At 45.6% G+C, this 446,890-nt stretch overlaps 8 protein-coding genes across 14 annotated transcripts; 3 read left to right on the top strand and 5 right to left on the bottom strand.

Annotated features, from left to right (window-relative positions):
• Positions 1-3,296: 3,296 nt before the first annotated feature.
• Positions 3,297-228,498, bottom strand: STX8 (syntaxin 8). 4 transcript variants are annotated; one of them, XM_057715654.1, is made up of 8 exons: positions 228,343-228,496; positions 223,195-223,294; positions 217,154-217,248; positions 208,250-208,360; positions 182,925-183,049; positions 170,591-170,683; positions 93,362-93,463; positions 3,297-3,467 (listed from the first exon to the last, which is right to left on the bottom strand). In XM_057715654.1, the coding sequence occupies exons 1-8, from the start codon at positions 228,357-228,359 to the stop codon at positions 3,400-3,402; spliced, it is 711 nt and encodes a 236-aa protein (XP_057571637.1). In that variant the 5' UTR covers positions 228,360-228,496; the 3' UTR covers positions 3,297-3,399. The 4 variants fall into 4 exon arrangements, with proteins under 4 accessions (XP_057571637.1, XP_057571638.1, XP_057571639.1 ...); XM_057715655.1 differs by lacking the exon at positions 3,297-3,467 and adding an exon at positions 38,872-39,131 and having other exon boundaries at positions 228,343-228,497; XM_057715656.1 differs by lacking the exon at positions 3,297-3,467 and adding an exon at positions 98,636-98,723 and having other exon boundaries at positions 228,343-228,497.
• Positions 79,188-79,497, bottom strand: LOC130840298 (cytochrome b-c1 complex subunit 8-like). The gene has a single exon (XM_057715657.1). It carries the CDS (start codon positions 79,453-79,455, stop codon positions 79,207-79,209), a length of 249 nt encoding a protein of 82 aa, XP_057571640.1. The 5' UTR covers positions 79,456-79,497; the 3' UTR covers positions 79,188-79,206.
• A 677-nt stretch (positions 228,499-229,175) lies between the features above and the next one.
• CFAP52 (cilia and flagella associated protein 52) lies at positions 229,176-261,282 on the top strand. Its single transcript, XM_057715833.1, has 14 exons — positions 229,176-229,310; positions 234,232-234,431; positions 234,819-234,955; positions 237,053-237,181; positions 238,521-238,620; positions 239,712-239,828; positions 242,673-242,773; positions 245,636-245,806; positions 249,096-249,244; positions 252,201-252,346; positions 254,900-255,051; positions 257,448-257,550; positions 259,939-260,050; positions 260,956-261,282. The coding sequence occupies exons 1-14, from the start codon at positions 229,232-229,234 to the stop codon at positions 261,129-261,131; spliced, it is 1,872 nt and encodes a 623-aa protein (XP_057571816.1). The 5' UTR covers positions 229,176-229,231; the 3' UTR covers positions 261,132-261,282.
• Positions 261,283-263,145: 1,863 nt separating this feature from the next.
• On the top strand, positions 263,146-322,937 carry USP43 (ubiquitin specific peptidase 43). Of its 3 annotated transcripts, none has more exons than XM_057713773.1 (15): positions 263,146-263,769; positions 272,696-272,827; positions 280,349-280,452; positions 288,408-288,500; positions 290,490-290,625; positions 293,273-293,408; positions 294,704-294,839; positions 297,647-297,758; positions 301,571-301,674; positions 302,802-302,879; positions 303,723-303,849; positions 303,958-304,294; positions 306,397-306,555; positions 307,734-307,898; positions 321,168-322,937. In XM_057713773.1, exons 1-15 carry the CDS (start codon positions 263,266-263,268, stop codon positions 322,220-322,222), a joined length of 3,378 nt encoding a protein of 1,125 aa, XP_057569756.1. In that variant the 5' UTR covers positions 263,146-263,265; the 3' UTR covers positions 322,223-322,937. The 3 variants fall into 3 exon arrangements, with proteins under 3 accessions (XP_057569756.1, XP_057569755.1, XP_057569757.1); XM_057713772.1 differs by having other exon boundaries at positions 303,958-304,309; XM_057713774.1 differs by lacking the exon at positions 263,146-263,769 and adding an exon at positions 267,124-267,241 and having other exon boundaries at positions 303,958-304,309.
• A 7,138-nt stretch (positions 322,938-330,075) lies between these two features.
• DHRS7C (dehydrogenase/reductase 7C) lies at positions 330,076-347,380 on the bottom strand. Of its 2 annotated transcripts, none has more exons than XM_057716270.1 (7): positions 347,241-347,380; positions 346,888-347,047; positions 338,951-339,063; positions 337,015-337,228; positions 335,215-335,307; positions 331,367-331,522; positions 330,076-330,353 (listed from the first exon to the last, which is right to left on the bottom strand). In XM_057716270.1, exons 2-7 carry the CDS (start codon positions 347,039-347,041, stop codon positions 330,145-330,147), a joined length of 939 nt encoding a protein of 312 aa, XP_057572253.1. In that variant the 5' UTR covers positions 347,042-347,047; positions 347,241-347,380; the 3' UTR covers positions 330,076-330,144. The 2 variants fall into 2 exon arrangements, with proteins under 2 accessions (XP_057572253.1, XP_057572254.1); XM_057716271.1 differs by having other exon boundaries at positions 337,015-337,225.
• A 5,895-nt stretch (positions 347,381-353,275) lies between these two features.
• Positions 353,276-369,411, bottom strand: GSG1L2 (GSG1 like 2). The gene is made up of 5 exons (XM_057714278.1): positions 369,117-369,411; positions 359,803-359,850; positions 358,619-358,771; positions 356,769-356,880; positions 353,276-353,534 (listed from the first exon to the last, which is right to left on the bottom strand). Exons 1-5 carry the CDS (start codon positions 369,409-369,411, stop codon positions 353,276-353,278), a joined length of 867 nt encoding a protein of 288 aa, XP_057570261.1.
• Positions 369,412-373,377: 3,966 nt separating this feature from the next.
• GLP2R (glucagon like peptide 2 receptor) lies at positions 373,378-430,237 on the top strand. The gene is made up of 13 exons (XM_057716355.1): positions 373,378-373,566; positions 380,058-380,145; positions 382,054-382,158; positions 384,902-385,023; positions 390,546-390,652; positions 392,663-392,816; positions 394,845-395,004; positions 396,031-396,091; positions 399,336-399,405; positions 415,690-415,778; positions 422,969-423,107; positions 428,840-428,881; positions 429,856-430,237. Exons 1-13 carry the CDS (start codon positions 373,378-373,380, stop codon positions 430,189-430,191), a joined length of 1,662 nt encoding a protein of 553 aa, XP_057572338.1. The 3' UTR covers positions 430,192-430,237.
• Positions 430,238-435,985: 5,748 nt separating this feature from the next.
• RCVRN (recoverin) lies at positions 435,986-442,842 on the bottom strand. Its single transcript, XM_057716941.1, has 3 exons — positions 442,393-442,842; positions 439,142-439,253; positions 435,986-436,412 (listed from the first exon to the last, which is right to left on the bottom strand). The coding sequence occupies exons 1-3, from the start codon at positions 442,771-442,773 to the stop codon at positions 436,297-436,299; spliced, it is 609 nt and encodes a 202-aa protein (XP_057572924.1). The 5' UTR covers positions 442,774-442,842; the 3' UTR covers positions 435,986-436,296.
• Between the last annotated feature and the right edge of the window lie 4,048 nt (positions 442,843-446,890).

The following is a 446,890-nucleotide window of genomic DNA, read 5'->3' as shown; positions in this document are numbered from 1 at the left end:
TTATCTAGTCTACGCAAGGAGCTCTCTGTGTAAGCCCGGAGCTGGAGGGGCAGGAGTACTGGCTACGGGCCGGCCAGCGGGTCTCAGAGGACTGGTCAGGAGAGAACCTGACGGTTCTCGGAGCAGAGGGACAGTCGGGAATCCTGCAGCAGCCCTGCGGAAGCAGGGTCCAGGGCTGTGCCGGGAGCAGGGCGTTCCGGGGCTAATGAAAACGAAGGTTTAGTTACAGTTATTAATAATAATGAAGCGTCAATGGAACAAAAGTACCAGTTGTAACCAGGTATCTGGACTTCTTTATATGGTATCCAGACTTTGCTTATAATTAATAATCGGTTCAGTTAAACAATACTTACGCTGTTATTTTAATAAAGTTTACTTTCGTTGAAAACGCACCCCAGGTGACGGGTCTCACCTCTTTTCTCTATGCTTTGGGCACTCAGTGCTCACACCATCGATCCAGAGCCCTGCGGGCCACCCAGGACCGTGGTCCTGACGCCTTCGAGGGGGAAAACCAGGCCTGGCCACACCCAGCTGGAAAATGCCACATGACTCCAGGGTGGGTCCTGATGCAACAGATCCCAGCCCCGTGGATGCCAGTCTCGGGCTACCCCTCGGTTCAGAGTGGGGTGGGTCTCTCCTGTGAGAAGCCCACCCCGAGGAAGCTGAGGGAAGGGGGAGCCCCCCTGCCCGGCACCTCCCCGGGCCCTCACGGTCTCACCCGCCCAGCTTCTTACGCCCTCCCCTGCCCGCGGGTCCGGTGCAGCTCACCCGGCTAGCAGTGCAGGGGCCAGGCCTAGAGCCCACTCAGTCAGAAGAACAGAAGCCGCTGTGTGCGGACACGGGCTCAGCGTTTGGCTCGGAAAGGCCTCTCCGTGTGGCTGAGCCAGGCCGCCGTGGCTCTGGTTCAAAGATGCCCCACGAGTTGCCGGGGCTCCGTGCTGAGCAAGTCAAGTGGAGGTGAGAAAGTCAAACTGAACTTCAATGCCACCTCCCGTGAGCCCCAAAGTAGGTGGGCTCCAAGGAGACGCTGTTTATACAGATTTGGGGTTTTGCACGACAGGACTGAACGACGTGCTCTGCGGATGCCTGACCTTCCATCGGGGGTTCCGTTAGCAACCACCCCACCACCCATGAGGAAAATGTCTCCCAGGGCAAAAGCCCCAGCTCCCACCCCGTCCAGCCGGGCCGGTCTCCCTCAGGAGCTCAGCCGTCTCGGTCCTGACCCCAGCCTGCCTCTGTCACCTCCTCTGCTCCTCTGTCCTGATCCCCGACAGCCTGCCTCACGCTCACGGCTGCCCCGCTCCCGCCCTCCCGTCCCTGGGCCGCGCCTGGTCTGCACGTGTCGGGGCCCTGGAGGTCAGCGGGCAGCAGGGTCCAGACAGGCAGGCGAACCGCTGCTATGCCCGGGCTCACCCTCATGTCCTCACAGCAGTTGGTACTGGGTCAGAAGCGCGGGAGAGGATCCCCGAACTCTGGACGTGGAGACCGCTTGGCTCAGGCAGTGTAGACGTGGGTTAGAGGGAGAATCCTTGGTCAGCTGAGCCCCCCTGCTGACACGTGCTGGCTCACCTGATCCTCACAGCATTCCCCGGAGGCAGGAGACAGTCTTCTCTCCATTTTCTAGAGGGGGAAACGGGGGCACAGGAAGGGTACCTGGCCTGCGGTCACATCGCTGGTGAGTGGTTGTCACTGGGGCTGTCACCGCCTGGTTCAGGCTCTCTGCCTTCTGGGCACCTCCTGGTGCCCCGCTGAGCAGGGCAGGTGACAGTCCCGGCCAGGGAGCTGCGAGCAGAGGCCGTGGCTCCCCTTCCAGGCACAGTGCTCCCTTGCTGGCGTGAGGGCTTCCAGAGAGAGTCCCCTTCCTTCTGCCACAGTCCGCGTGGCTGTCCCATCGGCCCCCAGCTGACCTGCGTGGCGAGCAGCAGGAGGGAGGTGCCGACGCCTGGGATGGATCTAGGTGGTCTGGACTTGGGTGGCTGTGGCTGCAGTGCCGTCCTGGCTGACGCGCGTGGAGTCCAGGTGTGACCCCGGGCAGGGCAGGTCCAGGGCTGGACGGCCTCCCGGAAGAGCGCCGTGTGTCACCACCACACACACCATGTGGAAGTGGGACTGCCCAGGTGGCCTGGAAGTGACCTGGCCCCTCCAGGGGAGAACGGCGGGGAGGAGGGTCACCCAGCCTTTGCAGTGCCAACGGACCGGGGTCTGGACCCAGGTCTTCCCCGCGACTGGAGGCTCAGGTCGCGGGGTCCTCCTGTGCCCGTCGCGGTCCCCCCGGGGGGCTGGGGGTGGGGTGGGTCAGCTCACGCCTTCTGGAGAGCAGCCGCCCGTCGTCCACCCGAGACCCCCCAGGACTCCCACCCGCACACCCGATCTCTCCTATTCCAGTGAAATCTTGTGCTTGGACATCACCCTAACTTTTCATCGCCAACCCCAATTCTTTCCCCTGAGCCATGGAGGGCAAAGCAAGGCCCGCTGGCCCAGCCTGCCTTCCGCGCGGGCACGGCCAGGAGGGAGGGCACAAAGCTTGGCCTTCTGCCCCTTCCAAGCTGGACTCACCGCCACTCCCACGGGCCTGGCACCTGCCGCAGGCCTAGCCCATCCGTCCGCCCTCGTCATCACACATGTGTACACAGGTGCAATGCACACTCACACACACACACACACAAAGTTGTCAGGGGCAGCTTAGGAGCCAAATAAAGGCACTGTTCTGCCTGCATAATCACGCCTTTCTCTGTGAGCACCTACATGGTACTTTCCTGCCTGATCCCTCTCCCCATCCCCCCACCTGATTCACCAGACCTGATCCCGGCTGCTCACAGAGTTGTTTCAGCCTCGGAAGACGGGTTTACTATGCTGCGTAGGGAGAGGGGAACACGCTTCTAAGTCTGAAGGTAGTTCCCAGAGTGGAGTCCTGAGCTGTTTCACCACTAGGAGTGGCGAGCCTTGTGGGGGAACGAGGACAGGTGGCGGGGGACAGTGACACAGAAACACCTGCCTGTGTCACAGCCCTAAAGTCACTCCTTCCTCCCTCCTGGACACACGTAGCCTTGGCTGCTCCCTGGCCTCCCACGGGGGCACGTGACGTCCCCGAGCAGACCAGACACTCGAGGTCACAAACGGCCCAGGGCGCCCAGCATCCATCAGTGGCCCCGGGGCAGTGACTGCTGAGGGACCTTGGGCTAGCACCCCAGTGACCAGGACAGAACCCGAAAGGGCCACACCGCCCGATACCCCGGCGGCTCTGCAGAGCCGCCACGCGATTGGTTTCTGCTGAAGCAATGCACGTCAGGCGTTCAGAGCTTTGGGGGAATTTATTGAGAGCGGCTTTCGTGTACCAAGAAGATGCTGAGCGCTTCGCCATCACCGTAGGCGTCCCGGCCGGTGGTCCCTTGACGGCCCCTATTTGGTTGGCCAGACCGCAACGACCACGATGGCCACGAGCAGCAGCAAAACCACCACGAGCATCCCTGGAAAACAGAAGCACACGAGGCCCCGGTGTTGACGCACCCCGGAAGCGCATCTCCCGCCCTGTGAAGCATCTTCCGAGAGGACGGAGCATGCAGTCCTCGAGGCAGTGCGCCCCAGTGTGTGTGGGGGTGTCAGCAGCCTCTGGCTTTGCAGGCTGGAGGGTGTGGAAGGGAGGGGCGCCAGGGACGCCGCAGAGTCGCCACCGCGCCACCTCGAGAGCGGTGCCTGCAAAGCGCTTGTGCTCCTGACCTGCAGGGGCCTCCCCATTCAGCCCCTCGCTCCGGCTCTGTGTGCAGCTTGGCCCTGTTTTCTGTTTGTATTGATGAGGCACGGATAAAGCAAAGGGCTTTGGCGTTTACGGAGAAATGTGCTTCTAGAATCCATGTTCTCTCCTAGCCACATGGATTTAGCTTTCCTTCTTGAGCCTAACATATTTGTCACCTGTATGTAAAAAATTCCAAGAGAGGGACTTTAAATTTTTTTATGTTAGTATTTTCTAGTTTTACTTCCTCAACTTTTTGGCTGGGGACCACAAAGGAGAGCACCAGTCCTCCCGGCCAGCGTGCCCCCTGCGTCCAGCTCTGCTCGCCAAGCCCGCCCCGCCTCCCTCAGCTCAGGCATCTGGGCTTACTGCCGCCCATCCCGTCAACGCGGATGCAGCGGGAGGGCCCAGGAGGACTCAGCCCCTTCACCCAACGCGCTCACCACCTTTCACGCTGACTCTCCCGGTGGCGGATGGGTGCTTCCCCTGCCCCGGAGGCCAGCGTGGCTGTGGCACATGAGACACAGGGCCCGGCCACGACGGAGCAAACACGTGCTACGTGAAGGCCCCCTGAGCCACTGAGGCCCCGAGAGGGGTGAGAGGGGCAGAGGAGATGACGCACGTGAAGATGCTCTACAAGTAACAGGAGTCACGGTCACGTGGCTGCTCGGCCACCAGGACGGCCCGCCTCAGGCTGACGAGCTGTAGTGAGAAAGCTCAGGGTCCCAGGGATTCAACAACTTATTCTTTTATAGGAAGCCGTTAACATTATGGATCTTATTAGCTAGATAACCACTGGCCACGTTGGGCTTCTAGAACTTAAGAGCCACACGTGGCCAGTGGCCACCCTGTTGGACAAAGACAACAAAGAGCATCTCCACCATCACAGCAAGTTCCAGTGGACAGAGTGGACGTAGCGTGTGGAGGTTATCCTGACTGCTTTATTCACGGCTGCGGGACCCCAGCTTCGACAGCAGTGCCTGGCGTGGAGGCTCAACACGCAGTTGCTGAATCAGTGGATGAACAGCTGCTTCGGTGTTTTCAACACTCACACCCACAGGGACAGCTCCCCATGCTGGGAATTCTGTTTTCCCTTCTTCCTGAGTCTGTTTTGTTAAACTGAATTTTTCTCGGAAATGGGCCCTTTTTTTCTGAGTACGCAAAAGTACTGGCCTAAGACTGTTCGTTATATTCTCCTGTAATTTAAACACTGCTCTGTATCTTAGTCCTTTTTATTTCTCACATCACCTGTTCGTGCACATTTTTCTAGCCTTGCCGCAAGTGTGCCTCTTTTTATTGATCTTTTCCAAGAACAAGGTTGACTTTGTTGATCAGCTCTCGTTTATTTTGTTTTATTAATTTCTGCATTTATTCTTATTAATCCTTCTATTCAGACTTTCTTTGGATTAAACTAAGTTGGTTTTTTAAGTTCTTGACTTGAAAGTTAATTCATTTTCCACTTTCTTCTAAATATCACCCCCTAAAATTAAAGTTCTGACGTAAAATCATTTCATTGTTGTTAGTTTCTAAATTCTATCTATCTACCTACCTACCTACCTATCTGCCTGCCACACCACGCCACGCCACGCCTGTGGGATCTTAGCTCCCCAACCAGGGATCGAACCCATGCCCCCTGCAGTGGAAGCACAGAGTTTTAACCACTGGACCGCCAGAGATGTCCCTCAAATTCTAAACATTAAAAAATTTTCAACAATGTCTTCTTTGGCCCCCAAATTATTTAGAAGTGATTTTAAGATTTCCAATCATATGGAAACAAGCTTATCAAAATATATATTTAAAAATTCTGATATGATAATACACGTGCTGTATTTTGATGTGAAAATAAGTGTGATTGCTATTGGTGACGAAGTCACGCGCACTGGGAGCACCACCATGGTTTGCTGCCAACCTCCTTCACTGAAGAAAAGAAACGCTAAATCTCAGTGAGAGGTCCGTGAAGACACGAATGCCACTAGCCTTCTCATCCATGGTCACCGACTCCCTGAGTTCTCTCCACGGATCCCCAGGGTTCAGTGTAGTTCAGGTTGGGTAAATCTTAAACCCAACCCGTGTAAGCACAGCACGCCCATGGTTTTCAATACTGAGGAAAGGCTTAAAAAGAAATACATGGGAAGCTTCCTTGTCATCTCCCTGTGACAGTGGGTGAAGTTTTCCTAACACACCTTCTTCCTGCGATGAGCCAATCTTTCGAGAGCGTCCCCCCTTGGGGACCTACAATTTTCTTCTGTCTTGGTAAACGTAAGTCCGAGCCTCTATACCAGGGGTCTGTAAACTCTGACCCACGGGCCATACCTGGCTTGTGATCTGTTTTTGTACAACCTGTGAGCTAAGAGTGGCTTCTGTATTTTTAAAGGGCTGTCCAAAAAAAAGAAAAAAAAAGGAGATGTGACACACTGTCTGGGGTCTGCAAAGCCTAACGCATTTACTGTCTGGCCTTTTACAGAATCTGCCAACGCTGCTCTACGTCACTATGGCCGAGGATGGCCTCGCTTAGCTGCTGGTCTCTGGTTCTCCCTCCATTTCTCTCATTTGGGGATTTCCTTCCTTTCTTGTAAACTCAGCCATCCATTAGCACTCTAGGGGGTGTTGTTAATATTTTATCTAGCATTTCAAGATGCTTGTAGGAAGGGGGGGGGGTGTTTGTGAGAGAGAGAGAGAGAGAATGAGTATTATCGCACTGCATCTTCTTGCCAGAACCAGAAGAACAAATCTTTTCATTCATTTCTGTCTTCAGAAACATCTTCAGGTTGCCCAATGGCTTCCACCAGGGCAGGAATCCCACTGCTTCTTGGCTGGGGGAAAGGTCTATATTGTGCAATAATTTTCCTTGAAAAACAACGGCAGCGAGGGAAGCAGAGAGACCAAGGTGAAACGCTGGGGCAACTGCTGGCCTTCTGGGGCCCAGGCTTGCCCTAAAGACAAGGGGAGGAAAGCAGAGGAGATGGGCTGAGTGGTGGCTCAGGAAGGAGTCCTCGATCGGAGCCGGGAGGGCACATGGGGCTGAGAGGCTCCCTGCGCGGCCTGGGTTCTGGACCAAGGCTGCAGTGGCCCAAGGGAGGGTGATACGAGTGGCCCTGACTTTTCAAATCCGGGTGATGATGAGAAAAGCTGAACAAAGGAATCAAGGACGGTAACTGGCTGGGAAGGAGAAACCAGGCATCGGGTTTGAGTTTCTACTTGTGAAGCCTGCAGTCCAAGGCAAGCGGCCTCAAGCCTCACAGTCACCACCATCTCCCACTTGGGTCACTGCAGGGGCTGACCTGCTGCTCCTTTTACCCAATCCTTTCCCCGTGATTGAGCTGGAATGGGAATCAGATCAGGTTGCTTCCCGGCTCACAATCTCCAGTGGCTTAAAATCCACACTCTTCATGGCGTTTGGAGGCCCTGTGCCATCTGCCCCCTGCAACCCCTGAAGACATACAGGTGTCCTGTGCTGGGGCCATCCTGGCCTGCGGTTCCTCCAACGTGCCCTGTGCCCTCCTGCCTCGCGGACTGGACCCGTGCTGTCCTTCCCACCCCGATGGCACTGCCCCCTCTTGGCCTAGTTAATCCCTGTTCATCCTCCAAAACTTGGCATCCGCTTCTCATCCTCTGGGAACTCCTTCCTGACCTGTGATGGACTGTTGTTCCCTCTGTCTCTGCAGTGACCCTTCTGAAACCACGATTTGGGTCCTCAGGCAGTTGCTATCTGCCTCCGCCACCAGCACGGGAGCATCCACGGCCGGGACCGAGCCTGTTGGGTTCACCACCACGTGCCCCGTGCCTGCAGCAGAGCTGGGCACACGAAAGGGACATTCTTTTTGCTATAAATGAACAAACGCATTAAGTAACTGGAGGGAACAAGAAGAGCCAACGAGAAGGACACAGAAGGGACAGACGACAAGGAGAGGGGAGCTGGGACGATGTGTCAGGGAGGCCGAGGGAAGAGAAACGTCAAAAGGTGGTCAGTGCCCATTACAAACCCTGCAGAGACCCCAGGAGGACAGGGAGAAGCTCCCGGGCTTCGCAGACAGTTCAGGGCGCGGCAGGAGCCGAGGGTGGGCCTACTGTAACTGTCATTGATACGGCGGTTCCTCTTTCAGCTGCTAGTTTTTCTACCACAGAAACCGTGAGTCCTGCAAACGGAACCGCAGGAGAGGTACGATGGGGTCCACAAGACCTGTGGAAAATGAAAACGCACTTCACCTGCTGGCACCAGAGACAGCACCTTGATAAGATGCGACATACTCGATTCTTGTCCCAAGATGTAAAGGGGGACTGTGAGATCCACAGCAAGTAAGACTCGGAGATTTCAAACCCTTTCAGAGCAAACAGGGCTCCTCCGGGGAGGAGGTTTGCAGCAGGTTTCAGGAAACTGGGGTGGGTGCACCCAGGCTCAACCGAGGAAGCCATCCCAGGGTGGCAAGTGACAGGGACACGCCAGAGCCAGCTGCCGCCCTCTGGAGTCTTCTGGGTCAGGAGCAGATGTTCATGTACCTTGTCACTGCAGCGCCTCCTCCTTGAGAACCTGCGCTTTTCTGGAATGCGCGCACAGCTCTGGCACCTTCCTTGAGTGGAGTCTCTTCTCTGAAGGATGTTTCAAAAAGAGAAACCGGGGGTCTTTGCAAAGCCAGGGAGAGCTAAGCCACGGCGTGTGTGGAGTACTCCCGCGGGCCAGGTCGCCTCGCTCCAGTCTCAGCGACAGGTAACCCTCGTCTCTGTTTTTTATGAGGAAGCTGAGGTTCCGGAAGGCTAACTCTCTCACCTAAGGCCCCACAGCTGGGGAGAGGAAGAGCTGGGACTGGAATCCAGGTGGGACAGACCCCTCGGCCTCGCTCGTACCCTTTCTCCGCACCTGTGGGGCCCGGCGGGAGCTGATTCCCCACGCAGCCTGGGGGTTCATCAGGGAGAGAGGCCCAGATGTCATTGGGCTGGAAAACTGAGATAAAGAGTTTCTTCTTTTTTTTTTCTTTTCCCTTTTTTTCCTTCTTCCTTTGTGCAACTTTTCATAGTGGGAAAATTGAAACAAATACGAGAGTAAACAGAAGAGTGTAAGGAGCGGTGATGAACTCTCATCACTCCGCTTTCACAGGGGTCGGTTCGTGGCCAGTCTGGTTTCATCTATACCCTCACCTGCTCCCTGTCCCTGGTGCGCTTTTTGGAAGCAAATCCCAGACATGTTTCATCTACAAATACTTCAGGAAGTATCACCAAAAGGCATCATTAGAAAACGCACCACCACCACCACCAGCACGCATAACACAGAGGGCTTGCTGTTTCTTAAAGGCAGACGCAGGGAAGAGCCCGCAACACTTCACATACAGGAAGGTGGTTCCAGCTTAGAGCACATGGGAGACCAGGCCACCAACGGCCACCGGCCACGACCAGCATTCAGTCACATGTGACAGACAGAACTTCTTTCTCCTGCCTCAGAGCAGGAGGCAGGGGGTCTAGTCATCCATCCCCCCCGCTAAGGAAATGTTTGACATTTCAGACCGAGGAAAGACAGTGGAACTTCTGGGAACCTGCCAACTTCTGAAACAATGAATGCTCTTTGCCCCCGAGCCCAGCACACAAACACCTGGCGAGGCCGCGGACGCCGGGAGCCTTGACTGCACACGTCTCTCAGCTCCGCGCGGGGCCTGCTGGCACCTGGCGAGGCAGATTTTCCCTTCCAATCCCCAAGTGCCCCTTTCAGCGGCAGGCCTGGGATGCCAGAGTTCCAAGAGTGGAAAAAAACCGTCCGTTTCCTTTGGTCAGTTTACCAGATGAGTATTACTCAACCGCTTATAATATTTACAAGTCCAGCTCATGGCAATCACCAGAAGATGTAAGAGAAACGCCTCTGCCCACGGGGAAAGGATATGAAACACGGTCTCTCAGGGACAGTGTAGTGTTTGCTGAAGATTGTTCACCGGCATTCATGGTCCATATTTTTTTCCAGTGAAACACTGGAAACCAGTAAATTATGGAGGCTGTGATGCTAACACCTCTGCCACAGTGAAGCGTGGGTCACAGCTCCTAGTGCTTACTGATGATGGCGGTGGGGGGGGGGAAGGCTGGCATGAGGTCTGGCTTTTCTTTAGAAAGTGGGAGCAGGCCTCTGTATTGGCCAGTTCTCCCCGCAAGAAACTGTAGGAAAACTCCAGTGATCAGCATGGTGGGAAAGCAGGGGGGATGGAGGGGCGAGGAGGGCAGGGGAGGGGGATGGAGGGGCGAGGGGGGGATGGAGGGGAGAGGAGGGCGGGAGGGGAATGGAGGGGAGAGGAGGGCGGGGGGGGAAATGGAGGGGAGAGGAGGGCGGGGGGGATGGAGGGGAGAGGAGGGCGGGGGGGATGGAGGGGAGAGGAGGGCGGGGGGGATGGAGGGGAGGGGGGGATGGAGGGGAGAGGAGGGCGGGGGGGATGGAGGGGAGAGGAGGGCGGGGGGGATGGAGGGGAGAGGAGGACGGGGGGGATGGAGGGGAGGGGGGAAATGGAGGGGAGAGGAGGGCGGGGGGGATGGAGGGGAGAGGAGGGCGGGGGGGATGGAGGGGAGAGGAGGGCGGGGGGGATGGAGGGGAGGGGGGGATGGAGGGGAGAGGAGGGCGGGGGGGAAATGGAGAGGAGAGGAGGGGGGGAAATGGAGGGGAGAGGAGGGCGGGGGGGATGGAGGGGAGAGGAGGGCGGGGGGGATGGAGGGGAGGGGGGATGGAGGGGAGAGGAGGGCGGGGGGGAAATGGAGAGGAGAGGAGGGGGGGAAATGGAGGGGAGAGGAGGGCGGGGGGGAAATGGAGAGGAGAGGAGGGGGGGAAATGGAGGGGAGAGGAGGGCGGGGGGGATGGAGGGGAGAGGAGGGCGGGGGGGATGGAGGGGGGGGATGGAGGGGAGAGGAGGGCGGGGGGGATGGAGGGGAGAGGAGGGCAGGGGGGATGGAGGGGGGGAAATGGAGGGGAGAGGAGGGCGGGGGGGATGGAGGGGAGAGGAGGGCGGGAGGGGATGGAGGGGAGAGGAGGGCGGGGGGGATGGAGGGGGGGAAATGGAGGGGAGAGGAGGGCGGGGGGGATGGAGGGGAGAGGAGGGCGGGAGGGGATGGAGGGGAGAGGAGGGCGGGGGGGAAATGGAGGGGAGAGGAGGGCGGGGGGGGATGGAGGGGAGGGGGGATGGAGAGGAGAGGAGGGCGGGGGGGAAATGGAGGGGAGAGGAGGGCGGGGGGGGAATGGAGGGGAGAGGTGGTGGCGTGGGGTTGGGGGGTACAAAGGTCAATTCTTCTGGAAGCCTTTGTATCTGGGTTTGGCTCGCCACAAGGAAGGCCATCCTGGCTGCTGGCTGTGGTTGGTTGTTTGGAACTAAAATGCGTATTCTCCTCCTATTGTCTGCTTTGTTCTTCCCACTGAGGGATCAGGGCCCACAGACAGCTCTCAGGCAGCCTCTGCAGCTCCACAGAGGGCGTGTGTGAAGGGCTCCTGCAGTTGTTTCTGTCCCCCTCTCCCGCCCAGCTGTGCCCAGCAATAGGTGACATTTGCTCATGCATTAACCAGTGGGCTCTCACTGATCAAACAGATTTTTTTGCAGCAGCTCCTGAGTTGAGGGGGGGAATAAGCAGGAGAAAAGACAAAACTGGAATATTTGTTTTCAAAAGTTCATGTAAATGTTCCCTTTAATCCCGTTACTGGGCAAATACGCTAAGAAAAGAGTAGACGGTGAACATATTGACATTCTGATTTTCAGACTGAAGGGCTGAAGAATGGCAGTGCCCCCTGAGCTCACCCCTTGGCCCCGACCTGCCCACTCGGGAGCCGTGAGGTGCAGGCACGAGCCGCCTCCCTCCAACCCACCTGGCAGCTCGGCTGGGCTGGGGGAAACCGTCGTGGGGGCCTGGGTTTGCCCAGACGCGGTGGGGACGCTGGCCTCTGTTCTCCCTGCTCGTGGATCTATTTCACGCCATAGTTCCACATCTGAATTTTCCCCAGACTGTGCTTTCATCAAAATACTGTGCAAAAGTCATCTCTGACGTGCTGAGTTTGGTTCTGTTCTCACTTGGCACTCAGTCCATCCCACCAGGCTTTTCTTTCTCTGTTGGTGGGTAAACCTTCCTCTGTCGCTCCAGCGGGCTCCCCCCATCTCCTCCACAGACCTCCCATCCATCCTCCTCATCCTCCTGCCCCCCGCCCTTTCTCAACCCACCCCAGGGCGGGGGTGCTGACCGCCTAGCTCAGAGTCCGCTTCCTCCATGAAGCCCTCTCCGCCCACAGAGATCTGGCCTCCCTGGAGCCAGGGAAGCACTCACAGCCAGGCCACTGCTCTCCAACAACTGGCCTCCATCTTTCCAGTCTTATCTTACTTATTCACACTTCTTCCCTGGGGTCACAGGATCTCCAAAAGCAGAGACCGTGTGGTCTGATGTGGTAGAAGGGGCACTGGTCTGGGGACTCAGGGAGACCTGATTTCAAACATGTCCACTTTCCAGCTATGAAACACTGGGAAGGTTCCTTAACTCTGAGTTCGGGTCCACCACTGCAGAAGAAGCCTAGAAATACTGACTTCATAGGCTTGTTGTGAGGATTCAACAAAATGCAGTATATAAAACTTCCAGATCATAACTGGCACTCCATAAATGGCGGCTGTGACGGCAGTGACCGCGACTCTCCGTACGACCCGCGGCCTGAGAACAGTGCCTTGTGTGCAGCAGATGAGCGAGCCGGCCTCCTGGCTTCACGACAGAAATAAAATGTCATCCATTCCAGAAGAGGAGGAAGAAGCGTGAAAACAGGGGAACACCTGGGTGGCATTTAGTGGAGAAACGGCCCAATTCCAGCCGAGGCCCGGGGGCGATGACGGGCGTCCAGGGAAGGTTGGACACTCGGAGTGGAACATCTGGCAGCATCCGTGTCAGTTATTAGCTGCAGGAAGGGCAGCTGTGCGGGCGAGATGCTGGCTGAAGTCCGAAGGCAAGTGGAGCCCAGCCCAGCGGATGCCAGGTGAGAGAAGCCGTGGAAAAGCCAAATGTGACGAGGCTTTGAGGAAGGGAAGGGCAGGGCAGGGGCGCGCGGAGGAAGGGGTTGCAGGCAGCGGAGGGAGGCGGGGAGAGCAAACCCAGAGGGGCACCTAGAGGGTGTGCGGGGGGCCCGAGGGAGCTCCGAAGGTGTGCCCGGCGCCGGGACACGTCCCGCCGTGCAGGGGGATGGGCTGAGCAGGACTCGGGCTGGGGAGCCCGGGTGCTCTAGCTATGGTGGCGCGAACAACGTCAATGACAATGAAAACGACAGCATGGGAGAAGCACAAAAGTCCCAGCGCCTGTTCCGCCGCGGGGCACGTGTGCTCACATCCCAATGTTCTTCTTGCCATCGGGCGGTGAGCTGGTAGGGCAACACCTTCCCCCGATTTCTGGGTGAGAAAGTCGGGGCTCGGAAGGGGCCCCCTGGGGCGCGGGGGGCCTGCGGGCGAAGGGGGAGGCGGGGGCGCCTGACCCAGCGGTGACGGCGCCGCCCCTCACGGAACCACGTGGCAGGCGGAGCGCGTGCCTACCACGTGCCTAGGCTGCGCTTCTGACTAGAAACAAGGAAAGCTGGCATTACACAGGTCTGAGCTTGCCCTTGGTTTTACGTCACGCCGACCGAACGTGTCTGTGACCGCGTTTGTGTCGCTGTCTCTCCACCAGGTCACAGCCCGGGTGCAGGGCACAGGGAGGACGCGCCGACCCAGCCTGGCCCCTTGCTGGCCCGTGCGACTGGCTGCCCAGCGCCTCTGCGCCCCATGTCCCCGGGGCCGATGGGGGTGACACACGTGTCCCCAGGCCGCGGGGAGGGTTACGTGACGTTCCCCGGCCGAGGGTCTGGCGCAAGCCAGTGCTGACGCTGGTTCCATTCCAGAAAGTGCCAGTTTCCCGAGGACGGGAGCTGGGGTCTTCTCCGATGTGAGTGTTGTGACGAGCTGGGTGCCCCCGGGTGTGTCTGGGCTGGATGCGTGCAGAGGGGACGTGGGGAGGGGAGAGGCACCCTCCCGGCACTGGCATCTCACCCCTTCCTCTGAAGGCCCAGGCCCCGCAGGGGGAGTGCTCCAACCCCCCAGCCCCCTGGGGGGGGACCCCCTTTCCAGGCAGACAGGAGGTCCTGCTCTGTGTAAATAGAAACACTTGACAAGGAGCAACTCTGAAGAGTAGGAAGCCGACTGGGGGAGAGGAGAGCCGTGCAGAGAGACATCTGGGGGCCAGAGACAGTGCGGGCTCTCAGCAGGAAGCAGGAAGCGGGAGGGTGACCCGAGAGGAGTGGGGGTGGGGAGGGGGGAAAAGGACTTGCCTAGAAACAGGAAATGAAAAGGAATTAAGACTGCAAGAGACGGGCAGGGCAGCTGGACGGAGGCCTAGTGAAGACGGGCTCCCGGGGTCTGGGCTCCAGGAACGAGGGCCTTGCTGGGCGTCAGGTGGCGCGGTCACAGCCACCGGCATGGCGGGGCTGACGCTCGCCCCACGGAGACCCGACGTGAGGACCTGAGAGCTCATCCCACTGGCCGAGGGCAAAAACCAGGTCCCAACGGAGGGGCCAGACGTGTCGGTCAAGTGCCCTGGCCGAGGGCACTGCCCCAGTGCGTCAGACGTGCCCACACCGGAACCAAACTCAACACGACTGACTGAGTGCCTAGCGTGGGTCAGGTCCAATGGGGCAAAGATACACGTCGTCTCAGGCAGAAAATCGACCCATCCCCGCCTCCCCAAAACAAAACAAGAACCTCCCCGCAGATGACACTGTTCCCTGGAGGGAGTGTGTACGATCTCAGCCGTCACTGCTGCTTCCTGCACAGAAAGGGCCGACCCACCTGTGTTCCTAACGTGTCACTCATTCCCCTGAAATAAGTTCAGCCCGCTGATCGCCGCCATTCACCAGCAGGATTCAACTGTGAATACATAATCCTTCACAGCAGCAACGCGGAGCAGCTCACTATGTGTTGTCAAGTAAATAATTTAAGGCGATTCTCCGGCGCATCAGGATGTGTTCAGCGATATCCCCTCACCGTGCTGCACGGCTGCCCCTGGGAACGCGAATCTGGCCGAGCCTGGCAGAAATTCACGTGTCCCTGAAAAGACAGCCAGGAGCTCGATTACAGATATCTTGCTTTGTGATTCCTTCTGACGAAGCGTCGGAAGATTTCTGGACGGCTCCCGGCAGGCTGTGCGTTTGCCATACAAAACCCTTCGTTTGGGCCCTGTGGACCGGGAAGCCTCACCTGGCATCAATTAGGGACAACGGCAGGGTGACAGGAAGGCGCTGCTGCCGAAGTTCTGACTCAGGGAGAGAAAGGCAGGGAGGGGTGGCCATCAGGGCAACGCCTTCTCAATACACCAAGTGCTGTATTTAAAGCAAATCATGTGACCAAGACGCAAAGGCTATTTGGTGGTAAATCTAAACGCTTGAGTCTCAAACCTCAAAAGAACATATTATTGGCTGGAAAGGAGGCCCTGGCCATGTCTATTCAACTTGCCCCTACAGGCACAACTGGTGGGTCTCGCGGTAGAGCCCAAATGAAGCCGACCAGGCTTTCTTGTGCAGGAATTTTGGATTCTGGCCTGACAGAGTTGGGGCTGAGCTGCAGTCACGGGGACATCCCAGAGGGACACTCCACAAACTCCGGCCAGAAGCTCTCAGGCTGCCCATCCTCTGACTCTTCCCGAGATCTGTCTGGTCCCACCATCCCCTAGATTCTCGCAAGTAACCCAACATCATGCAAATAAATGGCATGTTCTTTAACCTAAACGAGCCAGGGACATTTCCTTTTACTTGTAATCAAGATCTTCCAGGAAAGACACCAACGACAAAAACAACTATTTGTCTCTAATCACTTGGAAAAGTATCAGAGTCATAGGAGAACAGTTCTGCTTTACTGGTTGAGCGTTGAAAGGACAGTGCAAAGGCATAGCTCCTGGGAACCTACTGTCCTGGGCTGCATCTAGCACCTTACTCTGATGGGCCGAGGTCCCACGTGAAACAGCTATCACCATCAAGAGACCTCAGAGACCAAACTCTTCTCTTTTACAGTCACATATGCTATTATCTTACGAGTATTCTCTGATTTGCTAGAGATGTCCTGAAGAATCAAAGTGAAGACAAGCTGTCCTCAAGTTCTTGGGCAAGAGGTATTTGGAGCAAAGATCAGGGCAGGAGAGCCCCCTCTGTAAACAAGGCCAATGAGAACACCGTGGATGGGGTGGACTAGGTGCTCAGAGCCTCCCCCCTTGGGGACCCCACCTCCCCAGGCACACCGTGTATGGCCCACGGGGCGTCTACCTCCAGCGGGCCCCAGGTGCACACACACTGTTCCTGCCACCACAGCCCTCCTAACAAGAGCCACTTGTGTCACCATCAGCGTTGATGGCCATGTATACCCTTTACACACGCCCACACAGCCTCTCCATCAATGTTTAATCCACAGATGAACAGACGGTCCCCACTCCCCATGTGGTTAGGAAAGCAGAAACAATGCCGATGTCCTCTGGGTTCTCCCTCTCCTGGCTTCTGATTTATTTGAACAAACATTGATAGCACATGTGCAGGGTACCAGGCACTGTTGTAGGCACTGGGGATACAGCAACAAACAAAACAGAGAGAAATCCCTGCCCTCAGTGAGTGAGAGAGAGAGAGAGAGAGAGTGTGTGTGTGTGTGTGTGTGTGTGTGTGTGTGTGTGTGTGTGTGTTGGGGGCGCAGCAGGTATAGACAGACGAAACCCAGAATCTAAGGAAGCGATGTGCTGGAAGGAGGTAAGAGCTGTGAAGAGGAACACAGCCCATGCCTCCCTGCCGTGCAGGCTAAGGGGGGCTTCAAGGCGTGCTCTCCTCTCCCTCAGGTTCCAGGCGCATGTCGGGGAGGGGTACTAATACTTTCCAGAAGCCGGCCATCCCACAGCAGGACTTGGAAACATACTGTGGGTGAGATGAGGGTGCCTTCCTACATGGCATCAGGAAACTGCCCTCCTCGAATGTTAATAATATGTAAGCTTAGAAATAACACATGACGAGAGTCTGCTGGAATGAAGGGTGATGGAACGACAAGTGGAAACAGAAAGGGGACTTATTGTGGAGTGTAGAGAAGGAGAGCCGGAGAGGCAGGACTTGCCAGCAGAGGCCGGCCCTCTCCAGGGCAGGGGGACGCTGGCCAGCGTGCTCCGTCACCGCCTGGCCTGCAGGGATGTGTGGTCCAGGGCACACAGCAGTGCACTGCTGCTTGGGCAGCCGCACATCCTCAGGTGGCCGGTTTTGACAGTTCCACGCCCCAGTGAGAAGTGAGCTTCTTAAACCGAGGGCTGTTGCTCTGACCAGGGGTCCCCTCACTTTACAGCACGCTGGCCACCAGCTGGGGACTGAAGTCGGGAGGAAGCTGGGGTGGGCAGTAGGAGTCGCATGACAGAGTAGACACAAGATGCCACTCAAAGTTTGGGAGAATCTGCGTAAATGCATTTCGGCTGCTGTGGGGATGGCTAGCGCCGTTCCTGGCGCTTTGGGTGGACACTCACTCTGTCATCTTGGAGGCCATACCGGCCCCCCACCTAGTCTCAGCATTCCTTTGGCTTCTAAGGTGACGGGGACTATATATAACCAACAACCACAGTGGGGAGGGCAGAAGAAAGATGACTGCTAAGGGCTGTGGGAGAAAAGAAAAATAAGGGCTGGGGGGAACAGCCAGACGTGGTCCTTCCGCATGAAGAGCTGAGTCTTTTACCAAAGAACCGGAACATTCGTCCCGGTTCCTCTGCTTGGCTGTGAAGCCCGTTCCCATCATCGAGGCAGAAAAATGAGCTCTACTGTGATCCGAAGGTCATCCCTGCTTTCGAGTAATCACCATTAAGCGACTATAAGCGCTCTGTCCCACGACCTCCCGGCACTGTGCGTGTCACTTCCCAACTGTGCAGCAGAGGGATGAAGGATGGGCGTGTACACGTGTGCGTGAACACACGCCTTCCCTCCTTGGGAGGCCGCAGAGCATAACAGCCAGAGATGCACGTGGACTGAGACGCCAGATGGCTTGCGTTCAAATCACAGCTCTGTCACTTGGAGAAGGAACCCAATCCTCTGAGCCTGGAATCAGGAGACTACTCACCCTGCGCTCCCAGAGTTGTCATGGAAACACAACGAGGTAAAACGCTTGGTGCTGAGCACACGACCTGGCCCAAGCACATTCTCAATCGACACCGGCTGCTGTTGTCACCTACTGGAAACTGGCTTTGCTACAAACATGGCACTCACGGTGCTCAACCTTTGCGCAGAAGGCACTCTGATCCGCCATCTGTGACCCCCCAGCCTCCCATGCTGCCCACACAACGCCCCCCCCCCCCAAGCATGACACCAACACCCAGGAGAAAGGGGCCTCCAAGGGGTATGCGGCCAGCCACCTGCCCTGAGGCATGACCACTCAGTGCGACCCAGAGACGGCTGCCACACTGTTCTTGAGAATCTTCTCTATGTCACTCTTTAGAGAATATATCAGGAAAACAGATTTTGAAATATATGCTCATGCAAAATTCTCCAACGGCCTGTATGCCTACATATACAAAAATAAAGATACACTTCTTCACATATACTAGATGAAGAGCGCTCCAGTAAAATGCAGCTCATCTTCGTGCTCTCAGAAGGGCCGTGCGTCTTCTACCCGGAGCGCCCTGATGGCCTCTTCCAGCTTTAGGACACGAATTTAACGATATCGTGGCCGTGAGCTGTCTGGCTGCAGGGGTGGAGCAAAAGCTATCCAGCACCCTGGCCAGCTGCTAGCTTCGCGTTGGTAGGAGGAGAGCTGTCAGCCCGCGGGCATCGCCACAGTGGGAAAGGTAAGGACCACCACGACTCGGAAGCCACGCTGCACTGGCTCATGGAAAAGGCCTTCTTCCCCAAAGAGGCCCCGGGCTTGCCGTTTGATGCAGGAAATACCCAGGAACCGTCAGGCTGCAGAGCTCACACCCGAGGCACGGTCTCACGGTAGGACTGTTCACGCTGTGGCGCGAAGGCACCCTTCCCGCCGCCCTGGGGACCCCCGCAACGCCGCCGCCTCCACCCACGACTGTTCTCTAACACGCTTTACCACCCACAAAGATATCCTCCTACGAACTGCGTATCGTTTGAGGACCCATAAACCTTGACCTTCACAGACGGAAGGCGCCCTCTCAGTAGTGTCAGCTGGGAGGCAGGAAACCGTGGGTCCCTACGTGAACACATGGGGTGGCCTCTGGTGCTGTCCAAGCCCCCATGCGGCTCTGACAGGTGCCCAGGGTCAAGGATATCACCAATGAGCGAACTGAAAAAACAAAAACAAAACAAAAAAACGGGCAAGATCCCTCGCTGTACATTCTAGAATACGGTCAGCCTAAAAACTGCTGACCAAGGATTCTATTGGCAAAAAGAATGAACAGAAGTATCTGAGGCCCAAGGACTCACGGCAGCAGAGCTCAAAGATTGGAAACCAGCTCATATGAAGGACGGGCCTGCAGGGCTAGCCTACAACATGTGGCCTGAGGCCCTTTCAAAGATAAGGCAACCCAGGAGCCCAGGAATCCAAGCAGAAGTCCTTCCCTCTTCCTTCCCCTGAAGGTGGTCAGTGTGTAAGGGGCCTATAGAGACAACAAAACTACAGTCACAGAAAGGCACGCTGATGGCCACGGAATGTCACAGGTTGCATGGTATGAGCCTGTTCAAGCCAGTGCCGGGTGTCTGCCTTTCAGATGTGTGCTGTAGGGGCAGATGATAAAAGGTGTCTGAGGACACTGTGAAAATGATGTCATCAACTTATCCTTCTCCACTCTTCCGAAAAAAAGCAGAATAGATGATTCAAAATGTCAGATTTGGCTTTGAAATATTTGTTGGCGTGTGTGAAACATGGTCTGTCAGATATTTCAGAAATCAAAGCAAAATAAAAAAAAGTGGAATTGTGACACATTCCCAAAGAAATATCCAGTTTTCCCACCCTGGCCTCTCACTCAACACGCCGCCCTCTCTCACACCTCAGCGCCTTGGCAGGGACTGTTCGCACCGCTTCGGAGCCCTCTGCTGCCTTCTACACACCCCCAGCACCCCGACACCGGTGCTGGGCCTCCTCTCAAAACCATCCCCTCCCCCAGGGACACCTCGCTCCCCCGCCCAAGGTGGTCTCTGGACCACTTTTCCTGGGCGGCTCCCATATACTGAACTGGTGGGTTGGAGAAATTGACTTACTACTTGGGGAAATTAGCAACTGACTGGGTTCAGGCTTTACCTCTCTGATGGTCTGAAAATGCTTTGAGAGGACAGACGCTGTGTTCCCATATCTGTCCCCCCAGCCTGTTATCCATGGGTGCCCAGGACAGATGTCATTTCACATGTGCTCGACATGTACATAGTTTTGTTTGGGTTGACTGGATAGCAGCTCATTGTTTAGACTGAAATGCTGCTTGGGATATTAAGAGTCAGTAGTATGTCAGCCATAAAAAGGAACGAAATTGAGTTATTTGTAGTGAGGTGGATGGACCTAGAGTCTGTCATACAGAGTGAAGTAAGTCAGAAAGAGAAAAACAAATACTGTATGCTAACACATATATATGGAGTCTAAAAAAAAAAAGGTACGGATGAACCTAGAGACGCAGACGTAGAGACTGGACTTGAGGACACAGGAGGGGAAGGGGAAGCTAAGACCAAGTGAGAGACTAGCACTGACATGTATACACTACCAAATGTAAAGTAGGTGGCTAGTGGGAAGCTGCTGCATAACACAGGGAGATCAACTCGATGCCTGGTGATGACCTAGAGGGGTGGGATAGGGAGGGTGGGAGGGGTGCTCAAGAGGGCGGGAGGGAGGCTGAAGAGGGAGGGGGTGTGCGGATCTATGTATACATACAGCTGATTCACTCTGTTGTACAGTGGAAACTGGCACAACACTGTGAAGCAATTATACTCCAATAAAGATATGAAGGGAAAAAAAAGAGTTAGTATGGATTTCAAACGCATTTTTACTTGGTGGTAGTTAACATGGATGTTTTAGCAGCTAGAACAGAACCTGGCACACAGTAAGTGATCAATAAATACGTGTTGAAAAAAATGAGTGAACAAATGCATGAAAGAGTATAAACTATCGATAAAACAGGCTATCATAAAATATTGGTTCTAAAGAACTATGAGGGGGTACAAGTAAAGTTAAGTACCGCTGATATCGCCAAACTCAAAATCAATATATTGCCGATTAGTGGTCAGTAATCTGAATATAAACTTCTAGCAGAGACTATATTCTATACGTATCTTGCAAGTAAATGAACGGAGGTACATTTTGGTGCAATGTTGGGATTCTACCAGATGCTCATGGGTTTCTCTCTGACACAGATGATTTAGACTCAGAGTTTTCAGCCAGGTGGACCGTCTTTGCATCACACCCAACAGTCCTGGTTCCCATTTCCTTCCTTCACTGGAACGTTCACTCAGCTGCCACTCGTCGATATTCCTGAGGCGGTTATTACCAAAAATTACCTAACGCTGGAAATGCTGTGTTTACGCTTAGAGCAGTGCTACTCACGGCGTGATCTCAGGGGCATCACCTGAGAGCTGGTCAGAAACGCACTTTCAGGGGCCCCACCTCGCGCCTACTGAGTCTGGGTCTCTCGGGGTGCGGGGGCCTGGGAAGCTGAGTGTTAACAAGCCCCGCACGTGATTCTTCTGGCGCTCAGTTTGAGAACCACTGGGTTAGAAGTCAGGATTAAAAGCTCGCTGGCAGTTCTCCGCACCATAAAACCAAGTATCATCTGTTAACAGCACAGGAAGAGCCGTGGCTTTTCTCTGGGTACCACTAAGATGATGGGTCGGGGTCCCCAGCCGGGAGTAAGGTCACTGTCCCTGCTGACAACACACAGCCTCGAGAAGAAGGGGAGCAGCCTGGATGTATCTGACACACCAACCCCAATTGCTGTCACAATTCACCCCCAGTCCTGCACCAATATTATTCGGCCTCCTTTCCTCTTGACCGAGAGCGCCATGTTCTGAGATCTGTAGGACCATACCTGGAGTGGCCCAAAGACGGCCTTGCTTAGAACTGACAGTGACTCACAGAACCATCTCACCGGATTGCCAGACTTTTCTATCTGGAATCAGGTTGACCCGGGTGGCCTTAGCTGCTAAGGTGTTTTGACCCTCCTTCTTCCTCGCAGAAGCCTAAGGAAAGGCCCAAGAAAGGAAGAAGAGCCTGGTGTGATCTCAGTTTCACCTGTGATCCCTCTCTGCCAATGTGACATTTATTTCCCGCGTGAGGGGGGTGGGGTCCTGATCTGGGATAACATTTGTATTTCTAGTGCACCTGAAGAACAGACATTCAGGATGCCAAAGCACTGGGTGCTGAATCGGTCACAGGAGTCGCTTTCTCACGCACACACAGCTGCCCCATCCCAGAGGGCGCCCCAAAGCCAGGATGCTGGGGAGCTAGTTATAAAGCGTGGCGGCCACTCCGTGAGCAGCCCCCTTGGAGCACCGTGGGTGAGGAAATGAGAGGGGGGGAGGTCTGATGATTAGTTCCTTATGGTCCTGGCATTCTTGAAGTATATTCCTTCCCCCCGCTGGAACACTTCTGCATTCTTGGTCGCGGGGCTGCAATATGCAAGCCTTCCTTTCAGAGCACTGTCCTTTGTGGACGCACCAACACGGCCTCGGAGCAAGAGCTGCCTCCCCCCATCCCACGCCCCTCCCTCCCCACGGCCACGCTCTCCACGCCATCCTCTGTGCTCTTTCTAAGAATGCAATAAACATTTCAGCACCATCTTTTCAATCCACATTATTTACAATATTCTGACCATCCACCGAGGCTGGCTAGGAGGCGAAGTAATAAATCAAACTTAACAACGACAAAAAAAAAAGAAAGGGGGAAAAAAATCACCCTTTGGCGAGGCTAAGGCCTGAGACGTTTCATTCCCTGAAGGGTTTAGTTATGTGAGGAAAAGTGAGATGGGGATGAGACTCCGGGTTTAGAATGACACGGAGTCAGGAACTCGAGTCTACAGGCATCATCACAACTGTGCAGAAATCTCAAACAAACTCACCTCTCAGGGGCATCACGAGGATAAACGAGACACGTGGGAAGCACTCGGAGCGCCTCGAATCAAGGCAACGGGAGCCCAGGTCCCCTTCCTGGGTCCAAAAGGTCATCTTCTTGGAACAGAGAGGCTACCCACCCCCCTTGTCTCCTGAGCTCCAGTCTCTGCTAATCAGCGTCCCCACTGCAGGTTCAAATGTGTGTGTGTCGGGGGCGGGGGGCGGGGGGTGGCAGGGGAGCCTTGGCGCGGGGCTGGGGACGGGGCCCGGGCAGGCAGTGGGATCAAGGCGGCCCGGCCACTGGGTCCAGGCTCCGGCGACCACCCTCAGGGTGACCCCTCCCCCCGCCAGCGAGGACCACGCCAGGCCACACACACTGCCAGAGGTCTCCCTGCGAATGATGCTGCCCCTGCCTGTGGGAGGCGGGCAGGGGGTGGCGGAACTTGCCCGAGGCCACGCTGCGTGGCGCTAGGCAGGTTTACAGAGTCTGACTTTCTCCTCACAGAGACAGACTCTGGCTCAAGAGCTCGCCGATGATTTCAAGTTTTATCTAAACAGACGCGGAGGCCAGCAGAGGCTGTTGGCGAGTTGCGTCACTGGCCTGAGGCCTTTCTGCGCTGACGAGGCCCCGTCCGTCCCGCATCTCACGGTGGAGACCTCAGCGGCTCAGCCTCGCCATGGAGCCACTGGGGGTTCCCGTGTCTGGACCTCAAGGCGGCGGTTCGGAGCCCGTGTCGTCTGGCAGCCTCGGCCATCTGCTCTAAGTGGTCCCTTTGGACAGTTTTCTGGATATGAGATGCCGCTCTTCCGTTCTTGCTGAATTCAGGTCCCGAATGTAAGATCAGAGTCACTGAACCACAACCCACACGTTCATCATCACGGTCTCACAGTTGGTTCTGGGGAAATGACCGTGAGTGGCTGCTCGTGAGACTTTCATACAAGAAAGTCGGGCAAGAGAGTCACTTTTCTCGTTAATATTGTCAACTTGCCAACTGACGTCACTTCGCCACTCTACCATTTTGCACTTCAACCTAACTGGCTTTTGTTATAGGACAGATATGCCTTCCTACTCAGACGTGTCACCTCTTGCTGGATTGGGTGATGGAAAGGTCCCAACCAACATTCTAGAAGGGATCAGACACCAGCTTTGCTTTGTTCATCACTTCTACCAGTAAATGTCCCCCACCCCACAAAAAAAAAAAAGCCACCAAATTTATGCATGAGACCCATATTGTTTAAACAAAGTCCTCTAAAGCACAACAATTTATTTATAAGGTCCCTAGGTCAGGAAACACCAAAACCTTCATTACCTGACTATTACAGTCAATGGTCTGTTTACAACGTCCATTTCTTCAGCTTCTGATGATCGGACATTCCCTCTACTCCAGTGTGTCGGGACTGAGAGGCTGGCCCAGACCCTTGGGGTCTCCTCCTCAGTACAGCCCACTCTCGCTGCAGGCATCCAGGGGGACTTCCTTCCCACGGCCTGAGCTCCCGTGCTGAGCGGCTCCCCGTGACTCCTCAACAGAGGCCTGGCCCCACGACGCCGGGACCTGCCACTGCCCTCTGCCTCCTCCTTTAGTGGCACCTCCTGGTCCTTCTGCCTTGCCCGCCCTTCCCCGTTTATGTGCCCTATCCCCTCATCTTCACCCATGGTGTCAGTGACACGAAAGCCACAGTTAACCATGGCTGTAGAGCCACAGCGCTTGGGCTCAAATCCTGGCCACTCCACCTCCCATCTGTGTGACTGGGGGCAAGCTACTTAACCTGTCTGGGCCTCACACGTAAAATGGGGTTAAGAGTAGTATATACAATGCCCAAAGAGTAGTATATACAATAGTATCTGTAACATAGTAAGTGCATGGGAAACATTCGTTTTTCTTACTAATGAGGATTTACCGGCCAGGTTTCCTGGTGTGCCAACAGCCCCAGTCTGTTTAGACCAGAGCTCTGGTGGAGGGGTGGCCCAAGGCAGCTGTGGTGTCTGCCCCATGATGCTGCCCATCAAGTCACCGTGGCATGGGCATACAGAGCGGTCAGCCAACCCCTCGGCCGGCCAGCAGCCCCTGACCCACTTCAGCCCAGCAGTGAAGCTGAGCTGGGCAAACAGGCTCCTTTGTCTGTAGCTGTCCTAGGAAGTCAGCAGCAAGGAGGCGCCCCAGGTCGGCCTCGCTCCCTAGCGACGGTAACCCGGGTCCTTGTGCCAAGCCCACCTGGGTTTATTATTGTGATAATGTGAGTAACTCTGTGTTTCTCCCCTGATCAAAAGATCTCCCAAAGAACAAAAGTTTAATTACGGTGTATCTCATGCTACAGATATATGTGCTTTAAAGAAAGGACAGAGGTTGACTAAAGGAATACATTTCTAGTTGCAACATTCTGGGCCATCGGCAAGATGGCTACAAGGCTCTCCGTCCGTCCTGAAACTAGACTTCCTAAGCCATCAAGGAGATGACCGAAAAGTGAACAAAATGAACAAGGTGAGTTTCTGTCAGCATCACCTCTTAACCCCCGCCCCCCATTTCAAATCCAGATTCTCAGGGTCTGAAGGTGTAATCAGGACCAAAGTCTTCATGACTTAAGGTGAGCAGAGAGCAAACTCTTTTCTGGTTAACTTCCTTGTCACTCTGGAGAATGTCCCTACCCACTATTTCTCAAGTGAGAAATCGTGGAGCTTTCTGGGGAGAAGGAAGAGCTGGAAATGAGAGCTGGTGAAGGTCAGTGAGTGCAGGACTTAACGGCTCACCGTGGGTCTCAGCTGAGCAGAGAGAGGAGAAGCCAGTCATCCTCCCTCATCACTCTGTGCCCTGCAAACTGACGTTATTATCCTGACAACAATGATGGTGACAGAACCCGAAGCTCAGAAAAGTGAAGTAATTTATCTAAGGTTTCAAAGCCCTTCACCGCTGGGCCTTGGACACGAACCTGGGTTTGACTAATTCCAACAGTCACGGTCAAAAGTCTGCAATAATGTTAAGACTGTACGGAAGTACAGAAAGACCTGACAATACCGACGACACAGCTTCCAAACCACCTTCTCTGCTTCCATAGCCAGGTGCCTGGTTCAAGACTAACCTACCGTGGGACTTCTCTGGCGGTGCAGTGGTCAAGACTCTGTGCTTCCAACGCAGGGGGCACAGGTTTGATCCCTGGTTGGGGAACTAAGACCCCACATGCTGGTGGCGAGGCCAAAAAAAAAAAAAAAAGACTAACCTAACATGGACGCCTCACTGTCTCCCCCACTCCAGAACCACTCAGGGTCGTCAGTTGCCCTTTGTTGCCCAAGTCAACCCTCCTCTTAACTGTGAACGCAAAGCCTAACCACATCTATTTCTTGGTTTCCCTTCAAGAACTAAAGGAGGCAAAATTATCACTTGCAGATAATGAGAACACCTAACCTGCAAATAGCTGAAGAATCAACAGAAAACCTATTTGAACTAAAGAGGCTGGTTAACACACAGACTGACACCCACCCTTTCTTAATGAACCGGTCACAATCAATCAGAAAATACAATGAAAAAAGCCAATTCGTAACTAAGCTAATAAACAGAGCACAAAGAAACTAATGAAAATGGACAGGACTGGTATTTTGAAAATGCCATAATATTGAGGGGACATAAAAGGAAAATTCAAATAAAGAGAGAGCCACAATCATATCCCTGGATGGGAAGATTCCATGCCGTGTGCATGTCCCTTCTCTCCAAGTCAATACAAACATTTAATTCAGTTACAATAAAAACAGCAACGGACATTTCAGAAACCTGCCAAATTATCATGAGGCCGCCAGGACTATCCCTGTTTTGCAGATGAGGAAACCAGGGCTTAGAGAGGTGAAGAAAATGAGACCTGTCTAAGGCAATCGGTGAGGAGGCACAGTCATCACCCGACATTCACTGTCGCAGAGATGTGTGTGTGTGTGTGTGAGAAAGAGAGAGAAAGAGAGAGAGAGAGAGAGAGAGAGAGAGAGAGAGAGAGAGTAGGTCACAAAGGGCCTTGAGTGTCATCACAAGGAATCTGGGAGAGTCTCTGAAAGGTTTCCTTGGAGAGAAGTGGTAGCGAAGTGGAAGGGTTCATAAAAGCTAATTCACGTTTCTCCAAAGTGCACCCTGGCTTCAGTGTGGAGGGTGAGTTGGGAGGAAGACAGGGAGGTGGGTGAGGAGACCACAGGCGCACCCGAGGATGCCAGGCATCTGGAGGAAACCTGCATGGCTTTTCCAGAGACACGCGGGAGGCAGGATCAGCAGGGCCGGGCATCAGATTGGAAGCGGGGGCCGGGCGCGAGGCAAGAGCCAGGAACGACTCCTGAGGATTTGGCTGGGAAAACTGAGTGCTTGGTGGTCTCGCTCATCAAATTAGAAAACAGAGAAAGAAGAGCGGGGCTGGAGAAGATCACGAGCCCGGTTCTGGACATCTTGGGTATTATTTCGAGCAAGTTTTGACAGCACAATATTTGCTTTTCTTCCCCTGGGACTATACAAAACTTGTCTGTTGGGCTAGCCAGCCACTGGGGAAAATTTCCTATTTTGGTGGGGGGTCTGGAGGCAGACCGACAATCTAACTTTAAGGATCCCAAATATGAAGCAGATACAGTCTGCTGGGGTGACTGTATCGGTGGTGAAAAGGCTCGGCTGCGGGTCTAGCACAGGTGCTGGTAAAGCCGCCCCCTGCCCCCCGGCAATGCCCTCCCTGGGGTCCTCTGCCCACGCTCCCATCAGAAGCTAAGCCCCACGCTGCTGCCCTCTTTTCCCCCCTCTATCCTAAGACTCTCAGACATTCATTGTACATGTTTGTACATTTGAGGATATTTTGGTTGGTACTTGATGACACTTTAACTATAATCCCGCCTCTTTGACATTCTAGGCTACATGCATTCATTCCTTATGTTCCTCCAAATATGACATTGTTTTAAAGTCTGGTGAGAAAGTTTTCAACCAGGAAGGCACGTAATTGGTAGCCATCCTTTTTTATTAATGAAACAGTGTCTCCAGGTGTCTGTTTTCTTAACTTACAGCGACCCACCAGGTCGCCCCTGATCCTCAGACTCGGCTGTTGATCAGAGTGTGAAGGAAGGTCAGCCAGAGGAAAGGTGGCTCTTTTCTCTGTTCCACATGCCTCTGGTCAACCTCTCTGGCCAAGAGGAGCAGAGCTGAGATCCCCTGGCTCACCTGTGGCAGCCTACCCAGTGGAAAGAGAGATTCAGAGAGGAAATAGCCGGGCAAGAGCTGAAACTGCAGATTAGAATACCTGAAATGCGAGAGTAGCTTTATGGGGATGAACCTGTCTTCCTTTACCCAAGTGAAGAATCACATGTACCTAATGGATGCCTAAGCACCAACCAGCACAGGTGAGGAAAGAGAGCTCAGGGGCTTGATGCAGAACACAGTTAGGGGTGTCAGGGGATAAGGCAGTCCAGGAAATGACAGGTATCCGCAACAGGGAAAAAGAAGTTCACAGTTACAGACCCCCAAATGGAACGTGACCCCTGGTGATCAGCATCTGAGAGAACGTATTTCACGAAGCTCACATGACTGCCCGTAGTAACTTCTGAACCCTCTGCCTTCAAGTAATATCATTTACTCTGACAAGAAGTTGTGGATAATTAGAAACAACTTTTCTTAAATGAAGGAGGTTTTTTCCTTTTGATCAATAGCCAATCTTCTGTTTTTGAAATAGAATTCTCAAAGTTTTCATTTCATGGGGTTAAAGTGTAAACGCAAGAAAAGTATTCACCACGCCAGCCTCAAATGTAGAGCTTTTGCAATGGATGGAATACATGCTTTTCATTTCCTAAGCTTCAACTGTACTCATGTTTTGAAATTAAAACTGATGTTCTTAAGCAATTGATGTTTCCCACAACTTCTGTCTGTAGGGATTACGGTTCCTTTTATTTTCTGGAATTAGTTTATTAATCCAACCCAGAATTATCATCATCTATTCTGAAAAGTCTAATGGAAACTGTAACCTGAATAACATTCCAGGAGTTTTCTTTTGAAACGGAAAGCCAGCAATCACTGCACTGGAAAAGGCTATTTTACTATGGCGCATTTCCTCAGGAGAGGAAATGATTTTTGAGAATACTGAAGCCTTTTTTATTCACAAGCAGGCTAGCAACACCTGTACACAATCTTTCTAGACAACAATAAGACTTTTCTGAGGTTTCGTGTCATGACCATTTAATTTAATAGCTCTGAGAGTTTAAACAGGACACTAATACCTCAGTTAACTGCATGATCGGTGAATTGGGGATTCCAGTTAATTTTTCCATCAACTAATAGTAACCCGTTTATGCAATGAAATTTCCTCGGCAGGATACAGGGGGTCTGGACATCTCTTTTCAGGTATATACAATTGTATGTTTTGTCTCTCAGTTTTACATATTTTTAAAAGAAAAATCAGCATTTTGCTGCCCATAAATCTTCAAACTAATAAACCAATAATCGACATGTCAGAGGCCTCACCAAAAAAAAAAAAAAAAGGTTAACTGTGATAGTATTAGCTAAAGAAAATAAACTGAGCAAGGAAAATAAAATATATTCCTCTCATCCACGTGGCATTTAACACGCAAGGCGCTGATCTGCACCCCGGGGCTACAGAGATAAACAGTACACGCTTTTTAGATCTTAAAAGCTCACGGTTTACATATAGATGAAGTCAAAGATTTCAGAAGATACAGGAAATGACAGGCACTGAAAAATTTTTTCCTTTAGAAGCAAAAAAGTGAAGCCTGCTTTTGAAGAATCAAGGCAAATGAAACGTACTTTTTGAAATAATTAGTGAAAAGAAAATAAATTGAAAGTTGCCTCTAATCTTTTAACCTGCAGAATAAGGACTGATTTTATATCCTGACTTCAGCTTAGCAGAATTAGAAAGCTTCAAAAGTTCTCAGAAATGGGACAAGTAAATGGGTAAAAGTAACTTACGAAAATTTATGTTGTCACCTGCCTGGGGCCCAAAGACCCTGGGTCATCCTCAGTGTTTCCCTAATTTTCTGTTTTGAAAAAAAAAATTTTTTTTATTTTATTTATTTTGGCCGCAGTGCATGGCTTGCAGAATCTTAGCTCCCCAACCATGGATTGATCCTGGGCCCTGGCAGTGAACCTGCTGAGTCCTAAGCACTGGATGGCCAGGGGATTCCCCCGTGCTGGTTTTATGTTTTAATTAACAGATGCAAAATCTTTCAAAGGCACAGATGGGGCTTGGTTTCTTCCCTCTGATGGTTTCCAGCAGTTAACCTTGGCCTTAGGATTTGAAGTGTTCTGCAATGCTAGGTCCCACTCTCCCTGCTTCCCAGGCCCCAGCCCCTTGGCGATCCTGACTCAGTGGTTCCGGGATGGGGCCCAGGAATTCATGTTTTCAGTGAGAGCATCACGTGATCCTTATCATCAAGGAAAATTGGAAAATACGGCCCTGGATAACATGATTTGCCTAAGAGCCAGGTTCAGTAAAGACTGGGGTTGGACTCAGGAATCTGCATTTTTAATGAGCGCCTCAGGCGACATCTGGTCAACAGAAACATCTCTCTGGTTGCTGATGAGTGGCCAAACTTGACTCTGGTGCGACCAGAATCAGGAGAAACCAAAGGCATGATCCAAAGGGGGGCCCCAGGGACACCTCGGTCTCCCCGGGCCCTGGGCTGCTTCCTGAGGCTCCTGATCTACCGTGGATGGGCCGTTTCTCAAAGGCCTGCCTCTAGCAGCCAGGGTTCCGCCCTAAGCACTCTGGACCACAGGGTGCCCGCCTGTCCCTGTACGGGGCAGACCTAGGACGCCCACCAGTGTTACCTCTGGTACTCTGCAGCAGGAATCACCTTAGGGAAACACACAGAGTGGCAAACTGTCTCTCGGAAAGGTCGTGGCCTGGTTATGCCTGCGAATCGCAAATGAGACTATTCCACGTACCAACGCCTGGTCATAAATGAATGCCCTGTTTACTACAAATTCTGCCGAAATAAACCTGTCTTCACGTACAGTTGCTAAGGCATTTGTGCTTAGAGAAACAAACACTTTAAACACAAACAATACCTTCACATTTTCCCTTCAAAAGTGACTAATTTGCTCAATACCGAAAAGTTGCAGCGAACTTCGTCTGGAATGCCCACATTATGCACTTCGCACTTGCCAATAACTATATGGACACCTCTTTGAGGATGCCAAGGGAAATACCAGACTTGGGAAGGCTGGGAAGAAAAAAGAAAAATAGGGCGAGATCATACATGGGATGAAAAACTCCACCTGAATGCTTCCCCGTGAAGTTAGTCTATGTTTCAGCCAAACGGTTGAACTTGAACTCCAAAAGTACCTCAGCAGTTCAGCTGTCTTGATTTCAAACCTCTGCCCACGTGGCTCACATTTGCAACTTAAATATTCGGTATAAAAACAAAGTTATTTAACTGTTAGTACAAGATTCTTCTCCGAAGGAGAGAAGGAAGGGCACGTGTTTGGGACCACACACACATACGCTGATCTTTGACTCTAAATATCAGTGTACGACACGCAATTATTTTGGCTTCAGAAGACTATACTGTTTGCTGTGTTGGGGTGGGGTGGGCAGTTACCCAAAAAAATCTTGTCTTGAATAGCGCCAGAGCTGAAGATTTTTATGCGTGTGAGCTGGAGGGTTTTTTTATGCACGTATAGTACAAATGGTTCTTTTTCATTTTGGAAAGAAAAAAAAAAGCACTTAAAAAAAAAAAAAGGTTTGGTGGGGAGGCTTTGCAGCGGTATTTCACCTCGATACATCTTTCAAGTTTGATGACTTGTAAGCTCACGGCTTGGTTCTTGTCTTCAACCTTCAGACAACTCTAAGCTGTCCGCAGCAGCTGCAGAGGCCGGGTCTTTAAATGAAATAAAGAAATAATTGCTTCAGGGAACAAAGGGAAGGAGGAAAAAAAGCCCTGTGGGCTGAACTACGTGGCCCCTTGGGATCCTGCGTGGTATGCAGTGTGCCGAGAAGGAATCCTGGAGCAATCCGCGAGGATCAGGAGAAGTGTGATGTGGGCGGAGGAGTGCGAGTTGCAGAGGCACAACTGGGTTCAAATCGGCTACTGACTAGCTACGTGACCTTGACAAAGGGCCTTCCCCTGTGGGCGGCCTTGGTTCCTTGTCTGCAGTGTGGGAATAACACTACCTACACCTTGGGCTGTAATGAAGACCAGAGGGCACGAGTGCGTGATGTGCCGGTTCCATTAAACACAGCAAGTCGAATACCCAACGTTACCTCTGCCCCTCTCCTCGACTCCACCTCAAGGGGGACAAATGGTATAAACCCATAATCCGAAAGAACAGGGGAGAAAATGATGTTCAATTAGACCTATCAATACAGTGCTGGAAGACAGAAAGCACTTGGGCAAATGATGAATGCATGGGAGGAGACGCTGAAACAAACAAGTGAGTAGGGGTTAGGGGGTGGGAATCTCAAAGAGGGTGTTGGCTCTTGGGCCCAATTCCTGGCAAGGCTAAGGGATGGGAGGCACCAGGTACTTCTGAAGGCAGAACCAAAAGCAGGGGGAAACTGGTTAAAGGCTGCATGAGGACCAATTATACCTCAGACCCCTTCCATCACCCTGCACAACCAGACACACTACCTCTGCACCATCCTCTCAGGAAAGAGGGTCAGTGGAGGAATGGGACCAGAGGATTTCTGAATATGGGGCAACAGGTGCAGAAGAAGGAAGGCATAAGGCGAGAGGCTGAAAACAGGAGATTAAATACACATTTCCACATGGGATGGTGAGCTTGCTGCCGCGTCCCCGTATTAGGCTCCCAGATGCTAACAGCTAAGCCTTCAGTCACCAGGCAGAAGACCACAGGACCCCTCTTAGCAGAAAGGGACTAACCAAAGAGAAAAGACCTACAGACGCTAGCATTTTGGGTCCCCAATTAAATGACTAGGTCCTTCCTGTCTGATGACTGCTTGTGAAACCTACAACTCAACACACTCCACCCATGCATATAAAACGTTCCCATGTCTCTTTAGTGCTTCATTCTTAAACATCAACGGGTAGCCAAGCATCACTAGATATTTGACCAAAGAGAAAAAGAAAAAAAAAACAAACCACAAATCATCCCCCCACCCAAAAAAAACAAAACAAAACAAAAAAAACAACAGAAAAAAGAATTCAGTAAAAAGATACAATGTAAGGAACAGAAGAAAACTTCAAAGAAACAATAATATGCTCAGAGATATAAAATATTTTTTTGCCTATAACACTCGAACAGAATAACATTTAAAAAATCAGAAAACTTGAGAGTTTAAAAATAAAACAGTGGCAATAAAGAAGTTCAGCAGCAGGAGTTGAAGATGCAGCTGAAGAAACGTCCCCAGCATGAACAACAAGCAAAGAAGGAAAATGGGGAGAGAAAATAATAAGGAAATGAGAGGACCACACCAGAAAGCCCAACTTCCAACTGATGAATGTACCAGAAGGAAAGAAAAGAAAAAACAGAGGGGGTCATTATCAGAGCTTTAATGTAAGGAAAAATGCCCACAAATGAAGGAGATAAATTCCAGACTGAAGGGTCTATCAAGTATCCAACACAATAGTGCATGGTGAGGGGAGAAGTTAGTGGAAGCCCTTCTGTGTGAAATCTAGACCACTGAGGCCGACGGGAAGCTCTCAAAAGCAAAACAGGACATACAACAAAGTTCAGGAATCAAGCTGGCCTTGGACTTCTCAATGTCAACAAGGAAGCCTAGAAGACAACGAAAAATGCCTTTAAAATTCTGATCACAAATTCTTTCCAATCTAAAATTCTGCGGATGCGGTCAGTCACTCCACTGCAAGGAGCAGACTAAAGATATTTTTCAGCTCCAGGAGGGCTGACACCTAAGGAAAATATTAAAAGAACAGATCATTGGATGTGCTTTTCACCATATCCAAGGGAATTTCTTAGCTCTGAAGTCATTTAGGGCAGGAATTATGATAAGCAAAGGGGGAAAAAAAATGACAATACGTTTAGGAAGAACAGCATACTATGTAAGAGTGGAAATCTGATTATAGCAAGCTACATGGCTCAGCTAAAAATAGTGATATAATCAAAGTGAAAATGCTGAGCAGTAGGAAGTTAACAGATAACACCCCAAACCGCAATCAAATTGGGTCATATAAGTACAAGCACATTATTTAGAAATAAGAAAGGAAAATCCAAAAGAAACACATGAGCGAGCTGAAAGCACTTTCCTCGCAAGAGCAGGAAGGCGGGGCTTGGTCTCCCTCTCCTGCTGTGAAATGTACCCTGTACCACTATTTGTCTTTGTAAACTATGCTTAGGTGTTATTTTGACTCGTGGCAAGGCCAGAGTCTGTGTTAAATGCCTCGCACTGTGGCTTGGCACAGGGGTCGAGGGCAGGTGTGGATGCAATGGGGATGAAGGTCACCTGCATCTGAAGCACATGCAATAAGCAGGTATTGGGTACAAGAGAGAAGAGAAACACGGGTCCATGACAGCCTCTCCTGGGCTGCCCAGCAAGCACATGTGTGCTTGTGCACATACACACACACACACACAAAGCTGCAATAATCTAACAACACATGTATCATAATACAACTCTTTCAAGTGAGACCCAAACCACATTGACTCCCTTCCCAGAGGGAGAAAAATCTCAGATCACATCTTGCTCCCGTACATAGAGGAGCGGTCATGGAGGCTCTACTCCCCGAGCCCTGGATCTCCAGTTGATGGGCATCTTCTCAATCCAGGCCATACACAGTTCTCCATAATATGACTTGTAATTTATCACCTCCCATACGTCCAGCATATACTTGTAGATGAACACCTTGATCATGCTACCAAAAGCTCCCATTTGTGAAAGCGGAAATAGGGAACAGTCCAGAACACATACCCTTCTTCTAAGGCTGTGCTAGCTCTTCCTGGGGAGGCACATTCCTCTCTGGGGAGGTGTGGGGGTGTTCCCCCACTTCACCTAAGGTCAGCTTCAAGAAAGGGATGCTACACAGTGTGGTAGGTAGGGAAGCAAATTCCAGGAAGATGTGAGGATTTTGTTAGATCTAAGCTATCAACCAGATGGGAGAGTTTCTGTGCGTCCTATAAAATCACTGTTGAATTATATGCTCTGGTTACTGTGATAAATATTAGGTACCAGGAGCAAGCTTGCCTTGCTCGGAAAAAGTCTGTTTCTTTTCTATTAGATGGCATCCTTGTGTCACATCCTGTCTCCCTTTTTGTGTTGCTTTCCCCGCATTCGAGTCTTGGTGCTAAATTCGAGGCTCAAACATGGTCTTAGCTTATCAATTGGATATATTCTATTTATGTTCTCGTCTACATTCGAACATTTTAAATTTCTTCTTTAGCAGCTTTGAGATTTTACACAGTCGTGCACCCCATTTTATTGTAAGCTACTCCACATCTTCTTTGGAACAGAGGTTACAAATTATAAATAAAATCTCTCCTGGGATGGGAGTTGGGCTACCTTTGTTTCAGTCTGCTCTACAAGAGTCTCAGACTCCAAGGTGGCAAAGAAAACTAGGCTGTGGCTCGTCTGCAAGCCTTGCCACTTGGTCTTCACTGCTCGCTGCTTTGCTGTTTTATCCCTAAGTCTTGGTCTGCAGGCCAGTCGCTGTGAACTTATCCATATCTTTAAGCTGTTATGTAAATTTTGCTGTTGTTTCCAAGGAAAAGCTCTTTTTGAAATCCTCCAGCCCTGCCTTAGTTGAACTAAGGGGAAGCAGGGTTGTTTTTCCCACATGTCTCTGTGTTCCTGAGTCCTAGGTGCTGCCAGCTAAGCCACCCAGGACCCGGATCTGGGACTGGGCCTTAGAGTTGGGGGCAGGGGCAGTGTGAATCCAGGAGGTCCGGGAGCAGGCCAGCAGGGGCACAGGTGCTCCCTGCCCGCTGGGCAACTCCTCTACGTGGTCAAAAGAAAACACCAGACACCAGACAGATAAATGGGCACTGAACTTGAATCTTGTAAGGGTCCGAGCAAAAGCATCTCGAGAGTCAGGGACACACTGCCACCCTTGGTGCCTGGCGCTGGGACTTCCCTGTTAACTGGCTCTGAGACCTGCCCTGTGGCTTAGGTGTGTCACCACCGTGTGGCGGAAGAGAGTCTAACAGGCACCCAGGACTGGGAGGGCTCCTGGTTCAGAGACTCAGGACGCTTGCCCAAGCCATGGCTCCAGATGAAAATAGAATCTGTTTATTCAACTTGTCTCTTTCATAACACAACACAGACTTCAGAAAGATAATCACGCAGCAGACAAAATAAAGAGAAGGCGCTTAGAGGTTTCCCAAGCTACCTGCGAAGACTAAGCCCCAGCGTGCTTTACTCTGAGGCCTACAGGAAGACGTTTCCCCCCCCACCCCCCAACTAAGAAGAACCTCCCTTCTTAACTTGGCCACCGAGCCCTGGCGGAGCAGGGTTTTCACCGCGGGCTTCAGCTGACCAGGGCTTGCAAAATCACCTCGCTTAACTACCCCAAGCTGGCCTGGAAAAGGCACAACTTCCTTCTGGGCCAACACAGCTTCCCCTCGCTGGCCTTCCTCGGGCTCTTTTTTCATCATTTGCTCCTCAGTTCCTGTGCCCCAAATCCTCGGACACTGCTAGGTATTCAAAGGTCACAGCCCCAACCCACTGCCCAAGCACATGGCCTTACCCTTGGCCGGCAAGCTGACTCTTTGAAGACTATTTTCAAGACAGATGAGAGTGATCCAACAGAGACTGGAACGAAACACGAATGTCTGACAGCTCTCGTGCTGGGTGCCGGTGAGTTAATAAGCAAATTTACCTTCAATTACCAACATTATCACGATTGAGCCGAATCCCTAAATCACCCTTGGGGACGGTCACCATGGGCCTGCATGTCTACTGCACAGAAGGGGGAAACTAACAAGGAATGGTCGGCACCTGCTAGTGACAAGCCTTGTTCCAAGGGCTACGCATATTTAACTCATTTAATCCCCACAAATCTCCCAGTATTAGGTAGTATCATTTATATCCTTGGTCTCCAGGCAGGAAACAGAATACAGGGACTCCTCAGGTCCCAGAGCTGAATTCGGACCCAGGAAGAGACCACAGAACTCTCATCCGTAACCACTGCACTGCATGGCCTCCCAGAGAAGGCGTCTGCTGCTCTCTACTCAGTGCAGGAAGCCTTCACAGGAGGCCTGGAATTATAGGGACTCTTGTAAAAAACAAAACAAACAAAAAAAAATGGGAGTATGAAAACCCAGGCATGGGAGAAGGGTGGTTTAGGTTTCTGAGGCAGCTTTGTGGAATTCTCAGCAGCCTGGGATGTAACTGCAGTGAGATAGGAGACGTGAGAAGGTCCGATGATCCACCCTGAAAACGTTTTTATAAACGTAAAACATTAGGATTCATTTTGAAATGAATACCGCACTTTCTACTTCACCTATATTATCCCTTTTGAGCTTTGCGGTCGCTCCAGGATGTCACTAGCCTCTTGTTGCAAGTCTTTTCTCCACCTGACAGGTGAAGCAGCTGACAAAGATCACGTGGCCAAGGTGGACCACAGTGTTGGGTCTTCTTTGACACCTAATACAGCGCTATTGGCTACTACGTCTCACTGACCTGACCCCAGGGCCAGCAAAGAACTATGAGTGAGGGGCTGACATAACACAAGAAACGAGAGCCTGGAACGCCAGCTGGAGGGCCTGGGGTGCGACAGGAGGAAGGGGAGGAGAGCTCAGTTTTTTGCTACGTGCCAACTCTCCGCTGGGCCCTATGGTTCAGGAGAGCCAGGGATAGAACAGAATCCCTGAAAGAGAGGCAGTCCTGGGTGGAAGGCAACTGCTGCTTCTCCATCCTGGTCAGATGGCGGCGGAACACCTCAAGCCCAGTGTTTTACAAATGAAAGGGTTGTAGCAGCTCGTGCTCTTTAGGACAGATGTCAAGGAGCAGAATGGAAACACTGAACTGCTCCTTAAAGTCTTCTCGGGGCAGGCAGGATGCATGGGAAAGGACTTCTAAAAAGCACGGATAGAGGAAACATGGGGTGCCTCAGTGAGGAGGCCTCAGGGGGACCTGGGGGGCCAGAGAATGCCTGGGTACTGGTGTTATGGACTGCACTGTGTCCCTACCCCTGTTCACGTGTCAAAACCCTAACCCCCAAAGTGACTATATTTGGAGATTGGGCCAAATTAAGATCATAATTAGGGTTAAATGAGGTCACAGGCTGGGGTCCTAACTTATAGGGCTGATGTCCTTAGAAGACGAGGACTTTGCTCTGTCTCCCCACACACTCACAGAGGATAGGCCACGTGAGGACACAGCAAGAAGGCAGCTGTCTGCAACTCCAGGAGAGAGGTCTCCCCAGAAACCAACTCTGCTGCCACCTTGACCTTGCACTTCCTGTCTCCAGGACTATGTGACAATACATTTTTGTTGTCTAAGCTACCCAGTCTGTGGTATTCTGCTTTGGCAGCCTGAGCAGACTGACCCAGGGAGCCTTGACCTTGCCACCCGCCAGCCCTCGGCCAGCACTCAGTCACCTTTCAACACCCAGAGTCACCTCTGCTGTGAGGTCCTTCTCATCTACCCTGGCCGCTTCCTCCTGGACGCTCCCCCTACATAGAGATTTCATCTTAGAACCTGTGACACTTTACTGACTTAAGCTGTTTTCTTTCTTAAAGTCTATCTGCCCCTATTAGACTCTGAACCCCTTGAAAGAAGAGACATTTCTTAGATAACAAAGAAATGACAAAAGGAAGGATTATCTGTGTCAGAGCATGCGAATACCGGTTATTTGTGTGAACTATTTACCATGTGACATGGTTACCACCTACAATGAAATGTGAGGGACTTCCCTGCGGTCCAGTGGTTAGGACTCCACGCTTCTACCACAGGGCGCCCAGCTTCGATCCCTGGTCGGGGAACTAAAGATCCCGTATGCCTGCTGCACACAGGACCGAAAACCAAAAAGAAACCACGATGAAATGTGAAGGGTGGAGGTGGGCGGTAGGGGCCGAGTGGGCTCCAAAGTGAGATGTATGTGGTGGCTGAACCACACCTCTGCCAACACCAGTTAGGTGACCTTGGGCAAGTTACTTCACTTCTCTGGGCCGCAATGGCCTCCTGGTTTTAAACATAAATTCTGCTGCAGTATAACACACATACAGAAAAGCACACACGTTGTTAAGAACGCAATGAATTTTCTAGTTGTCCCAGCTTGTCAGTGGGGGATAACAACAGTATGTCACGTAGGGTGGGGGTGGGGGTTTACGACAAAACCCTTCTGAAGCACGCAGCCAGGTGCCCAGGACACAGCGAGCCTCCGTAAGTACCGGCTCTCCTTCGGTTACAGGCGCCTCACGTAACTGCAGTTCCACCCTTGATTCAGGGCTGTTCAAACCTTGCGTCGTTTTTCATACAGCCTGGCAGGATATACGCAGACTTAAGAGGGGGAAGTGAATACTGCTCCCGATACACCTGTGAGTAGAGAAATTCACCAAGAGAAATGAGCACTAGAATCTCATGCCTGCCACCCTGCCTGCCGCTCCGGTTTAGTGGGGGATTCTTCATCTACTTAAAACGCCAAGCAAGCTCAGAGTTATCAACGGGGCTAAAGGAGGCAATGGGATAGGCTTCATTGGTTGGGATGTGAGAGAGAGGAAAAACCCTTTCCATTCCAGCACGCATGACGTCTTAGCCCAGCAGAGCAAGGGTTCCAGTGCCAGGCAAGATATTCAGCCATGCTTGTTATGTGAGCAGGGATGTGATCAGAGGCACCTTCTGAAGGCAGGGAAGTCTGGGACCCCAGCGTACGTTAAGCAGCATCCCTACAGACAACGCTACCAACATGTCCCTAACGAGGAAGGAGCGAAGGGTCACCTGACTGGGGACAACCTGATGGGTAAAGAGAGTCCTTTCCGCTCCCAGCTGTCTCTCGGCACAGGCCAGGGTGCCTGAAATCCAACCACCGACGGTTCTTGTTTATGTCACGGTCATTCTCTTGCTCTGCTCCCATGTGAGCTGGGACACACTTTCTGTCCCCACGATCCGAGCGAGAATGAACTCAGGGAGTCGTGTGCTCTAGTGCGGAAGAGGGCAGACAGCTCAGGCTCAAACGGCTGGCAGAGGAGCGTGCGGGCTGGCAGAGAGGGCAGCCGCGGGCACAGGCTGGTTGCGGGAGAGGGTCTTCCTGCCCTTCCGACACCTCCCTCACTCCGCCCCACTCCTGCCGTGTTTTTCCCTTCTAAGTACCTCTCTGTGAGCAGACATACTTCTGTGGATCAACTTTAAAAAACCAAAAAGGTCCCCAAACCTCAATAGCATCCACCCCTGCAAACACCCCTCTGCCACTCCTCTGAAGATCCAGGTCCTTCTCAGGAGCCAGGCAGATGCGGCTGAAGAGAAAGATGCTTGTGGGGAATTCACGACCTGTGACCAATTAGCCACATGGGCTCACCTCCCCGCCTGGTCTTCCTCTGGTCGGTGTTTTGCGAGCTCTCTCTTGCTTTCATTCCCTCCCCATTAGCTGAAGAAGGTCACTTCCCCTGGGCCTGGGGGTTCACTGTCTGAGGCCACCTTGGGTTCACATCTGCTCTGGGACTTCAGGTGGCCTGATGGCTGGGAAGAGCTTCCTCCGACGTGCGTTGCAGCACAGGCCCCATGACCTTTTCTCCTGGATTCAGATCTTACCATGGTTGTCCACATTTTCCTGGGCTCCAACTGGAGCTGGGGCAAATGTGGTTACATGATAATTCCAAACATATGCTCCACAGAAACACGGAATCTTACCACGTCCCCCCTTCCTTTACAAAGCCAACGGAGGGGCTGAGTTTTAGCTGCGAAACCCCCAGGATTTGGGAGGAGGAGGAGGGAGACTGCCGTTTCCGTAGTCACTCTTAACGCTGTTTAATGTTGATAACACTACTTCTGCTTCTAGTCAGTGGAGCAGGGCTTACTTCTCTTTCTAGAAGCCCTCCTTTCAAGTTCTTTGTTACTCTGAGTGTAATGTAAACTGCTTGACTTTTAAGTTCAGGTTTACCTCCATCAATTACCTTCGCCAACACCTGGAGATGAAGAGACCCTGAAGTGGTTACCCAGTCGAGAACTCTGAACCCAGGCACGGTATCAACATAAATCACAGAAGGTAAACATTTATCCTGCCTATTTTAACGAATTTCCAATTGAAAAGTCCCCAGTTGTTGCCAAAGCCAAAGAAATGAGACCTGACATGTATTTACAAAGGCATTTTCATGCATTACACATCCGCTTTCCTTTTCAATCATGGGTTTACTTTCCCAAGAAGAGCAGCGTTTGTAAATGCAAAGCAAAATAGCAAATGTCAGTTTTTCTGACCAGCATTTATTTCCCAGGCAAACACTTTTGGAACCGACATTTCCCCTCCGTCTCTTTATCCCTCCTTTGGCTAGGGTGGTCAGCACATGCTGTCCTGCTCAAGCCAGCTCCGGCATCTTTGAACATTTTGTACAACTTCAGGTTCTTATTATTATTCTTACTACTATTCCACAAATATCTTAGGGTTAAAGCCCATGTTATCCACCAGCCCCCTCAACAGTGTGCAGTAGCTAAAGCTCTTCACCAAACCCCGAATTCTTTTGTATACTTGTAATTTCAGATCGGATCTTTTGCATCTTCTTTCTGCTCTTTTCATTTTGGCAAACTTATTCCCTGAATCATATGTAAGAATGGCGAACTTAAAATGTCTAATACCTATCTTTGGTTTGAAAAGACTAATATAAGCAGTGATGGGTGGGAAGGGAGTATGCCTTCTGTGTCTAATGAAACCCCACAGCATCTCGTGCACGGCGGATACACAAAATAATTTGAGGGATGTAAGACTACCAGATATTTAGATCTCTGGATACCTAATTCAGAGTTCCCTGGGTTGTATAAAAATTGTTCAGGGAGAAAGCTTTAAAAATTTGGTGTCAACACGGGATCATATTTTAAGCCCAGGATAGATGATAAAATAATACTGAGGAAAATGCACAAATTAAAGGTGATTCCTTTTCACTGCGCAAAATTTTTCCTAGCTATTCTCACCATGTACATCTGTTTTTCCAGATGAACTTTAGAATCATGATGTCAAGTAGCCCCAAAGCTCCCTCTGGAATTCCGAATCAGATTATGTGAAATTTATACATCAACTTGGGCGAAAAGCTACATCTCTGCAATTTAATTTAAGTCAGCCGATCTGGGACTACAGCATAGTCCTACATTTACTCAAATCTTCTCTGTCTGTAGTTATAATTTTTCCTGCCTTCAGAGAAAATAGCCTGCCTGCGCCCTGGACCACAGACTAAGCCAAACATAGTAACGCATGTTTCAGGGACAGATGCAGGACTCCAGCCAGATCAAAGAGAAACCTTCCCCACACCTTTCCTCGTTGTTCTAAGGAAGGAACCCTTCCACAGAGCAAGGAGGACTTGAGTGTGGGGCTGCCGGTGGTCATGTTCTCCACCAGGATGAGAAAGCCAGTCTGTGGCAGGAAAGCAAGCCAAAGCAGAGACAAAGGAGGGATGGGACACAGCCCCACCACTAACACGAATGGTGGCTTTGTGTTAGAAACAAGTGCTCCTTCTCAGGACAACATGCCATAAATCTGCTATCCTAAATAAACCTGTTACTGCCTATGCACGGCAAGCCCTGAGGTTTAGATTTGCTCAATGCTTGCTGTGAACAATTGAACCCTGCAGTCCTAATGGAAAGAATCCTGGGAGCTTTGAGAATCCTATGCTACTGCCTCAAAGTTGCCCTGATTTCTGCAGTCCTTCCTTAGGTTTTTGTTGTTGTTTGTTTGTCTGTCTGTGTGTTTTGGCCGTGCAGTGCAGCTTGTGGGATCTCAGTTCCCTGACCAGGGATTGAACCCGGGCCACGGCTGGGAAAGCCCAGAATCCTAACCACTAGGCCACCAGGGAATTCCCTAAAGTTAGGTTTGGAACCTCAGTAGTGTTTTCCTTCTTGTTGAGTTTTTGTAGCTATTGTTAACGTGACCTTTTCTCTGTTCTCTGTGGTATTTTCTAACTGGTCATGGGTGCTGTATGAGAAAACTCGTATATTTATTTTACAATGGGCAAAGGGCTTGGCTTTCTTTTTAATTTTCCGGTTCATTCTCTCAAATGTTCCAGGTAGAAGACTGTAAATATTTACAGACATGATGATCATTTTAATTCTCCTTATTAACTAATTTGCATACCACAGAGCTTAGGTCCTCAAAATTAATGATGTGTATCAGCAGTGAGAGGCGACGTTCTGATTTTATCCCTGACTTGATCTTCTAATTTTTGACCCTCCAGCAAAATGGTAGCCTGTGGCTTCTGATGGTTATTATTTAGCAGGACAATGAAGCAGCCTTTAATGCATAGTTTGAAGAGTTGCTTTTTAAAAAATCTAAGAACAGACACTGAATTCTATTAAATGGCTTTTTAGAGCCTACTAAGGTAAGCATATGGCCTTTCTCCATTTATTAATGTGACGAATCATGTTAATATATTTCCCAATAGTAACCTCTCTTTGCATTCTTGAAATTAATTTGGCTTGGAAACAGGGCTTCACTCTCTTAATAGAGACCCGGATTCAATTTGCTTGTGTTTTACTTAGGGTTTTTCTTTTTAGGATAATTATATTCATAAGCAAGACGGACCAACAGAATTGTGAGTATAAGATATCTTTGCTGGGTTTTGGTATCAGAGTTATTCTAACTTCATAATGTGAAAGGGGAGGCTTTCCTTCTTTTCTGTACTCTTACTGAAATTTATTTCTCCTGAGAAGCTGGGAAGAATTTGCCTACACAACTGCTTACCATCTTTCAGGAGATTTGCTTTTCCTTTTTTGCCATCACACTTGACATACATTCACCTGTTCACATAGACAGGTTTGATATTTATTAATAAATTTACTATCTATAGGTTTTCGAAGGCACTGGATGGCTATCCGCCTTAAAAGCTATCAATTCGCTTTTTCTGACTGAGGATCAATATGTTTCCATTCTAATCCTTGTCTCTAAACAAAAAGACTTGGTAAATACTGGATCTCCTCTGTCTTCATCCATTTTTATAGTGCATTTAAACTACTCTGTCAATATTCTGTCTCCCTCTGCCCACATCAGTGGTGCTGGCAATGCTGCTTTTTATGGTGTTCATAACATTCCCTTATATGTTTGATTTTATAGGCCTGCTTTTTAAAGAATTTATTCACACCCACCCAATTTAATCCTGAAAATTAGGTGGTAGGAGAGTACTTCACAGTTTTCTATTAAAATGGCTATAATAATACATATTTGTAGGTTTCAAGGTAATGCACGTGTAGTAGCTAGAGAGAGAAATGCTTACACATAATTTGTTAACTTTTAGCAAGCCATTACAAGAAACGGATGAGCTCAGCAAGAACCGGCCAGCTTATACGCAGAGACAGAAGGAAAACGTCTAGAAAATTGGTTGGAAAAGCCAAGTACTACCAGACCTCAAAGAACAGGAAATGAGACTGGGGGTGTTCAGAATCTTTCTTTCCCATGAAGCCAAAGAAAGGGTTTGAGCCCCGTGGCAGAGATGAGGTTTACTGCCCTCCCTCCTACACCTATCATTTCAGGTAACCCCAAAGTGGCTGCTTTCCGAGTGGGGAAGACCGTAAGTCTGTGAGTCTAGCTGGAAGTCAGAAAATCAGCCAGAACTACGCACAGAAGTGGAACGTGGATGTGACGTGGTTCCTGGCACACTGAATGAGCGCCCCTTCGGTTTTGAAAGAAACCATAATCCTAGGGAGGAGATGGCGGGGGAGAGACACGTAGCTTGTGTTTTAGTGTTGAAGGCACTAGACCACGGGGAACCACCTTGGAACCTACTGGAGACGACTTTCCATCACTCTGAAATCCTGGCCTTTGAGCTGGATGCAGTTACTGGATGGGGTTCTGAGGTTGTGTCCTCGGGGGGAAAGGTGTGCCCTCTGTGTGGACAACAGATGGCTGTGGATACGTGGGTGGCCAGGCTGCAGGGCGACTGCTAGATCAGCCCATCGGGAGTCACTTTCCTTTTCTTCAACAGTGAAAGAGTACATTTCCCAGGTAGGTGGCGTCGGCTAAATCCTCATGAATGGAAAATGAGCAGAAGTGATGGGTCCCCTTTCCAGGCCTGAAATTAGCATGCACGTTAGCGCTCTTTTCTCCTCCCTGAAGTGTAGCCTGATGTGTGCCCATGACCTTGCTTTGACCACACAGACAAGGATCCGTACAGCAGAGGGGAGAGACAAGACAGAGAGGGAGTGGGTCAAGAATGACCCCGTGAAAAGAAAAAGACACTGGGGGCAGAATTCAGATCAGTGATTGGGAGCGGGGTGTGGGGGAGGGACTGGCCACTAAGAAGTATGAGGGAACTATTCGGGGTGGTGGGAATATTTGATATTTTGATTGCGATGGTGGTCACACAACTGTATTATGTTTGTTGAAACTCATGGAACTGGTCACATAAAAATGTTTAATTTTAATGTATGTAAGTTAAGCCTCAATACACTTGACGAAAAAACAAAAAACAAACCAAAACAAAAAAGAGTGACTCAATGGAGAAGAGACCCCTTTCTAACCCAGACTGCTCACTTAGGGGCTGTTTCATGAAACAGAAATACAGTTCTACGTTGTATAAGCCACCATTCTTCCAATATGGTTGTTTTAGTAGCTTATTCTTTACCTAATGAATGTGTGCGTGCACGTGTACCTGTATATCATATATATATAAAAATATGAACAGTGATAACTAATAGAATTAGGGTTACTTCATTTTCTAAGTTTTGTTCATCTTATTTACTCAGTAAATAGGTATTAATTCTTTCAAACATATATTAATTTCACAATATGTAAAAGAAGATATAAATTCTGTGACATTCCTTAAAATACTTCCAGCCAAAAAGCTAAGATAAATTGCTAGGATTTAAAATTAACCTTCTAAATTAGTATATGATCATGACCTCTGTAATCAGTAGGATTAAGGATGGACATACTAAATGGTGTTAAAACAACTGAGTAGCCATCTGGAAAAAGAAAGACTTAAATCTATACTTCTTAACTAGAGGGTAAACTAGAGGATCAAAAGTTTAAATGCAACAAACTAAACCATTAAAGTTCTAGGAAAATATCCACAGAAATCCCTTGTGTCATTGGAGTGAAGATAACCTTACCAAGACTCAAAATCTAAATGTCATCAAAGAAAGATGGATAATTACAGTTACATAAAAATTAGAAACTTTTAGTGGTAAAAAAAAATCATAAAGTCAAAAGACAAATAAATTAGGAAAAAATGTTTGAAACTCATTATCACAAAGGATTCTTTTCCCTAATGCGTAAAGGGCTCCTTAAATTTGATAAGAAAAAGACCAGGGTTTCCCTGGTGGTGCAGTGGTTAAGAACCCACCTGCCAATGCAGGGGCAGGGGTTTGAGCCCTGGTCTGGGAAGATCCCACATGCCGTGGAGCAACTAAGCCCATGCGCCACAACTACTGAGCCCATGCACCACAACTATTGAAGCCCGCTTGTCTAGAGCCTGTGCTCCACAACAAGAGAAGCCACTGCAATAAGAAGTCTGCGCACCACAATGAAGAGTAGCCCCCGCTCACCACAACTAGAGAAAGCCTACGCACAGCAACGGAGACCCAACGCAGCCAATAAATAAAAAAATAATAAAATAAATTTAAAAAAGAAAAGAAAAGAAAAAGACCAGCAATAGGAAAATGCATCAAGGTCATCAACACTGTTCAGAACAAAATGAAATACAACATAGCTAACATGTATCAAAATATATTACTTCACGCATAAGAAAAAGACAAAATAAAGCTGTTAGGCTGAACCATATGAAATTACCAATGGACTACCATTCCTGACCTACACAAGCTGCAATTTCACATTGTTCAACCTACCACAATGAATTGTTTTCCCCCAATCCATCAGATTGGCAAAATTCCAAAAGCTGAGCAACACACGCTTTCAGCAAGGCTGTGGAAGCTCTCCTACAACGCTGCTGGCAGGACTGAGCTGTATAGTTCTTACAGAGGGCAATCTGGCAAAAATGGTCAAAACTGTCACATGAGGGAATCTGTCCTCATATATACATACCTATAAACATCTAAAATAATATATGTGCTAGGTGCAGAAGACATGTTGGGGGAATAGGGACATGACACACACACACACATATATATACTTTTCCATATTTGCTTGTATCTGTGGAAAGACACACTAGAGGAGCAGACATGGGAAGATGGTACACGTGGTTACCTATGTGGGAAAGGGGGGAATGAAGCAGATAGGAGAGAGGAGTGAAATTTCTCAGGGTACCCCTTGTTCATTGTATTGGTGGTTAAAATATATATTCAAAAGAAAAGGGGAATGGAAAAGTTAAAAAGTAAAATTGCAGGCAGGTATTTGGAAAAACCGATCTTTTAAAAACAACTCATTTGCCACAGTCCAAAATAATCAACGTCACTACAATATATAATTATGTACTTGCAAAGATCCTTACCAACAAAATGAACAAAACCGCACAAACCTAAATCCCCTCACTGGGCTGGTTATTTCCCACCTGCCTCTCTGGATCCCTGTCCCTCCTCCTCCCTGCACCCTGGACTGGGGGTGGGGGTGCTGATCTCCACATACCACATCCCCCGGGCTCTCCCGCTCTCTGGCTTCCCGTGAGATTCGGCCAACAGAGGCACTGGCTGGATCCAAGGTCAGGGGAGGGAGAGGCTGGCTGATTTCTTCTGGCTTCAGCACTGTGGTTCTGGCAGTCGGCTGTACCCCCTCATAACCACACTCCTCTGCCTGCTGCCCTCTTTCCTGGGTCTGGCTCCAGAACAGTGTGTTCTCCCCACGCTCCTTTGGGATGGGAGTGGGTGGGTGTGGGTAATAGTGTCCCACTACTGCTGATCCCGAGGTGCCTCAGTCTCTCTTTCTGGTCGGTCCCTCATCCCCACCTACTACACCCCTGTAAATCACCCAGGTGAGTATGCCACCGATTTTATGCTGGAAACCTGGTGGACATATTCGGTCATCTGTTTCTTAGACCACTCAAATTCATTCCCTTCTCATCCTTATATCCAAAAGCCAGTTTATTCATGGAATATGTCTCACACACACACTTTTATTTTTTGCCCCCAAGTACCTTTCTACTTTCCAGGTTTGTGACTCTCTTCTTCCTCTTTCTCTCTTCCTCTTAACAAGCCTCTTAAATCCTCCCCACACAGTCATCAGTCAACCCGTGAACTCACCCTGACAGCCTTTACTGAAATACTTCCAGTGACTATACTCTTTGAGAATTCAGATCCTGAGATTATAATGGTGAGTGAAAGACAGACATGACGCTTACATACTTGTGGGAGGTTAAACTTTGCGGAGAGAAAGAGATAATGATTAGACCATACAAAGAAATGTGCAATTACAACCGTGAAAACGCTGTAAAAGAGAGATGGAAGAGCACACGAGACTCCCCAGTCTGGAAATTAAAAAGGGCTTCCTGGAGGAAGTGATGTGTGAGCAGCGATCTCAAGGATGGGAGGGCCCTGACCTAGCAGAGCGGGTATGCGGAATGCAGAGCAGGTGTTTCTGGTTCTTCCCTCTTCCAGGGCCTTCTTTCCACCAGTTGTTTTAGTAGTTTCGGTTTAGTAGTCACATAATGTGGCAAACACAGTATCTTTGCTCTGACCCAGCTTTGATTCAATCCCATTACACTTCCAGACCCTCAGTAAGATGGCGCGCCACCCTCTCTGTCCTCTGAGGAGATGCTGCAGAATCTCCTGGTCCCCTCCTTTCAAAGCAAACTGTATTCTAACTTTTTTCCCAACTAGAAAATCCATTTTGTACTTGCTAGTTGATGTGTTATGATACTAAAAACTTCAAGGATAAATGTGAAATACACCTTAAAAAAGTACAACCAGAAAATATTAGGAAGCGTATTTTATTTTTTTCCCAAGTGATTTTTCTAGTTGTTTGCTTGCAATGAGAGGCTTATTCTTCAATTCTGACTTAACTAAAAAAAAGGGGGTGGGGGCAAATTAGTGCGATCCATTGGAAAAACAAAAACAAAAACCTCCCAACCCCTCCAAGTAGCCAACATCCAGAGCTGTTTGCAAAACTGCTAGTCCTATCTTTGGAAGGACATTTTTCTCACCCGTTTATATTGCAAGGGAAAATATCTTCCATGAAGCAAACATTTTTTAAGATTTCAGCTTTTCAAATGCGTGGTACTTGTGATAAAGGGTGTTTTCAAGCCCTCTTCTTCACTTAACCTGCCAACTAACATGGGAAACCATTAGCTCAGGCTGCTACAATTAACTCAGGACTGCTTCTTGAAACGTTCACACAATTCCCAGCTACTTATCATGCAAACAACCTGGGAGACTCATTTTCCTTGCAAGGCAGTAGGAGGGGTAAATTACTGAGATAAGTAGATTATTGGGGAAAAAGTCACACTCAGAGGCCTTATGAAATGATTAAACCCTGGGAAATTCATCCCCCGAAATCCCTGGCCCCTGATAGGACACATTCATTACTGGCTCCTGGATAATCTACAATGAAGAACCTTCTTTGGAAGCAATAAATACTCTGACTCTGCTGAATTTTCATTTAACTTTCCCAACAGCGAGTTCTTTAGTTTTAACGGGAGAGATTCACCATCTACGAAGCAAGTGGAAAGAAAGGGGGTAAGGAAAGGGGGTAAGACTTGTAAGGTTTAAAAAAATCTCTAAAATAGCAGAGGCACAGACACTAAAGCCAATAAAATGATTACCCTAGGAAAATATGGTCTCCCTGACCTCTTTGCATTAACTTCCTACACTCCATGTCGATAGAAGTTATTTCATATTCAATTAATAGCCACAAACAGCCATGTTCAAGTCTACTGTGACGAAATATATCTTCCCTGTTGGAAGTACTGCTTATAGCTCATTAGTTAATCATCAAGTTGACTATTATTAGCCAAGCTCATGAAGAATCTGAAATGATGTTTCAGAAATAAGTGTCCAGGAAAGTAATGTAAATAAATGTAACCGTGAGCTGGAGGCTGGAAATGAACCCTTATTTTCTGGCAGGAGGGAAAAACCAACCAATCAACAGAACTGACCGGGAGCTCTGATAACCAAAATCTAAATAAGAGAACTTGGTGGTGGAGGCTGGTGCAGACGTTCTGCTTCTAGCAACTGAATTGTGAACAGCCGGTATAAAGAGGCACGACATCTCCCTGTGAGGAGCACAGCGGCAGCCAGAGGCATTCCATACTGGAGCACTGCACTCCCGCATCTCTGCTCTCGGAAACAGTCAAGGAGCCGCGAACTCTCTAAGTCAAGCTTCGAGTGGAATAATTTAATAGGGTGAAATACTTCTGCTTCTCTTACAAGTGAATATCCACGGACTCCCAGGAATTTAGGCGTCCTCCTACCTGTCTGATAGAGCAGAGGAACGGGAGAGAGTCCGCCTGGGCCGGGGTGGGCCAGGAGGGTCAGGACCAATGAGCCCAAGGGGGCTTCTGAGGAAAGAGCAATGGATGACAAAGCAGTGTTTTTGTTTTAAGGGAAGATTTGCTTTGTGAAATACAATGTAACCTGTTCTTCTGTCTCAATATGAAACCTTCAGTGAATTCTATAATTTATTAAAATTCTTCAAGCTGCTGTGTGCATGTGCGATAGGTATGTGCTTGTTTGAGGAGACGACCATAATGTGATGTGCTGGGATTAACTATGTGGGCTGGGGGGATGGGGATGGTTGGCAGGGTTGTACCATGCTGGTCTGTTCGCATGGAATTTACGATAGCGCTACCCCCACTTTTATAGATGAAACACCTGGAGCTTGGAGAGGTTACGTACCTTGCCCAAGGTCTCAGTGCTTGAGCTGGCATTCAAATCTCCACTGTCTGATTTTGGAACCCAAAGACTAATCCTACCACACTAGACTTATCTTGAAGACAGCAGGGGAAAGAAGCACTCGCTGATGTCCCGAACTGCCAGACTTCATTTATGAGAGAATGCATGACTGGGTGTAACAGAATTGAGATTTGAAAGCAGAGGAGTCAGTAGGGTAGTATAGAAAATCCATCAGCCTAGCTATTCAACAGCTGCCCGAAACTTTTATCTGCAATAGTACGACGCTAGCTCTCACAACAGAATTGAGACTAAGGCTGCACAGCAAGGAAATAACATGCGAGACAAAAAGGAAGTTTTTCCATTAAAAAAAAACCCGGCAGATATCTTAATGGGATGCAGCTTTCAGAAACCACAATTCTGTGGTATTAACATTGAGATATTAATCACATTTATGGTTAAATAGAAAAAAATGTTCTTAATATCCACAGACATCTTGGCATCCTTTAAAAGAGACTAAGGGGACGTAAATACAGTACGGTTATTAAGAACATGGACAGTTTGAATCCCAGCTCAACCATTTATTAGCTGTGTGGCCTTGGGTGAACCACTTAACCTTTCTGTGCTTCAGCTGCTTCATCTCTAAAACGTGGACATGTGGATTCAATGAGTTAATGTATTAAAGTGCTTGGAACAGTGCCTAGAACATGAAAAGCACTTTCCAAGCATTAACTAATATGATATTCTTATTAATAAATATGCAGTGGGGAGCCTACACCAGCCTGGCATATTTTCAAGGTTATCCTAAGCGACAATAAACACACAGGTAGGTCCAAAGGGTGAGAAACTTGAGTGGTGTAGTCAAAATGAATCCCCACTGGGTTGGGGATTCCAGGGAAAGGAAGCTTTGCTGACATGAGAACAGAGAGGGGGGAAGAGCCTGAAAGTCGCTCTGAGGTTAGAGGTCAGGTCTGAGTGGAGTGGGAAAGTGGGATGGGAGGAGGCTGGAATCAGACAGAGGAACTTTAAGAGGTCATGCAGCTCCAGATATGTGGACCCCAGGCTGTAGCCATGGAGATGGAGAACGGATGAAGCTAGGGTGCTGGATGGATCGCCCAGGCAGAGTCTTTCATCCCCTCGCAGGACGGCAGGAAGCAGAGTGAGAGAAATCTGGGAATTGAGCATCCAAATCCTCAAGGAACAAGGGTGGGTGACTGGAAAGTCACACTGGTGGAGTTTCAGTTGTTGATGACAACATCCACTCTAGCTAGGTTAGGCAACGGGGATTTTTTTTTTTTTTTTTCAAACAGTACTGGGAACTTACCAAACCTTCAGCACAACCAGAAAACCAGATTTGGAGGACACAACCAGGACCAAAAGAGCTAACCACACAAGGGGACAGCTGGGCACCACCGCTGCAGCGGCCTGCCATATGACACGCAGGGCAATGGGAAGCAGCGCTACAGTCTTTGCGGCGCTCCCCGTCGACAGCCAAACGCTCCCAGCCCCATGCCCACCAGAAGACCTGGTCTCCCTGCGCTTCGCTGACACCTCACGGTGGTCACTGCTATCCCACGTCTTCTAAGCTGGAAGCCAGGCCACGTGTGGAGTCTCAGTGGCAAGGAGTCTGAGAAATGTACCTTTTAACTTTCCAACTGAGGAAAGTTAGGAGGGGGCTAAAGTGGGTGGTGAGGAAGCCAGTCAAAACTGTCTGCCGGAGGCGGCAGTGAGCAGGCGCGAAAGGAGGTGCTGACGTGGCGTGAACCTCTCTGGGTGGAGTAACAGGAGGACCAGAGGGGACGGAGGCGGGGTGGGGAGCTGTATTTTTACGGTTCTGAGATATGAAGCTGGTGAAGGAATAAAGACCCTCAATTGAACAAGGTGTGGTCAGAGGAAATCTATGCTTCAATTAAGAAGCGATGTTCTAGGGAAGGGGTATTACTTCATGATGACATGTGATTAGCATCTTTGAAATTCTGGCTCCAGTCGAGATGAATTTATCCCTGTACCCCGGACTCATCCGAGCAACCTCCCCTCCTCCCCTGCATCTCCAGTGTCTAAATCTGCTGTCTCCCAATGAGCCATTTTTCAATGAGCCTGTTCTAATTTCCTTTACATGCACATGTGCAGGAAGTAATCTCTCTAACCTTTACTTTAAATTCCTGTAACATTTTACCTGTATTCTTCTTATACCATTTAACTCATTTTGCCTTGTGTTGAAGAGTTACTCAGACACGTGTCTTATCTCCTCTACTGGATTATTTAGACCCACGCCTTCTCTCTCCTGAGGCAGGGTATGCATCTGATGGACTTCTAGTACAGCTCCTTACACTCTCAAAATCTTTGACGAATGAAGAATGAATGAGCTACCACATGCCCTTTGCTGTACCATTTGATGATTCCCAATTTCTATGAGGACAAGGATTGCCAGGTGTGTTCCTGGCAAGCCTTTGAGGTTTGTCCCATCCAAAACACAACCAAAATGTCTAAAAATGCCCATAATTCTGGGCTTCCCAAAGACTGTGAGATTGGGAATGTATCGTTTATATCTTTATATATCCCATAATCCCTACTGTAGTGCATGCTCGAAGAACGCTTGCTGACCCAAGTCCCAGGTGTGGATGGGCCCTGAACTTTATCTTACTCGGGATGTCTTACCTACTGAGATCTCTGTGTGTTACATTTGGGCAGATGAATAGCAATAACAGACATCAGATCTACTCTGGAAGAGACATTGTTTAAGAGGAGATAAAGAGGAGAGGCATAAGAAAGGCACACCTCCACCACAATGAAGAGAACTGGAGAGGAATCACTGGTGAAAGAGAGCGTTCTGCAAATTTCTGGAGGACAGAAGACAGATGGATGGAGAAGGGATAAGTACTCAAACTGAGGGGGAAGCAGTGGCTTAGAAAACACGAGGAGGAACCAGAACTGAAGACGATGCCAATTTGCTAAGCACAGCTCCTGGGAGGCTCCAGACCGAGAGACAGCAGGCAAGAGGGTGAGACATGGAACTGAACACATGACCCAAAGAACTGTATATGGACCCTCCCACTTACCCAGTTTCAAAACCACCAGCAGCCAAGTGTTTACATCCACCTAAAAAGGTGGAGTGTCTTCTCGAAAGAAATCAAGCAAACACCCTCTGGGGCACCAGGGCTGCCAGTGCGGGTGCTGCTGTCCTAGAGTCAAGTCCTTTGCTTTTTTTTGGGCGGGGGGGTCCCCAGCAACCTGGCTATGAGGCCTATTGGTCAGCCAGATGCATCCATTCACACAGAGCTTCCCAGCAGCCTTTCTGCTTTCAGATTCACACATACAAACTCATCCTCAAGACTCATCAAGCAGTTAAGCAAAGCCCATAACATGACAGAGAAAGTGCAGACAAACAAATAGAAAAACTGACCCTAGAGGATACAGAGATAATTCTGATAAAAGAGAACTTAAATACAGAACAGAATATGATGAAAGACTCTACTTAGTATTCTTGAAGCGATTTGGGGAAAATATAGCACCCATAAAAACAAGAACAGAATCCAACAAAAAAGGAACAGTCAAGAAAGAGCTTTTACAAAGTAAAAGATGCATAACCAGATGCACTGTTCTGACAGCAACAATAAAAGAAAGGCCCTAGGAACTTCCCTGGCGGTCCAGTCGTGAAGACTGCGCTTCCAATGCAGGGAGCACTGGTTCAATCCCTGGTCAGGGAACATAAGATCCCACTTGCTGCAAGCTGTGGCCAAAAAATAAATAAATAAATAAGAAAGAAAAGAAAGACCCTAAAAGCTTCCTGAGTCAATGACAAGATAAATAAAAGCAGGTCACAAACAAAGGAACAAGACTCAGACTAGGTGGACTTCTCATCAGCAACACCGGATATTACTAGATGTTAAAGCAAATTCTGAAGTAATTTAGAATTCTACACCCAGACAAGCTACCAGCTGAGCATGAAGATGGAGTAAAGCATATTCACATGTGAGAATTCACAAGGCATACCACTCTCGCCCCTTTTCTTAGCTAAGGATGTTGTTCAGCAAAATGAAGACTAAAATTTTTGAGAAAGAGATCAGAGAAACAGTATGAGAACACAGAATAATGACAAATAGAAATACCATGATAACAAATAGTGCAGAGACCAGAAGAAAAAAAAAAGATAAAAGTAATTTAGCTTAGATTAAAGCAGAAAGGGGGTCTAGAAGGAAAACCTCCAGGAAAACCAAACAAAAAGCAAACAACAAACAAACCAAAAGATAAACAAAAACCTTGAGAGAGAATCTGGTGAGTTTTCCCTTGTGGGAATTAGTAATGTGAGGCATTTAAAAGAGATGTTGATGTACTGGGATGAATTATCCACAAGTGCGTTGAAAAGTGAACAGAAGGAAAAAGGGAATTACCAATTATCTGGGAAATCAAAAAATTACATATAAAATAAGAAATAGAGCAGTGGCATACCACTTGATTCAGCAGTAAACACTACTTACAGAGTGTTAATCCTATCCAGATTGGAACAGGAAGCCTGAGGGCTTGAGGATGTAGGTTTCCAGGAAAAAAGGGAGATTCGGTTTAGAAAAACTTCAAGACAAATAAAGGGAAAGGATGTAAGGAAAAGAGAAAAGGCAATTAGAAACTCTAGGAAATATAAAGGGCAGTATTAATTTTGTTTGGTATAAGTAAGAAGAAATTTAAAATAAACAAAACAGGAAGTTCGTGGGTTTCTAAAAGAATGAAATGAATTCAAAAAGATATGAGGGGTATGGTGAAAAAGACATACTTCTTTTCCCAACAAGAAAAAAAGAGGGGACTTCCTAGGTGGCGCAGTGGTTGGGAATCCGCCTGCCAACGCAGGGGACACGGGTTCGAGCCCTGCTCTGGGAAGATCCCACATGCCACGGAGCAACTAAGCCTGTGCGCCACAACTATTGAGCCTGTGTGCTGCAACTACTGAAGCCCACGCGCCTAGGGCCCGTGTTCCACAACAAGAGAAGCCACTACAATGAGGAGCCTGCACAACACAATGAAGAGTAGCACCCGCTCTCAGCAACTAGAGAAAGCCCGTGAGCAGCAATGAAGACTCAATACAGCCAATAAATAAATAAATTTATATAAAAAAAAGAAAAAACAATCAGAAGAATTACAAAAATAACAAACAAAAAATCTGAAAAAAATTTCAGGAAACCAAAATATGGCATGGTTTTAAAGTAGTGATGGAATGTAAGAAAAGAGAATAGATTCGAACTTTCTCCTTTGACTCACACAGGGGTTATTAGTTAAGAATTACAGAGAAGGAAATATAATCGACCACAGTGCACTTCTTGGTTTTTCAGTGCACAGTATTCATACAGATATAATAATCTGAAAGCTATTTATTGGCTTTTAACTTGGAAACAACCTAGAACCACAGTTTAGAAATCCTAATTGTGGTCAAAACGGAATGCAAATTATGAACACCTGACAAGTGAAGGGCCGAGAGATGAGAAGAGGTCGAAGAAAGAAGAGGCAAACATACTGTTTATGACCAGTGGAACTGGAAAACAGAGGTTTAAGTGCATCACTGAAAGCTACAATAGTAATGCACTGCAGAATAAAAACAAGGATCTTAGAGAAGTGAGTACAGAGTGAGTGAATCCTTATGTATCAGATCAGGAAATCAATAGGTAATGTCTAAAGTTGAGAAATAAGGTGTTCCCCTGCTGGCGCAGTGGTTAAGAATCTGCCTGCCAATGGAGGGGACATGGGTTCAATCCCTGCTCCAGGAAGATCCCACATGCTGCGGAGCAACTAAGCCCGTGCACCACATCTACTGAGCCTACGCTCCAGAGCCCATGAACCACAACTACTGAAGCCCGCATGCCACAACTACTGAAGCCCGTGTGCCTAGAACCCATTCTCTGCAACAAGGGAAGCCACCGCAATGAGAAGCCCACACGCACAACAAAGACTAGCCCCCACTCACCACAACTAGAGACAGCCCGAGCACAGCAACAAAGACCCAACACAGCCAAAAAATAAAAAACAAATTAAAAAAAAAAAGTTTAAGAAAAAGTAAAGTTTAGAAATAGAAAATAGTGTGTATCAATACGTCATTTAGTAACATGCAAGTTATCAATTAAAAAAGGACAAGCAAAAATGGTTCCAAATGACTGACTCTTGGGATTGGGACAGGAGATAATGGATGAGCAGGGCACTGGTTTTTGTTTGTTTTGTTTTTTAACTGTGTACATGCACTATTTAATTCTTTTAAAGTAATTATTTACTCTGGAACCTGAATATTTTGGCTCATGGCTGCTAAGAAATTAACCTCTGACATGTACTACTGGATACACTTAATTCTGCTAGTGTAGTTTCTGTCTGGGTATCCAGACGTTGGCTAGCAGTACACAAGTCCTGGGGGGAAAAGAACACAGATGGCATCCCACAGGCATGATGACAAGGAGGTAGGAAGTATAAACTGTGGGTTACTGGTCATCCTAGGGAATTTCGAGTCACTTACAAAGAGGAAGATCTCCCCCAGGCTGACCGCCAGAATAACCCTGGGTCTTACCAGCCTTCCAACACTCCTGCTGGACAGAATAAGTAAAATGTCTTATACTTCCCTTTTGAAAGCACTAGGAACAGCTCAAGGATTTGCACAGCAGAATGAAAGAGGAGCTGTCACGGAGTTCCTTAGGACTCACAGCTTGAAAGGAAAGAGGAGGCCCACAGGGGGCCTTCGGACCATGCCCAGCAGGGGAGACTGAGCACTTCCACAGCCCAGGGGGTGGGACCATAGCTCTTAAAGCCACAGATCTCCTCTGTAGGCACAGAGACCCTCACAGCAGGAACCCATTCACACCAGTCACCCTTGGAGACTGCTATTTATGCTAAAGAAATTTATCCCGCTCCATTGTCTGCTTCTTGTCCAGAGCTCTCTTGGATCCCTTGTTTACGGCCTTCGCCCCATATTGTGAGCGGTGGAATGGACAGGCCATTTGAGAGGGCAGGGATGGCTAATGATGGGTCTGTTAGCTCTGCAGTCAGTCTTTCCTTTGTGAATCGAACCCAATTTGGGTGCATTTGCTTTTTTTTAAAAAAAAGCAAAACTCCATTTGAGGTTGAAGAAATGTTACTTGTGTTCCATTCCTTTCACTGGGGGGGGAAAACGCACTGGAAGAAACTCAAAACTTTATAATATTTACTTATAATCCATCCTTTTGGTTGAAATACACATACAATTATCGCAGGTATAGGCACAAATGCCGCAGCTGTAGCACCTTAAGAGTGGGAGGACCTTAAAAAAAAAAAAAAAATCCGGGGCCTTTTCATCCCTAGAGAGATGCTAATTTTTATCTCTGGGGAAGCCCCTTCTGAAATGTTTTTCTTTTGAGGCAGAACTTAAACGTATGGTACCGCTTTCATGAATCCTGTGAGCCAAATCCTTATAAATCCTTTGAGTTGACAGATCAATTATTCCTCCTAACAGGTAATCAACTAATAACCCCTGGAAATTTCTCCTTCCCTGGGATTAAAATAGGGGGAAAAAAAAACCCTTTAAGGGGAAAAAAATCAATCAAAGACTACATAGCAATAAAAAACAATTAAATTCATAATAGCTTTTTAAAGAGAGCTATATTTTGTTTGAGAGCTATGATTTTTAAATTAAAAGCATGTCAAATAATTCTGTATTTTATAAACATGATAAATATTTTAAAAATGCCTTAATCTCACATTGTGTCAAGGAAAGGGAATTGAGAAAGGGGTGGAAAAAAAAAAAAGGAGAAAGAGACAGTGGAGGAGGTATCCATAAGCGCAGCGGGATTCATAGGCTCTCCGGGAACCAGGAGGGGGAAAGGACACACAGAAACAGCGCTGGGGAGAAAGGGAGGAGGCAGAGGACGCTGGAAGAGACCCTGTTCATCAGGACTGAACACAGGAAGCCTGTACCGAGCATTTTGCGGACGGAAGGGGTGTTGGGGCGGTACCGGTAGGAGCTGGCAGGTAGCACAGGCTAGGCATTCAAAGGGTTGGACCCAAGGGGGTCACTGAGGGCCAGAGCAGGTGGCAGAAGGGGAGAGGGATGGGTGGGAGTGCACGTGGGCCCTGGAGTAAGCGCTGATCCCAAGAATGAGACGTGCCTGCTGGGCGAGCAGGCAGAGAGGCATCAACCTGACCTTGTGAAAGAGGGTCAAGGATCTTCAGAGATGAGAAAACGGAAGCCCTAGGAAGCTGAGTAAGTGACTTGCTCAAGGTCCTATGGCATCAATCCCCGCCCCCCCCCAAACAGATGTACTTGTATGTAAAGGAAAGTCTGTGTTTGTTTTAAGGAATTACCGCATGGGGTGGTGGTCTGGCTATTGGCTGGTGAGCACTGCTCTCTTCTTCCTCCCCTGCTTCCTTCCTTCCTCCCTGCCGTCCTTCCTTCCTATAACGCAGTTCTTGAAAGTGAAAAACCAAATCTTATTTTACGTTGAGTTGAAACCGTGCACCTCAGATTGGGACTTGAACCCACGTGCCGGGACTCAAACCCAGCCAAAACCTAAGATCTTCCAACTGAGATCACACACCTGGTTTCAGGACTTCATGAAGCTCGAGTTCTTGATGTCTCATCACAGAAAGAATTCAGTGAGAGACAAAGTGATAGGTAAGAAGTTTATTTAGAGATTTAGAGAGAAACACACTCTGCAGGCAGAGTGTGGGCCATCTCAGGTGAGAAAGGCACCAGGGTATGGGGCTGTCAGTTTCTGTAAGGGTGGGTGATTTCACAGGGTAAGGAGTGGGCGGAGAATCCTAGAGTTGGGCCACCTCCCACTTTTTGACCCTCACAGTCAGCCTTGGAACTGTCATGGCGCCTGGAAGTTGACTTGTCCACCATCTTGGATCCATTCGGGTCTAATCAGTTTATGTTACGTCCTCGGGCTGTGTCATTCTTTCAAAGGTTGTGCCCTGCCCCCTTCCCTCCTGTTTCAGAGTGAGTGGTCCTTTTTCCACATTAACAATTCTGGAGACGATGCCCTGAGAGCATACGTTCCAGGGACCGCCACCCACTCTCCACTCTAAGCTCCTGGTACACATTGTGACGTACTGTGCACAGAGAAAGGGGAACTTCAGAGTCAGAAGACCTGGGCTGTAATCACAGCTCCACTGTTATCCAGCCCCATCTGCGCTACCTGTGAAATGGGGGGAATCAGCCTCACACCTCAAGCTGTGGGTAGGAAAGAAAGTAAAACTGACTAATCAGAATCCACTGACAGAACCGTACAAGGGCCCCAAGACCCGACTGTGGACCCATGGCCCTGTTCTGGCAAAGCCACCTGAGCAGTGACAGGGCCCCCATGCTGTCAACATCATGGTATTCTTAATAATTTCTAAACAGGGGGCCCTGCATTTTCATGTCTCACTGGACCCCACAAGTTACACAGCTCATCTCGGGTAAACCTCTGTGGTTCAGTGAGAGGAGTCCAGGAGAAGACGGCCATCTTTGGCAAATAACTCCCATGGGAGCTGGAAGTTTGTAGTGGACACAAGTTAGTTTCTCCGCTGCTCAGCGTCTGAAACTCCACCCCCCCCCCTTTCTTTTAAACAAGGGAAGAATCCTTAGCCATATGAGTCTTGGTAGGAGGCGAGGTCAGAAGGGCCAAACCCTGGCATTCCCCTGCCTCCCTGCAAGTACCAGTGCATAGCCCGGCAAGAGCGATTCTCCAGGGACGTCAGAGGCAGCCCTCCCAGCCGTCCAGTAGTCATGGCAATGAGATCTTCTACTAGATGGTTCCGTGGTGGGGCTGTGGTGATGGTTCCAGCTACCTGTGGTTTCTCTCCAAGTTCTAGCCTCATTCTCCAGCCTTTTCCACAAGTGATTTTTTCAAACTACTCAATATCCTTTTAATAAATTCCTTTCACACTTCAGTAACCAGAGATGGTCTCCATCGCTCACAGCCGAGAGCTTTTTGTGATGTAAAGCTGGTCTCTGTTAGAGAGTTTACCCTGGTACTCCCTCAGCTGACAGAGAGTCCTGCGTGATGACAGGCAGAGCCCCTGGTGATGACAGGAGAGCTGGTGCCTGCCCATGTGGAAGGGACCTTGCAGGTCATGTGGTCCACACCCCTTCTGAAAGTAGGGCTCCTTCCAGAATGATTCAGGGGCAAAATAAGATGCAAATAAAGATGCTCTTGATAACCAGAGGGTATGCTAAGCAAAAAGCCTTTATCATGGGTGATGAAACTTCAGACTGGCCACCTCCCCTACCTTTCTGGGTCAGTGGTCATCTTGGGGCTTGCTAGGATATCCCTGTCATCAAGTTGTCAGGGACGGAGTCCAGGGAAACTCCGTACCACTCATGGCCAGAAGATGAAATGTCATTCATTCAGAGTATGTAATTAAGATGGCAGTGGAGTTCCTAATGGAGTTCTGGAGCACGATGGGGCTACAGTGCTCTGGGATTCTGAACACCAAGGACCACATTCGGAAGACCCCACACAAACATTACAGCCGCGGAAAAAAACAGAAGTGTCGAACACGGTGATGCTGCTTTTGATATCCGAGTCAAGGATGCTCCAGGACATTTCCCCCCTTCTACAGCGTGTTCTATCAATGGCGAAAATATTCTACATTCTGGCAAGGGTTGGGAGCAGAGGCGGAAAGAAAGCTCTAACAAGCTTATTTCCCAACACTTGAACTGAACTCTTGGCTAAAACAGAACCACGTGATTGTTGGAATTACGGCTCTATTTCTACAGTGCCACTTGGCTGGCTGGGTGATTTTCCAGTCACTGGGTGAGTGACACTGCTTCCAGGACAGGGCCATTAGTCTGGAACAGCAGAAAGACCCAATTATGAGGAGCCTCACTAGGAAGCCTGAGATGCAGCCCACCCAGCTCTGTGTGAACAGCAGGTGTGGGAGCACGGGCAGCGAGACTGCAGTGACAGAAACGTGGTGGGGAAGACTCAGAGCCACTTCGAGGCCCATCAGACCACTCAGGTCATGACAAAGTGGGTGTCTGGGCAGGACATCTAACGCCAGAGTAAGGAGGAGGGTCCCTCCTGTCACAGCCAAGCACGTGGCAACTGGACAGAGTTGGCCAAAGGCAGCCAGCTGCCGCAGATCAGCAAAGGCAGAGATGGATGAACAAGGCTGTTCTCAGGCATCTGGGAGAGAAGAGACTGGCTCTCATCAAGTCGATAAGGGGCGGGAGAGCGAGGGGGACAGAGGGTCCAAGCAGGCCAGGGCTGGGGTTACTGGGCGCAGCAGAGCCCCAAGGGTGCCCGCTCCTGCCACAGAGGGTGCAGCTGGCCATGGTCCAGAGGAAGGTGACGGTCTGCAGGGCCCTGCTGAGAGGGAGGAGGAGGAGGGTGGAGGTGCAGGTACCCTGGGAGGTCCCGACAGCTTCAAAGGGAAAGGGAGGAGACGGGCAGGGAGAGGGAAACAGGAGGGAGAGCCGCTCGGCAGGCTTTCCAGGGTGAGGAAAGTACTCATACCCGGGGCTTTATTTGAATTGATCACCTCTTATTAGTGTCTTTTGAAATGCGAATTAGCTGATTAACCACTGCTCACAGCCTTCCCACTGTTCTTTATCCTCCAGCATTCAGCAACTTTGTTCTAAATAGGGTAGGCCACAGTGGCCCACCAGGGGGAAATTATTCTCAAGGTTACAAGAACAGTGACCAGGCAGACTTTCTCCCCGGGCTGGGAGGAAGCAAGCCAGGGGAGAGATGGAGCGCAAAGCCGGGCTCTCACCAGCCCAGGTTTACAGGCCAAGCGCTCGTTCCCAGGACACTGTCTGCCTCCTGTGTTCGCCTTTCAGCCCATCATCGGGGCTCATGAGCAGGACTCTGAGGGCAGACAGACAGACGCTCTCCTACCCTGACTACCTGCTTGTTTATGAGATTCATCTTGTAAAAGGCTCCTCCGGTCCAGGTGCCCCAAAGGATGCCTGTACACTCGCAGTGGCTCTGTCTGGGGCCGGGGGCAACAAGCATGGCCTCTGGCAGAGCCCCGTCCCCACTCGCTCCTGCCTCCAGTTTGGCAACACGACACAAAGGCGGTGTGGCATGTATACACTTTCCAGGCTGAGCCCCTATTCAGCGGGGGCTGCAGCTAGCGCGTAATGGGCCCCCTACAGACAAAGCCAGCAAGTTTCTTAATTAAGTCCAAGTGAAAGACAGATCCCACTCACATCTTCAGAGAACCTTCCTTCGGAACTTCAAAAACACCCTGCGCTGCCTATCAAATACGGGCACGAATAACTGGAGAACCATTTTTTCCTCTTTTTAAATATAGAAAGCCGAGCCTCCGGCGCCCACCCTTCAGCCCCTCTCACTTTCCCTGCAATTTTAGACGTGCCTCTGGCTTATAAGATGGGAAACAAAGGGACTTCTTGTGTGGAGGAGAAGCCCTCCGAGGGTCTGCATTTCTCTCGGCCTTCCCCCAAGCCTGCAGTCGAAAGAGCCCTTTGGTTGCTTTCGTCTCATTAACATTTCCATGAGGTATCAAAGGACGAGCTGCGAAACCAGCCCCTGTACAGACAGCACGGGAGGACGCGTCCTAGGATCGGGTGATACGAAGACATTAATTACCAGCTCACTGCCTTTGCAAAAATGTGATTTTCATAGCCCTCCCCCCTCCCCACCTTCTAGACCTGCAACTCTCTCGAAGACGGACCTTTCTGCTTTCTGGGCTTTGCTGTGATAATGTTCTTTGCAAACAGCAACCAATTACTCTGCAGCAGTAAGTCACCGGGAGTAGGAATAGTTTCATTTTTCCCCCTTGTAGCCACTGCCCGGGGTGGGTAAGAGGTGGCCACAGTAACGTGGCTGAATACTTCAAGCGGCACCGAAGCCGGGTGTCCCTCGGGGAAAATGACGCTCAAAAGTAAAAGCGCATTTTTGTGGCGAGAAGCTAATCAATGAGTTGGCCATTCCCCAGACTGCGCGCTTTGCTCCGTATTTGCATCCCGGACGCTGTGGTCCCCAACGAGCCCCGTGCACCTGACTAGCTTGTAAAAATGTCACCTTACCGTTAAAGTGCTAAACACGCCCTGTGTTTCCTCGCCTGTTTTCTTCTCCCTACACCACCCCCCGCCCCTTGCCTTTTTCCTTCTGCAATTCTTTGCTTTCTCATTAGAAATGCCCGGCAACGTCTGGCAGACAAAGACCCTACAAACAAAGTGTATGGCAAGGGGGAAAAAAATTAAAAAGGAAAAAAAGTGCAGAGGAATTCTTCATTCACTGATCTCTCGAATACATTAATATCTGAAACTGTTGGCACAGCCTGAAATAGTTGGGCAGCGAACAATGCGAGCAAGGACTCGAAGTCTGGGATCTTCAAATAAACCCCAGCGCTGTCATGGCCACCAGGAAGGAGAATAATGGCCATATTAGCTGACCTTCATTTTGTTGTTTCTTCAGAACCTGACTGCTGGACCTCTGTTTGCTTGTTACTAGGATTTCTTGGCTGAAAAATTTTAGCATTTCCCAGGCAATACAAGAGCCAGTTTATTAGGTAAATAAACCCGGCCTTAAGCAGTCTTTGCTGCTGCATAATGGGAACGGGGTGAACTGGGATGCGGGTTGGGCTGGAGTCGGAGAGAATGACTGAGAATCAGAGATCGCGTCATTTTTCCTTCACCCAAAGCACCAATGGACAATGAGGACCGATTTTACACATCGTCAACTCAAGGTGCTGGCTTTGGTTAAGGAAGATGGGGCTCACAAAAGGGAAGAACAAAAATCACAGGTTTCTTCCGCCAGCGAGCTACATCTTCAGTGACATTTCACGCAGCCCCATGGTGATGAGGAACGAGACTATTTTATGACACATTCAAACGGAGCTAACGGCATTGGATTTCATTCATCTGTCATAACTACCTAAACGTGCTTGTGTTGTCCAAATCATCCTCTGGTGACAATCTTAATGATGTTAATAAAACAAGCTGTGCACAACTGGATCCTTTTTCAGAGCCTTTAGATCCAGAGGGCCTTCTGTCTAGACTATCACAACTGGTAGTTATTATATTTATGCATCTGTTGACTGTTGACTGTCTCTCCCCCAGCCCCACTGCCAAGTGCAACGTAAGCTCCCGGAGGAAAGGACTGCTGTCCTATGCTGTCTCACCCAGCATGGCATCCAGAACTCAATGCGCTTGCTGAACGAGGAGATATAATTTTTTGCCTGCCTTTGGGAAAATACGCCATATCTTAGAAGCTTTCAGCTGGCACTCCCTAAAGCACTGAGATGCCAAATTTCAAGTGCAGTAGTTCTCTACTGAGAGTGAATACAAGTTTGTTGCCTGTGATTCCCAAATTCCAAATGAAAACATATCTTATAATATACTATAAATATATAATATATAATACAAATGCTAGAAATCTTAACTCTTGCTTAAAGCAGGAGGTCATGTAAAAACAGGATACACACACTTTTCCAAAAAGTTACACAGTCACTAGCGTCATCGTTTTGGAAACTATGTAGAGACAGAGATATTTTTCAGACTCTGGGAAATGAAAAAGCAAGTTACACGGCATGTAAAATATAATCCCAAATGGCTTTAAAAGGTAACATGTAGACCTATCACATGTACGCACACACACAAAAAGACTAGAAAGATATACCCAAAATGTTAGGAGTGATTGTTTATAGGTGGTGGATTTTTATTTTGTTTAGCATGCTCTATTTTACCATTTTGCTACAGTAAATCTTTCAAAATTAGAAAAAAAAACCTTCATTAAGCATTTTTTAAAAAGCAATATAGTAGCAGATGAGCCAGATTTGCCTGAAGAGTTTTGGAAAATAAGTTATAAGTTAATACAGCAGGCACCCAATTGGTGTGTCCTACACACACACTCCCTAGATATACACACCTGAAGCTATACAGAAACACTGTGTGGGTGTGGGTGTGGGGGTCCTGTGGTTATTTATTTTCCATTTTACTGAGACAAAATTGCTATAGGAGTCTGGAGGAAGTTCTCTCTCAGCTGGAAGCAACCTGGTGTCACATTTCTAGGCTCTAAAGGAGATTATATTCAAGGATGCTCAATTACTCTGAATAGGTGTGACATTCCAGGCTGATGGGTATTCATACCTGTCAACAGCTGCACAATTAGCATTTCAAAACCCTTCTAACTTTTTCACAGCGAGGATTCAGCACCTTGCAGCAAAGTGAAGGCTGAGTGCAAACCAAGGTGAAAACCCTTTCTGTTAGGGCGTGGTACCCAAAAGGGATGTTAAAGACCCAGCTGCCACACACAACTTCACAGACCTCAGGTCCCACGCTGCCGCACCAGGAAGTAGGAAGAGCTCTGCTTTAAATGTTAAATTGGGCCCTTAGAGGGGCAGTAACCATACCTGGTGCAAAGGGCGAGAGGGCGAAGTGGGATCTTTGATAATATTTGCTCATCGAGGTTTTCCCCCTTCAGCATCACTTGCTTGTTCATTCCCACTCATGCCTACAAGGCCATGGCTAGAAACGGGAGGTGGGGAGATGAATCCAGAACAATGAAATGTCTATTTCAAATCAGGCACAACCCCCGCCATCCTTCTTTCATTCGATAAATACCCACGAGGGGCCCACCATGCCCTTCTATACTGTGGATTCTCTGAGCCCAGGGACCAGCTCCGTTTTGTATGTTGGGTACCTTGCACAGTGCAGCGCACAGAACAGATGCCCCTTCCTGAACGAATGGACGAACGAGTGAACAAATGACACAGCCCCTGCTCTCTCGAGCAGCTAACGGTGGGTAAGAGATCAAGGACAAGTATGCGGGGCTGGGGGAGTCAGGGAAGACTTTCTAGCCACAGGGGTTCTCAACCTGAACATTAGAATCCCCTGGAAACCGTGAAAATCCCCATGTCCTATATTCCAGAGCAATTAAATCAGAATTTATAGGGAAGGGGAATCCAAGCACCGGGAGTGTTTTTTAAAAACCTCCCCAGGTGATTCTGATGTGTAGCTGAGTCGGGAACTGCTGTTCTAGATCCTTCCTGCTCAGCGCACAGCATCCCCATCTCCTGGGAGTGAGTCAGACACGCAGAATCTTGAGTTACTCCAGACCCACGGGGGCAGAACCTGCATTTTGAGGGGGTCCCCAGGGGCTGCGTATAAGCTGTTCTGGAGGACGTGTCATCAACACCAAATGCTGAAGTCCTGAACAGCCGGCAAAGGATAACGAGGAACACAAAGGGGCAGGTAGTCCGTGGGGGAGTGTTCGCGCGTGCATGTGTGTCTTGGGGGGCACTGTGGTTGAAGGCCAGGGACGAGATCTGCTAGACTATGAAATTGTCCTCTGGAGTCTGGACTTTATCCTGAAGGCCTAGATGCCACTGAAGGGTTGTAAGCTGGGGAGAGCCTTGATCAGATTCCCCTGAAGGCCCACTGCTCTCCCTCCCGCACCCCACAGAGCTTTGTCCATTCCACTCCCTTAGCCTGAAGTTCCTTACTCACTGCAAACCATCAGAATTCCACCCACCTTTTCTGCACTAACTCAAAGGCCTCTCAGGTTCCGAGGCTGGAAATGAGCTCTCTCTCCACCCTCACCTTCTACAGCACCATGGATGGACCACCAAATGGCCCTTAACACAGCCGCTCTGTTTCTTCAGTTCTATTTTATCATCTCACCTCTACTATTTGCAGACCAAAGGCGTTCAAAGAAGTTCCCAAGGATCATCTACCAAGGACGCTGAGAGTGAGAATCAGGGTACAAGACTATGGTCTTCTTGAGATCGGGGCCCATCTCATGCATCCTAGCACCTGACTCTGTACCTCTGCATACAGCCTAGGCATGCACGACTCAGGGGGATGAGTAGCATCTTCACTTCCTCTGTCTGCTCATCCATGATTAAATAACAAGTCAAGGTGCTTCCATAAACAAACCAAGAAAACTTACCGGAACTTAATTAAATAGAGTAGAAAAGTACTCCCTTATTCCTGATTTGTACCCAGTCTGGTCTGTGCTCAGAAAGGGCTTTTTCCCCTCGAGAGCCAGGAATGTGTCTGGGTTCTCCCACCATGGATCTAACAGAGACAAGACTGGAATCAAAGTTTCTCACAGAGGTGATGGAAGGAGTGTAAGGGAGATCATGAGTCTTGGAAAGCACCATGGAAACTTCTTTCTCTTATTACTATTAACTTTTTAAATTGGGCGTTTAGGAACCGAGCAACACTAATCACTTTCTCTCCTGTACTGCTGTGGCTGTGAGGTTTCTTTCTCTCTCCCACTAGACTTCAAGCAACTTGCAGGCGGGACCATGGCCGATGCCTCTCGGGACCCTCCCTGTAGCTCAGCATCGCTGAAGGGACTCAATAAAAACATGATGGGTGGATGAAAGATGACTATGTCACAGGAGCCCAAATGCAATGAATACTAGCTCACCTGGAGTCTGCACCTGTGCGGGAATCCTCCGAACACCTGCCGAGGCCAGCTACTCCTGTTTTCTCAGCCTCAGGAATCAGGGCAGCTGCTTCATCCCAGCCCGTGACTTTCCCTCACTCATCCAGCCTGGAGAGGGCTGTCATCTCCCCCAGCACACCCACACCGACGCTCTCAACACTGAATGACCCCACTAAACAGACCTGGCTCCTTCAACGACCTGGAAAAAACCCATTTAAAAATGTGTTTCACCGGAATATTTTCATAAGATGCATATAACCAGGAGCTCATTAACAGAGACGTTATATTACGAAATTCATCTGGAAAAGGAAAGAGTGAAGCCACGTTATTCTCCTATCATTTAAATCCCAAGCTCAGTGGATGAACATTCAGTTCCTAATTTCCCACACAATCTCCTTTTACAGATCCCAAAGTCATCCCAAAAAGCTGTACTGTTAACTCCGTTTTGCATTTGTACAGAGAATGTATCACTATTTCATATCCATGTTGCACGTGAAATAGTCTTTAAATTGTCATTTTAAAGAATTATGTTCCCCTGGTAAGTAAGATGCGAAAAATATTAATTAAGCAATTTCACACGGAAAATCGGGACTTCTGGCTTTCTTTGAAAAAAATCAGGGTGGGCCCACCTGGCTACCTCGCAGACTCACCTGGGGCCAACCCCTCAGAGAGAGAGAGCTTGGATTCAACGCCCCTTCCAGCCCAGGTGCACTCGTTTCTGCAGTGGCCTCATGCCACTGTTGTGTGGCGACCGCACAGAGGAAGGCATGTCCCCTTCCCCAAAGAGACTCACGTTCACGTACGTTCATAAACGGAAGAGCAGAAATGCGTGCGTGCCCTACAGGAGAAACAGAGTATTAGCTACAACCAGACCCGGCTCTCAGGTGGAGCTGGGGGAGCCGAGGGACGGCCACCAGTGCGAGCAAGTGCGCAGGAGCAAGCCAGGCTCCGCGAAGGGGAGGTAGCTGGTTTGCTTGGAGTGGAAGATTCCCACAGGGGAACAGGAAGAAGGCGCAGATGACACGAAGCGCAGATGGACTGCGGAGGGTCTGTGGTCCAGAACCAAGGACGGTGGGCCGTGTCCTGGGGGCAGGCTGGAGCTCTGGAAGGTTTCCTACCCAGGGCCCGGCAAAACGAGAGGGGTGTTTCAGAGAGATGGAGTGGGCGGCCGGATCTAAGCAGCACGGGAGAGAGGTGAGACCAGAGGCGGGGATGCTGGGGCCCCACGCAGAAGGCACAGCGGCAGCAGCTCGGCCTGCAGGCCGGTGGGGACGGTGAGAATGCAGAAGGGGGAGGCTGAGCTCGTGAGAAAGGCTGTGGCCTGGGGAGCAGATGGCCCGGAAGGAAGAGGAAGGACTCAGAGAGGAAATCGACTGTCCACTTGAGCTGCTGAAGAGCAGTGGTGCCGAATACAAATACTGGAGAGAGGCCGGCTGTTTGTTTTGGTGTCAAGTGTATCTAAGGACGTGTCTGCGGGGTGTGTGCTGAAGGTGGTGGGTTAGAGGCTGTCCATGAGCGTGCCTTGAGACATAAGAAGTGCCAGGGAGTGACAGGGCAGTTGAGGGGAGATGCTTGGATAAGGGGTCACGTGCAGGAGGCACGGGGTGGCCAGGACCGCTGGGACGGAGCTGATTTCTGAGAAACAGAGGTCTGAGGACGACCTGCACCACCGATCGTGAAATGTTTCTGCTCCGTTTCGAGGAACGGTGGAGATTCGATTCTTCCACACACAGCTGTAGAAAGCGAGCCAAAGTGCTGGAGACTCCAACCACTCTAGGTTTTTACCCAGCCTTTGTTTGGCTTGATGGACGGGGCTCAGTTTACCCAGAGACGGTAAAATCAGATGAAAGGGGTTAGTGACAGCTGTCCTCTCTACTGCTGGGTGCAAAACAGCCACGATGAGGCCACGATGAATCTTCGATTATTTAAATAGCCAAATTGATCACTGAAACTGGCTTTTCTTTCTCTTGGAGAAAAAACATAAAACCCAAAAAACAAAACTCCATATGTTTTAAGCCATACTCCAGCTTCTCAAAACCCCTCGTACAAAGAACCCAAAAGTGAAAGATGCCAAAATAATCCTAGACCGTAAAGAGGCCCTGATTGATCACTTCACAACTGGTTCCCATGCACCCCGCCCCCCATGCCCTTTCCACGATTTCAGAATGTAACTAAAAATTCTGCCACCAGATTAGGGGAGGCAGGCCTGGTGGTGATGGATGTCAGACCAGGGGTGGGGAGGGTGAAGTGTGATCACCGACTGGGAACAGATAAGCACGCACACCGCAGATGCCTGCAGATTCTCACTCACCAGGCGACCCTCCCTGCCTCCCTCTTCCTCCATCAGCCAACTCCAGGCCTCTCTACCGACTCCCTGCACTGGGGGCACGATGCTTCTACTCCTGCTTCATCTTGGTTTGGGTTCTTTTTTGAACAACATCACAATCACTGCTACCTATTAAAAAATGAAGTTAATGTTCACCTGGGTTCCTATAACTTTTAAAAACTTTTTTTTTTTTAATGGAGCAGATAAACATACAGGAACAGCAAACGTTGAGGCCAAAGCACAAGAACTGATCGGTGCTACAATGAAAGAGGTTACACAGCATAAAAACAACCTCTGAAAGGTAAGTTAGCCTACCTGGTCATGCCCCGGGATTTGTGCTGCACAGGTATAGGGCTCTTCCTCGCACTTCTGTGTAGGTGTCACCTTTAAGCAAAGGGGGTGTTTCCCATTTGACTGGGGGATGGGGGTGCAGAGGTTTGGATGAGGAGGAGGTTCCAGTGAAATGTGGAAGTCGGGCAGTCTCTCTTTGATACCAAACTTCCTTCCTTCTTTCTGTGCTCTGTTCCCACCGTCTGGCCCTCCTCTGCCCAGCACCCAGGCACCCTGAGATCCCACGCTGCTGCCGCTGGCCTGCCGTGGTCTGCAGCATCCCACCAGGCCCAGGCCGGTGTGCTCCACCTGCCCTCCCCCACCCAGGGTACAAAATTACTTCTCCATCAAAGTGCTAATTTCCCTAAGATGGATAACTTCTGGTGATTTTCTAAAAACCAAATTATGTTATTCTGAGAGGTGAGTAACAAACTCTTTGATCTCCACGCCCCACCCCGCCACCACATCCAGTCTTTGCATCTCATCATATTAGTCATTTGTTGACTCAAACCACTGGTCATAACACGCAGCCAGGGAGTCAGGTCCGGTCTGCATATGTTTTGACCTGGGCAGAGTTTTAAAATTTGGCAAATTTCACATAAAATCAGGTTTCTCTTTTTCTTTAAAAAAGAAGAGAGAGAGAAGGTGGCAGCTGATGTGGGCGCCCAGGGCCCACAGTTCCAGGGGCTGCAGGGCAAGCACGCAGCCCAGACGCGCACGTGCTCCCGCTCACGGGGGTACCCGGCACCCCCACGGTTACGTACCTGCTGTGCAGCTCTCTTCTTTACCTGCCTGGCTTTTGGACCTGTGACACCTGGCCCACGTGGCTTTCTAATGACGGCACCACTAAAGAAAGGATTTCACGGCAAGTGGGGAGAAGAAATGTTTTGCAGCATCAGTCTTTCCTAGCTTTCTGCTACAGACCTGGCCACCTGCAATGCCTCATCCAAACATCCACAGTCTTCACATTTATTTATTTTTTAGCTTTTAAAAATTTATTTATTTTTGTCTGCATTGGGTCTTCATTGCTGCGTGCGGGCTTTCTCCAGTTGCGGAGAGCTGGGGCTACTCTTTGCTGCGGTGCGCGGGCCTCTCACTGCAGTGGCCTCTCTTGTCGAGGAGCACAGGCTCCAGGCTCACAGGATTCAGTAGTTGTGGCATGTGGGCTCAGTAGTTGTGGCTCACGGACTCTAGAGCGCAGGCTCAGCAGTTGTGGCACACAGGCTTAGCTGCTCCTCGGCATGTGGGATCTTCCCAGACCAGGGCTCAAACCGGTGTCCCTGCATTGGCAGGTGGATTCTCAACTACTGCACCACCAGGGAAGCCCTATTTTTCACATTTATAATTGATTCAAGGAATCTAGAATCAACTGTTGATTCCTCCACTGTAAGACTAAGAAAAGGAGTCACAATCAGGATGCAGATTCCAAAGGGGGTGCACAGGGGATCTCTCCTCTCGGCCTTTCTTTACCACTCTTCCCCACGTCTCCTCTCTCATCTCTTAAATCTCCTTTCTTTCGCCTCTCCTTCTGCCCTGCCCTCTACTCGAGCCTGCATTGCCGCAGGAGCACACCCCTTCCCGCAGGCTGCCCATCCATCGCACTGAACCTCAGCCTCAGCAACCTGGTGTGTCATGGAGAATGAAGAACCTGTGAGCGGCCCAAGGGAAGAAAAAGCTTAGCAAAAATGATGACCACAAACCACTAACACGGGCCGCACTTGGTCACTGTTCTTTACAAAACTCAAAAAACTATCACACACTCACTGGGGGGCCTTCTAGCTGATGTGGGTCTAAGGGTGGATTTCACATGCCTCCAAATCCAGGGTTTTAGGAAAAAGAAAACAAACTCAGAAACCAGGAGGCCAGGAAGTGAACAGGCTCTCTGGAGCTTCTAACTTGCTGACTGCGGTAGTGACACCATGAGAACAGCCTCACTGAGTCAGAGCCAATGTTCTGGCTTTGCCAGTTTTATGACTGACAAGGAGGGATGTCCTCAGAAAGAAATCCCCCACCCCCCGCTGGGGCAGCTTCAAAAGCTAAATGTGCCCCAACTTACCCTAGTTTACTTCACTAACCTATCATCATTCTAGAGAAAACCAGGAAACCCTCAGCCTTCCCAAACTGCCTGCGCTGCTTGAAACCATAGGACTCCAGCAAAACCACTCCTTATCTTTCATGGTTTTCTTTTTTTAAAAAATGTGGTAAAACAAACATAAAAGCTATCATTTTCACATGTATATTCATTGGCATTAATAACATTCACTGTGTTCTACAACCACTGTTACCATCTTCTTCCAGAACCTTTTCATCACCCCAGAAGGAAACCTCACATCCATTAAGCAATCTCTCTCCCGCTTCCTTCCAAACCCCGAACCCCTGGCAACCACTGATCTGCGGTCTGTCTCTGTGTACTTGCCTGTTCTAGACATTTCATACAAACGGTCTTCGGGGTCTGGCTTCTCTCCCTTAACATAACGTTTCCAGGTTCAACCACAGGGTAGCACGTATTAGCAGTCTGTTCCTGTTTCTGCTCGAATAATATTCCATTGCATGGTGTGGGGAGCTTTTGCAAAATGAATAATGGTGGCTGGGTGGCCTGTGGCTGCAAGCTTCTAAACTTAAGGAATTTACCTATGTGACAGGTGGCATTTTTTTTTTAATGGTCCTAGACATTTGAATACTGTCAACTATGAGAAGCAGAGCCAAGTGACCTTTACCCACACCATTCACAATCTTATAAACTTTCTAGCCATACTTAGACTTTATCTCTCCAGGCTGACAAGTCCTTAAAAAAAAAAAGTTTGAAGACTCAGAAAATCCTTATCCAAGATACAAACGATTACGTATGAAACATAAAGTCCTACTGTATAGCATAGGGAACTGTATTCAATATCCTGTAATAAACCATAATGGAAAAGAATATGAAAACGAATATATATATGTATGTGTCTGTACATAGATGTATATCTGAAACACTCTGCTGCACACCAGAAACTAACACATTGTAAATCAACTACACTTCAATAAAAAATAAAGAAAAAAAAAAAAAAAGAAAATCCTTGTCCACATGACATCAGTTGCCTTCCGGATATATTCCATTCACAGTCCATCATTTTGCTAGTTGCTGGGAATCAGAATTGAAAGTTACAATTGAAAGACCTGAGGAAGCACAAGGTCTAGTGGGAAGATAAACATCCAAACAACCTCGCCACAGCCTGATGACTTTCAGGAAGGGAATCTTAACTGTGATGGTTTCAGTTCACCAAGTATTCCGGCTGAGGCAGCACATAAGCTTAATATGCGGGCAGGTGACGCTTCAGTTTCACTTCTCACCTTCCTGATGGCCTAGGTCTTGAGAGAAAAGCTACGATGAGACCGGCGATGCTTTGTGCGCAGCTGAAGTCCCATGATCCTGCATGTGCAGCATCTACCGTGTTTGCCCAATGCACCATCTTGCTCACACAGACGCCTTCATCTTTCAAGATCTTCCTGTGGTTTCATCCTCGATCGGAAAGAGCTTGCTTGGGGCACACCCAGATGTTTCACCAGGTTTTCATCCCCTTAGACAACATATTACAACGTAAACTAAGACACTAATCCAGGGGAAACGTCACTGTTTTTATTTTCCCTGTTTTCCCCATCCCAACCTTTTACTTTGAAAGATTTAAAACCTACAGAAAAGTAGGAAAAAATACCCAATTATCCTGATAGCATCCTTAGAGCTGGGTGTGTTTTGATCTAGGATCCAATCAAAACCCCAGACTGCATTTAGTTGTCACATCTCTTCAGTCCCCTTTAATCTACAACAGCTCTCCCATTGTTTTCTTTCTTCCATGGCACTTCCAAAGGGCCCAGGACATTGTCTTATAGACTGTCCATCCATCGGAACTAGTCTGCTGGTTTCTCTCGATTAGATCTGGAGGCGATGATGTGTTGCTTAGCACTTGGAGCCCTACAATGCGAGGCTGTCACTTGAGCTGATGATGCTACGCGTGATCACTTCGTTCAAGTTTCTTTCCTCGTTTGCAATTAATACTCTGATAATTTGCGACTGAGAATATCATATTTCCCACATCCTTTCACCCAACAGTTCAGCATCCACTGATGACTCTGAAACGATTACACTGGTGGTTGCAAAATGATGATTTTATCATTTTTATCTCTCTTCTACATTTATTGGCAAGACAACCCTCTCCACAGGTTCACCTCTGCCTTTTCTGGACTATTGATGTGGACCCAATAAATGCCTTTTTAAAAATCCAGTGTTTAGGGCTTCCTAGGTGGCGCAGTGGTTGAGAATCCACCTGCCAATGCAGGGGACACGGGTTCGAGCCCTGCTCCAGGAAGATCCCACACGCCGTGGAGCAACTAAGCCCATGTGCCACAACTATTGAGCCTGCGCTTTAGAGCCCGTGAGCCACAACTGTTGAGCCCATGTGCTGCAACTACTGAAACCCATGCACCACAACAAGAGAAGCCACGGCAATGAGGAGCCCGCGCATCACAGTGAAGAGTAGCCCCCACTCACTGCAATTAAGAAGCCCGCGCACAGCAAAAAAAGACCCAACACAGCCAATAAAATAATAAATAAATAAATTTATTTAAAAAAAATCCAGTGTTTATTACCATCATCACTGTTTTTATTGCTTCAATTGCCCCAGATTTGACCGAGAATCCCTGTAAGCCAGCTCCCGTGGCCTCTCACTATGCCCACATCATTGTTCGCGTGCTTGACTTCTGACACAAGAAGTTCCAGTTTTGCCTTATAATTTCTCTGCCTCCAACCTGGAATTAGTTATTTCTCCAAGGAACCCTGGTTCTCTTTTGTGGTGAATAGTATTTAGAACATAAGATCTGGGTGCTGACTGTGCTCAACTGCTGGAGTAGCATTGCTTATAGGCGCTTTCAGTGGTTACAAGAAAGATATTTATTTTGTAACCATAACTCTACAGTGACAGTGATACTTCTAACTCAGATCTAACACCATAAAGTTCGTTCTTTTTTTCCCATTTGCTATGTGTATCTCCTCGGTTCCTAGGAACATCGATATATTTACTCACTTACTTTCTCCTACTAACACACCCAGTAGAGTCAGAATTACTAATAACACTCCCGACCCCAAACCTACTTAGTAATGTTTGAGATTTCTGCAGCTCATCATCTTGGGAATATATACAACCAAGGGTACACAAAAACACTCTTTTAAAAAGTTACTTGAATTCTTTTTTACTGAATAAACTCTATTATTAACAGATTTTTGTTTACTATTTAGAAGCTTATCCCTCAACAGAACCTACAAACCTAAAGAACTCAATATTAAAATTATTGCATCAAAATGACTCATGACAAAATATTCAAATAATTCTAGAAAGGTTAATAATAATAATAATAATAATAATAATAATAATAATAAAAAACAGGAATCTCTGCCTCCCCCTTCTGACTCCTCCATCACTAACCTCCACATTTTAAAATGACCTGCTCATACTAAAATCTCTAAATTACATCAGTTTTAGATATATTGTCATTTTCTCTTTCATTATAGCTCTTTTACACCCCACCTCTTCCTTCTCCGATCTTCCTTAGAGTTAGACCATACAGTTTGGTTACAGTAACAACTAATATCTAATTATTTTGGCTATATACATATTCAGTAATGCATTATAATTATGTTTCCTCATTTGCATTACTTTTAAGTTTTCCTGGAGGTAATAATGGCCTTTCTTTTCTCGTTGCTTGGATTCCCTCCTACTAAATCTCACACTCTCCAGCAGCCTCTCAGTGCAGTTTTCCCATGCAGGAAAACACATTATTCCATTTTCTCCCCTAACTTCCAGCTCTATCCCGGAATGGTGGTTCTCTCGACCTGCTGTGCAAGTGATACTCTGGGTCTTCCCATTGCTACCATCTGGGGAATTCTCTTTACTTCTCTCCCTCATTTCTGGCATCACAGATCTCTTTTCTAGACTTACTTTCTCATTTAAGGACAGTACATCTGCTAGGAGCTTCCTGCAATACTCCACTACCAACCACTAGTTGACATGGGTCTTTTTTCATCTATTAAGCTGGGTAACTGATGAAGTCTTTCAATATCGTCACTCCTGTACCTCAGCTGTAGAGAAATGTCTTGCATTATTTTCTTTGAAAACTTCCTTGCTCCTGGTTTTCTCACTGTGACATTCCTATTATTTGGATCTTGAACCAATTCTCTAATTTTTATATCCTCCCTTGTCTTTTGGTTCTTATTTCTGGAAGATGGCAACTTTACCTTTCAAACTTTAAAACTGTAGGGGTGCCCAGTGGTCCTTTCTTTCTGTCACCTTTTTCACAGGCGACTTCTCACAGTTCTTTCTTTCACAAAAAGACAGGAGGTAACTGAAGGACGTAAGTCAACCTATCAAATATTAAGTCCAACCGTTGCACAGTTGTTTGTAATTATTTAATGTGAAGGTGGTAAGTCCATTTGCCAGTCAGTGGAAATGGCATCATTTCTTCCAGTAGTTCAACGTGACAACAACCCTGTGTCTTCTGTTGTCACATTGAACTGCTGGAAGAAATGGTGCCGTTTTGGGGTTTTCTGAAATTCATACTGCCTGGGATAAACAGTTCTAACCAAACAGGAGCCTACTCACTGCTGCATGCCTGGGACTGCCACTCAGCCAGTGCTGGAGCTGCCTCAGAGGGGTCCCCTGGGCGGGTGCTGCGACCACGTGGAGATGCCCCCAGACCAGAGGAGGCCCGCCTTGCTGGTTCCAGAACAGCCAAAGAGAGGCTCCTGTTTGGAGTCAAGCTCCCGCTTTATGTACTTCAGAATACATAAAAACCTTCCCAGTTCAACAGGTTCATGAGGAACCTAACAATTCCAGAAGAAACACCAAAGGCTGGGATAACATCTCAGATGATTTTCAGTGAAATACATACAGAACATCTCACTGGTCCCCATGTGAAGAGCTTTGTACCAGGCACTACCTGTTATCTCCCAGCTCCACACCTGCCCTGCTCTGAAATCCTGGGGCTTGGAGTCTGCAAACTACTCTTCCCAGGCTCCCTCGCCAGCCAGCTCCCTGCTACGTTATGCCAACAGAAAGCACGGGTAGGAGTTCAGAAAGCAGAGGACAAAGCTGTCCTTCCTCCTCTTTTTCCCCATCTGCTTCTAGCAGGGTCTCTGCAAGTGTCTACATTCCCTCAGTGGTCCTGGCTGCAGCCACGGCTGCCTCTCTTTGGCCTCCTCTGGTCTGGAGGCATCTCCACGTGGTCGCAGCACCAGCCCAGGGGACCCCTCCGAGGCAGCTCCGGCACTGGCTGAGCGGCGGTCCCAGGAGCGCGGTAGTGAGTAGGCTCCCGGGCTCTGGAACACGTTCCTCCTCTCAGGTCTACAGGAAGCTACACATTTCTGGATTACTCTGCCCTCCCCTTTTCAGTCTCTCGGTCCTTCCAACAGTATTGTAACAAGTGGTCGTTCTCCTTTTCCCACTCCCTTCACATAGAAAATTATATTATAATCATCGTCTCCACTTTGCAAAATACTTAGAAATATTTATTTAGTACTGAGAGGCTAAAGGGGCTTTTGTTCTGAAAACTGGGCCTAAAGGATAGCATTTTACACCACTGGCACAACCTGACTACTAAGCTGATTGCAGCCATCACGTGCCACCAAAAATACCAGTGCAAGACACAGCTTAAGAAGTACTTACGTAAGGAGAAAAACCACAAGAGGTCTTGGATCATGTTTTTACAAAAAGAAAGAAAAGCAGAGTTGAAAAACAGCCAAAAGAGATGTAAGTGTGGATCGCAAAGGGGATAACCATTGCTGGGAAGGACTGGGAGTTTAGCCTTTCTAAGGAAGAGGAAGTATAAAACAAGTCCACTGTCACAGGAAGATGTGCCTGCTGTCTACCTAAAATGAAAAGCGCACCCCCCTAGAGGGACTCAGAGGCTTCATTATCCCTAAACAAGATTGAAATCGGACTAGCGAAATGGATTCTAAGGGGCCTCTGATTTATCATGGGTGTAAAGAATATGCTAAAAAGAGTAGATGTTACTGAAGTTATACAAAAAGTATAGTGTCACACGGCTAATAACAGAAACAGAAGTCTCCACAAATCAAACATTCCAAGCATGAAACTCTTCTTCCAGGTTTCAAAAATAAATGGCCAATATTTGGATGTAGGAATATATCAGTGATCAGTTAACTGTGCTTTAGTAGTATTACTAAGAATGGCAAGAATAAGATAGAGCAACCATAATGCTTAATTCACTTATATTCACTTTTGAGATGCCTTCTAGGTTTTTGAACCCATCTTTGTTCCTATTTCTATTTTTTTTTTTCCACAGTAATTACTAGATTTTATTGTCAATATGGAAGCAGTGGGCAGGGAGCCACACAGTCGATGCCATCCACAGCTGTTCAGCTGCAGGAGTAGCTGCAGCTACATTCTTATAGGTTATAGAACAAGGGTGAACTACAATCTTTCACCAAACTCAGACTCACCAAAACAGTTCAGAACTCATGCTGGGGAGGGGAACTCATGAACTTGAAAAGTGGCAGTCACATCCAAGGGCTCTGCTCACACAAAACTCAAAATCACAACAATGCAGCCTATAATAAGTTTATTGTGTCTTCAAGACACTACAATGTAGACATCTCTCCCAGAGAAGGGTCTTCCAGAGACAAGGAACCATTATCCAGATGAGTTGCTCATTTGTCATCTTCGTAGGCAGCTGGATTCTTCCTCTTGGATTTCTCAAACTCTTGCGTTCCCCATGTGTAGACAAGATAAAACACTACAAATGGCGGCACCACGCGAAGGATGCACGCCCGAGTACGGCGCAGCATGTTGGGGATGCCCTTGCTGAAGTAGTGCGGAAAGGCGCGCTGCTCGAACGGCGACAAGCTGTAGGTGATCACATGCCGCACCCTCATCAGATGCCCAAACGCGCGGCCCATGGTTGCAGCGGCGCCGAGGTCCCCTCGCCCTCCGCAGTAGGTAATCCACGGGCCTCCGCCCACTCCCTATTTCTATTCTGCTTGGGCAAATCTATATAGATATAATTAAGGGCTTCCCTGGTGGCACAGTGGTTAAGAATCCACCTGCCAATGCAGGGGACACGGGTTCAATACCTGGTCTGAGAAGATCCCACATGCCGCGGAGCAACTAAGCACATGTGCCACAACTACTGAAGCCTGCGCACCTAGAGCCTGTGAGCCACAAGAGAAGCCACCGCAATGAGAAGCCCGTGCACCACAACGGAGAGTAGCCCTTGCTCGCCACAACTAGAGAAAGCCTGTGTGCAGCAACAAAGACCCAACGCAGCTAATAAACAAATAAATAAATTTACACATAGATATAATTAAGATTCTGTTACCACATAAAAAATGGTCGTATGGAACAATACTGCACACTATTTTACAAAGATGCCAAGGGAGTTTATTCTAAGTTTGCCATAATTTCCTGGGACAGGGCACACCAAGCATTTACTCATCCTTTAAAAAGAAAAAAAAAAAATTATTGTGGTAAATACACATATAAAATTTACCACCTTAACCATTTTTAAGTGTACAGTTCAGTGGCATTAAATATTAATTCACATCATTGTGCTGCTACCACCACTGTTTTTATTCATTTTTAAAAGTGACCTCTTTCGGATTTCCCTGGCGGTCCAGTGGTTAAGACTCAGTGCTTCCACTGCAGGGGGCAGGGTTCCATCCCTGGTCAGGGAAGTCCCCCATGCCATGGGGTGAGGCCCCACCCCCAAAAAAAAGAAGGGAAAAAAAAGTGACCCTTTTCAGTGTCTTCCCCCCCCCCCCCCCCATGTCTCTGTGACTTTACAGGTAAGAAGTTATACCAGACAAATGCCAACACAATGATAAAGAATCTTAACTCCATATTTGCAAACAAATTTTGTTTTAAAAATAAGACTTCATAAATCCAAAAGTCACTTTGAAAGGAATGGCCACTTGGAGGGCCAAAAGAGAAAGAAGGGCTCTTACTACCATAAACCAACTTGTGGACGAATGGGGGGGTGGGGGAGCCGTTCAGCAGACACGTGCCCTCCCAAGGCCACCGAGGCGCCTCCTGCTGGCTGCAGTCAGCTCTGCGCTGCGCAGCGTGAGATACAGGCGAGCCCTCGGTGCTGGGCATGCGCGGAGGCCCGCGTCACGGACCACTGATGCCCAAGTCCAACACAAAGATCATTTTGCTGCTAATCCGGAGAAATTGATCTCAGTGCTCACACGCTTGGACAGAGAAAACCCAGCAGTGATTTCAAATGAACCCCAAATCAATTTTGTTAGGAATTTTACACTGGTTCAGTGACTGAAAAGTGTCATGACTGCTTGGCTCTGAGATCGATAGAAAAAGGTGAGCCGAAAAATAAAAACTGCGCTGCTGGTTGAGGTTCTCTTGGAGTCGATGACTGGATCCCTAGGGCTAATAAACACTTTCATGAATGCAACAAGGTCTAGAGTCAAGTTCTTTAAAAAAAAAAAAAAATTAACACTGGGGCTCTGGACTAGAAGCACTGCCCTGCCAGTGAGCTGCTTTTCACGCTGGCACCGCTGCGAAGCGTGCCACATGGCGAGAAGTAGGGCAGAGCCGCGGATGGGGCTGACAGAGATGTTTTGCACAGTGAGAAATGGCTGCAGCCAGGTATTGATTACTATGATTTCCCAAGGTATGACAAGTCCTTTAATTTCGGTAGTTTCTATTCAACTTTACCAGTTTCCTAGAAGCGTGCACACTGACCATCAGAGCTGATGTACAAGCATCAAAGTACAAGGATCTCATTCTCCGGGCACACCCCAGGAAGTGGCTGGGGCTAGGCAGCCTCTTCAACAGAGTGGCAAGCACTAGAAAGTCAGGAAGGCCATCTGCAAGGTGAATTTCCATTTTGATAATACACAGAGAAGATAACCTACTTGTGAACCAGTGTGATTTTAAATTACCCCCAAATCAGTTACATGTCCATTTACTCTATTTTACAGTGACAATTTTTGGGGGGCAAGAGCTGTGAAAACCTGCACCCAAAACAAACTTCAGGGAATGTTTTTCAAAAACTACAGCTCATTTTTAAAAAATTTATCTAACTAACTAAAAATAGCCCTAGAGCTATAACATCAACTTGAGACAAAAGCGGGAGGCCTCTCTACCAACTGCTTATGAACACAGAACCCAGCAATTATGCTCAATAACCCCGTTTATTTTCCTAAACAAACACATACTAAAACCCAACAAACATTCTCTACATCTTTCATTAAAACATTTCCCTGTCTTCCTTGGTTTTGTTCTGATATATGTCTGTTAAAATTTTTTTTCAGTCAAACAGGAATACATAACATCAAAGGTCAAAGTCCCTGTTCAGGTAAGACTGAACTCTGCAAGTATCGAACCTAGTGTCAACCACACATAGACCCCTGACTCATATCTGGTGGGTATGTGGGTGGGTGGGGGTGTGTGTGTGTGTACGGTAGGAGGGAGTGTCTCATTCTCTTCACAGGGGTATGGAAAGAGGATAACAAAGTTGGATAGAACCTCAAAGACCATGTAGTCTAAGCCACTGACTTTTTTTTTTCTTGCCTCTCCATACTGACCTCATGAAGATTTGCATGAATTTAGCTAAAAGGAAAATGGCCAACTTCTTTCGAGGAGATCCTATTATAATTGGATTAGAGTCCAATTATAAACCCTTGTAATGTTGACCATAAACTAACTGAGCTCCAACTAGTTTATGGTCAACATTACCAAGCCATTGATGTTACATGTAAAAAAAGATATCAAGTGACTTCCCAGTGTGTGTGATTTTGGGCACAACGCGAATCGAATTCTTCATTTCATTTCAATTCTCGAATATAAAATAAAATCAATGTATGAATGAGAAGCACTGGAGTGTAATGGTGAACTCCCAAAAAATCAGGCTGCGGTGGCAAAACACCTTGAGGAGGCACTGGGGCTCTTCCCCCCGTAAGTAGTGGACACATAACAGAGGTGAAGTATACTTTGAATGAGCACAACGTGCTCTGTCCCAGGCCCACTGATAGTCCTTCTAAACCCAGCCAGTACTTGCTGGTCCCATAGAGCTGGCTGAAAGCAGATGAATTCACTGGGGAACAAGCATTACGAGAAAACACGCACAAACACGTACAGGGGGGAGTGGTATCAGCCGAGCCCACACAGTGTAATTATGACTCCACAGCAACAGAAGCTGCTCTTGGAAATCACACCTTATCTGTCCAAACCACACCGAGCAAAAACAATAATCAAAAAATGATTCTACTTTGTGATCATTTCTGACCCCTTGATGATAGCAGAAGTCATTGCCTCATAACAGATTAGAAAAGTGTGGTGGCCTCGGAGGCAGTCATGGTGATAGCGCTGAGGCTGTCAGCCCTTATCAATCACCTTCCATTAAATAAAGGTTTTCCAATTTGGCGCTTCTCTCAAAGGCTTCATTTTGCCTGGATTAGCCCAAAGCATCCACATTTGAACCTCCTGCTCCTATTCCCGCTCCCCAAATAAACGCTGGCAGAGAAAACCAGGCTTTTCCATAGTACGAACTCAAAACCAAAGCAGGCAACAGTGATGTGGTCACGTATAACACACGTGTGACCACAAACATGTCACACGCGCTTTACATGAATGCCGTGAGCAGCCACAGGGCCCAGGAGGCGGGTACGCACGAGTGCCGAGACAAGGGCAGGCCTGCAAGCTGTATCTTTTCGCTCCTAAAAGGAATACTGAGCAATTTCAATATATTCAGCGCCCTAGTATGCGCTGGGGTTTTAGAAGCAGGTCTCCTAAGAATTTTATGCTCTGTGGTTTCACTACCTGGTATCTATTATCTCCATGATGGAGAAAAGTAATTTCTCTAAAACATACAGCAGATATGTCTAGGGAGGGAAAGAGTTTTAAATCAACTGAAAAGGGCATGTTTACAAAATAAAGGGAACCCTAGAGAGAAGGACTCGTTTATCTTGGTAATACCAGTCGCCAAGTAGATGCTTGCTGCATTCAGACACCAAATTCACAAGATGGGAGCCATGGTTTATATAAATACGACCAAAGTTACAATCACGCATGTTTTTCTGTACCCAATAGACAGACTTCTTCATTATTATTTTTAATGGCTACATAAACGTGACAAGAGCCAGAGATAGAGTGGTGAGAATACAAAGTGATACACGGGGAAGAGATGTATTTCAGAGCTATTCTCAAACAGGCCTAGGGACTGACCAGATAGAGGTGAAAGAGAGGCCCCAAAGCACAGGACATCAACCACATGTTTTATTTGGCCCATGCAGAATTTTTTTAAATGTTCATTTATTGTCAACACTAAAATGTTGGGAGATTTCACTTAAAGATCCAGATTTCACGCTTCCCGTAAAAAATTACACACACAGATGACCTGGCGTTGCACTCCCACTTGGCAAGACTCTATTTACTCTCCGGTTTGCCACTGGAGGGAGTCACAGGGGCCCTCTTCATTCATGACGGTTTCCTGTCTGGCCTCTGAAAAGCATCTGAGGGGATGAGGGAAGTTTTGAGGCTGAAGGCATGGGAAGCAACGCAAGAGGAAGCTTATTTGGGGCTAAAGATAAGGAGTCTGTGGAGAACACAAACAGATTGATGGCGTGTTGTGGGCAGTCAAGAGAAACTGAGGGGCAGTGGATGAAGACACAGACCCTGAGATTCAGGCGAAGTCAGGGTCTGAGATGCAGAGCTGTGAGATGCCCATGAAACCATCCAAGAAAAGTAGCTTAAGGAAGTGCCAAGAAAAAAAGAGCAAAGGACTGGGCTCTAAGAATGTCTTCCACAGAAATTGGAAGAGGGAAAAAAGACACAGGGAGACTGAATTAGCCCCTTGGCTCTCCATGAGCAGGTCCCAGACACAGGGAGACTGAATTAGTCCCTTGGCTCTCCACGAGCAGGTCCCAGACTGGCTGAATGGCTATGCTGGTGAATATCAAGACCAAGTGAGCCACACATAGTTTTGGTTTCCCAGCGCAAGTAAGTTACGTGTATACTGTACTGTCATCTGTTAAGTGTGCAACAGCACATCTAAAAAAACAATGTACGTACCTTAATTTCAAAATATTTTTACAAAATGTTAACCATCTTCTGAAAACACAGGGTTGCCACAAACTTTCAATTTATAAAAACAAAGGAAACAAAACCTGGCCACATCTGTGAAGTACAGTAAAAGCAAAGCAGAGGAAAACGATGTGTGCCTGTATACTGACAGGCTTAAGTGCTCCCACCCTCGGTCTAAATAAGTCTGCTTGGGAAATGCACCTGTAATCGAGGACATGCCTTGCTTTGTTTTCTTCCTGGATGTCCAGACCCAGTCTCCACTTCCATTCTGAGGGAACGCCTATCATGTGAAGTCTAACACAGCCAGATTCTTCCTCTGCCCGCCCTTGGTGGCCGGGCCCGGCCAGCTCGGCACTTCTCCACTGACCAAGAGAGGCAGAGATGGTCGGAGGCAGTGGCGTCACTCAGCAGCTCTGGCGGTGGCACCAACCTCACTCTCCCTGCCCAGGGACGGCGGCTGTGACCCTCGCCCTCCAGCTCCCTGTCACTGCTCTGGGCCTCAAACAACCTTCCAATCAGGGGCCAGTTGATATACGACGGCCAGAGCCAGTCTCTGATCCTGACCCTAGAAGCATCCTAACCAATACTCAAAAGTCCTAAATATGGAAAAAAGCTTTATGTGCATAATATAGCATTACTTATACAGAAAAATGTGGAAATAATCTAAAAGCCTCCAAACAAGAGTTCTTAAGTAAATGATGGTACGTCTATTTGATAGGATGGTACTAACGGTATTAAAAGAAAAATAGGTTTATAATAAGACATTAACTATAATGGAAAAGAACCTGAAAAAGTATATGTGTGTGTGTGTGTGTGTATATATATATATATATATGAATCACTTTGATGTACACCTGGAACGTAAATCAACTATTCTTCAATTTTAAAAGTTAAAAAAATATAATAAAACATTAAAAAGGGTTAAAAATACAGGATTATCATAATCTTCTCAAAACACTATTTACAGAAAAAATGACTAGAAGTACCAAAATATTAAGAGTAGAAGTATTATTTTCCTTAAACTTTTAATTAATTCTAGAACTACAAAAGTAATGCAGGCTTATCATAAAAACTTCTAAAGCTATGTTAAAAAAGCATCGACAAGCTCCCGTCACCTAGCTCCAAACCTGGCCCCCACGCACATCTCTGAAGTAACTGATGTCACCTGCACCTGCTCCTCCACATCTGTTGTCACACTCTAACCAACGCGTCTACACAGCACCTATGTGGATCCTTCTGTCTTTCCCTGTCTCCCTCCCTCTCTCCTTTAAGTGACATCACAGTATACACATCCTGCTTATGTTGGTTTGTCACTTGACCGGACCCAGAAGAAGCGTCTCCTACTCGTCCTTCAGACTTCTGCTCCTGTGCCGTGTCCTCCTGGAAACCTCCGGGTCCCCAGGTTGACTGAGAGCCTTTTCTGCCTGCGCTACTGCAGTCATTAGTGATTTACACTGTGCGTCCCCCTCCTATGCTCCAAGTTCCCCGAGGGCAGGAATCGTGTGCCCCAGGTACCTTTCAGCTCCAGTACTGAGCCCAGTGCCTGGTACACAGACGATGACCAGTAACTGTGTCGGCATGGAGGGGAAAAAGAATGAATGGGAAAGGCAGTAGTAAGCTTAAGGATCAGAGGGCTCTGGAGGCAGACGTGCATTAGTGGAGGACTGGGAGTTTCTCCAGAGACCGAATGAAAGATGACACGGCAGTACAGAGTCAGGCCACCGGTATGTAAAAATAAGGAAGCTGAGGAATTCAACTAGCTTATCTCAACGAAGAAGGGTAAGAGGAAGAAGGAAGGAAACAATAGCTAAGAGTATTTTTTTTTAATTTTTAATTTTTAATTTTCTACAATAAACTGCATATATTTAGAGTGTACAATTTGGTATCCCAATCTCCCAATTCATTCCCCACCCCCCAACCCTCCCTGCTTTCCCCACTTGGTGTCCATATGTTTGTTCTCTACATCTGTGTCTCTATTTCTGCCTTGCAAACCAGTTGATTTGTACCATTTTTCTATAGTCCACATATATGTGTTAATATACGATATTTGTTTTTCTCTTTCTGACTCACTTCACTCTGTAAGCTAAGAGTATTCTTGATAAACAGTAAGATAAATAAAAGAACGCAGGGGCTTCCCTGGTGGCACAGTGGTAAAGAATCTGCCTGCCAATGCAGAGGACATGAGTTCGAGCCCTGGTCTGGGAAGATTCCACATGCCGTGGAGCAACTAAGCCCATGCACCACAACTACTGAGCTCATGTGCCACCACTACTGAAGCCCGCATGCCTAGAGCCTGTGCTCCGCAACAAGAGAAGCCACCACAGTGAGAAACCCTCGCATCACAACGAAGAGTAGCCTCTGCTCGCCACAACTAGAGAAAGTCTGTGCGTAGCAACAAAGACCCCATGCAGCCAAAAATAAATAATAAAATAAATCTAAAAAAAACAAAAACCAAAACAAAAAAAACCCCACAGTTATTCTTTTGCTCCAGATTGTTTGTGTTTGTGGTTGGACTTTAAAAACAATTCCTTGAGAGATTAAATTGTCTCTAAGGTCAGTTAAATAAACTAGACAACTTGGGATTCAGTTTCTTACCTATTTTACGTTCAGTTCGAAAGAGCTAATATAAGAACAAGTCATTTTCGTGCTATATAAAAGCAAGGCAATGCCACCTGAATGTGCACTAGAGGTGCCTTTGACTAACTTCATGACTGGTAATGGCTTCAACCACAAGATTATAAATTTCAGTTTATTTGAAAAAAAAAAAATGACTCCATTTCTGATTAAATGAGAATGCAAACCTCCTAGCTCCACAATATTCCTGCTTAACTTACTCAAATCATTACTCTTCTCCTTAAAGACCTTTCTAAGCTGGCTTCAAAGAGAGGTAAGAACCTCCGAGTCTTATTTATTATGGCGGCTCTCAATGACCAATTTAAAGCCACATTTTAACGTCGCTGGCATTTACTGAGGACTCTCTAGCACAGTCACGATACCACCCCACTCGCTCTCGTGCAGCCTGCAGAACAACCATGGTGCCCTCATCCTGCGCCGCGGAGAGGGCAAGCGTCTCTCCAAGTCACACAGGTTGTAAGTGGCAGAGCCCAGATTGTGACCCCGGTCTGCCTGGCACCACGCCCATGGCTGTGTTGTCCTTTCTCAACCACTGAACCGCTCCACCTCCTTTAGACGACCCCATTCCAAGCAGTGGAAGGCAAATCCAATGGTTCCAGATCGAGATTGTGTCCGTGCAATGCCAGCTGGGCTGATTTCTAACTGCATCGCTGAGACGCTGCTAAAATCACAGTATCTGTGCTTGGACAACATTACGTAATAGTCAATATGCTGAGAAGCAACACTGTTCCTCAACCGAGTCATTCAGAACTCTCAGTCTGGCCTTTCACAATTGGCTGCGTCCGTCAGACTCAGACGAGGCTCTATTTTGAATTCTAACGAGGACGAGGCACAATGAACATTTAAACTGCAATTACAAAGATCCTGCTTTTATGTGGATGTCCTTAACACAAATAACAGATCCGAACATACGTCTAGGTACCAGCGGGAAATATCAGTCTGGTTTGCATTTAGAAGCTGGAGAGAGACAATACTGTTTTCTACTTGATGCCATTATTGGGGTGGGGGTTGGCAAAGAAAAGGGAGGAAAAACCACCCAAAGATGCCAGTAAAAAATTTTAAAGCCCAGGCTCCCGAGTGAAAGGTTCACAAAGAGGTGCTTGAATCCTTTGTTAACAATTGAACAAATTCATCATCGGGCCCTTCTGTGTGGCCCCCTTGCAATGGGGTCTGTCATTACAAGAAATTTCCTCACTGCGAAAGCATCTATGACTGATACAGCGGATCGGCGAGGACGATATGGTGGCGGTAGGAAAACAAAAGACCATTTCACGGTTCACAGCCTATTTTTGCACTCCCTTAAGTAAAATGATGATGTGCCGCTGCTATTCTCAGCTTACTCAAGTCCTCTTAGTTAAACAGTCATCGAGTTAACAGTAACCAAGTTACCCTGAGTGAGTTGCTTAATTCCCATCCACCCCCAAACAGTTAAAACAAACCCTGTTTGCAGCTTCATGCACTGTGTGTATGTGTTTACATATCAATGATCAACCTGGCCTTGCACTAGGGAAGAGCAAGTGATTAACTCTTTGCTATGTCTTGAGGCTCTTGGACCAAGCGTTTGCCCCCAAATGCCTATCTTATTAAGACCGTAATTTAACTTCCATGGCATTTGCACATCCTTTTGTAAATGCTAGCATTTGTGGAAATGAAGTATGGTTTATTTTTTTCTTATCTGTCCTCTGGTTGAGTCTCTCTTCTGCTGTTACCAAATATGTCCACTGAGACTTGAATTTCAGTTACCTTTTATGTCGAGAAATTCTGTTTGATCCCTTTTTGAATTTTCTGTGTTACTCTTTACAGTTTCCTGTTCTCTGAAGATACTTTCAACCCTGTCATGTCCTTCTTTAAATGTAATCATAACTGATTTTATAATCTACATCTGATAATTCTAACACTGCACGTCTGCGCAGATTGGTTTCTGTGGTCTGTTGCTGGTCTTTGCTCATGTTGTGTGGTTTCCCAATATGACAGGTTATCTGTGAATGTGTGCTGGTCATTACCCTGAAAATTTCATTTTTGGTTGATTCCTGGAGACCGAGGATAAACATGCTTTCCTCCAGAGAGGTACTGCATTATTTTTGCCAGGCACCCGGAGCTAGAACAGGTGAGTACAGCTACCCAGGATACAAATACACAGGAGAGCCTTTCTGTGACCACAACTTGTCAGGAATGATGGTTTTTCCTTTCTTTTTCTTCTCCTAATCTGTTCAGTGCCAAGGCTGCCTTCTCCACAATCCCCAAGGACAAGCTTCGTTCTGGTTCACTTTTATCCCAAGGGTTTAGCTCTTTGGGGCTCCACTTTAATGGGAAAAGGGTCTCCTATCACACTTCCCAACTAGGGCGGGCCCAGGACCTTACCTTCCACTCCACTTGTCTACCCCTCTTGGGCTGCGGAAGTCCCTGACTCCTGCCTGCAAGGGGGCTTTTATTAGATTAAAAAAAGAAACTGCTAGAAAGTACCTAACAGTTGAGAGGCTGAAAGCAAAACAAAAGGTCAGGTCAGTATGGTAGTTCCCCTGCAAAATTTAAAACTGAATTACGATTTGACTCAGCAATTCCGCTTCTGGGTATGTACACAAAAAAGCAGGGATGTGAACTGATACTTGTCCACCTCTGTTCACGGCAGCATTATTCACAAGAGCCCAAAGGCGGAAGCAACCCAAGAGTCCACTGACAAGTACCTGCATCCACAAAACATGGTATGAGTGTAACAACGGAATATTATTCAGCCTAAAAAAGGAAGGCCTTCCTAACACATGGTACCACAGAGAGGAATACTGAAGACATTATGCTAAGTGAAATAAGCCAGACACAAAAGGACAAACACTGTATGGTTCCACTTATATGAGGTACTGAGAGCAGTCGTATTTGTCAAAACAGGAAGCAGCGTAGTGGCCGACAGGGCCTGCTGGGTGGGGAATGGGGAGAGTGTCTAATGGGTACAGACTTCCAGTTTGGGGAGATGAAAAAGTTCTGGGGATGGATGGAAGTGACGGATGCACAGCAATGTGAATGTACTTAATGAAACTGAACTGCGTGCTTAAAAAGAGTTACAACGGTAAATTTTATGTTAGGTATACTTTACCAAAATGAAAACACTTTTTTTTTTTTTTAAAGGTCAGGTTACTGTTGCCAAGGGCTGCTAGACCCAATCAGTAAATTGCCTTCCAAGGCTTAATATGAATCAGGGGACGACTTAGGAGTCAGGAATACAAGTCTAACCTCCCTAGAGCTAGAGGCCACACGCTGAACCTCCATCAATATGCAAAACTAGCACTGCTCCTCGACAAACATATATAATTGCAAAGGTCCCTTGAAAAATACAAATGCAAAACATTTTCCTTTAAAGTTCTGAGGCACCAGAAATGATAGAAGGATAGTTATGTGGTGTTGCTATACTATTGATAGAATTGGTAAATAAATATTAGGGGAAAAAAGTTGAAAGGATAAAAGAAAGAATTCTCTCTAAAGTATTTCCATTGAAAAAAATTGAAGAAATTTCTTCTTTCAGCATCTACTGTACTGTTGTACTTCCCCCCTTCTGAATCGCTGCATATAATTCTATTACAGATAACATATATACTTATAAGTGAATATAAAGGGGGCATGAGATCAACTCACCCTTAACACATTTTAAGATACCAATGTATGTTTAAAAAATTCTGGGAGTCTCTAAATTTCTCCTATTTAAAACAAAAACCAAAAAACAGCTCAGCTTAGAAGATTTTATGAACATTCCTGGCTATAAATACCAACACCAGGTAAAACTACAAAACAAAAAGTTGTCAACAGTAGAACCAATATTCTTCATTATGACATCATGAATGGCATGTGCTGAGGGCTGCTATGTTGCAAATACAACATCTTACCAACAGGTCCATGAAAGTGTTCATTCCAAATCAGTAACAACATGACTGCTTAGCGCATGGAAAAGACCTCAGGAAAGTGGTCACTTAACTGGGAAGAGTCTTCCTACTTTTGACATATAAAGATAATAGCTAACACCTATGCACTGCTTACTAGGTGCCAAACACTGTTCTAAGTGCTGTATATCGTCACCTCCCTCCCTCCATAGCATCTACATCTTTACCTCTATAAACTCATTTATTCCTTACAGCAACCCTCTCAGCTATGCACTATTATTATTCTTATTTCAGAGATAGGAAAATCGAGGCAAGGGGGAGTGGGCTTTCCCAAGGTCACACAGCCTGGTGGATGGTGGAGCTGGGATGTGAGCCCAGGCTCTTAGCTGTCATGCCCTTGCGCCTCTCAGCATAAAATATGGAAATTCAGGGATGATGGCAAGTGTTGGCCACCTTACATATATTATACAGTTTCATTTTGAGAACCAGGTCATCACTTTTTTTTTTTTTTACAGTCAAGGAAACTAATGTTCAGAAAGATTAAGTTTATATAAGAATAGACGGTAATAACAGACAGAGGTGGGGGTAAAACCATCTACCTCTGTCGCCAAAGTATCAGGATCTGGTACAAAGAACAACATCCCTATGGTCTGAACTTATAAGAAGGCTGGTAAAGCAAAATCAAGGAGGCTTTGCTTTGGGCAGGAAGCAGAGAGAGGCACAGACTGGCTTGGTATCTGGTGGATGAGAACTTCCGAGTTACAGGGAGCAGACAGGTGATAAAAGAAAGAGAAGCAGGCAGGCGCCTCCGAGTTCCCCTTCCTCTGAGATGATTCCAGAGTCCGTATTTGCCTGGTCCTCCATCACCCTGTTGTTCTTGATTTCTGTTTAACCACACACACAGGCAAGGAAGATAACGCTTCTCAAGCTGTGTATCCCAGGTGACCCTCGCAGAGAGGTCCTTGTTCTAAAACTGGATAGATTAGAGGGATCCAGTATATTTTTCATGTTGAAAGGGCTAAAAGTCAGGCAAAGCATGTGCTCGGATCATTAGTTTTTTTTTAAGTGCCATTATTGCCCTTCTATTTATTACAAAGGTATTATTAGCTTTATAAACTCGGTGCGTCTTTGTGAGATGAAGCACCAAGAACCATGACTATGACTAGTGCTACCATCACCACCATTCATCATTGCTCACCTGTGGGCAGGGCACTGTGCACAAGCAACAGACCACCGAAACCCCACAAACACCTGCATCAGAACTTTTGCCGAAGACAAGGACCTGCATCGGGACTGCCTGGTGCACTTGTTAAATGGTGAACACTCCCGAACTCCAACCTAGGCCTACTCAATCAGAATCTCAAGGGGGAAGGTGGGGGGGTGGTAGGCAGGGAATCAGCATTTTAAGAATCACTGCTAGTGGGCTTCCTTGGTGGCGCAGTGGTTAAGAATCTGCCTGCCAATGCAGGGGACACGGGTTCAAGCCCTGGGCCAGGAAGATCCCATATGCTACGGAGCAACTAAGCCTATGGGCCACAACTACTGAGCCCACGTGCCACAACTACTGAAGCTCTCATGCCTAGACCCTGTGCTCCGCAACAAGAGAAGCCACCATAATGAGAAACCTGCACATCATAACAAAGAGTAGCCCCCGCTTGCCACAACTAGAGAAAGCCCATGCACAGCAACGAAGACCCAATGCAGCCAAAAAAAAAAAAAAAACGTTTAGGAAAAAGAATCACTGCTAGTGATTCTCATTTTGGCCCATGTTTCCTAATTTTACATACAAGGTATTAAGAAATAAAAGGACTGCCAAAGATAACATCACTAAATACAGGATATAAACTCAGCTGGACTTTAGAATCTCTGCTCTTAACTGCTCTAAGGCTCCAGCTTCATCAATAACGCTTGTGACTAAAAAAGGCACAAAACAAACAAGATCGCCTTTAAAACCCATGAGATCTACCACCATCAATCCGCACGATGTCATACAATTTCCCGAACTATTATTCTCGGTAAGCATACAGGAACGTTTCTTATTTTAAATTAAAAAAAAATTAACAATGCGTTATACTTCCCCTGCACTCGTAACAATTCATTTCATTTTAACAAGATTTAGGGATCTTGTAGCAATTTCAATGCTTCATCACACGAAACTGCGTGTACTAGGAGAGCAACCAAATCCCTGTGGTAAAATCAGACCAACGTGGGAAGCTTATCCGCAAGCGATTAGAGAGGCAGAGCTGTGACTGCAGCGATCTCTTACCACAAGATGTGGACTTCCTGTCCACCAGATTCACACGCCTGGTTTCGGTGCGAAGTTTCTCATCGGTATTCTCCACAAGGTTGGCAAGGTCATCAATTATCTCTATAAAGGAAAACAAAGATGCATGGTTAATACTCCAAAAATACCTTGGTTCACATCAGAGTCTCACAGCTGTGGTGGCCCTTCCTAGTAATAAGCCTCTCAACTGCAGTGAGTGAGAAGGTTTTAAAGAACTCGTGTATATTCTTTGAAAACTGCAATTCTGATTCACTAAAGGTTGGAGGGGGGTGGGGAGGGAAGGAGTAGTAAAGAAAAAAACGAGGTCAATACAATTCCAGGAGAAATGTCACAAGTTCAGGGGAAAGAGAGCATGACCCAACAAATCTATGCCAGGCCAAGCTGTCACTGGAGTGTAAAGGTGACAGACCGACGGTATAGGACTTCAGGGACCACTGGGGTCCTTCTTAAGAGAACTACTTGATGATGAAATCTAGCCAACCAAGAGGTGGATAAAAATACAGAACTTTGGGCTGGAGAAGCCAGAGGCCATGACATAAGAGATGATGGTGAGAACTGACTCCATTTAAATACTGAGCTGAGAACAAACAAATATATGGATTAGGTTACAGAAAAGTAGACAAAAGTTGTAAACAGTGACAATGGAATTATAGGTGAAAATCAGGAAGCAGTTGGGGGGATGGGGTGAAGGGTGAAAAGAAGCTAAGGTGTTAATTTCTTCACCACTCACAGCAGAGTCATATCAAGCTTCTGGAAAGTAAAACATATACTTACAGCTTTATAAAAATCACCAAAGGTTCAACGTTTTATTTTTTTTTCTTAACCTTAAATGGATCTTATAGCAATTACCACCTCTTGGAAAGGATTCTTCGTGTGAAGTTTACTTTTTTATGCTTCTCTTTTAAAAGTGAAATTAAGCACTTAATATTAAAATAGCACATATGACAGTAATTATGTAAAATTATTTCTATCCTTCCTTTTGTACCTATGAACCTGTAAGGATATATCCAGACAATATTAACCTAATGTTAATAATGATTATTTCTAGGTGGTGGGATCCTGGGTGATCTTCCTTGAATCATCTGTATTATTTGAATTTCTTATAATGAGCTCTAGATATTATTTTTTTCAGTTTTGGTTCTCTTTCCTCTCTCCTTCCCTCTCTTCCTCTTTAAGTGATTGCTTTAGAAGTATATTGTCCAAATACGGGGATATGCGTATAAAAACAGATGATTGAACCTAGTGTACCCCCCCAAAAAAAAAAAAAGTATATTGTCCAATACGTTACCATTTTTCTTAAAGAATGAAATAAAACTAATAAGGAAGTCAAAGCTTTTGGAATGATGTCTGAGCTCAGTTTTGACGGCCGTGTGGGTGAAGCAGCAGGAACAGTGCAATTCATGCAAAAGGAGTAGCATGTTGGGGCTTCCCTGGCGGTACAGTGGTTGGGAGTCTGCCTGCCAATGCAGGCGACACGGGTTCGAGCCCTGGTCCGGGAAGACCCCACATGCCGCGGAGCAACTAGGCCCGTGTGCCACAACTACCGAGACCCGTGTGCCTAGAGCCTGTGCCCCGCAACAAGAGAAGCCACCTGCAATGAGAAGCCCGCGCTACAGCACTTAGAGAAAGCCCATGTGCAGCAACGAAGCCCAATGCAACCAAATAAAATTAAAAAAAAAAAAAAAAAGGGTAGCATGTGAAAGGCACCGAAGAGTTGGGAGGTCTTTCTTCCAGCTCCTACAGCACTTCCTACAACCTCTTTTTACTTAGAGACCCATATTTTTTGTATTTAATTATCTGTTTGCTTGTCTTTCTTTTACAGAAAGAGTATGACAGACACTCTGTATTCATCTCTGTATCTCCTCTCCCTAGGATTGCCTAATATACAGCAAGATAAAATAAATACTAAAAGATAAAGGCAATGAATGAATGGAGTGTAAAAGATAAAAGCACTGAATAATTTCAAAGCATTGAATAATTTGCTGCTTCTTAGAAAAGTGGATCTAAGCCAAATTTGTCCAATATTATCAATACAACACCTGCCTAGAAAACCTTGCACTGTTATTTAACGATACAGTCATAACTCTCTATTTTCTTGTGTTTGATGACATTCTCTCTCTCAGTTTTCCTTTCACCTGTCTATAAGCTCTGTTTTGGAGGCTCCTCTTCCTCTTCTATGTTGGTGCTCCCCAGAGTTCTGTATATTTCTACTCTATTTTAGTTTACCAATATTCAAATTTAAAATATTTAAATAATTAGATTTAAAAAATATTAAGTATTTTTAAATATTTAAAATATTAAATGTTTCATTTCAATATTTTTAAAATTAAAAAATCAGAAAATTTTCTGCTCTACATAGCTCTCCAAAAATCCTCGATTCATATAGCCAACTGCTTACTACTTATCTCTACCCTGAAATTCCTATAAATATGTGACTCTCAAGGTCTCTAAAACTCTTTATCTTCCCCCAAATTGGACTCCCCTTCTCTCTTTGCTACCTCAGTTGACAGCACCACCATTCATCTGCTTGCCCAAGATGGAAATCTTATGAGTCACGTGACCTTCTGCCCATTCTTCTTCACTTGACATTACATCTGTTAGCCACCCTAGTTGATTCTACCTCCCTAGTATCTCCCAATCCTACTATTTCTCTTAAACTCTGCTACTAATATCTCACAAAAGTTTTCCAGTGTTTCTAAAAGTGTCCTAACTTACCTTCCTGTTTCTATTCCAGAGTTCTTTCAATCCATTCTCCATACTCTAGCCAGGGACATATTTTTTCATATTTCAATTTAAATTTAAATAAACATTTGTGACTAGTGACTATTATATTAAACAACATAGTTCTAAAGCAATAACTTTAAAAAAAAATAAAGAAAACCAAAACACACACCCATCACCACCAGGAGGTATAGCTTAAAAAAAAAAAAATCAACACAGGGAATAAAACTGAATACTAAATAGGCATGATTCACCCAAAAGAAGGCAGGAAAGGAGGTATAGAGAAACAAAGAACAGATAGGACAAAAGACCATAAGCACCTAGGTGGTAGACTTAAACCAACTATAGCAGTAGTCACATTAAATATAAATGGACCAGGCTTCCCTGGTTGCTCAGTGGTTAAGAACCTGCTTGCCAATGCAGGGGACATGGGTTCGAGCCCTGGTCCAGGAAGATCCCACATGCTGCGGAGCAACTAAGCCCGTGTGCCACAACTACTGAGCCCACACGCGGAACTACTGAAGGCCATACGCCTGGAGCCCGTGCTCCGCAACAGGAGAAGCCACCGCAATGAGAAACCCTCATACCACAACGAGGAATAGCCTCCGCTTGCCACAAATGAGAAAGCCCATGCACGGCCGCAAAGACCTAATGCAACCAAAAATAGATAAATAATAAAATTAAAAAAAAAAAAATATATATATATAAATGGACCAACTCCTCAATTGAAGATAAAGAATGTTGGGCAAGATTAAAAAACAAAAAAGCCCGAAAAAACCCCCCACAACTCAACTCTGCTTTCACAATAAACTAACTTCAAATATAAAGCACAGAAAGTGTTTGCATGAGAAAGCTGGCAAAGCTATATTAATATCAGACCAGATAGATTTCAAGTCTAGGAGTATGATCGGAGATAAAAAGGAAACTTTCATCGGAACAAAAGAACACATGTGACAAAAGATGGAAAAAAAAACCACAAATATTTGAACACTAAGGAAACCATCTCTAAACAGCCCAGGGACAGAAATGAAATCGTAAGAGAAAACAGAAAATATTTTGAACTGAATGACAATGACAATCCAAAAAAAAAAAAAGTTTGTGGAATGCAAGCAAAGCAGTGCTTGGAGGGAAGTTTATTGCTCTGTATGCGTATGTTAGAAAAGAAGAAAGATGTAAAAATCAATGATCAGACTAAAGGAGATCATGATTGTTTTAGTAAATGTAGAAAAAGGATCTGACAAAATTCGGCATCCATTCATGATGCCAATTCTCAAAGTAGGAATGACCTTGAGAGTCAGATGTTTGTAGGAGTTTCAAAGTGGAGATAAGTAGTAAGCATCTATGAAAAACATAGAGCTAACATCACGCTTGATGAAACAAAGACATCTGCTTTGACAACTTCTATTGAACATTTCATTAGAAGTCCCACACTGTTTAGTAAGACAAGGGAAGAAAGACAAAAAGACTTATTTATTTATTTATGGCTATGCCATAGGGCTTGTGGGATCTTAGCTCCCTGACCAGGGATCGAAGCCGGGGCCCCAACAGTGAAAGCGCCAAGCCCTAACCATTGGGATACCAGGGAATTCCCAAAAGGCAAAAAGATTTAAAAGGAAGATGCAAATATGTATATTTGCAGATGACATGGTTGTATACAAAGAATACTCCACTGAATCTATTTTAAAACTACCAGAATAAGTGAATTTAACAAATCTACACATACAAAGTCAATTATAAAGAGCCATCTATTTCTACATATATACTAGTGACAAGCAACTGAAAAATGAAAGCAAAAAACAGCAGCATTTATAATAGCATCAAAAACTACACCAAATACTTAGAAATAAATCTAACAAAAGATGTGCAAAATCTCTATACTGAACACTGTAAAATATTTCTGTGAGAAATTAAAGATGACCTAAATAAATGGAGAGCTGTACCATGTTCATGGATTGAAAGATTCAATTTTCATTGTTTTTACTGTTTTATTTTTTTAATCCATATTTTAAAAATTGATGTATAGTTGATTTACAATGTTGTGTTAATTTCTACTGTACAGTGATTCAGTTATACATACATATACTAATATATATATAAGTATATATATACACACACATTCTTTTTTAAAAAATATTCTTTTCCATTACGGTTTGTCATAGGATATTGAATATAGTTCTCTGTGCTATACAGTAGGACCTTGTTGTTTTTCCTTCCTTCCTTCCTATCTTTCTATTTTTATTGGAGTGTAATAGCTTTTCACTGTTGTGCCAGTTCCTGCTGTACAACAAAGCGAATCAGCTGTATTAGTACATATATCTCCACATCCCCTCCCTCTTGAGCTTCCCTCCCGCCCTCCCTATCCCACCCCTTTAGGTCATCACCAATCATCGAGTTGATCTCCCTGTGTTATGCAGTTGCTTCCCACTAGCTATCTGTTTTACATTTGGTAGTGTATAAATGTTAATACTACTCTTTCATCTTGTCACAGCTTCTCCTTCCCTACTCCCCATAAAAGACTCAATATTTTAAAGATACCTGTTCATTCTCTTCAATTGATCTCAGATTCAATGCAATCCCAATCAAAATCCTGGCAGGCTTTTAAAGTGAAATTGGCAAGCCATTTCTAAAATGGACACGGAAATACAAATGATTTAGAATTGTCAAAATAATCTTGATCAGGAAAAAACAAAGGTGCAGTTATTTACCAAAATTCAACATTTACTATAAATGTATAGTAATCAATATACTGTAGTATTGGAATGAGTGATACTGCGCAGGGCCCTGTGGGGCTCCTGGGCACAGAGCCTTTCTGTGTCCCCTATTTCTTTGATGACAGGAAAACAGCCTTCATTCAGCCTCCATGACCTTCCCTGAGTTCCAGTGGGCAGATTCAAGCAGCTGTTAATTAGTGAAGGGAGGGGATGCGTGAGACCTGGGAGAAACAGGCAAGAGCAGCCTCGGGGCAGGACCTGTTTCCCCATCAGCAATACACACAACAATACCTTTGAGCTATTTTGCAGAAGCTGAAACCCCCTCTAGGTGGGAGAAGTGAATGATTAATGATGGGATGCTGCCCACAAGCATGTAGACCCCAGACCAGCTGCACTTGAAGGTTGATGATGCTGACTCCTACTTAGCTCACCACCAACCCATCAGAAGAATGCAGGACCGTTACTGCGCCTTGATCCTCACCCCTGACCACGAGCCCCGACTATGAGACCTCTCTCTATTCCCTGGGGTGGGGGGGGCACAGTTCTTGAGGCGCTAGATTTTGTGTTCCCCCTTTGACTGGCAAAGTAATAAAGCTACTCCCTTCTTCTCCTCCAAAGCTCTGTCTCCGTATTTCTATTCAGCACCGGTGAACAGAGGCCAGGTTTTATTCGGCAACATAAGGATCAATTGATGATGGAACAAAACAGAGTCTGGAGATAGACCTATGTGTGTATGTGTGTACACTTAGTTAATTCTCAACAAAGGTATCAACAACAAAATAATCAAGTAGGGTAAGAAAGGTGTTTTCAACAAACACTGGAACAACTGGATATCTGAATGGGAAATAAAAACAACTTTTACCCTTTCCTCCCACCATACACACAAAATTAACTTGAGATGGTTCACAGATTTAACTGTAAAAGCTAGAACTGTTAAGCTTCTAGAAGGAAAAAACAGAGACAATCTTCATGACCTTAGGGAGGCCAAGATTCTTGGACAGAACATTAAAGACTATCCACAAAAGAATAGAGACTGGTCAATTGGACTTCATCAAAATAAAACCTTTCTGCTTATCCAAAGACACCGTTATGAAAAATAATAAACAAGCCACAGACTGGTAAATATTTGCAGGATGTGTATCTGACAGAGTACTTATACTGGGAACATATAAAGAACTACATATTAAATAAAAGAGACAACCTAATCCTAAAATAGTCAAAAGAATCTGAACAGATGTTTTGTAAGAGAAGATATACACATGGCCAATAAGCACATGAAAAAGAGCTTGATATCATTCATCATTAGGGAAATGCAGATTTAAACCACAATAAGCTACTACTTCACACCCACTAGAACGTTGAAATTAAAGACTGACAATACTAATTGCTGGGGATGATCTGGCACAAAGGTAATTGTAGAAGTGTTTGTCAGTTCTTCTCTAGTTAAGGACATATCTACTCTATGATCCACAAATTTCACTCCTAGGAATTTACCAAACAGGAATGAAAACATATTTCTCAAAAGACTTGTACAAAAATACACCCACCAGCATTACTCACTGGAACCCAAAACTAGGAACCACCTAATATCCATCAATAGGGGACTGGATAAGCAAACTGTTGTATCTGTACTGTTCAGCAATAAAAACAAAGAGTTTCTTATAACTGTAACAATTATTTTGTTGGCTAAATATGAAAATAAAAAATAAAACTCAAAAGCATTTTGTTGGTGAAAATAATACATACTTCATAATTCCATTTATACGAAGTATGAGGACAAACCTAATCAATTAAATAGAAATCAGAAAGCAGCTGCCTCTGGGGTGGGGGTGGAGGGGACTGACTCGAAAGGGACATGAGGGAATTTTCTGGGGTGATGGAGATGTCCTAAATAGTCTCACAAATGTATGCAGTTGTCAAAATGCATGGAACTGAACACTAAGGTCTGTGCACTTCGTTGCATGTAAATTACACCTCAATTAAAAATGTAAAGCAGAAGCAACAAGGACCTATTGTATAGCACAAGGAACTATAGTCAATATCTTGTAATGACCTACAATACTAAAGAATCTGAAAATATATATATATAACTGAATCACTTTGCTGTGCACTTGAAACTAACACAACATTGTAAATCAACTATACTTCAATAAAAAGTTGTTTTGAAAAAAATACATATACATAAATCAGAAAAAAACCCTGAAGTTTACAATATCATGGTACTTTTAGGATCTTCCAAGACAGAAGGAAGAAAGGGAGGGAGGGAGGGAGGGAGGCAGACTGGCAGGCAGGCAGGCCGGCCTGCTGCAAAGACAAAGCAAATGACTTAGAATAACAAAATTTTGCAGGTACAAGTACTCAGGGGATCCCCTTGTAGCTCCTCCCCCTTTACAATCCCCGCCCCCATGCCGGTAACAGGGAAGCTCATGAGAAAATCAGTTCCATGGCTGAGCTGGGAGGTGACTGTAATTATGATACATTTCTATATTTCAAGCTGAAGATCTGCCTGCTTTTAACTTTCACCTTCTACTTCTAGAACAACACAATTCCAGCGATCTTCCTTCCACAAGACACTTCTCCTCAAATAACTCCTTAGTCTTGTCTTCTCAGCTACAGACGCTTAGCTCCGAATGTTAGATCCTCAGAGGAAGCAACTTCTAGATCTTGTGACATCTTGATGCACTGGACACAGTATTCATCCTAAAATGTGATGTGAGAACTTGGACCCATTGGCTTGGGTTTTGTCCCATGAGCACAGAACACGCTGAGTTTACACAGAGTAGCATATGTAAAAGTGAGTATTTTAAGTTCCATTCCTCATGTCCTATCAGGATATTCCACAGTAACAGCTATGCTTCCTGGAGTTGCTTGGTCCATTGTTCTCATGCAAACAACTACAGTCGGGATTGCATGATATGTTTTAATGTCACAACACGTAATATAAAATTTAGACTTAATAAGCTTCTAGTACTATAAGACAGTCAAGTGCAAAAGATTCCTTGTCAGATACTAAATACGTCAGCTGTTATATGTTAAGTGGGTTTCTGGATAGAGTTCTCATTAAATTTGTAAATATTCATAACTTGCAGGTAAATACAAAATTGGTAGAAGAATAGCTAAGCAAAAATCAGTAGTCAACACTGAAGGGGTTAATGTTCTAATCTCAGACCAAACACAGTTTTCCATCTTGGTTGATAAACCTCATCTGATTACTAGTTTGTGCACTTAAAAAAAAAAAAAAAAAACAACTATTTCTAAGTGATAAAAATTATTTAATAGCAGTTTATAAATGAGAGGAGGAAAAATATAAGATTATTCAAACGCCCCAGTAATCACTTCTATGGGCTCCCTTCTAAGATTTGACATAAACATATATATTTTTATATAATTGCAATATATGAGCCTTTTGCCCCCTGTTAACATATCATTTGTATGCTTTCATGTTGTTACAGTCTTCACAGTTATAATTTCTAATGGTTACAAAATATTCATTCCATTAAAATAAACATTCATTAAAAATAGCCTATTGTGGGATACTGAGAATGCTTCTATATTTCTACATAATGAGTCAATGAATTCTTTCCTCCATTATCATCTTTCTTCTTTTCTAGCGTTTCCTTGAGTTAATTAAGTGTGATTTTGACTGCCTCATGGGCTTTGAAACATACTGCCAAGTCAGTTTTTAAAAGGTCTGCACTGCCACTGTTGGTTGGTTTGATCAAATTCACTCCTCAATATGACCTCAGAAGGCGATTTCCAAGGGCAGGGCGGGAGCCTGGGGGAATTCCCACCTTGCAGCCTAGTAGCTTTCAAAGGGGGAATTTCCCCAACCACAGTCTGTTATGAGGAAATTAAACACAGGTTTCAGAATGCAGGTTAAGAAACAACCAGCTGACTCTTTCAGAGTCCTGACAGTACAGCCTCCAAAGAGCAACTGATATTTTGCTTCCTGGTAAGTATTTGCATTTGGTTTTGGAAAGGAACCTATGTTTCTATCATGTGTTAATTCGAGATACCTAGTGCCATTCCAACACGGAAAGGTAAAAAACGGACAGTATGACACAAAACTGGCAGAATCAAAATATTATACAGTGCCAACAGAGCTGAATCCAATTATACTTAATTTTTTCCTACACTCAGTTACAGTCTCAGTAAATTCTATATAAGGGCAGAAAGTGTGCTGCATATTTTCAGATAAATTTGGTGACTTTTTGTACTCATAATGGATGCTGGCACTTGTGAAGTCATTATGTTGTCCCAAGAATGTAAATGGATACAGCCACTAGGGAGAACAGTATGGAGGTTCCTTAAAAACTGAAAATGGAATTACCATATGACCCAGCAATCCCACTGCTGGGCATATACCCAGAGAACACCATCATTCAAAAAGACACATGCACCCCAATGTTCATTGCAGCACTATTTACAATAACCAAGACATGGAAGCAACCTGAATGTCCATCAACGATGAATGGATAAAGAAGATGTGGTACATATATACAATGGAATATTACTCAGCTGTAAAAAGGAACAAAACTGGGACATTTGTAGAGACATGGATGGACCTAGAGACTGTCATACAGAGTGAAGTGAGTCAGAAAGAGAAAAACAACTATCGTATATTAACACATATGCAGAATCTAGAAAAATGTTTCAGATCAACTGGTTTGCAAGGCAGAAATAGAGACCGATGTAGGGAACAAACATATGCACGCTAAGGGGGAGATGTGGGGGGGGTTGGGGTGGGATGAATTGGGAGATTGGGATTGCCATATATACATTACTAATAAGAAAAAAAATCAAATTGTATACTTTAAATATATGCAGTTTATTGTATGTCAATTATATCTCAATAAAAGTCCTTAAAAAAAAAAGAAAAATTAAAATGGAATACTACAGAAGTTCACATGTATGATTCCATTTATATGACAGTCTCCAAAAGACAAAACTATACCAGTAGAGAACAGAGCAGTTGGTAACCACCATGGGTTAGGAATGGGAGAGGGTACAATGGCAAAGGAACAGCATGAGGAAGTGATGGAGCCGTTCTGTATCCTGTCTGTGGTAGTGGTTACACAAATCTACATATGTTAAAAGTCACAGCACTACCCAAACACACATGCAATTTTTCTGTATGTTAATTGAAAAATTCAAATTAAAAAAGATATAATGAACAAAGAGAGGTATGAGTAAAGGAAGATCAGAGAACGCTAGTGTTTAAAGAACAAGAGGTGCAAAAACTAGAAGCAAAAGAGGAGGCCAAAAACAAAAACAAACAAAAAACCCGAAGAGAATGCTGTCCTAGAGGGCAGCGCTGCAGCAAAGAGGGTGGCATATCCCAAGTCTATGGATTGATAACTGGGCTATTGCTGTGGACGGCTGAGAGCCACTCTGGGTGGGGGAGGGAAGGGAAGGAAGGGGGCAATGTGCCCCAGTTGCAGGACTGAATGCAGCCAAAGTGTGGGGAAGGGAAGCCGGCCAGAGGACACTAGTGTGTTACTGAAAGCTGTTACGTAAAACCAAAACAACTACTAATATTTACTGGAAACGTCCAGGTGCTAACTCATTGTTTTCTAACCTTGAGTCGTATCTAGTTCCTTATAAAGTGAAAAAAAAAATTCCTCCCGTACCCTACAGTACTAATACATTATTCTATTTAAATTATTTAAATATAAACATCCGTGTTGGTATATATTCTTTATGTTTATAGCTCTTTATTCCATAGTTCTAAGAAAGATATGCATATTAAAAATAAAAACGACAATTCTGTTTAACAACAAAAATTTCATGCTGACAGAGGAAGCTTGTTTTGTGAGTAGTAAATTGCTGCTTGAAACATGAACATGATACAGAATGAACTATAGGTCCTCTGGGGTTGTCCTACTATTCTTTATTCCAACTGCAGAGACATCCTTTAGACAGTGCACAGTGACAGCCTTTGGCCTTCTCTTGGAAGCCAATACATCATTACATATTAAGTATACCTTCTTTTCTCATCAGCCAAGGACTGCTAAGACAATTACAAACGTGGGCTAGAGTCGCATGGCAAGACACAATACAGTGGTCACTCTGATAATATTTAAAAACCAAAAGGATTTTCTGGGTTATAAATAGTAGAGAGACAGAAAATTTTAAAAGTCATTAAAAAAACCCCCCAAAAACCCACAGAGCTCAGAGAAGACACCCTCAGTCCTAATTTGAAGACACAGTGCTAAAAGCATAACATATCTTTCCTTAAGTTAGGTATTAAACAACTCTATTATGGGTATAAAAATATTGACCTCACCAGTTTTCCTAGCCCCTCAAGAAAAAAATCTACTTTAAAAAAGGTTAAGCCATATTAGAACCCTTGCTAATAAGGTAACAATAAAAATATTCTATTCGTCTTTTGGCCATGCTGCATGGCATGCTGGATTTTAGTTTCCTTAAAAGGAACAGAACCTGTGCCCCCTGCATCGGAAGTGCAGAGTTTTAACCACTGGACCACCAGCGAAGTCCCCCCATTATTTTATTTTTTTTTAATTTATTTATTTATTTGGCTGTGTTGGGTCTTCGTTGCTGCATGCAGGCTTTCTCTAGTTGTGATGAGTTGGGGCCACTCTTCATTGTGGTGCACGGGCTTCTCATTGCAGTGGCTTCTCTTGTTGCGAAGCACGGGCTCCAGGCGCGCAGGCTTCAGTAATTGTGGCACACAGGCTTAGTTGCTCTGTGGCATGTGGGATCTTCCCGAACCAGGGATCAAATCCGTGTCCCCTGCATTGGCAGGTGGATTCTTAACCACTGTGCCACCAGGGAAGTCCCCCATTATTTTAGAAAACTGGAATCCTTGTGATAATGTGGTCAGCTCTGACTGATTTCAAGATAATCAACATGTTTTCTTGCACCTTGAATAAAAAGGCTACATACTGTATGAATCCAATTATATGACATTCTGGAAAAGGCAAAACTATAGAGAGAACAGTGATCAGTGTTTGCCAGGAGTTTAGATGGAACAGGGAAGGGATGAACAGGTGACGCGTAGGGGATTTTTAGGCCAGTACAGCATTCTGTACGATACTGTGATGGTGGATATGTGACGTCAGGATCCCTACGTATATGTAAGAGTGAGAACATGTCAAGGGAACTTTTGAATTTTCCACTGGCTCCTGACAACAAGGTACTATTTCTGTTCATCCTATGACAACCCTGTGAAGCAGGTGTTCCTAGAGACAAAGGTCAAGGAGGTGAAGTGCCATGTCCAGAGTGACACAGCTGGTAAGCGGCAAAGCCGGTCTGACCTGCAATCTGTCCGATTCTAGAGGCTTGTTCATAATATTCAGAAAAGGGGGACAGAGGATCAAACATTCCATGACTGCCTTGTTTGTTCTGTTTTGTTTTGCTTGGTTTGAAGATGAGATCATTCAAGTTTTCCCTATAAATATCTTCTAAACTATTGTTAAGTAAATGCTTATTTAATACAATGAATATATGAGTTTCTTAAGCCAAATCCAGGATCCAGTTGAGTGTTTCTTTATGCTGTGTAGAGACATTGTAGTAACTTACAGCTTTTGCATAGTCACTGGAATTACTTAAATGCTATAAAACTGAAAATGTAATCTTATTTGTAACTCTTATAAAAATGTACAGTTCTTACTTGTGGTGATGCTGTATGTTGTTGATCATCTAATGTCAAAGACTTTGGTTGAGAATATAACCTCCAAGTGGGAGTCAAGGTCGTCGACAATGTTTTCCCCTCTCGAGTGATTATAGAAAATCATGGACAATGTTTAACCTACCTCCATTTTATCGCTTAAGCTTCTAGATAGTCTCTCATGAAATACCTAGACCCAAACTGTTAGATTTTTGCTCCCTTTGAGAAATAGTCTACCTCTCAAATCCAGTAAGACCTGCCTGCCTGAGTAATTTTCCTCTGGGACTCAAAAACGCTAACAGGACCACAGCCTTGTGTTTCCATATCTGCCCCAGCTACTGAATATTTAGAGCATGTTCAAGTTCTTATAACACAGTGAGAACAAAATAGATAAATCCCAAAGGAAAATGTTAGGAACAGAGAACATCTTAAACATTACTTCTGGGTTCTTCCTCTTAGAACTCAACAAAAAGGACTAGCTTTTTATGAAATTCATAAAATGGCATTATTTCTAAGGTAAGGCTCACATTCCCTGTTTCAGTCTGAAGAGTTTTTTTTTATTTTTTTTATTTTGAGGTCCATGATAGTCTTTTAGTTCTTTAAGAACTTTTACTGAGATACAACTGACATACAATAAACTGCATATATTTAAAGTGTACAATTTTGATTTTTTTTCTTATTAGTAATGTATATATGGCAATCCCAATCTCCCAATTCATCCCACCCCAAACCCCCCCGGCTGAAGAGTTTTAAAAATACTTATGATGATGGTACTACAGTTTTAAAGCACTGTAACCATTTATTAACTCATCTGATCCTCTTGACAATCCTGAAAGGTAGACAGGGAAACAGTATTTTATAGATGTCCAAACGGGCCCACACAGATTAGGTAACTTGTCTAAGTTACCCTACGAGTAAGTAGTAGGACACAAAGACGGGTCTCTGGATTTCAGTTCAAAAGCTGTGCTTGGTAGCTCATGCCTCTTACGTCTCCAATGTCAGGTCCACGTCTACCTCCAGACTAAACACCGTCTGCATTTTTGCCATTCCAGAGGAACATCACCTTGATTTCTCCGTACTTCCCTTTCTTACAGGAGATGTCTGATGAAGCCCAGAGAGTCGGTTAAGACAGAGATTCTGAGAGACCCGGTACCATGACACCTATCAGTCAGAAAGTTGAAGGTAACCACACACTCGTTTTTTTTAAAAAAAAAATAATAACTTGAAGAAAAAAAACATGTCTCCACTTTAGAAGAGAACATTCCTCCTTTGCAAAAAAGTTACCTCTCTTTATTCCACCCAGTTTTCACCCTTCGGACCTATTTAAGGTGTGCACCTGCATTTTTAAACGGCCATGTAAAGGCCAAGGCAGTCATCTACAGACAGCTCTCCTGCAGCCACAGTTCACCCATGTAGCTTTGCTACCTGATTATATGCACATTTTTAATAATCCTTTTGTTTTACTTTATATGTATTTTAAAGTCTCCAAGTACAGAAAAAAAAATCCAAATGCAAAAAAACTATGTGAAGCACAATACAACTAAAAATAGGGGGTGGGAGGAGTCCCACTAATTAAAGAACTGCTGAAAATGGAAAATGTCCCAATTTTATACAATGCATCAGTAGACTGATACTCTGCATTATATTTTATCCCCCTATACCAGTTACCAATTCACTGCCTTTCAGCTCCAGTTCTCCCTGACACTGCACCAATGTCAAATTCCTGGTTTTGACATTGCACTATAATCATGCAAGCGGTAACTGTTGAGAGAAGCTGGGTGAAGGACATGGAACTAGGTACTGTCTTTACAGCTTCCTGTGAATCTAATTATTTCAAAGTGAAAAGTATCAAAAACATTTTTAAAAAGAGAGGAAGATGGGAGAGAATTAGAAGGAAGACAGAGTTGAGGACATCACTGAAGAAATCAAGCAAGAAGATAAAGCAACGAAAAATGAGAGAAAAAGTTTAACTGGAGGATTAATTCTGGAGGCCCAACACTGACAACAGGAACAGAGGGAGACAGAGAGAGACGGAGGGAGACAGAGAAGAAAAATCACGTGGAGGAAATAATACACTAGTACAAAACGGTTTCCCAGAATTTAGGGATGAGTTTCCAGATGAAAAGTGAGTACCAAGTGCTCAGAGCAATGACTGTTTTAAAAAAAAAAAAAAGTCACATCCATATCATTGTGAAATTTCAGAACACTATAGATGAAAAGATTCCAAAAGCTTTCAGATAGAGATGGGAGTAAAAAAAAAAAAAAAAAAAAAGCTCACATGCAATGGAAATCAGGATGGCAGATCTTTCCAAAGTGACACTGAAGGCTGGAGGCTAGAGGAGAAAGGCCTTGAAGATGCTGAGAGAACAAACTCCTACCCAGGAGGTAGTCATTCTTCCAATCAGACATGAAGGGAGCATAAAGTGATTTTCAAACGTATAGGGTCTTACTTTGTTTTTGATTTTTTAACTTCCCATGCACCCTTGCTTGGAAGTTCCTGGAGAATGAGCTCCACCAAAAGGGGGCGAGGGAAGAAAGAGGACGACCTGAGATCCAGAAAACAGGGGACACACGTCCAGGAGAGGCAGAAGGCGCTACATTCCCAGCGTGAGGTGCACGGGCACCCCCGAACAGTGGGGACACATCCTGAGCACAGCCAGCCCAGATCAGAGCATGGAGACAAAGGACTCCAATCAAAAGACTAGGGCTTCCTAGGTGGTGCAGTGGTTGAGAATCTGCCTGCCAATGCCGGGGACATGGGTTCAATCCCTGCTCCAGGAACATTCCACATGCCATGGAGCAGCTGGGCCCATGTGCCACAACTATTGAGCCTGCGCTTTAGAGCCTGTGAGCCACAACTATTGAGCCCATGTGCCACAACTACTGAGGCCCATGCACCTAGAGCCTGTGCTCTGCAACAACAGAAGCCACTGCAATGAGGAGCCTGCACACCACAACAGAGTGGCCCCCACTCTCTGCAACTAGAGAAAGCCCACGTGCAGCAACAAAGACCCAACATAGCCAAAAAAAAAATAAATTTAAAAAAAAAAAAAAAAAAAAAAAAAAGACTACACTGACAGGCCACTGAACAGTAGTACCCCCCCAACATTCATATGCTGAAATCCTAACCCCTGAGGGGATGGTATTAGCAAGTGGGGCCTTGGGGAGATGCTTAAGCCATGAGGACAAAACCTCCTGAATGGGATTAGTGAGAGAGAGACCCCAAAGGGCTCCCTGGGCCCTTCTGCCACTTGAAGACACAATGAAAAGTCTTCAACCCAGAGGAGGGCCCATACCGACCCTGCTGGCACCCTGATCTCAGACTTCCAGCCTCTCGAAGTGTAAGAAATACATTTCTGTTGTCTATAAGCCTCCCAGTCTGTGCTATTTTGTTACAGCAGCTGGAACGGACTAAGACAGCTACCAACAGAGTTTGTCTATATTGAAAGGAATTTCAAAATTCTGTTGGGGAGGGAGGGGGATGAAAAGGCATCAATAAATACAACTAAGTAAATTAAAAAATAAGAAAGAGGCAATTAGCGACTTCAGAGGAAAAGGGTATAATGAAATAAAACCTAATTCTAGTACCCACTGTGGCTCGGTCATGAACAACATTGACACAGTCATGATTCCATCAACACTGATTTATCCAAAATGTGTGAGCAGTGGGGGAGAGGGGACACGTGTATGTATAGGACTGCTGTGGGTTAAATTAACATCTTCCTTAGGAAGATGTCGACAGAGACTAAGATTGGAAACATAAAAGAAACAGGAGCACATTATTTTGAAATATAGATATTGTGCTATAGATATTGACACATAAACCACTAAAAGAATTAGAGGCACTGCATCTGGGGGGATAGAACTTTGAGGCAAGGAAGGCTGATGGGGAGAAGTCCTGCTTCTCTTAAGCCTTCTAGTTCTGATTTTTTAATCAAAATTTATTATTTTGATAAAAATAAAAGTTTACTTTGGGAATCCCCTGGTGGCACAGTGGTTAAGACTCCATGCTCCCAATGCAGGGGGCCCAGGTTCGATCCCTGGTCAGGGAACTAGATCCCACATGCATGCCGCAACTAAGAGTTCACATGCCACAACTAAGGAGCCTGCGAGCCACAACTAAGGAGTCTACCTGCTGCAACTAAGACCCAGTGCACCCAAATAAATATTTTTTAAAAATTTACTCTAAAAAATTAAAAAATTAAGTCTAAAGAAGAACTTGAAATGAGTAACACTACAGGTGAATATGACGACATTTCTAAAGGTCTTGGAAACACTGCTTAGGCAAGGAAGAACCAGTGGAGGGATTTAGCAAGCAAATGACATGATCAGAACGGTACTTTACAAAGAAAGTTATTGAGATAGAAAAAACAAAGGATGGACTGAGAGAGAGAAAGTTTTAAGGTTAAAAAAAAAAGTGAAATTTCTAGTGGATGCCATATTGAGCTGAGGAAGTAGCACTCTGGGCTCTGCCTGCAGTAGGACAATCAGAAGGGTATATAAGTGCTGGGCACTACAAGGATGTCTCAATACTTTTCTATCTGGTAGTTCTGACTATAAATTAGTGTTTTTCACAAGGAAGGGATGAATCAGTCCAGGAGACGTAAATTTTATAGTCTTTCTTGTAGAACAACCTCTCATATACGGATAAAGAACCACCCTGGGTTATAAGTCAGTCTTCCAGGAGATTTCACCTAGTGTGGATTTTAACCACGTCTCAATCAGACTACCCTTAAAAGCTGACCATCAAAGCCCTGAACCTCAGACCCTGAGGGGCCAAGCCTTGAAAGTAATGACACTCGGTTAAAAGCCTTAAAGCCACACTCACTCATATACCCTTTCACTCACCAGGGCTCTGGCCTCCATGTTTAGAGACAGAGACTAAAGAACATCAGGTTAACTTTTTTCTTTTTTCCCCTTCTTTATAACATGGCTACAAAAAGATGGACCAGAGGAAACCAGGTAGACAATGTATCTGGATTTCAGGAAGACACATGACAGAACTGAAGCTGTTACCTCCTGGAATTAATCAATCAGAAATGTGTCCTATTTCACAAAATAGTCCGGGGGTGGGGGTGGGCCCTAGGAAGGTCCAGGAGAATCAGGGATTCTGAGAAATAAGTAAGAATATACCAAGGAGAAAAGTAAGAGTCATACCTACCTGAATGCACAGAGGGCCAAGCCACCAATTAGAAATCAAAGTCAAGTTCCAGGTACCCCACCCTCAACATACACCCCACTGCTGCTTAGAACCTGGCTACTCCAAGCGTGGTCCTTGGGCTGGCAACCAGGGCATCATCCCCTGGCAACGGGTTAGACGTGCAGAAGCTCGGGCCCCACCTCAGAACTAATGAATCAAAATCTGCACTTTAACAAGACCCCCAGGTGATACAGATGCCCATTTAAAGTTTGAGGAGCAATGATCAGGAGGATAGAGCAAGGAGTCCTTCCAGCTTTGTGTTACCCGTGGGTGTCTGGCCGGTGCTGGACTGGTGGAAACTGTACAACCAACCCTGGGGTCTAAACTGGCCCAGGCAGCCACAGAGACACGTGTTCAGACCCAAAGTGGTAAAGAGGACCTGGCAACTATCAATATGTCTCTTCTAGAAAATGCACTGATTCCTGGCCACTCGATTATTTGAGTTGCTAGATTTTAGACGAAAATAAGCACAAAGCATGAACCACAGGTTTCCCTTTATAGCTGCCTCTTTTATTTAAACAAAAAATGCTACACATTAATTTTAGTTGTACTTAATTGAATAATTTCTCGGGGGAATAGTTCAGGGAGAGTTTAAAACTGCCTGTTTCCAAAAGCCATTACAAATTGGCATATACTATAATGTCACTGTGCCAACCCAAACAGCGCACTTCAGGGCCCCTGGGGCCGCCTTCGCTCCAGATGTGTTGGGAACTCCTAGTAATAGAATGCAGGCAAAAGCCATATTTACACGAGGTAGTATTTTGAATATCCTTTTCCAATTATCTGGAATGAGATAATAGATCCCTAATTGGAAGCACTGGTGGTGGTGGTGGGGGGGGGGAATCGGGTCCGTGGTTTCTCTCCAGTGAATGCTTTCTATTAGTAAAAACTAAGAAAGTCTGTACGAGAGTCAAAGAAAATCTCCTTTGCTACATTTAATCTGAACATCTATAAACTGAGAAACTGTCCCATGATCACCCCTGATTAACTAGCTGGTTTTTAAAAGACGGAGCTTGTCTTTTCCTTGCGAAACGTAAACCTGGAAGGATTGGGGTTGGGGGAGGGAGAAATGGAATTCGAGTGAAAGAAACCCAAAAACACGCTGGCAAGGGAACAGACTCAGGCGGTTGGTGTGGTGGTGTTCCCCCTCCCCCGCGCCAAACACCTTCAGTTCTGTTTCACGCCTGCATGGCCGGCACACACGCTGAACTTCTCTTGTACTTCTGACTAACAATGGTCGCAGCAAGGCTGCCAGGTAACCAACCCATCGCCGTTTGTTCCCTATTTGTTAACTCCCATTCCCAATCAGATCTATTGATAAGGAATCATCTTTTTATCCTCCAATTTAAGCACGTAAAAACCAAGATTAAGTACGATAGTTTACTCTGCTTGTTAAAATTGACGTTTCCACCCTTACTGTTGGTTTAATACAGGTCCACCTAGAATTCAGGCGGAAGTCAAGTAAGTTTCTCTGTACAGGGCGGCACGCTGTTCAGCTACAGTGGGCTCTGGCCCCCGTATATCATCAAACGCTGTGACGTGCCATGCCATCACGGCATGCTCAGTTACTGAAGTTGTCTATTTTCACAGATGTCACAGGGAGGCCGTTTGAAAACTGCAGAGATGCAGCTGTTCTTGGCTGTTAGCGAGATGCACTTGGAAACTCTTTCCTAAAATGTTCAAAATTGGAGAGGGTTTTCTAAATATAAATTAATTACCAAATTCCATGTGTTGACAAGCAAACACTCTAATGTTTATGCTTCAGCTTGACGAGGGACATTGAAGCATATTACCCAGAAACCTCTAAAGGAAACAAAGTCCACATATGGTATTTACTTCATGACATTTTCTCCTAAAATGCTTAAAAACATTATCATGGAATGCCACAAAGAGAAAAAATGATTGACTTACATGTACAGTTTAACAAACAGTTAGAAAGCAAAAACTGTTATCACCTTCAAATGCTCCCACAATATTATACCCATCAACCTCGGAAAAATCTAAAGTCACTTACTCAGCTGGGCAACTGATAAACTATATGCCAGGCAGCGTGTTATGTGCAAATCTAAACACTTCAGCTAGAATTACTTGCTAGCGTATTTCTTCAAATAACTACCACAAAGTCCTTAATTGTTACCCACCCTGAGTCGCAAAGAAAATAAATATATAACTTTATCATATGGACAAGGGGCATTTTCCCCAATAAATCTACACTAGAGGTTTGTGCTCTTGGGATGCCTGACAATATATCACTTCTGAAAGGACCACAAGAAAGGGCTTGGTGGTCAGTAACACCCAGATGTGAACTTTTCTCTCTGACCTATTCCAGCAATGAATGATGGGCCCAGCGTCCCTCTGATTCACCCCTGAAGTTAGGCCTCTTCCTCCAGAACAAAGGCCTCCCCACTTGGGAACTACTTAGAACTTTCCCAAGCACCTTGCAAAGAGTCTTATTTTTCATACTGTGTCTAGATCTGAAAAAAGCATTTGTTCCGGTATTAAAAGACACTGAAATCCCTGGTTGTAAGACGAATGTTCTCTTCACCCTAAGAAAGGCTTAATCCATAGCTTTGCTTTAAGAGAAATAGTTCTACCTTATTAATCACAAAGTTCTCAAGTTAACTCGATTTGTGTAATTCTCAGAAGCAGTTCAGCTGTTTCCAAATCGCGCATTCGAAAAATCCTATGTTACACAGTCCCGGATAATCAATGTTAAAACAATATACATAACCACATCGCCTTCTCACTGGGTTTCGGTTGGGAAAGGACGGAGAAATTTAAGCCAGGACTGTAATTTAAGCCAATAATCTACAAACTGGGGTGCACAAGATGATTCATTAGAATGTAGAAAGGAAAAACTAAAACTTCTATTACTATGCTGGATTTAATCTCAACCTTTTCTAATTTCTAATTTTAGGAGCCATTTATTATAGAAAACAGAGTATATATAATTTTATAAATGCAATTATTAAAAAAAATTCTAGAGGGTTGCTCATAATTTTTCCTAATGCAATGCATTATCTAAAAACGTTGGAGGCCATTGTGTGAAGAGTGATGTATTGTAGATTACCTATAAAAGGATACAAGTGTATGTAACCCAAGGGTCTAAAAGTTATATATCTTTGTCTTATTCAAGAAAACAAATAAGTTTTAAGAGTAATAACCGAGTATTCAGTGAACTTGAGTTAAAAACCACACAAATACACAGTCTAAGGAATATAGTGGTAAGATGTTATATTAGAGAAAGTGGAGTGAGGAATCTAAGGAAACTCTTTGCATTGTTTTTACAACTTTTCTATAAATCTAAAATTAGTGGAAAAACACTTAAAATAAGAGTGATTTGTAACTAATCACAACACCAAAATTTACAAATTATTTTATATAAAGCAGAGTGGAGGTTAGCCCTGAAGCAGTCCACTTTCTCACATCTCCTAACACACCCATGTCTCCCTTCTATGCCACAGATCACCGTAACTGATGCATCCTTCACGGGGGCAATTGGGTGTTATCTCAGAGCTCCACTTCCCTGAGCATCCTGAGAGCTTTTGTCAAAACAGATGTTTGTGGAGTGCTCTTTGCATGCAAACATAATTTGTCTTTGGAGTTTTGACAGAAGATGACAAAAGTAGGTTGAGAACGGCTGAACCACAGACGAAGGGGTGTAGAGGAGGTTGGAGAGGGCATAGTCGAAGGAAAAGCTCATCAAAGAGTTTCAGGATGTGATCAGATGTTTGTTTTAGGAAGGAAAAAAAAATGACACCAGGACAAACGGCGCCTGAATAATAAATAGGTGTTGGACACCAACGATGTGTCAGACACTGGACTAAGGATTAAGATCACAAGAGTGACCAGGGCAGACACAATCCCTGCTCTTGGGAAGCTTACAGTCTATGCTGGAGAGCAGCAGATCGGGGAGGAGGCTGAACAGCAGCCCTGAGAATTAGTGTGGGCTGCACTGGGCCAGTGGCATGAGATCAGGGAGGAGGGACAGCGGGGAAGAGAATTCAACCCCCTTGCCACAGTGGGAAAAAAGTCTCTGCTCACAAGCAGACTGACCAGGGCTAAGTGGATCTTTTCCAGGCACTGGAAACCCTCACACTGTGTCTGTATGTCGACTACTGAGCACCGTCCAAAGGGCAGGTGTGGGTGGAGAGGCAGATGAGATGCAGAGCTGTGACCTTAAGAGCACAGCTGTGGCTGGAGCCCTGCTTCTGAGATCCGCAAGTTATTCACATCCGAGCACCCAGGAAGTACCTTCCAGAACCTCAAACTGTAATTCCACAGGCTGGAGCTGACGGTTTTGGATGGTAGCCTTGGTCTCTCCATTGTTTTCTTTACTGTTCTTTTTTAGAATATTTAATTTGGTTGTGCTGGGGTCTTAGTTGTAGCTCACGGGCTCCTTAGTTGCGGCACGTGAACTCTTAGGTGTGGCATACACGTGGGATCTAGTTCCCCAACCAGGGATGGAACCCGGGCCCCGGCACTGGGAGCTCGGCGTCTTAACCACTGCTCTACCAGGGAAACCCCGCCTACTGTTCTTATCTACCTCGGCATTCCCAGGCCCAAAGAAACAAGCCTCAGTCCCAGAGCAACCACCACCAAGTTTCCAATGGCTCAAACCAAACTACCCCAACACCAGTCTACCGGTAGAATATCTGCCAAATGAACAGATGAACACAAAGCAGCCCAAGGACAAGAGTGAGGAGGGGCTGTGGGCTTGTGGGAAAGGGGCTGCCAAGGTGGACAGAGGGTCGTGCCTCTGTCCTTCCTTCCATCCATCTATCCAACCACCCATCCACCCATCCATCTACGAAAGCAAATGCCAACATCCAAGAAGCGGTGAAAATTCAGCACAGATTCCTAGACATAAGTGATAGCTACACAGTTTCCATAAAAGGGGCCTGAGAGCATCAGTCAGATTGGAGGTGAGGGGCTCGGACTCTGCTTCTCCAACTCCCTGTGGTGCAGGATTTTTTCAGCTTCTGGCCTGTCACAGATCAGTGGTTTCATAAAATACAATAAAAATGAATTACAAGTAAAACAAAATTTTTTAAAAATCCACAAAATGCAAGCCCACTAATAGAGCATCTGGAGGTCATGGCAACGCCAAAACGCTATAAAGAAGTCTGAGTGCTTGTACTTAACCTCACTGTGCACTGGTAACAAACAGTTCAAGGACAGGCTCTGGTCCCATAACCATAGGCTGGGCGAGGTGGCCTGCTTGAAGCCACGTTTACACAGAAAACACGCTCTCTATACTTCTGAAGAACTGACATCATGGCATCCCGGGGCCGGACCGTGCTGACCAAGGCTGACCGTGAGAACCAGCGAGGCCCAGGCCCATTCACGTCTCTTGAGACCTCCCCCGTCCCGGCTCTTGACGTTTGTGTTCCCACCTGGTGCCTGAATTCTGCTTCTGCCCCTTCCCACACCCTGAGGAAGGACAAGAGGCCTCCGTGCAGACTTGGGACAAGGTTGGTGGACCACAGCCTCTTTTCCTAGCATCTCTCATCTTCCTTTCCTTTCTCCAGGCACCTCTCCTTCCGCCTGTAGGCCCCCACCTCAGTCTGGGTTCCTCTCCTTGTGTCTTCATCTTCTGATCAACAAAACCTCAAGAGCCTTCACTGGCGTTCTCTCCTGTCCTGGTGTGCACCTTCCTTTCACTAACAGGTTCCTAGCCCCTGGGGTTCTGGAAGGCGGACCATCTTTGGGCCTCACACTCAGACTTAAATGGATGGGAGGTGGGGCTAAGGCTTTTTTCCTTTCAGACTAAGCCTTTAAAACCACTGTCTGAGAACAATGCTTCTCAAACTTGGCTGCACACATGGTATCATCTGGGGGAGCTTTAAAAATAAAGATGCCTGGTTCCTACTCCCATACCTTCCGAATTAGTTGCGGTATAATAAAAAAGACATTTGGTTTTTGTCCCCGGTTTCCGGCACAGAGTTCAGAAAGGAGGTGATTCTTGGTGGCCTCCCCATAGGTTCAGGACGGGGGCTGGTTGCCAGAAGGAACCATGTGATTAGATTTCAGTCCCACCCTCGGAAGGGGGAGTCGGGGCTGGAGACTGAGCTGAATCACCCACGGCCAGTGATTTCATCCATCATACTTCCGTAATGGGACCTCCATAAGAGCCTCTGAACAACAGGACGCAGAGAACTTCCAGACCGCTGCATGCCTGCACCTGCTGGCAGGGGGACGCACCCCAACTCCACAGGGACAGAGGCTCGCGCGCCCAGGACCCTTCCAAACCTCACCCTATGAGCCTCTTCATCTGCTTGTTCATCTGTATCCTTGGTAATAAACTCTAAAGGCAAGGATGGCATTCTCCTGAGTTCTGTGAGTTCTTCCAGCAAATCCTCAAACCTGAGGGGGAGGGGGCTGCGGGAACCCCCAAATTTGAAGGCAAGCTGGACAGAAGTGCTCGTCACCAGGGGACCTGACACTTGCAATTGGTGCCTTACGTGAGGAGAGTCTTGTGGGACAGATCCCTTAAACCTGTGGGGTCTGAAGCTAATTAGTGTTAGAACTGAATTATAGGACACCCAGTTGGTGTCAGGTCAGAGAATCCGAGAACTGGAGCCGGGAAAGACACCCCGTATTCGGTGTCAGGAGGGGAAAACCTCTCGCTGGTATTGGATGCAGTCTGGACACTAGGATTCTAAAGACTCCCTAGGCGATTCTAACACACAGCAAACGCTGAGAAACACTGCCCTAGACAACGTGCTACATCTGAACGTGCCTTGCACGCCAAATAAGATCTTCCCTTTTAGCCTCGGCGCCATCTTAACTTCCCAGCCACCATGAACGTGTTTAAATTAACGTACCCGTGGGGCTTGGTGCTTAAGCGCACAGCCCTGTATTATGTGCTGATTGTTTTAAGTGTACTAGTCTTCCCTCTCTGACTGTAGTACAAGCTTTTTGAAGATCCTGACCCCGTTTTATAATTCTCTCCCAACACCCACACCGTCACCTACCCTGCGAGGCACACGCTGACGATGAGAAGTTCCTTTTCAGGCCGCAGTGCTGAATCGAACCCCTAATCCCTTGCTACATGCAGATTTCTTGATGGAAAGAACTGAATCGAACACTTCTTTTCCTCTCCTGTGACAGCTATCGTGGTTCTTTGCGGGGTTTTTGTATTTTGTTTTCTTTTTTTTTTACACTAAATCAAGATTTATTAACGACGGCTGCAGAATCTAGAACAGCAACCCTAATGCAGATATTCTTTCCCCGCCCCCCCGACCCAGAGAGAAATCTGACATTTTAAAAGTGTTTCTTTTGAAAAAGAAAAAATAGTTTTCACATCACAGTTGACAAAATTGACCATTCCTCCACTAAGCACCACTGACTTTTTCAGAGGGTTCTAAGAATGGAGCCAATATTACAGACATATTCTAAAGAAAAATGAAGCACTAAAAAAAAAAAAAAAAAAAAAAAAAGAGAAATCCACATTAGGAGATGGTTCTAGAGCTATACCAGGAAAGACAAATCCAAGAGGAGTTATATAAGAAATTAAACACGACAGACTATTTTCTCCTCAGAGCTTGCCCTCTTACCACGTTCCTCCCAGTTTTCTGGAAAATGTGAAAATGTTATAATCGAGAATTGTCTTGAGTATGAACAGTGTCTCGCTCACGTCACAGAAGCCTGTTACTAACGGATCACCTTTAGAACGAGGGGGGTGCACTGTGGATTACGCAGCTGCCCCCCTCCCCCCAAGGGAAATGGGTGGCATGGGCTGGGGTCACGCACAGGAGGAGGGAGGACACGGAATTCCAGCAGCAACAGGGACAACACACAGGGGCGGCTCTTCAGCACCAAGAATGCTCCATCCAAGGATGCTCACCCGGGCCATGACAACCCTTCTGTTATCAGAGAGCTGGTCACTGGGCCCTACACAGGCCACGGCCCTCAGGCCTCATCCTGAGCGTAAAGGGCTACCCACACCTCCACTGACAAGACCGGTTTCTGAGCTCACAGACTTCTGTCTTGCTCTTACAGGACCTGATTTCTGCTAAAACAAAATGAGGAGGAGGGAGAGAGATGAGAGGAACACATGTCCATTCTAGCTGCTAAATCTCCTGGGATTCACAAAAACTCCAGGTGCACAGGAAATCACCTGTGTGTGAATGAGGACTTATCTTTTGTTTTAGCATAGCCGAACTTCTCAACAACTGTGCAAAGGTTGCTCTGTTGTCCACTGACTAACCCATCACAGGTCTGTGCAAAGGAATGTTACGATCAAATTTACTATTCAGATTATACCAGACGGGGGCAAATCTGGCCTGCCCGCTCTTACTATAAAGTTTACAACAGAACGTACTGGAATTCAGCCGTGCTCACTCACTCACATGTTGACTAGGGTGACTTTTTCCCCCTGAGGTGCAGACTGCTTTTTTTTTTTTTAAATTGAGGTGAAATTCACATAACCCCAAATTATCAATTTTAAAGTGAACAATTCAGTGGCATTTAGTAGTTTCACAACGTTGAGCAACCATCCCCTCGATCTAGGGCCAAAGCATGTCCATCACCCCAAAAGGAGACCCCATGCCCAGTGAGCAGTTGCTTCCTGTTGCCCCCCTCTCCCCCCCAAACCCTGGCAACCAATCTGAGTTCTGTATTTGCCTAGTCTAGGCATTTCATATAAAGGGAGTCATACAACAGGTGGCTTGTGTGTCTGGCTGCTTTCACCTGGCATAACGTTTTTGGGGTTCATTCACGGGATAGTGTGTATCAGAACTTCATTCCTTTCACGGCTGAATAATACTCCATCACATACACCATAGTCTGTTTAACCAACTAGAGCTGCCTCTGCACCAAAACTGCAGAGGTGAGTAGTTGCAACCGAGACTGTTGCAAAGCTGAAGCAATGAAAATGGGCTGGGGCAAAGCTGAAAATATTTATGATCTGGCTCTTCACTAGAAACACTGTCAGCCCCTGGATTATACAACGCCCTGACCTTCAGAAGCAGTGGTTTTGAGAATCAACTTCTTAATGGCCATTGCAGCACCATCTGAAACAGTACTGGAAACAAAGTGTGTGTCCTTAGAGGACTGGTGTAATTATGGTAAATTTATACTAGGAAGCACTGCACACCTCAGAAGAATCAGGTAAATGTGTGTATACTGATAAGGAAAGATCTCTGGGTTTGATTAAGTGAAAAAGCAAAGAATTACAATATGTCTAGTACATACTCCCTTTTTCTTAAGAAATAACCCATAAATAAGTGTATATGTATGTATCTGCATAAAACGTCCTTGAGAATCACAAGAAACTCTCTGTTACCATACTGTACCTTTCTGCACTGGGTGAAATTCCTCACATTTTACCCACATTTACTATCACTGTCAAAAGATGTTAACTAAATGAGGAAAGTACAGTCTACTTATTTTTAGTCTTTATAAATCTCTGTATTTACATATAATAATGAAGAACAATCAAATACTGTTTTTAAAGAGGAAATTTTTTAAAAATCAAAACAAAATACTACATTAAAGCCTGATATGAGTTACTTTTTTTTTTTTTTTAAGAGGTTTCAGTTTTTTCTTCCTCCTCACAGGTCAGTGACCCTCCAAAGTAAAAAGAAAAAGCCCCTACCACAGATTGGGTTTTTATCGGTCAGAAAGCTAGACACTGCACGAGATGATCTTTTCAGATGCCGTCTGTGTCAGTCACGGACTAGGTTTGATCCTAGTTTTCCGCTGATTGTTATTGAAAAGCATACCGCATGTGTCAGACACAGGACACTGCAAATCTCCTGCCGCCACAGAGCTCCGTACGGCGGTGACCTGGGCTTCGGCACACAAGTCAGCCCTGACAGGTGGGTTGGCAGGGTTTATCTCTGTACGCTGATGGGCCCTAAACATTTTCCAGATGTGTTGACCTCATAAAACTGCCACCTACCACAGGCTGTGAAAGAATTGCTCCGAGGCTGTATTTTTCGCATCCCTGCAGCAACGCGCCTGGGCTCCCGGGCTGGGTAACCCCCTAAGTTTTGAAGCCGATTGGGTGCCAGTCCTGAGCCTGGACAAGAGAACAATTAGCAGAGCAGCGCAGCAGCAGGGCAGTTTTGCACCTGCCAAGTCCTCGCTGTTTGTGTTAGGAGCCTGCCTGATCCTTATTCCCTGGGATTTAAGCTTCTGCTTTGTTCTGCGTCCCCCGTAACATGGGGGCTGTGCCTGGTTTCCCAGCCAGTCTGCTGCTCCCTTTCATCAGGTCCCCATAACCTGCTGCTGAAGCTGTCAACCATCAACCCACCACAGATGCCGGGATGGACCTACCTTGCACTCCCCCTGCCTCCCAGGATCTATGTGCCTGGGGCCTCCTGTTAGAGGCCGGCCTTCTTCCCTTGGCCTATAGCTAGAAGCACCCTTTATCCTCCCACCGTGAAACTCTGCTTTCTGGATCTTGACTTCCCCCCTCCCTCTGGATCGAGCCTGGCCGATTACTGATCAAGCCTTAATGAGAGTACCAGCTTGCTCACAGAGGCATTCTGGGCAGGTCACTGGGGCACCATGGGTGCTTGTGGTGTATCTTCTTCAAAGTTACAAACAAAATTAACTGAGGAACCAACCCCAAATTGAAAACAGTATCTTTCTAGATGTTGCCTAAGCACCAGGCACTTTGTATCTCTAAGGATGCAAAGATATGATAGTCCTCTTCCTTTAAGGAGTTGGAAACTCAGCAAAAAACAAACAAAACAAAACCACCAAATTCAGAAATAGCTATAAATAACCCAACACAAAGCATACTCCAGGACACAAGAGAGGTACAAAGTGACACTGGGTATAAGGATGGAGAGATCAATGCAGGCTGGGAAAGCACAGGGAAGATTCATGAATGAGGCAGTCTCTGCGGGCGATACTGATGGATGATGAGGATTTCTACGGGGTGGGATACGGGCCATCGTTTCTGACTAAGAAACTATGAAAAATAGACTAGGAGAAAGTCTATTTTTCAAATCCTGTGTATAAGTAATGAGCAAATATGGCCTCTTGTCAATATGTTCTTTCTAATCAGCTGGCTTTTTGTCTGAAACACTCTATCATCTGAAGTTGCAGAGGAAAAAAATATCTTTCAGGGAGTCGGCATTCAACCCTTTACAAAATCTCAAAAACGTTCAATTTATCACACACTCCCCCGTCCAGGTTCTTTCTTTTCAATAGCCTAATTAACCATATTTCATAGATTCACTGTATTTTTTAATTATGTACACTATTAATATCTGTATGATAAATGCCATGATTCCTCCGCATGTCATGAAAACAAAGATGTGCGCCTGAAAGGGGGCGGGGGGGAGGGAACTCTACCCTTCATAACTACACTTAATAATGGTAATAGCTCCCAGCTAAACATTACCACCTAAAGGTTTGCACAGTGAAAAGTAAACCATTTTTCAGAACGTCATTACCATCCATTATGATCGAAATTTCAACTTATTAAGCCGTTACCTTCAGTAATACTTGCAAAATAATTGCAGTGCAGGATTTCATTGTTCCTCCTGGTTAAGTGACAGGTAAGTGGTGCAGCTTCACGAGCTGCGCTAAGCCTGGAGGCCTCCCTGAGACGGTGTGCTAGGCCCGACAGCTCAGATGTGCAGCATCACCGGGTGGTGGAGGTCGGCCCCTGCAGGGAGGCTCAGCACCCCCACCCCACCAAAGGCCAGCACTTCAATGGATAAATCAGTCACAATCTCTGCCCCTCTCTCTTACACACACACACACACACACACACACGGAGCTGAAACACAGCTTCAAGGTCACAGGCTTTATCCTATAATACTTGTTCCCACTCTTCTCAAGTAGGACCAGCCAACCACTGAAATCCACCCTAAGCAGAAACCAGATAAGCTGTCATTTAAGTTGATAAAGCGCTGAAGTACCCCAAATCCTGAATTTTGACATTCCGAAGGATTTCTCCCATGTTACTAAAGAACTGGGGTGGGAAAATCTGTTCTCTGAAGATTTTCAGAGGTTGCGACCTGAGAAAACAAAATAATTCAATGCAAGTTATGTCTCGATGTATTTATTAGCGAGGAGGTGGGGAAGGCAATCTGAAATTCATATTTTACCAGTAATTACCATCTAATTCTATGATTTTCACAACTCCCTTCAGCTTCCCCAAGTTCACATTTCTTATTTTCTACTTACTCAGTGGTGGTGGAAGGTGAGGGCTGTTTTCTAGAGGCTCACAGGTATTTGCCAACTTGCAAAGAGAATGAATTCCAATAGTGTATTAGCCAGTTGGTTGCTTAGAAGTCAAGGATGCCGGAATACACTTTCCCATAGAAATAATATATGTATGGCATACTGGTTCCCAGGCAGCCCACAGACTTACATCCACCACATCTTAGGAAGACTGGTACTAATCCCGCCATACTTGATTGCCATACACAATGGTCTCAACATGAGTCTATGGGAAAGGCCAGAAACACACCCCAGTGTGGTACTGGCAGTCACCCTGGTATCCTGAGACTCATCGACCGAAAGAGCAGGACAAAGTTCAAGTGGGTATTTCTGCTATAATGTGATGGACACGTTCCTGAAAAACCTCACATCCTGCAAAATCACAACTCTAAAAACAACAGGGTTGATGGTGGAAAACACCACTGGGGCAGACCTTGAAACCTATGTCACTTTGTAGACAGAGCACTAACCAAAGGAAGAATGAACACCTGGGGAGATAGCTTGGACAGCCCAGGCAAGCAGCTTGGCCGTGGCTGCAGCTGCCTCTAGGGATATTAAACCCACACAGGACAATGGAGAGGCGAGGCTGCCTTGCAGACACAGCGAGGGTCAGAGCCAGAGGGCCGCTGGTGAGGTGGAGGGGGTACCCCTGCCAGGAGCCCAGAGTCCTACAAGGCCGAGGGTGCCCTCCCTGGGGAGGGGGCCCTGGGTGCAGGTGCTAATTTTTTATTTTCTTAAAATAGATCTGAGAGGCTCCTGCAGACTGTGAGGGCTCTTTCCCTGCACATCGAAGGCTGTAATTCTACTCTAGTGATTCCTGCTCCTCTGGCCAAAGAAAAACTGCCTCTGAACCAATCCATCCTCCAGGGTCTACTGACATCGCTCCTCTGCTTTGCAACTAAGTGAACCTGTGTTACAGAACCACACACTGCAGCAGATCAACTGTACCCCCCAGGGATTCGCTGACTCCCCAGAGCTCTCCCCCTGGTTGGAGAAGGACCTTTCCTAGGTCTGCCATTTCCAGAACCTCTGCATTGGAGAAGAGGAGGCAGCCATCCTTTGGGAGGTAAATTCCCTCGACACTCACGACGACTCAGGGAATTCTTCTGTGTTCTGCTTAGTCATCAGAAGTGATTCTTCATTTCAAAGCGTGTAAATCCTGGGTGGGTAGGTCTGATTTCCAGACCAGCCTGTCCCATTGAAATATGAATAAAGCAACTATACTCCAATGTGGAAAAAAAAAAGAAATACAATATGAGCCACATGGGCAATTAAACAATTGTGAGTAGCCCACATTAAGTAAAAAGAAACAGAAATGTATTGAATAGTATATTTTATACAGCCTAATACATCAAAACTATTATCACTTCAACATGTATCCAATATACAAATTATTCTCGAGATTTTCTGCATTCTTTCCTTTGTACCAAATCTTTGAAATTCGGTGTTACTTTGCACACACAGCACATCTCAATTCAGACTAGTCATGTTCTGAGTGCTCAGTGACCACCTGTGGCCCACGGCCAGTGTACTGGACAACACAGTTCTACTCAGATGCTCTGTTTAGGGCAAAGTGTCAAATTTCTAAAGATACAGAAAAACAAAAGAAAAATAAAAAGTAAAAACAAAAAAAATTTTTAAATGAAAAAGGAACATATTTCTAAAGGTACATAATCAAAAGAATATACAACCCAGTGAAGCACAAAAAATGTTTTTCAAGTTCACATTCTTATATCCCACGAGAGGGTTACCTTATACTTGTTGGTTTCAGTCTTTCCCAACCTCAAACATTCAATTACCAGAACACCCCACCCCCACACTCAGGGTGGTTGTTCGTTTCTCTTTTTTAAAATAGCCTTACTGAGATATAATTTATATACCACAAATTCACCTCTTTAAAGTGTACAATTCAACAGATTTCGGCATATTATTCATTTTTTAAACTGTGGTAAGACATATACAACATAAAACTTGCCATTGTAACCATTTTAAAGTGACAATTCAGTGGCATTAACTGTATTCACAGTATGGTACAACCCTCACCACTGTCTATCTCCCAAACTTCTCCATCAGGTCAAACAGAAACGTTGGCCATCCACACCTCGAAGGCAGGCCTCCTCTCGATTTTAATGAGGAAAGTGTTAAGGCCAAGTCGACTTAAGATGACCAGCTAACAGCAATAGTACTGCCAAACATTCCGGCATGCACGTCACGGTGTTGGGACCAGGAATGCTGCACTGTGCTGGCAGAAATCTCTCAGCGACATCCCTTTCTTCCCCTTTCTGCAGCTGGAAAGTTCCTAAGATAACATCTACTTTCACAAAGTGTTTTGTAAGGCTACGAGCACCTCAGCACACTGTCTGCTCCCATCAACTCGGTCTCCTGGTTTTCTAACAATAACATCAAACATTTTCAAGATGCCGTTATTAGGAAGGATGAAAGGGATACACCTTCACCCCAATTTTAAGTTAAAAAACAAAGACGTGAAGAAATAAAATTCGAATTCTAATGCTTTTCTTTAACCTTTGCTTCAAGCAAGAAAACTCGGCTTTACAGATTCTTTTTTTTTCACCAACCTTTCTTCTTCAAGTTCTCAAGGAAAAATAAAGCAGTTCCATCTGATTTTTTTAAGTTTTATTACGGTAAAACGAGATGTGGAGAAAAACACGTCAGGGTACCAAACAGGAGTAATTAATTCCAGTATAACCTCCTCACACCAGGCCAGTGCTTGCAAGCAGATGTGTTGGCTAAATATTTCAGGTCAATCTGAGCACATTATTGAAAGTAACCCTCCGTTCCTCAGAAGAGTCTGGCATGCAGCTTGCAATCTATGGCAAACAGCTTGGATGCGTGGAAAAGTGGAATTCAACATCTCTGATTTCCACTCTCCATTTATTTCCAAACCTTTGCGTCAAAATAGGGGGAAAATGCCCATAGTCACACATACACCATGGTAAGTATTAGCCACTAAAATACAAGATGAGGAAGCAGTTTTAAACCCAGTTACCACAAATGTGCTTTGGGAACTTTCACCTTGTTTCTCATAAACTAGAAAGTGTACTCTGTGTTCTTTTTGATTTCTAATGACCGATGCATTTAAACTATTAACATTTCATTTCCAACACGTGTCCGATTCAGAGCTAGCAGCTGGACTATTTATTTTGCTAGCTGGTAATAGAATTAAATACAGAGTCTTTGAAAACGTTTACAAGCTTTCCCTCTAACCTTCTGTGTACCTTCCAAATGAGGCTACTTTGATTTTTATTAGCTAAAGGTTTACATACTGCAATACTAACACTGTTACCTTCGGAATAAATTGTTTATAGCTCAGGTGCGGTTTAAAACATTTTCCTCCTTGGAAGACTCTTGAGATGGAGGAGGAGAAACGCTGAACCTGTTTCACTCTGGATCAACAATTATCCTTTGGGAGTCAAACAATATTCGGGCCGCACAGCTATGGATGCAGTCAGGGAAACCAGCTGTAAAAAGAGCTCTAGTCTTTTACAAAACCATGGGCTTCCTTCACGAGCTCCCAATGCCTTATAATCACAGAGTCACGATCCTCGTGGAGGGCCTTGGAACATGCTCCTAAGATTTTTTTTTTGACACTAGCATTTTGACGTTGGAAAACAAGGCATGAGCTTGGACCCCCGGACCAATCTGGGTTCAAATCATGACTCCTTTGTTTATTAGCTACATAGTCTTTTTTTTTTTTTTTGATAACCTTACAAAAGACTTGTTTAGAATATACAAATACACATTAAGAATACACAACTCGGTAAGAAGGCAAACAATCCAGCTGAAAGGGGGCAAAAAGAACCACCACCACCACCTGGCAGCCACTGCACAGAAGATGCATGAATGGCCAAAAATCACACAAAAGACGCTCAACATCACTCGTCATCGGGGAAACGCAAATTAAAACCACAACAAGATACCACTAGACACCCATCAGAATGGCTGAAGTTACAGACACTGAGTGCTGGCAAGGCTGTGAGGCAGCTGGAATTGTTGTACAAGCCTGGTGGGAATGTCAAACGGTACGACCACTATTAGCTACACAGTCTTATTAACCACATCACTTAACCCGAGTTTTCCCTTCCAGCTCTGCAAAATGGAAATACGTTTGCGGAAATCACTCCCACCTTGTAGGTTTACTGTGAGCACTTGCATTGAACAGATGCTCGACGAGTGGTTTTAGATGGAGTCAAAGATCGTCCATCACAAAGCCTTTCCCACAATGTTGCTCATGACAAGTTCATTCATTCACTCAGTCAATCTAGTGGCTTTCCTGGAGATGAAAAGACAAATCAAGTAGAGTCCTTTCTCCTAAGGATCGCACAAAGTGCTTCTGAAGGTACAGACACTAAAATGTGGGGGAAATCCAAAATAGTGAACACTTCAGTGGCTGCAGGAAATACAGTGGGGGCCCAAAGAAAGCTGCCAATGGGGAAGAGGACACTTGAACTAGGACTGTGTCCTGTAGCTAAGAAAAGCACGAAGAGCATCCCGGGTAGAGGTGTGAAATAGATTGCTGTAGCCACTGTGAGTACCGATGTGGTACAGGTGAGGCTGCCTAGGGCCCGAGATATGCTGCAGTGTGCCAGCCTCTCAAAGTGGCTATATTATCCTAAATGTGAAAAGAAGCCACTAGAGATTTTTTCTTAGCATGAAAATAACATGCTCAGATTTGCTTTTAAGAAGCTAACTCTGGCAGCAGGGGAAGGCGGACTGGAGCACAGAAAGACTGGGGGCAGGAAAACGTGCTGGGCCACCAGTGTCGTTCTCAAAGGGAGAGGATGGGCCTTAGAGGAAAGCAGAGGTGGAAGAGGTGGGAAGAAAAGCCGTGAGAGACAGCTTCAGGGGCAAAATCAACTGAATTTAGTGACTGGCCGCAGATGTCTAACCTTGAAGATAAGTTGGATGGCGACACCAACCACCAAGAAAGAATGGAAGCAGTGGAAGAGGTTTGTGGGGGAGGAAGACGAACTGAGTTTCAGTCCTACTGCGTGGGAAGCACCTCTCCGGGTGAAGGTGCTCGGTGACGTTGGAAATGCGGATCTGGGATTGCAGAGAAACAGAGACTGAAATGTGCTCAGCACCGGGCAAGGCTGAAGCCACAGGAACAGAGGATATAGACAAGCCAATCAGACAAGGAGAGGACCACAGTAAGAGCACGCGGAGTCAGAGAAAACCAGAGACAGAGCCCTGAAGAGCCCAGGAGTTAAGTGATGCTCACCTGTATGAGTCAGCCTGTACTTAATTCTATGCTGCCTTCTACCATTATTTATGGCATCGTCTAAACATACTGTCTCCACAAGTAGATCAAAAACAATGCTCTACACCCACTGCTTAAAGAGCGCCCAGAATGGAAATAGGTATGTGAAAGACACATATGGAATTGAAATGGAAGAAACTTACACAGAGTAGAAGAAAACTAGGCTTGGATTAAAAAGGGTCTTAAATATTGCCCTGAGGAATTTCCATGTCATCCATCAGATAATAAGAAAAAGTTTGTTGACTGTAGACGTCAGCAACAAAAATAGCATCTTCAAAAGATTTGTGAATGAGTGGTATGTAGAGTGGAAGAACGACAGAGATTCTGCAGCAAGGGAACCCATTAGGAATTAACTGTGGGAATTGAGCCACCGGTCCCAGGGGAAAACTAGAGCCGAAGGGGATATAATCCGTCCAGTTAACTGACTGGAACGACGTGCCTGGCTCCCGAAATGTTTCTCTTAAAACGTATCCTGCCTCTGATTCGCCAAAAAAAGAGATAACCCTAGTAAACCCACAAGGGTTGCCTGAAAGGTGAAAAGAAAGAGGAAGAGGCGGCCAGGATTGTCTGTTTAGTTGTAAAAGTGGAAAGAGACCTGGTACACACATGGATAAAAGGAAGAGGAGGTGGGCATGGAAAATGATTATGATTCTGAAAAGTATCAACACATTCGTTCACATGTGCAACCCCCCCACCCCGCACCGCCCCGTTGAGGGAAAGATCACCAACATGCCTAGGACAGAATCTAGATGCTCTCTGCGCTACGCAGGTTTGAACCATCAGGAAAACAGTGATGAACGTAATACGGTGGATGATGACGAACTGCCTGAGAAGTCTGAGAGCTGAAAGATGTTTGGCCTGTGTCACCGCAGCCGAGCTCTGGGATGTGGGGATCTAGGCAGATTTGCGAAAGAAAAAGCGGCATTGTGTGCACGCTGCCTCCCACCATCTGTTCCTCCCCCAGGTCAGAAGAAATGAAACGCACTCTCTGGGCAAGATATGAGTCACATTTTTCACGGGCTGACTCCTGACTTGGATATAGAGCTGAGGTCAGAATTCTTGCGTCCTTTTCCAGCCAAGCTGATTTCAGGACAGGCAAGCAAGCACAGAACGCTCTTCCGTGCAATAAATATGAAAATACTTAACCTCCCTGGGGTATTAGGCGGCGTAAATCTTGTCTGTAAAGGCCCATGACAAGCTGAAATGAAAAGCGTACGAAGTTGAAGAATACAATGAGGCCACTGCGACAGCCCCGCACTGACTTGTGTGCAGATAGCTGTGCTATTAACTTAATGAGCTTTAGGGTTTTGAAGGTATTCTTCAATAGCTACATATCAGGTTGCTTCAAGACCCCATGACTCGCTCATCGGTCTAAATGTGCTACAGACTCCAGCATTTATCAGCTGGCTCAAGATGGCTGGTTTCTTTCCTTACTTTTTTTTTTTTTTTTTTAAGTACTTCTGAGAAGAGCCTTTAACAAGAGGATTCACTCGTCAGGGCCTCAAATGACTTGCAGCTGGCTGAGCCAACGGCAGGCATGGATTCAGCCCTAAGGTATTAACGACTGCAGGGAAGGGATGTGGGGAGAAACGGGCCCAAGTGGAGAGTAAGAAGGGCGGGGGTTACCTTTGAACTGCTTCGTCAGTGAACAAGTAAAACTTTGCATGAGTCTGAAAACGGCAGCTTTTTCAGTGCATGCAAGAGCTGACTCAAGTAATATTAAGTACAACTTATAAAAATCACAGCTAAATATTCACTCTTCCAGAGTATTTGACGTTAGGCCTGGATAGTTTGTTACACCTGTTACACAGGTTAACTAGCTATTGTGCCCCTTGAGAGATTAATCCAATGAATGCCATACCTGTTAGGCCAGGCCTTGTATCTAGGAGCAATCAGTTCTGTCTTCCCAGTTCCATATTCTCTCTTCATTTTTTCATTGTCAATCAAAGAAACACTTGGAAAAGCTCTGAGTCAGCACTTTCCAACTTTGGGAAAGTCCAGCCACTTGCCCAACCTAGGAATCCTCTCTCAAATGTCCCAGCTTCCTTTTTACTTGCAGCACTGCAATGATTCCGTGATTACCTTTAGTCATTAGAAAGTGCTTCCTAAGTAAAAACCAAAGCTGGTACCCACGGGTCCTGCCCTGGCTTCTGGAGTAAAGTAAAACAAGCCTATTTCTACTGAGACGAAGCGAGAGAGTAGCACAGACATATATATACTACCAACTGTAAAATAGTCAGTGGGAAGTTGTTGTATAACAAAGGGAGTCCAACTCGAGGATGGAAGATGCCTTAGAGGACTGGGGCAGGGAGGGTGGGGGGGACTCGAGGGGGGCGAGCCAAGGAAGGGAGGGAATACGGGGATATGTGTATAAAAACAGATGATTGAACCTGGTGTACCCCCGAAAAAAAATAAATAAAAAATTTAAAAAAAAAAAAGTTGATAATCCCTCCTTTACAACACACCCCTCCCCCGACCCCCCCCCCCCAACCCCAGCCCCCTTAAATACCTGGGCCCTTGCAAATCAAAGTGTGATCCAAGGATCAGGAGTTTGGGCATCTCCTGGAAGCTTGTCAGAGATGCAGACTCTCAGGCCCCACCCCAGACCCCCTGACTCTGAATTTTAACAAGATTCACAGGTAATTCACACGCACGTTAAGGTTTGGGAAACACTGCCTTAGCCCAGGGGTTGGTCGACATTTTCCACAATGGGCCAGATAGTAAATATTTTAGGCTTTGCAGGCCGTATGTCTCTGTCGGAATTAGTCAACTCTGCTGTTACGGCTCAAAAACAACCACAGATAAAGTGTCATCAAACAAGCAAGGCTGTATTCAAACTAGAAAAAACAGACACTGAAGTTTGCATTTCATTTAATTTTCACACGTCACGAAATAGTATTCAGCTTTTGGGTCTTTATGACCATTTGAAAATATAAAAACCTACATTATTAGCTTGTGTACTGTACAAAAACGGGCAGTGGGCCTTCGTTTAGCTGAGCCCTGCCCTGTGTCCTGGTGCGTCACAGTACATTATCTGCCAGCTCTGCCAGGGCCTGGTCCCCAACTCTAGGTAATGAATTTCAGTTCCTTAACATGGCATGCATAACAATCAAACACAATAGATGATTTTTCAACAACACAGTGTAGGGCAAGACCGTTATTTTTTTTTTTATTCTAACAGGGTATTTCTTTGTAGACCAATGCAATGCAGACCAATGCTCAGCATCAGACTTATTTTAACATAGCAGCATACAACACAGCTGGACGATAAAGGCTTCTATCATTTTGCAAAATGCACTTTCATCTTCAACAGCTGTACCTTCACGCTATAATAATGGATGGTTCCTACCACTTCCATAATTTTCTCCATGTAAATTCTATGATTTTTTTTTTTTTTTAAATCAGGAAAGCACCATTGATATTCCTTCCTGATGGGATGAGAGGGAGATCTGGAGCTGGAATGTACAGCCATACAGTACCATTTAAAAAATTCTCATCAAAATGTCCTCACATGTCCATGAAAAATAAAGACACGTGGCAAATGGTAGTCTGTTAAGTTCCACGGCACGTGGGACTTTTTTCAAACCTGGCTCAGGATGGATCAGGGAAAGCTGGGGGCTAAGTATGGTGGTGATGTAAACTAGCCCATGTCCAGAATCCTGGAAAATCTCAGCAGGAAAGGGACAGAAAGAGGAGACCTCAGAAAGGAAAGAGTTGAGAGTTACTTTCATAATCTGATGGCTTTCCAACCTGAGTTGCTCCATGAGACCCTATTTGGGGAAACACCGCAATAGATGACTTTACAGACATCATCTAACTCTGAAATGTGGAGATTTGATACCGGTACCATTACTCATCTAGTTAGATGGGCTCCAAGGCTGGGAGTCACCTCTTATTCATCCCTTGCCCTTAGACTTCCCTTCAGATCCATCACCAAATCTTGCGGATTCGTCCTTTTCTCCCTCACATGTACCCCTCTTTCCATTCTTACTATCATCCTAATTAAAGCTTCATCCCCAAATTTACCACAGCTGTCTCCATTTGAACACTGGCATCCATGGGATTTCACGTCACTGCCCAATTAAATCCACAATAATAGCCCCACATCCTAGGTGCCCTCCAGTCTTCCCAAAGCCATCATCCCGTCCTCCTTCACAGCCCCATGACCGGCCTCCTCTTGGTCTCCAGCACCCAGGGCACCCAGGGGTGGATTTCATTCCTGTGCCTCAATGCTTCCCACTTGCTTCCCTCAGCCCCAAGCTGGGCTCAATATCTGCACCTCAGGCCAAAACAGGAGGCATAAAGATATATTCAAATAATTAACGATGCCAACTATGGAAAGGCAAATGCTAATAGGGGTACAGTGGAATAGACTAGATAAAAAAGAGAAAAGGCCTGAGAAATTTAATCAAAATATCATTTGACCTTGTTCTCTGACTTTCCTCAAACCTCTCTGGCTGCTGCTCACACCACCCACCCAATAGATGACAGTGGTCCTCAGAACCCTGCCCAAGGCCCTCAGCTCTTCCCTATCTATGTTCAATACCATGACCTTGATCACCAGGCATACACTGACCCCCAGATGTAAATTTCAAGTTCACATCTCTCCCTTGAGCTCCAGACTCAAAAGAAGCAGTCTTTCTGACATCCCCAACTTGAGAGGAACTAGAGCACCTTGGAACACAACGTCTTCTCCCTCTACCTCCATGCAACTTTCTCTTCCCGTGTGCCCTGGATCAGAGTAAATGGTACTGGCTTCTCTGCAGCTGCACAAGCCAGAAGCCAATCAATCCCGACCTCCTGCTGATTTTATCTCCTTTCAAATCTGCCCACTTCTCTCGATATCGTCCCTCAACCCTAATTATTCCAGGTGTGCCCAACATCAGCTCATGATTAAACTACTTCAAACCATCTCCTTACTGGTTTCCCCTCCTTTAATCCTGACCCCCTGCTGCCATCATCCTTGTTAGCCAGAAGTCATCCTTCCTTTATGCAAAGTTACTTGGTCATCTTGGAGCAAAAGAGGGGATGAAGCCACGGTGGTGGGAGGTAAGCATTGTCTCCACGTGGTAAAAGCAAGCAGCAGGGGTGGCGTATCAGCAGATCAGATTCCTGAGGATATATGAGATACCCTCTTGGGACTCAGCAAAATATTTAAAGACGGGAGTGAGATCTGGACATTAATGTTAACGCAAATTCATTTGTATTCAAAAGCTGGTGCAACTGGGAGATGTTCTAGCTCTGGACGGATAACTGTTTAGATAATTCCACAGATGAAAGAGCCAAGGGGGCTATGGAGAGTTACTTAGATGTTTGAAGAGATACTAACAATCATAGCAGTTAATATTGAAGAAGACGACCACGCCCTTCTGTAATCCTTGCACATCATCTTCAGAGGCAGGCTTGGGGGCTAAGTGCATGACATATCCCACCCACAAGGGCAACACCACTATTCTTATGAGTTGGGAATATTCGTGCTTGAATAATTAAATCAACTATTAAAAGCAGCTGTAGGGTCTTTAATTCTTTCCTTTTTGCCAAAACAGAACTAAACATTGATTCACTCATTTATTAGTAAGCACGTACTGGGCCCACGATGTGTATGCTGAGAGCACAAAGATGGGTATGCTGAGAGCACAAAGATGGGTCTCACACAGTCTCTACCCTAAAGGAACGTGAAATCCAGCAATGTGGTACAGTCGGCTTCAGTTTCACGTGGAATACGCTACTGGAAGGTATCATTAAGCTCACCCAAAACAACTGCTGCCTAAACCAGAAACCCCCTCTGCGGCTCACAGAGAATGGCCCAGCTGAGCAGCAATTCGAGGGCACAGTGATTTCTACTCTTTCCAGAGTTCCCTTCCTTCTCTTCCATCTGCCTTGTTTTCACTAGCTCCTCCATGGGTCTGGAAAGCCCTAATCTCTATGGAGAAGTGAGGTACCGCACCTACCCAGACCAAGGTGCAAAAAATCCCATTGCTCCTTTATACTTCTGTACTAAATGACCAAAGAATCTGTTTATCCAGTGGGCTGACATGATCACAGACAAGAAAGAAGAATAAACCCCTCCCCAAATGATAGACGGTTTTTCTTTTTGACCCTTATTCAAAGTTTTCCACTTTGCTTCTCCATCCATGAATAACTTCCTCACCCCTGTTATCATTCATTCATTTACTCACACCTATGCCAAAATATACCACAGCACTGCAGGAGAGCTAGTTCAACCCCAAAAGATCTCCCTAACACTCCCTGCTCTCCCTCCCACAGGTCCTCACTCACATCACCTTTCACACATTCTTAGTTACTTCTTCAGCTCTACCAGCTCAAGCCCTTCTGCTATGCCATGGTTTCTGGGCTACACCGGCAGCTCTCCGCCCTAGTGAACTTGAAGAAAGGTCTCTTAAAAGTTCACAACTACTAATACACACTGTGTTGAGATTAGCACGGATTCAGTGGAATATTTCCTGCCTAGACCTGGTCAGTCCACCTGAATGAGTAATAATAATAATAATAAACCTCAAAAGTTTTCTAGCAATTTTCACAGCATTATCACAATGCTGGCTTCACCTGGAGTCTGGGGAAGTTAATTAAAATCTTAAACCCCAGGATCTTTTCATATTGAAGTGAGAAGTCTCCAGAGATGCTGTAGCAAGTACCAAGAGCACACCATCTTAACAAAGGAAAGACAAAGATATTTATTGCTTTGGTGTGTGAATACATACACATATGTATTCTTCTTTGAGGGCAACTTCCTGACCTCTCAGAACAATTTCCTTAGGATACCGGCTGTGGATATTTGCATGGAGTTTTCAATAGCTGGTTGTGTAAAGGGAGACAGACTTTTTGTTTTGCCCCCCCCCACCCCAAAAAGAATGGAAACAGACTCTTTCTTTCAAAAGTTGGCAGAGATACGTGGCAGAGGGGTCCAGCTCATTTGTAGAGGCAAACATGTTGCCGTCCAGCACAGATTGATCACCAGCTGGGAAGCAAGTCATTCTGCTGTAGGTTCACAAAAACATTGGCTCTCTGCTGCTCTGCTGACCATCAGCGACAGATTGATGTGCGACTCTCTGAGCGGAGAAGCCGGCTACAGAGGAGAACTCGGGGACACTACACAGGTTGCAAGTGTATTATTCGTGCACTCCCTGCCTGGAAAATTACGAGTTTCCCACCTTTCTGACCTGGGCCTGGAGAACCGTTAGGGACTGGGTTTGCTCTGCGACTTAGAAGGCTGCTAACGGCTTTCCAGAGCAACATAAAAAATGAATACTTATTGGCACTTTCCAAAGAAATGCCAAAATCCACAAAGAGAAATGACCAAGGAGGATTTTTTTTCCCCTTTTCCCACTGTGAGTGAGAAAGAAGAGACATGATATTTCATGTCACTGCTAAAGAGTTTGTTTTGCAAAAACAAATGAAGAAGTACAGCTTGTTATGCCCTTCGTAGCGAGGGTCACGGAAAAAGAACGCACGTTGCTGTGATTCTTTAAGGATGGAGAGGAGGGTCAAACTCCTAAAAAGAGCTTTAAGGCACCGTGCAAGCAGGCAAGGCATATTTTCTTGTTTGAGAAAATTGGTACCTAAGTGACACACTGGAAAAATAGATCAACCTGTGGATGGGTTTTATTGTGAGTTTGAGTTATTAACTTTTCCAATTATTTTGCACTTTTAAAAAACTGTAACATGCTTCCCACCTACTACTTTTTAAGCCATGATGATACTTTAGGTACCTTAATATTTCAATAGTTGTTTCCTGCACTTCTTTTCCATCAGCTTCCAATAACACATTTTAAGCAAAGATAATCATCACAAAAAATGCTGTCATTACATGGGTAGGGACTCTCCTGTTCACCAGAGTATCGCTGAATCCTAGAAGGATGCCAGGCATGTAGTAGATCCTCACTAAACATTTGCTGACTGACTATTCGTTGGAAGCCAACTTACAACACCATTACTTACTAATAAAAGGTTCGCCGACAAAATCCTATCAGCAATTTTCCCACAAATTTCAAAAACCATCTCAATGAAGAAAACACCATCATGACTGTACCATTTCTGCTTTTACCACTTGGTCCACCACTGAAACTATTAAATTAAAGCTGACCATAAAGAAGACAGCCCACGGGATTCATTTTTGCAAAGCTAGTAAGAGGGAGGAGGCAAACTACTGTTTTCCTTTTCACGGGAGTGCTGCATGGGTTTACTCTCCACAAAGATAGAAAGGAGTAAATATGTAGTAATTAATGATGGGGAGAAGCAAGAGCTTTTTGGCAGGAGTACAAAGTCAGGAAATTTAGCAGTTTCCAGAGAGCTGCATACACTTTTCAGTGAGAAGGTTTGTGATAGCACTTCCTAATGAAATGCCAAAATCCACACCGAGAATGACCGAGTAGCCGTTTTTTCCCCGTTTTCCCACTGAGAATGAGATAGAAGATACATGATGTTTCATGTCACTGCCAAATAGTTTGTTTTGTAACAATATATGAAGAGAGACAGCTTATTACACCACCTGTACTGTACTATTTGTTAGCATTTTAATAGGTAATTAATCTTGATTGGATAGGCTTTAAGATTTTTATTTTTTGGCGCATATGCTCAAGCTATTATGTTATAAATCTCAAACATTTCAGCAAATGTCATCCTGATTGTTCCCTACTGCACAGAACACTACCAGTGAAATATTCAAGGTCAGGAACTTGGATTCTTTACCCACTGTATTCAGGAAAACCAATTTATTGTTCTGTCTTGGTAAAGAGGGGTGATTTCTTTGGGGCCTATATCATATTGGCAGTCAATCTTGAAAACTTATAATTACTTTTAGGCAATGGGGGTTTGGTAAGTGCATTAATCTGTCTCTGTGAATTTAAACACATAGCCTATAGCTATAACTATGATAAAATTCAGAGTTGAACATTTTATATTACTTTTCAGGAATGAAGTGTGTGTTTAGTACGTCTGAATGGTGTACAAAATCCAACATAAATCCAGAGTGTGTCTTCACGATGGGGGTAAAAATCTTAGGAAGGTCTTGAGGTGTTTTTAAAGTAGCCTTCATACTGAATGGTGCTGGTTTGGCAAGTTAATTATTAAAGCAATGTTTAATCGTGTTTGGCATTAAACCAAATGACTACAAATCATTATTTAAAATACATTTCAGCACCTTCTAGAGTATAAAAATATAGGTAAATCTGCCCACTTGCTAAAATTTGCTTGTAACCCCTGTCCCCCCAAAGAAGCAATATTTAGGGCACATCCCCAGTCCTTCTTGGACATGTGCAGAATGAAAAATTTGAGGCATGTGACATGCAACGTCCCCAGCTGAGATGAAACAAGATGACTCTTTGCCTTCTTGTTTCAACTCTCATACTGTAAACAAGTGTCCGCTGATCACCTAGTGCCACGTTCTCCACATTTTTGCACTTTTTTTTGGTGATTTTGCTTGTCTGGAATGGCCCCCAAGCACAGGCTGTGATGGGCCTTATGGAGAAAATCCATGTATTAGATCACTTTTGTTTGGGCTGTTGACCATGAGTTCAGTGTTAATGAACAGACAAAATATACGGAATAACGTGTCTTTAAACAGGAACACACTTAAGATTACACGTTGATCAGCTGACAAAAATGTCGAGACCAGAGTCTCCTGGGAACCTTATCTGGTATTTCCCGCGGGGGCAATGGTTCCGTAATCACCATTCAGCATTCATGGGGACTTCGTAGACCACAAACACCATAAATACAGTAAGGAGACATGACTCAAATTTTTTTTAATGACCTCAATACAAAATGTTCAGTCTTCAGAGAAGACAGATCTTGCCTTTGAAGGGTAAGGGTAAGCACTCTACATTATAAAAAGTATTAACAAAACCAATGTTAAAAGAGGTTAAAAATGGTTAAAATGTTTGTAAAGTGACAACACCAAGTGCTGACAAGAATGAGGTGCAATTGAAATTCTTATGTACTGTGGGTGCATGAGATGCGAATGCGTCCGTCACTTTGGAAAACAGCTTGTCAGTTTCTTTGAAAACTAAACATATGCCTGCCATATAAACCAGAAATCCCAAGAGAAGTAAAAACATGTATTCACAGAACATCTAAATGCAAATGTTTGCAGCAGCTTGATTCAAAGTTGCCAAATCTACCCTGTGTCCTTCAACTGGTGAATGAAGAAACAAACTGTATGTTCATAGCAGCACTATTTACAACAGCCAAGGCATGGAAGCAACCTAAACATCCACCAATAGATGAATGGATAAAGAAGGTGCGGTACAGATGCTCAATGGAATATCACTTAGCCATAAAAAAAAGCAAAATCATGCTATTTGTAGCAACATGGATGGACCTAAAGGTTATCATATTAAGAAAAGTATATCAGACAAAGAAAGACAAATATCATATGATATCACTTATATGTGGAATCCAAAAAAAAGATACATTTCTGTAAATGTTATTTACAAAACAGAAACAGACTTACAGACATAGAAAACAAACTTATGGTTACCAAAGGGGGAAAGGGAGGGGAGGGATAAATTAGGAGTTTGGGATTAACAGATACACACTACTGTATATAAAACAATAAGGACCTACTGTATAGCATAGGAAACTATATTCAACATCAATATTATAAAAATCTATAATGGAAAATAATCTGAGAAATATATATGTGTGTATATATAAATTTAATCTGAATCACTTTACTGTACACCTGAAACAAATAAAACATTGTAAATCAACTATACTTCAATAAAAATTAAAAAAAAGTTTTTAAAGAAATTGTGGGACAGTGATACAATGGGATACAATGGAATACTCATCAGCAGTGAAAAGGAACAAACTACTGATACAAGCAACGGTACGGATGAAGCTCAAACACCTTCATACTCCGTGAAAGTAGCGGATACAGAAGCTACACACTGCACGATTCCATTTATATTTTAGTTTGGAAAAGGCAACAGTGTGAGGACAGAAAACACATCAGTGATGCCCAGGAGCTGGGATGGAAGGTCACCACAAAGGGGCATGAGAGAACATTCTTGGGTGATGGACCGCTCTGTGTCACAACTGTACATGTTTATCAAAACTCAAAGAACTGGCACCCCCCGAAAGGACAAAATGTACTATATATGTAAATTACTACTCAACAAACCTAACACACACACACACAGGTAACAAAGTACAATAATGCTTTAACATTAGACATTTCTTCAAATTCTCCTCTGATTTTTACCAACATTCACAGGCACGCTTTACCTGGCACCACGTAAATGGATGCTTTATTTTGTTTTGTTTTGCTTTTAAATCAGATGCATTTTGCCCTCCAGCAAAGACCAGCATGACACCCTGGCAAGGTAAGACCCATTCATCAGCCTCAAATCTGCACCTTTTTAAAGCTCGTGCAGCAGCACTTCTCACAAAGCAGTTTTATTTCTTGGTGGTCTCAGTATTTTGTGCTCGTATCTGCTCTTAACTGCCAATGGAGGAAACTCAACTGACGTCCTGAAACAAGGCCTCTTAGTGGCCTTCCACTATGAGAGGAACCTTCTCCCCGCTTCCAACAACAGAACAAACATTTGGAAGCAGGGGCTGTGGACCAGGCCCCGTGCTCAGCACCGGGATTCGAGAATGAATCGGACAGCCTGCCCTTTTCACTTCCTCACTCTGTCTTAAAGCAATGGTGACCTTCATCCCTCCTTCATCCTTCTGGCGTGAGTTAGATTTTAGAAATCTCTCCTTTGTTTATACCCTCTCTCCCGGCATTTATCTTTTCAATTTTCACTTTTCCCAGATCTAATTCTCACTGTAATCCCATTTAACTTCGTAAAGTTTGACTCAGAGAGTAGTCGAGCTGATTCTGCTGAAATTCATCATCTTGTGGAGAAAAAACAGGGTCACACAAGTCAATGTCATCTCATCTTTTCATCTCACACTTTGTCACGATAGAGATAGACAGTCCCCAGTTTGAGAAGTTACACAAGGCATTATTTTAATGTTTGATGGAATCTTCCAAACTAAGCACTAATTCCTTTTGGGTACAACGGTTTTCATAATTTTTCTAAATAAAATGGTGCCTCTGACATAAATCTGGCCCCTGCCAGAGTTCATGGTTTCTAGTGGCTTGTATAACTTAAAATATTATATACTTTCTGTCAGGTAAAAGTAACTAGAATCCCTATTCCAAGAGTTATAATTTAGTTCCCACAATACATATGTCCAAATTATTTTTATAATTCTATAAACAAATCCATTTTTAAGTTTTCCTTTCTATGAAAAACGAGCATTTAAGGAAGAATGGAAAACTACCCAAGGTGTTGGGTTTTTCCCCTCAAACAATCACTGACTTTTGATTACTTCATAAGAAACAAATGCATGATTTAAATATACAAATACAAACACACACTCGTGCGCACACACACACACTCCCTAGATTCTTAAAAAGCTAAAGTTTCACTGCTTAGAAAATGAGTTCGATAGTTTGCTTCTTTTTTCTTATTTGGTTTAATTTAAGCTGTATCTGATGTATGCTTTTCTCTTAACTCAAGTAAGTTGCCTTGATGATTTACCTTTAAAATACAGAAGCGCTTACTGTGATCTCTCTTAACATAAGGGACATGAATTGTTCTATTGGGGCCAAATAATAATGAGTAACTATAAGACATGTCCTGATGGCCATTTCATCATTATTACAACCGCGCTGGTATGTGACTCAAATTATAGCTACTCAGCAATAACTATAACACAATCTTGTGTCTTCTTTGATGTTTTACTCTAAGTATCTTAATTCATTTTTACCCCAGACATTCCTGTACCTGAGAGCTTCTTGGTGGAGCCTTTGTCTTGCCGAGAAATACCTGAAACGATTAGCTCTATTTTCCCTTCTTCCAAACACAAGATTGCTTGTGTGGAAGAAAACTGATGCTGGAGGAAAGTGGGATAAGAGGGGAAAAAATTCTCTTCAATCTGGAGTGGAATTTAGATACCAAATACAGAAGAAAAAAAAAATCTCTGCTCAACCAGAAGTTAAATATAAATGTTTCTATTCTAAACACTGGTTCTTAGTCACTCAATTATGATTCTTCCTGGGAGAGGGAATTAGTCCTTTAAACACACTGTAGCTCTGAAAGGTTCAGATGGGTGGGAGGAAGTGCCCAACTTTGGGGGATGATGCTGAACCCGGTAAAGTGCAAGCAAAGAAATGGAGCAGGGGCAGATGGCCCTCCAGATGACAGTGGCTCTCTGGACGATGGCAGCAGACAACTAGGGCCTTTTAGATATAAGTGAGCCCCTGGAAAGATCCGCTGGTACCAGATCCCGTACCCTGATGAGCATTCTCGATGACTGAACTTCTGTGCCCCTTCAGCCGCGGATGGCTTCAAGGTTAAAATCTCTTGGAGACTCGCAGATCACCAAGTTTCCCAGCAGGGGGGGTTGGACCTCATTTCTAGGGCCCAACGTGGCTAGAAACAGGGGTGGGGATCCAAAAGGCTAATTTCCTGAGCCCTGAAAATCACTGAAACTGGTTCCTCATGGAGGTTCATCCAATCCACTGTAAAACTCGGGGAAAACCAAGAAAGGTAACTATAAATCAGTTTATCTGCCACAGCAATAGTAAAAATATGTTGACTCCATGGAGAAAATATCAATACTATTGTTATTAACACTGACAGTGCTCTAATAGTCACAAAAATCATGAAAAATATGCGTGCTCAGATCTGAGTCAGACAGGACCACGTGGAACCTCGGATGGCCCTTTATTAGCTACTCCCTGCCTTTCTCATGAACTGCTGTAACTCTCTGCTCTTGATGCTGCCTCTGCCACTAGCGTGTCGGTGCCTTGGCGGTGGCGCATGCAAGAGGACAAGAGGACACAGTCCAATGTACCTGCGTACCCAGCACTCAGCACGGGGTGACTAGCAGATGTTGGATAAATGTTTGTTTCATCAATAAATAAAACATGCCATGAGTCTCTTGCTCTCCCGAAAAGACGTACGGTTAAGACCCTCCTGTCCCAACTGAGAGGGGTGACAAGGAGGTGTGAATTAGAGCTGAAGAAGTGGGACGGGTCAGCTGTTAGATGCTGCTCTAATGTGATTTTTGGTGACAAAACCACTGATACCAAAAATGCAATGGAGGAGTTTGAACTCTTTCATGAAATTAAAAGGGAAAAGATTATATTTCTAAATATTTTTGTTATTTCAAATATAGATAATAAATTTAATATCATAAGTAGACGATTATTTTAACTAGAGCCCTAAAGGTATATATATTCCAAGTTGGGCAAGAAATTTGTTGGGAAGGTGGGATCTTCTCTTTGGAAATGCAGGAATTATGTTATATTCAGGGATGCATTTTTACAAGCATAGGCAAATAATAGTGAAAGCTTTGGGGGATCCCAGAGAGGGCATGGCAAGGAAAATATTTTGACATGTCAGTAGGGAAAAGAAGAACAAATGAAAAGAACACTATGTAGCAAGGAGTTAAAGCAGTAATTGAAGAAAAAAAAAAAAAGATGATTTTGACTATGATATCAGGAAGGGACGGGTAGGGGAGGAGGAACCCAACAGGGCCAAGAATACAGACACTCCAGTAACGGAGCCGATGTGCTTTGCAGATGGCACGTGACAACTGTTCACAAAGTGCGATAACTACACACACACACAGCTTTTTATCCAAGACACTCTTAAAATTATTCACAAAACTTTACAGCTTGCAACAGGAAGGGAAAGTCTGCGACCAATAAGTCTAACTATGGTTCTGACTACTTCTCAAATGAAAAGCTGTACCAGGAGCCCTCTGTGGGATACGGCTCCATCCACCATCTGGGATTTAGGGGTACGGTTTACTATCCCCAGCACAACCTCCCCACTGCCCTAATAGTACAGCGAAGGTTCACACAGGATCCAGATCCTGGGAAGGACCATCATGACCAAGGATGTTAAGTATATTAAACAGACAACCTTTAGAGGCGGCCCTGGCTAGACAGGCGGGGCTGGGCGCCATGGTAGGAGAAGTACTGTTTTCTCGTGGACGTGAAATTTATCTATGTTGGTGAAGGGGAGGAGGAGGAGGCTGCGAGACTGTACTTGGGGGTGGGGGATGAAGCAGGCACAGAGGGTTGTGGGTCTCAGGATGGTCTTCAGAGCAGCAATTAAAAACACTAATTTGAAACCCAGAAGTGAAGAAAAGGTTGGGAAACCGACCGAAATAGCATTTGATCTTTGGCCCCTCTGATCTTAAACTGGGCTGAGCCCCCAGCTGAGTTCACTGAGGCCACTGAACAGCTGTCCGATGATAACAGCTTTCAGAGTTGTCAGCGACGTTTGGCTACAGCCAGGACCGGGGCTGTTCCCACTCTGCAGAGATGGAAAAAGAGTCTATGTTTCCCTTCATTTCTACCTCTGCTGGAGCTATCCTAAATTAGGAAGTCATCTGGATTTGTAAAAATAATCACTTCTTGGCATGTTCACAGAGTCTGTTGAAATGTTATTTCGGAAACGAGAATTTGGATGCCCGGAGGTCACAGGAGGAAATGAGTCTGGCAATTTGAAAGTGCACCTGCTGAAGTTCCAGACCCTCTCAGTATTCAAATAATTCATCCATCCTTCCAAACATCTTTTGTGTCTTTTATTTAAAAAAAAAAAGAGTTCTAAGTTATTACATTTAGTATGAATCAGAAAAACAGCCCTGCTTTTCTTTAGATGTAGATTCTGGGGGCTTTCTGCAACATTTTTTCACAATTCAACAAATGCTCACTTAGCATCTACCTGCAAAGCATGTATGTGTCCATCAGGACAGCTTAGGCTGCAAGCAGCAGAAAATCTGACTCAAACTGGATTAAACATAGAAACTTGTCACACGTGGTGAGAAATTCAGGAGTAGCTCCAGGGGCAGCTGATTAGAGGTTCAGCAAAGTCATTAAGTAACAGGGTTCCGTCCATCTCTGTGCTTGTCTCCTATCTCTGCTGTAACAAGTTACCACAGACTTAGTGGCTTAAAACACCACAAATCTATCGTCTTATAGACCCAGAGGTCAGAAGTCTGACCTGGGTCTCACTGGGTTAAAATCAGTGTGTCTGCAGGGCTGCATTCCCTTCTGGAGGCTCCAGGCAAGAGCCCATTTGCTTGCTTTGTCAGCTTCTAGAGGCACCTGCACTCCTTGGCTCGCAGCCCCTTCCACCGTCAACTCCAGCAATGGCTGTGGAGCCCTGCTCACACCCTGGTGTGCTGGCACTGGCTCTCCACCTCCCTCTTCCACTTTTAAGGATCTTTGTAATTACCCTGGGCCCATCCAGATCATCCAAAATAATCTCCTCATCTCAGGGCCCATAGCCTTAGTCACATCTTTTCTGTGTAAAGTAACACAGTCATAGGTTCCAGGGACCAGGACCTGATCTTTGGGGCCACAATCTCTGCTCCTCCAGCCTCAGCGAGGGCTTCAGCCTCCAGCTGGTTCCTCTCCGAGCCACAGAACAGTAGTTAGAGCAGTTACAAGAATCACATCCAGATATACCTCCCAGAGGAAGAAAAGAGTGAGCCACCTCTTACTTAGGAGAGAAAACCTTTGCCAGAGGCCCTAGAAGTGCTTCTCCTTTACGGTTAATTGTCTGAGGCGGGTCACCTGCCCACCATCAATCCGGTCTTTGTCAAGGGAAATGGGTTCACTGTGGTCAGCCCAGAATGATGACTTGGGATGGCTGTCAGGTCAGCCATCACATTCGTTACAGTGCAGCAAATGCCAAGAAGGGAAGGGAATCACCACTTATCTTGCAGCTAAAGGTTCAGCACTGCACTGGATGTTTTACATGTCATCTAGCTTAATCTCACACTAACCCTGGGAGGTAGGCATTAACTCAATCTTACCAAGAAAACCAAGGTTCAGTTTGAATTTTACTATTTATTCTAGCTACAGATATTTCTGCTTATACTATTTTATACAGAGACGTAGATTTGCTATCTATTAGGGACAGGAGAGTTGAGTTGAAATCTGTTGTTTTCTACCACAGAACACCCTTTCATGCTATGACAGCGTCGTCCATGTAATCATGACTTTGAGAATCTCACCCTATGGCTTGCTAGAAAACAGACCCCAGGCCCTAACTTCCAGTCTCTTGTATTGCTCTCGCTCCTCAAAAGCTGTCAGAAGTTTCCGGTGCATTATGAGCATGCCTTAGAGGCTGCTTTGAGGACAGCTCTTGCAGAAGAAGACCACGGCATATGAGGACGAGAAGCTCAGCTAAGCACCGGAAGTCTGAATACTATAGGTTTTTCAAAGTTCAATCAGGAGACAGAAACCATACCAGTTATTTCCACAGAGAGAATTTAATATAGAGAACTGTTAACAAGATAGAAAGCTGTGAACTAGGTACTTGAAAGCGTAAAAACACAACCCTAAGGTATCACGGAAGCAGTATTGGTAGCAAAAGGAATAAGTTAAGATTATTAAAATGAGGAAATGAAACTCAAAGTTCTGCAGAAGAGGTGCCCCTCAGCTGGTGCTAGTGTCCAGAAGGCACCTGAAGAGGCTGATCCTCTGACTGCTGAAAAAGCTGCAAACTGCATTTAGCTGCTGCTTCAGGAAGGCATTGCTGCTGCTACCCAGGTGAAGAGGCATAGCCGGTGTGATGCAACAGACAGGAAGTAAACGGAAGGGCCCTGTCCCTTTTTGTCCTCCAACCCTGCAGCATCCTTCTAGCACTTCCTGCTGGCAGAGCTTAACAGGCAGCCTGCTGGCAAGGCAGGATGTGGCTTGCAGAGTACCACTCCAACATCACCAAGGAGAGCCCAGGAGGCTGTGTTGGAGATGGTTATCATATGTGCTCTGCAGCTTTCTTAAGTCTGATTCTTCAAAATCAGCAGCTGCAAGAGGCAATTATCAAAAAAGAGTAGAAAATCGTTCTCTAAAGCAACGAAGGCATTCCTATAAATATTAATAGAACGGTATGCGGAGGGATGTAAATCAGGATCCGCCATCAGGATCTTTCAATCATGACATGCAGTTATTTCAGGAATACAGCTACAAAGGCAAATGTTTACACCTCCAAGTCCACAGCTCGCTGTGATCCTTAAAGCCAAGTCTCAAACTTAGCTGCATGCCTCACACAGAGTAGGTTGTACTTTCCCTTTAGATTTACAAGGCGGCACAAGAAGGAAAGAAAAGTACTTAAATATGAAGTTAAACCATGATCTCTGGCCTCCAGCACCGCCTCAGTAACACCGAGATACCTGGACGGCTTATGTGCTGAAAAATCTCAAGTGCGTGTCCTAAGCGAAGAGTGTCAGAAGTGGGCGCATAACAAATGTTCAAAACAAGCGTGGTGGCCGGACACGGGGACCGGCGATGGAGCCTAAGTGCCTGTGATGCCAATCTCAGCCTCTTAAATACACAGGCTGGGTCACGCCTCTGGGCTTTATAGGTTTTAATGTATTCTCCACCACGAAGCTCTTCAGGATTAGTCTTCTCCCCTAAGTCATCCAATTTTCTCTCCTTTCTCACCAAAAACACTTCCTCGGTAACAGGCAGAGGATTATTCCTCCAGGTTGTTTTTCTTTTTTAAACTGTAGAAATGTCAGGCGTGTTATTTTCGGAGTGATTTAAACAGCGCTGGTGTTCTTACGGAACAGCAAGAACAAAGATGCTCAAGTATTAATCATCCTGCCCGGCTGTCCGCTGGGAGTCGCTGAAAATGGCAACATAACGCTGTCTTCTGGCTTCGCGTCTCCGTTGCCGCCTGTGAGGCTCGCAAACACTCCCTTTCCAGAACATATGGAACAATCTCGGGAAAGAATTTGCCTCAGTGAACCCTGACTGGCCAATCAAAACCAGAAGGCTCGAAGTTCAGTGACTAATATCAGGAATGAACTGCGCGTGGTGAAAAGGAAATTCTGTGCGCCAGAGAAATTTATACCCTGAGAGCAGCCGTATCACAGGTGTGCGGGATCACCTGGAGAAACTGAACTTTCAAGAAGGCAAGTTCAAACATTTCTTCAGGCCGCACGCCTGTCATCACCGACGATGAAAAAGTAAGCAGTGCAAGAAGGTATCTGAGCGCTGCCGGGGCAACAAGGGCTTCCCTTGACTGAGGGCTCCCAGGGCTCAGCCTGGGGCTGTCGCTGGCCTGAGCCCGGCGATGCAGGATCCTATTTAGTTTAATCCCCACAGTCCATAAGCTAGGTGTTATCATCCCTGCTATACATATGGGGGATGAAGCTTGGAGAGATGAAGGAAATAGCTCTTGGTCCCACAGCTAGAGGGTAGGGAGGGGGTTCCCCTCCAATTCCAAAGCCTTTGTTCTTAACCACTGCACTCTTCAATGTTCTTCTCCCCTTCCTCACGCCCTGAGGTTCACAGAAGGGGGGGCGGAGGGAGCTGGGAAAACTACATGGAAGAAATACTAAAACCTGGAGAGACAGAGGTTGTACAAGACGGTCTTAGACAATACGTGGGGAGCACCTATTTCCAAAGAATGGAGCAAGTACATGAGTCGCTTGGGCAATAAATTGAGTGCTATTTCCAAGACGAAAGACATGTTCTCTGCAGAGAAGGACCAACAGTGACCTTTCAACAGAGAGCGTGCAAACAAGCATCACAGAAACACTTGCTAGCTCCTCAAATTCTAAGTAAAACAATGAAAACTCAAAAGGGGTATTACAGACTCCTAGCCAATTTCATCCTAAAAAGGGATCGGGGTTAAATCTCCACATTCGTTTCCAACAACAAAGTGACGTCCACCTGTGTGCAGTCCACCCTCATCCCATCTCCCGCGGCCTGAGGGGTAACGGGGACAGCGAGCGGGGTGGCCCCGAGGCTCCACGAGAACCCGCGGAATCTCAACTCAGCCTTCACTGTCCACCTGCGAAGCAGGAGGTGGCGTACTGCGATCCCGACCGACAGCTGCTGCGCACTTGCCGTACCAGGCGGTGTGCCCGTGGTGTGTCCTGCCCCACTTCCTCCTCACGGAAACCCTGTGGCGTGGGCACTATTATTTCCCCACTTTAAAAACCAGAGGAGTTAGATCATTTGCCCGAGCCTCCAGCCTAACCACTAAGGCTATGCTGCAGGCTCTGTGGGGTGAAACACAGCCCCACCACTCCAGGTGTGACCATCAGGCAAAGATGAAGATACAGGTTCCACTCCCTCCTGCTTCCCTGAAATGCAGGACGCGTCTCCCCTGACAAGGGGAAAGCCGAGGTGCACACCCCACTCTCCGGAGGGACTCAGGGCGTGGGACGACTCCAGGAACCCACTCCAGGCTGCAGAGCCCTGGGGTCACCTGCCCTGACCCTCCCCGCTGTCCCAAGTCACGTCCAGGCCTTTCATCCAACACGGCGATTACTACCTCTCGTGCTTTTAATCAGTTACTTAAGAATGGAGCCTGAGTGGATGTGAGACACAGAAAAACACGTCTTGAGAAGGAGTTATTACTTTGTTCTGTTTCAAAAGGTGGGTCCCCAGCATCTCCACCAAAACCAAAACCCCGTAAAAGGCAGAGAGAGCATACAAGCTAATTCCCAAGGAAAACCATCTTATTTCCCACGGAACTGAGAGTGGAGTTCTTTAAGTGGTTTGTCTCCAGTTAAAAATCTGCCCGTTTCATCCTCCCTTAACTAATTAGTTAATATAAGAATTACCCATGAAGAGTGAAATTTTTAAAAGAATAAGACTATAAAGTCTAGAACTGGTTTTCTTTAAGTAAAGAGGTACCATGCTGAAGGTACAGTTAGTAGGACATTGGTGCACATAAAACAAATAATCATTTTCCTGGGTTTGAGTTCTTTATTCTTATTTCCCAAGTTCCTGAAGAGAACCCTTTTATATCTGCTGACAGATTCCAGTTATTTTTGAACAAGCTATAACTGAATAACAGTTTTTAAAGACAGAAGGCCCTAAAATATACAGCTCCCATAATGACACACATTTAACTATAAAAGGTGAAAAGACACCATGTTCCATATTTTTATCCCAACTACGAACAAAGCTATGGCTAGAAACGGGGTAGAAGCGATATACTGGTTTAATCCCAAAGATTTATAAACATCTTTTGAAAAGGTTGGATGTGGGTCCATCAGAGACTTGCATTCTAATTAACTCACATCCCACCCGACCCGCTGATTTCTTATTCTATATACCTAACAATTTTCAAATACTTAAAACTGATCCATTGTGTGGTGGACCCAACAGAGACGCACCATCTTAGTCCTTTCTCAAGGAAGGACTTGGTGCCCCTTGTCCTACTGGAAGTGCTTTCAGCAAGGGTCCTTGGCCATCAGCCTCTCTAGGGATTGTCTCAAGGACATGGAGCTATCTTGTCCAAGGACATGCTCCTCCCAGGGCGGTCCACACCCAATGACTGATCAAGAAGGGGGTCTGAAGGCCCCACCATGTGAATTCAACACGGGCTGACTCGGACAGGCCGTTTAGGCTCCAAAGCTTCCCTTGGGGTTGGCTAAGGCTGTCTGCGAGGTCAGCTTCTCCCTCTGCCCATCCTGCTTCCACGGCCTCCCTCCCACAGGTGCTGACCCCACAGGAACTCCCTAATACACATCCTGCCTAGTTCACTCCCTCCTGAGGCTGCTCCCAAGAGAACCCCACCTGTGACTCGATACCTCTCTGGATAAAAAAAGATATTAAATTTTCAAGGTAAGTGACACAAGAGGAGAAGCTGGGAAAAAAGCTTCCAGAATTATCTTGGTACCTTTCCTCCTCAATACGACCTACACTCCACAGGCCTTTAAAACAACCTAGAAAAAGACTGAGCAGCTCCACCTGGGTTGGTCTTTGCCTTACTGCAGTCAGACAAAGAAGCACAACAGAATTCTCAGTGAGGCAAGGTGAGGTACCTGGTCAGCCCACAGACGCCCCTGAGCAGGGGAGTTATATACTGCCGCCTGGTACCTAACATATTGTGAACTCCGAGACCACCAGACGTATTCCTGTGCACATCCGAGTCTAAGCCCACATTTGTCCTTCCCTGTCTCTTGTATACACACACACACACAGATGCCCTGTGTTTCTTTTTCCTCCTTCATGTGGAAAATTGGGGCTTACGTTGGTGTCAGGTTACAGGTACATAAGTGACAGAAGGTGAAAAATACAATTACCTCATCGATTTACATTCCAAACCACCACCTCGAGCCCAATCTCTCCATAAGCCCACCTGAAACATCTCTCACAATCACAACTACTTACTGCTTCCCAGATTCCCTGCTCAATTCCAGCAAGGTTTTTTTTTTTTTTTTTTTAAATTAAAACAAAGCAAAACAAAAATGGCTACTCTTAGGCTCTTTGATCGGCTGATGAAAGAAAGCAGCAAATGAGTGTTTGCCTTACTCCCACCCCTAAGACCGGCCAAGCTGAGGATGCGGTTAGGAGCACAAATCCTACACGAGTCAGGAGTGGACCCAGGAACAGAAGGGAGGATCTCTTCTCAGCACCGGGCCTCAAATGATCCTACCCGAATGACCCCCAGGGTACACAAACACCCTGGGGTCTCCTTAAGTTCACTTACTGGTGGGCACACAACACATTTCAAAGGCTGCTTAATTCTTCAGTACACAATAGAAAATTTGTGAAATTGTGTTTGTGGATTTCATCCTAGCCAAACTGGCTGACAGAACTACCTTACCTTTGATGTCAACCCAGTTCCTCAACTACTGTTTAAAATAGTTAAAACTGTAATAACAAAAATAAAAGGTCTTTATCACTGCACTCAGAATGTTTCCGCTAAGACTCCTCTCTCCTGGCGGGACTGTCCAGATGGAAAGAGAACACTGTGCTTCTCCCCCAGATACACGGTTCGGACCACGCTACCTTCGTGCTCCAGCTCCTTTGATGATGTTGAGACACCTGAAAGCACTGCCCTGCACCCTCAGTTCCTCTCCCACACGGTCTCCCCGGGGCCGGAGCACTTGGTTCTAATCAGACCACTTCCTTCCTGCTGCTTTGGTTTTTATTACCCAAGTCCTTCAATCCTTTTCACCACCCCAGATGCTAAACAACTTCCACTTTGAAAAGCACATTCTCTGGGACTCCTAAAGAGAGGCCAAGCTCAGCGGAAGGTCCCCCATAACGGAGCCGGCCTCACATGTTCTAGGTGGAACTGAGGAGCGAGGACGGGTCCCCAGCAGCTTCCACCTCCTCCCTGTACCCCCGTCCCTTCAGAAGAGCACACGTCTGCCCGTCTCAGGAATCAACTGTCCTCACTCTCCCACAGATCCTCCCATCACAGAGAAGTGCAGTGATACGATAAAAAAACCACACTGGGTGGAGGCCTCCGTGCAGAGAGCAGTTAACACACCAGTCCCGACTGCTCTTCTTAGAAAGGCCCGCTTACAAGATGGGCTGGCGTTTGGGAACTCGGATTTGTTGTGGGGAGGGTTCCCACCGTTAATTGATAAGCGTAGTTACCAACAGTCTGTTTATGCTAAAGGCCTGCTTTCCTTCTGGAATCTAGGACATACCAATTCCCTCAAAAAAACACCCCTGGGCCCCAAGTCTCTCATGAGCCCCCCTGGCTGGCAACATGTCACAGGTGTTACCACACATGGGGGCCGTAGCCGCATCCGGCGTGCCTCCACCCACTGGAAGTAGCCCATGGGAAGCCTGCATCCCGTTTCCCCTGGACTTTGCGCCTCGCGCCTTTTCTGATTTTGCTTTGTACTCTTCCACTGTAATCAACTGTAATAACCACGAGTATAGCTGGAGCCAACTTTTGTTATTCACGGTAGTTCTGTCCTAAAGTCACCACAAATACTGAATTCGCAAATACGGAGCCAGTGTCCCTAAAGGAAATGTGTACGCACGTGTATACATTTTATATAGATATAACATAGACTGTGTCTTAATCACTAAAAATAACTCATCCTGGTAGATTCTATTTTTCAAAAGAGAAAATGAAATAGATAACCAACAAGGACCTACTCTATAGCACAAGGAACGACACTCAATATTTTATAATAACCTATAAGGGAAAAGAACCTGAAAAAGAATATACATAATTGAATTGCTGTGCTGTACACCTGAAACTAACATACTGTAAATCAACTATTCTTCAATAAAAAGAGAGAAAATGAGGTTCAGAAGTGTTAAGTGACTAGCCTAAGGCAGCCCCCACAACGGGAGCCAGGGTTGGGATTCAAATCCTGTCCAACTGGCTCTGGAGCCGGAGTCTCCATCCTTTGGCCACCTCTGTATGCAAGGGAAAATAAAAAGGCAGAGTGTCACCGGGTTTGACCTTGGCTGGGAATGCGCTCATCAGATAACCCAGAATGTTAACCTCTTTACATGTGTCTGCGAATAATTGCAAAAGCACTGCGAGTATTGATCTGGGGGGTAGACACAAATTTTAGTGGGTAGGCAAGTATCTGCTGAGTCCTGTGAGTCCTTCTAGCAAACCACCAAACCTGGTGGGGGGGGGGGCTTGGAGACCCCTGATGTAACCTCCAAGGAGAACTCGGGGGTTCCCACTCCTGCAAAGGTGCTGAGGAACAGGAAGAGCGTCCTCACTGGCTCAAAGTGGCAGAAGGCAGTGCCCCCTTTGTGCCCCCTCCTGCATCTGTGACTGCATCTTTGGCTTTCCTGTTGAGATTCTCTCCGGCCTCTGGTTTTGGCTTTTCCGCCTCCATTCCCCACTCCAGCTGCTAGTGTTGGCCTGACAATCTCCCCCTTGGAAGTCAACTAGGAACTGTGGTGCAGCCCAGCGGAAGGGAAGCCTGATGAATCACCTGGGCCAGCTGTCCTAGGGCCTGAGGATAAATGACCTTTCCCCTGACAACTGTTTCCACAGCTTTTCCTTTGGAAAATCCTTGCCTCTCTCTCATCAGATGACCTCTCAGCCGGCTACACAGCCAGGGTACAGACTAAGACATTGGCCTAGAAGAAAGGGGTAAAGGAGGCACTAGACCAGAGGGCAAAATAAGTCCTTGTGACCCAAAGTGGGCCCAGCCCAGTCCACCATCAGAGTTACAACTAGCAGCAAAGTCAGAGGACAAAGAGCATGCACATGTCAGAGCATCTTTTCTGCAGAGCCAGCAAATCCAAAGAATCTGGGTTCCTCACGTGGCCAAAGGTTTAATCAATTACACCTATATAATGAAGCCACAATAAAAATTCTTGAACAACGAGGTTCAGGGAGCTTCTGGACCTGTGAGCACACAGATGTGCTAGGAGGGTGATGTACCCGGAGAGGACATCACCCTCACCCCCAGACCCTGCCCTCTGTGCCTCTTCCGTTGGCTTTCCTGAATTGGACCCTCGGTAACAAAACTGAAATTGTAAGTAAAACATTTTCCCGAGTTCTGTGAGTCAGTGTAGCAAATTATGGAATGCTAAAAGGGGGTGTGTGGAAACCTGTATTTGTAGCCAATGGGGCAGAAGTGGTGAGGGATCCTTGGGACTTGTGGCTGGAACCTGAAGTGAGGGCAGCCCTGTGGACTGAGCCCTTACACCTGTGGAGTCTGATGTTAACTCCACATAAACAGTGTCAGACTGGAATAACATTATTGGATGCCCAGTGGTGCCGGACAGTTGCTGGAACAACATACTTGCTATCACTAGTGCATGTGTGCTCTCTCTCGCTCCCTCCACTAGTCCCATGACTACACACTAGCCCCTTCCTAGAGATGAATAATGAAGGTTCTGATAAAGAACTGATCTTACACGCACCAAGTATTTAATGCCATAAGTGCATGGAAAATAATCACCTTCCTTCCATATCTCTAACTGTCTCATCTTTAGGCAAATCCATCTATAAACACATCGGATGATAACTTGGAGGTACCACTCCAATCACAGAAGCCCTAAAAAACAACTTTCACAGACTGTATTAAAAACTTGTTTAACTGAAGCTTTCAGAACACTAGCTGTTTCAGGAAAATGATTTCTATAGATACTGAGACCTTGTAAAAAAAAAAAAATGTATATATAAGAGAGACTTTGAGCTCAAGGACAGTAGAGCAAGCATGCGTGGCTTCCTTCCCAAGAGCACAATGAAATGAAAGTAAAAATATTTTTTGAAAGAATAAATCCATGGTGGCCCTGAAAACACGAAGGAGTGCTATCAGTGAATAAGTCATTTGAAAGGCTTTCTAAAAAAAAAAAAAAGAAGAAGAAGAAGAAGAAGATTGTTGGGACTGTATTGACAAATAAGCCAAAACTGTGGGGGGAGAGAAAAGCAACTTGAAATACATGATCGGGGCTACAGACAGGAGCTCTTTCTTCCTGAGAGGACCCTGGAGAAGCTCCAAGCTCGGAGTCAACGGCTACTGGGAGCCAAAGAATGGCCCACAGAGAAGTGGCTGTGAGGCAGGCGGCAGGGCATCTGAGGGGAGAGCTGTCTGGAGAGCAGCTGGGCTGGGAGGCCCTCGCCCCTGTCCAGTGAGACCGGAGTCTGCAGGACTGGGTCCCAGCCGGAGCCCCCAGGACAGCTCTCTAGAGAGGAGGGTGTGCCTCGGGAGTGCCCACGGCGGTGGTGTCCACGCGAGCAAATGAGTCGAAGAGGAGCCTCTAGGATAGACACGGAGGAGAAAAGAAATAACATTTGTAAGAAGATGTCACCCTGAGGTTAAAGTTCTCCTTCCCTTAGTGATGTGGGGTAAAGGGTTATAGCAAAGCGTCCTGAATCTGCAGTGTCCTCTTCTACCCTAAGCACACACCCTAAAGGGAAAGCTGCCTGCTGGTATACCCTGCCTGCCCATACAGAGTATGGGGGTAAATAAACCCTCCAAAATACCAACAAAGCCTATGCCAGCTACCTATACTCATCAACATGGCTCTTGACCCACAGACCTGCCTTAGCAAAGCACCAAGATCGGGGGCTTCGACAAAGACATTTATTTTCTCACAATCCCAGAAGCCAAAAATATGAAATGAAGGTGCTAGTAGAACTGGTTTCTTATGAGGCCTCTCTCCTTGATCTGCAGATAGCCGTCTTCTCCCTCTGTGTGTCTATGTCCTAATTTCCTCTTCTTATAAGGACACCAGTCATATAGGATTGGGGCCCCAACCTAATGACCTCATTTTAACTTAATCTCCTCTTTAAAGGTGAGGTTCTAGGAGTTAAGACTTCACCTATGAATTCTGAGGGGATGTAATTCAGCCTGTATCAGTGTGTGAAAGACTGAGATGCACAAACCACAACTCAGCTGGAGGACAGAAACTGCAAGGAGCAGACAGAAAATGTAAAGCTCTGACTAGTACCATTCAAACGTTCAAAAGATTTTACAATCTTAAAAACATACTTCCGTGGGGAACAAGCAATCATGAGCATTAAAGTTTATTGGTGTTTAAAAGTATTGTTCTCAAAATTAAAAAAAAATCAATTAGAAGAGCTGAGTGATAGGATAGATACAATTAAAACAGAAATCAGTAAAACATGTTGGTAACTGTAAATAAAATACTGACTGTAGGAAAAAAAAGGGCTTCAGTTTACACCACCATGAAAGAGGAGGAGTTTGAAGGAAAGTTTAAGACTTCTAAACTTGATTTATTCAGAGATATTTATTTGCTTTAGACTCCGTTAGAAAATGTAAACTTAAGTCTACATGTTAAAAATATAAAAGTGGCTGTGGCCCAAGGTGGGTGGCCTCGCTGAGCATCTCATTCTTGGGTGGGGGTAGGGAATTCGTTTTCCCATACAACGGTCATTCCTCAGCTCCTGGCTTTGTATGGAGCCCACTCTCAGCCCCTCACAGCACACAGGGACCACAGCCCCGCTCCCATCTCTGCCTGGGTGTTGGAACCCTAGTCCCTACTGTGCACAGATGCTCAGTTATCTCTGAGGGCCACAAGGCTTCTGACACTGCTGGGGGTTAGTACAATACCTTCATTTCTGATATCTGGAGAAACTCTTTCTTGCTTTCAAGCTAAGCTAAGAAGTATAAATCAATTTTTTAAAATGTTTTATCATTTCCATGTGTTTGGAAAAGGGACCGAGGTGCTCTCCAGCAGAGCCTGCGCTGTAGAGCCTGTGCTCTGCAACAAGAGAAGCCACTGCAATGAGAAGCCAGTGCACCACAATGAAGAGTAGCCCCTGCTCACCACAACTGGAGAAAGCCTGCGCGCAGCAATGAAGACCCAACGCAGCCAAAAAAATAAATAAATTTTTTTAAAAAAAGGGAATACAAAGCAGCCCTAGACTACAAAGTCTGGGAATCACAAGACTAAGTAAACACCAACCAAATGAAAGCCTACATTGTGATATTAATATCTAATCAATAGGGACTTCCCTGGTGGCGCAGTGGTTAAGAATCCACCTGCCAATGCAGGGGACACGGGTTCGATCCCTGGTCCGTGAAGATCCCAAATGCTGTGGAGCAACTAAGTCCGTGTGCCACAACTACTGAGCTGCGCTCTAGATCTTGCAAGCCACAACTACTGAGCCCATATACCACTACTACCAAAGCCTGCATGCCTAGAGACAGTGCTCCGCAAAAAGAGAAGCCACTGCAATAAGAAGCCCGTGCACCGCAATGAAGAGTAGCCCCTGTTCTCCACAACTAGAGAGAAAGGCCGTGTGCAGCAATGGAGACCCAATGTAACCCCCTTCCCCCGAAATCTAATCAATAGACCTAATGGCGAAAAGCAGTAAAGAGAGATTTCCACAATGATAAAAGGATAAAACCACCAAAATAAAATTATCCTATAAATATGCACCTAATAACCTTTCCTTGAAATTTATAAAATATTGACCCACTTAGATGGATAAACTGCTAAGTTCACAAACACTGAAGGCGATTTCATCACACCTCTTTCAGCAGCTGATGGAGGAAGCAGAGAGGCAGAAAAGACATGTATGATGTGGGCAATATGAAGCCCTGTCTCCCTGGAAGGGTGACTACGTATGTTCTTCAGGCACACGGAGGAGTGACTCGCCACGAGGGTTACCAAGCCTCAGAGGAGACCTTAACAAGTTCAGAAGAACCAGGATCATATAGAACATAATTCTCTGACCCTTATGCGATTCAATGAGAAAACCAAAAGTAAAAAGATGTAGCCAATTAAGTTATAAGCTAAATAAGTACTAGGAATATACTTATTTTAGTACACATACAACGTGACAAAGATAATTAGCACTGGTGTGTACTGCATATGAAAGTTGTTGAGAGTAAATCTTAAAGAGTTCTCATTACAAGGAAAAAATATCTTTTTTCCTGCTTCCTTAATGTTGCATCTCTATGAGATGATAGATGTTCACTAAACCTATCGTGATAATCGTTTCTTGATGAATGAGGTCAAATCTGCACCTTAAGCTTATACTATATCTCAATAAAAGTGGGAAAAACATTTTAAAAGGTGGTTTAAAAAACATGTTTGCAAATTTGGAAACAGAGTTAAAAAGCAAAATCTATGGCAATTATAAAATGTAACAGTAAATTTATTTACAGTAAACAGTAAATAAAAGCACTAAATATCAGTATTTGTGGAGGGTAAAAGTGGCATTTGAAAAGGAGGATGTATACAGACTTTCATAAACTTGAAAAGAAGAAATGGTATGAAGTAGCATGGAGCCACGGTCCTGTTCAAAATTACTGTTAACAGGGAACTCCCTGGCAGTCCAGTAGTTAGGACTCCGTGCTCTCACTGCTGAGGGCCCGGGGTTTGATCCCTGATCGGGGAACTAAAGTCCCACAAGCCGTGTGGCACGGCCGAAAAAAAAAAAAGAGGAAAAGAAAGTTACTGTTAACAGAACTGTTTCCTGACTCAGACTGTTGATTGTTCTTCCCAAGAAAATATAAATTCTCTGCCATTTTCAGGGCGTACTAGGCGTCCACGCTGTGAAGCATCCCAGGGCTGCTCCGAGCCCCTCAGCAACTTCATCTTGGCCCGTCTGCCTCTTCACCCACCTTCCCAGCCACAAAAGCCTCCTCGTGATTTCTCATACCTGCAAGGTTCTCTGCAGCCTCACATGAGATGTCCAGGCACCACCTGGAATGCTTCGCCTGCCCTCCCGCCCTCACTGGCCCATCTCGACCCAGTCCTGCAACCTCAGCCACCATCCAAACCCAGCCCTCCCCGTCATTCCCTGTTGGGCAGCCTGGTCTCTTCCTTGGCACCAGGTCCCATGATCTGAGAAAACGCCTTGATTTGGGGGAGTGTCTGTTTAATGTTGGCCTATCCCAGCCAGATTTAAGAGCAGTGAAGGAAGGGCTCTTGTTTTTGTTGTAACTGCTGCTTTTCAATACAAAGGGCCATTCACACAGCTGGTACTCAGTCAACATCTGTCGAATGAACAGATGCCCCACTGCTATGTGCTTATTTCTTCTCCCTAAAAGGGGCTAAACACTCAGACGCAGTAGCTGCTACAGGACAATGTAAACAGCACAGAGATAGAGACTGAGATATATCTCCCGTTTTTAAAGTAAATTATACAGACAAAATTACAGGATTGATAAAGTAGAAAACTGAGTAATTTTACATAACAGATAACACCACCAACCTGATGGATGTCTGGGTCACTGTACAGGTAGGGCGATGGCCACACCTACGCAGTGACTCCCGCCTTCCCCTGCAGCCTGCTAACCGTTCTCATCTCCCAGGGCTCTCCGGACGCTGGCATCAGTGGCCTTCTCCCACGTTTCTCAACCGTGTTACCCTCCTTTCCATAGAATGGCCCTTGCATATGCTGTTCCCTGCATTAGAAATGGTCTTCCCTTTAAATCTCAGTACACAGGTCATTTCCTCAGGGAAGGCTTTCCTAATCCACGTCAGGCTCCTCCTTTCTGTGTTCTAAAGTTCCCCTGTACGTCACCTACCACGATCTCTAACTCGGCATCTGTGCAGTGATCTGTCTGACATCGGCCCCTCCCTCTAGAACTGAAGCTCCCTGAGGGCGGAAGCCAAGTCTCAGCACAGCTGACTGACGCGTGGGTTCTAGCACAGAGCTCAGCACATAGTCAGCACTCGGTATTTGCTGAATGAATGGAGAACGTACTAAGGAAGAAAAAATATTTCTCTGGATTTCAGGAAAGACCTTGCTCGGTTTAATGAAGCCTTTTCTCATTAGGAAAAAAAGTTTATTTAATCTAGATAAAAAGGCAAGTTACAGAGCAAGTGAGTAAAATATGCACACACACGTACAAATGGGCTGCGGCTGCCGCTGCTTCTGCACAGCAAGAGGGTTTACCACGCCTCCGGGACACTCAGAGGGCAGCACAGAAGACTGTAGCCCAAAGAGACTGAGTGCAGTTCTTCCCAAAGAGGAAAAGATGGTGTGTGTGTGTGTGTGGGGTGGGCGGGGGGAGTGACCTCACAAACTCCTCTCCATCCTAAGAGTCTCTGAGACTAACGAACTCACGAATCTCTTTATGAATGAAATGCAGGCTTGAGAAGCCACTCCATGAATCCCAGCAGCCAAATGAAATCTCAATAAAGGAAACCTGAAGCCACATCAGCACAGCCCCTTGGAGAAAACCATTCCCCCACCTGACATGTATGTGTCTACAGCCCAAAGTTGGGGGGTGGGGGTGGGGTCCGGGTCAGGCTCCCATGTCAACCCATAAAAGCCTGCTTGGCTGGTAAGGTACCTAACGGCACAGAGGCATGCACTCCAAGTCCCGGGCTCAGATCTGGAATAGAGCTCTGGGCAGTGGGATAGGGTATTGCCCTGCCCACAGGCCACCTGCCAAGCAGTGCCATGAACCCCCTGGACTTCAAAACACTGTGTATTTCCTTTAAAGGAAAGCAGTTTCTGCCTGTCTTGCTTCCTCCAAAGGGTGCGGACAACATCACCTGACATCACCCTGCCTCAGCTACCACCTGACACACTGGCAGGGCTGGGAAGCATCGTCTCAGCAGATCTTCTGATCCCTGAACACAGCCAGTATGTGATTTCGCCACCAGGACAGCCAAGCGGAAATGGTGCCCGTGATACATCACAAAGCACCAAACCAGGACAAGGCCCAAAACCAAGTAAGTGCTGTATGATACAGAGCCCTTGGCTTGAACAAATAGCATCATCTGATGGCAGTGTTTCCAAAGCTTCAGCATTTCAAGTTTCCCCTTCAGAACTTTCTGCCATGTTCATATTTCACCTGTGCCATACTTGCTTAATGTTTCTCTTCATATCAACTATTATTTTCTTGCTTATACAAGTTAACTGAACAAGGAGATTCTGTAGCATTGTGGAATGGCAGACTACAAATGCTGGTCACTTCTATTTCTATCATACATTGAAATATGCAACTATTAAAATATGAACTGCTTCTCTCTGTGTGACTCCAAAACAGCTTGCCTACCAGACTTTGGGAAGCTCTGACACCAGATATTACACAGAGAGATTCCTTCACCAAAATGCGCATACATTTCACCAGTACAAGACTAAAGTCTGTTATTAAATTCTGTTATTACACTGCTAAGCAGTTTCAGAGGTTGACTGGGGCACCAGAACTGCAAACTTCCTTCTGTGAAGCCTGCTTCAAAGAAAGCTCCTCAAGAGGGAAGAGGAGTTACAGACACGTGAAGGATTCAGTACATATTTTCTAACATAAGAGGGTTAACCTGAGTTCACTGACAACTGACAAAAAGACAGTTATTACCTATATTAGTTTCCTGTTGCTGTTCTAACAAATGATCACACACTTAGTGGCTTAAAACAATACACAGGGATTAAATGCTCCAACCAAAAGATACAAACTGGCTGAATGGATACAAAAACAAGACCCTTCTATATGCTGCCTACAAGAAACCCACTTCAGACCAAGGAATACATATAGACGGAAAGTAAAGGGATGGAAAAAGATATTCCATGCAAATGGAAGTCAAAAGAAAGCTGGAGTAGCAATACTCATATCAGACAAATTAGACTTTAAAGTAAAGACTATTAAAAGAGACAAGGAAAGACACTACATAATGATCAAGGGATCAATCCAAGAAGAACATATAACAATTGTAAATATCTATGCACCCAACACAGGAGCACCTCAATACATAAGGCAAATGCTAACAGCCATAAAAGGGGACATCGACAGTAACACAATAGCAGGAGACTTGAACACCCCACTTACATCAATGGACAGATCATCCAAACAGAAAATAAAGACACACAAGCTTTAAATGACACATTAGACCATCTCGACTTAATTGATATTTATAGGACATTCCATCCAAAAACTATAGAAGAAACTTTCTTAAGTGCACATAGAACATTTGCCACGATAGATCACATTTTGGGTCACAAACCAAGCCTCAGTAAATTCAAGAAAATTGAAATTATATCAAGCATCTTCTCAGACCACAATGCCATGAGACTAGGTATCAATTACAGGAAAAAAAACTATGAAAAATACAAACACATGGAGGCTAAACAATATGCTATTAAACAACCAAGAAATCACTAAAGAAATCAAGGAGGAAATCAAAAAATTTCTAGAAACAAATGACAATGAAAACACAACAACCCAAAACCTATGGGATGCAGCAAAAGCAGTTCTAAGAGGGAAGTTTATAGCAATACAGTCCTACCTTAAGAAACAAGAAAAATATCAAACAACCTAACCTTATGCCTAAAACAATTAGAGAAAGAAGAACAAAAAACCCCAAAGTGAGCAGAAGAAATCATAAAGATCAGATCAGAAAGAAATGAAAAAGAAAGGAAGGAAACAATAGCAAAGATCAATGAAACTAAAAGCTGGTTCTTTGAGAAGATAAACAAAATTGATTAACCATTATCCAGACTCATCAGGAAAAAAAGGGAGAAGATGCAAATCAACAGAATTAGAAATGAAAAAGAAGTAACAACTGATACCACAGAAATAAAAAAGATCATGAGAGACTACTACAAGCAACTATATGCCAATAAATTGGATAACCTGGAAGAAATGGATAAATTCTTAGAAAAGTACAATCTTCCAAGACTGAACCAGGAAGAAATAGAAAATATGAACAGACCAATCACAAGTACGGAAATTGAGACTGTGATTAAAAATCTCCCAACAAACAAAAGCCCAGGGCCAGATGGCTTCAGAAGTGAATTCTATCAAACATTTAGAGAAGAGCTAACACCCATCCTTCTCAAACTCTTCCAAAATATTGCAAGGGAAGGAACACTCCCAAACTCATTTCATGAGGCCACCATAACCCTGATATCAAAACCAGGCAAAGATGTCACAGACACACAAAAAAATTACAGGCCAATATCACTGATGAATATAGATGCAAAAATCCTCAACAAAATACTAGCTAACAGAATCCAACAGCACCTTAAAAATATCATACGCCATGATCAAGTGGGGTTTATCCCTGGGATGCAAGGATTCTTCAATATACGCAAATCAATCAATGTGATACATATCAGCAAATTGAAGGATAAGAACCATATGATAATCTCAACAGACGTGGAAAAAGCTTGACAAAATTCAACATCTATGATAAAAAGCTCTCCAGAAAATGGGCATAGAAGGAAATTACCTCAACATAATAAAAGCCACATATGAGAAACCAAAAGCCAATATCATTCTAAATGGTGAAAAACTGAAAGCATTCCCTCTAAGAACAGGAACAAGACAAGGGTGTCCACTCTCACCATTATTATTCAACATAGTTTTGGAAGTTTTAGCCACAGGAATCAGAGAATAAAATGAAATAAAAGGAATCCAAACTGGAAAAGAAGTAAAACTATCACTCTTTGCAGATGACATGATATTATACAGAGAAAACCCCAAAGACTCTACCAGAAAACTGCTAGCACTAATTGATGAGTTTAGTAAAGTAGCAGGATACAAAATTAATGCACAGAAATCTCTTGCATTCCTATACACTAACAACAAAAAAGCAGAAAGAGAAATTAAGAAAACTCTCCCATTTACCACTGCAACAAAAAGAATAAAATACCTAGGAATAAACCTGCCTAAGGAGGCAAAAGATCTGTATGCAGAAAACTATAAGACACTGATGAAAGAAATCAAAGACGATACAAACAGATGGAGGGACATACCATGCTCTTGGATTGGAAGAATCAACATTGTGAAAATGACTGTACTACCCAAAACAATTTACAGACTCAATGCAATCCCTATCAAATTACCAACGGCATTTTTCACAGAACTAGAACAAGAAATCTTATGATTTGTATGGAAACACAAAAGACCCGATTAGCCAAAGCAATGTTGAGAAGGAAACATGGAGTTGGTGGAATTAGGCTTCCTGACTTCAAACTATACTACAAGGCCACAGTGATCAAGACAGTATGGTACTGGCACAAAAATAGACAGGTAGATCAATGGAACAGAATAGAGAACTCAGAGGTAAACCCAAGCACATGTGGGCACCTTATCTTTGACAAAGGAGGCAAGAATATACAATGCAAAAAAGACAGCCTCTTCAATAAGTGGTGCTGGGTAAACCGGACAGCAACATGTAAAAGAATGAAATTAGAACACTTCCTAACACCATACACAAAAACAAACTCCAAATGGATTAAAGACCTACATGTAAGGCCAGACACTATAAAATTCCTTGAGGAAAACATAGGCAGAACACTATGACATACATCAAAGCAAGATCCTTTTGGACCCACCTTCTAGAATCATGGAAATAAAATCAGGAACAAACAAATGGGACCTAATGAAACTTAAGCTTTTGCACAGTGAAAGAAACCATAAACAAGACAAGAAGGCAACCCTCAGAATGGGAGAAAATACTTGCCAACAAAGCAACGGACAAAGGATTAATCTCCAAAATATACAAGCAGCTCATGCAGCTTCATACCAAAAAAGCAAATAACCAATCCACAAATGAGCATAAGACCTAAATAGACATTTCTCCGAAGAAGACATACAGATGGCCAACAAACACATGAAAAGATGCTCAACATCACTAATCATTAGAGAAATGCATGTCAAAGCCACAATGAGGTATCACCTCACACCAGTCAGAATGGCCATCATCAAAACATCTAGAAACAATAAATGTTGGAGAGGGTGTGGAGAAAAGGGAACTCTCCTGCACTGTTGGTGGGACTGTAAGTTGGTACAGCCACTATGGAAAACAGTTTGGAGATTCCTTAAAAAAACAGAACTACCATATGATCCAGTAATCCCACTACTAGGCATATACCCAGAGAAAACCATAATCCAAAAAGAAACATGTACCGTAATGTTTACTGCAGCACTAGTTGCAACAGCCAGGACATGGAAGCAACCTAAATGCCCATCAACAAATGAATGGATAAAGAAGATGTGGCATATATATACAATGGAATATTACTCCGCTATAAAAAGGGATGAGATGGAGCTATATGGAATGAGGTGGGTAGACCTAGAGTCTGTCATACAGAGTGAAGTAAGCCAGAAAGAGAAAAATACTGTATGCTAACTTATATATACGGAACCAAAAAAAAAAAAAAAAAGTACTGATGAACCCAGTGACAGGACAAGAATAAGGATGCAGAGGCAGAGAATGGACTAGAGGACATGGGGTTGGGGGGGGGCGGGGGGGGCGAAGGGGAAGCTGGGACAAAGTGAGAGAGTAGCATAGACATATATACATTACCAACTGTAAAATAGATAACCAGTGGGAAGTTGCTGTATAATGAAGGGAGATCAGCTCGATGATGTGTGATGCCTTGGAGGTCTGGGACGGTGGGGTGGGGGGGGAGTCGCAGGAGGGAGGGCATATGGGGATATGTGTATAAATACAGCTGATTCACTTTGGTGTACCTCATAAGCTGGTACAAGAGTGTAAAGCAAGTATATTCCAATAAAGAGCTTAAAAAAATAAAATAGATTGTGGTGAAAATAGTGGGGAAAAAAAAAAAGAGCTTAAAAAAAAAAAAAAAAAAAGCAAGATTTCCCCCATCAAAAAAAAAAAAAAAAAAACCAATACACAGTCACTCCCTTATAGTTTTGGAGGTCTGAAGTCAGTTTCACTCAACCGAAATCAAGGTGTCCCTCCAGACGCTCTAGGGGAGAATTCATTTCCTGGCCTTTTCTAGCTTCTAGAGCTGCCTTCCCTTCATCCTTTGGCCCATGGCCCCTGCCTTTATCTTTGAAGCTGGGTACCAGAGCATCCTGCTTCAGTCATCACAGGGCCACCTCCCTTTGAGGAGGACACCTATGATTACATCTAGGTCCCAACCACATAATCCAAGATAAGCTCTCCATCTCAATAGCCGTAATACGCCTATCAAGTCCCTTGTGTCATAAAAGGAAACAGTCACAGATTCCAGAGATTAGGGACCAAGCCTAATGAGGAAGAGGACTGGCTGTTCCGTGAACATGCGGGTGATGGGAGACCTGAATGTCCAGTGGATGTGGGGGTTGGCAGCTGGTGAAGGTGGGGGATGCATGAGAGAGGGGTGGGGGGCTGAGCCAGGGAGACCACCCCGGGGATCACAGTTCACAGTGAACCGTATGGATGGCTGGGGACAAAGGGCTCGTGGGGGCTAGTGCTCAGCCTGCCACATTACTCCCCTCAATTTTCAGCATGAAAATGCTGCGATGAGCTCATTATGAGGTGGTTCACTGACATGTACGTGACACCTTGGATCACTTTGTCTGGCTCTTTCAAGGACACCCTGGTCTCCTCAATTCTACACTGATGTTGCCAACACAGAAAGTCACCTCATCACCACAGTTTCTTCCAGAAGGCAAGGAAAGGCTCAAAGATTGAGAAACACCGAAAGGACTGGCCAAATTTGGGACATTTAAGCATCAAAAAGGATGAGGAGGGCCGGCACACACTGGCAGAGGTTAGTGACACAGCCTGTTCTTGGTGCCATTTCCTCCCTCGGAACCGGGCCTCTGTGGTTTTTTCTTGGTGCTGACCTCAAGTCTTGGCCAACGCCCAAATCCGGTCTCAGAAATATCTACTTTAGTCAAATCAGTCCCATTCATTTTCTTGTTTTAGTGTTCCTTTCGAAAGGCCCTGTCCTCTTGAGCATGAACTCGAAGGGATTTTTCAGTAAAACTGTATCATAGCTTCCCTCTGGAACAGCATCCAGGGAGTCAGCCCGACATGAGCTCTTTGCCCCCAAGCCATCCGTACAGTTCATTGGGAACTGCAGTCCCCCGGGTGGCCTCCCTGGCTCAGCCCTCCAGCCCTCTCTCCTGCATGCCACACCTTTACCAGCCGCCACATCCACTGGACATTCGGGTCTCCCATCACCCACATGATCACGGAACGGCCAACCCTCTTCCTCATTAAGCTGGGTCCCTGGCATAGAAACAGGGTAATTACTGGTGTGAGTCAAGCCCTTTTTAACTCTGAGAAGATTCCTACGGTGATGGTAATTTGACCCTTCGGCTTTGCGGTCATGCTCTCGGTACCGGGTACTGTATTTTGTTAGTAAGGTCTGGACACTTGATTCCAAAAATGGCCTGGCTGGCCATTATGTTAGCCTATTGTTTCTCTCATTTAGTGAAATCCAAAAGAATAATTCAGTAGGTCAATAAACCAAGTAGAGATATTTACAGCCAAAAGTGGTAACCTCCTCCCGGGTCCCAGACGCCTCATTACACACTCGGGTCACAGTAAAATCCAGATGGAGCTGCAAGCCTGTTCTCAACACCTCGAGACATAATGGCCTTCTTGACGTTGACAAGAGGAATAAAGGCTGATCACAGTCCTAGCAGGGATATCATCTTTTACCCTCAGAGAGTCTTTCCGTTCCTATGAAAGAAAATGGCTGACTCTGCCCTATTTCTGAGGAGCAAATGTGCACATCAGAAAACCACCAGCATAGCTGCAGTCTCAGTGGGAGGCCACCAGAGAAAACCCAGCTTATTTTGGCAACTCATGGAAAAATACCTCATGCCTGTCTATGTACATGTGTATGCATCCGGGTCTGGAAGGGAGATGAAGACTGGGGAGGCAGGGAGGAAGAGGTGAAAAGGGTGGGGGGTAAAACATGTGATGGGAAGAAAGAGTGTCCATGGCTAGGATGGCGGACGTGTAACATGTAACCATGTGAATGGTCTGTGCGTGTGTGGGCTTTCCGTCTGTCACGTGTTCCCAAACCTGGCAGCTCACTGAAATCATCCAGGGAGCTTTAAAAAGTACTGCTGCTTGGGCCTCACCCTCGAGATTCTGATTTAACTGGCATGAAGTACTGTGATAGGCAGAATAGCACCCCCGCAAAGACATCGACATCCCGGAACCTGAGAATACGTTAGGTCACACGGCCAAGGGGCATTAAGGTTGCAGATGGATTAAGGTTGCTAAATCAGTTGACCTTAAACAGGAAAAGTATTCTGGATTATCTGGGCGGGCCCGATATAATCACAAAGGTCCTCCAAAGTGGAAGAGGGAAGCAGAAGTTAGAGGTCAGAGTGATGCAGTGTGAGAAGGACTCAATCCACCATTGCTGGCTTTGAAGATGGAGTAGGGGCTGCAAGCCAAGGAATGCAGGCAGCCTCTAGACGCTGGGAAAGGCTGGGACTTTAATTCTCCCCCGGGGCCTCTGGAAAGGAATGCAGCCCTGCCCAGGGAGACCCATGTCAGACTTCTGACCTCCAGAATCATAAGGTAAGGAGTTCGTGCTGTTTGAAGCCACTGTGTTTGTGGTGATGTATTACAGCAATGACAGGAAACCACTCAGGTATGGCCTGGGCTTTGGAGGTTTAGAAAGCCCTCAGGTGATTCTAATACGCAGCAAAGTATCATAACGACCGAACAAGAGGAAAGACAAGATGAGGACACGCCGGTGTGACTGCTTATGCAAGAAAATACATGGTGATTTCACCCGGGAAGTCAGCGAGTCTCCTTACCGAAGTAGGTACCATGCATCCTTGACCATGGACCACTGTTGCTAGACATGGCTTATCTGAGCACATCACAGGATGGGCATGCTTTACCAGTGTGTGGCTAGCGTCCTTTCTAGACTGACCCACTGAACAGGCTAAATTTCCTTGGGATAAAGAACAATTATACCTATGATAGGCAGACTTCCTACAGAGCTACTTTTCTTATGAATACTGTCTTTCAAGGAAGGAACTGGCCAATAACTGAGTTAGATGCAAATACATGAATTAGTACATTTACATCAGCGCTGTCAGAGACAGACTGAACTGTCCTCCTCTCTGTGCTTAAACCAGTAAGAACCGCTAGTAGGATTGCAAAGCTAGAGGGTTTCTCCCTTTGCTTTGGTGATCTGTTTATTTATGTAGATGGCAGATGGGTAGAATTAACTTATTTATTCATTTGTGATAGATGAATGGAATAGTACTGTGGCAACAGATGAACTCATTCTTCGTGGAGGTGAAGAAGAGTGGAACTTGTACAACCTGACAGGCGCAGCCCGCCTTCGGGGCGAGCAAGCACCCACTCCCAGGGCTCCGACGCTCACTCTTAATGGGATAAGCTTTCCTGAAAGCCATTCCACCATGAGCATCCATGATACTATGGCCAAAAGCTGAAACCTTGTACTTTTTACTTTTCTCTCCCCATTTCGTCTTCCCTAGATAGGAAGCTAGTGTGAAATGTCATTTCTGTCCCTTACCAGTGAGGTGGCATTACGGGGTCCCTCAGCCACTCTGGCCTTCATCTCTGACAAACAGCGATAACATCACCCCCACGATACTGTGGGCCGATTAAACGAAATGGCACAGATTAAAGGGCTTGGCACCTAGCAGGGGCCCTCGCTAAACGCTAGCCTCACCGAAACCCAACTAACCACCCTTCTGCTTCCACCCAGCACCTCCCTGCTGAAGCTGCTCTTCCCTTTGCTCTTGTCCTCTCAGCAAGCTCTGGTACCTTCTCTCCCATGGTCCACTCAGCGCTGTGACTTGGATCTCTCACTGGCATCTCTCATTGGATGGGTGCAAATTGGACTTAGGATCTCTGCTCACAAACCAGTGATCCCCCCCCCTTCCCCATTCCCCTGACCGGTCCACGAGGTAACAGTACCATCAGTCCCGTGCCTCCATCCCCCTTTCTCCACTCCTGCTGCTGCATCTTTCGTTCACGCCCCTCAACTACACACCTCAAGCACAAGAGCCTTCCGGGTGGGCTCCCTACGTAACGCTCTGTCTCTCCCAAGCCACCCTGCTTGTGGGTTTGCAGACTCATCTTTCTTCGGCCATGTCTGTCACATCAAGCCCTGAATAAAAAATCTTCAAGTACTTTTTTTTCCCTGCAGCCTGGTATTTACAACAGAAAAGGAGCCAATCACCCCCACCCACCCCCACCCCCGGGTGTGCAGAGGACACGGTCCCCCACAGCCACCGTGTGCCCTGCCCCTGCATCACCGTGCAATGCACTGAGCCAGTTCACCTGGTGACCACATAGAGAGAGCCCACGGCATAAACGGATCACAAAGCATTTTTCAAAGCAGCTACAAAAACTGGACATTTTTAAATCAAATTTCTTTACCTAGGGTTTAGTAGCTACAATCTCAATCTGCCACAAACCCCCCTCAGTTGCATTAAACTATCAATATAATAATCCATCGACATTAAACTACTTTAGGTGCTTTGTAATATTAAAGTCACTTAACAAAGAGACGAGCCCTTAGCATTTACATTAAGTGGCAAGTCTGGTCCATGGCAGACGTGTGCTTACCATTTTGCTCATCCAGTTCATTCCCAATCTCCTGCCCCATTTGTTTCTGGCGACTGATGATTGAGGAGAGGGCATCGAGGCCTGCGTCCTGCTCTGAAAGAAAGAGTGGGACAGTTAACTCCCTAAATACCAAAGGAAAGCAATTTAAAGCCTAGAAATAGACCCAGGCATGTAACACAGTTCGATATATGATCAAAGTAACATCTGAAACCAGTCAGGAAAAGAGATAAAATAGTTAACATTATTGGAACAAAACTGGAAAGTTAAACACCTACACCTCAGACCTTAAACTAAAATGATTTCCGGGTGAATAAAATTTTAGATATTAAAAATGAATATCAGATTTGACTATGTAAACATTTAAACTTTCTGATACTCGATACATAAAGAGCATGTACAAATCAGTAAGAAACAATCTTCCAATTTTTTTTAAATGGGTAAAGGATATAGACAAAACACACAAAAGAATAAAAAAGAAAAAAATACAAGCTGTGATATCACTACCAATTTTTTTTTAAATATCAACAAAAAACAATGAGGTTTTGTTCCCCGACTTATCAGATTTGTAAGCATTAAAAAGAATGCTAACCCCCAGGGCTTAGCAAAGTGTGAAGAAGCTCTAGGTGCTAAGCCATGGGAGGATAGTTAATACATCCTTCCAGAGAGCAAATCGCACCTACCTCTTTATCAATTCTATGTCTAGGAATATATGCAAGAAAACATCTGGATGCTATGCAATGATGTATATACAAGGATACTTCCTGAAACATTGCTTCCTCTGCTGTTTTTCAATGTATTGCCTCTTAGCTCCAAGTTCACCCTTTTTTGCTGCTCCTTGAAAGTGGATCTGGGCCCTTTAAATAATCTTTCCTTTACCAGCTCTGGCCGTGCAGGAGACTGCAGAGACCCTGCAGGGGGAAACGGGTTTTGCTTCCTGGCTCGAGCCTGCCCTCCTGACAGGCTCCTGCTCTGCTGACAGCTCCTTCCACGTGCAGTGGCCAGCAGCACCCCACGGCCAGCAACTTCGCCCAACACAGCCCCTCCTTGGGCAGCTTTAGAACAGAGTGCCTCCAGTTACATGCCTCCCTGTGCACCATATTCCCTGGTACCCTAAGGGCCGATCTCCAGGCAGTTCCACCAGCTCGGTACCACTGACTTCTCTGAAATCCAGCGAATCCCAGCTGTGCCCTCTTCAACTTGATCTACACCACAACCTTGGGGTGGAGGGGTACTGCTGTGCGTGCTGCCTCTGCACGGGAGTGACTACACCTTCTGTTGTCTCTTTATTTCCTACCAGCTAATCTCTCATTACTCTAACCCCCTGTTAAAGTTAGTCATTCTGTACCCTAAATTTCCCATGTTCAAATTTCTTTCTCCTGATTGGACCCAGATGGATACATTCATAATAGTGAAAAATTAGAAACTACCTAATGCCCAAACACAGGGATTTGTTTAAAATATAGGGAGTATAGGGACTTTCCTGGTGGTCCAGGGGTTAGGACTCCACACTTCCACTGCCAGGGGCCTGGGATCAGTCCCTGGTCAGGAAACTAAGATCCCGCAAGCCACAAAGTGCAGCCAAAAAAAAACAAACAAGAGTATAGCCATACAGTAAAACACTATATGGCCATGAAAAGTGACACTGTACAAGTATATTTTGATTTCAAAAAAATTTCATGATATATTATTTGGTTTAAAAAAAAAAGCAGGATACAAAATAATGTATAGTAAAATAGCATTTTTTCTTTTATAAAATGTGTTACTTTTCTAGATTTTGAAAATTTAAAGAGAAAAGAACTCAAGTTACTCAAGATCCATTATTTTTTTATTTTCTTAAAAAAAAAACAAAACTCCAGGCAGTCCCAATCTCTTTATAAGTACTTTTTCCCCTCTGCTTGCAGGTGCACTGGAAAGAACATTCCAAGGCTGAGTCGAAAGACTCTTTCCACCAAGTGCTCTGCCAGGTGAGGGTAACATGCCATCCGTGGCTTCACTTGTTGATGGGTTTTTTTAAATGTCTGTTGCACATGAAGGCCTATCTATAAAAGCAGAGATCACAGAGGTCTTCTTGCCCCAGACCACATTAACATTTCCTTATATCGTTTTTCCTAGTGTTTTTATGGAATTAAGCCATTACGCTTAACTTGTTAATTCATCTGGAATTTATTTAAACTAATGGTGTGCAGTAAGGACCCCTTAGCAACGTTTTCTGACACTGAGTGCTTTTTTAACTGTACAAATGACCTGCTGTCTCTACGGATCATTCCAAGGGACCATTTTATACCAAAATCACTTTATAATGAGGTCCTTTTGGTCTTTAGTAACAACCTCTTGGATGGCCTCCAAGAAAAATCTATCATCAACCTAGTGCTGCTATAGGATGACCAATGCTACAGTAAAATTCCAAATGCATCCCCCAAATAACCTATATATAGAACTGAGGTCAAGTGTCACTGTGAATTAAAAGGTAAAACAATGTAAAAAGAGAAAAGGAGATTACTCTATGGCTTTCAATTAGGAAAAAAAAAATGATTAAAGCCCTGAAGTTGCTTTACCTAGTACAGCCATCGATTATGAATGAAAAATACCTACCTCTTCACTTAACCTTGACTTATTATCTGACTTAACTACCTAAAGGTTATCTTACTAATGCAAAACAGAGGGCTAAAAGTTCTGCTCTACTCAAATCATTTCTATAAGAACTTAGTATTTCCTATGTTTAAGCGCTACAATAAATTTTTATCCTATAGTTCAAAAAACAGAAGGTCCAGATAACAGAGATACTGTGTATGTAATAATAATCACATTGATGACCTGAGCTTCTACAAGTATTTTTTTACAATTAATTTTTACTGGAGTAAAGTTGATTTACAATCTTGTGTTAGTTTCTGCTGTACAGCAAAGCGAATCAGTTATACATATACATACATCCACTCTTTTTAGATTCTTTTCCCATATAGCTCATTACAGAGTACTGAGTAGAGTTCCTTGTGCTATATAGCAGGTCGTTATTAGTTACCTATTTTATATACAGTAGTGTGTGTTTGTCAATCCCAATCTCCCAATTTATCCCTCCCTCCCCAACTTTTCCCTCTTGGTAACCACAAGCTTGCATTCTATGTCTATGACTGTTTTGTAAATAAGTTCATTTGTACCATTTCTGAGCTTCTACAAGTCTTAAAGCAGCATTTCTAAGGGGAGGCACTGTGGTCCTCTTAGAGACAGTGAACAAAATGCTGCTACTTGCAAAAGTATTAATGATTATCAAGACTCATTCAGACAGCTACCCAGAACCATGAAAAACTACTATGATGTCATAATGACAGCTCATTACTATAATCCATCCTACCTTATCTATAACCCAAATCATTATGGTATCACAATAGATCATGTGTTAACATGCCACCCTCTATCATTCTTCAATGTTACAATGGTATTAACTCTAAAAACTGGATGACCATTGTGCTACGTAGAATAATGGCCCCCTAAAGGTGCCCACATCCTAATCCCAGGAACCTGTGAATATATGACCTTATGTGGCGAAAGAAACTGCAGATGTGATTAAGCTCAAGGAATGTAAGATGGGAGGTTATTCTGGATTATCCAGGTAATCACAGGAGTCCTTAAAGAGACTCTTTCCCAGCTGTGGGCAGGGAGAGATATGAAGAAGGGTCAGACAGATGCAACTTGCTGGCACTGAAGACTGAAGAGGGGGTCCAGGAGCCACGGCATGCGGGCAGCCTCTAAAAGCGGGAAAAGGCAGGGGAAAGAACTCTCCCCTGGAGCCTCCAGAAGAGAACCCAGCCCCACCGACACCTTGATCTTAGCCCAGTAGGATCTGTATTGAACCTCTGAGCTACAGAATTGTAAGACAGTAAAATCATATTTTAAGTCCCTAAGTCTGTGCTAATTTATTACAGCAGCAATAGAAAACTAACAATCATTTTTTGAAAAATCCCTTCAGAATAGTTAGGTGTTTGAATACTTCCTATCTTAAGACATGTAGAAAAACCACCTTCGAACTAAATGTCGTGTAATTGTGGGAGGACGATCTGGCGGCTGTAGATTAGGGACAGGCATCATAATGTATTCTTGTCCAAAATAACAGACTTGATTCTGATCAAGCCACTAAATCTAACTACCAATTTACAGAAGATATGTGGGACAGAGGAATATGTTAAACAACCTGTGGGGATACAAATAGCAGGTCTAGATAGTGGGAAACGACAGGGCAAATGACTGTTTCATCAACGAAGAAAAAGCAAAGAAAAGAAGAGCTGGCAGAGGCACCTATCTATTAAAGAAACTTAAGGGACATATCACTTAGTTGCAATGTACAGACCATATTCAGATCCTGAACAATCTAGAAAAGAAAAAAATCCCATCATGAGACAACCAGGGAAATCTGAACACCAACTTGGTATTTGATTATACTAAGGAATTACTGCTGACTTATTAAGGGGGATAAATGGCACTGTGGTTATGTTTTTGTTTTTTAAAAACAGTCCTGATCTTTTACAAACATGCTTTAGAGAGATATTCTGGAATGGTCACCAATGAAATGGTATAATGTCTAGGATCTGCTTCAAAAATAATCCTGGGATGGGTAGGCGGGTGGACAAAGAGATGAAACAAGATGCGCTATGAGCTGATAATTGCTCAAACAAGTGATGAGTAAGATGGAATCAGTATCTTACTTTCTCCACTTTCAAATGTCTGAAGTCATCAATAGCAACAAGTTACCATCATTTTAACAAGTAAATAAAACAAAGGAACATTTTTTTTAGACTGGTAGACGAGTCCTACTATTCTTATTTTTCAGAATTTGGGGGCTAGTCTTTTTTGTATGACACTTGGGCGTCAGAATCAGCTTATCCAGTTTTTAATTTTTATTTTATTTTATTTTTTATTTTTGGCAACATTTGGGTCTTCATTGCTGAATGAACATTCTTAAGAACTGCAACCTCAGGTCCCCAACTGAGCACATGACAAGAGCCCCAAAGTCTGGGGCTGTGTCTTCTTTTCCTATGATTTTGCCCCAGTTCTGAGCCCAACTGGTGGTACAGAGCAAGTATTTAATAAATGTGTTTAAACCAAGTCATGACCACAGAGGGCCGTCTAGGTCTGCAGAAGGAAGAAAAACAGCCCCTGCTACATATAAATGAAGGACTTCTGGTCAATACTAGACAGCCCTCTGAGTTTAGGTAGTAGAAAAAGTAGCTGATGCTGTGTTGACCAGTGCCCAGAGAGAAGCAATGGAAATTCTCACATCTGACATACAGGAGCTCTCCCTGGAGAAGGGGAAGTAGGGAACAAATGAAGAAAAGATGAGGTCAAGTTGGGTTAGGTTAATCACTACATTGGAAAGACTCTTAGAGCAAGTTCTAAGAACAGATGTTTTTGTTTTAAGCTTTGGGGGGAAGGAATCTTGGTCTAGGTGACAGCTGCAAGAAAGGTTATCTTGAAAAATCTGTGAAGTTATGACTGCAAGGGTTCAAAGATGAGCTGCTCAGAGGTGCCAGGGTACAATGAGCCCGGCCGGTCACTGTCCCCACCGCTATTTCGATGAAAATACTTAGAGACCTAAGAACACAGAAACCCAGAACTCACAACTTTCTGCTGGACTCTAGAATGAACGTCTATGGTAAGAATAGCTGGAGCTAATTAAGAAGCCCCAGCAATAGAGACTTCCTGGGGAGAGGTAGAGCAATTCTCCAAGGTTTGCCATCTGACATCCGACTCGGAGACAAGGGTCAGTACTGATCAAAAAGGCACCTTCCTTTCTTTGAGCTCAGGGATTTTTAAAAATTTTTTTTTTCTTTTTGCCACAACGCACAGCTTGTGGGCTCTTAATTCCCTGACCATGGATCAAACCCGGGCCCCAGCAGTGAAGGCACCGAGTCCTAACCACTGGACTGCCAGGGAATTCCCCATCACAGGGATTTCTGAGGTGATCCAGTTATTGTCATCGCCTCACCCATCTTCTGCCCAATGTCCATCTGTGCCTCAAATTCCGGCTTAGGTAGCACAGAAGCTGAACCCGGGCAGCTGGCTGTAATGGGGCCTAGCTTCCAGGTCAGGAAAGGAAGGCATTCATTGCCTTGAGTCTAAGCTCTACCAAAAAAACTTATTTTAGGATGATTTTCCAAGTGTTTCCTAGAGGTCAACGAAAGTACAGGAAGGCTAACAGATTCCACAGGTAAAAGGAAGTCAGAAACGACCCTTTGTGGTCCTGTATTTTTTCCTAGTGCGGGACCCGGCCAGGAAGCAAAGCCATGGCAACCTCAGCACATTACCGAGGTTCTTGAGGCAGAGAAAAAATGAATGAGGGTTTTGTGTTAGAGATGACTTCCATTTTGGTGTTTATCCTTGAAAAACAGCTTGCTAGGAAAGCAAGAGAGTATAGAGCATTTCAAAATACAAAGGGAAGAGTAGGAAAACATCCTAACCTACAATATGTGTTGCTGCTCTCCTTCTCTCTCCACCCCCCCAAAACCCAAAGGCCAGCTGGTTTCTAAAGAGCAGGCATCTCAATAAGGGTGCTCTTGGTTTCAGAGACAACACAAACACTTGCACATGGCGTCCTCTCACACCTAGCCTATAGCGATCTCTGAATAATGCACATCCCCAGGGGCAGGGATACTTTTCCTGACTGAAAACAGCTTTTCTTGGCAAAGAGCAATAATGCCCAGAAACTTCATTCGTATTGGCTAGTAAGACACTCCTGTCAGGAGCCGTGAATCCTGAAAAGGCAAGCACTGCAAATGAATGGCTGGGCTACGTGTAAGTCTGCCCTGTTCTTAACTTCTTCACTTTGCTTCAGACATAATGGGTGAAGTATGTAAAATTCAAGTGATATGGGAGGAACAGTGCTTCAGTCACCAGATAATTTCGCTGTGAAAAGGGAGTTCAACATAGAGTTAGACTTCTGCTTCTGGCCAAGAGGGATGGACAAGGACCAGACTTACTTCTGGCCCCAAACAACTGGAAAACAAAATCACAGGCAAAATATACAAAACAACAGTTTTAAGACGTGGACGTCAGGAACCGAAGGACAGTGGTCCCTGAGAGATGGGAAACAAATGAGATGAGCGCTCTGCCCCAGACCATCACCTTGAGAGAGTTCCCAGGCCATGGTGTGGGGAAGGTGGATCCCAGGTAGAGCCCAGCAGTCTCCCCGAATTGAGAAGAATCCAAGAAACAGGTCAAGGTGGCTACAATACGTGGGGGCACAGTACCAGAGAGCTGCACAGAGAGAAAAAATGGAGATTTGCACAGGGTCCACCCTGAGACTTCAGGTGAGTGCTGATCAGGGCGCACGTGTGAGGACATTAACCAAGGCTGGGGAAAGAATCATCTGAACGCCTTAGAGGGAATAACCCTCTGAGCTCACAGGAACTGGACACAATTCCTATCCCTACCCACCAGGTCACTTCATAATTCACAGGGCATCAGAGAGAGTACACACAACAGTTCTGGCACAGGAGGTGAGGGAAATTACCTCTAGACTGGAGTCTGCAAACATTTTCTATAAAGGGCCAAAGAGCAAATATTTTAGGCTTTGTGGTTCACATGGTCTCCAGTGCAGCTACCCAACCCTGCCATTGTCACAGGAAAGCATCCATAACTAATACACAAATGAACGAGCATGGTTGTGTTTCCATAGAACTTGACTTATGGACACTAAACTCTGAATATCATACAATTTTTTACAAGTCACGAAATATTCTTTGACTCTCTTCAACCATTTAAAAATGGAAAAGCCATTTTTAGTTCGCAAACCATACAAAAACAGGTGGTGGGCCAGATGTGACCCACAGGTCATGGTTTGCTGACCCTTGCTCTAAAATAAACACTGCTCTGGTCCACCTGCCAAAGCAAGACCCAAATAACTGCATCCCAGAAAAAAAAACCTCAAGAATATTCTTAGAAAGAAATATCGAGGAACCGAACAAAGAAAAACATCTGGCTTTCAAATGAATATTTCCTTCATAAGATTAGAAACAAGGCAAGAATGTCTGCTCTCATAATTCCTACACTGCACTGGAAGCTGTAGCAAGTGTAATAAGGTAAGAAAGAAAAATAAAAGGCATCCAAATTGAAATGAAGTAAACTACACCAATTAAAAGACAAAAACAGAGTGGATCAAAAAGCAAGAGTCACCTACATATGGTCTACAAGAACCTCACTTTAAATATAAAGAAACACATGGATTAAAAGTAAATGGATGGGACTTCCCTGGTGGCGCAGTGGTTAAGAATCTGCCTGTCAATGTAGGGGACATGAGTTTGATCCCTGGTCTGGGAAGATCCCACATGCCATGGAGCAACTAAGTTTGTGCACCACAACTACTAAGCCTGCACTCTAGAGCCCGTGAGCCATAACTGTTGAGCCTGTGTGCTGCAACTACTGAAGGCCATGTGCCTAGAGTGCATGCTCCGCAACGAGAAGCCACCGCAATGGGAAGCCTGCGTATCACAATGAAGAGTAGTCCCACTCACAACTAGAGAAAGCCTGTGCACAGCAATGAAGACCCAACACAGCCAAAAATAAATAAAATAAATAAATCTTTTAAAACAAAAAACAAAGACAAAGACAGAGTGGATCAAAAAACAAGAGTCAACTACATGTGGTCTATAAGAACCTCACTTTAAAGAAACATATGGATTAAAAGTAAATGGATGGAGAAAGAAACCATAGTAACAGTCATCAAAAGAAAGCAGGAGTTGCTGTATTAATTTCAGACGGAGCAGACTTCAAAGCAAGTAAAGTTATCAGGTGCAAAGAGGGGTATTACACAATGATGATAAGGGGGTCAATTCTTCAAAATGACATAACCACCCTTAATGTGTATGCACTTAGAGCATCAAACTACATGAGGTGAAAAACTGATGGAGATGCACAGAGGAATAGACAAATCCATTATCATAGTTGGAGACTTTCACACCCCTCTATAGAAATGCACAGATCTGGTAGGCAAAGGTAAACTCAACACCACTGTCAATCAACTGGACATAACAGACATCGATAGACTATTTTATCCAGCAACAGCAGAATACACATTTTTCTCAAGCTCACATGGAACATTCACCAAGACAGACCACATGCTGGGCCATAAAACATACCTTAATAAATTTGAAAAAGAAATCATACAATTCTGCTCTCAGAATACAATGGAATTGAATTAGAAATCAAAAACAGAAAGATAGCTGGAAAATCCCCAAATGCATAGACATTAAATGACATATTTCTAAATAACACATGATCAAATAAGTCTCAAAAGAACTTTAAAAATATTTTAAACTAAATGAAAATGAAAATACAACTTACCAAAATTTATGAGAAACAACAAAAGCAATGCATAGAGGAGAATTTATAGCACTGAATGCATATATTAGACAAGAAGAAAAATCTAAGATCAATAGTCCAGTGTTTCCACCTCAGGAAACTAGAAAAAGAAGAGCAAATTAAATCCAAAATAAGCAGAAGGAAAGAAATAATAAGAATTAGAGCAGAAATCAGTGACACTGAAAACAGGAAATCAAGAGAGGGAAAAAAAAAAAAAATCAATGAAACCAAAGCTGGTTCTTTGAAAAGATCTATAAGTTCGATAAGCCTCTAATAAGGCCAACTACGAAAAAAAAAGAGGACACAAATAACTAATATCAGAAATGAAAAAGTAAGCAGAAACACACCATTGTAAATCAACTATATGCCAGTAAAAATTAATTTTTAAAAAACTGCCAGAGCTAGATAGCTTCCTCCACAAGAGAGCAGACAGCAGTATCAAGCAGTATCAGCAGTATTTTGTCTTGTGGAACTGAAAACCACAGCCACAGAAAGATAGAGAAAATGAAAAAGCAGAGGACTTTGTACCAGATGAAGGGACAGGATAAAACCCCAGAAAAACAACTAAATGAAGAGGAGATAGGCACCCTTACAGAAAAAGAATTCAGAATAATGATGGTGAAGATGATCCAGGACTTTGAAAAAAGATTGGATGCAAAGATCGAAAAGTTTACCAAAGACCTAGAAGAATTAAAAAGCAAACAGAGATATGCAACACAATAAGTGAAATGAAAAATACACTAGAAGGAACCAACAGCAGATTAACTGAGGCATAAGGGCGAATAAGTGACCTGGAAGACAGAATGGTGAAAATCACTGATGTGGAAAAGAATAAGGAAAAATGAAAAGAACTGAAGACAGCCTAAGATACCTCTGGGACAATGTTAAACGTGCCAACATTTGAATTATAGGGATCCCAGAAGGAGAAGAGAGAGAGAAAGGACCTGAGAAAATACTAGAAGAGATTATAGTGGAAAACTTCCCGAACATGGGAAAGGAAATAGCTACCCAAGTCCAGGAAGCACAGAGAGTCTCAGGCAGGAGAAACCCAAGGAGAAACACGCCAAGACATATAGTAGTCAAACTGACAAAAATTAAAGACAGAGAAATGTTATTAAAAGCAACAAGGGAAAAACGACAAATAACATACAAGGGAATTCCCATAAGGGTAACAGCTGATTTCTCAGCAGAAACTCTGCAAGTCAGAAGGGAGTGGCATGATATATTTAAAGTGATGACAGGGAAGAACCTACAACCTAGAATACTCTACCCAGCAAGGATCTCATTCAGATTCGACGGAGAAATCAAAAGCTTTACAGACAAGCAACAGCTAAGAGAATTCAGCACCACCAAACCAGCCTTACAACAAATGCTAAAGGAACTTCTCTAAGCGGGAAACACAAGAGAAGAAAAGGACCTATAGAAACAAAAACAAATAAGCACTTGTAAAGATTCAGTCATTAGGGAAATACACATATTAAAACCACGATGAAATGCAACTACACACCGATTTGAATATCTCAAATTCAAAAGACTTCTAACAATCTTTGGAGAAGATCTGAAGCAATTAGAACACAAATTCTTCTGGTGGCAATGTAAAATTGTACAACCACTTTTGAAACGAGTCTGGCAGTTTCTTTACAAGTTAAACTTATGCCTATGAGATGATTCAGTCATTCCACTGGTAAGTATTTACCGAAGAAAAATGAAAATGTATGTCCATACAAAGACTTGCATGTGAATGTTCACAGCAGTTTCACACGTATAATAGCAAAATACTCATCCACAGGTGAATGGATATGCAGCCTGTGGTCAATGTATGCAAGAGAATACTGTTCTGTAATGTAAGAGAATGAAATACTGAACAGTGTGGATGAATCTTAATTACACTGATTACACTGAGATAAAGAGGCCAGATCCCCCTCCCCCCACCAAAAAAAAGCACATACTGTATGATTCCATTTATACAGAATAATAGAAAACAAACTAATTTATAGCAACAGAAAGCCGATGGGTAGCTATCTGGGGATGTGGGAGGGACAACAGTAAGATTTACAAAGAGACATGAAGAAAACTGTCGTGAGTAACGATTACGTTTATTATTTGGATTGTAGTGATGGTTTCACAGGTGTACACATGTGTCAAAGCTTCCTGAATCATACATGTTACGTATGTGCTATTTATGACGTCAACTACACCTCCATAAAGCTGTTTTTAAAAAAACAGAATTAGAATAACATCTGTAACACTCACATGAAAAAAGGTCTATCACTAATATTAAAAGAAAAGCTATATCATGATCTTATTTATGTAAAATATGTGTGCTTATACTGAATATACAGTTATCTATGCATGTATATATATAGAAAAACGCTTGAGGAAATATATATTGTTACTCTGTTGACAGTTTGAGATTAGAGAAACAATATAGATATAGCTTTTCATTTTATATATCCCTGTATTGTTTGAACTTCGTATAACAATTATGCATTACTTCTGAAAGTAACAAATAGAAGAAATTAGTAGGTTTAAAAGCCACTAGGCAAGATGAAGGTAAAAGCCAAAATCACTTCTTTGTACAGCAGAAACTAAGACAACGCTGTAAAGCAACTATAGGCCAATAAAAAAAAGTAAAATAAAATAAAATTGACTTATGTATAAAAAAAAAAAAAAAAGGAGTCTTTTCTTTGGAGAATGCTCTCTAATCATGGAGAATAGAAAGGAGGTACATGCCTCAGAGTCACCTGGGCTGAATGGACTCAGAGCTGCTCTGTTCCTCTCCCAGGAAAGAATCCCTACTTCCGTGAGCTACCTGGATGGACAATAGCATTTGTCTAATTCTCGGGTATCCAGAGGCACAAAAGCGCCAAGAGCTCTCAAAGACCAACAGTTTTCTCTCCGATTTTCAATGGGTATTAGGAATACCCAAGGCTACAGTAAAAATCTGACAATGTTTCTGAGCCCACACTCTTGGGGTATTCAGTACCTTGGATAATTTTCTGCTGTTGTTGCCGGATTTCATCAAAACCCAAGCCTCTGGTCTCCTCCGGCTCCTCGAAGAGCCAAGGATTGGGTACTCCTTGCTTGGCCCCTCCAGTCATCAGGCTGGACCTAAGAACAAGATTAAAGGCGTTACATAACTCAAAAAATACAGCTCTGCTGCAAATCACTCCCATGAGTGCAGAGGGGGCCAGCCTCGCATGCTGTGAAAATTCAATTCAACCGCAATTTATTGCATCCTTAGTTTATGCCAGCAACTGTGTTTAGTGCTGGGAGAGATACGAGGATGAATAAGGCCCAAGCCTGGTCCCCAGGAGAATTACAGCCTGTGAAGGAGACTGTGGCAACACACAACACCCTTACCAATCCTCCAAGAGACATCGTAGTCCATAATCGTAAATGAGGCTCTTAAATTTCAAAACCGCAAGGTCAAATGGAAGTGGCCTTTCTATTAGAACAAAGTGTGCCTCACAGGCTAGGTGGCACCAGAGGTACAAATATTATTTCTCATGATGTTGCCACTGCAGGTTGTAGCATAAAAAACGAGCATCGAATTTCTCATTAGAGAGTATCTACCTCCTCACAGATGAAACCCTGCGTGTGTCTCTAAAACCAATTCTACGAATGTAAGGTAGCATTTATAACACAAATTCTGAATCACCCAGCTTAATCTCGACTCCCTCTCGTAACCCACACACCCCTTCTGCACCAGACATATTGGGCTCCTTGCTGGCCAAGGAACAGGGGACACACATTTCCAGCCTCAGTCCCATGTTTATAGGCTCCTTCTCACCCCAGGTAGCTCCTCTCCCGTCTCCGCCTGCCTGCATTCTGCCCATACTGTAAAAACCATCTTGTGGATGAGACCATCTCCGACCACTTCCACCCAGACAGGAACAGCCATTCACTTTAGAGCATGGTTCATAGGATTCACTTTTAAATGATGGTAATAATGGTGACATTACCGTGTAAGCATCTCTCTGTGCAAGCACAGCTCCAAGCGATTTATACGCATTTGCTCACATCTCCATTCTTTGGTACTTCTTCCAGCCTCTTTCATCTCTCTCGTATTGTCTAGAAAGGACTGTTATCCTACTGTTTGACCTTTTATAAAGATAAGCCTCGTGTCCAAGACACAGAAAGCAGGAACTGAAAGCACCCTGGACGGGACTGCACTCTGCTCGCCGACACGGAGTGAGTTGCTGTCAGCAGAACCTCAGAGCTCCTGGCTCCTCTACTATCAGCCACATACGGAGAATTGTTCCTGCCTCTGAGGGCTGCCAGGGATTAAATAAAACAATCATCTATTCAAAAAGCACTTACTTAGTACTGACTGTGTGGTAGGCATTATTCTCACCAATGGGGATGAGAAAAAAAAAAAAACAGAATGTAGACAAAACTGACCAAAATCTATGCCTTTCCAAAGTACAAATTTCTTGTTATGAAATTTATACTTTGTGGGGGGTGGGTGGGGGGATAGTGTATAAAATGTATATAAAGTGTTTAACGCCATACTTGGAAGATAATAATCGTTCTATAAATGTTAACCATTATCATTTGACCAATTAATGCACTGAACACACAGGAAGCACTGAAATTTTTTTTTTAATTTTTTTACCTATTTATTTGGGCTGCTCCAGGTCTTACTCGTGGCATACGGACTTTCCAGTTGCAGCACGCATGTGGGATTCAGCTTCCCCACCAGGATTCAAACCCAGGCCCCCTGCATTGGGAGGGTAGAGTTCCACCCACTGGACCACCAGGGAAGTCCCTGAAATATTTTTTTTAACAAATGAATATATCCCCAAACGCTGTATTAACTTCATTTTTAGTTGAGCACTATAAAACTGTTGGAAAGATATGATAGGTATCAAGAAACAAACCCATGCAAAGTGGAAGAAAACCTTCGACTCCCTAGACCATGATTTTAAGCACAGAGCGGGTCTCTCTCCTCAGGTGCTCTGACATGCTGACAGAAGGATCACTTTCCTCCACTTTATCGAAAAGACGGATGTGCTTCTTTAAAGCTTTGCTTTACCTGCTTGGCCCCAAGTATCTAAGATGTCAAGATTTCGGATTTATTCCCTAAAATAATCATTCTATTTCACCTAGCTTTGAAGCCGAGGGAAGAAAGCAATGGAAAGAGGAAATAAGGAAGGTAGCTGACGATCCAAGTACACCCCTAACTCCACCATCTTCAAGGGCCAGCTCTTCATCAAATGGGAGTCGTGGGATGTTGTGTATGGACCATTGCAAAAGTGAGGGCTAAAAACCAGTACGGTGGGTCAGAGGTGAATAAAGTAACCTTCAAAGTGCATTTATCACCCCATGCTCATTCTTTCAAACTAGCATACTGCACAGCCGCCTTGAAAGTTAATGCTGGAATGTCCCACTGGCAGCCTGCCACACATAGGGCATAATTTTGCAATTATTAAAGGGGGAAAAAACAAAACTGTCTTCACATTCTCAAAAGACAGAAAATTAGAACTACACCTTCAGTCGTTAAAATGAGGATTTTAAACATCTATTAGAGAATAAAAGTGCAACACAGGCACAATTTGATATTAATATCAAACACACATCAACCACCACACATACAGGAAGGAGTTCCCAGGGCTGAATTCAACCCTATAGAAGTCCTAAGCACTGAAAGAACCATTTTGATCTCACTTCCACATAGTTCAGTATGAAAGCAACAGTAAACTATAATGCTATTTCCTAAAATAAAAATTATTCCCTAATGCTTTCTTTCTGAGCGGATTCCAAATTCTTGGTTAAGTTCATCAAGGGTGAACTGTCACTGTCTCCCTCCCCCACCCTCTCCCTTTGGTGTCTATCCTTTGCTGACTCTCCAAATCTACTGAGAAATTCAGCGATGAACATGCCTTTACTGATAAGAGCAGGTAAGATTAGAGGTGTCACTGTAGGCAGAGGACCTGATTTTCTTTTCATTATTAGGTTATACTATAAAACCCAGCATTTGGAATGAAGCCTGTCATCACTCAGTACTGTCCTAGGTGAGAAGGAAAACACGAAAAATCTTATAATGCTTGCATTCGAGGAGTTTACAATCAAACTGAAGAGAGAAACGAACCACACAGGAAGGAATTCTTAACTAAAATACGAACAGTCCGCTGTGTATCCCTGGGCCATTCCAATAACCCCGTCAGCCCTGGTTCTCTCTCCCACAGAACAAGCAAACTAGGTGGGTCGATGGTGTTCCGCCTCCGTGCTGGCCCCACACTGGAGAGACCCGCCGCCATCACGAGCAGCAGGGTTGGCGAGCGAGGGGGGTGCCTCGTGTTGGTGGCGGAGGCAGCTGTTCTTCGTAACCCTGCAGGAGACGACTCTCCATCACCGGAAGTCACTGAATACGACGATCTTTAAGATCCTTTCAGTGTTGATGACAGTTTTTCTCATTAAGGGCTAAATTCCACAAATAACAGAGAAAGAAAGAAAAAAAAAAAAAAAAGACAACTTCCCCACAAAATCCATTCTCCTCTCTCCCAGTCTTCCCAATTTCAGTGCAAGACCGCCACCACCGACCCATTGGCTCAGGCCCAAACCCTCAGAGTCCACTTTGACTCTCTTTCGTGCCCCTACAGCATCTAGTCCATTAGCAAATCCTTGGAAACGTATCTAAAATCTGCCCATGGCTCCTCTATCCCACTGCCTCCGCCCTGGCACTCCTGTCTCGTGCTTCTGCTCCCACCCTCTGCAAGCTGCTCACCAACAGCCGAGCTACCCACCAACAGCCGAGCTACCCACCAACAGCTGCCAGAGCGATCACTGTAAAAACAATGTTTCTTCCGCTCAAACCTGTATCTTCCCATCACCCTTAGTGTAAAATGCAACATCTTAAACCCACAAGCCACATCAGCCTCCTTGCTGTTTCTAGAACACACTGACCACATTCCAACCTCGGGGCCTTTGCACCTGCCGTCCCCCCATGGCTAAGGTTCTCGCCCCCCAGACGGTCACGTGGCCTCGCTCCCTGGCTCATTCTACTCCTGTTCAAATGTCACCTCCTCGGAGAAGCTGCCCTGACTGCTCTCTAAACAGTACCCCTTCCCTGTAACTTCTGAGCTCTCCTCCTGCCTCATTCTTCTTTATAGCACTTAAACAACCACCTATTGTATGTTACACATTTGTTTGTTTTCTGTCTCCCACTCTACAATCATAAGCTCCACAAGGGTAGGGACTGTCTTATTCATCACTGTATCCTCAGTGCCTGGCAGAAAAGGCACTGAAAAGAAAAGCTGAATGAGTTAATTTATTCAGCAAAACCCACAACTGAATGAATAAAATCAGTAAGAAGAGTCGTTAGGAAACTGTAACCTAACACAGAGGCGCTGTGTGCTGTAATTTCAAAGGCATTTCACAAACATGGTCTCATCTGAATCGTGCACAAGCCGGTGAATGAGTCAGAGCAGGTATTACTGACAAGAAAATCAAGGTAATAAGGCACTGAGTGACCTTCTCAAGGTCACATACTTCATGGCAGAGCTAAAGGTTCAACCCACAACTTCTGACTCTGAACCCAAGGCCCTTTCTGCCATCTCAGGGAAGGTTTCATAAAGGCAAAGACTCAAGACAGCCTTGAAGAATGGGTAAGATTTTAGCTATGTGAGGCAGAAAAGGAAAGGCATCCTAGGAAAGGATGAAAATGTGAATGATGTCTCCCAGGCAAGAAATATGTGCCTGGGATAAGAGTGGAGCATGGGTGAGATCTGGGCAGCTGCGTCTAGCAGAATTAACTCCAAGGTAGGCAGCCAGAGTGAGCCTCTGTCTCTTTCATGCTCACGCTTCCAGAATCTTGTGATTTTAGCTTTCCTCTAGCTGCTCCCCATCCTACAGACCCTCAAGTAACAACCATCTTTCCTGTTCACAGACAGACTTCCTTAAAGAATGGGCCGTGCTCACCAGCTCTACTTCTTGACCCTTGGGGTTCACTCTTCAGGCCCTGCAGCCCAACTTCTACCCCATCGCTCTGCTGAGACTCTTCTCACCCATAACCTCCTTACTGCCAAGACCTTGTCCCAGTTCTCACTTCACGCGTCCTCCAGGCCTCACCTAGTCACTGCTGACTTTCTCATATCCAGGAAACCCCTCCTCCTTCGGCTCCGTCCACACCACTCTCTCCTGCGGGCAGTTCCTTCTCTGTAACTTGCAGGTACCTCTCCTTCCATCTGCCCTGTACATAGCTGTGTGTCTCGGGGATTCTATTTAGATCTTCTCTCCTTGCTGTACTGCTCTCTGCAGGCAATTTTACCTGTGGTTTCAGGCTGTAAGGACAGGTGCTAGCAGTGCTTAGGCCATGTTTATGTCCCAACACAAATGAAACAGGCCACATTGTCCTGAGTCATCACAGTAGTGGATTCTTACCTGGGCGCTCCCTGCCCTAGCAGGGCACTATCAGAATCTGGGGGTGGAGGCGGAATGGCATAGAAATAGTTAAAAAGAAACCCCACATATCAGAACCCAGGAGAGGCAGGTCCTCCGGCCCCTCATCCTGACTGAAAAATCCCTGACTTGCAAATTTATCTCTACCCAGGCCATCTCCCTACAGGCTCTCTATCTGCATTCACGGCTTTTCCTTTAGGAATCTCCAGCTGGGGGCAGGGCTGGGGGAGAGACTCCACTCCAAATTCAATGTACCCAAAACCCAATCCACTCCTTTCACCCCATAAGCTGCTTCTTCTCCCATCCTCCCTATTCAGCGGCATCACTGCATTCCCAAGTCATCCAAACCGTTTTTTCTTTTTCCCACCCCCACCACCCACCTCGTCTTATCAATTCCCAAGGCCTCCCTCGAAGGTGGTCTTCAAGTCCATGCCTCATTTCCATCCCTGCTGCTGCTGCCTCCTCAGCTCAGAACCTCATCACCTCTAGTGTAGAGGATGCTCCTAGCCTCCTACTGGTCCCCTTGTCCCCACCCCATTCAAATCATCTTACACTCTGCTTCCAGAACGCTCTTTCTAGAATGGAGATCTCCCCTATTTTAAAACTGTCACAACTCCCTAGAAGCTACAGGTCAAGCTGAAGCTTTACAATACGGCCCCAGTGATCTCTGCACTGTCATCTCCTGACACCCACTTCCATACCCTACTTTTCCCCCAGCCCTAACAGGCTGCTCACCCCGTCTCAAAGGCACAAACTTTCACACTCTCCTGTTTTTGTATGAGTCTGGAGGGCCCCCACCCCCACCCTTTGTCCATCTGGCAAAATTCTATTCATTCCCTAAGGCTCAACTCAGATGTCACTTCTGCTGTTTAGTCTTTCCTGATTCCCTTCCCCACCCCCTTCCCTTGAATCAATTACTCCCTGGTGCTCCCACAGCACTTCCGTGCAAAAACCTCCAACGTGGCATTTATCAAGCAGGACCGTAGTTAGTTATTTACTCCTCTGTCTCCCTTCCTAAATTATGAGCTCGGGAAGGAAAGAGGCCACATGACAGTCATGTTTATATCCCCAGGACCAGAAAGACAGTTCCTATGAGTATGCTGGAGAAGCAACATTCAGTACGTGTTTATGAAACAGAACTAGGAAAGCCACTGAGCTTTTTAAGTAAGAGACAAAAATGAGAGGGATATTTAACATTTTTCTTGAGAGGCTGAAAAAAAGGCAAAAGAGAAAACAACTGCTACCTGCCTTCAAGAGTTTAGCAGCAAAGACTGATGTTATTTAAGCTGATGCAGAGAATTTTAACTTGGAAGGGAATTCTGTCACTCAAACACCTTGCAGCTCAAGCCCACTTTTGGAAGGACCATGAAGGAGTATTCCTCCTTTGAAAAGTCAGTGAAAGAAAGGAAATGCTAAATACTGTGCTTCTGAGGTTAGGGTAGACTTGAAATGTTTTTAAAAATAAGTTCCATCTTGAAAGAATATGGGTAAAAATGAGGGATTTATCTAATAAATGGAACTTATCAAATAAATGCCACATTACTTAACAGGTTAGATATCTGTCTTAAGAGTTTACCAGGAAGTTTCATAGTCCCTTATGACGCTATAAAAATAGTTTTATCCCCAAAAGCAAATGATGCACATTATTAAGTTATGATAATATTGGGGGGGGGGTGCAGATAATCCACATTTTTCTGCTGACAAATGTTAACTGGAGCTTGTTACAGTTCACAGGGAGGGTGTCCTTATCAACCGAATACAGAATTGAAAAAGCAGTGAATTCCAAGAAGCAGCTTTTACTTAGCATTTCCAAAAGATGTCAAAGTGACTACACAAAATGTTTGTTTTGTCTGAAAAAACATCAGTGTTTGAGTATTCACAGACCACAGAGAGGTCTGCAGTCAGGACTAGAGATGATATTTCCAGGGGTGAGCGAATTGAACTGAGTCTGCAGAGCTTTGTAACTAGACTTGCCTGAAGGTGTGAAAATGCTACTATGGTATGAAAGGGCGACTCCTTTCTCAAAGCTTCTCAGCTAGTTTCTTTCCATGAATATAAAGATGTACAGAGGCTCAAATTTCAATCAGAAATAGTTTCTTTGTCATAACTTCTTCAGAGACAAAGTCTGGCAACAATATTCAGGCTGGCTTACACCAAGCAGAGACCACAGTCAGGGAGGTAGACCAGAAGGCTAGTGCAATTCAGGCAGAAGGGGGTGGGGTCTGGATGAGGGAAATGACAAGATGGAATGGCAGGGAAGGCACAATTCACCCAGCAATTCAAAGGAAAGCTCCACAAGTGCTGGTGAGTAGGATGGATACAGAGGATAAACATTTCCAAACTGGGTGACTTGGAGAACTGACACAGCTTAGGGAAATATTTCATTTCCTTTCGGAATTTTCTCAAGTTTTGACATAACTCCCAATAACAACCCCAAAGGAAAACTGCTCCATCAAGATCATAAGCTCTGGATCTGTGGCTGTTTGCAGCCGTATTTACTAGACAGTTCACTTCTTTAAGTCCAGTACTCTATCCAATTCTGGTTTTGTATCATCTACCCAGCCATCCATCCATCCTTCCCTACACACACTTACTGAGTCCCCTATAGTGCCAGCATGAATCCAGGGGCTTGGAAGAGAACGAGAGAGACAAACACCTGACCTCAGGGAGCTGGTACTCCAGGGACAATATATGTCTAACACTGTGCCTTTCGCGGTTTTTTTTTTTTTCCTGGTTAAATTGAATAATCTTCATGCAATTAGTTTAGACTAATTAGTATTACTCCAGAACAATGAGAACTCAAAAAAGGAAAATCTCTTACGTACTTGTCATCCAAGGAAAATCTCACCACAGCATCTTTAAAAATCTACCACAATCAAATAATTTTCTAATTTTAAACCATTCTCATTTTTTCCCCTATTCACTGCTGGCCAAGTGTACCAATAAAAAGTTTTAATGTTATATTTAAAACTTAACAAAACAGTTCACAGAACACAAATGCAGGGTGGAAAAGGCCATCAAAAGTCATTATTTTGGCCTCTGACCTGAATTCGAGAAATCTCTGTGTACTATCCTTGAGTTATCCAGGCAATCTAAAATCAAGCAAATGAAACAAAAGGGAACAATGCTTTACCTTTACCTTCAGGTGATTGTCATGGTACCTGAAAAGTAGGAGGACAGGAAGGGGTGATAGACAAAACCTAAGAATTTATTTTTTCATTGAAGTATAGTTGATTTGCAATGTTTTGCCAATCTCTGTTTTACAGCTATGTGACTTAGTTATACACATGTATACATCCTTTTTTAATATTCTTTTCCATCATGGCTTATCACGGGATATTGAATATAGTTCCCTGCGCTATACAGTAGGACCTTGGTGTTTAAAAACCTAAGAATTCTAAGTGAAAGATGAATTAACAGCTTGGCCAAATGTCTGGTGACTGAGCGCCATCTGCTGGTTAGGGATTAAAGTTCAACTACAAAATAAATGGTAAGCAATCCAATAATTACTACTATAAGCAGCTCCTTACTTTGTCACACAGTGCAGTCTTGAAAACAGAAAGAGTGAAAGTCAACAATATGCTTACATATTATGAGGAAGTTTCTGTTGTGCCTTTTGGGCACTATATTCAATAACGAGTGTCCTACATCTTCTTTCACTCTGTTCTTTGCGGTCAAGCTCAGACAAATCCGATGGGAACCCGATGAGGCTGACAGCTTGCATTTAGGCATTAGGCGGGCTCAGTGATTTCCACCTTTGCCTCAACCTCATTGTTTTCCCCCTTACTATTTATATTTGTTTCCATTCTCACTCATTTAAGGATAAAATGCACTAAAATATTAATCACTTAATTGTGCAAATTAACTGTTCTCTGGACACAGATGCAAGTCCAGTAAAAAGAAATTACTGGCTGGCAGGGAGTAGAGTTCACTCTACAATGCTTAAGCTCTACAGTGCTAAAAATTCTATGCTAGTAGAATTTTTTTTTATGTGTCAGCTGATGTACAAAAATTCAAATTCTGCATTAAAAGATTGCTGATACAACAAATAATGTATATATGTTCAAGATGCACAAAAGCCAAGCACCACCTATACAGTCATCATTTTCACCTCAATAACCTTGTTCCTCATCCATTAATCTAGTTCATATCCCAAAACTCAAATTCATGATAGGGGCACCCATGCTTTTACCTATGGCATCTTCTCCCTCTGGGGCCAAGGCCCAGGGATCTGCAGACTCCTCGGGTGATTTTATGCAACCAGCCAGGCACCAATAGGCAGATGGGTATGGAAATTACAGGTCTGGAAAGAGCAGGGTTAAAGCAAGAGGGACACCCTCAGGGGTGCGAACCCTACTCACTCTACAAGGCTGATCTCAAGTCTCACTCCATCCAGGTCTTCTCAACCTCCTCCACCGCACGTGGTTCTCTCGCTTCTCCAATCCCCTGGACCATCTACGGCCCAGGCCACATCATTTACTACTTACTTACAAACCATCACGGACTGTTCTCCAGTTGTTTTGGGCAGGACAGAAAGACGTGCCGCCTCTGAATTCCCCTCTGCTAAGATCAGTGACAGCACGGTCTTCTGGAATGTTTATAGAGCACTTCACAAAAGCATAAATATACACCTTCACATATATTTACCTTGTCTGAACTTCACAACATTCTGAGGGACCATGATTATCTTCATTTTTCAGAAAGTGAAATGGGGTCAAGATTCACACCCAGGTTTTCTAACCCTAAACCCTTTGCTCCTTCCACTGAATGCATGTGCAAAGTCACTGGACTCTACTAGGCACAGGGAACAGACAGGCGAAGTACTCAAAGCTAGTGTGAAGGAACAGATGAGGTTCCCTGCAGGGAACCATGGTAGAATCCCACAATTCAGAGAAAGGCAGGCCTGAGAAATAAAACCCACAGCAAAGGGCAGGGAGACGAGCTCCAGTTCTCCTTCGGCCGTTAACCTACCCCAGGTACAATCAGAGTCTCCTCACCTGGAAACCAAAACAGTAATCCCTCCTCTGCTTACCTCGAAGATTATTATGACGGTCAAACAAAATAATCTGTATGGAAGTGCTTGGTAAATAGAAAAGAGGAAGAAACAGAAAGCTTTTTTCTTTTTAAGAAACAAGAAAATCCTTTTTTTTTTGTTGTTTCTTTATAATTTTCACTTATAAAAGCACAAGTTGGAAAGTATTATACAGGCTTAAAAAAAAAAGTTAACAATACATTGTGTATAGGTAACTCCTTTCTGCTTATTCACAGCCTGGAATTTTCTTCCTTTTTCAATTCCCAAGTGAATTTTATCATTTAAAAGTAATGCATGCAGAGGTAGGAAATCTTTTTATTTTCCGCATTAAAAGTCACAACTGTACCAGTAGTTAAGGACTGTAATTCAAAACAAGGTACCATTTTTTACCTATCAGATCAGCAAAACGCAACCAGTTCTGTAGCACCCACGGGCAGCTACAGTGTAGGGAAATGAGCTTTCCCGTACCGCATCAGAGGAAAAAGAAAGCTCTGTAACTTTTAAGAAACAGACATGGCAGTTCCTGTTACGTTCTGAACACCCATACCTTTGGTCCCAACAACCCACTGAGGGGACTCTGGCCCACAGAAGTAGAAGCCACATTCTTCACGGATATTTACTGCAGCAGTCTGTAATGGCAAAAAACTAAACGACCCAATATTCATCGAATGGGGAGTGGCTGGAAAAGTGACTGCCTATCTCTATTGTAGAATAATGTAGCTGTTGAAGAGAATTTTGTTAGATCTGATTTAGAGGAATGCCCAAATTTAAATGAAAAACAGTAAATTACAGAGTAATATGGAAAGTAAAATTCTTTTTTCCATAAAATATGAAAGGAAAACTCACATTTATGTAACTACATTTGTAAATATTTGTACAAGCACAGATAAATGTGGGGAGGTTAACACGGGTTACATCAGGAGAATGACACTGGAGGGCAGGAAGGGGGAGAGGGTATTAACTTTGGTTTATACCTCAGTGTTTACTGACCTGTTCTAATGAGCGGGTATCATGTGGATAATTTGTTTTAAATCCAATTAAAGATGAGTCATTTCCCCAGGGGGCGGGAGAACCAGAGAAGGGGAGCTAGTAAGGAAGCAAAGACCCACGAAAGTGAAGACAACATACGAGAAGGCTATCAGAGGCACTGAAAGCGTCCCTCTTCCTTCAAAATTAAGAACGGGAAGCGGAGACTAAAATCGAGAAATGCCAAAACCAAACAGCTTTTTTCCCGGGGGGGGGGGGGGCCGGGGGAGAGCAGTGGAAGAGAAGATATGACAGGAAAGGACAAGGAAGGAAGATGAATGAGGGCGGCAAGAAACAGGAATAAACAGCTTGCGGGTGGATGGGGCCGAAGTCTAGGGAGAGGCCCGGAGGAGGAAGTTCAAACGTGACAAACGGGTTTGCAGTGACACAGAGGAAGGGGGAGGGGATTAAAGAGAGGATCGAAAGGCAAGCGATTCCTCCTCCCGAGTTGGACAGTCCAAGCAGTCAACCCTTCTCTCCTCACTATCAAGGGAGGAGAACCCTGACTTTTCAAAATTTAGAAACTGGGAAGGTCTGAGTATATCTTCCCTTCTACTGACTTACATCTCCATCTTGTGGTCTGTTCAGGACATAGCTCCCGGTGTGTGTGTGTGTGTGTGTGTACAAATAAACATGAATGGATGGATATATATAGTGTGTAAGTGTATATATCCATGTCTATTTATACATAAGTATACATGGTTATATACATATAGACATATGTAATATATACACTGAGGATATATGTAACATATATAAGTATACAATATATAACATAAGTATACATGCGTATATTTAAGTATACTTATACAAGTACATATATGTATTATATAAAAATATATGTATACATGTGTACTTACGAATTTTTAAATTCAGCAGAACAAAGAAACTGGGAAGTGTACAGCTCAAAGAGAATTCACAAAGTGAACGCCCCCAGTTAGTCACTACCCAGGACAAGAAACAGAGCATGAGCAGAACCCCAGGACCTCCCGTGCCCCCTTCTGGGGGAACCACTTTTGTTACTGGTAACACCATACACAAGGGCTGCCTTCATGGGAATGGAATCATGCAGTACGCACACTTCTGCCTGGCTTCTTTCGCTCAGTGTTGTGTTTGTGAGATGCACCGGCAGTGTGTGGTGTGTGGCTGTAGATCGTTCCCTCTCGTTAGCTGTGTAGGATCACTGTGTAAACATGCCATCACGGATTTATCCACTACAGTGGTGATGTTCAGTGGTTGTTTCCAGGTGGAACTATTTAGAAGGATGCTATAAACACGTACGTGTCTTTAGTACAGTTCAGTTTTAGGAGATATGAACAGTTTTCCATTCTGGGTGTAAAATTGACAGCCTCTCCAGCAGGAGATGAGAACTCCAGTGGCTCCACATCCTAGCAACGCTTGACATGTCTGTCGTTTTAATTTTAGCCAATCGGGCAGGAGTAATGGTATGACAGCACGGTTTTAGTTTGCACTTCCCTGATGACTGGCGAGGTTGAAGACCTTTTCATATGTTCATCAGCCACTGAACATCCTCTTTTGTCAAGTACAACGTGAAGTCTTCTGCCTATTTTTTTCCCCTAAGGAGTTGTCTGTCTTTTTCTTGATTTATGGGGGTTCTTTATATATTCCGGATACAACTTACAAATCTCAATTCTCATTCTATGGCTTGGCTTTCATTCTTTCTGTGGCATCTTTTGATACACAGAATTTCTTATTTTAATGAAATCCAACTTACCATGCGTTTCCTTCACATTCAGTCTTTGTGTCCTGTTTAAGAAATCTTTGCCTATTCCCAAGGTCATAAAGATATCTTCCTACGTTTTCTTCTCAAAGCCTATGTTTTCTTCTCAAAGGCTATGCTCGCTTCTCAAAGTTTTCCTATTTCACCTTTCACACTTAGGTCTACAATCATTCTGGAATTGATTTTCATGGAGGGTTGACAGCAGGGGCTAAGATTTGTTTTTATCCATACGACATTCAGCTGACCTAACACTATTTATCGAAAAGATCCTCTTTTCTCCACTGGACTGCAATGTCACTTTGTCATAAATCAAGTGACAACATGTGTGTGTGTGGTGAGGGGACTGTTTCTGGACTTTCTATTTTGATCCACTGGTTTACTGGCCTGTCCCTGGGCCAACACCACACTGCAGCTCTATGGTAAGTCTTGATAACTGATTACGAGTGCTCAAGACTTTCGTTCTTCAAAATTGCCTTGGCTCTTCAAACTGCTATATAAACATTAGAATCAGCTTAAGCAATGAACAAAAAACAAGAAAACTGGCTGGGGAATCTAAACGGGTTTGCTCTCAATCTACGGATCAATTTTAAGAGAACTGAGTCTTCCCAATCCCTGAACACGGTTACCCCTCTAGTAAGTTTTCTGTCACTTCTCTAAATGTTCTGTAGTTTTGAGTGTAGAGGTTTCATACTTTCATTTGACTTATTCCTACATCTCTGTTTTTAAAGTACTATTATAAATAGCATCTTTTAAATTTGTTTTCATTTGGTATTTCTTTGCTGTCCAGCTTTCGAGACCTTCTGAGGGGAGCTTGCTGCTGCAAGCTCGCAGACAACCCGTGCTTTATCATAAGTGGCCACCTTCACTGACTTGAGCAATGACATGGGATTCCAATGACTGATTTATCTAGATCTCCAGGTCTCTGGGTTCACTCCCTTGATCAGTCATTCAAATGGATAACCCTTCTTTACCATGAGTATCTATTTGGAAGCCAGGCTGCTAACAGAGCTTCCTTTCCTATTCCACAGAGAACAATAACTAAATCTGGGCTAAATGACTACAGAGATACCTTCAAGTGATAGTCTCGTTAGTACACGCATAATTGAAAAAACTTCAAAAGAGCTACTGTCTCAAGTTTGAGACAGTTTCAAGATGTTTAAGAGTACTACTCAAACATTCAGCTTCATAAGCTCCAAGATATACTGCTAGATAAAAAAAGAATGCACGTAAAGAGGGCACATTACACTACACTTCATGTTAGAAACTGAAGGGTGAGAGAGACATTGGAGATGTGTGTGTATCCCTATACACGTGTATTATCTTTGAGAAAGATACACAAAAAACTGTTAATGAGTTGCTGCCTCCGGGGAGGAAAAGGGAAACTGCACACCAGAAGTGGGAGGGAGCTCAGTTTTCATCGATAACTCTTTTGTACAATTGGGTGTTTACAATGGGATACACATCTTTAAAATTAAATTTATATTTTAAACTTTTTTTCTTTCTAAAGCAAGTATTCTATCTGTTCCCATAAACCACTGGCATATCCCAAAGTGTCAACATTTTGGCCTAACACTATCAACCAAACTGCCTCTTCCAGAAAAGAAGTCATAAAAAAATACTTGGTCATATGACATATCCAGTCTTTCTCCCCAAGAAAACATGGTCACCGTACACTCTGCATGGCTGGTATCAGACCGCAGTTAACACAGGGGGAAAAAAATGCTAAAGCAACACATATTGCAGATTTTTCAGGTCAGTCCATGTTTCAAACACTCCTTGTTTCTAAGTATCAGTCCCTACATCAAATTAACCTACTACACTTTGCCAGAACATGGAGACTAAGTCAGAAGTTATTACCTCCCAAATGGAATTAAACAATAATTAACATAAAATGCACAAGATCATCTGTCTGCAGAAGAAGCCAGTTCTATGAAACTGTATAAATGTGTTGCTATTGAAACTGGGTTCTACTTCGAAAGCACTTCCCCTAAACCACTTCAGGAAGACAGGTAGGAGGAAATAGCCCAGCTTCTTTAAAAAGTGAACTAGAGATTTAAAGCAATTATCCAAGTTCCACTTGAATCTAAATAAAATAACCCAGAAGGCCAGCGAGCTACCACTCCTCTGGGATTTTAAGAGCTTACTGAGGTCACAGTAGTGAGGAACCTGAAGTCTCTGGTGTCAGAAGAAACTTCAAGATGGAGAGTCACTGTTCTCCTTTGTTATCAGAACACGATTTTGCTCAAGGCTCCACAGCTCAGGGAGCATAAGCCTGTCCTCAGTTCCAGTCAGGGATGTATCCATCCTGAATAAACCAAGCCAGTCTTGGCAACTCCATTCCCCATGGTTCTTGGTATAACACAGCATGTGATACAATCCTAGCCTGTATCTATTCTGAGCCAAAGTCCACTGTGATGCTTCCAGGTGTTTTTTTCCTCTTAGGAACCAGAAAACTAGAAAATATGAATCAACAGAAAAACTACTAAAAACAATCACAATTAAAGTGTTTATGTATAATAGCATCCATTAGGTATCACAAATTTTCATATAAACATCAAAAACATGAAATGAAAAACTGAATTTAAAACCACCACTAAAACCATGAAATACCTCAAATTAAACAGAAATGTGCATTTGAAGAAAATATTCTGGAAGGCCTGAAAGATGGCTTGAACAAATGGAAAACATCCCATGTTCTTAGATAGGAAAATTCAACATTATAATGGATTTCAAGATTTCATGTAACCCCAATGTAAAACAAACCAACAGCAGTTTCTCCCTTTTTTGGAATCAGATTAGCTGATTTTAGAGTTCATTTAAACAAACAAACAAAAACGCTAAATTGTTATAAAAAAGAAGTACAGTGACAGAAGACTAGCCCTGTCATGTACTGAAACTTATAATAAAGCTGCAAATTTTAATGGTATTAGCAAATGAAAGACCAATGGAAGGCCTTACAAAGTCTAGAAATAGAGCCAAATATATATGGGAATATATAATAAATCACCTCAAAATCTGTAAAAAGATGGATGACAGTAAAAAAAAAAAAAAAAATGTAGTCAGTCAAAAAGTCAAATTAGAAAAAAGTGGGATTCATACTCTTCAAATTAAATTCCAAATGGATCAAATATTTAAGAGTGAACAAATTTTTAAAAAATTTAATATTAAGACTATCTTCCTATACTAGATTAGAATAGGATACAAAATTTAATAACACTCTGGAGAAGGTTATATGGAAACAGGCACTCACATAAGTTGCTAGCACAAGTCCAAATTGGTTCTATGAAAATTATAAATGCATATACCCTTTGACCCAGCCATCCTTCTTCTAAGAACTTATCTAGACTTTCACACATGTGAAATCCCTTATGTATAAGGTTATCCTCCACTATATTTTTGTAATAGAAAACACTATTAAATATATATATACACAATGTAGTAGAGTGGAAACAATACACATATTAATAGACTAAATTACTGTAGTGTGTGCAATGAAATAATTATAAGGCTATAAACACTACTGACAAAACCTCACGTGCTGATTTGGCAAGATCTCCAGGATATTTTGATGACAAAAGAATGCTGTAGAATAATCTGTGTAGTATGCTACCATTTGTGTAAAAGATGGAGGGAGTTAAGAAAATATATCCCTATTTGCTGGCATATATTTAATAGAACCCTGGAAAGATATACCAGAAATTATTAAGACTGATGTTTATGTTGAAGGGGAGGACACAGAGGGAGGGAGGCTTTTCATGGAACACAGTTAACTGCTTTTAAAATGTTTCAGCTGTGCAAATACATTACTTATGCAAGACACACCCTCCTTCCTCTCCCATTGCTGTTTGGAGTGTGTCTGGGAACTTTCTACAGGCATTCTTGACCAGGAGTCGGTCTGAAGATAAAGACAAAACAAAGACATGGCCAGAACCTGGATCATCACTGGCTGTAGAATTCACCATCCCTCTCAAGTCTCTAACTTGGAACTTATTATATGGAGATATTTTTCATTATGCAAGCAGTTTTGAGTAGGGGTATCTGTTCCTTGCAGCTGAGGGCACTGTAACTGTGATTGACACTAGTGCGTGAGTTAAACAGGCACCCCCATGGTGAGGGTAAGAACACAAACCATCTTTTCCAGACTTTTTAGGTGCCTTCCTTGGTCCTCCTCCTCTGACTGCTGCGGACACAAACTCCCCTTCTAGTCTCATTGTAAGTACCCATTTGCACTTAATTTGTCTTGTGTTTGCTTACGTCCCCCCTGCCGCCTGACTGAACTCTTTCAGAACAAGCATTACAAAAGGTGAACAAATCCCACCAGGGTGACCTCTCAGCCCACCTCATGCGCCTGTTAACTTCTGGTTCTAATCTCTGCTAATTAAGAAAGTAGGCAGACTATGTACCAAAGTTACTTATCTTTCCATCAAACCACCCTTCAATCAGTGAGGCAGAGACAAAGAGGTATGTTGCCTCAAGTCCCATTTTGTTTTCCTCTTTGTGAGTGCGAAGACTACATTTCCCAGCCTCCCTTGCAGGCAGGTTGGAGCCATGTGACTGGTTACGGCCGATGGGCTATTACATATGAAACTTTCAGGCGGTGGCATGTAAGCGGGTTGTGAGACCCCCACACCCTTTCCCTTCTCCTCTCATAGTGAACATGGAGGTCTCATGTCAAGACAGCACAGCCATAAGATGGGAAAACCCGAATCCCTGTTTGAAGGGAGTTGTCCCAGAGAACCACCAGACTTCGTATGAGGCAGGCAAAAAAATGCCTTCACCTGCTAACCCCCGAGGCTCCCAGGTTTGTTCAGTTAGAGCCCAGCCTATCGCATCCTGACTCAGTCAACCTTCCAATCAAAAGAAATCTGTTGAGTGCCTACTACATACCAAACTCGGCTAGGTGTTTATAACAGATACAGGAAAAACTAAGATTTTCATCCAGTGAGCAAATATTTATTAAGCACTGTGTTAGTTTTTTGGTCTCTGTCCTCAAGGTATTTAAAATTTAGATGGAGAAACAAAATATATACTTGCAAAAAAAATAAATATTAAACCACATGGCTTCCCTAGCTAATCAGATCTCCAACTGACATTCCCTCCAAGCACAATGTTTCTGCTGAATTGATTTTACTTATTTGTGTGACTCTTTAACTCATGTCTGTCTGTCTCACTGTAAAGAGCTCAAATGCAAAAACTAGATTTTTTTTTTTATTGTTTAGGGGTTTTTGCCACCACACCCCCATTACCAGTGTTTGGCACATAATAGGCACTGAGAAGAAAGGTTTCTATTTACCACATTTTTTATTCGTTAACTATTTTTCATTAAGTTATCAGAGAAACAACATTTTTGAATACACTTAATTACCACCTTGGTTCAACTACCCCTGGGCTCACCGAAAGAGACAAAAGCACATCTTTACTGATTTCAGCACATCCTTTACATGTCAGATGACCCAGAAAGTTAGTGTATTTCTGGGCCTAAGTAAAAGGGATAAATAATTACGGCTTATCCGCTGTCTCATGGCTAATGGTGCAGGTGTATATCCCTCAGCGATTTCCTACTCCTGGAAGAGTCGGTTCATGTGTTCATAACTTCAAGCAACATAAAATATAAACTAATAACCTTTTAGGAAATTTCAGAACTGTCAGAAATCATCCTTCTTATAAATCAAACTTTAAATGGAAAGAAAACATTCAGTGATCTAAAACGGTAGAAGGGGAATACTTTTAATGGAATATTCAATGTAAATTTTCCTTTTGCCTCCCTTGGCTGCCAATACAGTGAAACGAAATAGAAATTGGAAGTATCATACTTTTTCTTGGTGCTGCCAAGAAAAAAAAAAAGTATCTGAAATTAAATGTAAGGCTCACACTCTAGAAAATGATAATGAAATGTTCACATTTTCTTATTTTTTTTATTTCAGCAGTTGGTCTGCTTGTTAACATAGCATTCCTGACACATAACCACCATCTCAACCTCTAAATAACTTCCTATTTTCTATAATCCTCAATATAGTTGGTGGTGTGAAGATTAAAGCTTAGCCAATTAGCCACCCACTACAGCCAAGGTAATCACATAATCTTTGAGATGGTCACAGAGCAGTGGAGTATGCAGTGAATTTTTCTCTTTAAAAAGATTTAACTAATTGTGAGACTTGGCAATGCTCAAATATAAAGGGCAGTAGGGTTTTCAATCAGAAGCTGTGTCACTGCTTTATAAGTCAGGGCTTATCTTCTTCGGAGAGACATTGTTACACAGAGACTTCTTTAACAAGTTTCCAAATGCCCTCAATTAGTCAACCATTGCTTATTGAGACCCAAGTCTCACCATCAAGGCTTACTGCTTTAGAATAATGATCAGTAATCCACAAGGTAGAACTCAGATTCCATCACATGACGGCTACACATTCAATTATGGGATTGCCACACTCGTGTCTGTTTAAAGGAAATGCTAATCAAAACTGAAGTTTGACAATGGTCTCCTCTGCTTAATAAGGCCACATATGAGGAGGAAGAAAAAAGAGGAGGGAAGGGAGGGGCAGAAGGACTCCAGAGAATGAGGGATGGGGAAGAGAGGGAGCGAGAGCGCGTGCAGAGGCTTGGGCTGAGAGAAAAGGAAGAGGACGACACAGAGGAAACAGGAGAGGAAGAGGGAAGAGCTCAGGAAGACAGAGCCTCAACAGTTCAGAGTCTTGGCTGGGTCAACTGATCTTGTAGTGTTGCTGTCAGTTATTACGGGGCTTCAAACGACCAACTAGCAGGTGAGCCCCAGTTCTCCAACAGTAAAGGTGTGGCTGGTAGTCTAGCATGAATGACAAGATGTGCCAGAGAGAGCAGGTCTACAACATTTTCAAGTTCTCATAAGGCGTTCTGGCCAATGTGTTTCTGTGGGTTGTGACCTAAAGGAAAGACATAAGCCACCCCCCACCCCCAGTGACAAGGGAACCCACGTTGATATCAAGGACGACAGAAGCCATCAAAAATGCTGGAGGAATCCAGAGATCAAGGAAGCAGACAAAATGTTGGAGGAGCCCAGAACAAGGAATTGACCGACAGGAGGACTGAAATCTTTGTGAGTCACTGGAGACATCAGAGCAACCGACTGGCAGAGGAGAGAATGAGGTGTCTCCGAAGACAGAACTGAAAGGTCCCCGACAAGGTCTCAGGAAAGACTGGGCAGCCTGACAACCAGGAGGCAGGAGGGCAAGGTCAAACTGGGAACCCAAACCCAATTCATGTCTACAGCTGCATTCAGAGCCTCAGAAGGCTAGGTCCAAGCAAGAGAGTTAGCCAGGTATGGGAAGTTGGGGAAGCAAGAGGGGGCCTCAAAGGCTGGGAATTCAGGGTTTAAAAAAAAAAAAAAAAAAAGGCAAAAATAACACTAACATTGGCAGGTGAGTGAAATCAAAGACTGGAAACTGACCTCAAATCTCAGTCTACTTCTAGCAATTTCCTTGACCTTGACCTATGTTTGCACCCGCACTCATACACACACTGTCTGCCTCTATCAAGTTTACAACGCTGCCATCCTCCCTCCCTGAGGGGGCAGGGTTGGGCAGTGCTATCTGAGTGTTCATTTCACAGCCCTTGTAGTAGATTTCCCAGGAATTCTTCTACTTAAGAATTTGAGAATGATTTTACCTAGTATACATCTCCTTACTGGTCAGATTCTCCTGGAATGTCTACAGGACTTCCGCTTTTTTGGACAGTTATGGGCTGAACTGTGTTCACACAAAAACTCAGTGATTGATGTCTTAACCCCTATTACTTCAGAATGTAACAATATTTGGAGATAAGTTCTTCAAAGAGGCAGTTAAAGTGAGGTCAGGAGGGTGGGCCCTAACCCAGTAGGACTGGTATCTTTGTAAGGAAAGGAAATTTGGATACAGACATATACCAGGGAATTGGAGGAGGAGACAGGGAAGACGGCTGCCTACAAGCCAAGGAGAGAGGCCTGCTGTCATGGCCCTCAGAAGGAACCAACTCTGACGGTGACACCTTAATCTTGGACTTCCAGCCTCTGGAATTTTAAGAAAATACGTTTCTGTTGTTTAAGCCACCCGGTCTGTGGTACTTTATTATAGCAGCCCTAACAAACTAATACAGACAGGTATACACAGACTTGGGTCCAGTGAGTCCAAAGCAATCCTAGTCACATTCCAGGCCACCTACCCTTCTCTTTCCTCTTTTTACCTCCATGGCCTACATACTTTCTTCACAGTGAGTGATATCTACTGCCACACTGGTTCCTCACTCTCAACCACACTCCTTGCTGCCTGGAGTGGACCATCGTGGTCTGTTCTATCTATTTTACTTCGAGTCACTCCTCAGAAGTCACGTCTCCTCTACGGGGCTCATGTGTTTTTAAACTCTTCTGGAAGCTTATTCTGAATTACTCTAGACTTCCGTGTCTGAACAAAAAAGGTAAAACAACATACAGTTCCCTCACAGTTTCATCCTGAGAGCATGGAAGCCAGCCTGGCCGGTTACCTTCATTATTTCAAACCCTCAGGACTTAGTTACCCCACTTCACAGTTTCCCCTCAGTCTGGTCTCTATCCCCAGCCACCCCAACTGTTCACCAATCCAGTAAGTACCACCTGCAGGCCGGCCACGTGGAGCAGCCCTAAGTTAAAACACAGGAGCAGTAGGCCTCCATCCCAAACACCTCTGCCACTGGCCTGCCAAATTCCCTAGAATTTTCCCACCGCTTCACTGCCTTTGAGCTCAAGGAGGCTTCAGCTGAAATACCTCTGGGAAGGTGAGTCGCTGCCAGCGTGGATTCCGCTGCCAGAATGAATGTGACTGTTTACCATCGAGACACAGGCAGCAAGCCTGGCATGGAGGAAAGGGACACAGAAGCAGACGTGGGAGGCAAGAACGGCAGGGAGGAGGACCAGGTGCTGAACACAGAAGAAGGCTGGTCACGGAGGCCGGGTCCCCCTCGAGCACTCAGGGCTAGAACAGGAGGGACACCAGGTCTCCGGGAAACACACCAGGTGACATGAGCTCCCTCCCAGCCTGAATAACATCTTGTAGTTGTAAAGCCTTTAGAGTTTACAAAGCTCTTCACATACCAATCACCTCACCTGGTCCAAACAATGAAAAAGACGCAGGACACACCCCCCTCAATTTTCAAGTCGATGATTCTGAAGCCCGGATGACTGACTAGAAAGCAACAGAGCTGAATTCCTGGTCCAGCTCTTCTTACGGTGCAACGAACAGTTAAGAGTTTACACCTGAAGACACACAGATCTAGAGGAAATCCAAACTGAGACGGAGGAGGCTTCGAATCGTGCGCAAGTTACCTGACCCCCTCCAGCCTCCGCTTCTCTCCTGCAAGGCGGGATTTTATAAGGATCTCCTGAGTGCAGGCACCTGTAGCTTAGCACAGTGCCTGGCACGGAGAAGACACGCAGAGGGAAGCTGTTAGCGCTCCTCACTGGGACCCCGTGAGAAAGCAGTGATTCTCACCCCGCCACCTGTCAGAACCCCTGAGGAGCTCCCTCCCCCCCCCCACCACCACCACGTGTTACTGCTACCCAGGCCGCCCGTCAGACTACTCCTTCAGACTCTGCACGCGTATGGTCTGGACACTTGTATTTTTCTTCTCTCTTTTTTAAACTTTTTTTTAGTAAGCCTCATGGGTGATTCTGATGCTGAGTGCCACGATTAACAAGTCATATAAAGCTGTATTTCTCAAGTTGGAAGGGCCATTCAAACCACCGGTGCATCTTGTTAACATGCAGATTCGACTCAGTGGGGCGGGCGTGGGGTCTGAGACTACATTTCTAACACGCACCCAGGTGACGCTGACTCTGCTCAGGAACAAATTGTGCTTTAAAGAGCAAAGAAACAGATTATCACAGGAAAGAAGGGGGGACAAAAAAAAGGGGGTGACAAGTGACAAATTTTGACATTGTGATCTAGGGAAGTCATTCTGGCTTAAACATGAGTTAACCTGAATTTTATGCTAACTGAAACAGCCTGTTTGTGGCCTATCAAACACACATGGTACATCTGCTTTAATTATTAAAGAAAAGGGCACACCAACGAGAAGTAAAGAACATCCATGTTAAAAATAAAGATGAGATGCCCCTTTTCCTGGGATGCCACTGCCGGTCCTCCTTTGATAAGACTCCCTTCCTAGGGGCCGAGGCTATGCCGTACCTGCTGTACGTTTACGTGCTGGTCTGTTTTTTTGAAACCTTGAAGAAATGTATCCCTGACTTGTTTAATGCTCTTTGCTCTGACAAGGTATAAATACTGTGCTGAAAACCCTATACCTCCGGAGCAGTTTCTCAGAGTGATCTGGGAAGCAGGCTTCCGGGTCAGTCCTAAGTTTGGCTCAAGTAAAACTCTTTTCTATTCTTAGTATTGATTGTTTACTGACTATGTTCATCGATACAAGCGAGAGGGGACCAAAAGGCGACCATACCCCCCACAAAGACCTAAGGCCTGAGCTGGCCCTTCACAATCATTAAATGACAATGAGAAGAAGCAGAACTTGACACATGGGAGGCTCTCACCCAACAGTCACCGTCACTAGTCGTCAGAATGGCCAACTCCACGACAGAGGAGGATTTCCTTGCCTTCTCCTCCTCCTCCATGGAACTTGCTCCCCCCACCCCATACCTTTACTTCATTTCTGGACTTCGATGGAAAGGCCTGCCCTGACAGGTGGTACTCCCTCCTCACCTTGGACCCCCTGCTCACCGGGTCTTCTTCCCCAGCCCTGAATCACCACCTTCATCCTCCTGCATCCGCCCGAGAAGAGTCGGGCACCATGAAGAATGGGCCCGTCCACTGGAGGCTTCCGCGTCCGACGCTTCACAAACCCTGCCCAGGACACAGCTCCTCCCTGACTCCTGGCTTTTATTCCTCCACAGAAACAGCTCTAAGATTTCACCTAGCTTCCTGAATTTCATCGTTTCTTTCTACAAACCTTGGATCCCACGCTCCTAGGACCGTCGGGAAGCTGCTTCATCCTCTTCAGCTCCCCTTCGAGCAGTGGTTTTTTTTTTTTTTTTTTTTTCGAGCAGTGGTTTTTAAGCCTGGCTGCAGACCAGAATCACCTGGGGCCCCTCTGTGACTACGCCCCCCATGCCCCTGGATTTAATTGTCAGAGGCTGAGTCTGGGTTTAAAAAAAACAAAAAACAAAAAAAACATCGCCTGTGGGAAGCCGTGTGATTCCTGCCCAGGAACAAGCTGCCGCCCCCACAATGAAGGCATCACCCCTCGTGGGGAAGGCTGGGAGAGGCAGATTTTATCCTGATCCCATTTGTGATGGTTCCCACAATGAGGTTGAGAGAGTTCTGGAGGCCGGGGGGGGGGGGAGGCCAGTTCGAAAGATGTCAGAATTTATACTTCGTTAACCTCAACTGGGAAGGCTGGCCCGCTTCTCTGGGTTCTCCCAACAAAGCCAGGTACAGAGAAGCTGACAACTCTGTAGAGTGTGACTCCCTCTATGGCAAAGAACAGACAAAAGAATCCAATGGCCCCACTCCTCTAATTCCAGAGCCACGGACCGCAGCCTTTAGGATACATTTGTATAACAAGTCAATTTAAAAAAATCATTTTCTGGGACTTCTCTGGTGGCCCGGTGGTTAAGAGTTCATCTTCCAACGGAGGGGGTTGCGGATTCCAACAACCCCTGGTGGGGGAGCTAAGATCCCACATGCCCCATGGCCAAAAAAGCAAAACATAAAACAGAAGCAATATTGTAACAAATGCAATAAAGACTTTAAAAATGGTCCACATATCAAAAAAACTTAAAAAAATCATTTTCCCACACAGATAAGAACGTGAATTTCAGAGTTTAAAAGGCAGTTAACATAGCAGAAAGCTCAACCTAAAGAATGAAAAGGCATTTTCTGACTTTGTATTCTACCCAAATAGCCTTCCTCCAAGATGGGATTCAGCTGAACATACCTGGTTTTACTAAATCTAGAAATTCAATAAAAACTACGTTGAACAGAAAATAACAAACACTACAAATGAATAGACTGTACGTTACTGGTTAAAGAAATTAAGCCATTCAGGAAATAGCTGTAATCACTGCAAATAAATTTCACCCACCACATAATCCCTGTAAAGGAAAACATCGTACCTGATGAGATCTGGTTCTGCACCCTCGTTCTTAAAGGATGCCAGAAGTAGTCTCTCTCGAGTTACAAGATCATCCAAAAGGTTCTGTCTTCGGTCTCCTTCGAGCTGTGTTCTGCAGGAATTTCGTTAAGGTCCAAGAGCAGGTGAATTACCTCATTTGACCTATTGTGTTATTAAGTGAGCTTCTCCAAGTTAGCAGGGACTGTTACAGACTCTGATCAACCCTAGCTGGAAGAGGCCTGAACCAGCCTCCTCTTCCTGCTCTAACCTCAGACGTCACTGATCCTTCTAGTAAAGGACCTGGACAGAACGACTGCAGAGGGACTTAGAAACACTGACATAGATCTGCCACATGAGACCCCTCATTGAGAAATACAGTTGGTAAACACGATTTTCCTCCCAGCGGCCAACCTTGAAATGTCCTTCCTCTCAACAGGGCAATGTGACTCAGGGAGTCCTTAGGTTCTGAGTTGTAGGTCACAGTGGTCAAGGGTTTTTCCTAGACATTCATACCCTAAGATACTCTGTTAAAAAAGGAAAAAGGGAAAAAAAAAGTTTTTTATGTTGCCCTCTTTCTTCCATGCTAATTAACACCTATTAACACACCTGGAATATATATTGTGTAAAGGGCTACTTTATGCAATAGGTTTGCTCTAAAAAGCTATTAACCATCAGCTCATTAAATCCACTGCAGGATCTTTAATTCTAAACAAAATTACAAAGAAATAATCATATTTTAATGTGAATCCAGCATGCATGCTACCCTGGGAGTCCAAAGGCCTGCGAGTCCTATTTTGATCATTCTCTCTGACCTTGAACCACTTGCTTCGCCTTTTTGGACCTGTATTCTTTACGGGGCGCCCAGATCATCTCTCACGCCTTTTCCGGCACAATTCATGGCCACAGTTTTCCTGGTTCCAGTAAAAGAGGGAGACTACTGCTTTGGATTTCTGGATTTATAGATACTTTTCCTTTCAAGAGGGATATTAAACCCTGCATTTAGGCCCCAAAAGTTTGAGAACTTGGCAGAATCAAGTGGTTTCCCTGGGTGGGAAAACCACGGCCCAGTGAATCTACTTCTGTTGATAATTTTGAATAGAAAGAGCTGGCTGGCTAGCAAAAAAAGCAAATAAACCCATCAAAAATGTTCCCCAGTAACAGATACTACCTAGAAAAATCATAGATCCCCCTCCCTCCGCCACCCCAAACCAATGTAACTAAGCAGTGTTCGTGACTTTGGATATTTAAAGAATAATAAGGGACACATTCTCCCAACATTCCAGAATACCACACTTTCCTGAGAAAAACGACTACCATCGTTTTTCCGTTTCCTACCTGACTACCGTCTCTCAGAATCCATCTTGGAAACTGTGAAGTAGCGACTGTAACTAAGAAACAGTGAGCTTAAGTCTTTCCTCTGTACTAATAAAAGGGCCAAATATTAGCCTTCTGATCAATGCAACACCAAGAATAAATATCAGTGTTTCAAATCAGTGGTAAATTGTCAGTAAAGCAGAAGGCTCTTCTGTTTTCTAAAAAAAAAAAAAAAAAGCTCCTGGGGGAGGGGGTGGGGGGAAGAAGAGACAGAAGCTATGACATGAATTATACAGGACAGAATGGGAATTTTAATCATGGAAACTATTAATTATATCACAATGCTGATTAGCCTTGTCTTCTGCTCTACACCCAACCTACTCTGGCAACCTTTGGCTTTATCGGGATTTCAGTTACCCAGCCATGCAAGCGAGCACAAGCTGAAGGATAATCCAGTATTACAATTAAGTACAGATCTGACTGGCTGAGGGGTTTAAACATAAAAAGTAAAATTACAAAAGTATCATTAGAAGATCACTTTGGAGAACTTTCTAATAATCTTAGAATAAGAAAAATCTCTCTAGTCAAGATTGAAAGCCCCGAGGCCATGAAGGAAATGATAAATTTGACTGTATAAAAACTGTAAATATCTGCAAAACAAAATTACAAGTAACAAATTAATAGTGGCAAATTTTAAAACAGCAAAGGATCTAACAGGGCATAGAAAAAAGAAACAATAATAATGCTAATCAAATGAAAAACACATGCAGTTTTACAAGGGTGAGTCAACAATTATCTGCACTCCAGTTATATTAAAACTTCTATAAATTCTACAGCCGGAGTGCGGGCAATTTTTGATGCACCCGCGTACATTAGCAAAAGAAATGCAAATTGAAACATGCTATCCCTTCACCCATCAGATAGGAAACTATAACAGGGCGGTTTTGGAAAGGGCCAAGGAACTCTCAGACATCCTTGGTGGGAATGGAAACAGTTTCAACCAATTGCCAGATTGCCATCTATATACCTAAGAAAATTTAAAAGGCACATTCTTTCAACAGGAATTTCTCCTACAGATATTTTCACACATCTATTCAAAGATGTATGAACAAAGATGTTCACTGCAGCATTATTTATAATAGTCAAACACTGGAACATTCTAAGGTCCATCAGTACGGAACTAGCACACCTCTACAATGGTATGTTCTGCAGCCCCCAAAAAGAGAGAGAGAGAGAAGAGGAAAGCTCCTTATGTATGATGAAAGTGATAATTAACATTTCTGAGCACTTACTAAGTGCTACATAAATTATTTGATATGGAATAATCTCCAAAACACAGTGTTAAACCAAACAAAAAGCAGCAGCAAAGATCTAAACAGTGAATAGTATGCTCCCACTGCATGCATTAAAAAAAAATCAGAGAAACATATACGTTTATACACTTAAAATTTATGGAAGGATACACAAAGAGCTGCCTCTAAGGAAAGGGAACTGGGGATCAGGGTGTAAGGGACACTCACTTTCCATCCAATATTGTTTTGGACTGTTTGACTCTATCAAATGCTAATTAACAAAAAATTTCAGAACTAAACGTATAACAGGACCCCTCTGTAGTCAAGAGCATTTTATATTCACATGTGTGTGTATCTGTTCATGCCTAGAAAAGCCTGTGATGACAGGTACCAACCACCAACACGTTAACTATGAAAGAGCTGGAATAGGATGGGGATGGGGAAGAGAGAGAAGAGTCATTGGTAAAAACAATAAGAAAGATACAGGTGGAAAGCACTTTTTTTTTTTTTTTTTTTTTTTTTTTTAGACACAGCAGGCTTCTTCCTCAAAACACTGTGTGTCCCCAGGAAAGCACTTTTTATAATAAAAACAATAAAGGCAAGTTTTAAAATTTAGCAGACACTAGATGTAAACGAGTTAAGAATAAACTAACAAAGAACATCAATTTTAACAGCAGTAAAACATGGTGATTTTGTTTTGAAGATTAGTAAGTGAAGAACAGAATGACAGACAGCTGATGGTAGGAGAGGCAAATCCAATTCTCTTGTTCTCCTGACCAGGAAACCAGGGCCCCATATGGCTGGTATCGGCAATGATGGGTTAGAGAGAGCCCAGGTCTTTCCGCTCTAGGTTAGGGCTTTCCCACCGCTAAACGTTCCCGGGGCTTCTCCACCCTGAGGCCCCTGGTACTGCTCACTTAACTTTGCCACTTCTTAGCATCCTGTTAATAACAATACTGGTGATATTAATTCAGAATATTCCCAGAGACTCCCTGTAAATCTGGGACAACTGGAAAACTAACCAATTAGGTACACTCACTCTACCTCTGTTTTTATTTTAATCTATTGAGAAAACAGAGCATAAAGAGATGAGGTGTGGGGGGTGGGGAGAGGGGGTTGAAGAGAATAGATGCACAGTCCTTCTGTATAGCACACTTACTGAACAATGGTTATTAACGAGCAGTCAAAGAATCATCTAGGCAGTGGTGACACAGCATGGATGTGGACTCATGGTAGCTGGGGGAAGCGAGCACAGGGTAAGGAAGGACAAGTAGAAAGCAGGGCACACAGTCAGTGGCCAGTGCTGGGACCTCTTCTTTCACCAACGTGGAAGAAGATCAGAGAACAGACAAATGATGGAACGGAAGGTCTAGCTACCACAGTACTTTGTCATCGGCTGGGCTGATTTTACATGTAATTATAACCAGGTCATGGCAACTCAAGGTTGCAAATGAAATTGGGTCCTGATTTCGTATCACCAATACCCATGACCAATGTGCTTCAGCCCAGCTTCTCTGCTATAACCTGGGAAGCACTTCGAACCTGCAATAGAGTGGGGTGAAGATGGTGCTGGACCCAGGGGCCGCCCCACCCCCACTCTAGCTCCTAGCGTATCTCCTTATTTGGTAGAAGGCTTAAGAATTTAAGCAAATCTTATGTGCAAATTAATTGCTCTGGAGAAGTATAATTACTTCCCAGTGCCACAAGAAGAACTGTGCTGAGACAGTTTAAGGTCCCAGAGGCCAGAAGCTTTTTCTGGCTCACGGAGCACTTCAACCCTTTCATTTTATTTAACTTATTTATTTATTTATTTATTTATGAACTCTACTGAATATCTATTATGTACCAGGCCAGGTCCTTACCTTCCTCAAAGCACTGATCACATTTTGCAAGTGGTATCTTAATCCTATCACTGTCTGTGTGCTCTGATGTACCCTCAGTATGTGATTATAAACTCCATAAAAGGACTACCTGTGAATTCTCCATGACCGCTGTTAATTTTAACTGATAAAATAGTAAGTAGCAGCTAATCCTCAAGGAGGGCTTACTCTGTGGGAAGCACCCTCTAGGCATATAATTTAATCCTCCCAACAATCCTATAAGCCCGGTGTACTTTGATTATCCCTATTTCACAAATGAGAAAACAAGGCACGAAGAAGTTAAGTAACTTGCCCACAAAGGGCTGATAACCATCTTTTATTCAACACCTATGATTATGGGGGGCTGGTCCTGTGAGTTGATTTAAATATATTTTCTTCAACTTTCACAACAACCTGCAAAGCAAGTATGACTGTTCCTACTCTACAGATAATGAAACTAAGGTCAAGAAAGGCTACATGGCTCTCTGGCCCTGGGCAAGTGGTAGAACTGGTCTTCCATCTCAGTTCTGTCTGGCTCCAATGCCAGTGTAGTTCCCAGTATTCCAATGGCACCCCAACTTTTGGATTTCATGGAGCAGAAATATTTCAAACAAACTGCAGGGGTAGTGAGGGGGATTTATATAGACCAATTATACATTTCGCCATCTATGGACACTCCAAAAACCACAACAGACGAAACTCATCTACTTTTACTGTCACGGTGAAAAAGCAAGGAGAACCATGTAAACAGCCTGTAAGTCAGAAAATCTCTACCAAAATAAAAATTATCTTGTCCCTATTTTTCTCACAATAGCAGACACCAGTGAAAACTGTCATGGCCAGGGGCAGTGTTTTAGAACCACTTCACCTCCACCGGGGCCCCAAGGGGCTATCCCTAAAATCTATCCAGTGAGCCTCTCCACACCTACGTGTACCCGGGTTTGTTACACGGTGATCGGGGCATCTATCCTGCCATCTACCTATCTGTCTACCCATCTTTTCCCCCCAAAATGCAAAGTAGAGCAGAGTTATTTACAGATTTTAAAAACTTATTTCTGGTCCAGTGGTTAGGACTCAGTGCTTTCACTGCCGGGGGCCTGGGTTCGATCCCTGGTCAGGGAACTAAGATCCCACAAGCCCCGTGGCAAGGCCAGAAAATAATAATAACTATTATTATTTCTACAGAACTTCTCCCAAGAGACTACAATACCTTTGATACTGCACCCCTCTGTAAAGTGATTTTTTTAAAAATTCTTTTTAAAGTACTAAAAGTGCTGCCTTTGAGAAATCCAACAAGACAAGCTTCATGTAAATAAAGCTAATTCTAAAAATAATTTTAGTACTACCAGAAATTTCCTACACAGCCTCCTGTAAAGACACCGTTTCTCAACTGGTGAGGCCATTATAAGCCCCATCCCCAAGAAGCACTGTGACTAGAAGTTAATGTTTTCCAGCAATTTTCAACTCTCTGGCTGCAGGATTTTGGATTATGTATTGTAAGCTAACTGATTCGAAAGCACGCCACTCTCATTTTAATTTCACATTTATTCTTGCCAGAGAAAAAATACTTTTTCAGGAAAGAGCAGTAACATCTCATGCCTAACCTCCTGGAATTTAACTGTTTGGACAGCATTTTCATAGGACTTATCTTTCTGGCAATTCCTAGTGTTCTCTGGAAAGCTTTGTGAATGCAGAAAGGCATAAATTTATTAAGTAAGGTACCATAAACTCTCAACTACCCAACACAGTAAGGAAATGTGGTTTTCAAATATTCACATTAAAAAAGTCACCCAACATTAATTACGCCTCAAGAAAAAGGATTAAAAAGTCACTCTTTTGGCGATTTATGGACAAGAATTTTTCTAAGAATTACAACATCATAAAGTATAGCTAATAAACCACAGTGAAGACTGTTTAATCTTTCTGATGATTAAGAACGGTCTTGAGGATTTGCATTATAAACAAGATTTGTCTTGGCATTACAGCAACATGCCAAGTAATAGGGAATTCTAGTTGAAGACGGGCCACGTGACAGAGGACTGTATTCTATCACTAAACTAGAATTCAGTTTTTAAACAACTGGCTTTGGGTCCAGACAGCCCTGCACTGGAATCCTAGCTTTCCACTTCTCAGCAGTGGGGTCCGGGCAAGTTTCTTAAGCTCTTAAAGATTCTCCTCCTCGGTGTGAAAAAATTCCTCTGCTGGAATGCTGTCCTTTCTTTCTAACTCCATCAGTGACTTGAGGTGCAAGTTTGACTTGGCCTCAATACCTTTTTTGTAAAGAAGGGAAAGAACCATCCAGTTTCATAATATGAGGCCTGACAGATTGCTCTCTGGTACATCTTAAATCTGGATGATAACAGCCATAGATTTATCTTAAATGTTTGGGAAGAGGAAGGTCAGGGAAAGGGAAGATATGAGGAAGAAGAGAGGAATGAAATAGAGGCCTTCGTAACAGAGAAGCTACCTCCTTCTTTCCCTTCTAGCTAAGAAATGGTCTTGCTGAAAATACAGAGGTTTATGAGCGCCCCCGTGGGGTGGATTATCGGAATTCCATCCCTACTTTTGGTGGCAGTTCCAGTAGAAATAGACCCAATTATTTGAAAAAAATAAATAAACAGAATTTTTAAAAAAGCTGTTACATTCCAGTTGAGTTTCTGATTTCTCCTGGGAAATTCTAAATTATTCACATGACGGTCCTTAAGTATTTTCATGATGTATTTTAATACCTGTTCGGTGTTTTTAAATGCCTGGTGCTTAATTCAGCAAATTCTGAAATCACCACAAAACCAGAATCTATGAGATTTCAAAGTATGGTCAGACTGCAAGCATTCAGAAGAACAAAGTCAATTATTACTGTAGCATGCTAGGTACACCCTATAATTAATAACTAGCAGGCATTATTAACAGAAAAAAGCAAAAGTTATTAATTTATATCTTCTTACCCTATGGGTTTAGCATATAAACATAAGATTAATAATCAGTTATCTGTTAGCAAATACAGCTGCTAATATTACATCAGGAAACAATGTGTAGCTGCATTTCTAACACCTGTGACTTAGGTAGTACTAAAAGGAGTCTGCATACTGTGATCCCATGTACAGACCTCCAGTACTTAGTACTGAAAGTGGAGAAAAAACCTCTGCCAGCTTGAGGTCTACATACTAAGACTTGTGGATGTGGATAAAATAAAAACTCCTTATGTGATACCCTGACTGTGCAGGAACAAATGATACCAGATGGAGGGTAGATTTACAGACTAAACACATCAGAACACTCCAAATGTGTTAAAAACAAGGCCCCAGTTGTCTGCTGAAGTTAAACTTTTATTGAAAACCTTGGTGGGTTAATAACTGAATATTGGAAATCATGCAACTCTCTAAACCAACCTCCCTGGTGACATACGGGGTGATACTGGGAGAAAAATATTTTTTAAAACATCTTCTTACTGTTTTATCTAAAAAGCTATATTCCTACATTTTCCCCATGTTTAAAATCGGGCAATAACAACCATTTCCTGAGATACAAAAGTTTGGTACTACAAACTATGGACAATGGAAAGCGGTGGTAAGAGAGGACCAATTTGAGGTCAGTTTTAAACTCGGATTTAAAGGATTTGTTTATGTAACAGGTCACATGTATTTTCCTAAACTGATCAGGTTATGAATTTCTGGGAAAAAAAAGGAAAGAAAGAAAATATTTGGGGGAATTCTCTGGCGGTCCAGTGGTTAGGACTCCTGTGCTTTCACTGCCGGGGCCCAGGTTTGATCCCTGGTCGGGGAACTAAGATTCCACAAGTTGCCACACAGCACGGCCAAAAAAGGGAAAGAAAATATTTTAATTCTTGACGCTGTTGGTGGGAGGCTGAGGTGATGGTATAACTTGCTTCATGCAAGCACCTCCCTCCCCCCTTCTCAAAACTCCCAAACCAGGGGTAGTGTCTGGACTTCTAGAACAATAAAGCAAAGCAGTCCCATCTCAATAATCTACATAACTGGGTGGGCGGGGGGAGGAATGCACAGTTTCTACTGGTACTGGCGTCTCGGAAAAGAGAACGAATCGTTCAAAACTCTGGGAGCTGCAGGAGCAGAATCACAGCTCAGGGGTGTCAGGGAAGCTCTCCTGCTGGACCACCTTCCCGGCAGTCTAGACAGGTAGCAACGGGGTAAACACAGCACTGACAGAGAGCACGAGCTTCCTGTACTGTCAAGGTTACACCCGACGAAGTTAATTCCTGCCCTGTGTCTTGCTTCGCCAGCATTTTCACTGTAAAACATGTAACAGACACTTAAAATAGAAATCGAGATTATAGGCAATATTTTGGAAACCGGGTCTTCCTCAAGCTGTGGAAAAATCTGGGTGGCCCAGATTCCTTCCTTTCTTAAAATAAGACTGCTTGTCCTTCCATCTAGCGAGAGGTGGAAATGTTTACATGGATACATCTGATGTGTTGACACAGCTCTTAGCAGTAAGTCCTTCAAAAGGGCGATCTTTTCCTTCAGTTTCTGCAACAAAGCTCTGATTGTCACGGTAAGCTGAAAAGAAAAGAACACAGCCTAAGTATGCTGGTCCAGAGGTGTGGGGTCTCCCCAAAATATCATGTACACCCTGCTTTACAAACTATGATTCAATCAAGGAAGGGCTGGAAGAGACGCCAAGCCTCCCAACGACAACCGTGGGGTCGTCCGGGATCTTAAGGGTCACCCGGGCCAGCCACCCACCTAACGCTCATGCCCAGCTCTGTGGCCGGGCCAGGTGGTGAGCCGGTCCACACTGAAGCCTGATGCTGGCTGCAGACTGTCTCTTTGCTCTCACAATTAGCTGAATTCTGTCCCTCCCCTCAGATCCTATCTGTCTACCTCGGAGCCGTGCAGGAAATTGCACGTCCCCAGTCTGTACACTGGCAAAAACCCCACGGGTCCCTCAACCAAGCTGCAAAGGACAAGACGTCAAGTCCCACTGCCATCCCAGACAGTCTTCCCCAAACACACTGGGATGCTTACAACCCATTCAAAGTTTTACAGCAGTGTGTCCTTTTATACAAGAGGAATGTTGACCACATCAGACTCTTTTTCCAGGAGTGTGTGAATTTTCTCCAATTTACAAACCCAGAGTAAAGTTTTGTTGGCGACTCTAAGTGCTGACTTAAAGGATGGTGGGGAGGTGGGGAGAAAGCCTCTTGGGATTTTAAAAATATGAAAAATAAAATCGCCCACGTAAAGTAAACATAGTCAACCACGGATGTAATCAGAGATGAGTTTCAAAAGACAGACTCTCACAAGCTTCATTTGCTACCTTGTTAAAAGAAGCAATCCTACCACTGCAGTGGAAGCAGGGGCTCTCTCCTTAGGTTAGCAGGGTCACGTGAGGAAAATACGGCGGAACAGCAGAGGTTGGCCAAGGGCTATGCACATCAAGCAACCCTCAAAGTTAGCAGCAGCCAAGAAAAATCTCACCTTAACTATTCTAATACCGCTGGGAACCATGGAAAAACCACCCACAGTGTTTATGGGGGGAAACACCAAGGAAAGCAGATCGCTCCCCATTCAAGAAGTAAAGAGCAAAACAAACAAACAAAAGAACAACAAACATACACATACACACCAGTTCTAAGAAGAATCTACAAAATTAAAGATCAAAAGCACTCAACAGATGAAAGAGTATGTAGCCAATAACAAGTATGACTAGGGACTTCCCTGGCGGTCCACTGGTTGAGACGCCACGCTTCCAACACAAGGGGCGCGGGTTCGATCCCTGGTCAGAGAACTAAGATCTCTCACACGCCACGTGGTGTGGCCAAAAAACAAAACAAAAAAAAAAGGGATGACTGAAATCTAAATTTGTTAATATAGAAAGATATCCTTCATAATTTATTAAAAGAAAAAGAAATCAAGTCCTAAAATGAAATGTTACCCACATAGAGAAAAAAAAAACCCAGGAACTAAAGACATCAAAATGTCAAGGGTGGTTATCTCCAAGTAGTGGGATTTCTTAATATTTTATAAGAAAACTATTACTTTCATAATCAGAAGAAACCTTTCATTGTGATAATTTAATAAAAGCTTTCCAAAGCACAGAAAAGGATGGAAAGCCTAATTCATATTTTTAAGCTAACACAACCCTGGTAACAGGCACTGACAGAGATAATAGAAAAAAGGAAACTACTCACCAGTCTCCCTTAAGGATTATAAATGTAAGTCTTTTAAAAATATTAACAAAGAAAATTCAGGATTACATTAAAAATGACAATATACCATCACCAAGTAGAATTTATCGGAGTAATTTAAGAGTAGTTTGATGTTAGAAAATCTAATAATAAAGCTAATAATGTTAATTGTCTTAAATAGACTAAACATGATTAATGCAGAATGGGAGAAATTAATTAAAAACAAAACAAAAAGAAAGAAAACTAAAAATGAATCAGTACTGCCTTAACTGCAATATTATTCAACTTTGGTCTAGAAGTTCTAACCAACACAATAAGACAAGTTTAAGAAGTACATGAGGGCTAGAAAGAAGGAAATGAAATTATCAGTATTCACAGATTAATAACAGTCTGCTTGGGAAAGTTAAAAGGATCAGCTAAAAGATGGCTAGAAACACGTAGAGAATTCAGGATGGTGATCAATCACAAAATGAAAAACTCCAGGGCATTCCTACACTCAAGTAATAGCTAGGGAGAACTTTTTCAAATTATTTTTAAACATCATTAACAGTATCGATAAAATCTAAAAAATATCTAGCACAGTGCCTGGCATATAATAACTGCAGGAAATACTACTGATGAACTGAGTTAAAGGAAACACTCAATACTGCAAAAATGTAAATGCTCCCCAACTTAATCTGTAAATATACTACATATCTATCCAAAATCCCATTTGGAGTCCTTTTATTGGAGAGGAGGTGGTAACTGAGGCACAGCACAAGATTCTTTTTAATAAAGCTACGCAAAATTGCTCTAAAAGGAGGATAAATAAAGGGAAATATAGAAAGATCATGGATATGTGTAACAAAGGAGGCCTTAAACAATCAGATAGTAAATCTTTACAAAAAACTACAAAAGTATGATGCTGGCATTTACCAATGGCTTCATTAGTGCAAAAGAACAGAAGGTCCAGAAACGGTGCAGTTGTGTAAACACTCAGTGAATGAAATATGGAATATTTCATTTTTGGGGGGGGATTAATAATTTAGCAAATGGGAAAAAATTAGATGCCTACAATACAGAAAATAAATTTCAAATATTATAAAGACTGGGGGGTTTTTTAAAAGATGAAAAGAGGAGAAAAGCTTAAAGAAAATTTAGATAATTAGGCAAAGTCTTTCTATTGATCCCTGGGTGTGAAAGGCCTTTCTAAGCATTATCTCCCCTTCTCCTAGAAGAAACAGCCACAAATAAAAATACTAATAATTTCAAATAAAATTTAAAAACAAGTATATATTTTCTTAAAATGTCATTTATAAAATCAAAATCCAAATTAATAGAGAGAATATCTGCACCAAATATGCCAGATTAAATCTTAATCAAAGCTTAGTTAACGTATACACAAGGTGGGACTTCCCTGGTGGCGTAATGGTTAAGAATCTGCCTGCCAAGGCAGGGGACATGGGTTCGAGCCCTGGTCCAGGAAGATCCCACACGCCATGGAGCAACCAAGCCCGTGCGACACAACTACTAAGCCTGTGCTCGAGAGCCCACGAACCACAACTACTGAGCCCATGTGCCAGAACTACTGAAGCCTGTATGTCTAGAGCCCATGCTCCACAATAAGAGAAGCCACTGCACTGAGAAGCCTGCCAACCACAATGAAGAGCAGCCCCTGCTCGCCACAACTAGAGAAAGCCCGCGCGCAGCAACGAAGACCCACTGCAGACAATAATAACAATAAATAAATAAATAATCAAATAAAAATTTTAAAACATATATATAAGTAACACTTGGAAATTAAGAAATAATAAGCTAGGTTAAGGACATGTATATAACAGGCAACTCATAAAGGGAAAAATATAAACATCCAATAAATATATGAAAAGATGTTCAATGGCATAAGTGATTTTAAAAATGCATATTAAACTATTGTATACTTTCACCTAACAGAGAAAGATTTTTTAAAGGTAACCAGAATTGGTGTAGAAATGTGACTCTGAGACATTTTCAAAATGCTTAAAATTTTATACAACTGAAATTCAGAAAGCCTACATTGGGGAATTTATTCTAACCTGGGCAATAATTCAGCCACAATGAAAACTCATTTTTATAATTAGAAATAATCTAACGGTTTATCATCAGAAGATGCTACTGGTTAAAAGGATCAGGGGTCTAAATATAAAAAATGAAACCATACATTTGCTAGAAGAAAACAGGAATAAATTCCTTGAAGACCTGCAACTAGCAAAAGCTATAGGTGAAAATGCAGAAGCAATTAAAAGTTGATAGTCAACTTCATTAAAAAAAAAACTAAAACTTTAACATGATAGAAGCTACCATAAGCAAAGTCAAGCAACAAATGATAAAGGAAATAATTACAATATATCACAAAGAGCTGATCTCCCTAATATATAAGGAGTTCTTAAATATTAAAAAGACCAACAATCCAAGAGAAAAAAATGGGAAAAAGACAAGAAGTTAGTGTACAGGAAAAAAAAATCAAACACAGTCCTGAGGAATGTGAAAACATACTTAATTTGAGTCATAATATGAAAAATGCTAATTTAAAACTACACTGGAAGGTAAGGGGGATTAAGAGGTACAAGCTTCCAGTTATAAAGTAAGTCACGGAGATGTAATGTACAGCACTGGGAATACAGTTAATAATATTGTAATAACTTCAGATGGTAACTAACTAGACTTATCTGATGATCATTTTGTAATGTACAAAAATACCAAATCACTATGTTGTATACCTGAAACTAATATAATACTGCAAGTCAATTATGCTTCAATTAAAAAAACAAATGAAGTAAAACTACACTAAAATATTTTCTCTCACTTATCAGGTTGGCAAGAATTTAGAAGATTGACAACGCCCTCTGCTGGCCAGGCTGTGATGCCAATGACAACAACCCCTATGGAGGGGAATTTGGCAACAGGTTAAAAAAAAAGTCACATATGTCTTGGTTCTGAGAATTCACCTTTAAAAGAACCTCCGCAAATACAAAAAAAAAAAAAAAAATCACAAAGCTATTTATTGCAGCATTATTCATAAGAGCAAAAGAGTGGAAACAATCTAAATGTCCATTCTCAGGAGACAGGTTAACAAAGCAGAACACACAACAGAACACTATACAGCCCTAAGAAGAACCAAGAAGATCTCAGTGAATTAACATCTCTATGATATATTATCAAGTGAAAAGAGCAAGATACAAAAGAGTAACTTCTGTGTTAAAGGAAGAGAAATGAGAATACACACACACACACACATATACACCTGAATGCTTATTTCTACAAGAAATAACACAGGAAGAATAAATGAGAAATTAATTTTTTAAAAAAAGGTTACCTCTAAGAAGTAGGTGAAGAAGGTATGAAAAAGAGTGGGATGGGGACAAGACTTTAAGTGTACATTTGTGTATAATATTGACTTTTGAACTATGCAAATATTCTACATATTTAAAATTAAATCAGCAAAGGTAGGGAAGAAAGCAAAGCCTGAAAAATGAACATCAACAGATACAAAGCAGAGCATAAGACAGAAAAAAAGAATGAATTCTAATAGCTTTAGAACAGAATAACCTGAGTATCCTTAGTGGGATACTCTAAACTTAAAAAAATAATAATAAAGACACAAACTCAAGCTTTACTTAGTGTTTGTAGTGGCTCTTGTGTAATGATTCTGAAACTATTTTCTATAAATTCTAAGAGAGACCAAATGAGCAAAAACATATCAATGCTTTTGGAAACCTGGGTTCTCACTGTGGGAGAAGGAAAATACTAATTTGGAACAGGGAAGTTACAAAGAAACCTGTGATGTTGGATCAGAACCAAAGGTATGGGCATGGACTCACGATTTTCTAAAAAACATATTTCCTCACCAAATCCCACTGTTTTTTTACAGCCCACAAGCGAAGGATGATTTTTTTACATTTTTACATGTAAAATGTAAAAAAACAAAAAAGACTATTATCCTTTTGTCAAGAATGGGAACTCAAAGAGGTGAAAACTTGGCCTCTTGTCCTGCAAAGCTAGATGGATTTACCATCTGGGGGAAAGTGTACCAAGCCTGGAACTAGACTATAAAATTGTTAGAAACCTTTTAAGGTAAAAGAGGAAAAATTAAAGAGATGCCATGCTTCCTTTAAGCTCAGTGATTAAATAACTATTAACTGATTGGCTGTAACATCAATTTGACGTGTGTAAACATAAAACCCATTACACACACACACACACACACACACACACACACACACAGCCCCAGAAAAAGGAGGGTTTTCAGACCTCAGAGCTCAAACAGATCATTTGAAGGGCTCATTCCTGGTCTTACCTTGGTTGTATTTTCACCATTTCTTTCATACTGATTTCGTTGTTGAATTTTCTCAGCGATCTCTTGTGCAATTTGCCAGGTAGAATCGTAAGTGGAGAACCTGCGTCAAAGTCATAAAGGGAGGAAAATGTTGAAGTTTCTTTAAAGGAAATTTCTGCATAATCTAAGTTTCAGTTTGTAATTCTAGTCACCAATGCGACCAGGAAGGGAGGATGGTAACAGCAAGGGCAGCAGGGCTTGATCCTCAAAGCTTCCTTTGTAATAATTCACTTAATCCACACAAGAACGCTGGGAGGTGGGTCACCATCCCCACCGTACACGTGAGAAAATCAGGCACAGAGAGGTAGAGCGACTTTCCCAATTGGTACCACCAGCTGCAAACCACGGCCGCCTGGCCCTGAGCCTGTGCTCCTAACCACTGTATTACCCGGCCACCGATAAAGCATCTGGATTCCTTCATTCACAAAACATTCAGCAAGCACTTCTGCAGGGCTGCCTCTGTGCTGAGCACTGCTCCAGGCACTGGAGAACAGAGCAGGGAACAAAATGGGCAAAGTCCCTGTTTTCAAGGAGTTTAGTGAAGGGAGAAAGGCATCAAACAAACCACAATGTAGCATGTCAGGTGTTCTATGGGCTATGAAGGAAAAGAAGGCAGGATAAAGAGATGGAGAGTGACAGGCCAGGTGAGCAGCTTTTGGGGGAAGAGCTACACAGAACAGCAGGTAACATGATGCTCTGGGGACAAAAGACACACCCCACCCCTGCCACCAAAGCTTACCAGAATGCTCTCAAAGCAGGTCCCGAGCTTCTGTTTTTTAACTCAGCAGTGCTGGGGGGCTTTGAAGGGTTCACAATCAATCCCCAATAGTTCCATATTTTTTTCTTCACTTACAGCCTTTTTTACTTTTTATCTGTTTCACAGAAAATACCTAAGTGTGTATACACATTTCATCTCTCCTAAAGGGCAGGGACTATGACTATGTGACGGACATATTTTCCAGGACTGTCCCAGTGAAAAACATTAAAATCTGCTGTATTGCCTAATGTTCCAATTTCTGCCTGAAAAAATAAACAAACCATTTCTTAAAATCTCTGAATTCCCACATATCACTTGAACACCGAGGGAACCTGGCAAATGACTTTTGAATGAAGGAAAAAGAAACATGCTCCAGTTGCTCCCCTCAGGAGTCTTACTATAGTCATGGTAGCTATGGCTAACAACTGAGTATCTGATCCTGTGCTAAGAGCTTTACATTTCAAATTTAATAAGGATCCAATGAGGTAGTGTCACCGAGCAGGACCCTTTGGGGCCGTCCTCAGACAGACCCCCATCCCCTTGTCCTCTGCCTGCCTCTTGTCTACAGAAAAGCTTTAGCCTCCCAGGGCTTCCCTGAGTTCCAAAGAGTAAATTTCATCAGAGAAGTGAGAAAATGGAGGAAAACAAAATAATAATAGTTTAGCCATTAAAGTCAAGGACCTTTAGTTCCTCCCTAAGGGATACTGGTAATATACTGAGCCATGTCCTTTTAGCTGCTTTGCAGACACTAAACCCCCCACCAGGTGCAAGAAGTCAACTGTATGGTGCCCACAAGTACACAGACCCCAGACCAGTTGGAACCAGAAAGTTGATGATGTTGACTCCACCAACCAATCAGAAGAATGTCCATGAGCTGATCACGCACCCCACAAACCCCCCTCCCTCACCCTGTGTTTAAAAATCTTTCCCTGAAAGCCATCAGGGAGTCCAGGTGTTTGAGCACTAGCTACCTGGACTCCTTGCTTGGTGCCTGCAATAAACGTTGCACTTTCCTTCACCACGACCTAGTGTCAGTAGACTGGCTTTACTGCACACGGGCAAGCAGACCCAGGTTTAGTTAGGTAGCAGTAATATCCTTAACAACTCACCACTATAAAGTAGCATCACTCATGTACATATATACATGCATATATGTATCCAAGCATACCAGAAAAGAGCGGGTGATACAAGACAATACAGAGTTAAGAAAGTAGGAGTGAAGCTGATAAGGAAAATTGGGTCCTGGTCCCAGGACCTCATTTCCCCCCCTTTTCCCTCCATATCGTCATCTATGAAAAGAGGTTGTGTGGTCTAGCTTTGTGGTCCCAGACCACACACATGAAAATCAATAAGGTACAACACACCTCCTGCCAAATGGGGAGTATAAATGGCAAGTGCATATTTCCTAAGTTCGGAATCCAGAGTTCGGAAGTGAGAGAAATTACTGGCCGAAATACTCCAACCTGATAAGGCCAGGCAAAGAGGTTACATCATGGGCCGGACCACAAGGTCAAAGCAGGCCTCTCACTCTGACAAGAGGGAGGAGCACATTGTAGCCTGGCCGAGAGGCACAGGGAGCAAGCGAAGATGAAAGGAAGGGAAGGAGCCAGGCACAGTCGGCTGAGTGGTGGTCCTGGGCAGGAGAGTAAAGTATAAAACCGCAGCAATGAGTCGAAGCTAGTTTCTGCAGAGCCTTGAACAACAGAACAACAAGGTTTGACTTTTAGAAGAGAGTTTGAGCACTGTAGGGGATACTTCTACACAGAGAGTGAGGCCTGGAAGAGGTTATATGAAATGCTAATGGCCAAAACCTCAGATGTCTTGCGCCTAACCCTCATGTTTCCATCTGAGCTCTAAAGAGCAGTTCTGAAGCTTTGCTACACATCTGAATCACGGGGGAAGCCATAAAAAAGAAAAATCTTGGCTCCACCCCAGGCACTGTGATTGAACTGGCACGGGGTTTGACCTGGACGTGAGGCGTTGTAAAGCTCCCCAGCTGATTCCAATCTGTAGCAAGGCTTGCGAACCACTGGCCTAGTGGTAATAGGCAACCTCATGATGGAATCAAGCACCCAGGTGCCCAAAGTACTAGTTTAGGAAAAGTAACCTGAACTCCACGTACACAGATAATCGGGGATGAGAGAAGAGTGGCAAGAGACCAGTAGAAGACTCCTCCAGCTACTCAACTCCATAATCGGCCACCAATATTTACATTCTGTAAGGCACAAGGCTATAAAGGATTGGACTATGGCAGAAAAGGGAAAAAGCAAAACAAAAAGGTGCAGATTAGTGAACAACCCGATAGGAGTGAAGAAAAAGTAGATGATTAGAGTTTTCAGGCCTAAGTGACTAAGAGGATGGCGATGCTATGACGGAGGCTGAGGAACTGGAACGGAGAGAAAAAAATGGTAAAGCTGATGAACTTTAGCAAAGAACCCATTCAGAGACAGTCACCATTCGCTATTTCTATTACACAGTGAGCTTACTGCTGGCTTCGATATGCCATCAAAATAGTAACAGCCATATTCTATTTCTAAACACAAGAACACTACTCAGGAGTAAAGCACCATCGACCTATGGTTTTCAACAGTTGGAGGGCAAAGCTGTAGTCAAGTCTGTTTTTATAGATTTTTTTCAAAGTCCTATTCCATACTCCATTCGGCTCTCCTGATCAGCAACCTACTTTGCAAGGAAGCTGACCTAGCACAGCAGAGTCATTGTTTCACTTTCAACAAATGAGAAAGCCTTTAAGTCAAACTACTTGAGAGGAACAGGAAAAAATATCAATGCTTTTTCAACATTAACTGTGGAAGAGGCCTAGGGTTCAGTGCTGGCTTCCACAAACCTAAATGGATACCCTGGGGCCTCTACCTTCTCTGAGCTTTCTTCTACCCTCTGTGTAAAATGAGGGAGTTAGCTTCCAGGAGGTGGAGGGCAACTCAGTCATATGTATCAAGGGCCTTAAAAATGTTCACACCCACGGACCCAGTAGTTTCACTTCTAAGGAGTGAGCCAAGGAAATACGAGACGGACCAAGGGGCAGTCTTTGCAATTTTAAAAAACAAAACCCCCAAAACGCTAACATTAAAAACGGTACAGAGGGGAATCATTAAATCATAATGCATCATGGTCACTCAAATGATGCACTATTAAGCACCACAAAAATTGTGTTTTCGGTGAATATTTCATGATGAGGAGAAATGTTCCCTGTTTTGTAAAGTATATAGGGGTGTGTGTATGTAGACACATATATTATACAAAGTAATAAGTTCATTTAAAAAAATCAACAACAGCAATTACTCCAAACGATAGTTAAAGAAGGTTTGTGGGGTATTTTCTCCTCTCTGCAAATATTCAATATTTTATAAATTTTCTATCGGGGTGTTAAAATCAGGTGAAAAAAAAAAGTGTTGAATCAAGCCACTGGCCCAGATAATCTAGATCCCAGGTAGATTAACTTTGATCTTGCAAAGTTAACCTCAATATCCAGACTGTCTGCAATTTAAACAATAAACTGTGTGAGAAGTACTAACACGAGACATATTTTCCAATAAGAACTTTGTGGAGCTATAGCGCTTTCACTTCGTAAACAAAGAGCCCAAGTCCAATATGCCATAGCAATAGGTTCCTTGGATCAGAACTTGTGTCTTTCATCCTTCAGTCCTTGGGACTTAACTGTTGAATAAAAGACCCTCATCAGCCATTGTTTCACTGCATGAGGTGCTGCAGTAGACACAGTCTTCATGATAGGAACTCAGGTAAGGGGAAAACACCTTCTCAATAAAGGGCACAATCCCTCCCAGATTCCTGTAAATTTTTGTGAAGGGCCCACCAGATCTAGATCGCGGCGCCAACTGGTTACTAACTCGCTGACGACCGATGAGTCCTGACCCTCGGCTTCTCCCCCTGCTCGATAAGGAGGTTCCCCAGATGCACGCGCGCCCCACAGAAAGGTCGCTCCGACTTCACTCTCGCGCGAGTCCGGGGAAGCCTGGCACCAGCCGGCTCCACCACCGCGACGGGCGGGAAATCCGCGAGCTGCGGCCAAGAAGGGCTGAAGGCGCGCTCAGAGCGTCGGCCCTGGAGCTCAGCTCCCCAGAGGTCCGCCGGCTCTCCCAGCCGCGGCCACCCCCGCCGGGACCGAGGCTGGCGGGAAGCGGCAGAGCGCGGCCCCTCAACCCCCGCCCCCCCGGCGGCAGGGGAGAGGGTGCTCGCTTCCCCCCAACCCCCACCCCACCAACCCCTCTCCTTCCGAAAGGCCTCCAGCCCCAAGGCCTGGCGCCCGCCCGCCCCCCGGAAGCCCGGCCTCCCCCGGGACCGTGCGCGCGCCGCCGCCCTCACCCGCGGCTCACCAGGGGTCCGGGGCCATGGCGCGCCCTCCGCCCGCTCCTCGGACACTTCCTGCTCGCGGCGGCTGACTACGGCGGCCCGCGCGGCTCACACCCCGCGGCTCGACCCGTGCGCGACCGGGACTGGGAGTCTGCAACGTGACTCTGCAGACCCCAAGGCCTCCAACCAACCTGCGACGAAGAAAGCGAAGCGCTCCCCGGGAGGACTCTACGTTGGGGCGGTCTGTTCCCATTAAAAGATGCCAACAGCTGGGTGCAATTAAAATAAAACTGGTTTTGAACAAAATCTAAACATTTTCCCAGGTGGGTGGGAGCCCCTCGAGACCTCTGGCAGTTACTGAACATTTTATCCTGCTTCAAACGGAAACGAACAACAACAACAAAAATGTGATAGTTGCACAACCATATGAATTTACTAAAACTCATTTTAAGTAAATTTTATATGTAATTTATACCTCAACACAGTTTAAAAATTTTTTGGTCCTGCTTCAAACAAGGGTCGCAAAGAAGTTATCGATTATGTATTATCTTACAGCAGCCTTCCCATCAGAGGCGATCCTTTATGTTTAATTTTTAAATGCCATTAGGTGCTTGATTATACAGTTACCCAAAAGGTCACAGACGCTTGACATGGGGGAGGAGGAAATTAGTTCTGTGCATTTAGTGCCCCTTAAATTTCCAGAGTAACACTGGAAAGTGAAAGGAAGCCCTCTCTGCATCCGCAGGAGAGCAAAAGGACCCGAACTCTGTAGGCTGGGTTTCAGCGCAGGCGTGGATCGGGCGCGCATGCGCGGATCGGGCGCGCATGCGCACGCGCACGTCCGTTACCATAACGACCGGAAGACGCTGCACCTCTGGAGGCTGAGAGGAAAGTGAGTCGAGTCTCCCGGTGATGGAGACCCAAAATTCGCCCAAGGATGAGATGGCTGAGGTGGCCGAGCTGGAGCTTAAGGCCGTGATCGGATTCAATGGTGAGACGTCGAGCATGTCTGGGCTGGGGGGTGTAGGATCCCCAGGGACGTGTAATGCAAACAGGGAGAGTGAGACACCAGGTGGCACCTGGAAGGCATCTTGGGACGCCTTGGCCAGGGCCAAGCACTGGGGGCCCAGACAGCCCCTCCTCCACAAAGGTCTTAGAGAGTCACATCCTCACTCCAGGATGGGCTTTGACAGCACCTAAAAGGGACCAAATGCCTCCTCACCGGGCCGTGAGGATAAGTAAGTGTGATTTGAAACCCTCCTCCCCCTAGTCAGCTCTCCTCTGGCTCTACGCCCCCCACAACCCGCAATACTGCCTGCCCCTCAGTAAGCACTTACAGAATCCGTGTAGGCCCCTGGGACCAATTACCTGCTAAAATCCCAGCTGATGTACTAGTGAGAAGGGGCTGGGGGGAGGGGAGTCCTCTAACCCAAACGGAGGATTCTGATGGTGAGGATTTCAGACCAGGATAGAAGGCAAAGAGGACGCCAGAGGGAGCTGGAGGGGAGAGATGCTTAAGTCAGAGGGGGCTCAAATCTGAGTCTATACCATAATTTTAATATATTTTAATATAATATTCTGTTGCATAGATATGTCCCAATTTACTTAAACAATGTCCTGTTTTTAAGAATTAAGTGTAACTTACATTTTTTGCGTTTATTTTTCAATGCTGCAAAGAACAGCTGCATAGCTAAATCTTTTAACTCTTTTTCCTTAGCATAAATTCTGAGTATGTCTTAAAGATTTTTGATGTATGCTTCAAATGCCATACAAAGTGTATACCAAAAAGACATATATGGGAATAGTTATAGTAGCATTATTTCAAATATCTAAAAACTAAAACCAAAATGTTCATCAAAAGCAGAAAGGACCAATAAATTGGTGTGTTCATAGCATAGATTACTCTGAAGCAATAAAAAAGAATGAACTACATACAGTCGGCAGAAAATCTGTCCATGGTTGGCAGAATCCACAGATGCAGAGGGCCATCTGTAATACACCCTTCTATGTGAGGGACTTGAGCATCCGGGTGCTTTGGTATCCGAGGCGGTCCTGGAGCCAGGCCCCCACGTATGCCAAGGGACCACTGTAGTGCTACACGCAACAATGTAGGTAGATTTCACAAACACAGGTTGAATGAAAAAAGCCAGATGAGACAGAATACACACTGTGCTGTATAATTCCATTCATGTAGAGTTCTAGGTGAGGCAAATCAAATTACAGGAGTAGAAGTCAAAACAGCAATTACCTTTGGGGAGATGTAGATTGGGAGAAGGCAGACGGAAGATGTCTGGAATGTGGTTATAATCTGATCTGGGCTGTAGTTAAATGGATTTGTTGGTAAAAAGTTCCTGAGTTTCCCATAATTTTGTCTTCAATGCAAAACGTTTACTTAAAAAGGCTATACTACCTGTCAGAAAATAAGCAAAGTTTTATAAAAGTTTGGGAGAAGGATTCTATTCTAGGTTTGAGTGGGGTCAAGGAAGGATTAATTCAAGTAGCCTCTGAAGTTGGGTAGGATTCGGATCAGAAACGGGGTGAGCCAAGGAGGACGGGGAAGAGTGTGGGGCTGGTTGGGGAACGGCAAAGCTTTCCTGGCTTCAGCATCAGGGACTCGCAGGATAATACAGAAGAGAGAGACTGGGATTAGATTTTGGAGGCCTTAAACACCGCGTAATGGGGTTTAGCTCCCACATGGAAACATAGCAGAAACAAAAGCAAAGCCCCTTTTATCATGGTGACACTAGAACTCATGGCAGAGTTACATTATAGTTTATGAGTTCTCACTTGAGGGTATAAATATGTAAGCATACTTTGACTCTTCCAGGCATTATACCTTTTAAGTCCTCTCTCCTATGACACTATCTTATTCTTTCTCCCTCTGTAGAGATGACCATTATCCTGAAGTTGGTGCACTCTTCCCAGCTATGTTTTAAAATTTTGCTATATATGTAAAATATTAAATGCAATTGTAGGATATACAAAGAACTACCATGAAGCAATAAGAAAAACACAAACTTCCCAACAGAAAAAAGAGTGAAGGCTATGAACAGGTGATTTATGATGGAGGAAATTCAAAAGCCAGCAAACGTGTAGAAAGACATTCTACAATATACTATATGTGATACACTGTATATAAATTTTATGTTTACATGTTCTTATATTTTATAATCTTTTAAAAAGATTATATTTAATATTATATTTTATTGCACACTTGAAACCGGTTTTTTTTCGCCCGGCATTATTTGTGCAATCTATCCATGTTGATTTCATTTGCTTTAAATATCTGTTTCGCTGTTGATGGGCTTTTCATTCATTTCCAACTTTGTACTAATATGAACAACAGCACAGTGAACACCTTTGTACACAGTCCATAAGCACAATTGCAAGTATTTCTCTAGGGTATATTATAGTATTTCTCTTCTACTCTTCTACCGGAGAGTTGAAGATCTCAGTCCTAGGATATATACATATTCAACAATACTCAGTATAGACACGTTTTCCAAAGCACTTCTACCAATTTCCCCTCCCACTAAGCAGACTGTGAGGGTTCCCTTTGCTGCACATCACCACTGATGCTTGGTATTGTCAGCCTTTTGAATTTAGCCATTATGATGGAAATGAAATGATATCTCATTTTGGGTATAATTTGCATTTTTCCCTGGTTGCTTGTGAAGCTGCATGTCTTTCTATGCGTTTGCTGGCTTTTGAATTTCCTCCATCACAAATCACCTGTTCATAGCCTTCACTCATTTTTCTGTTGGGAAGTTTGTGTTTTTCTTATTGCTTCATGGTAGTTCTTTGTATATTCTAGGCATGATTCTTTATCTGTTATTATGGACATTGCAAATATCTTCTCCTGGCGTGGGTTTTCTTTTCATTTTGTCTTTTGTCATTAGAAGTTTTTTGTGGTTTCTTTTTTGGTTGTTTTTTCGTTTTTTGGGTTTTTTTGTTTTGGCCGTGCCATGCAGCTTGCCGGATCTCAGTTCCATGACCAGGGACAGAACCGGGCTATGGCAGTGAAAGCCTGAAATTCTAACCATTAGGCCACCAGGGAACTCCCAGGAAGTTTAATTTTTAACCTAACTGGATGCATATATTGGCCTTCTCTGTTAGGATTTGCTCTTTTTGTATCATGGTTAAGTAATTTCCTACAACCTGTATGTACATTGTCTTGTTTTTCACATTTAGGTCCTTGATCTACCTGGAATGTATTGTTTGTGGATGGTGTGAAGTAGGGATCTAATTTTACTTTTTCCTTATGGATAGCCATATGATTGCTTATAAGGAGCCTGCAAGAAAAAAAAAATATACATTTCAGTAGGACAAGATCACCCCCAGACACAAATCTTAGTATTATAAGACCTTACTGCGTAAAAAAGGAACAGTGATCACAAAGTGAAAGACAACATTTATTCAATGAATATATTTGGCCATTTGAAAAAAAAAGAATCTATTTAGGATTTTTTTTTAGTTATATTTAAATCTTCTGGAATCACATTATGCATCAAAATAGATTCCAGAGGGAGTTAAATATAAAAGTTGAGTTCACTGAAGACCAGAAATCTATATTAATAAATATCTATGACTCTTTTGATGGGGAAGGAAATAGCAATAAAAAAAAAAGGATGTTAAAATACCAAGAAGTAAACATACTAAATGTGTGAGATCTTCATGAAGAAAAATTGGAAAGGCTGCCAGGAACATAACAGGAGGCTTCAAGGAAAACATACCCTGCCAGGACTTCCTAGGTGGCGCTAATGGTTAAGAATCCCCCTGCCAATGCAGGAGCACCAGTTCGATCCCTGCTCCAGGAAGATCCCACATGTCACGGAGCAACTTAGCCCATGGGACACAACTATTAGCCTGTGCTTTAGAGTGCATGAGCCACAACTATTGAGCCCATGTGCCGCAACTACTGAAGTCCATGCACCTAGACATGCTTCGCAACAAGAGAAGCCACTGCAATGAGGAGCCCACACACCACAACAAAGAGTAGCCCCCGCTTGCTGCAGCTAGAGAAAACCCACGTGCAGCAACGAAGATGCAACACAGCCAATAAATAAATAAGTAGATACATTTATTAAAAAAAAAAAGAAAAACATACCCTGCTTTTAGAAAGGAAATGTATTACTATAAAAATTATTTTTCCTTAAATTAATCTGTACATTTAATGCCACTCCACTAAATACAAACATGATTTTTTTTCAACTACTGAAGCCGACTTTAAAGTGTATGTTATAAAATAAATATGAAGAATAACCCAAACAATTCTGACCAAAGATGAGTAATGAGGGAGTAATAATATGTCTATTTCCTATTAGAACATAGTATAAAGATTCGTAGTTGTTGAGATGGTTCTTGACCAATACCTGAAGGATTGGGGTCTCAGTATGAGAGGTCCTGGATTCTTCAGCCTGGCAGTGACTTTGAATGAAACCCCAATTTTTATTTTTACCAGACTTTCGCCTGAGGTGGTGCACTCACGTTCTCCCCGTGCCTACGCACTCACCCAGACAGGCTGCTCCTGCTTCCTGTGCTCTGTGCTTCTTGTAATCACTAAAACTGGACCTAGGTCCGAAGTGAGCTTCCTGGATCCGCAACAGCGGCATCACTCGGGAGCTTGTCAGAAATGCAGAATCTCGGCGCCACCCCAGACCTAAAATCAGATTCTGCATTTTACCCGGAGCCCCTGAGGATGTGTATGCACCTTAAAGTTTGAGAAGCTTATGTATTAGACCAACCTTCTTGTCAGTGGAATAAAATTACCTATTACCCCCTTGCCCCACCCCAACACACTTATTTTAGTTGAACTAAGTCTTATTTCAAAAGCATTCTTTTGTGCTCATTTAATTGAAAACCACCAGCTACTTCTGCCCCTGACTTTTTACATCTTTTACTCTCTCTTTTAGGACACGTCCCCACTGGTCTAAAGTGCCACCCCGACCAGGAGCATCTGGTCTACCCTCTGGGTTGCACCATCCTCACTCAGGCAATAAACACTCAGGAACAGAATTTCCTACACGGTCATGGCAACAATGTCTCCTGTGTGACCATCTCCAAGAGTGGAGTTTACATTGCTTCTGGACAAGTCACATTCATGGGCTTCAAGGTGAATAACCTACAGAACCATTCTCTGTGCGTTGATTTAGAGGTGCCTCCCAAGAAAGACTGCCCCACCTCAGAAGAGCTCTGTGCTGCCCTGTCTCTACCCTTCCTCCTCTTCCTTTGACCTCTCTTGGAACTCATTTTCATTCTGTCAGGCTGAGCGCGAAGGAACCTGGTGGTTTTATGCCCGATGTTGCAGCTTGTGACCAGTACAACTCAGAAACAAAAGTCCCTGTTTACAATTGTCTCCATCTTGTTGCTGTCATGTCTGTAAGACATACTCGAGTTTCTAGAAAAGTGAGGAATGATTATTTCTCAGAGAGAGGGGTAGCTATCTCCTCCGATTCTTTTGACGCCTGTCTATGATCTGACAGTGTATTCTTGCTCCCAGGCAGATATCATCCTGTGGGATTACAAGAAAAAGGAGCTGGTGGCTCGGCTGTCACTTCACAAGGGCAAAATCGAAGCTCTGGCTTTTTCACCAAATGATTTGTACTTGGTATCACTAGGAGGCCCAGATGATGGAAGGTAATGAGCTAAGCATATTTACTTATTTTCCACCAGGCACGTTTCTAGACGTGTTGAGTACTCTCTCCTTTCTAACTTTCTCTGTTTGCCCATCTGTGGTTGAGTGTGTGTGGTGTGAAGAGCCTGTGAGGAAAATACCATAGGACGCTAGTCCTCAAGCCTGGCAGTGCATTGAAATCAACTGGGAGCTTTAGAAAATTGCTGATGGTTGGCTCCACCTTTCAGAGACTTTGACTGATTGGCCTTGGCTTTAGGAGTTAGAAAGGCTTCCCAGGTGATTCTATGTGTCGCTAAATCGAGAACCATTGCCGTAAAAGATGACGTTGTCCTGTCATCATCACCCTCATCAACAGCTAATTTTTTTTTTGAGTGCCTACTATGGGACAGGTGTGTGATAAGCATCTTAATTGCATCATCTCATTTAAGCCTCACAACAGCGCCATGATGTGAGAGCTATTGGGACCACATGACAGATGAGGAGCTAAAGTCACCAGCTGCTCAGTAGCAAAGCTGGGGGACAAACCCTGGCAGTGTGACTCCAGAGGTGGTATTTTTAATTTTTTATCTTGCCTCACCAAGATATGATCTTGGCGCTCAAGGATCTCACAGTCAAGTTTAGTAGGGAGAGGATACATACAAATGAAATTGGGGGGAGGGGAAGTGTTTCAAAAGCATTATATTAGGAAGAAGAGTCAATGCAGTTCATATTTCTGTGTTAATGCTAGAGGAGCAGCGTCTATAGAAGAAAAATGATAACACCTGAGGTTTGGGTAGGATTTAATACTTTGGTGCCCTTTCACAGATATTTTCTTATTTGAGCTCCACAGGTTAATTACAATGGAAATATATGTTTGTGTGTAGTTGTATATTGACAGTTCTCTTAATATACAGCAAATCAACAAAATCGTCATGAGATTTCCTCCTTTCACAGTCATTGTCTTGCCCTGTAAGTAGTCAGACTTCCCTGGCCCATCCCCATTTCACTCTTTTCCTCCTTAATAAATGCATCCAGAAATCAGCCATTAACATGCTTAGCTCAACTTAAGGCAGTTGTTCTCAACCTTGGGCGCACATTGGAATCACCTGAAGAAATAAGACCACTGATGTCCCAGCCCCAGAGATTCTTCAAGCTTGGAAACTACCCCCCCCACCCCCCCAGACCCTGCCAAAGAGTTGCCAAGGCTAGGCCTTGGGGGTACAAAAGCAGCCCCTTAACCTGCAAAAATGTTCATCTCCTCTGTAATTTTAAGCTTGATTCTAAAATTTGCTTACAGAAAGTTGGAGACGTTGAAAAAACATTCTAGAGAAAGTTTCTTCTCGAAAAAAAGAAAAACAAACTTTGTTGTACTAGGAAAATGCAATATGCCCATGTCTGAATAGTCACAGTACTGAGGAGCATGGGGTCCCGATGACTGACCCCTCCCCCACATTTTTGATATCATTAACCAAACACTTCCATTTAGGGCTAAATTGTATGGTTGTGCTCAGAAAGATGGAAAGGTAACCTACAACCTACAACAGTGCTTCTCAAAGTGTGGTCCCCGGACCAGCAGCATCTGCATCCCCTGAGACTCTTTAGCAGAGCAGATTCTCAGGCCCTGCCCCAGACCTACTGAATCAGAAAGTCTGAGGGTGGGTCCTAGCACTTTGCGTTTCAGCAAGCCCTCCAAGTGCATCAGCTACATGTCCAAGTTTGAAAACATGCCGACGTCATCCTCTTTATTGCTTCTAATGAATGAAAAAAAAATTTTTTTCTGCAGTACTTCCCCAAGGACATTTTTTACAAGAGATAAACACGTGGTAAACTTTTATGCCCTGCATGTCTGAAAATCTGTTTATTTTAGCATCAACCTGGATTGAGAGGCTGATGGTTTTCCAGCCTCATGATCATTGTCCTTCGAGACTTTTTAAATGTCACCCATTGGCCTTCTAACCCAGTGTGATTGAGGAGATGGGGGGATGGCATTGTCAGTGTAATTCTTCTGTTCCTCTGTAAGTAACCTTTTTTATTTTTTTCCCTCTAGAACCGCTAAAAGAGCCGTTTCTTATTGTGAACACTGTTTTCCCCTGACTCTCTTTGTCCTTTCGTCCGGGCAGTGTGGTGGTGTGGAGCATAGCAAAGAGAGACGCCATCTGCGGCAGCCCCGCGGCCGGCCTCAACGACGGGAACGCCACCACGGTCATCTTTTCCAGATGCCGCGACGAGATGTTTGTCACTGCCGGAAAGTACGCCTCTGCAGTCGAGGTTTCCAGAACGCATAAATCACGCGAATGGCTCGCGCAGAAAACACAGCCATTCCAATTAGGGGGAACGTGGTTTTCATCCTGGAAAAAGAACTCCCATCGTCATTTTCATGACTTGGGAGTCGTTAAAAATCCTTTGAGCTGGAAGTCTTTTTAAACACGGTTACTTGACCGTTGTGTGCTTCCTACCGAAAAGGTTCCGCTTTAATTTCACATGATACTGGTAACTGAGAGAAAGCACTCTTAAGATTTCTGGTATGGTACCCATATACACTGGATTCTCCACGACGGTCCCAATGTCAAATATTCCATTATATCGACCCTCAAGAGATGTCCTGCAAACTCCAGTATTTTAGCATCCAAATGACATCTACCAGAGAGGCCATGGAAAAGCGAATTTTTTTTAAATTTGGAAAGTGCATTCAAAATACTGTGGAGCACTTACTACGTGCACAACTCTGGAGGCTTAAAAAAAAGGAAAACTGAACTTCATCAGTATTTTAAAATTAATCTTTTCTGTCAAGATATTAGCTGAAGTCTTTGTGATGTTAATCATGATATTTTTATGCAGTTATTCAGATTAACTTAACATACAATGATTAAATAGCAGCTACGTGCCAAGTCTCATCTTGGGTGCTGATTTTGTTTGATTTTTAGTTGCTGTCTCATTTCCCCTGCCTTGAAGGCAGGGCTCTCCTTAACGTAGTCCTTTCCTTTAAAAATTTCCCTCACGATTCCATACCTTGAAAGAAACGTACTTGATGAATTCTGGTTTGCTTTGCTTACTTGTTTATTCGTTTGTCTGTTCTCACCAGTGAATAGAGTATTCACTTCAAAATGAGAGCTGGGTGTGCATCCTTGCTCTGCTGTGCTTAGGCTCTGCATTTGCTCACTTGGAGAGTGGAGGATCACAAAACTTACTTCACAGGGTGGTTGTGAGAATTGAATGGAATACAATCAGCCTTTGGTATCCCCGGGGTTCCGCATCCGCAGATTCAACCAGCCGTGGATCACGTACTGTGTTTAGATCTGCAGTAGGTAGAATCTGCGTGTGTGGAATCGCGGTTGCAGAACCAGCGGATACCAAGGACCACCTGTGGGCCTCGAGCGTGCGCGGATTTTGGTGTCCGCGGCAGGTCCTGGAACCTCCCCCGTGGGTACCAAGGGATGACTGTATCCTGGGTAGATCAACAGGTCATAGCAAATCCCCCCAAATACCTAGTTCTCTTCCTTTCAGCTTCTCCTTCAAGGGACTGCAGAAAGCAGCGAAGAGATGAAGTGTTTATTAAATGGTATGCATTTGATTGTTTCTTTTCTCTAGTGGGACAATTCGAGTATGGGAACTGGATCTCCCAAATAGAAAGATCTGGCCAACCGAGTGCCAAACAGGACAGATGAAAAGAAGAGTCATGAGTATCTCAGTAAGTACTACTCTGTGTTATTTTAGGTAGCTGTTAGTACAACTTCCTGTTAACACTGCTGACTGAGATAGGTGTGTATGTGTGTAAGTGTATGTATATATGTGCACCGGTGTGTAGGTATAAGTACCTAGGGCTGGGGGTGGGAAGGTGAGGTCTGGACATAGTGGACGTCGATTGGGGAGGCACAGGTGGGGGAGGCACAGGTGAGGGAGTCTCAGTTCGAGAGCTCCCATGGGAAGCTGGGGAGGTTGCCTTGACACAGCTCTGGGGAAATCTGCTTCGGTGGGACCTGAACTGCCATCAGACCCCAGGAACCTGCCTCACCTGGTGGGAAGCAGTGTAGCCAGGAGGTGCTCAGAGCCCAGAGCACCGCCCTGTGCCACTTATGTTATTTCTGCACCAGAAATAAAGTTTCTAACAATGAAACTCCTTGTTGAAATGCAGTCTCCTCCATAAAGAGAAATTATTCCTATGTTTTTAATGTAGATTCAAACATTCATGCATATAACCTCATTCTCCACCAACTTGTTCCTCTTGTTTAATGTGTATTCATTTCGTGAATGTAGACTTTGGGAAACAGGAGATAAACAAATGCATATGCTCTCTGAGGGAGCACACCTTCACCCCAGGAGCTCTTCGGAGGTGTCCCTGGGTGTGCATGCTAGTATCAGACACAGGTCGACTTCCGGTGAAATGCACAGGCTGCTTGGAGTCTAATGTTTCCTCCAGTTCTGAGCTGGGCCCTGATTCTGCTCCCCTCGAAGCTGTTCTTACCCATTTTTGAGTCTGAGGAAACAGGAACCGCCATGAAGACCTCTGTAGGTCTTTTTTTTTTTTTTTTAATTTAACTTTTTACTTTATATTGGAGTATAGTTGATTCACAATGCTGTGATAGTTTCAGGTGTACAGCAAAATGATTCAGTTATGCATTTTCTCTTTTAGGTTGTTGCATAATATTGAGCAGAGTTCCCTGTGCCCTTTGTAGGTCATAATGGGGTTCAGTGAAAGCTCATCCCCTCCCTGATCAGCAGCTCGTGGGCTTCACTGGGGAAAAGCAGGTCTTCAGGTTTCCTTTTCTCTCTGATCCCCAGATGGCCGATGATGATAGCTTTTTCTACCTCGGCACCACCACTGGGGATATTCTGAAGATGAACCCTAGGACCAAGCTGCTGGCAGACACTGGGCCTGCCAAGGACAAATTCAGTCTGGTGAGTAGAGACCATCAAAGTCTGCTCTGCCCTGCTGTTTTCTAGTGATTTCTTCCTGCCACTGCGAGCACAGACTTCCATTAAGAGTCTGTGGGAAAAAATGACAAGTCTGTGATAGACCCAAGACCACACCTAAATCTGCAAGGTACGTTGACTAGTTCGCTCAAGCCCTCATCACTGCTTTATATTCAGGACATCCTAGGTGTCCTCAGTTAGGGATCAGAATCACACCTTTTTGTCACACCTTCAAAGCTCAGGGCCTGCAGCTTTGTGATTTATAAACACATTGGTTCCAGCATTTGCACAGTCCAGTTGCCATATGTAAGAGACATGTGCTCTTTGATTTACAAGACTATATCATTTTTTTTCCTAATCTAATAACCAGATCTTAGATTTTAGCCTCAGCTGACATTTTAAGTCATGAGCAAGATGTAGAAATTGTTCATGGTTTATATTTGCAGAATTCCTAACAATTCTGGTTAAAAGTCCAGTGAGAGACTTTGATATTTAAACCAAAACGAAAAGCCTACCATTGAAAGGTAATTGGACAGAATAAGTGCTGTTATTTCCAGTGCCCCAGAAAGTTACGAGGACGGTTTCTACTAAACTTTGAATTTGAAAGCTTCTGCCAGGTTCTGCACCTGCCTGTCTCATGTCTGATAATTGAACAGATGGTTTGAACTAAGCTTAGATGCTTTTCCACTTAGCTAATAGTCCCAAGAAGCTTTGAAATATTGCACGGTGTTCCTGGGAAGATGTTAGAGTTTTCTTAATCACATAACCATTTACTATTCAAGCTTTTAAGGATATGGGTAAGAATGGGAGAAAGCTATAGGTAGAGAAGAGTCTAGAAATAACCCCACAGAAGATCATGGTATAGTCCAAATCAATGTTTTTCAAATTATTTTTAGGAGAGGGATTCCAGGATACTGAACGGATGAAAGCAAAGCAACTCAGGTTAAAGCCCTGAGCTGCTTTGCCGAGAGCCCTGCCAGTTCTGACTCCTGAGACACCTCCAAAGGGCTCCATAAAACACTCTGTGAAAATTCTGATCTGGATGTTTCTGCCTCCCTGGCACTTGGGATATAAGTGCCTCTCCAGAAAAGATGCTGACTGTCTCAGTGTTCCTCAAACCCGAGTCACTGAAGTCTCCTGCGTATGCCTTAGTACCCGATTCACGTTCTGATGGTAAATTCCATAAAGCACTGTTTCCAAGATGCCTTTTACACAAGTGGGCAGAAAATAATTCTTTTAGGACAAGGGGATAGGTGGAAACACTGAAGACATTTGGTTTGAGTAATCTCGGGCAGTTACCCATTTTGAAACTCTACTGAAATGTGTGCTCTGTGTGTTAGAAAGAAGATTGGAATGGTTTCAAAAGGACATACAGCACTGTTAGGCACACAGCGCTGAAATGAAGAAGAAGAAGGACAGGATCATAATAAAAATTTAAACAGCAGTCCATGCTCAATAAAAGTTGAGGGGTCAGACATGGAGCAAAGCACCTTCCTTGTACTCTCATTAGATCCTCACCACAGTCTGATGAGATATAGGTACCACTGCATCCCTGCTTTACAGATGAGGAAAACTAGAGCACATACCATGTAAGATCTCATGGCTAACAATAGTAGAACTGGTATTGGAACCCAGGCAGACTGGCTCCAGAACGTGTGCGCTTGGACAATATCATCTATAGTTTCAAAAAGTTCATTTAGAAATTACACGTATGTAACTTTGAAGCCCCAGGAAACTCTTTACCCCTTGCTTCCCTGAGTCCTCGAACAAATGCTAAAAATATTTAACATTCAGGGTTGTCTCTTCATGGGCCAGGCATTCATCCCGTGGTCCTGCTGCAGCACTTTTGGAGCTGCGGGTGGGATGCAAGAGAGGGTAGCATGCAATTCTGGTTCATGCCTTCATATTCTTGAGCCTTGGTTTCTCTTCTCAAACATCATGGAATGTGTTTTGAGCCAGAGCAGGCAAAATTCAATTTAAAGTAACTTGAAGGCACATAGTATTTGTTTCATAACATCCAAACTCCCTTAAGACACAAACCTATAAAGTCATTAGCTATATTATTATTGAGTGTTTTAAAATAAGATATTGCAGGACTTCCCTGGCGGTCCAATGTCTAGGACTCTGCGCTTCCACTGCTGGGGGCTCAGGTTCAGTCCTGGTCAGGGTACTAAGGTCCTGTGTGCTGCATGGTGCAGCCAAAAAAAAAAAAAGATGTTGGTCGTGCACATTTTCAAATTAGAACTTTGTAGAGGGTGGTATAAAATGGCCATCAGACATCCCCAAACTTTGAAGATGGCTTTGCATTTAAATATGTTTGCTATTATTGGTTAGATTACGTACCGAATGCTTTAGTTCAGAAAATATAGTCAGCAAACAATAAGGAGTCTCCGTGCTTTCTTTGGATTTAAAAGACGGTCTCTTTGCATTCTGAGAATTAAGTTCTGGTGAAAACAGTGGCAACTGAGGAACCCATGGTGCCATGGCCGTGCTTATGTCTCTGTGCTAAGTGCATTTGAGTGGATATCAAGTGTTAATTTTTAATATGTTCAAAACGCACAGGTGGTTTTAAAGGCAGAACTTGGTGCAGCATGTTTGCTACTTGCAGGACCAGGAGGGCTACTTCCTGGCACACAAGCTTGTTGTTGGCACCGAGGCCTCTTAGCCAACCCCGGGGGTAACATCACAGGCAACAGCCTCCTTAGCTTCATCCAAGCAACATATGGCAGCATCAGCATGGCCCTGGCCCCGCCCACTGGGTCAGGTCACACGTAGATTCTTAATGATGAAACCATTTGGCCTTTTTCTTAATGCTCTTTCTCCCCCTAGGGAGTGTCCGCTATCAGGTGCCTGAAGATGGGAGGTTTATTGGTGGGCTCTGGAGCCGGGTTGCTGGTCTTCTGTAAAAGCCCCAGCTACAAACCCATCAAGTAAGTTCCAGACCCCATAGGGTTTGGATGGAGAGAGACTGTCTAGCGGGAAGTTTGCTTAAAGCCGGCAACTAAGTGATATTGGCAGAGTGATATTTGGTTAAAGAATCTCATCTTGCTGTTAAAGTAAGTAGTTGGAATCACAGTAGATGGTGATTTTGACCACTGAAAAGACAGTGGCTTATGCTGAATCAAGTCAAAGGAGTCCACTGTTACCTAGGGTATACTGCCCTTCTAATAAATACGTAAGATGTTATTTAGCCAATACATTGAGTCATGCCAGAGGAAATATGCTATTATAAGCATATCCAACGAATAACTTCAAATTTCAAACTTTGAAGATTGGTTTATTCAATGAAACTTATGATGCAAATAAATTAATATTTATTATGGTACCCGTTATGTGCCAAGCACTGTGCTAGTAGTTAATACATTTATATCAAGGTTTTAATACACAGAGTCAGCATTCACCAGCTATTTCTATATGCCAGATATTATGCTCTGTACTTTTCATGGCTTATATAATTAGAATAAGACCTTATACATTGTCATTAACAAGTATTTATTGAGTACTTCATCCAAGCCAATATGTTAGATGCTTTTAAAAAACAAAAAATATGTCTTTGCCCTCCCAGAACTTACAGTCTGGTGTGGGGATAATAAAGTAGACACATGTGAAAAAGCCACTATAATACAAGATCATATATAAACACAATCTCATGGTCCAGATAAAGTAAAATATATCATGAGTGTTACAGAGAAGATCAGAGAAGGGAGTGATCTTGTTGGGATGGAGAGGTCAGGAAAGACACTTCCCAGAGGAGCAGAGGCAGAACTTGAACTTAGCTTCAACAGAAGCCAGATACCCCTAGACATGCTCCATATGGCTTCTGAGCTCTATGTACCTGCGTAGACGTTAGAGAACCAAGCATCACCTGTTTTCATGCAAATGAATCTGTATTGAGCTCTCACTATGTACCAGGCACTATTCTAGGTGCTTGGGAAATCAATGAATACAGCAAAGAAAAAAGAAGGAAAAAACCATCCCCGCCCTCATGGAGATTACATTTCAGCAGGAGGGAGAAGACAGTAAATAATGAACAAGTAAAGTACATAGTATTAGAGAGTGATATGTACAATGGGGATAAATGGAGTAGCATGCATAGAGGAGCAGGGTTTGATCTTGAAACAGACAGGGGAACAAGTTGCAACTTTAAATTCAGTGCTCAAGGTAGGTCTTATGGAGAATATATTGGGACCAGTTTTGTGTTTGTATGAAGGGGAACAAAAGAGGGGGAGGCAACTCGAGAGCAGTGCTGGGTAGACTCAGGATGCATGAAGTGAGTATAGGAAATTAACCCTTTCATTTTTTTAACCCCTTGTTTTTAATACACAAATGCTCCCATTGTAATGGAAATCATTAGACTCAAAGTAATTATTACCAGGCTGGTGCTGTAAATGTGTCCAGAATCACTCTCTGTACCAGCAAGGCTCAAATTGGATACTGTGATTTCCTCCTCCTTGGGTTTGAGCCGATTGAGGAAGCAGCTCCTGAGAGAGGTCACCGAGATTAGAAAGGGAACTCGGATGCTAGTACAGATGGCTGGGGGGTCAGAGGTCCTGGGCTTGCCCCTGTAGCCCTGGCAACCCTAGCGCCTTGCATTCTTTGCAGCCCAGATGCCAAGGGCCAGTGTTTCTCAGCTGCCTCTACAGGTTCATGTATTGGTAGGCTACCTCCATCATCTCCAGTCTTCGCTGCAACCCTGTAAAGGAAGAATTACTCTGTGGTTGAGTAAACTGAGGCCCAAAGGTTTCTGACAACTTATCCAGAGTCACAGAGCTGTAGTTAGTGAAGGAGCTGCGATATGACTTGGGGGTCTCTCCTTTCCCCATTAACTGTTCTGTGTCCCACCAACAAATGCCTCTTGGTAAAATACTGCATTTCCCATGCTCCTTCCCTGCACAAAGACCCCCCACTGGATTCTTGTTGTCCAAACCACGTTAGTTGCATAACAAGGTTGGGTTTCGAGGGCCTCGCTCATTTATATATTCTTTTTTAAAGAAAGCTCATACTTCAAAAAAAGTATGGGGAGCAGGGGGCTCTGAAATAACTGAAACGTGGAAGAAGAAAAAATAACCCCTGAAAGTTCTGGCAAACAGAGCCACTATTAACATCTTGTTATTTCTTCTGGCCTGTGTTATTCATATAAATTTAAAAATAATTGTACTTTTTTAATATATAAAATTTTGTCTTCTGGTTTTTTACTTAATGTGAAGATCATAAATAGTTTCAATATTACTATATAATCTTTTATGGTGGTAAAATATGTATACTCCACAATCTTTTAAACATGGTTTTAATGGCCAGGCAAATATTTTTTTAAAGTCACTGCTCCATAGATCATGTAAGCATTCCAATACAATTGGATACTTAGGTCATTTCCAACATTTTACTCTTTTAAATAAGGTTATAATAACATTCTTTGACATACAGGGCTTTTCTCCCGATTTTAGGATTATTTCCCAGAAACAGAATTTAAAAAGTGTTTCATTGCCACGGTCATTTGTGCCCATTCACTTGCCTGGAAAGTTCCCTCTGTCTGAATCCTGCCTGTGTTATGTGACCTATTGCAGGCTACGTCTAACCCATAAGGTCCCCTGACTGTAGTAACTTGTGTGGGCCTGTCCCTTTGCTGACCGTGGGCACTAAGTATTGTAACTCGTGTCTTTGCAACTACGTCACCTCCTCAAAGGCATGTCCCAGGTCATATGCCTGATATGTGTCCTCTGTTATGCTTCGGATGATTAATAAATACTTATTGATTGAGTAAACCTTCTTCACCTTTTGCTTCTCCTTTAAAGGAAAATCCAGTTGCAGGGTGGCATCACTTCTATCACACTTCGAGGGGAAGGACACCAGTTCTTTGTGGGAACAGAAGAGTCACACATTTATCGTGTCAACTTCACAGATTTCAAAGAGACTCTCATTACAACTTGTCACTTTGAAGCTGTTGAGGACATTGTCTTTCCATTGTAAGTAGAAGAGAGTAAAAGCGATAAGAACGTGGCGATTTGATGCTGTGGGCAAGGAAATTTAATATTATTAAGACATTTTCAATACCTATAGATATAATCAATCATGATAAATCCTAATCAATTATTATTTTTTTCTCCTCAAATTTTTCTGTTGTAGTGAATTATTTTAATAGGCTTTCTATTGCCTTTACCAAGCAGCTACATTCGTTTTATAATTCAAATTTGGGTCCCTAGAATGTTGGCTTTTCTAATAAATCCATCATGGAAAGAGTGAACAGACTGGCAAAACTTTTCTATGTTTTCCCACTGCTGTCTGGAGAAAAGCTTAGTAGTGCCTTTTTTCAAACATCTTTCAAGTCATTTGTTTGTACCTCTTGGGTCATCCAGATTTGACATGCTTGATGGCAGTGGGCATAAGATTAAGAGTTCTTCTGGATCTAGTTGCTGTATATCTTGGTAAATCCCTCACAAACCCAGTGAAACAAATAACCGACAGCAGTTTTAATATCAAAAAGAACTTCAATCACAGTTTGCCATTATTTGATTTTGAAACTATTTATATGTCTTTGGTGAGATTTGTTCCATGAAGTTGGTCATAGCTTTTGCTCTGAACTTTCTCAGTATTTCACTTGAATTTGCAAAACTCAAAGTCATTGTTCTATTAGGTAGCAAGACTCTCTTTGAAAACTTGATCCTTAAGATCGCAAAATTTGGTTTTGGTTCCCTGAGTCTTCCACATATTTCTAACAGTGAAAATAGCTGGTACCTCCCATCAGGTGAATCTTTATTTGAAAACTGGTGATTTCCTTTCTGTATCACTTTTCCTCTCTTTTTCTAAGGAGCTTGGTAGAATCAATCTGTAAAATTATTTGGTCCTGGTGCCTTTTCTAAGGGTAAGTTTTTAAATACCTTTTCAATTTCTTATGTAGTCTTTATTCAGGTTTTGTACCTCTTTCTTTTCTTTCTTTTTTTAACAGCTCTATTGAAATATAATTTACATATCATAAAGTTCACCCATTAGAGTGTACAATTCAATGGTTTTCTTAGGTGCATATTTACAGAGTTGTGCAACCATCACCATAATCTAATTTTAGAACATTTTATATCCCCAAAAGAAACATACTAGCAGTCACTTTAAGGGTGTAAGGTTCAGCTTTCAGCTACCCAAACTGAGCACAGTTGGTGAATGTACTGTGCTCAGCTAAAGGTAAAAATGTAAAAAAAACTCAGTTGAAAAGGTTAAAAAAAAAATACCTCTCAAATTGATCCCATGTAGCTCTGTCCTCAAAAATAGAATCTTAAAGTTAAAAAAAAAAGAAAGAAAAAAAACAGGAACTTTTAAAAAGAAAAGTAGTATCCTCTCTGGTCTCTGCCTGTTTTTCTTCCTTTTGAGGTTTCCCCGCTACATGTAGAATGCAGCTGGCGCACAGGAATTTGGGCAGTTTTTAATAATCAGAATTTAGGTCTTTCTCCTATGATTCTCTTGCTGCCAGAATTTTCCCTTTAAATTCTAGCTGATTTTCCAGCCCTTTACTCTGTTCCTGGTACCTTTGGCCAGTGAGGCTATGGTTTTTCTGCTACCTTTTTCGGTGGCCATGATACCTGCAGGAGTTTGGGGCATCTCTGGTTAGAAAACCACACAGTAATGATTCTTAACCCTTTCCAGTTACACTTTTACAAGAGCAAACTCTTCTTGATTTCTATTTTTAAATATTTTCAGTGTCTTCAGGATTTTGGGGTTCTTGCTGTTCATTTTATCTGGTTTTTATAATTGCTATCTGTGGGAAGGTTTGTGTGACCACTTCACTGCTCCAACATTACGAGCATGTATCTCTGGGTATATGCCTAGGAGTGGGATTTTAGCTGGGAGGGAAGGAGCACATGTATTTAGGGCATCACCCTGATCCAGTCAGTTTGGAACTTAATCGCTCAGATCCTAAGCTAAAGACATTTTTAGACTAGGCTTCACGGCAGCGGAAGTGGACCGTTCATCAGGGGTAGGGAGAATTTGGAAAAGTTCTTTAGGTGCGTTCATTCCATGATAGTTGATGTTCACAGGAGTCCATGTGCCTCTTTAAGAGCTCATGTTCCCCCAATGGGGTGAATCCCCTGATTCACTGAAGGCATGTCTGATATAACATGTCTTACTTCAATAACTATTAAGACTCTAATGTTAGCTTGATTTGATCTCTGTTCATCAGAATTGCCTGGCAAGGAGCTCCTGCTCTCCTGTTCCAGCACAGGCTGTTTCTAAGTAACTAGTCCAGCATCATAATTTTCTCTCTCAGCCCCAAAGCTAAATATGTGGGAAAGATCCACTTATTTTGCCATTCATTCCAAAGTGAGTAGATCTTAAAATAAGAGAGAGGGACTCTCTTTTTATGGATGTGCTTATGCTGATAGATAGAAATTTCTTGAGAAATGTTTAAATCTAAAAGCCCAGTCTTCACAGGGACTGTAGCTAGAAATGTGTACTTATAAAGCACATGGTCTTTACCATACCTTGGTATTACACCTCTTTCTCCAACTGGAATAATCTGTAATTTTTTTTGACATTTTTCATTATATTTACAAGTTCGTTAAGAAAAAGACAAAACAAAAACCCAACAGAACAGTTACTCTGGGTTTCTCCTCCTTGTCCACAATCTCATATTTTCTCATAACTAAGCAAAGAAGTATTTTGGGTTATTTGCAAACATGAATTCTAGCACCCTGGTCCTTTTCTTCTTTGAAATTTTAACAAGATTGTCTCCTTTACAGGAAAATGTTTGTTTAGCCTCTTTTAATATAAATATTCCACAGATGTATTTCTTTTCACGTGTTACTTGCTATCCTCCAGTCAACAGGACATTGAAAGACTTTTAAATTGACATTTTCCTTTTGAGCAACTTTGTCCCAGCCCTTTATAAGAGAAAAGTCTATAAAAGTTTTTTTTGTTTGTTGTTTTGGGGGATGGTTTTTGGCCACAGTGCGTGGTTTGCAGGATCTTAGTTCCCCAACCAGGTATTGAACCCGTGTGCCCCCTGCAATGGAAGCATGGACTCCTAACCACTGGACTGCCAGGGAAGTCCCAAGACTACAAAAGATTGTCCACAGATGGTTTGAGGGCATCAAATGCCATTTTACACAAGAAATCTGTAAGGCCATCAAGCCTGAGATAATTGATACCTCAAGGCATCCTTCCCTACATCCTCATGAAGCCCATTTTAGCATCAAGCCTGCACCTGAGAAACACTGTACATCTTGAATGGCTGTATCTCTTATCCTCTTGGTGGCTTCTTTGCAGTGGCACTGCCGAGCTCTTTGCCACCTGCGCCAAGAAGGACATCCGGGTGTGGCACACGCTGACCAACAGGGAGCTGCTGCGGATCACCGTGCCCAACATGACCTGCCACGGAATCGATTTCATGAGGGACGGCAAGAGCATCATTTCCGGTGAGGTCGGCGTGCCAGGGTTTGGCCTCGGGCTCCAGCTCTGGCTTCAGTTCTTGTCATTCTCATCCTATCAGGCTTGACATGGGGTGACTTGGAATAGCCTCCCACTGTCCGCTTGCCTGTCTTTGGAATTCCTTCCAGCTAGGATTCCTTCTGAGCTAGGAATTGCTGAATAGCAATTTCTCTTTCCCCCACGTTGCTGCATGTAGCATGTTGCTTTGTCTCCAGCAGGGAAATTCAGTGACTCACAAAGTGGATTTGAGGCCTTAGCGAGTGCAGGGCACTTGTGCTAGAATCCTTTTTATTGTTCAAGAGATTAAAAACCAGACTGAAACTAAATTATATCTCCAAGGGAATTTATTTTTAATTCAGTTGATGATGTTGTGCCAAAATATTTTAACATAAATTATAGGCACCATGATATTCTACCTCTAAATACTTCAATACGCATCTCTAAAAATATTTTCCTATAAAATAATAATTTCTTAATGTTGTCTATGTTCAATCCATATACAGACTTCCACAGTGGTCAAAAGTGAATTCACTGGTTCACATCGATGAAAAGTCAAGTGGGTCTTTAGGGGCAGCTGTTAAAATAGTGATATCAGGGGACTTCCCTGGTAGTCTAGTGGTTAGAACGCCATGCTTCCACTGCAGGGGGCACAGGTTTGATCCCTGGTTGGGGAACTAAGATCCCACATGCTGTGACACGGGCAAAAAAATAATAATAATAAAAAATAAAACCCATCTCATCCCCTCTTTTCTTGGCTCTGTCTCCTCATGCTGGCTTCTCCCCTGGGGCATGTCTTCTCCATGTAGCAGTCACCAGGGGCTCTTGGCTTACATTACACTTAGAGCTAACTAACCCTGGGCTCAGAAATCGTGGTGTCACCATTGCCTCCTCTTTTCCTCTAATACCCCATCCCCACATCCCCCCCGAGGGTCCCCCCCTTCAGAGTATATCCAAGATGCCATCCATCTCACCATCTCCACCCTCGTCTCAGCCACCACCACCTCTCTCCTAGATCATCCTAGTAGCTTCCTACCAGGACTCCCTGCTTCTGCCCTTGCCTGTCATCCTTCTCCCCCGATCTGCTCTCAACACAGGAGCCAGAAAACTCTATTTAAAGTGTAAGTCAGATCGTTCCATTTCTAGGGCTCAAAGGTCTTTTCCTCTTTAAGAGTAAAAGACAAAGTCCCTGCCATTGCCTGCAAGGTCCTCCCTGAGTTCTCTCCCCCCACCCCCATCTTCTCACCCCTGACATTGTGTCTTATGGCTCAGCCCTTCCAGCCATACTTGCTTTTTTTTTAAATTAGTTAATTAATTAATTTATTTATTGGCTGCATTTGGTCTTCATTGCTGCATACAGGCTTTCTCTAGTTGTGGCAAGCGGAGGCTACTCTTCGTTGGGGTGCACGGGCTCCTTATTGCGGTAGCTTCTCTTGTTGCGGAGCACAGGCTCTAGACGCGCGGGCTTCAGTAGTTGTGGCGCACGGGCTTAGCTTCTTTGCGGCATGTGGGATCTTCCTGGAGCAGGGCTCGAAGCCGTGTCCCTTGAATTGACAGGCGGATTCTTAACCACTGTGTCACCAGGGAAGCCCCATACTTGCTTCTTTGCTTTCCCTACGCTGCACATAGGGCCTTTTCTCTAGCTGCTCGGTCTGCCTGGAACATTCTTTCCCCAGATAGCCCCATGACTCACTCCCCCACCACCTCACTTCCTTGAGTCTTGGCTGAAATGGGATCTACCTCGAGCATCCTATTTAAAATTGCTGAAGTCAAGAGGTGACGCTAAAGGTGATGAGAAGGAGCCAGCCAGGTGAGGACCTGGATGAAGAGCATAACAGGAAGAGGGAACAGCAAGTGCAAAGACCCTGAGGTGGGCAGTCACTTGCTGTGTTTGAGGGATAGAAAGAGGACCAGTGTGTCTGAAACTTAGAGGCTAAGGTTGGGGTCAGGGTTGAGGGAGAGTGGCATTAGAAGAAGTTTAACAGGTAGGTAGGGAGCAGAGACTAGTTACTGTGGAGAATTAAGGAGCTGCGTTTTTTTGGTTTGTTTGTTTATTTTTAAAGCTCTTTATTGGAATATAATTGCTTTACACTGCTGTGCCAGTTTTTGCTGTACAACAAAGTGAATCAGCTATATTTATACATATATCCCCATAAGGAGCTGGTTTTCATTGTAAGTGCAGCGGGAAAAACTTTTTGAAAGTTCTTGATCGAGGAGGTGACATGATTTTAAGAAGTTCACCCTGGCCTCTGCATACATAATTGATTGTAGGAGAGCAAAAGTCTCAGTCTAGGGAGGAAGCTGTTATAATAATCGGGGAGAGAGATGCTGGTGGCTTGGACAAGGGTGGTCCCAGGGGACGGGTTGAGACGTGGCCAGATTCACTATGTTTTTAAACTGTGGAGCTGATGAGAGGTTGGGTTGGATTGGGTGGATGGAATAGAGAGGCATCAAGGATGACTCTGAAGTTCTTGGCTTGAACAGCTGGCTGGATGGTGGCAACATTTATTGACAGGGGGAAGATGATGGGAGTGGAAGAAAGGGCATCATGTTCAAAGTCAGGGCAAGGGGTGGGAAGCCAACATTTATCGGCAGATGTTAAGTGCTGCATCCCAGAGGTAGTATCAACCAGCTAGTTGAATGCGTAATTTTTGCAGCTCATGGGAGGGGTGGGAGCTGGCCTCCCCAACTTCCCTCTCCTGGGGAGGGGTGCACCTGGAGGCAGGTTCAACTGAGGCAAGCCGCTCGTTTCCCTCAGGAGGTGTGGCTTTAGGGAGTCAGGGAAAGGGGGCTATGATTCCTGGCAGTTGGTGGAGGACCAGCCTCTTCCCTCCATCACCACTAGTGCCCCCCAGTCCTGTCTCTCACTCATGATTTAAGAGAGCCGCAGTCTGCAGAGAGCAGAGTATACTCATCCTGCCTGCCTTTGTTTCCCTTTCCTGCCAGCGTGGGACGATGGTAAAATCCGAGCCTTCGCCCCAGAGACAGGCCGGCTGATGTATGTCATTAACAACGCCCACAGGATCGGAGTGACGGCCATCGCCACCACCAGTGACTGTAAAAGGGTCATCAGCGGTGGTGGGGAAGGGGAGGTATTGTTCTTGAAGGCAGATCTTTTAAAAACAGCCCTTGATTTAGAGCAACGGCCTCATAGCAGGCCACTATTTTGATTTTTTTCACCTGTACTAGGAGTCAGGCAGGACCAAATTAAGATTTTGATGAAACTCTGAAATACATCAGAAAGTTCTAATAATATGAATACACAGATCATTGATTTGTTCCCAGAAAGGACATTTAGGATACAGACATGAAAGGGCTGTATATGGAAGTAAGCTATGAATCCAAGTTGGTGTTTTGCCGGAGTTTTGGCATACTTACTTTTTTTTCCTTCAAAAACCATAGCTATATCAATTGTCTTCATCTTTTAAAGGAGATGCTATTTTTAGAATCAATTCTTTAATCTACCCAGATGCTTTGACCATGATTTTCAAATTATTACACTCAACCTTTTCCTTCCATCATTTCAAGGAGCCTAAAACATCTTTTACACATTCATCTCAGTGTCTCCTTTACCCTACTCCCCAGCTGTTTTCCTATTCCAAAGCCTTCTCTCTCTCAACATAGGTCATTTCCTTTTCCTTTCTTTCCTCCATGTTCTCATAGGAATAACCTAGGGAGAAGAAAGATACAGTATCTTCACACCGCCTTTGGCAGAGTTTGGATCACCCCGGTTAGTGGCTGAGTGTTTGGCTCCTGGAGTCACACTGCCTGTGCTCAAATTTCACTTCTGCCACTTCCCAGCTGTGTGACCTGCAGTGTGTGCTTTAACCTCTCTGTGCCTCAGTTTCCTGTAAAAGTAAAGTATAAAAGTGAAGCTAGGAATACTCCTATTAAGGAGATTTTTTTTTTACACTCTTTATTTTGTACTAAGTCTTCAGAATCTGGTGTGCACTTCACATTCAGCGCACATCTCCATCTGGACCAGACCCTGCAGATGCTCCACAGACATACTAGTCCTAGAGCATCCCCATGCTCTCTGCCCATCACCACCCTCGCGGCTCTATTCCCTCCCTTCATCCCTGCAGCCACACTGTTGCTGACACCCACAGCATCCTTGCTTGCTCCCCCAGCCTCTGGAGGCATCTGCCTTGCCGAGGAGGGCTACAGGAGGAAATCACACATTACAAATTTACCACGCCCGGCCCTGATCAGCAATCTCTTCCCACAGCTACTACAGGCCTTTTCTTCCAAGAGACATAGTCTTCAGGGTCTTTGTAAGTACTAGAGACCAAGGCTGCTGGTGCACAGGTGTGCACTGGTCTGAATACAGTGGTTGATAAGATACTCTTAAGTATTTTACTGCCATTTTCATTGGTAAGTGGTCGTTACCTGAATTGTGAAGACCCTAATCCCACCGCTTTATACCCAAACCTCCCTGCCATCCCACAGCGAATGCCCAGCACATCCAAAGCTCTGGTCCTGGGGCTGTTAGGCTGGTGCCCCCACCACACTTGCTAGAACATCTGCGTCTCACCCTTGCTAGAGACCTACTGTCTGCCTCCATGCATAGTGGGATTTCAGGATTGGGGATTTATTTTCTCGGGCAATAGTCGTTACCCTGTCCCAGGTCAAGACACGGGGAATTATTTGGACACCATAATAGCAACAGAGATGGCCTGGCTCATTAGGGATAACCTCACGCTTCCTCATCTTCTCGACTAAGAAATTGTCTTCGAATGTTTTTCTTATTTCGTTGAAGGTTATTTTCCTCTTGTCAGGTGCAAATAAGTTAGTCTCTTATTACTGATCCCCACACTAGTTTTCAGTTTAGCGTTCAACTAGACTATGGCGCTTCTGTTCTTATATCACTTATGCAAAATCATTTCTGCTCTTCCTATTTTTTATAAGTCCAACATATTCATTATAAGAAGCATCTGACTTTGAGCATCTGACTACATTATTATGTTTTCCAGTATAGTTGTGACAAGAGCATTTATCCATTACAGGACCTACTGTTATAACCAAATAACTTTCCTTTTTAGTTCCCCTTTTTACTACAGTTAGGGCATCATACTGACAGTTTTGAAATTTTGTGTGTAGGTAGCTGTATCACCTATGCATTTCATTTCAAGGTAGCAAAGGGGTATTAGACAATATTTGTTACTGAAAGTGGGCATTGGCTTTGATGGGGTTGAGGACCACTGATTTTTAAATGATTGAAACTGAGCAGCTGATGTGAAAGTTTAAATATGGCTCTGGGTACCCAAGAGATTCCCTGATGGCACCAGAAATCTGAGAGCAGAGCTCAGCAGAAATGAGCAGACATATTATTTCACTCAGTTTAGCTGCAGCCCCTGCGTTACTGGTTTTAGCAGCGGGTGTCTGATGTATTCCTCAGCCCTAAAAGTAAAAGCAAGTGTAGGCTCCCTGGTGGGCGTCTTCCTGGCTCCATGGAAGAATATTCCCGCCCTGCAACTTGGCATCCCCACCCCACTCAGCTGCGATGAGAACAGGGAATTAGAAAAACAAGTCAAGCCCAGGAGGTGAGAAAGCTCTTGGAATCTTTTTTGTTTGTTTGTTTGTTTTTAAACCCCCTTCAAAAAGTCCCAAGCTGGAATTGAGAGCCTGTGCTTTGTGGCTTCCAGGTGAGGGTGTGGCAGATAGGCCACCAGACCCAGAAGCTGGAGGAGGCACTGAAGGAGCACAAGTCCTCCGTGTCCTGCATCAGGGTGAAGAGGAACAACGAGGAGTGCGTCACGGCCAGCACGGATGGCACCTGCATCATCTGGGACCTCGTGTAGGTACCAGCGATGGGGAGGACCAAGCGATGCAGAACTCAATGCCGGCCTTTTACTGAACTCGAGGGAAGACTCTGTAAACAGAGGGTAGAGTCCTTGTTTCGGGCAACAGGAGAGGGGTGTTCCTCAGACGCCATCCATCTCCATGACTGCTCAGGTTCACAGACACTGGAGGAAAGGGTAGCGTTTTCAGGAAGAGCTAGAGGTTGGAAGTTTCTGGACGGATAGGGAAGTAGCTTTCTGTTTCTGTTGTTGCTTTTTGGCCGCACCATGTGGTATGCCAGATCTTATTTTCCCAACCAGGGATCGAACCCGAGTCCCCTGCTGTGGAAGCGTGAGTCTTAACCGCTGGACAGCCAGGGAAGTCCCAGGAAGTAGCTTTCTGGATACACAGAGTGAAGCCTGGTTTAACGTACACTATGCAACTCTAAGAATTTTCCAGAGAGGGGAGAAAGGAAATAACGTAAATAATGCAGGCGTTTCCTCTGGTCCTCCTCCATAGTCCAGTCAAGTCCAGAGTGAGCTTGCCATGGGGGTGGGAGTGGGGCAGTGGCGTCAATTAGCCATGTTCTCAGGGACCTCTTATACTGTGAGTATATGGTTACCCCTATAGGCTGCCTGAATCTAAGCTAACTGGGCCAAAGCATGTGAACGTGACTGTTGGAGTAATTCACAGGATTTCCAAGGATGCTTTTTTTGACTATAAGCCTGTTTGTTCTGTGTCTTTTATTTAGAATTATACCCTATTCCTCCAACCCCTTTCCAAGCCTAGTACCCCTCTACCACTAAGATGCCTCTCTTCTGTATGTAACTGCATTAGAGAGACTTGAATAAGTACAGAAATGGGAGAAAAGAGATAGATAGATAGATAGATAGATAAATAGATAGACAGACATTTAGATGTCTATATAGAGATACTGCAAACGAATATGAAATGTTCTAAATTGGAGAGAAAATAGTGGAACTAAAGGCAAAGACAAAGGAGGTGGGGAGGGAAGGACTGGGAGTGTAGGACTAGCAGATGCAAACTGGTATACACAGGATGGACAAAAAACAAGGTCCTACTGCGGAGCACAGAGAACTATATTCAATATCCTATGATAAACCAGAATGGAAAAGAATATGAAAAAGAACATATACATGTGTATAACTGAGTCACTTTGCTATAAAGCAGAAGTTAAACACAACGTTGTAAATCAACTATACTTCAATAAAATTAAAATAATAAAATAAAATAGGGAGTTCCCTGGTCGTCCAGTTGTTAGGACTCTGTGCTTTCACAGCTGAGGGCCTGGGTTCAGTCCCTGGTTGGGGAACTAAGATCCCACAAGCCATGCGGCATGTCCAACAAAACAAAACAAAATAAAAAATAAAATAAAATAAAGGCAAAGGCAGAACACTTTTCATTTAATACATTAAAAAAGCAAAACCCAAAGCAAGCCTCTGTCTTCCGGCTCGGTGTGTCTGACTTTGCTCTGCACACATGTCACCTGGGGAATCTTGTATAAATATAGATTTTGGCTCAGTAGTTCTAGAGTGCTGCCTGAAATTCTGCATTTCTAACAAGCTCCCAAGTGGTGCCCCTAGTGCTGCTCCCAGGACCAGTTGCCGAAGGGGTTAGCCTGTACCTGAACTTCCCATCAGGAAAATACATAACTAGAAGGGTAGGTCTACACTGGTTTCTGTGGATGGTTTGTGACCAGCTTAAATCCTTAAATCCCCCCTGTGGTGTAACAGGAATATTTGGTTCATTTGTGCCAAAATCTTGAAAAATGCTCAGCTCAGATACCATGTCTGGAAACTTCCATAATGAGAAGAAGCTGTTCAGAAGGTGCTTTTTTTTAGCCGGTAGAGCCTGGCCTGTGACATGGCCACCCAGCGATATTTACATATTTCTTGGTATCGTATCTGAATCAGCGGTTCTCAACCCACTGTGCACAGCAGAATCAACTGGGATGCTGATTACAAATGCAGATCTGTTGGCCTCATCCCCACCCACTGAACCCAAATCCCTAGAGGTAAGGCCCAAGAATACCCATTTTTAAAAAGCCCTCCTCAACACCTTGCTACTCAGCTTGTAGGGAACTTCGCTTCAGAACGGTGGCCTCAGGAGCAAAGTCCCAAGTGTGGGAGATGGCAGGTTGACTGTGAGTTCAGCTTCTCCTACTTCCCTCCCACTGGAACTTGAGGCTTCCTGTTGAGTCCCGTGCTTCGTCTTTAGAGAAGGCCCCCTCCCAGTATCTTCGGACCACTCCCGACGGGGGCAACGGGAGGGCGCTGAGTGCAGTGGGCAGACCCACGGGCCGTCTACTGGGGGTAAATCAAGCAACCCACACCCACGCTTTAGCACATCCAGTTTGAATAGTACACAAGGTTTCTGGAATCTGTTTTTCAGGCGTCTTAGGAGGAATCAGATGATCCTGGCTAACACCTTGTTCCAGTGCGTTTGTTACCACCCTGAAGAGTTCCAGATCATCACCAGCGGGACAGACAGAAAGGTAAGAGTCAAGATCTTCCCGGTACAAGAGAAGCACAGTGGAGCCTTGTGGCTGGGGGTGCAGGCTCTGCAGTCAAGCCACGCCTGTCCAGGCGACGGGCTTGCTGGTGATCCGCCGTGTCACTCTGGAAATGCGACGGAACTTTTTTGTGCGCCTTTGCTTCGTTGTCTGCAGAATGGAAGGGATGACACCCCTGAGCTCATGGAGTTGCGGTGAGGATTGAAGTCATGCTTGAATATAATGCTAAAGGCAGGGAGCCTGGCACATAGCGGGCACTCAGTAAGTACTGGTTTGATTATGAGGGAATTTCTAAGGCTGGAAGTGCTGTGCCCAAAGGAGATGTCACTTTGATTAAATTCAAATCGAATAACAATAGAGCTCATCTCTCATCACCCTGCTTCATCAATATATTAAAAATCTCTTTAGCTAGGGAGACCATGTCCTTCAGTGAAAATTGGCCGTGATTTTGGGGGGAGCATTTCCCCCTCGGAGCAAACAAGAGGCTTCAGGAGAGAGGCACATGAAAAGTGCAAGGAAGCTGGGGTGTCTTCCACCCTGCCAGCCACATCAGATCAGCTAGATCTCAGCCTGATTATCTGCACATCCAGTTACTGGGTTTGAATACCCCTAATTTAGACTTTAATATGACTTTGAGATAATTGAAGAAGAGGTTGTATATTTATTGTTTTGCCAGCTACAGGCTAAGGTAATGGAGTTAAAAGTATAAAAATATTGTGGGAAAAATACAAAAGGTACCTTCTCTCCCCACCCCACCCCCCAAATTAGACTCTAGGGGTGGGGCTTTTTCCTGTTTAAGCTTCCCAGGTGATTGGGAACTACTGTCCAAAGACACTTGGTCATAAAAACCCAAGGAATGCTGCCTGGTCCAACCAGGATTTGCCTGATGCAGACAGAATGTTCTGGGAGGGTGTGAAGAGCTTCCTCTGTGTCCCAGTCTCTGTATGTTGTGTTTCTTTGTGTCTCATGTACCCAAATTGTCCTCCCATTAATCTGGGGAGGGGATGGAACTGGACAGTACACATGTGAGTCCATGAATGAGCAATGAGTTCTAAGTGAACAAAATGATACAAGATGGTGAAAGTTAAAAAAAATATAGAATAGGTGATAGGATACTGTCTGGGAGAAGAAAGCTGTTGTAGCAAGAATGCTGAACGGGGCCTCCTTAAGGAGGTGACACTTGAGCTGAGGCCTCTGTGCCAGGAGGACGTAGCCATGCTTTGATCTCAGGGAAGACTATTCCTGGCCGAGGACACTCGGAAAAGCCCAGGAGAGGCTAGCTTTGACTTCTTTGGTTGAGGAGGGGGTAGTCAAGCATCAATGACTTACCTGGATGTGATTCCCGAGAAACTAGGATTTGGGCATGCTTTCATACTCCTTTATGCTTTTAGTCTGAAAACAGAAATTTATTGTTAAAGTGATGAAGCATCAATAGAAATTATAAAGCAAACAAAACAAAACAGTTAAAAGGAAAATTTTGAATTGTGTAAGCTACACTATTTCTAGCTAAATTCAGAAGAATGTAGATTCTTGCCATAATGACTGGAACACAGCAAGTTTCCATCAACATGAAACAAAAAGAAAGTTCTGGGTGAAATACCCAAGTTCCCACTCCCGATTCCTGGTCAAGGGCCCTTTGTTCAGAAAGAAATTTTATTTTTGAATAGGTTGTACATTTACAAGGTTCAAAGTTCAAAAAGTATAAAAGCAGTACAGTCAGAGAAAAGTCTTCCTTCCTTGAGCCCCTGTCTCCTTTCCACTCCTAACCCAGTTCCTTGGCCCAGGAGGCGGGGGCGATGCGATCAGTTTCTGTTTAAATGTGGCCCTGCAGAATGTTCTGTCGCTTTGAGGCAGAAGAGAATGGGATGAGGGTGGGGTGAGGAAGAGAGAGGGCCAGCTGCAGTGAGAGGTGACTTTGTAAGGCCCAGTCTCCAGAAGCTTCCAGAACCACTCATCCCCCAAGCCAAGGGAAGGAGACGCTTTCCCCTCCTGCCAGGCCTAAAGAAAGCTTCGTTCTCCTCCTCTAAGAGCAGCACTGGGAAAGTGGATGCAGTGGCCGTTTTCTTCTTTCCTTTCCAGCTTCCTTCAGGCTCAATCTGCTCCCTCTAAGCAAAAGCATCTCTGTCTCAGTGCAGTTTACCAGCATATCAGCATCTCTTTAAATAGAATGCAGATTTAAAAGCCACTGCTAAAAATATGAAAATGATTTCTCCACCCCCTGCTTTAGCCTATTTATAATGTCGGCGGCTATATCATCCCAGGGTGTATTTTTGCTGCCTGCTATGTAGAGTGGAACCCTCCTTTGCTAGCACACATGTGGATGATGCCACTGGGCTGCATCTTGCCTCACGCTTCTTCCTTGAATCCCAGGTCGCTTACTGGGAAGTGGTTGATGGGTCAGTAATCAGAGAGCTGGATGGTTCCTTGTCTGGGGCCGTCAACGGCATGGACATCACAGCGGAAGGAATGCACTTTGTCACAGGTCAGTCCTGGGATAAGAGAAGAAAGCCCAGCCCAGCCTATTTCAATGGGAACATGGAACTCCCAGGCGGGAGGCAACTGGAAGTGACCACAGAAGGCTCTAAAGGGCAACTAGGTTCAGGCCTGAACGCTGCAGCCGGTGTGGGAGGAGCGAAAAATCCCGAAGTTACACTTCAGTGAGCAGAAACATTTGCCCATGAGCCTTAGGGGCCCAAATACAAGCTAAGCTTCCACTGCGTGCTTTTTTTGTGGTGGGCAGTGATGATAGAAATGGGCCTTTACATAACATTGTAAATCAATTATACTTCAGTTTTTAAAAAATTAATTAATTAAAAGAAAGGAAGAAAGAAATGGGCCTTTAGATGGCCTGGGCTGTCCAGTCTGCCTTGCTGTGCTATTTCCCACAGAAGTCTTAAATGCCAGGCTTTTCAATCAGCATTTCCAGGGGGCATTTGCCACATAATGTGCCCATTACAACAGCATCAATCTCATTTCTTGCAGCCTCTTTGACCCTTCAGGTCAATAACCAGTTAATGCTCCAAATCAAAGTTTCACAAATACATTTACATAAAACATGACATAAAATTAGACATGGGACCACATATTCAGATGCGTATCTGTGTAACATAGAGAAAAGACTGGAAGGAACTAAAGCGAGATGTTACTAGTGGTTCTCTCTGGATGGTGGGATCAAGGGTGATGTCACCTCTTTACATTTTTTCCCCCAAATTTACGACTACAGATCTAGATTTTTGTAATCAAGGAAAAGAGTGCTTATAAAGATAGGTTTTTTTCCTTCCTTTAAATCAGCACATGGGGAATGTATTGAAAACAATCCAGTTGTGTAAAATCAGGGCTGTTTCTGTTCTGCTGCAGCAATGCCATGTAACTGTTTGTCTTTTTCAGGTGGAAATGACCATCTGGTCAAAGTTTGGGATTACAGTGAGGGTGAAGTGACTCACGTTGGGGTGGGACACAGTGGCAACATCACCCGCATCCGGATAAGCCCAGGAAATCAGTACATTGTTAGTGTGAGTGCCGATGGGGCCATCTTGAGATGGAAGTACCCATTTCCCTCCTGAAGCCGTGGAGACCTCCTGGACTCACAGCATTGAATACCATCCTGTTGAAGGCTGAGCTTAGATAACTCCAAGACTAGTCTTGCTTTCTCACACCTGTGTTCTTGTTCTTCGGTCAAACTGTTTTATCTACAAGTTTCTCCTTTCCTGTATAGAATGCACTTTACATTTTCTCAAATTGTATATTAAAATGGAGATGTGTTCAAGAATAATTAGTCCAGACTGTAACTTTTTTTATTATAAGTTCCCGGTCATTGGTTTCCGGTCATAATCTCCGTTCTATGAGTCTGCAAAACCCACAGCCCTTCCTCATAATTTGTCCACAGATAAGCATTGCTGTTATTCTCTAAAAACAAGGAAGGCAAATTTACTTTCTTAATCAGCATTTCATTGGGGTCAAGCTGCCTGGGACAAGAGGAGGGTTTGAATCCAGATCTTGGGTAGGGTTTCTGTTTTGTTTTAACTTTCTGATACTCCGTTTTGGAAAGCAAGAATACCTGCTCAAAAAGTGATTGTGAGAATTAAGTGACATGATTATTAAATAAAGCGTGGCAGAATTCGTGACACAGAGTAGAAAGTGAAATAGCAATTATGGTGCTTTCTCAGAGAAAATGTGTGTGGGGGCTCTTGGGAGTGATTATCAAAGGTGACATTTCATAGATGCTTTTCTGGAGTTAACCATAAAGTCTCTTCTGCTTAGCATTAGAAGGGCGATGGAACGGACCTAGTGTACTGACCGTCCAACCAGGTGTCCTTTTCCAGGGAGGGTAAATAACAGGCATTTTCTAGAAACACTTCGTCTCTAATTCACAGGACAGTCTTTTGTTCTGCACATATTCTTTATCCTTTAACTAATGCTTCTTCTTCTTCCTTTTTCTTTTTGCATCAGGTAACCTGCTTCTGCCCTATTTGCCATATCAAGGTGGATATTTACTAAATGATGACCACTTATTCATCAAATAATAAGTAGCATTTCAGGGCATTGATGTAATCATGCATCCTGCTGATCTCTTGTTGAGCTAGTAATTGATGAGAAATTCACTTTGCAAGACTTTGCCGGATTAATTATAAACCTGACAGTTGCAGGATAAAGTGAGCAGAGTCCCCCAGCGAATCAAGAGCGAAGCAATGCCAAGTCAATTCTTATTGGGTAACAATTTAGCTAGAATTTTGCATGCAGGAGTGAACGTGAGACCACGTAAGGGGGCGCGCCCGGGAGCCGGAAAACTTCCTGGTAAGCAAATACTGAGGTTGGAAAGAGCTAAACTGCGGGGTTGGCAGTCCACAGACCCGGCTCGAGTTCCGGCTTCTCTACTTACGGTTCGTGTGGCCTCAGCCCATTGCGTTAACCTCTCTGAGCCCGCTTCTCTACCAACTAAATAGAGGACGATTAAATCTCGCTTGTAAGTTTTGATTAAACTCTCTAAGCTAGTCTGTAATTTAAACGAGCAAACCGCAGCTCTTTCGGGTGTTTCTTCGTGGGGCAACACACTCTTCCCAGTTCTGGTTCCCAGGGTGGCGGGTCAGAAGGAGGTGGCACCACCTGTCCGCACACACCTGAGCCCGCGGAGGAACCAGCGGTACCAAAGCGCCCCCCACGCCTTCACCGCTCCCAGTGCGCGCCTCTCGCTACGGCCGAGGCTGCCCTTTGGGGAGCCTTCCTTTCTCTTCTCTTCACCTTCGCCTGGATGGAATTACAGGAAACTTAGCAATAGCCAGGGCTTTCATATTTACCATTCCTCTATTATTTTCACAGCTTGAAGGCTGGGAGGGGAGTAAGACCAGAGGTTCCATTCAGGTCTGTAGGTTAAGGAGAGGTAAGGAAGGAGGAGGGACCCTGAGCTCGGCGCTCCAGCGCTCTTATTCCCGGTCCGCGCGGCGGGGGCGGGACCCGGCGGGGGCGGGGATGGGGGTGGGGGTGGCGGGGCGCTGCCCGGGGCGGGCCCTGCAGCCGGATTCCCGCGCGGGGCGGGGCGGCCCCGCCCTTGGCTCCGCCTCCGCCGGGTCCCGGCACACCTGGCCCGCAGGTAGCCGGCGCCCGGGCGCCTTTCCCAGCCTGGAAGGGCCTGTTGGCAGCTCCTCCGCCCAGGGCCCGGGGGCTGGGGGCTCCGCTCTCGGAGGGGCGCCGCCGGGAGCCATGGACTCGGGCGCGGGGGCCGCGACCGGAGAGGGGCCGCCCGCGCCCCGGCCCCGCCGCCGCCGCTCGCTGCGCCGCCTGTTCGGCCGCTTCCTGCTGGCGCTGGGCAGCCGCTCCCGCGCCGGGGACTCGCCGCCCCGGCCCCGGCCCCGGCCGGGACTCGGCGATGGCGACGGGGAGGGGGGCTTTGCCGGCCCCTCGGGTGCAGATGCAGCTGCGCCCGGAAGCCCCGGGGAGGAGCGCGCGCCCCGACCCCAGCCCCAGCTCCCCGCCGGCGACGGGGCGCGGCCCCCGGGGGCGCAGGGCTTGAAGAACCACGGCAACACCTGTTTCATGAACGCCGTGGTGCAGTGTCTCAGCAACACCGACCTGCTGGCAGAGTTCCTGGCGCTGGGGCGCTACCGGGCGGCGCCGGGCCGCGCCGAGGTCACCGAGCAGCTGGCGGCGCTGGTGCGCGCGCTCTGGACGCGCGAATACACGCCCCAACTTTCCGCCGAGTTCAAGGTAGGCAGCGCCCGGCGGCCTCCAGTCCTCGCCGCTCGGCGGCAGCCGCGTTCCGGCCCTTCGGGGTTTCCCTTCTGGACCAGTGGGTGCTCCATCAGGAAAGGGGTTCCTTGGGGACTTGTCGAGATGGCATTTGCAGTTCAGCCTCGGATTCTCTCTTCTGTTTTGAGTTGATTCGTGTGGTAGCGCTTGAGGCGGGTGAGTGCAGGGAGCTGGTAGATTTGAGTGTGTTCAGCATTTTTGCGCTCAGCAAACATTAGCTGAAGTATCGGAGGACTGCTCTAACGCCAGGGATGGGGTTTCCAGTCTAGTTGCCAGTGCGGTGCGGGGAGTCGGACTTCGAAGGCCAAGGCCTAGGAGGAAGGAGGTGAACGATGAGACGGACTCAGCCAGACCAAGATTCTGGAATAATCCAGGGAGAGGGAACAGCAAGTACAAAGACCAGAGGCCTGAAGGAGTTGAGAATTGGAGGCATGAAAGAAAACGAGTGTGGCTGTTGTCCAGGAGAGTAGAGTGCGGTGCAGATGAGGTTGGCCAGACCATGTAAGGTTTTGGGGGCAATGGTGAGGAATTTGGGTTTTATTCTAAGCCCCAGGAAAGCTGAGAACCTTTGTGCCGGGTCCGGCGCTGAGCGCCTGGGAGGGGCAGCGGCTGTGCTGTATGGAGATGGCATCCTTTTGTTTAGTGTGAATTAAGTCCCCTAGGATGCGTTAGCGTGGGTTTGTATCCTTTGTGCCTGGGGTCACGGTCTACTCACTGGGGATGCTGCAGGGTCATGAGGCTTTGGAAGTTATGTGTATCACTTCCCCCAGGATTAAAGCGGAGCGTTTGTTTGGGGTCCCCGTTGGATTAAAGAGTCCTGATAATCGTCGCGCATGGCTGGCTTCCTGCTAAAAAACCACAGTTCTGGGCAGAGTGCTGAAGCTCCCCAAAGACTAGGGATTGTTGTTCTTGGGGGAGGGGGAACGTGTCAGTGTTCATTCCACAAGCATCACCGCTCTTGAGTTTCAGCCTGAGAAAGCAGTCCTTGCCATGTGACCCACAAGGGTGCCAACCCCCACCGTCCTCTCTCCTGCTTCCACTAATGAAGCACTTGTTCTGCAGGCGTCAGTGGGTCAAATGGGTGTCAGTAATATCTCCTTTTGGCATCATTTACTTTTTAAATGTGAGAGACAGTATCCTCTAGTGGTTAAGAGCAAGGTCTTGCTGCCCTTGAGCAAGTTACTAAAAATTTCAACTGTGCCTCAACTTTCCTCATCTGTAAAATGGGACTTTAGTGGTACCTACCTTCTTATAGGGTTGTTGTGAGGATAAAATGAGCTAATTATAACTCCTCACCTGCAGAGACCTAGAACAGGGAGGGAAGTAATCTCTATGTACCTTTTCTCTTGCTTCATGTGTTCTCATCCAGCTACTGCAGCAATAGGAGAGGCAGGAGTAGCTTGAAAAGTCTTCCAAATTAGTAATCACCCTCCGTGACTCACCAGGGTTTCCTGTCTCTCTCACCTGCTCTCAAATCCATAGGACCAAGAAGCTCCTTGTGAACCTTGGGGAGTTGAAGGATAATCAAATTGTTAATGTGTTAATAAGGGTGCCATAACCCAGGGGTTCTTGGAATTTTCCTGACAGGCAGCCTTGAAGAGAGTGGGGAAGGATTCCAGAATCTCTGCTTTTAAACAAACTTTGCGGATTGAAATCTAGGTGGGCTCGTCTTATTTGATAGATGAGGAAACTTTATTCATTCAACAAATATTGAGTGTCCACACATTATACAGGGAGCATGGAACACGTGTGGGGTGATGAGTGCAGAGTGATCCTGGGGCTCCTCCCAGAGCTGACGGTCCAGCGGGAGAGGTGGATGTGAGTAAAGTAATTCCACGGGCCCATGATGACAATTGGTGACAAGTGCTGCAAAATAAAGATGTTCTATGGCAATTCTGGCAGGAGGATGTGACTGTTTGGGGGAGGTGGGGTGAGGAGGTGGGTTCCCAGGAGAGGGAACCACTGAGTTGAGTTTCAAAGGATGAAGGGTCAACTAAGGACATGGGAGGGTGGGACAGTGCATTATTGTCCCTGACACTGAAACTGCCAGTCACTGAGGGGGGTGGGACTGGACAGGATAAATGCCTGATAAAATGAATTAATGAAAGCCTGTGTGGCTGGGGGGAGGGGCTGGAGAATTGGTTGTGTAGAGGAGTTTGGTCTTTAAGAGGGATTATTAGCTTGGGATCAAGGAAGGCAGGGAGTTGAGTAGCGGCCAGCAGGCTAGTGAGTTACCGCAGCCCAGCCACGCAAGTGGGATGGGTTTGTGGTGCTCCCCCTCTCTGGGCCCTGAGTCACCCAGCCTCCCACTGAGAGTAGGACCACTCTTTGTTTTAAGAGCAGATGAATAAATACATTTTAAAAATCCTGTCCATGGTATTATAAATACTTTGATTTCTAATGATGTAAATAAATGTATACAGCCATGAAAAATTGGAAAGTGCTAAAATGTAAAAAATTTTTTAAAAAAAGATCTGCGACTCCACTCTCTAGAGATAACCGTCATCAGTGTGTTGATGTGCTTCAACTCATGTACAAACAATTGGAAATTCTAGTTTTGTATCCTGCTATTTTCATTTAACTGTTATCTAAGATTTTCTCATCATTAAAATGTTCTATAAAGCTTAATTTTTGATGATTGCATAATATTTCATTAAATGAACCCATCCCTAGGGAAACATTTATGTGCGGTACGGTTTTCCAGCTGTCATGCTGCATTGAAAATTCTTGTGTTGAAATCATTGTCCCTCAGCCCTGATCATTTCCATAAGCTTAATTCCTTGAAGTGAGATGACACGCTCAAAGCAAAGATGACTGTTTTGTTCTTTTTATGTTTCTTGCTTTTTAAATCAACTTTTTTGAGGTGTAAATTATGTACAGTGAAATGCACCCATTTTTAGAAATTGAGTTATATGTGAGATACAACACTGTGTAGGGTATATGACAGATTGATGCGATACATTTGTATTGCAGTGTGGTGGCCAATAGTAGCATCCGTTAACGCCTCTATCTCGTCATGTAATCGTCATTTCTTCTAGTGCTGGGAACAATTAAGATCTAGTCTCTTAGCAAGTTGGGGCTGCCGTGAACTGAGCCCGTATAAGATGGTGAACTTAATCAGTACACGTGTGTGTTCTGACTGCTCCACCCACCGGCCGTCCCCCCATCTCTCTCCCTCTCCTCGGGCCTCTCTCTTCCCTGAGACACACCATGTTGAAATTAGGCCAATTAATAACCCTACAATGGCCTCTAAGTGTTCAAGTGAAAGGAAAAGTCAATCCACGGGGCCGATGTCATCGTAGTCTTATTTTCAGACATTGCCGCAGCCACCCCAGCCTTCAGCAGCCACCCTGACAGTCAGCAGTCGTCAACATCAAGGCCAGACCCTCCGCCAGCATAAAGATTAGACTTGCTAAAGGCTCAGATGATGGTAACCATTTTTTAGCAATACATTATTTTTTAATTAAGGTCTGTACGTTGGTTATTTTAGACATAATGCTGTTGTACATTGTAATATTGTAGCATTAAGAGACTACAGAATAGTGTAAATATAACATTTATATGCACTGGGAAACCAAAAAATTCACGTGACTTGCTTTATTGAGATATTTGCTTTATTATGGTGGTCTGGAACTGAACCCACAATAACCCTAAGGTCTGCCTGTATCATGTATTAGCCTCCAGGACTTATTTATCTACTAGTTACAACTGTGATGTATCCTTACACACCGCCTGTCCCATCCCTCCACTCTCAGCCCCTGATAACCACTGTGTTAGTTTCTTCTTTTCCAATTTTGATTCTTCTTAGATTCCACCTGTAAGAGGTATCATACATACAGTCTTTGTCTGTCTGACTCATTCCACTCAGCGTAATGTCCTCATGGTCCATCCATGTTGTTGCAAATGGCAGAATTCTTTGCTCATGGCTGAATGCACATTTTAAGTGTAGACTGATGAGTTTTGACGTGTGTGTACCTGTATAATCACCTTCTCAATTTTAAGTATTTATTGTCTCCTAGTTTTTAAAGCAACGTTATTGGACTTGGTTATTTTTAGTACCCGCACTGACAAATTTCTTTCCAAATAATTATATCAAGTTGTAGATACACCAGCAATGCATATTTTCCTAAGTATTGGATATGCTCTTATTAATGTATTGAACAAAAAGAAATGGCATTTCGTTTTTACTTTTTTTTTTTTTTTTTTGGATTAAAAGAGAAGTGTTGGATTTTTCTATGCTTTTTTACTAGTTGTAAGAGCGCTCTTGGAATTGTCTGTTCATGTGGTTTGCCTATCCATCCTGCCTCTGTCTTAATGTTCTTTTTTCTTGTTTCTGTAAGTTCCTTAACTCTTGTCATATTTGCTGCAGATATTTTCTCCCAACCCTCTTCTTCTCCCTATGGAAAGTTTTAGATTTATTCGTTTCATACCTTTTGATAAACCTTCTGTGTTTATTATGTACTTCTAGTTTTTCTGTGGCTATATTAAGGATTTCAGCCATCTGGAATTTATCTTAGCTTATGTGCTTGAGGATCAATTTTAGACCAACAATTTTAGACATACAGTATGCCTCAAGTGATACAGCAGAGGCATTGCTTTTTAAAAACAAGGATACCTTCATCACTTGTATGTTTTGGAAGCTCTGGACAAAACAGTAAGACATGAAGCGGAAATGGAGTAAAAAAATACCGAATAGAAGGAAAATTACTAAATGGTTCTAGAAATCCGTATTTTAGAGTGATTACTGTCACTCCTGGGGTCAGGTACACGGTGGACAGTCAAAAGCAAGACCCCTTTAGAAACATATAAAAATGAGATTTCATTCCTAAAAGCAACCCAATATGTGAAATAACTAGGAATACTTTTTAAAACAAATGTTATACATTATCAGTGGTGAGACACACACACACAGACACACACACACAGACACACACACACACACAGACACACACACACACAGAGCTATGCCATATTGCAGGGTAGAGATACCAAATATTGTCATTCATGTCTCCCAGGCTAGGATTTAGCTTTAATGCAGTTCTCGTTACATTTCAGTGGACTTTCTATGGGAATGTTTTCTGTAGAATCATTAGATAAAGTTATTTAAAAAAAATTCTGTAAAATACCCTCCAGATACTCTTATAATTGGAAAAAGACCAATAAAGGATAGTGCTCACAGTAAAAAAAAAATGTTGCAATGTACAAATTAAAATTAAAAAAAAAATCACCTATGGTCCAATCTTTCTATAACCATTCGTTAATATTTTGCCATATATTTTCTAGTCTTTTACCTTTCTGTCTATAAATATATTTTTTTTAAATCTCAATATTTTGCTCTTTTTTTTTTTTCACGACAGGATTATTTATTTTGTCTTCTCATTAGTATTTCCTCAAGCATAAGTTTTAAGGCTATCTCATATAAGTGTGATGTAAGTTCTCCCCAGATAACTGGGATATATAGAGGTATCTTTGCTCAGATCTCTCATTTCCTTCGGCTAAACCCCCAAAAGGGGAATCACTTTGTTTATAAAGAGGGACATTGTTAAGGCCTTATCTTGTCTATCTCCTTGAAGTTGTCAAATTCTTTCTGGAAAGGTGCGGCTTTATGGCCAGGCTGGGAGGACTAGTGTGTCAGTCCCTCCCCCTCCCCCGGCCACACCCTGGGGTCCTCCTGCAGGGTTCCCTGTCACACCCACAGGGGTCAAGCATTCTGATTCTGGCTTCCCAACTGTTTCCATCCCACCCCTTCAGCAGAGCCTCTTCCCACTGTTGGGTCCTGACTCCTGCTGATGCAGAGGGCAATACCCACCTGGAGGGGGACCCGGCCCCCCAGCACCTCCCCCTGCCCACCCGCTGCCTGCGGGACAGCACAGACCCTTCTTCCCACAGCCCTGCTGGTAATGTCATGTCCCCACCCAAACCCTTCCCGACTTGCTGACTCACCACCTAATAATCCAGATACCTCTGGTCTGGCCCCATCCATCACTCACCGCTCCATCGGGTGTTTCAAAGCTCCAGGTAAATGAGCCACTCGGGTGGCCCGAACATACTTTCCCACTTCTGTGGTCCATACCTTTACTTATTCTTCTCCCGTGTGAATCCATTCCCCTCCTGCTAATCAGGCTAATCCTTTAAGACTGACACTCTCAGGTTAATCCTTTAAGACTGACACTCTCGGGACTTCCCTGGTGGTCCAGTGGTTAAAACTCCCAGCTCCACTGCAGGGGCGTGGGTTCGATCCCTGGTCCCGAACTAAGATCCCACATGCCACGCAGCACAGCCAAAAAATAAAAATAAAAGAAATAAAAAAGAGAGAGAAAGCAGATTTTAGAGAATTCGAGCTGGAGGCTGGAGGGGCTGGCCGCTCCCCAGGCGGGAATGTTAGTACCAAGGATGTAGGTTTGAGGGAGGCTGGGGGGTAGGGTTACCAGGTGAAATACACGATGCCCGGTTCCATGTGAGTGTCAGACGAACAATAACTTGCTAGTAGAAATATATCCCCAGTCCTGCCTGGGACATACTTATACCACAGTCATTACTCATTATTTATCGCTTATTCATGATTCATTTTATTTGCTAATTGGGCAGCTCTGCTTGGGGGTTAAAGCCTAGACCTTCCAGTGCACCCAAGCTAGCGTGTTTCAAATAAAGACTCAGAACCAACATTTCAGTTAAATAAATCTTTTTTTTTTTTTTTTTTTTTGGCCACACAGCAGGCAGAGATCTCAGTTCCATGACTAGGGATGGAACCTGCACCCCTTACAGTGGAAGCACAGAGTCTCAACCACTGGACCACCAGGGAAGTCCCTGGTTCATTAAATCTTGAATTTAGCTTCAGCTCATCCTAAAGTTTCCTTTAAATCCCAAGGAAAGATTTAAAAAAAGGAAGAGAAAAGCCCAGGCCCTTTGATTAGATTGGCCACTGTGAGATGGGCTGAGTCCACAGCTTTGCTCACACTGCTTCCTTGGGTGGGCTTGAGCGGAGGACAGACCTGCAGGGGACAAGGCCTGCTCTGTGCACACACACAGACAAAGGGGTTTGTTTATACTCAGGTACTTGTGCTTGCACAGAAAAAAAGACCCTGGAAGGATGCTTAGGTAAGGAAATGTTCAGAGTGTCTTCCCTCTGGGGAGGGGCACCCAGGCATGGGAAGACTTTTTCATTATTGTTCTTTTTGTATTTTGAATTTTTTTTTTAAGTAGGTGCACATATTACCTTTTGAAATAAACTTTTTAAAAGCTGGAACATGCATTTACCCAGAAAATGACAAAGTTGTCACCTTGTTTAGCAAGAAAGCACGAAGGGTGGGGGAATGTGAGTGCCACAAGGACAGGGAATCGTGTGGGCCCACTCCCCGTTGTGGCCCCAGGCCCTAGACTAGTGCCTGGCCCATGGTAGGCACTCTACAAATCAATATTTATTAAAGGGATGAAGGACTGGCCCAGACATTTTGTGATCTAACCACAGGAGGAGACGTTTGTACTTCTCAAGCTTCATTCTTGTTAGGAAGAGGCGGTGAAGGAATCACATGTGTGATATTTCAGGAAGCCCACTTCATTGGGCCACGTGGTCATGCGCGAAGAGCAGAGTGGACGCCGTGGGAATGAAGGAAACCACTGCGGAGAGAGTAGGACAAGGAGGTGCCCACCTGTGGGGTGTACAGAGAGACAATGCAAGAATAGACTGATGGGGGAGCCGGGGGACGTGCACCCCAGTGATCGAAGGACTGGAGCTTCAGGGAGGAGAGATGGGCATCTGTATCAAACCATTCTGTCACATGATCCAGCAGTTCCACTCCTGGGTGTATTTTTAGAAAAAAATGAAAATGCTAGTTCAGAAAGATACATGCACCCCAGTGTTCACAGCAGCACTATTTACATTAGCCAAGACATGGAAGCAACCTAAGTGCCCAACAACAGACAATTGTATTAAGAAGATGTAGTATAAACATACAATGGAACATTACTCAGCCATAAAAAAGAATGTAATACTGCCATTTGCAGCAACGTGGATGGACCTGGAGAATGTTATGCTTAGTGAAATAAGTCAGACAGAGACAAATACTATATGATATCACTTATAGGGGAATCTACAAAATAATACAAATGAATGTATATACAAAACAGAAACATATAGCACAGGGAACTCTACTCAATACCCTGTAATGACCTAGAAGAGCGGATGCATGTATATGTATAACTGATTCACTTTGCTGTAAAGCAGAAACTAACACAGCATTGTAAACCAACTATACTCCAATAAAAGTTAAAATAAAACAAGATAAAATAAAGAAAAACAAAACAGAAACCGACTCACAGAAAACAAACTTGTGGTTACCAAGGGGGAGGGGGACAAATTAAGAGTATGGGATTAACAGATACCATAGACTATACACAAAAGAGAAGCAACGAGGATTTACTGTGTAGCACAGGGGATTATACCCATTATCTTGTAACAACCTATAATGGAGTAGAATCTGCAAAAATACTGGGTTGCTATGCTGTACACCTGAGACTACACAATATTGTAAATCAACCATACTTCAATTAAAAGATATATATTTTTTATACACATAAATATATACACAGATATTCAACAGGCAACCCTATGGGTTTTGAAAGGACAGGATACACATTGGTGGTCTTTCTGGAAAAAAAAAACAATGCCTCCTCCTATACAGAGGACCCTCACAGCATTTGGGGACATGGCCCCCCAAATGACAGGCTGCGGCAGGAAAAACCATTTCTCGCCCCATGTCGTTTCTGACTTGTCATTCCTGGTCATGGCTGAAGCGTGACCACGGGTAGGCTTGGTGCTTCTAGGCCCTTATTTGGATATTTCAGGGGCCAAATTGCCCCTCTGGTTTTCTTCTGTTCCTTTCAGAACGCCGTCTCCAAGTACGGCTCTCAGTTCCAAGGCAGTTCCCAGCACGACGCCCTGGAGTTCCTGCTCTGGCTGCTGGACCGCGTGCACGAGGACTTGGAGGGCTCGTCCCGAGGGCTGGGGTCCGACCAGGTCAGTCACCCTCGAAACAACACATTGTGTTTGATTTTCTCTTCCCCCCTTGGACATTTACTCAACTCCTCAAAAGTACATCTTGAAATTCAGATCCGTAGATTTTTGTGTATTCTGGCCGCTGCTCACACAGTACCGTTCCCTGCTCCTTCCTCTTTGCCCTGTTTCTTTTAGACCAGACATTTCCTCCCATTGCCATTCCTCATCCTCTTTATTCCCAGTGATATGGTGAATAGGGTTTCTGTTTGGTTTAAAGTTTGAAAGAAATCTCCTTTTTGTCAGTATCCTGTGCCTCAGTATGGCATCTGAGGCCCTGAGTGTCATTGCTTATTATTTTCAGATGCTTGCATTTTAACTCCATCCTTGCTTTCTCAGTTGCTTATCCTACAGAGCAAGTGATTCCCAATCTTTTTTCTCAAGACACAGGTGGATGATCTTCACATGTGTGTATTCAGCCGTCCCAGATTGGGATGAAACCTCGAACCCACCATCATTGGTAACAGCTACAGTTAGTTGATACATCAGCTGTGCTCTTTATGGGCTTTGCTAAATAAAGATCAATGATGGGTTCTGCTCTAATCCTATCCTTTTATCTCTCACTTAAGAAAGGAAAAATGAGCGAAGTTCTTATTCCATGAGTAAGCAGAGTTACTATAACAATATCCGTGAATAATCTGTTATAATTTTAAAAATGTTTCACAAGCTTTGGTAATTAATCAGTCACACATTACTTTTGAGGTGTCTCAAAACTGATCCAGATGCAGCTACAAGAACTGCTTTACTTTTTTGTTTGTTTGTTTGTTTGAAATCTGGACATTTTATTCCCATCCCCCACTTCCCTTTGGAAGTGTTTCAATCTTTCATCCATTACCTTCCCCTCCTTACATTATCTGTTCAGAGACCATTATTCTAGAGTAATAAAGATTGAGTGGCAAAATGTGACACAAATGGACCTATCTACGAAACAGAAACAGACTCCCAGGCATAGAGAATAGACTTGTGGTTGCCAAGGGGTGGGGGGTGGGGGTGGTGAGGAAGGATTGGGAGTTTGGGATTAACAGATGCAAACTAGTATATTTGGGATGAATAAACAAGGTCCTACACATAGCACAGGGAACTATATTCAATATCCTGGGATAAGCCATAATGGAAAAGAATATGAAAAAGAATGTATAAATATGTATAACTGAGTCATTTTGCTGTACAGCAGAAATTAACAGAACATTCTAAATGAAATATACTTCAATAAAATAAATTTTAAAAAATAAAATAAATAAATAAGTAAATAAATAAATAAATGGGGGGAGTTGAATGGCAGTCACAGTTTTGGATGAATGAATCTAGATATGTAAGGTGCAGCATGATGGCTGTAGTTAATAATACTGTATTGAATGCTGGAAATTTGCTAAGAGAGTAGATTTCAGGTCCTCTCACCACACACAAAAAAGGTAGCAGGTGGGGAGATGGAGATGTTGATTGGCTTGAGGGAAGTAATCCTTTCACTATGTGAAAGATCTTCACTTGGCACTCCTTAAATACATACAATGTTTATTTAAAAATAAAATGGCTCAAGACTCTGAGCCATTGTTTTTTTCTTAACTTGTTCACACAGCCAGCTGTTGTCTTTGTTTCTTTCCCTTTTAGAATGACAAGTTGCAACTTTAAGATAAGTTGCATATGCATATATGCCTTGAGTAAAGAATAGACCTCTTTTAAACAACAGTATAACATAGAAGCTAAGAGCCTGGCAGAGCTGCAGAAAGAGTCCTCATGTCTGAGACAGCAGGTTGGCAAATGCATGGAACAGGGAAGATAATGATTGTACAGTGTTCTGTCCTCCACAGAGCACGTCTTGGAATGTTATACGCAGTATGAGTAGCTACTATCATTTGTGGGGTGTTGTTAGAGTTACATCCCCATGTTATATATGGGTAAACCAAGAATCAGAGAGGCTGTGTAAACTTCCTGAAGCAGCACAGCTTAAGAAAAGATAGAATCAAGATTCAAATGCAAGGGAGGTCTGGCTTGAAAGCCTGTTTTCTTATTTTAAAAAGAACCATCCCAGGACTTCCCTGGTGGTCCAGTGGTTAAGACTCCGAGCTTCCACTGCAGGGGGCACGGGCTTGATCCCTGGTCGGGGAACTAAGATCCTGCATGCTGTGTGGCACAGGGAAAAAAACAAAAACAAAACCACCTCATTCACCCCTAAAACACACAAATGAAACAAAGCGAAAACTTCACCAAACAGAACCTGGGAGGAACAGACAATTAAAGGTTCTGGTGGTTTCTCTGGGTTGTGGGATTATGGGTGATTTTTCTTGTATGTACAATGATTTTTTGTTTATCTAATTCAGACCCTTTTAGTTGCAACTTGGTCCAACTTAAGGAGAGGGCATTTATTGTCTTTTAGAACCTGTGAGTCCAAGGGTTGATCCAGCTTCAGGTAAGGCTGGACCCAAGGACTCAGATGATATCAGTAGGTCTTTGGCTCCCTCCTTATCTCTTGTCTTTGTCTTCATTCTCAGACTGTCTCTGTCCATATGGCAGCAGAAGGGGCCCTTGCAATGCTCATATAGCCTTTTTTACTTGGGATTCCAAAAAAAGCACAGGCAAGAGTCCAGTTGTCTTAGTGTGGCTCGCATGTCCATTCCTGGGCAGATGGCCAGTGGGATGGAATATTCTGATTGGGCACATGGGTCCCATTCCTGTGGGGTGAACTCCACCCAAATCACATGGGTAAGGAAGGTTTCTGTAGAATTGGGACAGGTTGGAAAGGAAAGCGGAGCAGGTAAACCTGTCACTACACTGTATTCCATAATCTTAGCATGAGCACATTTTGAAATCAGAATGATGTATTAAAAAAAGAGAGATACTGTTTACTGAAATGTGTTTTTTGCCAGGCATCTCACGTGATGCTTTTACGACTTATTTCACTACTGATACGTAGGCAACCCAATAAACTCCTGAGTGGTTGAATACTTTAAGTAGTCATCATGCTTTAATATTTGAAAGGACAACTCTTATGTTAATGGAAGTTTAGGTTAAAATGTCCAGGGTCACTCAACTTCTACCCATGGAAAGAGAATCGAGCCTGAGTCTGTCTGTTTCACAGCCAGTGTGCTGAATCCCTTTCCTTATGGGTGCCTTGTGCATCCTAGTTCCCACCGGGAGGAGAGAGGAGACCCAGGTGCCTCTTCCTCCTGGCTGCATCTAGAAAAGGCTTCTTGGGAGTTCCCTGGTGGCCTAGTGGTTAGGATTCCGGGCTTTCACTGCCATGGCCTGGTTGGGGAATCCCTGGTCAGGGAACTGAGATCCCGCAAGCTGTGCGGGCCAAAAAAAAAAAAAAAGTCAAGTCTTCTTGTCCCATTTTTCCCTCCTCCCCACTCCCTGCCTGTGCCAGGCAGCACTTCCTACCTGGAAAGTAGGAAGGATAAACAGCCTTCCCAATTATCTTTCAATCATCCTCTTTTGTTCCTTTGTGGCAGGAAAAGTCATTGGCCTTAAGGGTGGGGAAGAGCACAGAGAGGTTAAGTAACTTGCTCCAAGTCACCCAGCAAGCCAGTGGGAGAGCCAGGATCCAGATCTAGAAAATTTGCCTCTAGAACAGGGCTTCTTTGCCTCAGCACTTTTGACATTGGGGCGGGGTAATTCTTTGCAGGGTGGGGTGGGGGGGCATCCTGTGCATTGTAGCATTTGTAGCATCCCTCTACGTACCAGATGCTGGTGGCACTCCTAATTGTGGTTGATTACCAAAGATGTCTCCAGACATGTCCAAATGTCCACTGCAGGGAAGGCAAAAGTGTTCCCCCATTGAGAACCTCTATTCCAGAGCCTTTGCTCCCAGCCACGGTGCACCACCCCCAAACCTTTCTTTAAGATGACTTTGAGTTTATTTAAACCAGTAATTCATAACAACTTCAAAACTCACATTAAAGCAGCCCTGATTGGTCTTCCAATTTCTAATGTGCCCCGCTAGTATATGTATGCATTCTCCACACTGTAGCCAGAGGTGTCTTTTGAGAAAGGAAATACGATCACGTCACTCTCCTGCTTAAATTCCTCTGGCGGCTTCCTATTGCACCTACAACAGAATCTGGACTCCTGTGCAGCTGACGGGGCCCTACCTGACTGGCCCACCAACCACTCTGCCTGGTTTCAGGCCCTTCTGCCCCTTGCTCATTGTTTTCAGCCATTCTGTCTGTTTTCCTTTAATGGCATTATGACCCAGCAAGACCAGGGGTGGTAGTTGCCCGGAGAGAAGAGCTTGCCCTGCTCTTCGTTTGACCTGATTAAAACCAGAAAAGATCTTTTTCTCTGTCTGGGATCAAAGCCTCTCCTGAAACTCGCTCTCAGAAAATCGGGCTGCCTGCAGAGGCCTGGCTGTGAATGCTTGAAGGTAAAGGAGCAGAGCTGTTGGACTGTTTGGCACAAACTTCATTTTCTGTTTCCAAGAAGGAAAGGGACTGTCCCCTGTGTAACTCTGAACAATTTTTCTTTCTGAGGTTATTTCTGTTTCAAAACATATGAAAGCCATGTAGCTCGATTTATTTGAAACTAGAATAGAAAACATAAGGACCACTTTCTTCTCTGTTAATGTAACGATAAATGTTTTCATCTGGTGAACAGGGTGTCCTTTTGCTATCCTATAGACACTGTGACACCCGCAATCTTTGGGGCAGTTTATCTTACAGAAAATGCTACTCTTGCAGAGTTAAGAAAGGGATAAGGCTGGGAGAGGACCAGGAAGCTAAGATTTATTAAGCACCTACTGTGTGCCAGGCAGGAGACTTACATCTTTTTTGGTTTAAATGATGTCTCCATGAGCTGGATGTAATACTCCTGTTCCTTTTAGATGTGGAACGAGGCTCAGGGAGAGTTTCAGGGTCACTCGGCTAGCTGGGTAGTGCCAGCCTGGTCTGACCCGGTAGACCATGCTTCGTGAGTGACCTTCTGCTGCCTCTCACCCCAGCCTCGTTCGGGATTTTCTCTCACCATACCGGTCCTTGGATGGTCCCGCCCACAGCCGCTCCCTGCGCATGCGGCTTTATCATCCAGATGCAGATACAGCCCGGGTCCTTGTGAGGAACAGCAGGCAACCAGCGGACTCAAACAAGAAGGAGATTAGTTGGAAGGCCAAGGGAGAGTGTGCAGAATCAAAAGGAAGACTGAAGACCAGGCTTGGAACCGTCAAGAACCAGACAGCTCTGGGGTGGGGATGTCTCAGCAGCAGGACACTTCTGCTGGAGTCGCTGTTTGCAGCCTTTGGGTCACTGTGCCTGTGATTGACACGCAGGGCAGGAACATCTCATCCTTGGGTCATGTGCCTGTCTCTTTGGTAAGGGAGGACAGGACCCCGGATGAAAGAGCCTTGCCACCTCCCCATGGACTGAATTCAGTGTTCCAAAAGGGGGGGCTGTTCCCAAAGAAGAGGAGTCCGTCCTGGGCAGCCCCAAATGCCGGTGTCCACTCTATATCCACGTTCCCTCTCTCTCCTCCGAGCCCTTCATTTACCTGCCGTAAGTGTCTCTTCCTCCAACTCGGCTTGCCCTCCCTCCTCCGCTGAGCCACCTCTCCTTTCACCTTTCCCTCTGCTGTTAACAGAGCGGGGGTTCTCCAGGCACCAGATTGGAAGCTTGGAGTTGGCCCTGTGCCTCCCTCTCTCCCTCTCGTCCCCCATCAGGTGCTCAGTTATGAGCTGTGCACACAGGGTATCTTGATCGAGTTCCTCTCTCCTTTTTATTTTCACGGCTCCTGCTCTAGTTCACCCTGTTGGCACCCGGACCCTTGAGCCACCTAATCTGTGTCCTAACTCCAGACTCCCCCTCCTTCATCGTGCTCATGCCTACCGGGGTCATAGCGTGTCTCCATGCGTGTAGCCACCACTTAGCTTCAAAGCAAATCAGAGACGCCCCGTCATGTAACGACATAGAACGACAAACACGTATACCCGGTGCTTGCTGTATGCCGGGCACTATTCTAAGTGTTTTATATATATTAACTCTTTTAATCTCAGAATACCCCTAGCAGGTGGGTACCATCATTCATCACCCCTTTATTAAGCTGGGAAACCATGGAGCGAAGAGGTTACGTAATTTATTTAGCTGGATCCGAGGTTGAGAAACTCTCACAGCTAAGAGCCAGTGCAGGGATTCGAACCCCAGCAGCCCGACCCAGAGTCTAACCCTTAAGCCTGGGACTGCGCTGTTCACTGAACCAGGAGTCTTCTTTAGGACACTTAAGGCCCCATCCGTCATTGTACCAGGCTCACTCTCTAGCTCTGTTTTCTACTCCCCTTTGTACATCCTGTATTCTGGTCAAACTGGGTTTAATGAAATAGTGGGACTGACTGTTCTGATTTGTCACTCTTATTTGCACCAAAATTTTATTATGAAAAATTTCAAACATGGAAAAGTTCGATTCCTCATACAGCGAATATCTCCTACCCACCATGTAGATTGCATAATTTACATTTTATTAAAATTGCTTTATCGTGTATTTATCCACCTCTCCATCCCTCTGTCTACTCATCACTCCATCTTTTTCTCATCTTATTTTTTGGACGCATTTTAAATTAAATTTCAGACATCGGTACATTTCTCCCCAAACACTTCCCCTGTGGTCCTTTCTCCTTGCTCTTCAAGGATGCTGGCCTTAAAGACTGGAGTGATGTGGCCACAAGCCATGGAATTCCCAGAGCTCCCAGAAGGCGGAAGAGACAAGGAACGTATTTTCACCTAGAACCTCCAGAGGGAGTGCAGCCTTGCTGATGCCTTGGTTTCAGCTCCATGATGCTGATTTTAGGTGTCTGGTCTCGAGACCTGTGAGAGGACACGTTTTTGTTGTGTCAGGACACCAGTTTATGGTCATTTGTTACAGCAGCAACAGAACCCTCATACATAAGGGAATATAGAGAAGGATACAATAGGACAGATTGTGGAGGGAGGAGGCTGATGCGTTATTCTAAGGTGCAAACCTGGTTTGTCTGAGAAAGAAGATGCTCCTGGGAAGACTAGCTCGCTGGAAAATGTGGACAGAAACAGTTTAGCAGGTGGAGGATGGGCAGACCTGGTGTGGCTGTACTTGAAGTGATGGCAGACCACCCAAGTGAAATGTACAGGAGGTGTCTAGACACAGGGGGCCTAAAAGGATGGAGGTAAAGAGTGGGGTAGTTAATCCAGAAGTAACAGTTGGGGCTGGGTGAGTATGTGTGAGTGTTCACCAAAGTACATCCTCTTTCAGAGCGTGCGTGCGCGCGCACACACACACACACACACACATTCTCTCCCCTCTCTCTCTCTGTGTCTCTCTGTCTCTGTCTCTCTCTCTCTTGGAACTGGGGAGGTCCAGGGATTGAAGGAGTGATGGATTACAGTAAGACGACATGGAAGATCCCGGTTTTGCAGGTCTTGGCCCAGAAAACAGTGCTGTGGACCCAGGAGGAGGTGTAGACTTGCCGGTCTGGACGCAGCAGAGTGATGGGAGGCACATCTGATCTTGCTTCCTCTCCTCATTTCTTTGCAGCCTCAGCCTGAAGCCAGGAAGACCTCTGAGAACCTCCTGTCGCCATCAGCTCAGCTTTCTCTAGGCCAAAGCTTTGTGCAAAGCCACTTTCAGGCACAGTACAGGTAAGAATGGGGTGTGTTTAGAATGTGTCACTTAAAGGTTCAGCAAACTCGTCTGCTGGTAACTAACCTCCCATGGCCAGGTTTACCCCAAGATTACAAAACCACAGAAACCACGAACTCCCTTCTCTCTCCCATTATAAAACCCAGTTAACCACTCATTGTCTCTGACCTTCAGTATTTCTTCTCCTCTTTCTTGCTGGCTTCTGGGCCTTCCATCTGCCCCTTGAAGGAGGGGTGATGCGAGGATGGTTCTATATGGTATGAATATGGAGGCCAGGATCTCCCCAGCAGGCCATCACTGAGAAGTGGATGAGATCTTTCTGGTTTCTTCTTTATTGCCACAGAGCTGAGTTTAACACGTTATTTGAGCTCAAGATTTCCCAGCATAACGGAGGATGTAAAAGATACATAAGTATATAGACTCTGACTTCAGAAAGTATATGTTCTCTTTGGGCTTTTACATATGACAGTTCAGAGATTCTCATAAGGCAGAATATTTTCAAGAATGACAATGTTTTAGCGAAAGCTCTAACCCCTGGGGCTTCTCGGAGGAGGTGTGCCTTTTGATGGGCTCTGTAGGATGAATAGGATTGAAAGGGTGGGAACATATTCAATACGAGTGAAACCTGCTTAGAGGTGGGAATGGGCACAGTGATGAGGATTGAGGGGAAGCCACTGGTTACATATATTCTCGCCCATATATGTTTTAATTTAATTTACAGGAGCCCTGGGAGACGAGGTACAATCTGTGGGTTCAGGCATTTCATGAGGACACATAGCAAATGGCAGAACCAGGATTTGACCTTTGATAAATCTCTGAAGCACAAGCCCTGCTTCTGCTTTCTTTGTAATTCTTCCTCTTGGGTGGCTCTTCCATCTGACTGTGTTCTTTTCTTGTGATAGTCTGTTCTTATTTCATGCGCAGAAGCTCTGCCTTCCCATTCTCCATTATGGATACCAAAACGTTTTTTTAATATTTTTCTTCTGGTTGTTGCATCAGATCACTTTCAAAGGTGGGCTTTTCTCTGAATCTTCTGGATGCTCTTTCCTTTCCTTTTCTCTGCTGTCTTTTTCATAAGCCTCCTGTTGGTTTTTTGTTTGTTTGTTTGTTTGTTTTTTATTGGCTGTGTTGGGTCTTCATTGCTGCACGTGGGCTTTCTCTAGTTGCAGAGATAGTTGCAGAGAGCGGGGGCTACTCTTTGCTGCAGTGCACAGGCTTCTCATCGTGGTGGCTTCTCTTGTTGTGGAGCACAGGCTCTAGGTGCGTGGGCTTCAGTAGTTGTAGCACATGGGCTCAGTAGTTGTGGCTTGCGAACTCTAGAGCACAGGCTCTATAGTTGTGGCGCATGGGCTTAGTAGCTCTGTGCCACGTGGGATCTTCCCCGACCAGGGCTCGAATCTTCATTGGCAGGCGGATTCTTAACCACTGCACCACCAGGGAAGCCCCTCCTGTTGGTTTTTTCTCTCTTATTGACTTCAAACAAAGTAACAATTATTCAGCCTTCTAGAATTCACTTAGAGCCATTTACTTCCATACTTTTGGGGGATTTGTATTCTTAGTATTTAGAAAGGAGAAGATGACTTAATATTGTCCAGAAAATGTCCTGATTGAGGATTTATGTTATATTCAGTGGTTGTCCATAATATAATTTGGATGTAATCACTGTCTTTGAGGTGATTATTTATTTAGGAGGAGCAAGTAGTCTCGGAAGTACTTTTGGAGAATGCCAAAGCTGCTTTCCCGATGGAACAGAAAACCCACAGCACTTGAGAAGTTCCCTCACTCTGCCCCACCGGGGAAGAGGACCTCAAATGACCTTAAATGACAGGCACGAGGACTCTGAGGCATTCCCCTCCTGCCGTTGTCGCTTAGCACATTGAGTAATTAAAATCGCTTCTAAATGAGCCCCAGCCTCATCGTTGTCCATGAAGAAGTGCCCACTGATTTCCTAAGGGAAGTGGTGATGCACTACGAGGTTTGCAGGGAGGAAACCTAGATTTTGTGTCTGCTAACCTTTTAGCCATGAAAGCTACTTGCAGGACATCTGTCTTATCTCCAGGTACCCAAAGCAGAAGCTGCTTGAAAGCGAAATAAGGAGAAAGAGGAAAAGAAGAATAGAGGTGGAGGGAGAAGAAAACCTAGAAGGAGGGAGGAGGGAGGTCTGAGGCGAGGGCGTGTTAGAGCTCCGGGAAGGGTCACCATAGTTGCCTCCAGATACCACTCCTTGGTGTCTTCGTACAATAAATCCACTCACTTCCCTGCTTGCTCCCTTCTCCCTACCCTGTTCTCTTCTTGTCCATACCTCCTCCCTTCCTTCTTTCACATACTTGAGCATCTGATAATTGTGCTTGGTCCAGTGGCTACAAAGAAGTGTGTGACTCCTTGCCCGCAAGAGAGAAATACTAACCAAATAGATCCCTTTATTCTCTGGATATTGAATTCATGCCTACTATGTGCCAGGTCCTCTTCTAGGTGCTGGGAATTGAGCTGCGAACAGGAGTCAGCCCGTGTGCTCAAGGAGCTCACGTTCTCCTGGGGGAGGTGTTAGATTATACACACGTAATACACACGCGCCAAACAATTTGTGATAACGATGTGTCACCTGGGAGGTGGGGGAGGTGGGCAACCTTAGATCAGGTGGTCAGGCCAGGCTTCTTTTCAGAGGGGACATTTGAGCTGAGACCCGAGTGACAAGGAGCCAGCCATTCAAATGCCTGGGGACAGCGTGCTCCAGGCAGGAAAAGCAGCGCAGGGCCTGGGGTGGGAATGATCCGGGCAAGTTCAAGGAACGCAGAGCCTCCAAGTAGTGGGGAGCGGGGGGTGAGGCTGGAGAGGGGGGCGGGTACCTGCTAGCGTGGGTTGTCGCCTAAGGGGCACAGGAAGCCACTGCGAAGTTTAAGGCAGAGTGTGGTCTAGTTATCTGTGTAAGAAATTGGCTGGTTGGGACTTCCCTGGCGGTCCAGTGGTTAAGAATCTGTGCTTCCACTGCAGGTGGCATGTGTCTGATCCCTGGTCAGGGATCTGATCCCACATGCTGTGCGGTGTGGCCGGAAAAAAAGAAAAAAAAAAAAGAAATTGGCTGGTTGTTTTGGTGACGAAGGGAGGCGGGACTGGGAGCCAGAGCAGCAGCTGATGTTGTGCTGTCCTCCCAGTGGGAAAAGGGTGGTGGCTGGACCACGAGGTGGTGATGGAGAGAGAGGGAAGTGGGCAGGTGGGGAACAGGTTTGGGATGTGACTCAGCAGGACTTGCCAGAGGGTTTAAGGGTGAGGGGCGGAGGGACCACGGAAACAGGGAGCATCTAGGGTGACTCCTGGGTTTATACATAGTTGTGTGACTGGCGCACGCTTTGAAGGAAAAATGGAGGGAGCTTTGAAGTGCATATTAAGGATGTGAAAGAGGAAAAAAACTTTTGTTTTCCTTTACCTTCCTCTTGACTACTTCCACTTACAACCCTTCTGACCCCAGATGTGTGGGTGTTTTCCCCACACTAAGTGATTCTGTGATTCTCCCTGGACACCAACAGAGGGTCCTGCAGTTTAACTCCATTAACACACCGCACAGCATGTGGGATGAGATCCCTGACCAGGGATCGGACCTGTGCCACCTGCAGTGGCACTCCCTACTTAGGGTGAGCACAGACCCCGCCGGTTAAGGGCTCAGTCCCACCAGACCACCTCCCCAACAATTGCAAGTCCCAGGTCATCACCTGTGCTTCTGACTGACTGGCTATAAACTGGAGGTTTCCACGACCCCCTGCTCAGGTTCAATGATTTGCCAGAGTGGCTCACAGAACTCAGGAAAACCATTTACTGACCGGATGACCAGTTGATTTGAAAAGGGTGTAACTCAGAAACAGCCAGATGAGAGATGCACAGAGCAAGGTGTGTGGGAAGGGGCGGGGCTCTCACACCCCTCCCTGGGCGCGCCACCCTCCCAGCACCCACACGTACGTGGTCACCAGCCTGGAAGCACTCCCAGCCCCTTCTGCTGGGGTTTTCAGGGGAACACCGTTATGTAGGCATGATTGATCCAATTATTGGCCGGAGGTGATTAACTCAACCTCTGACCCCCTCCTTTGTTTCCCAGGAGGTGGGGGTGGAGCCGAAAGTCCTAGCCCTCTAATCCCATGCTTGGTTCCTCTGGCAACCAGCCCCCACGCTGTGGGTCTCTGGGGGCTTTCCAGATATCACCCCATTAGCATATACTCAGATGTGGTGGTACAGGGTTTGTTATGAATAGCAAAAGATGTTCCTTTTACCTTTATTCTTGCTCTTATCACTTAGGAAATTCCAAGTGTTTTAGGAGCTATGTGCCTGGAACAGGTGTTGGAGACCAAATATATATTTCTTATTGTAAATCACAGTATCATAAGGCATAAGGTGAGTCAGGGGAGGATTCCTGAAGAAGTGACATTTGAGCTGATCCAGCTTAAAGGACCACAAGTACCCTTTGCCTATTACTGTAGAATGGTGAGTAAGAAGTGACATAGTCATGCTGGAAAAAAAGACTGGTAACAGCTAAAAAGAGCTGCTTTTTGCCTGCTGGTCCAGAGTTAAGAAAAAAATATACTTATAGACGTCCATCTAGGCTAGGGCTTTTGAGGTCTGAGAAGTGATTTTCTGCAGCCATCAGTGGGCACCAGCTCCACGCTGGGGCCCCTGGGGGTGGTACTCGCTGTTCTGGACCCCCTTCAGCCTCTTTTCCTGGGGGGAGGATGCTTGGGATGGAGGGTCGCCCTGGCATCGGCCTTTATGAAGTTGAAAGCGGAAAGTGTTGTTATGGGTTAATTCAGAGACCTCTATTCCCTGGGGTTCTCCCTCCGTCTCTCCTTGTCCTGCTTTTTAGGGGGCTGAGTTTTTGCCTTTGGCTGGAGGAGAGAAGGAAGAATAGTATTAAGTGCTGGAGGTTATAGATTAGAGGAGAAATGATTGGTTATTCTATACGACTATTACCATAGCCTGGAAACATCTGCAAGTTTAATGGTCAAGGATTGTTACAGTGTTGGAGTTTGGGCTAGAGGTGGGATTGCGTGTGTGTGTGTGTGTGTGTGTGTGTCTGTGTGTGTGTGTCTGTGTGTGTCTGTGTGTGTGTGTCTGTGTGTGGGTCTCTTTGGGGCATTCATAGCTTTTATTCACAGAAAGCCTAGTCTGGTCGCCGTTTCAGGCAGCGTTCCCTTTCAGGCAGTGTATGTTTTAGAAAGAGGTGACATTTTGCTTGTGCATGGTCGTAATTACCGTTGCCGGCGCGGACATCCGTCTCAGCAGTCGGTGAGCAGGTGAAGCTGGCCAGGTTGGAGGTGTCAGATGTCTCTTCAGCAGCGGCGAGAGGCCAGAGTGTGAAACGAGCAGTGCCGTCTCGGGGCGTTTGTCACGGGTGGAGAGCAAACAGCAGTTCTGAGTTTCAGCAGCAGGTGAGAGGCTGGCTTAGGAGCAGACACAATTTGACAGGAGGATGAATAGCTTAGGGAGACGGGCGAGTGAACGTTGAAGGGCATTGGGGTCCTTTTCTATGCCTTTCCCCTGTGAGCACCTGGGGGATAGTAGGACAGGACCGTGAAGCTCTGGAGGGGATGGCAAGGACAGAAGGACCCCCAGGCCACATTTGAGGTGTAGATGGGGCCTGGTGACATCTGGAGTTTTCTGTGAAAGTGACACTGCTCCTCCCCCTGATCTATTGGTCACACTCACTGTCCTCATTTCTCATCCTTTGAGGGACAGGTGCATTTCACATCCTCTCTGTTGGTTTATTATGAAAACAAAATATTTTCTCCATTCTTTACCTACAAAATTAGCCCATTCTATGTGTTTGTCAAACTACACATCTCCTGCTCCCTGCCAGAGATTCATGGCTTAATCTAAAGGCCATGTCCCTGGATCCGTTGACTATGATGTACCTGCAAGAAAAATGCAGCCTCGCTTAGTTTTAGTAGATTTAAAAAAAATGAATAAGTCAAAGAAAAATATTCCTTCTCATTCGTTTGCTTAAATGTGAAACAGGGATTTGGAAATTTCCCAGCAACACAAATACGTTTCAGGCCTATGTTATGCCATGGTACGTGATGGGTGAGGGTGGGAGAAGGGAGGGAGAGAAGTGGGGTGGCAGAGGAGGCCCCACAAATGTCAGGTCCCCCTGCTGGCTGGCACTCGATGTCTGATGCCTCCTTTTTACCAAAATATTGCCGTGGTTTTTCTAAAGGGAAATTTACCAGAGGCAGCAAGAGTGATTGAACCTTAGATACTCTGCTCTGTACTCCGGTCTGTTTTCTAAAATCATGGTTGGTGTTCTGTTAACTTGTATCCAGGAAAGCCGACTTGCTCTGAGCAGAGCTCTTACGGTCGCCTGGGGCAGCACCCTGAAAACCTTAGGGGTTCTTGCTGCGCCCCGGCTTTTTCTGTTTTGTCTGCTCAGTGGAAAACCAATCCAGCAGGACTGGTGTTTTCTGTCAAGATTCAGGAAACCTGATTGTGACCCCAGCTCCGGTTTCCTTGCTAACTGACCCTAGGGCTGTCCAGTGCTGAGAGCAGGGCGTGCCGGAGAGATATTCTCCCCTCTTCCCAAGGAAATTCATGGAGACTTCAGGATATGGAAGGTAGCCTCCAGAAACCCCTTATATCCTGGAAGAATATGGCGCATTGTGTGATGAAGGAAATAAAATAGGAGCACCCGGGTGGAATATAAAAGTTGCCTTTCCTTCTCAGAGATACATGCTAAATATGGGCGTGTTAAATTTCAAAGAGCTTAAAGAGTATAAATAAACTATTTGGATCTACTTGTACTAAAGACTCTGAAGAAATAATGATGGGCATGGGCTCTGGAACCAGAGTCACCTCTGCCACTTAAGAGCTGTGTGTCCTTGGGCAAGTGACTTAACTTCTCTGTGCTTCAGTTTTTCTTCTGTGAAATGGGGATCATTCTGGGTAGCACATGTGTTAGTACAGTGCTCTTTTCTTAGTACATTCTCTTTCACTGTGAGCTATTACTGTTAGCTGCTATTTCCTGAACTTTGTTTCCTTTAGCCGTACAATAAAGAGGGGGGTGGATTGCATCAGGGGTTCTCCGCCTCGCTGAACACTGCAGTCACCTGGGGAGCTTTTCAAATTCTGATGCCTGTGCCTCTCCCTGCTTCGCTTGAAACAGAATCTTGAGGAGTGGGGCCTGGACATCTGCATTTGGAAAAAAGCATCCTATGTGATTCTGGGGCACAGTGAGGCTGAGACCTTCAAGCTTGGAAGCTGGCACAGTACCTTTCTATTTGGAAGGCTTACAGCGTCCCTTCCCATACTCAGTGCACTCATAGTTGGGATTAAACTTCTTCCTTTTTAAAAAAATTGAGATGCAAGTCACATAACATAAAATTAACCATTTTAAAGGTGTGACTCAGCGGCATGTACCCCCAACATGCTGTGCAACCACCACTTTTTTCTAGTTCCTAACCATTTTCATCACCCCCAAAAGAAGCCTGGTACCCATGAAACAGGCACCTCTCCTCCCCGCCCCCCCCCACCCCGCCACCCAGGCCTCCCTTCTCTCAGCACTTGGCAACCGCCTATCTGCTTTGTGTTCTTATGGCTTTACCCACTCTGGATATTTCATATAAATGGAATCATAAAATACGTGGCCTTTAGTGTCTGGCTTCTTTTCACTCACATGAAGTTTTCGAGATTCATTCACGTAGCACGTGCCAGGACCTCATGGCTGAATAATGACCCTCATGTGTCTGTAACATTTTGTTTACCCGTTTATCCGTTGACGGACACTTGAGTTGTATCTGCCCTTTGACAGTCGTGAATAACGCTGCTGTGAACCTGTGTGTACAGTTTGCATACTTGTTTTCCGCTCTTTGTGGTATAGACCTCAGAGTGGAACTGCGATGGTGACTCTATTTAGCTTTTGGAGGAACTGCCAGACTGTTCAGTGTGACGAAACTCTAACGTGTATTCTCCGCCTTCGCAGATCGTCCTTGACCTGTCCGCACTGCCTGAAACAGAGCAACACCTTCGATCCTTTCCTGTGTGTGTCACTGCCTATCCCCTTGCGCCAGACGAGGTACGTCAGCGTCACACCTGTGAACTTGACTTCCGTCTTTGGGAACCTTTTGGGCCTGCAGCTGCAATTTTCTGCTTTGTTTCTCAGCCAAGCCTTGCAGCTTGGGGACATTCAGTGATTGAATGGGACAATTATCGTGAAAGGTTACTGAGCCCCTTCTTTCGCCGAAGAAGGAATTATAAACATGCTTTTGTTTATCAGCCCTGTTGCCAGGCTTACGTCTTTGGCCCATGCAGAAGCTGGCACGGGCCAGTTGGTACCACGCAATCAGACAGGGGCGAACCGGAGAAAATCTCTCTCCCGCTGCTTTCCCCTGCTTTATTTCCAAATCCTTTTGCCTCTTGGTGAAGGTGTAGGAAGAGGTTTATTTAAGGAACAAAGAAAAAGGAAAAGAGCTGTTGGGAGATATGAGAAAAAAAAAAAAAAAGAAAAGAGGAGGCAGGATTAGGTAGGAGGTGTGGTGAGGCTCAGCCCTGCAAAAGTAAGAAGCACTAGTGCAAGTGTCCCAGAAGTCCAGGTCTTAGCAGTGACTGTTGAGGCCACGGCCAATGTCAGACGCATGGAAGTCCTCCATCTTTAGGATGCAGTGGAGAAATAACGGCTTTGTAAAGCTTCTCCTGGCAACTCACTCCCCCTTCCTGCTCTGAATTCCTGTGCTGCTGCTTGTCTGTGCCACAAATATAACACTGGCTTATCCTATCACCAGATGATGGCTACTGATGGATATGAGCTGTGACTCCTGGCCTGATGCAGTGTAGCATAGTGGTTAGGACCACTGACTCTGGGGCCAGACTGCCTGGGTTCAAGCCCCAGCTCTGCTAATTAGCTGTATAAATTAGATAATTACTGCAGTACAGAGCAGGGGAAACAGGAGCTGGAGGGGTGAGCCCTGGTGTACTGCTGGGGGTAGTAGGAAGGGAATCAGAGAGAGTCCAGAGAGGTTGGGGGGCAGAAGGACTGTATCCCATCACAAGGGAGAACTTCAGGAGGGAAGGAGAGCCTCGTCAGTGGTGTTGAGTTGTACTGGAAGAAGCTTGACTGCTCTGCTTCTCAGACCTCAAAGTTTCTTTTTGCATAAGACTATCTATTTAGCAAACAGAACCTTGAGACCATAGATCTGTACAGATGGTCCCTGACTTACGATGGTTTGATATACAATATTTTGACTTTACGACAGTACAAAACTGATGCGCGTTCAGTAGAAACTGTGCTTAGCGTTTTGAATTTTGATCTTTTCCCAGCTGAGCAATATGAGGTATGGTGTTCTCTTGTGATGCTGGGCAGGGCAACACCAGAGGTTCCAGTCCAGCCTGGAGATCACGAGGGTGAACAACCAATACAATTACAACCACTGTCTTTCACTTTCAGTACAGTATTCAATACATTACATGAGTGATTCAGTGCTTTATTTTCACGGAGGCGTTATGTTAGATGATTTTGCCCAACTGTAGGCTAAGTGTTCTGAGCACGTTTAAAGCAGGCAGGGCTAAGCTATGATGTTCAGTAGTTTAGGTTTATTAAATGCATTTTTAAAAATTTTATATTGGAGTATAGCCAATTAACAATGTTGTAATAATTTCAAGTGCACAGCAAAGCTACTGAGCCATGCATATACATGTATCCATTCTCCCCCAGACTCCCCTCCCATCCAGGTTTTCAGTTTAAGATATTTTTAATTTACCATGAATGGGTTTATTGGACATAATCCCATCATAAGTTGAAGAAGATCCATACTGTGATTCTTCATCAAGTATCTTTTATTTTTACCTTACTGGAAAAGTACACGCAACTGAGACCCTTGGAGATTTGGCTTTCCGCTGCCATCTGGTGACAGCATACCTAAAGTGCAATGACCTGACTAAGAAGCAGAGATTTGCCTAATCTCTGAACTTGATCAGAGTGTCAGTGCTGAACTTGATCCAGCGTCAGTGGTGTTGGCAACCATCCACGCCAGCCCTCTAAGGATGTGGCGTCCTTCCTCTTTTCCAGATTCTTGAGCGTCACCTTGGTCTTCCCCTCTAAGAGCCAGCAGTTCCTGCGGGTTGGCCTGGCCGTGCCCATCCTCAGCACCGTGGCAGCCCTGAGGAAGATGGTTGCAGAGGAAGGCGGCATCCCTGCAGATGAGGTGTGATGGGACCTGGTCCCGGGATGATGGATGTTGACTGGGCCAGCTGTCTCGGCTGTTTAGGTTAATTTCTGGCTCTCGGTGACTCCAGGGTGACTCATGAGTTTCTGTTTCATTGCTAGTCCCTGGTGTCTGTGATGACGGGCCTTGGCCTCTCCCTGCATTTTCACAGAATAACCGGAAAAGGACACCACCTTCCTCTTCCAAGAAGGTGATCATGCTTATGGTCATCATTTCAGCAATAGCTGACTCTCAGGAGAGCTTACTAAGTGCTGAACACCGTGCCGTGAACTCTATAGCTGAGTTATTCCTCACCACCATCCTGTGAGGTAGATATTACAATTATCCTCATGTTACCAGCAAGCACTGACAGGTTGAGTGACTTGCCTAAGGTCACACAGCTGGTAAGTGGCTGGGCCAGGCTTTGAAATCACACGTAGATGGTTTGATTTCAGAACCTGAGCCACTATTCTATATTTTCACTCCTGAGACTATGAGCCAGGAGACTGAAGGGACAATAAATGAACTATGAGGAGCTACTGAGGGAACTTGAGATATGTATAGGAGAGAGGCGATTTGGGGGAGAGTGGGATAGACGGGCTCCACTTTTTTTTTCCCCCCTTTTTGAGCATTTTGGTAAATAGTTTGGATTCACTGTGATTTTAGAGGGCAGACTCATAACAGGGGCCCCCGTGAAAGGATGGGGTAGAAGTGATGGTGCTGAGAAGCAGCGTCGTAAGATGAGAAGGGCTTGCAGGGGCGTTCCATTGGTGATTCGGTCCCTTTCTAGTCTTCTGACCTTGGACAAAGTAATTGGTCCTCTGTTTCTTTAACTGTAAAGTGGAAATTTTACGCTTCCCTGTTGACCTCATGGGATTGTTTTCTAGTTTGAGTATTTTTCACCTTTTTGTGAAGGAATAACATAGATACAAGAAAGTGTCCATGTCTTAGGGTTATAACTTGTTGAATTTTTACGTGTGTGTACATCCGTGTAACCGCCGTGATTATTGAGGCTTTCCATCACCCCAGTGGCCTCCTTCCTGCCCCCACTCAATCAATCCCTCTGACCTCACTTACCATTTTAATGAGGATCTCACGTGGGAAAAAATGTGTGTATCTTGCTTTGTAAATCCAAAGTGCTATATGGAAATCTATTGAGAGAGAGAGAGGGTGTAGGACAGTGGGTGAGAGAGAGTCTTGGGGGAAAAAGAGTAGTAATAAAAGAAAAAGGGGGGGAAGTCTGAGAGAGGTAGAGTTTGAAACATTAAGAGAGTAGAGGGGGCTTCCTAGGTGGCGCAGTGGTTAAGAATCTGCCTGCCAATGCAGAGGTCACGGGTTCGATCCCAGCTCCAGGAAGATCCCACATGCCACGGAGCAACTAAACCCGTGTGCCAAAAAAAAAAAAAGAGAGTAGAAGGACCGTCAGGAATTTAAAAGGCGTGATGTGTTTGCTCAGGGAGATAGGAGTCACTTGGGATTTCAGAGTGCACATGTGGGCGTTTTGATTGGAACTAAAAATCTATTTTGATGTTTTGTTTTAACTGGCAAGTTTATTCCATCAATGATTACGATCGTGTTTGGATTTATTTGTATCATCTTACTTTATGCTTTCTATTTACCCTGCTTTTCCTTTGTTTCTTTTTTCTCTCCTTTACTGCTTCTTTTGGATAGAGCAATTTTTCTTTATTTCATCTCTTCTGCTTTGGGACCTATACATTATATTTCTATCCTCTTACTGGTTATCATTAAAATGTTAACATGCATAACTAACAAAGTCTTATGTTGATCTTCCCAAACAACACAATTTATGCTTTAATTTCCCTTATACCTTTTTGATTTAGATATTATTGTAGGTGGATATTGTTATCCAGTATTTGAATCCCTCCTCCCCATTCTCACAGGTTATAGTAGTAGTAATAGTTGTGACTTTTGGAGGTTTATACAGTCGATGCATATTTATACTGACTAATGTTTACCATTTTCTTTGCTTCATCATTTCTTCTTACAATTCAGGTTTTTCTTTTGAGTGCAGTTTGTTTTAACCCTGAAATGTATCTTTTACAAGAGAATTTCTCACCAGTGTGCCTTGAATGTGTTATGTGTGCTGAGCTGTTGATTCCTTCAACCTCTGAGGGGACAGAGTTGAGTCTGGGGAAGACAAGACTCTTAAGGCAGTCACCCCTCCTCTCCTCCACTACCAAACCAGCTTCTTCTGCTCACCTCAGTGTTCCATAAAAATATTTTCCACATATGATATAGTGTGAAAAAAAAGTTGGCGATACTATTTACAAGTTCTTCGGGCAGAGTTCTATTAGTGAGAAACACTCTCACTTTTTGTTTATATGAAGTGGGCTTCATTTTAGGCACATTCTTGCATGATAGTTTAGCTGGGTATAAAACTTTAGATTTTTTTCAGTTTTCTTCTCCCCACTCTTCCTTCAGCACTTGGATATTCTGTTGTTGCAGTCGAGATGTCTGTGGTCAGTCTAATTCTTACACCTATTGTGTTTTATTACTAAAAATAGGTAACCACTTAGGAGGAAGGAAAAGTTAAAAGAGAGGTTTCAGACTATCAGTCACTTTTCGACTGCTTCTTTGTTAAGTTCCCTTCAAGAAACAAGAGGGAAAGTGATCCTCCTCATTCCAGGTGATCTTGGTTGAACTTCATCCCAGTGGACTCCAGCGGTCTTTCTTTGATGAAGAGGACTTGAATACTATTGCAGAGGGAGATAATGTGTATGCCTTCCAAGCCCCTCCACCACCTGGCCAGGAGATGCTCTCAGGTACAAGAGTGCTTTGCATAATTTTACTTGGGTATTATAAGTTATAGGTTTGAGAGGATACTCATTGGGTGCTAAGGCATAAGACATTTAATTTTAGTACTTGGAAATATCAGGCTTATTTTCTCCAATATTTGTTGTACAGATGGTTGATGATTAAAATTAATTAACTAAGACAGGGGTTCTCAAAACCTTAGTGTCAGAGTCACCTGGAGGGTTTGTTTAAACAGATTTCTGAGCCCTACCCACAGGGTTTTTGACTCTATAGGCCAGGGGTGGGGCCTGAGAAGTTACATGTCTAGCAAGTTCCCAGGTGATACTGACACTGCAGGTCCTGGGGCCTCATTTTGAGAACCTCTATTCAGAATAGGTGCTGGTGTAATCTTTGTCTTCAGGACTCTTATGGTTCAAGGTCAGTGCTGGAAGTAAAACTGTTACAAATGGGAGCAGTAGATGGCCGAAGAGGTTATTAAATGACTTTTTGTTAACAGTCCGACTTCCCTGTGTTTACTTTTTCTAAACTTCGGACAGGCAAAGATGGTCAGTTTCTGACAGCCTTTCGTTGTAGGTCAGTATCCATTTTGGTCCAATTAGCCAGTCAAGAAGGCTTATGTTTAGAAGACCTTGTGCCAGTGTTACACACATACCCCAGATGAATCCTTTGCCCTGGCCCATATCCTTGGCCAGACTAGGTGGCAGGCAGGCTGTGGGAACCAGGTGTCTGCAGTTGTTCTGAGTCAACAGAGAGACTCTGGGCCTGGAATCTGTAACAAGACATTGACAGGCCCTGATTATGTGATAACTCAGTGAAACACGCTCACATTTCAAATTCAATCACAGGACACATCTGTGCCCTAAAAGTAAAATTTCAGAGCTGCTCGGAAATTGAGGATGGTCCAATTCCTCTACCTCCTCAACAATAAAGATTCTTACCTTCTCTCTGTACCTCTTAGGTTGGCATTCTAAGGGAGCGGATACTCTACAGCTCTCTGATCAGAGCATACGAGCAACCAAATCATTTTGGTGTATTTTTCAGATTGGCTTTGAAAAGTGTTAATTAAAATCCCTGCCTATGCTTTAAAATTGGCTGGACACAACAGCAGATTCACTACCGTGTATATCATCTTATGCCAGGTGCCCAATGGCACAAGTGCCATGAACCTGAATATCACTTCCTCTGAAGCCCTGCAGTGTCTCTCAAGGGTGGCTAATGGATGCTCAAAGAGGAGAGGGGCTTACAGTTGCTGATCCAGCACAGCAGCTCCTTTAAGAACACAAATGTAATTCTCCCTCTTCAGCTTATCCATCTGGTCTATCCATCTCCCCGCGCTTGGCAGCCCGCGAGGGTCAGCGATTATCCCTGTCCGTCCACAGTGAGACCACGGTGCTAATCCTCTTCTGTAACTTGGTGGGCTCAGGGCAGCAGGCCAGCAGGTATGTTTAACTTCGTCCTTCTTTTATATGATGTCTGGGGTGTGTTGACATGTACTTGGAATTTGTGCTAGAATAATTCTAATTTGAAAAAATTTAAATATCCATTCTCAAGGGTGATCAACAAGGAGTAGGGAGTAAGGTACTTCCTGATCAAGAGACTCAGAAAGAACTGCCTTATGCAGATGGCTAACATTGTCCTTAACAATTAAGCATTGGAGGTTTTCCTGTTGGTTTTAGGAGCAATGACCACTGCTCCCACCATTAATTTATACTGTGTTGTAAGGTCTAGGCAGTGCAGTAGGACAAGGGAAAAAGAAATTGGCTATGGGAAAGAGGGGGTAAAATGACCACTGTTTGCAAATTATATTATTTTCTATCTAGAAAACCAAGAACTTGAAAGTAATTAGAACTAATAAAAGAGCTCAGGAAGGTGGCTGGTTGCATAACAAGTATACAAAACCAGATAGTTTTCTTATAGAATGCAAATAAAATGTTTAAAAGGTATGACTCCAATGAAAAAATTTTAGATGGATAAAATGTTTGTAAAAATTTGTCTGGAAGGACAAACTCATAAGAGTAGCCAGAAAATTTTGGGGGCAGGGGAAAGAAAGAAGAGGGATTGTTCTAGTAAATCAGAATAAAGTTTTTGTTTGTTTTAATTTTTTAAAATAAATTTATTTATTTATTTTTGGCTGCATTGGGTCTTCGATGCTGCGCACAGGCTTTCTTTGAGGGGGCTACTCTTGAGAGCTTGTTTGGAGGTTCTAGCAGGGGAGCACAGCTACTCGTATACCCTTGACCGAAGAACGGTCCTCCTCTATCGGGGAAGGTCGTCCTCTTCGACCAAGAGCACAGCTTCTGGAGGGACGCATGTGGAGCGTTGAGGGAGGAAGGGGACACCCGCCTAGCCAGCTTGATCAGCCGAATCAACCCCGGCGATCAACGGGGTGACAGATGTCGCAGCCAGATCGCCCTCACATCTGGGGCTACTCTTCACTGTGGTGTGTGGGCTTCTCATTGTGGTGGCTTCTCTTGTGGAGCACAGGCTCTAGGCACGCGGGCTTCAGTAGTTGTACTCAGGCTCAGTAGTTGTGGCATACAGGCTTAGTTGCTCCACGACACTTGGGATCTTCTTAGACCAGGGCTCGAATCCATGTCCGCTGCACTGGCAGGTGGATTCCTAACCACTGCGCCACCAGGAAAGTCCCCAGAATAAAGTTTTAATTATTAAAGTATTGTCATATAGGTGGAAGAATATACACTTAAATCAATGACACAGAACAGGCCAAGTATATTTAAGTATTTGTTATATGATAAAAATGGCATATTTCACATTAGCAAGGAGTGAATGAATTATTCAGTACTAAGACTGGGCTAATTAATTTCTTGCTTTCTTTTTATTATGAATAATCAACTTCTTATTCTCCTCATAAATTCACACATATAAATTGATTGGAGAGGTAATTACAGAAAAGGAAACCATAAAATAACTTGAAGGTAGTGTAGGGGAATATGTATATCTTTGAGTTGGGGACTATTTTAATGCCTGAGGCAGGAGGCTATCAAGGAAAATTCTAATGTTTTAAATACATTTAAAATGCTAAGCTAAAAGCAAATTCGAAGGGCAAAGCACAAATGAAGAAAAATGTTTACATCATGTGACAGTTGAAGGATGCATATTGATCATATAAAACCCAGCTCTCAGATTATTTCCCAGAGAGAAATAATACTCTTTTAGTAAAATGAGCCACAGAGATGAGCATTAATTCACAGAAGAAATACAGGCATAGGTTAAAATATTCAGCTTCATTAGTAGTAGAAGAAATTCTGATGGCAACAGCAAGATGCTATATGTAACCTTTCAGACTATTGAGGAACTTTAAAAAAAATTGATAATACTCATTTCTGGGCAAGTGTGAAGAGAATGGGGCACATACTTCATGGGAAAACTGGTGTGGCTTTTCTGGAGGGCAGGTTGGAAATAAATAGCTTTGGTCTCATTTCCATGTCTGGAACTTTATCCCCAAGAAGCAGTTAATCATGTGCACCCAAAGGCGTAGGCAAAAGAACGTGTATAGCTCTTGACATAAGCATGCATTGCTTCAACAAAAAATTGGAAACAACCCAAATGCCTAGTAATAGAGGATAAGGTAAATAAACCCATCTGTGTACACAGTTATTGACACCCAATGCCCTTGCCCGTCCAGATGCACCAGCTCATATTTGTGCTGTATTTTAGCAAAGTGAATTCAACAGTAGCACATTCTCACCCCATTGCATCCTCACACTCTGGTGGGGCCAGAGAGCAGTCAAGGGTCAGTGGTTTGTCCAGAGGCACCCAGGGCAGAACTGGAACTGACAGCTGGCAATCTGGGCACCACAAGCTCACTGCTACGTGCTCATCAGATCGGGATATGGAGAACATTCCCAGTTATGAGAATATTCCCGACACACAAAGCCATCGATGTGTCCACTGGGCTTATCTCTGCCTGGTTTTCCTCTGGGTCCTGTGTTCTCTTAGTCTGTTCTTTCTCTTGGGAAGAGGATTTCCTAGCCATCTCTTTACACAGGGGTCCCGTGTTCTCTTAGTCTGTTCTTTTTCTTGGGAAGAGGGTTTCCCAGCCATCTCTTTACACTGCCATGTCTCCATTTTGTAGTAAGGGTCCCTGATGGGCAGCTTTGTATCGTGCTTGGTGCTAAACTCTTATCCAACTGAGGGCAGCCAGTGAGTAGAGCCAACATTTTTGGCTCTCGGGTATCGTTGGTTTTTCTTTGGCTGAAATAACCTCATTTCCTTGGATGTGCAGGTTTGGGCCACCTTTCCTGTTAAGGGAAGACAGAGCCATCTCATGGGTCCAGCTCCAGCAGTGTATTCTCAGCAAGGTCCGCTATCTCATGAGGAGTGAGGCCCCCATACAGGTCAGTGGGTGTGTGTGTGTGCACGCATGCACGGGTGTGTGTGTGTGCACGCGTGCACGCGTGTGCGTGCGTGTGGTAAGGGGTGAACAGAGGAGAGTAGGAATCTAGGGGTAGCTCAGGAGACACAAGCATTTGCTGTCGATGAGAGTGTGTCGTATTGAACAACTTTGATTTATATGCATGAAAATAACCGTTTTATGGTCCATGCTGTTTCTCTCTTTGTGGCATTACAAAATACCTTTCATGGACAGAACTTTTGCTTGTTAAATCTTTCAAAACACCATCGGAGGAAAGAGTGGGATTTACATCATTCATCTCAATTTTGTATATTTGTGGCTTCCCATAGTTCTTCCTGGAGGGGAGCTTATTGTAATAAACTGTAACTTGTACATTTGGATCAGAAGTTTCAAGGGACCTGAGATATAACTTCTATGGAAAATTAAAATCGATGTTTATGACCAAATATGAAAACGTAGGTATTAAAATAATTTTGTCCAGTTTTTGAAAAACACATAAAAACTCCAAGGGGAAACACCTTTTTGCCTTGCTCATTTATTTATTCTCAGACTGGTAGTTTCCAAATAAAAACAACAAATTCTAAAACCATTTTGTAGCCCTGTTAGTATCAGAACCTGTTCTGATGGCTGCCTGGCACAGAAGACTTTGACATTTTTAGGGAAAGGCCAGTAGCCTCAGAATTTTGTTTTCCCCCAATTATTCTTTAAGTAAGAACTCTTCATTTGGGGGATGTACCAAACATTTCAGAGGGATTTCTTCATAATTCTTCATGATTCATGTGCCTTCTTGCTCAGGGAAAATGGTACATTTGATGCAGGACTTACAGCAAATATCACTTCATTAAAGACTTTTTCTACCTTCATACCAAATCTTTATCTCCAAAGGATTTTGCTCCGTGAGCTGCCCAGCAAATCTGCTGTGGTGCCCAAATTAGAAACTCGAACTTCTTTCCAAGTAGGTCAGAATATCTAGTAATAGCTTTAGCTTCCTCCAAACCCTGTGCTTCTGGCTCTTAAGAGTGGATGAAATTGCTTTCATGCAAACGTTGAACTCAGCTGTTCTTATTCTCCCCCCGGTACTTTGGCCTCTGCACCTCTACAGTCATTTCGATTTTAGAACCTGATCAAACAGTCAACAGGTCCTGCAAAGTTCTAATACAGGCACCCTCCAACTCACTTGTGGGTGCTTGTCCATGGATGTATTTGGCGAATGTGTGGATGGGCATGATTTTCTGTAGGAATCATATGTTCTATATGGTTGTGGGCTTCCAGGCTAGCTCGCCTGTCTAACCCATAAGGCTTTTTTTTTTTTAATTAAAAAAATTTTCTTTAAATTATATTTATTTATTTATTGGCTGTGTCGGGCCATAGTCTCAGCATGCAGGATCTTTTGATGTGGTGAGTGGGCGTCTCTCCAGTTGTGGCGTGTGGGTTTTCTCTTTTCTGGTTGTGGTGCACATGCTCAGGGTGCATGAGCTCAGTGGTTGTGGCATGTGGATGTAGTTGCCCCAAAGCTTGTGGGATCTTTGTTCCCTGACCAGGGATTGAACCTGGGCCCCAGCAGTGAAAGCACCGAGTCCTAACCACTGGACCGCCAGGGAGTTCCCAAGACTTTTATATTTTGAAGAGTTTGAAAAGAACTTGAGGACTTCCATGGCAGTGGTGCAGTGGTTAAGAATCCACCTGCCAATGCAGGGGACACGGGTTCGATCCCTGGTCCAGGAAGATCCTACTTGCCACAGAGGCGAAGCAACTAAGCCTGTGCGCCACAACTACTGAGCCTGCGTGCTGCAACTGCTGAAGCCCAAGTGCCTAGAGCCTGTGCTCCACAGCAAGAGAAGCCACCACAATGAGAAGCTCTCACACCGCAACGAAGAGTAGCCCCAGCTCACCGCAACTGGAGAAAGCCTGTGCCCAGCAATGAAGACCCAACACAGCCAATCAATCAATCAATCAATCTATAAAGAAAGGAATTTGAAAAGAATTGGTAATTGGTAATAATTTGAAAAGAATACTTTCAGCCTTCTCAACGTTGAACCCAAGAGATTAAAAGTAGTGAACATATATTGAAGGTTCCAAAGTGAATTTCCCTAGCCAAGGATAAAGGACAGGAAAATGTCTCTTACAAAAATGACCAGTTTGCTGGATGGGTTTGATTTGTGTGAATTATGAAAAAAAAAAGAGATTGATCATTGCCGAGACATGTTTCTGGTCCCTTTGTAAATTTCTTTGTGTGCAGGCAGGGCCAGCTGCCTCCATGCAGTGTAGGTGCCTTGCTTAGGTTGTCATCCTAACAGCAAGGCTCAATCAGGGGTGCCAGGACAAAGAGCTTTCCCCCCAGATTTGACTAACTGCTCCTAGGGAAGTACACCCTTGCACGGCCAGCCCTGAATCCAGGCCCCTGAAGTCAGCTTTCTTCCAGCCATCAGTTTTGTGTTTGTTGAAGCTGCAGGTCAACTAGAGTGTGGTTATAGTCTGGTGAGGTGTCCACACTCCCCAGACGTCACACTTACTGCCCCTCCGCCCGTCAGCTGCCACAGCCCAGGATTTGGCTCCCAGCGCCCTAAGCATGTTTCGGGTCACGCTGTCTTTCCATGCCCTGTTCCTCTTTCTTTGAATTATAATGTTTTCCCTCTCTCCTCCTGCCTGAATTCAACCTACATTTCATCCGTGTTTTTTAAGTAGAGGTTTCTGCCGCTTATCTTTGCCAGGGTTCGTAAGAACATTTCATTTTTTTCTAGTCATGGCCAGGGTCATCAGTGACAGTTTTAAGAACTGTATTTCCATTGCTTGAAGAGTCCATTGATTTCTTATAAAACACTGTGGTAAAATGTACATAACATTCATTGTAACCATTCACAAGTGGACATTCATTATATCCACCATGGTATGTAACCATCACCACGGTACTCCCCAAATTTTCATCATACCCACAAAAACTATACCCATTAAATAACAGCTCCCCGTTCCCCGGCCCCTAGCCCGTGGGAAACTCCATTCTGCTTTCTGTCTTTATGAATTTGGCCACGCTAGATACCTCGTATAAACAGAATCGTATAATATTTGCCCTTCTGTGTCTGGTTTATTTCACTAAGCAGAATATTTTCAAGGTGTAGCATGCATGCAGCTTTTCTTCCTTTTGAAGGTTGAGTGATACTCCAGTGCGTGTATAGACCACATTTTGTTTATCCATCTATCTATTGATGGATACTTGAGTTGCTTCCACCTGTGGACGATTGTGAATAAGGCTATTTAAGGCTCATTTCAATTTCAGAAAAGTTAAGATATGAAAGAAAATGTACATCTTAGAATAAAAACATAGGCGGTATTTTTTTTATGCCGCTTATTTCAACGTGTAAAAATACTTATTTAGCATTTGATATGTAACACTAACTTGCTGTTAGATAATTGCCTCATTTTGGTAATCTGGTGGCAATTATAGTCATCTTGATTAAGTCAATTAAATTACCTGTTAATAATTAATGAACAGAATTGGTTTAATTTCCCATTTACTGTGCCAACATTTGCTCCAATTCAACGTGTTATTTTAAATCGCTGTGTTCGTTGTTTGGGAAAATTTAACGTGTATCAGATGGTGTTACTATGTTAAAAGGTATTGGATGTGTCTTCTAAAAACATGAAGCCTTCATGTCTCTAGATTTGGAATACTAATTATTAACGGCAAATTCAAAATACACTATAATCAGAAAGTTACATTTTTTGAGTAACTTCTTTGCACTTAACCGTCTGATTCACACCAGCATGCGTGATGACCTGCTGTTCTTGGCTCGGCAGAACCCGGGGTCGCTGTTCTCCATCCGGGTGGTGGGGCTCTCCCTGGCCTGCAGCTACTTGTCCCCACAGGACAGCCGGCCCCTCTGTCACTGGGCAGTTGACAGGTAAGGGGATGGTCCAGACATGGTAAGAGCATGGATACACGTCCTTATGGGACTAGACTCCTTCAAGGCTGCATATCAGTAAAACTGATGACAATCTTAGCTGTGCTTGGTCTTCAGCCCAGAGACTGGGTTAGGTCCTTATACACATTTTGTGCTTTCAACCCTCATGTCTGGAGCAGAACCAGTGGCCACTTCAGAGATGGGGAGACACTGAAGTTCCCAAAGATTAGTGAACTCATTCACACTCACATGGCTTGTTAAGGATCGTGTACCTTCCGTGAGCTCAAAACCTGTTTTTGAATCATCTTGGTTACAGTTAGGGACTTGTGTGACATCTCCACTTTTTTTCTTGCAGTATATTCAAAACTTTCTTTTAGGCACAGACCCTCTCATGACTTGTATATATGTGTCTTGGTTTTTTGGGTTTTTGTTTTTGTTTTTGTTTAGCTGCACCATGCCGCTTGTGGGATCTTAGTTCCCCGACCAGGGATCAGACACATGTCCCATGCAGTGGAAGTGCAGAGTCCTAACCACTGGACCGCCAGGGAGGTCCCTATATGTGTCTTGTTGATTTTACATCTTCTGCTCTCTCCTTGTCCTGTGTCTTCCACATTAAGGCCAGACAACCTCTTCTGAGATGGGCTGAGCCCAAGTAGCTGGAAAGGGCGATGGGTTGATTCACACTGAGATTTTCTGGGTATGGGAGGGTCTGGAAGGGGAAGACCTTTTAGGTTGTGGAGGTGGGCTGGAAGGTGCTCCTTTCACTCTGCAGTGGAGGAAAACCTAGCAGCTCATTTGAGGCATGGTCAGAACTGGGTATTTGCTTAGGACGTTCAAGCAGGACGGCCCTCTTGACATTGAGAAGGTGACTGGGGCTGCAGTGGGAGGGCTGAGTCGTGGCTTTGCAGTCACCCAGTCCTCAGAGCTGGCCAGCTCCCAGGGGAGCGAGGACACAGGCTTCAGGGGTAGATTAAGGACCAAGTCTTCTGCAGACAGCACCTCCCCAGACCCCCGACCTCGGTTTCCATGCAGCTTTGGGTGTTTCTGTTGGGAACTTCAGTCCTGGGGGTGGAGGAGAGTGGGCAGCAGGTTCCAGGCCTTTGATGGCCTCCCTGTTCTCTCATCAGGGCTCTGCACCTCAGGAGGCCGGGAGGCCCCCCGCACATCAAACTGGCCGTGGAGTGGGACAGCGGCGCCAAGGAGCGGTGAGTCCAGCAGAGTCCAGCTCCGGCAGAGGAGACGGGGCCTGTCCGTGCTCACGGACCTTCCTGGGCCAGTTCCCCTGATGTGACTGTGGACTGATATGATGCCCCTGCCGATGCCGTGTGACCCATTCCTCCGAGAAGCCCCAATGGCAACTGTCTGTATAAAAAAAACAGCGACAGGAATAGTAATAATGATGTGGGTGGTGGTGTGAGTGGTGGCCCCACGTCCCAGTTGTCAACGGTGAGGTGACACTTCCCCACTCACCCCGGGGCCATCACTGGTCCGCATACTTTACCTCCGTGCAGTTTATTTCATGCGTCACTTCCTGTGAGCTAGGTCTGACTCGAATCCATGTCATCAGACGTGGCAACCGAGGCACAGAGAGGTTAAACGGTTGCTCAGTGTCACACAGCCCGTGCCTGGCAGAGCCAGGCTCTGAACCCAGGCCGTCTGGCTCGAGTCCACGGTCTTAATCACTCAGTGTGGCTGCTTCTCTTAACACCGGGTGCATGTCCCCGAGTTCAGGACAGGACACTGTTCAGCCCGGTGAGTGTTTATGAATCTCCTACTAGATGCCAGGCCCTGCACCTAGTAAGCGCCGAGGAAACACCGAGCTTACTCATCTCTGTTTCAGGACATGAAACAGAGGTGAGTGAGGCAAGGGCTCAGCCCATCTCGGGGCTGGTGGGAGAGACCGAGACTTCCAGTAAGAGGGAGTGGGCACCCTGGGAGCCCCAGGAAGGGGGCCTTTGCCTCCCTGGCAGATGCCTTGCGCCCCTTTAGCCAGGAGTAGGGACCCCTCGGGCTGAGACGCCCGCACGGCATCCATCTGCTCCCTGCAGCCTGTTCGGGAGCCTCCAGGAGGAGCGGGTTCAGGACGCGGACAGCGTGCGGCGGCAGCAGCAGGTCCACCAGCAGCACAGCTGCACCCTGGACGAGTGTTTCCAGTTCTACACCAAGGAGGAGCAGGTCTCGCCTGGGGGTCCATGCCCTGGCCGGGCAGGGAGCCCGGGCCTGTCAGCGGGTGGGCCGTGACCTTGGAGGGGGGGCTCACGGTCCCGGTGGCTTCCCTTGCAGCTGGCCCAGGACGACGCGTGGCGCTGCCCCCACTGCCGGGCCCTGCAGCAGGGCGTGGTGAAGCTGAGCCTGTGGACCCTGCCCGACATCCTCATCGTCCACCTCAAGCGGTTCTGCCAGGTGGGCGAGCGGAGGAACAAGCTCTCCACGCTGGTGACGTTCCCGCTCGCCGGCCTCGACATGGCTCCCCACGTGGCCCAGACGAGCTCGGGCCCCAAGGCCGCGCCGGGCCCCTGGCCTCCTTCCTGGAAGCAGCCGGCCTGCCTGCCCACCAGCTACCCGCCGGACTTCCTGTACGACCTGTACGCCGTCTGCAACCACCACGGCAGCTTGCAAGGTGGGCATTACACAGGTGAGCCTGCCTCGCGGCCTGTGGCTGTGGCCTGGGCCTCCAGATGCCCCGGCAAGGGACACCCCCAGGATGCTGAGCTCGCGCGGGCCCTGGGCACCAGCTGACCCCTGACCCACCGCACACGCGGCACCTGCCAGAGGTGGGGGTGCCTGGTCCAAGCGATGAGCGGAGTTAGGTGGCTGGTTGGAAGAGAAAGTTCGTTACAGCCCGAGTTTTCAACCATAGCAGATGTTAGAGGGTGGCTGCTGGAACCCAGGGGGTGACATTTATCCTTATCTGTGATTCAACACAAGGACTCCTACTTATCAGATTTGGTATTTTTTATTTCTACGGGGAACCTTTAATTGTTAACCCCTCGGAGGGACTTGGAGAGAAGGAAGGATGGAAGGACAGAAACAAAGAGCTTGGCAACTCTTTCAGTTGTTCGTAATCATAAATCTTGGTCTGTTCTAGAGTAATATGAATTACGTCATTCCTGAAAAAACTGTTTGAAAATATTTTGGTTTTTGACAAGTGCGCTCCGCCTAGTGTACTAATGAATCTGCAATCTGGAAAGCACCGGACTGTGTAAAAATCCAGGACCAGCCCCCATTCATTCACTGAACAAATATCTATGAAGTGCCCATTCTGGGCCAAACCCTGGGCTAGTGCCGGAGCCTCGGTGATGAACAAGGCGGATAGGAGTCCTGCCCTCATGGGACTAATTTCAGACACAGACGATTAAAAGGTGCTTGTCCCTTTAGCACTTCCACTACCTGGTATCATGAAAAGGTGATTGGTTGATGTGTCTGAGAAACAGATAAGGCCTCCCTGAGCATGTTACCTTTAGGTCAAGAGCTGAAGGGTGACATGGAACTAGCTCTGTGAATAATGGGAGGAAAACATCATGGGCAGAGCTACTAGCATGTGCAAAGGCCCTGAGGCAGAGTTTGCATGTTAAGAATTGATGAAAGCCCATTGTGGCTGAAGGGGTGAGTGACACAAGGCAGGGCTGGATCCGGAGGCCCTGTAGGCCATAGACGAGCGTTTGCATTTTTCCAAAGGGTGATGGGAAGCCATTAAAAGGTTTTAGGCAGAGGAGGACAGACATAACCTAGTTCACAGATTGAGGTCTTAGCTTGAGCAGAGGATTGGGTGGAGCAAGAGTGGAAGTTGGATTTCCAGTTAGGAGGGTGTTTCTGGGGCTTGAGAGAGATGGTGTTGGCTGGGACTCAGGTAATGACAGGGTATTCAAGACATTTTGGAAAGAGAATCAGTAAGACTGGCTTTTGGACTTGGCATGGAATAGAAGAGAGGGAGGGGCAAAGGTGAACTTCTCGGTGCCTGGCTTGGGCGGGTGCTGGAGTCAGCAAAGTGTGGATTGTGGGCCAAATCCAGTCTAGCACTTGTATTTGTACAGCTCACGAGTTAAAAAGTGGTAAAAAACCAAACGCGAACAAACAAACAAAACAGCAAGGAAAATACACAACAGAGACCATAGGTGGCCATGGGTGACCTACAGAGCCTAAAACTGGCCAGATGGGCTCTTTGGCCCATTCTAGAAAAAAGCTGGCTGACTCCCAGGTTAGTATGTTATGAATGGTACCACATACTGAGATGTGGAGGGAAAGGAGAGGACTGTTTCTCATACTTGTTTGGAAGGTGATAAGAACCTCATTTATGAACATTTTCTTAAATGTTTGACTGAGTTCTTAGGGAAGAAGTGTACCGTAATCCTGCATGTTTTTGCTGCGTACTGAATCAAAGACATGCATTTGGAAACTTCTCAAAAGAACCAGGGTGAACATTGGCATTATTGCCTGGGGCTCCCATAAATAACTCGGGACCCCCCTTCATTGGAGATCTTACCTGAACAAGCTCTACAACGTAAGGATTCAGCTTGTGTGGTAACAGCTCCCTTGATCAGTGAGCATCTGGGTGTGTAACTGATTGATCCTTTCTGATTTCACCAAATTCATTTCTGGCTAAAAACGGACTGAGACTTCTCATTCTAGTACATACGTCCATTTTTCAGCCATTCCAGCAGGAAACGTCTTCCTGCTTTGGGGGGCTCCAGTAATGGGGACTTGGGGTTTGGACCTCCACAGCCTACTGCCGGAACTCTCTGGACGGCCAGTGGTACAGTTATGATGACAGCACGGTGGAACTGCTTCTAGAAGATGAGGTCAATACGCGAGGGGCTTACATCCTGTTTTATCAGAAGAGAAACAGCATCCCTCCCTGGTCAGCCAGCAGCTCCATGAGAGGTAGGTGCTGCTGCTGTTCCTTACAGGAGAGGGGAGGATTGGGAACGGGGAGGATGCTCAATCGGACATCAAGGACCAAGATGGTCCGGCAGTTAAGACTCCACGTTCCCCATGCAGGGAGCCCGGGTTTAATCCCTGGTCAGGGAACTAGAGCCCACACGCATGCCGCAACTAAACATCCCAGGTGCGGCAATGGAGATCCTGCGTGCTGCAACTAAGACCTGGTGCAGCCAAATAAATAAATAAATAAATAATAAAATATGGAAAACAAACAAACAAAACATCAAGGCCCAGGAGATGTCGGCAAGGATCTGAAAGAGGAAGCTTTGCTGCTGCTGAGCCTGTAGAGCCCTACAGACTAGTGTCCCAATTTGTAAGGATGTGGGAGGGACATACTGCAATCCAAGAATGGGAAAAGGAGTGACACTTTGTATCTGTGGCAGGTGGCTCTAGGGAGTATGGGATTCCATATTCCCCCTCACTCACATTGAGCCAGATCTTAATTAAGCTTGCAGTATAACCCTACATGAGTCCCCTTAGAAAGGGAGGGGCAGTTATAAGGGATGAGGGGCCTGAATAGGAAATAGCTACTTAACCACACCCCAGAGCTACCTTTATTAGACAACCTCAAACTTGCTTGGCAGTCCAGAGGGGGGAAAAAAAGAGTCAAAATGGACCTTTTTGTGTGACTTATTTCACTCTGCAAACTAATAATCATTACTTTGGGGCAAAAGAGCACTTAAAAAAATTGAACTCAGATTTTCTCCCCCCAGATTGTTGGAAAATGGCCAGATAAAACCAAGATGCCCCAGCAGGTCTAAATCCACCGTAATGCAAAATCTGCCTTCTTTTCACCCAAGATAGACCTGGCAAGAATGAAAACATGCCATATTTAGAAAACTGGACTTGACCACCAGTAATTTCATGAAAAGCATTTCAGTTCTCATCAACATTCCATCCTTTCTGTGCCCGAGTGCCTTTCCCTAAGTTTATCGGTTTGGTCTCAGGGTTCATCAATTACAGGTTCTCCTCCTCCGGCGATGCACTCTCATTTCTGTAATTCTGCTCTGGTTCTGTAGTTCTGGGCTCGGGGATGGGAATCTGGCCGTGAGAAGCATCCTGGGGGGCGCCAAAGGATGGAGCTGGTCCAGCTTGCCCTCTCTGTGCTCCCTCTGCAGGTTCCACCAGCTCCTCCCTGTCTGACCACTGGCTCCTCCGGCTCGGGAGCAGTAATGGTAGCACGAGAGGCAGCCTGCTGTCCTGGAGCTCGGCCCCCGGCCCCGCCCGGCCCCAGCCGCCTGAGCCTGCCTTCTACGCAAACAGCATCCCCAGTCAGGAGAAGGGTACGTTTTATCATGTTGGTTGAATTTGCTGACCTTAGTTTCATTTTCTGTAACGACCGTTGCTCCTCAACTTTATGAAGGTGCTGGCATTTCGCGGCCCAGAGTGTATAGAGTCCGTCGGTACGAGAGGTTTATGCACCTGCCACACCGGGTCTCCCGGGACCTCCCACCCCTGCCCACTACCCTCTGGTCTCGGGTACCTTCTTTCTCCGCTCCCTGGAGCCGAAGGGATAAGGGCGAAGAGGCACATCGTCAGAGGAAGAAGGTGTCTAGGCCAGCGGTGGGGGAGAAGGGACGCAGGGGGCCCATTAGGTGGGGCGGGTGGGGAGGGCCCCCCCGAGCAGGAAAGTTTGGAGCAGACGCCTGAGTGCGCGTGAGTCATGTCAGGTCTGGGCGTGTGCTCCAGGCAAGGAGCGATCAGGGTGAGGGCTCTGGGGTGGGAGTCAATGTGGGGTGTGCGGGGTGGAGTGGGGTGGAGATGCGGGGCCAGGAGAGACCAGAGCTGCGGCCAGAGCAGAGTGGGTGAGGAGGGCAGTGAGAGGAGGTAGGTGGGAGCCTGGCCATGACATGCCTTTGGCCCTAGGTACCAAGTTTGCATGTATTCCAGGTGTGGTGGGTAGCTCCTGGGGAATTGGAGCAGGAAGTAATCAATCTGATACTTTTACAAAGTCTACTTTGACTGCTGTGTGAGTGCATCACAGGAGGGGTGAGAAGGCAGAAGGCCAGTTGGGAGGCCTGGCTGTGGCTTTCCAGGTGAGGGCAGGTGGTGGCTTGGATTAGGACATTAGGTATGAGATGGTCAGGTTTGGGATATATTTGAAGAAAAAAGCTAACAGGACTTGCTGGTGTGGGGTGTGACAGAGAGGGAGAGGAACCATGGAGGACTCTTTGCTTGGCAGCTACATAACTAGGTGACCAGCAGTACAGTTCATGAGATGGGAAAGGCTTGGTTGGCTAGGATGCAGGGTCAGTTTTGGAGGGAAATCAAATGTTTGACATGGTCACTTTGAGACTCCGGTAAAACATCCAAATGAAGATGATGACTAAGGAGTGGAGAAAAATATTTGAAGGTCATCAGCACACGGAGGGACTTTATTTTTATTTTTTTTATTTTTTTAAATTTTATTTATTTATTATTTTTGGGGGGGTACACCAAGTTCAATCATCTGTTTTTTATACACATATCCCCGTATTCCCTACATGGAGGGACTTTAAAGCCAGGGGGCTGGCGGAACTCTTCTAGGAAAATTATACAGATAGAAATGAGTAAAGACCTGTGACCAACCCTGGAGCTTTCGTACATCTAGAGGCTGAGCAAAGGCAGAGAGGACAGCAAAGAAATAGAGGAGTGGCCTAGGAGATGGGAGGAAAAGTGGGCAAACATGGGTCACCGATGCAAAAAAGAAGAATCTTTCCTGGAGGAAGAGGCCAACTGTGTCATATACTGTTGAGAGGCTGAGTAGGATGAAGTTGGGTAAGTGACCATCAGGCTGGAAGGTCACCAGTGACTTGCCAAGAGCATCATCATGGTTTGGAAAGAATGGAAGCCGTTGGTAACAGGTGGAAAAGATACTGGGTTAAAGAATTGACAGTGGGTATTGGTTCCATTAAGGACTGTGGTGAAAGAGGCAGTAGCTGGAGAGGAATGTGGGCGACAGCAGTTTGGGGTTTTCTTTGCCAAATAAGAAGTAATAGAGCATGTTCGCATTCAGGTGGTCCAATGCGGGGGGGGAAAGTGACGATAGTGCAGGAGAGAGAGGCGGTAACTACAGAAGCAAAGTTTTCCATAAAAACTCTGTGTGTGTGTGTGTGTGTGTGTGTGTGTGTCTTTAGCCTCTGTGCTCCTTCAATCAGGAAGTGGCAGCACGTTTCTAATTACTTTCAGTTTCCATGTTTCCTATTAGCTCCAAGTTTAGTTTTTTACATTAAAAAATTTTAATTGAAGTACCACATATATACGGTGAAGTGTACCCATCACAAGTGTGCATCCAGTGAATTGTTATACAACACACCCATGTAAGTATCACCGAGATTAAGCAATCAAAAGTTCTAGACCCTCTCTACACATCCTGCCCCCCCCCCATCCTGCTTAATCTTTACTGTTTCTCTCCTTTCCAGTGGGACGTATTATTCTGACCTCTAACACCATCGATTAGTTTTGCCTTTGGGGGAACTTTACATAAATGGAGTCACGCATTCTTTTTTCTCTGTCTTCTTTAGCTCAGCATTATATTTGTGAGATGTATATATGTGGTGTGTAGCAATGCATCTTTCATTTTATTCCATTTGTCCAAAAAACAAAACAAAACCCCAGGGGCTTCCTAGGTGGCGCAGTGGTTAAGAATCCGCCTGCCAATGCAGAGGTCATGGGTTCGATCCCAGCTCCAGGAAGATCTCACATGCCGCGGAGCAACTAAGCCCGTGTGCCAAAAAAACAAAACAAAACAAAACAAAACCCCAACCCAAAACAACTCAGACACATGACGTTTGTTGCTGGGTCCAAGTTTGTACTGCTCGCCGCATGACAGGCCAATAAATCCAGAGACGAGGAGTTGGCACAAGGAACGGCGACTTTATTTGGAAAGCCAGCAGACCTAGAAGATGGTGGGCTTGAGCCCCAAAGAGCCATCTTCCCCGAGGCAGAATTCAGGCTTCTTTTATACTCAAAGGGGAGGGAGTTTGGCTGGTTATGCAAACTTCTTGGTGCAGGAATCCTTTGTTCTTGCTGCTGCCCAGGTAGGTCTGGTCACAATGTTCCTGTAAACCTCCAACAAGAGAATTGTTATTTTCTGTTCTGCAACTCTTTGTCTCTGTTTGCATGGAAAAGTGTTATACCTTTAAAGGTCAGAGCCTTGACAATGGGCTGTCGTGTATTTCAGGCTCTAGGCAACATTCTTTTACAAAAGGTGCAGAGCCTGCTTGACTAAGGCAGGCAACAGAGCACAAGGGTTAGCGCTAAAGGAATAGATGCAGTGTGGAGTCAGGTTAATTCTTTGTTACAAGTTCTCTGCATGGAAGCTTAATTGTCCATATAAGAAAGGGAGAAAGAGATTGTTGACTGTTGACCCTTGTCAATACAAAAGCAAAAGCAGGGATCTGGAAAAGAAATCGTGATGGGTGGGGTGGGGAGAACCACCCCCTTCTTTCCCTGGGTTCTCGGATGGGCTGGAATCGATCTGAGAGGCTGACCTGGAGGAGTTTGGCTTAATCATCAGGGGAAGCACCTTGAATTGTTCTAGATTTCTTGAGTTATTTGTGGATTCTCGAAAAGTCCACTCAAGTTTTGCAGTGAGTACACTGATGGGTTGTCTCTGGGAAAGGTCTGCCGGGGTCCTTCTGCACTGTGAAGGGATGCTCCACTTCCCTTATCAAAACCTCCCACGTTGTAGGAACAGATTACGTTGTTTATGTATTCTATTGTGGGTGGACATTGGGGTTGTTTCCGTTTGGAGCTATTGCTAGTAGTACCGCTATGACTGTTTTGTTCATGCCTTTCTGTTGTGCATATGTCTGCATTTCTGTTGGTTATTTACCCGGGAGCGAAATTGCTGGGGTGTTCGTGTGTTTATTTGTCAGGGCTTATTTCTTTATACTTTAAGTTACTGTTCTATCCAAGTAGCTAACACAGTTCCTGGTGTGTCCCAGGCTCTTGTTACCTATTTGGGAGGGATATGATGATAGAATTTTAAAGCTGCAGGTGGTTTTAGATTATCATGGACTCCAACCTTCTGGTTATTATGGCTTATGTATCAAAGTTTGATGAATTATCCTCCATGTGCAGCATTTTGGCTCCCAGTATCTCACTAGTAGACAGAACGCCGATGGGACCACCACCACCTGCAGATCACATTGGTCTGATTTCCTTAGAATTCGCTCTGTATAGGTGTACTACTTAGTGCATTCGTTGTATTCTGACTCACCCTGTCTGGGCATTTCTTTTGCCTTCACGTTTTTATGACGGCACATTTAGGGCAGTGTCTGGTGAACAACAAAAGGCATTCCTTCCTGAGCTTATCCATCCCCATCAGCATGAGATTCTGACAAGCTCATAAATTCATCCCAGTTCTGTCCAGAGCTGTAGGACCTTGGGCCATTTCTCACTTCTCCCAAGAAGAGAGAAGGGGTGTTTCACATCCCTTAAAGAGGCAATTTCAAAAGATGGCCAACTTTTCAGCAGGGTACTCAGGCAGGGATCAGGCACAGCTCCAGAAATCTCCCCCGAGAGACGGCGAGGGCTGGGATGGGAGGAGAAGTAATATTGCAGAATAACTGTCTTCCAGACCCTTGCAGGTATGTTACTTATCTCATCTACTCATCCAGATCTCTGGGAAAGGTGAAATGATAGCCCTTTTACAAAGGAGAAAGCTGAGTCTTGGACGTAACCAGTCACAAGCTCACCTGGGAAGCAGCCAGGCGGCAAATAGACCCGTTCTCTCTGGCTGCCAGAGTCCTGGCTCTGTGACTCTTAGATGTAAATTCCAAATTCAAGTTTATTCCATTCAGACACTGCAAGAGTCTTGCTTCCAAAGGGAGCATTCCCTCTTGGAATTTGAATATAATGGTGATAGATTTGAAACCTGTTTGAGAGGCTCTGAGGTGGTTGAAAATCTAGCTTTATTTTCCTTTTAGTACTAAGCCTGGGGCAAGATGAAAATCCAGCCTGTAGGTTTTCAGCAATGGTTAGTACTACCCCTTCTCCCTGCCCCGGGTATGTGGGAGAATTTTGTTACTGTCAGAATGAGTAGAGGAGACAACTGGCATTTAGTCTCCATGGGGGCAGGGATGCTAAATGTCTTGCAGTGCCCAGGGATGGTACCATGCAGGGTAGACCTGTCCTTCCCAAATGCCAGCAGTCCCCTGGAGAAAAACACTGATAGCAGGGCAACTTCATCCTTCTGGTAGCTCTGGTTATGGGACCTCATAATAACAAAGGCATTTTAAAATGGAAATGAACAGATCCAAGTTTTGTGGAGTGTGCAACTTATATAACTGGGGATGGGTATTGGGAGAGGCTCTATAAGAAAAAGGACATAGAAACACCTTACTTTTGCAATTGTTACAAAAACATGACCATGTGAAAAAACTGCTGAAGTCCTTTGCAGGGAGGGGCCCTGGGACTAAAGCATTTCATTGTGGGTGCTCCTGATGGTAAACTTCCTCTGTGGCTTTTTAAAATAATTAATTAAGTAATTAATTGGCTGCATTGGCTCTTCATTGCTATGCGCGGACTTTCTCTAGTTGCGGTGAGTGGGGGCTACTCTTTGCTGTGGTGTGTAGGCTTCTCATTGCGGTGGCTTCTCTTGTTGCGGAGCACAGGCTCTAGGCACATGGGCTTCAGTAGTTGTAGCAGCACGTGGGCTCAGTAGTTGTGGCGCACAGGCTTAGTTGCTCCTGGGCACGTGGGATCTTCCTGGAGCAGGGATTAAACCCGTGTCCCCTGCATTGGCAGGTGGGTTCTTAACCACTGAGCCACCAGGGAAGTCCCTCCTCTATGGCTTTTATTGAGCCTGGAAGGTTTTGTTTTCTCTTTTTCAGTGCTTTCCAGGTACTGTGTTATTTCGGTTTTGAATTCCTCTTAGATCTAAAGGTTATCTGGGGGTTTCAAGCATTTAAGAAGTTTTGGTCCCCCTTTTATTCTTTACGTCTAATATTACAGACTGTGATCCAAGAATGTGGTCTTCAAAAATGATTCCCTTTGGGTGGTCAAGTGAGTACATGGAGATTATTTTGTCAGTGTTCTGTGTACGCACAAAATGATGTGCATTGTCTGTTTGAGGGGTGTGAGCCTTATATCTTTTTTTTTTTTTTAATTAATTTATTTAATTTATTGACTGCGTTGAGTCTTCGTTGCTACACACGGGCTTTCTCTAGTTGCGGTGAGTGGGGGCTACTCTTCATTGCGGTGCACAGGCTCCTCATTGTAGTGGCTTCTCTTGTGGAGCACGGGCCCTAGGCACATGGGCTCAATAGTTGTGGCTCACGGGCTCTAGAGCACAGGCTCAACAGTTGTGGCGCACAGGCTTAGTTGCTCCGTGGCATGTGGGATCTTCTCAGGGCAGGGCTTGAACCCATGTCCCCTGCATTAGCAGGCGGATTCTTTACCACTGCACCACCTAGGAAGTCCTATGAGTCTTATATCTTAACTACTAAATTAGGTGAATTGATTGTTGTGTTTAATTTCCCCGTGTCTTTTTTCTCTTTATTGAAGTGTATAGTTGATTTACAATGTTGTGTTAGTTTCTTGGTGTACAGCACAGTGATTCGGTTATGTGTGTGTGTGTATTCTTTTTCATATTCTTTTCCTTTATAAGTTATTATAAGATATTAAATATAGTTCCCTGTGCTATACAGTAGGACCTTGTTGTTTATCTGTTTTATATGTAGTAGTTTGTATCTGCTAATCTCAAACTCCCAGTGTATCCCCCCCACCCCCTTTGTCCTTTGGTAACCGTAAGTTTGTTTTCTAAGTCTGTGAGTCTGTTTCTGCTTTGTAAGTAAGTTCATTTGTATCATTTTCTTAGATTTCACATATAAGCCATACCCTATGATATTTGTCTTTCTCTGTCTGTCTTCACTTAGTCTGATCATCTCTAGGTCTATCTGTGTTGCTGCAAATGGCATCATTTCATTATTTTTTATGGCTGAATAATATTCCATTGTGTATATGTATATCACATCTTTATCCACTCATCTGTTGAGGGACATTCAGGTTGCTTCCATGTCTTGGCTATTGTAAATAGTGCTGCTATGAACATTAAGGTGCATGTATCTTTTCGAATTGGAGTTTTCTCCAGCTATATGACCAGGAATGGGATTGCTGGATCATATGGTAGTTCTATTTTTAGTTTTTTGAGGAACCTCCATACTGTTTTGCAGAGCGGGCTGCACCAATTTACATCCCCTTTTCTCCACACGCTCTCCAGCATTTATTATTTGTAGACTTTTTGATGATGGCCCTTCTGATAAGTTTGAGGTGGTATACCTCATTGTAGTTTGGATTTGCAGTTCTCTAATAATTAGTGATGTTGAGCATCTTTTCATGTGCTTATTGGCCATCTGTATTCCCCAAGCCTTTGAATTGACTTTATCTAGAGCTGCCTGGCTAGGAAGGAGGTGTATATCGACCTTCCTGTATGGCTGTATTTTTAAGCAAGTGCTCCCAGAACTTTAATAATTTTTGCTTTATATTGTTAGCCGCTTTGTTAATAGGTGTCTGTGAGCTGATGACTGTTAGATCTTCTTTATAAATTGTCTTTTCTCACTATAATGTTGCTCCTTACCCTGCTTAATGCTTTTAATCATAAATTCTACCTTGTTTGAGATGAACGACTCCACCCTTCTTTCTTTCTCCTTGCTTGCATTTGCCTGGTCTCATTTTGCCCTTCTCTTTTACTTTATAAACCTTTCTTTTTGAATTAGTTTTACGTGGTTTCCGAGAAACAGTATGTTGCTGGGTTTTGTTTTGTTTGGTTTTAATGTAAAAAAAAATTCAGAACCTGTCTTACAAAGGGAAGATTCGGCCCGTTCATACTTAGTGTAACAACTACAAAACTTGATTTTACGTCTTTTTTTTTTTTTTTTTTGTATGTTGAGTTCTCAGAGATCTTTTTTTTATCGAAGTGTAGTTGATTTATGATATCATGTTAGTTTCAAGTGTACACAGCACGGTGATTCCCTTTTATGTATGTATATCCACTTTTATATATATATATAAATATATATATATATGTATTCTTTTCCAGATTCTTTTCCCTTATAGGTTATTACAAAATATTGATAGAGTTCCCTGTGCTATACAGTAGGGTCTTGTTGGTTATCTATTTTATATGTAGTAGTGCATATATGTTCATTTCATTTAAAATATTTTTCTATTACTATTTCTTTTTTCTTTTTTTAACTCATTTGATCATGTTGCTGTGTGTTCCCTTTTTCCTTCTTGTTTACTTGGAAGTTCTGTTCTTTTCCATCTCGTTAATTGGTACTTTATGCTTTCCAATATTTATAATCAAAGGTATTGTCCTCTTATATGGATATGAGAAGCCTGCTACTTCCTGCGTGTCATTGTGTTTCATCACTGCCTTCTCTCTTTCCCCGATGAGACCTGTATAATGCTTCCGTGTCACTCCCCTCAAGTGAGGGCTTTGAAATGCCTTCACAGCTCCTCTCTGGTCTCTTCAGGAGCTTCCCCACGTCAATCCCCAGCTCTTAGATTTTGCTGAGATGGTTTCCTACTCTGTTCCAGGCTTTAATCAGAATTCCTCTTGCTGTCCCTTTCCTGTCCCAAACACACCCACTTAACTTCATGTAACACATCCTAAGACCACCTGTCCCCTGTGAGAGTGGATGGTACACGATTGCAGGGTCCACTGGACACTGCTGTCTGTCTTCTTTTCATCACCCTCTATCTTGAGGTCTCGGTGCTGATTTTTAGTGTTTGGTCAGAGTTCTTTTCAGGTATGCATGACACACTCTGTAACTCTCGGCAGAGCCACAAATATTTTCTTTCCCCAGGGAGTGAATGGCAGCTTGGCTGGTGAAGGGCTCTTGGGTTGCAATCCTTTTCTCTCTGGCATCTGTGGATGTTTTCCCACGGTCTACGAGGCCCCAGGGTTGCAGGTGAGAAGTTCTTCTTTTTCATGTGAGAGTCACTTGTTCTTTCTGGCTGAAAGCTTTTAAAATTCTGTCTTTGACCTTGGAGTTTAGAAATTCAACCAGGATATGCCTGGGTCTGTGTTTGTTTATCAGCCCTGCCTGGAACTTGCGGAGGCCTCTCCTTCTCCAGATGCAGGATTTTCTTTCGGGAAGTACTCTTTTTTGTTTAATTATTGTCTTGCCTGCTTTTCAAATTCCTATTATTTGCCCTTGGGTCTCCTAGGTCTGTCCTCCAACTCTCCTAGCTTTTTCCTATGATTTCTGTCGCTTTGTCATTTTTGCTCTGTGGCATGAAACATCACTTTCACAATTATAAAATTTGTGAAATTTACCAAATGTCTTAAACTTCAAGATCATTTCAGGCCACTAATTTGAGTCTTAACAGTGGCCCTGCATGCCTTCTATTCATTTACTGAATTGTAAGGCCTGAAAGTCACAGTTTCCAGTCTCCTGTTGTTCTACACTTGAGTCTCCTTAACAGCTTTTGTCCATTTCCTCTGATGGCTCAAAGGGCCTGTTCTGATGGTTTTGTTTATTCTTATTCTCTGACTGCCAGACCCCCTTAGGTGTGTTCTTATTTTTCTGTTTCTGCCCATTGGGGCTTCCCTTCACCCTGTCCTGAGTGGCGGTGGTTCTTGGAATGATGGCCAGGGCAGTGGCCTTCGCTCCTGAGGCAAACTTTCCCCTTGCCAGCCTTGTCCTGGCAGCTCAGTCACAGAAGTGGACAAGGCTCAGCCCACCTGTGCAGCTTCTCCTTACTTTCTGGGGGAACAGGAGAAAAGTTTAGGAGTCAGGCTTGCCCCAGATTGCACTGTGCAACGGGACACAGAGATGTCTCCAAATACAGGTTGGGGCTCAGAAGATGAAGACCCCTAGTGAGGGCCCTTTTCTCCCTCGCTTACAGCCACGGAGGTCTCTTTGCTGCTTCCCTGACCCGCCGAGCTTGCCTGTGCCTCAGGGCCTTTGCACTGGCTGCTCCCTCTGCCTGGAACCTGTTGTCCCCAGATCTCCATGCGGCTTTCTCCCTTCACTCAGGTCTCTCCTCTATTTCCCCCTTACCCTGCCTCATTCTTCATCATAGCTCTTATCACCACATCCCATGGGATATATTTTTGCTTTTTAGTCACACCCCATATGGAATAGGCACTTTGTGCTTTGTCCACAGCTGTATCCCCAGCACTGAGAACAGTCCTCGGCACCCAGTAGGCCCTCGTTAAATATTTACTGGGACACCCTTGGAGAGACCGAAAGCACCGGACAAGGAAAAGTCTTGTCCTATTGTGGGTGGGCTGAGGGTGGCGAGAAGAGCCCCGCCCCCTGCTCACAGCACACATAGTGAGGCTGGGCTGGTGCCTGATTTCATTAGCCCAGGAGGAGAAAGTCACAGAGGAACAGATGTGGCATTCCTCAGTGCTGCATCCGGCTGCTGGGCCCCTGTGTGGTGGGGCCGCGCCCACAGCCTGCAGTGGAGTCATTTGTGGGAGGAAGGCTCTGGGGGCCTGGGAAGCTCCTTATATATGCTCTGGGGCTTATACAACCTCAGGAAGCACTTAACCGGTCATGTCCTCAATGTGGCTCCAGACTCTAGGCCCTTGCTGCTTCTCAAGCCAGACTGGGCGTGAGCAAGGCCGCGGATCCCATGGTGGGAGAGGAAGCATAGCTGGGGGGTCTCTGAACGCCACCTCTGCCTCTGGCTCCCGGCACCCCAGGAGGTGTGACTCCCCAGGGGAGGAGCAGCAGGTCCCCCCCCCCCGCACCCCTCCCCCTCCCCCAGAAGTGAGGTACTTGGTGATCAGTAAGCACTGCATGCGCCTGGGTGCTTTCCCATTCATTTCTCCACTTCGCCAAAGCTCTGGCTCCCTCTCAGATCCGAATGAAATAAAATCATGATGGCCAAGGTGCTTTCTCAGTGCATCTTCAGAAAGAGGAGCCGGGCGCTTTGTGTCGGTACCTGTGGTTCTGGTGATGTGAGCTGCTGCCCGGTGCCGAGTGTCCAGGCCCCTCTACCCCAGGAGGAAGGGTGGAGAGCAGGGTTGGGGACGTGGCCAACCCATCCGCCACCTGCCAGGGCTGCAGGCCTGCCCTCCCGTTTTGAGAGGCTGCAGGTCACCACTTTGTGACTCCTTTTTTTTTTTTTTAATATTCATTTATTTATTTGGCTGCCTCGGGTCTTGGTTGCAGCACGCGGGATCTCACCGCCGGCATGCGGGTTCTCGTTCCCTGACCAGGGATCGAACCCAGGTCCCCCGCATTGGGAGTGTGGAGCCTTAGCCACTGGACCACCGGGGAAGTCACCGCTTTGTGACTCCTAATACAGAGTCTCTCTTTCTGCGCTTCCCAGGGCTGTGGACCGGGAACAAAACTTTCCCACACATCTCAGCCCCCAGAATACTATTTTTCCCTCTGAGGTGTGGGAATTTAATGATGGAGCAACAACGTCAGCCGGGACTGGAATTACAGAGTATTTGGGGTGAGATTGTGTGTACTGATGGCTAATCTAAAAAAGTGCTTTAAAGAAAAAGAAACAAAAAAAACAAAGGTTATCTGTGAAACACCTGAAAGGCCAGATCCGCGGAACCTTGGCAGTGCGATCAGACACCTGGTGGAGTTGATGGGCTTTCTGTGCCCTCACCTTCCTGGCATCTCCACTGGCTGACCTCTGTGTGCTTTCCCTGCCGGAGCCCTGGGGACGCCTTGTACCTGCCCCTGCCTGTGCCTCCGAGGACCCCAATCCCTCTCCGTACAGCTCGGAGGTTGGCTTCGGTGGCTGAGGTCCTGGCTCCATTTGGGAGCTGATGAGAGTGGACGGCGGTGGGCGAGAGGCGGGTGCCCTTGCCCCACGGTGACTGTCCTTGTGCCACGTGGGCTTCAGCTGAAGATTTCTTTCTCAGTGGTGGCAGGCATCTCGTAAATCAAGGCATCTTAATGGTACAATGGGCCATGACTTTTTTTGTTTTGTTTTGTTTTTTGTTTTTTTTTGGGGGGGACATTTCAAGATGATTTATTGCCTTACATGCTGTTGGGCCATGACTTTTTAACTTTTTTTTTTTTATTTTGTTAAAATACACATAACAGGGAATTCCCTGGCAGTCTGGTGGTTAGGATTCCATGCTTTCACTGCAGAGGTTCCTGGGTTCAATCCTTGGTCGGCGAACTAAGATCCCACAAGCCAGGGGAAAAAAACAAAAACAAGATCAAAAAAAACCCCTGAAACACATAACAGGCTTTGCCCTCTTAACCAGCTTTAAGTGTACAGTTCAGTGGTATGAGGTACGTTCACACTGTTGTGCGGCTGCCACTACCATCCCTGTCACTCTTTTCATCTGTAAATCTGAAACTCTACACCCGTTAAACGCCACCTGCCTGTTCCCTCCTCCCCCAGCCCCTGGCAACCACCCTTACGCATTCTGTGTCTCTGATTTGGGCTGCTCAGAATACTTCACAGATGCAATCATACAGTGTGTGTCTTTTTGGTGACTGGCTATTCGGGGTCCCTTGAGATTCCATGTGAATTTTAGGATGGGTTTTTCTATTTCTGTTCAAAACCTCACAGGGATTTTGATAGGGATTGCACTGAATCCGTAGATCGCTTTGGGTAATATTGACGTTTTAACAATATTAAATCTTCCAGTCCACAAACACGAGATGCATTTCCATTTATTCACGTTGTCTTTCATATCTTTTGGCAATGTTTTCGAGTTTTCAGTGTACAGGCCACCTCCTTGGTTAAGTTACTGCCTAAATATTTTATTCTTTTTGATGCTATTGTAAATGGAATTTTGGGGGGTAACTGATTGACTGTGTCTTAAGAAAAATACATAACCTTGGGTATATGTCTGCTTCCTTTAGAAATGTTGAGATTTAGGAAAGAATTGAGAAGAAAATCAGAAATACACAGCACCCCCATGGTTCCCTACACCTTATCATTTTAGTATTTATTTCTCCATACTACTTTCTACATTTTCACATGCACACACCATACACAAACACACACATCTACACATATACATGTGTATATATTTTTGCAGGTTGAATTACTTTGTGTTTTTCTAGACTCTATTTCACCCTTAACAATATATATCAAAAACATCTTTCTAACTATATATAGATGTTGCAAAACACACAGTGGAGGTATATCTGGCAGTTCTGATAGAATTAAACACAATACTTTTTCGTTTCTTTTCTTTTTTTTTTTTTTTGCCCAAGGTAGAATATCTGAGATTGGTGCATTTGAAAAGTATGAGCACCTAATTTGACCTGAAAAAGCAGGGACTTTTGCTGAGCATTCTGTTTGATGGTCATATTTAAAGATGAGTGAAAATGATGTTAAGTCTTAGGCTGGTGCCTCAGAGACTGAGCTGTCTTGGGAGTCTGGCTGGCTTGCCCTGTGGCTTTAGATATATAAACGGATCCCATGGAGCAGTGAGTGAAAACAGTGATGCTCCCGAGGGCAGGAAGCATGGTGTCTTGTTCACTGCTGTGTCCCCAGTGCCCAGGACGGCGCCTGAATCCATCAGAGGTGCGTGGTCAGGGCTTATTAGATGGACTGGCCTTGCAGCTACTCTTACTGCAGCTGGAGGGATACTCGGGCACTGATGCTCTTGGTGTCTCTTTCAGGACGCTTGGAGGCCAGGCCTGTGGCACGGGGCGTCCAAGGCAGCATCAGCATGAAGGTGACCACCCCTTCCCGAGCCAAGCAGGGGACCTTCAAGACCATGCCTCTCCGGTGGTCTTTTGGCCCCAGGGAGAAACCCCCAGGTGCATCCGTCGAGCTGGTCGAGTACTTGGAGTCCAGACGGAGACCTCGGTCCACGAGCCAGTCCATCGTGCCGCTGCTGATGGGTGCTGCCGGTGGGGACAAGAAGTCAAACGCCACCCACCCTGCTGAGGGTGACAATGGTGGGCGAGCTGGCGATCGAGGGCTGGCCGGAGCACCCTGCCCCTCGGGCCACCCCAGCCACTGCACGGTCCCTGGCAACTCAGATGGCCCGAACGCAGCAAGGAAGCTCAAGGAAAACGCAAGTCAGGATATCAGGCTGCCCAGACAGTTTGACCTGCCCCTCACAGTGATGTCCTCCGTGGAGGACGGGAAACGAGCCCGGCTGGAGGGCCAGAGGACCACGAGCTGTAAGGGAAGTGGCCCCGTGGGGAGCCGTGGCCAAGCACCCTCCCCCAAGGAGGCTCCCAGGGCTGCCACGGTATCTGGAAACAGTGCAGACAGTCGCCCAAATAACTTCAGCAAGGTGCGGGCCAATGCGGAGAGAAGGGACCTCGAGACAGACAGATTCCCGCAGGGGACCCTCACCCTCCTGAGGGCTGTGTTTTGGAAGAAGGAGAACAGGAAGAGTGACAGGGCAGAGGCGGGCCCCCAGGCGGTGAGTGGCAGGCGGAGCCTGGCTGTGGATGAGCAGGCCCGAGGCTCGTCTCCATCCCTCAGGATTCGGGAGAGCCTGGCCAGGGACCCGGCCAGCCACCTGGAGAGGGATGTCCGGTCGGCGCCCAGCTCTCTGCGCCTCCCTCGCAAAGCCGGCAGGCCCCCGAGGGCCAGCGCCCTAGCCACATCACAGAAGAGTGTCCCCGGGGACCAGACTTCTTTCGGCACCTTGCCAAAGGTGAAGTACCACACGCTCTCCTTACGTCGGAAGAAAACGTTGCCGGAGTCCAGCTTCTGATGTGTGTGTTCCAGGGCCGTGTGGAGCTGGCATCCTCGCGACTCTGCGCTGAGCACCTGTAGGCAGCCTGTGTTGAGACTGGGATTTGGGGAAGCCAGTTGTCTTGTGACCCCTGAAAATAAAAATTTTTTGGTCTCCGTATCTAGATTTTCAACCCCTAATTCCAAAAATACCTTCCTGCTGTATTGTCGGCTGCGTTTATGCGGTCAGACCACCAGAGGGAGCCGGTGGGTCAGCATAACCATTTGGGGACAAGAATGGCTGTTTTGTTTAAATAATTCCAGGGCCTGAGTATTTGTACTAAGGAGTGATTGGGTGTCGGCAAACCATAGAGCATAACTCTGTGGGGAATCCTCGTTAATAAGAATCTTTATTAAATCAAATATTGTCATTGGTTTCTCCTATGTAAACTTTTATTGCTTTTCTTTTTTTTAAATAGCGGATTTCACAGGAAAATCTTTTCCTCTTGATGTTTCTCTGGGATAAAGCATTAAGGATGCCAAAAAAAAGTGCTAGTGACACTAAAGAAGGATTCTAGGAGAATGAGATGGGAGAGAAATGATTACGATTTTAGGAGAGTATTTAATATATAACAAAATAATTGTATTAAAGTTTTTCAAGGTATTTAAAAAAACTATTTTGATACTAGGAAAAAAGGAAGTTCTTTTTTTAAAAAAATTAACTATGAGATCTATGTACAATTTTAATAAAAGCTTATCCGTGAAACATGCAAATGGCTGTCTGAATTATTCAAGTTACACAAATGATCTTGTTTTGTTTCCGCTGCATAAACTGAGCTCACTGCTTTTTTTTTTAACCATTTAACCATTTTAAAAAAATTGAAGTATAGTTGATTTACAATGGCATACTAGTTTCAGGTGTACAGCATGATTCAGTTATATCTCTTCTTACATCTCTATATATCTCTATGTCTATATACCTACATATTTAGATGTAGATAATCATTTTTCTTTCAACTTTTTGTTTTTTTTAATTTTTAAATTAATTTTTATTGGCATATAGTTGCTTTACAATGCTGTGTTAGCTTCTGCTGTACAGCAAATTGACTCAGTTATACATATACATATATCCCCTCTTTTTTAGATTTCCTTCCCATTTAGGTCACCACAGAGCATTGAGTAGAGTTCCCTGTGCTATACAGTAGGTTCTCTCAGTAGGTTCTCATATACAGTACATAATTTTGTCAATCCCAATCTCCCAGTTCATCCCACCCCCCTCCCTCCCTTGGTATCCATAAGTTTATTCTCTACATCTGTGCCTCTATTTCTGCTTTGGAAATAAGTTCATCTGTACCATTTTTCTAGATTCCACATATAAGTGATATTATAGGATATTTGTTTTTCTGTTTCTGATTTACTTCACTCTGTATGACAGTCACAAAGTCCATCCACGGCTCTGCAAATAGCATTATTTCATTCCTCTTTATGGCTGAGTAATATTCCATTGTATGTATGTATCACATCGTCTTTATCCATTCATCTGCTGATAGACATCTAGGTTGCTTCCATGTCCTGGCTATTGTAAATAGTGCTGCAGTGAACAGTGGGGTGCGTGTATCTTTTTGAATTATGGTGTTCTCCGGGTATATGCCCAGGAGCAAGGTTGCTGGGTCATATGGTAGTTCTATTTTTAGTTTTTTGAGGAACCTCCATACTGTTCTCCATAATGGCTGCACCAACTTGCATTCCCACCAACAGTGCAGGAGGGTTCCCTTTTCTCCACACCCTCTCCATCATTTATTGTTTGTAGGCCATTCTGACCATGTGAGGTGGCCATTCTGACCATGTGAGGTGATACCTCACTGTAGTTTTGACTTGCATTTCTCTAATAATTAGTGATGTTGAGCATCTTTTCATGTGGGTTTTTTGTTTGCTTGTTTTAGCCATCTTAGATATTCTTTTTCAGATTCTTTTCCCTAATAGGTTATTACAAAATATTGAGTACAGTTCCCTGTGCTATATGGTAGGTCATTGTTGGTTATCTAAGCTCATTGCTATTGATATCAGAAAGCCATCAATCAGAAAGCCATTGATCGCGTTGTTTCTCAAATTTAAATACTTTTAGTTAAAATGACTTGCTGTTCTCTAGGGAACTAGAAGTCTCCCCAGGTCTCCCTCCGGAGGGCATGTACTTTCAAGGACCAGAGAATCTGAGCCTGTCTCTGTGAACCATCACTTGTTACCCACCAGGGTCCTTGAGCTCCTTAATAGAAATTGATGAGAGGCCAGACAGGAATTCAGGCGAGGCTCTACTGGGACTCCGTGCTGCATCAGGAGGGAGCGAAAACAAGCAACAGGTGCCCTTGCTCGCGCCCCGAGGTGGGGGCAGGGCCAGCTGGCCCCTTCTGTGGGGCGAGGGTGGTTGGGCCGGAGGGGCGGCTCAGGTGGTCCGTCCACCCCCTCGGTGCTGTGTGATCACGCACAGGACCCTGCTTTTGCTGCCTGCCCCTCAGAAGTGGCAGTTGGGTTCTGGCCTTTTTGTATCTTCTCGCTCATAATTTGCCCCAACTGTGCATGGGTGCAGTTATTTTTAGTCCCTTATAGTTTCTTCATCTTCTGTTTGTCCAGCTGCCAGCACTGCCGTGAAGGGTCCCAGGTCTCAGCCTGTCTCGAGTTGACTGTCCTCTGTTTCCTAGGGCTTTGCACCCTTTCCAGTAGCTGTTCTAACAAGTATCCCCTCACTTACGGGGAAGCTGCTAGGCCTGACCCCAGGCCTGGGGCTCACAGGCAAGGCTCCTGGTGAGTCTGTACTTCAACAGTCCCTTTTCTAGAAACACTTCCTTTCTGATGGGAACCGTCTGTTTAAGACACCTGACTCCAAAAATTTTTTTCCTCATACACACAGCATGACTCATTGGTGTGTCTCTGCTACTGTTCTTTTCTTAAGAAGGAAGAATGAGGTTCGTTTTTCCCCTCCATGAGAAAGACTATGTACTTTTAAGTAACAGTTCCAAGATAGAAAGAACCGAAATGACAGAAGGAGAAAGCAGGGGGACCCACCTCCTGACCCCAGAGGGTGATGTGTGTATCAGTAGACCCACGTGTTTGCATTTCGAAAGAAGTCTGTGTTTTCTTCAGGTCTTAATCGACGTGCTCTCAGGCAATGGGGAAGACACAGTTGTCCTCCCGGGGGCTGGGAGGCTAGGAGTCCTCCTGCTGTATCTGGTTCTTTCTCCTCTGTTGACACTCCTTTGTCATTTTTTGCTCCCACCTCTTCCTAAGCCCAGCCTTACTTCCTTTGTGCTCTGAGGGACCGGGTTGTGACTCGGATGTGCAGCCCCAGGCTTCTCCCTTTCGACTACCCTTGGATATCATGAGCAGGTCCCAGCTGTTGGCAGTTTTCTCTGTAACATGTCACAGGTCGGAGCGTTTGCCCTGGGCTCTGAATTTGGAATAGCAAGAGACAATTACCCAAGGACCCTGATGGTTACATCTGCCATCTAGCATCTTCAGCAAGGATGCCTGAGGCCCCTTGGTATCCCTTTCCCTGAGGTTGCTTCCCCGTCTAGAGGGACCTGGTAGGGAAGGCTGGGAGAACAGAGCATAGGAAAGGATTGGATCAGATTTCTGCCCAGATTGGAGGCATGGTTCCAACCTTGACCTTGCATCGGAGTGTACGCTGTGGCCATCTGGTCAAGGGATGTTTCAGGAGGAAGCATGGCAGAAATACTTTGATGCTTTTTTCAAATCACAGAGTGGCTCCTGGACATCTGTAAGTTGAAGTTTGAGGCACGTTGAAAGCCATTGAGCCAGGTACGAGCGTGGCCAGTGATTGAGTTAGCTCAGTGTGGCAGAAAGGGTCTCCTGTCCTCCTCTGGAAGCCCGGGTACCCTGCCTGGACCTTTCCCTGCTCCTGAGGCAGGGACACTGGTCTGGTGGTGATACCTCCCTCCTGACTCCCAGCATGTCCTCCAAGGTCTGGGATCACTTTGCTTTATCCGCCATCTGCTCTCTTCCACTAGTGGAAGGAAGGGTTTGCAAGTCCAGAATCTTGGGCTGGGAGGTCATACTGGCGGTATCAGAAGCCCCAAGGGCCCGTAGGGTCAGAGGAGGAAGAACATCTAGAGGAGAGGAGATCGTAATCTATACGAGTTACAGAATTACAGTTCTGGGAGCAAACGGAGAGGTATATGCTAGCTGCATCCTGCTTTCCAGATCTGGTCAGCAGGCTATCACCTGTACTGAACAGACACAGGCATGGTGTGGTAACCAAGCGCCTGCTGACTTGATTACATCTTGAAATTGCAAAGATAACATGTAATACAGTAGTTGTAACTAACATTTCCACAGCATCTACTGTATGTGCAAAACACTCTTCTAATGTGCTTCAGATTTGTCCACCTAAGGGTGAGAGGTTGGTCATTGCCCGCCAGCTCCCGTCCCCTGCTGGCTGAACAATGCCCCCCATTGGGACATTAACTCTTGTGCAGTTCTGGACTGCACCTGCAAGGGTTGAAGGGACTCTCAGGCTTTAGAGAAAGCCCCCCAGGCAGAGAAGTGACCAGGGGAGGTGGAGTGCTGCCGGCAGGTGTGGGAGCCTTCTGTGATAGCCACCGCTGACCCTGGGGATGGAGTGGGGGATGGACCACAGGGCTCCAAAAGCATCTGCTAAATCCTCCAGATCCTCTTATTGTTTATTTACCTGAACATTTCCCTTTGGGGCAACAGACACTTCCCTTTTCTGGCACCATCTAGTCCACACCAGACTTCCCCACTGTAGCTTAGCCTTTGTAATGGAAACTCCTTGACTGACTTTGCAACCTAGAGTTCCCCTGATACCATTGTTGATCAGGGCACAGCAGGAAGGTGGGGGTGATCTGACTGTACATTTGGAAACCTCACCCAGACAGGTTATTGGCCATCTTCAGCTGCAAGGGCTCCAACCATCTCCACCCAGGTCCCAGCTCTGCCACTGACCAGCTGTGTGATTTGGGCTTAATTACCTACCTTGCTTTCTGAGCCTCTGTTTTCCTCATGGGTAGAAAGGGAACCACTAATGTTGGTCTTGGAGACTAGCTGGGAGCATTGCATAAGGTGATGTGTGAAAGTTCCTAGTAAGGTAGCAGGTAGGTGGTAAATACTTAGAAGTTCCCTCATCTTCTCCAGAGATGTGTTTACAAAGAAAGGCTTGTTTTGCCCGTAAGTGTGTTCTCCCTTTCTTCTTGTAAGAGCATCTTAGTTTTCTCTTGAGAAACCACACCCTCTCCACTTTGTTCATCAGACAGAGCTGCCCCACCTCTCCTGCCTTGGAATGGGCACGTAGCCCTGACTTGGGCAGTCAGACACACGGGGTGGTTTCAAGATGGCTACATGACCAGGTGGGTGCTGGAACTAGGGGGAAAGAGGAATGTTTTTCTACTTGGCTTCTCAGCAGTTAGGATGTGAGCCTGGAGCTGTCGGTGTCCGTCTTGTCGTGAAGATGGGGGGGGGAGGGGGAGGCGGGGGGCTATTGAGAATGAGGCCCTCCCAGTAGAATATGTTATTGAGAGATGGCAAAAACGAAACAAAACAAAAACAAACAAACCTGAATCCTGGTGGCATCATTTGGATGCCTGGATCTACACCTGAAACAGGGCTTTCTAGTTACTTGGGTGAATCAATGTTTCAGTTCACTCTATGGTCTGGGACGGTCACTCGCCTCTGAGGTCCAGTCCTTCTGTGTCCCAGGGGCTAACTGCCTCAAGGCTGCCCTGGTTCTGCCAAGAGTATCCCACAGAGCATGCCCACCCTCAAGTTTTCTCGTTGGTGAAATAGATTTGTCAGCTGTTCCAGTAACTCGAGGTTGATGTGAAGACCAGATGGGATCTTGGAGGGGAATGCTCCTTGGAGATGACGAATTGCATGCAATTTCATGGGCGTGTTACTGCTCTGCTCTGCTGAATTTCTGTGCAGAGAAGGCAGCTATGAAATAGGTTTGGAGCCACAGTGACACCTGGTGGCCACTCCTCTTATTGCATGATGCTTTCCCTGCCAGCAACAGAAAATTTTCTAAGGGTTGTGGGTTTTCACTTGTTAGGCTGGTGAGATACCCCATCCTGAGAGGGCAGCGGGCTTGCGTGGACACAGGAACATCCTAAAGGCCATAGGGGACATCCAGTCAGTGGGAGACCAAAGCCCATGGACAGGAAATTCAACTTCAGGAAGCTTGGGGATGCCGGTCAGTCAGTCCTGCTGAGGCTGGGTCCGCCCACAGGTCCCTGACCCTCTTTGGCTGCAGGGACATCAGAGCAGACCCACTGACACGAAGGTCCTTCTTCCCGAGCCATCCAATGTGGCTTTTTTGGGGGAACCCCAGGGGTCTGAGGTCTTTCCCCTCCTTGGAGTCTCCAAGTCTTTGCTCTCCCAGAATTTGGCTCAGTGCCAGTGTGGATGCTTCCCAGAGGCAGTCCCTCTCTGTCCATCCACCCCCACCCCCACAGGATGGTCCCCTCAGCCCCACTCCAGCCTGAGAGGAGACAGAGCCCTAGAGAACAGGTCAGGACCCCAGGCCCGGGGCTGGGGCATGGCCAAGCTTCACTGGAGCCCAGCCCTGATGCAACCCCGGGACTGGCTGCCTGCGGCTCTGGCTGCAGCCCTTCTTGTCCCGAAGCTGCCATCTCTGTCCCTGGCCACCAATCACATCAGTCATTTTCCTGATGCTGTTGTCTGTTCCCCCGCCTCCCAGCCCCTCCCAACCCTCCATCATTCTGGCCTAAGCACCTCTAGAATCCCAACACCCAACAGCAGTGGTAACATAGAAGGTCACCTTGCTGACCCTAGGCCTGTCCTGCCTGAGCTGACCCTGCTAAATTCTGCCAACACATCCTGGCCAGCGGCGGTGGTAGCCTGGGTTCCCTGCTGATCACGTGATCCTGGACATTTTGCTTTTTAAATTCAGGGATACATACATGCGGACGTGTACTGCATGCATGTTGATTTTGTAAATGGCTTGAGTTCAGGGAGGAAATTTGAGCCCTCTTTCATCTGTAAATATTAGAAAAATTTGCATCAGTAGTTACAATTATTAGTGCAAAAAATGTACCCCACACTTTCCAAGATTTCAGGAATCATTAACTGTTTTGTTTAAGAAACACTAAATTAAGAGAAATACCCACCAATAACAAGGATGACAGTTTTAAATGAATTTTGCTTTGAGAAGGTAAGAAAAGGCTGGATGCCCCAGGGCAGAAGTTCTCAAGATTTGTTGCACCTTAAACAGCTGTGCCCCAGCTCCTCTTTGGACCAATTAAATCCAGGGACAGGGCTGATTCTGACATCCTGCCAAAACCAAGGATTACAGGTCTTTGTTGCCAACCTGGGAGCTGCTAGCGCCATGCAGCTATTGAAATTTAAATTAACTCAAATTAAATAAAATTTAGAATTCTGTTTCTCAGGTGCAAAGGCCACATTTCAAGTATTCGGCCACATTTCAAGTATTCAGCCACATGTGGCTGGTGGTTGCCAGACTGGACACTGCAGATGACAGACTATTCCCATCGTTCCAGAAAGTTCTATCTGTTGCCAAGTCTAGCTTCTATGGCTGGGGACTGAGTGGGCATGTCACCCTTGTGTAAAATGGAAGTGGTTTTCTGAGTTCCCGGGTGGGCTGATGGCCACAGTGTGTGTGTGTGTGTGTGTGTGTTGGGGGGGTTGGGCCTGTTATGGTTTGTTTTTCTGCTGGGTTGTCACCCTATAGGGTCGAGAAGCTTTTGGAAGCGTGTCCTGGGAATGTCGCGTGGGAGACACCCAGAGGTATGACCAGGCTGGCCTTCAGGCCACCCCCACCGGGATGGTGAACATCTCCCGCAGGTGGAGCGCAGGTTGGGCCATTGATTCTGGCCCCCGGTGCTGAGAGGACAGAGGAACTAGGACCTGCCAGCAAAGCCTTTATTCCCCTCGGGGTGACCCTTTCACCCCCTGCAGTTACCCCTCCTCTGGGACGTTGAGTTTCTCCTTCACCCCACAGGCCACCACAGCGAAAAAGAGCTCGGGGAAGAAGGTGCGGATGTACACGGCGGCCCTGGGGATGGGGTTGGCCAGGAAGACCTCTTGCTTCTTGCGTCTCACCGTGCGCATCACCTCCTCCGCCACGTCCATGGGGTGCACCCCGTAGGTCAGCTTCCTGAAAAAGACTGAAAAGCCCCCAGGAAGGGGCGGGGCTGATAGCCTCCGTGGCAGGGGGGTGGTCAGAGCCGCGTCCCCAGAGGTGCGGAGGGGTGTGCGGTGCTGGAGTCCCAAGCTCGCGACCAGCTCTGTCGTCTGCCGGCCGTGCGCGCCGAGGAAGCACTTTATCCCCTGCGCCTCAGCTTCCGCATCTGTAAAGTGGGCGCAGCTTCCTGCCCTGTTAACATCCCAGGGTGGTTATGAGCCGTTGAAGGGCTGAGAAAGAGCTTAAAAAACAGGAAGGTGCCGGATGCATGAAGGAATTGTTGTTTATAGCTGTTGCGAAGCTGTGTTTGTCCAGAGCTTCCTGGAACCGCTTGCCCAAGTTTTGGTTCATCTCGGTTCCCTAATGTAGACAGAGCGTCGGGCAGGGGATAGCCGCCCTGTGTAGAGCATTTGAGAATAAGTGATCATAGGTGCATTTACAGAGCACTCACAGATGTGCTGGGTGCTGCACCAGACCCTCTAGGAGCTGGAACTTCCGGTGTTCCCTCTGAGTGTGTAAGTTAGGTATTACCTTCAACCCTCATTTTCCAAAGGGGAAACTGAGGCAGAGAGATGAAGGGAGTTGCCCGTGTTCAAACGCTTAATATGTGACAGAGGCGAGCTTCAAATGCAGGCAGTTGGAGCCAGACTCTGAGCCTCTCCTCTGTGCTGCCTCCTAGGGCAAGGGGAGCAGGAAGTTCTCGAAGACCAACTCCTGCCTGTTCCACACGGGAAACTGAGGCCCAGAGACGGGCAGTTCCGTGGCCAAGGTCACAGAGCCTGGGAGTGATGGAGCCCAGCCTGGCCTTGGTCTGCTGATTGCAGGCAGGGTTCCATCGACCTGCTGCCTCAGGACTGAAGTTTTGGGGTCCCTCCCCGCTGTTAGCTGGGTGCAGGGGCCCCAGCTCCCCAGTCTCATGCTTCCGGAACACCTCCTTGGGCCCCCCCGGGAGCCCTCCCCAGCCCCCGGCCCATTCGGCTTCGCTCTGAAACTCACATTTCCAGATGGAGGCGTCCCAGTTTCCTTGGCCTGGATGGACGTGGTAGGAGCAGATGAAGGTGGGGCTCACGGTGCTGACAACCACGTCGTATTCCTCCACCTCCGCCCGCAGGCAGTCGAAGAAGCCGAGCGCCGCGTGCTTGGAGGCGGCATCTGGAAGAGAAACCAGCGGGGGTGGGCGCGGGTCCCGCTGTGCTTCCCAGGAGGGCCCTTGCGGACACACATCCCTACAAGCTCCACCGGGAGAGGCCTCAGGTCACCTGCCCCTCACTTCATAGATGAGGACAGAGAGCCCTTGTGAAGCAGTGGACAGATGCAGAGATGGGACCGAATCCAATTTAGCCGCTTGCCCACCGTGTGACTTTGGGCCAGTGGCTCATTTTTACTTTCAGGGGCTCAGTTTTCTTATCTTTAAAATGGGCATAATATATAGCACAGGGACCAGTTCCTCAGACATTTAAAGATACAGTCGCCAGGGGACCCAGCAGTTCCCCTCTTGACTTTATACCCAAGAGAAATAAAAACACACTCCACACAAAAACTATGACAGAAAGGTTCACAGCAGCATTACTTATAATAGCCCCAAAGGAGAACCAACCCAAATGTCCATGAACTGATGAATGGATAAATAAAGTGTGGTACATCCATACAATGGAATGTTATCCAGCCATAAAAAGGAAGGGCACTCTGATACACACTAACATGTAACAAAGTTTTACAACATAGATACACCATGAAACATTATGGTGAAAAGTGAAAGAAGGTAGTCAGGAAGGACCACATATTGTAAGATTCCATTATAGGAAATGTACAGAATAGGCAAATCTACAGGGACAGAAAGCAGATGAATGAATGGTTGCCTAGGACTGGGGTGGGGGGGATTCGCTGGTCAAGGCCAAGGACTGTGGGGTATTCTTTGGGGGGGTAGCAAAAGTGCTCTGCGGTTGATTGTGGTGATGTCATAGTTCACGCATAGCTTCGCTTTACTGCACTTCACAGATACTGCATTTTTTACAAATCGAAGGCTTGTGGCCACCCTGCCTTGAGCAAGTCTATCAGCACCAGTTTTCCAACATCGTTTGTTCACTTCGTGTGTCTCTTTGTCACGTTTTGATCATTCTTAAAACATTTCAAACGCTCCTCCAACCAAAAGATGACATCTTGCTGAAGGCTCAGGGGATGGTAAGCATTTTTCAGCAACAAAGTATTTTTAAATTGAGATATGTAATTGTCTTTTCAGACATAAGGCTACTGCACACTTAATAGACTACAGTATAGTGTCAACATAACTTTCGTATGCGCTGGGAAACCAAACAATTCATGCGCGTCTCTTTGTCTCTTTGTTGCGATACTCGCTTTCTTGAGGTGCTCTGGAACCAGGCTCGCATTATCTCTGAGCTCTGCATGTGCACTTGAAAGAGGTGAATTGTATGGTATGTAAATACTACGTCAATACAGTTGTTACCCGTCCCCCCCCCCCGAGAAAAAGGCTTATGAGCTTGTTGTTTATTCATCCATCAACTTATCAATTCCTTCAGTCATTCAGTGCTGAAGCCCCCGCTCTCAGCCGAGCCCTGGGCGAGGACCTGGAGGCAGAGGTGGGCTGGGATAGCGCTGATTCGCCTGAGGTGTGGGTAGTGCAGGAGGGGGCCGTGCACAGAGACAGGATGGGCTGCCTCCAAGCCTGTGTGTCTGGTCTGAGCCTCAGAGCCCCCAGTCTCCCCACCCGGACGGTGCTGTGGCAGCCAGCGATGCTGCATGTCTTTGGGATGTGGAAGGAGACCCACTCGTGCAGTCAGAGGACCTCGGTCACTCCCAGGTCAGCCCCCAGCGCCTGGCAGAAGCCAGACCCGGAGGGAGGAGAGAACTTGGGGTTGGCCCAGGGTCACCTCTCTGCAGCTCTGACATGTATGTGGGAAACCCTGCACCCCTTAATCCCTCAATTGCAGAAGAGCCAGACCATGCACAGCACGGGGTGGAAAGAGCCTCGTTGGAATCCTCTGTCCTCAATGCTGTGTTTCAGAAATGCTCCAAGGAAACCAGTGCCTGGGGTTCCATGTTGATTGGCGGCCAAAGAGCCGGTTGCATTGCCCGTGCCACAGTGTATCATGTCACTGTTGTCTGTGTCCCTGCACCTGGCTCTAGGCATTTGATTGCTGTTTGTTGAAAGAATGAAGGCAGGGAGCAGGTGGAAAGTAATCCAGCTGCTGGAAATGACATGGACGGAGAGAGTTTGTAAGAAGGAACAGTGGTGAGGTTCTAGATGGGCGGGGTGGGGGCGGAATGAGGGACGTGGCAAAGACTGCCCTGTGCGGGCCCAGCTGCATTCTTCTCCCGTCCTGGGCCCACAGGCCGACTGTGATTCCCAGCCTCCCTTGCAGCACGGGGTACGTGTTTGGCTGGCTTCTCGCCAACAGGACGTGAGCAGTGCTGTATGGTGACCCCTGCCCTGGGGCTTAGACACTGGGCACGCCTCCCCGATGCTCTCTGCCCTCGTCTTGCCAGCCGGAACCCACATGGGGTGAGAACCAGCTTTGACCACATGGAAAATAATGCCAAAGCCGTGACTTGGCATGACTGCGCCCCCAAGTGGCCGTGAGGAACAGTGATGCCCACTAACCTGGGCCATCCCGTTGAGACTGTCATACGGAGGAGGAAGCACTTTAGGCTTAATCTAACTAATGCAAACAAGGAAAGGAGAGTAAAACACTACTAGGGGGACATGATGGGCTGAACTGTGTCTCCAGCACCCCCACCCCAAATTTCATGTGTTGAAGTCCTAACCCCAGTAGATCACTTTGTGGCTGGATTTTGAGATAAGGGCCTTTAAAAGGTAATTAATTTAAAATGAGGCCAATTAAGTGGGTCCTAATCCAGTCTGACTGGTGTCCTTATAAGAAGAGGAGAAGACGGCAGGGGTGCCCCCCACAAAAACTCAGGGAGCAGCCCATCTGCAAGCCAAGGAGAGAGGCCTCAGGAAAAATCAGGCCTGCCCACACTTTGACTTCCAGCCTCCAGAGCTGTGAGAAAATACATTTCTGTGGTTTAAGCCACCTCGTCTGTGGTATTTGTTTATGGCGGTCCCAGAAGACCACATCAGCCTCCCCGCCAGCCCCCCATTTTTCGTTCCTCATTTCCTCCCTCCCTCCCATCCTTCTACCCACCAGATACTTAACCCAGCTCCTGTTTCGTGCATGGTACTTTGGGCCATAAGGGAACGTATGAGACGTGTCTGTCCTACCACATCCTACCTCATGGGAGGTGGGAATGTCTCCAGAATTTTCCCAACTGGATCCCAAGAACATGCACCAAGAAATCTCTCTCCTCCTTGAACTTTTTAGAGGACTCTCACCTTTGGAATTCTCTCTCTTGCCTCCCCTGGAATTCTGTCCTTTTCCTTTTCTCCTTCCTCCTTCCTCAGAACCTCTCCATCCCTTCTCCCCTTTGGGGACGTGCACCCCTTCTTTCTTTCCCAGTTGTACTCGTTCTTGTCCCTCAAGGGACTCCTGTCAGGAGCATGACCTTGATCTGGCATTGATCGTGTTCATGAGCTTGTGAGATGTGAGCTTCTGGGGGTGGAGGGGAAGGCTTATCTATATCTCCCATAGTCATCTGCATGCCGTATGTGCTCAAAAACAGAGCAGAAGTCCCCCCCAAATAATAAATAAATAAATAAATAAATAAAATTTAAAAAAAATGGAGCAGAAGGGATGAAAGAAAAGCCAACCGATGCTTTCCTCGCTGGACCCTCTCCCCCTGTGTAACCACACGCCTAGTCCTAGACACGTCTCTTGTCTTATAAGACACATAACATAAGACGAAACGCGTTTGTCTGAGCAACTTACAGGCTGTACGGAACGGGATGCCAAGCTTCCCTTGGATGCTGTTCACTAACACGATTTGTCCGGTCCTCCGGGAGATCATGTTGGGGAGCAGGGCTGGGAAGCGCAGGACAGAGTCACAGTTACAAACCTGAGGCTGAGTCAGGCAGCAGCAGGCAGACCCCTTCCCCAGACCCCCTTAGCACACAGGCCTCCTCTTCCTCCTTGGTAATTAGAGTACAGGGGGGCACAAATGGAATGGACCCCGGTGACCAGTTATCCAGTGTTTCCTAAGAGTGGACAGGGCTTGAGTGGCAAATTGCTGGGTTATTTTATTTTATTTTATTTATTATTTATTTTTCTGGCTGCACAGTGCGGCATGCGGGATCTTAGTTCCCCAACCAGGGATTGAACCCATGCCCCCTGCAGTAGAAGCGCAGACCCCTAACCACTGGACCAACAGGAATTCCCTGGCTGATTTTAAATGACCCATCCATGTGCAATGAAGTGACACCATTTCAGTAGTAAGAAAGGTAATCCCTTTCCAATTCTCCTGTTGCTTCCAGTAGGAAAGTTGGTTCCAACATGGGTCTTTAATACTTTTCTAGCATGTGCTAATCTTTTTTTAAAAAGAGAGGAAAGACCTCAGCCCTTTGCCTTGGGAGGAGTTACTACTTTGTTTTGATTTCAGGTTTTCTTTTATTTATGGAGAGAGAAAGGGGTTTTTAATTTGTGGTAAAGATTTCCTCCTAAATTGATTTAATTTACAAATGAGGAAATTTAGGAAAAGCTATGGAGTGAATAATAGCACAGATGAAATAGGGAGATGGTAAAAAAAAAAAAAAAAATCAAAAGACTCAGGTTTGCATTCCTTACTTTGATGCCAGGGAACCTGAACTGTCAGAGGTTGAGTGATGGACACAGCTTGGCTGGCCTGCTTGGTTTGTCCACAGCAACTGGGCTGGAGGAAACTGTGATCTCTGGGGCATCATCTTAGAAGCTCTGGGGTGTCACCTTTCTGCTCCCAGTGCTCCTTTCCTTTCATCTGTCACAGGTCTCAGAATCCCATCATCATGGAGATTCTGGCCGAGGAGAAGGCAGCTCCAAGATCCTGCTTTCTCAGCCTTTGCCAGGCACCCCGCTCCCTACATGTAGACATTCTCCATGCCTATATCCTCCCCTTTATGCTTCTGCTTTGATAAACTTTATTTGGGAGGAGGGCTTCAACTCTTGGTTCTTTTCCATGTCGTCTCTGGCCGTCCCCCACAACCCTGGCTTCAGACCTGCATTTGAACTTGGTCCTTAGAAATCTCCACACAGAACCACCATTTTACCCTTAAAAGGGAGACATGCTCCTGCCTTCCTGTTTCTGCAAAGGGATTGACAGTATTCTGGGTCTCTTGTAGTTTGGGATGAACGCTTTTCTTCTTCATAACTGAGGACAGAATTTCAACCTTGGACCAACTGTCACGATTAGGAGCAGCTCAGTCACGAGGTTGATATAGTAAAAGACTAGTAGGAGATGAAGACAATGGTCCAGAGATGTGGAATGGGATTGGAGAGGAGCCGTGGATATAAGTAAGAAAAGAGGAGGAGAGGGCAGGGCTTAGGGAGAGAGCTTCCTAGAGAGGAGGTTGGAATATACCAGGCAGAGACTTTCACAATCCCTTTTCTTTCATCAACATCTACAATCAGGTGCTGAAAGCTTCCACCAAATAAGCAGAGATTTTTCTAACGGGGACGGGAGACTCCATCCAGGATTGAATGACTGTCTGGAGACGTAACAGAACCCTGGATTTCACAGGAAGGTCAAACTCACGAGACCTTTGGTCAGTATGATGGGTCCAAAGTAATTGGCATCCATGATCTTTTTGTCGAGCTCCAGAGAAATCTTATGGGCAGGCCCCTTCACCTTCACGCTGGCATTGTTGATGAGGATGTCCACGCAGCCGTAGCAATCCAGGACCTCTTTAGCCACATCTGGGACACAGCTGATGTCCGAGAGATCCAAGAGGACCAGCTTTGGGGTGAACGTCTGCTGGACCAATGAGAGAGTCAAGAAGGCTTGTGTGGGTATATCCCTGCAGACCTGAGGGCCCTTCATTCTAAGAGCCACCCCTTTTGAAACGCAGAGCTCATGGAATGACTACAAACAAATGATGAGGAAGAAGCAGAGATGACTCTGGGAGCAAGGAAAGTGATGGAGAAAATGCCTTCTTGGGGACCAGAGCAACAATAGCATTCCCAACCTGCAAACATGCAGTGAGACGTCTGAACTTCTGGTCAAGGGGCCAGAACTAAGAAATTCAAACGGAGACTGTGCATTGATTCTACCAGTGATGTCATTTCTTACAACACGTCTGAGCTCCTTTTTGGAAATTGCTTTCAAACTGGCTTCCAAGCCATCAGAGAATCTGCCCAGTACTTTGTAGCCACATTTGGTTTTTGGCCAAAACTCAACACAATTTTTGTGCAGCACCATCTACGTGCCAGGCATTGTGTTCAGCCCTACACACTTGCTGTCGTCAAGATTCCCATGGTTTAGAAGGGATACAGATGGAAAAACTGACGAATCCATGTGGTAAATGCAATCCTGGTGTTTGACAAACACTAGTCCTGAGATATGGCCTTAAAAAGAAGGTTCCCTGCTCAGATTTCTTTAGGAAATACAGACTATTCTATGTTCTTCTTGGAGATAACACAATGCACATTTGCATAGCAAAGGCTCTGAAAAGTCCTGCAGAAAGGAAATCAGTCAGACAAGCTTGGCCTAACTCAGTATTTCCCATCCAACTGGTCTCAGAACCTTGGGTTTGTTTGTTTTTTGTTGGGGGGGGGGTTGGGTTGTGGGGTTTTGTTTGTTTGTTTGTTTTGGGGCCACTCTGTGAGGCATGTGGAATCATAGTTCCCTGACCAGGGATCGAACCCATGCCCCCTGCATTGGAAGTGTGGAGTCTTAACCGCTGAACCGCCAGGGAAGTCCCAGAACCTCGTTTTTACTTATCTAATAACCAATACCTAATAACATCCCAAGAAACATACCTTGAAGTATGCTATATTGTCCTGTTTGCTCTGTCGTCTCAAATACCAGACTTAGTTCTGAATTGTTTTTGGCTTTTTCCAAAACCAAATTCGACATCAAGGGCAAAGATTAAAAAAAAAAAATCTGAAGAGTGCTCTCTAAAGGCAGTTTCTTAAACAATGCTGCAGAAATGCTTTGAAAACCCCAGCCATGTTGAAATATGTTCACCTCCTATATAACTCCATGAAGGGGACATCGTTTCCCTGATTTCTTTGAAGGGAATTTTTGTGGCGGTGGGGCCACATTGCGCAGCTTGCGGGATCTTAGTTCCTCGACCAGGGATTGAACCCTGGCCGCAGCAGTGAAAACACTGAGTCCTAACCACTGGATCCCCAGGGAACTCCCTCTTTGAAGGAAGTATTCTTTGAAGTGTTATTTTAAAAATCAGCCGTGAGTGTTTATAACCAGAGCCCATATCTGTGACATACGGTATCTTCTGGATCCTCTGAGTCTGAGTTAAATAGAATGGGGGGTGGGGCGGCTCAGAGGCTAGAGAACACGTTTCTGGCGTGGTGAGGGGTCAAAATGAGTCAGCCCCCAAGTTGGCAGACTTACCTGTGTCAAGATTACATTTCCCCAAAGCAAGCACCAAATTTCACCTGAAAAGCTGCTGTGTAACAAGCAATGACGGCTAAGGGTGCCCAGGGGTTGCCCACATCGCTTGCCAGAGGGCCTTACCTTACTGGGGTCAGCCACACTGATCAGGGCATCGTACAGACTCTGCAGCCTCTCCCAGCTTTTTCCGCACAGCACCAGCCTGGCCCCGCCGGTGTGGAACACCCGAGCACACTCTGAGGGGAAGAAGGAAGGAGGACAGGCTGTACTGTGTGGGTGAAACCACTGGTGGGGAGCTCCTCTCACAAATTCAAGAATTCAAAGAATTCAAAAGAGGACTTCCCTGGTGCCTGCCAGTGCAGGGGACACGGGTTCGATTCCTGGTCCGGGAAGATCCCACATGCCGCGAAGCAAATAAGCCCATGCGCCACAACTGCTGAGCCCGCATGCTGCAACTACTGAAGCCCATGTGCCTAGAGCCCGTGCTCCCCAACAAAAGAGAGGCCACTGCCACAAGAAGCCCACTCACTGCAACAAAGAATAGCCCCCACTCGCTGCAACTAGAGAAAGCCCATGCGCAGCAACGAAAACCCAGTGCAGCCAATAAATAAATAAATAAAAAAATAAATAAATAAATATTTTTAAAAAGCACATATATTTAAAATAAAAAAAAGCATTCAAAAGCCTTAGAGCCAGGAGTTCCTTTAGAGGTTGTTGCATTCAACCTCCTCTGGAATTTCTTCTTGTTTCCAGCCTCAGCACAGCTGCCTCCTGTGAAGGGCAGCTCACAGGGGAATAAAATAGCTCCTCCCCCATTGGGTGGTTCTGATTTTAAGGACATTCTCTCAAACTGAACAGAAAGATGGCTGTCCAACAAGACCCCTGAAAGCACAGCTCTGAATATATCTCAGTCTGAAGATGCTGGGGACAGCTGCCATGTTTTTTTCCAGACCAAATGTTACTCCTTTCCTCCACGTTTTTCTGTGGGTCGATACTCCAGCCAGCGTTCTTTTTATTAAAAAGAAAACCTACCTTCTGTCTAGTTAATTTTACTCTGGACAAATTTCTGACTCACCCAACATTCTCAACTGGGCAATGGTTGGTAGATACAAGTATTTTTATGTGGCAGTAACACTGGTATTTAAGAACAATAAGGTTAACAGATTTTGACAGTTTACTTGCTTGAGTGGCTATTGAAAGAGATTTATGTATAATAGCTGATTTAATTCTCACAGTCATCCCATGCAGTAGTTGCTTAGGTTGGGTTCCCTAGGAACAGAGTCTAAGACAGAGATTCAGGTGGCCAGGATTAATTCGGGCAGTGCTCTTTAGAGAAAATCTGTCAGGGAAGAAGGGTATGGAGTAGGTACAGGGCAAGGATGTGGCCTCAAGTAAAGTCTAGCTTTGACTGCACCCAAGGAAGCCTCTGGAGTGTAAACCCAACTGCAAAGCTGTCCCACCTGGATGCAGGAGGACCAGCCTTTTGTACACCTGTGTCAACCAGTCGCTGACGGCGTGCTGCCTCCCTCCGGGGCTGAGTACAGAGGGTGTGTGTCCACTGGCAGAGGCAAGTCTATGAGCCATGGCCGCCAATACTCATGGCACCTGGGGGTGGATGGACTGGCCAGGTGCAGGGGTCTGGGAAGGGTGCCAACCACACCTGCTACAGGGGAGCAGCCATTGCTGTCCCATTTTACACCAAGCAGTGGTGGACCCGGGCTGCCTGGGGGTGCCAAAGGGTAGCTGGGCAGCACTGGGTGCCCACTGGAGGCTGGAAATCCCAAATGCCATGGCTCTAAGTGATCTTATGTTTGGGTGATTTTCTGCTGCCAGTCTCAGCAGCTGGAGCAGGTGGAGAGAAGGGGGCCAGCTGGACAGGACCGGTGGCGGAGGCTTGCTGAGTGGGCATTGTGGGCAGGGGGATTGTGGTATTGGAGAAGGAGCAGTTGAGGTGCTGGACCATTCAGTCTAAGCCAGATGGGAGCAGGAGGGGCTGATAGGGAAAAGGGAAGGCTCTAGGGAGGGGGGTCTCTCTAGAAACAGGTGTGGTCGGTGTGACTTGGGGAGCCGGGAGGAGGGAAGCTGTGGTCAGTTCTGCTGACAAAGGGAAACTCGTATCAAGAAATAACTGTGTGAACAATTATCACCTTGAATTGTTAGCCCCACACACAACGGAAGACTTCTCTAAATGTAGGTGTTTTATTGAGAAAAGGGCTATCCGTGGTCATTCTGGTGAAATTCAACAAAGATGTCAGCCCATCTCCCAGAGAATCTGGTGCCATAAATCAAGATCCAGCCTGTCTTGGAAAGCGACAGAAAGGTCCTAAACTTTATTTGGAATAACTTATAAATTTTACTTGGAGCGATAAATATGCAAGAAAGGCAAAGAACATTTTGATAAACAATACTGGGGGTGGACTAACTTTATCAGTTATTAAAATACATTATATAGCAACAGAGATGAAAGCATTTTTAGTGTTTCAAGTATAGATAGAAATATGGATTAAAAATAGAACCAAGTATTCATAAGAATTTTTTTTTCTTTTTTTGGCCGTACCACGTAGCATGTGGGTTCTTAGTTCCCCAACCAGGGATCGAACTTGCACCCCTTGCAGTGGAAGCACAGAGTTTTTGTTTTTGTTTTTTAACCATTTTTATGTATGTATGTATGTGTGTATGCATGTATGTATTCAGGCAGCCCTAGGTCTTAGTTGTGGCATGTGGACTGTTAGTTGCAGCATGCATGCAGCATCTAATTCCCTGACCAAGGATCGAAGCCAGGCCCCCTGCATTGGGAGTGTGGAGTCTTACCCACTGGACCACCAGGGAAGTCCCATAATATATGATAAAGTTAGCGTGTTGAATCAGTGGGAAAAGAACATATTATTTAAAAGCGGCTTTTGGCCTACTGGATGACTATTTGAGAGGGAAAAAAATATAGGTAAAATATACCAAATGTATTAAATAGTTAAATGTAAAAATAGAAACATAAAAGACCTAGAAGAAAATAGAAATGGTTATATTGCTTTGGGGAAAGGTTTCTTAAGCACAGCACTGAAGGAAGAAATAATAAAAAATTATTTACAGTTTTTTATCCTTAAAAAAAAACCTTCCTTACAGAAAAAAAACATAAATAGAAATTGAGGAGGGAGCTAAAATGAGGAAACCTATTTATAATACATATATCAGAAAAGGAGTTAATTTACTTAATCCACAAAGAACTCTCGTAAATCAATAAAGACCCTAATAAAGAAATTGGCTGTGTAAGCAATTCGTAAAAGTACAAAGAGCTAATACACAGAAGATAGAAATTCAATGCCAAGAATAAAGAAATGCAAATTAAAAGATGACACAAATTTTAATCAAAACAAAATTGGTAATAGTCACATATTCACTGCTGGCAGGGGCGTAAGTTGCCACAGTCTTTTGGAAGAAAAATTAACAGAATCCTTAAAAGTAAGCATGGCCCAATTTTTCATTTATGGGCATTTATTCTAAGGAGATAATTAGGAATGTCTGCAAGAAATAGTTTTCATGTTATTTTTCTCAGTATCATTGCAACAATAAAGAGCTGGAGATGTTGGTTACATAAATGATGGTGTATCTATATATCAGTTCTTCCAAAGGCTTTAAAACTGATGTTGCAGAAATTGGTCTACCGATATGGAAATTTCACAATATAGTATGTTCTTTTATATAAGATTCAAAACAGTGGGTCAAATACAGTGCCATAACACTTGACTCTGTGTGTGTGTGTGTGTGTGTGTGTGTGTGTGTGTGTGAGATTGGATGTTAATTATACGTATGATTATGGTAACAGGATTTAAAATTGGAATGTCCAAGATCAGATATAAAATTCCACAGTTGGGCGAGGGTCCAAGATGCAGGTTTTCAAAGGAAATAATGGAAACACTGTTTCATGAAGCTTCATTCCCTTTACCCCAAATAGGATGCAAGCCGGTAAAGAAGAGGAGAGAGGAAGGGACTTGGAAAGAGGGTTTTTGTGGAGAGAACTGTTAGGAGCGTTTTTGCCCCTTATCTCCATCCTGGAGCAAAGAGAGGCACCTGTGAGTTCCCTGCAGCCAGGAGCCTGGAGTGATGTCTGAGTCGCCCCTGGGAAATCTCACGGGCACTGCCAGCTCTCCCAGAGCAGAGGGAGGAAAGCTGGGGCTGCCCTGGGTGGGTCTCTCTATTAAAAACCCTCCCAACCACGTGGACCAGAGGTGGATCGTGAGTGGGCTGGGAGCTCTTTAGAATTCTGCCCAAGAGGAGCTCTGAGAAGGGCAGAGGTGTGGAGGTGGGGCAGACGGCCCCAAACCAGGGGCGGCGTGGGGACTGACGAGGGGCGTGCAGCCGCCCCACGGAAAGCGCAGGTGGATATCCCAGGCAGCGCCTCAAGATTCTCGTGGGCCCACGAAAGGGCTCACAAGAGAAAGAATCCACTAGATTTTAAATGTGTGCCAGGCATGGAGCTCGAAGACAGCTTATAACAGCGTCCGTCAGGTGAGATGTTTTTCTGCCTTCCTTCTCTCCCCTCCTTCCTGTTCCTCCACCCCCAGGGGGGTCAGAAAGAGGAGCAAACTGGCCCACAACTCGCCCTAGCTGGGGCTGGTCTGGCAAAGGGGAAGGAAACTTGAACTTCAATGAAAACGGACACGTTTACCAGTGTATTGGACTGGGCGCCGCAGTTTATGAATCGAAGCTATGTTTGGAGATTTATCATGACCAAAGCATTTGGTATAATCTAATAGTAATCAGAAAAGCCATGAGACTATCTGAATTTTTTTAAAATCAAGATGCAAAAGAAGAATTTCCCTCTGCACGAATTTGAGAGATGGGAGTGGGCTCTCTCCCTACACCCCCATGTGTGCTTCTTCCCTGCTGGTTACACATCTCAGCATCATAAAGTTGCTGGGAGTTTCCCTAGTGGTGCAGTGGTTAAGAATCCACCTGCCAATGCAAGGGACAAGGGTTCAAACCCTGGGCCAGGAAGATCCCACATGCTGCGGAGCAACGAAGCCCACAAGCCACAACTATTGAGCCCATGTGCCACAACTACTGAAGCCCGTGTGCCTAGAGCCTGTGCTCCACAGCAAGAGAAGCTACTGAAGTGAGAAGCCCATGCACCACAACAAAGAGTAGCCCCTGCTCACCACAACTACAGAAAGCCGGAGTGCAGCAACGAAGATCCAAAGCAACCAATAAATATTTAAAAAATAAAAATAAATAAAATTGCTGGAAGGAAATAAGATGAAGAGTTCCCAAGTGGATGGGGTTCTGGGTGTGTTTTCAGTTCTTGTTTTCTTAAAAGATCCTTTTAAATACATGTGGTTTTTATAATAAGAGGATTCACTGGAAGGAGCGTCATTTGGCGGGAGAATGCCCAGCCTCCCCGTGTTTGGGCTGTAATTCTGAGTGACAACAGCAGCCGTGCTTGCTGTGGGCAGTCGTGGGGGTCGTGTTTCACAAACCAGAGGCCCTTTGCCCGCAACAGGCTTTCTGATTCCAGAGACGTTAAAATGCAAAAGGATGGCCCATGACTATCATAAGATGCTGTTGATTGAGAGAGAATTAGCTCAATTTTAGAACTGTTTAAAAGGGAAAAACTGTGCATCTCAGAAGTGATGAAACACAGGCATGGTCTGTGCCCTCTGAAGCCGTTCAAGTACAGTGGTTATGTATTTTGAGAGTCACTGTTGCTGCAGACGCACTGGGTCCAAGGTGACCCCATCCCTGACTTGGCCGAATTCTGTGGGTTTGGGGTGACGTTTAGAAGTCCTGACATCTCTGTCTGACATCTCTGGTTTCCCTAGGAGACAGCTTGGCCCTGGGCTCCTTGCTGCTCTCCAGAGCTACCCCCTGGGTTTGGTCAGGTTTCGTGGGACCCGGCGTGTGCTGTGGGCTGTGTGTCGCCTACGTCATCCGCTCGGTGCCCTCCCCCCCCTTTTTCCTTGCCCTAGACCTGAGACATGGAGCACTTTGAACCCAGAATCGCTGTGGTCAGCCGTGTGTTCCAGTTAAGCGTTTATTTAAGGTCACACATGCCCAGCTTCTCAAGTTACTCATAAATCCTCGAACTTTATTTTTTTCAGCTTTGCATTTCTTTCTAGGATGAGTCTATAAGAGACAGTAAAAAAGAGCAGTGACATTAGTCATGACAGAGACTAGACCATATTCCTCTGAAAATGCCATTTTCCTCCTGAGATGTATTTCCTGGGTCCCTGATTTGTATAATGTTTGCTTATCATAGAATGAGATTTTTAAAATAAATAAACAAGACTGCTAAATCAAATATACATCTCTCAGCAATAGATAGAACAGAAGTCCTGTCTAGTAAGACAGAAAATCACAACAGTTATAGAACAGCCTTCTCAACCATCAGGATGGAATTGACATTTGTAATTCAGTTCATTCATCAACAGCAGAATGCACGTGCCTCTCACGCACCCTTGGATCTTTTACCAAGAGAGTCCATATCCTCGACCAACTGAGAAACACCCAGGTACCCCACTAATGGTAGTGGATTTCTGGGATGAGTCACAGAGCCCAGAAGTCAGCTCCTCAGGGACCCTCCAAGAGAGGAGCAATCGTGGTGGCAGGGAATGAAGGTGATGAAGGGGTCTCGGGCTGGCAACTGTCCTGATGCTGATGGGCGTGCTCTGCTTGAAGAATAGTTTTCTCCAAAGACTGGCTCTGCATGTCTTGGGGTGGGTGTCTCTGCTCCATTTCCCCAGGACACCCACTACTGCCTGTTGTCATGTGTCTGGGCGGACGGGCAAACGTGTGTGCCTGGCTTGTCCCTGTGGAAGATGGAGCTTGTTCCCCACACCCACCCCGTCCCTTCTGAGTCGTGAGTCTAGTGATGCAGGATATCCTTCTTAGGAATTGCTTCTGGGACCCACATAGGGGCCACACAGAAATCTAGTTTTACTGCCTACTTTTTGTTTTTTATCTCACGTGGCAAACCCGCTGAAATCGAACCCCTTCTCGAAGCATGCAGATGGGCTGCCCCTGGGATGCCCAAGGGAAGGAGGATCTGAGAGAATTCCTAGATGGGAGGTTACAAATGTTCTCGTGTGGACAGCACCATGGGCGTGGGTGCCCAGCCTGCCAGCGGGCCTCTTTGGAAGGGGCCGTGCCCATCTCAGGACGTGGTGGACTCAGTGGACACTGGTTGAGCGACCTAATGAGTGTTTGGCTGGTGGGCTCTCCGTTTGATTAAAAATAACAAAAACAGCAGCAAAAATGACACCCAAACTGTGTGACACATGGGGCTGCACTGCTATGGTTAGGAATGAGAGAGAAGCTCAAAAACCTCGGAGGTTTTCTATCTATTGTGTCACAGGTGCCACCAGCACAGGGGTCCTCTGAGACCATCTAATTCAGGCGTTGCAAATGTAAATGCCTTCAAGGCCAGGAGGTGATGTGGTTGAGAGAATCAGGCCGAGTGTGAGACAATAGGGATTAGTGGGGTGTGCGGCACGCTGACATGTGCATGTTCTACGTAAATTGTACATCATGACCACTGCTACTGGCACGTGAGGGTGCCCACTACAGCTCCAGGCACCGTGCTAAGTGCTTTTCACCTACGAATTCATTTCTTCATCACAACAGCATCACGAGGCAGAGCGTATTACTATCCTTGCTTTCAGATGAGGACCCCAAGGCCGAGCAGTGCATCACCAGCTAGTGAGTGGTGGGGCCAAGAATTGAACCCAGCTCCCAAGTCTGGCCCCATCACCAGTTCACTGCCCCAGCTGAGGGCTTTGCATTTCAAAATTTCTGGAAACCCCCTGAAGGCAAAACAAATCACATCTGCACACCGATTTTGGCTCGTAGGCTGTGAGTTTGCCACCCCAGGTATTCCGATCCCCTCATTTCTCAGGTGAGGAGGCTGCAGCCTCCAAGAAAGAAGACACTTCCTGGTTAATGACAGATGCCGGGGGAGAACACAGCCTTGACTCACCCCCTCCTGCTCAGCGGGTTCACCCACACGTCACCCTGTCACCTCTCATCCTCCAGGGCGGGAGTGGGCACGAGAGGGGGCGAAGCTCACTTACCCTTGCCCAGTCCTGAGATGGCATCGGCGATGACCACCACCTTGTTCTGCACGGCTGACTTGGACCACAGCCTGGACACCTCCTGGTAGATGAAGAGGAGGCCGCTGATCCCCAACAGCAGCAGGGGCAGCATCAGCACGGCCGTGACGCCCATCTTGTTCTAGGGGGAACAGAAACCCGCTTTGTAGAGAGACTCCGATCGGGACATGGGGCAGGGGGAGGCCCGAGGCTGCAGGGTGCACGCGTGCCCCAAGCCCGGAGCCAGGCTCTGTGCAAACTCCCAGAGCACTGCTTCCCGGCCGAACACCCGGCGCGCTAATCCCCAAATGGTCAACGACGAGGAAATTACTCACGGTGTCTCCAGAAGCAAATGGAATCCGGGAGCCTGCCCTCCCAAAGGTTAATTACAAATTTAATTAAAACGGGTCTGCATTTTTGGAAGGAAAGCCATGTGTTAAGGCCACTTGTTTGGGCCCTAATGGCTATTTATAGCTCTCAGTGCACTAAAGGGCTTTCGGGGTAAATATAGTGTCTCTTCTGATATTCAGGAACACATGCTGGCCGGGTCTGATTTCAGAGTTCCTGCCAAGCCTTTTAAAGCTCTCCCAGGTGCCTCACTATTAGAGATTCCTCTGCAGTTTGGGGCTGGGCGTTAGGGATCGGGACCTGGGATTTCAGCACAAACATCCCTCTCTTCCTGTAACTGTCCTATCAGGTAGCTTCCAGGTAGCTCAGACAGCGTGGCAGCGAGCCATCTGGCCTTCCCTTTCTGGCTGGAGGTGAAAAGCATAGAAAATCTGTTAAACAGAATGGAGCCTGTTGCAAGATGAACCACTTGGGTGTGTGACATGAACTACGAGAAAGAGCAGTTTGGGGCTGTTCCTCTTTAGTCTAGTGCTTCTGCCTTTCTGAGCCTTAGCCTCCTCATCTGTAAAATGGGCACAACAGTCTCATCTTGCAGGACTGTTGGGAGAACAAAATAAGATACTTCATCCCAATAACAGACTCTGAGTTCACTCTTGTTATCTTTGTGGTGGAGAATACTAAGAATTTATCCCAAATGTATAATATTTTAATGACTCAAGGAAATGCAGTAGGACTAGAAATGGAGAGACATAGCAGCTACTATGGAAAGCAGTACGGAGGTTCCTTAAAAAATTAAAAATAGAGCTTCCATATGATCTAGCAATCCCATTTCTGGGCATATTTCTAGAAAAAAAAATGAAAACACTAGTTTGAAAAGATACATGCACCCTTATGTTCATAGTAGCATTATTTACAAAAGCCAAGACGACATGGAAACAACCCAAGTGCCCATTAACAGGCGACTGGTTTAAGAAGATGTGGTGTATATATATATATATATAGCCATTTGCAGCAACATGGATGCACCTAGAGATTATTATGCTTAGTGAAATAAGTCAGACAGAGACCCATACCATATGATACCGCTTACACGTGGAATTTAAAAATAATACAAATGAATGTATATTCGATATCTTGTAACAACCTATAATGGAGTGGAATCTGTTAAAAAAAACCCACAACTGAATCACTATGCTGTACACCTGAAACGAATGCAATATTGTAAATCAACCATATTTCAAAAAAGAAAAAAAAAGAAAGAAAAGAAATGGAGAGATATAAATAGCCAAAATTCAGTTCAAGTACTCAAACCATCAAAAACCAGAAGACAGATGACAACAAAGTCCTGTTTTGTGTGGTAAGGACCAGGAGATGGGGCAAGGAACAGTACACAGGGTGTGGGGACAAAGAAATTGCATTTCGATGTAGAGAACAGACTTCAGGACATCTGGTGGGGGTGGGGGAGGACAAAGGGGAAGCTGGAACGAAGTGAGAGTAGCATTGACATATATACCCTACCAAATGTAAAATAGATAGCTAGTGGGAAGCTGCTGCATAGCACAGGGAGATCAACTCGATGATGGGTGATGACTTAGAGGGCTGGGATAGGGAGGATGGGAAGGAGTCTCGGGAGGGAGGGGATATGGGGGTATATATATAAATACAGCTGATTCACTTTGTTGTACAGCAGAAACTGGCACTGCAGTGTAAAGCAATTATACCCCAATAAAGAGCTTAAAAAAAGAAGAAAAAAAAGAAAAAAGAAAGAAACTGCATTTCTTCCTTGGAAATTAAAATGACCACGAACATTTTTAAACACCCCAATGTTTTATGTTTTTATTTTTTTTAATAAATTTATTTTATTTATTTTTTATTTTTGGCTGCATTGGGTCTTCGTTGCTGCGCACAGGCTTTCTCTAGTTGTGGTCCGTGGGGGCTACTCTGTTGTGGTGTGCAGGCTTCTCATTGCGGTGGCTTCTCTTGTGGAGCACGGGCTGTAGGTGCGCAGGCTTCAATAGCTGTGGGGCATGAAACACCCAACTTTTGGGACTTCCCTGGTGGCACAGTGGTTAAGAATCTGCCTGCCAATGCAGGAGACATGGGTTCCATCCCTGGTCCAGGAAGATCCCACATGCCCCGGAGCAACTAAGCCTGTGAGCCACAACTACTGAGCCCCCGTGCTGCAACTACTGAAGCCAGCGTGCCTAGAGCTCCACAACAAGAGAAGCCACCGCGATGAGAAGCCTGAGTACCGCGACAAAGAGTAGCCCCTGTTCACCGCAACTAGGGAAAGCCTGAATGCAGCAACGAAGACCCAACACAGCCAAATAAATAAATTAATTAATTTAAAAAAACACCTAACTTTTAAGATGACATGTAATATACATATAGAAATGTGGACATATCCTAAGTGTAGAGCTTCCTGAAACTTCACAAACTGAGCACAACCCTGTAACCAGCACCCAGATCAAGAAACAGAGCATTGCCAAATTCTCCCCATCCTGTCTCTTTCCAGTCTTAAGGGTGACTACTTTCTAACTTTTGAAAGCATATGTGGCTGACCCTTGAACAACATAGGTTTAAACTGCCTGAATCCACTTGTTTTCAATAAATACTGCAGTACTTCTGGATCCAAAGTTAGTTGAATCTGTGGATGTGGAATCACAAGTACGGAGAGCCAACTCTGAAGTTATGCTGGGATTTTCCACTGAAAATTGGCAGCCCTAATCCCCGTGTTGTTCAAGGGTATGAGTAATGTGGAGTCCCTGGTCCCTGGAATGTCTGTGTGAAGCTTATCGTGAGGACTCTGTTCTCTTTCAACTTACTGTCAGTAATTCTGCAACGAGCAGCCCTACAAGGTGGTCCATGACCCGCCCAAGTCCCTACGTCTGATGCTTTGAAAGCACAGCCTTCTCTCCACCTTGATCTTGGATGACAGCCTCACCATGTCTGGAAGATGCTCGAAGCCACCAGACTGCAAGATCTTCAGAGCTTCTTTGAATAATGTCAGGCAGCTTCAACTTTGCCCCATGACCCTGGTGATGGGGGAGAGACAGGACAGGGCGTGGGTCCTCTGGAGCAGAATTATGTTTGGACTTAGAGTTCTCGCGGGAGCTTTAGTAGTATCTGCAAAAACTCACACCCACTAAGGGTAGTCACAGTTTCCTTTTCTTTCAACATAATTGCTACAGATGGGGACTATTCCAACCAAAATAACACAGTCTTTAATCTACAAAGAGATTCTGTCTACTTTACTGCCCCACTTAGGAAAGAAGCCTGAAGCTTCACCTAATCCTGAAATAATGGTATTTTCTAGTCCAAGAATTGAGAACTAAGACCAGTATAAGTGCATTTACAGGGTTGGGAACCATTCTGAAAAACCTGGGATGTGAAAGTCATAGTCTAGATCAGAGCGTGTCCCAGCCTGCCTTCTCCTCTGCAGCCTCTCCAATCTCCACGATTCCAAGTAGAAGGCATGCTTGGAACCATGTCTAGTTTCAAGCTGAGTGTAGCTTGAAATTGCCCTAATTCTCCCTCCATGGCTTCATCCCTGCCCTCTGACAGCCTCACTTTGGGAAGGAGGAGGGGAGAAAAGAATTTGGCTCCCACTCTCCCTCCAGAAAGGCAGCTTGATGGGTCTGAAGTTGGACAGCCCTGAGTCTGCATCTTGGTTCTGCTTGTGACCTGTGTGCAGCCTCAGGCACACACGTAAACCTTCTGAAAGTCATGGCCACTCGTCTGGAAATGAGGATGCTAATACTATCATCTTCCTCACTGCACCTCTGCATAGAGTTAGAATATAAGAGGTGACATGGGGTGACAACACCCAGAATGGGTCTGGTCCATTGCTGTGCCTGATGGTTTGGGCTTCTCTCTTCTTTCTGACAATTTTTTCCTAGTCTGTGTTGGTTTTCCTTGTGGCCTTTCCTTAATGCATATCAGGACCCATTCCTGAGGACCCGGGACAGGAGTTAGAGGTGAAGGGTGCCAGGGCTGAGTCAGGTAACGTGTGTGCATATTTGTATAAACATACATTGTATGTATGTACGCAAACCTAGACACATGTGTGTGTTGGGGGTTTCTATTTGCCGACCATTGTTTTATATTGCTGGGAGGTACAGAGGACCGTTCGTGCCATAGAGAAATAATTTACAATCCGTAGAGGGGAACAGACCTGTAAACAGATTATTTCAATGTACTGAGGAGTTAAAATCCACCCGAATTTGTTTCCTAGCAAAGATAGATGGAAATGAGATGCCTTGATCTGGGGGGGTGGTTACACGGCCGTGTTCATTATCTGGGACTTCATTAAGCTGTACACTTAGGGTTTTGGTACTTTTCTGTATGTATGTTGTACTTGAATAAAACCAACACTTAAAAAATATAAAAGGAAGCAGAGGGCTTTGGAAACTCAGACAATGTAGCAAAGAATCGGTTTTGACCTGAGCCTCGGGGACCGATCGCCTCCTGCCCTGCCAGGTGTCTAGCTGATCACAGACTCCTCTCCCCAGACGTCGCCTGTGCTGTCTGCTGATGTCAGCTGCTCTAACGTGACTCCAGAGAATTCCTTCCTTCCTTGGCATCTTCAGCTGCAGTCACTACAAGATTTTTTTCTTTTTTCTGAGAGAACTGAGTGTCTCTTTGGGAACCTTTCTAGAGGATTCCCTTTTCTTTAGGATCAGAGTCTATCTCAATCTTGTGACAGTGACACAGGATTTACCTCCACAGACACACAGGGGTGACAAATCACACAAAAGAAGACGCACACTGTGGATGGTAGGGGTCGTTGGGTACAAAACCTTCTGCTCCAGAGGACCTCAGCCCACCTTCTCTGTGTTGGGCTCATTTCAGTAAAAATCCATTTAATATCACTTCAAATATGTGTGGTTCAACAAAACACGCAATTCCACAGGACCATCAGTCGTTAGACAGGTACTCAACTGGAGCCCCAAACGTGAAGAAGTTAGCTGAACTGTCCCTTATTCCATGACAGTATAAACGTTACAGTTCAGCATAAGCAGACTGAGTGATTTTATCTGAAACATTCAGGGTTTTTTTTCAGAAATAATATATTCACTGAACACATAAATACATTTTTAGCAAATGAATCTGAGCTAGGATGTATTTAGGACTGTTAAAATTTAGCAGTTCTTTTTTTTCCCTCAAAAACCCAAATTGTGTGTCTAATAACCTGTGGCCTCAATAACGTTAGCTTAAAATACAAGACAAATTTATGTAATATTGTAACTGAATAAGTTAGGAAACATGCAGCATACCACTGCTTCAAACAAGACTTACATGCTTTGCAATGTTTATTTTTAGAAGCAGAAGTGCCTGACAATTTAATTTAAGCACAACAATTCAAACATTTGTTCCACTTAACTGTGACAAGATGTCATTCCATTCAGCTGTTCTCATTTTGTTTTATCATCTGATTATCCTTCCAAACTGATTCTCCTATAGGTGGAGATTAGAAAATTTAGAAGAAAATGTATTTTAAAAATAACACAAAACTAATTTTTAAATTCATTTCTTTTGGACTAAAACAAAAAAGAAAATATGGGATGGTCCCACATATTATCAATTTGTGTGTGTGTCAATTAAGGAAAAAACTTTCTGGACTCTTCTGTCAACAAAACTGTGTAGGCAACAAATTTACATCCTTTGTAGTCAAAGCCTTGTTTTCCCCTTTCTTCAGCTTCTCTTACTCTTAGCACTCACATGCTCCCTCTTTTTTTTTTTTTTTTTTGTCACCCTTATTAAACTGTCAGGAAAGCTTGAGGTGCTCATTTATACTAGAGTGTCAATGGTTGATATAGTCTGTAAATATTATCTCACTTAAGTATACCAACATTTTAACAGGTATCAGAAGCTGAAGCCAAAGGTGTTTAGTGAAGGGTAAGATGGCAAGTGGAAGGTTTACTTGGACCACAGCTTTGTGAAGCCCACTTCAGAGATGTTCATTGTGGACATAAGTGCCTGGCTTGTCTGCCTGTGCAGATCTGACAACCCTGAGCCCTGGCTAGCACATGGACACCTTGCCTGGGGCATCTGATGGCAGGGGCTCAGTTATACTGATGAGGGCACTTGCAACAGGGCTGGGAGCAGTTTCTGTTTCCCAAACACTTTCTGAAGCCTTGGATTCCTGGAAGTTGTGTTGAGAGAGCTGATTGCCCTTCTGTACTCTTTTCTTCTCTGTGAATTCCAGGCGGGCTGCTGTGTACCTGCTCGTGGCCATGACTGATGCAACCATGCAGAGGGCAAACGAACCCCACGCGAGGCTGTCAACAAAAGGCACAGTTAGGAAAGGGTGTAGAGCTCTGATTTCAGGGCTTCCTGCTGGGGTGGAACATCAGTTCCTGGTTCTACCCAATTTGGACCTGGATTTTGTACCATGAGTCTCAGGGAGCAGCCAACATGTTGTTGTAGGCAATGTGTTTTTGGTTAAGAGAACAGATTCTGGAGCTATTGTGCTGCATTTGCAGTGTGGGTTTGCACCCGTCTCTTACTAACTGTGAGACCTTGAAGCGGTGACTTCATCTTTCTGAATCAGTTTCCTCATCTGCAAAACTGGAATGACAGCAGTGCTACACACCAGATGGGTGTGAGGAATTCAATGAATTAATGTGTGGGAAGTACTCAGCGTAGTATCTGCTAACACATGTATTACTTGTTGTTGCTGTCTCTAACCTAGGACACTGGCATTGGGCTTGGTTATTTTTATATCTCTATCCTGTTGCATTCTGAGTTGATAGTCTATACTTTTCATCTTTCACAGAACCCAGAAGAGTGATTGCTGAGAAAGAACCTCTCCAAACTGACATGTGTGTATGTTTTCAGGGGGTGGAATCCCCCAGGTAAAACAAATGACTCCATAGCCAATCATCTATAAAAAAGTCTACCAGTAATTAAGGTTCAACCCCACTCCAGGGTTTCCAGTCATCCTTAAATATGACTTGATAATCAAGGATACCAAGATCTAGGAGGAAGGCCCAACAGCAAACAGAAAAGAAGGAATCTGAAGGAAGAAGATAACACAAGGCAAAGAAGAAAACAGCAATGAAAAGAAAACTCTGATTAATATCCTCAGAGAGAGATAAGAAGATACTGCATCAATAAAGCAAGATCAGGGTATATGAAAAAGGAACAACTAGAAAACAAAGAAGATCTTGGAAATTCAAATAAGATTCAAAATAAGAATTCAATAAAATTTGGAAGACAAATGGAAAGAAAATTTTCAGAAATACCCAAAAGAGAAAGAGATAGAAAATATAAGGGATGCAACAAATCTAGATAATTAATCCAATAGACTTGATATCTAACTCATAAAAGTTCTCTGAAAAGAGAAAAGAAGACCGAGGAATGGAAAAATCAAAGAAATACTACAAGAAAAATTCTCGGAATTTTAGGATGTGAATATTCAGATTTAAGGGCTCACCAAGCACTGGAAAGAAGAATGAATGTGAATGAAAGAAGATCCCCTTCAGGGACTTCCCTGGTGCACAGTAGTTAAGAATCTGCCTGCCAATGCAGGGGACATGAGTTCGATCCCTGGTCCGGGTAGATCCCACATGCTGTGGAGCAACTAAGTCCGTGCGCCACAACTACTGAGCCTGTGCTCTAGAGCCTGAGAGCCACAACTACTAAGCCCACGAGCCTAGAGCTTGTGCTCCGCAACAAGAGAAGCCACCACAATGATGAAGCCCACATACTGCAATGAAGAGCAGCCCCCACTTGCTACAACTAGAGAAAGTCCGTGTGCAGCAATGAAGAACCAAAGCAGCCAATAAATAATAATAAAATAAATAGATAAATTTATTAAAAAAAAAAAGAAGATCCTCTTCAAGGTACATTATCATGACATTTCAGAAAGAGTAGGAAGTAAGAGATTACCTATAATAGAACATGAATCAGAATGGTATTGGACTCGATGGAAACAATATATTCGAGAAGATAATGGAGACACATCTTCAGAATTCTAAGGGAAAATAATTTTCAAAGAAATTTTATTTTTATTTTTATTTTTATTTATTTATTTATTTATTTATTTATTTCAGTTTTTGGCCACACCCCGCAGCATGTGGGATCTTAGTTTCCCCACCAGGGATCAAACCTGCACCTCCTGCATTGGAAGGCAGAGTCTTCACCACTGGAGCACTGGGGAAGTCCCTCACCAAGAATTTCATGTGCCACCAAAATATCAATCAAGATGGAGCATTGAATAAATACATTTCCAGACATGCAAGGGATAAAATAATTCATCTCTCATTGAACCCTTTCTTCGAAAGCTACTGGAAGATGTGCTCCCACAAAGTGCGGATGTAAACTAACTAGGATAATGATACATCTAGGACACAAGGAAACAAGGGACTAGAAAAGGTAAATCTCCGCCTGACAGCTCCATTCCAGAGTGGAGCAGGAAGATAGAGGGTTTTGGTGGGTTGGGAGAGTACAGTAGGGAGAGATGGGACTGAGAGATTATGTTTAGTACCATTTGATTTTTAAAAACTATTTGTATGTATTTCTCATATTGAAAATTCAGAAATTGAAAGCAAAAGGAAATAAAATCAAAACAAAATGGTACTGCAAGCAGATCATTCTTTAGACTCCTATGATGTTTGGGATTTGCTTCCGTCCACAGCAATACGACCTCAATATAAATTGGCCACAGATTCTGGCCCACCCGACATCCATCTGAGGCCCTGAGCAGCTGTACTCCTGACTGTGTGCTGTGCCGGTGACATCACCTCAGAGCCAATGGCACCCGCTCAGAGGGAGGCAGCTAAAGTGACAAACAGGTGGAGGGAATTGTGCAAAGAGAAACATTTGTAAAAATTAACTTCTTCAGATTTGGAAGAAGAAGAAGAGTTCAGAATCTAATAAATCATGAAGTTAATGGATAGTTGTAACACAGACGTATTCACCAAACCCTGGATGAGGGTGTGAGCCCTGAACGTGTTACTTGTTTTACAAAGAGAAAAATAACACAAGAGGTTGTTATACTGGATGAAAATATAAGTGTGTGTGTGTATATATATATATTTTTAAAGATGCAGCCAGGATTCAGAGGTCCACATCAAAGAGAACCTCTGGGGTCTTGTGTGACATGGCCAAGTCTTTCTAGTAGAGGTAGAACTTCTATGTCATGGACAGTCTTTCCATTAGAATCAGGGGCTGGGTCTCTCCTCATTGAAGTGTTTATTAGGAATTGTAACAGGACTTTTCCCCTTAAGCTGTGTTTAAGAAAGTAACAACAGCACTCTCTCCATTTCTTGAGCACTTCACTCTGTGCCAAGAATTTTATAAACGTAACCTCCTTATATTCCCATGAAAACATCTGAGACAGGTATCATCATTTTACAGATGAGGAATTTGGGCTACAGAAAAATTAAGAAACTAATCCAAAGTCACAACAGTAGCAGGTGGCGGAGCCATGACCAAGGTCGGTGGTCCTACAAAACCTGTGTGCATCCCTGCTGGTCCTTGGGGCTTGAACACCGTGGCCAGCAACTCACCAGTATGACCAGCCATAGTCCCACGTCTGAGGCTTCCAATCTTCCGGTCCAAGGTTCACAGTGATTTGAAAAATGGTTGTGTACATCATGTGGGCCACCATGGCTAGAAGCCCTGCACAAGGAAATCTTGTGAGCCACAGTGAAGAACGTAGTCTCTCTACGGTATGTGAGTTGGGTGTCCAGGGCCCGCTAGCAACCTCCTTGAGCCCTTCCAAGCAGCCTTCATATTTTACATGTACATTAATTTCTTAGAGTCACCAATCTACGCAGTGGTATAGGTTCCTTTGCCATGCCATCCCGCCTAAGACCACCTCTTTATATCTTATGTCCCTATGCTCAGAGGCCCCGATGTTTTATCCTCTCTTTCCCAGCACAGAGAAGAGGTCCTTGAGCTGCATTTGGCCTGAAGCCATACGTTACTAAGTTCTGTCACATTATACGTTTGAATGTGGATTGTTTGCTAATATGTAAACACTTTGCGTAAAAATCTGAATGTGTTCTGACCACAGTAGACTTACATGGCAAATAGTGGGAACCGAAGTCAGTTGCCAGTTTGATTTTCTGTCCTTTGTAAGTGAACTGATCTTATTACCTGGAGACCCAGGGGATTTTTTTTTTTCCTTTAACAGTTTTAGTGGGATATGTCTAGGACTTGAATGTACTGTGTCAGTTTTTTGCAGGTATTTGGAGGGAGTTTCTAGATATAGATTTCGGTCTTTTGTTCCAGAAAATTTCCTTGAATTTTACTTTTAAATGCTAGCTGTTTTATTGCTTTCTTTTTCTTTTTCAAGGACTCCCAGTACATCTATGTTTTTACTGAATAAATATGGCAGGCAGTGACCAACTGGGGATTGGCGTCAATGGTCCAGATAGAAACTAGTTTTAACTGGTGGGGCCACTTATTTATATATTAACGGGAATGTTTAAAGCCCTTATGATGTGTCTGCACTTTATAAATCCTTAAACCTTCCACCTGAGGTCACACGCACACAGTTGAAACTAAAGAGATATCCAGAAAGAGGCATACTCATGATTGGGGGGTTTGGGGGTTGTGAGGACCTGAGGAGAATTTCCCAAGACTCTTTGCTATGAAGATCCAGAAACTGGATTCTATCATCTTGTTCACTGATGATAAGACTTGGGAGAGATGCATTACACAAGCACAGAAGTGATCTACCAACTGGGCTGATACACTATGAACTTGACAGTGTTTTGTGTATCCAGCCAGAGAAATGAAGTTATTTGTTCAGGGTTCTTTCCTTGCTGGAAAGGCCCACTTAAGGGACCAAATTAAGTTGCTCTAAAAGTTGCTTGGAGAACACAGAAGTAAGACCAAAAAGAGGAGTTCTTTATTCATATGGGATATTGACCCCAAATTCGGATAATAATTAACAAGCTACCATTTTTTGAGTACTTGCTATATACTATGTGCATTCTTATTTAGTCATCACCATAGTCTTTAAGGTAGCCAGCTTAGAGACGTTAAGCCACTCGCCCAGGGTCACACACCATTAAGGAGAGCTCTGAACCCAGGCAGGATTTCTCCACAGACTCATGCTTAACCACCATACGAAATAAACCAATCTCTGTTCTCAGAGCCCGTGGACCGCCTTCTCAGGGTTGTGACAAAGACATACTGATAAATTTTATTCCCATTTGTGCACATCCCCCTTTCTTCATCAGTCACCCATCGCGTCCACCGATGGGATTAATTCAGTAGCTTCTCCACTGGACCAAATGTCCTGCTGAACAGGCCAGCCACAGGAAGAGCCAGCCGGGGCTTTGCCAGTTCCCTCTGGGGCGGGCTGTGGGGAATTTGCCTGTTCTGATGATGCTCTTGGGGAAAGTACCTGCAAGCACCATGAGGATGGCTACAGAGGCATCCGTCTTGAGCCAGGGGAAACCAGAGCTGTGATAACTCACTCTGGAGCCCAGGAGGATGGCACCTGTCAACGTCAGAAGGATATTCAGCACCTCAGCCCCGATGCACAGCCACAAAACACCTGCGAAAGGTAAGGATGACAGAGACGCTGGGAACTTAGACGTACTAGGATAGGCAATCCTTTGATTTAGTTCACTTCCGAAACAAAAAGTAAAGAACCCATGCCACGGGGCGAAAACCACAGATACCTCTGCTGAGTCTTGGAAAGTTGACAATGAAAGGCAGGGGATGGGGGGGGGGGGTGGGTCCTGGGGCTTGAAAGTGAAGTTTGGAAATGTTGTTAGCTGGGAGGGAAAAAAGCTCAGCAAAATTCTGATGTGAGGACCTGAGGGATACATTCCCCATTTCAACAATTAACGTGTTATTTTGATTCCACCAGAAGACTTTATCTTTGTCTTTTAAAAGAGAGGATAAACTTAACCAGGGTAGGAAAGGAGTCTAGGCAGTGAGGAGCCCTGATCTGAGATGCCAAAGCCTCATTTGTTTCTGCGTCAGCCTATGATTTACCCTTTGGATGGGACCTCATCTGCTGCTTCAAGGAGCTGGGTTGGAGGTGGAAGGGAGTGAACAAAGAGGGCAGGGAGAGAAACTGTTATTTACAAAGGGCCTCCTATAAGGTAGTTAGGTACCGGGGACTCAGCAATGAATGAAACAGATGTGGTCCATGCCATCACAAAAGCTATGTTCCGGCTGGGAAAACAGATACTAAGAAAGTAAGTACAAATTTGATGAGTGTTGTAGAGAAGAAAAAACGCTATGGGAAGTGATAAGCTAGACTCATCTTTTTCCTGTTCTGGGGTCACTTCGCATTGATAGCTTGAAATCGGCCATGGTGGGAGCATTTATGCCCTGGAAAGTTGCAAACACTACGGATCAGGGCTTCCCCTCCTGCCACAAAGTTGGTGGTTTAACATTTCCTAGCCCTACTGACTACAGGGCACATGAAAAGAGCCAGTGGTTCTGGCTTCGGGACTCATCTTCATGGAAAAACCGTAAATAACACTTTCATCTTTCCCCCAACCTACCCAAAACCATCGAAATTGTCCAAATTGTGAGGAGGGCTGGTAGACAGAACATAAGGAAGGTATTTACCTTGTTCTTCAGCTGGTATTACACTCTGGAAACTCCTACACTTTTCACCTAGAAGAAAAAGAGAACAGAAGCCCAAGTAGGGTGAACCTTGACAATTAGGGGCAAACTGTGTTTCTAGCTCCCTTGAGTGTATCCAGGTCATTTTGAACAAGGACTGGGGAGTGGTCCCCAACAGGTGGTACCCATTCCTGGGGGAACGTGATACAGTCCTGCCCCAGTGAATCCAGGCTGGGCCATGTGCCTTTTTTTGGCCAATGACTTGGGAGTGGAAATGGGGTGGAGGGGGTCACTTCTGGTCAGAAGCTTTAAGAGCTGATGTTGTCTAAAGGTTCTCATTTTCTTGCCTCCGTGATCACGGAAGCACATGTCCGGATGGAGTCTCTGTCTGTCTGGATCCCTGAGTGGCTCCAGGGAGGAGACACCCCTTGCCAACCTGAAAAGTACAAATAGCAAGAGCTAGAAATGAATTTGTTCGTTTAAACCGCAGGGACTTGGGGATTGTTTGTTACTATAGCGCAACCTAGCCCATCTGGACTGATGCTGCAAGCCTCAGACCAGGGGCACTTGACCTCCCAAACAGCATCCATGATGGTGTGAGTCTCAGATGACTTGTTTCTGGTTAGAGGGGAAGTGAAAATGTTCGTAATCATTTAGCAAAATGAATCAGAGCAGATTCAGAACTCTCTCTGCTGCAAACTGAGCCAGTTACTTGCTCTCCATCCTGCTTTCTGGAGTGGGAAAGGAAAGGAAGGAGTTATTGTGTGCGTACCAGGTACTGGGCAGAACCCGCCACCAGACTCATTCTGTGCTCCGGGGGGTGTGCTTTGCCTGTATCATCTGTCACGTTGCACAGATTGGCTAGAAAAGCTCGCGTTGCTACTTTTGATGGGTAGCCTCTTTGAAGGAGCTAAGTCCTTGAATATCTACTGAGTGTCACCAAATTCTGGTTTGGGGGTGAGTGACAGATGGAGGATTGAGACCATAGCAAGTCACCGCCTGGGATCCTGTCCCAGGTGGGTGCCCCAGTCTCTCCATGAACACTGCAGCCCTGAATTGAATCATGGATGGTAGAGTGGGAGGAACCTTGGAAACTGCCTGATTCTTCTCCGCAGTTAGGAAGAGCGGGTCCAAGGACCTCTGAGGGGAAAGAATGGTACAGAAAACACAGGTAGAGGCAGTTTCAGCATTAGAACTGGGCTCACCGGGGCCCAGCCCAGTGCGGTCCCTCCACTTCATTGTTTTAATGCCACCCAGCTGGCTGTAGGGGGGGTAACAGTGGAGATGCATCTTGCTGCTCCCAGTCTGGGCTGGTAGGAGCTAAAAGAGGCGAAAGTTAGGGGCATAGATCAGTGACTCTTCAAAGGAAAGGCTTTCCTATTTCTAAAATCGATTTAATAGTCCCCACACTATCCCTGCTTTGAAGATTAAATGAGATACTAGATAGGAAGGCTGCTTTCCTAGTTTATGTGTACTTAAAACATAATGGAATAAAATGAGTTCTAATGGGGACTTTTTGCATATGGTTAGCATAAATCATTATTTATTACCAGACTGCAAGCACCCTGCAGGCAAAGATCATGTCAACTACATTTTTGAACGTTTTCAGGGAGATGAGTCACTTCGGGGAGCATCTTTAGACTTTAGAAAATACATTTTCTTTTATAGGAGAGAAAATTCCAGATCACTTTCCTATTCAAGAACTTATAATAAAAAGAAAAAGAACTTATAAAGGCTCTCCCATTCTTCCAGCCTCCCGTCTAAATCTCTCTTCTTTTATGTTCTCTTTCCGTCAAGCTGACTTTCCAATGCAGAACCCATCTTTCTGCTTCCTTAGCACAAATCAGGATTCACCTTCTACCTCATCAGGCTTTCTCGGAAAGGACCCTATGTATAGCCAGGTGCATACTTTTGGAGGTACAGATGACCAAAGTCCATAAACCTTGAGATTTTCCACACTCGACCTCCAAATGCCCTTGGGCCTCAGTCTTTCACGCTTCTGCGTTGCCCCACTGCTGGGCTATAGGAAGAAGAGAAATAAAGTTTGGGTTTATGATACAGCCATTTGGTTGAGCTGCCCTGCTGGGATACTCTCTGGCTTGATCTGGAAGCCGGGATTCATCTGTAACCTAACTGTCCACAACAAATAGCCCGAAGGAGGGTATTTACACCACCTGGGGCCGAGGGCAACAGAATCAGGGACCTATCTGCTCATCTACAGCTGCAGTAGCCTCTGCAGCCTTCTAATTAAGTCAGTTTTGGATTGATGCAGTTGGACTTTTTCCTGGTTGATTCTCTGCCTTTGGCAGCAGCAGCGGTGTGGACAAAGAATGTCACCTGCCGTATCAGTGGACAAAGGATGCTGCGGAGAAACAGGATCCTGGCCCTAGATAGTTAAGGTGCATATCAAGGGAATAATTTCATTAAGCCCAGACTCTTACATCTTCCCATACATAGAAAAGTGCCATATTCTTTAACTTCAGATGCCTGTTTTTTCTTTAATTAGCAGTAACCTTTTGCTGTTCAACTACCTGTTTTTTTTGCAAAAATTCCTACGTATCCTGGCTCCTCCCTGACCTCTTGGAACAGTCCCTTGGAGCTGAGAGGCTGCCTCCCAGGGTTAAGTCCTCAGTAATGCCCCAGATAAAACATAATTCTCAACTTTTAGGTTGTGCTTTTTTTTTTTCAGTTGGCAGTGGGGTTACAGCCACAGCAGCAAACATTCGTCCTAGTCGCTCTTCTATTAGGGAGGTCCCTGCAGCCTTGGGGGAAACCTCAGCACTCATACCTGCTCTCTTGCCGGGCACTTTGAGGCTAATGGGGCCCTTTTTTCACATCATCTCATCAGATCCTCACGAGACCCTGTGAGCCGGGCTGGGAGTGAGAGTAGCAGATGGACATCATAGACAGAATACGGCATTTAAATCCAACAGGACTGGCTTCTATGCCAGCTCTGCCCCAGTCAGGAATCACAGGAAGTTTCCTAACCTCTCTGCACCTCACTTTCTTCATCTGCAAAATGGGTATCCTCCAAGTCCTCCAATGAAAAAGTTATGAAAGTATTTTGGGAACGGCCTTCCACCTTTTGGTGTGTTTAATTATTGATAAAGGCAAGTGCAGTTACCCATGGTTTATAGATTTGGAGGCCAGGCTCAAACCGCTTGGTAGAGTCAGAAATTGAAACTGGGTTTTGTCACCCAGGACCCAGTACCTTTTTCTACACCACCACCTGCTGTCTTTCTACTTAATGCACAAGGACTATCTTGTCTTCTGAAGAGGGCTGCCTTATCTCAACAGGAGTGAAGCGGAGGCCAGAGGTACAGAGGCAGGGGCAGGGCAAAGTGAACACAGAGGCCAGCAAGGAGATTAAGAGAATTCCCAATAGCTTAGGAGGCTGAGTTTAGCCTGGACGAAGGGTCAGACCAGAGTGACCCCTTGATTAATATGAATCCTCAGAAATGATGTTCCTTTTGAATAAGGCCAGCAGGATTAAAAGGAAAAATCTTTATAAATCCCACAAAGCCAGACAGGCGGGTGTTACATAGCTGGACAGAGGTTCAGCAGCCAAGCGGTACAGCCAGCCAGCCTGGGAAATGGTGTCGTGGTCCTGGGGACAGACTCTGTCTGCGTGTTCTCCCCAAGCCCCCACCCGCTATGAGGTGCCCAGGTCCCTCTGTCCTTGAACGTTTTGGGTTTAATAGAACAGCGTAGAATTGGAAATCAACACATTTTATTGACTCACTCTTTCATCCAGGAAAAAGAACATTTAGTCAAAGGGCTGCCCCAACCAGGAGTTTTTGTTTTAAATCTTCATTTCAGAGGGTACGCTCTCCCTTTAAAGGCACTGGGACGAAGCTGCAGAGCTATTCGGGGTGACTTTGCAGAGGATGACCTGACATAGCACTCCAGGTTGGGGCTTCCCGGGAGGGTCAACTTTTAGGGGGCTGGAGACGGAGCTAATTCAGAAGGAAGATATCCAGGAAGCCTCGGGGGGCAGCAGAGCTGGGGGTGGCTGGACACCCCGAGGCCCCTCTCCTGCACTTGTTGGGGGCCCAGGAGCATCCTCCCCAGGCTGGAGTCCTTTCGACCAGGTCTCTGTAGCCCCCTCGTCCCTCCTGACCCTCTCTCTAAAGCCCCGGGTGGTGCCTTCCATCCCCCTCCAGCTGCAATCCTTTCCTTTCCTACGCCCCAACTCTCCAGGCACTTGTGCTGAATTAGACTAAATAGCAGATGTTTGTCCTGAGTAATCTCCCCACAGGGGCCCCAGGCTGTGGTCTGCTGCAGGCATGCTTTCTCGGGCCCGGGCAATGTTTCCACACGGAAAGCCAGATAGCTTACGTCCCTTGAACAACCAGAAGCTTTGATGACAGTGAGCTCACAAGCCCACAAGCCCGTAAGGCTGAGCTGCCCCCTTCAGCGGAGGCTGAGGCTTCAAGGTCACTGGCATTCCCCGCTAGCCCTGCTTCGTTCGCTTTCCTTACCACCCTCTGGAGGCATTTGTTTGCAACCTATGTATGTCTTCTGCTTTATTCCCTTATGTGTTTGCTATTATCTTAGTTATTATCTAGGAAAAACTTAATTCTAAAGTTTTTTGCTTTAAGGGCATCTTGTAACACGGTGATCATGTTTCTGGGGTGGGGGAAAGGTGTTCTGAGGACAATGCCCTCCTTTCTTCCTTCTTAATAAAGCAATGACAATATTTAAAGACCTCGGTTTGCCTGGGTGACTTTATATATGTTAAGAAATATATAAAAGTGTGAGTGGAGTAATTTTTTATTTCTTTGAGATTGATGGACACAAACTTACTCATTGACGATTATAAGACCATTGCCCTTCAGTTAAGCTTTGGGTATTGCGAGTTAACAGGGAAAGCCTGGGCTCAGAGTTAAGAAGTTTCTAGTTGCAAGTGTAGCTCTATAAGAATCTAGCTATACAGTCCTCAGTGGGGCCTGTCTACCTCTAGAACTCAGTTTTCCTATCTGTGAAATGAGTCCGTTGTTCTAGATCAGCCTTTTCCAAAGGATGTTCCACTGATCACTAGTTTCACAGGATATTAATCCTTATTTTACACAGACTTTTTTTTTTACTACTTCAACTAATTTTAGGAAACACTGGGGTATGTAAGAGTAAACAGGTTTCTTTATTGAGATTTTAATGTGCCAATGTGCATTGTGAATTTCCAAGAAGAAAAGGTAAACTGCGACATCTTCCAAATTTGACTATTGAAACTTTTTATTTAATTTTATAAAAAGTATCTCAAAAGGCATCTCTGTGGAGTAATCTTTGAGGAAACCCAGCAAGGCACTTGGTAAAGCCTCCTTCTGGTTTGACATCAAGTGTATAAGATAAACATAAATCAGAAAAGCATCAAGGGTCTTCCCTGGTGGTCCAATGGTTAAGACTTCACCTTCCAACACAGAGGGTGTGGGTTCGATCCCAGGTTGGGAAGCTAAGATCCCATGTGCCTCTCAGCCAAAAAAACCAAACCATAAAATAGAAGCCATATTGTAACAAATTCAATAAAGACTTTAAAAATGGTCCACATTAAAAAAAAATCTTTAAAAGGGTCAAGAAATACATTCTTTACTTCTCCTTGGCTTTGTCAGGACAAAGAACACTGAGAACATCAACCCTTCTTAGAATTCAGCATATGTTCCTGACCATATATGAAAAACCTTTCAGTGGTGTGACCCATGAGATGGCAGGTGTGTGTGTAGTAAACACTCTGTGAATTGACAAACGTGCCAAAGGGACTCCTGGTCTCTAGGGGAAGAAGCTTGAAAGAGCCTCACACAGACCCTTAACTGTGCTGCCGGCCCCTGCTTTAGGTTGAGAAGTTCCCCCGCCCCAACTTGGGTGACACTTTTTTTTTTTATCAGAAAGCTGGGGGACAATTTACATCATGTATCTGAGTAGTGTTGTGTGAATATGTGAGGCACACATCATATACAGGTAGACAGTTTACAACTGCTCTGGTCCTCCCTGAATCTTGTAGCTTTGTTATTTTTTAAGAGATGAGGGGACTTCCCTGGTGGTCCAGTGGTTAAGACTCTGCACTTGCACTTCAGGGGTCACGGGTTCGATCCCTGGTAAGGGAACTAAGATCCCATATGCCATGCAATGAGCTCAAAAACAAAAGAAAACAAACAAACAAAAACAAAAACAAAAAAGTAAAGAGAGATGAGATTTCCAGTCCCATCCTTCCCTCAAGCCCAGCCCATGAGAAGTCCTTTCTTCTGGTCCTGTGGTCCCTGGGGAAGCAGCTCCCATCCACCTAGTTTTCTAATTCCTGTCTTCAAGTTCAGATTCTACTATAACCCCACATCCCTGACATTACTAATGCTTCTAATTTTCTCCAATTAGGCCTTTTCTTTCTAGGGAACGATGTCCCACTCAGTTTCTTGTCCTGGAGTGACCGTGACCTTGTGTTGCAGGGGAGGAGAAGCTGCCTCAGGTGATGCTGAAGGGCCCTGTGAGTTACGTTCTTCTCTAATGAAGTTTCCTCTTCTCTTGTCTTGTGTTCTGATCCAAACACCTGGACTGCCCTGCCTCAGACCTTTGCTCACTCAGTTCTCTCTGCCTGAAATACCCTTAGCCCAAACTCCATCTATTAAAAGCACAGTGCTGCTCTGAGGCCTGACACAGTAGCCACATCCTTTACAAAGCCTTCCCCAGCCCAGAGCTGTTAATAGCCTCTTCCTCCTTTCCGATTCAATATCACACGTGAGTCTTTGTTATATCATTATCCCATTTTTCCTTGTTTTAATTTTATCTCAGTTCTCACCACTGTGGCCCATTCACCTTTGCACCCACCCCTGCTCCCATTCTCCTGGTCCTGTGCCTGACACAGAAATGGTTTTAGTGAATTCATTCCATTCTACTCTGAGTCCCCTCTTTCCAGATGGTTTTGCTGTATCCAGGGGCTTTCTTCTCTGAATTTGGTGTGTGGTGTAATCACCAGGGGAGCTTATTAAAAATAGAGATAACACCAGATAGAAGAGAGAATTGAGGAGAATAAAAAAACAAATGTTATGAGGATAGGGAAACAAAAGGCAATTAGAAACTCCAGGAAAAACAAAAAACTGTATGTGAAGTTTAAGGTAATGATAGCACACTTCTTGATTCTGTGATGAACAATATTTATAGTGTAAATAAATTATTGGTTTATTGATTTAAATAAAATGGCAATATAAGTATATTAGAAGGATGGCAGAGCAGATGTGGGATATGGGGGTGAGACAGATTTATCCTTGTCTATTATGACAGGAAATCAGTAGATAATGTGTAACACGAAGATAACAATACTAGCATATGTTCTGGAAACGTAGAGGCAAATACCAGAAGAAACAACTATGCGAAAAGTGGTTTCCCCTGGAAGTAAGACTAGGCTATGGAGCAGGAAGGGGTAGAAGACTGTTAGTTTTTCTCATAAGACTTTCAAAATTATTCGATCTCTTATCTATGCATAATCATTACCTTTGTTAAATATTTTTTAAAAAGGAATGCAGATTTCTAGATCCCATCCCAGACCTGTTGAATCAGAACCTCCGGGACTGGGTACCTGGATTTTTACAACCTCCCTGGGTGCTTGTGATGTGCTCCACTTGATAGCTGGTACAATGCTTACATGCAGCTGTGGAAATAAGATAGGCGGCCCTCAGATGGGGACTTGGAAAGGGAGTGGAAGTTCTCAAGCAATTTGCCTATGGGTATGATGACTGTATTTTCCAAACCACAAACTTGAGACTATCTTGGGGACCCTCCAGGGTGTGGGGTCGTGAGCCTCCTGTGTCTGTCTGTCAGGGTAGAGAGAGTGGACTTATAGGAAGATAGTGCACTTCCCAAAGGAGAGGCGTGTCGAAGGCTTTTCCAGTAGCCTTAGCTCCAGGCACCGCTGCAGTGTCCTCACCACACCTAACGCAAAGATCACAGGCACTGGCCTGGGTCCATGGGAGGGTAAGTCTTGGCACTGGGCCTCTGCAGTGACCCCTGGGGCAGGGATGGGGAGGGGCCTACAGCATCTCAGAGGGCTCCTTCTTGTTGCCTTTTACTTAGACCTCAGGAATAAACAACGAACGCTACAAGTACGGGAAAAGAAAAAGCAATTCGAAACTCTAGGAAAAGCAAAAAACTGTACAGGAATGTAACGTAACAAGCCTGAGGTCAGGATGGGGATGGTTGGGGGCGGAGCTTCTCTCCTTCCCACCTTGAGGGGTGTGTTTTCCCAGCAGGAAGGGAAGAGCATACACTGAGGAGTCCAGTTCCTCCCTCCTCAGTTCCTCCCTCCTCAGTTCCTCATGAGGTAAAAACACCCCTTTCTGTCCTCCAAATTCTACCTTTCCCTTCCCTCTTCTCAGTCCTCTTCCTTCACCATTTCACTCTCCACCACCCTGTCAAGCCCACAGAGGTTCAAAAGACTGTGACGAATAGGGACTGAGTAATGGGGGGGGGGGGGGGGGCATGGAGGGCTCGCTGCTGTGAAACTCTCAGAGCCTCAGTTTCCTCATGTGTGAGTTGAGAAAACAATATTTACGTTGCGAGGTTATTTCACAGGTTGATTGAGATAAAGGTCAAACTTGTTCATGGTTTTACTGCTGGCATGTGCTCCACAAAAGGGGTTCCCTTCCCACCAGTGATGAAAAGAGTTTGTTTCCTAAGAGAACCTTCTGTTGCAAGACCCCTTAAATGTGCAGGGATGCAGTTTATTTCTTTTTCTTTTTCTTTATTGGGGTGTAGTTGTTTTACAATGTTGTGTTAGTTTCTACCGTACAGCGAAGTGGAGTTCCCTGTGCTATACGGCAGGCTCCCATTAGCTATCTATTTTATATATATTAGTGTATATTTGTCAATCCAAATCTCCCAATTCGTCCCACCCCACCCCCTTCCCCCCTTGGTGTCCATACGTTTGTCCTCTACATCTGTGTCTCTATTTCTGGCTTGCAAACAGGTTCATCTGTACCATTTTTCTAGACAGGGATGCAGTTTAAAGTTGGGTGGGGCCACTTTAGATTCACCAGGGACGGAATGACCCTAGGAAATGGTAAAAGCTAATGTGTAATAAACGCTTCCCCTGTATCAGGCACCGTGTTTTAGTGAATCTGGTCATTTCATCTTTATGATAACACTAGAGATGGGTACAGCTATTGTTCCTGTTTTATAGTTAAGAAAGCTGAGGCTCAGAGAGGTGGAGGGCCTTGCTCAAGGACACACAGGCAGTCAGCGGTAGAGTGGGGGTTCAAACCCTAGCAGCCCGGCTCTGGAGCTCCTGCTCGTGGCCATCCAGCCCCTGTCCTCCTGGCTCCCCGGGCCATGCTCACCTGTGCTGCCAAGGGTCTCCTCGCACGACTGCCAGAGCCCCACGTGGAACCAGCGCCGGATGAACTTGTCGTCCCCCATCTCCCAAATGTACTGGACAGCCTGGCTCCCGTTGTCGCTGCGGCCGTTGCTGTAGTGGATGCAGTGCAGCCCCCCTGGGTGGTCCTGGCACAGCGGCTTTGCCACCCGCCGGGTCCCCTCACACCAGTAGCTGCTGCCCATGGCCGTGAGTGAGAAGATGAGGGCGAGGCAGACAGGGAGGAGAGCCAGCGCCCGCTGCTGCCTGGTCCGGTCCATGGCCGAATGCAGGGTGCAGTAGCAGGATGAGCAGTGGGGTCCCCTCCCCTGCCTCGTCACGGTACCCGCCCCTCCCTGGTCTGCCATCTGGCATCCTTACATCCTCGCTCACATCCCCTTGGGGAACTGGTTCTCTCCAGTGTGTAGCATCCCCTGAACACCTGTGCCATGAGGAAACACAGAGCTGGGACGTGCCCCCTTCAACAGTTCGGCCCTTCAGTCCTTTCCACAGTGGAGAGGTGATGGAGGCCGCTGGTTTTCTGTTTTTGTTCCTTTAAAATTGTGGCGAAATACACGTAACATAGAATTTACCATCTTAACCATTTTTAAGTGCACACTTAAGTACATGGTGTTCTGCCACCAATCTCCAGAACTCTTTTCATCTCACGAAGCTGACATTCTGTCCCCATTAAATGCTAACTCCCCGTCCCCCTCCCCCAGCCCCTGGCAACCCCCGTGATACTCTCTATGAATTCGGTCACTCTAGCTCTACGTGGAATTTGTCTTTTTGTAACTGGCTTTTCTCATGTAGCATGCTGTCCTCAAGGTTCACCACGTTGTAGCAGGTGTCAGACTCTCCTTCCTTTTAAAGGCTGAATAATGTCCTTTATTTGTTTATCTGTTCATCCGTTGTTGGGTGGATACTTGACTTGTTTCCACTTTGTGGCTGTTATAAAGGATGTTGGGTTCTGATGGAAGACCAGGGTGGTTTGGGTGGGTGTCTGGGTGAGACTGCCCCACCCTTACCTTTTGCTCTGATCAGGGTCCTCAGGCTGAGGCCTTCCCGGCTCTACAGAGACAGGGACTACTGAGGACACCTTCTGTTCCAGGGACTCCGAGAGGCTCACGTCCAGGCAGCCTGCTTCAGGGCCTGAGTGCCGTGCAGACAGCGGTGGGTGGCATGCATTCCACGTGGGTGCAGAATTCAGCGTCACCCTGGAGTCTCCAAAGCCGGCAGGCAGAGCCCTTGGAACACTGCTGCAAAAGGGTGGGGCGAGAGAATGGTCACATCCCAGGTCTCAGGTGAGCCCCTAGGACGGGCGGCCAAGTGAGGGTCCTTGGCTTCCTGCAGGAAAGAATTCAAGATGGAACCATAGTAAAGTGACAGCACGTATATTTAGAGAGATACACCTTTCACAGGTATACAGAATGCTGACTAGCTCAGGAAGTGAGAGGGCCTCGGGGTGTGAGGTGGTTAGTTTTTATGGGCTGGGTAATTTTATATGCTAATGAGTGGGAGGGCCATTCTAACTATCTTGGAGGAGGGGTGGAGATTTCCACCCATTGGGGCACCGCCCACTTTTTGGCCTTTTATGGTCGGCCTCGGATCTGTTACAGCGCCAGCAGGCGTGTCATGAACATGCTAATATATTACAATGAGTGTATAATGAGGCTCGAGGTCTGCGGGAAGTCAAATCTTGGTCCTAACCAGTTTTTGTCCTAAGCTGGAGGGCCGTGCCATTCTTTGACCGGTTTTGCCCTGCCCCACTCCCTCCTGTCCCATTATCCTTCCTGCCTTCGCCCAGCGGCATTGCAGATGTAGTGATGCTAAGGGGACAAGCTACTTCTTGGGCAGGGGACTGCGATGAAGCAGTGAGGGCCAGAGGAAGGTAGCAGCAGGTTCCACAAGGCATCCGGAGCACACAGGTTCTCCATGCCGTGTTAGGCACCTCCGAAGACCCCCAGGCACGACGGAGAATCTGCCCGCCTGGGCAGGAGAAAAGGCCAGTGTCATTTGGGTCCATATCACTCTGTCTGGACTTTCCTCCTGGCAAAGACCGAAGACTGCGTCCTGTGCTCTGGGCAGCCTGTGAGCTGCGTCTGTTTGTGTGGTTGCCGGCCGGTCTCGTGGGAAGAGGAGTTACCTTGTTTTATCACTAGATGGCATCCATCCAACGGGTGGGGACAGCGTGTGTCGTCCCCCAATCCATCCCTTCAGAAAAAGGATGTTTTTGAGAAAAAGTTCAGAGAGGTTAGATAGAATGTTCTTATCAAACAGGCCCTATCTTTGCCAGCAGGCGACTTGGAAGATACTCTGTAAAGTGCGTTTCAGACCAGCTTTCCAGCCCCACACAGGATCAGAGCCATCACGGGGGCACTCTTCTTCCTCTTGGTCACTTCGTCCCTGTCTCTGCTGTCCCAGAGAGATGACCACGTGGATTCCAGAGGTCACATCACTATGTGAGTCCATCCGGGGGGAGGGGTCTGTGTTCACGATGAGTGTTTGACTCCTGATGTTTAGAGTCTTGCCATAGGGTTTTTTTGTTTGTTTGTTTTTAAGATTTCCAAGGATTTCCATTGAGTGATGCTCACCTGTTTTTTTTTAAATAGAAGTTTATTTATTTATTTATTTATTATTGGCTGCGTTGGGTCTTTGTTGCTGCACACGGGTTTTCTCTAGTTGCATCGGGCGGGGGCTACTCTTCATTGCACTGTGTGGGCTTCTCATTGCAGGGGCTTCTCTTGTTGTGGAGCACGGGCTCTAGGCGTGCAGGCTTCAGTAGTTACAGCACGCAGGCTCAGTAGTTGTGGCACATGGGCTTAGTTGCTCCGCAGCTTATGGGATCTTCCCGGACCAGAGATTGAACTTCTGTCCCCTGCATTGGCAGGCGGATTCTTAACCATTGCGCCACCAGGGAAGTCCCTGCGCACTTGTTTTTCCCCAACTGTTCAGAATTCATTCGCTTGAGTAAGTTAACCAGGATGAGCTCTTCTGGTTTACCTTAGGGGGGATAAAAAAACTAAATGGAAACATGGTCTTCCTGTCTCTTGCTGACCTGCGTTTCATTCAATCAGGACATCTTCTGCCGGTCCTCCAGTTCAGGAGGCTAGAAAGACTTGAAAGGGGCTTCCAGGAGCTTGACAGGGAGGGGTGGGAGAGAAGGGCCAAACAGAGCCTCTCAGAGACACAGTGCTGAGCCTACCAGAGAAAAGGAACTCACCAACTAGGTGAGGTCAGATACGGCATCTTACCAAGTAACTGTGGTCAGGGAACTAGTCAGAAAACCTGGGTATCTTGGCTCTGTCGTTTACTTGCTGTGTGGTCTTGGGCAAGCCACCTAACCTCTCTGAACCTCTATGTTGCAGCTGTCAAGTGGAGAAATAATCATACCCTCACAGGGTCATTGTGAGGATGAATGATATAGGATGTTGGGCGAAAAGATTTTATACCTGTCAGGTGTGGTGAGAAAGGACACACACGTCAGTTGGCAATAATGGGGTTCTGACAAAGGACCTGCCAGATGGGCTGACCCTGTGACCTCTGCTCACAGCGAATGGGGGCAGTCCAGAGGCGTGCACATTTCTGACTTTTCAGCATGTTGTTTGGCTGTTGTGTAGCAGGAACTCGAGGTACTGAGTGGGGTTTTGCTTCAGGCCTCGGGTCAGGAGCTGCTTTCTCCTGGGCTGGGCAGCTGTCTTTCTGGAAGTCTTGGCGTAAACAGGACCCAGAGGAGACCCTGCCTTTGTGGCTGGGCTCAGCCAAACCTGGAAAAACTTAGAGCCTTAGTAAGGAAGGTCCCCCCTCACGAAGCTGCCCACCTCAGACCTGGCCGGAGGTCCATCCTTCCCACCACTGGTCCTCAGCAGCTGGAACCCAAGTCGGTCCCACCCTGGTCCTGTGCAGAGACTGGGGTTTTGGGGGTGGAACCCACTGACCGCCTTGTCTTTTCTCCTGGGCGGCCTCTGCCCAGGAAGTCCCAGGAGCACAGCCGACTTGGGGGAGGTCTGGGAAAAATCTCCCTGCCTTTGGGGGGGCCGGGGCGGGGGATGAGTCGTCGCTGATGAGAAACTGTGGAGATTCGGTAGATGGCTCTAGACTGGGGCAGACGCTCTCGGGGCGGCGTGCAGAGGGTTTGTGCAAACATTTTCTCGCTGTAGGAAGAGGAATGCAAGCGGAGGCCGCCTGTGGTACATCTTGGACCGCGCGGGCAATGTGCCGGCACTTGTGACCGCACAGCGAGGAAGATGAGGCCGGAACTGAGTCGGGCAGGGCCTGGGAGGAGGAGAGTGGGGCCCCTGCCTGGAGCCCATGTGCTGCCCACGGGCGTCCCTGCTGCCTGGGGGGCCAGGTCTTTCCCCTTCCCCAGGAAGCGGGCTTTCTGGACCCCTGCGAGGCCCTTCCTGGCCCTGCTGCTTCTGGTTTCCATCAAGCAAGTAAGAGCCGTTTGTATTATTATTGTTATTGCTATTATTATCAGTTGTATGTATTTTCTGATTATAGAAGCACTTCAGGCCTCTTGCAGGCAATTTGGTAAATGTAAAACAGTATTAAGACAGTAACGATCATTCAGAGGTAATCACTGTTTGTATTTTGACATATGTTCCTCAATCCTTCTTCTAGGCATTTTTTCTACACAGCCGGAATTCGGATATGGAAAACATTTTGTATCCTGGTCTCCTCTTATTACCTCACATTATAAGCATTTTCACATGTCAGAGTGAAATCTGCAAGCAGCATTTAAAATGCCTTGCATGTTTCCTCCCGTCTGCTTTCATCATTCTTTCAGGTTTGAGGCTTTGAATTGAATGGGTTCTCCTGTGAACCCCATTTTACAGATGAGAAAACTGAATCTCAAGGAGGTTGAACGTTTCTGTATGTCAGAAAATGTAGCTCTGTGGCATGATGTTTCAGGTCTTCGGGGAGGTATCATAAGCTATGTGACTATCTGCTTTAGTTGGATTCTTGGTAGCTTGTTGTTTTTCTTATCCCAGGAGACGAGACCTTTGCCCCTTCCCTTTTCAAGGTTCCTTTTTTATATGCGGCCATGATGTGAAGGAACGTCAGTTCCATTCACCTGAGTAAGGAAGTATCTTGAGAAATGCTTCTCTTCTTCCTTTGGTCCAGGGGCAGCGTTAGTCTCTGTTTGCAGCTCGGAAATCTGAATGCCTCCTGCCCCCACAGAGGGAGGACTGCGGTGCCAGCTGTCATAAGTGTTTACCTTATCAGACGTTCTTTGGTACTGGTCCCGAGCCAGACAGGCAGAAAACCCCTACCAAATTCTCTGTATCCACGTCCTCCCAGGGGCTGGCTTCAAACCCTCACAGATGGTAGAGGTGAGCCCAGCCCTTGACTTCATGGGATTCTTGCCATGGTGGCCGCCTCTCGGTGAGTGATCAGAACATTTCTGAGGGCAGGTGGCCTGGCCTGCCTCCAGCCCTGGGACTTAGTGGTGGGGCCGTTGCTGGGAGAGTTGACACAGATGTCTCACCCTTGCTTCCATTCTCTATCTCATATTCAAGTGGAGTATATTCAACTAACTGTCTGGTTTTTTCACCTCCTATCTACAACCATGGGTCAATTGTCTATTAGGTGCCAAGCTCTGCTGCAGCCCTTGACATTTTATCATAATTATCTTGCCTAAATCCCATAATGAGCCTCTGAGAAGGTGATTATTACTGGACCCATTTTACAGATGGGGAAATTAAGATTCACAGGAGTTACATGATCACTTGCGATGGAATAGCCTGTGAGCAGTGGAGCCATCGTGCCTGCCCCCAGGGTATTTGCAGTCCTGTGTTCTTTCTTCCCCAGCCTTCCTTGGAAGCTGTCGACACACAAATATTTCTAGGTGACAAGAGCGGAACCTGCAGTGCCTCAGGCCAGCTTGTGACTCTGACCGAGCCACACCTTGGTATTTTCATAATCGATAATGTGCCTGTGAGCAGTGTCCCCTCCCCGCCTCTGCCACTCCGTCTGTTTTCAGAACCTCTTCCCTCTGTCTGTCCTGCAGTGTGTGTATATAATTCTGAAGACCCTTCTCTTGGTTACCCGGCTCAAAACCCATCTCCTTTCTCCAGATGTTTATGCTACGAGGCTTCGCGTAGATTTCCATGATGAGTTTTGCTCATAGACGCTGGCCCTGCTGGAGATAAATGACCATGGCATGTTGTTTGGCAGGAAGTCTTCATAAAATTCACTTAATGAGAAATTCTCAGGGATAGTTTAGTTTCTAAATTCAAGCTGGGAAATGGCTCTGTCTCCTCACTTCTCCTTCCCGTCTCCACAACTCAGTTAAGTTAATTAGCAGTTGCTTTGGCATCAAAAAAATATAAACTCTCTAAGGCTCTTTAAGAAGTGAATGTGTGGCTCTTGCATACTTTGCTGATGAGAGTGTAAAAAGGTGCATATTTTTAAATAAAAAAATTTCTTTTGGCTAGGATGGATCGTTTGGCAGTACATTGTCAAAACCTTTTAAGAATGCATAGTCTGTGACCCAGAAATTCCAATTCAAAGCATTTTTCCTAAGAAAACAAAGATGTGCTCAAATGTTTAGCTGAAAATATTTCCGTTACAGCATCATTTATATTAGCGAACATCTAAAACAATGTAGATGTTCAATGCCAGAGAATTAAAAAAATAAATTATATCACATTCATCCATAGAAAATTATGGAGCTCTTAAAATGGTGTTTTAGAAGTGTAGTTCTTGCAATGGAAATATAGTCACAATACATCTTCTGGTAGAAAAAGAGGCTATAAGACAGTATTATTTCCATTGGGGTTAAAAACAAAAAGGAAAGGAAGAAGAAAGAAAAAAGATGTATGTGAGGGCAGAGAGAAGAGTCTGGAAGGAGATGGTTTTTTCTGAGTCAAGAGATTAAGATTCCATCTTCTCCCCTTTTTGCTTGTCTGTTCACATTTATTTGCAGTGAAGTTTATTTGTATTCGGTAACAAAGAATAATAGAAGTTTTATTTAAAGCAAGTCAACAGCGGCTTTTTTCCCCTTTTCTTTAATCCCTTCTGAGCCAAGTGAGTCTTTGGTGCTGGTTGCCCATGCAGTGGAAAAAGGAATTGAGATCAAGCTGGACTTTTCCAGTTAGAAAACATCTACTCATCGTTACTTTATTTGGATTTGGCTGTGATTGAACTTGGACTTGCCTCTTGTGTTTTTCATGTTGTTAGGACAAGTACCTGGGAAGGCAGTCTGAGTTTGTCCAGCTCTTCTAGACTGACCAAATTCAGTGCTTCTTAGGTTTTTTTTTTTTTTAATTTATTTAATTTATTTATTTTCTTGGCTGTGTTGGGTCTTTTTTGCTGTGCGCGGGCTTTCTTTTTAGTTGTGGTAAGTGGGGGCTACTCTTTGTTGTGGTGCGCGGGCTCCTCATTGCTGTGGCTTCTCTTGTTGCGGAGCACGGGCTCTAGGCATGTGGTCTTCAGTAGTTGCAGCACATGGGCTCAATAGTTGTGGCTCACGCGCTTAGTTGCTCTGTGGCATGTGGGGTCTTCCTGGAGCAGGGGTAGAACCCATGTCCCCTGCATTGGCAGGTGGGTTTTCAACCACTGCGCCACCTAGGAAGCCCCATGTGCTTCTTAGGTTTTATTTTTTTCTTTTGACCGTGGCCATCAGTCATGGCAAAGAGCAGGGGGACAGGAGAATGTTAGTTCAAGGACAGCTCACATACATTGATTTTATTGTCTCTTCCTCTGCCAGGTCCTGGTGGATATAAACAGCACTTTATCCAAGAAAGGGTCTTACTTTGGTGACTTGGAGGATTCCGGAAGCTGATGATTTAGTTATCAGCATCTCTGCTGAATCTGTAAAGATAATTTGGTGAATTATGCTCCCATTAGGATGTGTATTTCTTTAAACGATGTGTTGCTAATGTCCCATCGTGCCTCTTGGGCCGTGGCTGAGAGAGAGATCATTAATGGGGATTTAAAACTCACTGGAAACTGAAAGCAAGGGATTAATGCCAATTATTTCACCATCATTATCATCATGATAACTGCTTATTGGCTAATTCCACGGTTCCCAAAATGTGTGTTAAGGTGCCCCAGGGCACTGCTGTGAACTCGCAGGGGTGCTGATAGATGCTTTCATTTTTTGAGGGAAGCAGTGATACATTCTTATTATTCCATGCCTTTGGTTGATGTCGCGTCTTTGCAAAGCTGGGCTTCTTTGCAGTTGCTGTGACAAAAATCAAGCACTGCACAAAAATCAGCATGAAACAGGAGCACAGGTGGTCACAGCCAATCTGATTCTTAGGTTTGAAATGCTGTACAATCCCCAGCAGGCACTAAGTTAGTTTGGACCTACCTCCTTAATTAGTGGAACTTTAGCGATTTCTTCTGGCCTGGGGATGCTGTGGAAAAATTATCGAATCACAAAAGGCACCGAGAACTGAGAAAGTGTGGAAACCTCTTGTGCAATGATGGCCATACTAGCTTTTCTTCAGAAAGTTGGCTGTGTGATTCTCTGGCAAATCTGCAAAGGAACTACTCACAGACCCCAATGTGAAGGCCATGGGATTGGGCGAGGGGTGGAGGGGGCATGGTGGACAGAGGAGGGAGGGGGTAGGTTGGACTAATTACTCAGGAGGTGAAAACTGGCCACCTGTGGGGCACATAGATGGTGTTTGTTTGTTTGTTTAAGCTCTTTATTGGAGTTTAATTGCTTGTTTTGTTCTCTGTGTGGGTGTGGGTATGTGTGTTTGAATGCTTTTTGGTGGAATATCTCCCCAATTTACAATAGCCCCGCAACCTGTCCCACCTCATTCTTTCAGGTTACCTACCTGGCCCAGAAAAGCACTGTTTGTTACTCCTATGAGAGGAGACAAAACCAGAAAGCCAACCGATTAGCTGGGTGATCTTCGCGTGTTCATCCCCTCCCAGGTTCATCCCCGCGCCCCACCCCCCCATCTCCTCTCCTCATCTCTGAGCCTCTGTTTCTTTAGCTGGAAGATGAGGGAGAAAGAGGCCAGAAGCCCCTGTGCTGGGGGCTGGTGTTCAGAGATGAAGGGTTAGCGCTGCCCTCCAGGAACGTACCGGGTAGTGAGGGAGATGAATGTGTGACCCACCGATGACAGTACCACGCGATGGGTCATGTGTGGGGCCACGGGGCACCCAGGAGGGTTTCTAGCTCCAGGCTTCAGTGAGAGAGGTGGCCAAGTGGGACCAGTGGCCATGAGCTTAAGTTGAGCCTTGACACATGAACTGGGAGTGAGTCGGGGAAGCGAGTGTGGAAGGGAGGTACCGACGGGAAAGGCAAAGATTCCAAGTCATGGGAGAGCAGGGCCGGGCTTGAGAGATTTGGGACGGGGGCGGCTCAGAAGTTCAGTCTTGAGTTGATAGGTCCCGAGGGGAAGACTGTAGGCGGGGGAGCCCTGTGCTCATGTCTGCCCTGGGGGCCAGTCCCCCCAGAACAGCGTGGAGTGGGCACAGGGCACCAGTCCGAAGGTGGAGGAAATGGGCCAGCTTGGAGAGGAGAGATACACAGGAGGACAGACTCTAATGTGTAGGTGGATGTGGGAGTGGGAGTGGGGGACAGCTCCTGACTTCTGCTTTGTGTCTTCGAGGACGATGGTGCCAGAACTGAGCCATTAGAGGAGGGGCCTCTTTGGAAGCAGAGGATGACAGGATGAGACTGTCACTTGACTTAGGCCAGCTGATTACATAATCGCCTCATCTTTAGCAGATGCTAAGCCCTTTAGGGCAGAGACTGTGTCTTGCGCATCTTTGTATCCCCTTAATTCCTTCCTAATGGAAAGCCTGGCACGCAGTAAGTCCTCAATTAAAATGAGTAAATTGAAGAAGAGAGAGTCCCTTTTAAAACCAAAACAAATACACACAGTTAGAAGTTGTTAGACAACCCAATTATCTGGAAAGCCCCCCAGATGTGTGCTGTATATCTAAGGTTCTATGGGATGTTGGAAAGAAGAAAGATCCTGAAACTTCCATACAGTAGTAGAGCATCTGTGACCCAATGTCTTCAACTCTGGACCCACAGACACCTGGGCGGAACAGTGCAGGCCCTGCGATTGTTCTGGCCCTTCTCTTTGAGATCCACAGAGTCTTAGAGGCATGCAACTGTTCTGGTTGGTTGAGAAACGTCAGGATGGGCACATTGCATCTTGAAATGTTAACCTCATTGAAGATTTTGAAAAAAATCTTTCACATTTGTTTCAGACCAAATATAATTAGATTATGGAGTGAATGTAAACTCTGTATGTATCTTTTTTTTAAAGAACTTTTATTGAGATATAATTGACATACAATAAACTGCATATATTTAAAGTGTACAATTTGATTTTTTTTCTTATTAGTAATGTATAAATGGCAATCCCAATCTCCCAATTCATACCCCACCCCACACTCGCTTTCCCCGCTTGGTGTCTATATGTTTGTTCTCTACATCTGTGTCTGTGTTTCTGCCTTGCAAACAGGTTGATCTGTACCATTTTTCTAGATTCCACATATATGTGTTACTATACGATATTTGTTTTTCTCTTTCTGACTTACTTCACTCTGTATGACAGTCTCTATGTCCATCCATGTCTCTAGAAATGTCCCAATTTTGTTTCTTTTAACGACTGAGTAATATTCCATTGTATATATGTACCACATCTTCTTTATCCTTTCATCTGTTGATGGACATTTAGGTTGCTTCCATGACCTGGCTATTGTAAATAGTGCTGCAATGAACATTGGGGTGCATGTGTGTATGTATCTTTAAGATAGGACATACGATGCCAAAGAAATTGTTTCGTGGTGCAGGCCATTATGGGCTCTTCAGTATGAAGATTTGAGAATCAGTATGAAGATTTGAGAATCAGTATGAAGATTTGAGAATCATGGTGTAAGGTGATAGCAAGGCCATCTCTGTACTTGTTGCTAACTGGGGGTCATCATGGTTTTTTCTGCTCAGGTTACAGGATCTCTTCTTGAGGAGACAACTCGGAAGTGGGCTCAGTACAAAGAGAAGTGTGTGAGAGACTTACTCAAGGAAACTTCTGGTAAGTACATGTATCAGTTATCTATGGCTGTGTAACAAATAACCTCAAATCTTCATGGCTTAAAGCAGTAATAAAGATTTATTGTCTCTCACAGTTTCTGTGGGTCAGGAATTCAGACAGAGCATATTGGGGATGGCGTGTGTCTGCTCTACAATGTCTGGAGTTTAGTTGGAAGACTCAAAGGCTGGGGGTTGGAATCACCTGAAGTCTGGTTCATGCCCATGTCTGCTGGTTGATGCTTGGAGTTGAGCTGGGGCTGTTGGCTAGAACACTTCCATGTGGCCTCTCCATATGGCCTGGGCTTCCTCACAGCATGGTGGCCCAGAGGCCCTGTTGCCTTTTGTGACCTAGCCTTGGAAGTCACTTCTGCTGTGTTCAATCGGGTCAGACAGTTAGAAAGGCTACCCACCTCCACTATAAAAGAGCATACAAGATGGGATATATGTGTGTGGCCATCTTTGATTAAAGCCATCTGTCACAGCACACTGACCACCTAATCACATGACATCAGCCACTGTCGTAGATTAACCCAGGAATCTATTGTGTGTTGTGGGGTGTGTGTCCTTCAGTCTCCCACAGGTGCTAACATTTATCTAGGTCTACATTAGGTTTAGAGTGTTCTAGCAAATATGTTAATTGTTTGGTCAGCCCATGGCCTCTGCTGCCCCACATGCTGAATGTCTGGGTGCATCCAGATTCTTTTTTTTTTTTTTTAATAAAAGGAATAAGGAGGCTTGGCCTACTGCCTCTGAGACTGGGGACTGGGGATGAAAGTTGCCACCTCCTCGTTCTCCTGGCTTCTCTCAGGTCATTTCATTCAGGGACCCAGAGGTTGACAGGACACTGTGAACTCTCTCTGCCTTTTCCTGACCTGAAGGCAATCCCAGGCTCCAAGCCTTGCCCTCCTCACTGGAAATAGTCCTTCAGCCGGGCAGGTGGCCACCAAGGTTTGATTCGTTACAGGAATCACTCCCACCTTGAGGAATGTTGCTCTCCAAGGTCAAAGTAGGGCAGGTCCTCTTTACTGTGAGCCACGCTTTGGGCAGCTCAGCCGCGTGAGTGCACGCAGACTGGGTGCTGACATGGCAGCCAGGTCCACGGGTGCTCCAAGCCAGCCCAGAACCCAGCAGATCTACGCTGGCAGGGTCCCGACACCAGCAACCTGGCTCTTCGCCCCGAGTGGCCCCCGAGTTCTAGCCTGATAGGGAGCCGATGGTGGGAAACGATGCTTGGTACCCAGGAGTGAGGAGCTTACAATATGGATGTTTAAGGTCCAGCCTGAAACTCCTTCACTTGACTCTGGGGACCCATGAGGCTGGGACTTGTGTTTGTAGCATCTCTTTGCCAAGCGCCAGGGTGTAAATCATCCCGTGAGTTTGAGATGCCCAAGTATTTCATAATAATCTTTGGATTAGTCTTCAAACAGTGAAATCTGACCAGGTAGTGCTTTCGTCAGGTATGCGTGACCAAGCACCTCAACCCTGCAAATCCCTTTATGTCCATTGATCATTTTGCACATTTCATAGTAAGGGTATTCCAGGGTCTTACTGGTGAAGGTTTGACAATTATTTAGTTAATTATGGGACAGAAGACGCTGGCTGAACCTCCAAGTGTCCTCCTGACCCTGAGTTTCTGCGAGAGTTCAGCTCATGTAAAGTAAACTGAAATCGTTGTGACGTGCACATTGACATAAAAGACTGGACCACTGCCAGGGGTCAAGTTGGGCAGACAGAGCCACACTGTGGGGCTGCATGAAGCATTCCTGTCCTCCCCACGTGGTTCCTCATCCTTGACCTGTCTGGAGAGTGGGACGCCCTTGCTGGTTCCTATGCAGGCTACACCAGCTTCCGATGCCAGGGAGGTGGGCTCTGGGTGCCATCCGTTTATTTCGCCCTCTTCTCTCTGCAGGCACAGTGTGTAACGGAACCTTTGATCAGTATGTGTGCTGGCCTCATTCGCCTCCAGGAAATGTCTCTGTTCCCTGCCCTTCATACTTACCTTGGTGGCGTGAAGGTAATAAGACTTATTTTTACCAATTTCTAACATTTCCTTTAAGGCTGGTCTCTCCTGGGTAGACCAGTCAGGAGGCGGAGAGGAGAGGGCTGCAACCAGGTTCTTTTCTCCAGCCCTCTTCTCCCACGAAAGGTGTCCTTCTAAGCTGTCAGTAACGCATCTTCCTTTTTCTCTCTGCCTTTTCTCTTGTCTTCCTGCAAGTCTTCTGTGCCTGGAGGTTCTGTTTATATCATAGTCCTTTTTTCTTTGAAGAGTTGAGAGTCCAGGTCTGGCTACTGCTGACTTTGCTGCAGTGAGAGTAAGAATTATCACTGTCATGGAGAGGAGAAAGAGATGAGGGGAAGCACTGGGATGCTCACATCCACGCAGTTTTTGGCTTCTCAGATGGAAAGGAAAACCGTCAAAACTACCCTTGCAATAGCGTTGGGAGGAGGTGCTATCAGATTGGTGCTTTCAGTCCCATGGAATGTGGATGGGGAGTTTGAACCCTTAGCTTGCCCTGAAGTGACCATCATTTAGGACCCGTCCCCCCCTGCCCCAGCAGCGCAGCCTCTTGGCTGTTTTATTCTGGACGGATGGAGAGAGAAGCAATTCAAACCTAAGAACAGGCCCCTATTCTCAAGAACATCAGTGGTTACAAAGTTCCAGGCCAAACACAGTGAGAGTGGGTTTCAGAGAAGGCAAGATGGTGATACTTTGCATTTAATTTCAGCCCAAGAAATCAGTGCATCAGTTAAAATTTGATTTCAAGGTTTCGATGCCTCGCGTGCAAAGAGAGTGTTGAAGGAAGATGCATTTCTGAGTGGGAGCTGTGGTGACATAGTCTGTGGAACTGTCATCTGGGGAAATCCAGCTGGAATCAGCCTGGGAGGCCTGAGCATGTGAGGCTGAAGGGAAGATATTAGAGAGTTTGCTGGACCAGAGGGGTCATTTCAGCGGGGAGCAAAGAGCCCTGGACGTGGAGTCAGGAGCCCTGAGGGAGGACCCTGTTCCTCCACTCTATACTCGGAGACTTTGGGAAAGTTCCCAGAGCCCTCTGAGCTGTGGTTTCTTTGTAAAGTGAAGGGAATAACAGCTGACTCGTAAGGGCATTTTGAGGAACGAATGGGAAGGTGTGCGCTGAGCCCACCACACAGTAGGTGCTTCCTAAGTGGGAGCTGAGGCTGAGCCCCACCGAGGTCAGACCCCTTGGATTCCTTCAGGGCTTTAAGGACCCGAATGTCTGCGACTCCTCAAGGACACGTGGAACAGATCAGTACCGCCCAGCTCTACCGTCTGCCTGTTCCTTCCCAAGAGCTAAAAACACAGGTCAATTCCACTTTCAGAGAAAAAGTGATAAAAAATCCAAACTTACAGAGAAGTTGAGTTAAAGCCCTTTTTAAAAAAAATTGGAGGTTCTGGGCTTCTTTTTTTTTTTTAAATTAATTTATTTTTTGGCTTCATCAGGTCTTTGTTGCTGCACGCAGGCTTTCTCTAGTTGCGGCAAGTGGGGTCTGCTCTTCATTGCGGTGCTAGGACTTCTCATTAAGGTGGCTTCTCTTGTTGCGGAGCACGGGCTCCAGGTGTGGGTGTGTGGGCTTCAGTCGTTGCAGCACTCGGGTTCAGTAGTTGTGGCTCATGGGCTTAGTTGCTCCGTGGCATGTGAGATCTTCCTGGACCAGGGCTCGAATCCATGTCCCCTACATTGGTAGGTGGATTCTTAACCACTGCGCCACCAGGGAAGTCCCTGGGTTCTGGGCTTCTGAAATGTATTCAAGGGAGTGTGAGTCCCAAAACGTAGGAAGTTACTCTTCCCTGCGACATTGCATGCATCAAATCTTTAGGGTCCAAATGGGTGCCTGCTGTCAAAGGAGACCGTGGCGCTAGTGGAGGGATTTGGAGAAGAAAGGATGGAGCAGAGTTCTTGTGGATGAGATTAGAGGAAGGAGCCTTAGAATGTGAGAAGGGAGAGAATATACTGGCACGGAAGACTAACCATGAGGCTGGGGCCTGATCGCGAAGCAAACTGTGCTTTATGCTATGGGCTTTAAACCCCCCTGTGCTGAGAAAGGTTATGTGGAGCCCCTGAAGGTGTTACCGCGCGAGAAGGACATCGTAAGGTTTGTAGTTTGGGGAGATGACGCTGTTAGCCTGCGGCTGATGGACTGAGAGAGGGAGGGGGATCGGAGGGGCGAGTTTGGAAGCTGCTGTAGTGGTCCAGAAAAAGAGAGGATGGGGATGTGGATTCAGGCAGAGGCAAGAGGTTGGGAAGAAGAGGAAACAGTAAAGAAAGATATTAGCAGTAGAACAGTGAAGACTTGTTATCAGAAGCAGGAACTGCAGGACAGAGAGGGGTAGGGCCCTGCCCAAGGCCACAGAGCCGGCTTGGTCCAGCGCCCTCCCTTCCTCATGGCACGGCCATTTGGGCGTCAGGAAGCCCTAGGTCTGCGTCTCCCAGCTGGGCTGCACCTTGGAGGGCTGTCCCATCTCTGAGTCACCAGGGAGCGTTCCAGCTCCGGGGACTTTGGGTAAACACAGCAGACGTTAACGGATCATGGTTTGTTACGAAATGTAGAGGCTTCCGTGTTTTTGTCTCCATCCCAAATAAACAGCAAGGATGCTAATGAGCCCCCAGAAGGGGAAGTGAAAATTCCTCTTCCCTGGGATTTTCCACAGCTTTGCGGCGAGGATGAGGGCCTTCCCATGTGCTCGGGGAACGGGCTGCATGTTCTGACCTTTCCCCCAGAGCTGTGTTTACTTTCAGAGAACTCAGGAAGGGCCTACAGATACTGCCTGTCTCGGGGTGCTTGGCAGATGCTGGAGAACTCCACGGATATTTGGCAGGACAACTCCGAATGCGCCGAGGACCACAGCTTCAAACAAAAAGTAAGTCGGCCGGGCTCGGTGAGGACGGGCCCCGGGGCCCAAACCACCCTCTTCCGGGGCCCCCACAGTAGGGGCCACGCAAAAAGCCTGCCCGCAGCGGGTCTGCCCCAGACTCACCTGGGAAGGTCCTCCGTCCCCCAAAACAGCAACCCTGGCAGCAGCCACAGAACCTCTTCTGCTGCCGGGATGAGACGTGAACCTCTAAGAGAAGGCACCCCAGCCTCCGTGCGTGCTGTTTCTTCCGCCCGGAACACTTTCCCCAGCTCTTCTGCGGCTTCTCCTTCCCATCAGTCACATTTCAAGGTCAAGGTCTCCTTCCAAGCAAAGTCTTCTAAGGCCACCCCATGGAGAATGGTCTCCTTGGTCACGTTCTACCACTCCCCCCAGCCTGTACAGTACCTTCATTCTCTGACATTCTCCTGCATCCGCCCCCTCCTAGAATGTAGACTTGGTGGTGGCAGGAGACAGTGTGTCCTGAGGGAACACACACCTAGACAGGGTATGAGCTCAAGGCCAAGGGCCCGGGCAGTCCAACTTCACGTCCAGAGTCTTTGCTTCCTAGCTCCTCATACCCCACCCTTCACCGCTCAGTGCCTCTGCTTCCCCAGCCATCCCCTGCGGATGTGACCGTGTGAGGGTTTAAAAAGCTGATAGACGTACAGTTCTCCAGAGAGAGCCTGACCCCTCATCACCACAACGTAAGTAAAAGTGCCGGCTCCACCACTAGGATCCAGCCTGCTTGCTGGGCAGTAAATCTTCATGTTTGTGGTTCACTTCCTTCCCAGTGGGAACTGGCCCATCCTCGGCTCTCTTGTCTGTCACATCTTCCCATCAGGCATGAAGAGCCTTCCATCAGATCCTCTGTATCTGCATGGGATTTTTTCTAAACCTCTTTTTAACTTTATTACTTGATTTGAGTTGGAGGGATTCTGCGTTCCCTAGACCATATGACAGGTCACACCTCTTAAAGGTGTTGCAATCATACCTGTGGTTGGGTTGGATTCAGCTTATCTCAAGGATGTGTCTGACTTTTGGCACAACACCCTGTGCACGCTAACTGCCTGCCGTGAATTAGGCACGTTGTATATATTTCTTTTCTTCCCTCCTGAACGAAGCTGCTTGAGAACAATGACAAAGTCAAAGTTTTATCTGAATCCCTGCCACCCCTGGCCTAGCGCTGCTAAAGGTGCACAAAAGCCTTTACATACAGTGGGCACTTAATAAATATTGAATGAATGGTTTCGCAGATTCTGAGTCCGTGGGGTGTGGTAGGGTCTAGGCATCAGTGCTGGTGGGTGAGTTCCCCAGGTGACTCTGAAGAGACCGGGAACAGACGGTGGTGACAGCGGATTCACGGGCAGGTATGGGTCGCCTGCCGCTTGCTCCGGGCTGAGGTCGGCCGACAGGGACTGCAAAACAAGATTTGAAAACTGCACTTTCCAAGACAGGAAGTACAGATTTCTCTCTTTAGAGCAGTGAGAACATGGGCATTGCCTCCTCCCCTCTGCAAATGGCTATATTTCTAAGAAATAAAATACTTGGAAAAAAATTCGGGCCATGTTTACCTGTGTTTCTAGTAGAGGGTTGAATTTTTGCCCAAAAAAGGCTAGTGTTAGTAAATCTCTGCCCTTCAGAGTTTTGGCAAACGAGATATGTTATGTTCTTCCCACTGACAACACACTGGGGTCCTTATGCATGTTAACTGGTGCTTTTTAAGAAGAGAATGTGTGTGTGTGTGTCTTTCAAAATTGTACACACAATGCCTTTTCCATCTTTTTAAAAAATCATTTATTTATTTATGTTTTGGGCTGCATTTTGGGTCTTCGTTGCTGCGAGCGGGCTTTCTTTAGTTGTGGGGAGCGGGGGCTACTCTTCGTTGTGGTGCACAGGCTCTAGGCGTGCGGGCTTCAGTAGTTACAGCACATGGGCTAAGTAGTTGTGGCGCACGGGCTTAGTTGCTCCACGGCACGTGGGATCTTCCCTGCCCAGGGATGAGACCCATGTCCCCTGCATTGGCAGGAGGATTCTTAACCACTGCACCACCAGGGAAGTCCTGCCTTTTCCATCTTAACTGTGTGTTCATCACACACTGTGGCCGTCATTTTTGCAGTTTGCAGGGTGACAGCAAGACTAGCACGATTCTCTAAATTTCACAGATAGAAGATTGGTTCTTACCGTAGATCTTAGCAACCTCAGCATAGGACTTTTTCTTTTTCCTTATTAACTGGAGACCTTTCATCTTCTCACTTATAGGAAGCACTTTGTGGCTTCTCTTTGGCAGATCCAAGTTGCCAGCATTGCTACTCGTTGGGGCCATTATTAACTAAAATAAGGGTCGCTTGAACACAAGCACTGATATACTGAGACAGTCTAGCTCATAGCCGAGAGGGGTACTAAGTGACTAACGGGCAGGACATTCTGGGCAGAAGGATGATTCACAGCCTGCGAAGGACAGCGCGGGAAGATGTGAGCTTTCATCATGCTGCTCAGAATGGCACGCAATTTAAAATTCATGAATTGCTTATTTTTGAAATTTTCCAGTTAATATTTTCGGAACAAGGTTGAGAGCAGGTAACTGAAATCACAGAGAGCAAAACTGCAGATAACGGGGAGCAACTGTAAAAGAAAAAGTTGATAAGTTGGACTTTATCAAAATTAAAAATGTATGCTCTTTTAAAGACACTTAAGAAAAATAAAAAGGCAAGCCACAAAATGAGAGAAAATACTTGCAAAACTCGCATCTGACAGATTTATATCTAGAATATATAAAGAAGATTTACAATTCAAAATTAAGACCAACAATCCAATTTAAAAGATGGCCAAATATTTGAACAGATACTTTACTAAATAAAATATACAGATGGCAAATAAGCATGTGAAGAGATTCTCAACATCATTAATCATTAGAGAAGTGCAAATAAAACCACCATAAGATAGTACTACACACCATTAGAATGACTAAAATTTAAAAGACTGATTGTAGGAAATGTTAGTAGACTCTCGAGCAGCTGGCACTCTGATGGGAATGTAAATTGATACAGCTTATTTAGAAAACAGTTCGGCTGTTTTTTAAGAAGTTAAAATGGACACCATGCTACCCCATCATTCTATTTCTAGATATTTATCCGAGAGAAACGAAAACCTGTGTCCACATAAAAACTTGTACAGAAAATTTCAGAGGAACTTTGTTTGTGAAAGCCAAACTCTGTAAACAATCCAAATGTCCATCAATGGGTGAGTGCGTGAGTAGATTGTGGTATATTCTCAATGGAATACTAGTCGGCAATAAAAAGGAATGAACTATTAAATTTTTTTTAAATTTTAGATTTATTCTTTATTGAGGTAATATTGGTCTATAACATTATTGAAGTTTCATGTGTACAACATTCTTCTTTTTTTGTAACATTTATTTATTTATTTGGCTGCGTTGGGTCTTAGCTGTGGCATATGGGATCTAGTTCCCTGACCAGGGATGGAACCGGAGCCCCCCGCATTGGGAGTGTGGAGTCTTAGCAATTGGACCACCAGGGAAGTCCCCATGTGTACAACATTCTATTGCTACTTCTGTATACCCTGTGGCGTGCTCACCACCAAAAATTTACTTTCCATCCATCACCATGCAGTTGATCCCCTTTATCCATTTCACCCTCCCCCTGCCCCTCCCCCTCAGGTAACCGCTACTCTGTTCTCTGTATATACATGTCTGTTTTGTTTGGTTTGATCATTTATTTTGTTTTTTGTTTTTGATTGTTTGTTCATTTTTAATATTCCATATGAATGAAATCATACAGTTTGTCTTTCTCTGTCTGCCTTATTTCACTTCCTATAATACCCTCAGGTTTCATCCATGTTGTTGCAAATGGCATTATTTTGTTCTTTTTTATGGCTGAGTAGTATTCTTGTATATATTTACCACATCTTCTTTATCCATTCAACCACCGATGGGCACTTAAGTTGTTTCCATATTTTGGCTGTTGTAAATAATGCCTCAGTGAACATAAGGGTGCATATATCTGTTTTTAAAAATTTATTTATTTATTGGCTGTGTTGCATCTTCATTGCTGCACACAGGCTTTCTCTCGTTGCGGCGAGCGGGGGCTACTCTTCATTGCAATGTGCAGGCTCTCCATTGTGGTGGCCTCTCTTGTTGTGGAGTATGGGCTCCAGGTGCATGGGCTTCAGTAGTTGCGGCACATGGGCTCAATAGTTGTGGTGCACGGGCTTAGTTGCTCCACGGCATGTGGGATCTTCCTGGGGCAGGGATCGAACCTGTGTCCCCTGCATTGGCAGGTGGATTCTGAACCACTGCACCACCTAGGAAGTCCACATATATCTTTTTGAATTAGTGTTTTTGTATTCTTTGGGTAAATATCACGAAGTGGGATAGCTGGTAGTTCTATTCATAAATTTTGGAAGGAAACTCCATACTGTTTTCAATAATGGCTGCACCAATTTGCATTTCCACCAGCAGGGTATGAGGGTTCTCTTTTCTCCACATCCTCACCAACACCTGTTAGTTCTTGCTTCTTTTGATGATAGCCAAGGAATGCACTCTGGTACATGCTCTGACATGATGAATCTCCAACTAATTATTCTGAGGGAAATAAGCCTGACAAAAATAGAGTACTTATAAGCTTTCATTCATGTAACATTTTAGAAAATGCAAACTCATCTCTAATGGCAGGGGATAGTGAGAGGAGATGAATTACAAAGGGTCACAAGGAAACTTTTGGGAGGTGATGGAAATGTTCATGGTCTTGAATGTGGTGATGAAATCACAGATATATTCATGTCCAAATTCACCAAGGTTTATACTTTAAATATGTGCAGCTTATTGTACACCAATTATATACTTCAGTGAAGCTGATGAAAGAGTTATGCAGAGAAGTTTAGGCATAAGCTAGCAGGTAATAATTATTTACTGTGGTTTCCTCTGCAAGAATTTATTCAGAAACATAATCTTGATGGCTATATGCACAGCAGATTGAGTGAGAAGATGGGATCCCATCGGAAAATCACACTTAATAACAGAATTTCCAGTAAACTATCCTGTTTACAATTGGGCTATCCTGGGACTCAGAGAAAATATTCCAGTGTTTAATTGGGTCTTTGTTTAAGAGATCACCTATGAAAAGCTACTTTAGGAAGGAGACATCCAGATGGAAACCCGGCCCTGTCTTCCAGAGACAGGGACCCCTATACACTTGGGACAGCCCACCCAGGGATAAGGAACCTGTCCTCATTCCCAAGGTGCCCTCTTGTCCTGGGCACAATTCTCTTATGATATTGTGAATCTCCGTGCATCACTGCTGGGTGGTGGGACCAGCCATGGAGGTGAGACCCACAGTGGGCTCTTCACTCATGAAGGTTCCTCAAACTCTGAGATGTGCCAGAGAGCCATGGTATCAACAGGTCTACTAGGGTTCAAGCCTAGACCCTTGGTGGTCTGGGGCATGGAGCTGGGGGTTGGACACCATAGCTGCCTGGCTTGGCGGTCACGTCTGCTCTTCCTCTGCATGCAGGTGGAACACTACGCCTTGCTGTCAACCTTGCAGCTGTTGTACACGGTGGGGTACTCCCTCTCCATCGTCTCCCTCTTCCTGGCTCTCACCCTCCTCTTGTTTCTTCGGTGAGTGGAACTTCTGCCATCACATGTTCAGACAGGTACCCAGGCATGGTACCCATCTCATTGGCTCCCTTTAGAGGGCAAGAGACTGGGCTGGAGGATTTCATGGCTCAGAGCTGGAAGGGATCTGAGAGAGTCTCCAGTCTATCCATCCCATTTTGCAGGTGAAGGAAAGGGATCTTGGAGGTCCAGGGAGAGGCACTAAGTTACTCCAGGTCGCAAAGCACAGCTAAGACTGGAATCTGGGACTAACTCTGCTTTTGCCTCTTTTGGACTAGATGACCTCTACCCGGACCTGGTCTCAATTCCTAGTCACACCCGTCAGTACCACAGCCCCTTCTCACCACAGCTCCACTAGATGCATTATTTTTATGGACAAGATTAAGAAACTTCCCCAAAGCAAATTAGTGAGTGGACAAGCTGGGGTTTTAATCCAGGGCCCTCGCACTCCAATTAGCCATCAACCATTTGAATGCTTCCTTGGTGCCAGGCACTGTTCCAAGTGCGTTACATGCATGAAGTCGTTTAAGTCTCTTTCTAATCAGAATTAAGAAGAATTCTAATCCTAGGAGATTAGCCTTATTATCACCCCATTTGATGAGTGAGTGAACTGAAATATGGAGAGATGAACTGACTTGCCCACGATCACACAAATGGTGAGTGATGGAACCAGGGTCACAACCAGGTGGTCCAGAACCTGAGCATTTTCACTCCCTTATACTGTCTTTCAGAATCCAAAACCTGAGTGCATTTTACTAAATTATGTCTTTAGAAATGACCCAAGTGAGATATTTATAGACCCCCTAGGAAGTCCTCCAAGGCTGTCTTCCGGTCTTTCTTCATTCAGGAACATAACAGAGTGTAAAGTGGCAGAATGAGCATTCGGATGCGGAGACCTGGATGGGGACCCTGGAGACCTGGATGCTAGTTCCAGAGCAGCTCCCACCCTAGGCTCTGCGAGGCCCCACCTGACCCCTCAATCCCATGATGTTCTTTAGGTCCTGGAGCAGAGAGCAGAGCCATGACCACTTACCCCATTGGGAGAGCAATTATTGAACAAAGGGAGAGAATTCCACAGCCTGTGCCCACTGCTATCTGTGACCTCCTCCACTCACCTTCCCAAAGTCCCAGAACTAGGCCAGGAGAAAATAACTGCACAGCCCCAGAGGAAGAAACTTTAGCAGAGACTGGGTTGACCACGTGTCAGTTTTGTCTCCAGCTCTGGGTTCAGTCTAGGGAGAAAGATGCATAAGTCGTAAAAGACAAAGACCTGCTCAAATCTTTTTGGAAACTAAAAAAGTAATAATAGCTCTAAAGCAAGGCAGGACTGGGCATATGCTGCACAGAGACATAGGCAGGGCTCTGAGAGCACAGTGATGGAAAAGGGTCCTTTCGCTCAAAAGACCGAGGATGCAGTTTTATATCAGCCAGCATGGGAGGCTCCAGGTGGGTGAGGGAGGTCATGAGAGTTGACAATTTCCAGGCACTTATGTGCCAGGTACTGTGTGAGCACTTTTCACCCATTAATTGGTTGAATCCTCCTGCAGCCCTTGTGGTGAGTGCCCTTGTTCTTACAGGGAATAGAATCTCAGAGAGCCATATATTGACCTCAGAGTTTCTGGGTGTAAATCTCAGTTCTGCCACTTACTGCTCTGGGACTTTGAACTTAAACTTTCTGCCTCAATTCCCCCATTTGTAGTGTCAGAGTAGTGATACTACCTACTCCTCCAGGGGTTGTAAGGAGTAAGGGTACCCATAAGTACATCCACATGCAAATAGCTTGGCACATAACTTGGCATGTTGAGCGGTTATAGATGATAGCTGTATTCTCTGCATCTTACAGATGAGGAAAATGAGGCACAGGGAGGTAAGATCTTTAACCCTGCCATCCAGCTCCGGAGCCTACACTGTGAACCTGTGCCCTTCAGTGGTAGCTACACAAGTTTCAGGCACACACCTGATGGTCTGAGCCATTCTTTTCTGAGGGAAGACACCCGGTTTTCTCCTGCACAGAAAACTCCACTGCACACGCAACTACATCCACATGAACTTGTTTGCCTCTTTCATCCTGAGAGCCCTGGCTGTGCTGGTGAAAGATGTCATCTTCTACAACTCCTACTCCAAGAGGCCCGACAATGAGAAAGAGTGGTTGTCCTACGTGTCGGAGGTATGTCCTTCCTCACCATTGGCCTTGACCTGGTGGATCAGTACTGGGGGTCATATGCTGAGGCTGGGGAGGGGAAGAGAGAAATAAAGGGATGTCAGTCTTTCTGGTCAGAGATATATCACCTAACTTAAAAAAAAAAAAACCCAACCTCCTGAGAATGGGGCAGGTAAAGGAAATCAGTAACAGAAAATTTCACTGAGAGGCTGCTTTATGCCCCAAAGGTGGAAAATATCTTCATTTGTAAACAAAAGAATTGGACCAAGTCGACCTTTTAAAATTATTACTAATTTTTTTTACAGCAGCAAGGTTTTCTACATCTGTTGGGATGGTTTTTCCTTTATCCTGTTAATAATGAATGAGGTAACCTGTCAAACTAACCTTGCATTCCTGGAAGAAATCCAACTAGGTTCTGATATAGTAATCTTTCTCCTCTCCTGCTGGACTGTTTGCTAACACTGTGTTTTATTTAGTGTTTCCTTATCTACATTCGTGAGTAATTTCTTGGCCTGAACAGGCATACCTTGGAGATATTGTGGTTTGGTTCCACCACAGACCATGACAGTAAAGCAAATATTGCAATAAAGCAACTCACATGAATTGTTTGGTTTCCCAGTGCATGTAAAAGTTATGTGCACCCTATACTGTAGTCTGTTAAGTGTGCAATAGCATTGTGTCTAAAATAATTATGTACGTACCTTAATTTAAAAATACTTCATTGCCAAAAAATGCTAACCATTACCTGACAACGCGGGGTTGCCACAAACCTTCAGTTTGTAAAAAAAAAAAAAAAAAAAAAACCACAATATCTGAGAAGCTCCATAAAGCAAAGTACAATATACGAGGTATGTTTGTACTGCCCTTATCAGGTTTTGGGATAAGGTTTATGCCAACTTCTCAAAACAAGTCATCTCCTTCTCACTTCTCTGGAAGAATTTGTTTAAGATGGGAATGATTTCTTCCTTAAATGTTTGATAGATTACGCCAGTGAAGCCATTTGGGTTCAGAGCTTTCTTTATTGCAAGGCTTTTCATTATGGATTAATTATGAATCTTACATTCAGATTTTCTATTTCTGCTGGTGTCAGTGGTAGTAGTGTGTTTTTCTAGAAATTCGTCTGTGTCATCTGCTTTTCAAATTTATCGGCATATTGTTTGTATTCCCTTAAGATCTTTTTAAGGTCTGTTACGTGGCATCTGTCGTGGTATTCCTTTCTTCATTCCTGATATTATTTGTACCCTCACTCTTTTTTTCTGCCCCTTTGATAATCCTTGCTAAAGTTTCTCAGTTTTAATGGACTTTTCAAAGGACAAACTTTTGGCGTTGTTGACTCTGTTTTATGTCCTCTCTTTCATTAATTTCTGCTATTACCTTTCTTATTTCCTCCCACGTGCTTTCTTTGGGTTTAATATGCTGTTCTTTTTCTAACATTTTTGATATATGGAACATTATTGACTTTCACCCTTTTTCTTTCTTAATAAATGCATTTGAGTTTGTAAACTTCATTCTAGGTGTAAAATTCATCCTTGCTGCAGGCGCCAAGGTTTGATATGCAGTGTTCTCCATCCATTCAGTTCAGGAATAATTTCTAATTTCTATTATCATTCCTTCTTTGATTCATGAGTTATTTAGAAGTCTATTTCCTCATTTCTAGTCATATGAAGATTTAAAAATTATTGATTCCTTGCTTAATGGAACTGAGATCAGAAAACATACCTTTCAGTGCTTTCTTTTTAACATTAAAAAAATTTTTTTTTCAGTGCTTGCTTTATGGAAGTTGCTGCTGCTGAACTCTCTTTGTCTTTGTCTTAAAATGTCTAGGATGTCAAGAGGCTGGGCTTTAAAACCTACCTGAAGCCCTCCTTCACATTGTGATTCTGTTTCCCACCTCTCTGAGATGGTCAGCAAGGGTTTAGGGAGACAGGGGAGTTCAGATGGAGGGGCTGTGAGTGGGGAGGCCCTTCTCCACCCTGTTGGGGTCCAGATGCTGAGGGAGCCTGGACTCACCCCCAGATGCTCTGTCCTCTGCAGATGTCTGCCTCCTGCCGCTCAGCCCAGGTTCTCCTGCACTACTTCGTGGGCGCCAATTACTCATGGCTGCTGGTTGAAGGCCTTTACCTCCACACGCTGCTGGAGCCCATAGTGCTTTCAGAAAGGCGGCTGTGGCCCAGATACCTGCTGGTGGGTTGGGGTGAGTGACCTGAACTCCCAGCCTCTTCTCTTGGGGTCCTATCAGAACGTGGGGGCCCAGTAGAACTTTTGGTTGGAGTAAGAGACAAACTGGAGGGAAGTTTCTGGGACAGATGATTCCTCAATGACAAGATTCTGAAGAGAAGGGTGTGTGTGTGCACATGCATGCGTGTATACATACATGTATGCATAGGTGTTGTAGACCCAATGTACATGTTCAAAAATTGGGAAGGTTTTTGGAAGAATCAGATGACATTCCTGCTACCCTGTCACCAACTGTGTTGGTCTACTAGGGCTGCCATAACATAATCCCATAGACTCTGTGGCTTAAAACACAGATGTTTATTTCTGGAGGCTGGGAACTGTGAGATCACAGTGCCAGGATGGTTGAGTTCTGATGAAGGTCCTCTTCCTGGCTTGCAGACAGCTGCCTTCTTGCTGTAGCCTCACATCATGATGGAGAGAGAGAAAGAGAGAGAGAGAGAGGTCTGGTCTCTTTTATAAGGGCACTAATCCCATCACAATGACCACCCCTTATGCACACCTCATATAAACCTAATTACCTCCAAAGGTCCCATCTCCAAATGCCATCAACTTGGGGGTTAGGTCTTCAATATATGAATTTGGGGGGCAGGGACACAAACATTCAGCCCATATGCCGACTAAGTCTCCTAGATGAGGTCTGGAACCCCCATTGCTGCAAACTCTTGGGGAGGTTGAGGCTGTGGCATTCAGAGGGCATAACTTTGGCCTGTGATTCAGGAGGTTTGTTTGATATCTTTGGGTTTACTCTAAACTGCTCTGTGACATGTGGCAAATCTGTCCTCCTCTCTGCTTCCTGGTTTCTCAAACAAACGATGGCTCTGTGCCACTGTAGGCCTCTCCAGCTCTCATAGTCCACAATTCTATGATGTTTGGGTTTTTACATTTTAACCAGCTGTGCCTGGCCCATGGTGGGGGGTGGGGGGTAGGCAGTAGGTGAGTTTGGTCAACCAGCTCCTGACTCAATTTCTGTGTTTTCTCCCAGCCTTTCCAGTGCTCTTCGTAGTTCCCTGGGGCATCGCCCGTGCTCAGCTAGAGAACACAGGGTAGGTAATTCACCTCTTTTTGCATTTCCATGAGCTAGTCACTCCCAGATAGTCTCCAATACAAGGAAATATACCATTTTCCCAAAGAGAATATCCACTCCCTTCCATTTGGGCTATCTAGAATACATTTAAGAATGTAGATAAAAGAATCAAAGACCTTTCTTGTAGTAATTCATCTATTAATTTAGTTACACATGCAAAGTAGCATAAAAGTAGCACAAATTAGCACAAAAATTGGCTGGTTAGGTTAGTAGTGACCCTGGGTCTGTACAGATGTAGGTACAGGAATGGTTATTACATTCATGAGGTTGAAGGGGGTGGGGAGAGGCAAAACCAATCAAACAAACAAACAGAAAACCCCTGAACATCCACCAAGAGGGGAATCATTAAACAAATTGTGGCATATCTATATAGTGAACTATTATAAAACTACTGAAAAACAAGTTAGTTCTGTACCTTTTGGCTTTTAGGGACTAACCCTCAACAGCACGTTGTTAAGCCTGTTGCTGAATAATGGATATCATGTGATTCCATTTTTTTCCCTCCAAGCAGTCACCACCGAAAAATCCCCTACACAGGCATACCTTGGAGATATTGTGAGTTCTGTTCCAGGCGACTGCAATAAAGTGAATATCTCAGTAAAGCAAGTCATGTGAATGTTTTGGTTTCCCAGTGCATGTGAAAGTTACGTTTACCTTATGTTGTAGTCTATTAAGTGTGCAATAGCATTATGTGTAAAAAAAAAAAATACCTTGATTAAAAATACTTTATTGCTCAAAAATCGCTAACCATCATCTGAGGCTTCAGTGAGTCATAATCTTTATGCTGGTGGAGGGTCTGGCCTTGATGTTGACGGCTGCTGACTGATCAGGGTGCTGGATGCTGGAGGTTGGAGTGGCTGCAGCAATTTCTTAAAATAAGACAATGGTGATGTTTGCCACATCGATTTTTCCTTTTGCAAATGATTTCTCTGTAGCATGCAATGCTGTTTGACAGCATCTTACTCACTGTAGAACTTTTTTCGAAATTGGAGTCAATCCTTTCAAACCCTGCTGCTGCTTCATCAATTCATTTTATGTCATGTTCTAAATCCTTTGTTGTCCTTCCAACAATCTTCACAGCATCTTCACCAGGAGTAGATTCCATCTCAAGCAAGCACTTCCTTTGCTCTTCCATAAAAAGCAACTCCTCATGGGTTTGGTTTTATGATGAGATTGCAGCAATTCAGTCACATCTTCAAGGTCCACTTCTAATTCTAGCTCTCTTGCTATTTCCACCACACCTCAATTACTTCATCCATTGAAGTCTTGAACCTCTCAAAGTCATCCATCAGGGTTGGAATCAACTTCTTCCTCAGTCCTGTGAATGTTTCTTTTTGACCTCTTCCCATGAATCATGAATGTTCTTAATAGTGTCTAGAATGGTGAATCTTTTCCTGAAGGTTTTCAATTTATTTTGCCCAGATCCATCAGAGAAACCACTATCTACGGCAGCTATAGCCTTGCAAAATGTGTTTGTTAAATAGTAAGACTTGGAAGTAGCAATTACCCCTTGATCCATGAGCTGTAGAATGAATGTTGTGTTAGCAGGCATGAAAACAACATTAATCTCATTGTACATCTCCATCAGAGCTCTTGGGTGACCAGGTACATTGTCAATAAGCAGTCATATTTGTGAAAGGAATCTTTTTTTTTTTTTTTTTTTTCTGAGCAGTAGGTCCTAGCAGTGAGCTTAAAATATTCACTAACCCATGTTGTAAACAGATATGCTGTCATCCAGGCTTTGTTGTTCTATTTATAGAGCAGAGGCAGGGTTTCTTAAAGACCCTAGGATTTTTTGGAATGATAAATGAGCATTGGCATCAACTTAAATTTGCCACCTGCATTAGCCCCTAACAAGAGAGTTAGCCTGTCCCTTGAAGCTTTGAAACCAGGCATTGACTTCTCCTCTCTAGCTATGAAAGTCCTGGATGGAATCTTCTTCCAAGAGAAGATTGTCTTGTCTACATTGAAAATCTATTGTTTAGTGCAGCCACCTTCATTAGTGGTCTTAGCTAGATCTTCTGTGTAACTTACTGCAGCTTCTACACCAGCACTTGCTGCTTTACTTTGCACTTTTTTTCTTTTTCACTTTTATATTATAAAGATGCCTTCTTTCCTTAAACCTCATGAACCAGCATCTGCTAGCTTCACACTTTTTTTTCTGCAGCTTCCTCAGCTCTCTCAGCCTTCATAGAATTGAAGAGAGTTAGGGCCTGGCTCTGGGTTTGGCTTTGGCTGAAGGGAATGCTCTGGCTGGTTTGACCTACCCAGACCACTAAAACCATCTCCACATCAGCAATAAAGCTGTTTTTGCTTTCTTACTTGTGTGTTTGCTGGAGCAGCATTTTAAATTTCCTTCAAGAACTTTGCCTTTGCATTCCTAACTTGGATAACTGTTTGGTGCAAGAACCCCAGCTTTCAGCCAATCTCAGCTTTCAACATACCTTCCTCACTAAGCTTAATCATTTCTAACATTTGATTTTAAAGTGAGAGACGTGTGACTCTTCGCTTGAACACTTAGAGGCCTTTGTAGGATTACTAATTGGCCTAATTTCAATATTTCTATGTCTTGGGGAGTGGGGAGGCCTGAGGAGAGGGAGAGAGATGGGGGAATGGCCGGTGCATGGAGCAGTCAGAACACACACATTTATTGATTAAGTTCACCATCTTATATGGACACAGTTCACAGCAGCCCCAAACAGTTACCATAGTAACATCAAAGGTCACTGATCACAGAGCACCGTAACAAACATAATCACAATGAAAAAGCTGGAAATATTGTGAGAATTACCAACATGTGACACAGAGACACAAAGCGAGCAAATGCTGTTGGAAAAATGGCATTGCCACCGGTCATGGCAGGGTTGCCACAAACCTTCAATTTGTAAAAAATGCAATATCTGCGAAGCACAATAAAGTGAAACACAGTAAAATGAGGTGTTCCTGTATAGTTAAGGATTTATGTTTTTACAAACATGGAGAAAAATGTGGAAGGATGCACACCCAGCTGTTAGCACGAAGACCACTTTCCCAGTTTTTTTTAAAAAAAGTTGACAGTATCAACCTAATAGGAAGGGATTTGAGCCCTCCTCCTACCCCCAAGTGAGTCTGGAGTGTGAGCATCTTCCTTCCAGAGGGTACGGGCCCTTTACATTCAACCTTGTCTCGAATATAAGTCTTTCACTGCTTGCTCTTTGCCGTAGGTGCTGGGGAACCAACAAGAATAAGAATATCTGGTGGATCATCCGAGGACCCATGCTGCTCTGTGTAATGGTGAGGACCACCCCACCCACACTTTTTCCTCTGCAAGCTCAGCAGCTGTGGAGGACCCCGCCCACTCCCCTGCCACCCACCGAATTCTCTGGCTCAGAATGAACCTGGGCCAGATCCCCTGAGATAGAGATGCTGAGTGGTGGGTAGGATCAGTTGAATGAGAAGAAACAAGCAAGAAACTCCCCCGGGTGTCATGTCATAGCAGAAGTAAGTGTGCTGTATAATTCCCCCCCACCCCCCAAAAAAGAAACTTTTCCTTGCTCTGGTTCAGCCCCTAAATCCAGGCTTACACTATAAGCCTCCTTCTCTCTGGGTTTTCAAACTATGTAAAGAAACCCGTAATCGGCTCAGGGACCTCGTGTCAACCAGCTGCGATGTGTACAAACCCTGGGGATGCAGGTGCCTTCAGTCATGGATGAACCTGGGCACAGCAAAGCCATGGGCTTGGATTTTAACATCATTAGCAGGAGGGAGGGGAGACTAAGGAAGCTTCTTTTAGAGGAAAAAAAAAAAAACATACGATCGCTATGAACCCAAAACCATGACGGGGGTTAGAGTCAGGAGACGATGCTACTCTGAGACCTTGCAGAAGAAGAACCTTTATTCCTTAAGGCCCAGAATTTGGGGGATGAGGAGGACCTAAAGCTCCTTTACATGGTAGCATGTGAGGAAGACATCCGCCAAAGAAGCTCAGGGGAGGGGCAGGAAGTTAGCAGACAGTTGGAAGGACCAGCAAGATCCCAGAGGAGGTGGAAAGTCTTCCTGCCTGGATGCAGGGCCGGCATCCCTGGGTGCCCACCAGCCAGACACTGCCCACTCTCTTCTCCAAGGAGCTGCTGGGCATTCCATTTTTGCCATTTGATGTACATAATCTGGTATTTGTGGTTTCATGAAAGCAAAAAAGCTTGTTTTTAGAGAAAGATGTCAATATTTGTCAATAATAGAAGGCAACTCTCTGCCCAGACCTGGGTATGCCTGGGAGGGGAAAATGTTCATAGAAACAGTGGGAAAACCAAGAGTGTGGACATGCTCTGAGGGGTGCCCTGGATGTCGCTGGGATGTCCCCTCCGGTCCTTCCACGCACAGCTGAGAGTGGATGCACAAAATGACCTCTGACCACGCACACCCCAAGCCCTGCCTCACCCGCCCCCTCCTTCACTTCTTCACATCCTCTCCTCTCCAGCCCCCGCTCTGGGCCCACCACCTCCACAGCGGCCAGGAGACATTTATTGAGTGCCTCCTATGTACTACACCCTTCTAAGTGCTTTGTGTGTATTAATTCATTTCATCTTCCCAACAAACCCACGAGATAGGAGACATTGTTACATTTCTTTTATGGGTGAGGATGCTGAGCAGATGAGAAGTTACTGGTCTGAAGTCACAGAGTCAGTCAGTGGGGGCCCTGATCTCAGTCTGATCAGTGACACCGGCACTTGTAACCACATCATCATGCAGATGCCCCCCAAATTTATGGCCTCCAGCCCCCATGCCTGGAGGACTGTGGGCTTTTCATGTGCCGGTACCTTGCTCTGGGCCCTCCTCAGGTTGGAACCTCCTCCCTCCGCTATCTTATCCACCTGGCCACTGTACCTGGACACACATCCCACCAAGTAGAAGCAGTCACACCCTCCTCTGTGTCCTTCCCAGATCCTGTACCAACTTCTGCTGTGACCCCAGCAATGCTTTATTGCAAGTATTTGTCTGAAACCTGTGTGCTGTCACTGTAAGCCCCATGTTCTGTTCATCCTGGCAGCCAGCCCGAGCATACGGCAGGCTCTGCAGAAACTTACTCAGTGAACACTTGTGACCCACTCTCCAGGGCACTGGAAGGTTCTCGAGAACCAGGCAGAATGAAGCAGGACGGCCACCCCCAGGGTGGAGTTCAGACTCACTCCAGCTGCATCCCTAGTGCTCACCCTGCGTGAGGTCTTCCAGAGGCTACATCACTGGTTCTCCATCAGGGTTGCTCTTGGGATCACCTGGGTATGTTGAAAAATTCTTTTTGCATGAGATTTGTGTTCCATTGATCTCAGATGTGGCTTAGGGTTCTAAGGAGAAGCTCACATGCGGTCCTCTGAGTGCTTGTCATGAATTCAGCTTCTCAGGCACCACCCCAGATCCGCTGCGTCTGCGCCTGCATTGTCACAGGCTTCCCGGGCTCTGGGTGCACAACGGCGTTTGTGAAGCTTTGTGCCCACACACCAGCGGCTCTCAAAATTGGCTGTGCATTAGAAACATCGTGGTGGCTCATCCCCCAGGGGATTTTGTCTGAAATGCTGGAGGTGGAGCCCGGGCGGCGATCCTAGTCCGTGGCCAGGGCTGGAACAGCGGCTCTGGACCGTGTCGCGTGGCTGTCCATGGCTGGCTGCCCGTGCGCTGGTCTCTCCAGGTGCTTCCTAGTTCCTGGAACCACCTTTTCTCCTACGAGGACCAGAGAATGTGCTCTATCTTCTCATCTTGGAGAAATGACCTTCAGATGCTGTTACTTCTACAACTCCAGTCGTGGGCAGCGCCACAGAAATGGCCAGAGTCACCTTAGCTCACGGTGGCTCCTCTTCCTCCCACCCACACCCCATCCTCCTCCTGTTCACCCCGCAGTGAATGACACCATCCTTCTACTGGGCACCCAAACCAGAAGCCTGGACGCCCTCCTAGCTTCTATCTCCTTCCTCCCTGCAGCATCCGCCCAGACTTCAAGTCTTGTCAGTTATCTCTCTGATGATCTCTCCAAGCTTTCTCCTTCTCCTCAATCCACTGTCACTGTTCTTCTTCAGCCTCTTGGAATTTTCTTGTGCAGGTTTTTGGAAAGCCCCCTATGTGGTCTCCCTTCTTCGTTTCTGCCGCTGGCCGTGCATCCCCTGTATTGCAGCCAGAGTGGTCTTTCTTGAGCAGAAGTTGAGTATGTTTCTCTTCTAAGTGTGACTTTTTAATGAGGAATCATTGCCCTTGGGCATGGTTCCAAACTCCTTCACATGGTGCAAGTCATCATTCCCATCCAACCATAAGCACCCCATGCTCCATTTATAGGGAGAAACTCACAGTTACCCCAAATCCATCCTGATGTTCACGCCTCCTGTGCCTTTGCACACACTGCCCTTCTGCCTGGAATGCCCACCTGAGGGCCCCACATCTGCCTGCTGAACTCTTCCTCCTTGCAGACTGAGCCCTTTATTAATTTCTCTATCCTTCAAATTAAGGAAAGTCAACAGGTGTGCCTGAAGGGACAATTACACACTCATCCTCAGGTCCCTGAAGGTCTTACCGAGGACATTACTAAATTGTCGTCTGTGTCAACAGGGGCTTGGACAAGAGGAAATGGGCTTAAATAGAGATGGGTACATTCCCCTTGGTCACAAGGAGAAACATATGACTATGAGCTGGTAAAATGCTGGCGTGGACCACAGAGAAGGCTGTGGATTGTCTGTCTCCATCAATTTGTCTTTTCAACCCACTTAGCGCTAGATTCTATGATTCTGCGCACTGGTTTCAGGGCTCCCAGGAGAGGGGGATTTACACGCTCTACCAGACATGGAAGCAGAAAGAAAGGCTCTACAGTGAAGTGAAGGGAGCCTATGCAGAAGTCTGGAGCCTGGGCACCATGGCTAACTCTGTTATGCCCTTTAGCCAAGTGCATATCCTCATCCATAAAATGATGCTTGGACTAGACCAGTGGTTCTCAACTGAAGGTGATTCTGCCCCCTGGGAACATTTGGCCAGGTCTGGAGACATTTCTAATTGCCACACCGGGGTGGGGATGCTACTGGCGTCTGGTAAGTGGATAGCAGGGATGCTGCTCAACTTCCTACAGTGCACAGAACATCCCCCACAACAAAGAATTACACCCCCCAGTGTTGACAGTACTGAGGTGGAGGAACCCCATATTAGTGTCTGCACATTAGAACCACTTGGGAGGTTGAAAAAATGCCCAGCCTGGATTCCACCCCAAATGGATGGAATCGGAACTTATGCCACACCAGGCTTCCTTGGCACTGGAATCACATTCATTCATTCTTTCGAACCTTTGTTTGACATTTATTGAGCACCTTCTCTGTGCTTGACTCAATGCTGAGTTCTTTCAGGGGGGAAAAAGATGAAGGTCTCTATAGCTTCTGCCCCCAGGGAATCCAGAGTCTAATAGTTATCGTCCTGAGACTCATCAGACCATGACTCAGCCAATATCTGCCTTCATGTTTGGTCATGTGACTGCAGGGTGCTGTTTTCCACTGACCTGAGTAGAAATAAACCAAGACTCCAAAATAGAATTCCTTGAACCACAGCATGGAAGGAGCCTGGGTCCCTGAGGAACTGTATGGAGCAGAGCAGACCCCACTGACATTAAGCAAAACAAAAACCAACCCTTTATTGTGTTTTGTTTGTTTGTTATTATTTATTTATTTATTTATGGCTGTGTTGGGTCTTCGCTGCTGCATGCGGGGTTTTCTCTACTTGTGGTGAGTGGGGGCTATTCTTCATTGCGATGCTTGGGTTTCTCAGTGCGGTGGCTTCTCCCTTTGCATAGCAGGGGCTCTAGGCTTCAGTAGTTGTGGCATGTGGGCTCAGTAGTTGTGGCTCACAGGCTCTAGAGCACAGGATAACTAGTTGTAGCTCCTGTAGGATTAGCTGCTCCATGGCATGTGGGATCTCCTCAGACCAGGGATCGAACTCATGTCCCCTGCATTGGCGGGTGTGGATTCTTTTTTTTTTTTTTTTGGCTCTTTATTGGAATATAATTGCTTTACACTCTTGTACCAGTTTTTGAGGTGCACCAAAGTCAATCAGCTGTATTTATACATATATCCCCATATCTCCTCCCTCCCGCGACTCCCTCCCCCGCTCCCTGTCCTGGCCCTCTAAGGCATCACCCATCATCGAGTTGATCTCCCTTTGTTATACAGCAACTCCCCACTGGCTATTTTACAGTTGATAGTATATATATGTCTATGCTACTCTCTCACTTCGTCCCAGCTTCCTCTTCGCCTCCCGCCCCCCCAATCTCGTGTCCTCCAGTTCATTCCCTGCATCTGCATCTTTATTCTTGTCTTGTCATTGGGTTCATCAGTACCTTTTTTTTTTTTTTTTTGATTCTGTATATATGAGTTAGTATACAATATTTGTTTTTCTCTTTCTGGCTTACTTCACTCTATATGACAGACTCTAGGTCTATCCACCTCATTACATGTAGCACCATCTCATTCCTTTTTATAGCTGAGTAATATTTCATTGTATATGTATGCCACATCTTCTTTATCCATTCATCTGTTGATGGGCATTTAGGTTGCTTCCATGTCCTGGCTATTGTAACTAGTGCTGTAGTAAACATTACTGTACATGTTTCTTTTTGGATTATGATTTTCTCTGGGTATGTGCCCAGTAATGGGATTACTGGATGATATGGTAGTTCTATTTTTAGTTTTTTAAGGAACCTCCAAACTGTTTTCCATAGTGGCTGTACCAGCTTACATTCTCAGTGACAGTGCAGGAGAGTTCCCTTTTCTCCACACCCTCTCCAACATTTGTTGTTTCTAGATTTCTTGATGATGGCCATTCTGAACGATGTGAGGTGATACCTCATTGTGGCTTCGACTTGCATTTCTCTAATGATTTGTGATGTTGAGCATCTTTTCATGTGTTTGTTGGCCATCTGTATGTCTTCTTTAGAGAAATGTCTATTTAGGTCTTCTGCCCCTTTGTGGATTGGGTTATTTGCTTTTTTGGTATTAAGCTGCATGAGCTGCTTGTATATTTTGGAGATTAAGCCTTTGTCCATTGCTTCGTTGGCAAGTATTTTCTCCCATTCTGAGGGTTGCCTTCTTGTCTTGTTTATGGTTTCTTTCACTGTGCAAAAGCTTTTAAGTTTCATTAGGTTCCATTTGTTTATTCTTGATTTTATTTCCGTGATTCTAGGAGGTGGGTCCAAAAGGATCTTGCTTTGATGGATGTCATAGAGGGTTCCGCCTATGTTTTCCTCTAGGAGTTTTATAGTGTCTGGCCTTACATGTAGGTCTTTAATCCATTTTGAGTTTATTTTTGTGTATGGTGTTAGGAAGTGTTCTAATTTCATTCTTTTACATGTTGCTGTCCAATTTTCCCTCACCACTTATTGAAGAGGCTGTCTTTTTTCCACTGTATATTCTTGCCTCCTTTGTCAAAGGTAAGGTGCCCATATGTGCTTGGGCTTACCTCTGAGTTCTCTATTCTGTTCCATTGATCTTCCTTTCTATTTTTGTGCCAGTACCATACTGTCTTGATCATGGTGGCCTTGTAGTATAATTTCAAGTCGGGAAGCCTAATTCCACCAACTCCATTTTTCCTTCTCAAGATTGCTTTGGCTATTCAGGGTCTTTTACGTTTCCACACAAATTGTAAGATTTCTTGTTCTAGTTCTGTGAAAAATGCCGTTGGTAATTTGATAGGGATTGCCTTGAATTTGTAAATTGCTTTGGGTAGTACAGTCATTTTCACAATGTTGATTCTTCCAATCCAAGAACATAGTATGTCCCTCCATCTGTTTGTGTTATCTTTGATTTCTTTCATCAGTGTCTTATAGTTTTCTGCATACAGGTCTTTTGCCTCCTTAGGCAGGTTTATTGCTAGGTATTTTATTCTTTTTGTTGCAATGGTAAATGGGAGAGTTTCTTTAATTTCTCTTTCTGCTCTTTCGTTGTTAGTGTATAGGAATGCAAGAGATTTCTGTGTATTAATTTTGTATCCTGCTACTTTAATAAATTCAACAATTAGTGCTAGCAGTTTTCTGGTAGAGTCTTTCAAGTTTTCTATGTATAATATGTCATCTGCAAAGAGTGACAGTTTTACTTCTTCTTTTCCTATTTGGATTCATTTTCTTTCTTTTTCTTCTCTGATTGCTATGGCTAAAACTTCCAAAACTATGTTGAATAATAATGGTGAGAGTGGACACCCTTGTCTTCTTCCTGTTCTTAGAGGGAATTCTTCCAGTTTTTCACCATTGAGAACGATGTTGGCTTTTGGTTTCTCATGTATGGCTTTTATTATGTTGAGGTAATTTCCTTCTATGCCCAATTTCTGGAGAGTTTTTTTTTTATCATAGCTGGATGTTGAATTTTGTCAAAAGCTTTTTCCACATCTATTGAGATTATCATATGGTTTTTATCCCTCAACTTGTTGATATGATGAATCACGTTGACTGATTTGCGTATATTGAAGAATCCTTGCATCCCAGGGATAAACCCCACTTGATCATGATGTATGATATTTTTAAGGTGCCGTTGGATTCTGTTAGCTAGTATTTTGTTGAGGATTTTTGCATCTATATTCATCAGTGATCTTGCCCTGTAACTTTCTTTTTGTGTGACATCTTTGCCTGGTTTTGGTATCAAGGTGATGGTGGCCTCTTAGAATGAGTTTGGGAGTGTTCCTCCTTCTGCTAAATTTTGAAAGAGTTTGAGAAGGATAGGTGTTAGCTCTTCTCTAAATGTTTGATAGAATTCACCTGTGAAGCCATCTGGCCCTGGGCTTTTGTTTGTTGGGAGATTTTTAATCACAGTCTCAATTTCCATACTTGTGATTGGTCTGTTCATATGTTCTATTTCTTCCTGGTTCAGTCTTGGAAGATTGTATTTTTCTAAGAATTTATCCATCTCTTCCAGGTTATCCAATATGTTGACATATAGTTGCTTGTAGTAGTCTCTTGTGATCTTTTGTATTTCTGTGGTGTCCGTTGTTACTTCTCCTTTTTCATTTCTAATTCTGTTGATTTGCGTCTTCTCCCTTATTTTCCTTATGAGTCTGGCTAATAGTTTATCAATTTTGTTTATCTTCTCAAAGAACCAGCTTTTAGTTTCATTAATCTTTGCTATTGTTTCCCTCCTTTCTTTTTCATTTATTTCTGATCTGATCTTTATGATTTCTTTCCTTCTGCTCACTTTGGAGTTTCTTTGTTCTTCTTTCTCTAATTGTTTTAGGTGTAAGGTTAGGTTGTTTATTCAATATTTTTCTTGTTTCTTAAGGTAGGACTGTATTGCTATAAACTTCCCTCTTAGAACTGCTTTTGCTGCGTCCCATAGGTTTTGGGTTGTTGTGTTTTCATTGTCATTTGTTTCTAGATACTTTTTGATTTCCTCTTTGATTTCTTTAATGATTTCTTGGCTGTTTAATAGTGTATTGTTTAGCCTCCATGTGTTTGTATTTTTTGCAGTTTTTTTCCTGTAATTGATATCTAGTCTCATGGCGTTGTGGTCAGAGAAGATGCTTGACATGATTTCAATTTTCTTGAATTTACTGAGGCTTGGTTTGTGACCCAAGATGTGATCTATCCTGGAAAATGTTCCATGTGCACTTGAGAAGAAAGTGTATTCTGTAGTTTTGGGATGGAATGTCCTATAAATATCAATTAAATCGAGATGGTCTAATGTGTCATTTAAAGCTTGTGTGTCCTTATTTATTTCCTGTTTGGATGATCTGTCCATTGATGTAAGTGGGGTGTTAAAGTCTCCTACTATTATTGTGTTACTGTCGATGTCCCCTTTTATGGCTGTTAGCATTAGCCTTATGTATTGAGGTGCTCCTCTGTTGGGGGCATAGATATTTACAATTGTTATATGTTCTTCTTGGATGGATCCCTTGATCATTATGTAGTGACCTTCCTTGTCTCTTGTAATAGTCTTTACTTTCAAGTCTAATTTGTCTGATATGAGTATTGCTACTCCAGCTTTCTTTTGACTTCCATTTGCATGGAATATCTTTTTCCATCCCTTGACTTTCAGTCTATATGTGTTCCTTGGTCTGAAGTGGGTTTCTTGTAGGCAGCATATAGAAGGGTCTGGTTTTTGTATCCATTCAGCCAGTTTGTGTCTTTTGGTTGGAGCATTTAATCCATTTACATTTAAGGTGATTATTGACATGTATGTTCCTATTACCATTTTCTTAATTGTTTTGGGTTTGTTTTGTAGGTCTTTTCCTTCTCTTGTGTTTCCTACTTAGAAAAGTTCCTTTAGCACTTGTTGCAAGGCTGGTTTGGTGGTGCTGAATTTTCTTAACTTCTGCTTGTCTGTAAAGCTTTTGATTTCTCCCTCAAATCTGAATGAGATTCTTGCTGGGTAGAGTATTCTTGGCTGTAGGTTTTTCTCTTTCAGGACTTTCAGTATATCCTGCCATTCCCTTCTGGCCTGCAGAGTTTCTGCAGAAAGGTAAGCTGCTATCCTTATGGGTTTTCCCTTATATGTTATTTGTTTCTTTTCTCTTGCTGCTTTTAATGTTTTTTCTTTGTGTTTAATTTTTGTTCGTTTGATTAATACGTGCCTTGGTGTATTTCTCCTTGGGTTTATTCTGTATGGGACTCTCTGTGCTTCTTGGACTTGGTTAATTATTTCCTTTCCTATGTTGGGGAAGTTTTCCACTATAACCTCTTCAAATGTATTCTCAGACCCTTTCTTTTTTTCTTATACTTCTGGGATGCCTATGATTCGAATGTTGGTGCGCTTAATGTTATCACCAAGGTCTCTGAGACTGTCTTCCATTCTTTTTATTCTCTTTTCTTTTTCCTGCTCTGTGGCAGTTATTTCCCCCATTCTATCTTCCAACTCATGTATTCGTTCTTCTGCCTCAGTTATTCTGCTGTTTATACCATCTAGAGTATTTTTAATTTCAGTTATTTTGCTGTCCATTGCTGTTTCTTTGTTCTTTAGTTCTTCTGAGTCCTTATTAACTGTTTCTTGTATTTTTTGTATTTTGTTATCAAGATTTTGTATCATTTTTACTATCATTACTCTGAATTATTTTTCAGGCATTTTTCCTATTTACTCTTCATTTATTTGGTCTTGTGGGTTTTTTTCCTCCTCCTTTGCCTGCATGGTGTTTCTTTGTTTTCTCATGGTAGTCCAAACTTCAGAGGTTGCTTGTCCCGGCTATAAGGGGGTTTAAAGAAGACTTTCCAAGCCCCAGACTAATGGCAGTGTGTTGAGTCAAACATATACTAAGTCAAGGAAACACATACATGTATAAGACACACAAATACTGAATCCAATAGAACATAAGGCACTAGAATGACCTGACAGAAGAACCCCAGTATGCTATCAGACATTCAAAGAGAAAACCAACAGAAATTCAAAACCAAAACAGAAACAAAAGCAAAAACAAACAAACAAATAACATCACACACACACACAAACACAAATCCAGGGAGATACTGAAAGCTAGGATGAAATATAATAAAGAGCTAGAGTACCACCAGACAGACTGAAGATTCCCAAAGTGAAATCAGACAATTATACTTAGAACTAAGATAAAGACAAAAACCTAATAATAAATACCAAATCAGTGTGTCATGTGGGGGATAAAGCAAGGAGACAGAGCAGACCAATAATATTGCTTATAAGTATATTAAGATAAAATAAACTAAAGAAGGATAGAAGACAGGGCAACAGAAGAGCGTAGTGTGACTGGAAATATGAAAATAAAAAGAAATAGAAATGTATAAAAGATAGAGATGAAAAGAAGGTAGGAGAGATACAGTCAGCACTACAAAAAACTTAGCTAGAAATAGAAATATATAAAAAGGCTAAAAATAAAAATAGAATAAAAAATGGAATAAAAATACGTTACAAAAACTTGTAGATCCCTTATGACTAAGCTCGTAATTAAAAAAAAAACAAAAAACAAAAAACCTAGAACTGACCCCAGAATGGACCAGTTCAATAGAATCAATACTAATATTTCTGTTTCCTCGGGGTCTCAGCTGTAAGTGTCCTTCTACCCGCCTTGGGTTTTTTGTATTATTCTGCGACCAGCAGAGCTTCCTTTATGGCTTGTCTGTAAGTGCTGGTGTGTGGGGAGAGAGAGGATACAATAGTGGTTCCTTTCCCTGGGAGTGAGTGAGCAGTGGCGCCCTGTCTGGAAATCGGCGGTTCCGTCGGGTGTGGCGGTGCCTGTTGCAGAGGAACACCGGTGGCTTAGGTGTGAACAGAATGTCTCAGAGTTGGGCCGCTCTGCGGGGCTTTTTGCTCTCAGCTGCAGGCACTCTAGGCCAGCCCCGCCCCGGGGCCTTTCTTATCCCTAAGCGCCAGCTTGGCCCACAGGGGTCCTTCCTCTGTCCAGCGCAGGCGCCGAGAGAGAGGCTGCGCGCGCAGCTCCTCCCGCCAGCTTGTGAGTCAGCAGTATCCAGCCGCCACTGTGGCCTCGCGGCTCTCTGTGGTAGGTGCTCCTCGCTGCGGACCTCTTCCCTCCTGTCCCCTCCGTCCGTCTCCCCACCGCCAACAATGTTTCTCGCCCTGAACCAGCTCCCTGGTTCCCACACTCCCACTCCCAGACCCCCTGTTCAGCTGTGAATCGGCGTCTGAGTCCGGGCAGTCTGAGCCGTGGTGCGGCCCCTCCGTGTGTTTCTCACTCCCTCCCGTCTGCCACAGCTCTGCTTCACCCTCTTTGATAGTCGCAAATGCCTCCCTACCGGTTATGTCGGGATCTTTGCAGTCTTTTCTGGTGTCCGAGGTCGTTTGCTGGTGTTCAGCTGGTTCTCTGTGGGAAATATTGCATCTTTTGGTGCGTTCCCAATGCATCTGTGGAGAGGGATGCACTCCACCTCCTTCTACTTCGCCGCCATCTTTCTTCTCCCCGGCAGGTGTGGATTCTTAACCACTGTGCCGCCAGGGAAGTCCCCCAACCCTTTATTGTATTAAAAAATGATAACCCCTTGGCTCTACATATTTTTTAGTTAAAATGAAGTACTGAAAAGTCACATAATAATCAAGATCTTGCTGGTAGTGTTTGGCATTTCAGGGCATTTTGCAGTTTTGTTTCATCCTGGCTAAATTTAAGGCTGGGCTCTATTTTTTGGAGCACGAAGCCGACGCTTCTGGGAAAAACCAAATGTGCATGGTGAACAGAGCAGTGAGACCCAGGGGAGTTTCCCATCCCAGACTCAGGCTCCGTGGTGAGCATCCCTGGTTATGGTAGCTGGGCTTCTCCCCCTGTCTCCCACGTGGGGTCTGCGTGTACTGATGGGTTGATGTACGTCCTGCTGGGTTTCTAGCCGTATCAGCTGACTTTGTTGCCCTCTTGATTCCCTATATTTCAGAAATGACCAGAATGTGACAACCTGAAGAATTCAGGTGATCTTGAGGTCTTTGACCAGACACAGAAATTGGAGAACTCCCGTCTCCTTCAGGATATAAGACTTCACTACTTAAATTAAACCCTTGAGTGTGGGATAGAACCATACTAGAACATGATATTTTCTTATATCCTAATCTTTGCTGCTCCCAGTAGTAAATCCACGGAAGCTTGACTAGTCTAACCCTTCAAGGACAGCCTTACAAAATAAGTAAATTCTGCAAGATTGTCCTCTCCATATCCTGATTCCTGAAGTTAACAGGTCAACTGTTAATTTAATACCCAGATTGAATACCCAGGGGAATGGCTTTTTTGAGCCAATGAATTGAATAAACTATCTATTGGCTTTATGAAATTATAAACTCAGATGTCTTCACTCACTCTTACTGAATCTTCTCTGCCAGCCTCGGGACTTGGCAAAGCTGAGAAATTGGTAAAATTAGGTGGGGTTTTTTTGGTCGCACTGAGCAGCATGTGGGATCTTAGTTCCCCAACCAGGGATTGAACCCACACTCCCTGTGTTGGAAGTGTGGAATCTTAACCAGTAGACTGCCAGAGAAGTCCCATAATTCGTTTTTACTGGCCTTGTGCCTCTTTGGGTTCTGCCTCACCAGGAACCCAGGGGCTTTCTGTCACTCTGGGTTTCCTAAGACCTCTCCTCTCTCCCACACTCGCCTCTTCTAAAGAGTTATGGTGGGACTCTCCCCATACCCTGGATTTTCCACCCCATCAAAACTTACCTTTGCACATCCCATCTTCTGCTTCCCATGGTGAAAGTAAGTCAGATCATAGGTGTTTATTGAAGTCTTCATTGTGGTAAAAATGAACGAATGAAAGTCTTTCTCCAGCCATCCTTCACCTTCTATGTGGCATATACCCTTCAGCAGGGCTCTTAAGGATGGAGTGTTTTATCCCCAAAGAGTAGCTCTAATGTAAGCATTTTAGTCTATATAGTGGGCCAGAGGAGGAGGAGCTTGGGGGGATGTGGAGAAGTTTAGGGGCACATGAGACGTACCTCTGAGCACCCCCCACCCCGTGCTGGCAACCACCTCTGCCAATTTGTAAACCCAGATCTGGAGCACAGCAGCTGGCGTGGCACCAAATGAATGTCACCAAGAATGGTACATCTGATCATGTGCATTCTGTGCTGTCTGGGACCTGAAAAGGAGCCTTCTATGTTTGGGGTCCTAAGTGTCCCATATCTGGTCACAGAATCCAGAGCAGTTGGCTGGGTTCTTTAAAAATTTCCTCCCTCAGCCCCTTTCCTGCCGGTGCACAAATGGCAAACGGCCCCATCCAAATGTGACTGCTGACCCCTGTCTTCTGGGGCACCTGGATGTGTGGAGGTTCTGGGGTCCACTAGGCTGATGTTTCATTCCAGGGCAGTGAAGCAGTGCTTCGCCCATATGGCCCAGTGGTTGATGCCCATTGTCTCTTGCCTGGTCTCTGGAAGACACAAAGAACAGTGAATCCACACACTCCTCCATCACCAGGCTTCATTACCTAGGAGACAGTCCTGGCTGAAATTAATTCGCTGAAATATGTGCCTCTCCCCCATTAGGTTTACTCTGTAAGAAAAATGCTCGCGTTCAACAAATCACTAAGCCAAGCACACAACGTTTTCTCTTTGTGATGAAAAACAGAGATCGCATTAAAGCGGATAAATTACTTGGTTACACTTAGTTTGTATTTAAGTGTTCTGTTTCTAAATAGTCTTTGGCTGGAAATCTCCATTATCGCCCTCGGCTTGCAGATTGGATAAATAGCCTCTTGCCTGAAACTCTATCCTCTTAGCTTTGAGCATTGATTCTCCCGAGGCCAATACGACAGGTAATAAGAGGTATATGTTGGATTCTGCAGCTTGTGTTCCAGTCTGTGGTTTAAGACAAGGACACCAGCATTGTGCTGGCTCAATGTCCATAGAGACTTACCTCCATTAATTGTCACCTGACCACTGTCTCTATGGGCTCTTTCTCCATTGCATAGAGGCATTTTTAAGTCTTTCCAATTTTAAAAATAACTGTACCCCAGAACCTCTATTAGCCCTGCAATTAAGGGGAGAGACATTATCTTCATTCTGCAGCCCTTGCCAACTACTCTTCTATCCGTCTGCTTCCTTTTGCAGTCAAGTCTCTTCGGTGTGGTCTACACTCGCTGTCTCCTGTCTCCTGCAGCTTCTCTTAATGAGCTCCTTCTTGGTAAGGGTGGTCTTATTTTGCCTTAAATTTCTTGTAGCATTTAAACCTTCTTAAAATCCTTCCCCTCGTGAGCTTCCAGGAAACCACTTCCTTGTGGTTCACTCTGACCGCCCTGGCTACACTTTCTCAATCTCCTTTGCTGTCTCCACTTCCTCCACCTTTCCCTTCTTTACAAGGTGATTCTCGGAATCCTATTTTTCTCCCGGTCTCCACAGCCTCCCTGGACAGTCTCACCAACTCCAATGTCTCCATGCTCTGGCTAGGACCGCTCTACTGAGGTCCAGATGTAAATATCTCACTGCCTTGGGGACATCTCTGTGTCCTAAAGTACTAGATTTCTCACCCAGCCCCCAAGCGTCATCCCCCAATGCTCTTCCTCCTCTGTGTGGTTATTCTCTTGGTGAATGGCACTGCCACACGTTGAGATCTACCACGAAACCGGAGGGTCATCTTTGATCTCACATCCAGCTGGTAACAAAGATCATCTGACTCCAACTCCTTAATAATTTCTAATCCATCTCCTCTCCATCACTGAACCACCAGGCCTGCTGCTTTATGTCACCCCTCCATCATCCTCCCCAGGAACTCTGACACCGCCTTCCAGCTGGTCTCCCTTTCTGCAGCCTTGACTTCATTCAATCTAGTCTCCACACTGCCTGCTACAATGAGATTTCTGAAATGCAGAAGTGCAATCTGATCAGGTCACTTGCCAGCTTGAAATCCATCATCACTGTTTTCAAAAGAAAACCCAAACTCCTTAGTGTGACCATGAAAGGCTCTGCAGGACCAGGCCTCCCTCCCTCTCCAGTCTCACATCTCACAAACCCTGTTTTCATTCTCCAAGCCCTGCTTACACTTGGCTACTTGCTGTTCTGTATTTCCAGGGGTCCATGATCTCTCATGAGGTCGCTGTCAAGAAGTTGGCCAGGGCTGCAGCCTTTTGAAGGCTTGGCTGGGGCTAGAGGATGAGCTTCCAAGGCTCACACACACATGCTGGCAACCAGGGCTGGTTGTTGGTAGGAGGGCTCAAGCCCCCTATGTGGGTCTCTCCGCAGGCTGCTTGGGTGTCGTCACAACACGGTGGCTGGTTTTCCCCAGAGAGAGAGAGAGAGAGAACCAGGTGGACGCCATCCTTTTTGAAGACCTCACCTCAGAACTCACAGCATCCCTTCCATCATATTCTTTTCATTAGATAAAAAAAATAAAAATAAAAAAAACCTAGTTCACATTCCAGAGAGAAAAGGGGAATTAGGCTCTGCCTTTTGAAGAGAGACGTGTCAAAGAATTTGCAGACACATTTTAAAATTTCTACCAAGGCTGATAATCAAGGGTCGAATTTTCCCAGTTCATGACAGCTGTAGAAGGTCATCTAGGGAGTGGAGAATGTGTGCTTTCCAGAGAATTCCGTGGCAGCAACAGGACCTCAGGTTCAACATCAATAGGAATTCTTTACAGTGGGAGGCAGTGTGGGATTCTGCTTAAGAGATGGGAGGGTTGGAATCAGACAAATCAGGATTTAATTACTGGCTCAGTCCCTTACTAGCTGTGCAACCTTGGGAATAGTGCTTGTCTCCTCTGTGCCTCTGTTCTCTCCTTGTATCATGGCATAAAAACAGTGTGGCTTCCTCAGAGGATTACTGTGATGATTCAATAAAATAATGTATGGAAAGTTAGCCAGATGCATGGCACGGTAATTACTCAATATATGTTAATTAAAAATAATAACGTAAATATCCACCTGCATTTCTCAGATGGCTATTGTGGTAGGTCTTCCGGGGGCAGAAGAATAAACTAAATGGCTCTTTAGGGTCCTTTCCAGGCTCTCAGTTGAGACGGCCTGGGGGAGAGTGGGGATCACCCTGACCACTTACCACCTGACCGGCTGACTGCCAGGTTGCCCCTGAATGCCGCGGACAAGGATCTGATGGCTGAATTCAGGGTGACCTGGATATTTATAGCCACATGGAGTCTATCACTTACTCACATCTGCTTTTTTTTTTTCAAGGTCAATTTCTTCATCTTCCTGAAAATTCTCAAGCTTCTCATTTCTAAGCTCAAAGCTCATCAAATGTGCTTCAGAGATTATAAATACAGGTGAGTGGCCTGAGGTCAGTACCCAATAGTCCAAGATTACTGTGACCCCTTCTGGCTTTTCTGGCTAAGGTCCCAGGAAGTGGGGGGGGGGGGGTGGATACTGCATTAGTATGTTTATCTCCTGAGACAAGGGTGCCAGCAAGAGCCCCTCCGAAAAAGGTGTTGTGGGGTCATGCAGGGCTTTTGCCAAAGATGAGGACCTTCTGGTCCCGTGAAGATGAAGTCAGTGGTGAGTAGTCAAGGGCACACATTCCCCAGCAGGAAACTGTTACAATGCCCCCAAGAACGGATGGTTTATGGGGACAGGAAAGAGTCATGTGAAGGGGAGTTTGAAAGTTGCCTTCTTTCGGGAAGGATTTGAGGTAACAGAATAAAGGATATATTAGAAGAGAGTATCTGGGTATTTTTAAAACCTTGAGTAACCACAAACTTTTGGAGTCCAGGGAAATACATTCTTCACACAGTCACGCTTTCTTTGTGACTTGCCTTTGCTGCATCCCATATCCTGTTTCCGTGGTGACAGCTGTCCCATCTCACAGTAAGTCAGATCGTGGGTGTTTATGGAGCTCTGCTTTGCTGTCAATCAGATGATGAATGAAAGAGCGAGCAAGGGCTGCCTCCCAGCTTCCCAGGTTACTCTTTGTTTTCTACAGCTTGTGTGCACTTCTTGGGGACAGAGGGTTTCAACCCAAAGTTCCTCTCCCATGGTAGAGATTTTAGTCCATGTGGCAGGCCAGGGGCAGAGGTGTGAGTGAGGGTGGCTATAGCTCTGCTTCTCCCTCTCTAAGGCCAGAACAAGCCCCGAGCCAGGTGTGCTGGGGAGGTAGTTTTTCCAATTATCCGACAAACATTTAATGAATGCCTACAATGTGCTTGGCACTGTGCTTCAAACAAAAGGTATATAGGATGAGGACTTGTGAGGGGCACACATTCTAACTCGCCAAGGACCGGGATGTTGGTGTGGAATGCAAGTCGGGGGGCTGATGCTGGCAGTGACCCCAGGCGGACCTTGGGCAAGTTGCTTGTCCCTCCGGGGTCTGCTTTCTGGTGTGTCACGTGGGAGTGTCACCACAGACCCATCCTCTGCTTGTGATAGGATTAAAGGAGGTCCTAGGTACACCTGTCCCAGTCTAATCAGATGTGGTGAGTGGTATTTGCCTGAGGTGTCCAGACCCCAAATCCTATCAGTGTAACCCGCCCCCATCCCGGGAGTTCCAGGATGGTCAACACATACAGTGCAGGACCAGGCAAATCCATATGGTCATCGGCTCAAATATTGTGCAATCCCCGCTGGCCCTGGGGCACTTGGGCTGGCCTGGACCACACAGAGCTGTGCCGTCTTCCACGGCGCCTCTGGCCGAGCCTCCAAGTGGCTGATAGGCTCTCTGGCCCTTTTCCCAAAGCTCAGCCTGTCACCACTCTCTGAGGGTGGAGGTCCAAGGCCAAGAGCAGGGCTTCTCCCACTTACCCTGCCTGGGTCCATTTAGGGAGGGAATCCTCTCACTAGTCAGGCACAGGGGAAACCCAGGCACCATAAAAACCCAGCAGAGAATAGCACTCCCAGGAGACAGAAACAGGGCAGACGAGTGCCAAGGCACCACTTTTCATACAGACTGAGACCCTAAACCCTGCCATTTTGTGCTCTCAAAGCCCACCATGTACCGCTGGGGCTGTCCCCGAGCTACAGACCCACAGTGGCCCCTACAATAGTTTTCCATCCTGGCTATTTTAAGCATCACCAGACAGCCGGCCAAAAGGCCAACTCGTAAGCCCCTCTACTGGATATCTGATTCAGTAACTGAGGGATGGAGTCCCACTACGTGGACGTCTTACAGCACAGTTCCTAGAAGATCCTGATACACAGCAGAGCGGGGGAACCACGGGACTGGATGCTCTAGTGAAATAAATTATGGAATTTTCTGGTTGGGCCGTGGCAAATGTGTTTCTAAGCAGCCTTGACATCCTCTTTTCCAGACTCTTCTCTAGAGTTATCCAAGACAGTGGTTCCCAAACTTTTCTGATCATGCATCTCTATCAGTAAAGAAAGAGGTTGCTCATCATATATACACATGGTCTGCTGAACTAATACGTACGTTATGATACACCAAAATAGAGAAAATTATAAAGGATAGATAAAAATTTAACACACATAGAGCTTCTGTTATCTTCTCTTATTATATATTCTTCCAACACCAAGTGGATTTCCTTGCATAGCCCTGAAGTGTGCTCACCCAACTAGGAGGCAGTTATCTCTGGACGTGTGTACGTCAAGGTACTGGGAGACCTTCATGGCTGAGCAGTGACTTGGGACAGCTATTCTGGGGAGAGAAGGAGTCATCCTGCCTGGCATAAATGGTCTGTCTGGAAACTTCTTGTTTTTCCTCCCATCCTCGTTTAAGGAAAAAGTTTGAAAAGAGGAACCCGGGTGCCTGTCCACCTGGAAGCTGCCCTGTGTGAGACCCCTCACTTTGGCAACTTTGCCACCACCTGGGGACTGTCCTGGGGACCTATCAGTGTTCCCCAGTGGCTGAGACTTTGGAGGGCAGACTGAGTCTAACTGAACTCACGAGAGACTGAAACATAAACCAGACTATACAATTATTCGTCCTCAGAGTCTGTGAAAGGTGGGGGTGGCCTGGGTGTTGCTGCTAGTGCCTGCACTCCTCGTAAAGTTGACGCCGGAAGACCCAGAAATCCAAAGCAGTCACCAGAATGCTGCCTGGTGATCACGTCATCAGAGTGGTTGGTGTTGAAAGGTCACCGGCAGTGGCCTGAGAAACCACCACAGCCCTGCGGTGAGAGGGAGGTTCATTCCCCAGAGTCTCCATCCAGAGGGCTGGATGAATACTGAGAACTTCCTGCTTCCTTGGGACTTTTCTCACCATTTTGGTTGGCCTCCTGCTTTCTGTTTATTCATTTTTTCTCCATGCAGAGTGCAATTCAGTTGATTAGCTTATGCTTATTAATTAGCAAAAAGTCAGGGCTCTGTCTCTTAAGACATACCCAGGCCACCTTATTTTACTCCCTGGGTCAGGGAGTCCCACAGTGCTGAGAAGCACGTTTGCCCATCTTTCTGTTCGGGCCGTGCTAACTCCCTCTTTTCTAAGTCCTGGGACAGCTGCTTCCCGTCACCCCAGAGGGTCATGAGCACCCCCAGCTCACACTGCCCTCCTTCACGTTGGAAGGTTCTCCTCTTCCACAGCCCCCTCCATTAGGGCCCCCTGCCAGGGTGAGGAGGAAGGGGCAGTGGGTCCCAGTGCATTCTGTCCAAACTCTGGTAAGAACAGTCTGACCTCCAACTGTCCCAGATTTTGAAAACTTTCAGACTGTAGCTCTCAAGATTTGACCCCTCCCCCCTGCCCCCAGCCGCCGGAGTATATTTTAGGAAAGTTTAAACACACTTAGGCCTCGCCAGAGATGCAAGTTGCTAGGAGCTGCAGAACCTTCTGTAGTTTTAGCCTTCGTCCCCTGGCTTCCACCATTCAAGCAGTCCAACGGCCTGGTCTAGAGAGGGACAGCTGAGCCAGCCCTGGGAAAAAAAAGCAATGTCCCTGGATTGTGGACAGACACCAGCGGACGCTCAGCTTGGAGGGAGTTCTCTCTACTTCGTGGTTCCCAGGATAGAGGTGGCTCCCTCCTCCTAGATGAACAATCTTAACTTTCTGTGTGATGCGTGGGGCAGAACTCTTAATGAACTTGTAAAGCAGGATCATCCCTAAACATGCTAAACCCCAGGCCCCTTTCTGAAAGAACTTTCAGAAAAATGTCACAAAGGGAAGAAAATTAATCCAAGTCATGAGGTTGTGAGCAACTCGAGGACAGGGATGGATTCTTTAAAAACAGTGATAGCTAGGGCTTCCTAGGTGGTGCAGTGCTTAAGAATCCACCTGCCAATGCAGGGGACACGGGTTTGATCCCTGCGCCAGGAAGATCCCACATGCCATGGAGCAACTAAGCCCGTGTGCTACAACTATTGAGCCTGCGCTTTAGAGCCCATGAGTCACAACTATTGAGCCCATGTGCTGCAACTACTGAAGCCCACGTGTCTAGAGCCCGTGCTCTGCAACAAGAGAAGCCATGGCAATGGGGAGCCCACGCACCGCAACCAAGAGTAGCCCCCACTCACCGCAACTAAAGGAAAGCCCGCGCACAGCAAAAAAGACCCAACATAGGCAATAAAATAAACAAACAAATAAATAAATAAATTTATAAAAAAAAAGTGTTTCTTGTGAAAGAAAAGTTTGGGGAAAAACAAAACAAAACAAAACAAAAACCAGTGATAGCTGAATGTTATTGATCTCGCATCATGTATCTGGTAACATGTATTCTGAGGTTGGCCCCATGTTATTTCATCCTTACAAGGACACTGCTGGGAATTATTATTAATAATTTTATTATTATTTTAACATTTCATATTATATTATTGGTAGTATAATCCTCATTTGTACAGGTAGAGAGGTTAAAATAATTTGCCCAAGTAAGTGGCAGTGCTGGGATTTGAACCCAGGCCCCAGGTACTGTCCCCTTGTCCTGCTGCCTTTGACCGCAGCGCCTCCTCCTCACTGCACTCGCTCGTACGTCCAGAGCAGATGCCCAATAAATATTTGTTGAAGAGCTGACTGCAATAAACTAATCCATTTAAATAAACAAATGACTGTAGATTAAAAAGAGGCATAAACACAGTTCATAAGAGGAAGCTGCTATAGATATTTACGGATTTTCATCTGAACAGAGACACAAATAGTCCTTTGTCCAAGGAGAACTTAGAATCATGTGAGGAGTGGGAAATTCCTTCTGACATCCACCCAGAGAAGTGGTGGTTGTGAAAATGGTCCAAAATGTTATAAAAAGATGGTCATTCTTTAAAAATTCTCCTATACTAAAGGTGGGATCTTGGATTGGATCCTGACATGTGAAGAGGACATTAGTGGAAACACGGGTGAAATCTGGATAAAGTTGGAGTATAGTAATGAGTCATGTGCCAATGTTGGTTTCTTAGTGTTGCCAAAGGTACCATGATGCTGTAAGATTTTAACATTAGGGGAAACTCAGTGGAGGGTATGTGGGAACTCTCTGTGCCATCTTTGCTACTTTTCTATAGATATAGAAGCATTTCAAAATGAAAAGTGTATTTTAAAAACATAATGTTAGGGACTTCCCTGGTGGCACAGTGGTTAAGATTCTGCGCTCCCAGTTCAGGGGGCACGGGTTCAAATCCCTGATCAGGGAACTAAGATCCCACCTGCCATGCGGTGCAGCCAAAAAACAAAAACATCGTGTCACAGCATAGCCCCAAGAATAAGTTGATGATAAGACTCCTGCATGTCTTATCTGGAGAATGCGTGTTCCCGCCAAAGGCTGTAACCGATGATTGCCAAGGAGGAATTGGGGCCCAGCATAATTTCCCCATTTTTCAAAAGAAGCTGAAGATCTAGACCTCTTTGCTTGAAATCTCCTTATTATTTAAGGATGGCTCCAATAGCAAGAATCACTACCTAGCATAAGCAAAGACTGTCTGCAGGTCAGCTATACCCCACGGTTGCCACTTTGCAACCTCCGAGCTAGAGGTTTTTAAAGCACTCCTAGAAATCAAACAAACAAGTGAAACGCAGAACTCCTGACATAGTCTCTCTTTGGGACACCTTAATGTTGCTTAGCTAAGTGAGTGTGCCAGGGTAGGTGTGGGTGTGCAAGTAGGTGTGAGCTTAGCTCTGGAGAACCACATAACCAGAACCTGCATCCCAGACTCCCCACTCCTCAGACTGCCCTTGACCTTCAAGGCCCTGGGATGCACAGGCCATGTGCTTGGGGGGAGTCCCCCTCCTTGGTGACTCCTGCTCAGCTCTTACAGGCTTTAGGTCCTTTTAGGGCACAAAGGTGAGGTTTTTGTTTCATTGATAACATTGCATCTGAAGGACTCTCACAGATGCAAGTGTCATCGTAAGCACTTTCCCTTGGATAAAGTTAAACTTTCCTGAAGATGCTGCCCAAGAGGAAAACCTCTCTGTTTCCACATCTTTAATTCCATGGGGTTTTTATTCAGTGGGGAGGAACCTTCTCCTAGTCTGGCCCTTTAAGACAAGTAACTTGAGCTAAAAAAAAAAAATCATTACATTGAAGCTCTTTTTTCCCAGTGTGTATCTGACAGTACCTTTGTTTATGCCCTGAATGTGAGTCACCTTTGCTAATGTAGTTAGCTTGAAATCAAGAAGCAGCTCAATGGTGAAGAGCAGTTGTCCCCAAACATGGCTGCTCTTCAGTATCCCGTGGGGCATCCCTTAAAAATTCTCATTCCCAGGACTCAACATCCAGAGACTTTGATTCAGGGGGTCGACACTGGGGCTCAGAAAGCTATGGAGAGAGAGAGCCAACCAAGAAAAAAAGTATATTTTTAAGCTCCATAAGGAATTCTAATAGTCGGTCCACTGGGGAACCTCCGGTATGCGGTACAGAATGTTTGGGTCCCAGCTGTGCATCTGCACGTGGGTGGTACAAAGGAATGTTTGTCTTTTTTGCGCAGAGTGTATACAAGAGCAAGCTTCCACACAGCTCCTTTTACGAGGAGGATCAGTTTCTCATTTCCTGCTGCCCTTGCTGTCACCAGAGTTGGGGGCAGCATGAGGACAGGTGACGAAATCCTGCTTGGGGTGTTCAAGGCCTAAGTGTGAGGTCAGAAGCCCTGCCTCCAGGCTGGGAGGTACCACTTAGTGGCTGTGTGACCCTGGGCAAGTCATTTTCTTTCCCTTCTCAGGCTCCGTAAAGCACTGACATTGGAAGTCCTGAATAGACAGTTAGAGGCACCTGCTAGACAGGTAACAGGAGGCTTGTCAAACCTGGTAGGGGGTGTAATGTTCCAGGGTGACAGCCATGTGCATGGAAATCTATCCATCAAACAAAACATTAAGATCTGTGGGTATATGTTAATCTCTATGGGGGAACCCACTCATTCTTTCATTCATTCATCCAATTCATGTTTTCTGAGCATCTTCCATGAGTCAGGTGTGGGGATGCATCAGTGAACAAGACCACACTGGCCCTTAAAGCATTCAGTGTGTAGCCAAGGAGACGAATGGGAAAACCAATTATTTATCAATACAATTAGAGCTACAATAAATAATGCACAGAAGAGCGGAAAATGTTGCCTGTTCCCAGGGTGCCTTTCATGACACGTATTTGGTTGTTATTTGCAGATTGGCCAAGTCCACACTGGTCCTCATTCCTTTATTGGGTGTTCATGAGATTCTCTTCTCTTTCATCACTGACGATCAAGTTGAAGGATTTCCAAGACACGTACGACTCTTCATTCAGTTGACTCTGAGCTCCTTCCATGTAAGTAGACGTCTGAATAAGAACATCTTGGCTTCGGCAAAAACAAAATGCCCTTGATCCAAACAGACTTGGAATTGCGAGAGCCTACGGATGGAAAGCTATCTCTAGTATCAGTAGGATTTATAGGCGAGGGCCTTTGACATTAGAAGGGTGTGGAGATGGAAGTGTTGTTTTAATCCTGCCAGCGTGACTTGTGACTAAGAAGGGAAAAGTGGTTTGTTTCCTGCACTATAATAGTTGGTGTGACTCACAATCATATCCTCTGTGAGTGTCAGCATGTGGCCTTTTATTAAGTGCCCATTTTTGCTGGGTTCTCTGCAAAGCTTGTGCAAAATGAATAGTGAGTAGAGACCAGGAGACTCTTGGAACCTTGACAGATGTGTGGGGCCTGAAACTCGAAACAGGAGGCTAGCTGTGGTTAAGGTACCTAGGTGTTTTGTTTACCCATCGTTTAAATTGTTGTCCATTACTTAGCAGATTAAAACGACAGTAATTTGTATTATTTCTCATGATTCTGGAGGTCAGGAATCCAGGTAGGACATAGTAGGCATGTCTTGCCTCTGCTCCAGGGATGCCTGCTGGGGCTGAACTTTCTAGATGACTTCTCCACTCATGTGTCTGGAGCCTAAGCTGCAAAGGCTTGGATGGCTGAGGCTGGCTGGAGTGCTTTATTTGGGTCAAAATAAATTTCGTTGCGTTCCCACACTCACCAAAGGCCAAGGGGACAGAGCCTGAGGTATGGTAGGGGCAAATGGACAATGGCTCTTTTTTCCTTCTGTTAGAGCTGAATTGCATGTAACATTGAACGGAGACAGAGCACCCACTGGTAACTTTTTTCATTTTGAAACCATGTTTAATTTATTTCAATCTTTTTGGGGGATTGGAAAGGCTAAAGTTTAGTCATTTGGGTTTCTTGTGTTGCTTGGTCCTAATCTTCTTTAAAAAGTAATCCCAAATTAGAAACAACAATAACAAAACAAAAAGCTACAGCTGTTATGTCAGTAGTATTTGGTGGTCTTTTTCCCTCTGAGGGCTTGATCGGTCATGTGACCCCCGATCAGCTGATCTCACACATCCAAAGCCAGCTGAGGATCAGACACTCATGTGGCCCTTTGTGCGACAGATTTCTGAGAAAGAATCCTAGCTTATCAGACTCTCTGGCGAGGGAGCACGTCTGGGTCACCCATCACTGTGTAACAAACTAGCCCCAAACGTCATGGCTTGAAGCAGTAACTGTGTTATTATCTTGAATGATTCTGTGAGCTGGGCTGTCTGGACTCGGCAGAGTGATCCTTTTGGAGGGGGGAGGGGGTAACAGTTGCTTTACAATGTTGTGTTAGTTTCTGCTGCGTCAGTTATATGTATACCCCATCCTACTCATCTAGGTCATCACAGAGCACCAAGCTGAGCTCCTTTCGCTATACAGCAGTTTCCCACTAGCTGTTTTACACACAATAGTGTATATATGTCAATCCCAATCTCCCAATTCATCCCAGCTCCCTAACCCCCACCCCGTGTCCACACGTCTGTTCTCTATGTCTGGGTCTCTATTCCTGCCCTGCAAATAGGTTCATCTGTACCATTTTTCTAGATTCCACATATATGGATTAATATACGATATTTGTTTTTCTCTTTCTAACTTACTTCACTCTGTATGACATACGCTAGGTCCATCCACGCCTCTACAAATGACCCAGCTTTGTTCCTTTTTATCGCTAAGTAATATTCCGTTGTATATATGTACCACATCTTCTTTATCCATTCATCTGTCGATGGGCATTTAGGTTGTGTCCATGTCCTGGCTATTGTAAATAGTGCTGCAGTGAACGATGGGGTGCAGGTGTCTCTTTGAATTATGGTTTTCTCAGGGTATATGCCCAGTAGTGGGACTGTATGGAGGTTCCTTAAAAAACTAAGACTAGATGATCCTTTTGATACATGTCATCTGTGAATGGGGCTGCAAACATCTGAAGGCTTGATTGGGCTGGAACATCCAAGGTGGCTCATTCACATGGCTGCACGTTGACCTGGGCTGTTGGCTGGGAGCTCCGCTGAGGCTATCAGTCAGAGAGCCTCAGTTCTCCTCCACATGGCCCCTCCACGTATCTTGTGCATCTCAGAGCATGGCAGCTGGACTCTCAGAGCATCCCAAGAGAATGTGTTCTAAGAGGGAGGAAGCAGACACTTCCAACCCTCTTAAGGCAGAGAGGCTCAGAAGTGCCAGAATGTCACTTCTACCGCACTGTGCTGGTAGAAGGAGTCACAAGGACATCCCATATTCAAGGGGAGGGAAGATAAGGTCCACCTCTTGATGTGAGGGGTTGCATATGCCTCCCAGGAGGGGAGACATCCCTGGGGCCATCTCTGGAGGCCAGCTACACACTGATCATTGGTCCTGCAGTGGCCTGAGCTCTGCTCCCCACCTGGCACCTCCAAGGAAGGTAAGGAATCAGAGCAGATCTGCAGACAGAGCCAGGAACACACTTAGAGGCTTGTGTGTGGGCAGAGGCTGCCCACCTTCTGAGTACCCCTTGCTGTTGCCCTCCAGCCCGCCAGGCAGAGGTGAGAGCGTGGGTACGCGGGTGTGCAGGTGCACATTCCGTGGGTCGTATGTGAGTGATTCCACCATAGGAATCAGCACTGGACCCAACAGCTTCTTTTCCTTGCTGCCTTGGAGGGCCCGTCACTCTCCCAAGGGCCCATTGCTTAGAGAACCTCAGCAGCCTCCTGCTGTCAGGGGATCTTTGGAGAGACTGCCAAGTGGTGGTGACATATGATGTGAGAGCCATCTGTCCGTGGGACCGCTCCCTTCACGCCTGCTTTATCGAGAGCAAGAGTCAACCAGACTCCAGGATGTTTCTCAAACCATGACTCAAGAACCTGAAGATGTGAAAGACACGTCTGTGATGTGGATCCTATTTTAGGCAACTCATCCGTGAGACTTCTGGCACACTGAAAGCACCCCCCTGCTTCTAACAGCATAGACCCAAAGGCAAATAACATCTGCCCTGCCGACGGCACAGGGCAGCTGTGGCCCTCCAAGGAGACTGCGTGTGTGAGGATGGTAAACTGGTACCACCATGCCCCACCACCACCACGTTTAGGAGCCACAGCCATGGAATAAAGGTGCCCAAGAGAAGGAAAATTCCACACCCCTGCGCAGAATCCAAACATGTGACTGATGTCGTGAGCCAGCATGGAGATCTCTGGCTTCCATAAGGACAAACATAAAAATCTTCCCCCAGAGAAACATTACATAATTCCTTTTTCAATTCCAGCTCCCTTCCCAGTACCAAACCTCCCATGCTAGCAACAGCAAATGAGAGAAATGTTATCAAGAGAGATGGAAGAGTCAGCCTGCACTGTGACCTTCACTCTCTGTTTGGAAATGTGTCTTTTCCTTGTAAGTCCTGGCGTTTTATGAGATTTATCCCATAAACACTCAAGTCCCTGGGTCCTGCACGCATATTTAGCTCCAAGATATCAGATGCACAGCCCAAGTCCCACCGACCCTCACATCACAGGGAAAGCCTCGGCACGTAGGTTACCGCCGGGGGCGGGGGTGGCTCTAACAAATCCGGATGCACAGGAATCTGGGAAAACAGTGGACACAAGCATTCACTAGGCATCTTTGATTCCGAACCTCTGGTAGGTAAGCAGCGCATTCAGAAAAATTCCCCAGCCTCAAGAGATTATCCTTTTACTGAACCATCCCCAGCACGGATGCTTTGTAAATGGAAATGCCGTAGAAAGGTGAACTGTTGTTTTTGTTGTGATCCTTGTGCCCACAATTCTAAATAACTAGGAAGAGAACAGAAAGGAAACTGTGCCGTCGTATTTTAGAAACAGTCTGACGTTGTACGAGGCAAGGCTTTTAGCTGTGTCAGAAGCTCAACTCCATTCATTCACTCAGTCATGTATTTATTCAACAATTATTGAGCCATCACGCGCCAGGCATTTGTTTCAGGTGCTGGAGATCTGGCAGTGAAAAGACCAGATAAAGGTGGTCGTCTGCTTGGGGGAGGAGGCGGGGAGGGACAGGTAATAACCAAGTTGACAAATAACGAACAATTCTGGTTGTTTATATTCTGGAGAATATAAAATAGAGAACTGTGATTGTGACTGCAACGGCTACCCAAAATTGAGTGGGGGGGAAAGACTTCTCTCTTAGGAGATATTTGAGCTATGACCTGAATTTTGAGAAGTCAGTTAGGCAGGGATTTGAGGAAAGAATGTTCCAGAAAACACAGTGTGACCTGAGGAAGAAATGAGCTGATAGCCAGTCTCCAATATGACCCCCGGTCACCTTTGCCTCTTGGTTTTCACAGTCTTGAGTAGCCCCCTCTCACACAGAATAGGGCTGACCTGTGCGACCATTAGGGTATTGTGGACATGAAAGTGGGTGATGTTGAAAGCTAGGACATGAAAAGGGCTGCAGCTTTCCGCCTTGCTCCCTTGGGTCACGCCCTCTGGGAGATGCCAGATGCCATGTCATGAGGACACACAAGAAGCTCTATGGAGGGAGATGGAGGTTTCCTACCAACAGCCAGCACCAGCTTGCCAGGCATGTGAGCATCTTGGAAGCAAGTCAAGCCTTCAGATGCCCAAAGTTCCAGCCAACGTCTTGACCGCTGCCAGAAGAATGACCCTGAGCGGGAATTCCCAGCTAAGCCATGGCCAGATTCTTGGCCCATAGAAAGTATGTGAGATGATAAATCTTTATTGTTTTGACCCACTTAGTATACAACAACATGATACATTAGGTTGAGATGCTGGAGGCAGCTAGAAGGCCCGTGTGGCTGGATTACAGCGACCAAGGGGAAGTATGGTACAAGATGAGGTCAGTGACACACACACAAGGCCACATCACCTTAGCTCCTCCTGTAGTTAGGATACTGTATTTTAATCTAAGTGTGATGGGAAACCTCTGGCGTGAAATAATCTACCTTTTCAAAAGAAATACTCTGACAAGAGAAAGGGGTATTTATTATCTCACAAAAATGAAAATTTCAGGATCAGGTATAGCTGGATCCAGGTACTCAAACAATATCGTCAAAATTTGTCTCTGACCATCTCCAGTCTCTGCTTTTCTCTATGTTGGCTTTATCCTCAGACAGGTTTACTCCATGTAGCTGGGAAGATGCCCTTGAGTGTCTCCAGACTAACTTTGACTATGAAGCTGGCAAACGCAGGGAAGAGGGGGCAACCTTCTCTTCTTTCCCAATGAAAAGAACTGAGATTGGCCATGCTTGGATCACATGACCATTTGGGCTGGTAATTGTGGTGCTAGAAAATGAGGACCACATGATTGACAGCCCTGCCAGAAGCCCAGGGAGTAGGGGAGGGTCAGGAAAGGCTATAAGTCAGGCCAGAAAAAAAAAAAATTAGCCATTGCCCACTGTAAACAAGTAGAAATGGGACAGTCGCCTTATACAGTATTTATGTAATTGAATGAACGACATAGAGCCTTTAGGGTTTGATGATCATTGACCTACGAGCACGTAAGCAAATGCCTAGGCTGAGATGGGTGGTGGGTGTCAAAGTAAGAAGGGACCCCATGGAAATCTGAGTTAATGTAATCAGTATGACTCACTCTAGTCAGTACAAGCAAGTAGCTGCCTGCCTCTTGTAAGGGCTATTAGGACTAGGGCTGGTGTGCAGATTTTCCAAGTAAGCCTCAGACACATCTTCTAGCAAATCAAGCTTCACGCCACCTCTTCCTCTCATTCCAGGGACTACTCGTGGCCTTGCAGTATTGCTTTGCCAATGGAGAGGTATGTTTTCCATGCTGCCATCCTAGCTTTCTGTGAGGCTGGGGCTGGCATCCTACTGCCCCCGGAGGGTCCAGTTTACATGATGGTACCATGGGGGGACGTGCAGTGACCAGCATGTCTTGGGACAAATGGGTACCATGGGCATCCAGTAGAGAGAACAGCAGGCAGCTGAGACCAATGGGGAAAGGTATTGGGACGAGTTTTCTTTACAGAACCCAACCGTGGCCCCGCTGGAGCCGCGCTGGGAGTGTCAAACTGTGATAGAACCAGCTGGAACTCTGGAGTCCAAAAATCTACATTCAAGCCTTGACTCACCCACTTAGGAGCTCTATGTTAGTCAGGTCACTGTGGCTCTTTGAGCCTCAGTTTCCTCCTCTGTAAAATGGGAATAACGACGGTCCCTACCCTGCAGTGCTGCCCTGGGCGTGCATGGTAAAGGTCCTATGCCTGGCAACAACAATTATTTTTATCATTAATATCATTGCAGAGGCCCAAACAGCTCTCTGCTCCCCTGGAAAGAAGCTTGAAAGGGGGAGGGGCAGAGGAATTTCGGGCTCCCTTTCATCTTCCCCTCCCCCCATCCCAGGTTTAAATACGGATTTCTGTCTCTTTCCACTAGAATGTAAGCCTTTTAACAGCAAAACCTCTTCCATCTCGCTCACTGCTAGCCTGTTCTATATCTTCCTGCAGGGACCCCTGATCCACTAGGCAGGTCTCACAAGCCACCTCCACACAGTCCTTTTCTGAACACTGTATCTCAGATTTTTGTCTCCTCACCCCATTCTGCTTAAAAGCCTCACGGTGTACTACCATCTACTCTGCTCGCATGTAGTTTGATTCTCTTTGTTGGTTTCCCTCAGTGAGAAGGTAGGTTTCCCAGGGGTGGTCCAGTGTAGTCACTCAATACACATTTGCTGTGTGGACACAGGACTCAATGACTCCCAGGCAGTAACCCCTCCCTTCTCACCTGGCAGGTGAAGGCTGAGCTGCGGAAGCAGTGGGCCCGCTTCTTGCTAGCCCACCACTCGGGCTGCAGAGCCTGGGTCCTGGGGAAGAACTTCCGATTCCTGGGGAAGTGTCCCAAGAAGCTCTCGGAGGGGACCGGCCCTGGGAAGCTGCAGAAGGCACGGCCACTGCCCGGTGGTGGGCGGCTCCTGCATTTGACCGCGGTGGGCCTGAGGGAGGCGGGCACCCCTCCCCGCCAGGGCCACGCAGCCTGGCCCCGGGGCAGCAGCCTGTCGGAGAGCAGCGAGGGGGACTTCACTCTGGTCCACACCATGGAGGAAATTCTCGAGGAGAGTGAGATCTAGGCAGGAGCCCACCGCGCTGGCTCCGCTCCCTGGGGACTTCTGAGACACGCGGGGGGAGGAGGTGGCTAAGCTGGACGATATTGATTTTGTGGGCGCAGACTCAGCACCCTTCCCGTGCACCCGGCCCAGTCCGACGTGACGTCACCCCGCCCAACTCCAACGGGATGTCTCTCTCCAGGCTTATCCTGCCCTGGACCACAGAGGCTTCATACACTCACTGTTTCTGCCTGCCCTTGTCATCCTCATCACCCTCACAGGTGTGTTTTCCAGAATGACCACCAGCCTCCCGGGCTGGCCCTAAATTCGAGTGAATGGAGCCCTAGGGTACAGAGAGATGTGTGCTATGAAATAGAGGCCAGCCGCTATCCTTCCTTTAACCTTCATGTTACAAGGTGCCTATCTGAAGTCGAGTTCAGGGTGTCCAAGGGTCACCTGCAAAGTGTTTCAAATGTCGTGTCTGACTCATGGCAGAGATTCCAAGAGGGTGCATCTAGGGTGATGGCTGGTGATGGGAATTGTATAACAAGTATCCTAGGTAATTGTGATACAAGCCCACAGTTTGAAAACCCGGAGCCAGACGCCCCTCTGAGCTGGCCGCTGGTGGGATGAGGCCAGCGGAGTTCAGCTGTGACACGCTTGCCCTTCTGCAACAGTGTGGACCTCTCTCCTTCCCTTGTCTCCTTGTCCTCTCTTATCGAGTCTTCCTTCCCTCTCCCCATCTCAGTTCTCATCCATGGGCATCAGCGGTTCTGTTTGATCTGCAACAAGCCCAATCCTTCCTTGGAGGGTTGGCCCCAGCACCCAGGGCCCCCTGAACGTTGCCATTGGTCATTTTCTCACCTTTCTGGCTCCACCTGCCTTTCTGAGCTTGGCTTCTTCAAGCCTTACTTGCCTACCGTTCTCTGCCATTTTTGTTTGCTGTTGATACCTGAATAGCTGGCACCTGCTGCTCTGGGAGGTTTGCCCACTGATCTCCCCACCTTGAGTCCCCACGGATAAGAATCCCACTCCTTGTATGGAAATGGATGCTGAGAGCGGGAGGGTGCCCAGGTGAAATGAGAGGACTGTGGCTGATCTGGACACGTCAAGGGGGCACCGAGAGGGCTGGAGCTGTGGCACCTGGTCTATTGATGGGGAATGAGTTGTGCGGCAGACCCTGAGTGGAGGGTGCTTCTGGAGGCTGAGGAGGGTCCAGGCAATTAGGGTCAGGCTCAGTGGCTGAAACTGTAAGGCAGGAGGCTGAGGAAGGTCAAGGGGGGAGTGTTCTATGGAAACAGGGTGTCAGGGCTCAGGAGCGTCGCTTTTATAGTGTGTAAAATGTATGTGTACATGGCGGCTGGGGTATGTTGCTGTGGGACCAAGTCCTGCCTTATATTAAGGGGAGGTGGTGATATGATGCTTACCAAGCAGGGTTGTCAGATTTTGCAATTAAAAATACACAATTCTCAATTAAATTTGACTTTCGGATAAATGAATAGTATGATGGTCTAAGTATATCCCACAGGATATACTTTACGTGAAATTCAAATGTACTGCACATCCTGTATTTCACCTAGCAATTCCATTTCGAGGACACTCTTCAGCAGGACAGGGACCAGGGTGAGGAGTTAGTTCAGGTGCAAAATTTAAGAGAGTACTAAAAAAACACGCAATCATCAAAATAAGTAATATTTTAATGCAATATTTAAAGAAATCAAATCTGCGAGCTAAAGCCCACAGGCCATTTATAAAAATGACATTTTATTGGAACCAAGTCTGGAATGAGGGTGAAGCAAGTGGGGCCATGAGACGCAGATGCAGGATCTGGTCCTGACTTTTTAAAATTTTGATATTTCTCTCATCATGGACATTTTAGCATTAATTTTTATTTTTAAACGATTGCATCAAAATATTATTTAACTTGATTACTGAGCTTTTTGTCGCCCATCTTAAATTTTGCACCCGAGGCCAGTGCTCATTTTCCCCTCCCCCTAGTCCTGGCTCGGCTCTGCATCAGGAAAAACTGAAGCAGTGACATTAGGCAAGTACATAACAAAGCAAAGGTTTGGTTTTTGGTGTCCAGATTGTCCACGGTTCAATCATTAAAATATATGTCCTAGTTCTTCCTTTCTGCAAAAATCTCTGATGTTTCTCATCAGCCTATTAGCACCTAGAAAGCTGGGCCATGTCATATTCCCAGCTGGTACCCAGCATAGCTGGTCCAGAGTAGGTTCAGAACATATTCAACAGAGGAGACAAGACAGAAACGTCTTGGGAGCATCGGATACTGTCGGAGTCCGTTATCCAGGACCTGGCCACTAATAGAAGGAACTGTTTTTTAAGCACTTGTAAATATGTCCTCCCTGCTTACTCCGCAAATGGGGTGGCGCATGGGTGCGCGCGCGCACGCGCGCGCGCGCGCGCGCACACACACACACACACACACACACACACACACACACACACGCCTCTTGCTCTTGTTCTGCTAATGATTAAAATAAGTTTAATTTGATTTGTATTTTGTTGATTCTTTTACATCGGTTTCTCACTGGAGCTGAAGGTCTCTGCCTCTGGAGAATCTGATGCACTGTTCCTGGCCAGAAGTGGGAAAAAGACCTGCAGTATTAAACCTGGGGACCTGGGTGCTCCATTGTCTCAGGGACCAAGAGGAGTGGGCAGAGAGGTAGGAGAGAGAAGCAGAGGTCAGAGGTCAAAAGGATGGAAGGCAAGTGTTTCCCTTCTTCTAGACCACTCCCTAGATCATTCACTTTGCTGTTGCCTTAAAGATCTGGTCTAGTGGGTCTCAATCCTGGCTTGGCAATCACCTAGGACACTTTCTAGAAGCATTGATGGCTGGTGAACCCTGAAAAGAGCCCAGCACACAGCTTGGGCACATGGGAAGCACTGTAGCCTTGGCTGTGGTGGAAATGTGGTGACTGGTGGCAGCAATGGCACCTGGCACTGAGGGACCTATTGATGAATTTGTCTGGGGAGCCTCCTGGGATGCTAAGAAATGCCCAAGGCCCACTGCACAAGAGGCTGGGACCCTGTGAGAGCAGTTTGGGTTACTGTTCTTGATGAGTTCATTTCTGCTTGTGAGTTTCCATGTACATGATGAAGCAGAAGTTCAGAGATGTGAAGTGACCTCCCCAAAGCCTCTATAGTGGACGTCTGTTTTTACAATTCACCCCTTTTATACTAACAGCACCAAAATTTTCCTCTTGGAAATCACACATCTTCCACTCAGTCCATGAAGTTTGAGTCATTCCAATTCCATCCTAAGCCCCAAGGATAGGCATGAAAATGTGCTTGGCCAGTCTGAGCATGACATCCTCCTGGCACCTGACATTGGGTCAAGGATGGACGTAGAACCAACTAGAGCCAATGAGAGACAGTCCTGGGACTTTTGACAAAAAAAGTGTTTTTTTCTTGTTTGCTGAAACTGGAACCTTGAAGAACTAAGCCTGGATGTACTGGTAGCTCTCTTGGGGGAGAAGCCTGGCTGGGAATGGAGACTCCACAAGAGAGCAGAACCAAGAGATGGAGAAAGAGCCCTGAGACCCTGGATTAAGCCTGACCTAAAGCTGGTACTACTCCTGGAGTTTCAGTTATACAAGTCAATAATATTTGTGCCACAACAACTGACGTTGGGTCTTCCATTCTTTGCATCTGGAAGAGTCTTGATGAATAGCTCATCACCATCTCTACCTCATTCTCTTCTCTTCAGTCAAGTTGGACTTTACACTGCCTCCAAGGTCTCTTAACATCATCCCCACAGAGTGTCCTAGAGCTGTACAGGATCCCAGCCCAAGTGGTCCTGCCACCCCAAGCTAACAGAAGATGTGCTAATTAGATTATGACTTTTGGGTTCTCCACTGGCCAATAGAAGATCTAATGGCCTTTTTGTGTCTTTCATTAAACCACAGACCAACAAGGTTATTAGGCAATGTCTATCTTTTTAGACTCCAGTGACATGGATGCCTTGAACTCAGAAGTGAAAAGCCCCCAACTTAAAACCCCAATCAGCCAGATTCACGCATGGAGGGCAGTGTGTGGAAAGAGCCCTAGAGTGAGGCACTGAGCCCTTTGGTTCTATCCCTAGACCAGCCTGGGTCTTTCTTCTCCCTCCTAGGTGGCTCCTGGGCAGCCTGCTGTGTCTGATACTGGAGGGTTATCTTGGGCAGGTTATTACTCTCCTCCTCCCAGAACCACTGGGCCAGATGCTGGGTAGCTCCCCACCCCCACCCCACTTCCAGTCCCGATGCTGTGCAATCCCAGAATTCTCTGTCCTGTCACGTCCAGGTGAAAACTATTGAGGCAGCCTGGTGTAGTCAAAGGGACTCTGATTTGAGTACCAGATCCTACTCTTACTTTGTGGCCCCAGTGTCCTCATCGATAGTATGGGGATAACAACGCCCCCATCAATGAAATAATACTGAGCGTCTAGCAGGATGCCTGGTTTCTAGGAAATGCTCCATCCTTAAGTGTTATGGTGACTCTCAAGTTCACCCTCCACAAAAGAGCAGCACTTTCCGGAGGCGGTGATTGTGTCATTGCGGTTGCTAAAGGGGGGGTGATCCCCCCACCCCACCAGCAGATGGGGACTCCCCAGCCCCAGGGGGTTGCACACAGGTTGCTCAAGTGTCCAGGACATCTGCATATTTTTCTGACCTCGTCTTGGAACTTAAGGCTGGAGAATAAATGAGCTTTCAGAACAATGAACGCAATGACCTCGAGAACCCACCCGTGGAGCTCCAAGGTGTCCCAGGCCTTGGAGCACTGATAAGGCAGTGTGGGCCAGTGGGCAGCGCTGGCCTGGCCTCCTCTCATTAGCTGACCCTGGGCGAGCTGCTCGCTGTCTCTGTGCCTCCTTTTCCTTGTGCCTAAAAATCGGGGCCTCAGGGACATCTGTCTTCACCTTGCAGCGCATCAAAACTGAACTTGTCATCAGCCCCTGAAACCAGCATCTCTCCCTGGGTTTCCCATCTTGGTGGATGACATCACCATTCACCCGGCACCCACACTGCACACCTGGCTGCCATCCTTGCTCCTGCTCCTCTCCTGTACCAGTCAGGTGGATGCTACCTCAGAAATATCTCCCGAGCAGGTCCCGTTCTCTCTATCCCACTGCTGTTCCCCTGGCCCAGGCCACCTGGGCGACTGTAGGAGTGTGATCTCCAGGCCCCAGTCTTGCCCCTCTGATTTATTTCTACCCTGCAGGAGGGCCCTCTTACAAACATAAATCCCTCCTACCTCAAACCCCACATGGTACCCACCACCCCCACGGTGAACCCTAGGTCTTCCCCTGGGCTTCAGGGAAGGCGCTACAAGGTCTGGCCCCTGCCTGCTTTGGAGCCTTAACTCACAATTTGCTCTCCCTCCTCCCCCCTGCTCTCCGGCTACACTGGCCTTCTCACAGTCCTAGAACTTGAAATGCTCATTCCTGCCTCAGGGTCTCTGAGACACACTGCTTCCCCACCCCCATCTTTCCCCCAAGACAATCCACCGAGTCTTAATTGAAATCCCTCCTCATCAGGAACAGCTTCCCTGTCTCCGGACAAGTGGGCCCCTCCTGTTGTATCTTCCCACAGTGCTTTGCGTGTCTCCATGGTAACCACCACCTTTACCGGCTTCTTCAAGGTCTGTGGTCCCCTCTGCACCCTGAGATTTAGGAGGACAGGGCCGTGTCTGTTTCCTTCAGCAGCACAGTCCCCACGCCCTGGTCTATGACTGCAACAGCACACAGCTTTGTCTTTGAGGCTGAGGCAACAGAAATCATTTCCCTTTCCAGTTCGAGAATGACCAGTCAGCTGTGTGCCCGGCTCCTCTTGCATTTATTGGAACCTGCTTACCCAACAATCCACAAAGGAGCTTACACGGGGGCGATATTTAGGGCTTCTGTGACCTAATCCTGGGATTATTAGGGAGGCCTGGGCTGGCGGGGGTGGGGAGGGGAGGCGGGCAGGTAGAGTGGGCGGGGCTTGGTGAATTGCTAAAGACACTTCCATTTGGCTGGGAGCTGTGCTGAGGGTTTAATGAGCTGTGGGTTGGAGGCTCTCCCAGCCCCGGGGGTGTGTGCACATATGTGTTTGGGGGGCATCGGAGAGGAGACCTGAGCAGTTGACATCAGGGTTTCTTTTCCTTCAATTTCTCCTTCACTTTTTGAGGTTCAAACTGGATCAGTCGCAGAATTTCCTTATTGGCCAGGGTCCCCTCGATGAACTCTTTCTCTGTAAGTTTATCTGTGCACAGGAGGAAAAGCACCACAGTCAGGATAGGCTGTTTCCAGCCGCGATAGCTGACCTCAGCCAGCATACCCAGTAAGGATGGATCTATTATGAAAATACTGAGTCTCAGTGCCCCTGAGGGTGACCCCACCCCTGACTCCACCCTAGGATCTCTGGACCTCCCCAGGAACCAGCAACGATAGGGTTAAGGACAGGCACTGCAGGGCCTCCAGCAGGCTGACTAGTGCTGTGTCTCTTCTGATTGGTTGGTGATCATTTCCTAGGCATCTCTTCATCCCTGATCTTCCTCCCCATTTGGGACAAGAGAGAGCCTTGCCCCCGACTTATGGGCAAGAATGCAGTTCTATCCAGTTAAATGCACTCACTAAGCCCTTCCTCTGTGCCAGAGTCATTGTGTTTGGGGCTGAGGTCATTGCAGGGGGCAGAGGGCAGGGTGTGGCATGGAAGGGAGTGAGATAATGTCCTCTGGCCTGGGAAACTGTTGGTCTAATGGGAAGACAGTCACCTGTAGAAATGACTCTAGAATGAGACAGGTGTTCCTTCCTGCTCATGGCTAGGCTCGGTCCTGCATGTAGTAGGTGCTCAGTGAAGCCTGGGTGAGCTGAATTGGGTTTCTCCATTGGCTTATGTTCCAGGCCTTTTGGGCAAGCTTAATCCTTCCTGGATTAGGACCCAGGCTGGTTCCCTGTGCAGGTCAGGGTGATGAAATTTGGATTTTTAAAATCCCAGCTGCCCTATCGGCCTCACACATAGCTTAAATGTGTGAGAACCATCAGAACTTGATTCTGGTATGAGCCATTGTCTCCAGATGGGCCATGAGAAAACACTAGTCACCTGGCAGGAGCACTGCCATCTCCTGTGACATGCACCTGGGTCAGTTTCCAAGTTAGCAAGTAGCAAAACAAGGGACTCAGCCCATGGCAGACGCAGTGGGATGTCAGGATGGGGGTTAAAGAGCCAGCGGGGAAGGGTGCCACCAGGAGCATCTTAAGTGGCCAAGAGAAGGTGCTCAAAGCGGAGGTGACCTCTGAGTGAGGCAAGGCAGGTGCCTGCCCGGCAAAATTGAAGGAGGCTCTGACTTTCAGGGCCGTGTGAGCACAGGGCTGGCACCTGAGAATGGGTGCCTCCTTAAATTTTGTGCCAGGACACCTCACGTTCCTTGCCCTAGTTCTGGCCCTAACCTCAAAGATCTGGTTGCTAATCTTCCTTCTTCCTGGACTGCAGACCAGTAGGGTTCTTATTTAGCATCCTGCTCAGGCCTGTGCCCTGGAACCCTGGTAGGAGATTGCCCCAGAGATCACGAAAGGGGCCGGTACCAGTTCCTCAGATGTGTCTGGACTACGCAGTGTTTCATCAGTTGAGGCACTTCGGATTTTAAAAATCTCAATTGCTGGCCTCTCTTTTAACAGATCAGATGGTGGGGGCCCAGTGGCTCTGTATTCCCAGGTGGCAACAACTGACCAGAAGCCGTAAGACCAGACAGACCCTCACACCCCACTGTTTGCCAGTCCCTACCCATCACTTAGTAGGGCTGCTGTCCATTTCTCTCACGTTCATCATCCTGGCCCCTGTGGTCCTGCAAGTGTGCAGCCCCCATCTGACACCAGTCCCTCTCCTGTGCCCTTCCCGAGTTGGACATGGACCTCATGCACCAGCAGCCCCCCCCACCCAGTTCTGGAACGCATCACCGCTTTCAAGGCAAGACCACGCTTCCCATGGCTGCCCCCAGCCAGGCTGAACAGGGGAAGGAGCCAAGACAGCCCAGCTCCTGGAAGAAGGGGCTCAAGGACACCCCTTCAGCTTTGCCAAGAGTTTCCTAGCCCAACACTGCAGTCTAAGGCTTTTCATACCCAACCTGCTTTCCTTGCCTCTGCCCATAAATGTTTCATCTGTTTTGCATTCTGATGGCTTTCCCAGCCTCCTCCAGATCCCTCTCCATTTTCCCTCATAGGCCTTCCCCCTACCCATCAATCTCTTGAAATCTACGAGGGTGAGTCAAAAATTATCCCTACTCTGGCTGTAGAAATTCCACAGCAAGAGAGCAGATAATTTTTGACTCACCCTTGTAACTGAAATCTAATCCCATCTGGTGGTGCTTGGGGGTGAGGAGCAGGGGACCCAAACTAACTTCCTAAAGTAAAACCATTTAAATTGGAGACCCCACTTACTTGGGACTCCATGCTAATTCAGATGTAGTCTGAAGTGAGGTTCACTCTGACCCCAACCGTGCAGAAGGCATTCTTATAAACAAGTAAACCAGTGTCTAAAAAAAATGGGCACTCTATTGAAAAAAAGAAAGTGATTTGCTTGCGAAGCCTCTAAACTTGCCATTTGCATACAAACTGCTAATGGGCTACTGCCTTGACTGTTTACTATTCCTTCAATATGGGTTAACTCTGTCTTAATAAAAAATGTTTTTGTCTTCCAAAGCGCTCCATCATTTAGAGCCTTCCTCCTCCCCCAGAGAATCTCAGGCAGCGATGGAGTTTTGTGAGCAGTGGGATGTGGCACCATCCATTTCCCATCAGCTGCAGAGGGACCCCACAGCTGCCCGCTGACCGTTCCGCTCCCTCCCCACGAAATCCCTTCTGACAGCTCTGCAGTGGGAGAAGGGGGCCTCAGTCTGGCCTGGGCACTGGGCTCGGAAGGGTCAATCGTGTCGGGGTCTCTAGGCCACAGCCCATGACTGTGACATGAAAGGCTAGGAAGGAGAAGTAATTCACCATCATCCTTCTTGCCAAAGAACCCCCAGATCTTCTCAGCTCGCTTCTCTGGGGTGTTCTCATCTTCCGGAAGATGCTTCACGTCCTCAGGACTGATCATCTTGAAAATAGCCTGCACCGAATCAAGAGGGAGAACCCATCAGAAGGAGCAATTCTGGGGGAACCCAAGTCGCTGACCAGGATGCACCACGGCAGAGTTTAGACTGCGATACCAGGCACCAGCCCACCCTACTGAACCCACGTTCCCGGGAGTGGGGACGGGATGTCTGAGCTTTTGAGATCCTCAGAAGGGACAGGGGGTTTGGGGGAGGGGTGAAGATGGCTTTCTCTTCTTATTTTGTCCCTTTCTGCACTGTTTCAATTTCCTGCCCCTGTAGACACATTACTTTCATCTTATTAAAAAATTAAAATAAGAAATAAAAAGCTTCCTGATGATAATCCCATAGCAGCCCTGAGGCTGCAGTTCGGGAACTGCTACCCTGAACTCCACTGCCCAGAAGTTTTAGAATATCGACAGCTTCTTCTGGGTCCAGGTGGTACCTTGGTTGCCCAGCCGAGTTGGCTTATGGTAATAAGGGCTAATATTTGTTAATTGATTAACGTGTGCACTTTTCTAAGTGTTTTTACATATAAACTCTTGACAGCTTCATGAGGTGGGTGTTATTGGCCCTATTTCACAGATGAAGAAACTGAGTCAACTAACTTGCTAGAAGTCACCCAGCTAGAAGCAGAACAGTGGCAATTCTAACCCAGGCAAGTTTGGTTCTAGAACCTCTGTACTTGCATTGCATGTTATTCCTGGAATGTCTTGGAGAGCATCTGGGGGCTGGGGAAGGTCTTGGGAAGCCCCTCATTTACCCTTCTGCTCAGGGAGGGATCCAGAGAAAGGTTTAGCTTAAAGCTCAAGGATCCTCCCTCTAGTCTTGCTAATAAGGGAGCTGGACGGATGATGTCCAGCAAAGCAGGAAGTGCCTCCCAACCTGTGAGCAGGGAAAGGGACAAGGTGGTCTCGATGTGCCCTTTCAGCTCCAGGTTACTAGGACCCCCCCAGCTCAGTGACTCCAGGGCTGGCCAGGCCCAGAGTGGACACTCAAGTTTGTGGCTCCCCAGCCTTGAGTGTCCCAGCTTGTGACCTAAGTGTTGGGGCAGGGACGCCTTGGAGACACAGGGGAGCCAGCCAGGCAGGGGCAGTAATGCCTATGAAATTAACCTGGAGGGAAGACCAGCAGCTTTGGAAGCCCCCTGTCAGCTCCCTGTGCTGTAACAAGAGAAGCAAGGAAATCAAACCTAGCAGCTGGGGCCCAGCCTCGCTGACAGCACTCAGAGCCCAGCACTGAGTACGGTGGCTCCCTTAGCTCCCCTGTCTGTCCTGAGCCAGGGAACCATGTGCAGGCAGGATGGCTAAAGGCTGATGGTGACTGGCTGCTGGCCAGCCCTGCTTCTAATACCAAGGAGAGATGGTCAGGGCCTCGGTGAATGGACCAAGAAAGGACTATTGCATCTTCACCCTGGGTGCTGGGAGGTTATACGGTTTTCCCAAGGCCACGCAGCTTGGTGGTGGTATAGCTGATCAGAATCCACACGTGTGGACTCCTAGGCCAGTGACCTTGGACCTGGTGAACAGCAAAGGCTTGGCGTAGTCGTGCATAGCCTCAGCCGTGGATGCGCCCCGCCCCCATCTCTGCTCCCTTTCCTCCCCCTCCCCTCCCCTCCCTACCCCGCTTCCTCCCCTTCTTCCTCCTTTCCCTGAAGGAGCACCAACTCATAGGCCTCTGTTGGGCCTGGCATCCTTTAGGTGGTTCTGAGGGCATGGTCCCCCATCCTGGGCACCTGCCCATCCAGGGGAGCTTGCTCTGCAGGCTGCGCCCAGAGGCCAGTGAGGTTCCCACACACACCTGCCCCTAATGGGAGACCCATGCACGGTCAGTCCACTGACCACAAGCTGCAACGCTCGGCTAGTTTATTTCTCCTAATAAGGCGGAAGAATGGTGTGAATGAAATCAGGATTGCAAATGCATCAAAAATTATATAAAATATGAAAAATATTCTCTCTCTTAGCAGGACTGGAATTAGAGAAATAAAGAAAGTGGCATGGGGTGGGGGACAAAAAAAAAGATCCAGTGAAATGATGCTAAATGAAGGGAAGTAGAAATGATGTCATAGGAAAAAATAGAAGCATCCTCATTGTCCAAAAATACAGGAATGATTAAATAATTTGATCATACGTCCATAAGGTGGAATTCTAAGCAGCTATTAAACATGGTTTGATATTGAAAACATTCATAATTAAATAGTGGCTGAACAAAAGCATGATAAACACCATATGGGAATATGTCATAGTTCTAAAATTATTTTAAAATATATAAATAAAAGACTGGAAAGATATATGCCCATATGATGACAGTAGTTTTCTCTGGATGATGAAATTAAAGGTGATTTTCATTTTCTTTTGCATAGGTTTCTAAATTGCATGAATTACTTACATATTAAATAAAACTATTTTCCAGACACCTAAAAATCTTAACAGATGATCTGGTCCTGGGCTGACGTATTTGAAACATGTTGTGTCTTTAAAATGACTTGTGAGGAACTTCCCTGGTAGTCCAGTGGTTAGGACTCTGCGCTTTCACTGCCATGGCTGTGACCCCAGGTTCAATCCCTGGTCGGGGAACTAAGATCCCACAAGCCGTGTGGCCAAAATATCTATATCTATCTATCATCTATCTATCTATCTATCTATCTATCTATCTATCTATCTATCAATCATCTATCATCTATCTTTCTATCGTCTATCTATCGTCTATCTATCATCTATCTATCATCTATCTATCATCTATCATCTATCTTTCTATCATCTACCTATCATCTATCTATAAAATGACTTGTGAAAGAATCTGAGAGTGTCCTGTTGAAGGTTTTGAAGGACATTTTAATGAAGAAAGGAAGGAAGGTGGGAGGGAAAGAAGGAAAGAAGGAAACAATAAAGGTAAATTGGGAAATACCCAGATTCTTCTTTTTTAGGCAGAAAATGAGGCTGTGGGAACATGCCCAGCCCTCTATTAATATCGGTCTGTTGGAGGCCCCTCCTGACCCCATGCTCAGAGCCACTGAGTCACAAAGCCCGGCTCCCCACTCGGCCCTCCAGCCCCATCCCCAGCCAGGCCCTCAGTGCAGAAGTGGCAGCAGCAGGGGGTCCTGATCCTGGGCGACCCCCGTCCTGCTCAGCTGTAAGAGCGGAGGCTGACACTGACCGTGACGATCTCCAGCACTTCGTTCTTGCTGATGGTCCCGTTGCCGTCCACATCGTAGAGGGAGAAGGCCCACTCCAGTTTCTGGTTGGTCTTGCCCACGCTGGTCATGTGCAGGGCGATGACGTACTCCTTGAAGTCCAAGGTGCCGTCGCTGTTGGCATCGAAGCTGCGGAACACGTGCTGGGCGTAGGCCTTGGGGTCGGCCTCGGGGAAGAACTTGGAGTAGATGGTCTGGAACTCCTGCCTGGTGATGCGGCCGCTGGGGCATTCCTTCAGGAAGGACTGGTACCAGCTACTCAGCTCCTCCTCCGTGAACTTGGTGTTCAGCTGCAGCTCCTCCAGGATCTCCTTGGACAGGGCTCCACTTTTGCTGTTCCCCATGGGTGAGGCTGTGTGGGCCGGGCTGGACAGTCAGCTCTGGGTGCGTGGGTGGGTGGGCGTGATGGTGTCTCCTGGCTGCCAGGCTGGGTGCCGCTGGAGACGGTCGCACCCTGAGATGCTGGTGGATTAGGAGGATTTGTGGCTGGTTCACCCCAGTACTTGGAGGGAGGAGGGGCCTGGAGCTTGAGCGGGGTGGCAAGCTCCCAGGAGCCCCCTGAGATTAAAATAAAGAGCTGACAGGAGGGGGTCAATCCATCTGGGCCTCCTGGGAGGACAGGACGGGAGATCAGAATCTTCAGAGCTGAAGCCTCGGGCCTTGAGGCCGTTCCCACTGGCCCTCATCCATTCCTGCCCCAACCCACCCTCCAGCTCTAGCTCTCTAAGAGCAGTGATCTTCCCTGCCTGTCTTCCACCCTAAGTGTGAGGGTCTCAGACACAGGGAGGGCCCTGTTAATGCAGGGGTTAGGAGCCAGGCTCTGCAACCAACCCGGGTTCAAATCCCAGCTTTGCAATTTACTAGCTGTGTGACCCCAGGCACGTTTCTTAACCTCTCTCTGCCTAGAGTTCTCTTCTAATCTTTCACCTCCTTCGCAGCTTTCCTTAAATGCCACCTTCTCAGCAAGGCATATTCTGGCCACATGATTCACAATAGCAGCCCCCACCCCAACCGTCAGCATGCCCCACACTGTTTATGGTGTTTGCCTGCGCTTCCTTGCATGCACACGTTCTGACTTCCTGTTTATTATTCTGCCTGCTGCCTGGGATGGCACCAGCGTGAAAACGCCGTGAAGGCGGGGATTCTGTCTGTTTTGTTCCCCGCTGCATCTCCGTTGCCAGAAGGGTGCCTGGCGGATTTGGGCCCTCAGTGACTATTTCTTGAGTGAACGGGCATAATAATAGCGTCTCTCTCTCTCTCTCTGTTATTGTGAGGCTGAAATGAGTTAATGTATGCAATGCATTTATTTATTTTTAATTTTTAAAATTTTATTTTTGGCTGCATTGAGTCTTCATTACTGCCCGTGGGCTTTCTCTAGCTGTGGAGAGTGGGGGCTACTCTTCGTTGCGTTGCTTGGGTTTCCCATTGTGGTGGCTTCTCTTGTTGCAGAGCATGGGCTCTAGGCACTAGGGCTTCAGTAGTTGCAGCACTCGGGCTCAGTAGTTGTGCACAGGCTTAGTTGCTCCACGGCACGTGGGATCTTCCTGGATCCGTGTCCCCTGCATTGGCGGGTGGATTCTTTTTTTTTTTTTTAAATTTTATTTATTTATTATTTTTTGGGGGTACACCAAGTTCAATCAATTGTTTTTATACACATATCCCCGTATTCCCTCCCTTCCTTGACTCCCCCCCCTCGAGTCCCCCCCACCCTCCCCACCCCAGTCCTCTAAGGCATCTTCCATCCTCGAGTTGGACTCCCTTTGTTATACAACAACTTCCCACTGGCCATCTATTTAACAGCTGGTAGTATATATATGTCTGTGCTACTCTCTCGCTTCGTCTCAGCTTCCCCTTCACCCCCCGCCCCCTCCCAAACCTCGAGTTCTCCAGTCCATTCTCTGTAACTGCTTCCTTGTTCTTGTCACTGAGTTCATCAGTACCATTTTTAGATTCCGTACATGTGAGTTAGCATACAATATTTGTCTTTCTCTTTCTGACTTACTTCACTCTGTATGACAGACTGTAGTTCTATCCACCTCATTACATATAGCTCCATCTCATCCCTTTTTATAGCTGAGTAATATTCCATTGTATATATATGCCACATCTTCTTTATCCATTCCTCTGTTGATGGGCATTTAGGTTGCTTCCATGTCCTGGCTATTGTAAATAGTGCTGGCGGGCGGATTCTTAACCACTTGTCACCAGGGAAGTCCCTGAAATGCATTTAGAATAGAGCCTGGCACAGAGTAAGACCTGAACACACATTAGTTTTTGTCATTTTCTTCCATGACAGGGATCAAAAACTAAACTGCAAGTGGAGTGTGTGAGAGAAGCCAGGGGGTCAGGAGGCAAGAGGGAGTGGTGAGGCCTGTGTCATACGGGGCGGGGGCTGCCAATGTTCGACTCCATTCAGTGTGGTCAGATGGGATTAGGACCCGGTGTTACTAGATTTTTTTGGTGATCCAAGAGAAATCCAGAAGTCAGATTTCCAGAGGCAATTTCCAAACTCTGTGAGTGATTTCAAAGTTTTCAAAAACACGGTGTGGTATAAATACAGCTTATCTGTGGCTCAGTCTCAGCCGCAGGGTGTCAGTTGGCAACCGAGCCTGGCGCCAGGAGCTGCCAGACAGGAGCACTTGCTTGTTGAGTGAGTGAGTGGACAAGTAGGGGGCAGGGAGCTCCGCCGGCGTAGGCTTCCACCCCCGCGGTCAGCTCAGTCACCAGCGCAGCCACAGGGACAGGCCCTCGTGCGTAGGTGTGTATCTGAAATCTCATCACCCAAAGGAGAGGTCGGTGGTGCCCTGGCTTGGCTGAATATGACGCCTAGAACTCCAGAATCGCCATCTTGGATGGGAGAGGTGTCTCCTCCTTGTCCAGGCGTGGTAACTGCAAAGAATAAAGCCCCCAGTGTCTGGGTGGGTGAGTTGGGGTTTGCATCCTGTTTCATAACAGGCTAATGGCAGAGGAAAGCAAACCCCCGCTGCTGGGAGAAAGTCACCTGCCAGCCTCCCCTGACGTTGCTCAGGAAGGACCAAGAAGTTCAGGAACAGACGTGCTGACCGTCCCTCCCACCCCCCGCCCCCCCCCCCCCCCCACTGTGGGTCCAGAGTATGTCTCAGGAGGCCTTAATGTTAGGGGTGGCGGGGCTGTGTGTGTACTTATTATTTTTTGCCATCAGTTTGTGAGAGCATATTATTTCTTGAAAGGAGCCCTTTCTCTTTTTCTAGCCTTTCCCTATCTTGCAGCAGGGCATTTGTTCTCAAGAGCAGTTAGAAATAGGACAGTCACGGACCTCAAAAACCAGCCAACAAACAAACCCAGGCCATGAAAGTAAGGCCAGAGGCCTCCACCCTGGCCGCTGAACCTGGTGCGGGAGGCGATTAGAAGTGCCTCCTGGGTGTCCACACCGAGCCTGCAGGTGAGGAGAGGCCGATGTCACAGGAAGAAACCAAGCTCCTGTGTCCCACGGTTGCTTAATGCAAAGGCAGGAGGAAGGCCCAGGTCAGCCAGGATCCCCACTTAGGGCTCTTCTCGTGACGTTACAGCCGCCTCCTTTCTCAAGGAGGCTGGAGCAGCGGGGGCAAGGACTGCATTTCCGAAGGTGAAGAGCCATGACCACAGGAGAGGCCATGGGCGAGGAGACTGGGTCCCGGGGTAACACAGAAGGCAGCCAGAGCCCCCCAGTCCCTCTGCCCTTCCCAAGGGCAAGGAGGAAGGAGCAGGTACTGTCCACATTCTCCAGGTTGCTGTGCCCAGGAGGGGCCCAACCGTGGGAGGGGACCACAGGCAGCTGTGTTGATGCTGCCGAGAGAGGGGTCATGACCTGGAGGTTTGTTTGAAAACCTGCATAAACATCTTCTATCAGAGGGAGAGTTTATGCTCCTTAGCCAAACAAGTTGTTGGGGATGATGTATTGTGAATGGATTTGTTAAGTATGAGCTGGGGCCATAAACGCTCCCCAAACCCCAAAGACCACTGGGGAGAAGGTCTCGTCTCCAGCCAGTGAATCTGTTTGTGTCTCCCCATCCTGGCCTGGCCTTGACTGGAAGACGCAGGTTCTTCCCAGACGCTGGCCCTGTCCCACCCCAGGCTGGGAGCCCCCCAGCCCCCGCCTTGTGCCTCTACCTTCCCCAGCTGTGAGCTGAAGGACAGGAGGACACCTCAACCCCAGCCTGGAAGCTGAAGGCAAAGGGGGTCTGGAGAGAGTGTGTGGGAGGCAGAGAACGGGAAGGAAGGCCCCTCCCACGGCCATCCCCATTGCGGTTAATAGCAATCCATCCTTTTGGTTGCTTGGACTGAAATCCTTGGCATCATCTCCAGCGCTTCTCTTTAGGTCACACCCCACTCCAATCTGCCTCAAAATCGTGTTGGCTCCACTTTCAAAGCATGTCTAGAACCTGACCATCCTCCCCACTTCCATGTGGCCACCCCCTGCAGGCACCGTCCCCTCTGCCCGCA

Source organism: Hippopotamus amphibius, chromosome 17 (assembly GCF_030028045.1).
Source record: "Hippopotamus amphibius kiboko isolate mHipAmp2 chromosome 17, mHipAmp2.hap2, whole genome shotgun sequence".
Taxonomy (NCBI): Eukaryota; Metazoa; Chordata; class Mammalia; order Artiodactyla; family Hippopotamidae; genus Hippopotamus; species Hippopotamus amphibius.
The sequence above is the reverse complement of the archived record's forward strand: the minus strand, read 5'-3'. Positions and strand labels throughout refer to the sequence as shown.

Bases quoted from the DNA above. Each gene is read 5' to 3' on its own strand.
- CFAP52 (XM_057715833.1), top strand. From the start codon at position 229,232: ATGGAGACCCAAAATTCGCCCAAGGATGAGATGGCTGAGGTGGCCGAG. The intron at 229,311-234,231 runs GTGAGACGTCGA...TCTCTCTTTTAG, and splicing joins GGCCGTGATCGGATTCAATG to GACACGTCCCCACTGGTCTA. The intron at 234,432-234,818 runs GTGAATAACCTA...TCTTGCTCCCAG, and splicing joins TCACATTCATGGGCTTCAAG to GCAGATATCATCCTGTGGGA.
- GSG1L2 (XM_057714278.1), bottom strand. From the start codon at position 369,411: ATGGACCGGACCAGGCAGCAGCGGGCGCTGGCTCTCCTCCCTGTCTGC. The intron at 358,772-359,802 runs GTAAATACCTTC...TACCTTTCGCAG, and splicing joins AATACCAGCTGAAGAACAAG to GTGTTTTGTGGCTGTGCATC. The intron at 356,881-358,618 runs GTACTTTCCCCA...TTCCTTGTGCAG, and splicing joins CATCCTCATGGTGCTTGCAG to GGCTTCTAGCCATGGTGGCC.
- RCVRN (XM_057716941.1), bottom strand. From the start codon at position 442,773: ATGGGGAACAGCAAAAGTGGAGCCCTGTCCAAGGAGATCCTGGAGGAG. The intron at 439,254-442,392 runs GTCAGTGTCAGC...GATTCGGTGCAG, and splicing joins AAGTGCTGGAGATCGTCACG to GCTATTTTCAAGATGATCAG. The intron at 436,413-439,141 runs GTGAATTACTTC...TCCTGTGCACAG, and splicing joins CTTTGGCAAGAAGGATGATG to ATAAACTTACAGAGAAAGAG.
- GLP2R (XM_057716355.1), top strand. From the start codon at position 373,378: ATGAGGCCGGAACTGAGTCGGGCAGGGCCTGGGAGGAGGAGAGTGGGG. The intron at 373,567-380,057 runs GTAAGAGCCGTT...TTTTCTGCTCAG, and splicing joins TTCTGGTTTCCATCAAGCAA to GTTACAGGATCTCTTCTTGA. The intron at 396,092-399,335 runs GTAGGTAATTCA...TCTTTGCCGTAG, and splicing joins GCTCAGCTAGAGAACACAGG to GTGCTGGGGAACCAACAAGA.
- DHRS7C (XM_057716270.1), bottom strand. From the start codon at position 347,041: ATGGGCGTCACGGCCGTGCTGATGCTGCCCCTGCTGCTGTTGGGGATC. The intron at 339,064-346,887 runs GTAAGTGAGCTT...TCTTCCCCTCAG, and splicing joins CATCTCAGGACTGGGCAAGG to AGTGTGCTCGGGTGTTCCAC. The intron at 335,308-337,014 runs GTCTCGTGAGTT...TGCGCTTCCCAG, and splicing joins ACCCATCATACTGACCAAAG to CCCTGCTCCCCAACATGATC.
- LOC130840298 (XM_057715657.1), bottom strand. From the start codon at position 79,455: ATGGGCCGCGCGTTTGGGCATCTGATGAGGGTGCGGCATGTGATCACC.
- USP43 (XM_057713772.1), top strand. From the start codon at position 263,266: ATGGACTCGGGCGCGGGGGCCGCGACCGGAGAGGGGCCGCCCGCGCCC. The intron at 294,840-297,646 runs GTATGTTTAACT...TTGGATGTGCAG, and splicing joins TCAGGGCAGCAGGCCAGCAG to GTTTGGGCCACCTTTCCTGT. The intron at 297,759-301,570 runs GTCAGTGGGTGT...TTGGCTCGGCAG, and splicing joins GGAGTGAGGCCCCCATACAG to AACCCGGGGTCGCTGTTCTC.
- STX8 (XM_057715653.1), bottom strand. The intron at 217,249-223,194 runs GTAAGACCAGGA...TTTTCTTTTCAG, and splicing joins ATGGTGAAAATACAACCAAG to CTTACCGTGACAATCAGAGC. The intron at 170,684-182,924 runs GTACTGAATACC...TCTTTCTTTCAG, and splicing joins ACAGCAGAAAATTATCCAAG to AGCAGGACGCAGGCCTCGAT.